At 32.3% G+C, this 488,547-nt stretch overlaps 11 protein-coding genes and 3 long non-coding RNA genes across 68 annotated transcripts; 6 read left to right on the forward strand and 8 right to left on the reverse strand.

Moving 5' to 3' along the window:
• Positions 1 to 30,392: 30,392 nt before the first annotated feature.
• LOC148605154 (uncharacterized) lies at positions 30,393 to 33,111 on the forward strand. The gene is made up of 3 exons (XM_088550737.1): positions 30,393 to 30,533; positions 32,017 to 32,177; positions 32,472 to 33,111. The coding sequence occupies exons 2-3, from the start codon at positions 32,029 to 32,031 to the stop codon at positions 33,010 to 33,012; spliced, it is 690 nt and encodes a 229-aa protein (XP_088406863.1). The 5' UTR covers positions 30,393 to 30,533; positions 32,017 to 32,028; the 3' UTR covers positions 33,013 to 33,111.
• Positions 33,112 to 39,620: 6,509 nt separating this feature from the next.
• Positions 39,621 to 86,572, forward strand: LOC148605155 (protein inturned-like). Of its 4 annotated transcripts, none has more exons than XM_088549689.1 (19): positions 39,621 to 39,716; positions 55,594 to 55,775; positions 69,591 to 70,342; positions 73,925 to 74,007; positions 74,351 to 74,623; positions 75,483 to 75,595; positions 76,404 to 76,493; positions 76,887 to 76,964; positions 77,808 to 77,976; positions 78,796 to 78,849; positions 79,538 to 79,603; positions 80,065 to 80,283; positions 81,100 to 81,257; positions 81,473 to 81,594; positions 82,162 to 82,295; positions 83,146 to 83,240; positions 83,818 to 84,004; positions 84,491 to 84,645; positions 85,067 to 86,572. In XM_088549689.1, the coding sequence occupies exons 2-19, from the start codon at positions 55,618 to 55,620 to the stop codon at positions 85,173 to 85,175; spliced, it is 3,015 nt and encodes a 1,004-aa protein (XP_088405815.1). In that variant the 5' UTR covers positions 39,621 to 39,716; positions 55,594 to 55,617; the 3' UTR covers positions 85,176 to 86,572. The 4 variants fall into 4 exon arrangements, with proteins under 4 accessions (XP_088405815.1, XP_088405817.1, XP_088405814.1 ...); XM_088549691.1 differs by lacking the exon at positions 39,621 to 39,716 and adding an exon at positions 51,534 to 51,593; XM_088549688.1 differs by lacking the exons at positions 39,621 to 39,716; positions 55,594 to 55,775 and adding an exon at positions 62,746 to 62,980.
• On the reverse strand, positions 50,789 to 52,006 carry LOC148605156 (uncharacterized). The gene has a single exon (XM_088547548.1). The coding sequence runs from the start codon at positions 52,004 to 52,006 to the stop codon at positions 50,789 to 50,791; it is 1,218 nt and encodes a 405-aa protein (XP_088403674.1).
• Positions 86,573 to 92,242: 5,670 nt separating the features above from the next.
• On the forward strand, positions 92,243 to 108,235 carry LOC148605157 (Y+L amino acid transporter 2-like). Its single transcript, XM_088549693.1, has 11 exons — positions 92,243 to 92,449; positions 94,285 to 94,913; positions 97,000 to 97,125; positions 98,124 to 98,223; positions 99,124 to 99,168; positions 100,214 to 100,337; positions 101,206 to 101,309; positions 103,380 to 103,476; positions 105,784 to 105,933; positions 107,553 to 107,730; positions 108,109 to 108,235. Exons 2-11 carry the CDS (start codon positions 94,346 to 94,348, stop codon positions 108,174 to 108,176), a joined length of 1,560 nt encoding a protein of 519 aa, XP_088405819.1. The 5' UTR covers positions 92,243 to 92,449; positions 94,285 to 94,345; the 3' UTR covers positions 108,177 to 108,235.
• Positions 108,236 to 109,466: 1,231 nt separating this feature from the next.
• LOC148605158 (septin-6-like) lies at positions 109,467 to 123,251 on the reverse strand. 7 transcript variants are annotated; one of them, XM_088549701.1, is made up of 10 exons: positions 123,160 to 123,251; positions 116,772 to 116,864; positions 116,363 to 116,483; positions 115,075 to 115,188; positions 114,213 to 114,435; positions 113,714 to 113,921; positions 112,917 to 113,013; positions 112,067 to 112,223; positions 111,367 to 111,499; positions 109,467 to 111,090 (listed from the first exon to the last, which is right to left on the reverse strand). In XM_088549701.1, exons 2-10 carry the CDS (start codon positions 116,775 to 116,777, stop codon positions 110,929 to 110,931), a joined length of 1,221 nt encoding a protein of 406 aa, XP_088405827.1. In that variant the 5' UTR covers positions 116,778 to 116,864; positions 123,160 to 123,251; the 3' UTR covers positions 109,467 to 110,928. The 7 variants fall into 7 exon arrangements, with proteins under 7 accessions (XP_088405827.1, XP_088405823.1, XP_088405822.1 ...); XM_088549697.1 differs by lacking the exon at positions 116,772 to 116,864 and adding an exon at positions 120,888 to 120,929; XM_088549696.1 differs by lacking the exon at positions 116,772 to 116,864 and adding an exon at positions 120,819 to 120,929.
• A 165-nt stretch (positions 123,252 to 123,416) lies between these two features.
• LOC148605159 (neurobeachin-like) lies at positions 123,417 to 293,364 on the forward strand. Of its 8 annotated transcripts, none has more exons than XM_088548659.1 (59): positions 123,417 to 123,721; positions 133,044 to 133,148; positions 137,406 to 137,532; positions 138,139 to 138,239; positions 138,803 to 138,898; positions 140,267 to 140,388; positions 141,040 to 141,166; positions 141,731 to 141,745; positions 143,876 to 143,995; positions 144,592 to 144,738; positions 145,024 to 145,080; positions 145,922 to 146,062; positions 146,626 to 146,688; positions 147,071 to 147,153; positions 147,641 to 147,749; positions 148,184 to 148,336; positions 148,859 to 149,027; positions 149,430 to 149,572; positions 151,087 to 151,184; positions 151,716 to 151,808; positions 152,365 to 152,473; positions 153,426 to 153,507; positions 154,072 to 154,195; positions 154,671 to 154,863; positions 155,258 to 155,865; positions 156,182 to 156,335; positions 156,890 to 157,070; positions 158,062 to 158,240; positions 158,455 to 158,562; positions 159,070 to 159,223; positions 159,737 to 159,787; positions 162,445 to 162,645; positions 163,763 to 163,783; positions 165,363 to 165,509; positions 166,130 to 166,471; positions 166,858 to 166,984; positions 168,371 to 168,479; positions 168,743 to 168,909; positions 169,650 to 169,771; positions 170,134 to 170,274; positions 170,876 to 171,012; positions 268,379 to 268,496; positions 269,001 to 269,103; positions 270,055 to 270,170; positions 271,704 to 271,816; positions 272,604 to 272,744; positions 273,419 to 273,538; positions 274,138 to 274,290; positions 274,761 to 274,833; positions 275,382 to 275,476; positions 276,401 to 276,490; positions 278,151 to 278,328; positions 279,965 to 280,048; positions 281,949 to 282,104; positions 283,483 to 283,650; positions 285,292 to 285,396; positions 286,547 to 286,743; positions 288,310 to 288,461; positions 289,834 to 293,364. In XM_088548659.1, exons 1-59 carry the CDS (start codon positions 123,557 to 123,559, stop codon positions 289,922 to 289,924), a joined length of 7,944 nt encoding a protein of 2,647 aa, XP_088404785.1. In that variant the 5' UTR covers positions 123,417 to 123,556; the 3' UTR covers positions 289,925 to 293,364. The 8 variants fall into 8 exon arrangements, with proteins under 8 accessions (XP_088404785.1, XP_088404779.1, XP_088404780.1 ...); XM_088548653.1 differs by lacking the exon at positions 159,737 to 159,787 and adding an exon at positions 161,098 to 161,394; XM_088548654.1 differs by lacking the exon at positions 159,737 to 159,787 and adding an exon at positions 161,098 to 161,394 and having other exon boundaries at positions 159,073 to 159,223.
• Positions 225,694 to 227,588, reverse strand: LOC148605160 (putative nucleotidyltransferase MAB21L1). The gene has a single exon (XM_088549947.1). It carries the CDS (start codon positions 227,353 to 227,355, stop codon positions 226,228 to 226,230), a length of 1,128 nt encoding a protein of 375 aa, XP_088406073.1. The 5' UTR covers positions 227,356 to 227,588; the 3' UTR covers positions 225,694 to 226,227.
• Positions 293,365 to 300,888: 7,524 nt separating the features above from the next.
• LOC148605161 (BTB/POZ domain-containing protein 6-B-like) lies at positions 300,889 to 430,705 on the reverse strand. 13 transcript variants are annotated; one of them, XM_088548667.1, is made up of 9 exons: positions 430,593 to 430,705; positions 429,463 to 429,504; positions 427,809 to 427,898; positions 425,214 to 425,259; positions 423,566 to 423,655; positions 308,391 to 308,519; positions 307,672 to 307,727; positions 304,985 to 305,223; positions 300,889 to 303,819 (listed from the first exon to the last, which is right to left on the reverse strand). In XM_088548667.1, exons 6-9 carry the CDS (start codon positions 308,407 to 308,409, stop codon positions 302,667 to 302,669), a joined length of 1,467 nt encoding a protein of 488 aa, XP_088404793.1. In that variant the 5' UTR covers positions 308,410 to 308,519; positions 423,566 to 423,655; positions 425,214 to 425,259; positions 427,809 to 427,898; positions 429,463 to 429,504; positions 430,593 to 430,705; the 3' UTR covers positions 300,889 to 302,666. The 13 variants fall into 13 exon arrangements, with proteins under 13 accessions (XP_088404793.1, XP_088404794.1, XP_088404788.1 ...); XM_088548668.1 differs by having other exon boundaries at positions 425,218 to 425,259; positions 429,459 to 429,504; XM_088548662.1 differs by having other exon boundaries at positions 429,459 to 429,504.
• Positions 301,941 to 313,869, forward strand: LOC148605162 (uncharacterized). Of its 2 annotated transcripts, none has more exons than XR_015915908.1 (3): positions 301,941 to 302,088; positions 302,977 to 308,247; positions 311,897 to 313,869. It is a non-coding gene; the product is annotated as an uncharacterized LOC148605162 (long non-coding RNA). The 2 variants fall into 2 exon arrangements; XR_015915909.1 differs by having other exon boundaries at positions 312,699 to 313,869.
• LOC148605163 (uncharacterized) lies at positions 327,072 to 377,738 on the forward strand. 14 transcript variants are annotated; one of them, XR_015915899.1, is made up of 11 exons: positions 327,366 to 327,651; positions 331,666 to 331,811; positions 332,814 to 332,913; positions 333,546 to 333,682; positions 335,114 to 335,228; positions 337,258 to 337,376; positions 343,738 to 343,847; positions 344,878 to 346,285; positions 347,076 to 347,205; positions 348,660 to 351,251; positions 377,724 to 377,738. It is a non-coding gene; the product is annotated as an uncharacterized LOC148605163 (long non-coding RNA). The 14 variants fall into 14 exon arrangements; XR_015915905.1 differs by lacking the exon at positions 377,724 to 377,738 and adding an exon at positions 336,332 to 336,390 and having other exon boundaries at positions 327,368 to 327,651; positions 348,660 to 350,306; XR_015915900.1 differs by lacking the exon at positions 377,724 to 377,738 and adding an exon at positions 342,861 to 343,051 and having other exon boundaries at positions 327,372 to 327,651; positions 348,660 to 350,306.
• LOC148605164 (uncharacterized) lies at positions 385,871 to 417,750 on the reverse strand. 2 transcript variants are annotated; one of them, XR_015915892.1, is made up of 10 exons: positions 417,684 to 417,750; positions 415,736 to 415,822; positions 414,922 to 415,012; positions 413,808 to 413,893; positions 409,340 to 410,335; positions 407,433 to 407,519; positions 404,570 to 404,656; positions 402,824 to 402,902; positions 387,198 to 387,313; positions 385,871 to 386,531 (listed from the first exon to the last, which is right to left on the reverse strand). It is a non-coding gene; the product is annotated as an uncharacterized LOC148605164 (long non-coding RNA). The 2 variants fall into 2 exon arrangements; XR_015915893.1 differs by having other exon boundaries at positions 414,922 to 415,063.
• An 11,864-nt stretch (positions 430,706 to 442,569) lies between the features above and the next one.
• On the reverse strand, positions 442,570 to 447,954 carry LOC148605165 (BTB/POZ domain-containing protein 6-A-like). Of its 5 annotated transcripts, none has more exons than XM_088549842.1 (5): positions 447,738 to 447,954; positions 446,808 to 446,914; positions 445,877 to 446,115; positions 444,563 to 444,972; positions 442,570 to 443,299 (listed from the first exon to the last, which is right to left on the reverse strand). In XM_088549842.1, the coding sequence occupies exons 2-5, from the start codon at positions 446,907 to 446,909 to the stop codon at positions 443,286 to 443,288; spliced, it is 765 nt and encodes a 254-aa protein (XP_088405968.1). In that variant the 5' UTR covers positions 446,910 to 446,914; positions 447,738 to 447,954; the 3' UTR covers positions 442,570 to 443,285. The 5 variants fall into 5 exon arrangements, with proteins under 5 accessions (XP_088405968.1, XP_088405965.1, XP_088405966.1 ...); XM_088549839.1 differs by having other exon boundaries at positions 443,809 to 444,972; positions 447,738 to 447,947; XM_088549840.1 differs by having other exon boundaries at positions 443,809 to 444,972; positions 446,830 to 446,914; positions 447,738 to 447,945.
• A 13,560-nt stretch (positions 447,955 to 461,514) lies between these two features.
• LOC148605166 (uncharacterized) lies at positions 461,515 to 468,707 on the reverse strand. Of its 2 annotated transcripts, XM_088549064.1 has the most exons (4): positions 467,770 to 468,707; positions 467,212 to 467,445; positions 463,542 to 463,746; positions 461,515 to 463,152 (listed from the first exon to the last, which is right to left on the reverse strand). In XM_088549064.1, exons 1-3 carry the CDS (start codon positions 467,929 to 467,931, stop codon positions 463,681 to 463,683), a joined length of 462 nt encoding a protein of 153 aa, XP_088405190.1. In that variant the 5' UTR covers positions 467,932 to 468,707; the 3' UTR covers positions 461,515 to 463,152; positions 463,542 to 463,680. The 2 variants fall into 2 exon arrangements, with proteins under 2 accessions (XP_088405190.1, XP_088405191.1); XM_088549065.1 differs by lacking the exon at positions 463,542 to 463,746 and having other exon boundaries at positions 467,770 to 468,705.
• A 5,129-nt stretch (positions 468,708 to 473,836) lies between these two features.
• Positions 473,837 to 477,910, reverse strand: LOC148605167 (histidine N-acetyltransferase-like). 7 transcript variants are annotated; one of them, XM_088549129.1, is made up of 4 exons: positions 477,832 to 477,910; positions 477,293 to 477,360; positions 476,424 to 476,653; positions 473,837 to 474,479 (listed from the first exon to the last, which is right to left on the reverse strand). In XM_088549129.1, the coding sequence occupies exons 3-4, from the start codon at positions 476,637 to 476,639 to the stop codon at positions 473,952 to 473,954; spliced, it is 744 nt and encodes a 247-aa protein (XP_088405255.1). In that variant the 5' UTR covers positions 476,640 to 476,653; positions 477,293 to 477,360; positions 477,832 to 477,910; the 3' UTR covers positions 473,837 to 473,951. The 7 variants fall into 7 exon arrangements, with proteins under 7 accessions (XP_088405255.1, XP_088405252.1, XP_088405253.1 ...); XM_088549126.1 differs by having other exon boundaries at positions 476,424 to 476,657; XM_088549127.1 differs by having other exon boundaries at positions 477,759 to 477,891.
• Positions 477,911 to 488,547: the final 10,637 nt, after the last annotated feature.

The raw sequence follows: 488,547 nt of genomic DNA on the forward strand, positions 1-488,547 counted from the left end.
ATTAAGGGAAGATAACTATTATTTGCCAATATATTTTGAGTTAAGTTTTGCCTCAAATATCTTTCACTTAATGAACCCTGTTCAATGCTGTTCTCTAAATACATAAGGATAGCCTTCCTCGAATATTTCGAATTAATCGTTTATGTCTTATTGTGTTGATTGTCATTGGGGGCAGCTTATCAAACATGATTGTAAATGTATTAATTGTCGCGGTGTACTAATTCTCTGTTTTCGCATGCAGAAACATTATAAGCGCGAAAACGGTAACCGCGACTTTTTTTTTACTATCTAACGCTAATTATTTTTTTTTAAATCGCAAAAATTCATACCTGCAAGCATGTACACTTAACATTATCTGAAAAAAAAATAGCCACCGTAAGAATTAATCCACTTACGGTATCGTTATATTGCAACATCGTTTTCTTCTAAAATCTTTGATACCAGACAATTTGTTAATAAAAGGGAGGAATATGACAGTACGTCATGCCAGAGTTATGCCATAGAAATGCACGTTTCATTTCTAGTTTTGAAAGTAAATGGTAATGAAAGTTCACTGATTTTTTTGGGTAACACGTGTGACCATACAAAGTCGGTATCTGCTACAAAAGGTGCGGTTGCAAAAAAGGTTTAAAATTATCACAACATGCAGAGCGATTGATGTAGTAAACTTTATAATGATAAGAATATAAGTAAATGTTATTATTACAGTTAAACACGCATTCTATTGATTCACTCTAGTTTAATCGGTCTAATCATAATTATAATGTTTCATAGTTATCCAAACTTGCAACTTATTGAGATGTATTTGAAAGTTTTATAACATTATCTAGAATTGTGCAGTTATTCTTCATACAAATAACTTCACGTAATAATTGCACACTGGTCAAGAATTATGCACTGCTGTATAAATTAAATGATAGATCACATTTCATACCAATTTAGTGAATCGCAGTGTGGGTCCAACACTAAAAATGATTGTTGTCAATTATCTAACATTCGGTGACTAAGAAACACATGTAAACAAAATGCATTGTTCTATGTATTGTGTATTGAATTGTCCCATTTGAAATAGGTAGAAGCGTAATATGGTACTTTTGATAAATTACAGTAAGTGTGGTTAGTTAATGTATTAGATATAAGAAATTTTACATGGATTTATCATTAAGCCCAAACTGGTAAACATTTTAATATATCAAATTTAGCTGAACTTTTTAAGTCTTTCCCCCGATGTTTCATTCTTTCCCTTTAATTTATCGCTCCTAATTATACTTCCTGTAACATACAAGTGATCACATCAGCAGCAACGAAGGGAACTAAATATAGGCGTAATCATAAACAACATAAATCATACATGTTAAATGAGAAAATATTTTATTTATACACCCACTTTAAATCGGGGTATATAGAGGTAGGGGTGTCCATCCGCACTTTCTTTCTATCTTCTTTCCTTCTGTTACGCCAAGGGGGATTCATTTCGTATCTATTACATAACCTACACCACTGAATTGAATAAAATGAATATATCACAGATTCTTTTTAACATAATCCCATTGTAGACCACCAATTTTAGATATTGGTCTTAATAAATTAGGGGGACAAGGAGTAAAAAGATTAATGTAATAGGGGAAAGTGAGGATATTGAGGAAGCGTTCACATTTTTTTTTATAGTTTTTACAGTATTGCCTTATAAAATTAAATAAAATGAGATTATTTTAATAATCATCTTTTTTAAAAAAGCATTTTTGTTTATGACTGTATGATGAATTGCAAAGAGACTTTAACCTTTCTTTTATTTCCTCATCATCAAATCCTTGGTAAATAAAATATCACGCTAGTAATACATGTTGCTATTTTTTAAAATTCATTTAAGATAATTTCATTGGAAAATTCCTTCTCCGATTCTGTTCATGGTTAATTAAACATTACACAACTTTAATTACTTAGAAGCTGCTAATTTTTATAAAATTGTATATATTCTTAATGAAGCATGCTTCTAATTTGGTCTACTTTTCCCAAGTTAAAGATTAATTTTGAATAAGTTCAGTGATGCAATCATGTTATGTTATAATATATACACAAAATGTTAATTGCAAAGGAAAAAGGGGCGTCAATTATTTAAAATTACGGTGGAACTATATGAGGGCAGTCTAGTATCGATAATGTCTGTGTCCTCTATAGAGCTTGTAAGTCTCGTTTTCCATTTTTTTTTTTCGGAGTGTATACTTCGAAGGAATTCAGATGCGAAAACTGATTCGTATGTAGTATGTAGTAATTTCGAGTACATCAACATGATAAACAGTTATAAAAATATTCTATTTTGTTTTATTCCCAAACCTATAATATAGTAGAAATAGTTCAGCATCACATGTTTGTCATCGCATAAGGAGTTTTGCTGATTACATATTAGTTTTTTATCTTATAAACAACCTCTCCTGTGCTTTTCAATGGCATTTCTGGGCCAATATTTGCAAATGCTCATTGCCACGTAACGAGACTTACCAGGCCTATAATTTAAACAAATTAAGTGCAAGAGTACAGTACATAATGGCAAATTTAATTAGCCATACCGCATTAAAATGGTGTGTAAATGATATAACCCTTTACAACAACAGGTTTGGTTCAATAAGGTCAACAAATTGGTGATCTGGGACGTAACGAGACTTACGTCGTGACCTGGGACGGTCAGAATCTCATTTGCTTAATTGATGTTTTAATTGTAAATATCTATTTATTTTTTAACATGTTTTGATTACCTTAGTTTATGGGTTTTTGTTGGGTGTTTTTTTTTTTTTTTTTTTTCTTTTTTTTTTTTTTTTTTTTTTTTTTTTTGTTGCATCTTCAGCACTGAACAACAGCTGTTCAGATTACATCGACCAAATGTTATAATATTATAAGAGAAAATAAAATGACAAAATTTGGTTCGAAGGTAAAGGGGCTATGTGGTAAAATTTAAGTTAATTTAAGTTAATGTTTGTTCTTGAATTAAATGTACGCAATATCAATAGTACAAGGTAAATGTAATTTGTTATATTATGTACTGTTGAATCATTGGATTTCCCTTTTCTTTTTTTTTTCTGTATTTCCTTGGAAGACAATTAATCATATTCGAGCAACCTCTAAACAGGTAAAAAGAGTCTACCCTAAATGCACTAATCCTTACTATAGATCATAAATGTATTTTAAATTATTGAATCATATTTTTTTTTAATGGGTTTCCTTGAGAAAATATTGATGATACTCAAATAACCTCTTCTAGTTTCTGTCTCGAATACATGTAATTTGATTTGTCGAATCAAAAGATTTTTTTCATTTTTCTCATTGAAGAAAAAATAACTTCATTCAAATGCAGTGTAAAAAGGGAAAAAAACTGAAAGAAATGAGTTATGCACGATACTTCAAATGATGGTAATTGGTTCACTTTTTAAAAAAAAATTCAAGTAATTTCTCTTCTTTTATAGATTTGTTTTTTTTTATATTAACGAGTAATCAAGGAAATCAAGGTTCTAGTGAAAATCAAAAGAATGTAATCGAAGACAAAGACCAGACATGGAAAACAGACATACACAACAAATAACATAGAGTAACTAAAATCATACATACAAAATAACAAAAGCAAATGAACAACTCGGACTCCACTAAAAACTGGGAGCATGGACCAGGTGCACTAGTAGGGTAAAAGTCATCTGCTTTTTTTAGAAACACTCGCCGAGTTGCTCATAAAAAGTCAAGTCCGGGGTAGACAAACGAGGAAAGGAAAACTATGACCTGTTGAATAAATCAGTTTTCATGATGCAGATGGATACACCATAATGATCATGAGTTCATGATGACGACCATAAAACTTCTGTAGTGATGACTTCAATCTTGTAGCAACATTACCCTGTTCCAGAAGCTTATTTGTTCTAGCGCGATACAAAAAGTCTGTGTAGTTTCGGCAAGCTCTGACATAACGTATGAGATGTGATATGAACACTCCATACGCAGGTACTGAAGGAATGTTGCCACAGATGAAAGGAAAGTTGACAATTCTGAATGAAAAGTCATCACATTTGTCGTAAAGTTTGGTCACTAGTTTTCCTTTACCATCGATTTCTAAGTGTAGGTCAAGATATGAGGCTGACTTCACAGTGTCTGTAATATCCTTTATCGCAAGTTCTTTTGGGTAGATGCGATGTATCAAATCCCCGAAATTAGGATTGTTTAAAGATAATAAGTCATCTATATAGTGGAAACTGAGATTGAAGGATCTAGCCAAACGATATTCTTTCTTTCGGATCAGATCAGCTATAAAGTCAGCCTCATAAGAGTGAAGGAATAGGTCAGCAAGTAAAGAATATACACTAATGAGGCAAATATAAAATTTTAAAAGACTTTTCGTCGTGAACAAAAATCAGTAATCATTGTAGTTTCTGCTGATTTCTTAGGGTTTTTTTTTTTAATTTTCTGTGGAATCATTTATTCCACTATCGACTTTGGATATTCGATTTTTATTTTAATCATAATTATTTAAGAATGATTTTACGAAAACTTATTCGAACAAAAGTGTCTTGTAAATATTGATAAAATTGGAAGCCCGTTGTAAAATAATGATAAAATGGAGTCTGTGATTCAATAGGTGCCTTCATGTTTGCAAGAACTGTCGATAACTGTGGTACATAATTCTGCTGTGACGTCGGTAAAATTGGTAAAACGTATCCATGACGTCTTAAAATGACCGACATATGTTTATGACGTTGGTCATATAGTTATCGCTATTTCACTACGACGGTTGTCTAAATAACTTTGAACACGTCATACTAAAATTAAGATTATAAAATCATTATTTGAAAAAAAAATCATGACTGCCATTTTCGAGTTATTTACTGAAAGTGACTTCATCTCAACTATAAAATGCAGGCATGTTATTTGCCACATATTCGATCTTCCACAATTAAATCTTTTAAAATTATCAAGCGTGTTCAAGAGTTCCAAAACACGTTGTTTTCGTTATTCGCTTGGCTTTGTCCGTTTTATTGCTGTTAAGATCACAATGTTCTAAAATTAAGACGTCATCCATTAAACTAAAATTCTTGTTTGTTTTTTTTTTAATTATTTGTTTGTTTGTTTGTTTTGGTTTGGTTTGTTTTTTTTTTACTGTGTGTGTATTTTAATTTTTGTCACATTAAAATATCCCATTTAGGTTGTTCTGTGTATTGTTAACATGTATATAAAATCTATGATTTTGCTTTTTTCCTTTGAGTGTTTTCTTGTATTCTTTTTTAACTACATGTATCTATCATGTGTTTGTCTGTTTAACTATATTGGTGTTATTTGAAATTAAGATTTGAAATAAGCATACATTTATATTATCAATCTTTCTCAGCTTTATTTTTCAATGGAACCACTTATGTCATTCTGACTATTAGTTGTTTCTCAAGTTAATGGCTTCTTTAGAAATTCGGTTTTCAACGCCATAGTTTGTTATGTTTGTAGATTTTCTTGTGTGCCTGTGCCTACTTTTTCTGTCATCATACTTTGATAAATCGATTTTATGATTAATGGCCAAAACTCATTTTGTTTTAAGCATCAATTCCCTTATAATTGTAAGATGAAGGTATGTAGCAACTTCTCTTTCGTGTTAAATGGTCCCATTTAATGTTTTGATTAGTGCTCGAAAGCTACGAATCATATCAAGAAATTTGTTAGAAATTTGGTCTTTTTCCCTGAGAAAAAAATACATTTATAAATTCAGAACTGAATGATTGAAGTAGACCATACAAATCCTTCTACATTTGCACCTTTCTATTTGCCTAAAAATCATCCTTTGTTTTACCATAATAAACTATTATTGGCCTGAATGAATTGTTTTTAAATAGCGTTCCCTGCTGATCACATCATACGAAGCCAGACTACATCAAAAGTAAACTGAGCAAGTATTCAATGAAATTCCCAATATTCATTTTAGTCGTTTTGACAGTCAATAAACGGATACTACAAATTTTAAAGGTTATAATTGATATCTATCGACTTAGATGTTCCATTGCCCTAAACAGGGTGTTCGTTTCAAAAACATTTCCTTTAATTGCACACTCTTTTATACAATAGTTAGATAGCCGGTAAAGAAATTGAAATACAACACTCATCACAAACTTAGTATAACGTAAGATATTCATTATTCATACATAATGATATTATTCAAATTTCCAAACGTATAAGTTACAAGTGGGATAAACTTGTATATAATATTTCTTTTAAATAACTATCACATAATTTACCTTTTGTAGTTTGAATATAACTACATCCAAAGCCTTTGGACTTTATTTCTTTATAGAGTAACCAAATGAACAAAGATTTTAGCGGAAATCAAAAGAATGTAATCCAGGGACAAAGACCAGACATGGAAAATAGACATACACACAACAAAGAACAAAACATAACCAAGATAATACATAGACAGTAACAAAAGTCATTGAGCATTAAAACTGGGAGCATGGACCAGGTGCAACGGCAGGGTAAGCATCCTCTGATTTTCCACCGAGTTTTTCATAAAAAGTCAAGTTCGGGGTAGACGATTGAGGAAAGGAAAACTACGACACATTGAACAAATAAGTTTTTTATGGTGCAGATCGATACACTATAACAATCCACGAGTTCATGATGACGACCGTAAAACTTCTGTCGTGTTGACTTCAATGTTGTAGCGGCATAACCCTGTTCCAAAAGCCTATTTGTTAGAATTCTAGTGCAATACAAAAGTCTGCGTAGATTTAATCTGGAATTTGTACGAAAAATTGAAGTCCTCATATACATATTTCAACGAATTCATAATATTTCCCAACTGCCACGAATATTTATTAGTATGCACACGAAAATACAGCGTAATATATATCAAAAAGGTTTCATTTGAATATCTCAATTTCCTGTACTTCTACTTTTGTTTTATTAATTTGTGTAAAAATCCATTATACTTACACTTGATTGCATAATGACAAATCATTTTAGGCTTTATAACATAATGCAAAATTCCGGAGGTTGAATCCCCATTTTTTGGTAATATTATTAATTTCGAGCAGAATTCGAGCAAAAACTAGCAAATGATATCATGATACTCCTCTATAATTCCCCCTTTTATAATCTGTTTTCTTTATGGCTAAAACATTTTCATGAACTTGTATTTAAAGTAAAGTATATCTCAATGTTTTTTTTTCAATGCCGATTCATTAGAATATCCTATTTTCAATTCATTACTACGACAGTCGTTATTTATAGAACGACGAAATATTTCAAATGTAAGCATTATATTTTTTTCTAATTCAAGGTTTTTCGAAGTCTGTTTCACCAGCGGTTTAGCTAATGACTTTTAAAGCAGAAATAGTTTTTTTTCCATTTAATGTATTTCTTTATGTACATTTTATGAAGACATATGAAATTCTACCAAGTTTAAGGAGACATTTGAAAAGGGGAAGGATATGGTGAAATACGACAATAGCACTAGCGTATAATCAAACACAAAACAGTAAATACGTTCAGAGATTACCAAAGGGTCTTTAATAAGTGTAAACACACCTTTAGAAAAGCTCTAAAAGGTCCGCGGTTACAGAATGATAACAACTTTTTTTTTCAAAATAAACTAAAAAGGGAAATTACGACAAAAAAGCAAATTTATGACCAACATCTCATGACTGTGGACAGGCACATGTCTGCGTTTGGGTTGAACAAGTTTTACACGGAATAAGGCAACACCCTTTAATGTAAAATCAAAGATGAATTGAAACAACCAAAAAACATTCCATAGATTCCACTCGAAAATACATCTAATTCTCTCTTTGGAATAATTAATCAATGGCGTTATGTAGACCTAGTCAAATTAGTTAATTCTTTTACAGTTAATTGATTTTCCGACTATGTACTGGATTCCTAAACCCCACAAGAATCCATACAAACAACGTTACATAGCTGGATCTCCGACATGTACCCCGATACCTCTTTCAAAACTTTTAACTTCTATACTCACAGCTGTCAAAGAGGGTGTGTGGTCTTACCACAACTCTTGTTACTCCCGTAGTGGTATTAATTCGATGTGGATCCTGAAAAATTGGAAAGATCTTTTAAAGACAATCAGTTGAAGACTATTATCAGAATATAATAACATTAAAACCTATGATTTATCAACATGGTATATTTCTATTCCCCATACTCAGTTAAAATCCCGACTTAAAAACATTATACACTGTTGTTTTTCAAAAAAAAGATGGTACACCTAGATACAAATATATAGTTCTTGGTAGAAATTTCATTACTTTGTAGGAAATAATTCCAAATCATCTTCCAAATATACAAAAGAAGATGATTACAAAATGCTGAAATGTTTAATCGACAATATATTTGTCCGTTGGACGCGTTTTTCAACACCCGGTCGGCATTCCAATGGAAATAAATTGTGCTCCTCTACTTGCTGACCTATTCTTCACCCTTATGAGGCTGACTTTATAGCTGATCTGATCCGGAAGAAAGAATATCGTTGAGCTAGATTTTCTAATCTCAGTTTCCGCTATATAGATGACGTATCATCTTTAAACAATCGTAATTTTGGGGATTTGATACATCACATCTACCCCAAAAAACTTGGGATAAAGGATACTACAGTCACTGTGAAGTCGGCCTCATATCTTGATCTACTCTTAGAAATCGATGGTAAAGGAAAACTAGTGACCAAACGTTACGACAAATTTTTCTTTCATCTGTGGCAATATCCAATCAGCACATGCTTATGAGGTGTTCATACGTTATGCCATAGCTTGTCTAAACTACACAGACTTTTTGTATTGCGCTAGAATTCTAACAAATAGGGTTCTGGGAGAGATTGAAGTCATCTCTACAGAAGATTTTTGGTCGTCATCATGAACTCATTGATCGTTACGGTGTATTCATCTGCGCCATGAAAACCTTATTGTTCTATGTGTCATAGTTGTTATTTCCTGTATCGTCAACCCCGGAACTGACTTTTATGAGCAACTCGGCGGGTATTTCTAGAAAAGCAGAGTACGCTTACCCTAGTGCACCTGGTCCATGCTTCAAATTTTTAGTGGATTCGGAGTTGCTCATTTGCTTTTGTTACTTTGTATGTATGATTTTAGTTACTTTATGTTCTTCGTTGCGTATGTCTGTTTTCTATGTCTGGTCTTTGTCCCTGGATTACATTCTTTTTATTCCAACTTTTTCCTTTGTTTCCTTGATTACTTTTTGAATCCCTAAACAATCATTATATAAATATTCATTGTTTTGATTGCATGTGATTGACATTTTAAGGCGATTTTTTGTCAAGGGACTAATGATCAAACCAACACACCTACGTATAGTTTTGCCCAAAACTCATGTGTCAACAAAGTAATCGTTGAGTTTTTATCGGTTAGAAAATCCGTGAAATGAAAACTCATGGTGCAAAGATGAATCAATAAAGACACCATCTCAAAAAGATAACAAGCTTTCTTGCAAGGCAATGGATTTTTTAAAAATCGGTAGAATATTTTCTTTTAGTTCATATCTTTCATGCTTAAAAAATATCAAGTCTTAAATGGAAAAAAAAAGAAATGGTTGTCTTATGTAGTCAAAAGCTACTTCCTATAAAGACGACACTACTACTATAGATTTGTAATGCCCTATCACAATTACAATCATTACAAAAATCTTATTACATGATTCAGTTTGACTGCATATTTCAATATAACGAGAATAGGTATTGTGTAAATGTCAAATGGACAACAACTCCACCGAGGTGAAATGGCCAGCCTAATACCACCCATTGGTCTTCAATGAACGACGAGGAAATCCTCACACCACAGGACAGGCTGATGCTGGCCCCAGACATCATTATACACAGGTACAAAGAAAAGGTTGTTCCTCTTTACTCAAGTAACATAAAAAAAATAACTAAGGTGAAAACTAGTACGACAGGCACCATGTATAAATTGAACTATGGCCGTCTTTAACTGTCATAAGCGTTTATATTAGTACCAAGCGCATTCTTCATACAATTGAATATTGGTGTCACATGCCAAAAATACTTTAGACCGAAACGTGCATTCAACCAATTCCTATTCTTGAAAGGTTACATTATTTTTAAAACAACCAATGCCTTGAAAGTCATGTATATTGCATTAAAACTGAAATGTTAATGATAATTGCGACAAAGTCATTCACAACTCAAAATATATTAAATGATTTTAATAAAAGAAATATCAAAGCACAGATATAAAGTAAGTACTCGGAAGTCACATTTCGTATAATTATCTATATTTGAATAAAATCTGACATATTTTTATAGCTAAAATATAGATATATAGATATATTCAATGAAATTCGTTTGTAATTAAGCATATTTTATGATTAATATGTCGTAGCAAGTGGTAAAATTATTATCCATCCAATGATAAATAGTAAAGATAATTGAGCGTGTCAAAGATTTCTTCATACTTTGGTTTTTGAGCAATGAACCAAAAGTTCATTTTTATCTTGATTATTGTGCTTGTTTTATATTGGTCCTTTCATATAAAGATATTTAGGTCCGTAACTGATCTCTGTCAACGTAAAAAAAAGAAACTGAAACATTTCAAGTTAGGAACTAAAACTTTAAAGTTATCCATAACCAACGCATTGATATGTTTAAACATGCAACTGTATCTGAGTGTCAGCCCCTGTAAGAATCAGGCAGTAGGTGAAACATAATATGAAATATTGATAGTATAATTTGACTATTTGCATCATTAGAATCATGGATAAAATACAATATTTTCCATATCATTTTGGTGCATTGAATTATAATCTCATTGAAATGCATTGAAAATGAATATATCAAGGGCAGATAACTCGACAAAATCGTCATTTTTTTTACATTCTATTGAAAAAATTCTGAGCAAAGCCAGTGATGCAGAGATCAAATAATGGTAATTGCAAATACAGAAAGCATATTTGAGTGATATTACATTGTCAGATCGGTATTTACATGCATGTTTCTGATTTTTTTCATTTTATACTTAAACATGTATGTTTGTGTGCTGTGCACAATAAAAATCAGCGACGCGTGTTTGGTATATATTTCATGTGAATTGAATAAAAAAATAATTATTCAAATGTTTATTATTTTCCTTATACCTATAACGGAAGGACTGGTTGAAAAACCGTTATAAAATTTGATTTTGTATCCAGATCAATTGTTTTATTCCGTTGGCTACAAGTACGTCCTAAATACGGACACATGAAACAGAGTCGTTCTCCATACACATATAGCTACCGGAATAAAATAGATTACACACGAGATAAAGTGTTGGGTTTTATGCATTCATGTATGCTTGCAACGATCTTAAATGGGGCGAAATAAGTTTAAATACAATGTTCTGTAAGCAAATGTGGAAACCAAGGACATGACAAGAAAACTGGCAAGTTGTATACCCGTATAATTTGGTAATTAATCAAAATAAAGTATGTCAACACAACATAGTATAGAGGAATGCAAAAGAATCAAAATTATATTATTTATAGATTAGAACGGTGCCAAATATGTAAATCGAACCTGTACCATCTTTTCTCCGTACCAAAACAGTGTTTTTCCAAAATATTCATCACTACGAATATTGTATTTTCTAAAAGATAAAAATCGAAAAAAATCTAAATTTTGAAACATATTTTAGCGATTATTGATTCTAGCTTATCCATCATGTCATTCAATGTGTAAAAACTTTTAATTGAAAAAGCGTAGTAGTGAAGAAATCGGCAAAGTATAATTTATATTACTGAACTTAGTTTTCTTTATATCTATTGATACAGCTAGAAATTTCATTGAATTGTGTACATAGTAATACATTATATATACCATTGTATTGCATTGATTTGAGTCGACTAAATTCGCCTCTTTATATCGAGAACTGTGTTTTTTTATCATTATTTGATTTGGAGAACATATGCATTCAAATCACAATCATCATATATTTATTTGATATACAAATTCGTTTGTCTGCTCAATGTCAAAACCATAAATCAAATTGTCGGTTTACTAAACTCTATTATAGACTAATTGACCTTGAACGAGCATGTTGGTTTAGGTAATAACCTTGATATATGTTAAATGGGGCCTTTAACCTGTTTATTAAAAAATAAAAGCATTAACATCAATCTCTTCTGAAAATCAATAAAAGACTCCAATATTTTATGATATATTTCTTCGTTTTTTTTTTGTTTTTTTTTTTTTTGTTTTTTTTTTTGTTTTTGTCCAATCACTGCGTATGACGTAGATATGGCAGTGCTTATATTTTATATTTTATTACCTTAAAATGCAAATAGGGGATCTCAACATTATTTTTTACACCTAAAACCCAGTCAGAGGAATCTCCTAGATTGATTTAATGTGCTCAAAATATGACCGATAGAACTTTCATACGTGAGCTTGTTTAATTTCGAATGTATTCTTGAACTTTGAATATTTAATTATTTGAATATATATCAATGAACTTTTTTAATGTGCCATTGACATACTTTATAATTCTTGTTGAAAATTACAGTATACTTGTACTGCATGCAGTGGTATTGAGCTGGAATTCTTCATCATTATTACAGCTTAGTCATTTTTTCATCTAGCAGTAACTGAGTTTAGTTTCCTTGTTCAAACGTGAAATGAAAGAACAAAAATATCATTAACTTAAAGTCAGGGGGCATGGAGAAGGCAACTTTTATGGACAAATCAATTAAAATGGATAATAGCCAGAAACCGAAAGTCAATGATTAACGACACACTCTATCATTGACTAGATGCATCAGTAAGGCAAACTAATTTTGTCTGCCATATGGCTAATATTTGACTTGATACAGTGGATAAAACAATAATAACAGTCAATAGATTTACAACTATTATTAACTAATATTAACACAGTTGTTTTTTTTTTTTTCATGATCAATTTATGTCATAGCATCTTTCTCTTTAGCTGAAACAATATGTCATTTCAATTTTAATTATCTTAAAATGGCCAACATCCAATATAAGGTGCCCCAAATTGAAAAAGTGTTAAATTCATCAATAATTTATAAAACTTTGTATTTTAGCTAAAGATTATATGTAGATTTCAAAATGTTGGGTTCTGGGACCATTTGGGGACTTGCAAGCATAATTTAAAACTTGTTATATTTGTGTACTTTTAACACTACTAAATTTATACAAATATAGAACTAACGGACGTATTTTTTATTGTAATATAAACACTTTCGATTTTGTTGTAATATGTTGAGAAAATCGTACTTCCAAGTACAGTAGAAGGCTGTAAAGAGTTTCAACAGGCTGCTTCAACATGTTTATCATATGCCTCACCAGTAAACTAGGGTGGATATATTACGTGTGTCTCTCCGCCAAATAACGATTTTCGGCAACTTCGTTAGCTTCATTACTATTACAGGCATCCCGGCGTCTTAATCACATGCATGTCCGGCAAAACTTCGATCTCCTATTAATTTATTCCAGGAATGCCCAAGGCATATTGCAATCAAATACTTGTTTTCGTGGTGGTAGTTAAATGAAAGTCGAAATATGAAAAAAACGCAAATGTGAATAAGGAGCTAGCTTAAGAAAATTTACATTATGCAATCTCTTGGGAAGTTTGTGGATTTAGTCTAAAATACTTTTCGATGTATATGCGTACTACATTGACGTACTACTGGCTAATTAGTTTTCTCCAAGCTTTGATTATTAACTTAAATTTACGTAATTGAAGAAAAATGGTCTCTATGATTTACAAGTCCAGGATTTGTTTTACAAATTGCCTTTTTTTCAATCTCAGATTAAAAATATAATTTCTGTATAATTTCAGTATTTAATTTGGTTTAATAACACATTTTCAATGCAGACTCTTGCGTGCCCCAGGGCATGATGAAGGATAACCTAAAAATGCTATGTGCTAATCTACGTAATGGAGCATACAAACAAAACACTCGATAAATTGGTGCCTACATTTCTAGTGTTACTTACAAAACTGTTCAATCTTTAATTTTAGTGACGTTCGTTCGTGTAATATCGACAAGAAATTAATTAATCTATGATATATTTGGTGAAAGCTGATGGTTAAAAAATGGAAATAAGTTATTCACCCCTTTGTTTGAGCTGTAAACATATTAAGGATGACGGAAGATGTGTAAATTACTTACTTAATAGAGTAAAGGAAAGACTTTAAAACACCTACATCAATTTGTTAAAGGCTATGTTATGTTCGCAGTAGAGAAACATTTTTATTGTTAACATTAGACGCCTCTAATACTATTTTAGGAGATAACATTTCACGGTCGTAGTTCTGTACAGAAGTGAGTTCAATGACATATTCTGAAGAAAAGGCAAAGCGGAAGTATGCATTCTATGACATCGTTTCATAAATCTTACGTAGGACTTTCGTGCGCATAAGTCCCATTGATTTGTTGAGGATTTACATGTATGAGTGTCAGCCAACAATTATTGATGATCAGAAAGTAATACTTGGTGTTACTTCTCAATATCCAGCCTATATTTTAGTAACTGCGAGGGATTTTTAATTGGATATCCCATTTTATTTCTCGATGTTGTATGTTGATGTATTCCGAAAAGATGAATTAAATATATATTACTGAGTGAACTATATGGTGTGTGTTTTTGTTGGTTCAGTTCTTTTTTCACCTTTCATTAAATGGTGTGGCTAATGCCTTATAAAACTAATTTAACCCCACCACAGTCAGGAGAAGTTGGTCATGAATGAGCCTTCCTGTCGTTTCAGTCTTTTTAGTATATTTCACCATATCAGTGCCTTTCAGATTCGACGTCTTACCGGTTTGACTACCCACCTAACATAACACCTTCTAGCCACAATATAAAGTAACTCCTTTGACAATAGTCATAGGATTCACTATGGTTTGCTAGTACAATTTTTAATCACATCGCTATCCTGATATTGCATTTAAATTTCTTAAGTTTTTTTCTTAAATTTTAGATTCCAATATCTGGAGAGGTTAGATTTATTTTATCCTGTAACAGAAAATGATGTGTTTGATAATGATTTTTTCTTATCATAGCTCACTTCAATATGTTAATGGCCTTGCTCTTGTATCCACACCATGGCTTAACTTTTTTCACAACACTTTTTTGCTATACTTATTTAAATAAAATTATCTTACAATATATCCTATATTGGAGATAAACAAATATCTTTATGCCCGTCCGGCCATAATAAATTCTAATATTTTCTATTGAACTCATTTTTTCTATAATTTGGAATTGTCGTGCAATCTTATTAGTAGGTTCATCGAGAAATATATGTTATTTCTTGTGAAATCTTCAAGTAAATTTTTGGCCCTGTGCTTGTTTTATCGCACGATTTATTGCTTTGTGTTATCACGTCCAACATTAAATTCAAATTATTTTTTCAACAGATAATTGATAGAAAACTTATTGCTTATTGGTAATTTGTCGTTGCCTTAACTCAGTTTGTCGATCTTGGATGTTTTTTTTACTATTTCCAAGATGTTTGCTGCGCTTACAGCATATCACTTGGTTAGAAATGAATGATTTATCCCTAATGTCAATAGTTTTGCTAACATGAAGATGTGTGTGCACTCATCAAAGACATTTTGGTGATCCCTGTACGTATTAACTATATTTATAGAGGTTATACGATGATGCATTTTTTGCGTTTCGCTATATTTGTTCCGTTGGGAAACGGTTTATGTAACTACAGTACACACATAGAGTGATAAAATATCATAATCCAAAGATAAATGTTTTTTAACAATATCATTCGTCTTATATGTATCATTTGTTTTGAATATTTGAATCAATAAATTACATACGAGCTTTCGAAAATACTTGTTTGTTTGTTTGTTGGGGTTTAACGTCCGAGCAGCAATATTTCAGCTATATTCAGACGATGAACATGAAATTGATAATAAAATGAACATGAAATGATGATGAAATGAAAAAGGGATGGGACACAAGGACAATGGGGTCGACAAATTTTGATAGCCAATGGAAATAGGGAGAGTTGGGTAGGGTTGAGCAATTTAGCCTCCTGTGGCGGAGCCCTATGGTTCCTACTCCGGGAGAATACCACAGTAGGGTTCTTTAACGTGCGAGGAACATGACATTTTCCCAACACGGTGCACCACTATGGTTTGCGGTCAGGTTTTCCGTATTATAGCCTGACAACCCCAGCATGTAACACGCCAGGGGTACCCCATTCCAACACCTGGGGCACACATCCCAGTTGCTCTGTGGGCAGAGCGCCCTAGCCCCCGGCTAGGGTTCTGAGCACTATTTAGTCGCCTTTTACGACAAGCTTAGCGCTGCTACAGGCCTATTCTTTTAACACCCAGACCTGCACGGGGAAAAATACTTTGAGGTCATAGAATAGTGAAGGTGGTATATTATTTTTTTCATTATTATAATGTATTCAAAAGAGAAATTGCAATATGAACAACTTAAAACTTTGCTTAATCGAGTACACCCGAAATCTCTGCCAAACCGATTTTACCTGAATTCTCTTTCAAACTGAGTACACCTGAATATTCTGCCAAACGAAATACACCTATATTTTCTACCAAACTGAGTACTTTAAGAAACTTTGAGTACACGTAAATACTCACCTAAACTGAGAACACTTAGATGTTAAATAGAGTACACCCAAATACTCTGCCAAGTCGGGAACACATGCATAATCTTCTAAATACGTATATATTTAGTAAAAATCATTAGAGAATTGTTTAAATCATGTTTCCATTTGTTCAAGTTATGTTAAAAGCAACATAACTGGCGATATCAAAGAAATCGAAGCTGAACTTTTAATAATTAATAATTTGCACTTTTATAAAACACTTTGACTGTCTTATGAAACTTGTTGTTTGATAGAGAGTGTACCCGCTGACAACTCTTCAAATGTCTACGTGTACTATTATGGACAACACCAAATTTGTGAAAAGTGAAATATCTATCTATAAGGCCTCTCTATCTTAAATATTCGTCTTCATACTGGTACATCCATCTCATTATAAAATTTGGTACCAAAGGACGATCATTTTTCTTTCAAATACGTGCGTGGGTATACGCTTAAAGTATTAACAAATGAATGTTCTGCTAATTGTCAAACTTTCGACAATTAAACAACACATATGTAGGAGATTAATCGTTCATTATAATGGTTCATATTTACAGCTACCCTTTTGATTTAGAAACAAGTATAAAGTGGTATCTAATCTCTTTGTTTGGGCGCTAATATTGCCAATATAATATAATGGAAATATTGTAACATTTCGTTTTAAACTGAAAACCCAGTGGTCTTGACAATTTACAAATGCTGGTGTCTATAAAACACTTTCCAATACCACTTAAGCATAGTTTACACATAAATATACTCATATAAGTATACATATCAAAAAGAATGTGTGAAAATAACATCCCCAAAAATAAATACAATCGTTTGCAATTGGTACAGCATCGGCAAATACCGGCAATGCTCGGAATCAACGAACTTGGCCGAGAAATTCGAAAAAAAAACGGGGTTTTTTTTTTGCCTATGCCTTGTCTTTATCGGATATATATCTATGTTTCTATTGCTCTGACGTGTTTATCATTTCTTAATAAATAGTTTCAACGAATATAAATCTGAATTTTATTTTTTTTTTCAATTTTTGAAACCGTATTAATTGGATAATTTCAAGGTTTTTTTTTAATTCAAAAATTGAAAACTTTATAAAGAATTTGATGTGTCTACAAATCAAATTATATGAATGTTTATGGATCATTTAATATTATTTAATTATTTTATGATATTACAGTAGATAATTTTGATGATATCATATGTACCCTTAATGAAGCATACTACTAAAGTTGGTCTTATTTCTTCAATTCTAATTTATTTCAAAGCAAATTAAGTGAAGTATAAATTGACTCTTGTGGTATTGCTCTTTAATCAAACATTTATTCAGGATATTTGCAGATCATTTATTTTAAATAATTACGAATGAACAGTTGAGAGACAGTATATGCGAAAATTATCACGTAACCACTATACAGTTTTACAAACAAACAACCACATGGCTAGACTTCAGTGTTCTGTTGAGATCACAAATACTCCCGCACTCCATAATATCGAACAGAAAACGGGTTGTTACTCGCTAAAAATCAAACCTGAATGTCAGGTTATTTTGGCGAGTGTAAAAATTTAGCAATTTTTATGCAAAGAGGTATATGAAAAATTTTGGTATTTCTTTTTTGACGGATGCTTAATGGTGCATAGAGTTCTTTAGCCCAGGGTAAATATTTCGCAGAATGTATTTTGGGTTTTCTGATAGACCGCTAAAATACCCCAAAATAAGCACCTCTCAAAAATTATCCGCTATACGAAATATTACCCAAATAATCACACTTGATCTATATTGCATGGATTGCACATGATAACAAAGTTAAATACAAACGAGAGTCAAAATATACATCGAACACAGACAATAGCAAACATACAGAAAATACAAATTAATCCGATTTATACAGAGAAAAACATAAATAATTATCAAAGCAACTATTCTTTATCATACATGACATACACACCTTTTGTCTTATAGGAACAGAGCCTTGGCGACGTCATATATATGAAGATGATCTGAAATATGAGTGATACAAAATCATTCCGCTTGAAGTGACGAATTTCGAAAATGACGTGTGCAGGATTGGAATTTATATTTTTCTCTATACTTTTCCTGGTTAATATTATTATTATTATTATTAATAATTTGGTTGATTTGCAAATAAGCAACTCGGACTCCACTAAAAACTTGGAGCATGGACCAGGTTCACCGGTAGGGTAAGCGTCCTCTGCTTTTCTAGAAACACCCTAAATTAGGAACCATTTCCTATTTTGCTTAGAAATTATCTGCCTTTGTTCCTTTGTACGTGCCATTTTGGTTATTGCATGTTCTTTTTTTTTGTATGTGTGTCTATATTCCCTGTCTAGCTCTTATCCTTTGGATTATATACTTTTGATAACCGTTCCAATCCCACTCCCTTGAATTTATTTTCCGGAAATAGGCGTGCCATAGATTGCTTACAGCTGAATTTTATTAATTTTATTAACATTAAATAATGCTGTAAAACGACGATGGACGACAACGCTGACACAAAGTGATGACAATATTTAAAATGGCCTTGCGGACAAGGTACGCTAAAAACGAAATCTTAAATGAATATGTAGCATGTGACGTAAAACAATTGACAAACTTTTGGGATCCCCGCGATGACTTTCATTCCGTGTTGTCAACTTTTCTTTCATTTATGGAGTTTTCATATCACAACTCATACGTTATGCCGTAGCTTGCCGGAGCTTGCTGTAACTACGCAGACTTTTTTTACTGCGCTAGACTGCTTACAATTAGGCTTCCAGAACAGGGTTCTATTAATACAAGATTGAACTCACCACAAAAGTTTTATGGTCATCATCATGAACTCATGGTTCGTTACGGTGTATTCATCTACACTATGATAATCGATTTGTTCAACGTGTCATAGCTTTCCCTTCCACTTTCGTCTACGTCGAACTTGATTTTTATAACCAACTCAGCGGGTATTTCTAGAAAAGCAGAAGACGCTTGCCCGACCTGTGAACCTGGTCAATGCTCCCAGGTTTTAGATTAGTAAAGCGCATTTACTTTTGTTTCTTTGTACGTATTATTTTCGGTTATTTTATGTTCTTTGTCTGTTTTCCATGTCTTATGTTGTCCCTGGATTACATTCGTTTGATTTCCGCTGGAATCTTGGTTCCTTAGAATACTCGTCCTTACATCAATTCAATTAAGATTAAACATATGGAAAGTTGTTAGTAAATAAAATAATTTAAATATTATTATCAAATCTTGATAAAAAAAGGTAGTGTTCTCTATTTTACTAAACCCTCAACAGGAATGAACCCTTCCAAATATTCTGCGTAAATTATTTCCAACTTGACAGGATATGATCATAACAAATGTTATGAATCATTTACATTATTTAATCACTTTTCAGAAAGCAAAAACATTATTTATAACAAACTTTTATAATAGAAAAGTGGATTAACAAGGGTTTAAATATATGCCTTTTTACATCATAAAATGCTTGACTTACTTTTAAAGAGTGTTACAGGACACAGTTTTCTATAATTGCATTAAATTATATTTAGACTTTATTGACTCCTTCTGCGTTATCGGTATCTTGTGAAATAATACATATCAATGACAAAATGATGACATTGAAATTGAAAAAAGCATGTAAGTATGAAATGCATCATTTTGATTCTGAACATATTTTCAATCATTATTTCAAATTTGGTCTATGTGTGTTTTAAGTACATAATGGCATCAAATGTTGGTGTTAATTTACAAATACCATTCAATCGTATAAATGTCACTATTCTTAAGGAGGTAGACCTAGGGTAACTCTAGGCATAACTCTTACAAATTATTTTTACGTTTGTATAAACCATTTTACATAGATATCATGTAAGCATCTACGTAAATTGGATTGATTTCATTCTGTTTCTATTGAATGCTTGACAGGCTTTGATGAAATTAATTACAATGCACACAAATTTCTGATTTCAAGAGTTACTTCTTCTGCCTCCTGAAATAAGACAGAGAATAGGAAATGAAAAAAAAGGGGGAAATAAAAACAACGGCGAACGCGTACAAGACAAAACATAGAAACATAGTTCATTTTCCTTTATCTGTGGCAGCAGCCATTCAGCAGTTGAGTATGCATTTTTCATATCACAATTCAAACGTTACATCACAGTTTGTCCAAGACCAAACGGACTTATTGTACTTCAGTTAGGTAGACTTCAGTTAGGCTTCTTGGGCAAGGGGTTGTTATATAAGATTAACGTCATCACTACTAAAGCTATACGTTCGTCAGCTTGGACTCGTGAATAAATTTGGTGTACCCATCTGAATTATGAATAGCGATATTTTTCCGTGCCATAATTTCCTATTATCTTCATTGACCTCGTATGTGACTTTTTATGAGCAACTCGGAGGATGTTTTGAAATTATCACAGAACAATTACCCTAACGGTACACATGGTTCATGCTCCTGGTATTTAGTAGGGTCCGGGTTGTTCATTTATGTATTTTCTGTGCGCCTTGTAGTTTTTGGTTATTCCATTTTCATTTTGGTGTGTGTCTGTTGTCTTTGTCGAGTTGTTCTCTTTTTGATAACCAATCGAATCCTGGTTCTCTTGACTTACAATATAAGTCATAGTTTAGATACGACCTGTTTTCCTGTTTCAGAAACAGTTCAGTAATATCCGAATTACACAAACTATACGAAAATTCACTTTACATAGTGGACGTCAAATCTTCAACACATTATTTTGTCCAAAGGTACGGCAACCACGTTTGATTCAATAATTGGGATATGAATATTCTTATTACCCTTTTTTAATTTATTGAAATCTATGTTGTAATTAAACCTCTATTTTGACCTGTGAAGTCACAACGAATTTCAAAAGGTTGCAACTAATTAATTCTCATTTGATACCAGTTTATTTCAACGTCCGTTTTTCTGTTGCTACATTGCACTGGATGTTTTTGTATCAAACTTTTAACTGTACATGTATATTGGCTTTTGTAATAACCATTCGAAACACAATGTTTGAGTTATTATACTACGCTTACATTTTTTACCATTTCTAAATGACACAGAAGCTTGTCTAACATAAGTGTATGACATGTCCTTGTATGAGTCACTAAGAACGTCCTTGTCGTGTTTGAAACTTACTTGAGTCTTACATGATTACTCAAGTTACTCAAAATCATTTGTTTTGCATCAATTTATGCAAATGTAATTTACCTAAATGTATTGAATAGTGCCATGCCTGTACGAAATAAATGTTGTTTAAAATCATAGCTACTTTTTTTCCCGTGTTTCCTTGAGAAATATTACCTTATACCTACTAAACCTATTAAAACGACAAAAAAAATGAAAGAAACTATTGATGATAGCAAACCGCTGTTTATTGGTTTTATTTTTTACATAGGTGAATACATGCTTTTCTTTTATTTTTTTTCTGGGATGTGAAAAGTGAAAATTTATTACGTTTTACAATGGCAAACTGGATTAACCAGAATTGTAATATGCATTCTCTACACATTATTAAATCCATGTCTTATTCTTAATAGATTTAGAGGGCATATCTATCAGTTTGTCAAATAAATTATATCATAATGTACCAACACTCCAATAAACAAGGATTAATACATTTCACATTTTTAAAATCAACAGTTTGTGAAAATTTGTATACAAAGTCGAAATGATTAAACTGCAGCCCTTTACTTTTGCTGAAGGTATTTTTTGTGATATAAAACCATAAATGTATTCGTATATGTTAATACGAAAAATATAAAGTGTACATGCATCTGAAAAATGTACAGAAGATCGAATATAAGTAAATTTGCACCAAGACTTAGTTGCATTTAATTAAGATGTCATAATTTCTATAACACATCTTTTTAAACCTTGCTTCTTGGTTGTCATTGCTTTGATATTCTCTATCGTCTTACCCGGAGATCACATTTCATTAGCAATTTGTCGGATATTTCTAGGATAAACTGCTTTACCGTTACACCTGACCCAGGTGTGTGTGTGTGTGGATTTTCCTTTTCGAGTTGTTATCCTTTGATTTTGTTCCTTTTGATTACCATTCTAATCCTGGTTCCATGCTTCCCCTCGCCCCCCCTCCACACACACACACCTCCTGGAAGGGGTAAATGGGTTTTTTACATGACATATAGCTTTTACACTAATTTTACATTAAAAACTTCGAACGTCAGTTCTTGACTTCTTGTATTTAACCACCCCACTTCCCGACCTGAAAAATTGAACACATCATACATATCAGAGAACTTCACAAATAAATCATTCATCAAATGTTGATCAACCTAAATTATCATTTTTTTTTAATGCATATCATATTTTTGAGTGTTAAATATATGATTTTAGCGGATTCTAGCGACCTTCTTAAAAAGGCCAAGTTAAAATCCGCGAAATCTTTACTGTGAGCATATTGTACATCATTAAGCCTCCGCTACAATTGAAATCGGAATTTTTTTCATTCTTGCTTCCAGATGATAAACTTACAACCGACATACGGTGTTATTTATCATTGATATCTAAAAAAAACATCTGATTTCAAGTCACAATTACAAGTACGCAATGTAGTGAGGTTTTGTGGCGACAATAAGCAAATGTATTTGATATATCGCCATCAACCAACCACATGAAACAAAAACGAATTAAAACACAATGTCATAAACCGAATAAAAAAGATTGCACATAAAATCTGAAGATAAGGGAAACAAGGCATCACACAAAAAGAACAAAGCACTAGCAGTATGAACTCCTACAAAACAAACGTGTGTGACATCAGTTGCTCCGGAAGGGTAAGTATGCTAGGCTTACACTTTTGAAATGTAAAAAATAATATTTATTTTGTCCTTTCTAAAAGTTGAATTACTTGCCACTATTTAAACAATAGGTGTTTATACCATTATTTAATATGAACTTTCTTTACTTTGCTTTACGGCAAATTAAATGTTTACCAACATTCGCGCTTTCAATGTATTTACATCTCTGAATATGGAGCTTTCATTTTGACTTTATACTTTATGCATGAACTTATGAACGTAATTGTCTTACTTAAAGATTTTAATGAGCTCTTTTCTTTGTTATGTTTGCTCCTTCTTTATCTCACGAATTCAAAGAATGTGATATCATCTTAACCAACAACTTTCATTTTACTATCTCCTGACATAACAAACAGAAAAACGACAAGGGTACGAATATTTTGGAAATCTATCAACCCATATTTCTCATTTACAAAGGACACTCATATTTCATAATAACTAGGTGAGGTTAGCCTTGGTTCGATCTGTTTTTCACAATACCTCGCCAACCTATATAAATAGGTACGCACTTGGTACTCTCGAATTCAAAATAAAGCCTTAATGAAAATAGATTAATAATATTTAATAATTAAAAGAATTATTTTTTCTATCAATATTCCGCAGATTAATTACATTTCAGAAATGGGCATTTAATGATAAGATTTTTTTTTTTGGTAAAATTTACATTTACTCTTGTTAATTGCATTTTAGCACTCAAATTTTGTATTGTAACGCAAAACTATAAAGGATGTTAATGTTACCTTCATACCAAAAGAAATAACCTTGGGAGAATCTTTTATATGTTCTGTAACTATTTTAATGTATACATATAAATGTCAAATGGTACATTCAGTGCTTAGAAAAAAATATGATTTGGTTCAAGATAACGATTCATTCATTTTTTACCTTTTAAAAGGGGTACAAGATCATGATAAAGAATACAAAAACAGACATACACAACAAAGAACATGAAACAACCAATCTAAACGCACAACGAAACAAAAGTAAATGAACAGCTCGGACTCTACTAAAAACCGCGAGCAAGGTACAAGTTCGCGTAGTTACCAAAACAACTGAATGAACGGTGACCTCAAATTTGTTTTTGTTTTCTTTTTTTTTTTTTTTTTTTTTTTGTTCTTCTTTTTTTTTCTTGTTTTCTTTGTGGGGTTTTTTTTTTGGGGGGGGGGTGGGTGGGGTGAGGGATGATGGTTAATTAATGTCGCTGTTAAAATTTATACATGCATCCTGGCTTAACAAAAATTCATACTGTCATGTTGAAGTCATTCGAACCGTCTTTGTGCAAACTTGTTTTCATCGCATTTATTAACGGATTGATGATGTCGAAAGTAACACTTTTGAAGGTTTTGAAGGTTGCCAAAGACAAACTATAGCTTGAACATTTCAACTAAGAAGTCATCGCTTTTTTTTCGTATAGCTTCTTATTCGACCTGGGTCTTTTAAGATGGTCAAATTATGGGGAAATATGTTTGTCTCTGAGTGCCCTTTACCTTACGTTTTTGGTCCGTATGAAATAAAAAAAAATACTAAATCTAATATTATTGAATAATAAAACTTATGGAAACCTACCTGACCAATACTGTTCTTTCACTTGACCAGATCTACTATATAGTCTGCCACTGTGAATATATATATATATATTTTATCGTATATATATATTTTATAACTCCATGTAAACCTTTACATTAAAAAGACGACAGGACATATTCTTACATTTTGTTTTAAAAAAGAGTTTCTACGGTGATAAGGTAGCATTCAACTCACAGGAACGAATTGATAATGACTTGGAACACAAGAAATATATTATACAAAAACGATAAATAATAACAATGCTCAAAACGAATTCTATAATGGAATCAAACATCTCGAAATGGTAATAAAGAAGCAATCTTCTTCGCAGAGGCAATACTTGCTATTTCAAAGTTTTACACCTCTGCCACTCTCAGAACCTAACCCAAACTATTTAGGCAAATTAGGTCAGTACTTTCGAGGATTTGTAATGGGAAGTTTCATGCGATAAAGGAGAACCTAGAAGCTAGCAAAGTAATACTTTGTAAATCAGAATGCAGTTATAGGTTTGCGTAAGTGTTTTATAAACATTCTGAATTGCATTTTTCTTCCTTTGTATTATTAAAAAGCATATCATGTAAGCATGAATACTCTGGACTAAAGCTGCTTTAAGTTTTACTTCTAGTTCATGATTGTCTAGTTATTCTAGTTTTAAAAAATATAATATTGCAATATTGCATACCACTGAAGGTGTATTTAACTTTTAAAGTTGAACTGGAGTTATAGATAGTTTAATAATAGATTAATTAGCAACTATTGTATAAAAGTAATCAAGGGAATCAAGAATCCAGCGGAAATCAAAAGAATGTAATCCAGGGACAAAGACCAGACATGGAAAACAGACAGTCACAACAAAGAACATAAGTAACTAAAATAATACATACAAAGTAACAAAAGCAAATGAGAAACTCGGACTCCACTAAAAACTTGGAGCAGGGACCTGGTGCACCGGTAAGGTAAGCGTCCTCTGCTTTTCTAGAAACACCCGCCGAGTTGCTCATAAAAAGTCAAGTCAAGGATAGACGAAAGAGGAAAGGAAAACTATGACACGTTGAACAAATCATTTTTATGGTGCAGATGGATACACCATATCCATTATAAGTATGCCGCCTTCAACGTTTAAGACGATACCTCAATCAAAGATGTGTTTATTTGGCCCAGGTCAATTATATAGTTTAGTTATCGATAATATTACTCGGGGTAGTTGTAGAACCGTTTAAGGTATCGGTACAGTTGGGCGTTTTTTTTTTTAATTTATTGTTATATAGATAGATGATAAAGAGTGTCGTTGTTTCTACAAACATAGTTTCTTTTTTTTTCATAATGGTGAGAATATTTTTTTTTAAAAGTAGCCGACACAGTAAAATTTTACTTCTGAGTTTAGACATTTCTTTCAAGCACAGAGCACGCAATTTCAGATTTTCGATACACTTTTTTCGAACGCAATTTCAAATTTTCGATACCGTTTTTTGAACGCCACTAAGTCATCACTATTTTTTCAATCGGGAAACAGAATTGCGATCAGGTAACTTGCATTTTCATAAAAGGGCGTCCTTAAGGTCAAAGGGTAAAAAACGAAACTATACCGACTGCGTCGGAAAAATTAAACATCATATGTCAACAAAAGACACGGTACATGAGAGAAATCTTTATATATAACCATCATCATAATGATACAATGATGTATTCGAAGATAAACTTAACATCATGCCATCATATCAATGCTAATCTAATGAAACGTTTAGTAAAGGGGTTATTGTGACGTTTAAACATATTAAGATCGTCTAGGTGATAAAAACTAATACAGCCCTTAATAAAGGAAAATATATGCAACCTATCAAATCTGATAAATTAAATTGAAGGAATGTAATGACTTGTCGTGCAGTGTAGATAAAGAGGGATGTCAACATAATTTTAGTATGTTATTCGAATCCGTATCACAGTACTGGTGCGATCTATACTGCTGGAAACACTTTAAAATTAAAAACATTTATCTTAAAAAAAACATAATCTCAGTGAAAATGTTTAAAGACTAAAACATTTGTTTACTGGTTTTGGAGGAGTGCATGATTAATTTATTGTAATAAATGTGTATAAATTAAAGATTTGTCGTTGTTTACGCGCTCACGCGCTCACAAATAGATTTAATTGGTAACGCATTAACGGACTCAGTAAAAAGTTGTGCTACCGTCAAATTAAGATTGACAAAAACATTATCAAATACAATACATTTATCTGATATCTGACAAAACAAACTAATGGATCTGTGAAAATTAAAAATTTGAATCTACAATAAATAACGTCTGTGCATTCGTGAAGAAACTCCGGTCGTCAATCGTAGAAGTGATAACCTGAAAATTACGATGTTATCCAATGAAATTTGTCGTCACAAATAATGTTGTATTGGAATTCCGATTCTTTATTAAACCACTACTTACTTCCTTGTCAAAATATTCAATTTGATATATGGTTAAATGCCCCGGGTACAAAAATTTGTACCATAGATTTGATTTAACTTAATGTTGTTTTTTTTTTCATTTCACTTACTAATGGTACCCTCAATTCATTGAAATATAAAATTGCATCAGCTTTTCCTAGACCTGGAGTCAAATACAGCAAGTAAAAACGATTGAACAAACAAAACTGAGCTTTATGACCGATTTTTTTTAGTATTTAAAAAAACATTAACTGGTTTTCAAAGTGTCGGAAGTTATGGCATCTTCAACATTAAAGTGTCAAAGCCAAAATGTTTTGTTGGTCCACATTTCAAGAACACGTAGACCATATTTCGATATTTCTTTCCTTTCAGTGATTGTTATTTTGATTAATAGTCAATATCTATTTAGAACCACGCCTCATTAACCTATCTCATTGAGGAAATGAATGAAAGAATGCTATCAAATAGGCTCACCTCACAAGGGATAGTGAACCCTGTTTTCTGCGAAAAGGAATGCAAGAAATCGGTGAAACTAACATTTCTAGACTAACTTTTACCACCTTCACTTATGTTTAGTAAATTAATACCTGTTATGATACACTATGAACTACTGTTGTTGATGTTGAAATGATTATTTAGTCGGTTATGATGATTATTCAAAAAAGTATTTTAGGAAACTGTAGTGTTTTAAAGAAAGGCATACGACAAATATTTTGTATTCGAGTTAAGTACCCACATACTTGCCATCTCAAAAAATATTGTTCAAGCAGTACAAAACAATGCACTCCTATGTTTTATAAATGTTATGTTCACAAGTTCATTGAAACCTTAATTATACAAAATGATAACCGTGAAATTACATATCTTTTAATAGATAAGGAAAAGCCAGTTTTGCTTTTGTAAATGTGTTGATGTGTAAAGTATTTAACTTCAATTAATATCAATCAACAATTCGTTTTGCTAACCAATGCACATTATCCTTATTCGGTTTTTTTTTTATGAACGGTTTTGATTTTTGCGATAACGTTATAAACACGGCATTTTAAAATAACAAACCTTAAAGTACCTGAAGAGACCTTTAAGCACAATTTTATACTCGTAGTCAGTTTTTTTCAGTCCCATATTTCTACTTCCCACCTTCTGACTTCTTTCGTTACAGCTTTCTCTACAGATACATAACATTCCAATTAATATTCTGACAACAGCTTTATCTAAGTAGCTTCTCTGCAAATACCTTTCTTAGTTACTATTGACGCAATATTTATATAAGTATGCCATATCGTAGACGCTCAATTCAGACTACAGCGAATTTGTAGACTTTTCTATTTTGACTGCAGTATATGGCGTCTGTGGGGAAAAAGACGGGGTTTCTGTTTATCAGCTGTCCTCACGGTTTTTCTAGTTATTGTGATATAAAAAATAACCGTTTCATATGCATTTTACTTGCATTTATATTTTTCATTATTTTACGATGATTTTGTTTTTTGTAAGAAAATCTATGCTTTATTATATTTAGAGCTAGTACATGCATCAGATAGCTGGTGGAAGAGACGGGAATGACTGTACTATATTTTATCAATTTATTAGTAATTTTATGAACAGATTAAATACAGTATCATTGTCCGGGTTTCGTTGAATTATTAAACATGCGCATGCAATATGTAACAAAAATATTTGATGTTCATATGTTACTTTTTGAAAAAAAAATTATATTTATATATCATAGTGAACCAACTGAGTTTTGTTAGTGTTAATTACATAGAACATCGTTACTAATGGCGCTAATTATCATAATGAACATTCGTTGTGAATAGGGAAATATGTCATCGTTAACATTTTTTTTTCAAAAAAGGAATGTAAACGTAACTAATAAACTTGTTCGTTGGTAGTAATATAGTAATGCACAAAAGGTGATTTCATTACCACGGAGTTATCTATCATCTCACGTTTTATTAGATTTATTAGGTCAGAACAATTCATATTATTTTTTTCTGATTTCATTAAACCATAGTTGAATCAGAAAAAAAATCTTGCATTAAAAAATATAAAAAATATAACGAAGTGATAAAAAATAACATGAACTGCTGATTATTTCCATGAATCCATCTTTTATACGTTATCTTTTCTGTGTTACAAAGCCACATTCTTTATTTGATATGGAATGTTTTCCTGATCAACAATTTGTATATATTATTGTATATATTATTGTATTTTATGTTGTTTGTTACATTATGTAGATTGTCTCTGTTTCCTGTTTCCTGTTCCACTATAAAAGTTTTATGGCCGTCATCATGAACTCGTGGATCGTTACGGTGTATCCATCTGCGTCATGAAAACTGATTTGTTCAACGTGTCATAGTTTTCCTTTCCTCTTTCGTCTACACTGGACTTAAATTTTTATGAGCAACTCGGTGGGTGCTTCTAGAAATGCAGAGGACGCTTACTCTACCGGTGCACCAGGTCCATGTTCCAGGTTTTAGCGGCGTCCGAGTTTCTCATTTACTTTTGTTAATTTGTATGTATGATTTCATTTACTTTATGTTCTTTGTTGTGTATGTCTGTTTTCCATGTCTGGTCCCTGGATTGCATTCTTTTGATTACCGCTATAAGCTTGGTTCCTTTGATAACTCTTCCACGTTCAGACCATGTGATATGAGTTGTTCCATTATTGGCGCTTCGGTTTTGTGCCAATACTAACTTTTAATTGTTAAGCAATTGTTGAACAAGGCCTTTACACTGGGAACAGTGCTCTTGGTTTAGTAGTTATTTCTACTGTATCTCATCGCATAAAGTTAGATTACAAATGAACAAGAGAATATTAAAAACCGACACATTAATCATCTTATCAGGGTATTTGACTTCAACGTCTCCTATGTAAACAAAATATGAATATATCATAACATAAAGGGGGAATCAGATTTTATGAATGAATACTGTCAATAGTCATTTTAATTTGTAATGCTTGATGTTTTATAAAAGGAAAATTGTCGATCAGGCATGACTGAGAGAGGTATATATTTGATAGCTGCAAATTACTTATTTAAATACCAACTGAGAGTTTTCATCAAAGGAGGTAAGTCTATGATAGCTCTAATAGTAGATTTACATGACACTTCGATAGACGTCGTGTGTGATTTATATTAGACAGTTTTACCATTTAAAATATATTTTCGAACTAGGTTACTGCATTCTGCCTTATATTTTAAGTAAATAAAAAGGTGAAGAGAACAACTTTATACATATATAGTAATAATTGCTTATTTACTTTGTAATAGTATTCGTTTTAAAAGAAAGGTCATTTAAGCTAAAATATCAACGCATATTAAGCGACCATAATAACTTGTTCATCGTTGCTTTCAAAAAATATAAAATTGTAGAATTTTGTAAAGCAAGTTTAGTATATTTAGTGTTTATTCAATTTCAAACATTGTTTTCTCTAAATAAGCAATTGTTCAAGAAAATTCTTTTTTTTACCATGCTAAATATTTGACCTCATTCAGCTTATAGCCTGTATGTTTTACATCGACATCTCTGCTGCCAGATGTCTTCTGTTCAAGTAATGCATGACACTTAGTTATCAACAAATTAAAATGTCAACAAAGCACAGCTCAAAAAAATTGAAATTATCAACATGCCCGTATTGTTCTTACCTTAAATTATACAAAACTAAAGAAATCAACATTTTGCAACAATCCGAATCAATTTGAACAATTCGTATACGTGTATGCAGTATTTCCTGTGATACATTTTTACTATCACAATGTTTCAATCAAATTATGAAATTTAACTCCTTATGAAAACGAATCATATACATTTACAACATGGACAATAATTCTTTAAGATTCATGGTACCAACCGATTTCGCCACATAAGGGAAACTGTTTCCGTCACTCGATTACAATATTGTACGTGAGAATTTACAATCTTATTTAAAACACTTTAAGTGACTGTTTCAATTGATACTAAACGGGTAATCGGTACGTTAGTCTCTAATGGTCATTAGGTCAAACTGCTAACAAACCAATCTGTATAGATCGAATTTCATTCCTTTCGTTTGAGACGCAGTGTGGGTCTAATATGGAAATCCGTTGGTTCTTTTGAAGTTTGTAATAACAAATACTACCAAAAAACGTTCTTATGATAAAAAAAATATTTTGTCAAACTTTAAGAATAGGCACAGGTTCATCTGGAACAAATTTAAGAGGTTAAATTCATCAAGTCTGTGATTAATTGAAGACAATTGAATGATGTCTCTCATGCAATACCTGCTTAGTCTAGCAAGTTTTAATTATCCTTAGTACGATATATAAGTAGAATATCCCTGCTTTTGTGGTTAGTGACTCGTCGTAACAACAATTTTATACATTGTTTTATCATAACTAATACAGTATAATCAGTAGGAACAGTACAGCTTTCTGGAGTTTTAATATCATCTACAAAAATCTATATAGTATATTTGGATCTTATTCTTTAAATCTCTTAACATTGTGTTTCCTATATTTCACAGAAATAGAAGGTCAATAACTAATTTTATAATTATTTTATTCTTTTTTCAGACTTAGAAAAGAATGACAATTCTTATGCAACAAAATTGTCTAGATATGATTGAGGTGTATCAGAGAAGAAGTATGTTCGGATTGAAATCTTCTATAACTAAATGTTGTAAGAGAAATTCGTCTAGAGAATTCGATGATGTTCGTAGTATTCTAACTCAAAGGTAATTGTCTAAGTGATTTTTTTTTTTTTTTTAAATTCAATACCCTTTACGTCTCTGAATGACATTTCCATTTATTACTTAAACTCTCCATTGGAAAGTCGGACGAAACACCGCATGTTAATATTTGTTTTGTGCATATTCAGCGTATGCACGCGTATTTGTTTGTATTGGAATATGAACAGAAAAAATGACAAACTTAACACACATGATATTGAACGGCTCTGAAGAAAGTGTCGAAAATAATTTCCTTCAATGTCTGATATATCTTTATATATAGTTCTCTATATTTTACAGCAATATGATAGAAAACAGCAGAAACTGGTTGCCGTTTGTGCTTCCGGATGGAAGTTTGTTTTACGTAGTGCTTTCAACGAATGGTGCTGCTAACCAAATGGAACATAAATTTTCCCAGAAGAGCTTTAAGGACAATGACAAAGCCAGTAGTGGCAAACAATTAGAGGGTTCAAGTACAAACAATAACTGCAATTGTATTAAATGTGATGAGTGTTTAAAGCGTCAAAACTTTTATCAAACATCGGAGCGACACCCTTACGAATACCAATCTACATCAAAACTGTTTTGTGAGGACGAAAATATCTTAAATATACAAGAATGTTCAAATTGTGGTGTTGATACAATGAGGCTACGCCTTCAGGAAAAGAATGAACTATCGAAAAATATTGCATGTGGTCACAGCGAAACAAGCAGCTTATCAGATGCATCAACATGTAGTACTTCATCATTAAAATCAAGTTCAGACAAAAGGTCAAAGACAGTGCGTTTCTCTCATCGGATACGTCGTGTCAAACTCGGGTTAAACTTTTGGACAAAGTAATCTCTTACAAAAGATTTTTATATAATATGCATTGTATAAAACTTTTTATTTCATTTTTGTTTACTTTTTTGTTGTTAACTATTAAATATGCGGCGCATGTACATGTGTTGCTCTTATGACATTCTGCATATGAATGGTCGAAAGCACTAATTTCACATATACCATCGACATTCCCATCGTATTATTTCCCATAGAAATATTCCAAATGCTCTAAATACTCCAACCTCTTTCCACTTCTTCTCATGTCGCCATTATCCATCCCCATAATACTATGAATTTTAACCTATTGAACGGCTGCTCCTTCTTTCAGACAATACAAAACCTCAGAAATCAATCAAACAAAAAATGCAACCACATCATTATGGTAGAAGATCTTCTTTCTAGAAGCAAGGAATATTTTGAAAATTAAATCTCCTTTGTAAGTTACTTTATGTTCTTCGCTGTATATGTCTGTTTTCCATGTCTGGTCTTTGTCCCTGGATTACATTCTTTTGATTACCGCTATAACCTTGGTTCCCTTGATTACTCCTTCATTATAGACAACGAAGAACTGTTGAAGTATGAAACAGACCTACACAATAGAAAACTTATGGTCATACCATGTATAAAAGTTAATTAAGGAGGAACCCGTCCTCAACAGAATTTATCTACACTTCGTCTTTTTATTTAAATTACAGAAGTGTCAGAATAGATATGTACATCTTTTTACTGGAAAGCACTTCAAAAAACGGTCAACAAATCTGATGACTCAGCAGGTTTTCGTAGTAAGTCAATTAGTTTTTGAATTTTGAAAGAGAAAAGAAGAAACCAAACAGTAAAAAGAAGAACATTTTATACCGTACTATAAATGCAATAAAGACATGCTTTACATGTGTTTAAAGAGTAACCAAGGGAACCAAGGTTATAGCGGAAATCAAAAGAATGTAATTCAGGGATAAAGATCACACATGGAAAACAGACATACACAACAAAGAACATAAAATAACTTAAATCATACATACAAAGTAACAAAAGCAAATAAGCAGGTGCACCGGTAGGGTAAGAATCTTCTGCCTTTCTAGAAATACCCGCCGAGTTGCTCGGGTTAAAGGGGTAACCTTTCATCAGCAGCATTAAACTGAAGTACACAATAAACATCAAAATCAAAAAAAAATTGTATGCAAAAAGTTTTCAAAAACAAATACAAAAAATTCTGATCTAAGAAATGGAGGCATCAATTTCTATCATTTGTTTAACATATTCTATGAAAACTCAATTTCTCTATATATTAGTCCCCAAAAATATTTTACTTTTGTTGTAATATTCAAAATTACCATTTTTCTAAGAATCAGAATTACAAAATAAAATGATATAATAATTGTTTATTTTACTCAATAATAGATATATTATATTTGCGATATTAGTTACACTTTCCGTTTAAAAACTGTGCGACAAAGTTTTGTTACATGTAAAAGCATGTACCCTTTTTAAATGCTATTATTCAGGCAAAATATTTCAAGGAACACAATACGACAGAAGGTCAAATACTTTTTTTTCTTGCGTGTATACCACTAGCCAACATTCCTTAAAAATATATAAAACGCATTTTAAAAACCTCACAATAGTTTTTACAAAGTTATAAATTCGAATTGAATGTGATATTAATGACGTTAATTTGTACACTTCAGACATAACATTAAACAAGCCAAAATATATTACATAACTTTTCATTATCAAATTCTTCAAAAAGTAAATTTATTAAAGACTTATATAAAAAGATAACAAGATTACTTAGACTTTGACTATGTGTGTCCTTAACATCATTTAATGCATGCCTTATTTCTAAAGGAAGGAAACAGGGCATATCCATCAATTTGTCAAATAAAGAATTCTATTATTATTCCATAAGTGATAACCTTTAACGCCCTTTCTTCCTATATCAAAATCAAAGGTTTGTGAAATAAAGCCAAATGGTGAAATACTTCAAGATGCTGCGAGTCATTGTGCTGATTACTCCATACAATGACAAATGAATGACATTTATGATAAATTTATACTTTGTCAGTAGAAAAGCACTGTAAACACTAAGTGTACATGTCTCTCTTTATTCTGAATAAGATACAAGTTATTCAAGATAAGCGCGTTCGGGATTTCCTTCTTCATTCTAATCATTGTTTAACAATGTTTTCTCCTCATTTATTACATCGAAATGTTGCACGGTATTTAAAATATAAAGAGAAGCGTTTGGAATAGGATTGCCTAACTTTTGGTTATTTTGGTCTTTTGGGATTTTTGGGGGGGTTTTTTTGTTCTTGTGTGTGTGTGTGTGTGTGTGTGTGTGTGTGTGTGTGTGTGTTTTCCTTGTCTGGTGTTTGTTCCTGGATTACATTTTTTATTTCCGCTAGAACCTTGGTTTCCTTGATTACTTTTTTCAATTTAAAATCACTTATTTTAAATGTATGCAGTCATTACATAGAAATGATCGACCAATATGAAATCCATTCTGTGATTCGATACATGACCCATCAGTTATGAACACATAATATTTTTGGTACTTGTGAATATGGTCAGTAATGGTTAACATTTTGTTTTAATCTTGTTTACGTATATATCTATCCTAAGAACTTGTTTTTATGCTGTTTCCGAAAAGAATTGTTGATATCCCTTTATCTTGATGGTGGTGGGTTTCTAGTCTAGTAAGGTCTAGTAAGCAAATTTTAGCCGTATTTCCAATCAGAAGCTCTTCATGCCTTTGTATTGCCAATTAAAACATCGATAAATATACATATACTTGAATAAACTATATTAAATACGCCATGTAAACTACCTCAAGGACAATAACTATTATTAATCAAAACTTACTACAGAGATTTGGCTTCCTATTTAGATAGTTCTGGTTTTGAGTACTTCTAATAACTATTTTTTTTCAGATCTTCCTATATATTTGATTCTAATGCCGCTAATAAGAGGTACGTGTACAGCATATCGAAATTTGCAATATATTTGTTTAGTAATTTTGTATTTTATACTCAAAATCAACTCCTTTTAGAAAGCAAAATACTTTCGAAACCTTATCAAATAGCTAATACAAGTTGATTTTCTGCATATACTGGACTATCCCGTTATTTTGTTTGTTTTTATCAACCAAGCTCCTGCCTAAAAGTAAATTTAAAATGTTTCAGTTTGAGAGGGTTTGGATTAAATAGTGTCTGGACTAAAGGAAATTCTCATGCAAAGATTTTATTATGAAACCTAGGCATGATCTTACTGCTACCTAATTATAATTCAGCAGATGTTAGTCAATGTCGGCTATAGTATGGTGTCCTAAAATGAAACGTTCTGAAGTTGGCGGAATTAATTATTCTGCTGACTGTGTTAAGCTTTAATAGATGGTATGATCAGAACTAAGACTAGTTTCGTTTTGTATACAAAATGTACATGTATTAACACTTCTAAAGGTTAATTACCATACATTTCTCAAAGTAATTATAACTATTTACAAACGTCATATTTAAAACTAGTTCTTTATGATGTATTTGTAGTCTAACCAACTATGTATTCATGAAACATTCGAGGGCAAATAGATAATTTCGATAGCAATAGCAATAATTGGGGCGAAAAACTATATTTCCCTAAACACAACAACATATTTTCAAATCAAATACTACCTCAAACAGTAAAACAAAAATACAAATGCTATGAATAATGTAAATTTTGATATATTATATACATGTGTGCCCAACAAAAGCATTCAAACATAAAAAGAAGTCAAACTAATAATTTTAGACAATTTTTGAATTGTTTTCAAATCAATGAATTCCACTTTATCATCATAAACTGCAGATTAATGGTTTTTTTTTCATGATGCTATGCATGTATGACAATTATATGTACATGTAACGTAAACTCGATTCAATTCGTGCAAAAACGATTGGTTCTCATCAACAGTTATACATTATGAGAAAGGTTAAGAACAATATTGCCGAAGTGATAGGCAAACTTTTGGGACCAAAAGTGAAAAAGAATAGTAACAAAATGAAAGGCATTGTCAATGCAAAAACCGTAACATTCCCGCTTCCACTACCATTAGGTATTCCCATTATATATTGCATTACAAACAGGCAGCACACATTTTCAACCGTGTAAAGTTGGTAAAATCTGTATCAAATGAGTGCAGAAGTTATATTGATGATATTATGAAAAAAAAACATTGAATATGATATTTTCTTCAGAAACAAAATAAGATCTGGATATCGGGTATTAAATTTCCCATGCAACATATATATGAGACGTTTTTCTTTATAACTTTGGTTTCAGGCTACAGTGACGCACCAAAAAGTAAAAAAAATGACTATAAGTTTTAGTGAAACTTAACAATTGAGAAATATAAACACCATATCCGTTGGAAGCCAGTCATTAACTATAATTTGTTTCACCAGACAATATTGGGCATCGTTATTCCGGTGACCTCTGAGTCAATTTAAAGTTCTTGATAGGTGTCTTTAAACAGCTATAATGATTTTGGTTGCTCTATCTTTGTTGTATATAACGTCGGTTAGAAACAAAAGGTATTTTTGTAGCCGAACCAGATTGATTTTTGAAGACAAATTACGTTACAACAGCCTTGATTCAGACACATTCTAGCAATACATACTAAAGGATCCACTTGTTGACATGAGGATTTAAAGGAAAATCAGCCCTCAATAATATACGTATCATGCCACAAACTTACTTACCTTATGATTAATATGTGCTTGTCCTTCAATCAATACTAATTATTTTAACACTATCCCCTTCTGTTGATATACATTCAAGGAATTTTTATCCCCAATGCATTGGTAGCTGTACCCAAACAATTTTCCTTTTATGATCCTGATGATTTAACTTTTCGACATCAAATTAGGCTTGGATATGCTGCTGTGACAATATGTGTCAAGATTAGAATCTATCAATCTTATCTTTGTCTGTTCCCCATGATAACTGAAGACCATATTAATTGTGCAGCAATTTTATTTGCTAAGTCTTCCTCCAAGAAAAAAGCAAATCATAGGCTAACCATGCAAAGTGGATAGCAGAACAAATTAAAATGATATGACGTACTTTTCTGATTAGATCTAGAGAGATAATAAAGGAGCAATTTGCTGGTATTGTAACGATTGAAACCAAGAAGCAATGATATATTATAAGCAGGAAAAATGGATTTTTTTTTTTTTTTTTTTTTTTGGGGGGGGGGGGTTATAGAGAATTTTTTTTCCCGAACGGCACTTGGATGGTCTTAATACTATAATCAACTTAATGCTTGATTTATTTGACACATTTGCCGCTTTTAGTTTCGTATACGACATGACGGCGGGCTGAAAATAAATTAATTGAAAACCCATTCACTTCTAACATATGAACATGATAGCAAATACAGCCCATTGCAGCTCTTTCAAAAATGTTCGCAGATCAATAAAATTTTACCTATAAATCACTTATTTGTAATGTAATTAACTTAATCACTTATGTCGCTATGTTTATATCCATATATTAGTTAGGTCCGTCAGTTCTATACCTACCAAGACCAATCACGGCCTTCCCCTAACCCCCGAAAAGTACCCCGTCATATTTTATTAAATGAAATGTTATAAGAGTCAAATCTTGCATTGGGAATTATTTTAACAGTAATGGAAGTGGGGGTCTAAGTAAGTATAAAACCCGGTTTAACCCGCCATTTACATCGGATATTCCTGAAATAAGCCTAGATCACTGCACTTGTTTCAAATGTTTCGGTGTTTGCCTTGATATTGCCATTTCTTATATGATCTTGCCTTCTCATGAGTATTCCTTTCAAAAATTGCCTGAATTTATTTATCTATCAGTTTAGCAATCATGTTATTACTCTTTATCAGTACAGATGTTTGTGGTTATTTAGCTCAGTATATAATAATTTCTCTACCTTTCCTACCAAACATTTTCATTAAAGTAAAACGGGGCAAAAATAGTAAATATATATTACATGAGGAAGTTACTCTGAACATCGGGAAAATCTGACAAAAATAAAAGCACATGAATGTGTTCGCAGTGTGGAATTAAATATTTTTGAAAAGGATTCCCTACCAAAATAGATTAATATTATAGTGCGTTTTGTACTTCATTTTGTAATTCAAAAAGTAAAAAAAAACATTGTGTTTTGAGTGAAGAAGACAGTTTATCTAAAACTTGAATAAATTCTGATCGACCTTAATATGGTTTTCTATTATTCAAAATAGACATCAACACTTTTATTCTTACAAAGGTGAATGGAACAACAAAAAACTGTGTCACCATTAGTTTTCTAATACATAATAAATTCATGCAAAGATGAGCGAGTTTATATACTTTAATAAACCAAGTCTTTTATTGGGGTGCATTAAAGTGAAGTTTTTCCAATATTAATCTCAATTGTAAGCACTTGTTCAACTATTTCATTCAATCAAATTCATTGTGAAATATTTTCCGCCTATTAAATCGATAAAAACGAGAGAAAGTTGATATGACAGATAGAGATTTTTCCTCTTTATATATTTTATAGTCGATTACATGGGAATGAAAGCCCCATGTCACCGTTGTAGGCAGGTATTTGATAAGTTAAAGTGAAGTACAACCTGATTGTTGACATATAGGAACATTTTGATAATGTAAATATTGCGTTGTGTTGTTGTGACTTATTTTGTGACAAGGCTACTCTTCAATGTTAATAACAGGTAAGGGAGAAAATTATGCCATATGCAAGCAATTTTATTTACAATTTTATAAATTAATATACTGATATTCCTATTATTATGACAGTCTATACAAACGGAGGTATCATTTAACATTGAAGAGAAAATGTTCTTGTACAATTAAACAGCAAGATACAAAATGAAATATATCCTTGATAGTGTGACTGTCCTTCGCCTTCAGAGCAAATCATATCAAGTTAACAATTTGATTAATAAATATTAAATTTCCTAATGAAAAGAAAATGAATTAAAGTGCGTTACTTCGAATTCATTTATAACAATAGCAACAATACGTTCAGGACTTGATTTCTCAAACTAAATCATTCTGTGACTTAGGTCTGCTTGATGGAAGAGTAATCAAGGGAACCAAGGTTATAGCGGTAATCAAAAGAATGTAATCCAGGGACAAAGACTAGACATGGAAAACAAGACATACACAACAAAGAATATAAAGTAACTGAAATCATATATACAAAGTAACAAAAAAAATGAGCAACTCGGACTCCACTAAAAACTGGGAGCATGGACCAGGTGCACCGGTAGGGTAAGCGTCTTCTATAAACACCGCCATGCCAATGTCAACAAGGGCATTAATTAAAACTATTGTTAATCCTTTGACGTATACGTATCAAGGTGTTAATGGTCAGAAATATACTAGGTTGTTTTGATTCCTCTGCAAACTTAAACAAGCATGTTTTGAATTAACACATTTTTATTCATAAACTATAAATGAGGGTTGGAATCTCTACAGTATTTGTGTCTGTCCGTTGTCGATTTTTTTTAAAACAAATAAATATGTTTCGGTTCAATTTATATTATTGCCGTTTGACAGAAAAAGGTCCCAATACCACCCAGCTTCATATAGGGCAACGTTTTTTACCTACCTGTAAACCCTATTCTATGATGTTTTTAAAATTAAGATTTGTATAATAATGGCATAACGTCGCTTAAAATCAAGAACATCCAAGATAACTGGGGTTTTAGAAGGCTGTCTGAAGTGTCGACAGTGCGTCTTGAACATCAGACGCTGTTGGAGCTTGCAAAATTATGAACAAGACTTGCCTTGCCCTGCGTAAAAAGCTGTGTAGTTTTCTATCTTTGTTGTATCAGAACATATTCGTATTGGTTGTTTACCTTACATATATCTACTTTAATATTACCGAAGAAAGAATGTGACTGAATTTTTATCTAATAGTGTGTTTTGAAATCTGCCAGTGACTCAAACTACTTTTTCGATAACTATTTAAGAGCTGGCAGTTGCTTGCATGTGATCGTCAAAATTAAATAAAAATACACTATAACCTCTTATTTTTATTATAAATTTTATAACTATTATTATCATTTTAAATTGCAATTGTTACATTAAGCTTGCTGCTAGATTTTTTTTCGTATTTCAACATATATTTATAACTCAATGCATCATCAAATTTAAAAAGTCATTTCCGTCATACATGTACAAATTCTAATTCTAATACCATTGGAAGCATAATGTGTTTTTTTTTTTTACTTAAAACTTCCATTATAATTGTACGCCCGATATTGGTTCATGAACTGAGGTCGACATATATTTCATATTGATATTTATACTTCTTTAGTGAAAGTTAATATAGTTTTGGTTTTATATAAATGTTATATTGTTGTGCCTTAGAATGAAATATTACTCTTCTAAATCTTTTAATGAAAAACACTTTTGTTCCCACAAGCCAATTACCATCAAAAATAAATATGTGCAATTTAACATAGGATGAGTTTTTCCATCAATAATTACTTTTCAAGTTTTTAATTATTTTTCTTATCTATAGAAAATATTCTTAGTCGTAATCTATAAAAATAGACCCTTCAACCGTTTAATTAAAAGATGATGTAGTCAATCTTACAGCTTGAAAAGAGATCCGAAATTAAAATTGTGAAAAAAGTAAATGTTCATGTAGTAAATGTGTCTGTTACTATTTTGAGGCTAAGGTCGAGTAAGTATTGAGATGGTGTATGTTTACAGATTATATTATAAAGATACAGATTTTGGTCTAATATACACTTCTCAGTTGAAAACACTTTTTCTTGATTCAATATCAAGCTCTTGAATGCAAGTAAAATAAACTGATTCTTTTATGTTCATTGTCAAAACAGAAGTTACCATACAACATTTTAAAAACTTTACTGAGATCAAATCTTCTCAATAACATTCACTCTTATTCTTTACTCAAACACGGTAGTTAAAAGGACTACTAAGCTAACAAAAAGTGTCATTCTAAAATTTAAAAATGTAATATATAGTATAATCAGTGTTACAAAATTAGCCGAGATATGACTTAACTTTTTATGCATATACAATGAAACCTGTCTAAACCGGGCCCGTTTGGATTAAGAATGTAGACCTAAGGTAATGGTACACAACTCTTACAAATCATTTGAAAGTTTATATTCACCATTTTACATCAATCTCAAGCATCAAGTGACTTGGATTTATTTCATTCTATTTCAAATGAAGGCTTGATAGGCTTTAGTGAAATTGAATATGATACAAACATCTCACTGATTTCAAAAGTTGTGTTCCTCACCCTAAGTCTACCTCCTTAATGTGTTTATTTTAGAGAAGTGTTCGTTTAAAATTAAGTTCCAATACAGTAAAACCTGTCTTAACTAAACCCCGATCGGATCTAAAAATGTTCGTTTAACAAGGTTCGATTACATTGAAGGTAAAAGGAACTTTTAAAAGTTCTTAGTTTACACAGATTTTTTTTTTTATTATGCACAGATCGGTTTGAAAAGGCTTCACTGTACAGAGGGACTTTAAGTAGCACTTCAGCTAAGAATCATGCAAAATGTGATTCATGCGTGAAAAGCCTACTTATTTCTGGGTTATTTTTAATATTTTGTTTGAATTGCCATAGTAAACAGAAATGAACATTCAGTTTTTCATATAACCGTGTTCTTAGGAGATGAAAATTATATAGAATGCACTGCATATTTCAATATTAAGGGAGATAACTCTGTAAATAACACTAAAAAAAATTGAAACTGTGATTTCCAATGTGGATTATCTCCTAAGAGAGGACAGAATGGAATGATTAATAATACATTTCATCATAAAGACCTAAATTTTAGGTTTATCATCTTTTACAGAATTTGCATGATTCTTACAAAGACTACTAATTAAACGTCTCAAAACAGATTTTTTCAGATTATTCAAAGTTTGGTTGAAATAGCTTTTATTGTATTTTGTTAGACAGGTGATATCTGAAACGTTCCTGCCAAAAACAAAATTAACTCTTCGGGTTTCTGTCATGTTTGTCATATTGTACTATTTCTGTCATTTACTCGTACAACAAAATATTTGCCAAGATCCTTTTTCAAAATACAAAAAGGTCATACAAATATTGCAGTATGTTGTACACGTGCTTCAAGGAGTTACTTCTCATCAGCAACATTAGAGTTAAAGAATTTGGAAGTTCTAAATTTAAAAATAAATAATACACTAGAAGTACTAAAAACCAACAATTATCGAAAAAGATAGCCAAATACAGTACAAATCAATAAATTATATCTTTTTTCTTATTTTATTCGTGTTTTATTCAGATGATTTTAATGTATAGAAAAAAGTATGAAATTTTGTAAATTTTATTTAAATCCATAAACCTATAGAACAGTATGATTGTGTAAGAATGAAGCATATTAGGAACATATCAAAGGGCTTACATCAAGCCAAGAGTATATGGATAAGTTTTCAAGGAATAAAAAAACTGTTGGATAAATGATCGATGAATTGCACGAAACACAAATGTATAGGCACAAAAGGCATATAATGCATAACACAGCAATACACTTTTTGGTACGAATGAAGCAAATGTCAAAATTACCAAGAACGTATTGTGGATTGTTTTTTTATTTAGAGGGTCATATTCTTTTCACATATAAACTTTAGCGATTGTGTAGAGCCTATATTGGCAAATAATTTGATAAAACTTCCGACCTTACATGTGATGAAAATGGATTGAAACTAACTGAACCAAAATATAAAATACATTGACTGTCATATAGGACATTTGGCTGGAGTTCGTAATTTTAAAAGATGTGGACGTCCTAGACAAGTCGCTGAAAAATCCGTTTGTTTACATCACCTTGGCGTGATTGTTGTGAAAAGTTTTCAGTGCCTAGCAACCAGATTTCAAATGTAATCTATTGCCAACTTCTTTGATAAGAGTAATCAAGGGAACCAATGTTCTAGCGGTAAATTAGCTTTTATATTTTATTGATGAGGCTCATTGAATGTATTTCAGCAAGAGTTCCCATGGATTCGCGCCTGATTTTCACCGTGCCCTGTACTTTATTATCACTGATAACTATATTCGAAACTGTCTATATAACCACTATAGGGTATTTGGAGTAAGATTTGTTGGTATATAGATTTTTAAACCACTTTTGTATTTTCTTTTTAAGATCTCCTAAGTGTTACCAAGACAACCATTGGTCGATTAAAAGTCATATTGTGAAAACAATACCAAATTAATCAAGCAAATATAACCGTAATTAATCCATATATATAAGTATATATATAAGTATCTCAGTCCCTCTTATAAAAAGCATAAAATCAAGTTAATTATATATATGTGTGGTATTATCACAGTACAACTGTATGCTGGAAGTCAAATGAAAGTTAACTTTAAGATTATTGGTACTTCATTTTTGTATTAAAAGATATCAATGAAATGCATCGGAGAGCGGCGAAGTCATTTGAAGTCTGATCATAACGGATGAGTACTAGATCTTGCCCCGGAGACTATGTATGGAGTGAAGCGTAAGGATTAAGATTGACTTTATTTGGGTAATTTTGATAGCGTTATGTGATGAATAGATATTAACTTTAATGATTTTATCAGCAAATGCTTTCTAAAATAGTGTATTTTTAAACATATATTATTTTTATTCATACCGCTACTAAAACACAATTATTTTTGTAATGTGACTGTTCAAAAGAAAATTAAGTTCAATTTTAAAAGCATAAATATCATTCAATACTACCAATAAATACCCAAGGCTTACAATACTGTTAAATGAGTTTTGTTAGTTAAACAGCCTTTTGTAACAAGCCGTACTTTCACATACAAATTATAATTGTTAATTACAACATTATCAAATTCCCTAAATCCGTGATATGGGACAATTAAATTAAAGTATAATACGACCGAATTAAGCACTAACTAGCAGTTCAAAAAATACGTTGACATTTTGTATTTTTTAATAGGTGATTAATATTACAAAAGGAATCGTAATGGTTAATTTTGTCGTAAAACGTCCATTTTCAATAATGACTTACTTTTTTCCATTTTTTCTAAGTATTTTGTTTCTTTGTTTGGATATATGTCATGAAATATGATGAAATATGTATCTGTCATTGTTTTTATCTCCAACGTAAACACCATTCACCACGTCAAGAAAATTACAAATCTGCAACTTATAGTTTAGGGTTGACTTCTCTACTCTCTGGATTTTAAGTTATTCAGGTCAAGTTTTTAACACACAAAATAGATATTTCGATAGTGATATTATTTCAGGCTTTTTGCTCTATGAGGGGCGGACTATTTGTACTCAATTCATGACTTCGTCTATGATGCACCGTCATTTTTTATGGACGATAATTGGCCAACGGGAATATGCGATATTTCCTCAAACACCAGCTCTACACCTGCCTAGAAAGTTCAAACAATCATTTCCGAATTAGGTATGGCATTTCCATCCGAACGACTTTAAGCCCTTCATGTTTCTGATGTTATTATATAAAGAGCGCCGCTGACACACTTTCCCAAGTATTTGGTTGTCCTAATCACTACGCAGACTAAAATTCTAACAAATAGGCTTCTGAAACAGGGTTATGTTGCTACAAGATTGAGGTCATCACTACAGAAGTTTTATGGTCGTCATCATGAAGTCATGGATTGTTATGGTGTATCCATTTGCGCCATGAAAACTTATTTGTTCAAATTGTCATAGTTTTCCTTTCCTCTTTCGACTACCCCGGACTTGAATTTTTATGAGCAACTCATAAAGGCAGAGGATGCTTACCTACCGGTGCACCTGGTCCATGCTCCCAGTTTTTAGTGGAGTCCGAGTTGTTCATTTGCTTTTGTTGATTCGTAAGCGTGATTTTGATTGCTATGTGTTCTTTGTTGTATGTGTCTGTTTTCCATGTCTGGTCTTTGTTCCTGGATTGCATTCTTTTGTTTGCCGCTATAACCTTGGTTCCCTTGATGACTCTTTCTACTAGATGCATATTCGTTTCTATGAGGATTTTTTTTTAAAATGGTGCTTATATATTCTTCAATTTTTTTTTATCTTTATACCATTGTGCTTCTTGATTTTCATTATTTATTTGTTTTAATCATTTTTTTAATTCCTCATATCACAAAAGACACAAATATTCAAATATCTAAAATTCAACATATCGAATTCGAAATGTTTGAATCTTTAACATCATGTCACCTCATTTAATAAGTCATCATTAATTTAAAAAGTTTTTTAAAAAAAAATCGTCTCATTTCACTCTGTCACTTTTCCAAATAATGTTTGGTTTGATTTTTAAATAGCTTCCTGATTGATTAGTTCTCTTTGAACAAACGATGTTATTTTGTGTAACTTACTTTGGTACTGAGACGATATAAACGTCAAATAATCCCAAACAAAGTAACATTTTAATAACGAAAAAATTATTAATATTTGAAGTTGAATCCATCGGGAATTAAATGATAAGGAATGTTTCTAATTTTAAGAGGTTTAACGAAATAACACAGTTTTACCAGATTACACTTTTAATCAACTACTTCATGGTTTCTAAGTTTAAACTGTCTAAAATAATTCAAATATGATTTTTTCATATAGATCAATCACATTTTACTCAGATTTATCCAACCAGCTACTAGAATTCTTTAAATGCTTACTCAAGGTTTCATTTCCCCTTTTTGCACCTGCACTTTGCTAATGTTTTCAGATACAATGTCTTCTTAACGAACGAAATGCTTATAATACATGCTGTATATTGGTTTCTGTAATTAATCCATAAGATAGATTTAGTAGATTTAAACCTTGCCATAATGTCCGAAGGTTGTAAAACATTTCTTTACCTCTACAACTTCAAAAGTGCAGGTTCTATTCGGACAGATTGTACATTAAAGTATATGCAAAAGGTATTCCATTTAAAATGCGCAAACTCGAAAGACTACATATAATCTATGTAAACATCAAATTTAGTACAATGAAAACAGTTACATGTTTAACACATTTTAAAGATTTTTTTGATATCGTAAGGAGTTTTACTTTTAATGTTAAGAAGTCCATAGTTCCGCGGAATTTTAAACCTATTTTGGATTATTAGAATATACTTTATTATACAATATGTGTACTATCTTAACAAGAACGTTTTTATTTACATTTTGGTTGCATAATCTGACGGACAGAATGTTTCATTTTGGTAAGTAAACAATTAACAAAACAGTTGTAATCTTTTACGTCATTCCTTTCAAAATAGAAACATGTGCAACCCCTAAAAAACCTGACCAATCCAGAAATGTTCACTTTCTTGAATTTAGGTTTCTCTGTATTTCAATCATAGTTAACGAAACACATATGATCAAACATAAGAATATGCCTATCCCAACGATCAGATTTTGAAAAATATACAGTTCTTGTATGGGAAAAACTTCCCATTCTATGGTATATGAGGAATGGGGAATGGGGAAGGGGATGGGGAGATTGTATGGGTGTGGGTATTTTGAATGGGGAGAATGGGGAAATTTGTTTTAAAGTATTTCTTGATGTGAAAAATATATTAAATCAAATTTAAAATACCAGTTTGAATGTTATGAATTTATAAATATAAACTTTGATTTAATAATGTAAATATCTGATGGGAAGTATGCAACGGGGATTCAATGGGGGTGGGGATTATTCTATGGTGAATGGGGAATGGGGATGATATATGGCGCAAGTTTATTCCATTGTTTCATTGATTTTGATAAACAATTTGTCAGAAAATGCAAAAGGCAACACTTCGCCATATGTATTCTGTCATGGAAGGGAACACAATTTACAAAGATTCCTCCATTTTTCCTCCATTTTACAGGCAATCGAAGATTGACAATATATTTCTTATTGAGGAATAACATTTAAAATATAATGCTGTTTCTGTTTTTACCATGATAAACTGTATAGAAATGACCGTGAAGGATGAGGTTAAGAATTTGTTTTAATCATGAACCATTTACTTGATTTCAAATGATACATTGGCTCCATTTTAATTTAATTAATAAACATTAGTATTGTCCACAACACAGCAGCAATTTGATTAAGATTTGAATAAGACTGAAGACTCTTTCCTGACTGCATAACATAACGTACATTACAACATATTATTATGTAGATAGCAGTGTTTTATCGAATGTTCCAAGTGTAATAAATTTCAATAATTCACACTGTGAAATAAATTCGGTAATTTCACTCTCGCGCATTCTCCCGCCAAAACATCACAATTTTGGTATCAATCCGCCAATCACAGAATTTAAAATTCATACTGAAATTATCGATAAATTATGAAGAAAATCTATATTATAAATAGGATAATCAATTGGTTATCGTGAAGAACCAAAATATGACCACTCGTGCCTGGAACGCTTGAGGATTGAATTCGTGCGCGGAACAAGTTCCGCACACTCGTTAAATCTAGGCGTTCTTCGGCACTCATGATTATATTTTAGTTATTTACCCTTTCCAATTAATTATCCTATTATTTATTTATCATCGATGTTTAGTGTATTAAAAAAACTAACTATTTTGAAAGATTTTAATAATCATCATAAAATTTGATGATTTATGGGTCAGTTAGGTGAAAATTTGCCAACCATACAATACAAGCCCTTATGAGGGTCCACAATTTTCAATGCTTTATCAGTCCAAAACACTTCATATAACATGTCATTTTGTGGTAAAAATGATAAACTCTAAGTGTTGATCAAACATTGAAAGTATGCGTTAGTGTCATTTAAATATTTAAAGTAACATTGACAAATTGACAGTTTTGAAGTTCATTTTACTTATCGATTCATTCACATTTTAATGAGATTATGCATTATAACGCCATTAGGCAATTGATTTTGCAATCGGGGATGCCAAAACGAAATCGCAAAAGTCGACATGCGACTTGTTTTCGTCATCTGCAGCCAATTTACCTTCAGTATGCGTTTCTATACGATTATAGTTTATTAACTATGCGTGTGTTTTCCGATATCAAATGTGAAAGCAAAGTAATATAAAGGAAGTAAATGATTTAAAAACTGAAGATAAAAAACTGTTGAGATTTAGTGTGAAAGAAAGAAATAGAACATTCTGTATAATAAAGTAAATAATATACAGCTAAGATGGTGATAGATAGTTTGTTATTACGGTGCGACGAATGGGACTTGATCTTTTTGTAATCAAAATCAATTTAGTGTACACAAAATTGAATTCTGTCAAAACAAATATTAACTTATTTGCATAGAAATTGACATTTGTTACCTGATATGGAAATTAAATAATAATAATTTCATTTTTGTGAGACAAAATTCAATTATGTATCACAAAAGTCAATTTTGTAAGACAAAAGTCAATTCTGTGAGACAAAATTCAATTTTGTGTCACAAAAGTCAATTCTGCATGCAAATTAGTTCACAAAATCCTTTGGAGTAATTACGGAACGGCACGATTTATATCCGGATCTAATTGTAGTAGTATATCGTCAATATACATATAAATAGGAACATAGCATCGATTTTTAAAAATAGAAACATGGCTTTATGTACGTGGAATATCCTTTGCATCACATGATAATAATAATCAGTGAACAAAGAAGACTGTTGTAGTATATGTAATGTAAATCCTATATTGCACCTTTACTCGAAACACACTTGAAGTATAGTTAAAATATATGACATAATGAACATGACACGTCAATATCGTATCACATGCCGTATCAAGCTTCGACCTATATCATCCCTCGAATCGGTGGCCCTACGGGTGATATAAGAGTGTCGGGTTGATATGGGAGATGATACAGATTTTGCATGTAATATTCAATATATATTATGCACTGTGTGTATTTTGAGGGAAATGGAAATTAATTGAATTACCCTCTTTATTATTTTTATATTATTATCATTGTTATTATTGAATACTGTAATTGAACCTATTTTTGCAGTGTATTTTTTTTCACGGATTTCACTATGAGTTATTAATCGCAAACAGATGTTCTCGCGAAAAAACACAGACAGTATTAAGCAAATGGTAGCTTTACTTATATTTATCATAGCATGTCGCTTACTTACCAGTATTACAGTGAACCCACTGTACCACCTTGTTCCTTCGTGGCATTGAGCATTTTTTTCCGACGTAGTCGGTATAGTTTCGCTGTTTACCCTTTGACCTTAAGGACGCTCTTCTATGGAAATGCAAGTCGCAATTTTGTTTCCCGATTGACCAAATACTGATAACTTAGTGGTATTTGAAAAAAAAAAACGGTATAGAAAATTTGAAATGGCGTGCCATTTATTCTTTTCTTGAAAGAAATTTAGAAACTTAGAAGGTAAAGGAACAAAATTTTATTGCGTCGGCCATCTTTTTTAAATGATAGAACTTGTTTTCAGTAATTACGAGGGCAGCAAAAATATCTCCCTTTATTATAAATGAAATGTTAAACAGATTCTTGCTAACGAAAATGATAAGTAATAAAATTGCATTGATGTTCTGAAACATTAAGATAATTTACAGTATGTTATAGGGATACATATTGTGTGTAGCCTATCAAATGCCTTTAAGAAGGATGTGGTTTATTTTCAAATACTCAAACTTTATTAGACACCAATAATTCAATTCCGAAAGAATTGTTTGAGACCTCTGCCAATGGATGTCAGTTTTGGGGTACTGGTGGACTCGGACAATTGTATTGAAATGCATCAATGGCGGCCTCACTTTATTTGAAATAGTTTACACTGTAATTCACAAGTTAAACTGTTGGGTGGATAAAAAACGGTCTACATTTGTATTTTACAGTAACACATCTTTTTCAGTTCAACCATATCAACACAATATGATGTTTTACCGTACATACTAATGCGACTGATATCTCCAATTCTTTTTATAGACTTGGTTGTCGCATCATAGAGCATCGTTACTTCAAAAACGCCACCTCCGGGTTCAGTTTCAAGTACGATTTCGTAGTACGCATACGTTTCGTCACCTTCATCAAACTTTGTTTCAGACTTAGTAGCTGATTGAACTCGTTTTAATTTGAGTTTATGGCATTGAGTGTAATTAGAAAGTTGTTTGTTAACATTTTCAACAAATGTTTTTGCTGCCTTATTCAAAAATTCGTCTTTCAAATTTAACACAGTAACGTCATGAAAGCAAGTACACCACTGTTGCAGAATTCCTGCTTCTGTGCAAGTGCGTGTGCTCGGAATATCAAACAGTATACTCTGACCACGTCCAATTGACTCCTTGTGGTTTTTACCGATGTTCAAAATATGAACTAATGTTTTGTAAATATCAAAGGGACTAACAAGCCGTTTCCTATTCGTTTTCAAACTGTTATGAAAAGACTCATGTTTTTCTTTAAACCAATCTGGGACAACAATAAACAGGAATGGCAGTCTCTCTTCTATTTTGCCTACAGAAGTTTGACGGAATTTTCCAAATCTCATCCCATGATCACTGAAAAAAATGAAAAATGTGCTATTTAGTTGTGACTCCTTATTTATGTCTCTTAGAAACTGAACGTACAGATCGTCAGCCTTAGATGGTTCATCAACAGCCTCGTGTGTTAATCTTGAAATAAAGGTAAATGAAAAATATGGCAAATCTTTAAATAGCTTTACAAACTGCTTGGTGTAATCTAATGCTATTTTTGTTTCTGGCCTGGCATGTACACAATGGTGACCAGAATTCCAAATGTCTTTCATATTCTCCAAAGCTACTGTAAACGGACGATCAAAATAATCTGTTATTGGTTTGCTAAACCCTTTTTTCATGTAGTCAAATGCTTGCAAAGCTGGACAGTCCTCGCTGTAGAGTGTTCGAAATCCATTTTCTGAAAAATTCTTCCAAATAAAGTTGTATCGATCAAATGTTTTATCTCTCATAGTGCTATTCCATGGAAGTTCATGGACAAATTTTCCTGTCGTCATTGGAACGAGATTAGGGAATGTGTTCAGACCAACTTTATTGTATCCGATGAATTCGAGAGCACCCATTTTCTGCTGAAGATATTTTCTTGTTTTTGGCATATACCGAATCATATTGTTACGTGAAACAGAATCGACACCGACCATCAATACGCTGATAAAATTAGAAGAATTTCTAACTTTTTTAAAAGATTCCATGCACCGCTTTTCAACTAATGGTTTTTTATGAATGAAAGAAAATGCATTCCTGTAAACAGAGTTATTCTTTTCGTTGTAACATGTTACTTTAATGAAGTCGTCGCTTATTATTTGGTTGTCTGAGAATGGTTCGCTTTGGTTACGCATAACATAGTAATTATGGTGAGTGGCGACATCAGTTGGTCTCCATATCACTTCGTATTTACAATATTTCACACCCAGTCTACGAGTTTGATGATTTCGACTTATTATCAATTTATTTCCTTTGGTATAAACAATATCATTTTTGTATACACATTTCAAGCGTCTACCTTCCGGTAAAAATTTCCTTACACTTTGGTCGAACGGTTCTAGTTTTGCTATTTTACAACCAATGGTATCCAATAGTAAGTTCGATCTAAGGATTCCTTCGTTATGTCGCAGTAAATTTGTGTATGAATGATTCTTCTCTTTGGAAAGGAATGGTAACAAATTTAAAAGGACTAAGATTGAACATCCAACGACCATAGATAATGCAAACTTTAAAGTTATTCTCATTTTTAACCTTAATTCCAAAAAGGTGTACCAAATCTAAAGATACTTACGACAACTCTTAAAAATGCAATAATTGCGGCAGCATCTTCAATGTTTGCTCCGCTTGTTAATTTACATACATAATGTTCATACGTTTATTCAATTAACTGACTTACTGACAGATTGTAAAGCATATGTAGCAAATGTGATTCGGGTCCATCAAGTAAGCAAGTTTACCTGTGGTATCCGTCAATAGTTTTTAATTAAGATTTCAAAGGATTTTTTTTATGTTGAACTTGTCAGATTCAATTTTTCAAATAAAAAAAAATATGAATTTAGAATGTGTGATAAAGTAAAATTTAGTGAGTACACATGCAAAATTATTTCACATGATTGTCACACGAATTTCACATGATTTTCACCTGAATGGAGCAAATAAACTAAGTGACAGAGTTCACGAGAAATTCGGGTGAATGGAGCCTTCACGTGAAATTCACACGAAATGTTCACATGAAATTTATGTTTAGTGAATTTAACATGAAAATCATATTAATTTCATGTGAATTTCAAATGAATTTCATGTGAAAAATATTTGCCTATGTAATACTTTGTAGATATATTCGAGTAAATGCTAAAAGCGATTTGTCATTTTTCAGTTGAAACTCATATAAATTATATACAATTCAAATAGTATATATTGCGCAAGTTGATGAAGTATGCATGCACAGTGCATTTCGGGACATTGGGCGCAAATTCGTTAATTCAGACTCATTTTTTTTTAATATTCCTCAAAATTTACATTTCGTTGAAAAACTCGGTTTTATTGCACGATTACTTCGATATATCCGGTCACCATTCTAAAATAAGCTTCAATTTAAATCGACAGTTACAGCTAACGAAATTGCAGTGTTGTGTCCATCAACATATTCATGTAAAGTTTTGTTCTCAAACACACACTTACCAACTGATACATGTACTACCCATGGTTTTGCCCGTTCCTCTGTTTGGCGATTTGATAAAAGTAGCTTAGCTAATTTCAGTAGTTATTTTCTATAAAATTCTTGTGTTTGATTTAACAATAAATTAATTTGATATGAATACTGTAATCTGATCGGTTGAAATAGTTTTGTTATATCTCAACGGGTAAAAAAAAATTGACACGCCCCTATTAAGTTAAATTCAGAGCTACTTTTGTCATGTTTAAAGATAAAAATATGTTTTAAAATTAATTTATAAGAATTGGCAGTAATAAAAAGTTTGTCTATTGAAAAATAACATAAAGGAAAAACATGGCTGCCGTTGCTAAAACAGATCATATGGGTCAGGCAGAAGTTTTTCGCTTATATCTCAAAAGCAGCTAGATTAATTAATTCTGCCAGGCTAAAAGTCTTAAGCAAGATGAGACCTATCTATTTGGTCAAATTTACGTGTAAATCTGTTAAACCATGTTGACTTATGTCCTTGAAAGGCAAACATGACGTATTTTGTAATTTTTAACCAATAACTTTCAATTGCTGAAATTAGCCTTATGATAAAGCCAACAGTGCATCAAATCAAAGTTGTCGGACGCCTCCTTTTTGGAGTTATCGCCCTTGAAATGCGAAAAAAATGGCTTTTTGGCAGTTTTCAGCCAATATCTTGAAAACTATAATAGATAAAAAAAGAAACCTTTTTAGGACTGAAATTTGTCTTATGATAAATCCTACGAAAATATTTCTGAGGCAAAATTGATGGACGACTCCTTGTTAGAGTCATTGCCCGTAAGGTGCAAAAAATGAACCAGGCGAGCGATTCGAGCTCCTGGGGACCTCTTGTTGTTAGTTGCAGTATAAATACTGCTATGTCAATTATGGTTTTAAATATAGAGGTCTTCATTAAATTCATACAGGAGCCGATACGTGCATGTCAAGAATCTAATTTTAGTGAAATTAGCACGTTTCAAGAGTTATCGTTCTTGATTTTGCTGATTTAAGTGAGAGATAACTGTATAGTTTCGTAATTAATACATATCTGTATAAAGAAAGGATTAATTGTTACTTTAAATATAGCATAAGTATCACGTAGTGTCTGAATAGTATTGGTACTTAAAACTGACTGTCCCTGTACCATGGAAGTGTGTCTTTACTGTCAAGTGCTCATGAACAGGCTATGGTTATAGCCGAATTACCTAAGTTAAAAAGGTGTGAAATATAATGTACATAGGTAATCTGGATTAATTACCGTTATCCAAAACATGAAATAGTTAAATCTAGATACGTATGCTTTATAGTTATAAAGAATAACACCTAAAAAAGCTAAGTGGTGCACTGTGAATCTAATGTATGTATATTCGCTTAGAAAACCCCTTCCTTAAGCAATTCGAATTTGAAACAAATATAAAAATAGGACATACATGTATGTGGTATGAGTCAGTACTAAATACCGAGCAACTAACAATAAAACCTCTACAGGTCGCCCGCCCTACGGTCTTCAATGATGGATGAAGCCCGTACCATAAAGTAAGTTGAAAAAAGCCCCAAAACAAATGAAATGAAACTATTCATAAAAAACAAAAATCAACCTAATTTATTTAGTGAAAACGCAAAACGAATAACAAAGAACATTAAACACAACGATAACCACTATATTACAGGTTCCTGGTTTGCGACATTTACAAAAGATTTTTAATGTGTATTGGCAAATCGAATAGAACTTTCTACCACATTCTTATTAATTTATCTGGTATTGATAGATGTTTGGCTAATTCATTACTGTTATTTTAAAATTAACATTGATTATGGATTACAAACTATCAGAAAATAAATATTATTGCGTGACAGTCTTGTAATAAAGTAGACATTATTGTTTTCAAGCGGGCACGACTTCTTATTTCACACAAAAACCCTATAGATTTAACTTTTCTGCTCAATAGTCTGGCTTAAACAAAGTTTATAAACTTTTTGCAGATAAGTTTTGAAGATTGGATTTAAATGACAGTGTTAGGGTTGAAAATACCGTTCAACTCAATGGCACCAAATTGTGGACGGACCAGGGAAAGTATGTTCGGATTAGAAACTCCGATTTCCGAGTGTCGTAAAAGAAATACTCTTGACGACTTTGATGACATCAGGAGCATTTTATCTTACAGGTATGTCCCTTTTTATATATACTCAAAACTATCTATGCACTGGTTAGACTTGTTAGTCTATTCTCTAAAACTGGTTGCTTTTTAGAGGATAAAGTCCTCATAACGACATCAGGAGCATTTTATCTTACAGGTATGTCCCTTTTCATATATATACTCAAAACTATCTGTGCACTGGTTAGACTTGTTAGTCTATTCTCTAAAACTGGTTGCTTTTCAGAGGATAAAGTCCTCATAATGATAATCCATACGAATGTAACCCTTGACCTTAGAGGTAATGATAACCCGATTTCAATCTGACAGGGGATTAACATGTTTTACTGAGTAAGGGTCTTTATTGGGTTCGTATCTTTAATCAAAACATCTTGAAGTTCAATTAAATTGTGAATAAAAAAATAAATCGATTGTAAAAAATATCAATATATTCAACTTCGTCCTCATACAGGTTACAGCTACCTCTTATTGCTTAATACTCAAACTGTGCGGTGGTTTATAATCTATGATTTTAAACTGCATGGTTGCTTCGCCATTAGTATTCTAGATATCACTCTATCTGTGCAGTTGTTTATAATCTATGATTTTAAACTGCATGGTTGCTTCGCCATTAGTATTATAGATATCCCTCTATCTGTGCAGTGGTTAATTTATGCTTTACGACTGGTTGTGATATCATTTTTTATCACCAAAATACTATGACTTTCGCTTTTTACCAAATATTTTGTCAAGCACGAAAGCAAATTGTACTTAAAAATAGTTGTGGAACGATGCCATCAGAAAACAAAAAACAACCGTTACAGTTTTGTTCTGGCATATTTGTCAACATCTAACGTTATCACCACAATAAGCACGAGCAAAAAAAAGATGGCATGAATTACATGTGGCATTACGAATTACAGCCTGTTATATCACTTGGCAAACCATCGTGCAATCTTTAATGGTTACCCTGGGAGACAAACCATCGTGTAATTTTTAACTGTTACCTTGGCAGACAAACCATCGTGAAATCTTTAATGGTTAGCCTGGGAGACAAACCATCGTGCAATCTTTAACTGTTATCCAGTCAGACAAACCATCGTGTAATCTTTAATGGTCACACGGGGAGGCAAACCATCGTGTAATCTTTTGTTACCCGGCAGACAAACCATGGTGTAATCATCTATGGTTACCCTTGGAGGCAAACCATCGTGTAATCTTTAACTGTTACCCTGGCAGACAAACCATCGGATTATACGCTTACACAGCTAAAAGTGCCACACCATTTTTCCGTATATAGTATTAGGTTTTTCATATTGGCTTAGTTATTGGTCCGATGCTAGCAATATTGGATTAAGGCGTAGCCGAGGAACAATAACTCATCCAATATGGATAACCTTTCGCAATTATACCTTTATTGACTAATAAGTCCAATACGTCATATTGGCTAGGCCAGTATGACTTTTAACAAGGCCAATATGACGTATTGGACAGGTAAAAGCCGTATGAGACGGCTAAATCCTGTATTGATGCACTTTTTTATTTTGTATTGTATTGGCAGTTTTTAATCATATAAAGTTAGTCAATAATATAGTATTATTGCGTACGGTTTTCCATATTGGCTTAGTTATTGGTCCGAGGCTAGCCTTATTAGACTGGGGCGTTGTCGAAATCCAATATTGCTAGCCGAGATATGATTTTAACCAGGCCAATATGACGTATTGCACGGGTAATTACAGCCGTATTGGACGGCTAAATCCCGTATTGGTGCACTTTTGTATTTTGTATTGTATTTACAGTTTTAATCATATTTAAGCAAAAATTCGACCGTTAGTCTATAATACAGTTGTGTATGCGATGGTGTTAGAATTGTTTACGGTTAGTACTTTTGTTGTCATTTTTTTAAAGTAATTCACCAAGTTTATATGACCTTGTTCCTAGTTCAGTTGGTGATCAACACGGTCACTTCACTCGTCAAGTTCATAACATTGTTAATTTTTGTACACGCACACACTTGTTCTCTGAATACTTTCTGCCTTCGACTATCCGCCTGTGGAATAGTTTGCCACTGGAAACGCGAATGTCTGATTCATTAAGCATATTTAAAAGAAAACTAGAGACACATACAAACTCATGTCCAAAATACTGTTATAGAGGGACAAGACAAGGACAGATTCTACATGCAAGGCTTCGCATGAACAGCAGCTCCCTTAAAGAGCGTCTGATCCTGCGAAATCTTGTAGACTCTCCAAACTGTTCATGTGGTCACGTCGAATCAACCTATCATTTTTTTCCTGTGACGTAATTATGACCAGCTTCGTAATTTAACTTTAAATGCATTTAATCATCCTATATATCGATATAAACTTGTTATTGTATGGGTCAGATATTCTAACATTTGATGAAATATTCATGTATTTAAACTTGTTCAAAAATACATTGTTCAGAGTTCGAGTCCCGCGGAGGGAACGACCAAAAATTTGCATCGCAAATTTGACAGTTCTAACATCGTTGGGAATTTTTCAGACCTTTCGATCGATATATATAAATACAACGTCACAGAATGTGACGACTCTATTCGCTACACTGCTCCATCGGATCAAATTGATACAGTAAAGATATGTAAATGTATAGAAAGGTCTGAAAAATTCCCAACGATGTTAGAACTGTCAAATTTGCAATGCAAATTTTTGGTCGTTCCCTCCGCATCGCAAAGTTGACAGTTCTAACATCGTTGGGAATTTTTCTATACGTTTACATATCTTCCCTGTATCAATTTGATCCGATGAAGCAGTGTAGCGAATAGAGTCGTCACATTCTGAGACGTTGTATAATATTGATTTGTTGTGACATGCATCATTAATTTGATCCTCTATCCTACATAATAACATCTATATGAACTGTCCCGTACTACCATACATCGTGTACTAAGTTACAGCCCTAGATTAATCCTACGAGGACGAATGAGCCGGCCAGCGAAAGCTATACTTTAATATAGCCTAGCTGGCCGAGTGGTCTAGGGCGCTGGTCTTTATGCAGGCGGTGTTGCCATAGATGTCACAGCGGTACAAGTTCGAGTCCCGCGGAACGACCAAAAATTCGCATCGCAAATTTGACAGTTCTTACATCGTTGGGAATTTTTCAGACCTATTTATATATATATTATTTTATTTCTTTTCATTATCAATATCTATATTGTATTACATAGCAGTACATGTGCATGATGTTTCTTATTCCCTTAAGCATGCTTGTTGTATGTTTAAATGAATAAATTGTCAATATTGATTTTACAATTTACACACAAAAGGGACACAATTAGTATACAATATACACAAAAATAAACAACAATTTACATTAAATTAAATCATATATTACAAAAAGAAAAGAAAATAAATCAAGTACAAAAGTATCTATGACATTTCAGTGACCAAAATTGAATCTATGGTAGCTCAAAACAGGTTTGAATTTGAGGTACATTTTATAGAAGTGATCTGTCAAGCACTATAGCAGGTGTTTCTACATATCGGATTCTAGAGTTTCTATGAAGTCAGTAATTCCACCGAGTAGGGATATCAGTATATCGTCCTCGTCTTGAAGGAAGAACGTTACGGATTGCTGAACTGGCAATATGTCAGTAAGAGAATAAAACATAGTGTTTCTCTCATCAATAAGTTGTTCACAGTTTAGAACTAAACGTTTCACTATGTCATGTTCGTAACGATTGCACATGGTACATATTCCTTCTTTAATAGCTAGAGATCATATTTTGACCATGACTAGAAGTTGGTGATTTAGTTCTGGATTCACCGATGTTAGACGAAGTAATATGTGCTCGGTTAGCGTGTTGTGAATGCGGTAAAACCCATCAAGTTCCGGCCGATTTTTGTATGGACGATTTCCATCGAGTTTCTTCCTGAATATCTATTGTCTGTTTAATGATTTTTTTTACCAAAGTCGCTTGTCGGGAATAAAGGTATCCTCAAGAAAACACTCCAGGAAAGATAACATGTCGTATTTAATAAGAATTTTTATCATATCATACGTCATTGAGTTTTCGTTACAATCTCCAGTAAAAATCTGGCCTAAGCGGATCAAGAATAATTGTTTGTGCGTTGTATTGTTTTTGGCTCTGCAAAATCTACCAAACAAAAGTAATTTAAACTTGCCGATTATCCTTCGACTGACCACAATCCAATACTGCAGATACGCGAATCTGTCGGTCATCTTCTATCAAAGCCAAGAACGAGACGTACAAAGTAACGCTACGTTTGCTCAAGCATCTGAATTTCGGTAAAAGTCAGTTTACCCCAGGTTTCACAAGCATGCATGGCGGTCGGTAACACAATTCGTTTCCAAATTATGCAATTAGTTATTGTTGGCAAACCATCCCTATTAAGTCCAATGTTATACAAGGAATGTAGGTTTTTCTTCAATTTCTTACACGCATTTTCAATTCTTCCATAAGTTTTTCGGCAAGAATCAATGAATGTCCCAGCGTAGGTAACTTTATCTTTTACAGAAACAGTTCCATTTCCAAATTTAAACAGGTATTTGGAATTGTTCCGTTTATGTGATTTCGAAGGAGTGAAAATCAGGCAATTGCTTTTATTTGCATTATACTTGAATCTCCAGTTTCGCGCATACGCATCTACTACATTCAAGAGAGTTTGTAAGGAGACGAATTAATAAAAGCTTAGTGCTTTTTTGCGAATCCTGTTTGTCAAACTTTGTTTGATCTATTTTGTACATATGTTTGATATTTATAAATAAAATATGTTTTAACTAAAACTGGTTAAATATATATCAATAGAATATTTCGAATTTTTGGACAGAATATTCGTTAATATTCGTCATTTTGTCTCTTTATTTATTTGTCTAGACAATAGAGAACCGATTTTAGTTATCATAGTCAAGTGAATTTCACTAATGTACTAAGTATAGCTCGATACACATCAAATTCATATAAAATGGCTTTGCCTTATTATACGTGTAGCATGTGGCCGCTATGCTTTAATTTTATTGTAATTGCATTCATATGTATCCGAATGTAAAAATCTGATTTAATAATGAATTTATTCATATACACCGTCTTATTTGTCTTTTCTAGCCAGCTGGCACCTATTTCATATCAATCTTTTAATAAGTATTGTATATATCTCCATAATGTATATATATATATTGATTCCAGGATGACGCCATGAACTTATGAAATACACATCCTTATACCACGTCTCTTCACATTTTACTTGTGAAATTGTGTTAATCGGTCGGTGATGATACATGACTGTATACATGCATGTACTATTCACAAATATTCCTAAAAAATCCGATTTCGTTGTTTTCTATAACAGACATCCCATGACAGATAGGTGCACGCAACCTTGTCTGTCATGGGTAAATTAGCCAAGTAGTCCAGTAAAGTTCAAGAGGGGTCAATGAAAAAAAATCAACTTTTTTGTATCTTTTTATGACAATATATGTTAGTACATTCAAATTATACAAAAAATAATTACTAAACAATTTTCGGGCTAATTACTGTTAATCGCGCGTGGTTAATCGGCGCCCAGTAATTTGTACGACACATATTTTATTCAAATAACTCATTGACCTATATTGTAATTCCGCAGCTTTTGGCTGTAAAACGGAAGAAATACGTTCTTACACTCGTCATCTAATAAAGAGTTGGGATTTGGTTCACTCGTGTGAGAAATTCTTCTTTTCATTCGTTCCGCTGCGCTCCACTCGTCAAAAGACGGAATTTCTCACACTCGTGGAAGAAATCCAAGATTTTTAATAGAGACTCGTAGTAGTAATAGTGATTATGTCCGTGTGAAACCACTGATTGGAATTGAATGATACTGTCACAAATTCTATACTACATGGTGCTATTTTACACCTTCTATTTTCTTCCTTTTTTAAGTCGCTAATATTGTAAACGACTTCTTGCACTTGTAACTTCAGTACTGTATATTCGTATATGATTTGCATTATTATTACTGCTCCACCCAAAGTTGCAGATATGTGCTATTGAACCATCATACGAGATCAAAATGTAACTCTTTAATACCTTAGATACATGTAGATGTGTTCTTAGTGTGTTTTTTACTTGTATGAGAGCGTAAAGTTTATATTAAAAGATGAAGTGGGCTGTTAGCATTGAACTTTACGTAATATACTGAGAAACTCCTAATCCCCGAGTTGTTTTGATTGAGAAACATTTGGGTCATATCGGTTACGAAGTCATCCGATTTAAGAGCATAGCGCAACTCCGCTTGAGTAATTCGTACATGTACCATTTCGGACTCACTCGATTGACGAACTGTTGCGTTACACAACAAAGTTCAAACGCTTTATTTAAAGTCGGTACATTCATATGTATAATTAAAGCATATTACAACACAAGTTCTAATGAGCTTTAAAATCGACACAATATAGTTCTAAAATGTCAAGTACATTTTCGAAAAAGGAATACACTTATTTTGCAAGTAATGCACAAATGTACGATGTCAAAAGATATGAAATTGAAAGGAACAAAAAAAAATGTATATATTCAATCATCATCCTTGCTTAGTCTTCCCTAAACCTTTCTAAATGAATCCTTAAATTTTTTTTTGTTTTTTTTTTTAATTCTGAAATAAGTCCATACATATATCAATGCAAGCTTACATGTATATGGTGAAAATGAGAAAATCACTGGTTGGGTCGGGAGTTATGTTAGTAGCGCATCGATTTCATCTGCCAGATGTTGAAAGCAAGACTCAGGCCAAAATCAGTGATATAGGTCGAGGGTTGATATGGCATGTGATACAGATTTTGATACGCCATGTTTATGATGTGATTAATAACCAACATCCAGTTCAATTTCTCTCATAAAATTCGACACAGTAAGTATTTTATTTATCTAATCTACCTAATAAATTTCCCTTTCGAGTACCTGTCAATTATTGGAAGTCTTTTGTGTTTAAGTTAAATAACTCAGCCTTAACATTCAAGACCCCGGATGAAAACAAAATGGTGGATAAAAATTTATCAACATCTAAAACTTAGTAGTGTACAAAGAAAAACTGTTCCAGTATGGCACATTCTCACAGGAGTAGCCCCTTCTTCAATCCTCGGAATGCTGCTGCAACAACCAGTACTCCATTTAAACGGGGAATGTCACAAAGTGACAAAGTAGACGTTACTAATTCAGACGGGTCACTCCAGTACAATGAATTTAAATGTACTGAATCTGCGTAAGTGGTTGTTGTAGGAAAAAATCAGTGTTTAAGTAGCATATTGCATTATTTTGCGAACTAATGGTGTCTTTTTTTAGTAAGAGGAAGGTGAAACCTTCTACACTGCCGAAGAATCATTCATTCAAACGCCTTTCGTAATTTTTGTGGGCCCTGTTATAATTAACTTTCTAAATCCTAATATTTGTTATGATATAGGGTCATCATTATCTTTATGTGTCATGGCCTGAAATATGTTTGGGCAAAAATGTCTAACATTCATAAGGAACTATGGGTTCTCATGGTCCAAAATGTTTTTGGGTCGAATTGTCTGATATTGATAAGCTGATAACATCATTTTTTGTAAATATTTGATTGATTGATTCTTGGGGTGTAACGCCCAAGCAGCAATATTTCAGCTATATCCAGGCAAGTAAACATTTGACCATCCCTATCCTGGACATAAAGCTAAGATTTGATTTGTATTTATTTATCAAAGCAAGCTTTTGTTTTCTGAAACTGATGTGGTTCTCAATTGCAATTACAAACCTACGAGAATGAAGCTGCCATGATACTATTGTTAAGCTCTGATTTTACTTTCTGAAACCTGATATTGATGGTTTTATTCAACATAAGTATACTGAACCAAGTTCATAACAACCATTTACGCTTTCTTAGCTTATTATTTATTACTGGAAGCTCCTTAAATCCACTGTCTTGGAGATTTTTTGGGGGGATCACAATAAAGGAGATCCTGTATTGTCATTTTAAAATTTGAGACTTGTCTCTGCCATTTAGATGCATTTGGGGGCATTTTACTTTTTTCATCAGTGTAAACACAGCCAGTCAACTAAAATTTCCTCTAGTTTAGAACTGATTCAACGCTCTTATATGTATTCTTTCATGATAAAATAGTATATGTTGCAATCCAGAGTTTTTTTCCAGGATTTTGAATGCTTTTTTATTCACTTTCGTTTGAGAAAATGAGGACCAGTTTAATGGTATATTTTTTTAAAGTAGTATTGGCATCTGACATAAAGAAGATAGTTCAGTATTGTCTGTTATTTACAATACTGTGTAAAGACATTAAATAAAACTTAAATGTACATTGCATAAGAATGAAGCACATTATTTTTTTTCCCACTATCATGCAAGCATGTTTTCCAGACAATCCGTCCAGATAGCATACATTTGTACCTGAGATTTGATTCAAAAAATTTCCCCAGCCTTTAATAATCATCAAAAACAGAAATCCTTTTACACTAGCTCTTATACTTAATCAGGGACCATATATTCTATACATTCCTGTCATAGTTTTAAATGTCTTTGATGTTGAAAAAAATGATGTTTTCTGCATTGTCACCCTTTGTAGAAACACAAAAACGCATCTGTCACAGTGTAGATATAAATATTTTCAAATAAGTATTTCCCATGTGTTGCCTCATGAAATTCTATTTTTAGCACAATTTCAACTCCAGGTCGAGTTAATGGCAATTTTATGTCATCATTTCACAGTTGTATTTAGTATTGGCCTCTGATAACATAAATGATATTTTCAAGATTGTTAATACTGCCAAGGCAATACAATAAAATGCCTAGGTTCTCAGGCCACTTTTTAAAAAAAATTGATGCAGGAGAGAGGCTTTTCTTCTTCTTAAATTTTTTTTTTGATCAGAAGCAAGTTCCCTTTTTTTTCTTGAAATTAAATCGAATTGAACAATTCTGTTAACTTTTCAAGTTTATATAAAGAATAATTAACTTGCATTCTTTCATATTTCAAAAAGAAAATTGGAGGGTCACTGAGCTCTTTTTCCTGTAATATTAAAAAAACTAAAATTCCCATTATATTTCTGTTGATCATTTTTCTGCCAATTATCTCAACTTGAAAGAGTAATCAAAGGAACCAAGGTTATAGCAGTAATCAAAAGAATGTAATCCAGGGACAAAGACCAGACATGGAAAACAGACATACACAACAAAGAACATAAAGTAACTAAAATCATACATACAAAGTAACAAAAGCAAATGAGCAACTTGGACTCCACTAAAAACTGGGAGCATGGACCAGGTGCACTGGTAGGGTAAGCCTGCTCTGCTTTTCTAGAAAAAAAGCTTTTTAGATTTCATAATTGTAACTTTGCCATACAAACTTTAATGTCAAAAATTCTTTTAAGATATTTTGAACATATTATTTTTACATCATTTAAACAACATTGTTAGTTAATTGAAAATAATTAGTCTGTATGATTTCGCATGTAATAAGTATTATCTACCTTGAGGGCAGTTAATAAATAAACCTGAACGATTTTGGTGGAAAGAATGTGCTTTATAGATTATATTTCTGTAAAATCTGGGTGAGCAATACCATTTTTCATAAAGAACTTGCTAGTTATATTATATTTTTGTATCAAAGATTTTAACAGTGAAGATAACTAAGTTTGTCATTTTATCTCAAATGGCTAGGATCAAATTTGGAATATATGTTATATCTAAGAGCAAGGACATAATTATTTGTAATTCTCTCTGTCGATCGATGCTTAAGCTGCATGGCACTGAAGCATTCAAATTCAAATGGATATGAATACTTAAAAAATACTTTTGATGGTTTAGGCATGAGTGAAATTTTTGTAAATCAATTTCCAATTATTAATGTTAACTTAATTAGGCAAGTTTTGCAAGATCAGTTTATTCAATCTTGGTATAGCCTTATTTCTGGTTCATCCAGAGGCGAATTCTACTCGTTTTTCAAGACATCCTTTGGTATTGAAAACTGTATAGTCAAATTACCAAGTATTACAGGATTTGGATCACAAAATTATGCACTTTTAATCAACACTTACCAATTGAAAAAGGAAGGTTGTATAACATTGCAAGACCTGAGAGATTATGCTCTTTTTGCATCGAGAATGTTGGTCATGAATTCTACATATTTTTTATATGTGAACATGTCCCTGTAAAAAATCTAAGACAAAAGTATTTGGCAAGGTATTATTATGAATATCTAAATCACAACAAAATGGGTGGTTTACTCTCTTTTTGCAATTTGAATGTGTTAAAAAGATTAAAGTTCATTAAAAAAAAAATCTGCTATGCTATGATAGATTTGTCACATTTTGCTCTCTATAAGTATCTGTATTTTTTATTGCTCATTTCTGTGTCGTTTTCTTTATGTAATACTGATTGACCTCATGTAAAAGATTTATGTATGTGTCTGAGTGTATATAATAAAATCAGAAAAAAATCAGAAAAATCTGAAATCTGTTTGTGAAAAAAATTAGTTAGTCATTTGACCAAAGCTTAAAGTGTATCAGCAAATTTTTTTTAAAAATCCAGGTTCATGAAGGTAAATAAATAATGAGAATCCAATTCCCCTAACAACAAAATTCATTGTATTGCCATAATATGTCCTTTTTTGTCAGTGTTTATACAATGTATGTAACATTGTGCTTGATTTCATCTGATTTTTAGATAAAACTGTGGAGGGAAGATCTGACGCAGTAATGGCAGTTCATCGTAAAAAGTACATGTATTACACTAAACTATCTTTACACCACACTCCTGCATGGTGATTGGTTGATGCAATACATTATCTGTATCTGACAGTGATAGGGATTTTAAGGATGCCAGCTGAAAATGTTCCATTAAAAATTAGAATGTTGAAAAATGGCGCACTCCAAATCACTGTAAACCTAATCTGACATTCCTTTACAATAATTTACTTATATTTTCAATATGATACAATATAGTATACTTTATATGCATTACTGTATCTGGTCATTGGGACAAATAATCCTTACTTGAATATGAAAAAGAGATCAGTAAGTCAAAAACAACAATGGCCGAAAAAATTCCAACATTTGGGTACTTTGCTGACCCGTATACATGACTATGTTGTCACAGCTCTATTGAGACATATAATTTTGCTGAAGATTTGGTCATTCAAAACAGTTTTCTGATGGCCAAAACTATTTAGCACGCTGCTGGATAAGTCATTAGTGTAATATGCTTGAATTCAACCAGTAGGGAAATAATTATCCAGCTGATGAGGCTTTCAACTACTGAACTCGTGCGTGTCTTTAGAATTTCTATTTCCAATCACCTGCAACAATTTGGACTTGGGATTGTTGGGCATGTTGATTTCTGTTTTTGAGAAGTTTATGCCTTTTTTTTTTTTAGAACGTTCCCATTGGCCTAATTCTTGTGTAAATAATACAAAACAAATACTTTGAAAGTACTGTTGTTTGTTGAGTACCAATTTTTGTGTTGGGAGGCCAACCCACGAAATTTGGTTCCTATGAGAAAGGAGAATTCCGTTGATGTGTATACTGAAAACATCAAAACTACAAATTTAAGAATCCAGGAACTTGTGTTTCTTTCCTAATCCACAAATATTGGTATCCACGGATATTGGTATTTAGGAATACTGGTATCCATGAATATTGGTATCTGCCATGAATATTAATATCCACCACAAATATTGGTACCCAAGAAAATTGGTTTTCCACAAATTAAAGTACTTTTACAGTTCATGTATTATGGTTATGTTTTTTTGTTTTACTTCAAAATAGTGTTGAGTATAGTACATATTGTAGTCTACGGGTACCAGCATATCAAATATTTTCTTGTTTTTTGAAAAATTTAAACACACGTTTGTTATATGTTTTTCATATGATTAGGACCCCATGAAAACATGTTTTGGACAAACAAATTAATTTATTGAAAACAAGTTACATGTAACATAAATCATATTATACATATTTGTCTTCCAAGGGCCTTAGCATATCAGGTTTTCATATAATATTTTTCTATTTCGGTCCTATACATGTACATATACATATATTTTTTCCTGTGTACTAGAGTCCAAATAGACTATCATCTATAGATAATTAAGTACTACTCTGTCTAAGAATCAGGCAAAATGTGTGTAAAGGGTTGCACATGAAGAAAGAAGACAGATTTTATTGTACAATAAAAGTGTTTATACCTCATAACCTCCAGAAATAACCATCAAAGTATTTGTAAAGTTTACCTTTTTAAGATATTAAGTACCAGTCCATATAAAATTCATACTCTGCCTGTAGTACAGGTGATTCATGGTGTAGAAAACCCCACAGAAAATTTTTCCTTATATAAGCAGTAAAAAAAGATCTACATCACAGATGCTTCAGGGTAAATTAAAATAGCTTTTCAGTTGTTTTCTAGATTATTGAATACTAAGTAGCCACCCATTGCCTGATTCTTCAACAGAATGGTACTTGAAACTTCAAAAATTTAAAGGTTCTGGCAAGGAGTTCAATTTTAACCTAGATATTAAATAACAAACTTAAATAACAAACCGGTTAAAGATTTCCAATAATAAATATTGATTTGAACTGATTCTGTAACCAGTATTTACTATGAGCTTCTAAAATCAAATATTCATATGTATTGAATGAATTACGATATATATACAAGTATATATACACAGTTCACACTTACATGTAGCACATTCTTTTTGGGAAAGGTTCACTTTACTAGAAGTTTCATTAGGCCAAAAAAAAAAATAACATCTCTCTTTCCTGCTACCCTATCTACCCTACTTTTTTGTGCCTACCCTAAACATTTTATGACCACTTAGGTTCAAGCACTGTTTTAATGTCTATATTGTTTCCCAACTGACTCAATGTAAATATGTTTTTGAAAAATAAAATAATTTCCCTACATACATGCACTTACGTACCCTATTTCTTTCTTGCTGGTAGCAGGAAAACAGTCTATTTATTTTTGTTTTGGTTTAATAAAGTGATTGATGGGGATTTTCAGCACTGAAGTGTCCTCATAAGTTTGATGTACACTTACATGAATCACTGTGTTCATTGAACAGCCCTGATTGTCTTTGTGTAGTGTGCTCACTGGGAGTGTTGGAGGTCAGCACCGTAGACTTGAGAATTGGTAGTATTGGTACAATGTATTGGGTTCCCCAATGCTTTGCCTGAAGTCTGAATATGTGTAAATGGTGCAGTAACTTCTGTCCGGTAGCACAATAAAGATGTGACTCATGTCAGACTAGTACAAAGCAGGGTCTGTACTTTGACTCAAATGGTTCTTTAACAGGAGTGGATCCTGAACTTTATAAAAAAAGGAGGTTGTTTCAAGGGTTATTGTTTGTTCATTATAGCCCAAATTTATCCAACATAAAGGTCATCCAATCCCAAGAACCGCCTTTATCTGTTACTTGTTTTAGCTATCTGCTTTAGATTTTTCTGTAATGGAATTGATTAAAAAGTAGCTGTTTACAATACAATGTAATTTTTGAAAATCTGAAAGATGCATATGGTTCAAAAATAAATCTGTGACACATGTACTTTTTTTTTACTAATTTAAGATTTTCTGATATTTTTTTACAAGAATTAAAAGAAGTCTTTGTAAGAATCAGGTATAATAACATATGAGTCTTTGTAAGAATCAGGCATAATAACATATGAGTCTTTGCCAAGTTTATGATTTTTGTTTAAACTGAATAATAACTTAAATAAGCGGTTGTATCTCAAGTGATATTTACATTTATTTCCACAAGTCCGACATATACATGTAGTATGTCTTTTTAGAGACTCTTCACAAATGTTTGGTTTACATTATACTTCTTTTTCAGTAATGTGAAAGAAAATTGGACTCCATATGTACAGAAACAAGGAGATTTGTTCTATGTCCAAGTTAATAGTCAATCAGGAAATTCTTCAGTTGACAAAAACTATCAAAAGGAGTCACCTATCCCAGGTTATAGAGAAAGACACCTTACACCACTCAATACAGACAGATATAGGACATCCCCACACAGTGATGCCCAACAGAATGAGCTGGGCTTTGATAATAGAAACTATGCATTCAGCACTGCTAGAGAGTCTGAAAATTTTCAAGAAAAGTTTAGACAAAACAAATACAGCCATAACTCCTATGGGAATCCAAAGGAAGACCACAATAGCTCCAGGTCCAGTGGTTATTCAGAGAGTTCTCCCCCTTTAAATGATGGACGCAATGATGATATAAACCACAATTTGATAAACAGGAATGTAAACAATAGTTATGTTAACAACCATGCATATGATAGTGATTTTTATGATAAACACAGTGATGTCAGTGTTGATAGGTCATCAGTCGATAGTTCACCGGCTAAACCCGTCAAAATTAAGCATGTGTATATTACACCTAATTCTTACAGTTGTAGAAATGGTGAAAATTTGACTGGAATTGCTTTATGTGATAAACTGTTTGGTATTACATTGTATCATTACAACCATCGGCAGTCCCGGAACTCTGGTGAAATGACGTATAAAGAAAGGAAGTTACTGGTACAACATGTGTCTATGTCAAGTCCCGCAGGCAGATCACAGCAAATTCACAGAGGTAATTATTTGACATACAGTACATGTAGGTTTGTATCAGACCAGGGCCAAATCTAGAGGAAGAAATGAGCAAAATTTCCTTGTTTGTGCTCACTAGTCCCATTTGTCTTTGATGGGGAGAAGTTTTTGTAAAAGATTTTTCAAACATACATGTAATTTACTCAAATTTCTCCTTGTCATTGATGTCTAGATTAGGCCCTGGTACCAGACATGATTTGCTTCTATACAGTTAGAATATCTTACATGTTCAAAGAGTTGGTTTGCGGATCTTAAAACATTAAAAATACATGTATTAATCTAATATGAATATTTTACATGTATATTTTGTTATGCTGTACACATCTCATCAGCAGCATTATAACATAATACATTGGAAGATCAAGATCTAAAAACATGGAAAATATAAAGTCACTAAGAAATACTTAAAACCAAGAAAAAATGAAATAGGAAGGTTGGAAGCCATGTGCCAAGAAACTCTGCCATGTGCATTACCCAGGAATAAATCCTCAGTATTCTGTTTCACATACAGTGGGTACTATGGAAATTATTTTATTGTTAGCTCACCTGGCTGAAGGCCATATGAGCTATTGCCGTCACTTGGCGTCTGTCGTCATCGTCATCATTAACAATTTTTCAAAACTCTTCTCCTGACACCACTTGACCAATTGGAACCAAACTTAGTATGAATGTTCCTTGGGGTATCCTGCATAGAACTGATCTGGGGATTTTTGATCCACCGAAAAACATGGCCGCTGTTACTGAAAATAGAACATAGGGGTCAGACAGTAGTTTTTCGCATATATCTCCAAAACTGTTAGGTTTAGCCAAATTCTGACATTAAGGATAAGTGTTCAGCATGATGACATCTATCTGTGGTCAAATTTTCATTTTGATATGTTAAGCCATGTTGGAGTTATTGCCCTTTTTTGATGTTTTTTTGCTATTTTGAATGTTATTTCTTTCAAAAATCTTCTCCTCTTACACCACCTGACCAATTGGAACCAAACTTGGTATGAATGTTCCTTGGATTATTGTGCATAGAACAGTGGTGGGGATTTTTTATCTGTAGAAAAACATGGCCGCATTACTAAAAATAGAACATAGGGGTCAGACAGTAGTTTTTCGCATATATCTCCAAAACCGTTAGGGTAAAAGTGTTAAGCCAAGTTGGAGCTATTGCTCTTTTTCAACGTTTTTTGCTATTTTGAATGATATTTCTTTCAAAAATCTTCTCCTCTGACACCACCTGACCAATTGGAACCAAACTTGGTATGAATGTTTCTTGGGGTATTGTGCATAGAACTGATGTGGGGATTTTTGATCTGTCAAAAAACATGGCTGCTGTTACTAAAAATAGAACATAGGGTCAGACAATAGTTTTTCACAAGTATCTCCAAAACTGTTAGGTTTAGCAAAATTATATCTATAGCTGAAATGACCCTTATTATAAGGCCTTCACAAGTCATCAGGAATCAAAGTTGTCAGGTGACTCCTTTAAGAGTTTTTTGTTGCCCTTGAAAGATGAAAAATGACAGTTTTTTTTACAGTTTTCAGCCAATATCTTTAAAACTATAACGGAAAGAAACCTTCTATCACTGAAATGATCCTTATGATAGTCCTACCAAAGTCTTCTTGAGTCCAAATTGTTGGACAACTCCTTGTTAAATTTATTGCCCTTGAAAGACAAACTTTAATAAGGTGAGTGATTCAGGCTCCTGGTAGCCTCTTGTTTCAAAACATTTTATTTTGAGTCAATGAGGAATTAGTCCAGACATTCAAAGTGCTTGAGCCAAAATGACCATAAAACTATTTTCAACCTATCATGCATGTTCTAAGATTTATTTAACTTGTACTTGTTCTGGTACATGAACATTGTACATGTATATGGTTCATGCATGGTGGATGTATATACTCTTGGATTTAGTCAGTTTATTCTTGAGGCTTTTTGATCTGTGAACTGATTTGGACACCTACATGTACAGTGTATATATAAGTCTTAAAGATATGAAAATAGACTAATAGACTCAATTAGTTTCCTTTTTGGGATTATTGAAAACTGAAATTAAATAAAAACAAATCAGTTGGATTAAAATGTTATATGATTTGTTTTACACACAGAAAAATAACTAATTATCTATTTGAGGATTTATAAGTCTTACATGTATCCCCTAATTAATGATTGGATTAATCTTATAATCCAATTAGCCTTTCACACTTATGATTACTGGAGAGCTGTAAATATTACAAAACACGTCATAACACACATTTACCATTAAACAATACAGAAATAAACATTACACTTTAATTATTAAAATTAGAACATATTTTTGGTAAATCAGAATCTATGAGTTGTTAAATGCTGCTGTGTCCTCTGTACATTATAAGGTTGGTTGATTTCCATTCATATACCATATTTGTAGGTATCCTTGTTTTCTATCATTATTTTTGTATTAGTATATTAGCAATTAGGAGGAAGATGGTTTGTAAGTGGCATTTTTGTAAGATAACCAAGTGGTACATTTATATAGTTATACCATATGATCATATTGCATTCTGTTTTTAGAGCTGTTTTCCTTTAAAAAAATGTTAAAAGATGAATGCTTTGACAAGTCCACTTAAACATGCCTAAATTTCTGCCAAGCTATAATTAAATCTCAATTTGTATGTACAATATATGAAACATCCTCAGGCTTACAAATTATTGCTTATTTTAAACTTATGTGATTTTTAATTTTAGATCCAAATGCAGTCTTCACTGTAAAATTAGTTTCTATGGCCATTTCTTGTATTCAGACTTGGTTAAAATTTATGTTGGCATATAACAGATTCTTCTGTGAAAAATCTATTTTTGGCTTCTGTTTTTATAATTAAATTGTGGAGATTGCAAAAAATGTATTTCTAATTTTATTGATGATTAAGTTATCTTTATCAATAGTGAAAATTTATTTCTTTGAGTTTTGTTATTTTACCCAAGGCACATTTTTACAGTAGTAAAAATGTTGCAAAATTTCAGAGCTAATGGCGCATTGAAACCTGTGTAAACTGAACACTGAATAATCTGAAAAACCTGTCTATACCAGAGGGAGAAATGAGCAAAAACTTCTCCTTGTTTTTGCTCACTTCCAGGGTAGGAAACTCATTCAAATTCTAGCCAGTCCTGAATACAAGTTTCCAGTATATTTACTATATGGCTATGTAAATTCTTGTTAAAATTAGACAGCCTTGCCGAAAAATAGCCAGTCTCGGGCTGGCGGGCTGGCAGGCTGCCTACTATTTCTAACTCTGTCACTTCTCCTATTTGTCTCTGACAGGGAGAAGTTTTTGTAATAGATAAGGTAGACAAAAATGTCAGTATTGTTATTTTTCAAACAGAATTTACTAGAACTTCTCCTTATCATCAATGTCGAGATTAGGTCCTGGTCTAAATCAGACACTTTTTAAAGTCCCTTTATATCAATATAAACATATTTTGAACCTGGTTTAACTGAAACACCTGTCTAAATTGGACCACAGGGGGTCGGTTTAGACAGGTTTCAATGAAATACGTTCAATACAGTGTGCTGAATAAAATTTTATGTTATAGGTGACATGATGGTTGCTGTAAACGATGTTCCTGTCAACTGGGAGAATTTGGAACCTGTCTGTAACAAACTCTCTAGTAAAGTTGTAAGTAAAGTAAACAACGTTGAATATTGAAACTTGATATTTGAATTTTAACATTAATAATGTTATTAATAATTATTAACTAATATTGAATGAGTTGTTATTCTTGGTAATTGTTGATAAAAATCTCTACAGAGCTTATGTTGTTTGTAATGTGTCCAACTCTAAATACAATTTCTCTGTCTAGGTCAATGTCATAAACGACTTCATTGATTTATCTTTTTTCTATCAACCCTGAAATTAATTTACATTTTCCCCATAATCAAACTCTGGACTCCTAAGTTAATTTTAAAATTTTTCAGCTTATAAGTTTTGTATAGATTTTTATAGTCATTTTTTTTTTCAGGTTAAGCTATCCTTTCAGTTACCAAATGTAGTTGGACCAAAGCCAAGTCCGCCACCTCCAGTGAATCCACAGTTTGCTATGACCTCTCCTCGTCCACTGACGACCACACCTTCCCCACGCCCACCTCGCCATCGTAAGGCTGGTGAGAACCTGTCACAGCTTGTGTTTGGTGATAGTCATCCTCACCATTTAGACTACCTCCAGGAAACATCATGTTGTGTGATGTACCTAACACTAGAAGGTGATGGGAACTCAGATACAGAGAGTGTTAGGGTAATTATCACAGTCTGCACCAAAAACTTTTTAAATAACTAGTCGAAATGAAAATCTTTCTCTAGTCAAAAAAAAAAAATTGAGAGGTTTATTATTTTATTTATTCTGCAGAACAAATCTTGTGAAAACTCAATGATTGTTTGTTTATAAGAATAAATTGCTGATTACTATCTGCACATTAAAGCTAAAAGATCTAATTTGAATAAACAAAAAAGATGGAGGTATTTATTTTCTACTAGTCCAATCGGACCAGTGGTAATAGAAAATTACTAGTCCAAATCAAAATCTACTAGTCTGGGGCATCGGACTAGTGGACTAGTCACAGACTTTTTTCATTAGTGTCCCTACTACAAAATGTCCTTTTGATCCATTTTAATACTTTTCTTTGCACTTCAGAAAAGCATGGAAAATAAAGTGTCTAATTTAAAGCTGCTTTTAATATCAGTATGAGAAAATGTCTGTTTATTATTTAATTTACTAGGAAATGTTTAATAAAACAAAAAAAGAGTTAAAATATAGTAGCACAATGATGTTTTTATTGTAAAAGTAAAAACTGTAGGTTTCACACTAGTTAGCACACTTTACTGCTGTCTTGACATGTTTGGTCCTGCCATCCATTTTTTATAGCCTATTACTGAATTTGTGCCAACAAATTCAGTTATTTTTTATTTGCCTATATTAAACCTAGTCCCATAGAATTATTGCATAAATAGAGATAAAGGTCCACTGCTAATGTAAATTTTCCTAAATATAGAAAGCATAGAGCAGTTACAGCCCACAGAAACTGAATAGTAAACAGTGAAAAAAATGTATATATAGATCTAGTTTATTTGATTTTTTTCCTATATTGTATTATTAGGAAGATATAGTATATCAGTACCCGCCAGGTGACAGTAAGTTACTGGAGGTCAGAGGACTCTTTCTTACCCTGTGTGGTGTCTTACCAGAAGTAGCATCAAGTTCTGCCAGGAGGTATGTAAACCCTAACTTATGAGAAAGGAGTTATTCTACACACTGTATGCCCATAGTTGAGGAAGAGTTTTTGTAGCCCAACCTCAGCTTCTGTAGACTTAGAAATCTGGACACAGGTCCAGCTCACAGAATTTTTCTTACTCTTTTAACCTGGATTTTCACTTGAAAATTTCTATCTGGCTCAGCTTCCTTTCATATTTGGAATGCTTTTCATTTATATTTTTATTTGTTTTTGGGGAGTGACTTTTCTTCTTTGCTTTATGCAATCCAAGTGTTTTTGAACACATTTGATTTCTCCAAGAAACAACAAATCATGAATTTTATTTAGATAGGTGATATGAATTTTAAAGAACTCTACTCCTCAGGGATGATTTTTGTTTTATCTGTAATAACATGAATGAATTGTTATCTCTTAAGTTTGCCTTGATAGCATTATATAGCTTTTGTAAGTATTGAAGCTTTACCAAAAATATAGAAAATTATGGCACTACAATTTAGCAAATTTAAAATCAAGGTTTATTATCACTAAAACAAATTGTATAAAAATAAGGCTTTCCTCACACAACTTCAGTTTGATATGAAGAGTTAAGATAAAGCATGCAAGAAGAAGATTGATAAATATACATTGAAGTGACTGTTAAGGAATTATTGATGTGATCTACAAACATTTCATTGTTTTGATGTTAGGCGAGCAAATTCTTTATTATACATTCATTGTAAATGTATACAATAATTGCTTTGTTTCTTTTATATAATATTTTTATTTAAACTCGTTGACTTCACAAAATGAACTGATTATTTTATACAGCTCAACCATAGTACACCAAAGACAGAAGATACACATTGCTTACCAGAGAGATGGTAAAGATGTACTGGTTATTGGCCTGCCTGCTGACAAGTGAGTGGCATTGTATTTCATGTTGTAATACATACAGTAAATGTCGAAATTTTCATTTCATTTTTTTTGTTGCTATATTTATGGTTATGATTTTTTTGTTGAAACTTCACCTATGGGAAAAGTTCTTTTTGCAACAGTATTATTCCTGTAGATATTGCTTATCTTGAGAAACTCATTCCCAATACAAAAATTTGACCAAAATTAATGAAAAAAAAATTGTATACCCTAGAAAAATGTTCACTTGAAAACTACTGTCAGAAAAAAACACGTCAGGAAATTTCCTTTTCAATTTTGTTAGAAAAACATAAAAAAAAAATTGATATATATTTTTTTCTAGTTAAGTTAAGAGGTGAAGATTGACAATGTAAGGTTTTATTGATGATCTTATTTCAGAGTACCAAAGAGCTGTGTAGAAGAAGTACTCCAACAGTTGAACCACCTCATCTTAGTTTTGTATGGTCCACTTCACAGGTATAACATTAGGCTACACCACAAGTTAGGCCAATGACTATAATATTTGTCACAATGCGGGACATTCATGAGAAGGAGAAGTTTTAGTACATTCTGTACTAAAAAATAACATGTAATAACATTATTGACATTTTTGAATATGTATCCTATTACAAAAACTTCTCCCTGTCAAAGAAAACAAAGGAGAAGTGAGAACAAACCAGGAGAGGTTTTTGCTCATTTCTCCCTCTAGATTATGCCCTGCAATGAAAACCCAAAATTATTTTAAGATTGTTTTCAATATTTTTTACCAAGTTATGTATATTACCAATTCAATTTGCAATTATTGGACAGTTTATGCTTCATAAATAGAGATAAGTTATCTGTTAACAAATGTAAACTGTCCAGAAATCGGTTACTCAAGGAAGACTTGGTAAAAAATATAAACAGTCCTTATAGTTTCATTACTAATGGACTCAATCCAAATTCAGAATTGATCCTTATTTAAAATATTTATAAGTTTGAAAAGGGTAAAAAAATGTCCACACTGATGTTGGACATTGTTTTCCATATCTTGAAAACATTTCAGTTTCTTCATAACCAGATTCATTTTCATTAGAAAATGGACCACATAAGATTTTTGTAAGTTGATTCATTTTATTAAACCATTTGTGTACTGTAAACATACTGGTTTTTGCAGACAATTTAGTTTGCCATTGCAGTCAGTGGGAATGTATATATTGACTTGAAATTAGAAATGTTTTTAGAAATGTATTTGACATTTTAAATCTCAAAATTTACAGAACTTCCTAGGAAAAATTTCTCTTAAAATATAATTGTATACTGTAATTAATTTCTTTGTAGTGCATTTAGAGATATGAAACACAGAAGTCAGCTAGACCAATTATTCTCCCTTTCTCTACATAACATACACAATATTACACAGAGTGCCATGATATCTAGTCAGTCTTCTAAAATATTCACAGAGATTATACCAGGACCCAAAGCCCTTAACTTCACTGATGATACCAAGGTAATGTCTGCTTTAAGCAGTAAAGTTATATATTACTATTTTTTTTTTTTTTTTTTGGAAAGATTGGCCTGTTCTTAAAGGTTAATTTGGATATCGCTTGTTTATTTAATTTGGGTTCGTTGATCGTAGATATACTTTTGAATTGAAAGATAAATACATGTATTGATAATTAGTGGTTAAACTCCATTGTGAACAAAAAACTACCAACTACACAGTGCTGTATAGCGAAGTAGTTATAACTAGATAGTTTTTTTTCTGTATTTTATGGAATATTCATAATCCTGTGAAGCAGTGGATAGCCATGCCATACAATGTCACTTATCTTGAAAAAAAAGTAATTAAGTCTGAGAATAGACTATAATGTTTGAAAAGTCTTAAAATCTTAGGTCTTTGATTTGAGTTGTCACAGAAAATAAAAATATTTTGTGTCTAAGTCAATTCCTGTGAGTAATGCTATTAACACAGTTCCCTCCCTTTGATAAGTCATTTTAAAGTCATCTGAGTGATCTGTATAAATATTTTAATGAAACTGTGCTTAGTATTGAGCTGAAGACATATTTATAGAAGTAGAAATTATTGTCTTTTTCCTGTAAATATGTACATTTACCTGTATTGGTTAGTTATTAACATAAGTGGTAACAACTCTGTAAAAAATCCTCACATGAAATTTGATTTTCCATTCTTTTTATAATTTGGGAGACCTATAAAAGTACCCAATTGCAAAAAGTTCAATTTCTACAATCTCAAATATTATGCACTGCACAGTGCATGTTTATCTGTTTTCCAATCTTAGAGCAGCTATTTACTGATTTTTTGCAGTTGTTATGTGATGAAATCCTAAGTGAATTTGAAGCTTCAGATTTTGATGATCTGGTGAGTATTAGCATAATTTAAAAAATGATGCTCAAGAAGCTGTCTTTGTAAGAATCATGCAAAATCAGAAAAATGTGATACACCCCAAAAAAGGCTACATATTTTTATTTTTGTAATTAAGTTGTTTTATGTGTCTATATTAAGAAATGTGTAATTATTCATTCAAATCTGCCTGCTCTTAGGAGATAAATCAACATTGAAAATTCAATAGATTCTACTATATTTGAGTATCATTTACAGAGTTATCTCCCTTAATTGTGAACTCTACAAAGCATTCTATATAATTTTTTTCTCCTAAGAACACAGGTTATATGAAAACTGAATGTTAGTTACTGTTTACTATGGCAATTCGAACAAACTATCAAAAATAAAAATATGTAGGCTTTTTACCCATGAATCACATTTTGCATGATTCTTAGCTGGAGTGCTACTTAAATGAATTCACTTATTAACGGTTGAATAACTAAGCAGTTTGTAGAGTCTTAAAGTGATTTACATTTAGTTTTATAGTTTTTAGTTTGTACAAAAGCTGTTCTAAACAATTCAACTTGCTGTTTACCAATACAATATTTTTTATAGGACAAAAAACTTGAATGGTATTACTTCTAATTTCTTTCTCTACATCTTAGTTTATCAACAATTGTATTTTAATACATGTATCATTGTGAGGAATTTTGTTTCTTTTCAGCTGGACCCTATTTCTAAGGATTCACGGAGAGAATATTCCATTCTAGGATCTTGTGTGTTTTATAAGGTAAAGTTTGGAAGAATAAATATCTGGCTAAATAGCAGATTTGATTTTCTTCTGCTTTTTAAAATCTGGAATTTACCATTACGGTTCTTTGTTTATGGTATGTTACTTCCAATTTCAGCAATTTCCACTTTAATGGTTGGCTCCGTAAAGCCATGTCTGAAATAGATAACAGGAAGTGAATTTTTTTTACAGTTGTGAAGTTTCACGATTTATTCCCAAGCTGTAGTCTTTTATTGTATTGTTTCAGTGATGTGATATACTAAATCAAAATTTGCCGAGCTCTTACTTCTACATATCCAATGACCAAAAAAATATCTAGTTATATAATAAAAGTAACTGAACTGTGAATTATATTTAATCAACCTACCAAATATAGAAACAAGGTATAGTTGTTAGTCCATTATAATATATTTCAGTGATTATTGCCTTATCCACATTTCTTTCATTCTTATTATTTGTAGGAATATTTATTATGTAATCACCTTAGCCAGTCTGACCTCAAAGATGTTCACCTGTTTCTCAAACACCACTGCATAGTAAAGATGTTGGCCAGGAAACCAGTAGAGGAACTGGTCGTCTGGAGAGAAATGTTCCCATCCCAATACTCTCACCAGTCACAACCCTGTCCTCAGGGCTACCAGTATCCCAGTGGCAGATGGTATTTAATGGTCATAGGAATGGTAGGTTACAGTTAATTTTTTGCAAATACATGTACTTATTTTTTGGTTTTGGATGTAAATTATTGGCAAAAAAATACCAAATTATCAGCAGTGGGAAGATTCAAATAAATCAAAATCCAAAAAACATGGCGTGAACGTGAACACATGAAACAGAGACGATCTACATACACAATATAGTGAACCAAATAAAAAAGATTATACACAAAATATGGGGAGTGACATCATTTTTTAGGTTGTCCAAGATATCCAAACATTTGTGCTGCAATTCTATTTAACAGCTAACACTCACTCTTACAAATGTTTACTTTAAATAAAGGGACTTTATCTAGGCAATTATTTTTATTTTTGATGGTTTTTTTTTCTTGCTGAATAGTGAAAATAGAATGATTCATATTTTATGAATTTCTGACACAACTGTTTTTCCCTCTCTATTTAGACATCAAGGGCTTTAGATTTAGCTGCTGTTTATCTGTGCATAAATCCATACCGTTAATTTTTCCCGAAGTTCTGAATAGGAATAATTTAAGTTTAGTACTGTAGACCACCTTTATTTTATTAATGTTTTTGGATGTCAACTTGCTCTCAGTCTAAAATATATTCCATATTGAGTAATTTAAATAAAGTGATTTATTTTCATGAACCTTTCTTGATATGGAAATCAGTGGAAATAAATCAATAACAAAATAAACTGGTTTACACTTAGCTGTTTAAGCTGAATGAGTTGTAGTCTTGGTCAGGATGTCTTTTGTGAACTGCAGTCTGTTTTAATTGAGTTTCTTACCTTTATTATTCACAGTTTTGTTGCTTTCTTTTCAGAAACATTTCCTACTGTGTACGTTGCTGGAAGCAGGTGGCTGTTCCCAGTCTCAGACAGGACACCCATCACCCCATCCTTTCTACGTGTCCCAGGCTAAAGCCACCCTGTTACAGTTTGAGGCTGATGAAGTTACAATGACACAAAGTGTAGAACACAGGTAAGGGACATAGTACAGAGTACACAAACGTAACAATGTCACAAAGAGTACAACATAGGTACTTTTTTCATAGTTAAAATCTGGAATTCATATTTTCTACAAAGTGTAACTTGTGATTGCCTATTGAAATCCATTTATTCAAGAATTAATAAATGAGTGAATTTTGAAAAACCTGACAATAAAAGTACTTTTTTTTTTTTTTTTTTTTTATTTAGGTTGTCAAAGATATCCAAAGGTCCCTGTTTGGCTTGTGCCGATTCTGTGATTGTTGGTCAGAAGCCAAAGAAGGATGAAAATATTGTTACTCCACAGAAATCTAGATTGCCGTCCAGAAACTGTAAGTGCATAGTTGCTGTCTTCTCTATATAGAACATGCTGGGGAAAATTCAGCTTCATAAAATAAGAAGTGTATTTAGATAGTAGTAAATATCAAATGTTCCCTGTTTTTCAATAATTCACATGTGAAATTTAACAGTGCATTTTCACACTCTGACTTTCTCCCACCTTAATGTTACAACTTTTCTCTTATAACGTTAATTTTATTTGACGTTACTGATTATTTGAAATATGATGCAAATCACGAAATACCAAAATGTTATTACTCATACTGAGAATGCTTGGAGATATAAATTGTGCACAACTTATTTAATCTTGGTGTACTTCGGCAATGGTAATCATATTTAGGTTATTCACTCTTTCCGATAAGTCTTCCAATAAGTCATCTTGTTATTCTGCAGATGTATCTATTATTCTGTGTCTGTCACATGTCTTAGAGTTACGTTTGTGATTGTTTTTTTTTTTTTTCATAACAATACCATATTTAGGGCACATTATTAAGCAGAACTTATTCAATAAATTGTGATGGAATGTCAGTTTGGAGGAAATGGCATACTTTCTTTTTTAGCTTATGATGATCATGATATAAGAGGGGGAGGCAGTGGTAATTCCACTCCGGTGATGAAGAGACAAGGAAGTAAATTGTCGTATGGGTCTAATGACTCAGGTGAAAGTAGTGGGAGTCTTGGTGTTAATAATAAGGTAAATGTTACATGTGTTAGATGTTTGAGGTGGTCTTGTGACTTAAATTTATTTTAATAGAATTTCTCCATATCAAATGGATTAAGCATTATTAAGCACTTGATAAAAATTTTAACATATTGTGGCAAAATTATTGTTAATGGGTACCAATTTTCACGTTATTCCCTGGTTGGGTTGAACCACAAATTCAAATTTGCAACAAAATGATAAATGCTTAGCAGTAAAATCTATGGAATTAAGGTTCAACTGAAAAAAAAAAATTTTGAAAAACGACAAAAATTTATATCCGTAAATAGGATTATAGTAAGGAGTAGTTACATCAGGTTTTACAGAAAAGAAGAAGTAGCATTAGTTTATGTATGTATGTTCTTTGAACATCATGTGGAAAGATCACTATCGACTTATACAACTTCTTTGAATCAGCATGAAAATTATAAAAAAGGATAAATAATAATAGAATAATTAATTGGAAAGAGTGAATAATCAAAATGTGATCACAAATGCCAAAGAACGCCTAGATTTAACGAGTGTGCAGAACTTGTTCCGTGCACGAGTTAAATGTTTATGAATTCTTGGCACACGTGATCATATTTTGGTTATTCACGATAACCAATTGATTATCCTATTTATATTACAGATTTCTTTCATTAATCGTTGCTATTTTCAATGTGATTTTGATATTTTGTGAATAGCAGATTGATATTCGTGATAAGAAGTTTTGGCAGGAGAATGTGCGAGAGTGAAATATCCAATTTTATTTCGCAGTTTGAATTATCAATTTTTTTTACACTGGGAATATGGGGTAAATCACTGATATCTATGTAATAAAAAGTGTTAATTTTCATTACAGAATAGGATAGGTTTGAGTAAGGCTGGATCCATCTTTGATATACCTAGTTCTCCATCAGCTTTACCTGTCCAGGGAGATGAAATATCACATATCAAGTAAGTTTATGATAGAATAGTTAATCAAATTGGAGAAAATATCCAAAAGAGAACAACATTGATAATCAATTTCTACTGTAATTCTGTAAAACCAAAGAAGATACAATTATATACACCACTACTAATACAGTGTATATGACAAAATTGTAAATTTCAACAACTATCACATTGGGAACAGAAAGCTAATGTAGATAACTTTGTTTTAGTATTTTCTTGATTTGATTGTCTCCCCTTTATTACTTAATTATTGAAAAAAATGCTTTATTGGTATTTTAAAGTGAAACAAAGGGAAAATATATTAAGTATTGAAGATTATGGTTAATGCTTTAGATACAATGTATATATGGTTGTACCTAGTGCAATCTCCACCTGGTGAGATATATTGGTCTGTAATGGAGACTTCTACCTAGTGCAATCTCCACCTGGTGAGATATATTGGTCTGTAATGGAGACAGTGCAAAACATGGAATCTGCATTTTAGATTTTTTTCAATTCCATTTTTTTGCCTTTGTGCATGCTTTAAAAGGGAAGAGAAATCTGATTTTGGTAAACAATTCTCTTTCTGTTCTATGTACAGGTTGACTAAAGGAATGGATGGCTACCTCTTCCACTATATTTGTATGAATGAGTTTGAAGGTACCTATATATCTCCAACCCAGCAAGAGATGTCTGTTGTTAATGGTGCATTACAGGAAGTTGTGATGAACCATTTCTATACAATTTGTCTTCAGATACGCAGCTTCTTCAGTAAAACTTTACGTAAGGTAAGGTACAAGTACATTTTTTTGTGAAATATAACAAATTCAAGATAAACCAAAATGACCCTATACTGTATTTCACTGCATTTTGAATTTTCTTTTTATACCCCATGTCCATTCCCAGTTCTAACCATAACTCCTCTCAAACCATTAGAGGGAATTTGATGAGACTTTAGTAGTGAAACGATTGTTAAATATGGTTATGCACAGGTCAGTTCTGCTTGTAATTTGTCACTTTGAAAAGCTGGAATGTGATTTTTCTGCAGATTGCAGATTTCCACTTATACAAATTTAAACTTCATGATTCTTTACTTTACTGTAACTTTCTGGTTTAGGTCATTCTTTTTTTCCTTTGGTTCTGTACATCTTATTCCTACAGTGTGGTAACAAAGGGTGATTGAAAAAAATAATACAAAAACTAAAAATCTTATTTCATATAACCTGCACATGAGCAGACATGAAACCTTAAATATAATTGCAATTCTTTTTCAGTCACTATGTTCTAACAAGGCCAGTAAATTTGGGAAGGATACCTCTTTTAGTAATGTTAGAGAACATGGAGTTCTGTTTACCTGTAGTATACCTCAACATTCAGAGAACAGCAAGAAACAGCCTCCACCTCTTACACTTACCTATTGGGTTATAGGGTAGGTATCACAAGTTACCTCTGTGTCCAAGGCAAGAAACACTCACCCCACTCTTCTTACACTTACTTACTGGGTTATTGGGTAGGTATATCAGAATTAAAGGCTACTGCAGGGTCTAAGGCAAGATATGTAAACTCTTTTTTATTATTATAATATGTTGATACCTATAAAGCAAGATATTTAATTGTTGAAGGTTCAAGGTCACTCCTCCTGGGTTTCTTAGATTCAAATTTAGTTCTTCTTTTTGTGTGCTTCTTTCACATTTTGACAAAATCTAAAATTCAATCATTTGATCATCATCCAATGGGTATTTTCGCCACATCTCTGTTTTATGAGAATGTCATGTGAGTACCAGTTAGTATTTAAGTGACTTAAATATATTTAACATAATCATAACCATAATCATTTTTTTTGTTTTCAGGAGAGTTTTTCCAGATGAAAAAGAAATGTATGTGTGTTTCCACGAATCTATACCTCAGACTGTTATGGAAATGGCATTTAAATTGGATAATGGGTTACTTCTGACCTGAAATGAAAAAGTTGATTTAATGAACATAATTATCACTAAAGTTCTCACAGACTGAGTGAGTGATGGACTTTTAGCAATGCTTGATAAAAGCAGCTTAATTGGACCATGTAAAATTGTTTGGACATGTCTCAACATGTCAATGCAGGTTGACTAGAGTTGTGGTCCTTGAATGGTCATGGAATTAAATAAGGTCTGACCTATTGACTAGCATAGATCAAGACTTTTCCACCAGACTAGCATGCCTTGTGAAGAGTGCCATTGAAGATTCTTCAGTCAGCTGGTGCCTTTAAAAAGAAACTTGCCAAGAGGATGTTCATCAAAGAATTGAATGTTTTCAGCATTATAGATGAAAGTTATACCTTTTTGAACAGGTGTTTTAGTAGTGTCGGGTCTTTTACTCAGGTTGTTTGTCTTTCAAAGATGAATTAAGGAGGTAGACCTAGGGTAAGGGACACAACTCTTAAAAATCATTGGAACGTTTGTATTCAGCATTTTACATCAATGTTATGTAAGCATCTAATGAACTTGGATTCATTTTATTCTGCTTCAAACGAAAGCTTGAGAGGCTTTGGTGAAAATGAATATGATACAAACATATCACTGATTTCATGAGTTGTGTCCCTTACCCTAGGTCTACCTCCTTAAAAATAAAGGATTTTTTTTTCATATCAGCAATGTGTCATTAGCTAAAGAGTTTCAAACATTGAATTTATTGACAAAGAATTTTTTACCATCAAATAAGTTATTGCTCTTTTAAGCTTCCTAGTGTTTTTTTTTTTCACTTATGGATCAGATAGTACAAATATTTAATTCACTTATTTACTGTTTGTTTAAGTTTTTTTATTTTTTTTTAAATTTCACTTGTTATTTTTGTAAAGTTCACAATTTAATTTCTTGAAATTAGGCAATGTTTATTGTGTTTTTTTATTGTGTTTAAGAAAATTGTTCTTTTGGCATTCCCTTCTCTGTAGCACTGTCAAGGCTGACATGAAATGTATGAGATTCATACTGTCCTAGATTCTATTGTAAATGAATGAGGAGTCTCTTCCCCATGTATGCTAAAAATTCCTTTAATCTAAGTAAAGGACTAAAATCTCTCTAACTGACAGTCCTACTTCTGTGCCTTAGCAGAATGAAATGAGGAAATTTTTGTTGCATTTAACTGCTGACAATTTCGTAATGTTATAGCATTTACCAGGGCCATATAGAAGATTTAAAGCAATATGTGTGACATTATCATTTGTCTAGTCATTAAATCATAGATAAAATGCAAGGGTCATAATATTTATTGTAAGTTGTGAGAGGTTTTGTAATATTGATCATGAAAAGAATGTCTGTAAATCATGTTTTAGTATGATGAATTCATATTTGAGTAAATTAAAATTTTTATTTACATTTATTGTTGTGAAAAATTTTGTATAGGTCTATATTGAGTGGTTGTGATGTCTTTATTTATACTGAGTGTGTGAAGGGAATATTAAATGGATTAAGTACTACTAAAACTTGCTGGGATTTTCTTGTACTTTATTTAGGGGCTGATATCGTCTACTATCCCTGCCCGAAAATAATTAAATTTATGAAGATTTTTTTTTAAATGTAGCTATTGATTCTTGCATATTTTGTATTCATTTTGTAAAATTTGTTGCAAGTTTTTTTTGGTCTAGGTCCTATTTGGAAAAAAAGTTTTGAATATCTCTGCCTTGAAGTACATTTGTATATAACTGTAACTATGCTGATTCTTGTTCGGGGAACTTCATTAAAGCTACATGTATAAGGTTTAAAGTTGAACATAACAACATTTTGAAAATTCTAATTGAAGTAATCTTTAGAACAGGAAGAGTATTGTATATAACAATGACTTATTGAATAAGTTATCATTTATTGGTAAAGTTTCAAGAATATTTTAGTTTGTTACCAGTCAAGGCAAAAGTGACCAAGTTAAAAATTTATCTACTAGGTCAATTATTTTCGACACTGCCACATGCAATGATAATGTTCAGGAGATAGAGTTAGTTTTCTATTGATTCAGTAACAACCATCTAATGAACTTCCTTAGGAAGTTCCCTGGACAATAAAAAAGATTAAAACTACTCATTATAATTTATAAGATATTGATAGAAAGTTTTAAACAAACCCTTCCTTAAATGTTCAGTCGACTACCTTAAGAATTTCATCCTATACCTCTTGATAAACCCATTCTAGGAGCTTCTTATCTAATTGAATATCATAGTGATGGTATAATATAAGTTTGATCTTTTTAAAAAATGTTATTTTGGCCAAATGACAGAGTGTCAAATTCTTATTTGAGATTTAATAATGGCAGCTTTCAACTATTCCATTTATATTGTACCGGTGAATAATTATTCCAAGATGTACTTTCTACAGAATAGTTAAAGTAAATTAATTTTTGAAAATAATATTTTCTGCTTTCCTATAATAATATTTTCTGATTCATTCCACATCCAAGCTGTTGAATGTTGTGGATGAAATGCATGTAAAAGTTGTAAAAATACTGTGGGATTTGCACTTGGTTGACTTACAGCCTACACTTGTTGATATTTTCTTACATAATACTCTTAGAAGTAATGAGATAGAAATATTTATTGATTTTCCAATGTTTTAGGTTATTTGTTTTGCTTAAGCAATAGTCCAGCTGTTTTCTCTTGGAAAAACACATTTAATGCCTGTTGATCTCATGTGGTAATAGACTGAGAATTCATAAAGCCAATTTTGGGTATATGTATGTAGCTCCATCCATTGTGTTGAATTTAAGATACCTGTGTTTATGAAATACAACTTTTTGCAGTGTTAAAAATAAGTGCCAGTCAACTTGATTATGTCAGTGGATAATAGCAGGTATAAATAGAATATAGCTTATATTGTCCAAGTCAAAATATTTTCTTTAGCAAAATGAGGCAAACAAGAAATACTCTTTTAATATGAAATTTTGTCCACTGGTCAGCTTTTGGCAAACATTGCAATTTGAGGGGGGATAACTCTAGAATAGGTATAAGTTAACCTCATAAAAATAAAAGTCAAAGAATAGATAGTTTCTTTTTTCTTTCTTTTTTAGTGAATATCAGTCAGCATTCCAGTTTGAAATGTGTACATTTCCTTTACTTCATCTGTTGAAAATCATACATCTTGTATGAAGGATATGTGTGGGTTGTATCATGAAAGCAATTATATTATTCATATCATTATATTTTTGATATTATAATTGTATTTAGTTTATGATTTAATTTATACTTTGTTGTCTGTGATATTTTCAAAGCGGTCATATTAAAGCTGGCCCTTGGTTTTTTATTAGTTTTTGCTTTCAAAAGCTAATAAAGTAACTCCAGGTCTAACTTAAATCAACCTGCTTTTTATATTGGTTTATATTCAAGATTGTGTGTTTTTATTGTTTGTTACTTTATGAAGCTTTATATTTTGATGTGCTGGTAGTTAAGTGTTAGACTTTGTAAGAATCAGGCAGTGGGTGAAACATGGTATTAAAAAATCCACCATTTTGAAAGTTTTAATTTGCCTATTTTTACCTTCAGAATCAAGGAAAAGACAAGATGTTCCATATCATTTTGATATGTTGAGTTATAATTTCATGGAAATGCACTGAAAATGAACATTTCGTGGGCAGATAACTCTGTCAAAAACCCCATTTTCTAACACTGTATTGAAAAAAATTTGAGCAAATCCAGGGATGCAAAGATCAAATAATGGCTTTTTTAAATAGAGAAAGCGACCTTGAGTGAAATTATATTGTCAAATCAGTGGGTTTTTGACATGCATGTTTCTGATTTTTCCCATTTTGCCTGATTCTTACAAAAACTTACACTTAAATCTTTTTATTTTCTTTCCATTTTCTCTGTTTCTGTATGCTGGTCTTTTGACCAAATTTTATGGTATGCCACTGTCCAGAGATTGTACTTTGCTGTTATCTCATTTGTTTTCCTGGATATTTTGATATCTTAGAATGCACATATAATTTTGGTGCTATTAAATTCTTGGCTATCACTCTCTCAGTCAGTAATGTTATCATTATAGACTGAATAATAGGAGATTAGTTTTGGTGGCTTTTTTTGCTCGTAAAAATGAACTGGCAAAAATAAATTGGTGTACAGCAACTCTGAAGTATGTTAAGAAATTTGAGTATGGTAATTTTTTGGAAGAAAAATGGTTGTCTTCTTGGAGGCAGCTCCCTTTTGGTTTCATTTTTTTTAGGTTTTGAAACATAGAAAAAAAGGAGGATATGTGTATCAATCTGCTGTTCATTTTTCTTTGCTTTTTTAGAACTTAATTAGTATTTTAAGAGAATTTATTCCATTTACAAATATCTCTATATGTTAATAACATTTGTACCTTAAATTTTTAGTTCATTTCTATGATTTATATTCACTAAAACACTGTCCTAAAAATATTTTTTATTTACCGTACTTTCATAATTATAGGAATAATATGTCTTCCTACAAGTTACATAGTGCTGCTTTAGCTCAGATTTATTTTGTTATTTGTATTTATTAAACATGGTTTTGAGAAATGATTTATTTATGTGAATTTTGAAATTGTTATGGTGTCTTTATGTTGCAGCAACTGCCACGGGGCCATAATAGCAAAAGTTGTGGTCGTATTTTTTTTTTTATTTTCAATTTGAGTGAAGTGCATTTTTTTTCAATATTGCAAAAACTAAAATTACATCTTGGTCTTAATTGACCAAATGATCATGAAAAGTGCAAGCAATAAATCATGAATTAATAACGTAAAAACAAAGGGTTTTTAAATTTAATTTCAGTCTTCTATGTCTCATTCAGTACACAGAAAAATGATAAGTTTTCACAAATGTAAAATTTTTATCATATATACTGTATGAATCTGACAGTATTTTATTCTAGAACATATTATCTTGTATCTTTTTTGTATTTTCCAATATTCTGATCCAGATATCCAGATGTCCCCAGTACGAAAATCTTTGAATCTCATAATTACTTTATTATTTTCTCCAAGATTCTAATTTGCAATTCAATAAGTTGTTAGATTATTGATAATTTGTTTATAGGCATTAATTAACCTTGTAAGGCCAACTAAAAATAATTTCTTGTTCTCAGGACCTTCCTTGGCTTTTTTGTAGTGTGTTTTCTTACCCGTTATATGTATCAATTAAATATTAACAAGAAAAATATCTCCCTTATTTTATTTTGGTAATGAACAATTTGAAAAGATCTTGTACCTTTTAGGGGACTGTGAAAAGTAAAAGAATTGCCTTCCTTGTTTGTTGTTTCATGAAAAATGTCCTGAGAATTAAGGAAATAACTTTTAAAAGGCCAAATGCATATGAAGAAATTATTTGGATTGACATTGTTTTTTGTGGTGCTAAATTAATCCAAATTTATATGAAATCTAATTAAATGTATCAGTTGGTCATATTTTTATTTTTATTTGCTCACCAATTTTCACAATCATGTGTCAGTCTGAGGGAAAATCTTGATGCCTGTAACAATGGACGATTCAGGAGTCTGTATTGGCAAATATATGATGTTGTTCAATCCCTCATTAGAAAATAAGGATACCTACACCTTTTGAAAGTAGGTTCCGTATTTATACCCGTATTATGTGATATTCCTTGGAAATGTTCCTTGTCTGTCTGTCTGTCTGTTCATCCCCCAATTTGCACAGTTGATTAGTACTATGAAATACAGGTAAAATTTGAACATTGTGTCATCCCCTTTTTTCACCATTATGCGGCAAAGTATCACTTAATATTCCATTCATGCTCTATTTTTGCAATATTGGGGATCTGTTGAATAAAAGGAAGACTATAAGTGTTTCCCCTAAGACAACATAGCTTTTCAGGGCAATGATAGGTTGTCCCTCTTTTGTCCACTTTTTTTTTCAAGTTCTGTAGTATGTAATATTGCAACCAGCTGCAGCTGTGTGTGTAACAAGATATTAGATTTTCTGATAAGGTAAAACACATTGATAATCAAAATTTTCGAGATTTCTTGTGAAGGTACGATTTTCAGTGTTTATTTAACTGAGACACAGTTTGGTATATACACAAATCATTAAAATTCTTTTTTTTTCAGTTTAGTGGGATGATTGCTCATGTCTTGCTGGGTTTTTGAGGTTTTCAAATTTAAAGAAAATATTCATGGTGGAGAAATAAAATTTTATTCAAAGGAATGGCACGCAAGTGTGGCTTTTAAACGTAAGAGGTATTGACCTGCATAGACCTGTATCTGTGACGAATATGACGCTTGATTTTCAAGGTTTAAAATTTTATTTATTGAAAAAGAAACCCTGCTTTTCCATCAGGTTGTTATATGGAGTACACGATTGCCACTGCCCTTGCCTTGAACTTTTAACATAATCTTTTAATACAAACGTCAAAGATGCATAAATCGATTAATTTGAATCCGTGGATCTTGAAAGTGTCGATAAAACCGTTTATTTCCTTCTGATGGCATGGCTGTTAGGTTATCGGGGTATATTCGAAAGTGTTGTAATTTTAGAAATAAGTGCAGTGGTGTTCAAATTTCATTGTCTCCGCAATATCAATATGTTTTCGATGGTCGTTGATAGGCTTGTTAACAGTGTGTGGGCAGAACATGTGTGCATTATAATTGAGTCAAAATATGCATAATTTAATCTGAAAAACGTAATTACAGATTAGAACCAGCTGTGTATTCCTTACGCACTTTAGTTTTATGTGTTGACATTTATTAAGGCATATATTACAGGCAAAAGTTCAATTATTATGGAATTATCATTTTGTCCAGCCCAGCTTTCGACAAATAAGAATTCACCAAGTTGACCATAACTAAGCAATGGTTGGTGAGCTTTATTCAGATTTGGTGTCATGAAATTCCAACTTAACCTCTTCGTTGAGAATGTTTTTTTTTCTTCCTTTGAAACATTGGCTTAGGCTATAAATATAAACATGAATTTCCCCTTTATATATAGTATCAAACTGATCTGACACGCAACGCTTATTTCGCATAAATTTTGAGAAAATCGAAAAGAATATCGGTCAATTTACGGTCAAGCTTTAAATAAAAAGTTTAAAATATGCAATATGACAACTACAAACATTTAAGTTCGCATTGCCTTCGCTTCTTTGATCACGATTGAACCGAGTGATCGCTGACCTAGTTTTCATTGATCACAATAAAGCGTGTAGGATTAAAATAACTTCATTCATTTGCTAACATGTAAAAGAGCTGATGCAATCCAAAACACTAACCATAGTAACGCTGGTTCATACTTCTGGAGAACGTGCAGGTAAGGTTTGAAAGTATCTTTGTTTTCTAGCGTTATAAAATTGTTTTTGTTTGTTTGTTTGTTTGTTTTTATGATATTATATTTTCTTTTGTTTATAGTTCGTTTTGACAATTTTCATTTCGACAAAACATTTAATTTACTTAATTTGAACCGGGAAGTTTAAAAATGTCATATTTCTGCAAATGAAATACTACATCATATTTAGTACTTTTAATATAATCTGAATATGCCATGCTGGTGCATGGTTTCTCGGGCATTACATATCATTTTTCTGCGTGTCCATGCATAGTTCAAAATTTTGCTGACTGTACATAGCTCCTACGTTGGAATATTGACTTCTTATAATAAATAAATGTAACAACAAAACTACCGAACACTAATCCGATTCAAGTGAAATCCAAAATAAAGCTGGCAAAATAGATATGACACCACCGGAGCAGCTGGTACCAAGGAGGGATTCATGGTCTGAGGAATTTCGGACAACATTGCATGCTTAGTATATGTAATCAGAACCACAATATGCACAATCTGGCTCTGTATTTTCATATCACAAATGGACATTAATATTTTGGAGGGTAAATAAATAAGATTTCATGCAAAAAATTGTTTCCCCATTTTTACGGGGGCGTAAGCCCAGCACGTCTTTCATTGGATCTGCACCTGCATACTCAGCTACATAGTGTTGTATCCTATCAACTTGTAGATGCAGGATCGAACCAAATATATCTTGGCGTAGCGCAAGTAAGGGTTATAGTATCTGATTTTGAAACCGGTTGCCAACCTCTATCCGAGCACTCGGGATAATATCACCTTTGAATTCGTTCGTTTGTCTGTCTGTTTGTTGTTTGTAAATATTTTTATAGATTTTGATAATTAATTACTCCAGCAATTCTGGAGGTTGTTTGGCCAGTTATTTTCTGATTTACTTGGTGCCATGATTCCAACCTCTTGTAAGGGTTGATAATTGATATGCTCAATTTACTTAAATTTGATGTGAAGCACATTCATTTGATTTATTTGGGTATTACATTAATAGAATTATTTCTCTATTTTTTAACCGACCATGCATTTATTTTTTTCCTTATAGCTTTATTCCAGAAACCAGGGTCCTACATTATTTTTAAATTTTCAATCCCCAGTCCAAACCGGTCTCAAACAAAAAAATCAAATAGCTGCTACCCAAGTAAATACATGTATTATTGGTTTTAAAAAAAAAATACCCATCCATATCAAATTCAGATACTGCCTATGGTAGAAATAATTCATGGTCCCCCCCCCCCCCCCCAAAAAAAAAAAAACAAAACAAAACAAAACAAAAAACAATAAAAAACAAAAAAAGAAAAAAAACACCTAACAAACTTTGGTGGGTTTTTGATATGCATGAATTACATGTACCTCCTTAGATTGATTTTTTCTTGAAATATGCAAGTATGAAACATCAATCTGACAAAAAGTCAACAGCAGATATGTATTGTTAATTACTTACGTAACACCAAATATAGGAAAATCGGAACGAGATTGGCAGCGAATACTGTTTTGAAAGGAAGACGTACATTGACCTTGGTTTTCAAATGCGGTTAAAATTACAATTTCACAATAAACATTGACGACTAAAGCACATACCTTTGGAAAGAGTTGACCCCTTAATTTTGTTAAATACTTTGGATTTACCATGTACATATAACACTTTCTAATTTTCGATATTAACCTCAGTGATAAGGGATTCGTGTCACAAGAACTCAGTGAGTATCTAGGTTTATGCATTCCCGAACGCATTCCACATCGGATTTAAAGTGGATGCGATTTTATCTTTCTAGTTTCTACTTTAATTGCAGATGTAAAAACCCATGGGTAGAAACTAGCCGACATTTTGTAGCAAAAAAAATCATTAACAATATGACGACATCAAATAAGTCACCTACCGCTAACGGTAGTCCTGTATCTAATGGTATTTCAAACGGATTTTCTAACGGTGCTACAATGAAAGACTCAAAGACAGACCCATCGGACAAATTAATTCCTACAGAGGAAAACAAGGATCTAATAGTGACTACAGTCCGACTAAAGAAACAAATAAATTTATTCCAAGCTGTTTGTATAATAGTTGGAATTATAATAGGATCTGGAATTTTTGTGTCTCCGGTCGGAATCTTACTGAACGTTAAATCGGTCGGAATGTCCATCGTCATGTGGGCAGTGTGTGGTGTGTTTTCAGCTCTGTGTGCATTGTGTTTCGCCGAACTTGGAGCGTGTATTCCCGAATCGGGAGGAGAATATATTTACATAAAAAGAGCTTTTGGAGACTTTCCTGGTTTTCTTGCAATGTGGATTAATTTTGTTGTAATTTGTCCAGTTTGTGTTGCTGCTTCTTGTCTCATTTTTGCCACATACATTTTAAGACCATTGTATCCCGATTGTGACCCACCATCTACAAGCATCAGACTTTTGGCAGCTTCAATCATTTGTAAGTAACGTTATTACGCACATACATAAATCACGTTCGTTACATCCGTTACCAGGTAAGAACAGAAGATTTGGTTTTATATTTTCTTGGTGAATCTTTGATAAATAATAAACGTTTAAAAACTTACAAGATTCAAAGGAAGAATTGTAAGTTTGTACATCGCATGACTTCATTTAATTATTGGACACTATCCAACAATCAAATATGAAAAGAAGAAAAACAAAGACAGAAACGACAAACACAACACATTAAATAGAAACATAAAAAAGATCAGTTATTATAAAGAAATTAGGAGATAAGATTGGGTGCATCGGAAGGGTAAAAAGCTTCCTCTGGTTTTGGAAGCAGTCACCGGGCCGTTAATGTCATTTGCGGCATAACTAGGAAAAAGGTTACCATGACAAAAGACACGTATAACGAAAATGACATGGTGTATATTTCAATGAGAAAACAATCCCATCTGGATGGAAAAGGTCAGCTCAAGGTCGTATTTGTCCTCGATTTAGCGATTCAATCATGACCGACTCCGTAATGAAAACATTTTATCATATAATACGATAAATATAAATATACTTTTGTCCAGTTCATATACCCGAAGCCCTGTGCAGGTCCGGGTGTTGAAAGAATAGGCCTGCAGCAGCGCTAAGCTTGTCGTAAAAGGCGACTAAATAGTGCTCAGAACCTTAGCCGGGGGCTAGGGCGCTCTGCCCACAGAGCAACTGGGACGTGTGCCCCAGGTGGTGGAATGGGGTACCCCTGGTGTGTTACATGCTAGGGTTGTCAGGCTATAATACGGAAAACCTGACCGCAAACCATAGTGGTGCACCGTGTTGGGAAAGATGCCACGTTCCTCGCACGTTAAAGAACCCTACTGTGGTATTCTCCCGGAGTAGGAACCATAGGGCTCCGCCACAGGAGGCTAAATTGCCCGACCCTACCCACCTCTCCCTATTTCCAGTGGCAATCAAAATTTGTCGACCCCATTGTCCTTGTGTCCCATCCCTTTTTCATTTCATCATCATTTCATGTTCATTTTATCATCAATTTCATGTTCATCGTCTGAATATAGCTGAAATATTGCTGCTCGGACGTTAAACTCCAACAAACAAACAAACAAACATATACCCGAATATATACATAGATCAGAATTCACCAAATTTGGTCTTGACATGGGTCGACATAGGGCTTACATGTATTTATAGTCCTTCCTGACACGTTTGGTCAAGTATCATAACAAAAAGTGTGTCCCTTTCTGAACTTGAACTTGATTACCGAGAATATGAAATATTATACAAATATTATGAATAATACTTCAGATAAAGATAATTGACGTTTGACATAACATACGACTTATGCATGACCTTGTTCCGAGTATGCATGATCTAATGTTGACACTAAGCGCACTTCTCATTTCCATACGGTTAAAATCACATGGGGTTGAGTAAAGGAGTTTGATGCAAAAAATTATCAAAAATTCGACTAAAATTCCAATTCATGAAACATGGATGGCCATGAATAGTAAAATGTACAAAAAATCGTTTTTAAGTCGAATTGTTGACAATTTTATGGATCAAACTTATGAACTGAAGCCCTGCAGTTAAAACACGGTATTATATTTTAAAAAAAATTCCTTAGTCGTATCAACTTTTTTCATTAAGTTAGGATTCGTAAAAACAGTTTTGAAAAGTTTTAGAATTTCATCAATGGTATGAAACATGCCAAAATGACAGTCACTCAGCGGCGGATCTGAGGAGGGTTCCAGGGGTCATTTTTAAAGAAAATTTGGTCAGCTGGGTTCAAATTTTGGGGAAAAAAATAAACAAATGCTGTCCTAGAACCCCCCTTATGAAAAAATACTGAATTTGGAACCCTCTTTCTGTGTCAATTTCTGGATCCATCCCCGGTTCATATACAAGCGACTTAATCTATCCCCGAAAACTCGTTCATTTACGATGCGGCCATTTTCTCTCATATAATCTGATGATGTGGTATCTAGTTCATCATTGAGACTTTACGTACAGCAACCAGTAGATTAAAATAAAACTGATCATTAAAAGCACCTAGTAATTCGACTGATCTGTTGTAGGTTTACTCATTATAATCAACTGCATCAATGTCAAGTGGGCAACTAAAGTACAGATTGTCATCACCGCCAGCAAACTCATCGCCTTAATCACTATCATCATCATAGGCTTCGTCTACATTGGACAGGGTAAATATTTTATGAAGTCAGCAGATAATAATCAAAGTATAATATTGTAATCCGTAGAACTTCCTTGCGAACCTTTGAAGCAGTAACCACTGGCTTGTTTGTCGGAGACCGGAAACGATCAAAAGATGTTTTCAGGCTCAGTTTCAAGATATATTTACCATATGATATGGGTAGTTTATCTCGAAACATGTGCCAGTGTTTAGGTGGTGAAAACAATGAGAAAATAGAAAGAGGGTTCTATAGACGAGATCGATCTACCAATAAAATGGTGTCAGGCAAATAAGATCTCAATTTTCAATGGTTCCCGGTTGGATATATGGCTGATCAGCGATATGATGTGGGACTGATTTGGGAGAATAAGAACTGCTGTCTTAACCAAGACAAGCTGATATTGTCGCTAACTTAAGTCTGTGTCGTCAATTACAATCTACTGCCACGGTATGGTTCAATACGAACGAAGCAAAACAAATTAGGAAACAAATACTAAAGGATAATTCTTTTTGGTTAAAATCGAAACTCGTTTGAATATAAATTGATAATTGTTTGGTTTACTGAATAAGCTCATCTGAAATTTTCTATCGCACTGAACTGAAGATGAATGATTTAGAATATGTACAGATTTATTTTCCCATGCATCAAATGGATAAAAGCAGTTGGTTGTGATAACAAATGTGAAGTGTTGCTTCTATGCGTCATTTAGATTACTGGTTTGGTCACCACAACACGTCAACAATTTGATGCAAGCCTGGATATATATAAATTAAATAGACAATCGCGATGGCATTACTGATGGAAAAGATGGGATAAAAGCTAATGAATCGTTATCGGATTTTGAATTGCTATGAGCGTATTTAAAGAAAAAGCATCTCTAAAGCGCTGAACTTCTCTGATATAAAAGCCTTGAATAGTTTATTTGTCGTTTTAATCACAAGAAACTGTTACATAATGTATGATTCAAGGAAATACCCTTAACTACAAATTTGGCATTTGTTTTATAGGTAGCATAGAGAATTTCGAAGATTCTTTCTCAGGGAGCGACTACAGCGCTGGTGCGATAGCTGTATCATTTTATTCTGGATTCTGGGCATTTGGGGGCTGGTAAGTAGTCAGAATTATCACTCTAGTTAAAAGAACTACTATTTTGTGTCGTAAGGTGTTAAGTTTGAGTCGTCTCTTTAGTTATAAAACAGAATAGGCCCCAATTCAGCACATGCTGTATTATTTGGGCTGCAGTGGGGCACAAGCCTGATTTATGACATTATTCTTTCGATTCCCGGTTTATGGTACTTAAATGATAGTAGATGAACATGGCATAAAGAGAAAAAGTACACCATATTGTAAAACGTCGATGCATTTAAAATATTATAAGAGGGTCGTGAGAAAAGACAGTCGATAAACGAGGACGGGCATGACAAACGGTGCAATGCATATCTTTACCATGCAAATTATTTTTCAACATGACATGCAATGCTGACGTAAAAAAACACTACATGATTTTTAGATATTGTTGGTTGTTGTTGGTTACCATTTTAAGGTGGCAAGTGTCTAACCCAAACACGCATTTATTGGTTACATCAGGCATGTAATTTACAGCATGTAAAATAGTGAAGTTCATTGAATAGAGTTAGCGTCACAATTACCTAAAGAAATGTCTTAGGTAGAAAACTATATTAAACCTTTCAAATATTCGAAACCAGGGGTGTTTCAATCTACTAGTATATAAGCCTGATAGAAAGCTTAAAAATATCCACTTTACTGTCCTGTCATGGTCATTGTATCCAAACCACCTCTATTCCCTGAAGTAAAGTATTTTACTCGCTGTAAAGTGAATAATGAAACAAAGCGCACTGCTCTGTTGTTAGTTATGTTTCAATTCCTCTTGTCATACGAATGCATTTTAGAAGTGCCTTTCTTTTAAAATGTTTTTTTTTGTACTTTTGTAACACTGAACATTGTCTCGCATGATATTTTTCACCGTGTTTCTAATATGAATTTCAGGAGTTATTTGAACTTTTTGACCGATGAACTTTTAGAGCCACACAAGTAAGTAATAACCGATCATGTTCACGGAACTTACGTACACGTATTCTTATCTTACCTTGTAAGCCAGTGTTTAAGTATAAAATTAATTCGTAGCTAAATTTAACATACAAACACAAATAAACGTTAGGAAAAGGGGCAACGGGGACAGTAGGAAGTGGTAGTGAATTTTTAAAGGAGATTGAATATTGGAACTACCAGAATGTTGGAAGGACTCTATTTCTATACTACGTGTTATCAATCAAAAAATTTATACTATACATTGTGCAGAAAGAAAGAAACAGCCAATTGCAAATAAAATTTGGAGATGTGATATTAATCTGCTGTTGCTGCATAGAAAAGATGTTCATCACGACCATATATCCAAACGTGAAAGCAATAGATCCGATTTTGGTACTGAAACTGAAGCAAAATAAAACTAGAACGAAATTCTATCTGGCAACACTGAACTAATCTGCTTTGTCAGGTTTTTTTTTACTTCACCTAATTTATCTTGCCCTTTTATTATTTCTGTAAAAGTATATTATTTTACTAAAAAGTGAACTTTATCAGCTGATTTTATTACTAGTTTTATGTTGACAGTTTTTGTATTCTAACATGCGCGACCTTTCAGTGAACTCAGTTCATACATACGGTCAGATTGTGTTTTGTTATTATTTTTTTACCATTAAAGTTGTCAAATTAATGAATGCCTACTTACATGTATATAATTTGCATATATATATATCCTTTAAGTTAGTAGAGCATACCATATTTGGACTTGTTGAACCTAATGAGAAGTAAATGCATTGGAATTTGTTGTTTTGATATGCACGAGTCTTAAAAGGGTTTATTCTTGAATGTTGCATTTTTGCATTGCGCTATGTCATGTATGATTATACAGCCAGTACTCCAGCAATGCTAAAGGTTGTCTGGCAAGCTATTTTCCGACTTGGTGCCATCTCTTACGTTGTTGGAGTATATGGTCGGCTGTAATCGAATTTATTAACCAACATGTCCCCACGATTGATACCGATACTTGTTCTAAAATTTATATAAATATTTTCAGGAATCTCCCACGTGCAATAATAATCTCGATGGCAATAGTTACCACAGTGTATATAGTTGCCAATATTGCCTATTTCTCTGTGTTGTCGCCAATCGAAGTCATTAAGTCTACTGCCGTTGCCGTTGTAAGTATTAAAAGAGCAGGGAGTACTAGTAAAAATGATTGAATATGTCTCGCTTAATGCAGTCAAGAACAAAACAAACGAATCCAAAACTTCATAAATTAACGAAAGTTTACCTTTCAACGAAAAGCGTTTGCGTGCTATCTCACTGGTTGCCATTTTAAGAGCTATCTATATAATTTTATTGCGGTAACAATTAATGCTTGACGAAATGTAATCGCTATGTATAGATAATGCAAATTATAGTTTTTGTCATGCCCAATTTTCATATCCATATATAGAAGAGTCAGATTGTCTATCCTCTTTTGGACATTCCAAATGTGAAATCAGAACTGTCAGGTTTCATTGTCATAGCCATGGTTGACATTTTTTTCTTCAATCGATATTATAGACCTAAAAAAAAAGACTCGTCGCATACAATTAGTTGTAATTAAAGTGGGAGAAATGTACCATAAGGCACCCAGGAATGGTGGGGCATTCCAAAGGACCGCCATTCAGGCTAGACAGACACTATGAATGACTGTCAGTTTAGTAGGGGAGCAGTACATATTCTACTAAAGAAACGCATTGAGAAGTTGCAAAGATATAGACACTGGGTTGTCGTGTTAATATACAACAAAATTGACCAACGAAGACTTTTAAACGTTATGTCGAGATTAGTAAAAATACCGGTACATGTATGTGTTTGGTTGTAACAAAAAATGAATTGTTGAATTTACAGGTTTTGTGCTAAAAGATTAATTGGCATCTTCGGTTGAGATGGAAAGTCACAATTTGTTCCAACTACAAGTCGTGCATATATTTCCTTATTATATCTGAGTATTGATTAGGGTAGTTACATGATACTTAAGCCTATTTCTTTTGTTTACAGACCTTCACAGAGCACACTGTAGGAAAAATTACATGGTTAATTCCTATCCTGATAGCAATATCTGTCATGGGGTCAATGAACGGGACAAGTTTATCTATGTCAAGGTGTGATATTTGTATAGTACTTTTACTGACTAGTGCACTTTATGCATATTTGATTAAAATGAAAAGGTTAGAATTGAAATTGAAACTTAGTTTTGGATATGATACTGTAGGCGTTGAAAGGGTTAGCTACTTGACGGGGAGTGTGCCAATTAAGAACGTTGTAACTAGCAGGTTTTATAAATATTCTGTTGATTTTTAGTAATCAAACAGTTGCAACAATCCCATTTTTTCTATAGACTATGAAAATATAAAAAAATAACACATTTGATCCCTATTCTAAAAGCAATAACTGTCATGGGTTCAATGAACGGAAAACTATGTATCTACATCTAGTTGAGATACTTGTAAAGTATATTTACTGACTAATGGACTTTATGCACATTCTATAATTAGGTTAAAATTGAAATTTAATGTACTTCAGTTTTTTTTATACATGATTCTAAGGGTGTTAAAATGCCAGTCATTTTAAATAGACGGGGAGTGCGCCAACTAAGAATTTTGCAACTACAAAGTGTCCTATAATATTTCATTTTTTTTTAAATAAAAAGGAAATGTAATCACACCAGTCACCTTTACAGACCCTTGCATGCAATGTGAATTGACATAATTCTGATAGCAATGGCTATCATTTGTTCAATCTCAAGGTTAAAACTGATTACAGTGCAATTTACTGTCATATGTACTTAACAACAATGTTTTGTAAGTGTACTTAAACCTGCATCATTTGTAAGGTGTGTTTTTAATATACATGCAGCACTCAAAACTACCACTGTCTGATTTTATAAAGATCACTATTTTTTTTTAAAATTTTTTGCCAATATAAACAGGGTAACAGCAACTTCAAAATCAAGATAATCAGGCCCCAGCACCACAAAACTTTACTTAAGTCTGAGAAAATTCTTAACTGTGATGGCACCAATTTCAAAGACTTTGATTGGAGTTACTATGGAAGTTAAGAATATTCTCAGACTTAAATATTGTTTAACTTTTGTGGCCCATCCTGACATCATTAGGTTTTTGTGCACTGCAGATACTCAACATATTCCCTAGCTTGAAATCTAGAACAAGGTCACTCTAGTATAAACTATAATTTGTTCAGAGATAATTATGACATGTTTCATAAATACTATTACAGTACAGAGATCTGATTAACTTACTACAAATGTACACGTGTCTTTACAAATCTAGTGTCCTAATTATTCATCTTTTTGTACTGTCTGTTATTTAACAGATTGCAAACTGAAATACAGTGAAAACCAAACCCCCTATTTTTTACTTAAGTAGCAGTCTTTCTAAAATTAGGCATAAGGTGATTCATGCATGTCAAAAACCAACTGAATTCAGTTTTATTTCTTGTCCAGAAACAGTTATTGATGACATAACCTTAGTTTTGGGTTGTTGCACTTTTCAGATAAAAATCATATAGAATGTATATGAAACTTGCACTTTGCAAGAGTTATCGTTCTTGATTTGCCTTTAGTTTGGTTGATTTTATGGAATTTGAATGGATTTTTTTTTTTTTTAAAAGATGCAGATCTGAATGCAGCAAAGATTGTTGTCAAGTTAAAAGTATAGCATATGTAAACTGAAAAAGCATGATTTGTTTGGTGGGTTTTTCTTCTTCATGAATCACTTTACCATTGGCAGTGTCTGAATTTTATGTGGAGTTGTACTTCAAGAAGTGTCTGTTGCAGACAGGTTTTCAATTTGTTCCTGGTTCAGTTTAGACACGTTTCACTGTATTACAAAAGGTATCTCAGAGTCTAGGAAAATATGAATTTTTTAAGACTGAATTGACATGAAACTATTGCTATTTTACCATTGAATTTTATGAAGATTGAGCATATCCACTCAAATTATTTCTAGAGAAGGAAAACAGGAACAGACATATTACCCTGAAATCTTAGATTTTCAATGACAACCAAATTTATTGAATTAGTAAGTTCAATGTTGAAAATAAATACAAAAGTATTTATTTCATGTATATTTAATTGACTTCTAGAAAATGATGTTGTGATCAGGAAGATTTTATCTTGTTTCCTTAATTATGCCACATTTTACTTTTTCCAGATTGTTCTTTGTTGGTGCTAGAAACAACCATTTACCCAGCATTATATCTATGATCAACTACAGATTCTTGACTCCAGCTCCTTCTTTACTCACTATTGTAAGTTAAATATGAAGTTGTAGGGATAGCACAGAAGTGAATTTGGAAAAAGTCAGACACCAACCATTTTATCAGTAAGGGAAGGAAGCTGGGATCTTTTTGAAAAAAAAAAGAAAGGTCCATATTTTTTGAAAATTATTTTTACTAATCCATTCAAAACAATATGAATAATGATTCTATGTTTTCCCCATATGCCCAACAAGACAGATTTTTAATAGAAATGCTTCTGTAATTTGAATAAAAATTTTGCTGTAGTGGGAAAACAGAATTTCTTGTCTGACAACATCCCAGCACCCCAACCCTCAGATTAAAATTTCTTGATATTTTAATGAAAAATTCATTTAAAAAAATTGAGGAAAAAAAATAGAGTTTGATGGTTTTGATTTTTTAAAATGTGTATCCATGAAAGACCCAGGCAGTAGGTTGCATATGTCAAATTTTGTTTCCAAAATATTTTTGTCCATTTGAAATTGCAAATTCATGTTATTCATTTTTTTTAAAAATGAATTATGGTTTGTATTTTACTGAAATTATTAACATAAAAAGCACTTGAAATTTTAAAATAAAGGGAAATAACTCTCTATGATTTAGTTGATTAGTTAGGGACCTTTGAACATGTATTACGAGTCGTCCACTTTTGAAACAGAAAAATCCCTGTTGTCTCTTACATAGAAATGACTTAAACATTTATTGGAGCAAAATTAGTGGAATAAAATTTACCCTGTGCTGCCTAAGACACAGGATCTGCCTGGTTTCTACATGGACACTCTATCACCCAACATTAATTTCAGTTGAAAATAATACTGTTTGTAATGTTTGAAAACAACAACGAAAAACCATTTTAGATATCTTTTAAAATGAAATTTAAGTGTAAATGTTTGTAAGAATGAGGCAAAACTAGAAAAATCAGAAAACCCTATCGATCTGACAATATAAATTCACTCAAGGATGTTTTCTTTATTCGATAAGACCATTATCTGATCTCTGCATCACTGGATTTGCTCAGAAATTTTTCAATAGAATGTTAGAAAAATGAGGTTTTTGACAGAGTTATCTGCCCTTGAAATGTGCATTTAAATGAAATCATAACCTAATGCACCAACATGATATGGAAAATCTTGTCCTTGATTCTGATGGTGCAAATAGTCAAATTAAACTTTCAAAATTGTGGGTTTTTCCATACCCAATATCACCAACTGCCTGATTCTTACAAAGACTGACACTCAATTATCCAATGGGATAGGAGTAGCAGCTGTTTTAATTTAACTTTTACATGGACCTGTACTCTGTTAGAGAATAGCAGTTCAATAAAAGGTTTACAGCTGTAATCTACAAAGACATCATGCAAATTCTTGGCGTAGAAATGAGTTGAAATTACATTTAAACAAGTCAGTGAAAATCCCATGCAGCTTGGGGAATCGTTGGTAAATGAACATTTCAGTAAGCAAGCAAATATGAACACTACAGATTAAAGTACTTCTCCATGTTAAACCTTGCTAGCTTAGTGATACAGTCCCTGAACCGATCCGCGCAATGATTTGACGAATCGATGACTGTTGACTGATTGATCACTGATGGATTGATGGCAGATGACCGGTGACCGATCTGATCGCAATTTTGTTATGTAAAATGATGTAAGATCTGTTTGAAATAAAAGAAATGTAAAATAAAAGTATGAACACACTGATGTTGAAATCTATTACATTATGTAAATATGTGTAAAATTGACAAAAAAAACAACAAAAACTGTAAAATACAGTGACTGCTCTGTGATGCAATCACCGGTTTAATGGATTGGATTGACGGATCCATGACTGTCCAGAAACTGATCGGTGACTGATGACCTATCACAATTTTTGTTGCACGGATTGGTTCAGGTACTGTAGCTGTTGAGGGAATTTTTGAAATTACTACACTGCATTATGACCATAAACAACCTCAATAACCAACAAAATAAACACCAAAATTTAGTTAAGTGCAGTTTAGATTTTAGAGTTATCCCCTATATCAAAGTCATAAAATCAAGAATTCAAGTGATAAATGTTAGAAGTATAGATATGAACTTTTGATGATGACTTACCAGGAATTAATACGAAGTACAATCAATAATTGATTTTAATGTTTACTTCTAATGGGAAATAATTCATGGAAAACCATGTTCTAAAAATACATGTATTTTCTTAGTACAATGCAATAAATGTACCACCTTATCTCCTATTTAACTCTTAGGAACATTTACTCTTGTACTTAACATTTATATATTTTATAGAAAACTTATCTAAAGGAGTTTTTGTTTTCATTTTTCAGTTGGTGCTAACAATTATCATGCAAGGATTTGAGAACATTTTCTACCTCATTGAGATGATGGGTTTCAGTTTCTGTACAGTATTAACATGTGTATTTGCTGGCCAAGTTTATCTTAGATTCAAAGAACCAGACTTACACAGACCGATCAAGGTATATATATCAAAAATATTTTTGTCAATAAATCTGATCTTAAGGAGGTAGACCTAGGGTAAAGGACATAATTCTTGAAATTAGTAATATTTTTGTTTTACATTCAACATAACCAAAACCTATCAAGCTTTCATTTGAAACAGAATGAATTCAGTCCAAGTTACTTTGATGCTTACATGAGATTGATGCTAAAGTGCTAAATACAATGATTTGTAAGAGTTGTGTCCCGTACCCTAGGTCTACCTCCTTAAAGTTTTCAACATAAAGTTTTGAATTGCAATTCTAAAATAATATTTCAAAAAATTTTCTTAACAATCAACTGACATGTAACCATATTTAGCTAATGACTATATGAATGTATATGATGGACATAATTCTCAAGCTGGAACATGATTGTGCATAAAGTATGCAAAACAGCAAACAATCATTTCAAAGTTATGTCAAATGAAAAAAGAAAACAAAAGAATGACAAAAATTAACAAATAAGAAAATTACAGCACTTTTCATTGGGATATCATCTGTTTTACTTAATTTTAGATATTAAAAAAACATTAAGAAAATAAGTACCTCCTGTAATGTTTACAATAGGGCTTGTAAGTCTCATTCTCTATTAATAACTGATCCACAATTTCTGCTATTAGTTAGCTGTCTTTGTAAGAATCATTTAAATTCTGTAATATGTGATTCACCCTAAAAAAGGCTACATATTTTTATTTTTGTAATTAAGTTGTTTTATGGGTCTATATTATGAAATGTGTAATTATTCATTCAAATCTGCCTGCTCTTAGGAGATAATCAACATTGAAAATCCAATAGATTCTATTGTATTTGAGTGTCATTGACAGAGTTATCTCCCTTAAATTTTAAATATACAGTGCATTCTATATAATTTTTACCTCCTATGAACATGGGTTGTATGAAAAACTGCATGTTACTTTCTGTTTACTATGACATTTTTAACAAAATATCAAAAATAAAAATATGTAGGCTTTCCAACCATGAATCACATTCTGCATGATTCTTAGCTGGAGTACTACTTAAAAGCATTCAAAACCTAAGACCATTTTGTATTTGGTTTGCTACTTCTTAGTACATCAAAATTAAGTTCATTTATCACAATTTTCTTCTTAGTGTTATGAGGCATACTAATTAAAGTTTAAGAAAATAGTACAGTGTCATAGTTGTATCATCATATTTAAAGGTTTTTATTGATGGGATAGTAGTCTTTACTCTTTAAACAACCATTTCCTATGTTTTTGAATGGGAATTAGGCACTGACCATTTTTATACTTGAGGGGGGATCTGGAATTATTTTGAAAAAAAATAAAACTATTACAAATTTTAGCAAACATAATTTTTTACTCAGCCATGAACAGAATAAAATTATGATTCAATATTTCCCCTCATACTTAACAATGTTGATTTTCAAATGAAATTTTTAAACATTGGCTGCTACTGAAAAAAATTAATAACTCAACATAAAATACAAGGTCCCCCTTGATAAGAAAATTGTGTGTCTTGGGAACCCATTTCGTTAAATCACAGTATTGGGAAATGAGACTTACAAGCCCTATGGTACATGTTTTATTCTTAATGTAATAACTTTGTTTATTTTTCAGTTGCCCATAGTCCTGCCAATTTTCCTATTCTGTGTTAGTATTGTCCTGTTAGCTTTGACAATTCACCAGAGACCAGATGAAAGTTTAACAACAGTATTAATGATGGCTCTAGGAATTCCCTTTTATATCATTGGAGTTGGATGGAAAAATAAACCAAAAACATTGGAAAATACTAACTGTAAGTAGCACTACTTGGATAGAGTTACCATTAAGATCATTTTGTAGGTGGTTGTTGAAAATCTCAATCTTTCAAGTATAAAAACAATTTTTAGCTCGGACATGGAAATATTCAGTTCAAACAGTTGATAGAAAAATTAGATTCCTGGTAATTATAAAGTCGTCATAACGCAGTTTTAATCACCAGCTTGGAGTGATGGGAGAAAATTATATATGTATTGTAACCATGGATATATGGCTTCCCTTTAAAATTAACCTGGATCTAGACTGTGTACTCCTTTCCTGAATTTGTTCTCCCTTTCTCTATTGCCATTTTCACATATGGTTGAAACAAGGAAGCACTGCACTTATTTATTGTCTCTTATTTGTTTTTTTTCAGACAAGATAACAGTGTTGATACAGAAGATATTAATGGTAGTACCAGAGGATAAAGACACTGAATGGTAGATTACAGACAGACAGACATTTGTACATTTGTAAATAAAAATCATTCTTGATTTCATGAATCTACCTCGTACATTCTATTGGTTCTAAACATTCTTTACAAGAGTTATTTTTTCTAACCAAAGAAGAACAACAATAAAAAGCACTCCATCTTTAAATGAGAGCCTTATAAGGTTCATACAATGTTACTACACATAGCCATATGTCAGTTTCTCTGGAGATTTGAAATTACCTAATTCCCAAATTCCTACAAAATTTGAATTAAAATGCAGTGTAGTATGCATGAGTGATTAACCAAAATATTATCATGAGTGCTGAAGAACGCCTAGATTTAATGAGTGAGTAGAACTTGTTCTACACTCGAATTAAATCCTCAAGCATTCTCGACAGAAGTGATCATAATTTGGTTATTTACGATAACCAATTGATTATCCTATTTATTATAGAGATTGTCTTCATATTTTAAGATATTTTCAACATGAATTTTAAATTTTGTGATTGGCTGATTGATATTAAAGTGTGTCATTTTGGTGGGAGAAAGTCCAAGAATGAAATTACTGAATTTATTTCAGTGTGAATTATCGGAATTTATTACACTTGGAACATTCGATAAAACACTGCTATCAATATAATAATTCTATATAAAATTGAAGTAATCTGTAAAGTGGTTTTGAAGGGATGTGTCAAGGAGGTGTTGCTAGGAAACAAGATGGATACCATAAAATGGGATATTTCGGCTTGGGTTGTTTTGGCGGTTTTGTTAAAATATGCATGTTTAATTTTGGTGCATTCAGAATGATAAGTGTTTTATTTTTGTGTTATCTTCACAGTTAAATCAAACTAGCCTTTATTCGCTTAAAAAGAATCTAACACTACCACTACTTTTACCAAGGTATTTAATTGCTATGCAGACCCTTATTACGATATTACTCATGTCTTCGTCTGAACATACCAATACACCAGCATATATATTGGCTACCTAAATTCTCGAAAACATTATATTTTGGTGAGTTCAATTTTGGCAGTTTTAACAGAGGAGCAAAATAACCAAAACTATGGTAAAAATTTCCCAATTTACAGAACCACATTCGTTTTACCACAGGGAATAAAAGAAAGCTAAAATGTGGCTTTAATAATGAATATAAAACTTGTAAAAAGGGGCTTGTAAATAACAATTTTCATCATCAATTTTTAAGTAATCTAACAATAAAAAAAAACATATATCACTCCAATAAAGGAATAAAAACAACTTTGCAGAACACGTAACAAAGGCATTGCATCAAAACTATGAAATTACAAGTTTTTGTTTATTTTATACAATTAACTATTGACTAGATACAAAATGCGTACAAAATACACTGACATCTAAGCGATTAGCTGAACACAATGACACATATTAGAAATTGCATAGAAAATATTACATTTAAAATTGAACAAAACATTTGTAAACAAAAGTGTGACGAGACACTAAGACAGTATAAATATAATTACTGGTCCAAACTTAGATTTTAGCACTAAACATGATTGTCATTGTAAATAAACTTACATGAAGTACATTGTACATGATAATATGGGAAAAAGGAGAAAAAATACATGCACATGTGTAATATTGTAAAAACTGGGAAAAAATACTAAATACATGTAAAATGTGAATATGCTTATGAAGCAAACCTAACAAATGAAAACAGCAGTTGAAGCTAGTGTTGTGTAGATTCAATTAAATGTCCAATCATTCTGTTTTGTAACAACTTTGAAACGTCTTTAAAAATTTCAATCAAATCCAGATGTCATGATTTTTTTATACATAACATTAAAATTTATTGCCACATTTCACTAACCATTCTACAGCGTAAACAATTTGAAATAAATAGTACATACAAATACATGTATATTGATTATAAGAATATACAACTTATTATGCATAAATACACTGAAAAAAAGAATATCCAACTCATATTCTCTTACTGTAACCCTAAGGATGAAGTTGGATTTCCAATTATTCAATTAGTCTGATAATTTAGCATGTAACAACCATATAATTCTATGTCAGTGGGAGTGTACATATAGTACAAGAGACTGTTGATAAATTAAAGTATTAAATCTTCAAAAAGACATTACATGTACTAACCAAATTATAGACCGAATTAAAATTATAACGAGAATGTTCAAAAGAAAATAGGGAAAAATAAATAAAGAAATGAGATTCAAGAAGTACATAAATACCATTACAACAGAATTGATACGCAAACACATTTATTTTCAAAAACATTCAATAAAAAATTGGTTCTAAGTTTACAATAGGTCATACAAAAAGTTAAGATCATTAATGAATAACTTTTATGAGGAAAATGGCAAGATAATCCATTTGTAGTACAATGCTAGCTATAACTTTTTAATTGAAAAATATACTGAAAAAAAAAAATTACTGCTTTGTCCGTCCTCACTTTGTACTTGAACAGGGACTGATTTGGTGACAAAAAACCTGTTTTTTTTTAATCTTTTGATTCATTTTACCTCTTTTAAACCATGTATGCTTTTAAAACATTTCTTTAAAATTCAACCCCAACAGAGCACCATTCTGCCTACCCTAATGTTACAACAACAAAGTTCCTGCCATAACTCATGCTTTCTATCCTAATATTTTATTAACATAAAATTTTGGCAGTGTTTGCTATCATTATAGTCCATATATTCCAGCAGTCCTTTTTCTCTACTGTTCAAAAGCTTGATGTCTCTTTTTCCACTACAAGAAAGTTCAGCGTCTGCCCTTCTTGCCCAGTGTGGCTGACTGTTGCTGATAATTTATTTTCCTCTCACTGAATTGGTTCATTTCAGCCTCAAGTCTACTTTTACTGTCTTCTAACTTTTTCTTTTCTTCAGCATGTTTCTTCTTCAAGGCATCAAATCTGTCATGAAGCTAAAATGAGAAGAAGAAAAAAAATTTCACACAAAATGTAAATAGAAAGCTTCCTCCATGTTTTGCTGTAATAACTCATTAAAATATACATTCATTAGAGGAAACAGCCTTTTTTAGAGGTAATTTCAGAAGACAAACAAAATCACTGGTGAGTCTCTAAATCGATCACATAAAGAATGTGGCAAAAGCTATCAGAAAGCATGTTGGTAGTGTAACAGGCCATAACTGTTTTACTTAGACAAACCAAACCAAAGAAAACCATGATAAGGAATCTACCTCTTTTTCTGTTTCTTTTAAATGAGCTTCCTTTTCCTTGACCCTGATAACAAAGGCTTGCCTCATTTCTTCCTCCTTCCTACTCAACTCGCTCAAATGTTGCTGCCTCTTCAACTCATATGTTTCCGACAAACTATTAAAATAAAGATTTACAAGTTAGAAAGTCAACACTATTATATAACCATTCAACTGATACATTATCTTTATAAACTGTCATCATTCAGTATTCTGCCAAAATGTACAATACAAAAACCACATTTTGATTGGACATTTGGGAAAATAAACAAAAAAAACTATGAATAAGCATAAGCTCTAACAAATCAGCACTGTGTGTGATCTGAACTTGTAACCAGTAAAATATTCAAGCCTTGATATTTTCTGTTTCAAAGAACATGACTTTAACAACTTGCTTCATGTTCATTTACATATGATGCCCTATCTGCAATGCATATTAAGTTTTATCAAATTCCACCAAATGTTTCAAGGAGAAATTGCCCATACAATGTACATGGAATGATAACTAGACAGACGAGGTAATTCTTATACATCCCAAATTAAAAAAAAAAAAGGTTTTTGCAGATGGTAATCAAATTATACAAAATAAGTGACTTTACAATTTTACTTTTTGAGTTAGATACAAAATATGAACTCACTGTCAGGTGAAAGTAAAGGGACAAATGGGTGTTGCATATAATATTACCTCTGAGATTCTGATTCTGAGAAGCCCATGTCCTGAAGTTTGTTTCTTCTGTAGAGTTCATAATGTGTCTTATGAGTTGTCTCCCTTAGATCTTCCATGTTGGTCCTGATCAACATTTCTCTCAGCTTGACAAAGTCACAGTGGTTTTCATTCTCAACTATTAGAAAAGAATAATGCATTGAATTCATAGTAATAAGTCAGATAGAAAACAACAAAAATATTAAACTAAAGAAAAATATAAGTTCTTTTTTACAGTTTTAAATGTTCACAAAAAAATCATTTTTTTCCTTTCTGATATACCTGATATAAGCATTTCTGTTGGGTTGGATTTGCATCTCTTTTTTACAGTCCCTATCTCTCTTTCTCTGTATGGTGTCATTATGATATACTATGAAACCTTTCTAAACCAAACCCTGAGTAAACTGCCCAAACAAAGCATCACTGGAAGTGCCTTTAGCCAGTTTCCATGCAATTTGCAATCTTTTGTCTACCTTTTACTTAACATTTTATGAGCAACTAAGCGGGTGTTTCTAGAAAAGCAGAGGACGCTTACCCTACTGGTGCACCTAGTCCATGTTCCCAGTTTTTAGTGGAATACGCGTCGTTCCTTTACTTTGGTTGCTTTGTATGTGTTATTTTATGTTCTTTGTTGTGTCTGTCTGTTTTCCATGTTTGGTCTTTGTCCCTGGATTACAGTCTTTTGATTTCCACTAGAATTTTAGTTCCCTTGTTTACTCTTTGAACCTGTGTAAACCAAATATCTGTTTAAACTGACGACAATCATCAGTGCTAAATGGGGTTCAGTTCAAGTTTCACTGTAATGTATATGCAGTCTACAATCTTGCTTTACCTTGGACAGTTCCCCATGGATATTGTCTGGCTTTTACCATTTTGTTGCCTATTTTAATTTCATCACTGCTTCCAACAACAGCAAATGGAAGATGCGACTAAAAACAAATAAAATACAATTCAACATCATAGAGTATTATGGGGAAAAATTAGCCAACAAGCCAACCAAAAACTAAATCTTTTCTTTGTAGTAAAAATTAAAGATGTCACATTCCCCCTCAAAATCTTTTTTCCCCCAAAGATTCATACTAGTACTTTAAGGTATATATATGTTACAAGTTATGTTAATCATAATTACAAAAGAAGAAACAAATAACATATTGGTGATTAAAAATTTTGCAGTTTACAAAAATATATCAGATGTTTCCATTTTAAATAATGTCATGGTACTTTTTTTTTACAAATATTTGTCTATCACAACAATAGACAGAACTAATACACTGTTAGAAATTCTATTGGAACAGTAATATTCTAATGTGCTTCAAAGCTATTCAGACCACAGCCATGGTAAAAAAAAGTGATAAACACATGACCAACATTTCGTAAAACACATAGGCTGGAACTATTAAAAAATATGAAGAAACTAGAACTATTACATGTAGAATTGAAATAAATCATGAAAACTCCATTTTATCATTGTTTTACCACAGGCTGGCCATCTATATTGTTATTTAACTCAATGCTATCAATCGGGGTAAAACAATGTGACATTAATGGCCAGCCTATAGTAAAAAATTTATAAAATGGAGTTTCCATGATTAATTTCTTAGGTAAATCACTATCACTAACACTCCTTACATTCATGGTTTTGTTTGTATCAGCGACAGTTTCATCATCAGTAGGGAACTGGTATATCTGTACACCATTAGACATCAGCTCCGACATGATCTTAGCTTTAAACTTCTGTAGTTCAGCCTTGGTGATGGTGTCAGCTTTAGCGATGACGGGGATAATGTTTACTTTACTGTCAAGTTTCTTCATTGTGACAAGATCAAGTGCCTTCAATCTGGAAATGAGTTTTTTTCAAAGATTTGTGGTTAAATAGTATTTGTATTTTGTTTCAAAGAGAACAAGTATGTACACATTTCTTGTTTTTTTTTTTTTTTTTTTTTTTATTCTGATTTGAAATTTAGTGACTCGTGCCTTTATTCTCAATTATAATAGCACATGAACAATATAGTGGGTTGGCACATCAATCAAAGTACAAAATAAATTTAATTTCCAAGTACTTGTATCAAAAGTTAGTGGAAAACATTGAATACATGAATGATTTGTAGTGTTAAATACATAAACTTACGAGTGACCTGTTGGTGCTATGAAATAAAGACAAGCATGGATACGAGTATCATGAAAGTTATGTAGAGATCGCTTGATCTTCAGCTCTTCCTGAAGGTAAACCTCAAACTGGCTGTCAATGTAATCTACCAGTGGTTTCCAGCTTTCTTCTTTGTTGATCTGGTCACCAAAACCTACACTATCACAGACAGTCAACTTTAGTCTGACATTGCTCTCCTGTAATTCTGAAATGAAAAAAAAAACAATAAAAACCTCATATAAATTGGGTAAGTATAGAGTATGATGCAAAGTTTCGAAAACTTGATAAGAACACTTTACACATTTTGACAAATTTTCAAATGAAATAGCATAGAAGGAGCCAATATTACTGGGAACTAAACTGGCTACTGGTAAGTCCATCTGTCCATATAAACTAAAGAATTTAACATTCCAATTTTGAAAAACTGAATTGTCTCCCATGTACTGTATTCAATTTTATCAATCTCCTATGCAGATTTTATAATAACTTATAACTATATCTGCTGCCCTGGATGTGAAAATGTGTCCTCAGCATTCCCACAACCAAATACAATTTAGTGAAAGTTTTTCACTTTTGAATTATTTAAATGATATGGGTTTGTGACTGGGTGTGCAAAGGCAATATAACTCAGCACAGGAGACTGCAATTCCACCACACTTATTTCAAGGTCATTCAATTTGATTTTAAAACTTTAAATTATATTTTTGTTACATAGCACATCTTTTGGAACAAATGATCCATAATATACTAAAATGTTTTATTTACTACTTCTTGTTCTGGTTTTGAGCACATACAGTTGAAGAAAGAAAAATTATATACACTTGTCATCCTTATTCTGTCTTACCATAAGTGCTAGCCTTGAGTTTAACTCCTGGGAGGTCATGTGTACTGGGTGTGGAGTCAAAATGAGTATTAAACAATGTGTCCATCATGGTAGATTTACCAATACCAGTTTCTCCTACAAGATAAACAAACAGAACAGTTAGAACAATATGTTAAATTGTTAATGATCAATGATGGACAAATATTCACATTTCATGTTCATTTTATCATTCATTTCATTTTCATCAACTAGATATAGCTGAAATATTGCTTCTCGGGCATCAAACCCCAACAATCAATCAATCCCTTGTTTCATCATTTAAATCTGGACTTTGATAATAGTGCTGATTAGTAAATGTAAAAGTACTGGTTAGTCATACTTAACATTTTAGCCAATTATGATGTGTCACAAGCTGCTTCCTCTGAACTGCTTAAGTGTAAGTGTTTGTAAGAATCAGGCAAAATGGGAAAAATCAGAAACATGCATGTCAAAATCCCACCTATCTAACGATGTTATATCACTTAAGGATACTTTCTCTATTTGAAAAGACCATTATTTGATCTCTGCATCACTGGCTTTGCCCAGAAATTTTTCAATAGAATCTTAGAAAAATGAGGCCTTTGAAAGAGTTATCTGCCCTTGAAATAATCATTTTCAATGCATTTCAATGAAATTGTAACTCAATGGTCCAGCATGATATAGAAAATCTTGTCTGTTTTCCTTGATTCTGATGGTCCAATTAGTCAAATTACATTATCAGAATGAGGGTTTTTTTCATACCATGTTTCTCCTACCACCTGATTCTTACAGGAACTGACACTTAAGCCACCTGTGCCAAACTGACAACAATCTTTTTATATTAGATTTCATATTAATCTTTAATTTGTGCAGTTTTAAATCATTTGGTTTCATACAAAGACTAGTAGAAGCCAAAAGGAATAAACATACCATTACTTTAACTTAAACAAGAAAACACTTAAGTAGTACTAAACTAAATGAGCTTTATTATTTCTGTAAATAGCTTTTAAAATATATTTAATTTGATGTCTCTCATACTCTATTCCTTAAATCAAATTCCTTGTATAAATGAAGTGTATTACATGCATTAATAACAAAATTACTGAACTGATAAAATCAAGGCAGAGGTCAAAAGGAAAGTCTGTATAACAAATGGCAATACATAAATCAGGATAAAAACTGGCAAGTTGGAAACCATAGCAACGGTCTAGACTTGACACAGGCAAATCAGAGTGAGCATTTTTTGTCAAATAACATACAGAAAATATATCCTCTATACTACTGTACTAACCCAGACATAGTATGTTGAAGCAGAACCCAGCACTGATGGATTTATTGACAAGCTGATCTGGTAAACTGTCAAAGCCAACATGACCATTCAATGTCAGTGTACGAAGTGGTGCCGCTTTCGGCTAAAAATAGACAATTCAATACAATTACTAAATGTCAATATTCAATCAACAGCTGCTCTGAACAAGAATTAAAAAGCCAGACTATAAACAACTGAGAATTAAATTAACAACTTGTTTGAAATTAAAATATGACAGATTTCTTTTAGCATTTATCAAAGACAGAATATTTACATGAACTGAAACCTAAAATGAAGAGTAGACATAAGCATTAAAAAAAACAACATTTACTCATCACATCTTTGAGTAGATGTTCATGTTTTATATACATATACATATAATAACATTTACCTGCATGAATTCAATCAATGCACCTTATTTTGCACTTACATCTTCTGTTAACCCTTCACTATATATTTTTTCAATTATTTATGCTACTTGTACCTATAGAAGTAAATCTAAAAAAATCAATTATCTAAAAAAAATAAAAGTTGAAGTATATATATTCAATGCATATATTTTTGCTGGAAATGTTTCTTTAAAATAAGTATTAACCACATCAATATGAAATTATTCATATATGTAGTCCTTTGGTCAATCAGAAGATTAAAAAGACAAAAAATGTACTCATAATTGAGATATAGATGTCCAATTTCCACAAAGGTTGAGTTAGGAAAAACTGACACTTACAATCTACCTAATTAAATAGAATCAGAAGTCACCATCAATCAAGTGGTGGACTTAATCAATAGTCAGAATGTTCTCTATTGGTCATTAGTATAAAATAACTCAGAACAGATACCATTAATACTCTTTTATACTGACACTATTCTATTTTAACAGCCATTTGAACAATCACAATGCACTGACTTTCAATCACTGTACTTTGAGTTAAATAGAACCATTTTGTCAATGATAGAAATTCAGGATCATTAACATTAAATGCCATTTGCAAGATCTGATTTTTTGCACAAGATACTGTACTTTCGCATTGATGACCATTTGTAATTGCAACTTAGTAATTTTTCCGTTGTTCTTACTGCGAGGCATTTTGTACCTCAGCCTACTGACATGGTACTACAAGTTTTGGCAATGTTGCATCAGTTATGTGACATTTCCAATAAACAAAATAACGCCAGGTTTGAACATCTCATCCTATCAGACTCAACTTCAAAACTGCCATTATTCTGTATATCTTATAGTATATTTTGGGTGAGTTTCTAAAACAGTCACTATTAGGCTTTCCTTAATATCAATGGCTAAATGTATCATTTTGAAAACAGCAAATGAGTATTGTCTCATGGGCATTTAAAACAGTAACATACATGGACATGTAGAATAATATCAGTCTTGAACAGAAATGTAAAAAAAAGTGCAAAGAATTTGACTGGGGGAAAAAAATACAAAAAAATAGGATATGATTTTCTGTAGGTCAATAAAAACTGATAAAACTTTACCTCGAACAAATCTGGAGGAAGATCATTAAGATAACCCTCACTGTTACCCTCCATAATTGATAAATTCTTCTCAAGATTTAAAAATTCTGATCAAAATATTTCCTCATGGCACTACATGTAATTGTATATTTGACAAGTGAACATAACAATTTATATTTTCCTGTTTGGAATGTTTCCTACTAGGCAATACAAATTAAATGCAGAAGTATTAAACTATTTCCTGGTTTCAGTTATCCTATATTTTAAAATGTGTTTCTTGTGGCAATTTAAATATGAAAGAAGGCATTTCATGAGCATCCTTGTTAACACGCATATACATGTAAATACACTTTGTTGACCTATACAAACATAGTACATGTACAAGACTCAATGCTTCAGTCATACATGTCCCTGTTAACCCACCAAAATTGAGGAAACTCACACAAAATCTACGATAAATTAAGAAATGTAAGATCTGTGGAAGGATTTATGTTAAAGTTACAAAAATTGCTGTGAAAAATACTGAATAATTAAATTTTCTAAATGTAAATAAATAATGATAACAGTTTTGCCATTTCTTTACTAGTTTCATTTTCTACTTTTGTTCCAAGCTGAAATCTTATATGTACATAGTCTACAGTTTACGACGAAAGGTCAAACCCTATTTAATTTCTCCCTCTGACCACCTATCTTTTAATATTGTACTTAAATAAAATTCTTTCAAAAATGAATAACCTTTTTCCACTATGGTAATACATGAACATGTTTTAAACATAATAAGCATAAAAAAAACTTTAGGTTTATTCTGAGTTAGGATGTGGTCAATGTTGTCATATGAACTTTGATTGATGAGCTGAATGACTTAGGCCATACCAAAACTTTTACATGTTTATCAGACCAATTAATGCAAATAAAATAGCATTCAAAATTTTAAACTTCTCTTTTTACTGCTATTGGTAACATATTTAATGTTAATCATACATGTAAATAAATATAAAGTTAAAATTTTCACTCACTTGCCCTCACAAAAAGTGTTCTAAGTATTTTTTGTTGCATGAAAATGTACAAAAAAAACCAAATTATTGATTTTAGGTCACCTTATATAAATATGTTCTAAATGTTCATTTTGTTTAAACACTCAGCTAACTGTATACTAATTCAATAAGCATTCACGAGCAATGAAAATGTAAATACTGTTGAAAATGATCTTTACAACATATGCTTGAATTCCAGTGAAATTTCGTTGTACATTATAAGTGAGAATATTCATCACTTCTTAGTTTGTGAATATCAATCCAACATTGAAATGTCATTCATTGCAGCTTAATGTAAATTGTAACAGTTATTCAATATACATTTTGGCAAACCTTTTTTTTTTTAAAATTAGCCACCAGCATCACAGCAAATCATTACAAGTTGAAGACTTGTAAAAAGGACATTCAAAAGAAAACATTGTATGGATATTGATATAATGAAATTAGATCTTGTGATCACAAAAATCCCTGCAAATGTTTTTAAGTGAGATAGAGGTACATGTACATGTACTGAACATGTTTTCAGTGGAGAATGCAGGGGGGGGCCTGGGCCTCCCTTAGAAAATTGTAATTTTTAAAAATTGTTGAAAAATTTTTCAAGATACCCTCAAAATGCAGGATTTGAGGTTAAATATTTCAAAATTTTCTTGGGGGGAGGCATACCCCCAAACCCCCCTAGCAAATTTGGATCACTTCGTGACCCTCACCGGTGATCCTGTCAAGAAATTTTTTTGCCCCCATTTAAAACTCTGGATCCGCCACTGGTTTTTCATGATCTAAAGCACTTAAGATAAATAGACATCAGGACCAATTGTCTATATCTAAATACCACCAACTCATAATCTGGCAGTCCTAGTAATATTTCCAATCCACAAGTTTCTCTCAAATATAACACTGGGTCACCAGTGACAATGTATTGTGCATATCCATCAGTGGTGACCTGAGTCTATATTTTTAGCAATCCTAGGGTCACTTATGATATTGACCAGAGAACCAAATTACACCAACTTATTGAGCAGTGGTATAAATGATTCATAAACACTTTATTTCTGACACATTTTAACAGTTTAAACATGCCCATCACCTACATAAAAATTGTTACAAAGAAATGCCGAGGATAAACAAGTAAGTAACTGCAAAAAATAACTCAGTAAATCAATACAACAATGTAAACATTGCAGAAACTAAACAAACAAAATAAGATCTAAAATAAATTAAAGTAGACAGATCCAGGATGAGCTTTTTATTCCCAGCAAAAAAATCAAATCTTTGAACCAAGCACCTTGTCAAAGGTAACAAAAGGAGAAAATGGCATTTATTTTTCACAACAAAAAATGTTGTCAATTCTATTATATTCCTTAAGCAGTCAAACTGTTTGAAGAGGAATCTCAGAGGATACAATACATGTATTTATATGGTTAGCATTTTATCTGATGTTTTTTAGATTTACTGAAAAGAATATGTTAAAATTAAACCACAATTTTCAAAAAGTACAATACAACAGCACCAGTAGTTTTTTTAATTGGTAAAGCCAGAGTTTACTGCCATCTTTTCATTTTAAAAACATTACTTTCTTTTTCTTCAAAGCTTACGTAGATTCCAAAGTAATATTCTGTTTTGGCATTTAAAAGTCAAAAGAAAAATAGAAGCAAGATTTCGACACTTGAGATGTGACCAGCAACAAATATAGATTTTTATATCAATGTATAAAAAGTACCAATGCATGCCATGTAAAATCTGTTGTTGTTTTAATGCTTGCAAATCTCAGTAAAGAAATGAATGAGGAGGTTTAGAAAGTTCATTGCCAAGCAAGTCACAGCTAAAGTACAATACCGATTATCTTGAATGAAAAAGTCCACCTTATAATTCAAGCCATTTTTCTTAACACCAAGCTTGGGGAAAGGATGATTTTAATATATTACATGTACATGATGTACTTTCTTTTCCTGAAAGGCCTGGATCGGTCTTGGTTTACATGCCTTATTTAACGGATTAACATTGGTGTAGAGATTAAATCTTCCGCCTGGTTCACCTTGACCCTGTGTTAATGTAACAAAATATCGTTAGTTTTAACCTTTCACCTTGTAATGCATGAAGGTCACTTCAGGTGGTGTTTCATTCTGATCAAAAACAGACTGCAATAATTGTGAATGAACCATCAATGTATCATAAAACAAATAAATAAAATTATGTTATTAGGTAGAAAAGTACATTGCACGTCATGTAACAAGATTTGTGTAAAAATTTTATTTTTTGTTAGATTTTTCCTCTACCCAAAATACCAACCTCTTGATTATATAAGAATTATTAGTGTCAAGTTAGTCTTTCCATTTGAAAATTATAAAACATCTCTACAGACTACAGTACATGGTAGTACAATCACTGTACAACTGTACCTACATGTACAATGTACATGTACATTTATACACAATGTAACATGTACATGTAGTGCTACATGTAGTTGACTTTTTAAATTTCTATTCACTGGTATTCAGGCTTTAATATGTGTTTCCAGTAGCTTGCCAAAATAAAAATAGGGGGTTGGTACATGTATTATATTACCTTCTTTCCCAATTATCCATTATTATTAAAGCAATAACGCTAACTTAGGTGGTTTTGTCTATAGATTAAAAATGTTTTTGCAATGTCTTGCACACTATTTTTGAAGATTTTCAACTATAATATAGTGGTATGAAAATCAAAACACTGCTATCAAGGAAAATACTTTTGAAAATTAAAATTTAAGTAATTTTTATTGAAAAAAAGTTTTGCATTTGAAAAAAAATGAGTCAGTTGTGTTACTGGAAACACATGTAATTTTGCCTCACTGAGTGTGTACACTGTTATTTGATTTGTCAACAGTTCTTTGCTCAAATATACTGACTTAAAATGGTTTCTATTCAAGATACATTTAAGTATTTACAAAAAAGACTTGAACATACATGTATTTACATTAAGTATGTGGTAACGTGAAGAAAAATCAGTCAAGCACCTTAAGATGATACATAATGGTCTTAAAACTAAATAATTTAAAATAAAGGAAGTAAAATTACATTTACAGCATATACATGTACAGTATAATGAGTATTTGTAGAAATGTAGTTGTACAGAGGAAGATTAATAATGAACAACTGATGTAGAAGAGAAAGATTTTATGTTTAACGATTGAGAAGTACTTGACTTAAGAATGAGGTACCTCAGAAAACAAAATAGATTTTTTTCTTCAATTTTTCCTCTTATTTTCATGTATCAGTGCATTTGTAATTAAAGAGTGTGTATGTATATGTACATTGTCACATACAAATGTATGTAGAATTGCAAACACACCATCAGAAAGTTTTAAATAAATGTAACTTTTTTTTAAAGAAACAAACAGATATATTGAAAGTAAATTTTGGAACCATACCAAACTTATGAACTAATAAATGTATGAGTTATCATAAATTTGAAGTTTAAAAAGACTGGAGTTGATTAAATGTATTTGAAAAAAGAGCAACAAGTCAATACACAAGACACTGCAAGAAATGATTAATTTCCAGTGAATGCAATACAAGTCTATTTATGTCAGGTTTAGCAAAGCCAGCTATACCTCTTCTGGATAAGGTACCTCCAAAGAGGTTTTACTTTCACTGTGTTCTGCTTCAGTGTGGGAATGTGATGAGGATATTGAGGTTACCTCAGCTTTATCCCCATCCTCCTCAATCTTCAAAATAGAAATACTCTTTGTTTTAGAACAAAAAATTCAATTCTCCTTTACATAATAACTACTTAAAGTAATTAAATCTTCTCCTTATACATATACATGTACTTAATATGGTACACTACTATCAACATTGATTTCCATTTCACTGCTTTCCATAGTTTAGATGGGGCGACTGTGTAGTTCACTTCTCCTGCCTTTACACCAAGATATTTGTCATAAACTCTTTAATGTTAATTGCATTTCAATTACATGTAAAATATATAGGGTTGGATGATAAGGGCTTGGCAAATAACAAAATTTGCTTAAAAGTTAATTGGAAAACAAAAAGCAAGAATACTAGTCACATGGATTGGTTTAAACAAGATGTAGTGACACACACTTCATAGAAATGTCCACTTTTGAACCAACAATTGTTTCATTGTTCCTTACAGTTACAGAGATGAAGGGAGGGGCAGATACTTTGGTGAAAAGACAAGAATATCCCTTGTTTTGAGAGACATCGATAATTAGTGTTTCGCATCTAAAGGCGAACAAAACTTATGTGTACTATTTCTATACAATTATACCTTTAATGGCACTTCAGGTGCTGACATTTTTGCTACTTTTCTCTAACTGAGAGCACAATAAAGTAAATTATTTTATTACCCCGGAAGTATTCGCTGCCGTATAGTTAGCCGGTCAAAATGAAAGAAATAAGACAGTCAAGATAAATTCACCATTAATTTCTGAAAATTGTAATTTGAATTTTATTTTCTCATATTGAACATGACCGAGATATTTATTTTTCTTTTTCAAGTTTAAACATTCAGCCCTGAAACCCGGAAGTTGTATTGGCATCACCCAGTCGCCGACACAGCGAAGCGGAATACCTGTCAGTTTTTAATTAACAGGATGTGAAGCCATACAGCATTTAAACACAAACGAAACACACCCTATAGTGTCTGAACATTAAAAAGAGTTAGAATGGCAGAAAAGGAAGGTGAAGCGGAAAAAGAAACAAAAGTTACTACGCCAGAAGACATTCTGAAAGCTTCTGGGAATGATGAATTGAAGTTCGGTTTATTGATTGGCCTGATCAAGGTTGGACAGGTGTCAAATAAAGATGTCGTTGACACTGTATTATACTTGGTAAGATTTTATGTATATTGTAAAAAAAACTATTGTTAACTTTGTCTTAGAACTCTAAAGTCTAGGTAGCAAATGATCAGAAGTTTTTTGTAAACAAGTTCTGTTCACTGTAGACAGCATTTATCTCCCTTACCTGAAGAATGTTGTCTTCCAAATGTACACAGAGTCTTCGAATCTAGATGGTAGTTTATTGTCCAAGATGTAGGAAAGAAAACATTGGCTTGTAAAATAACTATTCTGTATGCTCAGTAAGTGTGTCATTAATTATGTATGGAGTCTGTTTGTTTATTCTCAGTTCCAGAGTTGATATGAAGTCCATTTAGTAGTTATTTAACATGACCGAAACATTTCTTAATCCTGTGACCAGTTGTACAAAGTTCTGATCATTAAATGTTTTGAGGCAAACATTATATTGGTAATATATGAGTACTTTGAGATTAAATGGTTTGAGATCAAGTGACCTTCCAGTAATAACTCCAGGGTTTCAAATTAGTGATGGTTGGTAGTCTGGGGCCCTTAATTTCTTACCTTAGACATTGACCATTGGTTTGAAGTCCAGAAACTTCCACTTTGAAAGTGAACATTATATTGGTAATATATGAATACTTTGAGATTAAATGGTTTGAGATCAAGTGACCTTCCAGTAATAACTCCAGGGTTTCAAATTAGTGATGGTTGGTAGTCTGGGGCCCTTAATTTCTTACCTTAGACATTGACCATTGGTTTGAAGTCCAGAAACTTCCACTTTGAAAGTGAACATTATATTGGTAATATATGAATACTTTGAGATTAAATGGTTTGAGATCAAGTGACCTTCCAGTAATAACTCCAGGGTTTCAAATTAGTGATGGTTGGTAGTCTGGGGCCCTTAATTTCTTACCTTAGACATTGACCATTGGTTTGAAGTCCAGAAACTTCCACTTTGAAAGTGAACTTAAAGTTTTAAACCCTTGAACTCCTGAAGAACTTAAAGTGTTCTGAACCAATGAAAAAACCTAACAGTTAAGAAAAAGAAAAAAATGGACAACTGAAATTTCAAACTCCATAGATGTTTGTCTGTGGAAGGTTGCTTTACAACACAGACATGATTTTTTTCTGCTTTTAGGTTAAAACTGCATTTTTCAGATCAAGAATTTACCATTAAGGTTCTTTTTTTCATATATTTACTTCTGATTTCATAACATGATTATACAAATATGGCAGACTAAACTTCAGTGTGAAATTGAATCCAACTGGTTGCTTTCAATGTTAGGAAACACCTTTATAACCAAAGCTTTAACTACTTATGCTTGTTTCCTTAATTATGGAAAATCAACCAGAAGAAAGAAATAAAGACACATAAAATGACCAAATATTTCTTCTATTGAGTAATTTTGACTCGTTCCACTGTAAAGATGAATGTAACTCAAAATTTATAATGTATTTCTTCTTTAAATATCTTTACCAGTCACGATATATTTGGTCTTAATAAAAAGTGTTTAATTGAGTAAGATTTGAATTAGGATTTTAATTGAAATAAGCAAAACAGATGTTTGATAAACAATAAACAGATGTTGGATAAACAATAAGGATGAAACGATTCATTATGATTTCGATGTACATTGTATCACAATACAATATGATACATTTGACTGAGGTTTCGATTAGATACATACATGAAATTATTATGCAAATAGTAAAGTAGAACATGTCCTGTGAGAAAAAAAATCCACTAATTTTTGTTGAGATCAAAGACTCTAAGAATGAAACCTGGCTACAATGTAGTCAATAATTTTTCAATCTGTTAAATATTTTTTATTCCAAATTGAAGAAAATATATGGGAAACATGCTGCTGTGTATTGTATCGAAATGTACATGTATTGGCCAATTGAATGTGTTCAGTATAAAACTTTCAAAAGAGCTTATGTTTGTAACTTTGTAAAGATGAAATGCATGTCTTGTATAGAAAAAAAATATTAGCCTAGTACCAGTACTTTTGATACCCTACTGACCCTAAATTTTTATTCAACGAGTCATAGTTTTCCTTTACTGGTTTGTCTACCCTGGACTTGACTTTTTATGAGAAACTCGGCAGGTGATTCTAGAAAAACAGAGTTGCTCATTTGCTTTTGTTACATTGTATGTACGATTTTAGTTACTTTATGTTCTTTGTTGTGTATGTCTGTTTTCCATGTCTGGTCTTTGTCCCTGGATTACATTCTTTTGATTACTGCTATAACTTTGGTTCCCTTGATTACTCTTTTGCCTTTTTTGACAAGCTCAATTAAAGTTTGAATGTGTCTACAAAACAAACCAGTCAAAGAAAATATGTAAAAGTTTTGCCTACTTACCAATTCTAGTTACATGTATTTAGAGTATGTGTAAGCGGAAACACAAATACTTTATTCTTGGCCTTATTGAAGGTCTTAAATCAAAATGATCTCTAAAAATATACTTAATTTTATGTTTCAGTTCGTTTCAATCAACACTGTTACAGATACATTCATTGTTTTGATGTATATTCTTTTGTTTATGGAATATATTTCTCAATTTTATGTATGTTGGCTTTCCTTTTGGAATTCTGACTCTGTCCATGAAAACTTAATGTATAAAAATTAAATTTTTAGAACTCAAAATTACTTCCACTATCTAAATTCTTGAAAAAAATAAGCATTGCAAATCAAGTATACTGACTAATAAATATCGCAAGGTTCTTGTAAATAGAACTGCTGTTCCAATATGGGGTAGTGGGGAAGGATAACTCCTAATATTTTTGGTAGCTACTTTTGCCCTAAGATTAAAAACACCTGTTTCCAAATTTAATGCTCTAAAATATTAAATGTCATTTAATAAATCGGTTGGAAATATATTTGTCAGAAATCTTTTAGATCATTTTTTAGTATAGAAAAAATTAAAATAACTATGTTATTTGGACTTCTTTTAGTATGCTTACAGAACTCGAATACCTGTTAGACAACATTTTCGTATGCTTTGATGAAACTGTTTATCGTGAGATATTGGAATTCCCATGGGGACCAATTGTGCGCAACTAATTGCTGACCTCTTTCTGTACTATTACAAATCACAATTTATGGCAAGGATAAATAAAGGCCCTTCCGAACGACATTTAGTTGAAGAATTTGATAATACCTTTGGATATTTGGATGATGTTTTGGCTTTAAACAATGATGACTTCAATGTTTATACTAAAGATATATATCTAACTGTCTTTAAATAAAGCAAACATTGATAATAAAGAATGTCCTCTTCTTTATCTTAGTATTCATATCTATAATTGTGACCTTGATACTTAAATTTACTATTAAAGGGATTGTTTTTCATTCCCTATTAGGCTATTGTCAACTAATTTGCACAGTTGTGTAATTTATATTCAGTTTCTTTTTTTCCATTGTAACAAAGGACTCAGGCCTTTTTGAACTGATTTTTAGGTGTGTTAAATTTGTGTGATATTTTTTCAACAGTGGCCAAATTTTGTGATCACGTGAAAGTACTTGAACCTTGCAACATTTTTTGCCACCTTCCCAAGTCAGGAATTTATGGCTTCTGTATATCTTGTTTTGTTCTCACCTTTAGTTTATTTATATTTTTCTTGTGTATATAGGGGTACATGTAACTCTTTTGCTGTGCATGTCTATGAAGATGTTTTGGGGCCAGCTGCAGCCTGCCCTGTGGTGTGAGGATTTCCTTGTCTTTCACTGAAACCTTATGGATCGCCTTAGACTGACATTTCCATCCTGGTGGGGTTATTGTTTCTTTGACATGTTCACCATACATATTTCGTTATATGTAATGATATAAATATAAAACGAGTGACATATATGTATACAAATGTATATACTTGTTCAATTTGACCTGCAATTTTACACACACACAAATATAAAATTTTGCTAGATTTGACCATTACTTAATCATTTTCCAGTCACATATTAAGAGATGTGTACATGTACATATATCTTGAATATACCTCTATTGCACAATATAATTCCCTCCTCTAGCATCTTAGCAAGAATGCTTCAAACTAGGAGTATTGGGTAACCTTGTCACAACAGATCAAAGTGTTGAATCACTCCTCCCATGGACATCAGCTCTGAATCACTCCTCCCATGGATGTCAGCTCTTTATTTAAAATTTAATTATTATTTCTGTTGTCTTTAGAGTTGTGTCCCTAGGAAATTTCTGTAAGATTTTCAGTTTAGTACTAATTGCTAATTCTAATTTAGTCCTAATTGCCAAGTCTTTCCCAATGATAGTAGTTAGTTTGTCCTTCAACCCTCATAATTACTGGTGTACTTGTAATGAATAAAGTAAACGGCAACAAAAACTCATTGTGATGTTAGAAATTAAGGAGTCTGAAATTCTTTCTGTATGTATGTTCCCACATGAGAACTGTATTATTTGTATCATGAACAACGATACAGTATGTTTAAATATTATATAGATTGGAGAAATAAATATAACGATATTGATCCAATCATGTTATATGTACCAATGAACTCAACAATAAATGACTCTATGATACGACCTTAGAGTTTTTATGATGGCTTTACAATTCCATTATGATTGTGACATGGGCAAAATTGAATAATCTATATCTAAACTATGGGATTCAGCTAAATCAGACCACTAATTTGATATTTGAGTTATTTTTGCCACTAAGTGAAGTGTTGGTGATCTGTCAATTTTTTTTGCTGTCTGGAAATTTCTTTGAATATTTAGTGACTGAGTCCAGTAAAAATTACTGAGTGAAAAGTCCTTGTTCTATCCTTTTATACAATTCTTTTAAATAAAGTCCTTTTTCAAAGGGAAAAATATAATAATTTGCCTACCTACATCCAAAGTTGTTCAACAAACAATTATTTTTTTAATGACTTCCTTCAAATTTGATTTGTTTTGATATCTAAGAATTCTTTAGCTTGCCAGTGTCTTGCTTTGTGTAAGTTTAATGGAAAAATTAACCAAAAATGTAATTTTCTTAATGCTTATCGGAATCTAATGCTTTTATCATGTGATTTGTTTTTATCAGTTGGTCCATCTATATTTAAAACATTTCTCATAATGGTTGGTTAGTTCTTACAATGTTTTGATGTGACTGTATGATTTAATGGAAACTGACTGAGCATTTTTCTGCATGATTTGAAAGATTACCATATTCGAGTTGGGTAAAGAAATATTTAAAAAGATTTCAACGGACACATGGGAAATCCTGAAATATTTCCTTCCTTCCTGAAAGAAGGAAAGTAAGAAGTTATAGCTTGTTTAAAGTGTTTACGTACATGTATATGCACATGTTGTAAATACATGTATTAAACATACATGTACAATACAAAAATACTTGAAAGTTATCAATGAAGCTCCAGTTCTATAGCCCTAGTTCCGAGCAAACTTGACCCATTGCAAATCATAATCATGATAATAATCATGAATTACAGGTCAGGGTTAATTAATAGTTTATTTTCATGTAGATTATGCTTTTTACTTTTAAGGTTTGCATTTCTGTACATGATAAAAGTCTATTTTCAAAATTTCACTTTGAACTAGGCTAAGGTTTAATGTGTTTCAGGTACTACATCTACATACATGTACATGTATACTATAGGTGAGGTTGACCATTTCGATTTGGTAGAATTGAGACCTTTTGCACAACTCCTCCATTACTGCTCAAGGGATTTTTAAATTTTATAGGAAGGTTAGGCATCATATATTGTCACTGTTTAAGTGATAAAATGGGAAATAATCCAAATTAAGGGTTTTACATGTTAAAACCTGGTGAGTGCAATTCCTCCATGTGCATGTCAGAAGGAAGATATGGTAGTTACTGTCGAAGGTATCAGTTTCTTTCCATATAAAATTTTTCAAAATGTGGTATGCATGTATGTCTATTATTGCCAGATTTCCACTCTTTAGACATGATTTGATTAGGTTTGGTCTCATGCGGCATAGGATTAATATCACAAACAAGAGAAAAAAATGGTACCACTATCCAATATCACATTATTGTTAATCAAAAGTCTTCCTCTTTGAATTAGCTTAAGCTGAACATATTGGGTAATTAATCATAGGCATCAATACACTCTCTGTTATTCATTCATGAATCTTAATTTGATCCCAGTGATACGTTTGTCCATATTATTTATCTTGCAATATCTAGTTATTCATGGTTGTATTCTGCAGACAAAAAGTGTCACTATCCCAGTAATGCTAAAAAAATTACAGTCTTGTTTTCTGCTACCAGCAAAAAAAAAATAGGGTAGGAATGTAGGAAAGTTATTTTATTTTCAAAGAAAAGCATTTTACATTTAGTTGATGGGAAAACAATCTAGACTTTTAACAGTGCTTGAGCCAAAATGGCTGTAAAATATTCAGGGAAGGCACCAAACGAAATAGGGTAGGTAGGGTAACAGGAAACAGACATATTATTTTTATGGCCTAAGGGAAAGCTTGCTTTAGAGTAAGGATGGGAATCCTGTTTATTTCTATATTTTCTCCTTATAATGCGAATTTTTACGTACTAATTTCCCAAACTAATTTGTTAATGGCCAAAGGGGAGAAATGCGAAATTGAATTTATCATGTGCTGTCTGAATGCGACTGAAGTCTGACAGAGAAACTCTAGATGACTTTAGAATATTGAGGCAAATTTTATACTGACCTAGTCTCGGGTTTAGAAGAAAAGTGTATTGTCAAACTGGATGTATATGTGGAGAAATCTCTTGGCCAAAACCTGCTAGGAACATTAAAAATGTGACAATTAGTTAGCCTTACACTAGATAATAGAAAATAAAAATAATACAGCATGTAGCACAAAAACCCACTTAAATTATGGAAAATATAACTTTGGCTTCCTTAGAATGAATAATTTTTTTGTTAAATCTTAAACCAGACACTTTTTGAAGTCACTTCGAATTACTTTAAATGTATTTTGAACCTGTGTAAACTGACCACCTGTCAAAGCCATACAAAAGGTGTAGAAAAAGTTTCATTGTAATCATACTTTTGAAAATGGTGCTTAATCTGCATTCAGAAGTTTGTACTTTTTGCAAGTACATTTAAGCCACTTACATTTTAAATAGTAAAATTATTTTTGATGTAGTCATAAGTTATTCTTTACAAAGATGTAAAACAAAAAATGGCTTTGTGTCCGTATGTTCATGACCGACTCCGAGTCTGTCAGAGAGTGCTTTAAAGGTGTGTTTACACTGGTCGAGGACGTTATGGTGATTTTTGGGTTTAAGTAATAGACTGGTACTTTTGTTGCATTTCACATTATCAGTTTCTTTTTTTTCAATTACCTCATTATCAATCGAACCTAAGCATGGTTTTGTCTTAGATACAAGAAGTCTTTTATAATGTGCAAAATTAACAATTTAAATCTTCTGTCTTTTACTTCAGATGATTTAAGTAGCTGTCTTTGTAAGAATTATGCAAAATCTGAAAAATGTGATACACCCCAAAAAAGGCTCCAGTTTTTATTTTAGTAATTAAGTTGTTTTATGGGTCTATAATATGAATTGTGTAATTATTCATTCAAATCTGCCTGCTCTTAGGACATAATCAACATTGAAAATCCAATAGATTCTATTGTATTTGAGTGTTATTTACAGAGTTATCTCCCTTAATTTTGAAATCTGCAGTGCAATCGATATAATTTTTATCTCCTAAGAACACGGGTTGGTTTTATGAAAAACCAAATATCAAAATCTATTTAGTATGCAATTCAAACAAAATATTAAAATAAAAATATGTAGGCTTTTCACCCATGAATCACATTTTGCATGTTTCTTAGCTGGAGTACTGCTTAAGTTTTTAAAGTTTACAAATGGTCTTTTTTTTCAGTTATTGTAATATAAAAATTAAGAAACATTTTGAAGGCTGTCTGGAAGCATTCTTCAAACATCATTTAATATTTACCTAATTGTTAATAAAACATTTCAATTTGAATCTGAAAATCATTTTTCATATATAGAATACCATTTTCATTCAGGAAGTTGCTGAAATCCAGACCATGACGTGGTTTGACTATACACTATGTGGCTTCAATCACTCATCAAGAATAATTTGTGAAAATGTCATTTGAATGTTAAATAGCCCCTGTAATGCAATGTAATGAAACTTTATGAACTCTAGTCTAGGAATTAATGAAATGTTAAATGCTGGAAATGGTATTTATGAGACAAAAGTGGATTTTTGTTCTACTTAACTTGAAAATAGCATGTTTAAGAGATGGTATACTTAGTTGAACAACTGTGATAATCATTTCCTTATAGTCAGAATCAATATTTAAGTTATAGAACTTGATTGAGCATTTTTTTGTGGTGTTGGAAAATCGCATGATGAATTCTAATGACACAGAATTTAAACATAGAATCTGATGGAAATAGATTTGTTGCTCATTTGAATCTTATTCTAGATTTTATCTGCTCCTCTAATTAAAAGGGTCAATGTATGTAGATTAAGCTGTATCTATGTCTAGTAGCTTCTGAATCGCCTTGGTTACAGGGTAAGGCATGTCAAAGTTACTTAAATAATTCTCATACCCCTCTTAAATTTATAAGGACAATAGTCAGGATGGCTTAATCAAATATGTTAATTGTGTATTGGAACTCTATGTACTAGTATAAAGCAATATGGATACTTTGATGTACACTTTCATTGCATAGAAAAATGTTGATGATTGCATGTTTACATTTAAGTCTTTTACTGAGATTTAAAGATTAAAGATTTTTTTTATAATGTTACATGGATATTAAGTACTCCATCTAAGAATCAGGCAAAATGTGTATAAGGTGTGGCACATGAAGAAAATATACACAGACATTATATTGTATAATCCAATTATTTATTTATTTGGTGGTCTTAGGGTTCCATCCCCAGCCGAGAAAAACCAAAGTCATTAAAATTGGTAGTTACTGCTTCTCCTCTAAGCATGTATTATTTAAAGGGGTAGAATGGGGACTGGTTAGCTTTGAGTTAGAATAACGTGTTTGAGTGGGTAGCATGCCAATGGATCAATTGATTAAAATTTTGTTATGAATTGAGATGTAAAATGTAAACCTTAAAAGGCAAGTTATACAATACATAGTCTCTCTGACAGAAATTCCTCAATATGCACTTAATAACCAATGATATTATATCAACATATCTCTTGATATAGATTTTTTACACATGAGATGATATGTCGGTTGATTCCTATTCAAGATAATGACATTGGTTAAATATATCTTCTCCAGAAGCTCAGCTCTCATGCCTTATTTAAAGATCTTGCAATGAACTGAAGTATGAAGTAAATGCTGAAATTGATTTTGATAACTCCTCTGTTTTTCAGCTGGTTGGTGGAGAATTTGATATTGAGAACAACTTTATCATACATGAAGAACAGAACATCATGCACATGCTCCGCCTGTTAACACATTGTTCATTAACACTACAGGTATGCAAATGTCTAGTGACTGATATAACACTAAAACATTCATTGGCTAATGAGCAAGTTAACACACATTCAGTTAATATTACAACGTAGTCAGTTTTTGTAATAAGTATGTTAACACTACATATTTAACACAATATTTGTTAACACAACATGCATGAATAAATGTCTGTTAACTACAGGTATAAGGGAGTATATGTTAACAACACAAGTATAAAGCAATGTCTATTTATACTTCATGTACAAAACTGTGTTGATGCTACAGGTATGAAACAATGTCTGTTAACACTACAGGTACATAAAAATTTCTGTTAACACTACAAAAATGGTATGGAGCAATACCTGTTAGTAGGATATGTAGTATGATTATCTTACTTGTTAATAATTAAACCCCTGCTTCGAAGGAGAGGGGTATACTGTTTTTCTCTTGTCCTTGTTTCTCTCTGTAACAATTTTTCCTATCGCAGCAATTAGTCATAACAGCAGCTTGAAATTTTACAACATTCTTCCAGTAGGTATGCCATATGGTGGGAACCATTTCCAGAAAAACATGATAACAACTTCCTGTCTACTGAGGACTTTTTTATTTCCTTACATCTTAATTGAAAGCGAGGGTATCACTAGTGAGCCATCACTCACAGATGGCAGTTATCACCATTGTATTGCAATTCTCTCCCATAAAATTAATTATAGAGTAACATATTTAAATCTTCAATGGCTTGTCCAAGACAAAAATACAAAATAATAATCAAGTTTAAAAACTAGAATTTTTGTAAATTCTTAAAAAAATGTTCTACTGAGTTTTTAATAAGATTTGCATGTAAACTTAATTTTTTCCATATCACACTGATAAAATAATATTCCCATTGAAGCATTCATCAATACCTGATTGTACATTAGAATGATTGAATTAAAAATTTATCTACACTTTTTAGAACTTGACATCATTACAGCATTAGATAATCATTCATACAAACCATGTGCTGAGAATAGCAAGGGTTGCATTGATTTACTTATAATTGGCAACTGGCGTGATGTTTTGTATTGGGAGACAAGCTTTTGATAATTGACAGAATTTCTTCGATTTTTTTTAGCTCACCTGGCTATTGCCATCACTTGGCGTCCGTAGTCGTAATCCTCCGTTGTCTTTAACAATTTTACAAAACTCCTCTTTGACACTACTTGACCAATTGGTGAATGTTTCTTGGGGTCTTCTGTATAGAACTGGTGTGGGGATTTTTTATCCATAGAAAAACATGGCCTCCTTTACTAAAAATAGAACTAAGGTGTCAGAAGTTTTTCTTGTGTATCTCCAAAACAGCAAGGTTTAGCCAAATTCTTTTTAATGCTAAAATGATTCAGGTGCCAAGGTGAAAACTGGGGTTTTTTTTTACAGTTTTCAGCCCAAATCTTGAAAATTATGATAGATACAAAGAAACCTTCAATTGCTGAATTGATCCTTATGATAAGGCCTACAAAAGTCTGCAGGTATCAAAGTTGTCGGATAACTCCTTGTTAGAGTTTTTGCCCTTGAAAGGCTTAAAAATGAGTTTTTTCAGCTGTTTTCAGCCATTACCTTGAAAACGTATATAGATAAATGAGATAAAAAAAACTTTCAATTGATGAAACGATCTTTATGATAAGTCTGACCAAAGTCTTCTTTGAGTCAAAATGTTGGAGAACTCCTTGTTAGAGTAATTGTCGAAAGGTTGAAAGGCAAAAAATTAAACAGGCGAGCAATGCAGGCTCCCGGGAACCTCTTGTTATTACCCATATCAATGAAATAACAAAGAAAAAGTACTGTCTTATTTTTATGTCTAAGAAAAAAATATAAAAAGCATCTTCACCACTATATGGGGGCAATTTAAAGATGATTAAAATGCCTCCTTGGCTTTCATTAAAATAACTACCCAAATTACAAAGATTTAACACTTTATGTTGTTAAAAAAGAATTGCTTCATAAAAACAACATTCTTGTATATATTTATGTTTTTTTTTCCTTCTCAATGTACTTATTTTTAGTTCTGAGCTATTCATTTGTGTGTTGGAAATATGCAGTTCAACAATATTTCCAATGCACTTCCCTCAAAGCAAAAGGAAAATCACTGTATCAGTTTACATCAGTAATTCCAAATGCCAAGAAGAGAGTAAAAAAGGATTATGATGCATCATTAGAATTAAAACCAAGCTTTTGTCTAGACATAGAATTGGAGAACTGAGGCACTGTAAAAACTGTCAAATCTATACCATGAGTTAACCATCAGATCTTGCGTGCGCTGTTATGAATACCTTTCATGTCAATGTCTGTTATTGAACTTTAAAGTGCTATAATTCTTGGGAAAATACTGACTAAATACTGCTTCAAGTTCATTATACTCTTACTTAATGAATGGGTGGAATATTGAAATTACCTTGTCTATCCATCATTGCATCCTTTCAAATTTGGTATATCACTTTATAGAGATGATGCATATGTATAATGTTGTAAGCAATTTTGTTTGTCTGAAATCGACTTCCTTGTTGGGGTATACCTAACAGGACAACACATGCAACTTCCATGTTTTGTTATAAGAAAGTTTATCCTTAAGCATTAATTTGCCCGTGTTTGTAGTTTACCCTATGCACATGTTGAATAGGATATTGCCCATAAGATTTAAATACCAGTAGATGTTTTGTATATTTGGTCAATTTAGACAATTTAAGTATCACTACAAATTTTTGTCTCATTGTGTTAATGGTATAATATTTTGTTAATGGTTGTTTATTGTTTTTATACAGATAGATCTTCTCCCTAACGAAGGCTGAACATAACCTTATTGTTGTTTTTTGGTTTTGTTTTTTTTTGTTTTGCTTTTATATGTTGAGTATTTATTTCATGAGATCTTGTGTTTCCTATAGTGTATCCTCTGTAGCTAAACATATTTATTAATGTTTTCCTGTATTTTCTGGTCACCCGTACATGTATAAATTTGTGATTTCAGTCCTGGCCTAAATTGATCTTGAATCAACAGTATGCCTTACATTGTGTCTAGACCAGAGTAAAATTATAAATTATGTATGATTTTAAGGGAATTTTATACATTTTATGCACTTTACATAGTTCTTTTTCTGGATACCATAAAATGAAAAGTTTATTTAAATAGACATTCATGATTGTCTCCTAAGGCCAAGCCATAAAATGTATAGGATGAATACAATCGTTTCGTGGACCAAAGAGAGAAGGTTATAGATAAGTGGTTTTATATAAGGAATGTTGCCTTGAAAGAAGATTGCTTTAAATCTAATGGAAAAGTCTATAAAAAAAATATGCAATGCCAGTTTATGTTTCAATGGTATTTTCTTTATTTATATCCTTACTCAACAAGTGGGTGTTGTATTTGAATAACCTTTTCTGTCCGTCCATCATTCCATCTGTTCAGATTTTTGTCACAAAAGTTTTGGCTCCCTCTGGACAGATTGATTCAAGTTTGATTTGTGCAGACTTTATATAGATGAGGCATACATTGCAAGCAATTTTGGTTGTTGTCTGATATTTCTATTTTTCAACATATTCAAAAAAAGATTAAATTTGTATCAATATCATTAGTTCATAAAAGGATGAAAAAAAAGAGCACTTCTACTTTATACCAGAACATTACATCATATAAATGTTTTCTTATGAAATCAAGCAAATAAAACAATAGCCTTGTTTCCTGCTACCAGCAAGAAAAAAAAAACAGGATTGGAAAGTAGAGAAATTAATTTTTCAACATTAACATTGAGTTAATACAGACAATACAGACTTGAATGATGCTTGAGCCAAAATGGCCATAAATTGTTTTGGGTAGGCACAAAAAAATAAGGTAGTTAGGGTAGCAGGAGACTGACATTTTATTGTTTTTTTTTGGCCTAATTGTTTTCTAGACATATTCAAAACCCAAAGAAAATCGCTTGGCATGTTTTTAGTAGAAAGTGATATGACATGTTGTGACAAGGCTTTATCATTTAATTGAAGATTGTTTCTTGCTCTTTCTCTTTTTAAAGATAGATGGTAGGAATTTTTTTAGGTAGAAAGATACTAGAAGCATAAAGTGATGTAATATGTTGTGACAAGACCAGTTCCAAAAGGTTGAAACTTACGATTTTGTCTTCTTGTAAAACAATGCATTTTTAAAACAGAATTATATAATATTCTTAGACAAAGCCGTAGCTTTTAATGGACTTAAGTGAAGCTAATGATTATATGGCTTCCAGTTTTATGACTAAGACTACATGTTTCAGGCTGAGATATGGAGTGTGTTTACTGCCATGTTAAAGAAAAGTCGTAGAAATCTACAAGCTTGTACAGAGGTTGGGCTGATTGAACATGTACTTAACTTAATGAGTGATGCTGATGATGTTATTGCAGGTGAATTTAAATATAAAAAATAATGAGATTGAAAACCAAAGGGACCATTGGCCATTTGCACTTAGTGGCTTGGAAAATGAAGATATGTATTGAATCTTTAAAAAATGACTGGAATTTTTTAAATGGTGGAAATGACCTGTTCCAAAAATTTTCCTCTCTACTACGAATGATTTTTTTAGTTATTTTGTTGTTGTTCATATTCAGCACCAAATAAAAGCCTTTTCATCATACATTATTTCCAAATTATTGAAAATTCTGAAAATCTACAAAAATGAGAGAAAAATGTGACTTAATCACTGAACTTAAGTGCTGCTTGATGATTAACAGTACTGGCATATAGACTTAAATATATTCATATATAATCTGACATTTTTGTAACTACAAGACCAGTCAAGTGGAGATTACCAGATTCTAAGACTACTACAAAACAAATGAATAAACCCCTAAAAGTTAGTACAGAAAAGCAATAGGAATGTATTTGTCATCAGTATTTACCTTTATTACCTGGTCTGTTTTGAAAATACAAATTAGAATGCAGACTTAGTATTACTTTAAAGTACCAGTTTAGTTTGTATGAAAACCATATTGTTTACATTTTCCTTTCAGATTTATTAGTGGACATGTTGGGTGTATTGGCTAGCTATAGTATTACTGTCAGAGAACTGAAGAAGTTGATGAGCTTACTGAAAATTAAAGATGAAAAATGGGTAAATATCCTTGTTGATCTTATTTATTTCTGTTCTTTAAAAATTTAAAGCATCAGCATTTTATTGTTTAATGATTGAGGTTATTTAAGGGATGTTTCTTTACAGTTTATAAAGAAGTGTAAACTGGCCTAATCCAAGTTATTTTGTATCACCTGTTCAAAAATATGAAACATTCCTTATGATTTAATTTCTATTGAATAACTGCCCAAATATTTATGATTGATTCGAAATCAAAATATTATTTTGTTTTGGATTATTTCAGGATTTCAGGATTTTATTTCTGCTCAGACAGTTGACACTGCAACAAGTGGCAATCAATAATATAAACTATAACAAATATTTATTTGAATTGCAGAGTACTGACCAATCAATGTTAATGATGTCATTGTACCAAGCCAAGTTATACAAAATAACATGGTTTGCTCAAAGAGAACCAACCAATCAGAATGCTTGTTATTAACCAAATTAAATTATTATGTCATAGAAAGGGAATATAAAACTGCCATTCCTTAAAGGATTTAAGTCTGTTTGCTCTTTTTACAACATTTATTTCTTATTTTTAGCAACTCCACTCAGTGAAGCTTTTATCCGTGTTGAACATGATGCCACAGAGAGAAGGCCCTGATGAGTTCTTCAGTTTCCCTGGTAAAAAGGGATCTGTAAGTAGTTTATGGGTTCAGTTAACAGGACTTAGATTACCAAGTGTTTCAAAAGGGACCTTTGTGTTGGATTCTTAAATTGAAAGAAGAAAAAGAAAAACAACACACATTTCAATATTGCAAATAGCAAAAATTAAAACATAGATTTAACACTGGAATGACAGGGAAGGAGAATAGTAACATAAAACCTAAATACAAATTAAAATAATATAAATACTTTTGAGACAAGTTCAGCTTCCCAGATGGAATTTCAATGAAAGCTATTAACACAGAAGGTGTCAGAGAAAATTTAATGAACATTGTTATACATATATGATACAACCAAAGCCATGTGACATTTTATAGTGTAAGATATACATTATAAGTGTCTTCTATTTATTTTACTTACTACATGCAATGTTGATATATCGCCTGAATACAGCTGAAATATTGCTGCTAGGGCGTTAAACCCCATAATCAATCAATCAGCAATGTTGATATTATAAAGTTTGACCCTTATACAGTTACAGTTTACATTGTACAATTTGCAGTATTACAAATTTGAATATACATAAAACACCGGGGCTTCATTCCTTGTATTGCTAATGCACAGGGTAGAACTTCTTGATAGTTTTTGTCTTGAATACTTCTTGTATACCATAAATTTTTGGAATTTGACCTTCCTATTTATTTCATTCTAATGCTGCTGATGAGAGGTTACTTTTTGAAACGTGTGTACAGCATATCAATAAATTGCAATATATGCGATTGGTATTTTTTGTAATTTACATGCATTTGTCATGTAACCCAACAGTTAGTCTACCAGAAAAAGTTATATTATCTGAGGTCTTATCTAAGGCTAAAAAGGGTAACCTTACTTTTCTTTTTTGGGGGGGTAGAGGGGAAGAAACCAAGGGTCACTCTTCAACCCGTAAAATTAATAATTGGTGTATTACATTTATATTGAATATTTTTAAAAAGTTTGTTCTACATTTAATTCTTACGTTACAAAAAATAAAAAATAAAAAAGAAGAATCTATGACAATTCACTATTATGTTAAAGTATCTGAGATAAGAAACATGCTAGGCCCACAGAGAAATTTCCTTGTGAAGGATACCCCTTACAGTTTGTTGTTGACCTAATGATTGGGTGTACTGTATAACTGAACATTTTGGTGTTATTTTGCAGTAACAAAGAAATCATGAAGATAAAGATATTATTAACATATGATTTATGTTTACGATATCTTTACTATTATTTATACATAAAATTTCAAAAAGTGATTTTAATTCACCCTTAATAAGCACAATAAGTACACCTTAAATATTAGTGAGGTTTTATCAGAGTAATTAAGATATTTTATGAGTATGAAACATTTCGTATTGTAGCATATTGCCCTGCCTCCAATAAAGACATGGCCTTACCAGAGTGGATGGACATTCAGTTGTTGGATGAGATTGGATCCAGTGACTGGGGTAACAGTAGAAAGAGAGCAGCCATACTTGTATTGGTAAATTTTTAAGAATAGAATATTTGTAGTTATATATATAATTATTCACAATTAATTTCTTGTAATCATGAAATCATAGTACTAGTAAATACATATATCACTCACAAAAAGGTCATGTTGACATCATATAATAATATCATTGACTACAAAGTCAAGATTAGTATCACTGAGATATAACATTGTCATTGACTACAAAGTCAAGATTAGTATCACTGTGATGTAACATTGTCATTGACTACAAAGTCAAGATTAGTATCACTGTGATATAATATTGTCATTGATCAAAAAGTCAAGATTAGTATCACTGTGATGTAACATTGTCATTGACTACAAAGTCAAGATTAGTATCACTGTAATGTAACATTGTCGTTGATCAAAAAGTCACAGTCTGTTTGAAATAACAGTTTAATTGATCATAAAGACATGAGTAGTGTGACTTAACATTGTCATCAACAATTGCTGGCAATTTTTGAGTTTCGTGGCTGTAACTAAGGCAAAAAGTTCAATTTTCTTAAGAAATGGTATTTTTACCACAGTCATATATTTTTCTGACATAAGTCATGTAAGAAAACCATTACTCTTGTTTAGCTGACTGATGTTCACATTGTAAAATTTTATAATAATGCAATATGTTATAACTTAAAATTTCAGCTTCAAAACCAACAAAGGAGTGGGCTACTCAGCACATTTTGTAGGAAATTCTCTGGTTATAACAGCAATGAAGATCAAGGGCAAAGGATTCCAGCACTGTGTTAAATATGAGTTTCTACCTAGAAAGGTAAATAATGTGCCATTGATCTGATGTACGTATAGCACTGTAGATAATTTTTACATGTAAATTACAGTAACATGCCATTCTGTATTTGTCTTTCTACTGCTTAAAGATCAGCTGTTTTATACTTCTTCTGAAGGAGTTGGTGGTGTATTGGAATCAACTTGTCCCTCTCTTCAAATGGAATTCTCAATTGAATGACTCCCAATGGATAGATTTATATCAAATTTGGTATTTGTTTTTATATAAATGGAACATAGTTTGTAATTTTGTAGATTTTAGTTGTTGTCTGACATCAACTTGATGTTTTCTGTGATTTTTCTATTTTTCACTAAATGAAACTAATAGTGGTATACCTAGTGTGATAACGATTGCAACTTATTGTTCGTCTTGAAGGTTTATTCAGCTTACAACCAATACTGAAAGTTCTAATCATGTTCATTAAACAAATTATATCAGTAGGCAGTCTTCCTTAGGAAGAAAAGACACTTTTTATGATTAATTATCAACTATCCTATGCTAAATACATGTAAAAAATGCAAAAATGTAGAAGATATTCTCACATTTCAGGAGAGAACTTACAAGGTTTGAGATTTTTCTTGGTGACTGGATAATTCTGTTGTATTGATGTGTCAAATATAGAAAATTTTCATTTTCAAGAGTCACCTTTCTGCTAACTTGTTATCTAAACAGCAGCTTAGTTCTGGTAGATTCACAGCCTTAAATTTGAATAGGCAATCTGTACCTGGATCCTTATTCACAGCCTGTGTTGCTTGGGCCATTGAAAGTCAGTTTCCTGGTTCTCAGGCCATTTTTTAAAAAAAAAATCTTTGATAGCCAGAGACATCAAATTTTTCCCTTTTTATTGCCCATTAAATGATGAGGGTTTTTTTTACACTGTTCATACTTAAAAATATGAGGGAGCTGCTTTTTTGTTTTTATTTGATAAATATGGCAATAAAAGCATATGAACCACCTTTGAAAGAGACGAGGAAGGGTTGAGAGCCTTGAAATTATTCTACTTGGCCTTTTGATTTTCTATAGTATGAAGATAGTAGCACTTTAGTCACATATTTCAATTGTCTAAAGATTAACAACATTAGAAGCATCTTAAAATTAATCATCATGTGTTTAAAGTATAACTATCCTGTAAGTATAGAATTGTAGCATATAACACTTTACCATGAAGACATTCTTTTTAAGATTTATTTCTTTAGAATGCAAAATCTGTCCAACTTAATTGTATAACAGTTCTTTTTCTTATCAATTGGTTGGATTATTTTCTCTGCATTTGAACTTTACTTCTAAATAAATTACTGTGAAAGTACCTTAATTTGTGGATACCAATTTTTTGTGTTTTGGGGAAGGAACACTATTCGTGGATTCTTGAATTCGTGGTTTTGCAGTTTTCAGTATACATATCAATGGGATTTCTCTTTTTCGATGGGAACTGAATTTCATGGTTTGGCCTACCCAGGAAAACCATGAAAATTAGTCTCCCACAACCAAAAGTATGTTCACAGTAACTTATAATAGTTCTTAATGCAATAATAGAGATACACCATAAGTGAATCTGTCTCCAAAGATTTAGATGACTCAATTTGACTTCAAAGTGTAAACATTTTAGGTGTATTATTTTGTTGTTTACACGTTTTTGGTATTAAATCTAAGATAACGAAGTTGTTTGTTAAATGAAAAAGCAAAAATATGGTGAGCAAATATACCTTTCAAACCTCACTGAAAGAAAAGTATAGAAGAGTATGTTAAGGACTTTCACTTAGGAGCATATCCCATAATTTCCACATGAAATCAGGAGGTATTAGTTATTGATAGCAGTTTACCATACGAGGGAAAACTTAATTTCAAGAATGGAAGGGTCTGGGCTTTCTCAAGTTTTTTTTAATTATTGGTCTATTAATAGAAAATCAACACTCAATAAGGTGTCAAAGAGATTGAAGGTCCAAGGTCTAGATAAATGCAATTTCATAGATATTTGGTCAGAAATTTACATGTAGTTACTAGTATAGGGTCCTTGGATCACTGTTGGTTTTAGCCTATGTTCTGCATCTCAGATGATTTAAGCAAGATAATTGTATGAATCATCCTTTTCCCTTGATGAGGGAAACTGATTGCTGAAATCTGCCTTTCCCTTGATAAGGCTAACACTCATTGATCTCTAACTAACAGACAAGGATGGTGTTATGTTGAAGTGACAAGATGCATGCACACATAGGTGTGGCCTTTTATTACATATTTCAGAAATCTTGACATCTCATAAATATTCAAAATGTTAATACTACTTGTTGTTTGAAAGATTTTTTTTCATTTTATTAAATAACTTTTTCATTCATTATCTGATATGTACATATAGTATATGATTTTGTATTCTTTGAGTTCAATTGGTCCCTGATTGCTTGAATTTTGTTTACATCATTTAGATATACCTTTAAACTATTAAAGGTGAAAGATGACAGAATATAAAAAAAATGTACAATAGCAGTGTCATTAATTTCCTGATTTTTAGAAATAATTTTTCTAACCACTTTTCAATATTTGGCACATGAAGTTGCAAAATACTTTGCATAATTTCATATTTGATTAGAGACTGACATTAAAAATGGTGGGTTAAAAAGCTAAGTAAGGCTGGAACAATTTAAGGTAGATGTCTGTGAAAATTGATATATACAAGAGGATTTCATTTTATTTCCTTTTCAGTGGCACATGGTGACTGTGGTACATGTCTACAACAGATGGACCAAGTCAGAGTTACGTGTCTACGTTGATGGGAACTTAGAATCTCATTCAGAAATGTCATGGCTTGTTAATACTAGTGATGTAAGTTAAAAAAAAAAGACTTAAGTTATAGGCTTTAATACACTGTCGTACGCTAACATGCTGAAAACAGACTTTTATTTATTCTGTAATTAGTAACTCTTAAATCTTTTCCATTTTTTCTTACATCAGGGATGATTTTTTTCTGCTATTTCAAATCTAGATTTTACTGTTACGATTCTTTTTTTTTACTGCATATTTACTTCGATTTTGCCAATTTACGCTACACCTTGTAAAATCGTCCCTGTAACATGTGTATACATGTGTTCAAATTTAGTTTATTTTTGTGTTACTTGAGTATATAGGGGCAACTCTTTTGCTGTACCTGTGTATAATGTAGTTTTGGGTCCAGCTGCAGCCTGCTCTGTGGTGTGATGATTTCCTTGTCTTTCACTGAAACCTTATGGGTCGCCTTGGGCTGACATTTTCATACCAGTGGAGTTGTTGTCTCTTTGACATATTCACTATACCTATTTTCATTATATGTAGGTAAATCTTAGGAATAAAGGTTGAATTCACCATTCATAATTATGAAATAAGATTTTTATCTATTCTTGTTATACATTTTAGATAGAATTGTCAATACATTAATATTTCAGCCGTTTGACAAGTGTTTCCTGGGATCAAGTGTAGAGGGAGAAACAGATCACATGTTCTGTGGGCAGATGTCTACTGTATACCTGTTCAGTGAAGCATTGTCTCCACAACAAATACATGGGATATACCAGCTGGGTCCCAGTTACAAGGTTTGTTGGGTGAAACATTAAGTGGAAAGACAAATGAGAGGCTTGAAGCATAACTTGGGATAATTTTTCTAAAGGAAACAATTTGGACAAATCTGATTTTCCTTCAGTTAGATTTTTTTCTGTACCAGCACAATATAACCAATCTATTATATACTAAGAATTTACCCAACATACAAAAATTATAATTAAATATAATTGTAATTATAATCATTATTAATCAATTATAAAATCTATTTTCTTGAAAGGTTTAAATTTATAACAGATTCAAAATCTTCTTTTTTGCAGAGTCAGTTTAGATTTGAAAATGAAAGTGGATTCAGTAATGAAGAAATTAACAAAAGAGTGAGTACTGGGTGGTCTTTTACTGAGTTCTGTTGTTCTGAAGTTACACCAAGCTCTGAAACAGCATCTGACTCTTGATGCTGCAGCCAGCTTTCTCAGAAATTTCAAGAATGTTAAAAAGCCGAAAAAAGTGAATGATTTTACATGTCGTCTTTGACTGTCAAACAATGTTTGATTTGAATAATGTCTGAGAATTTTGAAAGGCATGTCTTTAGCTTTTAGTAAGAGGAGAAATGAACTATTGCCACTGGGTGGAGCTTGTAGTTACATACTATATTGGAATGAAGATCGATTAAAAAGATGCATGTATGTAATGTGTAATAATGAAAACCACAAAATAAGCAACTGTTACAACATTGAGTTCATTAGTTGATGTTTTTCAGTTTACTGTGAGTTGTTTTTAAATCATATAAAACTACTTTCATGGTTCTAGAGAAAAAAAATAGTTCATGGGTTAACCAAAAACAAAAAATATCAGTTAGTAGATTCTAGAATTAGGGGATTTGACAACTCTATTTACCCATTTACTTTTTGTTGCTTTGTATGTATTAGGTTATTTTATGTTCTTTGTTGTGTGTCTGTTTTCCATGTCTGGTCTTTGTCACTGGATTACATTCTTCTGATTTACACTGGAATCTTGGTTCTCTTGATTACTCTACAAACAAAAGGGAAATTTGCTTTGCGTTGGGAAATTTATTTCATGGTTTACCAAACCTACAAAAATAATGAAAATTGGTACCCCATGAACAATAATACTTTCACAGTATACCATGCAAAATAGTCACTCTCAAGTATCAAATTATTGTATGTCTTTTCAGTATTGCTGATTATATTATTTCAGCTTCTTTATGATGGAAAATTAACATCAACCATAGTGTTCATGTACAACCCAATGGCATGTGATGGACAGCTGTGTTTAGAATCATCACCCAAGGGAAACCCCACCCACTTCGTCCATGTACAGCATGCTTTAATGTCACAGGTAAAACTAAGGAGCTAATATTATGGTGGTTTATATGGCTTGTAAGTCTTGTCATGTGACCCTGTAAATTCATGAAAATGGGTCACTAATTGCATACGAAGTACTTGTTTATATAGAAAAGAGTAAAATAAGAACAAATTATGCATCCAGAACTATTTCTACATTATACTGAGTTTGATAATAACACAAAATGGAAAATGCATCATATTGATGTACCTAGAAGTAGCAGACTAATTATACACAGAAGTACCAATTAGTCTGACACACAGAAGAACAACTTAGTCTGATACACAGTAGTACAAATTAGTCTGATATACAGAAGTACAAATTAGTCTGGTTTTGAATGCTTTCAACAGTAGACATTTCCGATCAAAAGTATATCAAGAACAATACTAACAAGCCCTTTTGTAATGATGCCTAATATTTGGATATTCTTATACAAATAAAGAAAAAGAAATTACAATGCAGACTAATGACCTTTTATGTAGTTCTTTGTTTAGATAAGCAGGTACTGTATTCTCTTGTTATTTAGTTGTACAATACATATTTTTTCTTATTTACAGGAAGTGAAAGCAGTGATAACACATTCCATCCACAGTACATTACATTCACTTGGAGGTGTCCAGGTATGACTTATAAGATACACAATGATATGAAATAGAGTAATTATGATAAATTAGATGAACTATCTTGTCAGAAGATTTATTTAAATTTAAAACCAACAAATGATATGAATGTGAGACAGGTTACAATGAGACAGTGACCTGCATGAGTAGAAATGACAAAAGACAGAATTGACCTGCCTACGCATTATATAGGTATCTTGCTTTGAAGAAGGTACCTCTTGAAATTTTCAAATTTTGATAGTTTATTTTTATTTCAATTGTCTTAAAGTCTTTCATTTTAAATGTGAAAAAAAATGTCATTTTGATATGTAGCATTTGTCAAAGCAGTCCAAATGGGGTTGGGATATTGCATTTATTTTACTTCCTGTTTCATTTTTGTTAGGTTTTGTTTCCATTGTTTGGCCAACTGGATGAACAAGTATACAGAGGTACAGACAAACCTGCTGGAGTAGATTATACAACATGGTAGGTTTGTTAGTGTTAGACACATTAAAAAAATTAAGTATTTATAAAAATGCTTTTACTTCTGTGTGGAAGGTTGGAGCAGAATGGGCAAAACTTTAATACATAGTACATGTAGATAATGATATTGTGACATATGTTTTTATGTCCACGTCTCAATTATTTTTTCTTCTTCAAAGTTCAAGTGATAATCAATTTTTAAAGAAAAAAGAAATTCTATCTGTTACATACATGTACATGTATCATATTCTTTTACCAGTACATACCTAAAAGACATTAAAAAAGATATTTCAAATCACCATCACAATTGTAATGAAATGTGAAAAATAATAAAAATCCTAATATAATAAAATAAAGTATTTTGAAAATAACCAAGTTAGTTGCAAGATTTTAAAAGAAATGTAGTTAAAAAAAAGTTGAAGCACTATTAAAGTGAGAAACTTATATAAAATGAAAGTTTTTGTAGCTTTTCTGTTGTTTTTACTTTCAGTGAGAGCCTTATGAGTATTTTATGTATTTTACTGAAGAGTTCTGTTACAATACAACAACAGATGATACAGAATAAAGGCTTCCTAGTGATTGGGTACTTCCTAGAAAAGGTTGGTTTTTGATCAGATCTAAATAAATAAAGATATTGTTGAAAAAAAATGACTTTTACTGCTTACTTGACTTACTTCAACATATTTAAGATTATTTCAATAATGAGCACAGCGCTACAGAAGAGGCTTAACTATTTACATTATTTAATTTCATTTATTACTAAAGATAAAAGTGTTTAAAAATTCCATTTAGTGGTGGTGTGCTGAGACAGTTGAGTTGAGTGACTCTTTCTTTTCATGTGACAAGATTTAAATTAACAAAGATATTTAAAAAAGTGACTTTTAACATTATGAATTACAATATGTATTATAATTTTTTATGTGCCATGTCTTTAAAGTATGAATTGTGAATTATTATCATTTTTTAATGTGCCATGTCTGTATAGCAAAAGAATAAAATTGGATAAAATTGGTAAAATTGATTTCTTTAACAGGCCTCCAGAGACCATGTAAATCCAAAGGTTTTAGGACACTTCCTGGACTTGACCCAGTTTTTGGTCAGTCTGCCAACAGGAGGATTATTACTGAAGCAGTTGTTTGATCACATTTTATTTAACCCAGCTCTCTGGATACATTGCTCAGTAGAGGTAAACATGCAAAAAGTATTAAAATTAACATGTTGAAATAAAAACAGACACAGAGATCCATTTAATACCTTGTCTTCTTTACCTGTAATAAAAAATATTACAGTGATGTGTTGTTGAAATAGAACTTATTTACATTACATGTTAAATACTTTAGTACAATGTAAGTCATTTTCATTTCAATCTGAAGTTTGACTAAATGATGGTCTTTTCACCTTTCTTTGCTTTTAAAAAAAGATGCATATTTGAGTATAGATTATTTACTGAAACTTGCATACTCACAAAATTAGAAGCTCAAGAACAGATAGTAGATAGTAGAACTTCTCAGGGTTCCTATTTTGATATTTTTTGGTTTGATTGTTTCTTATATGCAACTAATATTTATCTCCATCTTGCTGCTGTTGAGAAGTTACTCCTTGAAACACTTGTACATCATTACAATATTTGCAATATTTATGTATGATTGGTGTATTTGTATTTCTGTTTTTTATAACATTTATTACTGTCTTACCTTCTTTTACACAGGTACAGACCAAACTTTATTGTTACTTAGCAACAGATTTTATAAGTAACAGCAATATTTATAACAATATTAGACGAGTCAGTGCCGTACTACAGACTATGCATACCCTTAAGTTTTATTACTGGGTTGTTAACCCTAAAGATAGAAGTGGAATAACACCCAGAGGTGGAGGTAGGGTTGAGTCATCTTTTCATGAAAGCAGATTTTTACAAAATTTATTACTTACAGAATTTTTATGTGATTTAAAGTTAAAAAATGTGGTTTCACTTTTCCCTATTTTATGTATTAAAATTTCTGGAACTTTTTTTAACCAATCAATTAGAAACATTTTAGTACCCCCTAGGTTTAAGTAATATTTGGGAGTTTTTAACTTAACTAAAATTGATTTAACTTCAAAAACTTTTCCTACTTTTGAGTTGTATCTTCTCCTGAAATAACCATTTTTGTCCCAACTTTGATAAATTATAATTTTACTTCAAAATAATGTATGAATAATTCTAACATTACAGTGAAATTTATCTGAAACTGTATGTAGATAACTTACATTTGAAACCAAAACTTTTATTATTTCAGATGGACCCAGACCAACCCATGATGAAATAGTAAAACTAAGATCATTCATGTTACTATATGTAAAACAGCTGTTACTGAAGGGACAAGGTGTACAGGAGGATGAACTACAGAGTATACTGAACTATCTAACTACTTTACATGAGGTAGGAGAGCTGGCATGGCTTTCAAAACAATTAAGATTTTTCTTACCTCCTTAATTTTTTCCTCATATGTTCAATTTTAAGTGATTTGATTGGTCAACATTTGCCGCGAGAAATAATTGGAGGAAAACCTCAATTTGAGATTCTTTATTAAAGTCTGCCATGATGTTTTTGTGGAATGGCATTGAAGCATTTTTCTACAAGATTGAAGTCATCACTACAGAAGTTTTATGGTTGTCATCATGAACTCGTAGATCGTTATGGTGTATCCATCTGCACCATGAAAACTGATTTATTCAATGGGTCATAGTTTTCCTTTCCTCGTTTGTCTACCGTGGACTTGACTTTTTATGAGCAACTCGGCGGGTGTTTCTAGAAAAGCAGAGGACATTTACCCTACCAGTGCACCTGGTCCATGCTCCCAGTTTTTAGTGGAGTCCGAGTTGCTCATTTGCTTTTGTAACTTTGTATGTATGATTTTAGTTACTTTATGTTCTTTGTTGTGTATGTCTGTTTTCCATGTCTGGTCTTTGTCCCTGGATTACATTCTTTTGATTACCGCTATAACCTTTGTACCCTTGATTACTCTTTCTACCATTCTTAGCCAGAGATTAAAAACGCATGTGACTGTTTAACCACTGGGTGATGATTACATTTCTACAAGAGTTTTCCTGCCATTTTATGTTTACAAGTTTTCTACGGATTTCATGGAAGAAATGGATTCTCCTCTAAAGCTCTCGGGAATTACAGAATTTCTCCACTCTGGATAGTTAAACTTGCTGAAGCTTGTGGGTTGAAATCTGAAATTTAATGTTTCGAAGTGAAAAAAAAAAACGTGTAATTCCCTGGAGACTGAAGGAGAATCTATATTCATCACATCAAATAAAGTTTACTAACATTAATGTTTTTTCTTTGTCTGTCTATTTTTTTTATTTTTCCTCAAAGATTTGGTGTATTTGTTTCTCATGAAAATGTATTGAAAACCAGTGTTACATTGTTGAGTTATTAGTTTTGCTCTAATAATAATTGAAACTTGGAAATGCATACAATTTTATATGTATGGAACCTTTACTTAATATGAAATGTTTGTATCTGTGATATGATAGGTTTTGGGAATAATGGTTTTACAGTATCAAATGTCTGTATGAAACATGTAAAGCTCGAGTGGAAATTATGTGATTAATGTGAAGTATTATTATTTATCCCCTCTGAAGGAGGAGTTGTACAGATCTTCTCTTGTCTATCTGTCAAACTTTTTTGGTGACTGTTTTCTCTGTCACTTCTTGTCACAGCCACTATATATTTTTGCACAAGCACAGTAAATGTGTTATTTTTGGGTGGGATTTGATTTCAGGCTTGTTCAATAACCATATATTGAATAAGTGAACGGGATATCACTAGTGGCCACCAGCTAACAGATTTCTTGTTTACATACAATTTTTTATATTTATTTTTGTCATGTAAGGCATTTTTGTAACGATTCTTTGATGAAAACATTATACTGGTTTTTTTTTAAGGATGACAATCTGATGGATGTCCTGATGTTAACTACAGCTCTAATGGCTGAACATCCAATGTCTATGGTTCCTGCTTTTGATAAGAAAGGTGGTATAAAGTAAGTATTTTGATTTAAACTCAAGTATGCAAAAAGAAAGGATGACTTATGTTTCCTTCTAAGTATATTAGCTGTATCATTATCTCATTGTCATTGTACTCCAATCATCTTGAATATTTACTACTTGAAGACTTTAAACATTTCCATTATTGACGTTTTTGTCAATTTAACTCGGCGGGTGTTTCTAGAAAAGCAGAGGAGGCTTACCCTACCGGTGCACCTGGTCCATGCTCCCAGTTTTTAGTGGAGTCCGAGTTGCTCATTTACTTTTGTTACTTTGTATGTATGATTTTAGTTACTTTATGTTCTTTGTTGTGTATTTCTGTTTTCCATGTCTGGTCTTTGTCCCTGGATTACATTCTTTTGATTACCACTATAACCTTGGTTCCCTTGATTACTCTTTCTGACTTTATATCATGGAACAAAAATTTTCATACAACATACATTTGTAGCTGCATTGTAAATTTTGAACAAGTAAGATTATATTTATCATGTAATAAATTAATTAAGTATGATTATTTTACTTTTCAGAACTGTATTCAAACTGTTAGCTTCACCATCAGAAAGGCTAAGAATACAAGCTTTGAAGTTAGTTGGTTTCTTCTTGATGAGAGCCACTCACAAGTAAGTTATTGAGATGTTTGATATTATGGATAAGTATTTTGTCTCTGAATGGTTTCACAAGAAATTTCTCAAATGTAAAAGCTTAGTGTCATATTTTAGAGCTCTGAGTCAGGTTTGAATCGTTGTTAGTGCTGTTTTACGAAAAAAGTTGACACCATATGCATATCGTTGCCAAAAAAAATAATAAGATGGAGAATGAAAATCAACAACTTTTGAAGTTACCTTCTATATCTTTTAAAGGTAAATAGAAAAAGGTGGGAGCTACTTTTAATGAAATCACATGTATACGTATATATGATTCAGAGGTACTAAATGTTCCCATAGCTTTCCAGATAGAATTCTGCTTTCAGCTACTGTATATCTATGTGGTATTTTTTTGGCCAAACGCCAAGTAAACCATGGTTTAATTGTCCACCTCTTTTGTATTTTGTGTTGAATTGACAGTTTTGATCATATTTAGGCGATATTTTGAACGTTTCAATAAAGTAAATTTTATAGTGCTGTATTGAGCAATACTTAGATCTTTTAATGGTTAATTTTTTTTCTTTTTCTTCAGGAGAAAACAGGATGGAATGGGACCTTACAATCAATTTTCTCTCATCGGTGAAAGATTGATGTTAAACGACCAACAAATTACACTACCAACGTACAATGTTTTATTTGAGGTAAGTGATGGTGTCTGGTAAAACAAAATAAAGTCAGCAAGTTGGCAAATTAGTCTTAACTTATTTAAAGAAAAATGTTTTCAGTAAATAAAAGTTGACTTGTCTATCTGGCTTGAAAGATGTTTTTGACCATAATTTTCAAAAGTTTCCTATCACTTTACCATTAGGACATTAGCCAAAGTTTTATTGTGAAGTGTTCCAACTGATGTAGAAAATGGTACCTTGTAATGTCAGAATTTCACTTGATATTTATGCAAATACAAATAATTTTATTGGTCAATAATAATGCCCAAAACAAGTACATAAACCGACAAATAAAGTCTTTCGCTGTACCTGTTTTAATGATGTTTTGAGGCCAGCTGCAGCCTGCCTTGTGGTACGAGTTTTTCGTGATGGTTCATTGAAGACCAGTGGGTGGCTTTGGGCTGACATTTTTATCCTGGTAGGGTTGTTGTCTCCTTGTCATATTCATTATACCTATTCTCTTTATAAATGTTCTTTGAACCATAAATTGACTACACAGGCAAATGTGCCACACATGTGAATCATATGGTCTGCATCATATGATTATCATATAAATCGAGCACCATATGATAATCATGTTTCGGTATACATATGATTATTGCATGATTATCATATGATAATCATATATTTTTCACAAACATATGATTGTCATATGTTTTTAAGCCAAAATTACCATATGAGAATCATATGATAATCATATGACTATCATATGTTCAGTATCATATGATTTTCATATGATTACCATATGATTATCATATGAATCGAGCACCATATGATTATCATATGTGGCACATTTGGTTGTGTAGAGGTTAACATTAAAAACATTCAAAATACATGTAATTTGATTTGAAGTTTGAGTTTAAGGCTCAATTATGTTATATATTTATTTTTTTTTTTATGTTTTAAAGGCAATGTTTTTTTTTTCTAGCTTTTGACTGAACGAATTACATTAGAGATGACAACTGAGAAACATGTTGAACCAGAATCTCATTTTAGAATAGAGAATTCTGGTAAGCCTTTATACTTAGTACCGAGTACTATGACATTTTTTTTCTAAAGATTTTTTTTTTCTTCAATGAGTTAATGTCTTGCTATGTTTACAATTCTGTAGTCTGCCGAACATTGATAAAAATACATTCTTAATTCTGTTGCAACAAATAAAATACAATAAAAAATTGTAGCCTTTATTGTCATTACTTTAAGGTCAGCTTAAGTCATCTAGGACATTGTTTTGCATTCATAGTTTTAATAATACAATAAAATTAGCACTGAAACATTGCTAAATGCATATTTATATGCATTAAACACACAAGCACATGTCTAACATAGGGAAAAAAATTATAACATCTATGTAACATTTACCACAAAAGTGTATACAACATTTTTAAGAATAAATCTACAGCTGGCAATTTGTCACTAATTATTGCTAGCTTTCACCACACTAGATATTTAGGCCATCAACAATATTTTTTTAACTTATCATTAGAGTAAGTCACCTCTTAACTATGAAAAACCAAAAGGTATTCATGGAAATACATGCCTTGTTATTTGAATTTTATTTTGTTCCATTACAGCAATATTGAAGGTAGTAGCTACGATGATAAGACAGTGTAAGATGACCCCAGAGATAATGGAAGTTAAGAGGCTATTCCTGTCTGATCTCACTATAATGTGCAATAATAACAGAGAAAATAGAAGGTTTGTTCATCAAATGAATAGAAAAGAAGCCATTAATGGTGTTGAGATACAAGTAACATATTTATACTGTTATATCAGTATCTACATATTTAAAAGAAATTGGAAATGGAAATTTGTAACAGATATCTGGATCATCTGCATGAGCGGCTTCTTCCTTTAATATTTTTTCATAGTAATTTTTACCAATTGGTATGTGTGTCTGAATATTTCTCACATCTAGTAAGGCTTGCACTGGAACATTTTTATGAAGATTTGGCCTTAATATCATGAATATTGGTAAATGTAAATGTCTTACTATTGAAAAAAAATTAATTTAAGGCCAACTAGAAAAAAATTTAGGTTATGTAGCTTTCCTTGGTTTTTATGAAAAAAATCTTAGATTTAAATAGTCTATAGTATAATCAGGGAGTGATGATGGATTGGACAGCAGTGATGTTGAAATAAGGAAGCTAAAGAGCCTACTTTCTCTTTTTAGAACCTTACTACAGATGTCAGTATGGCAGGACTGGCTGTTTTCTCTAGCGTACATCTACCCCCGAGACGAGGAGGAGGCCAAGATCACAGACATGGTGATGTCATTATTTAGAATGTTACTACATCATGCTATTAAATATGAATATGGAGGATGGAGAGTCTGGATTGACACCTTGGCCATACTACATTCTAAGGTAACAGTATTAGTAGCATACAATATTGTCTTTTGATGGACCCATTATAATATAGCGCAGTCCATTTGTGGATTTGGAAAGCGTTAGTAAGGCAGTGATACTTTCCCTATAACTGAGACACAACAATTTCATCAAGAGGGTACCATTAAGTCTTTATGACAAAACTTGCATTGAAAAGAGAAAAATATGTACTCTATGTAGAACAGCAGTTGCCTAAATTGGGTTTTTAAGTGACAATTAGAAACTAAACTATATCTCATTGTAATTCTTTGTAACTTGACATTTCTAATTGTTAGTGTATTTTATTATGAAGTTGACTTTTTTTCTTAAGTATGAAGAATTACATGGTTGTATTTTCCCTTCATTTCTTACAATTTTTATTTCAAATTAATAGGTTGCTTATGAAGACTTTAAGATTCATATGTCAAGAATGTATAAAGAATTTGATAAGCAAAGAACTGATGATATTGATCCTGCAGAGAGAAGAAATTATCCTGTTAGTACAATATCTGGTGTCTCAGATGCTGAACTGGCAAAACCTGTGCCAAAAAGCACAGTGACTTTAAAGGAAGTGGAAGAAACTGAAGTGCCATCTAGTGACAAAACTGAAGGTCAAGAGGAGGCAACTAGCTCTGAATTAACTACTCAGCAGCAGGTTGAAAAATTTTTAGATGAAGTGATAGATGATGTTGTTGACATTGTTGACTCTAAAAAAGGGGAATTTTCAGAAAGTAAATCTTCAGGAAATGCCACTGCACAAAATGAAACACCTGAAAATGCTGTGCAAGCAAATGGAGAGAATTCTACTGAAGCATATGCTTTGGATAGGGGTGATGGACCAAGGCAGGCGTCTGTTCAAAGGACTGATAGCACTAGAATATTTAGCCCCGGTCCTCGGGCTCCACCATTTAGAATTCCAGAGTTTAGATGGTCAGGTCTTCATCAGAAATTGTTGTCAGATTTGTTATTTTCTATAGAGACTGATTTACAAGTTTGGAAAAGGTAAAGATAGTAGAAATATTAGTGTTTATATCTAGTGAGAAATGATTGCTGAAATTCGAATGTACTCTCAAACAATGTTGAATATTAATATTTCAATAGAACCACATGTTTTGTCATTGTTTGTATCTCTTGCAAAAGAAATACTTAAAATTCTCAAATACCTACTAAGGTTTCAAATATGATTTTTACAACTGAATGTTAACTGAGTGTTCAATTTATTGCGAGTTGTAGATTAAAAAATAAAGAAATATGCTTACAAATTTACAAATTTACTGGTATTCTCATATCTTCAGTTAAAACTGTTATCGTTTTTCAGCCATAGTACAAAGACTGTGATAGATTTTGTGAATGCAGGAGAGAACCATGTTTATGTGGTCAATGTAACCCACATGATTTCCCAGCTAGCTGATAATCTGATTACATCCTGTGGTGGATTACTTCCCTTGTTAGCTGCTGCTACTTCTCCTAATGTAGGTACTTCTATGTTGAGTTACCCCACCTGTTTTGTTGGTTGATTTATCTTAAAATTCAAGTAATTCTTTGGTGAGATATTTCCCTTTTTAGCCCTGCTGCGTTACCAGGAAATCTTTTTTTCTTTTTTGGGGTTGGGTATCTACCAGATTAAGAAGAAAAAAAAACTAAAATTTCATGGAGACTTACTAAGATATATTTGTATGAGGTTTACTCCTTGACTTCAAGTTTTCTTCCCATTTCTCAACAGACTCAAAAAAACTTTATTTCCATTTATATTGAGTTCAGTGTTAAGTGCTACTTCATTTTGAAGGTGTTTGAAATATATATGATGAGTGGGAATGACTTTTAGGTGTGCCACGTGTAACAAGAGATATCACCCAAATGTACAAGTGGTAAGAAATACAGTTTTAATATGGATATAAATTAAAGATTGACATTTTTTTTGGGTTGGTGAATTTCATCATGGCTATTTTTTAAAAAATATGAATTACAAGTTTGGTTTCCAGTGTGTGCTAGCTCATTGCTTTTAATGTATGGTTATATTTTTCAGGGTGAAGTAGAGATATTAGAGCCCACCCAAGGTTTATCTATAGAACAAGCTGTATCTATACTGAACCGTGTGATGAATATGACAGATATATTAGTATTTGCCAGCTCTACTAACTTTGCTGAGCTGGAACAGGAGAAGAATATGCCAACTGGAGGAATACTTAGACAGTGTCTTAGATTAGGTAAGAGCTATTAAAAATCTAAATTATAGAAATAGAGGGGGCACTAGAATGAACAAATTGTGATTTTTGGTGTCATTGAGCATGTTAAGTATGTCATGTGTGCTTGTACCGTTATATAAATATGCTTTCCTCTGTTTAATATTTTTTCTGGAAGTTTATTTCAGTATAACTTTTATCATTTACATGTATCTGTTTTTTTTATAAATAGTTACAGGTTTCATAATGAGTGAAAGTTTCATATTGCAGGATATTAACTTAAAGTTATTTAATTTCAACATCATAAAAAAAACAAGACTCTTTTTCTCCATGATTCTTCTGGAAAAATTTGGCAGATTGAATTATTTGTGTTTGTCATGGATGAAATTCTAGTGTTTGTCAGTTTTCGACGTCACCAATGGTGTCCAAAAAACAAGTTAGAAACATCACAATGTCACTTTTGACCGTTTAGGTCTTACAGAAAGTGATACAACCTCACAACTAATTGCAACAGCTATTTTTTTCATATCACTAGATCGTATCACATCGTCCATAGTGTGATATAGCAAATATATAGCTGTCTAAGAAGTAGATAAATGACCAAACCATAGAGAAGTTTATGGTATACTGCTATCCATCTGTCTGTCTATCCACTTCTTGATACATAACTCAAAAATACATTGAGGGATTTTAATAATATTTTGATATAGTGTTAGTCTACATGGAAGGATGCTCTCTTATGTTTTTCATTGTTTCTCAGTTTTATGGAACTTTAAACACCAAAAAAAAGTGACACAAATATCATTACTGACTAATTCTTCTTGCTGACAGTTTTCATTCAAAACAATAGGTATAAAAGCAACTAATCATGATAAATGCAGTACATTATTTGTCAAAATAAAATAATTTTCTATTTTTGTACATTCTTTCTTCATGGCCTAATACATAATGTAAATGTAGTCATGAAATATAAAGAACTGAAGAGTTGCTAGACTATGATATTCTTCTCTTGTAGTTTGCACATCCACAGTCAGAAACTGTTTAGAATGTAGACACAGACAGGCACCTAAAACCCCTACCAGTGCCTCAACACCATCAGACAGATCTAGGTCAGGGTCAATGAGAGGTCAAGGTCAGGTGAATGGTGTTGACCCAATACAGGCTCTCATCATGGCATCCCATCCAACAGAAAAGGTAATATGAGGAAGGTCTCTTATGCTATTGTCATTTTTGAGTTATTGACTGTTTTATAGTGAATAATGGGACTAAGTGGGAAAATCTAGTTTGCTGTCAATTTAACAGCAGCCTCTTGTCAAGTGAATAAATTCAAATATACTACTTATTCATGTATTGACATGCTGTCTTATTTTTTTGACAAAAATGAAATTTAATTATTTTCAACTTTCAGAATATAGTTGAGAACCTGAATGAGAATGTTTCCCCAATAAAGGATTTTGATAAACTCTTACAAGACATGGATATCAACAGACTGAGAGCTGTTGTGTACAGAGATGTGGTTAGTATTCTGGGTATTATAGGGAAATGTCAAAATTCAAATAACTATTTTTTTTAAATATATAAAAGCTGTTTTTTTCTAGATTTTATCATGTGACATTTTTGTTTTTACTCGGTTGAAACAGGAAAAATTATGTTGTGTGAGATTCTTATAGTCTTAAATATCTTGCAAACGAATTGTCTGTATACAGGTTACCTTTGTGACAATTGGGCAGAAATTTCTTGAGATAATACAAACAAAAATTACTTCTAACAGTTTAGGGATTGAGAATAGCATTAGCTTATCTTCTCTTCATAACTAGTTTCTGTCGTATCACTTTGAGATAAATATTGCACAAGTGCGGGTCAAGGTCATCATCACTAATAACAGATATTTTTCAGGTTGGGAACCTTCATCATATGTTCATATTTGCAATGATTTTTATTTTTGCAAAAACAAGCAATCCTAGTATACATGTAACATGCAAATATTTGGATCGTAAGATTTAAGATTTACTATTTTTACAAGGAGGAGACCAAACAAGCACAGTTTCTGGCCCTTGCCATTGTATACTTTTCATCAGTCTTGATGGTATCAAAATACAGAGATATATTAGAGCCCCCTAGTCCTGCAGCCACACCCACCTCCAGTACCCATAGACAGTCATTCACTTCACACTCAGGTATGTATATGTTATAACTTTTTTTTTTTATTTACCGGTATCTTTAGATAGGTTTTAATTGCATCTTTATATCTGCATATTATGCATTTTAAAATTAGATTTTGAATATGTTTTGCATTCATTTATTACTCTTTCATATAGAAGTTTATTTTGAAATCATTCATCATTTTTCAAGTATGGTTTATTAACTAACTGGACAGAGGAATTGAATGATAAAGTTTAAACTTCTTAGCCTGTTATGACTTTTTGGTATATTGCTTTTTGTCAAGAAAATGTTCAGAAAAAAATGATTCCTTGATTTAGTGAGCTAGAGATTCAAGAGCAATGTTGTTTGGGAAATTATTTTTATTCATTTTAAGCTTATCTACGATGGTACTAATTCACACCTGATTTACTAAAAAAATAATAAATATCAAAGGCAGGGCCATTATTTTTTATTTGTACTTTGTACAGGCGGTTCTCTTTCTAAAGTTATTTACCACATAAAAATAATGCCATCTTTTGTATGGTTAGTCTTGTTAGATAATGTTCAAAAGATGGCAGATAGTAAAAAAGACCAAAGAGGTAAAATTCTTATTTTTAAAGGTATATTGGACAACTTTTATTAACAAAAAATAAGCTATTTGTAACCATGATGCAACAGGTAAACTATGCTTTGATATTTGCTGTAATTGTCAGAATTCCATGAATTCTTTGTTCATTATTATTTGCAAGCTTTGTAGCAAAATTACTGGTTTAAAATGATTTTTTTTATTGAACTACTTAGCATAGTTTACAAAGTATTGCTAGACAAGAGAAGATACTTGCAAAGCATATATTTTGATGTATAGCTTTGGCCCATAAGTAGTTATGCTAGAATATCTACATATCTATGTAAAGTTTAAAGCTTATTTTTTTCTAGACAGTTTGATGGTTGGAATAGCCAAACTGCTATTTATGGAAACAATGCTTGGAACAAACTGTTAAATGTCATATTGCTTAAATACAATTAGTAAGGCTTTGCTGTAGTTTTAAAGGAAAGCATGAAATCCAATTTTAGATACCAGTGATGTTGGGGAGTTAGTATTCAGTTGCAACTATGGATTGTATAAATTAAATTCAATATGCAGAATCCCTTTCATACTAATGCTGTGACTTTTGACCTATTTTATACTTGCATTTTTTGTTGAAATGCCACTATACTCGGCGTCACATAAATAACATACTGTTAAAATTTGAATAAAAATATTTTCTACGACTTTATTGACACCTACCGTCGTTTAAATTGTCTTAAATGACTTGCTCATTCGTTTAGCCAAACGGCTTCTCCCTGAACAAGTCGCTTTTAGCTTAAATCATGCGTAACAAATCCTTACGGGAAAATCCCATACTAATATCCGCCATGTTGGTTTCTACGGGACGATTTGTTTACAAACGAAGTGCGTAAGTTCCCGTCGAACTCCGGTGACAATCGTCTGCTTGATTAACTTCTCGGTATTGTACGTTGTTCGCGTAAAATAAATCCGAGATATCCGAAATAACGCCGAAATGCATTCTGGGTTCTTCGGTTTTTGGACAAACCATTTAAACGTAAACAACATCTCCTAGCAACCCGATCACTGTAAACATGGCCGACTTTTTACAATGTAAATATTGGCACCTAGAATTAAAATCTGACCGGAATTTAACGATTCAATGTTCAGGGAGAAGCCGTTTGGCTAAACGAATGAGCAAGTCATTTAAGACAATTTAAACGACGGTAGGTCTCAATAAAGTCGTAGAAAATATTTTTATTCAAATTTTAACAGTATGTTATTTATGTGACGCCGAGTATACAAGGTTTGTAGATTCAAAGTAGCATAAAAATATATCCTTTTTGTTTGGTCCTTTATCAGCTACTGGACTTCTTCAAAACTTGAGGCCATTGCTTAATCCACCCAATGGAGAAACACCTAAAACAGGTCTTCTGGTTAAAGATGCAGCTACTAAAGGGTCCTCAGACCCGGTCAGTCAGACACAGGAATCATCATCAACTTTGTCAAGTATCTTGGTCAAAAATGACATTGAAATTAATGATGACTCAGGCATCTTGGCCAATATGGCAGCTGGGGACTTAACGGTTGAGATTGAGGAAAAGAAAGATTCTGAAGAAGAAAATGACCCAAAAAAATCAGATGAAAATGATCAACAAGGTTTCATTGATTTGTTGTTCATTGTTGTTTACAAACATTTTTTTAATATTTTCTTCTTTTTTCATTTTTCATTGGTTTTTCTGTCATTATTCTTGATAGCATTCCTTTTTGTAATAGTTTTTCTATTTCCACATTGGTTCTACATTTCTGTATCACATTTTTTTGTTAACTTTACTACATTATTGGTCAAATCTTTTATCTTTCTTCTTGGCATATTGACTTTTAGGTTTTATTGTGTTTTACTTTTAATAGAGTTTTTTTTTCAATTGTAGAATTTTGTATAGTTTGTGTGTTGAGTTCATGTAATTATTTTTAATGCTATTTTTTTTTCAGGTTATATATTATACAAACATTTAAGCATTTTGTACAAAAACTTTAGATATTAGGACTGTTAATGAATGAGTTATCCCAGTGGACTAATTTTTGCATTTGACAAATAATCACAAATTGTAGTTTACCATTGTAATTGAATTTCAGTACTTCAAAACACTGATTTTTAATTTTAAAACCACAAAATTAATACATTTTCTGTATAGCACTTTGATAATACTAATATCCCATGTATTATTACTTTCTATGTAGTTTCACTACCAATTTTTTTTTTTTTTTTTTTTTTTTTTTTTAGTTATTCATGCTTAAATTAATTTTTTTTACATGTGACAACCTTGTTTGATTAAATACTTTTCAAAGACTTACATAAACTTGATAGATTTTCTCAGTAATCAAATATGCTGGAAATATATTGTAATTTTTTTTTATCAAAAGCATGGAAAAAACTCTTGGATTATGGTCTTTTTACAGAATTCACAAAATTTAGCAACCACGAAAAAATGTTTGTGTACAGAACTTATTTGAAGTTAAAGTAACATGAAATGAGTTTTTATTTGTTAATGGGACTTTTGAATTTTTTGAAAAAAGAACTTTTTATAGTAGCAGTTCAAAAGATCATGTATGTAAGGGATGGAAATTTTTAATGTATTTTTTATGATTGATTTTGTCAAAATTTTTAACATTTAAAAAAAAAATTAATTACTTATTTTCATTCTACAGATGGTGAAGAAGAAGAGGGTAGTGAAGAAGAGGAAGATGAGGAGGAAGATGAAGATGAAGAAGAGAGTGAAAAGGAAGAGGAAGCAGATGGCGCTCAAAAAGGGGAGACTACTGATGATGGGACAGAATCTGACAACAAAATTGATGAAACTAATGGAAAAACCAAAATAAAAGCTGACATTCATATCACAGATTCAACAGGTATATTCTGTTATTGGTTAAAGAACAAATTAGGTTATCTTGCTCATTAAAAGAGATGTAGAAAGTTCTTTTCTTGAATGTTTGCAATTGAGAAAATTACATTGGTTTTGGTTCTATGCAGGGGTTCAAGGGGTGGAAGGTGCTGGATTTTCTACAGTTTCAGAGAATCGGTTCTTGAGGAAAATCAAATGTCTTCAGTAAAGCGTCAAATAAAAGGTTTAAACATCTTGGACCAAGGTTAATGGAATCCAGACCTTGGACCACCACTTATTTGGACCCCTGCTATGCCAAATATTGGACATAATTTTAGATGTCAATGATCAAGATTTTATTAGATGAATCTACAGAAAAAAAATGTTTTGTGAATTATATACATGAGAGTTTTGGATCACCTTATGATAAAGTTGGCATACCAAAAAGAATGTCTTAATTTTACACCAATAACCTATTTCTTCAAATTCCTGTAGCTTTTATTTTACAAATAGGTTGGTATGACTATAACAATAAAAAATTCCTATAATTTTTATTTTAAATTTTAAGATATCATTTAATGAATACTTATCATTATCGTGTTTATGTAAGGGTCTTTCTGCAACAAAAAGTTGATAGTTTTTAGTGCAAATTTAAAGGGAAAAATGTTCTTTCAGCTACAAACATCAGGTCGATCAGAAAACGGTTTCTAATGTTATTTTGGTGATGGTTATATGTAGGCTTAAGGAGGTAGACCTAGGGGTAAGGGACATAATTCTTAAAATCAGTGATATGTTTGCATCATATTCAATTTCATCAAAGCCTATCAAGCTTTCATTTGAAATAGAATGAAATAAATCCAAGTTACTTTGATGCTTAGATGAGATTGATTTAAACAAAGGTTCCAATGATTTGTAGGAGTTATGTCCCTTACCCTAAGTCTACCTCCTTAAGCCTATTTGAGTTTTTTTTTCAGCTGCATGATTAAGAAATGCTAGCTGTAATTTCATTTGCAATTATGTTTTAGTGCAAAAAGGGTTTGTATTCTGTTATAAAGAAACCAAAGCTTTCCAAAAATCATTGATAGCTGCATTGTATGCCTGATTAGTAACCCATTAAAATCATTGATATGCATTTTATATTTTAGCTGTTGTGAAAGCTTCAGAGAGTAAGATTGACATTTTTGTTGTGCATCATTCATATCCACAAAAGTCTAAGAATTTAATCCCTTTGAACCCAAAATGTATCATACCCATTGCTTTGCGTAACCCTCATCTTATTTTGATCTTCATTGGTGTGCTGTTTGCTTTGCAGTATTTTAAGTTTAGCTGAGGGCATGTGCATGAGAGGGTTTATCTTGAGTACTGGTCCATGTGTAGAACCTCATTTGGTAGTCCTAAAATCTGTTGGACCAGGGATCAATGTGAAAACAAGTAAAACTTGGTCTGGTCCAATAATAATTTTGTACTTTTACATTGCATACAAAATGGATACAAGTTAGCTATCCAGTAAGGGCCTGAACTCAGTCAGAATCACAGAATGTAGAATTATGTGGACCATTGTTACCTTGTTTGGGTTAGAACAGTTCATGCTGAAATTTCACAGCTTTTAGTAGGAACCAATAATTTCAAAGTATTTCATATTTCAAGGGAACAGAAAAAAATAACTAAAATTTCCTATCCCATTGACTCGGATTGATTTCGATTTGAAACCACTGGTTTGAAACCACAAGCCTATGACTTGAAATTTTTTTTTAAATGAAATCATGGCTAGACCAAACCACAGGTTACACAAAACCTTTCATAAAAAGAGTTTCTATTGCAAAACAATAAATGTACCTTTTGTACCAATGGTCATTGTAATGTAAATGATAATTTCACATGTATGGCTTACAAGCTTGCTTTATAGTTTTGTGAACTGACAACAAGGTTTACACAACATAGGTCTTCTGCTTTGTGAATTGCTTACAAAGTTTATACTGTATATATTTTCTGCCTGTGACTCAGGTTAAGATTTGTGCTAAAAAAAGATTTCGTTATTTATTAAAAGTTCACATAGCAAGAAAATACATGATCATTCTTAAGTTGTTTGAACCAGGAAATGCAAATTCATGATGAAGTTCATGTCAATACTTGCCTTATTTTTACATGGATCAGTACTTAATGTTTTTTTAGTTTTAAGTGATATGTTGTATTTGATGTTGTGACATTTTGTTATCCATTTCCCATTAAATGTTATACATGTACCATTGTATGTTGCCTTCATAATAACTACATGTATTTTGTAATGCATACCTGTAATATCAATACTACAAATTACATGTATTTGGTTCTATAAAACATTTTAATATAAGGTTTTAAATTAGGTGTAATATCTTAAAAATAATACAAGTTTGAAGACAGTATTTTATGTGGTATATTTAGCAAAGGTGTTTGTTAAATCTAGACTATAACCTGTAGTTGAGCTGTGGTTATTACGCTCTTTGTTTTCCTTTTTACTTACTATTTTTTTTCTATTGCAAACTGGTTTACAGAAATTTCAAGTAAATAAGAAATCGTGTACATTCCAATTCTACTAAGTTTTTGAAATTGAATTTTAACCTTTAACTATGTTTAACACATTTTATTGTAGATGAAATAGTTTCAAATTTGTTTTACATTGAGTTATTCAAATTGGGTTTTTATAGAGTATAAGTGTTTGTTAGGTCTTTTTTTCTCTGGATAATGAAAATTTGAATGTGACTTCAGATGAAGAGACTGAATCTCAGAGTGCCGATCAGAGTGACTCTGTGGAGGAAGGTCAAGATCAGACAAAGGGAGATAATAAAGAGGAGGAGGAATCGGTACAAGAAGGTGCAGAAGGTGGGAAGGATAATCTGGATGTCAAAGAAAATGGTAAAATTCTCTGTCAACTAGGGATATGATTTTTATGGGCATTGATTTTATGAAATCAGATTTGACTTATCCTTTCCTAATATTACTGTATGCTTCTTTATGAAATGTCCTGTATCTGTTTCACTCTTTCTGTCTGTGTTCATTGTATCTCATGCCAGATCTAATATTAATTGTTGAAAATTAGTTGCAGACCTGATTTTCTTCTGCTTTAAAGCAGAATTCCACTTTCTCAAATCCAGATTTACTGTTATGATTCCTTTTTACCGTATGTTTACTTTCCACTTTGACAATCTCTGCTTAATTGGTTGGCTCTGTAATATTAGGTCAGTAGTTGAAAGTTTGATATAAAGTTACGTAAAAGCACAACTGTATCAGTATTTTTTTAAAATCAAAATTAGATTAAATAAACAAAAGGACTGTTTTAGTTTTTTATCCCTGCTTTTGGTTTGGATATAGCATCATGGTGTCCAATCATCCACTCATCCTTCTGTTTGTGAACTTGAGAGACTGCAATATCCTGTTTGACCATATGGTGATTGGACTGGGGATCGGGGAGTATTTGACTTTTTTATGTGCGTAATGGATCAAATATTGATGTTATATTTCTTCCTCATACACAGGTGTGGATGACCATGATACTTCAGTCACTTCCACCGAACAGGAACAAGAGCTAGAGTGGGATGGATCTGGTGAACCACAGTCACAACCTATCTCAGCCATCTCAGCAGGGACTCATGGTGTGAGGCATAACAGGCCCAGTCTCAAACTACAACTCAGTAGAAGTAAAATCCCTGGCCCTGTCGAGAACCTCCCAATGCCAGGAGAGGCTGTATCACTGACAGAGAGGCTTGATAAGGCTTTAGGATCTGTAGCTCCATTGCTGAGAGAAATATTTGTCGATTTTGCTCCATTTTTATCCAAGACATTAATTGGCTCACATGGCCAGGAACTGCTCATTGGAGGTAAGTTTTACATACATATGTTAGTCACCTCTACTTGTTTCTTTTTTTCACAATATCACATTAGATTGATGGTGTCGACTAATCATTTAGTTAAGACTATATTAAAGGCTTCTTACATGTTATTGTCGCTAACCTGGTTCTTTGTGTTGGCTTACCTTCTGCTGTAGATATGTAAAGGAAAGTCTTTTACAAAAAGATTCTTCCTGACTTTTAACTTAACTCTTTTTAGAGCATTCTATATTAATATTCTATTATAGGGGATTTATGGCTATTATTGGTAAAATAAAAAATGTGTTTTGCATACCCTTTTCTACAACATTCCTTCTTAACAACAAAAAGAACATTTCACTTGAAGCCTTGATTAAGTAATTTTCTTTTTTTTAAAGGTCTAGTCACATTAAAACAGAGCACATCAGTGGTAGAGTTGGTCATGTTACTGTGTTCTCAGGAATGGCAGAATTCCTTACAGAAACATGCTGGACTGGCCTTTATAGAACTAGTCAATGAAGGAAGGTAAGGATTATATGACTTGCCATAATAAAACTAGTCAGTGAAGAAAGGTTAGGATTATGACATACCTTTATGGAACTAGTCAATGAAGGAATGTAAGGATTATGTGACTTGCCTTTATATAGAACTAGTCAATGAAGGAAGGTAAGGATTATATGACTTACCTTTATGGAACTAGTCAATGAAGGAATGTAAGGATTATATGACTTGCCTTTATAGAACTAGTCAGTGAAGGAAGGTAAGGATTATATGACTGGCCTTCATAGAACTAGTTAATAAAGGAAGGTAAGGATTATAGGACTTGCCTTTATATAGAACTAGTCAATGAAGGAAGGTAAGGATTACATGACTGGCCTTCATAGAACTAGTTAATAAAGGAAGGTAAGGATTATAGGACTTGCCTTTATAGGACTAGTCATTGAAGGAAGGTTAGGATTATATGACTTGCCATAATAAAACTAGTCAGTGAAGAAAGGTTAGGATTATGACATACCTTTATGGAACTAGTCAATGAAGGAATGTAAGGATTATGTGACTTGCCTTTATATAGAACTAGTCAATGAAGGAAGGTAAGGATCATATGACTTACCTTTATAGAACTAGTCGACAAAGGAAGGTAAGGATTTTATGACTTGCCTTTATAGAACTAGTCAGTGAAGGAAGGTAAGGATTATATGACTGGCCTTCATAGAACTAGTTAATAAAGGAAGGTAAGGATTATAGGACTGGCCTTCATAGAACTAGTGAATGAAGGTAGGTAAGGATTATAGGACTGGCCTTCATAGAACTAGTCAGTGAAGGAAGGTAAGGATTATAGGACTGGCCTTCATAGAACTAGTCAATAAAGGAAGGTAAGGATTATAGGACTGGCCTTCATAGAACTAGTGAATGAAGGAAGTAAAGATTATAGGACTGGCCTTCATAGAACTAGTTATTAAGTTTAGGATGCCAGGATTTGTCTTTAGACTATTTAAACTTTATTTCTTGGTTCTTAAGCTTTTTTTCTTGAAAATAAATGGAAGAAAAATACTTTTCATTTGACATTTTATTGCTGTAAAATGATGATGAGAGTACATTTTTCATCGCCTAAAAAACAATAGCAGAGTCTTGGTTTTTTGTGTTGTTTTTATGGGTGTAGGGCCATTCCAAAAAGAAACCAGGGCTTGAAAATAAAAAATTATTTTTAGTGGCTCGATAGTACTAGTCAGTGAAGAAAGTTATGAGGTGTTACATTTTCACATTACTATTGAAATTTTACCTTCCAATATTTTGAAATTAATGTGTGTGTGTCTTAATTTTGGTACATGGCTGTTAAGTTTTACCTAAGATATTTGCTAATACATGTATATGAATCAGGACATCAGGGAAAAATTGTCTTCATTATTTCAGATTATTGGCTCATGCTACAAGGGACCATATTGTACGAGTAGCAAATGAAGCGGAGTTCATCCTTAACAGAATGAGGGCAGAGGATGTACAGAAACATGCAGAGTTTGAGGTTGGTGTTTTTATTTTACTTGATATGGCAATTAAAATTGGGTAATGATGCACCCTAAAAGAGATGAAAGGGGGCCTGTGATTGTGAAATGACTCATTGAGGCATGAATTATAAACTAATTTTAATGAATTACTGTTTGATAATTTGGCAAAAGAATAACTTTCAATGTTTGAGTATTTAGAATTTCCTTATTTAGAGAAAACAATCAGTAATATCTTCAAGTATTGTTTTGTTGAACATGCATTTCGGAATGTGTATTTCAGTCACTTTGTGCTCAAACTATGTTGGATAGAAAGGAAGAAGAAAAGTTATGTGACCATTTGATCAAATCTGCAAAGAGGAGGGATCACCAAGTGGCAATCAGGTTGAAGGACAAAATTCTATACATACTGACCAATAAACATGGAGCATGGGGAGATCCTTGTGAAGTGTAAGTGTTCTATATATATACTGACCAATCAGTATGGGGCGTGTGGAGATTTTTGTGAAGCGTAAGTATTCTATATTTACTTACCAATAAACATTCGTCTATGGGAAGTCCATGTATAGTTTCTTGTTCCTTACATATCCGTGAATAATTCAAATTTAATTTCACCATGCAGTTCTCCATTTTTACTTTTAAATTTATGCCTTGCAAAATGTTCTACAATTATGTATGTGATTAGAAACTTCACACATTTAATATGATTTATACAAACCCAGCCACTCGCAGCAGATTCTCAAATGATAAAAAAAGTTCCATGTTTCATCCATCTTTTAATGACTTGATGTATTATTTTATTGAACTGCCTAGGTGGTCTCAGGGTAATGTGCTCACTTTAAGTACGGGAGGTCGTGTGTTTGATCTCCGACCAAGTTACAACAAAGACTTTAAAATTGGTTGTCATTGCCTTCCACCAAGCATGTGATACATGTATTTAAGGGGATAGAGTAACAAATGGTTTGCTCAGACTCAGAATAATGTGTCCTAGTGGTGGCATGCCAACCTGTAGGCTGTTGCTTCTGTAAGCTAGCACAATAAAAATCTGGCTGAGAGTGTTGGACATGTACAAAGCAGGGTCTGTTTGATTAGTAAATCTTTTCATCCTGAAATGCATGGAATATCTGCCATAGGACTTTTAACCATGATAAATCAATCAATCAACTTATTGTAAACCGTACTCATTACAGACCAGTAGAATTTTGGAAGTTAGATGTTTGGGAGGATGACTCTAGGAGGAGGAGGAGATTAATAAGGAATCCTTATGGAACAACACATCCTGAGGCTGCTCTGAAAGCTGCAATAGAACATGGTAAAACATTTTTTTTTCAGAATTTTTGGGCAATAGGAACAAATCACAATAAATTAACCAACAGTAATGCTTGTAATTTTTATAGTTTATTAATATCTTTCTTTTTAATGCAAAAATAAGGAGCCTAAAAGTTGATTAACTTTCATTTACAGTTGAACAATTCATTTTTCCAGATATTTTGTAAGTATTTATATTTGTGGATATCAACTTGCATGGATTGTCAAAATTTCATTTATTTCTGGAGTATTTGATTCTTGGATTTCTTTTAGTTTTTCAATGGAAATTTTACATGGTGTTCGATATTCGAATTTAATTTTTATGGCTAAAATGATTCAAAATATTATACCTGTTCTTGCTTTCAGGAGCAGAAGAAGATGCAATAAACCAAGCAAGAGAAGCTTTCCATGCTCATCTGGCTTCACAGAAGAAGGTACAACAACTTCCTGATTATACTGATGAGGAACTAATGATGGAAGAAAGAGATTTAGAACCTGAATATAATGGTTAGTATCACACATGTTCTACAAATTATCATACCCCCACTCAATGAGTGGGTGGTATATTGAAATCACCTTGTCCATCCATCATTTTGTCCAACCAAATTTTCATCACAAAAATATGGGCTCCAAGTGGGTGGATTGATTTCAAATTTCATGTGTGGCTTCATATAGATAGGGCATATGTTTTAAGCAATTTTAGTTGTACAATTTCAACTTCCTGTACAAGTGGAGATACACATAGCATGACTTCATGTTTTTTACTGTACTGTAAACAAATTTGTTTTTGTGTTTTAGGATGTCAAATCAATTCAATAGTTGTTAGATATAGGAACTGATATTTGTTATACCCCTTGCGAACAGTTTTTTAAACAAATATTTGCAAGGTTAGGCCAAACCACGAAATTTTGTTCCAAACGAAAAGGAGATTTCCTTTGATGAGTTTACTGGAAACCTTAAAAGCATGAATTCAAGAATCCACGAACATGTGTTTCTTCCCTAATCCACAAAAATTGGTATCCACAAATTAAAGTACTTTCACAGTAAATCACAGCCACTTGTTCAATCTGCTTTGTACTTTCTGATATGTCTCTCCTTTGTGTTGTAGGACCTGTAGCTCTGTCTACCCCATGTAAGCTGATAGCACCAGGAGTAGCAGTAGCTGGTACCATGGCTGTTACAAAATCCGAAATGTACTTTGAAATTGATGAGGATAATGAGGAGAATAAGAAGATTGATCCAAAGGTAAATGTCAAAACAGGTGGTATAGATATGTTTACTTCGTGTTATATTTGTGTATTATGTGTGAAAACAGACAAGACATGTTCAGTGTACAGCAGATGAAGGTTTTATTTTTTTAAATAAGACTTTTATTGTTACTGCATCCATACTTAATAGGGGTAGATTTTCATTATGTCAGTGAAAATGGTTTAAAAATGTGGACACAGAACTTATGCTTTTCTGTACTTTCTTGCAAAAACCTGTCCCTTATTCAATCTGGCTGCAATAACTGAGGAAGGCCTTATAGACTAACAAAAAAGTCACCAGACATTTCAAGTATTGATATTTAAATAAATTCAACTGTGATCTTTCAGTAAAATGTCAAATTTTATTTCAGGTGGTTGGTGATATGTAGGTATATTAATGTGTCAACACATTTTACTGAAAGCTAATTAAAAAAACTTAAATTTTGGCATCTTTTACCACTTTGGAATTTAGTTTAATTTGTATACAGTGACCTTCATCTGCTACCAATATAATTTTGAAATTTTATTTCAGCTCGGGGTCATTATTACTTATGAGTTATGCTTGGTTTGCACCCAGGAGTTTTTAGTTTATATTTCAGGTTAATAATGTAGGTTAAAGTCATGAAGTTGACCTCTGTTAATTTGTTACAAGAAACAAGTTTTCGGTACAGGATGAAGCAGGAAAGAAGTCTAGAGAGAATCCATGGTGAGAATATGTGAAGAGATAAATAAAGGGAGATAATTAGGGCAGTTGGTGAAACTGATGGGAAATATTATTTGATTATCTCCCTTATACCAGTTTTTCTATAAAGTGAGAAAAAAAATCTTGACACTTCAGCTGCATAAATAATACATTCTAATATTACACAAGTTTTCAATTTGATTGATGCCTTGAATTCTACCAGACTTCCCATGAGTATTAGGTTTGTAGTGTAGCTCAGCACTTCAGATTTTGAATTGATTTCAGGAACTTACTCTAGGGAGAAAGAAGCTATTGTAATAGGAAAGCCAAATAAATGTAACTTTATAGATTATTCCTAACTTCTTTTTTAATATAGACAGTTCTTCGCATAGTGTCAGCCATTGCAAACTATGTGTTTTTCTATTGAGTTCTTCAACTGCTAGATTTTGATAATGTTTCAATTCAAAATTTCATTCTCAAAATGGGCCCTAAGGAGATATTTCAGGACTGGGCACCAGGAAAGTTAAAAACATATTTTTAATCTGTTAATACTGAATGTGTGATTCTTAAACTGTAAATATTAGACATGTGATAAAAGTTAATTAACCAAAGATACATACATACGTCAGTGACATTTGCAGTTCGTGTAAACAATATCTGTTTATTGAATGTCCACAAAAAAATCACTTTTTGTCTTGGTAAAATCACCATTAAAATATTCCTATTTTCACAGTAACTTGGGATTAAATGGTGATATAATGAGTTAAGAATATTCTCATGCTTAACTGCATTTTTGTTATGCCTTAGAGAAAAAATTCTAAATTTTATTGAAGAATTGTTAATTCAAATATCATTGGGGGTGTTTATTGTGTTGTCACAGTGTTGTAATGATTAAAAAGTTATAACTCGAAATACATACTAAAGAGGTATATTATATAACCCACCGATCAGATATTATGATTTTGCTCAAGAATGTTTGTAAGGATAATTTCTGGCAGCTAAGGACCAATGTGGTGCTATGATTGGGATAAAAGACAACAGTATAATATAGTGAAGATTAAAGATTGGGTTATATTTTACAAGTTTGAGAAATTCAAGTATTTTTCATGGGTGGAGCATAGCAGAATGAGTGAAAAACCAAGAAATTCTTTAAAGAGTGAAAGATAATCCTTTCTTTCTTTTTTGATCGATTTCAGTTGAAGATAGCCCAATGAAGACAGATCATTAATTTGCTCCATTTTTCAGCATTATTCATTAATATAGATTCTGTACTTTTAGACAAAAGAAATAGGTTCTTGTACACATGAATAGTGAAGATCAGGTATATCTTCCACTCATGTGAGAAATTCTACGTCTTTCCTTTGTTCTGCTAGGCCCCACTCAGAATAAGACGGAATTTCTCAGACTCTTGGAAGATATCCCAGATCTTCACTGCCCACTCGTTTTAGAACCTAATAATCTTTATCTTCTGCGAAAACATAAATATTTTTTTCGTTTCTGCTAGAGAAGTTCTGCAATTTCTTGAAACATAGTATATAGTGACGTCAATTTTATTTTGATGTCTATGATACTGCTACTTTTAAGACGTTTAGTTAAGACTAGCACACCTGACCTTGTCTTACATGGGATGTATCAACTTCTGGAAGAATAGCACTACTTATTTCAATAATTATTGCAAAGAGAAATATCTTTTTTCGACTCCATTAGAAATGTTAAGATGTAAGTGAAACATGTTTGGCTTCAATCTGTTTCATGTAGTAGTTTTCATATCCTCTTTTGTCTACCCTGGACTTGACTTTTTTTTTTAGCAGCTCAGTGGGTGTTTTTATAGGAGCAGAGGATGCTTGCCCTACCATTGCATCTGGTCCATGCTCCAAGTTTTTAGTGGATTCCAAGTTGCTCATTTACTTTAGTTGCTTTGTGCATATTGTTTTGGTTATTTTATGTTATTTGTAGCTTGTGTCTCTTTTCTATTTTTGGTATTTGTATATAGGTTGCATTCTTTTGTTTTCACCAAAGTCTGGGTTCCCTTGGTTTTCCTCTCATTAACATATGTGTTTAAGAGTTGGTAAGGATGTACAATATACAGTCTTAATTTAGGATTTTTATGTTAGAAAAAGATAACAATCAAAGGCATTTTGAGATTTGATTTATACATTTTCACTGCCTTTAGTCTTTTGTTGGTACATAGGAATTATGACACCTGCCTGTCTATCTATACATTCAAGTGTCAGTCTCGGTAAGAATCAGGCAGTATAGTATGAAAAAAAAATTGCAAGTTAAATTTGACTATTTGCACCAAAAGAATCATCAATAAAAAAGATAAGATTTTCTATATCACTTTTGTAAATATAGTTATAACTACATTGAAATGCACTGAAAATGAACATTCCAATGGCAGATAACTCTGTTAAAAACCTGATTTTTCTAACATTCTATTGAAATTTCTGAGCAAATTGGAAATGGTCTTTTCAAATTGATTTTTGATTTTCCTCATTTTGCCAGATTCTTACAAAGACTTACATGTACATGTAGTGCGGTGGGTGTATCGCTCCATGGGCTTACTTATAGTTCTGAATATCTCTGATACTATGGTCCTGTATTTTGTACCAAGTTGCTTACACTTATCGTTCATTTTGGGTATCAAATATTGATATTTAATAAAGATGCCAAGAGATGTGCAGAATACATTTGAATATCTGAACTCTTTTTGCTTTCATTTCAAAACCATCATCTTTTAGAAAGATTCTCTTTTTTATTATGATCAGGGTATTGTGCAACCTGGTTTTAGAAAGCTGTAAAAATGAGTTCAAAAACAGTGATACCTAGACTTGCCACAAGTCTCTCTGTAATATATATATATATTATTTGATTAAGTATCATTACTATCAAATAACATTTACTACAGAGAGAATTGTAGCAAGTCTAAGTAATACCCCAAGCAATGATATGTTGATCTTTACTTCATTACTTTCTGACACTACTCTCTAGTTACAATGTTATTGCAACATCTGTGTATCCTGTTTGTAGTTATTCTTTGACTTACTGCAATATTTTTTCGAAAAAAAAAACATTATCAACCTTCAAGTTTGTATAAAAGCTTACTCTGCTTTAGGTTTAGAGTTTTTTTTGTGTCATGCCTGCACTGCCTCATAATATAAATTCTTATGCCTTAGGTTTAGTTTGGGTTGTGTTAGGAAGATGTACTTTTATAAGGAAAATGTATTGTTAATGTGGTTTGGTAGACCATCATTTGTTGTTTGTACATTTACTGAGAAATATGAAATCCCATAACTGGGAAAATCACCAAAAACTCAAATACATATAATACACCTTTATAATTTTAACCTTAGGAATTTTGTTGATGTATTTATAAAGGTTTTCCTTGTATAGAAAAAGAAATAAAATGATAGTTTATCCCGAAAACAGATCAGGCCATAACATTGGAAAATTTAACCACACAATAAAGCATTTATCATTTACCACGTATGAATCAGCTGTAGCTTGTTCAACATATTTTTTGCTAAGTTTACTTTTTAGTAGCCACAAGGTTACAAGTAGCCACAAAGACAGAATCATCCTTTACATCACATCACATTACATGAATCATACGATTTTACCCTTGTTCAAGTCGTAGCCTGGTCAACCTCTGAATCATAGCAGTAATGGTCCTGTTCAAGTCATTATTAGGCCTCCTTTGGGGTTAATACCAAATTTATGACACTTGTTTTCCTGTTTGCTGTTCCACAGGACCTTTGGGTTGATACCAGATTTACAACACCTGCCGTTCCTTGATCTGAGCAATAATACCTGGTTAATAGTAGAATCAGGCATTTGTAAAGGTCACAATTATGAACAATATCATTGCTATCAATTGTTAACTTACAGCTATGCAGGATGACACTCAGGTTTTTAAATTTTATTTTTCTCAACAGAAAAAAAAGGTTTATTACATTATGATCCTTACAATACTCGTTCTGTTTCACTCAATGTGTTGCTTTATCTACCCGATTGACACAATTCTGATTCTTTTTAAAATAATTTATAGGTCCTCAATAATGGGGTTTGGTTTCAATAATCACGTTATCAACTTAAAACATAAAGTTTGCAGTCCAATTTATTTTCTTGTGTAGTAAACTACAGTCTGGCATGATCAGAAAAGCATGAAACATTTTAATCATCAATAAGAAGGTATTTTGTCTTGTCATTTTTGTAATACTTTTGCTTCTCTCTTATTAATTTTTGTTACTGCTAAATGTTGACGGTAAAGACCTAAGATACATTCTTATGTATTTTGTCAATAACATAACTATGAAAGTTTTATTTTCGTGTTTCTTTTTCCAAAATCCTTTAATCGGTAGAAGTTTTAATTTGCATTTTCTTATGCATATCATATCATTTTCTTATTTGCATATCGATGTTTGGATACAGCGTCTAAGTTATCAACACAAATGAACATTTCGTAAGGAATTTTTATTTGTGAAACCACGAACTATAGTTATTTAAAACAGTATACCATTATACAGACAGTGCTAGCAATTGCACCAGTCTTCTAACACAATGTATATGCCACGAAGCTAACTTTCTCTGTTGCCATGTCCTTCATATATTTATGGTGCTTACATTTAAGTACACCTGCCATTTAAGGAAATCGAAATCCGTATGCAGCTCTTCGTTCAATTAACATTTTGACAAAAAATACTTCGTTGTGGTTTGAACTTGATCGTAACCTCTGACCCCTTGTTTATCTAGAGATAAATAAAGTAAGGGCACAAACATCAAAGTATGAACAATATTAATTAGAGTTAAGCCTTTTGATAGACATACATGTAAACTTATGCATACATGAATTTATTTAAAAGCAGTAATTCTTTTAATTAGTCATGAATTGGACCGTATTGTAGTCAAAATTCGTTTGAAGAAATGAAATATGATATAAACAGAGACAAAAAGTTTCATTTAAGTTGAATTAGTAAATTAATTAGGCATTTTAATTATGATTAAATAAGGAATAAATACTCAAATTATGGTAATGGTTTTAATTAGTTTTGCAATAAATTATGTCAAAGTTGATATGTTCTGAATGAAAAATGTTCGTTGACCACAATTTTAGAATGTTGAAAAAGAACTTTGCTTTGATGTTCTTTGAGTTGACGTTGTATGATATTTTAAGATTCTCAATAGTACTTTTAATACACCCACAAGAATGGGAAGTTCCTGTTCAAAATGCTTTGTTTTTTCTCCGCCCGACTTCTAGAGTTCTATTGGACTACATAGAATGCCTGTTAGGTAAGGAATTTTGAAGAGGACATAAACGTTTTCTTAAAGAACTTTGACCGACTTGTTTTTAATGTAGAAAAGTGCTCATGGTTTAATGATATAATTAGACAATTTAAATACGTCACATATGTGGTTGTATATTTGGCCGACTGGGCTATCCCAGGACAATAGTTGTTAGGAAAAAAACATATATAGAAAACTTTTTATAACTAACAAAAGATATTACATATGATATTCATGGACAAAAAGAAAAAAAAAATATATTTTTTTAAATATTACTATTCTGAAACCCAAAAGTTCCTTCACCCGTTAGGACATTTTCAATCACCGAAGAAATTTTAAAATTCACCGAACACAAAAACGTGGAAAATTTTTAATAACGTATGTGTTCGCTATTTTATGTACTTTTCCTCTGATTCTTCACAAATTTGCATTTTAGTAAAGATATTTGAAAACAAAATCTGGTTTTAAAGAGGTTGTTAAATCCACCTTCTTGCATGACATGATGTAAGCATTATTTCGTGTAAAATACAGAAAGTAGTTTGTTAATACGGTACTTTGGGTATATTAGACTTTTTAGCCAAAATCGAGAACGTGTTTGAAACAAGTTGAAAGAAAAAAAGAACTACCAGGCTGTTTTTATGTACATTTAGAAAGAAAAACGTGAAACAAGAGTTTAAACTTTTAAGGACAAGAAACGTAGACAAATTGAAGGCATAATGTTTAAGTTGTAGCTAAGAAGTTAAAACGTTTTTCGCGAAAAAACGATAGATGTCAAAACTACAAATCAAAGAGAAGCTAACAGAGAAATCTGAAGATCGTCAAAGGTAAGATTTTCAGTTTTATATCTCCATTTTGCGAGAAAAATTTTTTTTTGGTATGCCACTGTCAACACATCGTTCGATGACCCGAAACGACGACGGATTAAAATGATATTTTGGAAAACCATATCGGAGGCTACAGAAGGACGTTTCTTTTCGCTCTTCGGTTTAATGATTTTCAACGGTCAACTCCTCTAAAATCACATTTGCCAATGTTTTGAACTTGATATCGGGTTTATTTTTTTTCTCGTTTTATTTACGAAAAATCTTTTTAGTGTGGCAAAGTGAGTGGTTGTGGATGCTTTTAACCCCCATTTCGAAACACCTTTTTTGTTTTAATCTCTCCAAAAATAGGTTTAACAATCTTGGCAGATATGATGAAAGGGTGGCTAATTGCTTTTTGTTTAGATTGGTCAAACACTGTAGACTTTAGCTTTCGGATTTTAAGGTGGTTGAATAAGTCTCTTCAGAGTCTCTTGCTAGTATTCGGTATGTTAACAGATGAAAATATTGAATACGCAAAGTATCGGTAATAAGCCACCTTTTGTCGTCTTCAACTGGTCGGAATAGGAAAGACGTTTTTTTATTAAACGATTCTTTTGAAATTTTAACACATCGTTCCTAGGAACTTTGGTGGGAGCCATGTAGTTGTTATTAGGTCTTTGTCTCACCATTTTGAAAAAAAATAAGCTAAAATAGTGGGAAATGGGTGTTATCATCTGAATTGATAGAAACGATTAATTTTATATCCAATTTTTATGATTGACATTTTTATTTTGAAATTTTAATCTTAAAATTTTATTGGGTAGACATATCTTTAATCGTTTTGGAGTTGAAGGTGTACGAAATTTGGCATAGCCTAAAAAATTGCTGTTCTTAATATTTTTCCTGGGTAGACTTATCTTCAACCGCTTTGGAGTTAAAAGGACTTTGAACTTAAGCCATGCAAAAAAAAATATTAAAAAATCTACTTTTAAAAAAGTTTTTGGTCCGATTTCCAATTTCTTTAATTTTATTATTTTTTTATTCCTTATGAGAATACTGCGTGCGTCTTTCATTCAGATTTCCTATATATCTTCAATAAGGTACTAAACGGGCCACACCCAAAAATTGACTTTTTTTATTTTTGGTCCGGTTTAGAACTAAAAAAAACAATCCTTTGAGTTATTTATGAAAATCCTTTCCAACAGTTTTCTATCAGATTTACATCTCTTATGCTTTTGGTAATAGGGATCGAAAAAGGTCTTCAATTAGCACCCGTAAAGCAGAACTTTTTTCATCTTTAATTTCAATTTAAATTTTTAAATATATTGTGTCCACACTTGCCCCTTGTGAACATAATTCAAATTCTGCGATCGTATCATTCTGCGATCCTTGTAACTCTGTTATGTAAAGGATACATATAGTTCCGTTGTGTTCTCCATACCAATCCAAATGATGTTTATCCTCCATTTCGAAGATAACCTTTATGCTCAGAAAAGACAAAACGTGCTGGAGGAATAAGACTGATATAAAAACGGATATGAAACGGTCTACATAATTTCGGTAGTACCTGACAAGTGAACAAAATTCCCATTGGGAAAATATTTCCAAACAAGTGTCCGAACAGTATATCGTTATCTTTGTGCATTGTTTTATATGGGAACGACAAATGTTGTCTTATTTCTCCTACAGATTTAACATTGCTGTCATGCGTCGCCCACTCTTGAATGCTATATGTGATTTAAATATAAAAATTTAACATCTTCTCATTTTATTAACATAGCGTAATTTTTCTTTTTTCCCCCTTTTGACAGTTTTCTTTGTTCCCCTGATTACTCTTTGATCATTCAGTCTTTGAAAACAAGAATAACAATATTTTGATTTTTGTGTATGTCCATATATCGTGGTAACTTTGATAGCTTCTCTCGTGGTATTATATTGCATTTTTATTAGCTCAGTTGAATTGCTATTTCTATTTCTTTGAAATTTCTTCATTATTAATGCAACTCTCAGTATTCTCTGTACTTCGGGAAAAAAAATCTGGACTACAACTAAGCGATTCTAAAGACTAAAATTGATACTCACTGCCTCTCTACAAAGCACGCGGCATATACGAAATAGAGTGACGAATGGTCTGTCTGTTGGCTGTTGCTTCTACTTCTTGGTAGCACAATAAAAATCCTTTTCAGCGTGTACACAAGTACACAAGTACATAACTTGGTCTGTTAGACCAAATGTTTCGGTCATGAAATGGACTAATTATCTAGCATTAGACTTCAGAACATATAATAGAAAATGACCAACGAAATGGTATAACGTACTTGCTTACCAAGAAAAAAATATTATTCAAAGGAAATACTGGCATTCTGTTTTATTTGCTTCTTAGAAGGTTTCAAAAGATCAAAATGAAACATAATTTTTCTTCAGAGACGAATACATTAAACTTTAAATCGGGATTTTGTTCATTTTTTTCACTTTCTTTAAAGACATGTCCTGTATACTACACTAATGAAGAAATAACACATTTACAAACATATCCGGGAAACATAACGTAAAAAAGTCCCATTAGGTAAGCATAATTACATATTCAAGATGGACATAGTTTAATTGATTTGTGTCGAGAAATAAGATATTTATATTGTCAGTGTTACACTATATATTAATGATTTACGACTAGAACCTCTGTGGTCCTGTCATTTGTAAGAGGAATATGTTAAGGTTTCTGACATGTGTGTCGTTGATGGGTCGTAAAACTCCTGTAATATGCCATATGAAGAAATTATCTTAACGAGACACAAGTTCCGATAGTCCCTACGTGATAAAAAGTGACCAGGTGCTGTTTTTGTCAGATTGTCCCTAGATGAAACAGCATTATTATTTATGCCGCTTTCTGATATTAAAGAAAATTCACCATGTTAACAAATCATTGTGTTCTTGTTTTTAAGAATATATTAAGTATTTTTCATTACATTGCAATTTTAAAATATTGGTTTTCACTAGTTGCACGTCTTAATTCTTAGACATCGGGTTTGTGAAAAGGAGGATGTAACTTACAAAAAATATTTTTAAAAAGAAAACATTTGAATAGGCTGATATATTTTTGAAATTTAATTTCAGATTTTGTATGGGCTGCATTAATTACAAATTTATGAGATAATGATACAATTAATTAGATATGAGAAACTTTTAGATAAGTCAATTCTTAATCAAATGTATTTCATTAATAAATTGTACGGACAAAGGCATACAACTTCTACAATAACGTTAGATTTGATCAGGAAAATATTTTTATTGCGATGTCAGGTTACATGCATAAATGACGGAATATATTTCATAAATCCATGCATGTCATTGGCATCGTTATATATAAAAATGTTATTTCTTATTTACTAGTAAATATACTAAATATACCTTGATCAATTGGTTCTTTGGTGACCCTCTAGCAGTCCTAAGGGTATGTGTTTGCACTTATATACATCTGTTTTCGACGGTGTTAATGTTTCGGTTCCCTTTGAAGTCTACTGGCCACTTGTTTACAACTATTTACGCTTGCCAATACACATGACCATACAATCACAATACATATAATCACAAGCAAGTAAAAGCTTCTGCAATCGTTTATGTTTCTTTCTCTTTTTTTTCTCTTGTTTTATTCAATACAGCCATATATTATGTTTTAACATTAACTAGATTATCCTCTTTCAATTTGGCAGAAATTTTAATATACAACCGTTCTATAATTATGAAAAATTTGGATAAAAAAGATTTTCTTTCAGAAAATATCAAAATGTTTAACAAGAGCTACATGTGTTTTGAAAAACGAGAACTTAACCGTAAGTGAGGTAATAATGAGGTGTATTCCATTACGACTGTATAATGTAGGGCGGACGTTGATAGTTCATATAAAAGTCACTTCGTATAACAATCAGACTTAGAGTCTCAGGCCTGCCATATGTACGCATTTACTTATATGTATATAATTAATTATTCTGCACTAGTCAACCTTTGGCTATTTGGACTTAATAGGTACCATGAAACCATTGCCTACATGAAATGTACATTCGTATGATTTCTGGCATGTTCTCGTTATTTCTAAACAAATTAATGTTGGATTTTTATGGAAAAATGCTTGTTTCTTGAATATGACATGTTTGTGGGAAAACCTCGAACTTTATCATTTTCGCACCTTTTTTCCTTATTTGACCGAGTTGCCTACTTGTCCTAATACACCTGTTCGAAGTAACACTACATTATATTTATCTGTAAATCGTCTTACTTTTCTTTTATTTATTAAGTATGATTTTGATAGATATGTATTCTGGCCTCTTGCTTCTGTTGCATCTGTTCTGAGTAGCTTAAACTGTTCAGATTTCATAAATGTAATGGAAAATGCAATGTTTTTTTTTTTAAATATTGCCGCCCTTTTTAAGTTGTAAGTTTTGTTTCGTGGTAAAGCCTCTTACTGAAAACATAATTTTCACCTATTTTATATATGAAGTGCAGATAAGTTTTTCTAGCACAGAATTTAGAGAAAATAACGATATGTTTACGTTAATAAATTTGTTAAAGTCAAAATTTAACACCTCCGCATACTTGTCGTAGATATTTATGTGATGAGGGCATATCGTATAGATCAATACTACTTAACCTCACTATAAGGCCATCTTGAATGCATGTAAAAACCTCTCTTATCTCTTCTTTGAATTAAAAATATATAATTAATATTAAAGCGGATGGGTTGCTCTTGAATTTTAGGCAACTCAGTGCACCCAACAACCGTTCTCAGTCGGATGTTTAAATGTTTTCTACAAGACAGATAGGAGAAATGCGAGCTTATCAGGGTTTCGGTTCCTTTTATCTTACCTACCGTTTGTCATTCCCGGTTTCCTCTTGTGTTCAAGGGAAATATGTGTGGTTGATAAATTGGTTTGAATAGTTGGTTTTAACTGTATTTTTGGAAAAGTATATTAACAATATCAATGCAATGATTTGTAAATGATGATTCAAAGAAATTCAGTTCGTTCAAAATACTCGGAAACCAGTGGTTTTGGTCGAAGTGTATTTTTGTAGAGACAAGATATTTAAAGACAAATTGAACTGAAGTATTTTAAAATCAGTTAATGACAATTTTTAAAAATATATATTTCATTGGAGTTTTCGCATTCTAAAACCAGACGTAATAACGTGTTAGAAAGAAAAGATGAAACCTACCCTACAGATGCACTCGGTCGTTGATCTACGTTTTAGTGCAGTTCTTAACTACATGTAGTAATTTCTCTCAATTCTTTGCTACATGCCTATCTCTGTTTACTTACAATATCGTACTAAGTAACCTAGTATTCAGTTTAGTCTTTAGTACGAAACGCACAACCAGAGAATTAATTTAGTGGACTGTCCAAAAAAAGGGGAATTCATAGGCTATTATATTTTTTTCCCTTTCCCAAAGCATGCACGAAGAGAAGAATTAAAACAAAGAAAGGGCCCGTCAATGAGTATGGCAATTTACATATTCTATCAGGCTAGAATCTCAGTCTGCATTAGTACCAACAAGACCAGTAAGATGTCTTTATTTGGTACTGGTTGACAAGCAGATCAACTTCGACCAGTTGCTTCGAGTTTTATGTTCTATAGTCGTTTACCCTTTTCAACAATGAAAAAGAAGTAAATTGTCATGTTGACATTTTAGGCAATTAAGATTCATTTACTTTTAAATCAAGATGCATTTAATGTGTGTCACAGGTTAACAAATCGAAATTTCCTCGGTGAGTTTTTAATTAGGCGTGAAATTATACCCATTTTTACTTTCATCATACTTATATTTATTTCTTTTACCTGACCTTTAACAGGTGTACAGTATCCCGGATGCTGGTTTTTAATAACGCGCAGCATTTCCCGCGGTTTTCTGGATCCGTCTTTTAGCCTGAAGTTCTTTGTTAGTGTGAGGTATATGTCGGTTAGTTTTAGTATGACTTTGTCATAATCAATCAGTGACAAGGTTTCCATAACAAATTTGAAAATATAATCAGATGTTGTTTTACTACATGAGAATGAATAAAGCTATTTTTTCAACAGTTCATAGTGGTTTTATGACGCGGGGTTGAAGCAAAGGTGACTATGTAATCTGTGGTTTATGCGAGATTTATTTATAAACAGTATTGTCAGTGTTTTATCAACTTGGGATTTTTATTCTTGCCTTGTGCAGTATATCATCAGCATCTTTGGGCATGGATAAATTTTCAAAAATATTTAAAACGTAGCAAGAGGTCATGCCCAGATTTACATTCTCTCTCTCTCTCTCTCTCTCTCTCTCTCTCTCTCTCTCTCTCTCTCTCTCTCACACACACACACACACACACACACACACACACACACGCACACAAGTGTGGTCTTTTTTGTAATTTTACCGTTTCAGGATTAAACAATGTATATGCCGATAATTAAATTGTGCTAAATCACATCTTTTTCTAAAAAAAAAAGTAATTCCCTTGCCCAAATGTTTTGTAAAGAAAATATGCAGTATAAATGTTTAATATTGACTGTATTAGAAGTTTTTCCTTTTTTAATCTCGTGTGCTAACCAAACAAAATTAGATTTGACTGCTCTTCGCCAGTCGACGCGTATTAGTATCACAAAGTAGCTATGTATTGAGGGAAACAATGTCCTCGTGACGTGAAGAACTCTTTGAAAAACACATCGACGCTAGTCTTCTTATCAATTTGAATCATTAGTATTGTTAAGAATTATTTATATGATTTGGAGGCTCACAACAGGACATCTAGAAAACGAATATTTTTATTACTGGCACTGATAAATATATAAAAGTTTGAAGATTTGATATTTTGGCATTTGTATCTTCATTCGCATTTTGGAGATAAGAATACTACATCAATATTGTAACTTATTGGGATCTCTTTATTTTTGCTTGCTTTTATCCTTTTAGACAACCGTTGGCTTTGTTGTTAGTCTTTTACATTGAAGGAATGGTCTACAAATTCGATGTGACAAGGCTTTCTGTCTGTTGACGTGCTTTCGATGTTGTTCTTAGTGCTGAATACTTTCCTAATGATTTGATTGGAAGTTACTCCTCTATCAATTATTTCTAATGAAAGCCACGCGTCTTTTTATTTATGAACTCACCCATGTCAAATTAAGATGAAATATGAATCCAACTCAAAGCATTTTTCATTTAGAGCATTCGATATTTGAAACTGGAATTACAAGAAAAACGTATCTTTCTTCAGATTGCTAACCAGACTTAGCTTTTAGGAAAAGCTGGAACTTTGTCCATCAGTTCATTTAAAAAAAAAACTATTAGTATATTTTCTGCCTTTTGACCTCATATTTAAGTTGAATATATTTATAAATGTAAAACAGTTATATATGTTGGTAGTGTCAAATATAAGTCTACAATATTGTTTTATCCATTTCATCGTCGTTGAATTCATTGTGTAATTTGAAGAATGCATTTTAAGATAATTGTAAAATCAGCATTACATTTTATTACATAATTTCGCATATCTTTAGGAATTTCATATATATTCTGAAATTATGTCATATTGGCCTCTTTCATTTTAATGTTTTATGTGCTATGGAAGTTATGTACGATTATTTCTTTTAATGTACTTATATGTAGGCTTTGTGTCACCACAAAATGCAGATGCACTCTCTGTTTCCGCTGCGGCGCCAATAAATTAGTGATAGGTCAAGTTTATAGAAATCTGGGAGCATATGGGGTCAGGAAATTCTTTTTTTACTGCAGTGGTGATAACAAGAGACATTCAAATTAAGAATCTTAAACCTACTAATTTGTACTAATATTTCAAATCTACTTCAAATTTCCTCTGATGGGAGGGATGTTAAATTCTTTTCAAATTATAGACTCGAGGTCTATTAACTAATAATTTGACATCTTCCCGTAGTCTGAACAATCACCTTACAATAAATTGCTGCGAATGGGTCCCGCTACGGACGATTAAGTTACAGCATATAAAACACCGAGTAAGGTCTCAAGTATCACTAGCTGACACTTGAAATATATAGAAGCTTTTGACCATAGAAATATTTATATATAATTGTAACCTATCTGAGATAAAAAGTACATCAAGCCATTGTGTGTTTGACATGAGAAATGAATTAGGTTTTTCAGCAAGTTTTTTCAATACTATAAACAAAATTCAGTATATTTTTGGCCCTATTAGTGTGATGTCTAGTATTTTTTTTTACTACAAACATTAAAAAAAAAGGTTTTGACATTTTTGTAACGATGGAATCATATGAATATTACACTAGGGCAAGTTGATACATAATAAATTTTTGATACATTCACATGTAATTAAAGGCTTAAAAATTTGTTTTGTAATTGCGATCAGTATAGTTAAAAACCGATTTCCATGGGATTAGAAGATAAGACATCGGTTCAAGAATTTTTGATGATACTAATGTACTTTTTTAAATTTGAATTTGATTTCTACGTTCCTTTTGTTGTGTTATAGTCATTGAAGATTGTGTCAACCAAGATTTATAAGTTGCCTGTATGTGGAATAAAGAGGTTGTATTTCTTTAAGGATTAGATTGGAAATAAAGTGTTTATTTTGCACAAAAAGTATTTCATATAACGTTGGTTTACCTTGATTCACTGTACCGATATGATCAGTAATTTGTGCTATGGTAATTTAAAAATACTTTCCTCATTAAAAAAAAAATCGACTTATGACTTAGTCTTTAATTAGATACGATGTATACATTTGAAATGTTGTTAACTTGTATTCGTTGTATTGTATACATGCTCAAATAGATATGTTTATATCAATGTATGTGCATTGTGATCATTCCTTTTATTGTTTGTCTGATATTAAATTAATTGCTTGTCCAGAGCAAACACAAAAACGAAATATATTTTGCCCGGCGAACACTCAAGAAATGAAAACAGCATATGACCTGGTAATAGAAGTAGATGCTTGCTAAAATATTTGTTTGACTATGATAAATTTCTGTTGCAGGAGTATGTACATGCAAGGTCTAGTAAAACTTTATAAATTGGATGAAGGATTTCACTTTTGGTGAATTTTCGAATTTCTTTAATAGTTTTAGATTAACATCTACCACTCAATTGAAACTACACTTTCTCAGTTTTCTTGGATACAGATATAAAATATAATTCCGCAAAGGATGATAAAAATGTATTGAGTATGCTCCGTTCCAGAAAACGGATAGTTTTGAAAGTCCCTAATAAACATTTAAAGGATTTAGTGATATTTAGTCACGAATTATTCTTAAGATTTTTCTTATGAGATTGTTAACGGGTTTCTTTTCGGTGGGTCTAATAAATAAATGTACGCACAATTTGTCATGCATCGAAATGCAACGACCGGCCAGATTGTAGGAAGAAAATGGAAACCATATGTTGCAGCGCTTTTGATACAGATCTAGCGATCACTCTGCTGTCTCTCCGTCAATCTTTGCTGCCGTAATCCCATTGTTAAGATTCCACCTAAATCAGAATGATGTGTGATTTGTAGACTGTAGACGCAAGGGAAAAATGCACAGGATGTTTTCAAAGCGTTATACCTTGGAGTAAATCTTTTTGTATTAGATAGTCTGGTATTTGATTTTGACAGTGCTTGGTGTCAGTTTGCCTTGGTAAAGACATGTTGTTGCTTATATCATTGTACTTTTATAATTGCCATTTTAAAATGTTCTCTCTTTTTATTATTATTGACGTGTTAGAGCAAAGGAAAGCAAATGTTTTTTTTCCAGATGAAGTCCTAATTGTATTCTGTATTCTTGTTTTTCTTGTAAGTTTTCGATGTATGTTTGAAATGTTACTATGCATAACATCGAAGTCCCGATATTATAGTCCAGTAAAACTTCAGTGGATTTATCATTTAATGATTGTATCTTTAAACTATATTCTATGTCCTCTATGATTAGCTTGATTACACATGGCATTATGAAGATGTATATTGACCATGGAGTCGATTGCATTTCTATATTACACATTACTAACACCGATTCGTCTTGAAATGATCCCATAGCTTGGCTTTTCCCCTCCTTTTAAAGCTATACTTGTGTCAACACGACCTGCCTAGCTAAATGTCTGGTTGAATTAGTACAATTTCCACTTCAAGGTTTATGTTGTTAAACGGACATTTTTATTCATACGTATATTTTTCTACTGAATTCTTGATAGAAAAACTGTTCTGAGCATTTTAAATTTGATTTAGTATTGAAAAAAGTGTAAAGTTGTGCTAAGGAGGCGATGATGTCTTTCTGAATATATGCTTACATTAGCTAGTGCACTTGCAATTGCATTACCATGTCGATATTTTTCCTCGATCAACGTGCATTTAATTTACGGCTGTAATAGAAATCGTGACGGAAGCATTTGGTTACAGGGAAGTCATTTATAGACATAAAAAGTAAATACTGACATAAAACTTTGGTTTTGGGAACAATTTACCTGTAACCCTAGGAAATTATCACCAGTTAATAAGAACATGGTTCTAAGGAAGGAACTATTATATATAATTATTTACTAATAAAGTCGGCAAGAATCGATAATCTGCTTATTTCTTCAAGCTAATTATGTAATTAAAAGCAAAAATACTATGCAAGATGCATAGTCAAGTAAATTGTCCTGTCCCCGCTGCAAAACGTCTTATCATAGCAGTGCAATGATGACAATCGGAGGTCGCTTACAACATCTACCCGACTTCAAAAAGATATAGAGTGCGATATGGAGTGTGCATATATGCATACTTCAATACTTCGACCATAAAAAATATATTAAGCGTGAAAATTCAACGATGGCAAACTTTTGTACAAGGACACTAAATCAAACCTGTTTGACTTTTTGTTTTGATCGCCCTGTATAATCTTACTGCAGCGAGGAGATTAGCTGTTTTAAGTATGCACATTTAAAAAAAAATTTAAGTCTCCTTTGTAATATCTGCACAGATATGTAAACAATGAGTGTCAAGCCATGCGACTAATTCAAAATAGGTGTAAATGCAGCAAAATGGTTATTGAAAAGTTAGAAGAACAATAGAATCTAGGTCGAGGACAAGCCAATGTATTGCTGTTGTGTTTTACGATTTAGCTAATTAAATTCTGCTGAAATGCATGGAAAGTTGTCGTGAAGTAATATGGTAAAACTGCATCCAACGCCTAATGATACAGATTATATGATTCACAATACCTTTCTTTTAAATTTATAATTTGTATCATTTGTATTAGTTCCTTTATTATAGACGAATATTTTCTACGTCTTTGCCGAAAGTACCGATACTTTATGAACATTATCAATTATCAGTTAAAATATTAATGTTAATTTTTTGTTAAAAAATGGGTGATTAAAATATTGGTTGTAATTAGTCTTGCGAATATAAACATTTAAGTAGCACTCCAGCTAAGAATCATGCAAAATGTGATTCATGGTTGGAAAGCCTACACATTTTTATTCATAGAAAACAGAAATTAACATTCGGTTTTTCAAATAACCCGTGTTCTTAGGGGATAAAAATTATGTAGAATGCACTGTAGATTTCCAAATTAAGGTAGATAACGCTGTAAATGACACTAAAATACAATACTATCTATTGCGTTTTCAGTGTTGATTATCATCTAAGAGCAGACAGATTGGAATTAGACCCATAAAACAACAAAACTACAAAAATAAGAATATGTAGCCTTTTTTAGGGTGTATCACATTTTTCAGATTTTGCATGATTCTTACAAAGACTACTACTTAATAACAAGGAATGACTGAAATGTTATTATTTTCAGTTATTGAATAAATAGTACTGAAATTAACGACACTGAAATACGGATTTTAATTTATTTGTTATATTTTGAGACCGGAAAGTCTTCATTGTTTTATTTAAAAAAATACCATGAGATCATCCACGTCATTTTTACAGATTTGCCTATGTTAAACTTGAGGGATGATGTATGCCTTTTAATGCTTTTAAAGAAAGGAGATATTTAAGACAAATTACCGTAAAATCTAGTTATTAAAGTCAGCAAAATTTTCCGCTTGTGAGGTTTTGTATTGGCAGCTAAGCATTAGCTTTGTCAACCCAGTGGGACAAGATTATAAAACTAATTAGAGGTACATCCCATCCTTTCATCATTGCAGAGCAAATGGCTGCGTGATGGGGACTCCCTGGGATGCATGAGCTAATTGTGTTATTTGCCTAGCTTCGTATCAGATTCTTCCATCACTATTTAAAATGGTATCGGTCGCGGTTAAGAGTCATGCAGTTCTATTACTTGTAAATTCTTTAGTGAAGAAGAACAATGCAGCTTAAGTATTCGGAAAACAAAAGTATCTCTTGTATGAAACCAAAGCAATATGGGTAATACGCAAAAAAAAAACAAAAAAAACAAAAACCAAAAAAAAACAAACCAAAAAAAACAAAAAAAAACAAAGCAAAAATGAAAAGAAAACAAAAGAAGTAAAGGTTAATCCCGCCGAGTTCTACTTATTCCTACTAGTAGTCTCTTTGTGTCACTGTATAATTTTAATAATTTATTATTAAAAAATCAAAGTATCATTAGTTTGAATTTGTACCAATAGGTTTTTAAGTGGAATGTCTCTTCAACTGAAATCGAGGACGTAAATCTGACGGCAAGCATTCCTGTAAGATGCCGACCAGCCTTCAATTATTAAAGGTTTTGCAATAGAAGATGGTCAAACAAGCAGCTTTAACTGCGTATTTTGAACTCTGCATGTATCGAATATGAACTGTTCAGCAAACCATTCTCCTGCGTGGTTCTTACGGATTCCAATACTTTTAAAATGCTTCTACCGATTGTCATTCGGGTATCATTTAATGATTACGTTTTGGTAAAACGCATTACTGTCTCTATAGTTATGTTTTTGTAGGCAGCTGGACTACTATGATAATTATATAGCTGTCAATGAGAAGATTTGGATCAGTAGATATTTCTGTATGTTTAAGACTCACGATTTTATAATATACAAAATACGTAGTATTTAGATTTTTTATCGAAACGCCTAGCAGATGATTGATCGGCAATTGGAAACGTTTTTATGAAGATTAATAGTCACTTATTAATGATATTTGTTTAGATATAACGAATAATTTCTGCAATTTTTATAAATGTTGAATTTCTTTCCTATTTCGATGATGAACGGCTTCATTCAATCAAACATTGCATGACTAGATAAATTACATGTTTCGATGGAATCGCGATATTTGTCCATGATGATCAATTTAGTAATCACCATCATGCGCAGTCATTCACACAATTGGGCGTTTCTCATCGAAAAGAAATACAAATAATAAAAACAAACAAACAAAACAAATTTAACCTAATTTTTAGTTGTTTTATTTGTTCATATTTCTCTTCATATTATAACTTAAGGAATAAACTCTTGTTATGTTGAGTTTCTTTTTATTGCACCTAGCAAACAAAGGTAGGGAGTATGAAAGAACCTACCTGCCTCAATATCAATCTGCTTATCTGTTTGTTTTCAACTGCTCACTGAATGTGAATGAAACTTTTACGTAATACATGTATTAGACATCATATATCTTTTCCATGTTCACCTCTTGAAACGAAACACGTTTATAACTGTTATTTTTATTGGTATAAAGCTTACTACGAAAATAGTACTTAAAGATTATTGTGGCATGCCTACAAAAGATGATGTTCATCAAAGTGGTTTTATTTACACAATTGTATTCCAAAAGCCAGGATATCGTTAGCTTGCTCAGAGAGTATTTCACTTGCTCCTGGTTTTTTTCTGTGAGTGAGTACGTGTTGTGTTTTTTATTTAACATCGGTATGCATATTTTACTTCATTATTATTATTATTATTTTGAAAATAAATTGAGTTGGACTGGCTACCTTTAATACTGCTGCTCTTTTGTTTTAAGTTAAGATTTGTAATGTTGATTTATCGTTTCTTTTCACAGTTGGCTATTTCGTTCCTGGTGCACGTTCTCTTACATTTAATAAAGATAAATGCCAAATTTGAATTACATAAGAACTACAACGACAAAACATAAAATTTGATAAATTAAAATTCAGGAACGTCATGTTCACAAGAGATGTATGTATTCTTTAATGTCAAAATACATGACCTCTACGTTTCTTTTTCAATCATGCTAGAAAATTCATGATGGGTAAAGCATCATAAATTGTATTTATGTCTTAAAGTTTATGCAGTTAGTTAATTCATACATAGTAATGCAATTACGTGGAACATAAAAGCAGAGTTCTGGCACGCTTTTCTTATTTCCTTGCTGATTTGAAGATACTATGGATGAGGAGGTATGAGGTTTCTGTGTTTTCTCTTCTTGTCATAACTAATTACTTTCACTGTGTATAATGATGATGGAGCTATATTTTTATGCATTTTTACTCTACGTCAAGTGGCGAAAAATGAACCTGTTTTTATGAGAGGGCGAATACCTTCATGTCCATAGGAAATTCTCATCTTCCCTACCGACAGAATGCTGGCTTCACTTCATTCACAATTGTCTCGTCTGGTGTTCTTATACCATCATGACCCTAAGGATTCAGTGTGTGTCGTTCAAATGTTATCCCGCAATAGGGTATGTAAGTCTCGTTATGTGACCACGTGATTTCACCAGGATGGGTCCTTGTCTACCATTCAAAAGCATGGAGATTTGTCATTTAGAGAGCGTTAAGTTCAGTGTTGAGGGCAAAACATCTTTTTCCGTAGAAATACCGATAATAAATGAAAAATATCTATTTCTACATGATAAAGGTATTAAGAAAACACATCAAATTGAAGATTTTACATTACTATACAGCGTTTCGAGTACCCGGAAGTAAACAATAAAATGTAGATCGGTCTTCGGTTTTCAATACGTTCTACATCGTAAATGCCGGTAAAGAAAATGAAACTAGAACGAGACGTACATACCCTATTCGTTGTTTGTAAGTTCTTCAGTAGGATATGTGAATCTATCTTACATGATCAACCCACAACGATGCTTTTCAGTGGTCCTTTTCAGAAAAAATTCGTAAGTGTAAAATTAGTCGTAATTTATGACGTCACAATACTTTGATTTACTATGACGCCATAACTTACGACTAATTTTACACTTACGATTTTTTGTGAAAAGGACCACAGTTCTGTAGTAAGAAGTGTGTATATCTGTCCCGACAACGATGCATTTCAGTGTTATAGTAGGAATTGTGTTTCTAATTCAAATTGATACATGTCCATGCCAATACCGGTTTCAAATTGAGCGGAATGGACCCCTCTCATCTAGAACTGAAAAAGATGTATATTTTTAGCAAGAAATCTTGATTGTTCATAAGCTTAACAATGAAAAAAAATTGTATTTAAAAACAATATTTAAAAAAATATTAAATAAATAAATAAAACAATTGAAATCTTGGATTTGCCTCTCAGTGATGTATAAAAAGGGTATTAGTATTCAAGAACGATGAATGCTAGTGTTGTATTTGTAAGTGTATAAAAACGACATATGCTAGTACTTTAGAAGACAGTATATTTTTCATTTTCCCTTTGAAACGGTGTACACTTAAAATGTTGATGTTTTTATTATTGCCAATATCCTACTAGATCGTCACCGTAATATAATGAACAAAGTATTTCGGTATTTTCAATATTTGTGTAGTGGATTTAAAAAAATAATATCGCAATAACTCAAGTCGCATTATGAAGAACATCTTTAAATGGTCACAATCATTTATGTACATTTATTTACTCTCATTGTTATTATGTATACAACACGAATTATTACGTCATTTCAAATTTTAAAAGTTGATCCCTATTGTGCATAATTGCAAATTGCTTTATCTCAAAAAGGCAAGTTGGTTGAAATATACCGGAAATGATAAACTGTTATGGAAGCGGGTGTTCAGCGCGCTATAAAATATAGTCTAACAAACCTTTCATTTTGAAATGCATGTACCTAGTCAGGGGCATTGCAATTGTTTCCTACTTTCCGTTTTTATCCTGATGTTGTCATTCATTATACTGTCTTTCCCTTTGAGTTGTTCTTGTCACTACTGGCTAGATTTTATCAGTTCGATAATTTTGTTATTAACCTTCATTGAACCACGTCAATAGAATGTGAAGACAAACTTTTTATAATAATTACGCTTGGTCAGTTTTATTGCTTATATTTTATGAACTTATTTCATGAACTTTAATCTCGAAAAGCACCTTGTCGAATTCTCACTCCCCTAAAAATGCGAATGAATTGAAACACTTTTGTCTCTCATATTCACAAGGTCTTAAGTCTTAAATAGGATAATTAAAAATGGCAGTCGTTGCCGTATAACTTGAATCTTGTCAATATTTTCACTGCAACCATCTGTCATGTGTGAAGGAATGATACCTTAAAATGACAAACAGAAAATGGAATCACGCAATGGAAGGACTAATTAACTTGGCGCTATACCGTTTTATTCAGTATGGCAAACAAATTTGCGTTTGAAACCAAAGCACTTGTGTTGTGGTTAAACTATGAACAGCTAAATTAAAACAATTTCTCGATTTCTTAGCTTTGTTTTGTTAAATAAGAATATTATTTTATTGTATAGATGTCAGATATTTGCGAGATTTCATGTGAAACTAGTTCGCACTAAATATAATTGGCCCTATGATTGGCTAAAATATTGATTTAGTGCGGGATGTGTATAATCAAAAGAACTATCTCACAGTAATTATCTTTAATTTCACTATATCAAACAGTAATTAGAATTCATTTAACCATAGTAAAACGTGCCTTAATTTGACAGTATGCTTCTGTTATCAGTAAATTTGCATTTAAACATAGTCTTAATCATCCCAAAATTGCAATTCTGGATTGCCGAACGATTACAATTTTCTCTTAACTTAATAGAAATGACTTCAATCTATAAATCAAGTGATTGGGAAAGAGATCATTAAGAACTTACTTCCCACTTTAAAGAAAACTCCGTTTTCTGTATGGATGTTTTACCAATATATGCCTGCAAAGGTTATTTTGTAGATAACAATTCATCCAAGCCATCTTTTATGTCTTCCTCACTTTAGTTTGGACACATTGTTTTTGCCAAATCCGTCTAGCTGTCTCTGTCCGTCGCACTGTTGAAAGCGCCACTTCTCATGGAAGACCATAAATCTGTGCTGTCCTCTCTTGGTCTCTCTACGAAAGACGATGATTGGAATCTTTCGTCTCTGTACTAGATTCCTAAACTCAACAAGAATCCATACAAACAAGGCTACTCAGCTGAATTTGCAGAATGTACCACCAAACCTCTTACAAAACTTTCAACTTCTTTACTCACAACTGTCAAAGAAAGTCTCCAGTCCGATCGCGGCACTTCCGTAGTGATATCTATTCTATGTGGATCCTCAAAAATTCGAAAGCTCTTCTGGAAACCCTCAACTCAAGATTATTATCAGAATACAATAGTATTAAAACCTTTGATTTTTCAACTCTTTATACTTCTATTCCCTTTATATTCTGTTAAAACCCGACTCGAAAACATTATACATTACATTATATTGTTACTCCTAAAGGACGGTACACCTAGATACAAATATGAAGTTCTTGATAGAGATTTTTTATACTTCGTGCAAAAAAACTATTCTAAATTATCTCCCAAATATACCGAAGAATATGTTTCCAAAATGCTGCAATTTTTTTCCACAACATATTTATTTAATGTGGAGGACGTGTTTTTCAACAAACAGTCGGCATTCCAATTGGTACAAATTGTGCTCCTCTACTCGCTGACCCATTCCTTCACTCTTATGACGATGACTTTGATCTAAAAGAAGGAACATCGTTTAGCTAGATCCTTTAATCTCAGTTTCCTCTATATAGATGACGTATAATCGTTAAACAATCCTAGTTTCGGGGATTTGATACATCGCATCTACCCCAAATAACTTGAGATAAAGGATACTACAGACACTGAGGTCAGCCTCATATCTTGACCTACATTTAAAAATCGATGGTAAAGGAAAACTATTGACCAAACTATACAACAAACGTTTCATTCCGTATTGTCAATTTTCCCTTTCATCTGTGGCAACATTCCTTCACCACCAGCGTATGGAGTTGTTCCTCTTTCGTCTACCATGGACTTGAGTTTTCATGAGCGGCTCAGCGGTGTTTAAGAAAAGCAGAGGACGCTTAGCCTACCGGTGCACCTGGTCCATGCTACCAGGTTTTAGTGGAGTACAAGTTGCTCATTTACTTTTGTTACTTGGTATGTTTTATTTTGGTTGTTTTATGTTCTTTGTTGTGTGTGTCTGTTTTTCATGTCTGGTCTTTGTCCTTGGATAACGTTCTTTTGATTTCCGCTAGAATCTTGGTTCCCTTGATTACTCCTCGGAAACTGCTGAAACTTTGTAGGTAGTTAGAGCATAATATGCTGTAATGCATATTGCGAAGACTTTAAGATCCTCTGAATTGTTTGAGAGTAATACTCCTTTGAACAATGGAACGGGAAGACATTAATTTCTTTTAGCCTTTACTATTTACTATGACATTTATCTATATTATGATTTCTTGTACATAACAATTTTGATTTACTTGAAATTATCTTAAGTATTATGTATTTACGGTTTTAAACCACTGTTTGAAGTGTCGGGATTTATAGCAACAATAAAGTCCGTTTATCCTTTGCTTAAAGGATTTGGGATTATGGCTTATTAACATTCAGAAGTTTGGGTTTATATATTTTTTGTATACTAATACTGAAAGACTTGAAGCAAGTCTAGGGTAAGATATGAACGTCGATCATTTAGTATCTTATAATGATACTTTATTTTCTAAAAGAAGCACAATTAGACTCTTATACATGAATGCAATTTCAAAATTTATATTTGTAATAGTTTTTCCTTGGAAGCGCATATATAGAGCATTATCAAGATACCTCTTACTCTTTGATCTTATCCTATTGTAACTATTTGTCGCTGAAAATATTTAATATTTTGCCATACCACCATATAAATGGTAGAATTTATATTATTTATAGCTAAAAGTTTTAGTTTATTTGTCATACCATTATATCAATGGTATGAATTCTTTCTATTAAGGTATATTTTCACAACTTTTGGTCAATATGCAAATAAAATGGACATATTAAAGCCTACTGGAAATTAAGCAATGATTTTAATGTCGTTGGTTAGTTTTTATGCGACATGACAATGCGCTTTATACACCCACTACAACGATTACTGACAAATCAAATGTAAAACGATTTGTGTGTTCTCTCGTCTATCTTTTGAAACCTCGTGAAATTACTAATGAGGACTTTAAAATGTTGTGTTAATTGAGATAAATGATAAATTTGATAAATGGATCACTTTATCAATTGGGACATAGGTACGATTTTTTTTCTTGAAAATATTTGTGCATGCATATAATTTACCGTTCATGTTAATCATAACCAATACGTCATACATAATATAAATACTCATGTTCCTTGATTGTTCCGCTTCAAGATCTGAACTAAGACTTTATGTTAAGATATCGAATCAAAAGTTTTTGGGTTATTTTTAATAGAAGTTGATTTAATTTGAACATCAAACTTGAAACTTCATAGTTTCCATTTCAGTCTTTAGGGTTTGTAAGTCGCGTTCTAGTTTCATTTCCTTTCCGGAATTTCCGATGTAGAATGTATTAAAATTCGAAGACAGAACTGCATTTTATTGACTACTTTGGGATATCGAAGCGCTGCATGGCAATACATAGTCTTCTATTTTATGTTTTTATTAACATTTTTATTATGTAGAATTAGATATTTGTCATTTTTATCAGTATTTTTTACACGAAAAGATGTTTTGTTTTTAATACTGAATTAGACGATAAGTTAATGACGATTCTCTATGTATTTGAATGGTAGACCTATTCTCATGGAACCACGAAGTCACGTGACTAGACTTACATACCCTATGAAAAGTATTCTACCGATGTACCAAATCATTGCTCCTTTAAAACATCGTTATTTAAACTTTGACTTAAGAATGATTACAAAATATTTTGTCCATTGTTTCCATGGAAATCAGTAGGATTTATATGTAGTTATTATGTTTATTTTTTATTCTTTTTAATTGATAGTATACATGTCGAACTGATTTTTGCGCATGTTTACATTGGATTTTAAGTATCAGTCTTTCTAAAAATCAAACCGAAGGTGATTCATGCATGTCAAAAACCCACCAAATTCAGTTTTATTTCTTGTCCATAAACAGTAACTGATTACGTAACCAGTCTTAGTTTTTCATTTGGTTGTTGCGCTTTTGAGATAAAAATTATAGATTGTGCATGAAATTTGCACTTTGCAAGCGTTATCGTTCTTGATTTGGCTTCATTTGGTTGCTTTTATTGGGAGATAAATGTATGATTTTCTAAAAAGTGCAAATCTGAATGCAGAAAAGGTTGTTGTTATATGAAAGTATAACATATGTAGACTAAAAAAGCATCGTTTGTTTGGTGGGTTTTTCTTGACCATGAATCACTTTACCATTGGTAGTGTCTGAATTTTATGTGGACTTGTACTAAAATGTATCCTTTAGTCAAACTGTAAGACGACACCTTGTAGCAGCTTTTGTCTTTTCCGTTTAAAAATCGATTAATTTTGCACGTTTTGGCTTGTGTATCTGAGTTGATAACTGATAGAATATGTAATAGGTGTTCAATTATTTTCAACTTTAATGAACAATATATATTTTGTTGACGTTGAAAATTTTCTATTTCACAGTTTGCTTCTACTTTTTTAATTTTGTATTAGAGTATTCAAATTCACCGTGATTACCATTGCTTTTATTTGTATTCTTATTTCAACAAGATTATATCCTTGTATTATTCTTGAACATACAGAGATGCATCTATGGTGCAAAGCATTTAAACATGCTTGATATGTTATAAATGGACTAACAACTGTCATTCATACATTCTGTGGCAGATTCATTGCTCTGTTTTTCCTCCTGTACTTTTTATCAACTGCTAACATTTGTCTTGTTAATTTCAGAGATAAATTGTTTGCACTTTTATTTTCAGTTACTCCAATTTTACTTGTAGTTTGTGTTTTTGAGTTCATGAGTTACTTTAAGAATTTTCTTTTAAATTTGTGAGGTTTTTTGTATTGTAATCGTTTCTCGGTTGCAAATGATGTTGTAATGAGTTTTGAAACTTTAAAACTATAGAACGTGGGAATATACATATTATAAATATAATTCAAATTATCGATAAAGGTTTAATGTTTGATGTAAAATTGTTATAAGGTTTGATGATTTCAAATGCTAGTGGGATGACATGGTACTTCTCCGACCCCATTTATACCGACATAACATGGCTTTTTAGTAAGATTGGTGAAATTGTTGTTTTTGTAATAGTTATAATACATTCTGTGATTTTTTTTGCACACTTAGAAAAAATGCTAAGTCATGCTTTACTCGACAATGACAGGTTTGCTCTCATCATTCCATCTAACACTGTTGCTTTAACCATGCCTGACGTCCTTGAATTATGTATTGTTTCTTTTATCTTAAGTGTTTCATTATGAAAACATAACTTGTCGTCATAAACTATTGGATAATTTCATGATTTGCCCATGTTCGATACGGTTGTGGGAGTTCGTTACTATACACAAAAGTGATTTTGAGTTCTAGAATTTGTTTTTGTTTTCATTTTTAAAAACTCTAGATATCATTTGCGCAACTTTATAATATTTTCTTATATATGTAAATATTTTACATACGTTAGTCAGTCGGCTTTGTGGTAGTAGTATACTATAGCATTTAAGTACAGCTCTGTCTTAAAACCAGACAGAGGCTTATAAATGTTTTATGCATATCTTAATCCCGAACATCATATGGTTGGTAATCTTTCTGTGGGCCTCATAGAAACTGTATTTGACAGTAAGAGTGCTAATAAAATTTGGTCATGGAGATATGTGATTATGTTCTACTATAGAAAAGTACGGGAAGGTTTCCCGCCAGAATTTTTATATTATAACCAGTCAAAAATTATTTTGCGATATGCATCAGATGCAAGGCAATGAATGCCAGAAGACTTATATTTAGGTCGAACAGTTTCATTGGTTATAATTTATACTAAGATTTGATGAATCACCCCCTGCCTGGTTTCTAAACAGACCCATTCTTGAAGATGGATAGTTTTTAAATAAAAATAAAATTGCTACAAACCTCTTTGTATTAATATTTTATCTTATATGTTAAATCTATATATTTACACTGTTAATCATTATACTACAGATGGATTGTGAATGGATATTTGATAGAAATGATTTTTCATAGAAAATATATTGCAAAGGGTCTAATGGGAAGTCTATACACATACATTTGGTGATTGAATAATAACTATCCAATGCGTTTTAAGATTATTCAATGGTGATTTTCCATACTTATAAAAACCTTGTACTGTAGTAGTCAATCTTCATCTTCACTTTTTTCACAAGTGTTAGGGTTATTTATTTTTCAATTATCCAAGTATAGTTTTAAGTTCCAAAAATATGAAACCCTTTGAGGCAATTTTGGTATCATTCATTTTCATTGTTAAAACTGGTATTATTCTTTTTTTTTTTTTTTTTTTGGTCTATTTTGTAAATATTTATATTTCAATAAGTTTATTTGATAGTCTTGCTCATTTTACAAAGCTTTGAAGTTTAAAATCCACATTAAGAATCAATCAACTTGAAGGATTCGATAGTATTAAAAATTATTTCAATTATTACTTTTTATTCAGAAATTTTATTCTTCGACGCCCATTTCTTTATATGTAAAATACTAATAAGGCGACCTATAATTACATTGACTGGCAAATGAAGACGGATGTTCATTGCAATCGTTTTTGTTAAAATTGAAAATCGATATTTGATAGCCCTGTACAAATTTATGGCTGTCAAATTAGGTCTGATAATATGTAACCAGTCTTTATATGGGAGTAAACGGTTGTGACGTGGTAATGCTTCTGAGTGGAGTTTTGTGTGATACCGAATGGTACAATAACACACCCCAAGTGGCGTTCTAAGTCATAAATCCTGGGTCGAAATTCTAGAATAATAGATGTTCACTGAAAAGCAATTTATGGTTTACTTCGACTTATAATTTTCCAATTTTATTCCTAAGTATTCTATTTTTAAAATTTTATGAGAAAAAAAAATAATTTTGCCGTAGCAGTTCGGATCTTTAAACGTAATCTTAATCGATCATTTTGTTTTTGAAAAGATTTTTATTAACAATTCATGATGATTTATTTTGCAAGTCAGTGGTATCAAAGAATCATTCAAACCAGTAATAATTCATATTTAGTTAAGATTCTCTCGAAATTCGACTTTACTCGATGCATACGAGTATTGCATGAACTGTGTAACATTTTAGTATTGTGAACAAACTAATTTGAATATATTTTCTAGCAATGAACTCATATAAACATTATTACGTTTTATTTTAGCATATCGAAACCGTGCGGCTGTGCCTTTTTAGAGGGGGATTGTTTAGAGTTCATTTCATCTTTTGTGGATATTTTATGAAAAAAAGATGCTTTTCAGGGGAGTACACAGACATTTTTAAAGGAGTGTTCCGATCCAATATTTCTAGGCTATCATTGATCATTTCCTTATTTTTGCAGAAATGTGCAAAAATAGTATAAAGAGTTCCTAAAAGGGGACTTCAATCCCTGGCACCTTTCCCTAGGATCCTACACGATACATAATGATTTGCATGTCTGTCAGTCCGTTTGTTGATTGAAGTTAATAAACGATCTGGTGTACAATAGGTGCAAACTTGAGAGAAAATTTCAATTACCTATAAACCGAAAATGTTAAAGACTAAGAAATACAGGTCTGCTGTGTGTTTATTTTTTCCAGATTCATTATATAATGCGCGATTTTTTAATTAAACGTCCAGTCAAGTTATGGTTACCATTAAATGAATATAGATGTTGTATGTGTCGATGTTTATTGAACCATGAAGGAAATTCGCCTTTGAACATTAGATATAGCCTTATAAGTACCGGAATTTGCAAAATACGTAATATGTTTTATATAAAAAACTAAAACTGTTTGCATTCTGTTTTAATCACAACATGTAGCTTATTTGCATATCTATTTCCGTGATTCATAGTAAGTGTTTATTTATGACCAACTTTAGTTGTAAATTACCATATGTTAAATATTTAGTGTACTCTTAATTAAATTCAAGGGCAAACATTTAATGTTTTTGGTCTTGCTTTTAAATTTAGTTGAACATTTACTGATTTATTTGACTAAAGTATTATAATAGTAGATATAGATTCAGGTTATTCCCTCCTTTATTCGCTGTAGATTTCCTTTCATGTTATGAATGTTTGAAGTCTTGGTGTCACATTTATGATTATTCTACATGTTTAACTTTTTAATCATCTATTATCATGATTGTGTATGTAAATGACATGCCACACCAGTTGACTTAGTTGAACTTCTTATCCTAGTTTAGTAGACCATGTTTAACTGATTTTGGGGTAAATCTAAGAAACTACAATTCCTACGAACATGCAAACAAATGGGATACCTACGCCTCATTTACACATATAAAATCTACTGATCCAGAAGTCTTTAATAGGGGGTTCCGGGCTGTAATTTTCTTATTTTTGCAAAAAGTTTTTTTTAACACAAATTTGCCCAAACATTGGGATTCCATCCCTGAACCTCCCCCCCCCCTGGATCCGCCAGAAAAGTCGTATCGTACACATTTCATCAAATATTCTGAATAAGGTCGACTTACAAGATATTACGAACTATCAGTCTGACTATGTGATTCAAATATAGTCCAAAATTTTGTAAGCGTAGTCACAATAAAATTTTCACTTTTTGTGTGTTGGTAATGTATTTCAAATAACATTTGAACAATACTTAACTGCCTGTGTAATGGTGTTATGTCAACAGCCATTACTATTAATTTTAAAGTGTATATCAACAATTGAATTATTGTTAAAGTCTGTGAAAGCACAAGTTTCGAGAAAACGATAAAAAATCAGACGTTGCCCTTTTATGCAAGAAAACATTCTTTCGTCTGCTCGTTATATCTTGAAGTGTGCCTGGGGCAGTTCTGTGTCTCGTCGGCCATAAGTTTTTTTTCCTAAATGTACAAATTGAGAATGAAAAGTGCTCTCAAATTTCCTTTTATAAGAAAAAGTAAGGCGATGGTGTTTTTAACAGCCTCTTGACGGCCTGGCATCAGTTTGATGAATTTAATCCACAATAATTATCAAATATGAAAGCATGTTCCGTTGCGACGCGTTTTTACAGGCATTCATCGCCCAAGTTGATATAGAATGTGTATTAAAGGGTGGGCGGATTTGATTAACTGTCTCTTTATGCAAGTGAAAGGTCACAGAATTTATCGCTCGTCAAATCTTAAAATATGTATGTTTTTACTAATATGACTACTATAGCAAAGTAGCTGCAGTGAAATTGCTCTCATCTTGAAGGCGACAAAGTGCTTACTACCCGGGCTGATATCATCTTTTGAGAACGCTGCTCATTTGTTATAACAAATGAACGTGGCTCTCCAAATAAAATTATGGTAAAACTAAAACGTTTGATCTGAATATTTAAATTAAGATATAGACCTACCACATCGCATTTTGCCGCAAGAAAAAAAATAATATTTTGATTAATGAATTATATTTTGTGTATCTGTTTCAATATGTACATGTCAATCAAAAAACCTGTCTATGGTGAATTTCTCGAGGAAATGCACATTACTAATTTACTGTTCTGTTCATATTCTTGAATTCTTGAAGGTAGTGTTTCTGTTGATAATTTCCAGCATTTTAAGTCTTGAACGAAGGGAAAACATTGGCCTAATCTTCGTGTTTAGTCATATATGTATGACTTAGATATATCTACTTTTCAAGATGATTAAGCGGCAGTTTATGTACGTCATTTTTTTTTTTTTTTTTTTTTTTTTTTTTGGCTTTTTTTGTTTTTATTTTTCTTTTTTTTTTACATTTTTTGTTATGTATGTTTTGTTACTTTTCCTTAATACGTTGTTACTACAGATTGTTCGAGACTGCTATACCACAATAATTTCGGTCAAGTCTCATGCGTATAATTAATAAGGTGTTTACATTTAATGTTTACTTCTCTGTGACGCGGTTATAAATTGTCACCTCATCTTTATCTAAACGGTTTGTCTGACCATTTTTATTTCAATTTTTCCCGTGTTTTGGACCTAATGTGTCGGTCTGTAGTTAGTGGGTGAAATATTTTTCAATACACTATGTGACCCATAACAATGGACAGGTTTTGACAAATCTATTTGGTTCATAACCACTCATAGGAGTACACAAGGAGTACACCAGTAACAAATTACTTGATTAAAAAAATGAAGTTTCAATATGTCTGTTGTGATCAAATGATGTCACTAGTAAACGCAGAACACGCCAATTTTTAAGTTTTTTTCGTAGATATTTTGTTACATAAATGTCTGATCTTCAGACACAAGTAAAGTTGTATGTTGCATGCATAAATCACTTTATTTCAAAATGCATTATACATTCTTATAAATGTTAAATTACTCTTACTGTTTCATTAGGACAGTTATGTATTGCATAAATCACTTGAATCCACATTAGATTATACTTGTTAACATTTTTGTACGGTTTCATTGTGGGTTTTAAGATATGTATGGATAGATGATAATGCAAAGTAACATTGGTCAGATTTAACAAGACATATCTTGGGCAGCATCCATAGCCTTTGGTCAATTACCAGATCGCCCTAAATCACGATAATTTTGTTTAACCAAGATTTTGACGTACAATTGTAACCATTCACAAGAATATAATCGGGTTAAAAAATATTCAAGATTTAGTGAATAGTCTCCCAATTTCTGTTGTGATCAAATGGTGCCAAAACAAATACATTTGACACGGATTTGCATTTTACCTGACCTAAACGTACTTTGTGTTGGTATTTTGTTTTCAAAATTTGAAGTCTTCAGACCATTATATGTTGCACAAATCACTTGACTCCAAAATACACATTATATTTTTTCTTGTACTAACGGTTTCATTTAGGATTTCTCTGTGTTAAGTATATAGATGCAGTCAATAGGATAGATAACTTTGGTCAGAATTTACAAGACATACCTTGGGCATCCGTAGCCTTTGGTCATTTGCCATGTAGTAGCATATGACGAGGATTTAGTTTGACGTATAGTTGTCGATGTTCTTATGATGTGGATGTATAAATTAACCAGTTCATCATAGCAAAGAATTCGTTTTCAACATTAGGCTGTTTTTTTATTACTTAGTCGTGAACTTGTATTATTTCGGTCATTTGCCGCGAAATAAGAGGTCATCGACTAAGACCTCAGTGGCGGATCCAGGATTTGAGTTTAAGGGGGGGCGTTGATTGAATTAAATGCCGTGCAAAGCAAGGCAAAAAATATTATTGGGTGAAACTGGCGGTGAAAATTGTTTTCTTACCGATTTAGTGGGGGGCTACGCCCGGTACGCCAGTCCTTGGATCCGCGCCTGGACCTGACGATACAGATATCTGAGTAATGATGGGATATACCATTACCTTTGATTTGCTATTTAGTTATTGTCTTATTTTCTTATTTTGAAGGAAATTCTAATAATCTAGCTGTTTGTGCATCAGCGTAAAAACAGGTTCACCCTAGAATCAGCCAGACGGTGATAGTTCTATTTTTGTCAACATTTTGATTATACCATTAGTGACGTAAGAAACACTCAAAGGGAAATCAAAGCAACAAAGTTTCGAATGGTAATCAACAGAATGCAGTCCAAGGAGAACCACTGGACAGGAAAAAATAGACACACACACTGAAGAACACGGTATAAACCAAAACAACACTTACGAAGAAATAAAAGAAAAGTCTATTAGCCATTTACTGGGAGCATGGACCAGTTGCATAGCTAGGTAATGCGACTTCTGCCTTTCTAGAAACACCCGCCGAGTTGCTTACAAGATGTCATGTCTGGAGTAGAGGAAAGAGGATTGAAAAAATATGATTCAGTGATCAAATAATTTTTTTTTTTTTATTTTTTTTTTGGAAAAGTGAAAAAAATGTTATTTGTACTGTTTTTGACAAAATATACAACTAAACTGCTTGACTAAATTCATTACTATTCCAAGCTCAGATAAACTGTGCAGGTCCGGGTGTTAAAAGAATAGGCCTACAGCAGCGCTAAGCTTGTCGTATAAGGCGACTAAATAGTGCTCAGAAATCTAGCCTGGGGCTAGGCGCTCTGCCCACAGAGCAACTGGGATGTGTGCCCCAGGTGGTGGAATGGGGTACCCCTGGTGTGTTACATGCTGGGGTTGTCAGGCTATAATACGGAAGACCTGACCGCAAACCATAGTGGTGCACCGTGTTGGGAAAGATGCCACGTTCCTCGCATGTTAAAGAACCCTGCTGTGGTATTCGATAGGAGTAGGAACCTTTGCACTCTGCCACAGGAGGCTGAATTGCCCGACCTTACCCATCCCTCCCTTTTTCTAGTGGCAAAATTTGTCGACCCTACTGTCCTTGTGTCCAATCGCATTTTTCATTTCATCATCATTTCATGTTCATTTTATCACCCATTTCATGTTCATCGTCTGAATATAGCTGAAATATTGCTGCTCGGACGTTAAACCCCAACAATCAATCAATCAATCTCATTTGTATATATATATATATATATATATATATATATATATTACAAAAATAATTTTCTGAAATTTTAGACTGTTAGGGGAATTGATTAAAATGACTTCTAAATGTATTCTTAACCAGTCCTTTCTTTGTTCATTTGTGTAACGTATAATCATTTTCTTTACTTCTGATTTAACAAGGGACTGATTCTATGTGTGTTAATTTGTGTAATATTTTTCCACAGTGGTCAGATTTAAAAGGGGATGAGTTGTGATCACGCCAAAGTATTTTAACTCCTCCTCATTTTTTTGCGCCTGTCCCAAGTCAGGAATTTCTGGCCTCTGTATGCATTGTTTGGTTATCACTTTCACTTCACTTTTATGTTGCTGCAGTATATAGGGGCAACAATTTCGCTAAACCTGTGTATAATGATGTTTTTGGGCCAGCTGCAGCCTGTCCTGTGGTGTGAGGTTTCCTCGTCGTTCACTGAAAACCCATGGTTGGCCTTGACCTGATATTTTTCATCCCGGTGGGGTGATTGTCACCATTTTCCATTCACGTTATTTGTCTCGTTTGTTTGACTTTTTACAAAACATTGACGAAACTTTACCGAATTATCAAAACAGAAGGAAACTTGAGAGAGATCAGAAATCATAGACGTTCCCACAGCATGAAAACAGGGTGACTCGCATCGAAACAATAGGCCAATTCAAAGAATTGGCCAAAAACGTTGAATACACAATGTAGACAACAGAATACAAAACAATTGTATTTAAAAATGTATTTTATTCAATAAATAATAGAGGGTTGAACAGAAGGTTAAGCATATTCAGCCTTCTCCATGAAACAAAGCCTAATACAGAATGTCTTAATACATGTAAAAATATAAAACACAAGTTTAAGTATTGAATCTGTTTGATTTCAAAATAAAATTAATGAGACAAATAATGAAAATAAAGTGGCAGTATATCATGCACAGGAAGAATGGTATTATGAGAAAACAGTATTTCGTATAAGAAATAATAAATGAATTACTACATACTGTACGTAATTGTACTTAAAAAAAAGCTCAACATTTACTTTGACTATCAACATATTGTGTGGCATTTAATAGCAAAAAGAACTATAGAGATTTATACTATATCAAAAATTGCAATTCTATTGAGAAAGTTATAGTAACAAAGGTGTTTATTCCGAGAAAAAACCCTGGAATTAGAGATAAGAGAATTAAGAGAAAACATAAAAAAAATAACAAGTTTTAAGTTGTGCTGCAAGCAAGTCACATACAAGTCCCCTCACGTTCCGCAAATGATCACAGATTCCAAAATTGAAATTCAGTGTACAATTTCCACCCTATATACCAATTTTCATAAAATTTGGATGAAATTTACACTGTATTACAGTGGGGCAAATTATATTAGATGGCGGCCATTTGAAAAATCACAAAAATCAACCAAATTTTTCATTTTGTTCGTTACCATGGCAACACATGAAATACCATTTCACTTCTTTGGTATGATATAGAGATCATCAAACACTACCACAACACCAATTTTCAAGATGATAGTGTAGCTACTTTGATTTACAGGATATCAAAATGTCCTATATTATGATCTATACCCGTTTTCGACCGAAGCACCCCACCTTTTATTTTATTTTATTTTTTTTTGTGAAGTAATCATCTAGGGGTTAACATTCCCAAAATGTTAAATTTAGCGCACAATTGTAAGCCTAAATATCAAGTTTCATACAATTCAAATGATATTTACACAAACCTTATTTTGGCCTGCGGCCATTTTAAAATGGTGGCTATCTAAAAAAAATCCGAAATATGCATTAAATTACAATTAGATTGTTTTATATTGCTTTGACGTTTGGTGAAGATATCTCTTTTTTTTGTTACCATGGCAACACAAAATTTATCGATTCACTTTTTTGCATAATATTGTAGAACTCATCGAGCTCTATTACCACACCAATTTTTAAGTTATTGGCTACCTAGAGTTCCGAGATATTGCAATGTCCTATATTATGACTTACCCCCTTTTCCGCCAAAGCGCCCCTCCCCTCAAAACTTTTTTGCGGCGTGCACATCTGTGGGGTGAGGCCCAACTTCTGAGAAAGTTTCGTTTCTTTCCCCGAAGTAGTTTTTCGAGAAAACGTGCGGACAAGTTCATCAGTAAAAAAAGTACAAAAACAATAAGTCCCCGACACTTCGTGTTCGGGGGCTTAATAATTACATATAAAAATTAAATGTAAAAAACAAAGTAGCTGAAAGCTTAAAGAACTAAAGCACTTGTAATGTGAACTGATTTAAACGGGAATAACATCGTGTGTTTGGAAAAGTAAGGATTTCTTCCTCCACCAGGGGCACCTATGAAAAAAGAAATGGTACAAATTCGGTGAGTTGTCAATGCGGTGTGATGTAAATCTTAACTGAAGGTAGTATATTCGATGGGAAACACCCGGAGACGCCATTTCCATGTAAAATAACAACAAAGTGTTAATAAAAGAGATTTTTCAAGGCCCAAAACTTTTACGTATGCAACTCTAACACTCTATCACTTTTAAAGTAAGTATATTTTATTATGGAGACTTTTGTGAATAATGGCAATACAGACAAGAATGGGAAACACATGATCACCCAATCAGAATGTTTACATAGTAATTGTTATTTTAATACATGCAGTTTAAGAATTATTTACACAATGACACGTTTATCAAATTGATAAATTCAGATATACTTACATTGTTTTTCATTGAGCTTTGGCTTGATTACAGAAAATTGTGTAAGTTTTATTTGATTGCAAATCATATAAACTGCACTATCTATGGTGTAAAATATTCGATTATTATTTTTTCAATGTTTGTCATTATTTTCTAAAAGATATACATTTAATTTTTATATATCTATCTGAATGCAGGACAAGCGCATGTTGAAGCTATATGTACATGTATGACGAGAATCTGTTGTGACGTATATTTGGCTGAAGCAAGGCCATAGGTTTGTCTTGAAGCCAAATTATGTCCATTATTGCTTATTTATTACCTAAATGGATGCCCATATTTTCCACCGTGACAGAATAAGTTAGTATAAAAAGGTTGCTTTGTCAACAATGTGTAGGAGTTAAGCGGTCGGTCATTTCACTGTCCTAAATAATAGTACAATTGTAGTAAGTAAGCAAAATAAAAAAAGGTCTTTAGGAAAGCATTATTGAACTACATACTTCTCAAAACCCTTTTTGTGACACGTTGATTTGAAACTTTCGGTCTTTGCGAAAGTATTCGTCCACAAGTCATGCTAAAATTCAAGTTTGTTATTCTTTTGTAAGAAATAATTTGTACCTTGTGTGCATGTTGAAATCATAAACGGATTCGACTTGTTCATAAATAGTTCTTCTGATGGACAATAATGACGTTTCGTGGTTCACATTCGTTCGAAATAACATATTGCCGTTCTAGATATCAGTTGCGATTAAAAACAGTATCTACATTTTAGACTGGTTTACTAATTTATATTTGGTTCCTCTTTCTGGTTGGATGCATCCTCTTAGTTGATGCAATATGTGATATGTTTATGACTTTATAAACTCCTCCATGTTCCAGTCTCAGATAACACTGGTAGGTTTGATTGATTTGCATTTACGAAACAAAGTGTACCGGGCATCAATTGACAGATTTTTGCATTGTTCTGAAGCCTTAGAGTAAAGTTGTATGTGTTTACCCTTCCGGAGCACATGTCTGTACTCCCCCTTTTTTGTGAGAATTTATATTGCTAGTGCTTTAGTTTTTTTGTATTATTGCTAGTGCCTTAGTTTTTTTTGTATTATTGCTAGTGCCTTAGTTTTTTTTTTTTGTATTATTGCTAGTGCTTTAGTTTTTTTTGTATTATTGTTAGTGCTTTAGTTTTTTTGTATTATTGCTAGTGCTTTAGGTTTTTTTTTTATTATTGCTAGTGCTTTAGTTTTTTTGTATTATTGCTAGTGCTTTAGTTTTTTTTTGTGTTATGCCTTATTTTCCTTATGTTAAATTTTATAGGTAATCGAGTTTGTTCTGTTCGCTACATTGTGTATGTAGATCTTAGTTTCCAGTTTTCCTATTCAGGCCATGACCATTGTTTACGCTTCGGTTTTTTTGTGGTTTTTTTTTGCAAATACTTAACCATTTATACCACATGATCATCAGAAAACATTAGAAAATGTAAAGCTGGCAAATATGGTAGAGATGTCAAATTTTGTACAATTGGGGCTGTTGTACCTGTTATCGTTAATCACATGATCAAAAGGGGAAACTGTACAGAGAGCAAACACTACCTTTAATTACTCCACTAGAATGGAAGAATATTGCTTTTTTATACATGTTTAATCATAAATAATAAAAACAAATACCTCATAGGTAACTTAACAAAACAAATAGAAAACAGAAATTTGCATGAACTACGTCTTATTTCATTCTCTCGCTGGCACTGATGATGTTTACATGTTTTATAAGAAAAAAAAACGATAAATACAAAGACCTATTAAAAAATGGTGAAAAAAAAACAAAGAAAAACTATTGCAGAAAGATTGTATGAAGTACAGGCGACTTATAATTTTCAGCTGTTCCTTAAAAATATACCCCTTTGACTAGTTAAACAATTATTATGATAAGACAATATAAAACCAGCACGATATTGCATGAACATTGTTCCATAATCATGTTTATAATTCATCAGGAACAAAAAATTCAGCCTACATGCACATTGTTTCATGTTTACTGTACATGATCCATCTGATCATGCGTCGTACATTAGGGATAATTACCAAGCTCTTAACGTAATTTAGTAGAGAGCTTATCATATAATTGTGCTCTTCTCTTCAATATGATATTGATTGAACGAGTTGCCCCTATTTATATGTTATTAATGATGTTACGACTTTCTAAGTTGTTGGTTTTATGTTATATTGCAATATAATCTATGGGCAATTTGCTTTTTTGAGATAGTGTTGCATGTGCCATGCCTCTGATATGTCTACATAGTTTTATAGCATGGTTTTTTTTTATTTGATCCACATACAAAATGTATACTAGCATTGTAAACGATGGAGTTCGGGTGACCCTTATTTTCAGATTTCTAGCGTTTTTTGGGAGGGGCGGTATTATTGGTATTGCATCCGTTCGTTGATATATTTTTTTTTTATTTTAAGTAGTTTGTCTTGTTCTATCGGTAAGGATATTCTGCATTGTAAATGGTGGAGTTTCATTCGTTTTAGTAAATTAATAATATTGAATGAAAGCAATTTGGAAACAACATTTTGTAAATGGCACTACTGTTTGGGTCTGCCATGAACGCCCTCTTAATTTACCATTATTATCCCCCATCAGGCTTAGAGCGTCGGCAGCTGAGAGGGAAGTAGAATTGTAGCTCTTGGGAAATATATTAATTCATGTGCATATAATTTCCTTGAAATTGATTGGAAGAAAAAATTGATCAATGATTAATTAATCCCAGTTCATACCTGGTCAGAATTATTTTTGATCAAATATGTCAATTTTTAACTTGATATTTACCTTTCTATAATTTATTAATCCCCTGATTCCAATAAATGACAATCATTTTCCAATCTAATTTTGCTTTTTCTCTGTACAAATTTGCTAAGCATTATTGTTTTGTCAGTATCATCTACAATGCTGCATCCCAGGGCAGTGTCGATGAAGTCATTGCAAAGTAGAGTTGACAAAAAATATGATGCATTGGACAGGTTACAAAACGGTATCAATCATAATGGATATCCTGTTTATTTATGTTTTTATTTGTTTTTGTTTTTGAAGTCAGCGGTACCAGCCAGAGGTGGAAATTTATAATTTGGTTTAATGACCGTGAGAGTTTAGGGGTAATCCAATGATTAGGTTGCATACTTTTATAATTATAATGGGATAAAGAAACCATGTGATGGAGACACTAGCTACAAGTAGCAACACAACGAAAGGCCATTACATAAATTAAAACTGAAGATATTAAATACATATACATGTAATGGTGACGAAGCAATGTACACAAAAGCATGGTAAAAAAATCAAAATTTAACTTTTAAATCATTGTACTGAAAAGTGTTAACAAAAGGTATTAAAGTCGATGTTATCTGTTTGTCTCATTCCATCAATTAACGCATCACAAAAGTACTACAAATAAGATAATCATATGTTGCTCGATTCATATGAGGAGCGTAAATGGTTCTATTATCAACTGGATTCACTGAACTTATGGCTAGAAAAACCATCAATATCCAGTTTGTGCATGTAAAATCGGGAGCTTAAAAACAGCATCATTGCAGCATCATTCTCTTATACTTGGTAAATACAATTGAGAACCACACCGGTGTAGAAAACAGCTAGATTCAATGATTAAGTACATATCAAATTTTAACTTTTTTCCAAGGATGGTCAAAACATGACACTCAAATGTTTACGAAAATGATGTAATCAGCTATTAGATACCAGAAATTCGACCCAAAGATATTTCAGACCAGAACAACTCACAATTCCTTACCAAAGCCAGCCATATATATTTCAAACCACGAAAATAGGATATTGCGTAAGGACAATAAAAACCGTATATCATAACAAATTTTACCATTTTGGACTTTAAAAATAACGGCTGACAAAAATAATTATAGGACATGTTTAAGGCTTCACCTTCCTTATATTATGATATGATAATCATAGTTCTCCATGGTTTGGTCATTTAAACTTCTTTCATGACTAGATATTTTGCCAAATCACATTATGGGGCTATGTGATATGAAAAATTGTGATCTTTCTTTTGGTAATTCCGATGGGTTGTTGAGTGGTTTGTATTATTTTCTTAGAAACCTGATTGGTCGAAAGCGACGTTGCACGTTTCTTCCGTTGTTCTCCTAAAAAATGATGACGGCGTAGACATACGGTAGCTCAAATTTTCGCCGATGATAGATGCCAAATGTCAATTCAGCGCCAAATATTAAAAAGGAATCATAGAGAAAGGGTTTCCATTATTCGTGAAAGTTAAATATCGCAAAATATCAATTCGCGTTATTTAGTTTCAACATTAATATAGTTCGCAATATTCAACTTTCACTTATTTCGAAACCTATAAAACCATCTTGTGATAACCATGTGAGAATCAAATGATTCTCGCATGTAAATATTGGCATGCTAACAGGATCACCATATGTGTGCGAAAATTTTAAAATAATCATGAATGTAAAGCGAAATATATATTATGCATATCACGCTCTCGATTCGTGTGATAATCATGTGTGCCACTTTCCGCTTTGTATATTAGTGAGACAAACAAACGACGGAAAAAGTACGTAAAACGTAAAAATGATGTCGTTTATGGGGTCGATAACAACACCTTTAAGAGAACAATCTAAAACCAAGCAAAGTAAAACCACCAAAAACTAAGGCACATTTCTGGTGTCAGCTTAAGAACGGGAAAAATAATAATGTAAAGCATTGCAAGTATTAAGGCATATATATAAACTAGTATGAAATTAAAGACCTCTTTACACTAATTCAATGTCACTGCTCTGCTGTGTCAAAACGACATATGATATTTCAAAGATACAACCTCCTTATAAACATATTTTTATTGGCCTCCTGGCTATGTGTCCCCATACATGTTATTCGGTGCTATGGCATAACTGCCCTTTAACTACTGGTTTCAAAAGTCCATGCTACCTTTGCTAGTTTTTGGCCTGTATGACGTCCTGTTAGGAATGTAACTGTCTATTACAGATCAATAGGTTTCTATGCGACTAACTAAACCGTCTGATGAACCGATACCTTACGTTCATGGTAATAGGCATAAGAAAGCACATGTACTTTCCGTTTTACTGTCATATAGGGAAAACGAATTTATAACTAACAAAGTCAGTGCGCTGTTAGATTGATAGCCAATAGCAAACTGTATTCTTATTCTAATGCACAACAGTTGAAGAATTCCGAGTTACCCATTTTTATAGTGTATAAAACATTTTGTATTGTATGTTTTACAGAATATTTCCTTTATTTCAGAGGCAATCATTGTAAAACTAAATTTTATAAACCACAAGAAAAAAATCCTCATAATATTATGTAATGAGGTATTTAATGTATTCATAAAATTAATTTAAACATTATTATCTTAATTTTCATACGTTGACTTAGTGCGTTTCGAAATAAAAAAAAAATCTTCCGAGATTCATTGAATGAACTTAATTCTGTTAGCGGCGGCATCTCCATAATGAAATTTTGACCGGTAAAACTTGTCAATAAAGGCTTTAAAAAACGAGTGTATTTAGGTTAAGCTTTCATTCAACTTTTGCTATCCAGTATATAAGCTGATTTAAAGAATGTTATACTTGTGACCGATTTCTAATTACTTAGAAGCCACACAATATTATATGCGTTTTTGCTCTAGGCGGAACATCTTGTATAAATCATTACAAGCAAATAAATGTCTTATTTTAATTTCCCCCAAGACCAACGACGTCGGAAGACCAACAGCAGGTAGCAATACACATAAATTATTATATGTGCAATACACAACTTGTAATATGACACGCAGGGTCATATAAATCTACGTAATGGGCATGGCCCTTTATGTATGCAGTAGTGTTCGTGGATGAAGGACAATTAATTATCTAATTAGGAATATATTATGATATGTATGTATTTGGTATGATTTAATGCTTATTTATGCACTTTTGGCGTCACAGAGCTTTCCTAGAATTCGAGTCCGTGAATAACGAGAGTCTTACCAAGCCAATTGATATGACCTACCTTCAGGAGGCAAAACGGCCTTGGGCAGGACATTTCTTATTTTTAAAAACCCAACCAGATCCACGGACATGTGGAAATTGAAATTACCACCGTCATGCATTCACATTTTCCCATCGGAATTTAAAACAGCAGATGATACAAATATCGATCTCAGACGTTTGATGAATTAATGAGAAACAAACAAAAAACAGATAATTTCTTTCATACTAAGAGTATAACTAGTTTTGGTTACGCCGATTATTAACTAAGTTTTTATGAAGAGTAAAATTAAATACATACGACTGATTGATTGATTGATTTATTTATTTATTTATTGACACATGGTAGACAGTTTATGCATTCCAGAACAATAGCGTTTGATCAATGAACAGACCCTACTTCATACTAGCCCGACAGTCACATGGGTCTTAGCTGTTTGTTTTTGGGCAGCAAGTCTTCCTATTAAATACCTAGTACTTGGCGGAGAAACAGTTGCTACCAATTTTAAAGACTTTTCGCAATCTTACATTGCTTAATGGATTTCCATTACTACTTTGCAATTTTGCGTTATCTCTCTATGGGTGTTAGTGGTTTGTTCTCATCATTCTTTCAGGTGATGGGAAACATACCCTCTGCTTTTCTGAGCGCATCACAATAGTCTGACAATTTGTTTACATATATTCAAACGTTAGTATTTTTACTAGTCAATCCCACAGTTTTGCGTTTGAAACCCTGTGTGCAATCTAAACAATTTATAGCTTTTGACTGTATCGTGGTGTAATTGCCTCAAAAAAATTAAAATTTCATTTCACTTTTAAGATTAATTAGACTTGCCCTTATGATACGGAGTTTCCTCAGAGACGGAAGATGTATACCTTATTATGTTAACTGTCTAGAGCGCAATAAAAACATCCAACACATAATTCACTAATAATTGCATTACTGAGGCACAAACTAGTTGTCGTTTACATGCAAACAGGTAAAATATTGCACAAACCATGTTCTCGACCTGACATAATGCATTACTTACCGTGATATATCTACATCTTATTGTCTTCTGCTACGACGCACAGCATCGGGGTCATCCGGGGTCAATTACAAGATAAATTTTCTGTCACCATGTAGCAAATTGATTTTTTGGTGTTTGTTTACGTGCATATCATTAGGGAATAGATGAAAATGTGTTTATAGAAATGTTAATGGTTGAATTACGTTATGAAAACAAACCAGACTCCCTTCAAATTATCAAGAATGTCGAAAAGGTGAAAATTGCACATCGTTTACTTCGTTACTGAGTACTAGATCAACTTCTTCTTGTTATATGTTTAAAAGAAATGGGATTTTTACGATTATAACCTTTAATTGTTTTCAAAAGAAATACTATGTTTAACTTCGTAAATACTAGTAATTGAGTGGGCCTGTTGGATTAAAAATCCTAATTAGGATATGTAAGTTATATATCATCAATATGACGAAGCCTACGAATTTACGAATCTGCGACATCAAATAGTAATCAAAGGAAGCAAGATTCTAGCGAAAATCAAAAGAATGTAATCCAGAGACAAAGACTAGACATTGAAAACAGACACACACAACAAAGAACACAAAATAGCCAAAAAATACATACAAAGTAACAAAAGTAAGTGAGCAACACGGACCCCACTAAAACTGGGAGCATGGACCAGGTGCACGAACGTTTTGAAACACAGACGTGACAAACTAAGAGTTATCCGTGGACAAAATACAACCGGAAACACAATTACACATTCCTTAAACTATTGTGACAGGCGGGTGGTTAGACTAACGAAGTCGAGCGTCAACCTTTGGTGACGCAGGTAAAATACAACTAAGGACGAGTTGCATACATCAACGAAACGAAACGATCACCATGGATTTATTTGTTTGTTAGTGTGTTACTTGGGATTCCATTCCACAATTGGCTTTGAAAGTGTTTATTACTCTATGTATTTATCAAATTGTTCGCTTAGTTTTGTATGACGTGACATCGGTTTGTGCTACTGGGTCATCTGATTTGTAGCTTTCGTATTTACCTGTCATTATGAAGTCGATACCATTGGACAAACACTCTCAATGCCAGATTCGGAGTTGGTTCAGGGGTTGGACCCCTTCTTACGTTTGCAAAAATGGATAAAAAATGAGCAAATGAAATCCTGGTCCCCCTTTATTATAAATAAAATCCCTTGATTAGACCCTGCTACAAATGTACCAGGGATCAACCATCCTTCAAGTGTGGAATTACGGTAGAATCTGCTATTATGAACTGTTGCGTTCTATAGGTAGTTCTTATCTGTTTCTGGTATTTTCACTCTAAAATGGCCAACTTCTCTTCAGCATAATGGTTTCCGAACCGCCTCCTATTTTCAAATCCTGCATGCCCTTTTTAGTTCCCCGTTCTGTCCCCATGTGTTTTTATACCTCCTTTTTACTCTAATTTGACAAACACCTATCTTAACATGACCAAGTACTGAATAGCTTCTTGTGTAAAACATCAAATTCTAACAAAGCAGTGGATACCAGATGAAGTAGAACGGAATATTGGAAAAACTAGATGGACAACAAAAAACAAAACAGATTGACGCAATGGGACATTAGGCAGCTTACAGGCAACATTGGCCAACCCAGGTGGACAAAGGATGGCTAACATAGGACTAAGTGGAAGTGGAATGCTTCATTGGCAGCAGACAAATAACTTTGGTGAAACTTTGTTATGGTGTTCCAGGCAACCCAGTTTAAAGAGGCAGGATTAAATATGTATATCTGCCACACCAGTAGGAACATTTAACCGCATTATCTATTATCAACTTTTGTTTAAAGAAAATTTAAAAGAATCCCATTGTCCTTTTCAAAGACGGGGTAGCTAGCCGTTTTCCAAATTATGTCATCAGCTAGTGGAACCAGAAAATTACGATTCTTAAAATGGGTAACAGTGGAGAATAAATTGAAGATCGTTTCGTGTTTGCGAATATCGACAAAAAGTGGATATTCTGTTGGAATTTTTAACGTAATTTTCATTAATAGAAGACTTGTGTCTTATTTCAGCAGTACTACTCAGAACCTTATATTGTAGAAACTGCATGAATCTTTATGATTTCAGAATATCTCTCGCTTCATTCATGTAATTGAGGACAATGACCGCTAGACTAGTTCCCAACTTCAATTGGCTGTAACCTTATCATAACATTATATTTAACAAATGCTGGATCCTGAGCACCATGTGAAATGTTAAATATTAGCAATGAGATAAGACTGGTGTAACTTGTTTAGTATAAGCTTGTTTCTGTTCTGTTCTGTTTTTTTTTTTCTTCCTTGGAATTATGAGGCTTTAGTTCTTAAGCTGGTTTCTATACTGTACATTATGTCTTTCTTATTAGTAAAACATATATGTGTTGCCAGATCCCTTTTTAAAAGCATTACTCAGCTGAGGACTGCTGACGGACCTTACTCTGCTGGGGACTGCTGACGGACCTTACTCTGCTGAGGACTGCTGACGGACCTTACTCTGCTGGGGACTGTTGACGGACCTTGTCGTTTGTTGTTGTCTTGTATGTGAATAATTGAAAAACTGAATAAGTCTCATAAACAGAACTAAATTTATGAAAATTAAAAAAAAACATATTTGACAATTATAATAGACCAGACCTATCCCTTTCACTGTAAACCTAAAAAATAAGTGGTACATATATCGGCGAAATCAAACCCTTTTTTTCTACTGAACGTTTAAAACTCAAGCTGATAATTTTGTCTGGTTGTCAAGTTGGATTATATAACGCGTCTTTAATATTAGCAAAAAAATACTTCAGTCGGTGTTCCAGTTTAATACCAGTACAATAATAAACCAAATGAGTTGTATCTAATTGTTATGCCTTATTGAGTAAACTCAAATGCGTTGCTCACTTCATTCAAAAGGTCTGTATAAAACCCGACAAGCGTTCTTCGTTAACAAAGAAAGTATCAATTAGATATAAACGAACATGCTTTTTTTAGTGGTTTTTTTTTTCATATCTATTGATTTTAATGTGCTGATTGTGGATAATCTTCTGCTGACATGCCCAACAAAGCATGTTTTTTTTCCTGGTGAGACATAAAATAACTGAGATATAATTGTATTAAAGCGGGTAGATATTTGGTTCTGTTGCTGCAGTGCATCTTTTGCAGAAACATGACCTGATTTTGAAATCTGTGTAAATATTTTATTTTTATATGGCATTAAAAGAAGCAAATCAATGTCATTCAATGAGTTATCCAACACTTTTAGGGGATATTATTTTTGTTTTATTTCGTTTTAAATAATTAACATTTATGTAAATGTATTTTTTTAAATTTTTTTTAAAACATTTTTTTCAATGTCATAATGTCATTAAAAGCTAATAATTTTTAATGAAAACATTGAGGTAGAAAAGCATTTTTTAACATTTTCATTGTTCAAAATAAGTGATTAAATTGCTTTGTTTATAGCCAGAAAAAAATGAGAGGTGCTTTTTTTGTTTTTGTTTTAAAATCAAATTTAAAGGGATTATAAGACACAAGCAACAGGGGAGATGATCCTGAGAACCTAATCTGGTTCTTTCCTGGTCAATATCATCAGCGAACCTAGTATCGTAAAATTTGAGAGAAACTTGTGGAACAAAAATATTAGCCGGGCTTCCAGGTTACCTTAGAACCAAGAATATTTGAAGTTCACTTAAATTTCATTTTTATCAACGATTATATATAGCTACCTTCCATTTGTTTTTTTATAGTCATTAGTTCTCGACTTGTAAGTTCTTCCTTATTGTCAGTGTCTACCAATACAACTAACTCATCATTTCAGAGATATAGAAAAATTAACCCTAACAAAAATCTTATATGAAGAGATCAACATCATACAAGAAAAAAAAATATAACACATTGAAGCAACTAGCACTAAACACACACAGATATTTTTTTGAGAATTAAGCAACTATAAGGTGCATATAGGATTGTTCCAAACTTGTTTGTGTCGTTTTTTTTTCAAGGCATATATTTACAATGAAACATCCGAACCTTATCTGTGAATTAAATAACTGTTCTTTGTGCTGTAGAAGAATGTTTACTTTTAAAGAGATATCTACTCTGTGGACCGACAGGACTAACACCCTTTACGAATTTCAGTATACAGATACATCAAAACCGTACAACTACTTGATATGTTAATTAATGAAAGTAGGTAAAAAGGATCTGGACAACTAAAGCGGAGGTATGGATTTTAAACTTTTCGATCAGCTATTATACGCAATTCTCCTCCTAAAAGGAGATGCACTAAAACCCAAAATAAAAGAAATTTGATCATTTGATAGGTGCATCTGATGTGGGTTTACGTGGAATTTTACTTTAAAATTCGCCATGATCTTTGACTATATATGCATATGTACCTTTATATGTGTGCGAATATGTCACAATTTAAATGACAATTGTCTACATTTTTCATCGCCAAAAATGCTTTATCATCTTTACATAGACATTTTACACTTTCATCCACATCACAGCTTTATTCTGTAAAAATACATTTTTAGCTATAGCACATATCAGTCGAGAAAAAAATGGATAGTATAGTATGACTGTTACTCGACTTAAAAGAGCGAATATAGAGTTAGAAATTAGGTGTTAATCCCTGATTATTTTAGGGTGATTATAGAGAAAAAAGGGGAATATTATAGTATCTGTTCTATAACTGTGCTGCATAGCAGTGTTTGGGTGTGCAATTTGGTAAACGTGCATGAACATCTTAGTCTAATAAATAATTGGTGGCTTTTTCATATTTATGTCTAATATTATAGAGACTCGACATTATATGCTTTACATATTACTGATGGTTTCTGTGGAATTTATCGTATATTCTTACATACTGCACCAATCGACTTTCATCATCCGAGCGGCGACTTTGATGAGTAATTTCAGCACCGGGTTCGGAACGAGATACGTATATTTAGTCGATATTTATGTGAAATACTTTTCTTTATCCTTACTTAATCAAATACACGTGTTCATAATAAACAAAACATCTCTTTGCTAGATGGTATACAATGTAATAATTTGTCTGTCTATCAAAGGATTAGTTTAACAAGTCCAACACTGTAAAACAACATGAAGTAATAATAAAAATAAAGCCAAGACCAACCGCTTACAGACTTTGCTTGTTTGTTTTGCTTAAAAACTTTCGAAACGGCTCTTTTATCTATTGCTGTTTTGTTGGAAGCGTGTGTTTGTAGACGTCTACATCTTGTAGAATATACGTAAATCAGCATTGTTAGTTTTTTTTTACTTTTTTATATGTTAACTTAGTAGTTATTTTCTTGTTTTCTTAAATCCGATGTTCTAATAATATTGCTTAATATTAGACAACAAACCTGAATATCTTGTTTGAATTAAACCCTCCCCTTTGTCTTTTATAGTGTTATTTTCGTATTTATTTTCGTATTCCCGTTCAAATGGGAAAATGCTCATTCATAGTTTTTGGCTTGTTCGATTTATGAGAATTTATAATAGCGTGCGATGATCAGTCGTATTAGGGTTTGAATTCAGTGGTAAACAATACTAAAAGTATATCGACTGCAGAATAATGATATTAATGTTTTTTTCACAACAATCGATAATTGATAGATATATTTTTGCTGTTTATTTAAGCTGGTGCAATCCTGAACTTGTAGCAACAAATACTTTCATAGCCAACCGATGGTTATCTGCGTTAAAGCCAGATTTATCCAACAAGCGTCAGTACGGGGTCTACCAAACGACACGTCTACTTAATATATTTTCATTAGTACTTTCATATGGATATATGCAACATTTCGATCGAAATATGATATCACACACACACACACACACACACACACACACATACACACACACACACACACACTAAAACAAAACAAATCGACGTGAAGTTTTTTTTCTCTTTAAATGCAGTTAATGAAGTGTGTCGAAAAGGGGGCAATTCTGTCATTTTTAATCATTTTTGCTGCCATCAAACTAAATTTGAAGTGTAAGTTGTTTCCCTGATTTTTACAATCTTCTCTAACTTGTCTCTATTTGGCTTTAAAGTAAACCCCTTTAAAATTCACTTAAAAAAAGAAAATTTTGATCAGAAAAGGGGCCTTATTGCTTCTCATTCTTTACTGTAAATATTGTTAATTTTTATTTTCTTTGTATTACTCTTAATAGTTAATAGTTTATATCTAATTGTTGATTATCATTTTTAACCATTACGATAAATTACTGACTATATTATATTCTTCCCGACTGGAATGGTAAAATAGAGCCGAGAAGATTTACTATTTCAACAGGCAGTTACAGTTATTTTTTTTCCTTTGTAGAATTATTCTATTGACAGGATATAATTTTACATTTTAATATACTTGCAAGTTTAAAATTAAGAAACTAAATCACTACATTTTCTATACCGTGTAACATAAGCTATTGATGTACGTCGTAATTCCAGTGCAGTGCTCTTTATTGTTTTAAAAATGTGCACACATAAATCTTAAATTATGAAACTTGATAAGAAATAATTGTCGAAGTCCTGCAGATCAGTCTCCTTATAAGGCTAATCGCTGATATTTCTATCAATGAGCTCACTCCATGTTCAAAGATAAAATATAAAGAAAGGCGATAATATTAAATAAATTCAATGATTTTTCGTTTAAAGTATTTTAATTCTTGGGTTATAAATCTTTCTATTACGTTTGGTGTATAACTTTTAATGCATTGGTTTTGTTGCACAATGAAAGATCGTCTAATTTTGGAACTGCAATTGCAGACATTTGGGGTCATTTAAGAAACGCAATATTCAGACAAGCTATTTGTCTCGTATCATAATTTATAGATATGTGCATGAAAGATTTGAATGGTAAATACCGTTTTAATCAAATTGGTCGGAATTAATATTATGTCATTTCGTAAAGTTTGAGAAAATGTTTTCCGCAATATGACCTTTGACCTTTTTGTTTATACATCTGTAAAACCACAAAAGAAGTCTGCCATATAATTACCTTAAATAAGGTCTATAAAATTATCTATGAAAAACCTGTAAAGTGGTAAGAAAGCTTTTCTACTTAAGAGTCTTGAATTCTACAATTCTTGCAATAAATATCTAGTTTCAGATAAAGCTCTGTACACATGAAAAAATTACTAGTCTTGTCTCCGCATAATTAGATGCTTTCTTTTCCCTGCATCCTGAATTTTGCATTTTATTCTCCAATTCAACCAATAAAATTCTCTTTTTATTATAAACAGGGGCTAATTATTCAATTTTATTTCCATTTTATTCGCCGTGATGATAAGGATTTTTCGTATTATGTGTTTTTGAGGTTTTCTTGACAATCTCAAGACGCTTATCACCGTCATGGTTGGGTATATACGACTTAGTGTGTGGTATTACAAGTGATAAATTACTCAGAATGGTGAATTTTACATCATTTTTGAATTTTTTCAGTGTAACGTTTCTTTCACTGTGAAGTGTTGATTAACTTCTAGATTGTAACGATAGGCTCTCGTGTCTAGTAAAAATCTATTAATATTCTATTTTATTTTAATTCAGCACTAATTAAATGCATCAGTGACCACGTCGTTAAAGTGATGCTTTCTCATAAATTATGTGAGAAAAAAACTAACGTCGGATTAGGGTTATAATATCGCAGAGTAGACTGCAAAAAAAAAATTGAACGTATATCCTCTTCCTAATTATCAGACTGTTAACAGCTATGCGCTTTTTTGAAAATAAATTTCGTGTCAAATAAATCTTCTTCGAACAAGATAGTCGCCCGTCTTATACCAATGCTTTTAACAAAAACATGGCATAGGTTTTTGCAGGCAATTATCTCCAGCAGTTGAGAAAAACCGGCAACAAACCTAAAATTTACTATCAAAATTTTAAAGAGAAATTTTGCGTTTTGGCATCTCGGAGCTTTTAACGTAATGAGACGTTGGCGTTTATCAGTTTGAGCCGAGCGCTGACAGATAGGCACCCGCTAACAAGTGTAACTACACTGAAGTGTTGATGGGATCTAAAATCAGAGAAGTTGACATTTAAACAAACAAACGCAAGTTGAGGATATAAATATCATGAAAGAGATGGAAAATATGCCTCCTCGTTACATAACTTGAATATTGTTTGCAGTGGCATATTAATATTTATGGGTTTGACCTTAGAGTTTATTCTTTCTTGCATTTTTGTGGTTGGCAGACTTAAAAATAATGTTTTTAAAAATCCTATAATTTAACCTCCAGTAAATATTATTGTCGATGAGGAGGTTAGCCTGTCTGTTGAGATAAAGGCACGGGGGTTTCTGTCAGTTTTAATTCTTTAAGTGCATTTTGGGTTTTTGGTAAAACTTTCTATTTCGACACGCCTGATAATTATTCCTCATATATAAAGTCTTGTATTTTGACATTCAAAATCTAACTTTTTCGATTCCTTTATTTACATTTTGGGTTATTTGTCAAGTGGCAAGTAATTTTGGAAAGAGAAGAGCAATGGGGAAAACTTAGAAATAGAAATAGAAACAAATGGAACAAATATGATGAAGGATAAGAGAATCATCTACTATGTTGACATATTTTTTAAAATATAAATATAAGAAATATATACAAAATGTAATTTTAAAGACAATAGGAAAAAGGTAATACTCCATTTCATGGTCGGTGTTATAGATTCCCATTTCCATTCATGTTTTTGTATTCACCCTTAACATATCAACAGCCTTTTACTTTGTTACTATGAATATCAGAATGGTTTTGTCCAATTCTATAGAAAAGGGTATATTTGTTGTTTAACCATGAGTTGTAAGAAAATTTGACAACAAAAGATTTGACAGTATAAATTTTAGGATAACAAAATACATTATTTAAACCTTACACCAGATTTTTCGAGGGTCTTTCAGATTTTAAAGAAGTCAGCTATTGGAAAGCATACAAAAAAGCTCGTGTTTTTGTTTTTTCATAAAAGACTTTTTTGAAATAATGCTTTTTTTTTTAATTTGTGAGATTTGACTAACGTAATCTGTGGAATCTCTTATTTTCAACATAAACGCCCATGAAGTCAATTGAAATTTACTACACGTTAAAATTTAGATTCCTATACAATTAATTTACTTATTTATTTTGATAAATTTACTTTTTTGAAACATTTGTTTACGTCCCACAGCAAGACACGATTTGATCGATAGGAACATAGTTCTGAAATGTGTTTACAGCTTTTTTTCTAAAATTTTTATAAAAGCAAGTTAACTTTTATTTTATGTTAAGTGCCGTGTGGTCATAGTTTAAATATATATTTTGCGCAACAATATTTACATTGGTAAGAATATAGAAAAATAAAACATTACAAATGATAATTTGTATTTGTTTGATTAATATCATTATTCATGTAATATATTCCCTTCAAATGTGAAAAATTCTTGATTTATTTTGATTTCTAACAAATTAAATACATTTGTCAACTTTCTACAAAGGGAAGAAATAAAACGTTTAAAATACTGTAATATATAAATTAATTTATTAGTGGAATTTTTACCTTAAAAAGCATAACAAAAATTGACAAAATTCAACAAAGATTACAGCACAAAAACAATAATGCAGAAAATAGTTTGTTTACGACACACATCACATCAATTTTATAAAATATATTGAAAATAAGTTGCGAAGTTTGTGGTTTTTTTTTTAATTGCACATTTTATGACTTGAATTTCGCAATATTAGCGGTTATGAGTCTTGTGGAACACTTAGAGATCTCATTTCTCATAATTTATCTTTGGTAACAAGCAACATGTGTAGATCACTTACCAATCTCGAGTCATTCTAGACGAAATTATTGGGATATCTTTCATCGAAATATTTACTCATAAGTGAAAACTTGTTTACTTCCGTTATTTCTCCTAAAATTTGACACTGTCACTTTTGTGATTAATGACCCAAAGTGCATTCCTCCGCTAGAAATGTACTTTATATACGCACGTATAATTTCTGTATCAGTTTGGTTCAAGCACAGCCAAATATATTCATGTAATTTCACAATTTCTCTAGACTTTTGGGATTTGTTAAGAGTTCACGTAATATTCTCCAAACTTGCTTAGCAGCGTTGTCCATTGCAGATGTAGATTTCCCGCGGAATAAGTCAACATTTGGTAAGAAATAATGTGGGCACCGGCGATTCTGTAAACACGAGATAAGTTGGAGGAGAATTCCGTTTATCCTATCCCCTAAACAAGTATCATCCCACTCAAGTTCACGCGGATGTTTCTCACACTCGTACATAACAAGTGTCTTTAAATGATATGTCGTGATCGGTTGACCTGGTATATCTAAATGTCTTTCCCTCAAAGTCTTTAATATACTTAAGCATCTTCGACGACACCCTCCATACAAAAGCCTATCTTCAGCGTAACGGAAGGATAGTACCCAAGCGTCTCCTTCAGCTGCACTCTGCTTATCTTTCATGTAGATGCTCTCTCTGGATAACAAGTCGAATCCCTCAGTTTTGACTTCAGCCACGAGGTTAGGATTCGGCCAGGATATATGGGGTACTGGCCAGTGTGCAGCGCTCCGGCACCATATACCCGCACACCGGAAAGCTGGGGTTACCTGTACGACAAATCTTTCTTTTATTCTCAGTTTGACTTCTGTTGTGTCGGCAACCATTTTGACAATGTCTCTATAACTACATTTATCGACTGCTTGTGCCACTAATGTCTGAAACCGAGATCTTATTTTCCGGGCTGAGAGATACCCAGAGGCTGTAATAAACTCGACCCACAAGGACATAGATCTTTTCCTACCGTCGCTCAATTTGAGCACTGCACAACCCGGTATAGTCCCATCGTCAACAAAATTGAAAACGCCCATTTGATTGAGGTATAGCACTACTTCGAATTCTGTCGGGGATACAACTTCAAGTCCTTCATAGCGTCCATTCGCTTCATTTAGTGAGCTAATAAATCGAGGTTCTTGGACCTCAACCTCCTTCAAGACCTCTTGAACAACTTTACACACCTCTCGAATGGTCTTCATGGTAGCACCCTGTCTCGCCTGCACTCGCTCATTATAATACTTATTCAACTGAAAGAGTATTTTCGATTGTGCTGCTAGCATATCGGGCGAGCCACCTTCTAAAAGCATATCCGGATGTGTTCCGTTCATCAAAGTTGAAGCAGAAAAGAATGTTACTGAATCCAAAATTATAGTTCCATTGCTATAATATTCCTTCGTTTCAGATTATTGTCAACACAAAGTTCTCGATTCCATATCTTGTCTATCGTCGGAGCACTAGAATCAACAGCTGATAATACCGATTGTTTCTGGTTTTTGTTCTCGAAAATAGTTTGGACAAGCGAAGATATAAAACATATAGAAGTCTGTATCTTAATGTCATTACAATGTGAATAAAATGTAAACATTAGTTCTTAGACCAATAAAAGTGCACACATTAATAACCACCACGCCTTTGGGTAAACCTACAACCATTTTTGTAACACGAAATATTTTTAGCTACTGCTAAGCCCCGCCTACTAACTGTACATCATATCAACAAGGCAATGATCACGCCTGCCGAGAAATATGCACGCATCATTCGGCAGAGCAAATATTCCTAGCGGGATATCTGATAATATGAATACTAAACTATTTACCGTTTAATTTATTTCTGAATTATTAAATACACAAATATTAGTGAAAAAATGTGGTTAAAATAAATTCTAAAATAAACTTTAAATGCTTATTTTAAACAGTGTTTATTTGATGTTGTTGAATTTTATTGCTGTAGTGATACTTTGAATATTTGTATTTTTGCGAGTGAATTCGAAGTAAATTAACATTTCTTTTTAGGATTTGTAACGGCAAAACCGCAAGTATTGAATTTCAATGTCTTTTAGACCAGTTTTATCGGAACAATTATCATGATTATACGCAATATTAAAGAATCTCGATAAATTAATTAATTCTGAAGTTACAAAATTCTTTCGTTAAATATATATATATCCCTATCGTGGTTTCTTAAATAATTGTGACCAATCTTAAAGCCACTTTTTATTTTGTCATTAGAACTTATGCGATATACGTGTAAATAAATAATTACATGTATATAATTAATCATATTAAAATTAAATATGTTGAATAGAACTTTGAGCGATAAACTATTATTTCATATTCATAATAAATACGCAACTGATAATAACAGTTTCAAAATTACACTTAAAATAGTTTTGATATAGATGGCTACATGTATGTAACATCTTGTTAACTTCGTTTCTTGCGGCGAAGCAAATGATTTCTACTCGTGTCATATTTTATGCGATGGAATACCAATTTTATGATTATTTAATCGTTTTAACATAATATTTTAGTCATAATTTTCTGTACTATTACACTACGAAAATATTTATGTATCTCTAATCGCAAGTATTTTCGACTGACGTCTTTATCGGATTTGTACTTTAAAATTTTGAGTCTTGAAAAAAATATAATGTATTTTATGTACTAATACATTAAAAAAATTCATAGCGTGAAAAGAGGGTGTTCGGATGTCGAAACGGAGGACGTAAAGAATTAAGTTGAAAGTTGTTAATTTTTAGGTATACCATTAATTGAGAAATTATCAACATTCAACGTTTCTTTAAAAAGTATTGTTTAAAAAAAAACTTACGAAAACTTTTTATTCTAAAAAAGATGGATGACTAACAGGACGGCTGAAAGGCATATAACTTCCTCTCGAAGCACACAATAAATCGAATAAATACAGTTTCCAGATTTTTATGTATTTTGGTCAAGTAACAACGAAGAATTCCTTGTTAAATTTGAATATTATTTATTTTATCAGTTGAGATATCTTAGGGACCATATGCCAGCTGAGATAATGATATTCTTAAAGAGGGAATTTCGAGATGTGATAAGCGATAACCCATTGACATCTATTTTCATCGGCGGACATACCTTGCTCCTGGGCTAGAACTTCTGGGTGTTGACTCTAGATCTAAATGATTTCCTTTTCAAATATAAACGAGGAGACGAGATAGCAATTATACATAATTTGTATTAAGTTATCTTCAAATTCAAGCGACAATTTTAGACTTATCACCGACCGCCTTGAAACCGCCAACCACACTTTTCAAATTTGGTCGGATGTACATAAATATCTAGTCCTTATAAAAAAAAAAAAAAAAACGGAAATACAGTGTAAGAATTTTTTTTGCGAGTAGAGGAGAGGATTTCACGAACACGTTATATATTTATGACAGTGCAATGTACGTGTCTATGATTGTAACAATGACTCACTATAAAATATTTTAAATATAAAACAATCGACAATAAACAAAGAAAATTATGGAAGTGTTAAGTCCTAAACTTGATATTTTAATTGATATGCGTTAATTTTTGCTGTAAGACGTAGAAATTTTAACTGCATGTTATTTCTACATATGTAGTTATCTGTTTAGTAATTTTACAGCAGGCCCTAAATTTGCCATTTCGAAATTCTCCCTGATCTTTTGTATATGTATTTAAAAAGAATATTTTGTACGTGTATTTACAGAGAATGTATTAAATTATTTTAATTTGAGCAAATTACCTTGTTTTCTTTAAAAACAAAACGCGTTCAAAAGAAATTAAAAACAAATATGCATCGTAAAACAAACAACAAAACCAAAACAAAACGAAAAATACATGTTTCGTTTTATGTATTGAATATTATTTTTTGTTTATTTTTGTTTTTGTTTTGATAAATAAGTAACTACCCATTTTATTACTCTATAATATAAATATTTAAGTAGTGATATTCCTACCCTGATTCAACCCTGCTTCTTGAGAATAAGAAGGTCGATAACTTTCTATTTTATTTTTATGTTAGATGCTTTGATTTATGTAAAGGGCTTGTGTTATGTAACGACCATAAACGAGCTGTGTTATCCCAAATGTGGCGATGACCGACTGTTCCAATCCAATCGGGAAAAGCGTCATCCACTCTTATTAGTACTGTTCGAGAGGTTCCACTTTGATCTGTATAAAACACAAAGAAAAGAAAATTTGATTATTAAAAATAACCGGGGATTTTTAAAAAATCCACCCTTATAGTCATTTATAATATTATCACTTGTAGGTAGCTTTGATTCTCCGACCCCCTCTTGCACTGCACTCGTCATCAAAACACAGATCACAAAGTAATATAGTAATATATAACTAATCCAAACTCGACCTAAAATATGCAAGGGTTCATCATATATCAATCAAAATGCAAATGCAAAACAAAGCAAAATCTTATTTTCATGTATGATTTTGATGTAATTTTGTCTGTAAAAATGTCTACAAAAAACTTAAATTGTATCTATTTATTTCAAACATAGACATGTACACGCAAAAATAAAAGTGTTTTATACCATTAGTTTATAATAGATGAGTCTAGTACAGAATAACTGTGTTATTTTCATCAGAACAGAGAGTGGGCGATTTTGCGAATATGAAACAGCGGAGCTTTGAAGACCGAATAGCCCAAAACTTTGCAGTTATGGTAGGAGAGAAAGAATATGACTTGCGGAGCTTTGAAGGACTTCAAAACGTTCCAAAACCTAACGGTAACTACCGAGAGAACAGTGAATATCCAACATTATACATCTACTCGGTTATCGAACAGCAGAGAACATTAAAGACCCGAAGTATTACATCCTCCCTTTGAAGAACCGATAACAAGAGTACAAACGATTCCCTTCAAAGCAATGAAGAGTAATAATATGATGGCTGATTGAACATATTTTTCGCTTGAATTAACGTCATCTAAGCACGAATGCTTATGGCTTAAGTATCTTAGCGCACGCGACTTAACCCGCCTTGTTTACCTAACATTATCCAGCTATTGAATGCTTTGTGTAAATAGTAAGGCTATAAACCGTTTAATATCCCATTTCATATTGATTTGGAGTGTCTGGATTATGTTATTGAAGCTGTCTTGTCAAGTAAGCAGGCTGAACTACCATACCTCGGCAAAAGAAGATGGTCGCCTTGCCAAGTTTTTATCGATTTTGCCGTTTCTTAATAATTTGGTTCTGAAAATTCATTGTACTCATGGTGGCAGTAAAAAATTACTTGGCTGGAAAATAACGCCTCTGATTCTGAGTTAATAGTCATTCTGTCACTCAGTCTGTAATTAGGAAAAGCTATCAGGGAATTGATTACAATTTCCATGTCTCCTTAAGTCATCCTAAAAAAAATCTGTGGAATTTTATGTTTTGTCAGCATTAAGGACATATTTTCTTATCAATGCAACTTTCATGAAATTAAAAAAACATGACAGGGGCTGATCCTGGATTATTTAAACAGGATGATATATACTCAAGAAAGCTTCTTCAAATTTGTGGTTTAATTGGGGAAAGGACATTACAAAAAAGGAGAGAGAATATGCAGGTCCGGATTGTGCATTTTCTCATCATTTTCTTCTAAAACTGTCGTATTTTGTCTCAGTCACTTATAGAGGACGAGATCCACGTAACGGTTATCAATACGAATCAAATTGATGAGCACCGAGAGCCCAATTTCAATCCAACAGGAAGTTAACCTTGAATACCGAGTAAGGGTGTGAATTAGTTTCGTATCTTCAACAAAAACAAAATGTGCAAACTTCACACCTTAAATTTTTTGTTCAATTAAAATTAGATTATAGTTTATGTAAAACTGTACACAAGACATAAAAATATGAATATAATTCAACTTCATCATCCTACAGGTTACACATGTTTCATATTATTACAGAAATTTTCTCCTGGTAAGCCAAGTGTTTTGATTTTTTTTCTAAATAACATTCGTATTTGTCAAAATATTCATTCGATGTAAACATTCAAATGACAACTCCCATAGAAAAAAATAACAAGCACAGAAAGAAAAAAAGATATTGTAAATTGGACACTCGATATTGGTTGAAATATGATTATGTGTTTTGTCGTATAGATCTTAGCGTTATTGCCTTTTATTTTCAATTCATATGAATGTCCTTTCTTGTGTGCGTGTATTTTTCCTTTCTTTTTTATGGGTTGAAACTAAACTTTTGCTATGTATTTAACGTCAAACGATTCTTGTCCTTTGATGTATACTTTGTTCACTTTCCTACATGCAACGTACACTGAGAAATGTCTAAAATAAGGGGAAAAAATCGCTTGGTTATTTTTAGAATCATAACTCAACATATTTGACTATTCGTTCATACCTCACTTTTGAATTGATTCGACTAATTTTCTAAATAAGTACAGGTACAACATATTTGTGTTAATTCATGATTTTCTTTCACTCAGACAGTATGACACTTTTATAGGAGGCAGATAACTATTAACTTTACATAATGATTAAGTCTGTCAGAAGCAAGTTTTAGACTGGATGTGAATTTTAATTTTCTAATACCCGTTTTCAGTTTCCGACAAAAAGATTGCAGACCATGGTTTTCGTGACCATTTTGTACCACCGATCAGCTATCTATTTTGCCAATTATTTTTAAAAGAGCACTACTACAGCTTATTCGTCATATTCATGAATTATGATTTTCCAATTTATGGAATTTCATCAAACAAAATAGAAATAATTGAATTACAAAACACGCTTTAACGATTTATTATGCGCTGGGGATATAGTTAACAAAAGTAAATCCAAACGTCAGTGGAAACTGAAGAGAAATTGGGTCCCAGTGGACTAAAACTGGTCATGTATCATAGCAAACTTAATTACCTTAGTCCTGGCAAAAACGTATAAAACTCTCTAGTGGAAAAAAATCACGAAAGCTGCACTGTAAAGAAGGCATCAAATTTCGGTAACAGTGTCTAATTGGGTGACGTTTCGTCGTTCCTTGATGGATGCAGAAGTTAAATTGCCAACGATAAATAATTGTCTTATATCGTTTTCTTCCATGTCATTAATAATTCAACTTCAAGACTATCGATTTTCACTAAATAGCCAGGGGTTGATGGTCATTTTAAACAAAATCATATGTCTGTCATATGTGATCATCAGACAATAGCAACCCGGAATATCGGATTCCCTACCGTGTTGAGATCCGTGTATTATATGTTTCACAGGTTGAAAATAATTTCTTTACACTTGAAATAGATATTTTTCACTTCCAATTCATGGTTAAAAATAAAAGAAATAGCTCTTATGCGTTTTGATGGATCATTTATTAAATGAGTATCAGAATAGAAATATCTTAAGTTTCCGTCGCCCCTTTTTGTTGCTCTGGTCGCTGAAAACACGTGTTTTTCTACTCTTTCTTCGCTTAAATTGACCTTGGGTATGGAAAAGAACTTGACAAGAAGCACAAGTAAAGACAATTACATGACCAATGTGGCATTCGTGTATGAATCAAAATAAAAGTCTTTTTAGGCTCCGATGTCTGTAATTTGGAATAACAATAATTTCATGCAACATGTAACAAAAACATTTTATTACAACATTTTAAAAATAATTTCTTAAAGATTTTCACGTTTCTTATGGTTTTCTTTACATTTGATCAAACAGCTGATTTTCTTCAAATCTCTCATTTTACGGTACGTTAAGACCTTTGTCTTGTGGTATGTCTCCAGACCACACCACATCAATAACTACATAACAAGGTCTTGCTAAAAACTGAATGTCACCCTTCAAAGCATACATCATCCTAATCAAACATATTGAAAACAATACAATTTTAGACTTTTATTGTCTAAAACATATCTTAAGTCATTAGACCACGAGCGTGACTAGTTGGACCTCGGGGCCCTTGTGTACAAATAGATAATTTGTAATGAAAGGGGTTAGCCCATCATCCCTGGCAGGCATGTCATTCAAGTACATACATCACATTTGACAGGGAACATATTATTTTTTTATCCTCTGCGCCTTGTTAATTAAATTAAGTTGTAACTTATACCACTAATAATTTCGGAATGACCACTTTGCCATGTTCGGTGCGGTAACTTACTTGTCCCCACCAAGTGAAACACGTGTTAGGGGGGAATGTGACATCGGCGGTCGACCAATCCTGGTAAATTAATTCAAAATGCCAATATAGTATTTGACGGTTTGGTAATTATTAACATAAATAGTTCGATTCGTGTCAAGTAAAATATGGTTTAAGGCTTCGGACGGAGTACCTCAGACATCTTTAGAGATTTCTCGTGTATGATATATATACAGGTGTATATATATATGCTTCAATTGTGAAGAAAGACAACTATTTTGTCAGTACCATGTATCTAAAGATGTTATGAAGAGGGAACATATAATCAATACTTTGAGAATGAATTTTAAAAAAGAAAGGGAAGAAGACGGAGATAAAAAAAAAATTAAAATATCACATGCATGCAACATCACAACTATTAACAAAATACAGTTACGTTAAAAAGAATATATAGTTGATATCAGACAATAGAAATTTGCGATTTTACTAGTAATACGCACAATTTTTGATATTTTTTCGGGTAATGCGTACCCTTTTTGAAAACAATACGAAAAGCGATTTTCTTTTCTAAATAAAGTGACAAATCCGAGTAACTAGCAACGTTTGCCTCAGTTAACGCCATAATTAAACGAGATGAAGACTACTTCAAAAAGACAGGGCAAAACAAAGTATCCCTCTTAAGTAAAATTAAATTAGCGTTTAAAAGACAACATTGTCAAAACTTTAACTAAAGACAGATTTTTTATGTTCGTCGAATATGCTGGTATTTCTTTACTTAAATGTATTGAAGTCTTTGTATTAGATTAGTAAAGTTTATTTTGCCATTAATTCGATGTTACTGCAATTATTTACAGATGGCCAACAAAGCGACGTTCATTTAATCAAAATTTCTATAGGAATGTCCAGAATGAAGAAATTACATTTTATATTTCCGAGATTCCATTTCAAACATGAGCGCTTCCATACTAATTGTATCAAAATAAGATTTTTTGCTTAACTGCCTCTGCAATTTGGAGTTCGTAGGTCTGATCGGTTACATATTAATCGTCATTTTCTTTGTCAAAAGACCCAGAATTTGCTGTTATTACAGTCCATCAGAAATAATACGTAAAGACAGAAATTGGTCATAGAAAGAATATTTACGTTATTTACTCCACACTTAAGTCGCTGCTTTTTGATAGAATCTGAAGAAAAGGTTTTCTACGAATATATTGATCGCTGTAAGAAACCGAACATTTTGTAATATTTTAGGGGGTCTGTGTAGTTTTTGGAATGAAACAACCGCCATATCTTGATTTTCTAAAGACTTGAATGAAAATGAACTGAGACACAGAAATGGTGGTGTTTTACATACTAGTAACAAACTTATGTAACCCGTCGAATTGTGGTAATGACAAAGTTGTAGACACAAATATTAAGCAAAATTAAAGAGTAATCAAGGGGGCCAAGATTCTAGCGGAAATCAAAAGAATGTAATCCATGCAAGGACAAAGACCAGACATGGAAAACAGACCAACACAACATAGAACATAACGTAACTGAAATAATACATAAAAAGTTACAAAAGTAAATGAACAACTCGGACCCCACATAAAACTGGGAGCATGTACCAGCTGTACCGGTAGGGTTAGCGTCCTCTGCTTTTCTAGAAACACTCGCCGAGTTGCTCATAAACAGACAAGTCCGGGGTAGACGAAAGAGGAAAGGAAATTATGACACGTTGAACAAATCGGTTTTCATGGTGCAGATGGACACATCGTAACGATCCACGAGTTCATGATGACAACCATAAACCTTCTGTAATGAGGACTTCAATCTTGTAGCAACATAACCTGTTCCAGAAGTCTAATTGTAAGAAATCTAACGCGAAACAAAAAATCTGCGTAGTTACGACAAGCTCTGGCATAACGTATGAGAGGAAAATTCATCACGTTTGTCGTAAAGTTTGGTCAATATTTTTCCTTTACCATCGATCTCTAAGTGTACATTGTAGGTCAAGATATGAGGCTGACTTCACAATGTCTGTAGTGTCTTTTATCTCAAATTCTTTGGGGTAGATGCTCTGTATCAAATCCCCGAAACTAGGATTGTTTAACGATAATACGTCATCTATATAGCGGAAACTGAGATTAAAGGATCTAGCTAAACGATGTTCTTTCTTTCGGATCAGATTAGCTATAAAGTCAGCCTCATAAGAGTGAACGAGTAGGTCAGCAAGTAGAGGAGAACAATTTTTTCCCATTGAAATGCCGATGGTTTGTTGAAAAACTCGTCCACCACACTGGACAATATGATGTCAATAGAAAATTCCAGCATTTTGAAAACATCTTCTGTATATTTGGAAGATGATTTGGAATTATTCTTTACTATAAGTATGAGGAATCTCTACCAAGAACTAAATATTTTTATCTAGGTGTACCATCTTTTTTGGAGAAACAAACGATGTATGATATTTTTGAGTATGGATTTTAACTGAGTATGGGGAATAGAAGTATACAGTGTTGAAAAATCATATGTTTTAATGCTATTATATTCTGATAATAATCTTGAATTGAGGGTCTCCAAATGATCTTTCGAATTTTTCAGGATCCTTATTGAATTAATACCACTATGGGAGTAACAAGAGTTGTGGTAAGACTGGAGACCTTTTTTTGACAGCTGTGAGTATAGAAGTTAAAAGTTTTGAAAAAGGATTGGTGGTACCCTTTGCAGATCCAGCTATGTGATGTTGTTTGTATGGATTCTTGTGGGGTTTAGGAGTCCAGTACACAGACGTTATATTACAATCACCGTCTTTGGTAGATAGACCAAAAGAATACACAATGATAACACACACCTAAAGTTTTCGTCAATAACACACACACACACACACACACACACCGTTTCAAACCACCAACCCAAATCATAGAGTAATTGATTTATAAAATACATGGTCAGAGACAAACCTCCGACTGAACGATTTCTATGTCTCTATTATCTAGAACCAACTCAATATAATAAACATAAAAATATTTCTATCACTACCATGTCCTAACTGATGCATGAATTAGGGAATATTTGGATTTAAAATATCTATATAGTAAAAATGAATATGTATCTCCTGTGAATGTGTATAAGAAAGCCACGAAATCACAGGGGGGATAGCTGAGTGTCTTCAATGATTAATTGTATTCTTCGCGTCTTCGATCCCTCCTAAAAATGCCAAAAAAGTCTGAGTTTGAGGAAGATACAGAATAAGCCAAGGCCTCGACTTCGGAATAGCACCAGTTCTAATAGTCTATAAGAAACCAGCATATCTGTCTGTCGGTCTCTGGTAATGAATGTTATATTCTATTAACCCGAGGCTATTAGATTATAGCGGTTAACTGCCCTTTTAAGCGTAATTTTAATGCATTTTCAGAGCAGACTTTTACCAGCATTTGCCACTCTAAATAATTTCATAAAGACACAAATATAATTATTGTAAAATGTTCGTCCATCAGAAATTGCATCAAGTGTAAATACGGAATATTATAATTAAATAATTACATTTTTTTCCAATTTGGCAACTGAGGACAAATGGAAAAGTCTAATCAATATAGATTTTTTTTAAAAAACATTATCAGGGTAAAATAATGCATTCCGTAATGTTTTATAGCTGTCTTATCTTTATAATAAAACAAACGATGAAATCAGATTTTGTATTTTCCTTCTTTGACCTTTTTATCAGTCCAAAACTCCAAAGACTATTGAACTGTAAGAAAGTAAAAAAAAAAAAAAAAAAAAAGAACCAGAGAAAGTACAAATCTATATGGCCTGTTTTTATAAGAATAAAAAAAAATCCGACAATGTCAATGGTTTAAGTGAATCATGAAGCAGAAAAAACCAAACAAACGAAGTTTTTCCCAGTCTATGCATATGTTTTTATTTACAAAACGATAGTCCTCTCTGTATTAACCAGATTAAGAACGAATTTCTGCCAGTGACCAATTCGTACACTTTTATATATATATATATGTTTTTTTCTCCAACGCGCAACAAGCGATTGATAAACTGAGTGAGCATATGGGGTGGGGAATCAAATTCGAAATAAAATGGCAGGACAATGGGGTATAGTTAAAAAACCAGAATGAATAATTGGATAAAACAAGGATAGGCTTGAGTAAAAAATAAAAGGTCAGGTCAGAAATTGTGCTGAAAAAAGTTCCAGGACACAAAATTTGATCCTAGTCTATTCACCCACCCTAATAGAGATCAAATGGTTTCTCCCTAAAACTGGTTATATGGTCTGAAACTGTTTCTGACAGAGAAATAAAAGTGAATTTGATAGTTTTTTTATATATATAGGAATCACATCGTGTCTGATTTTCATTGAAAAAATAAAAAAAAATAAAATAAAAACAAAACAAAAAAAACAAAAAAACAAAAAAACAAAAAAAACAACAACAACTTAATATGACAATATAGACATAATCAACAACAGACTAATTTAAATCTGACCCTCCGATACCTTTTTGTTTTGCAATAAAATGTTAAAAAATACCCAAGTTACTGGATCAGCAATGCTATATATATAACTGATATTACCAAAATTGTTGCCTGAATGCAATTTTATAAGTCTTTTTTTTTCTGTTGAAAAATTATACTAAGCTGTTTCACAACCAGTCAACAGATTGTAACAGATTATTGCTTGAGGTTTTCATATCATAAAAATCGTTACTGCATTCTAAAACAAATTTTGTCGCAAGATCAGCAAAATATATTTTACGACAGTAAATACGCTTGGTACCGGTTGTTAAAAAGTCGCAAAATATTAATGAATCGGAATTATATATATGTTGAAATTAAATGAAATCAAACCTTGATTAATACTTCTGAAATTACCCCCGGAAGCTTTGATACGTCGCTTATCTCTAAAATCAGTTATAAAAATCATTCTTTTATTCATCACCTTACAATGCGTACCAGACGTTTGACCAAAATGAGAGCTGACTTATATTTTATCTGTGGTGAAAACATACACTTTATTGGTGACACTTTTGCCACCCACTAAATTGTTTTGGACTATATATTACCAGTAATTGCCATATTAAGTTAGATGGTAACGTTTCATTATTTTTATGTTCATTTTCTTTTCATTTCATCTGGTATTATGGTAGATTATCAGATCTGATAGGATGAATACCTTAGGAAACAATAGACAGTCCGGAATGGACCACCCTTACTTATGTCAAGAAAAAAAACTATAGGGTAATACACCAGTTTGATAAACAGAATGACATCCGAGTAGCAACAGTACCTTTAATTTAAGCGGAAATATTTACACAACAAAATATTATCATGATTTTCGCTTTTAATGCTGCTTTGCTAATTAAAACCTTTTTATTTCAAAACGTCTGTAAATCTGTTTTATATAACAAGATTTAGGATATTGCAACTGTTTCAATTCTCTTCACGTTTTATAGCTTTTCCCGTATTTTTTGCATAACCATTGCTGTATAATTAAGATTTGAAAATAGAATTATGGTAAGCCATGACCGAAAGAAAGGAAGCATCAAATGAAATGAAGCATTGAAGGTAAAATGTGATTAAAACTCAAACACGGGTCCTTCGCATTGGTAGGGTAATTAATCTGATTTCTACAATTATTTGTATTTATTGTTTAAAAATACCTTTGTTCTTTCGAAAAGAAAGAAAAATATTTTTTTCCGTATTGTCGACCCGTGTTTCTTTTCCAATGCTACGTTTTATAGCACCGGTTGAAATATCCGCTAGTGATACTGAATAAGTCATGGCTGAAGTATTTTAGCCATAAGGATGACAAAAGGGTGTTTCAGCATGTCATAAGATGCCAATGACATTATAATATTTTCTCTACGCAAGGTATATAGAATGGCGTCTCCATTGTCACGTTCGAGGCTGAAGTACATATCTCTGTGCCACTTTGTTATATGCAAAATGTTCTGCTCTGTGTATTATAATGGCACTGATGCACATACATTGTCAAAAATGACATGATGCCAAGAGAAAATTTTCATATCAGTCGCCATACATTCATATCCCTTAGTCTGCTAATTTGATAAAGGTTGCATTATCTTAATGTAGAGACCACAGTTATTAAGTAGTAGCTATGAGAATCTATCTCTTGACTATGAAACATTTAAATGTAGATTTATTCAAGATAACCGATAATTTTTTATGATTCCCACTTGAAATATATCCATTAATTTCCTATGGTTTTAATGTTAGATTCATCTACCTCACTGGGGCTCATTAAATGTCAGTTATTTTACTAATCAGACTCCCCAAGTAAAACAGAGCTTCACTCTGTTGACATTTTTACAGTTTTTCGACAATCAGAGCTTCCGTAGTTTTATTAGAATAGACATGATTTGCTGTTGTTTTGTGAGGTCTCTGAAATGAACCGTTTAACGAGCTAGAAAACTCGCGGAGTATTCCTTGATTCTCCTGTATGAATTCTTGTTAATTAAAATTAATTAAAAGAACAGAGTATATTTCCGAAGCAATCCAGAACACACAACTTCATAAAATATGTTTGTTTAATATGCTTGTTTAAAGTACAAAACGAATAATATGCATTCATTTAAGTTTACTATATGTGTAGATCATACTTCCAGAATTTTGTTACAGGGCCAACATTGGTAGCAATATTGAATAATTTTACCGGCAAGTTACAAATACGAACATATGCCGCATAAGATAATTTGAATTTTGGTTCAAGCTATACATCTCCGTGACTATTTCTGCAAAAAAAAAAAATAACAAGAAAACTAACACAAGGAAAAAACAGCTAACTGTTTTGCAAGGATCAATAAATATTCCGAAAGTTCTTGATTCAAAACAAAACGAAAGCTAGCTATAGACAGCCTCTCATCGCATTTTCATTTTTGATACCTACCTAAGCTGATTCCAGAAATAAAAGATAGCGCAAATGTACTCATTTAACAAAATTCAAATAACTTCATTCAAATTTGTAGTGCACCCCCACACAGACAGACAGACAGACAGACAGATATGCACCATAAAATCTGAAAATAAGTTTCAGAAGCTATATTTTTTTTAACGATTCTTCCATTTGAAAAACCCACAATTCATAAATAGGAACATTTCCTGAAATACGGGTTACTAATTCGAAATGAATAGTACCTTTTCTTTATCTACAAAATCACTACCATCCGTCATTTTTAGTTTAAAACAACAACAATGCTAATAACAAAACTGTCTAATCTCTATGAAAAAATGGAAAGTTAGAGTGCATACGTTTTTATTTTACCAATTCGTTCACCTTTCTTTATGGATGAAAACAATCACAATTCCAAAATCTGAACATGTGAAAACAATAAAAAGTAACAATTTTCCGTTCTTGGTAGACTGTTATGAATCAATGGCAATCCACAGAACGAATCTCATTTCTGTGTGTCAATCATAACCAGAGAAATATTCTATTTTGCAGACTGTGTGGCGGTTTTATTCCTGCAGCATTTTAATAAGTTTGTAAAATGCTATTTGAGTCTCTGAGATGATACCTTATCTTTCTTGTTCTCACTGCTGCTTCGCTGTAGGATGTGATGATGGCTGATTTAGATCACAATATAAATTATTTGATAAATACCGGAGGTTTTATATCAGAAAAACTCATAAATGTTCATTGATAATAGAGGTAGAAAAATATTAAATATTTCTGACATTTACATTTGTTCTCAGCGGGGCGTGGCATTGAAAATGTCAACGTCAACGTCACTTATTCTGACCTCGTCCGAAAATCGGTACACCAGCCTTGGCAGTAAAATAGCCATAGATACAATACGAGCAATGGTATACTCGTGCGACTGATGCCATTTTCAAGCCACTACTTTTAAATGTCGATGTTTCAGCACACACGCCTATATATCTTTGTGTTGTTTTGCTAGTTGACACTACCTTTGAGATTTTCGATTTTACGATAAATAGAAAAAGTATTATTCCCTACTTGCGGAGCTCGGGATGCAGTCATATTTTATCCTGTTTTTGCAGAGTTACCTCCCGTAAGAGCAGGTGTAATTTCGAAGTCTCTCTAATCGATGTTCGGATTCGGGTGCAGAAAAAAGAGGTAACTCGAATGAAAATGGAATCCCCAGCAGACAAACACAACGGTGTTTCTAAAATTTACAGGGTGTTTCATTTTGTTGGTAGGTTACATAAGGATGATTTTCATTTGTATCCCGGGTAAAGAAAATTTACGGCAGGGTCAGTAGAACGAGAAATTCCCTTTTGACTTTCGAGATTTTCTAAAGTACCGTCGATATCGGATAGAAAACCTTTCGTGTTCCGAATAGACACCTGCTCCAACGGAAGATAAATGTTGACAAAATGTTGGTCCGCAAGTCGGGAATAATTTTAATTTTACATCAACAGATTTAATGGTATTCTCAACTGCATTAAACTGCATATAAAGTAAAAAAATAAAATGCTGAAAACGTACAATTATAGAGCTGCTAGTATATAAATTATATATTCATATATTCGGCAAAAATGCATTTACACACCTTAAAAAACCAACAACACACAATAAAACAACATAACCCCTTCCAAAATCAACGAAAAATTATATATGAACGTACACTTTGATATAAACAAACATTTGCGAATGTATTTCAACAGTATAAGATCACCATTTTGTAAGATTTACTTCTCCAGATGCCAAACACACTCGAATTTCGAAACATTAAAATCAAAAGGTGTAAAGACCATGGTAAATCTTTGGTCGTAAACTCGAATGGACGTTGATTTCAAAACAGCGTCAACTTATACGTTTGATGTCGTCACATTTTCGCACTAAAAGAACGCAGTACAAGGATATTGGCTAACGCTGAACAAAGTTATGACATATGTCACTAATTAATCGCGCTGCATTATTATACATAAAATTTCAGTTAGAATTTGATTTCTGGCCAAAAAAACATAAAACAGGAAGTTTTGTCTCTTTGTTAAATATTTGGTATAGATTCCTCTGGTTAAATTAGACGTAGAGAGACAACTAAAACACTTTTACGACTTAGTCTTTATTGTATCTATATATCATCGAATTCTTAAATGAAGTCATTTGGTTTTGTTTTGGATCGACTTATGATTGAATTACAATGAGCATAAATAGAATTCCAAGTTACGTTTTATGAAAAGTAATGATAAAATTACCGAACTGATCAAGTCCAGTCAATAGTCAAAAGAAATAGTAAAAATGTATCTCCGTATAAAAAATGACAATATCGGGGTTAAAACCGGAAAGTTGGAAACCACTGCAATGGTCCTGACTTGGTACAGGCCTTTCCGATAGGAATGGTGGGTTAAACCGTGTTTTAGGACGCTAATCCTCCCGTTTTCATTGCAGTTAATTATTTCCGGTATATTTCAACACAAACGGGCAGCATGAGAATGCAACAGGCCAAAATGGGTAAAATTAGTATTGAAAACCGTACAAAAGATCTGAACAACGAATAAGTGAAATTAAAAGGAAATAAATACAATTGAAATTAAGTAATCGCAAGTGAAGGATATTAACAAAATTACCGAATTGTTAAGAAGGATTTACATGCAGAATGATTTACAGTTACTTAAGAAAAAGAAGCCATACCGCTTTAATTTAAATATTGCATCATTTAACATGCAGTTTTCTTACTTATTTTATAATACAGAAGGCACTTCCTCAGTTCATCAACACACAAAAGTACATTTGTGTTGTTAAATTGAAAAATAACCGTACATGAGACCAAATCAAGAAAACATGCAGAAAATGACAGAAATGCCCGAACAATATCAAATATACTAGTATAAATAACTTGTCAAACTCTTAACAAGTTAAAATTATCATTGCTTGTAGTTATTAAACAATTATGATGTTATATTGCAGAATAACCACAATATATCGTTGTGATTCTTTAATATAAGGAGTGCTTTAACATATGACCATTTCTCAATATTGCTAGTACATTTGTCCACATAAAGTCACAAGAATGCTCTCAATCTGTGACGTTTCAATCCGCCAGGATGCAGGATTTATTCACTCAGTTGATAATAGCTTATCCGAAGAAATTGAAAGTTTGGAATGCGGAATAGCCATTACTAGCATCAACCCATTCATAAATTATCCAAAGGTGGGGAGTACAAATAGGGCAATCATGTGATCATTTTAGATAGCCCTAATGTTTTACATGTAAATAATCAACAAAATTTTCAACAAACATGGGGGTCATATCCCCTGAACCCTTTTCATAGAACAGCCACAGTATTTGGAAATTTTTTGTAGAGTATTACAGAACAGTGTTTTGTGGAAACAGCTTTCATAAATGACATCGAAACTGTCGCTACTTCTACGATTTCTAAAAGTTATGTCCATAAAACTTAAATTCTAAATGAAAATTTGCATAATAAGCTTTTTTTTCAATCAACATATTTCAGTGGTCGTGTCCCTATTTAACATTTCCCTTTTTTTGTTTTTCTTGTAAGTGTCGAACGGTTGGACAGAATTTGATACATTTTATTGATGGGTCCAAAATTGCACCGGCAAAAAAACTATTTGGAATGTCATGAAATAATTTCACTCTAAAATTTTTATGTGGCTACGACTGAACCAACAATAATAACAAAAAGTATTTATGTATAAAATGCCATGTATGCTAGGAAACACTTTTCATACATACACGAAATTTCCAATTGAACAGATAACATGCACAGAAGTTAAAGCACTACATGCCATCATTATCCAGATTATAAGCACGGGTGACCACAACATGTGTTATTTGCTTTTAACGAACATAGAAAATCTTTTAATAGAATAAATTTCAAAAGGAAAGTAATTCATCCATTTTGTTACGATTTGCTTTTTCATAGTAATACCTTGCCAAATATAACGTCATATATTTTAACAGTTACATTTAACAAACAGTACATGTTCTTCGTCACCAATACGCAAAAAAGAACAAAGTCAGTCTTGTTTTGAAATGTTGTACCACATTCCCATTTTGTAAAATAGAAGTATATATCGGAAGGTCAGACAATTGGTCGGACAATCTGAAAGAACACAATTATCCTGGTCCTTACACGGTGCCCCCCTCCGAATGTGATAAGAGGCAACTTCAAGATTTACCTTTGAAGTACATGTAATGAGACCTAATTGTTTATTGTATGAAACTTATGTTGTACTGCTCGGTTAAAGTATAAATAAGTACATTTATGATTGCAAATGGATGCAGATTTAAAATGAGCACAATTTACAATATACCTGGAATTTTTTTTCAAATTACTTATATCATTTTTCGATACAAATAAACAATAATGAAGTTAATTAAGATAATTCCTCCTTTGTTTTTATTTTATTTCATGACTGGTATATTACTCATATATTGTGCATACCCATCGCTGGTGACTTGAGGCTATAATTTTAGCTATCCTATGGTTCCTTATGACATTGAGCAGGGACCCAGATTAAAGTTACAATAATATTGGACATATAAATACTTTAGGCAAAATACTCCGATAAACGCAAGTGAAATCGGCATTCATATCTACAGTGTAATAATGAGATTAACAATTGAGGATACCAACACATTAATGTGTTGTTGATTTTTTTTTCCGATGACCAAAGTAATTTGTCTTCTTGTACAGGGCGCGGAAGTTGCACTAGAGAAATATCACCTTATCTGCAAAACTACTACCAGTAACATCGTCAATGAATGGAGCACAGAAAATACCGGGGTAGTATATGTACTACAGATAAATATTTAAGTAGCTGTCTTTGTAAGAATCATGCAAAATCTGAAAAAATGTGTTACACCCCAAAAAGGCTACATATTTTTATTTTTGTAATTAAGTTGTTTTATGGGTCTATACATACACAACAACGAAAATAAAGTAACTAAAATCATACATACAAAGTAACAAAAGTAAATGAGCAACTCGGACTCCACTAAAAACTGGGAGCATTGACCAGGTGCACCGGTAGGGTAAGCGTCCTCTGCTTTTCTAGAAACACCCGCCGAGTTGCTCATAAAAGGTCAAGTTCGGGGTAGACAAACGAGGAAAGGGAAACTATGACCTGTTGAATAAACCAGTTTTCATGGTGCTGATGGATACACCATAACGATCCACGAGTTCATGATGACGACCATAAAACTTCTGTAGTGATGACTTCAATCTTGTAGCAACATAACCCTGTTCCAGAAGCATATTTGTTAGAGTTCTAGCGCGGTACAAAAAGTCTGCGTAGTTTCGGCGAGCTCTGGCATAACGTATGAGTTGTGATATGAAAACTCCATACGCAGGAGCCGAAGGGATGTTGCCACAGATGAAAGGAAAGTTGACAATTCTGAATGAAAAGTCATCACGTTTGTCGTAAAGTTTGGTCAATAGTTTTCCTTTACCATCGATTTCGAAGTGTAGGTCAAGATATGAGGCTGACTTCACAGTGTCTGTAGTATCCTTTATATCAAGTTCTCTTGGATAGATGCGATGTATCAAATCCCCGACATTAGGATTGTTTAAAGATAATACGTCATCTATATAGCGGAAACTGAGATTGAAAGACCTAGCCAAACGATATTCTTTCTTTCTGATCAGATCAGCTATAAAATCAGCCTCATAAGAGTGAAGGAATAGGTCAGCAAGTAAAGGAGCACAATTTGTTCCCATTGGAATGCCGACTGTTTGTTGAATAACACGTCCACCACACTGGACAAACATGTTGTCGATTATAAATTCCAGCATTTTGTAAACATTTTGTCTTCCTCTGTATATTTGGAAGATGATTTGGAATTATTTCTTACAAAGTATGAGGAATCTCTACCAAGAACTATATATTTGTATCTAGGTGTACCATCTTTTTTGGAAAAAACAACGATGTATAATGTTTTTATGTCGGGATTTTAACTGAGTAAATTTAAAGTAAAAAAATGTTAATTAAAAAATAAAAGAATAATGCAAAATTGTTCCTTTAATATTCGACTTTTTTTATTCGACAGAATTCCTTTAATTATATATACTTAAAAGAATCGTGATGGTCTTGTCATGAACTGTATGGAAAAAATGAGTCATTGCTTTTAGTATAACAACAAAAAATGACAACGTACAAATATGACCGCCTTTTTTATATTGTAACTTTTAAATCTAAATGACAAAGAAATGAATAAGCATTTAAATTTTAGTGTCGGTCTCTGTAAAAATCAGGTGGTGGATAATAAAGGCATGAAATAACCAACCACTTACGTACTAGTATTTGTACCATTACCATAATAACAAGTCTTTCCATAGTATTTCAGTTGAATTAATTAAGTACAGTGCAAAAGAGCTTATTTCAAGGGCAGATAATTTTATCAAGCAGCTCAATTTTCTAACAGTCTAATAAAAAAATCAAAACACATATTCAGTGATGCAGATATCATATATATAGTGGTTATTTCAAGCAGAGAATACTTTTTTGTGTCCATTATTTTGTCAGATCAGTGGGTTTTTGACGTGCATATTTCAGATTCTCCTATTTTGCCTGATTCTTACATATACTTGTACTAAAGTCTTATTGTCTGTAAATTGTGATAAATCGTTTTAAAGACGCTATGTTGTCCCATTGTAGACCAATAAATACCCTTATAAGGATTTATTAGCTTGATATACCAATTATTGTCTAATTCTTTATGATGGTATTGTTTTGAGGGATTTTTTTCAGACATTTATATTATATGTAATCTTTTGTTTATTTTAACCAAAACAAATAAAAGTTTATTTATTTGTTTATACCAACAGAAAGACTTTTAAGGCTTTGTGTGAATCTTGTAAGTAACACTTAAAGGTGTGTCCTTCTTACAGATTGTACATAAAATCGACATTGACACACAAGACTTACACCCATTTTATCAAAATAAATATTGTCTTCATTCAGAGAACATGAATTAGAATTAATGGGATTAAACTTATTTGAAAATAACTTTAATCTTAATTATTATCAAATTGGCGATCAAGCCAGCGACAGGGGTGCCCAGTATGGACTAACATTTTTCTTTGTAGATTTGATTAGCACAAAGAACGGGGATATTAATGTTACAAATATCACAAAGATTCAAAGAAACAAGTAAAATTGTTAAAAAGAACAAATAAATCTTCTTTGAAAAAAATATTACTACAAACTATAGGACCAATCATTCTATACTTGTTTTAAAAACGAAAGGAAAAATCAAAAGAGCGTCGTTTCAAATTATATTAAAATAGGGTCTACATTATAATCTATCATTTCTATATTATAATACCGACGAAATCAAATCATGAAAATTATGTTTCGTTCTGAATGTCTACTCCACGATCTATATGTTTCGATCCATATGTTTCAAACCATTTTTCGTATAATTGAAGCTTAATTATGTCTTTCAAATTATGCTTCTGTTTTTTCTTTGTCGTATTTTCGATTGGTTGATGAAACCATTCCGCGAATGCACTTACCGAAGAAAGGTTACCATTTATGGCATTTATTGTTAATTTGCTTACACAGCCATATGCCACATATAATTTCGTATAAATGTCTTGCATAATGCAAAAAATATTAAACGTCAAAATCTTTTGACATTTCATTTCTTTCCTTTAAAAACGTACAAAATGTGTCCTAATGTATGGTGTTATTGCTTTATGCAACTTTGTGCCTTACTCGAGTTTCAAAGAACTTAACGACACATGTCACAAGTAAGTAATATATATTCCAAGGCGTAAATTTAAACGGAGGGTTCTACCAGTAATTTCGTATAAAAGAATTTAAAATGTTATATAAAAGTATATATTCAAAAATTGCTTCCTTACATTCTGAATACAGACACGCTTAAGTTTATGACACGACAAATAGAATTGTATCGTATCAAGTAAAGAACATGTACTTAGTTATTCTGCTTGTGATTTTTAAGAATAAATAAATGAATAGATAGATAGATAGATAGATAGATAGATAGATAGATAGATAGATAGATAGATAGAAAGAAAAATAAATTAATGAATAAATAAATGATAAAAATACCACCTATATTTACGAAATATTAAGATAAAGAATTACTAAAATATCGCAAAAGTAAGTCGATCATGGTTTTGTTTTTAATCTTAGAATTATTAACAAAAAAAATACAACAAGAATGACAAAGGAAACGATATCAAAAGTGTTACTCACAAACAACACAAGGAAATACTTAATATTCATGCAGTTTTATTCACGAACATTTTATTTGTCACTAACTTAGGAATTTTGAAACAACACGAAAAAACAACAAATTCTTAACTTCACATCCAAGTTTCTCACGAATTCATGCGAAAATTAATCATGACAATATTTACTATTTAAGATAGAACTTATGACATAGGAAATCGTAGCGGTCATTTATATGGGGTGTCAGCTATCATGTTGATGACCAGGGACCAACTGGCCAAATCTACACCAGTGGCAGACGAACACAAATAAACATCGTTCTGACATATATTGATAATCATAACATCCATAATGCACGAAAACAAAATATTAATACTGATAATGCAGTGTCAAGTATCAGTTGATTGAGATGATATGTAATTGAACGGATATTATTGATACGGTTCTGACTTTCAATTTCTTTTCTTTCTAAATTCTGGCTCTATGAAAAGAAATCTGCAATTCCCATTTTCGTGTTTTACTGGGTTATATAAACATTATATTTCTTCATTATATGTTTGTGCTTCTATTATTTTGTAAGTATGTTGACAACATTTTTTCATACTTTTGTTATATATAAAAATGTAAAACGGGAAAAGGAGTTCATTTTCGAAAGCAAGAGTTAAATCTTTAACTCTTGCACTTATTCTGACTTAATCTTAAATAATCTTACAAATAATTTTGCTTCAAACGTTTCATCCAAACGTATATTTCAACTGAATACACAAGAGGTGTTCTTTAATATAATCATCAAATAAATAAAATAATTTTCAAAACTATTTTTCCATTTCATCACGAAGTTCTAAATGACTGTTTTCGAAACAGAATATTTATTTTCGAACTAATTTAATTGTAAATTAAATAGCATTGATTCTTCTCCTATCACTCAAACTTAAATTTCATACATGAATTATTTTTTTTAAAAGAAGAAAACGTGAAATTAAAAATATCGTTTTTCATTTTTTCTCATTCCTTCTTTAAATGTCGCAAAAGATATTCATGCTAAATATGAAATATCCACTGCTGCAAAAGTCCAGTAGCTGCTTAAATAAGATAATGTTTTAATTAATATATAACAGATTTCAAGGTCATATATTGTTTTCAGATATCATTTTTAATATTGTTACTCTGTGTTTATTTCTATTCTATTTAATTCATTTTAACTTTTTTTTTTATAAATATGTTTTTACGATTATTCATATGGAATCTTAATCGAGAATTGCTGGTCAAAGATAAATTGAATATTTATTATTCCACACAACTTTTAAGAAAACACACTCCATACTTTTCTAAGAATATTTAGCAGATACAGAAGTTAAAGCATGATTATAAGCGATGTGTGTAATCGCTACATTCTGTCTCCGATCAAAAAGTAATAACATAATAATATAAAATAAACAAAATATATTTCGCTCATACAGACGCATATTATTAAAAGCGACAGCGAAGTAGGAATGTAAATATACACGTGAAATATTTTTGTATCATTGACAATTTGTATCCAAAGTTTTAATGAAAATTTAGCATCGTAGTAAAACAAAACGTCGAAGACTCAAGTATAAATCACATTCAAATACATTGACTTGCATTTTGGGTAAAATAAGAAGACTACTAAAAATATATTTGTTCTCGCATTTTATTGAAGTGCTTAAAAACATACTGAAGAATATTTAGTTGAATTTGCTAACATAGAACAAGTTTTTGCTGTTTTTCTACAGTTTGACACAATTTTAAAAGGGTGGTCTTTCTCTTTTGAAAAAAAATGTTTGCAAGTTCCGGAAAAAATAACAACATTGAGGTTAATTTTTGTTAGCAGTTCGCGATAACTTGGAACCCAAAGGAAGAAGAGATGATTTGTTTTGCAGCATATATATGTTGAAACCTTGCATGATATGAGTGATCAAAAGTTCAATGTGTAGAGACAGCCAGCGTCAGGAGAAAATCAACAAATGATATACAACCGAAGAACAGAAAAACGTACACACTGAAAGAAATTTGGCAACTTTGACATTTCCAAGGCTGACTAAATATTTACAGGGTTTCATTGTAAAGAAATGAAAAGTTAAAGATGTCTAAGAACGTGTTATGAAAAACTAAATAAAAAAGAATTACTACATACTTTCATTCGTTTGTTTTTGGAAAGTTTAATAAAACAAAAATACAGATATATATGGAACAAGAGTTTTCAGCATAAATCCCAAAGCCTGTTTACATACCTATCACGGTTTGACGTTATATTCTTATGGATTTAATTCTTGACTTGATATTCTTGAAATTCATGATTTCGATATGTTAAAGTTAAGGACAAGTGCAGACTCTATATAACCTATTTTGTCTGTCTATTTCGCTTTCACATACGTGTTCACTTCAAAATATCAAATGAGTGTTTCATATATAGCTATAGATATATTTCAGTTTGCTTGACCAAAATACGTGAAGAATCTAATTGAGAAAATAGTTAAAGTGATGGAAACAATATTTTTAGGGAAAATTAGATAACTATTAAGAAAAAGCGTAAATATCTTTATTCGTTAAAATATTTAAAATACTGGAGAATAAAATAATACAGTGGGTGGAAACAAGTACCCATAAATTTATTGACTGAAGTTTTTGCATTTCTGAAATTTTCTTATTTTATTATCCTTAATTCAAAATTAACGAAAGAATTATGAATATTTACTTCTTCTTAAAGAAGTATTTAATGTAGAACCCATGCGAAGGAACCAGTACAAAATTTACAAAGTTCAAGATTAAACGTGCATGAAAACTCTATAGTTTGTCATAAGTCAGCGATTTTATCTTCTTTTTTTTTTGTTGTTTTTTGTCTTTGGTCATGTATGTCCTGTCTTACTTTAGTATCATTGTATCAAATTTCACCCGTAAATAATGCAATACTGTTCTGTTCCAAAGTATATAGGTATGGAAGAGAAACAATAACTGGGTATTATGATTATGGTTTATATAATAAAAATGGATAGGTTCCATATTATGATAATCACAAAAAGGGGGAAACGTTACGTCTGTGTTTTTCCTTCACAAAGGCCTGTATCATATCTATGCCGTTGCGGTTGTTTCCAACTTTTCGATTTTTCAATATTTTCATTTGTTATACTTCTCTCTCTTGACTATTGCCTGGAGTTTTTGCATTTCTGAAATGTTGTTATTTAGTACCCTTAATTCAAGGTTAACGAAAGAATTATGAAGAGTTCGTTCTTCTTAATGAAACATTTAATGTAGAACTCATGCGAAGGAACAAGTACAAAAATTTACAAAGTTCAAGATTAAACGTGCATGAAAACTCTATAGTTTGTCATGAGTCAAGGATTTTATCTTCTTTTTTAGTTTTTTGTCTTTAGTCATGTATGACCTGTCTTACATTAGTATCATTATATGAAATTTCACCCTAAATAATGCAATAGTTGTTCTGTTCCAAAGTATAGATAAGGGAGAGAAACAATACCTGGTTATTATGATTAGGGTTTATATAATAAAAATGGACAGGTTCCATATTACGATAATCACAAAAAGGGGGAAACGGTATGTCTGTGTTTTCGCCCCCCCCCACGAAAAAATTTAAATAATGTTATATACCATATTTGTGTTTGTGTCGATATATATTTCCTGTGCGTATGTTCAAGAATGTTGAAATGGAATTTTCCGAAGTTGAAGAAGGATATATTTATTCATGTAGCGTAAAATTATTGAAACATTTTTACGACTTTATAGCATTTTTGTTATATTATTACTACAATGCATTCATTTTTGAGAAAACAGTGATAAACATTTCAGCTTACATCATGCACAGACACAAACATTTTGTAATTTTAAAAGAGGAACTACCCTTAATATATGTCCCTTTTAAAAGTTTTATTATTTATCAAATGCAAACTGTTTTTGGTTAGACTAGAATAATGTCCTTATAAGGTAGAAATGTGGAATAAATGGCATAGAGCTTTTTAATACGTAAGAAATAAGTACTGATATAAATAAATTCTTAGAGACTGCCTTTGGACTTGTAGTGAGTCTATGAGAAAAGGAACTGACGATTGGCCGTATAATGGATAGAAATCTTTGTCAGATTCATTTACTGGTATGGGATTAGACAAAATATTTTTGGAGAGGGTAAAATAAAATCGACCTTTTTTACGGAGTGAATCAAGCATGTAACTGCATGGAAGAAAATGGAAACAGATCGTAGATTTCAACAATGCTTATATATCCACTAAGTCTTTGTCGGTCTACTTGGAAATAAAGCATCGTATGTTAATTATATATATTGTGGTCGCGATGACTTTTAATTGTTTTTGTATGTTTTTGTATTGTATTTTTTTTTATTTCTATGTTTGTTAAATTACTAAAAATATGTAACATTTGCCATCCAACCACTTAACAAGGGTCTAAGTATAAACGCAAGATACGCATTTCGTGCTTTTCATGCTAATGAACATCTTTTACTATTAAAAGACTGAATTAAAGGATTTATTATGCTAAATAGAAAAATACTGTACATATTATGCAAACGTGTGAACAATTTTGTCACGCTGCAAACTACAACAAAAATTCAAAAAATACGTGCGTGTACGATGTTAAATCATGAATAAAAGATAGATGCCAAATAATTTAATAAATTGTATAAAAAAACATTAAAGTCTTTTAATGCGCCAAAAGTACGTCTCAAAATTGTGACCTGGGTGGATTACACGACCGAAAAGCAATTTACTTCTAAACAAATGTTACAAAAATAGTTTAATCACAATAACGTTAAAATGTTTTATCCACCGATATTCCCTTGTAATTCTCTTTTTTGGCAGTCCACCTAATTTGTAAATGTCTAATTAGTGTGAGTAATAAATGGGTTGTCTGGGTGTAAATTTGTTAGTTGTCAGAAAAAGAGAGGATTCACCCATCATAGTCCCCGTTTGACGGCGAACACGATACAATATGACAACCACTACTTATCATGAATGTTATTTGGTCACTTCATATTAGTCGTAAGTGCAGAAGATCATGGTAAAAGACATAAAAATGAAGTAACTTGTCAAACGTGATGTGTCAAAAATGTTTCACTTTCAACTCACAAAAGAAAGGATAGTAAAGAAAAGAAGACTGAACTTCAAAGTACATCCAGCTTAACATTTTTCACCCTTTGTGCTATTTGTAAAATCTCTTTTTTTTTAATTTTTGCAACAGTCATGCTAATGTTATTCAACAATTTCTCTATCGTGACAAAACCGGTACCGTTAACCTTCCCCCGGCCCCCATAAAGACAACTTTTTGAAGAGCAGTCAAATAGAAGATACATGTTATGTGTATATATATATATATACAAACGTCTCAGAATGTGACGACTCTATTCGCTACACTGTTCCATCGGATAAAATTGATACAGGGAAGATACATAAACGTATAGAAAGGTCTGCAAAATTCCCAACGATGTTAGAACTGTCAAATTTGCGATGCAAATTTTTGGTCGTTCCCTCCGCCTGCACTAAGTCCAGCGCCCTAGACCACTAGCCTAGCTGGCCGAGTGGTCTAGGGCGCTGGACTTAGTGCAGACGGTGTTGCCATAGATGTCACAGCGGTACGAGTTCGAGTCCCGCGGAGGGAACGACCAAAAATTTGCATCGCAAATTTGACAGTTCTAACATCGTTGGGAATTTTTCAGACCTTTATATATATATATATATATATGTTTGTCGTTTTGGTTAGTCCCTTTATCAAAGTATTAACATAGTAGTGTTTTCAAAATTAGGAAATTGAATAAGAAACCATTGGAAACATATGGCTTTAAAAAGGGGATTTTACTAGAGGATTTTATAAGGGGATTTAATTCTGAAAAAAAATCATTTTTTTCATTTTTCTCATTGAAAAATTTATCTTCCTTGAAAAGCACAATAACCAATTTACGTATACGTTTTGTGAAACAAATGCATTTGTGAATGGTCATTTAATGAATTTGAACTCGGTGGTTGGATTCTGGAAGGCCAGGAGATACTTTTACTACTCAAGCAGTGCATTTGGTCGGCGTCTCCATTTTGTAATGGAATCTGACTTATTCTATAAACCTGGAACATACAAGACTTAGTGACATATGGAACGAAAAAAACAAAAAATGAAAATGTCTTTTATTCTACAAAAGATAATAAAACTTTCATATGAAACGAAATAAATAACAAATGTGAAAATCTATTTTAAAAATGCTGCATGTAAATATTAAACATTTCAAATGAATTATGGAAACATACATATTTTTCAATGTAAAACATTTAAGTTCATAGTTCTAATTTTTCCTTCTGTTTTCTTATGTATATTTTCGTGTCCTTTTATTGAAAAAAAAATCTTTTCATAAAACCTACCGTTAAATTTATATATTAAACTATGAAAATCCGCTGTTCTCTGTCTGGAGTTGGTTCTAAGACTAAGTTCAAAATGTACCCTTACAAACAAGTCATGTTAGCTATTTCATATCTAACTAGCTCTTCACATGTCATTTTGTTTAATGAAACATTCGATTAAGATCTCGTTCCAATGTAAAGATAAGTAAATTTACAAGTCATATTCTAATTAAGATATCATTTTATACTGGTCAGTTTGCATTCCTATCAATTCATATTTACTGGAGTGCGAATAGATATGTCACCTGCCTCAATGTTTCTAAATTAAACGAAATTGATCATTCATAAATTGATAAGATGCAACATGAAGACCGTTATGCCAATTACAATCCAATCAGAAGTCTATTAAAACGATATTTGACATTTAAAATGGATGGCAGCAGGTTGCATATAGAGCAGAATAAGTCACGGAAATACGGTCGCTATGAAAACTTTTCAGAAATGAATAAGGAGCTGTTTCTACTTTCAGCATTTGTCACTCGAAAGATTGCCTGAAGGAGTAATCAAGGGAACCAAGGTTATAGCGGTAATCAAAAGAATGTAATCCAGGGATAAAGACCAGACATGAAAAACAGATATACACAACAAAGAACATAAAGTAACTAAAATCATACATACAAAGTAACAAAAGCATATGAGCAACTCGGAATCCACTAAAAACTGGGAGCATGGACCAGGTGCACCGGTAGGGTAAGCGTCCTCTGCTTTTCTAGAAACACCCGCCGAGTTGCTCATAAAAAGTCAAGTCCGGGGTAGACAAACGAGGACAGGAAAACTATGACACGTTGAATAAATCAATCAGTTTTCATGGTGCAGATGGATACACCATAACGATTCCACGAGTTCATGATGACAACCATAAAACTTCTGTAGTGAAGAGAACGAATTGGCACTTATTGCTTTTATGGACATGAATGTATATAGCCAACTTGCCAACTTGCTCAAGTTCAGTCGATGTCTTGGATTACGCTTACAAAGCATCGAACTATGCTAGTTTAAAAAATTAGTTCAATGTTGACAATATGTAAGACACCTTCGTTTCTGTTATTTTCCTAATTAATTTTGTAATATCTGGATTGATATCAATTTTATCAGTGTCCATAAATATTAAGTATGTAAGTCGTTATAAAACTTACAGACCCACAAAATGTTCTATACAGGCAAAACAAATTTTCATGAATTAACAAGTTATTTATAGGTTTTCTCTTGAAATTTATATGATTTTTTCATGTGAAAGTTTTACGTGAAATTTATACGCTCAGTTCATGTAATCACGTGAAATTCGTGTGAAAATTATGTGTAGCGAGTTATGTTCAAGTGTGCACCACATGCATTACGATTATTTCAAATAGACCAAAAATATAACAGTCATTCCTAATAATTTAATTTTATCATCTAAATTCAACGATTAAATCATTCAAAAAGATTTTGATCCATTCAGAAAGCGTGTTACTTCTGAAATTATTGACTAGTAACTAAAACAAGCAAAACAATGTATAAACTAACAAATAAATGGTTATTAAATCAACTGTATCTTAGAATAAAAAATATTCCATTTTAGATTTACTTCATAAAAAAATAATGATCAGTAGTTTTGATATGAGGCAAACTTTGGCATGTCTGAATTCAACATAAACAGCATCAAATCAAATTGAAAGAAGTACATAAAATAATAGACAAACTGTAGTAAACTATAATTTATGAACCAACAAATCTATAACTGCAAAATTTAGCAAAGTAGCGAAGGAAACAGTACAGAACGACAAGAACAAAAAATGGGAGAAACAAACTCTATATCATTTCGCACAATTCAAACCTATTCGTCAGACAAACGTACGTCCTCATCGTCTGAATAAAGCTGAAATATTGCTGCTCGGACGTTAAACCCCAACAACCAATCAATCAAACTGATCGAGTGAAATACAAAATTCGTATTTGCTTAAGAAATAACCAGTGCAATTATATCTACATCGTAAACGAAATGATTGATAGTTAATTGCTGTATCGTAACAGCCAATAAAATTCGCCAGATGTTCTGGTAAATTTCTGCTTTTTGTTTGTTATCATTGCATGGTCATTACAATCAGCTGATTGACCGACACTTATATTTGCACGCGCCATTACACTGAATCAAAGAGCTAAGTTATGTATCACTGGTGCCGACCATCTTTATCTGGAATAAATAAACTTTATATAAGTATATCATTACATAGATACGAAAATAACAATAAACAGAGTCATTGATTTGCAGACGATCTGCTAATGATAATGACCGCTTCCCTTGTAGTAGTCTTGTACTTGTCTCTTGCTTAAATTGTTTTAAACCGATCCTATTCTTTTCGGTATTGTATTTCACATGCATACACTAAGTTGTTGCGACGTTGTTTGTTTTCATAATTGGCATTTCTATTAATATACAACTGGAAACATTTGTGTTGGATGGTGTTTATTCTTTTAAAAACTGTCGTCCGAAGAGTTCTGTGGTGAGCATTAAATCTGGGGTGGGTTTCTCGAAGCTATCTTAGGGATAAGACTATCTTAGGATTCGTCTCTGTCCTAAGTCGTGTTCTCGAAGTCATCATAAGTTAAGAGGAGTCGCAATTTTCATCCTAACTGTAGGACGACTAAATAGGTGTCTTAGGATCATCTTATCGAAACAAATTACCACAGAATGACCGGCACGCGTCGGTTCAACCATATTTTTTAAGGAATGTGTATGATTTTAAACTTTGACCTGATTGTTTCACGACTCAGTGACACGTTATTTAATAACATTTTGCTACTGTTTCTATTTCTATACATACATGTGACAATCGAAAATCAGTAACTTCCTTCGGTCTGTAGATTCACTCGCATGCATATATGCATATAATTAGGAAGCATAGCCCCACCCCCGATAATTAAATGGTTTTTGCCTTATCATAAATGCATTTTTGTTTATTTTATATAACAATATCAACCACTTACCCGTATTTAATATTTTTTAATAAAAACATGATACAAATTATAAGTTAAACATTTCACAAAATATACTTAGGATGTCTTTATGACGTCTTAACTTGGGGCATGTCTGAGATAGCTTCGAGACACAACCTAACATTGTCATAAGATTATCCAAACTCCATGGGACGTGACCTAGGACATATCTTATGATAGCTTCGAGAACCCCACCCCTGATCATCATATCAACTGTTAAAGATACATTTATAACAAATTCAAAACTGTTCATTACTATCAGTGTTAATACATGTATCATTTGTTTTAATTTCTTGTGTGATGGATTTTCCAATGTTAGGGTCATGGACATACAAAATTTATATGTCTCAATTTATGACGCACCGTCATTCGAGATGACTGTTCATTATGAAGAAACTACTTCTTGCAGAAAAAAAATCAAAAGCTTATTACCATCTCAAAAGGTCAACTGCCCCCACTTAAATTTAAATTCTGGTCTTGTCATTGTTTTCACTTTTTGATTTCTAATATTGAAATTTTATAATTTCGAATAAGTTTGAGATATAAAGAGCCTTTGTTTTACATAAAGAGTGGCGGTTACCCCTGATAGAGATAAAAAAAAAAACACAAAACAAATTTATAAAACGTTTCATTATTTGAATGTCCACCTTTTAAGCACGTTTTTAAAAATCGAAAACTTGCAGCTGTGACGAACGCAATATGTGTCGAACTTCAGTCGAAACAAAACCATCTGCATTTAAAAGGCGCAGGGCTCATCAGGTTAATTATTAAAAATTAATCTTCTACCTATTACTACATTAAATATGAGTATTGGAAAAAATGAAATACTGCTGCACATGATTTTCATTTAAGATCAAAAAGGATAAATTGGTGTGTAATATATCATCGATAAACGAGCTTGTGGCTGGTACAAGATGAACAACTATGACACAAAGTTTGATTGAAATTAAAACCATAATTTAATGGATGGAATTTCATACTCTCAACCTGGTTCATAAGTAATGACCGGGATACAAACATAAGTAACCTTTAGTATCCATCAAATATAGAGATTTATTTGCATGAAACTAAAAATATAAAAGAAAAAAAAATACTTGTCTTAAGTATATTCTAAGAGGTTCTATTGGGGGTGAAATCGATAAGAGCATTTCCGTCTTGGTGAATTGCAATGATTTTTTTCTGCCTATTTCCAGATATTTCAACGTGTAAAAAACTATAGTTCCGTATTTTCTTCGTCAACTTACCACGGTCACTGTATTTAGACAGGCACGTGTACACCTATATAGTAGGTGGACTGTATAATTGGTATTGTGGCCACCCCTATCCATTTCGAATGAACTAAAGTTTTGCATCAATATCATATTTTTCAAAGTGTTAGTGTAATTACAGCGTAATTAAAAATATAAAAGCAGAAAATATTTGTGCCAAAAGAATGGAAAGTAGGAAGTCGATAGTACCAAAATAATATTAAATTGACTATAACATCTGATTGCACATATTAATGGTGGAGTTTATGTGAATTATATTTGTCAGAAATTACGGCTTTTATCCTTACATTCAGTAAGGAGAAGACAGCGCCGATTCTGCGCCACTATAAAATCAAAATATCAAGCCTCCTATGGTGTCCCCCAGAATTGCAATAAAAACATTCATCATTATTTAATTTTGAATTGAAAACCGCTTTTCTGTTTAAACAGATCTTAAGACAGAAAAATGAAATGATAGGTACATTAATACCTTTAATTAATTTTGTTTCGAGTTTGCTTTGAAATAATATATCAAGTATTCACCAAATGACACTTGAAATAGATGAAATCTGGAGATAAACATTGAGATTTTGACAGGACTTATGGCGTTATCTTCTTAGATTTCTAGCAATAATCATTCATGTTTTATTACATAAAGAAGAATCTGACGAGTTGTCACAGGGAATGAAAAATATAATGCCAATTCTTATAAATAAACAACACCGGTGACTTGCAGAATGCAAAGTGCACAAAATGAAACCTGACGATGACTGTTTTGTGAATTTCTTTGAGCTTTTTCTGTGCTGCGTGTAATTCGATGTCTATTTCATATTTGAGTATGGATTGTTTACGTGTTGATTGCGGCCTTTTAGTTTTGAGAACGCATTGTTTTGGTAGTCTTGGTAACGTTGGGGGAAAACACTGGTGTCTGTTTTAATTGTAGACTTTTGGATTACACATAAAAATAACTACCAATAACTTGCATATCAATTGTATCAAGACACCAAACAAGAATGATAATATTTTCAAATGAAACATTATTATAAGGTAGACATTTTTTTATTAAACTGAAGAAAATAAGCCGTACTCTATACATCGCATCACGTTTTAAGTAGTACTCAAGCTAAGAATCATGCAAAATGTGATTCATGGTTGGCGAGCCTAAATATTTTTATTTTTGATATTTTCTTTAAAATATCATAGCAAACAGAAAATAATATGTGACTTTTCATATAACACTTGTTCATAGGAGATAAAAAGTAAATAGAATGTACTGTAGAATTCAAAATTAAGGGAGATAACTCTGTAAATGACACTAAAATACAATAGAAACTGTTGGATTTTCAATGTGAATTATCTCATTTACAGAATTTGCATGATTCTTACAAAGACTGCTACTTAACGTCAAAAGACAGTAGTAGTTACCCATATAATTTACATATTAGAACAAATGTTTCTACCATAAGCTCTCAAATTTAACAAGACCCATTCTCCATAGTATTTCATCATTTTAATTATAGATTAATTTTCTACATTTTCATATAATCTTGGTATTTCATTCTTACTTATTCCTAAAAAAATGATATTTCATTTTTGAAATAAAAATAATAATATTTAATTGGTATTTTGTATTTAAAGAAGAAATACGGTCGTGTATATTATTGATAACGATTGGGTTTTTTTAACGACCTTGAATACCAATACAGGCCTCATACGGTCGATGTTAGCGGTTAGCATAGAACCAACTAGTGTAGGTGACGGAGCCCAGCCTTCGGGATACCTTACGTTCTGGACTACTCCCAGACTCCACGTGGGTCAGAGAGCGTTTCTCCACTCTAACTATTTAGGAGCACGTAAACGTGCAGAGTGTATATTATTGACTGTCCTAATGTCTTTATATATTATACAACGGTAGGTACTTTAAAACTATATATAGGTCACTGCGGTAAGAATTATGCAAACGTGTGAAAACACAATATAAAAATGTCGTAATTCAGTTTTATAATAATAATAAAATAATCATATATAACAAGTATATGGTTAATTCCGTACCTCACACATATACAAATATATGTTCCATGAGGACAATCATAGCTCGTACATTATTCGGTGCTTTTGACGATGTCAAAGTGGTCAAATAAATAATAATATTTCTGTCAATAGGTGTCGCCAAAACAACAAGATCTTCTTTGATTAAAAATAATTTTACTGTCATCAGGTGTGGTTAATTGGAAAATTAAATTTGTTTCATGGATGGCCTTACGATGACCGAAGTATGCAATCGACTTGTTTGTCTTTAGTGTGTTTTACGCTTTCATACTCGACATAAGTTTTTTTTTATATATTTTTCTATTTCATAGACAGCACACTTCTTGGTAGGACTAAGGTAGCTATCTGAGCACTGACAATGCTTTAACTGATAGAAATTTTTAAAATAATAGACACTTCTGAAATGATTTAGTATATGGAAATATAATGCATGGACTTACGCGTTCTAATAGCAAGTCCTTACTCAGAACTTTGATTGGATCTCATTAGGAATTTTTGATTGGATTGGGGTATTTTTAAAGCTTAAGAAATTTATAAATTTCTTCAGAAAAGAGTCAAGGGGTGTCTTTCACAACTAGCCGTTTACGATGTGGTTACATGTAACTTTGAACATTGCTAGGGCCGATTTCTCGAATTTTCAAATTCAGCACTGAGTTTTGCCAAATTTGCTGTATGAACAGACCATATACCAAAGAAAAAACTACTACCACAAATTATTCCATTTATGATTCAGTACATGCACATATGAAGTATCAGGACCTGAGATCTGGCTTTGGTTTCATGAGATCAGATTTTTATTTTCAATCTTTCAGGGCCAGAATATTTATTTCCAAAATCTGTCAGGCCCCACCTCAGAATCATATGGTCGTCCCCTAAGTAGATTTCTTCTAAATGAAATTGTGAAATACGAAGAAAGGTCACTTCACATGCTTTAATATTTTAAAAGCATTACCTTTAGTCAGGAGTACTGACATATGTATATTCCCGCTATTTTTTCTTCTCTTGAAAGGTGTAATAAAATTGTGTTATTCTCAAAACGCTCGTTTATTCAACCACTCTTGTCCACTATTACCAAGTTGGCTTGTGCATGATACGTACAAGGTTAGAAATGAATTATTTCGCCCTAATGTCAATAGTGTTTGACAATGTGTCTTATTTCGTGTCGTCTTTTTTTTTTTGCTTCATTTTGATGTTCTGTTACCGTGGATTTTATTACCATTGTTATGTTGTCGGGGCCTTGCAGAACTTACTTAGTTTGTTTACACACGGTGATCCGTTGAGGGTGCTAGCCGAGGTTCCTCAGAAGGGGGTGCTAGGACATTATTTGCCATTTATTCACCAAAATGAAAAATTTTCTAATAAAAGGAGGGGCGTCTGCACCCTCTGGATCCGCCACTGTGATCTACGTAATCGTGTATTTACTATTTTTATAAAGGCTATACGATGGTGCGTTTCTAGAAAAGCAGAGGACGCTTACCCTACCGGTGCACCTGGTCCATGCTCCCAGGTTTTAGTGGAGTCCGAGTTGCTCATTTGCTTTTGTTACTTTTTATGTATGATTTTAGTTACTTTATGTTCTTTGTTTTGTATGTCTGTTTTCCATGTCTGGTCTTTGTCCCTGGATTACATTCTTTTGATTACCGCTATAACCTTGGTTCCCTTGATTACTCTTTTAACAAATTGTCGGCATTCCAATGGAAAAAAATTGTGCTCCTATACATTCACCATATATTTGTTCCCTTTTTCTACTGTGCAGATTTTTAGTTAGATGCTAGTTTTTATAGTTCGTCGAATCCTAACGCGTAATGGTCATAGGTATATAGACAATTTTAGATTTCTTAAGTGATTACAAAACAAACTAATTAATTAATCACTCAAAACAACAACAACTTAACGACAAAAAAATAAAGAAATGCAACAACATGAACAAATCACATAAAATTTGAACCATGACAGGAGCGAATGGAATCAAATTAACAAAATGTTAACTAACTTATCTGTAAGGGCACTTTCGAAATTAGTGAACTGCAAAATAATAATAGTGTGTAAAAGATATTCATCTACACAAAAATTCTTAAAAACTGAAGGGAAAATCAAAACGAAAATCAAAATTGAAAAAAAATTCTGGCCCCACAAAATTTGCCAAGCCCACCGCGCTCCTCCTCAGAATTTCTCTTTTTTTGGTCCATCTTGTGGGGTAAGGGAGATAATCACATACCTATTTTCGCTGAATTAACCTTCCATTACCGATAGAGGGCACTTAATTTATGCTGTCGCCATTTTCTCAACGGTAGCTGGTCCATTTGTTAAAGTATATTAATATTTTATGTTTACATTGCTGCATGCAATACATTCATGGTAAGCTTTCGTGACATTATTGTTGAAGTTGCATATCGCACCGGTTATTGTGGCGCTTATTTGTATTAGTGGCCTGTGACAGTGTGATCGTCACACTTATGTAGGGACTTCCGTGAAATTTTATTATCATGATCATCATAGCATCTCGAATAATTTGTTTTAGGTTTAGTAGTGAATTAAATAAATATTCAGTTTGATATTTATTCTTGCCCTATCTTTGATCTTTTTAAAGAAATAACCGACAGAGCTGCCAGCTCCTAAAAAATTTACCCAGTCGACTGTTAAAAAAACATCAAAAACATTTACCTTTGCATTTATTCTAATTTTAGATGTTACCCTTTAATTTGATTGGTTTATTGAATAATATTTCACCTTAAGCCATTTAGAACAACTAAGTATTTCAGCGGATTCAAACATCCTTTCCAGTTCTAAAATGGAAAACTCCAAATTCGTTAGTATATTTTTTTGAATTTGGTAACTTTATGGTGAATGAATTCTGGTATTGAGCTATTTCAGTTTTTGACATTTTGTAATGAAATTTTGCATTATCTAACAAATGGATGGAGCAGGTGATTTAAAAACATTCTACCTGCGAAAACAAACATACATTTATCATATATCTAAATTTTGTAGGGAATATAAAAATGACAAGGATTCTTGTGTGTGTAGGGATTGAAGTTCAGAATTTTTTCCACTAGCTAACATTAGCAAGTACTGAAAATCTATACTTGCTAAATGTAAGTTTTTGGGCTATTTCTGGACTTTACCAATATGACATATATAATTCTGCTAGCAAATTTTAGCAGGTGGATATAATTTTAACCAGCAAAGTTGAATTTCAACTTGCATTTAGCAAGTATTTCCCTTTAAATTCGATCACTGGTGTGTGTAAATTACTGTCCACCTTCATCATGTAAACAAATATACAGAACATTCCAATGTGTATAAGCTGTTTAAATTCATTTCAGAAGCGTGAATGAAAATCAAATTCATATTTGATAAAATTATTAAATGTAATGGTTTAGAAAAGTTATATTCTTTTAAAATCACTTACAAACGTACATGGTAGCCCTTACCACATGCCACATGCGCCATCATGTATGAAAATGAGAAATACAATCGTCAATGAATGAAACATTGTACCTGTCCATGCATGAACACTGACTTTATAAAGCAAACGACTGTTGCCATACAGGTATCTAACTTTGTTCTACTTAATTTGCCCTTTCCTTCATTATAAAAATGCAAAGCAAAAGTTTCACTAGCGACCATTTCAACAGACCGCATAAAGTGTACAGCCAAATATGGACAAACATGGCAGGTCTAAGATTACAGTAAAAAGTCACGAGAATGTATAAAAGTACCATACTTTTCCTATCAGAATCCAAATAAATCATGGAAACTCCATTTTATCATTGTTTTACCACAGGCTGGCCATTTATGCTGAAATTGTAAAATAATGCACCATGAATGGTCAACCCATGGTAAAACAATAATAAAATGGAGTTTCCATGATTTTCTTAATTTAATCATAAGCACCCATGAAAGTCCATTAAAATTCCATTGTCCTCAAGGTTGAAGAATTTGATAAAAGTAGTGTAACTGTTTTGTTATGCTTTCAATTTTTGAAATATTTCAAAGAATTGATATCTGCACTCAACTCTTTGGAATAAAAAAAAGTAAAACAAAATGTATAATGTATAATTTTTTGGTTCATTTTGGCTCTAGAGTAAATGAATATGTTAATCATCAGGGTTCGAAATTACTATAGGTCCAATAGCCCGAGTCTAGATATTTTGGTGTCAGTCTAGACAAATTTGAATTGTGTTGGACCGAGTGTCTAAACGAAATTTACAAGTACCGACTTCTGGATTTTTGATTCCATTCCAACATCATTTTTTCATTTCTTTTACCTGATCACAAAAGTGCTTTAAATAAGCAGATTTTTATTTGTGCCTGTTATAAAATTCGTGACTACAATCGAAGTTAAATGTGAAGGTCATGATAACATTTGTCAGGCTTAACTTTTCTTTTCAGGGCTAGAAGGATTCAAATCTGTACAGCCCTGTTGTCTAGAGTAAAAACCAAACTAATTTCTATCTTTGAATCATTACCAACTTCAATAATGTTAACAAAGTTAGAGTTTTCCAGAACTTTTACTTTTCAATCATAAATTTAAAAATTTACCTCTGTTTCAAATTTATATCGTCATAGTTTTTGTGATTGTGGCAAACATGGTCTCCTAACATAGAAATTAGTAATATTTCAAAGGCTCTTGATTATCTGTCCAAAAGTTCATTTACATGAAAATATTTTTTTATAAATGAAGGAGATGCATGCAGTGGATTTTGAATTATCTTATAGGGTAAGGGTGTAACAATACATTTTTTTCTCAAATGATACATATCGCAATATTGGGTATGTTTAATGGGTACATTAAATTTATTTAAAAATAGCATCGTATCATTAGTATTGTAGTTGGCCACAACATGCCCTGAACCGAATTCTCCCCAAAAATACTGCGATTTTGGTATATACATGTAGGGTGAATTGTTTCCCCCTTATTTTAGGGTTCTAAGTAAGTGAACCAAAGACACCTACGATGCATCAACTTGAGAATAAACTTTTTGTCCAACGATGTGTAACATTCTCTGTCCTTTGGACCTGTAGAAACAGTACAACTCTGCAAGGAGGAAACTATTCAGGCAGAAACTATATTTTTTTAATCCAATGATATGTAACATTCTCTGTCCTTTGGACCTGTAGAATAGTACATATCTGCAAGGAGGAAACTATTCAGGCAGAAACTATATTTTTTTAATCCAATGATGTGTAACATTCTCTATCCTTTGGACCTGTAGAATAGTACATATCTGCAAGGAGGAAACTATTCAGGCAGAAACTGTATTTTTTAATCCAATGATGTGTAACATTCTCTGTCCTTTGGACTTGTAGAAACAGCACAAATCTGCAAGGAGGAAACTATTCAGGCAGAAACTATATTTTTTTAATCCAATGATGTGTAACATTCTCTGTCCTTTGGACTTGTAGAAACAGTACAAATCTACAGGGAGCAAACTATTCAGGCAGAAACTGTATTTTTTTATGACTAGTCTGCATTCTTGTTCAATCTGTTATCATTTTGCTACATGTATCGTATACATTTTATACCATACAAAATTAACATACATTTAACAGGTTGAACAAGAATGCAGATTTGTACCAGAGCTTTTTATTAGAGAAGTTTGCTACCACAAAAGGACATTAATGTAAAAATTTTGAAATAACCTGTAAAACTTGACTTCAGGTCAAATATTAACTATTGACCTTTTCGTGTTTGTTATCTCAGGCTTAAAAACTCATAATCAGAAAATGGTATGTTAAAATAAAAATAAATACATACTTGATTGTTCATGTAGTAACACAATTTAAAGTCCTTATTCAAATACTGTATGACCTTACTTATACCTCATTGTTTTTTTTTTCAGACATGAAGTTAACAAGTGTCAACTTCAACAGCACAATTGATATGTAATGTATAAATCTATTCTATAGATGCAATTTAATAATGATTTGATCAAACTAATATATTATTTTATTTTTGTCTTGTCTGTATTGTACATGTCTTGTCCTGTCTTGTCTCATTTGATATTATTGACTATTGACATATTGTATTTTTATTATGAACATGTCTTGTCTGTTCATTGCGTAATATATTATATATTGTGTGATACATGACTAGGATTTAATTATCTCTTTCTTTTCAGCAATGCTTATCTTGATGTAAATTTAATTTTTGACCTACATGTATATTTATAGCACATGACATTTATAATTAGATATTTATATGTAAATGAACATCAATGAAATGTGAAGTGTAATATTTAGCAACTGTTTTGTTATGAATAAATGAATAATCTAATTTTGTTTTTGTAAAGACCATAAAATTATAAGTTCTTGATTATTAATTTTAAATACAGTTTGTAGGTGTATGTAGTATTTTTCCATATTTTTAAAAAAAGATCTGTATTTTCTTCTTTTGTATTTTTAGGTACTTCATTATATTGAATATGTCCACGGTCGATGGCACTTCAATGAAATCAGAGCCATATTTTCAAGATTGTACCTTCTACAAAATGTTGCTATGGAAATTTTCATGGCTAATAGAAGTAAGTGAAGTTATATTTTCAGGTATTTGAAATGAAAGGCCATAGGGTAATTTATCCATCCATATTGAAAATTGCACTTTCTTGTCTAGAATTGTATGATGATTAAAAGGAAATGGCCTATCATTTTAAATTTTAATAAGTGAAGCCAAAAATGGCCTTCTGGGCATTGCCTCATAAAGTTTATGTAAGACTTACAAGCATGCAAGTCTCTTTGTGAAACAATGCCCTGGTGAAAATCATTCAAAGCCTAGGTTATTGTATTTACAACATATTTCAAATTTTTACCATTGTCACAAAGAAAACACATCTACATTGCTGTTTAAATCCTTATAAATATTGTTAAATTTTTCAGAAGGCTTTAGCCCCCAAAAAAATTATATTATGTAATACATGTATACTTGCTTATAAAAGAAATATTTGTCATTCTAAATCAAAGTATCATTCTTCATATGTTTACCTGAAGTTTTTTTCTGGTTATTTTGAACTATTGTATGTATTTTTTAGCTGCTGTTATGTTTGCCTTCCCGGATCATGCAACCCTTAAGAAAGTTATTAATGCATTACCTCGTGTGGGAGTTGGGGTGAAATACGGTCTTCCTCAAGCAAGGTATGTGTACCCTAGTCAAACATTCTGAGATATGTTCGTTCTGAATCAAGGCATGTGTACCTTAGTCAAACATTCTGAATATGATCTTCCTAAAGCATGGTATGTGTACCTAAGTCAAACATTCTAAGATATTTACTTTCAGTTTTATATAGTCTCCATAATTTATACTGATTTACTAAGCAAATTGCACCTTATGCTATGTTTTTAGGCACCGCCGCATTCCTAAAACCCTCCCCCATCTGTGACTTTTATTATGGTAAAATCCAGAAATTTTCATATCCAGTCCGGAATTGACTTTGAGTTATCTAAGGAATCATCTGCACGCTTGACAGAAATGTAAAAAGTACCGTGGGAATGAGGCTGTTATTTAACAGTGATCATTAAAATGAAAGTTTGTCTTGTGGCGGAGAGATGGCTTTTATTTCTTGCCACATCTCATATTCCAGTAAAGTTTTAATGCCATGGAGTATTTTATTTAACTTCTCAACATCCTATTAGTTTACTTGAAAAAAAAAATCGGAAAACTTGCTTCTGATAAAAAAAAAAAAAGCCTCCCTCCTGCATCAATTTTTTTAAAAGGTGGCCTGAGAACTTAGGCATTTTTTCTGTATGGCCTTACATATCACAATTGTGAGTTGATAGATTATTCTTGTATTAAAAAGTGTTGAAAATTACACAGTGCATGATCATTATGGCGCATAGGCAGATCAAATGTTTACTGTCAATGTTAAAGAATGTTAAAAATTTTGGCCAACAGATACGATACATTACTATATCAAAACTTTATATAGATTCGGTACAAATGGTAACAGTATAAACATAAGCTCTGGTGAGCTTTTCATCAAATGATATTGATTCATCACATTGTAAAGTGAAATTTATCCTATTTAAAGCAAACTTATATGTAGACTGACTTAGTTTGGATCTTACTGTATGTATTTAATTTTTCAGGAGAATGTCTCAAGCATCAGGAAAACAGTTGTTTAAATTGTCCAGTATGATGCAAAAATGGCAACGAAGAGAAATTTCAAACTTTGATTATCTTATGTACTTAAATACCATTGCAGGTATGGCTTAGCATTATTTATCAGTTATGGCCTTAAACAACGTCAATACGTCAGGGGTTTTATTTATTTTTTGCAATGCAGGTACCTTTGGTTATGTAGGAGATACTTTTAATCGTTTTCTCTTTTAAACATAATTTGAAATTTTAAATTCTGGCTGTACCTTTCAGTAGCTTAGAAGGGTAAAAGTACCTGGTACTGTCTCTTAATGAAAGGCATGTATGTTATATATGCACCTGTTCAAATTATATTGACCAAGGATGAAGTCTGAGGTCAATGTAATCCAACAGGTCCATATATTACATATTGACTGAGTGAAAGTCCTTAATTTACATATTACATATGTAGATAATGTATTTTGGATATGGACTTGAATGTTGTAATATTTCGCCATGACTGGCTGAGAGTAAGTACAGAACGGAACGGTTTATATCAGGATCTAAATTTAAAAGTATAGTGTCAATATACATATAAAAGGAACATAGTGTCAATATATTTAAAAATAGAAACAAGGCTTATAGCCTTTGCATCACATGATCATAATAACCAATGAACAAAGAAGACTGTTACACCATATGTAATATAATGAAGTATTTGGGTTATATGTATGTTATTGAGTCCTTTGGCAATGGATATTACATTTGTTCCATCTTTTTGTCTCCCACTTCTATGCAATACATGAACTGAATTTTAGTTGTGACACATCTTTATACCTTACCTTGTCAGTGCTCTTATGCTTTTATTTCTTATGGAAAATTTAAATAAAGGTTTTTTTTTGTGTACTTCGAAAATTCAAAATTCACCAACGAATGTCATATATACCATGAATATTGAGAGATTTATTCCCCTTGAAAATTGAAGTTTTTTTTTTTTTTTTTTCAAAATTTTTTATTTTTGAACTTTCATTGAAAGTTGAATAGCATTTATTATTGAACTTATTAGATTTTTGTTACAAATATTTCGTGTTTGTAAGTTCCTTTTAGTTTCATTTTCCTTTCTGGAATTTCTGATGTAGATCATATTGAAACCCAAAGACCTGTCTGCACCTTTTTGTTTATTTCTGGGATCTGAAAAGGTATTTCAATGTAAAATCTTTATTATCAATTAATGCTTTTTTTATCTTGTAGAACTAGATATTTATCATATTATTTTATTGGTATGTTGTTACACAAAAAGGTGCTTTGCTTTTAGTATTGGAATTTAACGCTATGTTAATAATGTTAAAGGTAGAGCAACAGTCCTTTTCACAAAAAATCTTAAGTGTAAAATTAGTCATAAGTTATGATGTCAAACTAAATAAAAGTATTGTGACGTCATAACTTACGACTAATTTTACACTTACAATTTTTTGTGAAAAGGGCAACAAGACCCATTCTCATGAAACCATGGAGTCATGTAAGGAGACTTACATACCATTTAAAAATTAAAAACAATCTATCAACAGTTAAAAAAATAATTTGTTGCACTCTCCTGAATCACCCATAAATCATTTATGTTTTAATTTTGTGTACATTATTTGTTGTTTGTATTTTTCAGGAAGGACATACAATGATTTGAATCAATATCCTGTGTTCCCTTGGGTCATAGTCAATTATGAATCTGAGGAACTTGATCTTAGTCAACCAAATAACTTCAGAGATTTATCAAAGGTGAGAAAAAGGAATTATTAACATTTTGGTCTGTTTTAAAAAAGCAAATTGTTGTGGTTTAGGTCATCATTGAACAAGTAATACCAACTACATTAGATATTGCACTTTCTAAATTACTGTACAATATGCAGCATATAGTGTCATACATTTGTATGGTAGGTTCCCAATCAGAATGTAGTGTCTGGTTGTTATAACAAAGTTCCCTGTTAGCTACGTCAGATGTCTTATTGAAATGTCAGAATAAATGCTTTAAAACCAAGCATGGTTTTATGTGTTAAAACCCTGTGGCTGTGTTTAAATGTACACTATTTCTGGTTGTTTGTAAATTATATTGATTATGTTCGCCAACCTCAAACAGCCACCTCTTACTAGTATCACCAACCTCAAACAGTTGTCTCTTACTAGTATTGCCATCCTCTACCAGTCGTCTCTTTCTGGTATTGCCAGCCTCAAGCAGCTGCCTCTTACTAGTATTCTTTTAGTAAATCGGTAAGAACCAACTAGTGTTGGTTTGCAGAGTCCTATCATTAGTATAATTAACCAGGCTCCTTGTTCAGATTATGCTCCACTAGTAGTTGGACTGGTTGGTACCTTCATGCTCTGGTTAATAGTTCCAGACCCTATGTAAGTCTGACAATGATTTCCTTATTCTAACCTTTGATCTTTGAGGTATTTTGAATTAACTGAAAGGATCTCAATTAGAAAAAGATATCATCTTCATACTTTGTTTGTTCTGAGAAAATACTTGTGCAGTTTTAAATTGTCTTCACGTTACTTTTTGTTTTAGCCTATTGGAGCTTTAAATCCCAGCAGAAAAGAGTTCTTTGATGAACGTTTTGAGACGTGGGAACATGACCAAATACCTCCATTCCACTATGGAACTCATTACTCAACGGCAGCTTTTACTCTCAACTGGTTGATACGAGTTGTAAGTACAAAACATAACATTTCTTGGTAAGGAAATGTAAGACTGGAATGTAATACAAAACATAACCTTTTTTGCTATTAAAGAAATGTAAGACTGGAATGTAATACGAAACATAACCTTTTTTGCTATTAAAGAAATGTAAGACTGGAATGTGATTTTACCCTTGAATCATGGAATTCCACTTATACAAATCCTGATTTTACCCTCAGGATTCTTTTTATTTCAGTGTATATTCACTTAAAGTTTTGTCAGTATCTGCTTCCCATTTGTTTCTCATATCTGATCCCTGAAAAATATGACACTGTTTGAAGAAATAACTATTAAAAAACACATAATTTTTTACTGTGTTTTTGACAGGATACATGTAACTGATTTGTCAAAATTTTTTTTTAATGTCCCAGAAATTTTCTTTCAACTGCATTTTAGGCAGTTAAATGTTCCTAGTAATCAGGGTTTTGCAGTTTTTTTGGCAGGTAGGGTTAGCAAAAAAAACCTTAAGTCCTGACAGAGATTGAATAGCCCTCCATCAGGCACTTGGTAGTAATAGCTTTTTGATACATTGAAAAAAGTCTTTCAAAGAAAGCCTCTATATCATTGATAGTTGAGAAAATGGTTTATGAACTGAATGATTTATTCTAAATTGCTTGATGCATTGACATTATTTGTACTTGTAGGAGCCATTTACTTCAATGTTTCTGAATCTTCAAGGAGGAAAGTTTGATCATGCTGATCGGACTTTTGCTTCAGTGTCTCAGGCATGGAAGAACTGTCAGAGAGATACTTCAGATGTTAAGGTAATGCATTAGTCTGTATATTATGCCATGGGCTTCGAATTAAATTGCTAGTTGGAGGACAATTTCAGTTGAATTATATTAGGTATTGTGTATTTAGTCTGGTATTTACAGTTGCAAGGTATTTATATTTCCAGTAAAGTATTGAAAGTATCTTATCAGGATTTGTATATCAAAAAGTTAATCCCGACGGCTGCTTGCAAAATTTCTTTTTTAAAGGTGCCTTCTATTTCAACCAGTCTAGTGAAAATTCTTGAAAGGGAATGGTTGGAACCCCTTGACTAAAAATTTGTGTTTTATATTCAAAAGGGAAAATTTAAATTTATATCTTACACTCTCCTACCTACTGAAAATTATGGTGTTCCACGCCTGTTATATGCATGTCAGTGAAAACATCTGTCAGAAACAAACCTCTTTACCACTCTATAGTCTCTTACCTGTGTTTGGATAATTGAGGGTTAAAAAACATTCAACTGACATGCAGGGATTTAAGAGTGTCTGGTTTAGACAGATTTTCGGTATGTTCATGGTGTAGTATAGATAGGTTTCAGTGCAATTTGTTTTTGATTACCAGTGATTGAGCTTCTAATTTTGTTTTGCAGGAATTGATTCCTGAGTTTTACTGTTTACCAGAGATGTTCGTCAATCACAACTCATTTAAGTTTGGTAAACAAGATGATGGAACAGAAGTAGCTGATGTGATGTTACCTCCATGGGCCAAAAATCCTGAAGATTTTGTCAGAATTAATAGAATGGTAATACTGGGTTCATTGTTTAATTAAATAAAATACATTTGTATAGGATAATGGGCATTCATTTTGCTTCTACATATCAGAAGTATTTGGTTTGTATTTACACTGTTCATTAGTTTTTAAATTGAGTAGAGCACAAGAGAAATTGCTAAAAAGCACTGGTTCTGACATAAATGAAGATTAAATATTGAAGGCTTCTTTTGACTTTGTTCATAGATAGCATGAGAAAATGGGGGAGTGCAATTTTTTAAACTTTCAAACATAAAAAATTAGGTAAAGTGCCAAATTAAATGAATGAAAGAGGGCCTTAGAACCAAAACATTGATTTTAGTCAAATATAATGCGGTCAAACTTTAATTCATACCAAAAATCCAAACACACACAGACAGATAAAGTAGCTTAAACATATCAAACTGATTTCAATAAATAAAAGTGCTTGTACCTATTCTTGAAGAATTCATATTGTATTTCAGGCATTGGAATCAGAATTTGTCTCCTGTCAGTTACATCACTGGATAGATCTGATATTTGGGTACAAACAGAGAGGTAAGTACCCACCCTCCCCGCAGCTTGGGTAGCAAATAGTACTGCAAAAGTTTAATGTGGAAACTGGTGAATTTATCTTCACCTCAAAATTTTTTCCAAGTCCCGGAATAAATTATAAACAGCATAAGGAGGAACAATTGTAAATTTTTGGGGATCATTTTTCACATATTTTTATATTTATGTCGCAATATCTATAGCGAATTGAGCCAAAATAGATCACCACAAAAAAAAAAAAACAAACATAATGTTGTTAAAAGTTGAGAAGTTGGTGGAAAATGTTGTTAAAAGTTGAGAAGTTGGTTGTAGGTTAATTGTTAGATAACATAGACAATATAGAGAAATGCAATTCCACTTTACAAGAAGCCGTATGGTGGTAAAGTTTTCTTCAGAAGGTCAGATTAGGGGATTACTAAAGTTCAACCTAGTAATTTTAAATCTTTTCTTATTTAGTATGCACACTAAAACCTGAACAAGACATGTAAGGCATTATAACCTCACTGAAACTGTTTCATATTAAATCTCATTTAAAGAATGTCTATCTATTTCAGGACCAGAAGCCGTAAGAGCTACCAATGTGTTTTACTATTTAACATATGAAGGCTGTGTCAACTTAGAAGCAATGACTGATATGGTTATGAAGGAGGTAAGGAAAATGTGAATACAACTCTTCTGATGCACTCATTAGTGGAAAAAAAACTTAAGACAAACAGAAAAAAATGGCTGGGTTGCACTCTTGCTAATTGGTTTCATGGATGGTTAATATTGGATGGGAAAAATATTTTCTAACATTTTTCTCAGCAATTGTAAATCACAGTCACTAGGTATTTTAGGCAACTTCAGTATCAGAATCCCATATGGTAGGATGTGATTTCTGGTATGTTGCACTTTAACTATCTACTAGCTTTACAGCAACCCAACCATTTCTGTCTTTTACCCATTTTTTTATATACTTATTGTAAAGATAGATGTATACTAGTACAGTCGACTCCACTTAATCGCGTATCGCTTTATTGCATATTTCGGTTATTAGCATAATTTTCTCCTGCACAAAACCATTTCCTATTATTCTATTCGGGAAAAAATCGCTTATTTGCATAGGCCTTGCAGGTGCGTTTCGGTTTATTGCATAGAGAATTTTGCCTCATCGAGGTAAAGACAGGGTTTCCCAAATTCTATTTTAAGCCTTCGGGTCGTAAATATGTCAATCATATTTATTGTTGTAAAAACTAGATTGTCATCAATCAGGAGGTGTTAATAATGGATTAAAAACATAATGGACATAAAAGACAATTTAAATGATTTCTAATTGCATTAAAATAAACAAGCACCTAGGTCAACAATGACTTCTGACGACATGCCAAACATCACCTTATGATGCGGCTTGGGGTTCAGCTTGGGATATTTTTTGTCCCTATTTAAATATATTGATGTGATGGTTATTCAATTAGAAATAGAAGCTATGTGTAATGAATTAAGAGGAAAAATTTCAAATTCAAATTTTAATTTATGTAAGATTTGAATATTAAGTGTTTGAACCACTTATGGAGTGCCTTTTTTTCTCTCCAAGGCTATAGAAAACCAGATCCGTAACTTTGGTCAGACTCCATTACAGCTCCTGACAGAACCACACCCACCTAGAAGTTCAGTTATGCATTTAGTAAGTTTGTAGATTTGTGATAATTTTGAAAAATAATAGTATATTATTAATTTTTTATAATTTTCTTTTGTGAATTAGTAGAAGAAAGAAGTTAAACAGAAAATTAAATCTTGCATGTATGTTTTTTTTTCTAACATAGTCTGAAATAGGTTCACTTTTTACCCTTTGACTTTTAAGATGCTAATCTATGGAAATGCAAGTCACCTGATTGTCATTCTGTTTTCTGATTGGTCAAATACTGATAACTTGGTGGTGTTTGAAAAAAAGTATTGAAAATTAAAATTGCATCTCATGTGCTATTATAATACCCCCTTGCAAACAAAATTTTGGAGGTTTATAGGAATCATCCTGTCTGTCTGCCATCTGTCCACATTTCTTGCTTTTTTGTAATAAAATGTAAACAGGGGTTGCTCTGGCTTCCAAAATTCTGTCACCAGAAAAATTGCCAGCTGCCAATTTTTTTCACCAATTTTCAGAAATAAGAGCCATAATTGGTCCCCAAAAAAATTATTCTAATTTTTTTAAATATGGCAGTATTAAGTCCACTGATGAGTTATCTTTGTAAATTTATCAAAATAACCCCTTCCTTTATGACATACATGTATCCAACATTCACTCTTGATGCATGTAGAAAGCAGTTTTTTTAGCTCTAGTCTTAGTCAGGATCTAAAACCATAAGTCACTTTCATATGCAAATTAATAAAGTACTACTCCAGAAATAGGTGTTTTATTTTTATCAATAACTTTATTATACTATGCAGTGTTCTAGGATTCCTATTTCCCGTTACCTAGGGCAAGTGAAATTTGGGTCACGGAAAGTTAGGTACTTAGCTACACTTTCCCGTGGCAAGTTGAAAACTTCATATGCTGTAAGGATTTGTTTTGTTAGGAAAGCAGTCATTGATTGTGGGAAAGTTAATTTTATATGGATTTTTCCTGAGGAAACCTCAATTTTTGAAAATTCTTAGAACACTGCTATGCTCATACAGTCCCTAATTTTAAATTATGTATACTTTCGTCCTGTGTGGTCTTATTAATTTCATCTTGAAATATTTTGATTTTTCATTCATAAATTTTCAATTAACTTGATTCTTTGTTCAAATGATAAAATTTCTGACAAACTTCCATGGACCATTAATTGTGTCACTTTTTAATTATCTCTTGTTCTCTTGTACTCTTGCTTGATATCTGAATATTATGACTTAAAGCCTTCAGTATTTCCTTAATTAGATTTTGGGAATTCCCATTCTATTTGTTTACCCAATTTCTGGCCAAAAAACCACAGGGCAAAAGTGTAAACAAATGTCACCCGTTTTCTTTTAGCAATTCTTGCATTTTGGAGTGTTTTAGACCCTTCCTGATGGGATAATCATTGTAACATGGATTTAATTTATTCTGTTATAAGGTATATCTGTTTCTGAATGAATCATTTTGTTTAACAGGGCTGTGAAGCTTGAATGTAGCCACATGCAAGCCACTATTGTGTTTACCTCTGATCAGGTGATGGTTATTTTTGTCGCCAGACTAAAAAAAAAAAATCGTAAGTTGCGACATTGGCGAAGCCCAGTGTGATCCCTGGTAGAAAATGAAATTAAAAAAAAACAATTTTACTGCCTATACATAAAGCACTTTGTATCTTCACATTTAATTTTATTTGCAGACTCCAATGATGTTCTCGACAGTCCAAGATGATGTGTGTATGATAATGAAGTTCCTATCTAACTCACCTGTGTGTCATGTGGCAGCCAATACACATCCAGCTGTACCTGTTCCTGCTGTTACAACAATTTCTTGCAATCACAACTTTGCCATCAATAAGTGGAACAATAATTATCAGCGTGAGTACTGAGGGCTTTGTTACCACATTAATCATTCAGTATTCTTACTTTGGTGTGAATTGTTATGTGTACCATTCAAAATTTGTGTGATAAGTGCCAGTTATGTGCATGTATCTGGAATATCATGTGTGTATATCTTCTTGCATTTTTCATTTGACCAAATTTGTTATATGTATTACTGTAAACTATTGTATATTTTGGCTTATTTTTGTGGTATTCTATAAAAGCTTCAATATCTCTTATCTGAAAATGAAAAACTTAATTTCAGTTCTTGACAGCAGAGTCTTGTTGGATTGTTTGTTTTATCTTTCATGCCGTTGTATGTGTATAATTTGACTGTTAATCATTTTTTGAGGTGTACAACCATCGCAAGTTATTTCTTTTCTTACTCTGCTGCACATACATGTACAATCACAATAACTCTGGCATTATCTTTATCACAGGAATGATTTTCTTCCGTTTTTTAGTGGACTTCCACGTTTTCAAATCCGGATTTTACCGTTATGATTCTTTTTTTTTATTGTATATTTACTTCTGATTTTGCCAATTTATGCTTTGTTTGTTGACATTGTAAAATCATCTCTGTTATCAATGGAATGAAAGGTCTAACCTTAATAGATTGGATATCTCATTAAGTAATGATATGCTGTTGCTATCTGCCTCCTTTTCTTGCAGTACTATGTATATTTTTATGTGTTAAGTAGCATTCCAGCTAAGAATCATGCAAAATGTAATTCATGGGTAAAAAGCCTACATATTTTTATTTTTGATATTTTGTTTGAAATGCCATGATAAACAGAAATAAACATTCAGTTTTTCATGTAACCTGTGCTCTTAGGAGATAAAAATTATATAGAATGCACTGTAGATTTCAAAATTAATGGAGATAACTCTGTAAATGACACTCAAATACAATAGAATCTATTGTATTTTCAATGTTGATTTTCTCATAAGAGCAGGCAGATTTGAATGAATAATTACACATTTCATAGTATAGACCCATAAAACAACTTCATTACAAAAATAAAAATATGTAGCCTTTTTTGGGGTATATCACATTTTTCAGATTTTGCATGGTTCTTACAAAGACAGCTACTTAATTCTTGTCACAGATTAATTTGAATTTGGTAATTTAAGGTTCCAACTAGGAAGCTCAAATTGAAAATTAGCTTTCCCACAATTAATGTTTGCTTAACTTGATCAGTCATTTTGAAAATTCAGTAAGTTTTTCAACTTTCAAAGAAGGTATATGATTGCATGAAAGATAAATTTCCAAAGTGTCACTTGCACAAGTTGAAAGGAAATGGTAATTCCTTGCATCTGTTTTGCTTGCCTGAATATAGCTGAAATATTGCTGATCAGGCATTAAACCTCAACAATCAATTAATCAATTTAATTGCATCTATTTTGCTGTTTTATCCCCTTTAATGTTTTTATTAATATTTTTTTATTGGTATCCTGCTCATATGATTAATCAATTTTCTTATGACTATGATTTTGCCATCATCTTACAACCAGGCGTGAAACTGCTAGACATTCATTCCAATCTTCTAAAAACCATTCTGAATTGCATCATGTAAACCTTTGCCTCTTTTGCATGCTTTGATGAGAATTTCTTCCATTCTTATTGTTTTAGAGCAAGGAACTCCATCCAATTTTTCATCAACAGAGAAACAAGATACTCAGGTCAAATTACCAATGGAAATGGACCAATTACTTGGTATGTAGAGCTGAGGCATGAAGTCTCAGAGCTATTAGTAAGTGTTCCAGAAAAATGGGATGGGATGATATTTCATGTTGCGTAGGGTCATTCCATTTAAATTTATAATAGATTATTTATGACGGTTCTGTTATTTAAGTATGTATTGGGTTTTGGACATTTTTTTAAGGACTTCAATGTTTTGGTTAAAAATGTGTAGTTTCAATTATAACACATGACATATATTTTTTATGAATTAATAGGATATTAGGTAAATAGTAATTACACAAGATCAGTATAATTCACAATAGAAAAAAGTTGGTCCAAAAATACTTACAATAGAATGTTGAGTTTTGTCTTAATTAGATTTATTGTGTTCCATTGCACAGAATCTGAATCTTGCATGTAACTAATTATAATATTCTGCTATCAATTTAATTAGCAATTTTTTCCTAGTTTTCTGTCTAGGAATTAAAAAGACAATCTTGATTTTTTAAAGGAGTGAATTTGGTTTGGACGCCCAAATTTTTAATCATCAATGCAAATGATGATGAAAATGAAGTACGATCTAAGCCTGAATCTTCTTGATGTTTGATTTGGTCTGATGCATTGATGTTACATTAGTTTTCCCACAGAAGACTTTGTTGTGAACCCAATGTTTTTGAATTTAAGATGATATGCTTGAAGATAAGCTATAGTATTTGTCTGCATAAAATGATATGTTGTAAATTAAGGTGTTATTGCCGTGAAAAAAATGAAAAGTGATATACTAGTAGCTTGAGTTCTGTAGTACTGGACCATTTTTAGCATGGCTAACTAAAACGATGTTGTACTTCCATACGGGCATGTACATAATTCTGACACAGTTAAATCGTGCTTTTGAACTCTCTACTGTGAATGATATGAATGGTTTGTAAATAGATTGATATATGCTATATCTTTGAGGAATGTAACACTCTGAAAACTTTCTGGACGTAAAAACTTTATCACTATAGAAATCTAATAAATTACGAATATTACTTTCACTCTGTTGAACATGGATATGGAAAATGTGATTTTTAAGAGCCTACAGGACCATGAATGATCACAAATAGTATATTACTAAGCTGTGAAAATGATGATTAAAAGTGCATGTCACTGGGTTGTGGTTGAATGTCTGGAATAGTTTTTCAGCCATTATCATAGGTGCCAACCTTTATGATTTGTCCGTAATATTTTTTACAAATTTTTGGTAGAATATAAGCTCTAAGGATCAACAGTCTGTTATGAATGAATTTCCAATCAATTCTGGTATGAGCTGTTGCCGGTTTAGAAGATGTATTATGACTGTTAAGAAGCTTCACAAAGACTATTAGCGCAATGGGGATTCTGATCATACAGTGTGTTTGGGTTTCATGAATGTTATTGATCTTAGTTAAGATAGATATTATTGTTTCCAAATAGTAAATGAAACACAATCTCATCCTAGACAAATTTGAGATGTTACTTTAATTTTTATGATGATACTGACAAAAGTGCAAAATAGTGGACAGCTCAATTCTTTTTTAATGATTGTATCAAAAAGGGGTTGGCATCTATGCATTTGATATTTTATGAGTAATTTACAGATTTCATGGGAGAAACAAATTTTTCTTCAGCTTATTCTTGATTTCAATTATTTCTCCACACATTATGGTAAAATTAAGGAATTAAGACATGCCCACTACAGATCTTTATTTTACCATCTTGAGTGGAGAAATGATTTAAACCACTCATTACTGAATGAGAGTCTATATGTCTGTGTAACAACAAATTTCTTGTGAATTTTAGGGTTTACAAGACATTGGTATCCAATTTCCGTTCTCTTTCTAGTGTGTGTGTGTGTGTGTGTGTGTGTGTGTGTGTGTATTATAAACAATTATATGTATGGATTTCTTTGTAGTGATGAATACAGCATTACACAGAAGAACAATGGGAGATAACTTTGATGAAAGGATCAAAGCCAAACATTCCAGCTTTATAACAACAGCTGATAACAGGTTCCTGTTTGCCTGTGGATTCTGGGACAAAAGTTTCCGTCTGTTCTCAACTGAGACAGGTATTTACTGCTGCTTACACATCATAGTTTACCTTGTAGTTTGTTGTTACATTGGTCTCTCTTTAGAAACTATTTTCTTCTCATATTTTATCATAAAAACTGCTTACACCTTATTACTTGGTAAACATTATTCTCAGTTGCTGTTCATCAGGCCATACTAAAATAGAATATGTTTTAACTTATAACAGTAGGCATTGAATTACTGAGACATTTCTGGTATTTCACGGAGCCCAGATATTAAGTTTTATGTTCTCAGTGACTTGTCAATTATATCAAAAAAAATACATTGTACATCTAAACTTTATTATTCCTTTAGCCTTACTTTATGGTTGTATTTTTTTGTGCAATTTATGAAAAAATGAATGTGCTTTTCCCTGACCTATCACGCCCCGTGCAGGTCCGGGTGTCAAAAGAATAGACCTGCAGCAGCGCTAAGCTTGTCGTAAAAGGCGACTAAATAGTGCTCAGGAACCTAGCCGGGGGTTGTGTGCCCCAGGTGGTGGAATGGGGTACCCCTGGCATGTTACATGCTGGGTTTGTCAGGCTATAATACGGAAAACCTGACCGCAAACCATAGTGGTGCACCGTGTTGGGAAAGATGCCACATTCCTCGCACGTTAAAGAACCTTTCTGTGGTACTCGATAGGAGTAGGAAGCTTTGCGCTCCGCCACAGGAGGCTAAATTGCCCGACCTTACCCATCCCCCCTTTTTTTAGTGGCAATCAAAATTTGTCGACCCTATTATCCTTGTGTCCCATCCCTTTTTTCATTGCATCATCATTTCATGTTCATCGTCTGAATATAGCTGAAATATTGCTGCTTGGACGTTAAACCCCAACAATCAATCAACTGACCTATCACATTTAAAATTTTATATAAGAATTATTATTTCTTGTTTTTTTTACTAGAAAATTTTTACAGACATCTCTACAGTACCTGTACCTATAGGAGTTGATATTAAGCAGAGTTGCTTACCCTTACTATTTTGACATATATTTTTACGGTCATCTTACACCCTTATGATTGTTGTTAAATTCCGTATTGTTTAGCAATTTTTCTGATTTCTAGAATTTTCTCGGTTCTGTTTCATCTTTTTTTTATATGACTTTGTTAATATTGTACCAATAGTCATCTTCAATCAAAAACTATGTCCAAATGCTGTTCATATAATCAGCTTTTTGCTTAAAAAAATGAAACTTCCAATTTTTTAGAAAGAAGTGTTCAGTAATTTCAGTCATTTAGTTATTCAGTCTAATTCAACCATGCACCACAAACCTTAGGAAATTGTTCAACAAGTTAAGTCACTCTTTGAATGTTTTATACTAGATGTCCAACATTAATTTATTCTGTAAAGCATTGACTTTTATTGTTTTTCCAGCAAAGATTTTACAAGTAATCCATGGTCATTTTGATGTAGTGACATGTATTACACGATCAGAGTGTAACTTGAACCAGGATTGTTATGTTATTACTGGATCTAAAGACTGTACTGTCATGGTGTGGATGTTTACATCCAGAAACCAAGCTATTATAGGGGATAATGGAAGTAAGTTTGGAAAGCAAAGAAATAATATATAATTTTAGAGATATCTTATTAACAGTGTCAGTTTCTGTAAGAATCAGGCAGTGGGTAAAACATGGGATGAAAACGCCCATTATTTTGACAGTATTAATTTGACTATTTGCATAATCAAGGAATAATGGAAAAAATTTCCATATTATCAGCTCACCTGGCCGTAGACCATGTGAGCTATTGCCATCACTTGGCGTCCGTTGTCGTTGTCGTTAGTCGTAGTCGTTATCAATTTTTTCAAAACTCTTCTCCTCTAACACTACTCAACCAATTTGAACCGAACTTGGTATGATTATTCCTTGGGGTATCCTGCATAGAGCTGATGTGGGGATTTTAAGATCTGTGAAAAAACATGGCTGCCATTACTAAAAATAGAATATGGGGTTAGACAGTAGTTTTTCGCATATATCTCCAAAACTGTTATGTTTAGCTAAATTCAGACGGTAAAAGTGTTCAGCATGATGAGATCTATCTGGTCTAATTTTCATTATAATCTGTTTAGCCATGGAGTTATTGCCCTTTTTCAACATTTTTGGCTATTTTTTATGTTATTTCTTTCAAAATCTTCTCCTCTGACACTACGCAACCAATTGGAACCAAACTTTGTATGAATGTTCCTTGTGGTATCCTGCATAGAACTGATGTGGGGATTTTTGATTCTACAAAACACATGGCCACTGTTACTAAAAATAGAACATAGGGTCAGACAGTAGTTTTTCACATATATCCCCAAAACCAAAAATTCTTTCAATAATCCTTATTATTAGGACTACAAAAGTCTTCAGAGAAAAAAGTTGTTAGACAATTCCTTGTAAGAGTTACTGCTCTTGAAAGGGGAAAAATGACAGTTTTTTTTTTACAGTTTTCAGCTAATATCTTAAAACTATTTTAATTTATTGCCCTTGAAAGACAAAATTTAACCAGGTGAGCAATTCAGGTTCCTGGGAGCCTCTTGTTTTTCGGTAATGGAGTTCTAATTGCACTGAAATGCACTGAAAATAAACTTTTCAAGGGCAGATAAATTTGTCAAAAACCTCATTTTTCTAACTTTCTTTTGAAAAATTTCGGAGTGAATCCAGAGATGCAGAGATCGAATAATGGTCTTTCCAAATAGAGAAAGCATCATTGAGATAAATTATATTGTCAGATCGATGGGGTTCCTGATATTTCCAATTTTGTTGTTCTTCTAAAGACTTACACATAATTTGAGTATTTGGTTCTGTGACGAAGTAGTGCAAAAAAGAGATAAAATGTATGTTTCCTGTTGCCCTATTAACCCTTGTTTTTGTGCTTATCCTAAACATTTTGTGGCCATTTTGGCACAAGCACAGTTCAGTGTTTCCCCATTAATTCAATGTTAAATGTTTTTGAAAAATAAAATAATTTTCCTATCTACCTACCCTATTTTTTATTGCTGTTAGCAGGAAACAGGACTCATTATTCTTTTGGTTAAAGCTATCATGAATATGATTTGATGGTAAGGAACATGAATATGTCCAGGAACCAATTTGAAATTTAAAATAAATGTGGAAAAGACAGCTTGAATTAAATATTTGTTATTTAAAAAGTCAGCCTAATGAAAATATATAGTACATTGCCTTTTATGTATTTAAGGTATGGAGCATCCTACACCAAAAGCAACCCTAACTGGTCATGAATCTGAAGTGACTTGTGTTGCCGTCCTAGCTGAGTTAGGTCTAGTCTTCAGTGGATCATATAGTAAGAATTTAGTTTGGATTTATTCAGGGATGATTTTAATTTTTATAGAGGTTTCCTTGCTTTTTCAAATAAAAATTGTACAGTTATGATTATCTACTTTATATTTACTTCATGCTTTGCTAATTTTTGCGACCTTTTTCCTGGTGTAATTGTCCTTGTTTGCTGATCCAAGTTCAGCATCATGTAGATTTTAGATTTGCATCGTCCTGATGAAAAAAAATGAATGTCATGTTATAAGGCTAGTTTATTTCAGTGTTGTAAGATATAAAAACCGAAATTTTTCATATCTGTGCAGTATTCCTAAATATTTTGTTATGTTTTTTAATTAAGAAGAAGCAGTTATCATCTTTTTGTTGTAAGTAAGGATGTTCATTTGTGAATATACTTGTATGGTTGAAATATCTCTGACAGATGTAGACTACAGTTTTATTTTAAGCAAGGCATCCAGGTTAATATGAGTGAAGTGGGAGGAATCAATATTTCTGGTTCAATGATAGGTTTCATAATGAGTGAATGTTGAATATCACAAAATATCAACTCAAGTAATTTTATTGCAACATCATAACAAACAAATCTTGGTGAGTTTGTCATGATGTTGAAATTAAATAAAGTAAGTTGATATTTTGTGATTTTCTGCTTTCATGAGTTAAAAAAACATTTTAATCTATGATTCCTTTGGAATATTTTGACAGTTTGACTTTTGTCATCTGTCATGGCAGATATTTAACTGATCGTCCGTCTATCACATTGCCAATTGTGTGTGGAGAACAAAATTAGAAACGTCACACTGTCACTTTTGGGCAATCGGGTTTAATAGGAAATGATACACAAGGGCACAACAACCAATTGCAACAGTGAATTTTTCATATTACTTGATCATGCCACATTGTACATGGTGAGATATGGCAAATATCTAGCTATCCATGAAGTAAATAAAACGACTCAATCATAGATATTATTTCCTTGAAAAGATTGACAGAAAAAAAGTTGTTTACATTTCTAATATATGATTTTGTGTTCATACATGCATTTAAAATTGTGATTTATAATTTGCAGAAATGAAGCCTCTTCGGTACATTTATACTTGTGAGATCAAGTACATACACATGTTTAACTCAAAGACATAATCAAATTCATTATTTTATCACAGAGGGTCCATGTTTAGTGCACACACTGAATGGAGACTTGCTACGATCATTGGAGGCTCCTGATGGGTGTATAACACCAGAAATAATCAGTGTATCTCGGGAGGCCTTTGTTCTTGTCAAGTTTGACCAGGGACAGATTTGTAACTACAGCATCAATGGAAGACTATTACAGAGAGTCAGTCACAAAGATAATATACAGGTAATACCTCTGTGTTCTGGGGAGAAGGGTCAGTCACAAAGATGATATACAGGTAATACCTCTGTGTTCTGGGAAGAAGGGTCAGTCAAAAAGATGATATACAGGTAATGCCTCTGTGTTCTGGGGAGAAGATTCTGTCATGAACATATGTTTTACTAGAATTGCAGGAAACAGTGAAAGCAGGTCTAGTATTCGCTGGACTTGGTTCACCAGGGGTACAAGTTAGTGTTGGTGCAAGGTCCAGATTTTAGGTCCTGTTTGTTATTTGTCCTGTTTAAAGAATATTTAGTTTAAATTGGTTGACATTATGACAATATTCTGCTTTTCTCTGTATGGGGAGCAGTAAGTTGTAAGTTGTATCTTGTATTGTGTATTGTTCAATTTATTTTGTTGAGTTAGAATTCCTATCAGTTATCTTTCATTTTAGTGGTTTTTTTAAATCATCATAGATGATGTGGGAAGAAAAAATCAGAGTTGAAAAATCATATGTTTAGTTGGGTTTGTTTATCAAATATTATTCTTCAGTAAGTAAGGACTTGGATGGTTTTCAAATTTAATGAAAGTGGCAAAGATTTAGTGCCTGTTACCAATTTTTACATTTGGTTTTTTGGTTAAGTAAAAGCTACATTTAAAGTGCAATACTATCAAGGATATGTTATTTTCCAAAATTGAATTATCAATTAAACTTTAAAATTATTCATTGATGATAAGGGGGATAACTCAATTCAATGATCAGATTATGCAACCAAGTTAGTGGCAGCCTTTTTCTTTTAGTTTTCGATCAAAAGGAATGTGAAATAAAATAGTTTTTTTTATTTCTTCGTAGTAAAATTTGAATACTTCATTCTCTGTTTTTCTCTATGAAGATGTTTGTTTAACATCATTATACATTGTATGCAAAGCTCTTTATATACGCCCGTCTATCAAGACGGGACAATTTACAGTACACCAGTTTCCGTCTGTGTGTCTGTTGTTCATAGTTTGCACAAGCAATAAATCAAAAATGCTGCCACCAGTTTTTGTTAAACTTTGGTGATTGTTCTTTCTTTGGAAATGAGTTCCCTGTTGATTTTTGTTTTTTTTCCCAGTTTTGATTTACAGTATTTTATGCATACAAATATTGGAGGATTTTCTGTTCTTGGTGTATAACTAACTTAAAACACCTTTCAGCAATGTCCATGAAACTTCACTGAATTGATTGTGTTGATGTAAGCTCCCTATAAGGTTTTTTTTTGTGTTGAAATTTGCAATTTTAGGATTTAGAATGATGGGACTTAATTCATAAAAAGGAGGGGGTAGTTATTTTCCAATTTCCAGACTAGAACTAAATCGAGATTGCAACCATTTTATGAAACTTTAGAAAATAGTTAACAGTATTTCTGTTGATGTAACCTTCCTTTTCAATTATTTTAAATTTCCATTTTCCATTTTCAAGTTATTTGATGTTATTCATAAAAAAGGGGATTTCCCATATTTTGCACAATAACATGAAAATTGCATGAAACTTGCATTTTAGCTGAAAATGTTTGTTAGATATTAACATTCATAGTTCTGTTTTATTTTTAGACAATAATCTTGAGTCGAGATGGTCAGTACATGATGTTAGGTGGAAACAGCGGTGTTGTGGAAGTGTGGAGGTCACATGACCTAAATCTGTTATATACATATCCCCCCTGTGATAGTAGTATTTTGTCATTAGCCTTAACACATGATCACAAGTAAGTATCACATGACCCATTCCATACATCGCATGACTTGTAGAGTAGGATATGCATATAATCAATGAGCTACATTTTTTTTTATTTCATTCCAAGTATACATCACATTTTGCATTTACATACATATGGGAGTATTTATAACTTGCTTCTTTGAAATCTTTTAGGCTCACAGGTTTTGAAAGGTCACATTAATAATATACACATGCTGAAATAGTTTATGTGAAGTTCATGTGAGTCCAGGTTTCAAATTGTGCAGTCCATAGGAATTAATGTGATTTTCATATGAAATTTGTATGAAGACTCAATGAACATGAATTTCATGTGAACTTATTCTTAAATTATTTGTATAATTCAGATGTTATTGTGAAAAATTGATGTGAAAATATTTTGCTTGTGTATCACTAAATTCAAAAGTGGAGGAAAAAACGTTAAATTTCAATAAAGAATAGGTATCGTGAAAATTGGAATCATATAACATTTAGTTGTTCATCTCATTACTCCATCGAATGATATAAATCCTTAACTTTTCTATTAAAACAAAAACAAAAACAAAAGGAAGAACACCAGATGGACCAACTCAGAAATTCAATTTCCATCCTCTTATGCAGCATTAAATAGGTCTTGTCCAAATAATTAACCACTTCTGTGGTCTCCGGGTAGTGTGCTCATCATGATTGCAGAAAATGTTGGGTTTAATCTCCAGCTGGGTTGCACCAAAAACTTAAAAATCGGTTGTCATTGCTTCTTTGGCAAGCACACGGTATTAGAGGGGTAGAGTGACGACTGTTTGGCTTGAAGTCAGAATAATATGTCCCAGTGGAGTGACATGCCTAACTGCAGGCTGTTACTTCTGGAAGCTAGCACAATAAAGATCTGGCTAAGTGTCAGACAAGTACAAATCACAGTCGTTTCGATTGGTCAGTTGAGTTTGTCCCTAAATGAACGAAATATCTGCCATAGGACATTAACTATAATCAATCAGTCAATCAATCTTGATCAGTCAGGAATGTCTTGAACTATAGCAATCCCAGAATGCATTATTGCTTCTGAATCAGTCGATAAAACATAAATTGTACATAAATTGTAAAAAAACTATTCCAATAGGAAGAAGAAAAAAACTTCAAATTTCTAGCTAAGTATTCCTGCATTTTGTCATCATTTTATTAGAATTCTTGTTCAAAATTTTGAAGATTGCCATATTCCAAAAAAATTAATGTAAATAAAAATATGCCACTAACTGAATATTTTTCATTGCTAGTCTTCCAGTTCCTGTTATACAATGGAAAAATTGTTTCATATCTTTTAAGTAATTGATGAAATAATACATAAATGTATGCTTATTAACAGTCCTTTGAATTTTTTATATTTTCAGGTTTTTACTAGCAGGATTAGGAACTGGTTGTTTGTTAGTTTTCAACATAGATTTTAACAAGTGGCATCATGAATACCAAGAGAGATACTGATGATGAAGATCACTTACTTTTTTGAAGCAACTTATAGTTGTATATACTTATTGCTATCATTATGTCACATTAAATCAGTCTGCAAGTCAGAAAAAAAGTACAATTGTCATTTTCGAAAGGTACTGTAAAATGACTTCTATAAATCTAAATAATTATCATACAAAAGGCATTAATACAATATAGTATTTCTTGTTTGTTTATTAATTAGACATTCCAATTAAAAAGGTATGGGAGAATAAATCTGTATACTCCCTATATGATATCCAATGATAATTTATTACGCTTTAATGCTTAAAGAAATATAGACCCTGCTCATTCTGTACCCAAGAGTAGCTTTATAGTGGTTGACATCAACACTAAACTGGTTCCTTAACCAGGAATAATTTGTTCTTAGTAAGAGGTAAAGACCAGTTGACACTTTTGTTTTTCTTTCCATGTTAGATGCATTCTGTCAATTTATTCATTCAACTATTTGCTTGTGTATAAAGTATTACATAAAACCAATTCGTTTTGCTTTTTGTATCTATGTAAAAAATCTTTAACTGGTTGCATGATGGTTTGGTTTGTTATTTAACTTGATGTAACAGTTTTGTATGATAATAATCAGAGAATGTTAATACATGTGATAGTACAGTTCTGGTCCAACATGTTTAAATAGTGTATTATTTTATTTCCTTCGGGTGGAGAAAAAAAAACATGATAAGGCAATACAGCTAAAAATAACTTAATAATACAGTGGATAAATTACTTTCAATTTACTTTTTTTTTGCAATAAATTGTTTTTCTTTAATACCTTTTTTAGCAAGAACCTAAAGATGTCTTCATCTCTCAACTCATGGTAAATTTTGAGCAAATAAGTTCCAACTAAATTGTCTTTAACAGAAAACATCAAAATAAAGTATCCAAAGAAGCAGAGTTACTAACTATAATACTTCAATTCACTTTGACCTTTTGGGGTCAAAAGGAGAAGATAATTTTAACTTCCGATACCTTCAATCCTTAATCTTTCAGTTGGATGTATAAAACAATAAGACATTGTCATATTCTCTATAGTGACACTGACACAACTGTAAATACAGTTTTAATCATATCTCTTTTGGATTTAAAATTGATTCAATTTGGACCAGTGTCAGTAAAAAAAATTCTAGTTGCTGTTAACTTTTTAATAAACATTTTTAAGCCTGTCTAGACAGGTGTTTAGATTTTTCAGGTTTTGGTTAAAACCAGTTTCACCTACATCTGTAGCAAAAAGTATCCTAAATCGTGCTTTAGCTTGAATTTCAGTCAGTTATAGTGTAGATGGCTCATATGGTGATTGTAAGACTGTAAAGACTTGTAAAATAATATTTTCACTGAGTGTGATTGAATTTCCTTACACCCTTGGGTGACCTTTCAACCTGGAAGTAAAATGTCGATGACATTTCTTCTTAATCAGTGTTTAGTTTCCATAATTTTGTATTAAGTGCTTGGCCTGTAATGATATGTTTTCCTTTTTTTTTCTAATTTTTGTACTAAATGTTTGTTTTTAATTTGGTAGTGGTTGGTTATGATGTGGAAAAAGAATAAAATTGATTTTTAAATATATTTGCAATTTGACCTTTCATACTTAAGTTCTTTTGACTTACCTTTGAAACTTAGACAATAACTAATTAATTAATATCCAACTTACAAAACAAAATCAAATGTGGTAGGATAGTTTTACACAATATTGAAATAAGTACAAAACTATAAGTTTATATTTGAAGAGTAGAGAAATGCTTGCTATAAACAATATGTGATAACTTTCTGTACATTCCAAAAAATTAATATCTCAATGTGCAATCATTTTCATATTTAGTAAAAGCTTCATATCTAGTGTCAAGTTCACATTATTATTCAAATGCTTAAGGTTGATATTGCCATAAAGGACTTTTCATGGGTGTATTTTCTTAGTCATATGTTTACATTAAATTACATTCCATTATTTGTGAGGGGAGAAATAAGAAATTGATATATACATGTAAGACTGTTCTGAACATAGATAGATTTCCCTCTTAACAATCAATATGAACATTTCCTTATGTAAAATTTCTGGACCCAAAAAATAAACAAAAGAGATATCAGATGGACTTGTGCTGTGTCATTGCAAGATGGATATCTTCCAATTTCATTCACCTTACATTAGTGATATGAAAATTATCAGTTACTAGTTTAATTTGTGATTTCAAATTTATAATTTCTGTATCTGACAAATAAGGTTAAGTAGAAGAAAATACCAGATTTTATAAAGACTTGTATATCCTGTAGGTTTTTTGAAAATTCTAAGTATGCTTATCTTCATATAAGAAATGCTGTTCTTGATAGTAAAATTTGACTGATAGATTGCACAGTTAATATGCTCAATTAATAAGGAACAAATTTCATAGCTTTTTCTTCAATAATTATCTTAGCTTCATATAATTTTATCCTCGCTCCGTATTTTGAATTATTTATCAAATCGTTAAATTATAAGTTTAATATTTGTTGAATTATTTTAGAAGCAGTTTATTATGTTAGAGATGTATTTATTGTTGACCTATTTATAAAAGATATTTTGGTTATTTGATTGTGAGTTTTTAGTTATGTTTGTTACTTGGGTTTTTAATTGAAATTTACTCAGATTTTGTATCACAGATGATTTGTTGGGTTTCTATATCAATCATGAAATATTTATCCATTCTTTGACATGGTGGTTTTTTTTTTCAAAGATGTTTGGTTTTCATGAATACAGAGCAAAATATTTAAAAAAAAACTTTGAATAAAGACTATTGCGGAAACATAAATGCTGAAACATATACTTTACTCCAAATTAAATTGAAGGACGTTTTTTTTACCTTTTAAATTGTAAGTTTTCCATCAACATTGCAAGCAGTATCCGATTAATTCTATGTGGTTGTCTCAAATCCTTCCAAACAAAATCTGACTATGATTAATAATATAAGTCATGCAATTTTGTTACACAGTAAAATCATATGAATAGTTTTCAAATTCACTACAACATAGAGAATTTTGTCATATCTGTCAGTCTCTAGTGGGTAAATGTTGTTGCAATTGAAATGATAACCTATTTCATTAACCTTCAATTGAAATTCCAACACAACTATGCTTTGGGCATTTTTATTGAGTTTCTTTGATATTGGAAACCGATCTATTTTTAAACATAGTCCTATTTCCAAATAACACTTGCCAGCTTTGCCATATATCCCTTTCACCGTTGGCTGGTAGAAATGAGAAATTCATCTGAGTTGTAGTGTAATTAATGCAATGATATTGTGTGTGGTTTTTTTGTGATATCAGACATATCATGGAAGTAGATAGAACAGTTCTTGTGGATGTGATGCACAAATGATGTAAATGTCACTTTTAGGGAAATCATGTTTTCTTTTTCACAATGCAAATATAAATTCGAGTATATTCTCAAATTATTTGTGTTTGGTTGTTTTTTTACAAGGTGTTTACTTTAAAAAATAGCAACATTACATAAAGCTTTCGGTTTATGCATGAAATGGATCTTACATCCTTCAACACTTCTACTGTTCTTAAAAAAAAAAAAGCAAAACACAAAAAAATAACTTTCTGTCATGTCATCAGTCTAGTAATTATCCAAGTTACAAAAATAAGACAGTAATGGTTGGGCTTTATGAACATACAGATTTTCAGACTATTCTGAATTTATGTTTCAAGTTATTATTTCAGCTGAAGTCAAGTCAAACAAGTTAATACTTTGAACATTTTATTGGATGTTCAACTATTTTGATTATACAACATTATTAATGAAGGAGAACGAAAAAGTATTAATTCTTATGTTCTAATTACCTGTAGTCAAATATTCACAAGACACCAAATAATATCTGTTGTTAAACTTGCAGACTTGTCGTTCTAGTTCTGAATTACTCACTCTGACCAATTCGTACAGATTTTATTACTCAAGTATATAAAGAGGTATATTTTATTTTATGAAGTAGTCAACCCTTGCTTTATACCTAAAGATAACTTGTAGTGGTTGCTTATAGTACTGCGATTGGAAAACAATCAACTATACGGTCTGTGGTCTTGAATATATAGTACAAAAATGTATTACATTTCCTGTTGCGTCCGATTGTACTAATATTTAAGGGAAACCAAGAGAACCCGGATTAGAACATTAACAAAAAAAAAAGGAACAGATTCCGGGGACTACAACCAGGCAAAGAAAATAGACACGCATTACAAAAACATGTTATACTAGTAACTAAAATAATACCCACAAAAAGAAAAACCATTGATCAACCGTGATTCCAGTAATAACATGTTCATGGACCACGTCCTCCGGTAGGGTAAACACCTTTCACATTTCTAGAAATACCCACTGAGTTGTTAATAAAATGTTGTGTGCGGGTTAGAATATTGACAAAAAAAGGGTTAGAAGAAAGAGGAAAGGAGTAACTAATTCAAATAATTGGTCAACCGATCGCAAAAGCCTTGGAAACACGCCCTAAAATTCCTCAATGTCTCATACAATGTATTCATTTTATATATGCGATAAAATAGGATGAGTACAAATAAAGTCATAATCAAGAAAGAGTATCTTTAGTATCTTCTGATAGCAGTTATTAAAATTCGAAATTAAACCTTTGCAGAGATGAGGTGATTCAGGGTTTCGAGCTCGTATGTTATCTGTCATCATTTACGAGAACAGAAAGGGATATACCTTTTGCCTTTTCTATATCGGGAAAAACAATCATGCGTTTGACAAGCCAGACAGGCAATTTGAATTGATGGTCACGTGAATATTCCCAATATCGATCAAGTAATATTGCCGGCATCAATGTTTGCTTTTAAATCATAGAACTTACAAGTTTTTTAGAGACTTGAGAACCTGTCCATGTAAAAACCAATCGTATCTTTTTATATCAGTGGCACTGAGTAAATTTTCTCCGAACTAATCTTTTGTTCCGGTTTCAGAAAATAACAACATGTTTAACTTGTATGCATATATACTGTATGTTCATCATCCATACTGTATGGATCGTTACGGTGTATCCATCTGCGCCATGAAAACTGATTTTTTCAAAGTGTAATAGTTTTCCTTTCCTTTTTCGTCTACCCCGGACTTGACTTTTTATGAGCAACTTGGCGGAAAAATAGAGGATACTTACCCTACCGGTGCAGTTTGTCCATGCTCCCAGTTTCTAGTGGAGTCCGGGTTGCTTATTTGCTTTTGTTACTTTGTATGTATTATTTTAGTTACTTTATGTTCTTTGTTGTGTATGTCTGTTTTCCGTATCGGGTCTATGTCCCTGGATTTCATTCTTTTGGTAACCGCTAGAACGTTGGTTCCCTTTTAACCATATTTGACAGAGAAACGCGCATTTCTAGATTGCCTTTATTGTTATATAATGAATAGTATATCAGGATTTGAAGTTTTGTTTTTAATTGCATGGTTTTTGTGTATCAAATGTTTTGTTATTTTCCATTATTTAGAATTCCTCGATATTTGCAAGTAATTGTCGTCATTTGGCACTGCTTATCACTGGACACAAACAAAACAAATACAAACTGTATGAAGAACAGAAATATTCACACTTGCTACTCACACTCAAATTGCAAATCATTTGTCAAATGACTACCTTCAAAAGAGAACACTAAGTAATTTTGCCAAGGAGGATTAATAGTATTATGTGAAAGACTGCCAGAACTTCGGTGTATTGCATTTATAGACTGTACCTGTATTTGGATGCTCTGTGAAGTCACAAAGGGATTATTAACTTGAAGAGGACTGCTCATTTTCTCTACACCCATTGGTTCAATCGGATACAAAAGTAACTTCAATGATGTTACACAGTTTTCTTCCAGTACTATATTAATGTTTATTCTTACTGGATTTTCTTTCAATAATAAATTAATACACTTTTCAGAAGACGACACAAAATCTAACGATATACTCCAATGAAGATGCCACGCATGGTTTTGCAAACTGTCCGACCACTAAAATTTCGGATAAACTGTCACTGATTTTAAAATAGTTTTCTTCAAAGGTTTAATGGCAATCACTTCGGAAAGATTCGACGTCCAATATGGATCAAAAAGAAAACTAAATCCTTGGTTTCTTGCCAAAATTTGATCAACAGAAAGATTTGTAATCTTTCTTTTCTTTATCCGTGGACTTTTATCAAATTCTGTTTCTGCTTTATTAGGCCAATTCATTGTAATGGATTTAAAGACATGACGCTGCTCCTCGTCTGACAAAATTCCTGTTGGCATTACAATATTTGTATATTCTTCCATGGAAAACGCAGGGAAAGCAATCAGATACAGAATGTTTCCTTGTAAAAGAACTTCCCGCCTTGATTTGCTGTTAATTTTCCGTTTAGTTTTTCCTAATGTTTCATCTGTCCATCTTAATATGGATTTGAATATATCTGACTCAGCAATATTTAAGTTTGCTGATTTGAGAATTTCTGATAGGTCATCAGTTGAGATTGATAAAAAATCATCATCCCGAAAGACGTTCTTAGTGTTTACTTGGATGAAACCTAAAGCTTTCTCTATTAAATAGTCAACTTCAAAAAGCCTCGCGTGACGGTATATCGTACACACATTCATATTGTTTGATAGATACGAAACACAGTTTGAAAGAAGCGCCATGACCTGACAACCGAAAAGTGAAAAACGGGTTATTAACCAAGTACTTTAATGAGAGCTGAAAATGGCATTATTTAACTATTGAGATTGCAAAAATCAGATATCCCATTCGTTACAAATCAGTTAACAGTATTTGTTTTAAGTGTAAGTTAGAAAAACAGACAATGTTAAAGTTCTATAAAGATAGAGTTATATTTGCTATCAATGCAAGATGTACAAGAAGAAAAAGTAAAGAAGAAAAAAGCAATATATAACGTTATATATCTCGAAACAACATCATATAAAAACGTCATCCTAAGCCATTGCAAAAGTGGTTTAAATCGTTCTAAACCCTCCCAAAAGTTGTCTTAAACCGTTCTAAATCCTCCCAAAAGTGGTCTTAAACCATTCTAAACACTCCCTAAAAAGAAAGGGGTCTTAAATCGTTCGAAACCGTGACAAAACGTTGTCTTCAATGGTGCTTAAATTGTCAACAGAACATTCCAACGAATAATGGCAATTCTAAAGAGATGTTTAAAGCGCTCTTTCTACGTTATTTAAGAATTGGTAATAATAAAAAAATTGTCTATTGAAAAATATTTTGCACGAAGTGCAATAAACAAAATATGCACATGAAAAATTTATGTTATTTTTCAATAGACACAATTTTTATCATAGCCAATTCTTATAAATTAATTTTAAAACAAATTTTTATCTTTAGGGGCGTGTCAATATTTTTTTTATCCATTGAGATATAATAAAATTATTTTAACCAATCAGATTACAGTATTTATCTCAAATTAATTTATTGCATTTTATTACCTGATAAATGTTTTAATCAATAATGACGCCAACTTAAATGACAAGTTATAAATGAAATCGTGAAAAAAATAATAATAACGCATAACATAGAAGCTCTAATAATGAACACACAGAAACAAGCTGTTATTCACAAAATAAAACATATTCCTATGCTGCAGAATAAAAAATGTTGTTATTTCTAGGTTAATTAGTACTATGCTATCTTTGAATGTAAAATTTGATGAAAGAGTACCAAACTTATGACATATAATAGTTGCTTGTTTTGTTGAAAACCTTAACTCCTTAGCTGGCAATCAATTCATTACAAATAGTGCGAATTGACAATGTAAAACCGTATTTCATAAATTTCCAAATACATCGCTTAATATTGAAACGCTGTCTTCACATATTTCAGGAAATATTAGCTATGTATTACGAAACGCAATCACTTATCATCTTTTCAATTCAGACGTAAGACTGATGTAAACTTCTATATTGCTTTTTAAAGTAAACTTTCTGATTCAGTTACCATGTGGCAGTCATCTTTACTACCCAATATATACTTTTTATTTCGATGCCAACGCTATTTTCACCTTACCCAATGTAAACATTGCTTTACGGTACTTCAAAATCGTTAGAAATTGCCAGACAATAATAATAATGATAATATATCTGCTACAAAAAGTACCCTGTTTGTACTTACTCTAAACAATGTATTGCAATTATGGCTCAAGCACTGTTTAAGTCCATATTGTCACCCTCAACCAAATGTTTTTGCCCCGTGCAGGTCCGGGTGTTAAAAGAATAGGCCTGCAGCAGCGCTAAGCTTGTTGTAAAAGGCGACTAAATAGTGCTCAGAAACCTAGCCGGGGGCTAGGCGCTCTGCCCACAGAACAACTAGGATGTGTGCCCCAGGTGGTGGAATTAGGTATCCCTGGCATATTATAAGCAGGGGTTGTCAGGCTATAATACGGAAACCCTGACCGCAAGCCATAGTGGTGCACCGTGTTGGGAAAGATGTCACGTTCCTCGCACGTTAAAGAACCTTGCTGCGGTATTCGATAGGAGTAGGAAGCTTTGCGCTCCGCCACAGGAGGCTAAATTGCCCGACCTTACCCATTCCTCCCTTTTTCTAGTGGCAATCAAAATTTTTCGACACTATTATCCTCGTATCCCATCCTTTTTTCATTTCGTCACCATTTCATGTTCATTTTATCATCCATTTCATGTTCATCGTCTGAATATAGCTGAAATACTGCTGCTCGGACGTTAAACCCCAATAATCAACAACAATCAACCAAATGTTTTTGAAAAATAAGATAATTTCCTTCTAACCTACCATTTGTTTAATAAAAATGTTTTACCACAATTACTACACTAACATTCTCTTGTAAGTATCTAATGAAGTTACAACCTACAGGACTTTTAAAACTAAAATTGTTGTCATTTGTTCTGACACATATGTGCACACTATTTTCCTATATTTAAAACAACCAAAGTACTTCCTGGTCAACACATTCATTCAAAAATAAGTATGGCAATGATGCAGTTCCTACTTTACTGAATACCTATGCACTTTAGCACGATTGTCTTATGATATGCATGAAAAAATATATTAGCATGAATTTAATCAACTCAACTACAATTCGATACCAACTTATAAAAATTCTAAAGTAACTGCAATACCAATGCTAAGAATAGCTATACACAAAAAACAAAAGGATAAACAAAAATTGAAAAAAAGTAGGCGTTTAAAAATCATTTGAAGCATGAAGTTGTGGTTAATGATAATTTAAAACAACTCAATTGAACAGATTGGACCAATGGAATGTATGTAATGCTCCAAATAGTTTTACAACCGTCCTAGTATAAAAGAGCTGTAATATTTCAACCATCATTGCCCGAAGTCCTTCGTTATTGATCTACCAGTTATTTGAAATTCGCGCGTTCAGACGACTGGCAGATTGACCTAACATTTTTAAAACATAAACTGGTGACATGCATATGCCATAATGGATCTTTCTAATGAGTGTGCCAGTTCTATCGTGCTGGCCTCGAGTGCGGAGATACTGGTTTCGATCTATATCCAAGTCATACCGAAAACATTAACAACGAAAGTCAATGATTTTCGATCAATTGCGTTGCATATATAATTACAATTGACGACATATTTACTAGGATAATATGTCTGAGGGTTTTATGTAAGCTATTTCTTCCGGATGCTATCACATTGGTTTGCCCGACCAAAGACTTGCATAGAACAAACACTGAGTTTCACGTTACAGAATTATAGCATGAATATTGGAAAATGTTTTCACAATTAGTAGAATGACATATATGTGAAAAATAATATTTATATTTTGTGCGATAATATTTCAAAATATTAAGTAACATTTTGTTCAAAATGACATATAAAACACATATATTGATTATTAAATATTGGAAGCTATATTTGCACGACTTCAATATGGAAATCCATTGTACATTCCCTATCGGTTGCTTCATAAGGTTAATATTAAGGTGCTATTCAATAAATAATTTATCCGATAAAAGCTTTAAACAGCTTTGAAAACAGGTTCTCTCATCCGTATGTTTTTATAAGACACATGGGACAAAAAAAATGACCCAAACATGTCATTTGTCATTCAAAAACTCATCAAAATTAATAACAGAAGAATAGGATGTATGATAGAAAACCACAGTTTGACTTGTGATCAAAGCAATTGTGTACATAAGCATTAAAAAGCACGGAAACGTTTGATATAATCTTTATTAGATTCAGACCTAGGCTAAGGAATATACCTCTTTCAATAAACGATCTGTTTGTATTATATTCAATTTTAAAGCCTATCAAGCGTTTATTTGAATCAGAACCTATCATAATGAAATGAACTCAAGTACTTTGATGCTTACTTTGAAGCGCATATTTAGGCAAAATGGTTTACTCAAGCGTAGAAATGATTTGTAAGAGTTATACCCCTTAACCTATATCTACGTCGTCAAGTAGTGGGTAAAATGAATTTATGACAATAAACTATGTATGATACAACAATACAACCATTTGTTTTAATAGGTATTTACCAAGGTGGAGATGACTGTTGAAATGCTCTATAGAAATATAATGCGAATTTCAGTGTTTTTCTTTAAAGCAAGAAAAAGTTTTCTTTGTGAACTAAAAAAAATGAATGTCATATAAATAGTCTTCATACATTTGTTAAAGAATTTCTATATACCAGTATTTAGTAGCTTGCTGTATTGTTAAAATTCAGTACGTAATTTATTTAATAAAACAATCATCTTACTAAGGCCCTGTTAATAAAGTTCGGAGCCCTACGCTTTATATTAAAATTTTGTAGTGTTCTCGTTATAGGTCATCTTTGAGAAAAAGAGGAAAACCTACTACCTAAAATATTGGGAACGATCTACTTTATATACAGTTTTGTGTACTTTAGGTATTCATAAAATATGTTATTTGTTTGTTTACTATTTAACAAAGGCTTCCACAGATGTTGATGATCAATTTGAAAACATCTCGATAACGATCAACTTTCATCATTGAATTTATTTCATGGCAATAAACAATTCAGTACATTGAATTAAGATTTAACAGGAAAATGCTTACAATTTGATTACCGAAAGCTTTACTAAAGGTGTTATCCAATTTCTTTAAGCCTTCGAGATGGGTCTGGATAATGACAGATCTAAAAAGAACATTTTATGTGCTTAGGATATACTAAACTACACACTTTATATCCAAGAAGAAGATCATTTTCTTCGTTCCAGGGACTTTCAAATATTTTAGAAGGCCTCACAAACAGGAATCATAAAAATAGAACAAGATTCATGCAGAATTGAAATGGGCATGCTAATTAAAAAAAATATTTACAAAATCAACTTTGTCCTCTTACAGGCAGGTTACACCTGACTCAATCGTTTCACTAAATCAAAACACAGTCCTATCATGATAAATCATAATATAGTAATTCCTACGCATAATGTGATGGGAATGCCTAACAAACTGCTTAATTAAACAAAACTATATATATATACCTGTTTCTAGTCTATTATACATGATAAATGACATAAATGACAATCCGTCATGAATCGAGTTAAAACATACACGTAGTAGACAATAAAATCGTGGAGGATTAAATTATGTCAAAGAAGCTACAACCCGACAAAATAGTAAAAAATAAAACGGCCATAGTTGTCCATGGGACTGCATGTGAACGATTGAAAAATGAAAAAAAAAACTCACAGCATCCGCCTTCGACATGCCCATAAAACAACAAAAAGTAAAGATTCAGAAAAATTGACATCTCACTACACATGCAGTATGCATTTGTCTTTAGTCAGTGAAGTGGGTACCACGCTAACCTTCAAAATATGAAAAACCTAAGTTCTAAATCACAAAAAATAAACAAAAATAGTGTTTCTTGCAACAGATGTTGCTGGATTTGACTAGTTTGATGAGGTTCCAAACCCTCGCTTCTTGCAATTGTAACAACAAAATACAAAACATGAACAATACATTAAGCATACAATTATTTACATGACCTCAAATGAACTAATCATATGATTATGCTTTGACGAATGGTACATGAATCATAAAACTTTTTAATCCCGGATTTAGTACAGTGATTTCTATTAAAAAAGACTTTTTAAAAAGCATAACCTTTGTCATGGTAATATAAGGTTTAATAATGTATTTTATTTTGAAAAAAATGGCACCCAATTGAAGGGTAAGTACTTTAGAAGTTGATATTGATTTCATGTAAATAATTCAAAAATATAAATTAAAAATTCTTGATAATACAATAATACAGTATGTAACTGTAGTAATATAAAACCTTTAGCGAACACACACACACACCTTTACTAAAAGAAAATATTCAAGTTAAAACATTATGGAGTTTGTCAGCATGTTAATGGTTTTATCCTATAGAAACTTAGGTCAATCTCCATATTTATTCCCTAGTTAAGTGTATATATTCCGAAGAATTCTCATGAGGTGATGTCGTTTATTTAAAAGAACTATATCCCTTGAACTTCATTGAAACCTTACAAAAATATTTGACATTAAAACATTGTAAGCGAAATAAAAAAAAATATGAATGAATTGATCATGATGATGACTCTAATAACTCCAATAAATACAAAATGGGCGTGAACGCACTTCTCTGTGCTAGGTTTCTATTAAACAAATGTTTACTCCTTACAAAACAAATACAGATTTCATTGTTTTTGGTAAATTAGTGTCCATTTTTATCTCTGTTCACCATTGTCCACGAGTTTGAACAAGAATGAAGACTCACAATTGCTACTCACACTCAAATTCGAAATCGTGTACCAAATGACTACCTTCGAAAGAGAATATTAATTCATTTTGGCCCAGCAACGTAGAAGCACGAGTTTGAGGACGGCCATAATTTTGTTGCATTTGAAAAAAAGCCTGATTTGGCCTTGGAAATCCAGCTTGTGGATTCATGAAGTGATTATTGGCTTGTAGAGGACAACCCATTGACCCTACAGTCATTTGATGTATCGTGTATAATTGAAACTTAATCGACATTTTACAGTTTTCTTCCAGGGTTATCTCTATGTTTATTCTTTTTTGCTTTTCATTCAAGAACAAATCAACACAATTTTCAGTAGACGAATCAAAATCTGACAATGTATTCCAATGAAGATGCCAGGTATTGTTTTGCCAACTATTGGACCTCGTAAAATTTGGGAAAACTGTCACTGATTTTAAAATCGTCTTTTTCGAGGCTTGGATCCCGATAACTTCGTAAGAATTTCCCGTACAATTCCAACGAAAGTGGTCATTGGCCTGCAATTGACGTCCGGGCAATATTTCATCGACAGTAAGAATTCTTGTTTTTCCTTTCTTTATCCGTGGACTTTTGTCAAATTTTGTTGCTGGCTTATTAGGTCCATTTATTGTGATGGCTTTGAAAACCTGGAGCTGCTCCTCGTCTGATAGAATTCCCGTTGGTATTACAATATGTGTATAATCTTTCATGGAAAACGTCGGGACCGCGATCAAATACAGAATGTTTCCTTGTAAAAGAACTTCCCGCCTTGATTTGCTGTTAATTGTCCGTTTAGCTTTTGTTAATTTTCCATCCGCCCATCGTAATATGGATTTGAATATATCTACCTCAGCAATTTCTAATTTTTCCGATTTGAGAATTTCTGATAGGTCATCAATTGAGATCGATAGAAAATCATCATCCATGAAAACATTATAAGCGTTTAATTGGATGAAACCTAAAGATTTTGCCACCAAGTCTTTCAGTACAAAGAATCTCGCGTGGCGGTATATTGTGCAAGCATTTGTGGTATTCAGATTCTTTGAAAGGTACGAGCCACACTTTGAAAGAAGCGGCATGACTTGGTACTTTTTAGCAACATTCATTAAAAACATAACATTGTCTTTATCAAAGACGGCCTCATCTGTGTACAAATACCTAAACACAAATAACAATTTATAGTTAGTATAACTTTCATGCTACGACTTCTTCGTTAACAGTTTTACTAGTAACAGGTATAGGTACAATGTTTACAGAAAAGATAAAAGAGGACATAGAGATTTATATCAGTATCTATGGATTGTTTAATCTTAAATCTATATAATGTTTTTTTTCTTATCTCTCTTATACGTTGTACTTAGTGGAAATTTGTCTCTTCCATTCTAAGCTGGTGATTAAAAATGCATATGACTTGGTACTTTTTAGCAACATTCATTAAAAACATAACATTGTCTTTATCAAAGACGGCCTCATCTGTGTACAAATACCTAAACACAAATAACAATTTATAGTTAGTATAACTTTCATGCTACGACTTCTTCGTTAACAGTTTTACTAGTAACAGGTATAGGTACAATGTTTACAGAAAAGATAAAAGAGGACATAGAGATTTATATCAGTATCTATGGATTGTTTAATCTTAAATCTATATAATGTTTTTTTTTTCTTATCTCTCTTATACGTTGTACTTAGTGGAAATTTGTCTCTTCCATTCTAAGCTGGTGATTAAAAATGCATATGACTTTTAAACAATTGGGCTAGACATTTCCCGCCATTTTACATTTTCCGAATTTTCTATAAATTTCATTGAAGAAACCACCGTATTCTTGATTTAAATTCTCTCTACAGTATTTTTTTAAATTTCAAAATGCTCGCTAAAGCTCGCATATGTAAAATCTTAATTTTACCATCTCGAAAAAAAATAATATTCAAATTACGGAAGAAGAATCTACAGTAACAAATATCACAATATCAGCAGTTAATGATGTTCTATTGCTAGACTTGTGTCTCAGATCATCAATTTGACTAAAGCAGTATAAAAAACTTAAAACAAATAAACAAACGAAAAAGTGCCAAAAAAGGTTTCATTGCTTTGTTGCTTGTTTACATTTACACAAACTAAGATGTTCCCAAGATACGTAAAATTTATAATGAATGTATTGTGACGATGTGATTTTACCAAATATTATTGTCGAAGCCTACCAGTATCAATTTTTTGTTATAGTTGCGAAATCGGGATATTACTCCATTACTACTACATTTAATAATCTCTAAATTTAATTTTTAATTGTATTCCTGTTTAAGGTTATTGCATTTCAGTTACCTGATAAATGCTTTAAATATTGGTTCTGTTACGTCATCAATGATTATATCTTTATCTGTTCTCGGAAAAGAACCATAAAACATCGCCTTAAACACGGGACTCCGCAATGAAAGTAGTGTTTTGTGAGCAGGAATACGTGTACTTCTGTCATTGGGGAATCCAAAGTAGACATCAGCTATTTCTTCCGTTAGACATACTGATGAGAGGATGGATGACATGGTTTCAATATTGGTGTCTTCCTGATAAAAATATGTTGCAACATGGATTTTAACGAAAATGGATATGGTGAATATGTCAAAGAGACAACAACCGGTAAGGAATACTACAAGTTAACTGACATGCCAACTCTAGACAAGTTTAAACCTACAAAAAAGTCCTATCCTCGTCGTATGCAATATAAATCCGAATTCTTCCATGCGGGGTTGAGCAATACCGTACATAACAAGTCATAAAATAAGGACACAACCCATATCATGACGAATAGTGCTTTTGATCTGTTAGTTTCTATGTAAAGACTTTGAGCGAATCAATATTGAGACCAAAAACACTATAACAATTTGACAATAGTATCATAACTATCCCTTACGAATTAGCCTATTAAACGGTTTAGACAACTTATTAGGTGAGAATTGGGCATCCCATGATTTGAGTAGAATATTACAATAAACGTAGGAAATAACCGCACATATTAATAATTTACAAGTATACCTGTAATCACGAATGATTTGCTTGTATCGGTTGAAAAAATGAGAATGTTTTTACGAGCTTTTATCAAAAACTTTGTTGTAGTTATTTTAGGTTATATAAAGATTTTATTCGTTAAAATCCGAAACATTTAACTAATACAAATAATTTGACGATAAGTGTTACCGTCAAAGCGAACAAAACATGCGTCAAACAGAAATTCGAGTGCCTTAAGCATACCAAAAGAAGTCCAATTAGCGTAGTTTCTATGTTTTTCGTTACTAAAAATGATGTACAAGTATTTGAACAAATATATTAACATTCCGATTTATCAAAGGACCACTTGATAAGATTAACATTATTTTGTTTTATGAGATTATGCGAAAGTGTAGTGTATACGGTAGAAAAATAAAAGTTTCGAACACATCCGAAGATGCCATATTGCCATGTAATTTATTAAGCACATCAGGCCAGTTTTTAACACACCAAAAAAAAGATAATTCCAATTTTTTTCATAAGCAATGTTACATAAAATATGGCACAAGCGCACAAGAACGTAAAATAGAAGGTCTGGTTGTAGATAAATGACTTTACAGGAAAAATCTATTTTTATAAGGTTTTGGGAAGTTTTGTAAGCCAGTAAGCTTTATTTTGGGCATTGTTAATAAACTATATTGAAAATGTCAACAACGATATTTCCCATGATGTTATCTTTAAGACCTAAAGAGTAAACCGTTTGTAACTTCCGTATCTATTCCATTTCAACCAATTTACGGGAATGAAGGAATTTGGAATGCGATTGTCCTGACTGTTTATTAACTACTCCCAAAGGACGGACAGTTAAATACTTAATGTTCTTTTTACATTGCTGATAAATTACAGTCTGAAACGTTTTGAATATGTTGAAAATATACAGTCGTTCCTGTATACGTTTAGATAAGTATCGACTGGTTTCATCATCATACTGAATGCCAGATCCCGGTTTGCTTCCCGCTTAAGCAAGTAGATCAGATGGTTAGTATTTCAAGTGATATCGGAATCAAATTTCAAAGAAAAGTGCGACCATTAGCATTTGACATTACTGTATTATTCGAGGAAAGACATGGACAAGTTAATCATTTGTTGGCACGACCCTTTTTGATTGAGGGTTACCACGATTTTGTTATTGAAAGTATCAGCAATAATAGTGATTCCAGGAAGACGATTTCGACCATTGAGTCCTGAAGGTACCTTATGAGAAGGATTGGCATACTTTACTTTTTACCGTTACGTAATTCATTTTTTATCCTTTACGATGGCAAGAGAAAAATAATCGCTTACAAAACTGAACCTGTGTAAAGAATTGACGCAAGTAAGTAGAATGTACTGTGTTGAATATAAAAAGCTATCCGTCATGACTTACCTGATAGAGGTAAAAACTTGGGGTTAAATGGTAAAAAAATCAACAAAATAATTGTATACAAAAAGTACTCAAAACCAGATGTATCGAAATATAAAGCCAAATCCAGCATCAAAAGCTTCTATCCCGTGCAGACAAGGAATGAACTCTTGAACAAGAATTATTACATGCGTATACACATTAAGTAAATTGATCCATCTGCAGAAATAAAACAAGTGTTTACCTAGGGTTATTGCATTGTCTTTGCTTTGATATTAATAAATATGAATTTAAAAGAATGACCTGGATTCTGTCAAGTGAGTATATTTGCGGATATAAAATTTTCGCGGATAAAAAAAATGATATGCGTCATATAGTGTTATACATCAGTTTTGCGTGTACTATTTTTTTTGCGGTTTTCTGCCCACCGCGAAAATAGCGAAAATAGTACGTTTACAGTATATAAATTACAAAAAAAATGTTTTGTCAGCCATGCTTTGGGTATCATACAATTACATAACAAATACAATTGATGAAGCAAATATCCGTAACGTTTTAAATGTCAACTATAAAAGACAATATGTAACTAAGTCATTGTGACCCTGTGTTATTTATCCAAACTTACCTGCATGGAATCATCGTCCTCATTTTTCGCGACAAATAAAGGATTAGTCCGAATTCCTTAAACATATGACATAATTGATCGTAAATGACCAGTGTAAATAAGTAAAAAATCCAACTTATATAATTTGAAAAGAAAAAAAGTACTGGAGTGTCCAATAAGGGCAAAGGATGTAAACAAAAAATCATAACAAAATCATAGCCGGGGTCATAAAAAAAACTCAAAAAAAAACAGGCAGCAAAAATCTAAGTAATAAAATTTATATAGATAAAAAGACAAGATTATTACATGTGAACATATTTTAGTAAACATAGATCTTAATCAGAACTTTCTAGAAAAGCAGAATACGCTTACCCTTCTTGTTCACCTGGTTCATGCCCTAATGCGTCCGTGTTGTTCATTTACTTTTTTACTTTGAATGTATTATTTTGGTTAATTTATGTTCTTTGTTGTGTTTGTTTTTCATATATGGTCTTTGTCCCTGGATTTCATCCTTTTTGCCTTCCGCTAGAATCTTGGTTCCCTTGATTACTCTTTCTTCAAAAGTCTTTCACACACTGAGGACGAAAGACCGTGACAGTAAGTAGAACTATGATTGTATTAAAACTAATAACCAGATTGTACTGTATGGAATTTGTAAATATTCAGTACAAGTGTATTCTATTTCGGCGTTTAATACAAATTAAAATTTTACAATAGAAAAATACACTAAAACTACTTACGAGCTTGAGCTTTTAACATGTTTTCAGTAAAAAGATTGCTGTAATCTTCTTACATATCATATAGACTATTGTTGTATGTAAACGATTAGTTTCCGTAGCTAGGTTGTAATTTGGTTTTAATGCGGCAATCTGCACAAAACAAAACAATCTTTATAATATTATGCAATTATGCTGTTTCAATGTTGTTCAATGTACGGCATTTTTTTTTACATGGACTCCATTTCCACTATCACATTATAGTAAAGTCATATCAATATGATTATCTAAAGTAAACTACATCTGGACATTTCTCAGTTCGTTTATATTATAATGCATTATTTGTGAGGTTAACTTGTTTCTTAGATATACTTAGATATAAAGCTTTGAAAAACGGGGCTAAAATGAATTATTACCTAAAAGATTATTTCTGTTTTCTGCTTGGTCTAGAAACTATTTTCAGACAAGGTGAAATCTTAACAGTGTTAACAATAACAATAATTTCTTTCCGCTTGCATTTCCACCGTCATTAATGTTATATTCACCTCGTCTACGGCTTGGTGAATACCATGAAACTAAATTATAGCTAAGAGAGAGATACAACAGTTTGTAACCCCGAGGCGAAGCCGAAGATGACATTCTATTTTCAAGGGGGAATCTAACTCTCTATTACCCTCTAAGCTATGTGATATTTATTAACACACAAAATAGCTATGGCCATTCTTTTTCAACATAAACCATAGCATTCAGTTTGGCACATTTGTCTTGTCTTCATATCCTCTATTGATATTGTTTTAGTTTGAAGTTTTCATTTATTTGAAATTGTATACACAGCCCTTTTGTGAACTTAACATGATGTATCAGTGATGGACTTTTTTCCGCCTCACAAACCGAACGTCAATACTTTTGTTTTTGTTTTTGTTTTGTTTTGTTTTGAATTTCATGTATATAGTTTACTGTAGGACTTTAAGGACGGAATAGTCAATTTTAAAATAGTCAATAACAATATACTTTTTCTCACTGTCGGTAAAGATTTTTTTTGGGTAAAATGGCAAGTAACTTAATGAAGAGCAGAGATCGAGAAATTCACGCCAAAAATCGTTTGTAATTGTTTATTTTGGTTTTACCGAGGAGGACCGTATAATTCTGGAACAATTGCAGATTTCTCATTTTTGAATATTGTCTATCAACGACAAAAACAAAAACAAAAAAGTCAAGAATTCAGTGTATGGAAATTAAAAATAACAACATAAACCCCCATGTTTCACTCTCTTTTCCAGTTCCATGCTCAATCACCTTATTGTCGTCGTATTGAACAAATACAAAATTGAGCAAATCGATATGAAGTATAATAAAACATATTCTCGGGTCGATTCTTATATCAACTCAAAATGATGACGAACAAACACCATGATTTATACTTGGATAATATGATATGACGTATTTACATTGCCATGACAATTTTTTTTCTACATATTATTACAAGAATAAAATTACAGCGGATTGACCTTAACATTCTCGGTGCACAAGTCAAGTTTTAAAGTGTAATTGACTTTATACGTGTTTTTTTAAAGACTCTATAAATATCAATTGTTTTGTTTCTTTCATGTTTTCTTCGTTTTTTAAAATCACGTTATGTCATGCATGTGATAAACCTTGAGTGTGGACGAAGTCCTTGTGACGGTAATCTAAGCGAATTTAAACTTATGACCTTAGAATTACAGACGAATATTTCAGTCAGGAAGTGATATTGTTTGTGAGGGTCGATGTCCTAAGTCTTCTTGAACACTGTATGACGACATCTAAAATATGTGACATATCTATCACTAAGCTTATAGAATCGTCCTCAAACAGGATGCCCATGACTCATATGATATTTTCTCTATTGATATAAAAAACAAAACATTAAATACCAAACCTATTATGTAACTACTAACTTCAAATCTAATTCAATTTGGTTAACTATCTGATGTCAGTTGGAAGGTGAAAAAATATGGGATAATTAGATGAACTTTACATGTATAATATCAATTTTCAGATTACACTTCACTCACTGACACAGACAAAAAATTAGTGAATGCTTAATGATTTGGTCTTTTAATTTCCGCTAGAATCTTGGTTCCCTTGTTACTCTTTAATCATTTAGAAAATTTAAATATATGAGTTAATATCTAATACGTACCTATTGTGCTCTCATTCAAACAATAAACAAATGCACCTTTTGTAATGATTCTAAAGTCCTTATCAGTGATTACCAAGCTACTAATTTCGTATTAATCGTTTTTAATACAATGTATGTTTTCATGAATACGAACGTATTTCCTTATCAACTTATCACGTGAACATTTTCATTTAAGTTTGTCAATGGTGCAAATCATACATGGTAGATCTTCATTATATCATTTCCAAGGTGTGCATTGTAAAAAAAGTATACATGAATTAAATCATTGCAAAATAGAGATAAAAGAACTGTCTTTGAAGCATCCACGCATTGTTTTGATATATTCAATAGATACGAATGATTCCTTGCTTTCGTATTATCTTTAAACAATCCTAATTTCGGGCATCTACCCAAAAGAACTTGAGATACTTGAGATAAATGATACTACAGACACTGTGAAGTCAGCCTCATATCTTGACCTACACTTAGAAATCGATGGTAAAGGAAAACTATTGACCAAACTTTACGACAAACGTGATGACTTTTCATTCAAAATTGTCCTTTCCTTTCATCTGTGGCAACATTCCTTCGGCTCATGCGTATGGAGTGTTCATATCACAACTCATACGTTATGCCAGAGCTTGCCGAAACTACGCAGACTTTTTGTATCGCGCTAGAACTCTAACAAATAGGCTTCTGGAACAGGGTTATGTTGCTACAAGATTGAAGTCATCACTACAGAAGTTTTATGGTCGTCATCATGAACTGGTGGATCGTTATGGTGTATCCATCAGCACCATGAAAACTGGTGTATTCAACGGGTCATAGTTTTCCTTTCCTCGTTTGTCTACCCCGGACTTGACTTTTTATGAGCAACTCGGCGGGTGTTTCTAGAAAGCAGAGGACGCTTACCCTACCGGTGCACCTGGTCCATGGTCCCAGTTTTTAGTGGAGTCCGAGTTGCTCATTTACTTTTGTTACTTTATATGTATGATTTTAGTTACTTTATGTTCTTTGTTGTGAATGTCTGTTTTCCATGTCTGGTCTTTGTCCCTGGATTACATTCTTTCGATTACCGCTATAACCTTGGTTCCCTTGATTACACTTTGGCACATTCAACGGGTAATAACTACATTTCACAAAAAGAAATAGATTCAAAAGATTTCAATTAAAAGTCTAAATGAGATCTGTTATTATATAAATGATCTTTTCAACTTTATTCTTTTTTCGTTTATTTTATTTCGTTCAAATATCAATGAATGGAATTGATTTCGTGTACAATGATCATTAGCAAGTAATTTGCTGAACACATTTAATGATAACATATGCAGTTACAAATTATTTGGTTCATGAGTTGAAATTATACTAGATGTTACAAGATGTTTGCCAGTGCTGATAGAGTTGTCACGGAAACCAAAATTCTAGCGGAAGTCAACATAATGCAATCCTGGGATATCCACTAGACAGGAAGAACAGATACACACAATAAAGAACATGAAATGTCTACGTAAAAAGAAACAAAAAATAATAACTGGGAGCATGAACCAGGTGCATAGACAAAGTATACGTTCTGTGTTTTTCAAGAAACATCCGCCGAGTTTCTCATAAAATATCACGTACATGGTAGAAGTAAGGTGAAAGAAAAACTATGACACGGTGACATATAGGTTTTCATGATGGATACTCTACAACGATACAGTGGTTCATGGTGACGGAAGATATATTTGATTATTCAACAAAGGTAAATGAACAATGAAGTTAGTATCAAAGGGAAATGTTACAAAATGCACTGAAGTTTGATTGTTGATACCTGATTAGACAAATGTCATCTTGATAAATGTTTGGAGTATTTTGAATGGAGTAAATGCATTTTTTTCTGTAAAGAGCTAATAAAGCTATCTATAAATACATCATTGTTATACAATATTCATTATCAAAATATAATACGAAAGAATAAAAAGATAAATAAAAAACATCTCCAAACTATCAAAACGCCGTTTTATTTCTACGCTTTGCGATGTTGATATAATTACCTGTGCATATGAATAATAAATATAAAAAAAAAACAAAGTTGTAATATAAATGAGTATAATTGGCGAATTTCCTAAAAGAGGTATGCAATGAAATCGAACCAGTTATAACAGACCTACTCAACTTTTCTCTTAACACAGGTCAAGTACCAAACGATTGGCTAGAAGCACTAGTAACACCAGTCTTCAAGTACCAAACGATTGGCTAGAAGCACTAGTAACACCAGTCTTCAAGTACTAAACGATTGGCTAGAAGCACACGTAACACCAGTCTTCAAGTATCAAACGATTGGCTAGAAGCACTAGTAACACCAGTCTTCAAGTACCAAACGATTGGCTAGAAGCACTAGTAACACCAGTCTTCAAGTACTAAACGATTGGCTAGAAGCACACGTAACACCAGTCTTCAAGTATCAAACGATTGGCTAGAAGCACTAGTAACACCAGTCTTCAAGTACCAAACGACTGGCTAGAAGCACTAGTAACACCAGTCTTCAAGTACAAAACGATTGGCTAGAAGCACTAGTAACACCAGTCTTCAAGTACAAAACGATTGGCTAGAAGCACTAGTAACACCAGTCTTCAAGTATCAAACGATTGGCTAGAAGCACTAGTAACACCAGTCTTCTAGAAAGGATCAAAATCAAAACCAGAAAACTACCGACCAAATACTATCATCAATTATGAAACACCTTGACAAACATAGTCTCTTTTATATTCACTTCAACATGGTTTCAGATCAAAAGTCAGCTGTGAAACCCAACTCCTTACATTTACACAACACAAAATTGATGAAATGGCACATGGCAAACAAAGAGATGTTGCAGTAATGGACTTCAGCAAAGCGTTTGATAAGGTCGTCCATCAGAGACTCATTTCAAAGCTTAAACGCATGGGAATAAATAACAAAACGGCTGACCGTTGAGTCCATGCATGGCTGTTAAACCGCTCGCAGAAAGTGGTAGTTGATTGTCAGACCTTAAACAGCTGTCCGGTACTGACAGGCATACCACAAGGCTCTGTTCTCGGCCCTGTCTATTTTTAATTTACATAAATGACATGCCAGGCACCCTCAAAAGCAATGTACGCCTCTTTGCAGATGATACAATTGTTTATCTGACCATATCAAAAATAGCCGGTTGCAAATCCTTTCAGCCCGACCTACAAAAAACTGGAACAGTGGGGGAATGAATGGCTCATGTCTTTTAATCCAGACAAGGTGAAATTATACGAATAACAAGAAAGTAAAAACCAGTAATCTTTAACTACACTCTCCACAATTAGATCCTCCAAACAACTGAAAAAGCAAAATATTTGGGTGTAACTATATAGATGACGTGTTATCTTTAAACAATCCTAATTTCGGGGATTTGATACATCGCATCTACCCAAAAGAACTTGAGATAAAGGATACTACAGACACTGTGAAGTCAGCCTCATATCTTGACCTACACTTAGAAATCGATGGTAAAGGAAAACTATTGACCAAACTTTACGACAAACGTGATGACTTTTCATTCAGAATTGTCAACTTTCCTTTCATCTGTGGCAACATTCCTTCGGCTCATGCGTATGGAGTGTTCATATCACAACTCATAAGTTATACCAGAGCTTGCCGAAACTACGCAGACTTTTTGTATTGCGCTAGAACTCTAACAAATAGGCTTCTGGAACAGGGTTATGTTGCTACAAGATTGAAGTCATCACTACAGAAGTTTTATGGTCGTCATCATGAACTGGTGGATCGTTATGGTGTATCCATCAGCACCATGAAAACTGATTTATTCAACGGGTCATAGTTTTCCTTTCCTCGTTTGTCTACCCCGGACTTGACTTTTATGAGCAACTCGGCGGGTGTTTCTAGAAAGCAGAGGACGCTTACCCTACCGGTGCACCTGGTCTATGGTCCCAGTTTTTAGTGGAGTCCGAGTTGCTCATTTACTTTTGTTACTTTGTATGTATGATTTTAGTTACTTTATGTTCTTTGTTGTGAATGTCTGTTTTCCATGTCTGGTCTTTGTCCCTGGATTACATTCTTTCGATTACCGCTATAACCTCGGTTCTCTTGATTACTCTTTCAAAAAAGATCTTACATGGAACAGTCATATTAACACAATATCATATAAGGCAAACTCCACTTTATGCTTCATTAAACGTAACATCAGAACTAACAGCATCAAAACAAAGGAAACAGCATACAAAACTCAAGTAAGACCAAAACTTGAATATTGCAGCATTATTTGGAACCCATGGCGAAACCAACTTACCCACAAATTAGAAATGATACAAAGAAGAGCTGCAAGGTACACTTTACATCAGTGCGACTATCAAAGTAGCTTAAGTGCCATGCGTACATAACTGAAATGGCCAACACGATAGCAAAGACGTGAGCTAACATCATGATTTATAAAATCACACACCAACTTGTAAATATCGTAGTATCACCAATCTATTTAGTACCAACACGAGAACATCAATTTTACCGCCATTCTCTCCCACAAATTACCATTCAAACTCATTTTCGCCGTTCAATAAAGTTCCCTAACATATCAAGTGGCAACTAGTGCAGACCTAAACTCATTCAAGGCTGGTGTTAAATCACATTTGTTCATGTTATTAGTAGTCTGTTTTTATCCTATATATAGAAAACATAAAAAAAAATGTAACGTATTGTGTATATATGTTAAATTTTAATTCCTTGACCCTCACATGCGCCTTCTAGTTTCTTCAGCATATTGATGTTCTGAAGTATACAGTAGATAGATGTAATTTTGATGGGTTCATACATCTATTCATGAACAGCTGTACAATTGAACTGATCATTAACACATTGTGTAGCGGAATAATCTGTTAACTTCGCGCACCTCATCATAAGATCTGATCCTGATTTTTGTGGTCAAGAATTAGTCTTTTTGCAATGTAGATATTGTACCATATGCATATGTTCGCTGTTCTTTACTCGTCCATTCCGGGAAGATGCAATAGTCAACGTCTCTAACGGGGATCATCAGATAAAATAGTGCATATCAAGAAGAACTTGTTTCCCTGTCTCCAAAGAATCGATTTCAATATTCCTGTTTTTGTTTAGAAAACAAAATATTCAATATCTAACACTTCCGTGTTAATTAAAACCATCGCATTTTTCATATATTCATAAAATAATTGTATGATCGAATCTTATAAAAATTAATTTGAATAAAACTTTCTTTTTATATCCAAATCGATACCTGGTAAAAGTAAATAAAAGAAAAAGTTTCTTATAAGATATCATGGTCGGCTATACGTTTCGAAAGGTGTATGTGATTGTGTCAGAGTTACTATATCATATTAAAAGTCAGTAAAACTTTCCAAACCTTGAAAACCAGAACCTGAATGATACATTCAAGTGCTTGAATCTGAAAGAATCAAATAAAAAAAAAACTGAATCATGCTAAAAAAAAAAATCAACGAATTTGGCAATGTGGAAACATAGCTTCTCGTCTTGAGATATAAAAGATAAATTGACATCTTGTTCGTCGGATGTTGAATAGCGAGTTCAAACAAACAATATATTGACATGGGAAAATTGAACGAAAACTTTCAGTGATGTTCTTCGTGCTTAATGTGACATCGCGTTGTTGACCGTCTCCCTTCTTTCCATTAAGTCTTATAGCCGCAACATGATGCCTTCAGATGGTGAAAAACCTTCCTTGAATATTTCGTCCCTTAACCAAGACAAGATCCAGTTGGTAGGTCAAAAGAGGTGGCAGTTTTTCTACTCATCCAATTAGCTTGGTTGCATCAGATGTAAGAAAGCATTTACTTTGTTACATTGTATGTATGATTTTAGTTACTTTATGTTCTTTGTTGTGTATGTCTGTTTTCCATGTCTGGTCTTTGTCCCTGGATTACATTCTTTTGATTACCGCTATAACCTTGGTTCCCTTGATTACTCTTTCAATTGTCAGATAAATCTTATTTGTTTATGGCTAAACGCTATTTCAACCGATGGGTTGGATTATGCGATATCGTGTTTTCTCTGTCTGATCCCCAGCTTTTATCGATACTTTGGTAGCTTAACTTAATTGTTAATTAGTACATCATCAAGTAAGAATATCAACCACTGACTATACCTGTGCATCATTTTATTGCATTTTATTAGATCGTTTTCAATTGTATCTCAGTTTTTTGTAAATATAGGTACACCTAAATTTCAAGGTGTTTTGTCATTCTTTTAAATTTGCGATTAAAATTTACGTACCATTTTGGTTATAATTTTTATTTAATAACATATATTTCATAAGACAGCATTGTATAATCGTTTGTGTTGAAAAACTCCCTCGACATAGTATACTGAAAGGTAATATTTTAAAATTATGATGAAATTTTAAATTTCTCTCAAGCACGAAAAAATAGTTAATTAGATGCAAATGAGACACAATAAAATTATGTTTATGTTTGCTATGAAAAGGTGGTAAATGATTTTGTGGGACAAAAAGATTAAGGTGTATAGGGTTAAGTGTGAAAGTGCAAGGAAAAAAAATACAGCCTATGCAGTCAAGCTTCGTTAAAGTTGATTAAATGCTGTTCCATGTAGGAAATCAGGAAGTAGATGAATCATGGTAAAGAAAGAACTAAAAGTCGTCTAATAAAATCTTAATAAAATGTTATCTGAAATGCCAAAATGACGTTTATTTCTTTATTAAGTGTCAGTAATTTGAGGTATATTTTTTTTCATTTTTCATCAAGAGGAAATAATTCTAGACATATATAACCAGTATTCTACCGGTTAGCATTGTGTTTGTTTAAAATATTTTTAATAAATTTTTACATTCAGTTTCAGTTTTAAATTGTCATTTAATGTTTTGTAGTTAAGCAAAACTAATATAAACATATCTGTAAAAACCAAATATACAATATACAACAAGGATGCACTGTCCTGAAAAAGGAGTTCACTCACGTTTAACGTTAGTCTAATTAAAATTTGCTTAGTTTTATTTGTTATGCCGAATTGAAAAAAAAGAACCTACGCAAGGTTTAATTTTGATTAGACTGACTTCACTTGTTCTGTTTTCGATCCCTCACCAACAGTTTAAAAAATATACAAAGCAACACTCACAAAACAAACTGAACATATAAGAAAACAAACAAACAAATTACAAGCTTTTAATTGAAAGAGATGTATAAAAGAAGATAAAGAAGTGGACATCAATAGCACCAAAGTTTGAACGGTTATCCAAGAAGACACAATTTAAGGATAACGACTAGGAAATTGTACACATCCAACAAATAACATGTCCGTCAGTTCATGACGACTACAAAATAAGTTAAATGTTCGTAGTAAATGAAAAAAAAAACTTCAGTTTCTCTCTAGTAAATTTGAGAAATGCTCTCTTTTAGTTGTTGTTTCAATCAACGATGTCTTGTTCCAGCGAACAATACGAGTATAGAAAGAGAACACATTATTTATACCTTCAAGAATTTCTAAAATACATTTTTGTTTTTGTGCACCATTTGATAAAGGCAGCTGCACATTTCATACATATTTGATTTTAGATACTCTGATAACATTATCAACTTTCTTCAAAGAGTTCATACAATGTCAATTGACACTTCGTTAAAAATATGTACAAGTATTTTAAGTGTAATTTTGTACATAAATATGATTACATAATTTTAATGTAAGTTTTGGAAGTAAGAATTAGGCAAAATGGGAAAAATCAGAAACATGCATGTCAAAACCCCTCCGATCTGACACTGTTATATCACTCAAGGATACTTTTTCTATTTGAAAAGACCATTATTTGATCTCTGCATCATTGGATTTGCTAAAAAAAACTTTAATAGAATCCTTGAAAAAATGAGGTTTTGACAGAGTTAACAGCCCTTTAAATGTTCGTTTTCGCTGCATTTCAATGAGATTGTAACTTTATGGTTCAGCATGATAAGGAAAATCTTGTCTGTTGTCTTGATTCTGATGGTGCAAACAGTCAAATTACACTATCATTTTTTTCTACTGCCTGATTCTTACAGGGACTGCCACTTAATTGCATTCACTTCAGAATATGACAAATGATGCAGCAGTTATTATTGGGTTTGTTGGAGGCCTTCGACGGGGTGTGGATCATGCAATTTTGACAAAAAAATGAGTTTTTATGTGTTAAAAGATGCTAGATTTAAAAGGGGTTGGTTGTGATCATGCCAAAGTACTTTGACCAAGTAGCATTTTTTTCGCCTGTCCCAAGTCAGGAATGTCTGACCTATGTATGTATCGTTTCAGTTTCACTTTCAGTGTACTTTTTTGTTGTTGGTGTATAAATGGGTAACTATTTTGCTGTTCCTGTGAATAATGTTGTTTTATGGACAGATGTAGCCCGACCTCTGGCGTGAGGGATTCCTAGTCGTTCATTGAAGACCATGGATGGCCTTGAGCTAACATTTGTTTTTTTTTATCATGGTATGGTTGTTGTCTGACATAATCACCATATCCAGTCTCGCTATACATACTGTAATATGATAGTTTTCACAGGTAGGGTATACTAAAGCTTAATTGTACAGCGCATCATTTAAAACAATGTGTTACTTGGGGAAAAAAAACTAGTTAGTTTCTGCTTTCCATGTCTTTCAACGGGAGAGTTTTATATTCCATATTCGTATGTTTAATTCCCAAATGAAACTACATTGATGACATCTACCACAATAAATACGCACAGTATAAATGGATATTTTACAAGGGGTGGACCGAAATATGCTTTATAGTCTCAATACTTTGCAATATAGTGGTTCCCTACTTCCACTAACATCTAAAATAAAATCCAAATGAGATTAAAAAATAATCTAACATAAAGTTGTTGAAATTCACTCATACAACTTTTAAACTTAAAATTAAACCTACCATGTAATACAATGTTTTTTTTTAATCCCAAACAGGCTCCAAGAGGGGTATATTTTCAAATATTAATTTTTTAGTAGCAACCCTAATCCTTAAACTGCCTCATAAAATACACATTTCAGGGCTTGCCAGTTTCAAATTAAGATATTGTCGGTTCCTTATTGCTTATAATATGTTTTCATGTTTCTTCCCGAATATATATATTCCTTGATTTAGGTTTCCCGCACGCACGATACCTAAAAGCACGCTAAACGCCCACCAAACGCACGCTAAACGAACGCTTCTAACGTGCGTTTAAACGCACGATAGACGAACGATGAAAAATAATCATATTAACAAATAATGACGAAGAAAAAATAGAAAATTTGATTAATGAAAATATTTAAATTAATACAAATGTAGTAGCAAATAATATATAAATAACTTTAAATAAAGGAAATAATCCAAGTACAAAAATAAACGAACGCTTCTATCGTGCGTTTAAACGAATGCTCCTATCGTGCGTTTAAAAGAACGCTTATAGCTATAGGTCTAGGTTAGTTTTTCTTTAACTTAAACTTTAATATTAAGACAAAACAAAACGTTGTAGATATTTTTGTTTTATTGTTTCCATGCAATCCTTTATCATTTCGTATCTATACTTTTTGTGAGTCGCTTTAATTCATCTTTCTTGATTTGAAGTAATTCTAAGTAAGCAGCTTTATCATCTTCAAAGCTTTTCTTTTCACAAAACCTTAGTGCATATTCATAACGTTCAATAGCCACCATAGTCCCGAAAAGCGACCGGGCACTGTCGGACTTTTCTCCCAACTCCATTGTGCTGATGTGATCGCGATTTGTGTTCAACATTACCATATCAATTACTTGTATTTTTTTGCCACGTATCTTTTTTTTCTTTACCATTTTTGTTCTTAAAACTTGAAAGAACGGACCACGCAACAGAACTTCATTTTCACGTGGATAATAGGAGACGCCCGTCACATTCACTGCACATATTGAAGAAACAACACTAGTTGGGAAAAAATTTCTGTAAAGTGACAAAAACTCAGCTCGCAATTCAATGACATGAATTTGGAATATAAGCGGAAACTTGCTGTCTTCCATATACCTTTCTATAAATTCAATGGGAATTTTCATGGTTGTACTTGATGATAAAAGACCTAATGGTATTGAAATGTAGCGATCTGGTATGCTTGATTTCAGCAAGTTTGAGAAGGCATTGAGGTCCGCTTCGTCAAGAGTCAAACCTCTATAAACTATTCCAGTAAAATTATGCATGCTTGGCTGCTTTATACAGTAGTTGAATAGATCGATATTGAGTAATTCAACAAGGAATACGACTGACCTTATGAATTTCATTTTATTGGTGATCTCATCATCTCTAAATGCCTTGTTCACCAGCTTAAATATTGAATTGTAACCCTCCTCACTTGTATACAATTTAATCACTTGGAATTCGTAAGAAGACAGATTTTTAGGATCGGATTCCCAATCCCTCTTGATTGAAAGAACCTTTTCGAATAAATCTTTAATGTCCGTTGATAAAGTTTCAACACTAACATCATCTTTTAACGCATCTCTTAGTTCATCCATCAATTCGTCATATTTGTCCCAGTTTTCACGAATGTAAATAATCGAATTTCTTATTTCCTTCATACGTGTGTCTAGCAATTGCTTATTATAGTACGGCCTGCTTGGATTTAGTGACGAACTTTTAAAGCATTCTGGGTTTTCATCTGTTTCAACATAGCGTAAAAGTGCTTCCTTATCTCTATCCAAATGTTTACTACAGCTGCATAATACGTTGCCCATTTCTCAAATCTCTAAAATCGTACCTAATGTTAAATGAGTACGGGATCTTAAAATATCAAAAAGTCAGGATATATCCTCGTATATGTCCATGCATTAACTTAAAAATGCACTGATCAATATCATGTTATATGCGCATGTCAAATGCAGTTATGAATTGGCATAAAGGAAGTTGTATTCACATATTTAATTGCTTTCAGATTTAAATCGTAACCATGTTTTGAGAGTTAAATAGTTAAATATAAAGATAAGAGATAGCTGATTTAGACAATACGGTACTAAGAGGTGCTGACTGGCCAAAAGGGGAAGGTGGGACTCGAGCGATTATCATTCTTCATTAATCAACCAAACTTTTCTTGGCTTGGGATCCCCTGTACCCTATTGAATCCGCTCATGTGAAGTGAAATAATTGATGTTTTATAGCGTTACAAATGAAAACGCATTTTATTTTATTTTCCTTCTACACACAAGGATATGACTTAAATGCAATTGTAATTTTATTACATTTTATGGGATTAAAAATATGGGTCTGTATGAAAACCAGGCTACAGTTGATTCATGAAATCTCGGGATAATCAATAAATCTGTTCAAATACATTTGTCCTGAAAAAAAGTCTTCCTGTGATTTTCCGTGGATGTGCTATATATCGTGACATATTTTTGATATGTTGGTTATACTGGGTATAGTGTAATATTATGGCGGAGAATTTTCAATAGAACATAAACTTTTATTTTTTTTTATTATCTCCCGTTGACTACTTTCATTTAAACTTTGACGCCTGCTGAAGGATTTCCAATGAAATATTTGGGATTGATAAATGTATCAATCATTGATTGAGTTTCTGCCTGTTTTTTATTTTACTTGTTATTGTTCTGAAAAAAAAAATGCCCATTCGACTGAAAATAGATTCCTCGATAAAATACTGTGGAAGCCGTTTATTTCAAAGAAAAAAATACGTAGAGGACTAAGACAAATATGATCTTTGGCTAAATGATAATCTACTTTTAAGAAAATAAAAATATTATAAGCACATGCGTTAACGAGACACTAGGACAATTTTCTAATTTAGAGTTAAGGATTGATTTTTTCGGGCAATATCTAAAAGTAAGACAAGATTTAAGACAAATTTCATATTGCCGCCAATCTGTCAATTACTCTATGTAATTTGGAACAGTTATTTGCGCAAAAAAATATAATAATAATAAATCAATAAATAAAAATACATATTTCAACTTTGTTACAGAAAACGTCAATTGAGTATTCAAACAGTCGGATATGAATAAAATATAAATGTGTATGCTATCAGCAGAATTTTAAATGACACACACTTTATCGTAAATGTTGTAAATGTCGTATATAAATGTTGTCACTTACATAGTACGTATATCAATCTTTACTATTTATTGATTTTAAATATGTAAACAAAAAAGATGGCGACCGGGAGTAAATCAGTAAGAACAAACCGATTTTTTGAAGACGTTGAAATTCCTGCTGCATTTAGAAGTCTTTCATTGAATAATCTTAGACAGTATTATAACGGGGATACACTAACAGTGCGAATGAATAAGATCAGGGAAACTATATCTTACATCAGAGAAAATTGGGTCGATAAGCAAGGATTTGTTGATACTTTTATCGAAGGTTTTGATGATCTTAGAAGTGAGACCGTTGTTTTTGAAATTATTGAAAGAATTTCGATTCATCCAAGACAATGGACCAAATATGAACAGAAGAACCTTGACTTTGACATGATACGACTATACACATCAGACGAGGGATACGCGAAAATCTTTTCCTGTCTGAACAGCATATTTCGCGCCGATGACTCTACTGGCGACAACAATTTGATACGCCTATGTGTAATCATAATAGAAATGCTGAATATCGACCTCTTTTTTTATTGTAAACTTTACCCAAATGTCGCTGGGTTTTCCGGAGTAGTTTACAGAGGAATGGTTTTGTCAAATGATGATGTTCAATCTCTTATAGAATTACTGAAGAAACCAATCAAAGATCGATACATTGCGATTCCATTATGTTTAATGTCTGCAACAACAGATATCAATATAGCAAAGCAGTTCAGTTCTAAAGAACATAGAGCAAACAACTGTGCAGTTATCTTAAAAATACATGTTCTAAACATGAGACCAGACATGCTTCAAATGTATACCGAACGTTTTAACAGCGTTGTTAGCACTATTTGTGCCGTAAATATCGAAGGAATTTCTGAGTGTCCAGAGGAAAAAGAAGTTCTTCTACGGGGACCTTTTTTCCAAGTTTTGTCATGTTCAAAGTCCGAAGAGTTTAACTCAACACGTGTTTTCGATATGGTGATGGTGAACTCAAATCGCGATCATAAATCAACTTCTGAACTCGGCCAAAAATCAGAGCAAGCAAGGACAATGTTTAGCATCCTCACAGCAATCACAAGGTACAAATTTGCATCGAACTTCTGTCAGTCTCATAATCTAGTAAATGACTGCGAAGAGTACAAACAAGCCGTGGATGAATCAACAAAACTGCTTACAAAGTTAATCGAAGAAACGAAGGACCGTTCTTTTTAAACGCTCCGCTTACTTTAGAATTTACAATTTAAAGTAGTTATACACGCACAATTACACTTTTTGTGTAAAAGCTTGATATTTAAATAAATCAGTTTCAAATACGTCTGTATAGTAACATTTGATTAAAATTATTATTTTCTATTCATTTCATTTTATGTTGATGTAACATGTGCAATTAACAAACCACGAAAACACTTAATAGTTAAAAAAAGCCTGCAAGGTCTCATAGTACACCACCAACCATTTATTGAAAATTCTTGTTTGGTTCTTTTGTTTTCTATGCTAGGGTAAACCTATTATATATTTCGCCTTCCTCCTTTGTAATGTTCGAATCAGTATTTATTTTACATTTGAAGTCAAACGAAAGTATTGAATGTGGGTTCAAGTAAAGGTTTTTTTTTCTTCATTTAAAGGCACTGCTTAACATAACTTCTTTTTGTAACTGCAAAATAGATATAAATTTAGAATTGAAAAATCTCACATTTTTGTTTAATTTATTTTGTATTTTGTGAAACACGATAAAATATCATAAATGAACGAAGTCAATTAAGCAATGGTGTTAATGACTTTTTGTTAAATTTTCATTGTTTATACTTACAAGTAGATAACTATCTATAATATTGAATGGAACTTTTTCCTTTTAAGTACTATAAGTATACATGAAAGATTTCTATCCTTTTGATGCTGTTTTGCCTTCCGTAATACCAGCGATAAGTGACGCCCCTTTTTCGCTCACTGTTTGTCATGTACATGTTATAGTAATACGTTAAAGCCTGGAGTATAAATTGGAATGTCTAAAAGTTAATACTATTAATAAAAAAACCTTCCTGCAGTGCAAACCCTGGATGGTTTGTCTGCAATATTTCATAAGTTTGCTGATGGATATACTTTCTCCTATTGTAAGCCGGTGATTAAAAATACACGTGACTTTTTAACCACACTGGGCAGTGATCAAAATTCTCCAAGAATTTTCCCGCCGTGTCACATTTCCGAGCTTTCTACAGATTTTATGGGAGAAACCAAATCTCTTTCAGCCTATTCTTCATTAAAGTATATTTCCCTTCTCTATGGTAAAATTCAGATTTTATTATGCTGAAAATTTTAATTTTACCATCTCGAATAGAGAAATAATTGAAACCAATCATTACTGAAACAGAATCTGTATATTACTGTTGCATATTGCATATTGTATATTGCAATGTCACACACCTTTTTCTTTGTATACTTTGAATGAATATACACTTGCTTGGTTGTCCATAAAATGTATTATTCTCAGTATACGAAAGGGGAAATAACAATTTTCCCAAATTTTCATATAACTTACCGGCGCACTTGGTCCATGTTTCCAGTTTAAAGGCCTGATGGGTCTGGATTGTGCATTTACATCTACTTATTTCCTTAAGTTTATATCTTGACAAAACACCAATGAGAAATTAACTTTCCATCGATGTTCAAAAAAGATATAAAAACATGCCTCAAAAGATGGTTTTGGATTTTTGTCGATAGGGACAATTATCAGTATTTTTTCAATGAAACTTTGTATACATACACATGTAGTTGTTACCATATAAGTTTTTATACACGATGATTCTCATTGCCCGACGTGAACAAAGGGATGTAAAATTTTTGAGACAAATATCATATTCAGTGAGGGCATTGTAATTACACAAATGTTATACTTAGAAACCTTAAAGTATGTTTTTGAAATGATTTTAACTTTTTCCGCATCATTTATTACTATATTATATCAGGTCCAAGATCAAAAATACAATAGAAATTGTCCCATGTTTTACGGTGATTGTTTTGTTATTACGGTTTTGTTTGTCAATGTCGGATATTTTTCTACCGAATTCGCATTATTTACTTTATGGATATCGTAATACTTTGATGAATTTAGAGATATTGCCGAAGCGTTAATTGGTTGTTTAAAAGGGCCCCTTTGTAAATTGTGTCGGGGAGCTGCGTTTAGTTAGATTATATGTACTAGTTTATAAGCGTGTCGGTGGCTGAGAAGGACATGCTTGTCTTTCATAACACCGGACGTCAATCCCAGATTTTTCTTGGGAGCTCATGTCGGTAGTACTTTAGTCTTGATTTCCTAATCTTCAGTTTTAAAATATGATCTATTTCATTTTGTACACTTTATTGTGTATGTAAATCGTCTTTTGTTTCCTGTATTCTTGCCCAGGCCATGTTTTGAGAAATGGGTATATTTGAATTATCCTACTTCCTTCTGACGCTTCGTTATTTCTTTTTGCCGATATTCATTTATTATGAAGTGTCATACTTCAATTGGCATTAGTCCAAAATCAATAGCCTTTTTTATTCTTACAAAGGGATTATGCATGGTATGTAATTGTACAGGAGAAAAGATAACTCGTAAACAGACAGTTCCTGCTGAGAATAAAACAAGAATGTATATAGTGAATATGTCAGAGAGACAAAAACCCCACCTGTGTGAAAATGTTAGCTCAAGCTCACTTATGGGTTTTCAAAGAACGACGAGAAAACTCTTATACCACACGGCAGGCTGCAGCTGGCCCTAAAAGAACATTAGGCACGGGTACATCGAATTTCCCCTACATACTCAAGCACCTGTTATGGAAACTGAAACAAAACAAGAGGCCAAAATATTCCTGATTTGGATTAGGCGAAAAATAGTGCGGCGGGGTTAGAGTACTTAGGAGTGATCACAATTCTCCCCCTTCTAAATCTGGCCACTGCGGAAAAAAATTATTACACAATTAAGCACACATAAAAATCAGTTCAAAAAGGTCTGAGTCCCTTTTTAAAACAGAAATAAAGAAACTAATTATAAGTAACATCGTATGTTATATGAATCCCAATTTTTCCATGAGAGGTTGAGAACCACAGTACATTACAAGTCATCCAATACGGACAAAACCCATGTTATGCTGAAAACTGCTTTTGAATATAGGGTGGGAGATACCCGCACGTTATAATTGTTTACAAATACATTTATATTTAAGAGTGAGTTCCTTGTATCGGTTGAAAAAAATGTGAATGTCTACGAGCTTGGGATATCGGAAACCTTGATGTAGTGATTTTCATGGTTACATAAGATTTTGTTCGTTACAATCCAGACATTGTTATCGAACCAACAATGATATTTCAACACCATATGATTGTGACAAGGACGTCACCATCTAAAAAACTGTTATAAATATATATATATATATATATATATATATATATATATATATATATATATATATATATATATATGCGCCCTGGCCGTTTTGGGCGAATACGATATTTTCCGACGTTAGTAGAATTTGTTTGGTCGAAAATATTGATTAAGTTATGAGGCATTTTTTTAATATCGGAGGTTATATAGTGTCATTTTTTGCTGGTCAATCGATTGGTCAGTTGTATTTTAAGTTTAATTTGATGAAAAAAAATTCTCCCGATCAAATTTCGCCCTTATTATATAATACTCAAGTGAAAAAAGTTGTTTTGAAACATGGATATGTTGGGGGAACCAGGAAAAGAGGTTCATTTTTAGGGTAAGTGTAATACATTATCAACAGCAGCATTTTCGTTGAGATTTTACCACCATTTCAATAAAGAAAGACATTTATTCAAAGGATTGAAGAGCAAAATTTTCTCATGAAAAATTCTACGATTATTTGGGACTTGAATGTTCCACAACAGAACCTCGAACGATAGCCACACCCATATGCGTTTTTTTTATCTGACTGTTATCCGAACATAAGTCATTCCAAACAGGTAACCATCCTTTTGCTATAAGGAATTTATCGGACCTTTTCATAATTGAGGATAATTAAGACCCGAGACGATTTGAATGTGTAATGGCAGTACAGGCAGGTAATCAAGTCAAGTAAACCTTATTTAAAGTCGATAAATCAAACAGGAAATATAAGCTCTGTACAACTTTTGAAATCGTCATAGTGTAATTTTTGCTGACTTACAAAATGTACACTGCTCTCGCAGATTCATCAGCGGTAAGACCTCACTAACCTACATTCAAAACAAGGACGTCCATTTTAAAAACATTTCAGGTCATTTTGTATTGGTCCAAATTTCCTCTGACACTGCAACCCTCTTCTTTTTATTTGGATATTGATATGTCGGGTTGGGGTCAGAATGATGTGCCATACAAAAAGTTGGAGAAACAGCGGTACCGCGGAGTACCGCCCTTCAACTGCTTGTATTTGTAACAACTTTCAAGAATCAAGTTGAAATTGTGCATGTCATATCTACCTAGTTTGATTCCAGGATCATTTTCCTGTATGCTGATACCAAATTTGCTACAAAAATTACCTTTTTTTTTTGAAGTTTTGATCATTTTCCATTTGAGACCCTGTTTTGTTGACATTTAAAATGTTTTAAAATTTTTGAACCGTAAAAGAGAGCATGTTACTTTTGGAACGGAAGGGTAGTACACACGTGATTTTTCTGTGGAATTTTGAAATATTCTGTTAGATTCCAGTCTTAAAAATCGTTTCTGCTCTGTTCCTTCCATAATGTAATTCTTGTAGTTAATTTGGTATTAGCATACAGGAAAATGATTCCAGAATCAAAGAGTAATCAAGGGAACCAAGGTTATATTGGTAATAAAAAGAATGTAATCTAGGGACAAAGACTAGATATGGAAAACAGACATTCACAACAAAGAACATAGAGCAGTGTGGAAAACAACCGCTCACCAAATACGAGTAGATGTGTATTTTGGCGAGTTCTCATTTGCTTACACTCGTCAATTTGGCGACCATCAATTGATTGGCAAGGTCCAAGGAAAGTTAACCAGCCAACAGGTTACTTAGTAAAACATCCCTTAACATCATGCATTATAAATATGTTCCCTTCATTTTAAGAAGTTTAGCTTGAATATTTCAAGTGAATTTTGGCATGATATGCACAATTTTATTGACTTGTAAAGCATTGTTTACGATCTGCCATTTTAATTTCTGGTAAATGGGATGCGCCAAAACCTAGGCGACGGTCCTGATCTCGTATTAGTATTTAAACGAAATTATCTTGGTAATTTAAGATTTGTTACCTTGCAAATTAGTTGTTTATTGCTAAAATAAAAATGAACAAGAAATGGAGTACTTATTTTGTTACTGTAAAGTACTTGAAAAACTTAAATGGGAGAGTATATTCGAAAATGGAAAAGTTTTTGATAAATTTAAAAACAAATGAAAAGATAGTTGCAGAAAGACAGGAGATAGTCAAATCCAAGAGAAAAAAGATGATAGTACAGAAAAAAAAAAAAAAAATGTGGGTAGTTGAATTTATATTTGACTAGCAAGATCAATATTCCACTAGCCAGAATGGCAAGTTGGGGAAAAATGGTTTCTCACACTGATAGAGTAACTAAAATCATACATACTAAGTAACAAAAGCAAGTGAAAAACTCGGACTCCACTAAAAATTGGGAGCATGGACCAGGTGCACCGGTAGGGTAAGCGTCCTCTGCTTTTCTAGAAACACCTGCGGAGTTGCTCATAAAAAGTCAAGTCTGGGTAGACAAAAGAGGAAAGGAAAACTATGACCCGTTGAATAAATCAGTTTTCATGATGCAGATGGATACACCATAACGATCCACGAACTAGGTAGGTGTGACATGCACAATTTCAACTTGAAAGTCATTGCAAGCGGTTGAAGGGCTGTACTCTGTGGTACCGCTGAATCTCCAATTTTTTGTATAACACATCGTTCTGACCCAACCCTACATATCAATATCCAAATGAAAAAGAGGAGAGTTGCAGGGTCAGAGGAAATATGGACTAATTTTGTATGTGGACCATATTAGCTAAAGGATTGATTTAGAGATAAGCCTCTTGGTGACCTGAGGCCAAGCCCTCCAATATGGATTATGGTTATCTTAATTTCCATTGCCTCTTTTTCTCTAGGCAATGTTAAAACGCAAGGGTGTTAAGATACTGATAGTGATAGGGATTTTTTGCTAAGGAGAAGAACGCTTCATTGATTTTCCAGATGTCAGAATGACAGGACAGTATTAAAGGGATGGCATTTTTTTTACAAGAAAACAATCGAATACCATCATACTTGCATTGATATGTTGTGGTTCATACACTACATGAAATTAATTTTCAAACTACATAGGTACCCTATGGAAAATGCATTACTAATAATTGCGCTCTTGTATCCTATAGAGAATGTGTACTATCACATTCACTTTTTTTCTTCATCACTGTTTTTTGGTGCTTAGCTTTCCTGCAAACTCTGTGGTGACTTTGATCATTCTTTTTTTTTTCAAAATTGATGCTTTTTGGGCTGATATTGAGAAAAAGTTTTTCAAAAAGGCTATTTTAATGGGCAATGAGAAGGGATGCATTGAATGGATAGGGGCACGGAAGTCCAAGTCAGGTTATGGGGTCCTAGTAGTGAAATGGCCTGATCGAGAGGGCAAAAGGGAGACTGCACACAGGCTTTCCTACATGATAAGGCATAGGATCACAAGGGATGATTTTCAAAAATCTTTTAATGACAAAGAGTGCAGCCATATCTGCCATGAGAAACTGTGTGTCAAGCCAGACCACATAGCCATATAACAACATGAGTTTAACCAGGAGAGAATTCACTGCAAAAGTCAAGGCCTCTGCTCAAAATCACACAAACCATATTGTTTAATATTTCATTTTATTATTCTTTTTTTTACACTGTAGGAATGGTCTGTGTGTTTGTTTCGAGAAGAAGGTTTCTGTTCTTTTTCACTTTTCAGTAGCGAGTTTTTCTCATACGCAATAATTTCACTTAATTTTTCATACAGTTTCAGTGATGTCACTAAGTTTTTAAGTAGCTGGCTAATTAGATAAAGTAGGTGGCGAACCCGCCCATTATGGCAGGGGGTCCGGGGGCCGCTCGCGGCCCCCATAAGCTCTGGGGTAAATGGTGCAATATCCTGCATTCTAGGGCTCTCCTGGGCCATTGTACAGGACAATAAGATTACAATTTTTATACAAGTTTCTGTTTGTTAAGCCTAAAAAATGTGATATTTTTTAAAAATTTTGAACAAATTGTTTATTATTGAAAAGTTCCCCATTGCATAGACCCTTCTTTTTTCCACTTAAGACAAGTGACAACAAAGTAATTATAAATAATTTGAGCTTTTAATTATTTTTTTTTTCTAAATTGTTTTGCTAACTAGCATAATTAACCACTCCCATATCAATCTTTTCTCTCATTACACGCTTGAACCATCAATCGATCCAATCTTGTTGAAAATTTTGTTTTGACAAAAATGGCACTTGTCATACCCAATGACCTTGCTAGTATTTTATCGAATTAAAATAAGATATTAAATATCATCAATAATATGATTGTTAATTTATATCTACCATTGTCACTGTCTGTCTTTTTGGCCTTAGCTGGCCCTGGTGACAAAAAACTACAGATAGATGATTGTCCCTGTGTCACAGGCTTTGACCTTTTACGGCCCGACATTTTGCTTTTTGCTGACCGGAAACGAAGTATTTTTAGTTCAGTAAAAATAAGAAAGTCTATATTTAGAAACAGGGAAAAAACGCAGACTATTTATTTTAGCAACCGAACAATACATTAAAGTCACACCGATGCGTCATTCAAGTGCAATCTTTAATATTTGTGGATGAATATTGTCAGTATATTATATAAAGAGGGTCTTGAAGAATATTTCATGAATTTTATTTTTGTGGGGTACGAAAGTAGCCGGCGACGTTTGAAAGAGTAGGCGGCGATTTTTGCCGGCTGCTGGCTTCTAATGACATCCCTGAGTTTGTACAGTTTTTCACGTTTTTCACCTCTATATTTCTTGTATTCCATTGTTTGCTTATGCTGCTTTTGTAAAATGTCTAATTTCTGCACACTTTTTAGAGCCTGGTAAGCTGTACTCCCAACTGGAATGTCACAGTGTAAGGCACTACACAACTCAAGGATGGATTCACCTGGACCAAGATTTACACTATGGATGGCTGAGTGTGCCCTTCCAGAATAGTTCTTTTTGTACATTACATTTGAAGGTAAGGAACGCCTTATGCTACGATTCACACCCTCGACAAAGTTAGTGTTCATATTAAGCCTGGTCTTCTCAAGTGCTTTTGGTCCGAGGCACTTATTTACTGCGATACGAATAAAATCCATGTTTTCATGGGTATGCATGATTTTGAATGTCTTTGGTAGTAGACTTCTCTTCTTGAGCCACTCACTCTTGCCACATACAAAAGAATGTTTCTTGCATAAGTCATGTTTTCCCATGTAGCACCGTATAACTGCATCAACTGTATGAGACATCTTTGATTTAACTCTTTTAAAATTTCCTCCGAATTGCTTAGTACATACAGCAACTTCAGAATTGCACCTTTCAGTTAAGTCTGTTGCAAAGTTATTCAGTAGCTTTTGGCGTTGCTTTTGTGTCCATGCTGGCATGATTTTTAGGAGACTTTTGTCTTTTTCCACACTTTTCCGCATATTTTCCGACAAATGCCTGGTATCAATGAAATGCTGAGGCTCAGTTTTTGATTTTCCCTCCTCATACAAATCAACTGCAGCTCTGTAAGCTGAACTGTCTGGGTCAGTAACTAAATAGTCTACTTTTATGTTGTCTTTTAAAAGGTCTTCAAGGCACTCCCTGGCCCATGCATATTCATCACCAATGCTCTTCACCATTGGAATATTAGCACTGCATTCATCAGTACATTCAGACTGGAGTTGGCCTGAGTCAAAAATCAATATCTAGTGAAGAATGCTCTGAACAGAGCTTATTTTTGTCAACCAAATTAACAATTTTATGTTTTTTTGTTACATTTTCAGCTGATTAGCTTGTTGGAACGGTGTGCGTCCAATTCCTGGGTTGGGTCTGTTGCTGTACATGCCATCCATTTGAACACTAATACATTAATACATCTTGGATTTTTCTTTCCTCGGAGGCGGTTTATTTCAACTAATTCTTCCCTTCTTCTTTTCATGTCTTTTTTTACAACTTGTACAATGTTTTTATATACTTTATTTGTCCTTCTTTGCAGGCTAGAGGCTGCTGGAGTTGAGATATTGCCACTTAGAAAGATTTTGCACAAGCTTGTAGGACAAATTGGAGTCTGACTCAGGCCAACTAGTACACCAGTTGTTAGTTTTGAGGGTTTTCTACCCGGTCTGCCGGTTTCAAGTTCCTCATACTGTGTATACATCTTCGAAAAGTATTTAAACGATGCGCAAATAAGTCGAAATCTTGATGAGAAACCTCTTTTTTCTTCTTTGTCCAAATCGTATAGTAAAATACCATCACAGTCTGGACTTTTCATCATATGCTCTCTAAATGCGCAATTCCACATGTTTTCTGACTTGTAAAGGCACAGCACTCTGTGGGAATCAGAATTCAACCTGAAAATAAGAGAAGAAACCATATTTTATGTCCTACTAACACTAAAGTTATTTCTATATTCAAATGCAATTTACAGTTATCTCCCCCTTAATTTTAATATTTTTTTTTAATGGAGCATTTATGTACATTTGGCTGATATCTAGTTGATTTTTTCCTACTTTATAACTTAAATAAAGGTTAATTACTATACAAAGTGCAAGAATTTGTGTTCTTGGAAATAAATTAGCAAGTTTTAAGGAAAAACTAAATAGTTTGAAAATTGTGCACATATGGCATATATTGTTTATTTTTTTTTTTTTAATCTACATTAATAAACTGTTTGATTGTAAGTTAATTACGTTATTTATTATTACATGTCCTACCTTTTATTTTTTAGCTCCTTTCTTAGATTTCCTAGCAACAGGAACAGATTTAGATTTTGGTCGCAGTAACTTGGCCGCACAACTGGACCGCTCTGCCTTCTCCTCAGGATCAGTGTATGGATCATTAACAACCAGTTCATGAGTTTTCCTTGTAAGTCTAATGTATTTAGGTGTTTCTAAGTCACTTTTCACTGTTGAAAGTTTAGTCCTTGCTTTTTTGTGAGGTAAATTCCCAGATTTAAATGTGTATTTATTTCCTTTTTTGAATCCTGACATTTTATAAATTTGAAATGTTGACTCTGTTAATTTAGCATTGATAAGTGTTGATGTGCTCTGATGCAAGTTTATTTTATACACTTGTTTTGCAGTACAGGTTGATGTCAAAAGTTCAGTCTTTGCACTATTTACAGGATAAACAACAGGTGCTCCCCCTTCAAACATATAAAATTCTTCAAAGATGCCATTTGATGATCTCATGGCTCTTCTATAGTTATTATGATGACAAGCAAAATTTGTTGCTGTCATTCTGGTACCTCTTATCACCAACGATTAAAAATTACATGATAAAGTTAGAAAGTGGATCTTCATTTCACTTAATTTAGAAAGTTTTGAACCTTTTTTCCATTTTTTTTGTATTTTTACTATTAAAAGGGTAGATTCTACCCTTAATAAATTTAGATTTCAACTTGTACATGCATAAAAGGAGTATTGCTTAAAGTGTTGGAAAACATAAGTGAGAATAATTTCTAAGATATTTTAACAAGAAATTTTCCATTTTTAATTTTTGATTTTTGCTTTCTGTGGAAATTTTTCAGCACTGGCCGCAAACTCGCACTCCAACCTAAAAAGGGAATATCTCGACTAAACTTTAACGGATTTTCACCTAACTTGGTTTCTGTACTTGTGTTAAGATGTGCTTTATAAATGCGAACTTGAGTACTGATTCTTAACCGCTTCATGTTTTGATAGGATACAAATGCGCAATTATTTGTTTACATTCTACCGGGAACTTTTTTACTCCAACATGGTACTGAGTACTGAATACAAGGTGGTACCTGATTGGTTGGATATGGCTTGAAATTTATTTTCATTTCAAAACTTACCCATTTATGATTGATTTTATTTTGGTAATAATTAATAATTTGTTATAGGGTTGAAATGATTTCTCATAAATGAAATCTAGGTGCTTCATTTTTTTCCAGTGTATTTTCAAGAGTCCATAACAACTGAAATTTCGATCAACTTTTGCTGCATGACCATATACTTTTTTTTTGTGCAAATAAAAAGTATGCTTTTCTAGTTTTAGGAACTGAAACCCATTTTCTGCTAATTTGTGTGGTTTTGTTGAAATTAATTTTCAAACTACATAGGTACCCTATGGAAAATGCATTACGAATAATTGTGCTCTTGTATCCTATTACAGTTCTTGATGGATGATGGGAATATTTTACACATATCATGTAACATAAACAAAATTCAGACACAGCTGACAGCTGCAAATAAGACAATGATTGCCTTTCCTATCTTGGAAAAGCTATGCTTTGATGTGGATAATACATTTGGAGTTATATTTTTTTCCCAGGCGAGGTAGGTTCTTGACAACAGCAACAGTGGAACAACGGAGATACACGTACCTGTACATACATCCATGTGTTTCCTGAAGTTTTTAAAAATCACATTCACTGTTTGAAATAAATGTAAGTAAAAAAAAATAGGAAAAGGCTTGAAAACTATCAGAAAAGATGAATTTATTTTTACAAAACGTAATCTTAACCTTATTATATATATATTCATCCAATAACAGTAGAGGCTAAAAACCACTAATTCCACTTCCCATAGGCTTCTATGCTAATTTCACAATATTCAATGGCTTCTCTGGACTTTACCTTAACTTTAACCTGCAGAGCACTATATATCAGCATGATTCTACATATGCCAGCTCACAATCCTCTGAATGGCATGTGGGGTTAGCTGACTTGCAGTGCAGTACTGGTCACCGGAAGTGAAGTGTCTATAAATAGCATGGGAAATCCCAGTGTTTTCACAAGATAGGGGTATATTTAGAAATCATTATGGAGATTAGGCTTCACATCACAAGAAGCAAAATGCACCTATAAAATGTACAGAAATGTTTTTCCTTTCAGAAACTGTTTAAATTTTTTAAATGAGATGAGAACTTTTTTCACAGCACTATGAGGAACAGGGGTAATTTCTGCGTAGAACTATTTTTGCGTACGTTCCAAATGCTCATTGGTTGAATTGGTGGTCTGTAACCTAAATAGAGCAGTCTACATATGAAGATACATGTATATATATTAAATTAAACCTTGTTCAGACACATATTATGTGACAGGATAAATAGTAGTTATGCAAGGGAGAGTGTACATTTGTATTACTTGTACAGGGCACAATGACCAGTTTAGTTTATTTACATATATGTACAAATGTGTATTAATTCCTACATGTATCAATGAAAAATCATGTGGAGTAGATGTAAGATAGAAATAATGTCAATTGTTAATAAATAGACCAAGAATTAGTTTGCAATTCTAACTATTGCTTGTCTTCTCTGTTTGTCCAAACTTTAAAAGTTTTGGAGAATTTTATTATCCAACATAAAATGTATAGAAATGCCCATCATTTACAACTGGTAGTTACGATTTGGAAATTCCTACAGCCGGTCACTAGGAAATCACAGCCATGCATTACTAATTTTAGTATGGGGCATTAATAGTTTTTCTTACCTTTAATAAGTGACAACTTTAAGTAAGAGTGATCTAATTCAATTACATGTAATTAGATTAGGAGATTTAAAGTTGTTGAAAGATGGTACTGGAACTGAGTATATTGAATTATTAGGTATGTTTAATCTTGTACTAGAGATTAATTATTATTTTCTTTTTTTTTTGGGGGGGGGGGTGATTATTAGAAACAACACCATCATGATTTATTTTCATAAATATTTGATTCATCGAGATACAGACTTATTTCAAATTAAGGTGAAATCATATGTTTCAGTAATAGATATAAAGTTGGTTAAAAAAAGTATCAATGCAAAGCTTTTTCCATATTGGCCCTGTAATATGCCCTTTTAATTAATAGCCTCGGATGGCTGTAATGGCCATTATTAATACCTCGGGCATGTAACAGGGCCAATACAGAAAAAGCCATACATTAATACTATATTAACATGATGCCCTTATTGTTTGCCTTGTGCAGTCAAATATGGTAAGATGCCCTTATTGTTTGCCTTGTGCAGTCGAATATGGTAAATACATGTAGATTTGTGATATTAAATATCTGAAATCTACACATTTCATCTTCAGTGCTCTTAGTAATAACACAAATTGTATGTCTTTAAATGACATGAAATGTAAATACTTAATATGAGTTTGAATTAAAAAAAAATATGATAATATCTTGAAAACTATAATAGATAGAATGAAACTTTTGATTGACGAAATGATCCTCATGATATGCCCTAACAAAGTCTTCATGGAGTCATACTTGTCCAACACCATTTTGTTACAGTTATTGCCTTTGAAAGCAAAAATTTAATCAGATGAGGGATTTTGGCTCCTGGGAGCCTCTTGTTTATATGTTCCAGGCTCATCCAGTATTGAGTCATAAGTTGTAAAATCCTGATTGTAGAAACAATTCTTAACTTTTTTTCATTTTTTGTGTCTTTTGTTTATCATATTCATATTTCTCATTTTGTCTTTTCAGCTTGGTGACTGGATACAAATTTGTCGGAAGTGGCAAGATTCCCCTGGTCCATGATTAATCCTGCTTGCACTTGTAGTCAGACAGTAGTTTGAATTAATAGGAGCAGAACAGATCCTCAGGTGAGTGGATTCTTTTGGATCTGACTTTCCATAGCCTCGGTTTACAGCCTCACACTTAAGTGTCACTGTCCCAAAACGAGTCTTAACGAAGTTTGTCCGACCAAATCTAATGTTGATTATATTACACCCAAGTCTCTTATCATCCTCTGTCATGTACAAGCATTTTGCTTCCACATCTGGCATAAAGTCTTTGCCCCAGTGATCTTGCTCAGTACCTTTACATACATAGGAGTATGATTTGTACTTTTCTAAACAATGTCTTGTATAACACGCAATGATACTATCTGTTGCATAGCTAAATCTGTTTACAAGTTTGTTCATATCTCTTGCAAACTCCCTAAGACTAAGAGCGAAGTTGAACCCTTTGTGCAGCTGTTGCTTAAGTCAAAAGCAAATCGTCTTTTTTTTTAGCATTGTGCAATCTGTTTTAGTTACAAACTGTAGCATCATTTCATTAAATTTAGCATTGTCACAGTCTCGCATTTGTGATTTGGCTAAGTATCTGGTGTCGCGACGGTTCTCAGGTATGATAACTAAATTTTCTTCTTGTTTCCGGCTAAATCCTCTGAATGTATGACTATCACCATCTGTTATTAATTGTCCAAATATAAATGGTCATTTAGCATATCACCCAGTATTTCAAAATACCTCTCTTCATTGCCTATTGTAGCACTCCATTTCATGTTGGCTGAACAGTTACCAGGATAGCCTGGGCACTCTGGATCTCGTCCAAGTGATCTTAGATTGCTTGCTGTCTTACAAAGTATGTTTGCATCATGAAACTATAAGTTTCTTCTTTACTGTTACATTTCTGCTAGTGAGCTTCTAGCTTGGGTAGAAGGCTGAAACTGTGTTGTTCTATGGTGACAAGAATTTTTTTTGTATTGTGTGTCAGTTTCAGCTAGTATAGGTGTGTTTTCTGGGAACCCATATCTTCAAAGTGCCATTTTTAGCTCGCCTGGCCAAAGGCCATATGTGCTATTGCCATCACTTGGAGGCATCATGAAACTATAAGTTTCTTCTTTACTGTTACATTTCTGCTAGTGAGCTTCTAGCTTGGGTAGAAGGCTGAAACTGTGTTGTTCTATGGTGACAAGAATTTTTTTGTATTGTGTGTCAGTTTCAGCTAGTATAGGTGTGTTTTCTGGGAACCCATATCTTCAAAGTGCCATTTTTAGCTCGCCTGGCCAAAGGCCATATGTGCTATTGCCATCACTTGGAGTCCGTCGTACTTGTCTGTCGTCGTTAAACAATTTTTCAAAACTCTTCTCCTCTCACACTACTTGACCAATTGGTACCAAACTTTGTATGAATATTCTTTGGGGTATCCTGCATAGAATTGAAGTGGGGATTTTTGATCCATCAAAAAAAAAGGCCTCCGTTACTAAAAATAGAACATAGGGGTCAGACAGTAGTTTTTTGCATATATCTCCAAAACTGTAGGTTTAGCTGATTTAAAAAATTTTCATTTTCATATGATAAGCCATGTTGGAGTTATTGCTCTTTTTCAATGTTTTTTCCTATTTTTAATGTTATTTCTTTAAAAAATCTTCTCCTTTGACACTGCTTGACCAATTGGTACCCAACTTCTAATGAGTGTTCTTTGGGGTATCTTGCATAGAACTGATGTGGGGATTTTTGATCCATAAAAAAAATGGTCCACGTTAATGAAAATAGAACAAAGGGGTTAGACAGTAGTTTTTCACATATATCTCCAAAACCATTAGGTTTAGCCAAATTCTTTCAAAATATGATACGATCCTTATTTGTAGGACTACAAAAGTCTTCAGGCATAAGAGTTGTTAGATGCCTCCTTATAAGAGTTATTGCCCTTGACAGGGGAAAATGACAGGTTTTTATTTTTTCAGTTTTCAGCCAGTGTCTTGAAAACTATGATAGATTTTAACTTTCATTTGCTGAAATGATACTTATGATAAGTCCTATCAAAGTTTTCTTGAGTCAAAATTGTTGGGGAATTTCTTGTTTAATTTATTGCCCTTGAAAGGCAAAATTCAACCAGGTGAGCGATTCAGGCTCCTAGGAGCCTCTGGTTTTCAGTGACTTGGCCACTGTTGACCCTGATTTGATCAGACTACACACAGTCTGATGATAGAGTTGCCAGTGCCCTTGTTGACTTTATGGATTGGCGTATGGATTCAACTGGAAAAATTCCTCGCATAGTTTATATTTGCTGGTACAGTACTTCTAATAGCGTGATTAAGGGGCTCAACTTATATGTAGCAAGCATCACTTTATCTAGGCGGTAGTTTATAATTTGTTGTAAAACATGTTTGGACTTCTCATTTGATTCAATTTCAAAATTTCCCTGCTTTAAGTAAGCATTTTTTTCAATCCAAGTCTTAGATTTCTTAATTTTTGAACATGCAAATAAATAAAGTTAACATTTTGAATGGTTACCACAGGAACAGTTCACTATGATACTATGGCATCAGTAACATATGATAGTTTTGATAGAGCCCCATCAGGAATTTTGTAGTGTCATGTATTCTGCTTGTCACCTTGCTGCTATGTCAGAAGCAAACAGCCCATGGAGGTGTTTTTTTGGGGGGGGTTTTCAAGCGAGCTGGCATTATATCACACACACTTGACAGATTTGTCACATACTTCCTATGGTTGGCTGACATGGGTCTTTTGTTGAGGTAATGTACTGGTTCAGTTGAAGTAAGACCTTTGTTGACCATGCTTTCTGCAGCATTATATACACTACTGTCTGGATCTGTGGTTACTTCATTGAGCTCAAACCCATCTCGCAGTTCTTGCCCAGGCTTGTTCATTTCCAATACTGTCTTGCATGTTAATTTAGTTTTTAGCTCACTTGGCCAAAGGCCATGTGAGCTTTTGCCATCACTTGGCGTCCGTCGTCCGTCCGTCGTCCGTCCGTAAACTTTTACATTTCAATCTTCTTCTCTGAAACCACAGGGCCAAATAAAACCAAACTTGACACAAATGTTCACTGGTATGAGGGGATGAAAGTTTGTGATTTTGGTGCCGATCGGAAATTCAAGATGGCCGCCACCGAGGATCTTAGTTTAACATTGGACCCTGTGGGAGAAACATGTAAAAATCTTCTTCTCGGAAACCACTTGACCAAATTAAACAAAACTTGACACAAATGTTCACTGATATGAGCGAATGAAAGTTTGTGATTTTGGTGCCAATCGGAAATTCAAAATGGCCGCCACCGAGGATCTTAGTTTAACATTGGACCCTATGGGAAAAACATGTAAACATCTTCTTCTCGGAAACCACTTGACCAAATTAAACAAAACTTGACACATTAAATGTTCACTGATATGAGGGGATGAAAGTTTGTGATTTTGGTGGCGATCAGAAATTCAAGATGGCCGCCACCGAGGATCTTAGTTTAACATTGGACCCTATGGGAAAAACATGTAAACATCTTCTTCTCGGAAACCACTTGACCAAATTAAACAAAACTTGACACATTAAATGTTCACTGATATGAGGGGATGAAAGTTTGTGATTTTGGTGGCGATCAGAAATTCAAGATGGCCGCCACCGAGGATCTTAGTTTAACATTGGACCCTATGGGAAAAACATGTAAAAATCTTCTTCTCGGAAACGGCTTGACCAAATTAAACAAAACTTGACACAAATGTTCACTTTTATGAAGGGATGTAAGTTTGTGATTTTGGTGCCAATCGGAAATTCAAAATGGCCGCCACTGAGGATCTTACTTTAACATTGGACCCTATGAGAAAAACATGTAAAAATCTTTTTCTCGGAAATCGCTTGACCAAATGAAACAAAACTGGAAACAAATGATCGTTGGCATGAGGAGATGAAAGCTTGTGATTATTTTGCCATTCAAAATGGCTGCCACTGTGGATCTTAACTTAACCAAAGTTTCCGCTCGAGAAAATATACATCTAGAGGTCGCCACATGATCTTCAACAAGTGGGAAATTTCCTCCATGTAGCAAGCTCTAAATTGCCCCAATAAAAACAAAGTGGATAAATCAGTGAACACAATACTGAGGGGGGGCTGGAGGGAGTCTGATCCCGGAATCCCGACTTTATTTTTACTAAATCCCGAAATCCCGAACAACAAAGGAACTTAAAAACTGCTAAAATCCCGATTCTCGGTGGATTTATTTCCCGAAATCCCGAAATCCTGAGCTTAAAAACCTCTGATCCCAGCATCCCGAAAAAGGTCCGGCCCTTCCTCAATACTATATCAGTTTATCATTTATGGTAAGAAACTAAAATGTTTTAAAAAAAGACAACTACATGCCAGTGACTATATTTCCTGCCTTGGGACAGGCGCAAACAATATGCAGCGGGGTTAAACTAGTTTTGTTGGATCCAAACCCTCCCCCTCTATACGGTCAAAGGCTAAAATAAATACAAAGTTAGACACACAGTAAAAATCAACCTGAAATACATCCAATTCATTAGAAAAGTACCTCAACAATTATTAACAATAACATAGAAGACAAACAAATGAGGTATAAACAATGAATGCTCGCAGTTACTGAAAGCAAGCTCAGGACACAAATAAGGATGACAAATCTTCAAGCCTCCCAACACAAAAAATATCAGTTACAAAACTTCCAAAGGATTTAGAACTGCAACATCATAGACTATGTTGGTCTAGCAAGAAGTTGTGCAATGACTAAAATGCTAAAATATGAATGATTAAGTTATAATGTAATGATCTAATAAGAGTATCAATATTTTTTCCTACAAAGACAAGATTTAATGATCTGACAACAATGTCGAATTTATATCCTTTATGAATCAGTCTATTTAAATAATTCTTAAGATTTGATGGACATTGTTTGCATTTATGTGCCTTGTAAACTATATTTCCATACAAAACTGGATGTGAAATGCCTAGTTTAATAAGATTAGTTTTTTAGCAAAGTAATCATGTTGGAGGCTAAGAAACGCTGTGTTTTGCAGAAATTTCATGGATTCCGCAAAACAATGGCAATTTCTGCATTTTAAAAGGCCTGGTTCCGGATTTTAGTATGTTGGGGTTGCAAACTATGCATTATGTCCCCTTTCCAACCTGTCCCATGCAATAATTCCTGTTTACCAATGCTTTAAATTGCAAGAAAATCTTCATCTAAGGAAAATTCCTTGTAAATTTACGCAAAATTATATGAAATATTTAGCAAGTAATTAAACCAGATGAGCGATACAGGCTCACATGAGCCTCTGGTTTACTGTATGCTTTTTCTTTTTTATGAGCACAGCTTTGATTTTTGATTTGTGGCTACAACATAATGTTTGAATGTTTCATTGTCAGTTACAGAGAAGTTAGACTGTGTTGCTAGTTGGAATGGCGTTTTTCCAATACCTTAATATATTCTGCTGATATAGATTCCATCGGCCTGGACATTTTTTGTCTTAGGATCCTAGCCATGTAGTCTTTTCACCCTTTTTACCTTTTCTCTCTGCATTTTCATGTCTTCATTTTTCTTTTCTGTTATTTTAGCCACTTAATTTAATCTATACTGCATACCTGATACAGATGGAGGGGGGATATTTGATGCCATACAAACTTGATGGTAACTTGATGTACCTATTGGTGTGTGTTGAAGACCCACTTGCCTGCCTACATTTACATGTATTTTGGCTGCACAACGACTGTGCTTGTTGCTTTCAACGTCTTCGTACAAGTTAAAGGTTTTTGATTTGTATTTGCACTTAGTACACTTTGCCACTTCTGTTCAAGCTGAATCCCATTTCTGTTCTTTCAATAAATCCTGTCTAAGTAACCTTTTTACTTCGGTGACATTTGTATGTGCTCCCTAAATACTTTATTCTACATGTCACTATTTGTTCCTATTGTTACAGTTCTATTTGTCTTTCTTTCAGATCTGTAGGCACAAATAAAAGTTTTTACTATAAATTTCCTTCTAATTCAATTTTAGAAAGGATTTATTTTTCATATAATCAATCAGTTGAAAAATGGTCTATTTAATTACCTCCCTTGTTTTCATTATTTTTTTTATCATGCACCATTTACATCATATGCTCATATTTCTGTTTTCCATATCTACTTTTTATAGTAATTTCATAACTGTATTTCTTGACAGTGAATAAAAATAAAAGTTTTATGTAGGTTTCTCTTGTTTTTAAGGATTTCAAAAAAAAATGGGGGGGGGGGCTATTTTCATGTGTTCTACCATAGACATTTGAAAAACTCCAAAACTCTCTATTTTACATGTATTGAAAAACTTTCTTTTTTTACATGTATAAATATGGCTTTCATATATCAAAGTACTTCTGAATAACTTATTTAGTTAGATTAATGTAAAGATTTGTCTTGTGCAGTCTTAATTTTATTCTCAGCACATTTTCCACTTCAGTCTTAGCTGCCTGATTTGTACACAGCAACTGCACAGATGTCATGGAGATTGGAATTTCTGTTGAATGTTTGCTTGTTGGAGATTTAGTCACAAGATCATATTCATCCAGTGTTAGTTTCACAAAATTAGTCACTTGTATTTCATATACTTCAGAATTTGTATGTGTAAGCCCTTTATTGTGGGGTGTGTTTCCATTCCTAAACTTGTATTTTTTCAAGTGAACAGCATAGTGTCCCTTTTTTAAAATTTTGTCATGAAATTACATTGTAAAATTCTAGAAACAATATTTGATTATCATTACCAGATATTCTTGTGCCTTTGTTTTTGGTTAAGAGGTTTTCTTCAAGAAATCAACAGAATTTTTTTTAAATTGAAAAGTCAGGGGTTGAAAATTCCTAAAGCCCGATGCCCAGGACTAAAAAAAATGCACCTCGGGACTTGTCGTTTTTCAATGAAATAAGTCTGTCGGGCATGGCAGATCTAAAAAAAATAGAACTAATTTTTGAAAGATTTCGTTGTCATTATTTGGACCATGTTTCTTGATCTATTCCCTGACCTATAAATAGTAATAACTTTATTTTTAGAATGGGTATTTACTAGATCGATCTATTGATTAGTCATTCTCAAGTCTGAATCACACCTGCGCTTGATCAGACACATTTTTTGACATGCTACAAATTTTATTAATCAAGCGCTGGAATGATAAAGATCAAATTTTGTTGATAATTTTTTGAGGATAAGATCGTTGCTCAATTATAATTTCACGGTTAAAAAAAATGCAGAAATGGAAAGCTGATGACAAGGCATCAGATGTGGAGATGGAATCAATTGACACTATGTCTTCTTCCCTGCAAACCTAGAATTATACATAAGAATATCAGATAACAAAATTGCATTTATATTGATCGGGACTTGACATAACATTGTTCGGGCTTAGTGTACAAAAGATGAAAAAGTCCGGGGCTCGGGTCTTCCCAAAAAAATGTTCAACCCCTGAAAGTTTTGCTGAATAATATAAAATTTACTCTGGCCACAAGTGGAGGCAAGATACTAAATAAAGCATAATATTTGGTCTTTGAATATAAAAATGAGTAATTTACTGAAAAATATTTAGGTTTGATGGAATTTGTTCCCTTATAGGTATAAAACCACTAAATATTCATGAGATCAACAAGCACTGCCCATTTTGGGGAGAAAAATTTGAGGTAAGGAAATGAGTGCCAGAACTTAGACCATTGAATAACACTGCTTGGTTTGAATTTTTTTCTTACAGTACTTTCATTTTTCTAGTAATTTTTATTTTTTTTTTTCAAGAACTGAAATATTTTTTTTCACCAGAGATCTAAAGAATAGGGATGTCCTGTATAGAAACACAGTGCTGAAATACATTGTTTACAAACAAGCCATGTGAATTGCCAAAAAGTTCTGCATGACCATATAGTTTGACGGCGGCATAAGATGAAACTATATATCTTTTTATCTAAACAATATATGAAAAATCCAGGTTTTGAATGGTAAAAAAATATGGGTGTTGATTTTGTGATGGCTAAGCATAGAAAGTAATGGGAGTTTTTTTCCAGGATTTATACCTATAAAGGAGAATGTTTGGTAAGGACCCTTTTTTGCCTCTTAATTTGGGCTTTTTTGAAAATTTGATTATCTGATTTCTAAGTAATAGCAGTATAGTAAAATGGTGGCAAACACTGAATTTAAGATGTTTTTGACAAGATTTATGATTTTATTCCAGAAATAACAGTGTGCATTTATGAGACTTTTACAAAAACCTTGAACATTTCTGCAATTTTTACGGTGATTTTTGTGTGGAGCGGAAGTTGCCACACATCTGTTGACTCAAGATATTTTTACACGAGTTGTAACTGACAATTATACACAAAATATATGAAGCAAGAGATTCAACATGCATGTGGCCATTGTTCAAAGAGTAATAAACTACACAAAATTTGGTGTTTTCCAGCCTTTTTAACAGATTTTTCCAATCTCGGTCAAGTTTGAAGGGCTTATATGTTCAAATTATTACCATAAACCAATCAAATCAACTAAAGAACACATTAAAGAGCTTGAGAAACAATATTAGAGTTTCTTCATGTAGACTTTGTTTTTGAGGCCAAATTTTGCCCTTAACAAACCAACTTCTTTGTCGGCTACAACCTTATTTCCCATGGAAGTTAAAAAAAAAACTTGTAAGGTATTTCAAAACCTATCACATTTACTCAAGATTTTTTTTTAAAATTTATCGCAAACTTTGCCTGTAGTAATAGGTACAAGTATTGTATTGATATTCTTGAGCGGGTCTACGTCAAAACATGGAGGCTAATAAAATAGTCAGAGTTCCTTTTTTTTAAACAGCTGCATGTAATTTTTAACTTGAATTTTGGCCATATTTAAAGATGTATCCAAGTAGATAAAATGTGTGATTTTTATATTCTGATTCAAAGACAGGAAAGAGGAGGTATGTCCAGTTGATAAGGAGTACTGCAGCACAACACCACCAAAGTGAAAGTAGAAAACATGTGCTTTTGACTTTAAGGTTTGACAGTTTCCCAATCTTTGTGGATTGGTCTAGGTTTTTTAAGTTAAAATCAAATTTCTTGAAACATTCTATATGCATGAAAGTTGTACATGTATCATAATTCAAGATATTGATCATTACAATATAATTACAAATTAACATATCAATGATATAATTGATACACACTTTTTATATAACATCATAAGCAACATAAAATTATGGATAAAATAATAATAAATCATCATGGATACGAGACTAACTAATTACCTCACTTATGTTACATTCCTTATGCATTTCTTCCTCTCTGATAATTTCAATAGAAGAATTTGTTTTTTCCTACCTACTGACCTAAGCTTTAAATCATTGGGTTGAGAAACAGCAAACAAACATATTTTTGTGTTTGGGCTGATATAGAATTTTTCTGTGTATGTGTGCACACTTACATTTGAAAGTAAAAATCACTCACCTAATGCATTTTTGCTATTCTTAATTGATATTTTTTCTAAAAATAATATATATTTTTGAGGATTTTGGTCACTTAATATCAAATTTATTCATGTTTGCCATGTTGTAGAACAATTTTAATGCAAATGTCTATTATGACGAATATTGTAGTTGTTGACAGGTCTGGAATATCTTCTTTTATCATACTTTAGTGATATTTCTTGCAGTAAACCATAAATTGTTCATGATTCAGTCTGAGGCCTAATTTGCATAGCATAATGCATAGAATTTCAAGTATTGTGGTATAATTTTGGCAAATTGTGTTTTATTTCATGTATTAAAAGTAATTATCTGTTTTTTATAGGATCAAGCAATCAATGATAGATGTCAGTTGCCAGGTTGTTTAGGTTAAACTGAACAACTGTGCCCTGCAGCAGCACCATAGGTTTATGTATTTGGAAACTGTTTGAAAATAACATTCTTAAGAGATTTTTGTAAGCATTTTTATTTGTTAGCATATAAAGCACAATCAAATTGTGTAGTTAAAATGTTGATTTTCTACTTTTCCAGAAAAAAGAACTGCATTTTAGTAAAAAATGTGTTTTTCATTGCTTAATTTACCTAGTAGGTTAGAAAGCAAGAGATGAATAAAATAAGTAAATTTTACAGTTTTGTTTATGTATTGGGGATATGTTTTTTATAAGAAATACACTTCTTTATCAAACTAATGATGAGAGAGTTCAAGGATTATAGTGGAAACTAAAAGAATGTAATTCAGAGACAAAGACAGGCATGGATAACTGACACACAACCAAGAATAAAAAATCACTGAAATATTATACAGCAGTCCCCCTTTCTAGGGCCCCTCATTTGAAAGACCACTCCTTTCTCCTGGCCATATTTCTCTTGCATTAACTCTTTTATATACTAATTAACCCCTTTTTGAAGGCCACCTTTTTTCGGCCAAAAATATCCTTTGTCCTCTCAAAAACAACCATGCTGTTGTTTATTGACAACTTTGATAACAATGATAAACCAGAAGTTTGAGACCGGATGTTCAATAGTTTGACCTGAAAGGTTAAAGTTACACTTCTGTGATTGCACAATTGGTAAACAAAGATGACATCTGTTAAAAAAAAAATGAAAGTGTTGACACTCGAAAACAAAGTTAAAGTCATTAAATTAACTGAAAAGGGTCACAGTTTGAGGAAGCTGGCGGCAGATTTTAAGGTGTGTAAAATGCAAATTCAAAATATTATTTGGAAAAAGGAGAACATTTTGATTATGAAAACAGTCTGACATCAGTTCATTTTTCAAAGTAAATCTGATACAATGTACACGTTCAAGTTCTTTTAATGCATGCATCTTATGTTTAAATACATTGTTATATTTTAATGTGTCATACTTGCATTTTAAACAGATAATAAAAGGCATTTTAATATTCATAAAACATGTAACAGACATTATCTGGATTATACATAAAGGTCCTACAAAAGAAAAGCAAATCTGTTACTGTTACACATTTTGTATATATTTTCAGCCATTTTGATTTTCAGATCAATTCCTTTATAGAGACCACCCCTTTTGTAAAGCCTCTTTTATGTTGCAAATGGGTTGTTCTCTCGAGAGTGGGACTACTGTACATGCAAGGTAAAACAGAAGTAAATAAGCATCTAAGACTCCACAAAAACTGGAAGCATAACCATAGTGCACTGATATGGTAAGCATCCTCTGTTTTTCTAGCAACACCCGCTCAGTTGCTCATAAAAAGTCAATTCAGGGAAGAAGAAAAAAGAAAGAAAAACTATTGGCATTTTGTACAAATAAGTATTCATTGTGCAGATGGATTCACTACAAGTTCATGACAGCCATAAGTAATATGGTTTTATTTTGTTCAGTTTTCATTATTTATGGATTGAACTGCATTGAATTTATTTCTTTTTTTCAGGAGGGAAAAAAGCTGTCTTCCTTGATGTGTTCAGTGATTGTAATATTCCCAGACAAGGGTCAAACTATAGTATTAGACCTTTGTAAATATTTATTTGTGTCATAAAATGGATGTATTTTTTGAAAAAAAAAACACTTTTCCTATTTGTTCACCCAGGGGAATGGAGGAAAAATAGCATTTATTTTCCGGCATTAGGTTGATCAGTCACGTACCCTGTTCAAATGAAAGGAAGAAGAACTTTGGAATAACAGATTGGTATACTGACACAGTTTGTAATGAGCATTTTTCTCTCAGATTTTTAAGGATAGAAGTTTAAAAAAAATAGGTTTATTTTATTTTAGAAAATACATAGAATATGAAATTTTGATAGATTGCATATTACAAATGAGTGTGGAAAAAAAAACTGCTGAACTTCTGGTACCTTTAAACTTCTGTATGAATGGCGATTCATGTCACAATAAGGATATTTCTATAACGATGCTTTTTAGCTCACTTGGGGTCCGTCGTCGTCGTGGACAAATTTTAAAATACCTTCTCCTCTGAAACTACTAAACTGACAGGTTTTAAACTTTGCATGATTATTCCTTAGGGTGTTTTGCACAAAATGATCGTTGGGATTTTTGATCATTGAAAAAACATGGCTGCTGTTACTAAAAATAGAACATAGGGGTCAGATTGCAGTTTTTTGCAAACAACTCAAAAATCGTTGCCTTTAGCAAATATCTGGCACAAATAAAATTGTTCAGCATCATGAGATGGACCTATGCCAAAATTTTCAAAATGATTGGTCAACTGATGTAGGAATTACAGCCCCGGAAACATATTTTTTTTTTGATTTTTTGCATGTGCAACTTTGAAAATCTATTCAAAATCTATTGGACAGAATTCAATGAAATTTGGCATTTATGTTTCTTAGGGTATTCCACACAAAATGGTTGTTGGAATTGTTGATTCATGAAAAAACATTGCCGCCGTTACTAAAAATAGAACATAGGTTCAGATGGCAATTTTTTGCAAATAACTCAAAAATCGTTGCCTTTAGCAAATTTCTGTCTTGGTAATATTGTTTAGCATTATGAGACAGACCTATGACCAAAATTTTCAAAACAGTTTTTTTTATATTTTCGCATATGCAACTTTGAAAATCTGCTTCTCAAAATCCATTTTACAGAATTCAATGACAGTTAGCATACATGTTCCTTAGGGTATCCCACACAAATTGACCGTTCGGATTAAGACGGGTTTTTGAAAAAAAAAAAAAAAAATTGTTGCCTTTAGCAAAATTCTGGTTCAGGCCATGAAAATGCTATGAAAAGCATTTCCTGCATTTGACAATTTAGTTGATTTTAACTTAGCCTGTCTCATTCCTCAAGTTTTTCAAATAAGGAAATGGTTAACCAGGTGAGCGATTCAGGCTCTCTTGAGCCTCTAGTTTCTTTTGTGATAGTTTCAACTACTTACTGGAATTAACATTAAATTAATTGGTAGTAGCATTTGTTTAAAGTATTACAACACTTTGAGGGAATGGGGTTATTTATATAATTTAAAGTATGTTTCTCGCAAGTATCATGATACTTGATAATTGTGTAATGATAATTGTTGAAAGTATTTGTATTCCACTTATTTTAAATAAATTGAAAAAATATATGTTGCCATTCCCTTATCTTTTACCTTTACTTTTGAACAACACTTACCAAAATCCATCCACGTTTTTTTTTAAACCCTTAGCAAAGTTACCCTATTTTCAACAAAGAAATTTGAGCAAATTGACCAATAAGTGGTCAAATACCAATGGCAGTGTTTTCAGTTAGTCCTTCGATAGGCCTCAAAGTTATTTAACTCTAATGTCTTAAAGTGAATTAATTTGTCAATCCAAATTATTTGGCCATTTCTGTTACACTAAAAAATAACATCAGAAGGAGAAAGAAGACTTTGCCTTAATTGTAGTCATACACAAATCAAAGTAGTTCTATCCCTAGGTGGCACTAAAAAGTTCAGTTAAATATCACTAGAAAATAAACAACAAAAATCTTCTAGTAATTTTGTGTGAAGCGAAGAGCTGAGAAAAGAATTAATGGTAAAAATTTCAACCATTTAAATAACTAATTTTAGAATCTGATCATACATCGATTTCTAACTGTAGGTCAAGGTCTGTTGTATCCTTTATCTCAAAGTTTTTTTGTTTTTTTTTTTTTGTTGGGGGGGGGGGGGCATAGATGCTATGTATCAAATATTAAATTAGGAATTTTAAAGATGATACGTCACTTATATAGTGGAAACTGAAATTAAAGGTTCTAGCTAAACGATATTCTTTCTTTCGAATCAGATCAGCTATAAAGTCGGCCTCATAAGAGTGATGAAATAGGTCAGCTAGTAGAAGAGCACAATTTGTTCCCACTGGAATGCCCACCATTTGTTGAAAAAGGCGTCCACCACAGTGGACATATATGTGTTAAACTTTCATGTACCAACTTAGAAGTACCTATACAAGGGAAACTCGTATTAAATTACGGAAATCAAATTGTCTACAGACTCCAACTACACACCTTTAACATAATACATCCAAATTTGTTTTGCAGTCGTATAAAAATGGTAAGTCTAAGTATTTCACTAACTGAAAAATGGACTTAATTATGTAAAAAAAATAACCTTAATTTGTCTCCTTATCAACCAAAAAATAAGGCATGTGTAACATAATTCAGTAGGTAATCTTGAAATAATATTCAATTTCTTATTTTATGTAATATGAAGAGTAAATATTTGATACAAAATGGCTTGCTTAATGACTTAGACTGTTTTTGTTTGAAGGTTGTAGCTTATGACTATTCCTCAAATTCAAATCACTGTTTAAATCTAAGTGACGCGTAATGTCAAATATAGTTCACTTAACCTAGAAAACCTGGGAGGGAAAATGTTGTATACTAATCTAGCCATTCAAATATTGTGTTATTGTTTAAATCAGAAGGATACATCATGCGTCTGTTCTTAAGAAAGCGTTTTTTTTTTTTTTGTTTGTTTGTTTGTTTTTTTTTTTTAAAGGCATATACCTAGAAAGTTGTGATATGTAATTAAAGCGGTGAAAAATTGAACAATATCAAGGATCTTGAATGGATACAAATGTTACCCTTCTATACATCCATTAAATCATTCATTTCCCTCACACCTTTTTCGAAACCTACACTTCACATGGTCATATTACTTGGAATCATACTTCCCTTACCAAAATATGCACATCACATCTGATGCAAACTGCACTCTTTGCTTTGTTATAGTCCGTGAAATAACACTTTCCGGTCAAAACCCATTCATGCTCATAACGTCTGATGCGGACCCTGCGCTTAAAATGGCCGTTTGTCCGAAAAACTACCCAAAACCAAAATATAGCCTGGTTATGTAATCTGATGCGAATTGTATGCTTGACATGTCCAAACTCTTTTAAACAGATGATTCGAAGCCTACTCTTCACATAGCCAATACTACTAACATTGCACTTTCCTTACCAAAGTATGCTCATCATATCAGATCCCAACTGTACCTTTAACATTGCCATAGTCCATGAAATAGCACTTTCGAGTCGGAACTCATTCATGCTCATTACATCTGATGCGGACTGTAGTCTTAACATGGCCGTATGACAGAAATACCCAAACAATTGCATGCTTATCACGTCATATAATAATTTTACATGGCCCAACTGTTTCAAAAATTTTATTCTTGCTAAAATCATACATGCTCATCACTAAAAATGCCAACCGTTTTCTTAATAAGGCCAAAGGACTTAAAATATAATTTTCCTAACAATTACGTACACGATCATCACATCTGACGGAAACCGTATCCCTGACATGCCCGTATGACAGAAAATCTACCCAAAAATGCATGCATATCACATCATATAAGAATTGAACGACTAACATGGCCAAACTTTCAAATAACTTATTCCTGCTAAAATCATATATGCACATAACTTCAGATGTCGACCGTTTTCTTAATATGGCCAAAGTACTTGAAATATCATTTTCCTACCCAAAATCATTAATGCTCATCACAATTGATGCGTACAGTTCTCCTTTAAATAGCCATTATACAATTCCAAAGATAACAATACTGTGTGAAATATCCCTTTTGTACCTTAATTCTCCATACTAATCACATATGATGCGAACTGAACTCTTAACATGGTCATACTATCTGAAAAAGCACATTCTTACTAGAATCATACATGCTCATCACATCTGATTTGATATGTAACCTAAGTATGACCATGCTACTTCAAATAGCATTTTCCTACTTTGATCATACATGTTCATCACATCTGATTCGTAATGTATCTGTAATATGATTTTAATACTCGATATAACATTTTCCTGCCAATAACGTACAGGTTCATCACATCTGACGCAAACCGTACCCCTGACATCCACGTTAGACAGATAAAACTACCAAAAAATGCATGCTTATCACATCATATAAGAATTGTACGCCTGATATCGCCAAACTGTTTCAAATAACTTATTCCTGCTTAAATCATATATGCTCATAACGTAAGATACCAACATTTCCTTAATATGGCCAAAGTACTTGAAATATCATTTTCCTACCCAAAATCATTAATGCTCATGACAATTGATTCGTACTGTCCTCACTTAAATAGCCATTTTACAATTCCAAAGATAGCAATACTCTGTGAAATACCATTTTCGTACCTTAATTCTCCATACCAATCACATATGATGCGAACTGAACTTTTAACATGATCATACTATTTGAAATAGCTCATTCTTAGCAGAATCATACATGCACATCACATCTGATTTGATAATGTACCCTAAGTATGACCATTCTACGTGAAATAGCATTTTCCTACCTAAATCATACATGCTCATCACATCTGATTCATACAGTATTCTTTATATGACCTTATGACTCGAAATAACATTTTCCTACCAATAACGTACATGATGACCGCATGTGACGCAAACCGTACACCTGACATGCCCGTATGACAGAAAAACTACCCACAAATGCATGCTTATCACATCATATAAGAATTGTACGCCTAACATGGCCAAACTGTTTCAAAAATTATTCCTGCTTAAATCATATATGCCGATAACTTAAGATACTAAACGTTTTCTTAATATGGCCAAAGTACTTGAAATATCATTTTCTTACCCAAAATCAATATTGCTCATGACAATTGATGCATACTGTTCTCCTTTAAATAGCGATTATACAATTCCAAAGATAAAATACTGTGGTATGAAATACCCTAAATGTGACCGTACTACTTCAAATACCACTTTCCTACCTAAATCAAATATGCTCATCACATCTGATTCCTAATGTACTGTCCATATGACCTCACGACTCGAAATAACATTTTCCTACAAACAACTTACATGATCATTACATCTGACGGAAACGGTACCCCTGACATGTCTGTATAACAGACAAAGATAGCAATACTCTGTGAAATACCATTTTCGTACCTTAATTCTCCATACCAATAACATATGATGCGAACTGTACTCTTAACATGATCATACTACTTGAAATAGCACATTCGTACCAGAATCATACATGCTCATCAAATCTGATTTGATATGTGTCCTAAATTTAACCATGCTACTTCAAATAGCACTTTCCTACCTAGATCATACATGCTCATCATATCTAATTCGTACTGTATTCTTGATATTTCCTTACGACTCGAAATAACAATTTCCTGCCAATAACATACATGATCATCACATCTGACGGAAACGGTACCCCTGACATGCCCGTAAGACAGAAAAACTACCGAAAAATGCATGCTTATCACATCATAAAAGAATTATACGGCTATCATGGCCAAACTGTTTCAAATATTTGATTCCTGCTAAAATCATACGTGCCCATAATTTAAGACGCCAACCGTTTTCTTAACATGGTCAAAGTAGTTGAAATATCATTTTCCTTACCAAAATCAAAAATGCTCATGGTAATTGATGCGTAGAGATCTCACTAAAATAGCCATTTTACAATACCAAAGAGAGTTATACTGTGTAAAATGCAATTTTCGTACCTTAATTCTCTATACCAATCACATATGATGTGAACTGTACCCTTAACATGATCATACTACTTGAAATGGCACATTCTAACCAGAATAGAATAGGCTTATCACATCAGATTTGATATGTACCCTAAATATGACCATACTACTTCAAATAGCACTTTCCTACCTAGAACACACATGCTCATCATATCTGATTCATACTGTATTCTTAATATTACCTTACGACTCGAAATAACATTTTCCTATCAATAACGTACATGATCATGACATCTGACGGAAACCGAACCCCTGACATGTATGTATAGCAGAAATCTTCACAAAAAATGTATGCTTATCATATCATAAAAGAATTGTATTCCTAACATGGCCAAACAGTTTCAAATAACTTATTCCTGCTGAAGTCATACATGCCCATAATTTAAGACGCCAACCGTTTTCTTAATATGACAAAAGTACTTTAAATATTATTTTCCTACCCAAAATCAATAATGCTCATGACAATTGATGCGTACTGTTCTCACTTAAATAGCCATTATACAATTCCAAAGATAGCAATACTGTGTGAAATACCATTCTCGTACCTTAATTCTCCATACTAATCACATATGATGCGATCTGTACTGTTAACATGATCATACTGCTTCAAATAGTACATTCTTTCAAGAATAAAATAGGCTTATCACATCAGATTTGATATGTACCCTAAATATGACCATTCTACTTTAAATAGCATTTTCCTACTTAAATCATAAAGGGTCATCTTATCTGATTCGTACTATATTCTTAATATGACCTTACGTCTCGAAATAACATTTTCCTACCAATAACGTACTTGATCACCGCATGTGACGCAAACCGTACCCCTGACATGCCCGTATGACAGAAAAACTACCCACAAATGCATGCTTATCACATCATATAAGAAGTCTACGCCTAACATGGCCAAACTGTTTCAAATAACTTATTCCCACTAAAATCATATAAGCCGATAATTTAAGATGCCAAACGTTTTCTTAATATGGCCAAAGTACTTGAAATATCATTTTCCTACCCAAAACCAATAATGCCCATGACAATTGATGCATACTCTTCTCACTTAAATAGCCATTATACAATTCCAAAGATAACAATACTTTGGTGTGAAATACCCTATATATGACCGTACTACTTGAAATAGCACTTTCCTGCCTAAATCATATATGCTCATCACATCTGATTCCTACTGTACTGTTCATATGACCTCACGACTCGAAATAATATTTTCCTACAAACAACCTTTATGATCATCACATCTGACCCAAACCGTACCCCTGACATGTCCGTAAGACAGAAAAACTACCCAAAAATGCATGCTTATCACATCATATAAGAATTGTACGCCTAACATGGCCAAACTGTTTCAAATCACTTATTCCTTCTTTATCCATATATGCCCATAACTTAAGATGCCAAAGTTTTCTTAATATGGCTAAAGTACCTGAAATATAATTTTTCTACCCAAAATCATTAATGCTCATGACAATTGATGCGTACAGTTCTCCTTTAAATAGTCATTATACAATTCCAAAGATGGCAATAATCTGTGAAATACCATTCTCGTACCTTAATTCTCCATACCAATAACATATGATGTGAACTGTACTCTTAACACGATCATACTACTTGAAATAGCACATTCGTACCAGAATCATGCATGCTCATCAAATCTGACTTGATATGTATCCTAAATTTGACCATACTACTTCAAATAGCACTTTCCTACCTAAATCATACATGCTCATCATATATAATTCGTACTGTGTTCTTAATATATCCTTACGACTCGAAATAAAATTTTACGGCCAATAACGTACATGATAGTCACTTCGGAGGGAAACCGTACCCCTAACATGCCCGTTTAACAGACAAACTACCCAAGAATGCATGCTTATCACATCATATAAGCATTGTACGCCTGACATCTCCAATCTGTTTGGAATAACTTATTCCTACTAAAATCATATATGCCCATAACTTAACATGCGAACGTTTCCTTAATATGGCCAAAGTACTTGAAATATCATTTTCCTACCTAAAATCATTAATGCTCATGACAATTGATACGTGCAGTTCTCCTTTAAATAGCCATTATACAATTCCAAAGATAACAATACTCTGTGAAATACCATTTTCGTACCTTAATTCTCCATATCAATCACATATGATGCGAACTGAACTCTTAACATAATCATACTACTTGAAATAGCTCATTCTTAGCAGAATCAAATATACTTATCACATCTGATTTGATATGTAACCTAAATATGACCATACTACTTGTACTAGCACTTTCCTACTTCAACCACACATACTCATCACATCTGATTAGTAATTTATCTGTAATTAGATTTTACGACTTGATATAACATTTTCCTGCCAATAACGTACAGGATCATCACATCTGACGCAAACCGTACCCCTGACATGCACGTATAACAGAAAAACTACCCACAAATGCATGCTTATCACATATAAAAAGTGTATGCCTAACATGGCCAAACTGTTTCAAATAACTTATTCCTACTAAAATCATATAAGCCGATAACTTAAGATGCCAAACGTTTTCTTAATACGGCCAAAGTGCTTGAAATATCATTTTCCCACCCAAAATCAATAATGCTCATCACAATTGATGCATACTGCTCTCACATAAATAGCCGTTGTACAATTCCAAAGATACCAATACTGTGGGAAATACCAATTTCGTACCTTAATTCTCCATATCAATCACATATGATGCGAACTGAACTCTTAACATAATCATTCTACTTGAAATTGCTCATTCTTAGCAGAATCAAACATACTTATCAAATCTGATTTGATATGTATCCTAAATTGGACCATACTACTTCAAATAGCACTTTCCTACCTAAATCATACATGCTCGTCATATCTAATTCGTACTGAATTCTTAATATGACATTACGACTCGAAATAGAATTTTACTGCCAATAACGTACATGATAGTCACTTCGGAGGGAAACTGTACCCCTAACATGTCCGTTTAACAGACAAACTACCCAAGAATGCATGCTTACCACATCACATAAGCATTGTACGCCTGATATCTCCAAACTGCTTCGAAAAACTTATTCCTGCGAAAATCATATATGCCCATAACTTAACATGCGAACGTTTCCTTAATATGGCCAAAGTACTTGAAATATCATTTTCCTACCTAAAATCATTAATGCTCATGACAATTGATACGTGCAGTTCTCCTTTAAATAGCCATTATACAATTCCAAAGATAACAATACTCTGTGAAATACCATTTTCGTACCTTAATTCTCCATATCAATCACATATGATGCGAACTGAACTCTTAACATAATCATACTACTTGAAATAGCTCATTCTTTGCAGAATCAAACATACTTATCAAATCTGATTTGATATGTAACCTAAATATGACCATACTACTTGTACTAGCACTTTCCTACTTCAATCACACATACTCATCACATCTGATTAGTAATTTATCTGTAATTAGATTTTACGACTTGATATAACATTTTCCTGCCAATAACGTACAGGTTCATCACATCTTACGCAAACCGTACCCCTGACATGCACGTATGACAGAAAAACTACCCACAAATGCATGCTTATCACATATAAAAAGTGTATGCCTAACATGGCCAAACTGTTTCAAATAACTTGTTCCTACGAAAAACATATAAGCCGATAACTTAAGATGCCAAACGTTTTCTTAATACGGCCAAAGTGCTTGAAATATCATTTTCCTACCCAAAATCAATAATGCTCATCACAATTGATGCATACTGCTCTCACTAATAGCCATTATACAATTCCAAAGATACCAATACTGTGGGAAATACAAATTTCGTACCTTAATTCTCCATATCAATCACATATGATGCGAACTTAACTCTCAACATAATCATTCTACTTGAAATAGCTCATTCTTAGCAGAATCAAACATACTTATCAAATCTGATTTGATATGTATCCTATATTGGACCATACTACTTCAAATAGCACTTTCCTACCTAAATCATACATGCTCATAATATCTAATTCGTACTGTATTCTTAACATGACCTTACGACTCGAAATAAAATTTTACTGTCAATAACGTACATGATAGTCACTTCGGAGGGAAACCGTACCCCTACCATGCCCGTTTAACAGACAAACTATCCAAAAATGCATGCTTATCACATCATATAAGCATTGTACGCCTGACATCTCCAAACTGTTTCAAATAACTTATTCCTGCTAAAATCATACATGCCCATAACTTAACATGCGAACGTTTCCTTAATATAGCCAAAGTACTTGAAATATCATTTTCCTACCCAAAATCATTAATGCTCATGACAATTGATACGTGCAGTTCTCCTTTAAATAGCCATTATACAATTCCAAAGATTACAATACTCTGTAAAATACAATTTTCGTACCTTAATTCTCCATATCAATCACATATGATGCGAACTTAACTCTCAACATAATCATTCTACTTGAAATAGCTCATTCTTAGCAGAATCAAACATACTTATCAAATCTGATTTGATATGTATCCTATATTGGACCATACTACTTCAAATAGCACTTTCCTACCTAAATCATACATGCTCATAATATCTAATTCGTACTGTATTCTTAACATGACCTTACGACTCGAAATAAAATTTTACTGTCAATAACGTACATGATAGTCACTTCGGAGGGAAACCGTACCCCTACCATGCCCGTTTAACAGACAAACTATCCAAAAATGCATGCTTATCACATCATATAAGCATTGTACGCCTGACATCTCCAAACTGTTTCAAATAACTTATTCCTGCTAAAATCATACATGCCCATAACTTAACATGCGAACGTTTCCTTAATATAGCCAAAGTACTTGAAATATCATTTTCCTACCCAAAATCATTAATGCTCATGACAATTGATACGTGCAGTTCTCCTTTAAATAGCCATTATACAATTCCAAAGATTACAATACTCTGTAAAATACAATTTTCGTACCTTAATTCTCCATATCAATCACATATGATGCGAACTTAACTCTCAACATAATCATTCTACTTGAAATAGCTCATTCTTAGCAGAATCAAACATACTTATCAAATCTGATTTGATATGTATCCTATATTGGACCATACTACTTCAAATAGCACTTTCCTACCTAAATCATACATGCTCATAATATCTAATTCGTACTGTATTCTTAACATGACCTTACGACTCGAAATAAAATTTTACTGTCAATAACGTACATGATAGTCACTTCGGAGGGAAACCGTACCCCTACCATGCCCGTTTAACAGACAAACTATCCAAAAATGCATGCTTATCACATCATATAAGCATTGTACGCCTGACATCTCCAAACTGTTTCAAATAACTTATTCCTGCTAAAATCATACATGCCCATAACTTAACATGCGAACGTTTCCTTAATATAGCCAAAGTACTTGAAATATCATTTTCCTACCCAAAATCATTAATGCTCATGACAATTGATACGTGCAGTTCTCCTTTAAATAGCCATTATACAATTCCAAAGATTACAATACTCTGTAAAATACAATTTTCGTACCTTAATTCTCCATATCAATCACATATGATGCGAACTGAACTCTTAACATAATCATACTACTTGAAATAGCTCATTCTTGGCAGAATCAAACATACTTATCAAATCTGATTTGATATGTATCCTAAATTGGACCATACTACTTCAAATAGCACTTTCCTACCTAAATCATACATACTCATCATATCTAATTCGTACTGAATTCTTAATATGACATTACGACTCGAAATAGAATTTTACTGCCAATAACGTACATGATAGTCACTTCGGAGGGAAACTGTACCCCTAACATGCCCGTTTAACAGACAAACTACCCAAGAATGCATGCTTACCACATCATATAAGCATTGTACGCCTGACATCTCCAAACTGCTTCGAAAAACTTATTCCTGCTAAAATCATATATGCCCATAACTTAACATGCGAACGTTTCCTTAATATAGCCAAAGTACTTGAAATATCATTTTCCTACCCAAAATCATTAATGCTCATGACAATTGATACGTGCAGTTCTCCTTTAAATAGCCATTATACAATTCCAAAGATTACAATACTCTGTGAAATACAATTTTCGTACCTTAATTCTCCATATCAATCACATATGATGCGAACTGAACTCTTAACATAACCATACTACTTGAAATAGCTCATTCTTGGCAGAATCAAACATACTGATCAAATCTGATTTGATATGTATCCTAAATTGGACCATACTACTTCAAATAGCACTTTCCTACCTAAATCATACATACTCATCATATCTAATTCGTACTGAATTCTTAATATGACATTACGACTCGAAATAGAATTTTACTGCCAATAACGTACATGATAGTCACTTCGGAGGGAAACCGTACCCCTAACATGCCCGTTTAACAGACAAACTACCCAAGAATGCATGCTGACCACATCATATCAGCATTGTACGCCTGATATCTCCAAACTGTTGCGAAAAACTTATTCCTGCGAAAATCATATATGCCCATAACTTAACATGCGAACGTTTCCTTAATATGGCCAAAGTACTTGAAATATCATTTTCCTACCTAAAATCATTAATGCTCATGACAATTGATACGTGCAGTTCTCCTTTAAATAGCCATTATACAATTCCAAAGATAACAATACTCTGTGAAATACCATTTTCGTACCTTAATTCTCCATATCAATCACATATGATGCGAACTGAACTCTTAACATAATCATACTACTTGAAATAGCTCATTCTTAGCAGAATCAAACATACTTATCAAATCTGATTTGATATGTAACCTAAATATGACCATACTACTTGTACTAGCACTTTCCTACTTCAATCACACATACTCATCACATCTGATTAGTAATTTATCTGTAATTAGATTTTACGACTTGATATAACATTTTCCTGCCAATAACGTACGGGATCATCACATCTGACGCAAACCGTACCCCTGACATGCACGTATGACAGAAAAACTACCCACAAATGCATGCTTATCACATATAAAAAGTGTATCCCTAACATGGCCAAACTGTTTCAAATAACTTATTCCTACGAAAAACATATAAGCCGATAACTTAAGATGCCAAACGTTTTCTTAATACGGCCAAAGTGCTTGAAATATCATTTTCCTACCCAAAATCAATAATGCTCATCACAATTGATGCATACTGCTCTCACTAATAGCCATTATACAATTCCAAAGATACCAATACTGTGGGAAATACAAATTTCGTACCTTAATTCTCCATATCAATCACATATGATGCGAACTTAACTCTTAACATAATCATTCTACTTGGAATAGCTCATTCTTAGCAGAATCAAACATACTTATCAAATCTGATTTGATATGTATCCTAAATTGGACCATACTACTTCAAATAGCACTTTCCTACCTAAATCATACATGCTCATCATATCTAATTCGTACTGTATTCTTAACATGACCTTACGCGTCGAAATAAAATTTTACTGTCAATAACGTACATGATAGTCACTTCGGAGGGAAACCGTACCCCTACCATGCCCGTTTAACAGACAAACTATCCAAAAATGCATGCTTATCACATCATAAAGCATTGTACGCCTGACATCTCCAAACTGTTTCAAATAACTTATTCCTGCTAAAATCATACATGCCCATAACTTAACATGCGAACGTTTCCTTAATATAGCCAAAGTACTTGAAATATCATTTTCCTACCCAAAATCATTAACGCTCATGACAATTGATACGTGCAGTTCTCCTTCAAATAGCCATTATACAATTCCAAAGATAACGATACTCTGTGAAATACAATTTTCGTACCTTAATTCTCCATATCAATCACATATGATGCGAACTGAACTCTTAACATAATCATACTACTTGAAATAGCTCATTCTTAGCAAAATCAAACATACTGATCAAATCTGATTTGATGTGTATCCTAAATTGGACCATACTACTTCAAATAGCACTTTCCTACCTAAATCATACATGCTCATCATATCTAATTCGTACTGAATTCTTAATATGACATTACGACTCGAAATAGAATTTTACTGCCAATAACGTACATGATAGTCACTTCGGAGGGAAACTGTACCCCTAACATGCCCGTTTAACAGACAAACTACCCAAGAATGCATGCTTACCACATCATATAAGCATTGTACGCCTGATATCTCCAAACTGCTTCGAAAAACTTATTCCTGCGAAAATCATATATGCCCATAACTTAACATGCGAACGTTTCCTTAATATGGCCAAAGTGCATGAAATATCATTTTCCTACCTAAAATCATTAATGCTCATGACAATTGATACCTGCAGTTCTCCTTTAAATAGCCATTATACAATTCCAAAGATAACAATACTCTGTGAAATACCATTTTCGTACCTTAATTCTCCATATCAATCACATATGATGCGAACTGAACTCTTAACATAATCATACTACTTGAAATAGCTCATTCTTAGCAGAATCAAACATACTTATCAAATCTGGTTTGATATGTAACCTAAATATGACCATACTACTTGTACTAGCACTTTCCTACTTCAATCACACATACTCATCACATCTGATTAGTAATTTATCTGTAATTAGATTTTACGACTTGATATAACATTTTCCTGCCAATAACGTACAGGTTCATCACATCTTACGCAAACCGTACCCCTGACATGCACGTATGACAGAAAAACTACCCACAAATGCATGCTTATCACATATAAAAAGTGTATGCCTAACATGGCCAAACTGTTTCAAATAACTTATTCCTACGAAAAACATATAAGCCGATAACTTAAGATGCCAAACGTTTTCTTAATACGGCCAAAGTGCTTGAAATATCATTTTCCTACCCAAAATCAATAATGCTCATCACAATTGATGCATACTGCTCTCACTAATAGCCATTATACAATTCGAAAGATACCAATACTGTGGGAAATACAAATTTCGTACCTTAATTCTCCATATCAATCACATATGATGCGAACTTAACTCTTAACATAATCAAACAACTTGAAATAGCTCATTCTTAGCAGAATAAAACATACTTATCAAATCTGATTTGATATGTATCCTATATTGGACCATACTACTTCAAATAGCACTTTCCTACCTAAATCATACATGCTCATAATATCTAATTCGTACTGTATTCTTAACATGACCTTACGACTCGAAATAAAATTTTACTGTCAATAACGTACATGATTGTCACTTCGGAGGGAAACCGTACCCCTACCATGCCCGTTTAACAGACAAACTATCCAAAAATGCATGCTTATCACATCATATAAGCATTGTACGCCTGACATCTCCAAACTGTTTCAAATAACTTATTCCTGCTAAAATCATACATGCCCATAACTTAACATGCGAACGTTTCCTTAATATAGCCAAAGTACTTGAAATATCATTTTCCTACCCAAAATCATTAATGCTCATGACAATTGATACGTGCAGTTCTCCTTTAAAAAGCCATTATACAATTCCAAAGATAACGATACTCTGTGAAATACAATTTTCGTACCTTAATTCTCCATATCAATCACATATGATGCGAACTGAACTCTTAACATAATCATACTACTTGAAATAGCTCATTCTTAGCAAAATCAAACATACTGATCAAATCTGATTTGATGTGTATCCTAAATTGGACCATACTACTTCAAATAGCACTTTCCTACCTAAATCATACATGCTCATCATATCTAATTCGTACTGAATTCTTAATATGACATTACGACTCGAAATAGAATTTTACTGCCAATAACGTACATGATAGTCACTTCGGAGGGAAACTGTACCCCTAACATGCCCGTTTAACAGACAAACTACCCAAGAATGCATGCTTACCACATCATATAAGCATTGTACGCCTGATATCTCCAAACTGCTTCGAAAAACTTATTCCTGCGAAAATCATATATGCCCATAACTTAACATGCGAACGTTTCCTTAATATGGCCAAAGTGCATGAAATATCATTTTCCTACCTAAAATCATTAATGCTCATGACAATTGATACCTGCAGTTCTCCTTTAAATAGCCATTATACAATTCCAAAGATAACAATACTCTGTGAAATACCATTTTCGTACCTTAATTCTCCATATCAATCACATATGATGCGAACTGAACTCTTAACATAATCATACTACTTGAAATAGCTCATTCTTAGCAGAATCAAACATACTTATCAAATCTGGTTTGATATGTAACCTAAATATGACCATACTACTTGTACTAGCACTTTCCTACTTCAATCACACATACTCATCACATCTGATTAGTAATTTATCTGTAATTAGATTTTACGACTTGATATAACATTTTCCTGCCAATAACGTACAGGTTCATCACATCTTACGCAAACCGTACCCCTGACATGCACGTATGACAGAAAAACTACCCACAAATGCATGCTTATCACATATAAAAAGTGTATACCTAACATGGCCAAACTGTTTCAAATAACTTATTCCTACGAAAAACATATAAGCCGATAACTTAAGATGCCAAACGTTTTCTTAATACGGCCAAAGTGCTTGAAATATCATTTTCCTACCCAAAATCAATAATGCTCATCACAATTGATGCATACTGCTCTCACTAATAGCCATTATACAATTCCAAAGATACCAATACTGTGGGAAATACAAATTTCGTACCTTAATTCTCCATATCAATCACATATGATGCGAACTTAACTCTTAACATAATCAAACAACTTGAAATAGCTCATTCTTAGCAGAATCAAACATACTTATCAAATCTGATTTGATATGTATCCTATATTGGACCATACTACTTCAAATAGCACTTTCCTACCTAAATCATACATGCTCATAATATCTAATTCGTACTGTATTCTTAACATGACCTTACGACTCGAAATAAAATTTTACTGTCAATAACGTACATGATTGTCACTTCGGAGGGAAACCGTACCCCTACCATGCCCGTTTAACAGACAAACTATCCAAAAATGCATGCTTATCACATCATATAAGCATTGTACGCCTGACATCTCCAAACTGTTTCAAATAACTTATTCCTGCTAAAATCATACATGCCCATAACTTAACATGCGAACGTTTCCTTAATATAGCCAAAGTACTTGAAATATCATTTTCCTACCCAAAATCATTAATGCTCATGACAATTGATACGTGCAGTTCTCCTTTAAATAGCCATTATACAATTCCAAAGATAACAATACTCTGTGAAATACCATTTTCGTACCTTAATTCTCCATACAAATCACATATGATGCGAACTGAACTCTTAACATAATCATACTACTTGAAATAGCTCATTCTTAGCAGAATCAAACATACTTATCAAATCTGATTTGATATGTAACCTAAATATGACCATACTACTTGTACTAGCACTTTCCTACTTCAATCACACATACTCATCACATCTGATTAGTAATTTATCTGTAATTAGATTTTACGACTTGATATAACATTTTCCTGCCAATAACGTACATGTTCATCACATCTTACGCAAACCGTACCCCTGACATGCACGTATGACAGAAAAACTACCCACAAATGCATGCTTATCACATATAAAAAGTGTATGCCTAACATGGCCAAACTGTTTCAAATAACTTATTCCTACGAAAAACATATAAGCCGATAACTTAAGATGCCAAACGTTTTCTTAATACGGCCAAAGTGCTTGAAATATCATTTTCCTACCCAAAATCAATAATGCTCATCACAATTGATGCATACTGCTCTCACTAATAGCCATTATACAATTCCAAAGATACCAATACTGTGGGAAATACAAATTTCGTACCTTAATTCTCCATATCAATCACATATGATGCGAACTTAACTCTTAACATAATCATTCTACTTGACATAGCTCATTCTTAGCAGAATCAAACATACTTATCAAATCTGATTTGATATGTATCCTATATTGGACCATACTACTTCAAATAGCACTTTCTTACCTAAATCATACATGCTCATAATATCTAATTCGTACTGTATTCTTAACATGACCTTACGACTCGAAATAAAATTTTACTGTCAATAACGTACATGATAGTCACTTCGGAGGGAAACCGTACCCCTACCATGCCCGTTTAACAGACAAACTATCCAAAAATGCATGCTTATCACATCATATAAGCATTGTACGCCTGACATCTCCAAACTGTTTCAAATAACTTATTCCTGCTAAAATCATACATGCCCATAACTTAACATGCGAACGTTTCCTTAATATAGCCAAAATACTTGAAATATCATTTTCCTACCCAAAATCATTAATGCTCATGACAATTGATACGTGCAGTTCTCCTTTAAAAAGCCATTATACAATTCCAAAGATAACGATACTCTGTGAAATACAATTTTCGTACCTTAATTCTCCATATCAATCACATATGATGCGAACTGAACTCTTAACATAATCATACTACTTGAAATAGCTCATTCTTAGCAAAATCAAACATACTGATCAAATCTGATTTGATGTGTATCCTAAATTGGACCATACTACTTCAAATAGCACTTTCCTACCTAAATCATACATGCTCATCATATCTAATTCGTACTGAATTCTTAATATGACATTACGACTCGAAATAGAATTTTACTGCCAATAACGTACATGATAGTCACTTCGGAGGGAAACTGTACCCCTAACATGCCCGTTTAACAGACAAACTACCCAAGAATGCATGCTTACCACATCATATAAGCATTGTACGCCTGATATCTCCAAACTGCTTCGAAAAACTTATTCCTGCGAAAATCATATATGCCCATAACTTAACATGCGAACGTTTCCTTAATATGGCCAAAGTGCATGAAATATCATTTTCCTACCTAAAATCATTAATGCTCATGACAATTGATACCTGCAGTTCTCCTTTAAATAGCCATTATACAATTCCAAAGATAACAATACTCTGTGAAATACCATTTTCGTACCTTAATTCTCCATATCAATCACATATGATGCGAACTGAACTCTTAACATAATCATACTACTTGAAATAGCTCATTCTTAGCAGAAACAAACATACTTATCAAATCTGGTTTGATATGTAACCTAAATATGACCATACTACTTGTACTAGCACTTTCCTACTTCAATCACACATACTCATCACATCTGATTAGTAATTTATCTGTAATTAGATTTTACGACTTGATATAACATTTTCCTGCCAATAACGTACAGGTTCATCACATCTTACGCAAACCGTACCCCTGACATGCACGTATGACAGAAAAACTACCCACAAATGCATGCTTATCACATATAAAAAGTGTATGCCTAACATGGCCAAACTGTTTCAAATAACTTATTCCTACGAAAAACATATAAGCCGATAACTTAAGATGCCAAACGTTTTCTTAATACGGCCAAAGTGCTTGAAATATCATTTTCCTACCCAAAATCAATAATGCTCATCACAATTGATGCATACTGCTCTCACTAATAGCCATTATACAATTCCAAAGATACCAATACTGTGGGAAATACAAATTTCGTACCTTAATTCTCCATATCAATCACATATGATGCGAACTTAACTCTTAACATAATCAAACAACTTGAAATAGCTCATTCTTAGCAGAATCAAACATACTTATCAAATCTGATTTGATATGTATCCTATATTGGACCATACTACTTCAAATAGCACTTTCCTACCTAAATCATACATGCTCATAATATCTAATTCGTACTGTATTCTTAACATGACCTTACGACTCGAAATAAAATTTTACTGTCAATAACGTACATGATTGTCACTTCGGAGGGAAACCGTACCCCTACCATGCCCGTTTAACAGACAAACTATCCAAAAATGCATGCTTATCACATCATATAAGCATTGTACGCCTGACATCTCCAAACTGTTTCAAATAACTTATTCCTGCTAAAATCATACATGCCCATAACTTAACATGCGAACGTTTCCTTAATATAGCCAAAATACTTGAAATATCATTTTCCTACCTAAAATCATTAATGCTCATGACAATTGATACGTGCAGTTCTCCTTTAAATAGCCATTATACAATTCCAAAGATAACAATACTCTGTGAAATACCATTTTCGTACCTTAATTCTCCATACAAATCACATATGATGCGAACTGAACTCTTAACATAATCATACTACTTGAAATAGCTCATTCTTAGCAGAATCAAACATACTTATCAAATCTGATTTGATATGTAACCTAAATATGACCATACTACTTGTACTAGCACTTTCCTACTTCAATCACACATACTCATCACATCTGATTAGTAATTTATCTGTAATTAGATTTTACGACTTGATATAACATTTTCCTGCCAATAACGTACATGTTCATCACATCTTACGCAAACCGTACCCCTGACATGCACGTATGACAGAAAAACTACCCACAAATGCATGCTTATCACATATAAAAAGTGTATGCCTAACATGGCCAAACTGTTTCAAATAACTTATTCCTACGAAAAACATATAAGCCGATAACTTAAGATGCCAAACGTTTTCTTAATACGGCCAAAGTGCTTGAAATATCATTTTCCTACCCAAAATCAATAATGCTCATCACAATTGATGCATACTGCTCTCACTAATAGCCATTATACAATTCCAAAGATACCAATACTGTGGGAAATACAAATTTCGTACCTTAATTCTCCATATCAATCACATATGATGCGAACTTAACTCTTAACATAATCATTCTACTTGACATAGCTCATTCTTAGCAGAATCAAACATACTTATCAAATCTGATTTGATATGTATCCTATATTGGACCATACTACTTCAAATAGCACTTTCTTACCTAAATCATACATGCTCATAATATCTAATTCGTACTGTATTCTTAACATGACCTTACGACTCGAAATAAAATTTTACTGTCAATAACGTACATGATAGTCACTTCGGAGGGAAACCGTACCCCTACCATGCCCGTTTAACAGACAAACTATCCAAAAATGCATGCTTATCACATCATATAAGCATTGTACGCCTGACATCTCCAAACTGTTTCAAATAACTTATTCCTGCTAAAATCATACATGCCCATAACTTAACATGCGAACGTTTCCTTAATATAGCCAAAATACTTGAAATATCATTTTCCTACCCAAAATCATTAATGCTCATGACAATTGATACGTGCAGTTCTCCTTTAAATAGCCATTATACAATTCCAAAGATTACAATACTCTGTGAAATACAATTTTCGTACCTTAATTCTCCATACAAATCACATATGATGCGAACTGAACTCTTAACATAATCATACTGCTTGAAATAGCTCATTCTTAGCAGAATCAAACACACTTATCACATCTGATTTGATATGTAACCTAAATATGACCATACTACTTGTACTAGCACTTTCCTACTTCAATCACACATACTCATCACATCTGATTAGTAATTTATCTGTAATTAGATTTTACGACTTGATATAACATTTTCCTGCCAATAACGTACAGGATCATAACATCTGACGCAAACCGTACCCCTGACATGCACGTATGACAGAAAAACTACCCACAAATGCATGCTTATCACATATAAAAAGTGTATGCCTAACATGGCCAAACTGTTTCAAATAACTTATTCCTACGAAAAACATATAAGCCGATAACTTAAGATGCCAAACGTTTTCTTAATACGGCCAAAGTGCTTGAAATATCATTTTCCTACCCAAACTCAATAATGCTCATCACAATTGATGCATACTGCTCTCACTAATAGCCATTATACAATTCCAAAGATACCAATACTGTGGGAAATACAAATTTCGTACCTTAATTCTCCATATCAATCACATATGATGCGAACTTAACTCTTAACATAATCATACTACTTGAAATAGCTCATTCTTAGCAGAATCAAACATACTTATCAAATCTGATTTGATATGTATCCTATATTGGACCATACTACTTCAAATAGCACTTTCCTACCTAAATCATACATGCTCATAATATCTAATTCGTACTGTATTCTTAACATGACCTTACGACTCGAAATAAAATTTTACTGTCAATAACGTACATGATAGTCACTTCGGAGGGAAACCGTACCCCTAACATGCCCGTTTAACAGACAAACTATCCAAAAATGCATGCTTATCACATCATATAAGCATTGTACGCCTGACATCTCCAAACTGTTTCAAATAACTTATTCCTGCTAAAATCATACATGCCCATAACTTAACATGCGAACGTTTCCTTAATATAGCCAAAATACTTGAAATATCATTTTCCTACCCAAAATCATTAATGCTCATGACAATTGATACGTGCAGTTCTCCTTTAAATAGCCATTATACAATTCCAAAGATTACAATACTCTGTGAAATACAATTTTCGTACCTTAATTCTCCATATCAATCACATATGATGCGAACTTAACTCTTAACATAATCAAACAACTTGAAATAGCTCATTCTTAGCAGAATCAAACATACTGATCAAATCTAATTTGATGTGTATCCTAAATTGGACCATACTACTTCAAATAGCACTTTCCTACCTAAATCATACATGCTCATCATATCTAATTCGTACTGTATTCTTAATATGACCTTACGACTCGAAATAAAATTTTACTGCCAATAACGTACATGATAGTCACTTCGGAGGGAAACCGTACCCCTACCATGCCCGTTTAACAGACAAACTATCCAAAAATGCATGCTTATCACATCATATAAGCATTGTACGCCTGACATCTCCAAACTGTTTCAAATAACTTATTCCTGCTAAAATCATATATGCCCATAACTTAACATGCGAACGTTTCCTTAATATAGCCAAAGTACTTGAAATATCATTTTCCTACCCAAAATCATTAATGCTCATGACAATTGATACGTGCAGTTCTCCTTTAAATAGCCATTATACAATTCCAAAGATTACAATACTCTGTGAAATACAATTTTCGTACCTTAATTCTCCATATCAATCACATATGATGCGAACTTAACTCTGAACATAATCAAACTACTTGAAATAGCTCATTCTTAGCAGAATCAAACATACTGATCAAATCTGATTTGATGTGTATCCTAAATTGGACCATACTACTTCAAATAGCACTTTCCTACCTAAATCATACATGCTCATCATATCTAATTCGTACTGAATTCTTAATATGACATTACGACTCGAAATAGAATTTTACTGCCAATAACGTACATGATAGTCACTTCGGAGGGAAACTGTACCCCTAACATGCCCGTTTAACAGACAAACTACCCAAGAATGCATGCTTACCACATCATATAAGCATTGTACGCCTGACATCTCCAAACTGCTTCGAAAAACTTATTCCTGCTAAAATCATATATGCCCATAACTTAACAAGCGAACGTTTCCTTAATATAGCCAAAGTACTTGAAATATCATTTTCCTACCCAAAATCATTAATGCTCATGACAATTGATACGTGCAGTTCTCCTTTAAATAGCCATTATACAATTCCAAAGATTACAATACTCTGTGAAATACAATTTTCGTACCTTAATTCTCCATACAAATCACATATGATGCGAACTGAACTCTTAACATAATCATACTACTTGAAATAGCTCATTCTTAGCCGAATCAAACATACTTATCACATCTGATTTGATATGTAACCTAAATATGACCATACTACTTGTACTAGCACTTTCCTACTTCAATCACACATACTCATCACATCTGATTAGTAATTTATCTGTAATTAGATTTTACGACTTGATATAACATTTTCCTGCCAATAACGTACAGGATCATCACATCTGACGCAAACCGTACCCCTGACATGCACGTATGACAAAAAAACTACCCACAAATGCATGCTTATCACATATAAAAAGTGTATCCCTAACATGGCCAAACTGTTTCAAATAACTTATTCCTACTAAAATCATATAAGCCGATAACTTAAGATGCCAAACGTTTTCTTAATACGGCCAAAGTGCTTGAAATATCATTTTCCTACCCAAAATCAATAATGCTCATCACAATTGATGCATACTGCTCTCACTAATAGATATTATACAATTCCAAAGATACCAATACTGTGGGAAATACCAATTTCGTACCTTAATTCTTCATATCAATCACATATGATGCGAACTTAACCCTGAACATAATCATTCTACTTGAAATAGCTCATTCTTAGCAGATTCAAACATACTTATCAAATCTGATTTGATATGTATCCAAAATTGGACCATACTACTTCAAATAGCACTTTCCTACCTAAATCATGCATGCTCATCATATCTAATTCGTACTGTATTCTTAATATGACCTTACGACTCGAAATAAAATTTTACTGCCAATAACGTACATGATAGTCACTTCGGAGGGAAACCGTACCCCTACCATGCCCGTTTAACAGACAAACTATCCAAAAATGCATGCTTATCACATCATATAAGCATTGTACGCCTGACATCTCCAAACTGTTTCCAATAACTTATTCCTGCTAAAATCATATATGCCCATAACTTAACATGCGAACGTTTCCTTAGTATAGCCAAAGTACTTGAAATATCATTTTCCTACCCAAAATCATTAATGCTCATGACAATTGATACGTGCAGTTCTCCTTTAAATAGCCATTATACAATTCCAAAGATTACAATACTCTGTGAAATACAATTTTCGTACCTTAATTCTCCATATCAATCACATATGATGCGAACTTAACTCTTAACATAATCAAACTACTTGAAATAGCTCATTCTTAGCAGAATCAAACATACTGATCAAATCTAATTTGATGTGTATCCTAAATTGGACCATACTACTTCAAATAGCACTTTCCTACCTAAATCATACATGCTCATCATATCTAATTCGTACTGTATTCTTAATATGACCTTACGACTCGAAATAAAATTTTACTGCCAATAACGTACATGATAGTCACTTCGGAGGGAAACCGTACCCCTAACATGCCCGTTTAACAGACAAACTACCCAAGAATGCATGCTTATCACATCATATAAGCATCGTAGGCCTTACATCTCCAAACTGTTTCGAATAACTTATTCCTGCTAAAATCATATATGCCCATAACTTAACATGCGAACGTTTCCTTAATATGGCCAAAGTACTTGAAATATCATTTTCCTACCTAAAATCATTAATGCTCATGACAATTGATACGTGCAGTTCTCCTTTAAATAGCCATTATACAATTCCAAAGATACTAATACTGTGGGAAATACTAATTTCGTACCTTAATTCTCCATATCAATCACATATGATGCGAACTGAACTCTTAACATAATCATACTACTTGAAATAGCTCATTCTTAGCAGAATCAAACATACTTATCAAATCTGATTTGATGTGTATCCTAAATTGGACCACACTACTTCAAATAGCACTTTCCTACCTAAATCATACATGCTCATCATATCTAATTCGTACTGTATTCTTAATATGACCTTACGACTCGAAATAAAATTTTACTGTCAATAACGTACATGATAGTCACTTCGGAGGGAAACCGTACCCCTAACATGCCCGTTTAACAGACAAACTACCCAAGAATGCATGCTTATCACATCATATAAGCATTGTACGCCTGACATCTCCAAACTGTTTCAAATAACTTATTCCTGCTAAAATCATATATGCCCATAACTTAACATGCGAACGTTTCCTTAATATGGCCAAAGTACTTGAAGTATCATTTTCCTACCCAAAATCATTAATGCTCATGACAATTGATGTATACTGTTCTCACTTAAATAGCCATTATACAATTCCAAAGATAACAATACTCTGTGAAATACCATTTTCGTACCTTAATTCTCCATTCAAATCACATATGATGCGAACTGAACTCTTAACATAATCATACTACTTGAAATAGCTCATTCTTAGCAGAATCAAACATACTTATCACATCTGATTTGATATGTAAACTAAATATGACCATACTAGTTGTACTAGCACTTTCCTACTTCAATCACACATACTCATCACATCTGATTAGTAATTTATCTGTAATTAGATTTTACGACTTGATATAACATTTTCCTGCCAATAACGTACAGGATCATCACATCTGACGCAAACCGTACCCCTGACATGCACGTATGACAGAAAAACTACCCACAAATGCATGCTTATCACATATAAGAAGTGTTTGCCTAACATGGCCAAACTGTTTCAAATAACTTATTCCTACTAAAATCATATAAGCCGATAACTTAAGATGCAAAATGTTTTCTTAATACGGCCAAAATACTTGAAATATCATTTTCCTACCCAAAATCAATAATGCTCATCACAATTGATGCATACTGTTCTCACTTAAATAGCCATTATACAATTCCAAAGATACCAATACTGTGGGAAATACCAATTGCGTACCTTAATTCTCCATACCAATCACATATGATGCGAACTGAACTCTTAACATGATCATACTACTTCAAATAGCTCATTCTTAACAGAATCATACATGCTGTTCACATCAGATTTGATATGTACCCTAAATATTACCATACTACTTCAAATAGCACTTCCCTACCTAAATTATACTTGCCTATTGCATCTGATTCGTACTGTATTCTTAATATGACCTAACGACTCGATATAACATTTTCCTACCAATAATGTACATGACCATCACATCGGAAGGCAAGCGTACCCCTGACATGCGCGTTTGACAGAAAAACTACCCAAAAATGCATGCCCATCACCTCATATAAGAAGTGTACGCCTAACATGGCCAAGCGGTTTTAAATAACTTATTCTTGCTAAAATTATACATGCCCATAACTTAAAATGCCAACTGTTTTTTAACATGGCCAAAGTACTTGAAAAATCATTTTCCTACCCAAAGTCATTAATGATCATGACAATTAATGCGTACTGTTCACCCCTCAATTCCAAAAATAATAATACTGTGTGAAATACCCTTTCCGTATCTTAATTTTCCATACCAATCATATATGATGCAAATAGAACTCTTAACATGATCATAGTACTTGAAACATCACGTTCTTACTGGAATCGTATATGCACATCACATATGATTTGATATGAAGCGTAAGTATGAAAATATTACTTGAAATAGCACTTTCCTACCTAAATCATACATGCTCATCACGTATGATTCGTACTTTAGTTTTGATATGACCTTTCGACTCGAAATAACATTTAACTACCAATAACGTATATGATCATCATATCTGACTCAAACCGTACCTCTGACATGCACGTATGAAGGAGATCTACCCAAAAATGGATGCTTATCATATCATCTAAGCATTGTTAGCCTAACATGGCCAAACTGTTTCAAATCACGTATTCCTGCTAAAATCATGCACGCCCATAACTTAAGATGCTGACCGTTTTCTTAATATGGCCTAAGTACTTGAAATATCATTTTCCTACTCAAAATCATTAATGCTCATGAGAATTGATGCGTTCTGTTTCCTTTAAATAGCCATTATACAATTTGGTTGATTTTTGTGATTTTTCAAATGCTTCTCCTTTATGTAGGAAAAAATTACTTGTAATATATTCATCAGATTTGAAGGATATATAAAACCATCTAAGTGTGAACGAGTTCCATATTTTGGATTATTGTAGATGGCTGCCATTTAAAATGGCCGCCATCTAAATTAATATGCCCCACTGGAAAATAATGTAAATTTCATCTAAATTTTATAAAACGTGGTATATAGGCTTGACATTGTACATTGAATTTATTTTTTTTGATTCTGTGATCATGTGTGGAACATGAGGGAACTTGTATGTGACTTGCTTTCAAGCACAACTTAAAACTTGTTTTATTTTATTTTTAGGGGGCTTTTGTTTCTTCTTTTTTGTTTTTATTTTTATTTTGTTTTGTCTTTTATGTGGATTTTTTGTGTTTTTTTTTGTGAGAAAATTGTGTGTGGGTCCTGGCTTTACTATTTATGTACCATTAGGTAAAATCCGTGGTAATGTAAATTTGACGCTCGATCTGCAAACTCCAGTAGATTGTTTTTGAATGGCACCTTGAGGTACAACGTCAAAGAAATATATACACTTTTAATAAAATTATTGATTGGATGTCTTGAAAATGCTTATTTTGGTCCCTTATTCCTAACAGTTAAGTAACAACCCAAACCAAAACTTATCCCAGCTTTCCTTTTGTTTTAAACTTGTACATTGTAGAACAAATTTATCGTCCAGAAAACATGTTTCTACCAACACATACTGAATGATTAAACAACACATCAATTTCAATTTCATAAAGATCTTTATTTTTTTAAGTGATTTCTTCTGTGTGTAACTTTCTATTTCTTTACGTTTGTGTATTCTAAATTTTAGTGTTCCTGATGCCATCTTGTAAAAGGATTTCCCACCATTTCTACATTTGGTATCAATATTTATATCAGAAAATACTAGTTGTTTCCATTGCAAGTCATTTATAGGAAAACAATACAGAAACCCACGCTACAAAACTGTAAGTGAAATATCTTTTGTCTTTCTTTATGTATGGATTTTTTGTGAAAACATGTCTATTGCAGACCTATTCGATTTTTTTGATTAAATATGGTTTAGGTATATTATGCCATTTGGTGTATTGATTTCAACACGTCTGAGTACTAGATATCAACTTATATGACTTAATATATTAGACTGGCCGAGATGTAAAAAGGAGGAAGTTTTAATTAAGGTATGGATGACAACAAACGAGTCCTTCCGTAAGTTAAGATATGAAACTACCTTACTCTACATTCAGTTTGTTTTTCTCTTTCAGAACTATTTGGTCATTTGGCCAGTATTTAATCCATAAATTGTGGAAAGTTACACCGGATATTACTCCCTGTAAGACTGAAATCAGGCTTTCAGTACTTCTTATGTTATATTTTAGATTTGTGGTATATACCGTACACGGACTTCGTCCCCTATCGATTGATATCTCTGATACATAACACGTAAACTACCACAACATGGGCTTTAAGTGGATTTTCACATAAAGGCGACGTAAGCAGGATAAGCTTAAATAAATCAGAGTGATCATTTTTTTTATTCTAAGAACAAAATACACATATCAACTGAAGTGCGAATATTATGAAGAAGGCGAAAGTACATTGTGAACAGTTAACAAATTCAAAAACCATATTACATGTAGTAGCATATACTTCAATACATGTACATGTAATCTCTTATTACATTCCCGAAGTGGTTTTCAAATAATATTTCCATATAAACTCAACATAAGGAAAATGTTCACATGCTTTCATGACTAGTTAACATTTGCTTATGGAAATAAGACCTGCTATTAAACATGACTGCAGAAAAGATTTACAATATAGTCGTTCTATCCTTAGAACTTCGAGACAAGTCAGGCTTCGTCAGAAATCGTACGGAACAAAATATATATGAGTTTAAGACATAAAACATTATCATTATAATACTACAATTTAAATTGAACAATTGTGTAACTCATTTATTTTGTATATAAAAGTCTATATTTAGCTTTTAAGATATCCTGATATACTTGAACTAAGAATGATACAGATCGTTTGGTTATTTTAACAACTATTACTATGGACACTTTACCAGTACTAAAGGAAGACTTTGGTACCCCTTATCAGTTAATATTATTCTACAGTTACCCAGTTCCACGTGGAGTTTTAACAAATATCAGTATGAAACATTACTGGGTTGGAGCCACATGTATAAGTGACAGTAACTGGAGTCTTATAACTTCATTTGCAATTGTTATCGTACATGTACAACAGATCTGTTAAAAATGACAGGGTGTCAATAATTCTAGTGATTATTATTTATAAATGCAAATACAGGAAGATATTTTCAGATGTTAACATTTCCAACAATTTATATTTTCCTATTTCCAATTTCAGGAGCTTGACACTGAGTCCTTCAAAATGAAGTGCAGTATTTTATGACACTGAATGAGATTTAAGAATACATGGTAATTTGGATGCTACTGAAAAGCCCTTTGACTAAAAATAACATATCACAAAATAAAAGTGTCATTTGGTCTTACTGTAAAAAAAAATAGTACATATACATTAGGATCGCGTCTTTTTTATTGTGCAGATGTACACTTCTGTAAAACAGAAGACGAAGAAAAGAGAGGCTGCGATTCATCAGTTGGAAAGAACAAAACTGATCACAGATTTATTTAAAGACAAAACAATTTGAATATTTTCATTCTTCTTGTAAGAGTCAACTGTCAAATAATGGGAAAGTTGGTAAAACATATGAAGATAATAAGACTAGAATATTATTCTCTATATGAAAGGGAGATGGCAAGTAGGATCATTAGCTAAATGATCTTTGTGGATTTTTTTTTTATAACTTTTTGAAAAAAAAATGTAAATATTCAAAATCATTAAAAACATCTGAATTTATGATAACAAATCAAATATAAAACCAGTATAATTCCATATATCTAGTAAGTTGATAGAAGTAATGAAACTCTTATTTTCATCAGTAACAATACTTCATAAAAAATGTTGCAGTAGCGCTACAACCAAAATGAACTTAGTTTTTTCACGGAAAACTTGTTTTAGTTTAAATTATGAATTACTCCATCTTGAAAGCATGACAATTTACTCGTCGTTTGACTAATTACTTGTTGCATAATAGTTTCTTCGACAATAAGAGAAATTTGCTGTTTCAGAACTTAATTGTGGTGAAACAATGGCGTCTAGGTAAAGCAGGTCTCAAGTTTCACAGTGTTCATTAGATGATTGGAGAAATATACAGTTACAAAAGACTTGAATGGACTTAAGATGACATGTTCCACTTGAACTGTACTGCTTACAATAACAATCATAAATGAACATCCCAATTTTAACAGTACTATAATATTCTTTACATTATATTCACCACATAATAGTTCATGTATTACAAAAATAAATAAATAAATGAAAAATGCAAGTTCTGTAAAGCACAGCAGTTACTATAATGTATGTGATGGTAGTACACGGGCTAAAAAGTTACATCACAGCTAATTTTACATTACAATTCTACATTTTTTTACACATTGTGATTGAAATAATGTATACAAATGCATTAATTTCAGAATTTCTGAAGAAAAAAAAAACTGTTCATATAATAATCATGGCATCAGAATAGGTAGGCAGAATGTATATTTTGTATATAAAAATACTTTTAGTAATGTTATCAATACTAATATAAAATCAAATACAATTTATTGCATCATAAACTGAATAACGTATTAAATTCATTTATCCACAATCATTAACAATATTACAATAATTACATATAGAGTTCTTGGAGTTCATGACTTTTCCAATATCATATACTTTGAGCAGTAAATCAAAGACTACAACGATTAAATTTCTGTTTAGTCCAAATATCCTTTTTTATTATTTCAAAACATCTTTCAACACTTATTTCTTTGTAAAGCAATCCAAAATGTTCAAAAGAAAATACATATCAACCAATATTCCATCAAAGAAACTTTTTCTGTTATAAATCAAATATAATACATGTATATAAAACAACTAACATGTAAATTACTCCTCTGGTTTCTCTTAAATACTTTTATTAGAAATCGCAACCCAGGGCAAACAAATTCTGGATATAAACTTTCTCAGAACTTGGAGACAAGATAGGCTTCATGCACATTCACAAACATAAATTTCATAAAGGGACATATATCAATTGTATTCAATTATTAACTGTTCATTTCATCTTGTTTGTGGTTTGAAGAAAGATGGTCCTAAATCAAGTACAAAATCTCTCAGAACCTGGTGACAAGTCTGGCTTTGTGCACATTCATAAACAGAAACAAAAAATAATACAAAATTCACAAAAGAACATACATCAATTGCATTGAATTAAAAACTGTTCCTTTCATCTTTTTTGTGGTTTGAAAAAAAAGATGATTCTGAATCACAGAACACAAACTTTCTCAGAACTTGGCGACAAGTCCGGCTTCGTGCATTTATAAATCTTCAATTATATTAGAAATCGTAGTTTACAATTATTGAGATATTATCTGATAAAGCAATATCAAGTTTTACTATCAAGCAGTTTTACTTATAGTGGATTTAAGATAAACCCCCTTAAAGAATCCTAAGCATGTTCACCTCTATTTGTATTTTATAATTAAGTCAGTCAGATGGATTTTCGGATTGTGGTGCTACAGTGCCATCGTACGCTAACCAGGCAATGGACATTAATGTTGTGTCACAGACTAATCAACATGGCGTTCACTCCACAGCTACTGATGTTTCTAACACTAGAAAAGAAGTTTATATCAATGTGTCGACCTCAAGCTCTATGACAAACATAACAAGAGGCTCCCAGGAGCTTGAATCTCTCTCCTGGTTAAATTTTGTCTTTCAATGGCAATACATTTATCACGAGGTTTACTAATAATTTTGGCCTACGATGACTTTGATGGAACTGATCATAAGGATCAATACAAGGCTTAACAGATGAAAATAACGAAAGGACCACAGGTAGATCTCATCATGCTGAACAGTTTTACCCGGTTATAATTTGGCTAATGGGTTTTGAGATATATTGAAAAACTACAGCTTGACCCCTGTTCTATTTTTAGTAACGGTGACAAAGTTTTTTGACGGATCAAAAATCTAAACAGAACTTTTGTGCAAGATACCCCAAGGAACATCAATACTAAGTTTGATTCCAATCGATCAAGTAGGGTAAGAGAGAAATTTTTTTAAAGAAATAACATTAAAAAAAATGAAAGAAAAAACGTCGAAAAAAGTGCAATAACTCCTAAATGGCTTGACAGATTAAAATGAAAATATATATGCAATATATAGTCTAACCCCTATGTTCTATTTTCATTACCGGCGGCCATGTTGTTTGACGGATCAACAATCTAAACACAACTTTTGTGAAAGATGCCCAAAGAAACATCTGTGCAGTTTCATATAATTCCGCTAAGTAGTTTCTGAGAAAGGAGAAGATTTTTTTAAAAAATTGTTAACGACCACGACGACGGACGACGGCGACGGACGCCAATTGATGGCAATAGCTCACATGGCCTTTGACCAGGCAATACATCGTCGGGTGAGATCGCGGTAGTGCCGCTGAATATATCAAGTGGGACAACACCTATAGTCAATGCACACGTCAACATGACATTGCATGTATAGAATAACATTTCTGAAAGTCTCCTGCATAGTACAATTCAATTATGTCAGCAGTCTTTACAAAAGTTGAAATCCAAATCAAACGATATTCAAGTTTTTCGTTTGCAAGTCAACATAAACAGAAGGAAGCAATTTTTGTTAACAATTTTGATTTCATATAAATATATATTAATGAATAAATGTAACAATAAAATTTATGTCGTATTATAGCAGATTCATTTAGCTTTCAATGCATGTTCATTTTGAGTAAATTAAGTACATGTACATACAGATAAATACAAAAGGAAAAACAAGAATATACAGATCTCAAGGTATCAAAAGTGTTTATGACAATCAACAGATTTTAATGTTTTGATGATGTTCATCTCAATCACTTTGGTATAATATGATATTTTAACACAGTAAGGAGTGCCAAGTTGTATATGAAAGCCAGTAAAACTAATATGTATACCATTTATCAATATTTCCAACATCCAGATCTAATGACATAAATCTTACTAACTTAAAAAATATGATGGATTGAACTACAAGAGTCAAATGTTGATAATCACTCAAAATATTCTTACATAAGTAACCTGACAAAATAGAATATATTAAATATAACAAGTTAGAAGACCATAACAAAATACGTATGAACTATAAGTCTTTATGGTACAGAATATAATCATTTTCTTCCGAGTTGCTCATTTACTTTTGTTACTTTGTATCTACGATTTTAGTTACTTTATATTCTTTGTTGTGTATGTCTGTTTTCCATGTCTGGTCTTTGTCCCTGGATTACGTTCTTTTGATTACCGCTATAACCTTGGTTCCCTTGATTACTCTTTATAAGTTAAGTTGTATAACTTAAAGAGTAAAAAAAAATACAAGTTACAAGCAAGTTAGAGCAATAAAGGATTCTTCAATAATATTTGTTTTTATTAATATACGGTGTATAAAAATCAATTGCACTTGGAGATAAGTACCTACATTGAATCATAATACTAAGAAAACAATATAATAAATTATGAATTAACACATCATATGACATGACATAGCATTATAAAGATGTTCACTGCTCATGTCCAGTCATTTTTATGTCAGATTGTTGTACTCCTCTACCCATTTCATTGCATTGATATTTTTTACTTAGTGATCCCCACTTTTATTTTCATAATTTGATTAAACACATCTTAACATAATATTTCGACATTTTTTTATGAAATTCTTGTTATTTCTTCTGCGTATAAAGCCTTTTAAGACAAAACCTATGGAAAATCATGTGAAATTTTCCAAGGCTTATGTTTCAAAAAGAAGCACACTGACCCATCATTTTATTTTCTACATTCTAGCATAAAAAGATCTTAACAGATTTTACAACCCTCTAAAATCCTTATAATCTTTAAACACAGCAGTGAATATCCTTAAGGAAAACAAAACAAATAGATTTTTTTCTCAGATTAGCTCTAATGTTCTATGTAAGCTGTAGGTTCATGACCTTGTAAAAGGGATTACTGATAGTAATTTCTTATTAACGCATTAGGTTAACCATATGGCAATATTCCAAGTATTAAACAGGATCCAGCTTTTCAGAAGTACAAATACTCTTTCTGCAATTTAATTGTTGTAGACAAGCGATAAACTTATATTTTAAAAGTTTTCAAATTATCAAGTAAATGGAGCATTTTGGCACTTTTCAAGCTTTAAGACAAAGGAGGCACAACAGGAGAAGTTTTGTGCAGATGGGCTTCATTTCAACAGCCAGCTGTTATTACTCAGTACTGTTTCGATTTGTTACCTTGGTAAACTATGCAAGACATATTAATAGTTTATTATAGCAAGACTTATTTGCCTAGCCAATTTCAATTTTAAGTGCAATCACTTTACTTTTGTTTTTATAACAAGTTTAAAATTAAAAGTCTTTTTGTTTTTTTTAAGTAAAAGTATATGATACTCCAATTATTAGTTACGTAGGACAAATTGGTATAATGTAAAACAGATTTCTACCAAGAGAGCTCTATAAATCACTCACTAAGCTAGCTAGATTTGTGTTGAAATTGGAACTGGTCTATTAAGAATCAGTTACAGATTACACAGCCAACCTAAGATTTTTATTTCCATTTTGAGATAAGGTACATGAAGAGTTATCGTTCTTTATTTGCTTTGATAAAGTTGATGTTAGTTTGAGATTAATGTATTAAAAACACAGATTGCAAACTTTGCAATAAAATAAAACAAAATACTCCTACCCGTCTCTTTGAAATATATTTGTAGTTATTGATATATTAACTCAATCTAAAAAAGAGCCATTAAGCAAACAAAGACCATCCAGCTCTTGAATGGTATAAACTTGTCATTTACACCATTTACAATCTTCCCATTCCCAATTGTCCTTAAACCCACCCCGCCCCCATAGAAACCCCCCGCCCCCATAAAAACCCCCCACCCTCATGAAATCCCAATTGCATATTTCTAATCAGTTATTTTATTTTTCAACATTTAAATTATCATTTGTAATTTCATATTAATGAATACTTTCCCGTTCAATTTCTCTTCCTTTCCATTCAAATTCTCCACCCCCCTATATAAATACCCATCCCCAATCCGCATTCTCCATTCATCCATATGCCATTAAATGGGAAATTTTCTGTATTCTTTCAATATTTGAAATCACAAATCGATAGATTTCCAATGTACGCATACAATTACTGAAATTCTGTACACTTTGTACATTTACAAAATGGCTGACGGTAAGCTACATACCTATTGTGAAATCCAGTAGCTCGATTATTATTATTTAAAAAAAAATGTTCTAATTATAATAGCTTCTATCAAATTTGTCAATAAAAAACGCTGGTATTCTACATTCTTTATACTTTTTTTCGCTAAATCTACATAGCCATTTATTATTAAGGTATACATTTTTTTTAAGTATTCCTTCTTTTCCGTTCAATATGCACAATATCCACTCCCCATCCATATTCTCCATTCATTCATATACAATAAAATGGGAAGAATTTTCTGTACTCTATCAACATTTGAAATAACAAATCGATGTGGCTGAATGTACAATTAAGACAAAAAAAAAAATAGATTTTATGATACCACAACGAGGTTGAATTACATAAATGCATCTCGCAGCTATGACGATGATTTTGGACATATTAATGTCTATAATATGCTTCTACCGAATTATTTCTCTTCCCAGCTTTCTATGTAGGAGATAACTTATAAAATTACAATATGTCCAAAATGTTCAATAAGTTCGATTAAACATTAAATGTAAGATTCCAGAATTTTTAATTATTGAAAAAATTGATAAAAGCTATCATAAATGGAAAACGCTTATATTCGGGCAGCAAGATTTCAGAACTGGTATATAGCTTACTCTCAGCCATTTTGTACATGTACAAGGTGTACAGGATTTCGGCATCAACGAATATATTGATTTTGGACTAGAGAATACAGCACTTCATCAATGGAGTATACAAGAAAACACCTCTCTGAAGACAGTTAAATTGAATTATCATCCACCTGCAAGATATTTGAAGAATTGTGGTCCAAATCTAAGTTTATTAAAATGCTGTTTCGACGGGAGGAAAATATTGTATATGCCAATAATTTGAGCCTTCCTTCATTCCAATATATGTTCGATTGTATTAAGAATAATGTGTGTCGCAAATTAGACGATTTTTTTGCTATAGTAGGCATTTCATGCTATTTCATGTCGGACGAGTCAGTGCTTGACTATATTTTAGCTATGATTCCACCGTCAGAAAAGAAGTTATACTTAAAAGCAATGCATACCTTAATTAAAAAATGGCTATGTAGGTTTAGTGAAAAAAGGTATACACTTTAACCTTTGTTCAATAAACAAACTAACCCTTATTATTTAAAGCAAACTTCAATATCATTGAACAGTAATGTCTCTAATAAAACAATATGAAGTAAGTTAACAAACAAAGCCTTCTTGATGGCTTATAAAAAAACTATTTTGAACCCACAATTAGGTATTAATTAATAAATGCATCCCGCTATTAAGATTAGGATGTTGAACATTTCAATGTCAATATTATAATCATATCGAAGCATTTCCCTTCCCAGCTATCTAGGTAAGAGGTAACTTACATTATGTTCAAAATGTTCAATGATTTCTTTACAACATTATGAAAAAAAATCTTTTTACTTTGTTGATTAGAAAAAATGTCTTCTGAATACTTTAATCTGCAGAGTTCATTATTGTTTTTTTCCAAAACTGAAGTATTCTTTGTGATCAGAATTAAATTGGTAACAAACAAAACCAAATGTATATCTCAAATAATCAATATGATCATTGAACAGAAAACTTTCGTTTATACCTAGGCAAAATCCGTGTGTTGTTCACAACTGGTGCAATGTGTGCCATCTTTCTGCTGTCTTGTGGAATAATGTAAATGGAGAATTTCTATCATTATCTGTCTATACGATACAACTATCTTTGTCGTTTAATCCATTATATTAAAGATCGGGAAGGACATTTTCCAGTCATTGAGAGGACGGCACACAAACAAATCCTATGATCATCGTGCATCCTAACATAAAATAAAATATGAAACAAACAGTGTCACACTTATTCACAATTGATCTTTGACGATATACACATATATATATATGAAATCCATATCTCTCAAACCTGTGCATTGGGGACAAAATCAGAATATTTAAAATTGCGTGTATGTATTTTAATGGTTTTAAATTGTACCAGAAAAAAAATGGATTGATATTCATTTTGACGAATCTGAGTTTTGTGAATACATAATTGTCAGGACATGTAATGTAGAATGTGTCGTGAAAAAGATATCACGCTTCGTAGAGACATTTATAATATCCCTGTTTACATTAACTGACATTTGTATGTAATGTGAAATTCGAATTATGATCTGACGATGCTAAAGTACATTATTGATTGTTTGATAAGAAGAAATGCTATATAGAAAAAAGCAGCCCTATTAGGGTATACAAGAACTTATGTTTTAGTGAATATTAGAAAGCAACGCCATTATGCAAATATTCTCTAGATTTCGCTCAGGACTTGAGGGAAACCTTTCCTAGAAATGTGCTAGAAACATAATTTAACAGGATATTTTAAATCAGGCCTTTATATAAAACAATACGTATTCTTCTTTTATTTTTAGGATATAAATATAAGTTTCTATTAGCCATTTGTCCCATCTATTCAACATTGTACTTCAATTTACCTGTTTTTTTAGCATAAAATAAAGTAGATAGCTATCCCAGTTGCTTCAGTTTCTTCATTTTCAATTCTTTTTTTTTCAACAAATGTTCCAAATAGACAGTGTCATTTTCCTCGACTCTGCAAACAAAAAGAATTCTGTTTATGGAAGACAAATATATAATATAAATTTCATAATTTGTATTCAACAACACAAGACAGGGATTTTTGTTGAAAAAATTTATATTTTTCAAAATCAAATTCTAACCTAAAATGGGTCATTTAGGCATCGGCCCCCAAGATGAACTTTTTGAAAATTTTGATCTGATTTCGTTTTTCTAAATTCTCTTTCAAAAATTTACTTATATGAAATTTGATTTAAAAAAAAAAAACAGACAGTGATTTTCGTGCTGAGTAAGTGTTTCTATTTACAAATAATTTTCAAAATAAGACCAAAATATAAATTTAGGCTGAATAAAGCACGTCAGTGACCGTTTCGAAAAATGATAACATTCAATAGTGATTGAATTGATTAATTAATTCAGCAACGATGTTAGAATTGTAATACACAGATAGTGCTTTAATTGTACAAGTAATCAATCATTTTTTTTGTGCGATGTACATTGTTAAAAGGTCTTTATGTTTGGTTCAGTGTACAGGAGATTTTTTTTTACTTATACTTGGCATTCATGACGTTAAATTTAAATTGTAATTCGATTAATTACAATTGCAAAATATATGTAATTCATTTAATTAAATGTCCGAACTCATGTAATGGCAATAATAATTTGACTGAAATATTATTCATATATTAAGTTTTAATCAATTATTATCAACCCTTATTGACAGTTTTTTTTTTCGATCGAAAATAAGGTGATTTGTAATTCATACATCCTTCGATTTTACATACTCGTACGAAACAATTTATTCTTTCTATTGTGAATCTATTTTTGACGACCATAAAGTTATGACATATTTCAGTCTGAAATGCGTAAATGTTCATCTTAAAAAGTCACTTTGAAATATGGCATTTTTCGCTAGATATAGAGGGCATTTTATCGATATAACTAATGTAGTAAGACAGCAAAAACAAATTTTATCTCATTGGATTTGCGATGCAATTAATGACAAGACGACGTCATTCAATAATTGTGAACAAACATTTGTTTAAAAACATTTTACCTCTATTCACAAGGCGTGATATAATGCAGACCGCAATCTTTCATGTCTATGAGATTTTATCCATGTGGTGACATGTCACTTCATTATAGAATTAAATAGTTACGCCTACAACTCTGAAATAGTTTTGTTCTTCATAGTCGTTTTATGGCATATTTATTTACATGGGTCAGATAGATAAAAGGCGCTTAACAATCTAAACCCCGTCTTGTTTGTACGCTTGTTCAAAAAAATCTAAGGACATTTTACAAAATATGAACCACATCCTTGTGTATCCTATCCATGAATAGATTTGTTTTTATCAATTAACGTGGATATTCGAGTCACACGATTGAAAGCAAATATTTAGAATTATGTATTTTCTACTTTATGTATCAAGTATTTGAAAACCCAAACTTCGACTAACTCAATTATATAGGAGATTTTGTTTTAACTGACGCACATTATTTTCATTCAAGTTTGTATCATCAATTAAATGGTTAAATTGAGATACACTAAATATTTCAAATGTCTTCTTTTCTGTACATTAATTATATATTAATGACGCCTCCTTTTTTTATTGAAATGCCTAATACCTACAATTACTCCCCAACTTGTTAGGAGGGAGACATGCATTTTGGAGAAAAAAAATACAAACTAAATATTTTTACCGGTCATTATTTTTGCCATACAATCAACCATGTAAACGCGATATTGGCAACGTCTAAGGACCGGATGTGCAGATTTTTTTCTCCTAAACGAAGATTTTAGAGAATTAATGTGATAAAACTCAAGTTTTGGGATATTCCGACGAATAGGAGACATGGGAGCATGGACCAGGTGCACCGATAGGGTAAGCGGCCCCTGCTTTTCTAGAAACACTCACCGAGTTGCTCATAAAAAGTCAAGTCCGGGGTAGACAAACGAGGAAAGGCAAACCATGACCCGTTGAATAACTCAGTTTTCATGGTGCTGATGGATACATCATAACAATCCACGAGTTCATGATGACGACCATAAAACTTCTGTAGTGATGACTTCAATCTTGTAGCAATATAACCCTGTTCCAGAAGCCTATTTGTCAGACTTTTAGGGCGATACAAAAAGTCTGCGTAGTTTCGGCAAGCTCTGGCATAGCGTATGAGTTGTGATATGAACACTCCATACGCAGGAGCCGAAGGGATGTTGCCACAGATGAAAGGAAAGTTGACAATTCTGAATGAAAAGTAATCACATTTGTGGTAAAGTTTGGTCAATAATTTTCCTTTACTATCGATTTCGAAGTGTAGCTCAGGAAATTAGAGCTTTTCATAGAATTTTGATGGCAAGTCGAATGTTATTCTTGTAAATTAATTGATAATATACGTTTAATTTGCTCCTGGCATAATTACAAGCAATCACCATCTATACCCCCTACGTCACGTAAAGTCTACAACAATTCGTCAACGGAATAGAATTTTTTCTTAAGCCCATTAATTGCTTCTGCAACACTTGCTGCGGCTATCACTGATGGTTTGTGCATAATAAATCCCATTTCAGTAAATTGCATACGTAAATGAATTTTTGAGCATGTCTTGTCTCGCAAATTAACTGCAATTGTCATTAAATTCAAAAAATGATCAGAAAATCAGTAGGTGTAACGGATAACAATCCCCAGTTCAGTGTTCTCAAAACTGATGATTCCATTGCATACATGTCTTTCAGGGTGAAATAATTTCCTGCACATGAAATAAGTTTTTGTGGTTTTATTGGATCTGTTTTCCCTAGTTTTGATGCAACAAGTAATCCAACAGCCCCCAAAAGTTGCAGTTGTGTCCGATCAATATCTATCAATGACATGTACCTATCAATATAATTCACTGCTAGAAGTGCTACATTATCCGTTGATTCTTCTTCTTCACATAATTCAATCATCCATTCGATTGTCAATTACGTACGTACGGTTTAATGTCTGTTTGAATAATTTGAAAATAGTTTTCTTTTGGACGATACCTGCCCTCTGTGGCAAACAAAGTTGTCAACACTTTTCTTCCGACAGATGCGATATTTCGTTGACATTGTACTGAACCGTTTGAAATTCAAAGGATTTAAAGTTGGTGCATACAGGGTTATCTAATTCAGATTCATAACATTCTAAATCCATTTTCTACATTATAGTTTATAAAAATAACATCAATAAAGTCTCGTCAGCTCACGAGGTGTGCCAGTTGCAAAACCAAAATAATCCAGCCCATATTTATAGTCTATTTCCAACATTTAGAATTATTATTGTGAACAATCAACAAATCAAGAGTGCATAAATGCACTCGTAAATATCGGATATTTCCTTGCTTTTATTATGATTATATCAAAACTTTCCTATCATTCTAGGTAAAGGTGAATCAAAATTAATTGTCCATCATAAGGTACTGTATAAAATGATTTAACAAATAAAATTTAATTGGTCAAAAAGCCACTTAAAAGCGCTTTAACAGAAATCGTTCGACGTTCTCAAGGCAGCTAGCAATATAATCAGGACGCTCTTAATTATGCAAATATGATTAGCCTTACAGCTATTATCATTAAAGTAAATCATAATGTGATCTTAAAGTCAATAAGAAGCAACACTGTTGGTCCATTTTTATCTTTTTGGTAACATATGGATGTTTATATCAAATCTCTTTTTATAAGTTTAAAACAAAGTGAGATGAGTATCAATTAATGTTTGAATTGATAGATTGAAAGGCCACAATTTTATCCATTTAAGATCTCTTGCAAAGTTCTATACCTCAACATTTTTATTACACATCACACCATTCCCTATCCCAGTTTTCTACATTGAAAAAGATTAAGTACATAAGCATAATGTACATTTCAAATTAATACAATAACACAATATTTGAGTAGTCAACACACCTCAGAGAGAGCAAAACGCCCTGGAGAAAAAAAAAAAATTAAATATTGTTCACTGTAAAATATTATGTCATGAATACTATCTATGGATGTACCAGTATACAAAATGTCCCCTCCCCAGCTAGGTAAAGGAAACTGTACACATTAGATGTGATGTTTTCGGTGGGAAAGTGCTATTTCACATAGTATGACAATGTTATCAATAGTGTTCGAAATAGATGTGATGAGCATGTATGATTTAGGTACAAATGTATCAAATATAATGGGCATATATATATATAATAGGAGTGCTGCTGGCGTCTTTTGTGATGGGCATGTACAATTTTGTGATGAAAAGGCTGTTTCAAGTAGTATCGCTATGTTCAGAGTACAGTCTATTTCAGATGTGAAGAGGGTATATGTTTGATTTGGAAAGTGATACTGCAAATAGTACGGCCATATGAAGAGTACAATTCACATCAGATGGTTTCTTTTCAGAAGAAATTACTAGTCTCAGTAGTAAGCCAAATTATGCCAACATTCCGTATTATATGTTATGACTTCGTACTTGCCATTTCAAGTAGTATGGTCATGTTAAGTGTACAGTACAATCAGATGTAATGAGCATGTTTGATTTTGGTAGGAAAGTGCTTTTTCAAGTGGTATGGCTATATTAATAGTAGGGTTTGAATAACATATGATGGATATGTATGATTTTGGTTAGGAATTGCACTTTGAAGTAGTATGGCAATAGTTATAGTACAGTCCGCGTCAAATAAGATGAACATGTATATTTTAAGTAGGAAAATGCTATGATAGGTATTATGGCTATGCTAAAAATACGGTACAAATTTGATGTGGTGAGTGTAAATGTTTTGGGTAGGAAAGCGCTAGTTCAAATAGTACCGATATATTTTGAGCACATACGAAAAAGATGGAATCAACAAGTACACTTTTTGTATGAAAACCCGTTCTTACGTTGCCAGTCAAGGTTTAGAGTACATAAGGTATGGTTCGCTATATCAAGAGGACGATACAAATCAGAGATAAGAACATGTATAAATATGTATGAATTTAGTAGGAAAGTACTATTTTAGCTACCTGCCCATGTCAGCAGTAGAAGTCAGAGAAAATGTAATGACTATGAATATTTTGGGGTAGGAAAGGGCTATTTCAAGGTCTTTGGCTATATTGAGAGAGAAGTCGGCAACTGATGCGAGAATCACATATGTGTTTGGTAGTTAAGTGCTATCTCAAGTGATTTGGCCATATGATGTGTACTGTCCACATCAGATGTGATTTTTTCGGTGGGAAAGTGCTATTTCACATAGTATGACAATGTTATCAATAGGGTTCGAAATAGATATGATGAGCATGTATGATTTAGGTACAAATGTATCAAATATAATGAGCATATATATTTATGTTGGAAAGTGCTGTTTGAAGAAGTTTGGCTATATATATTAGGAGTGCTGCTGGCGTCTTTTGTGATGGGCATGTACAATTTTGTGATGAAAATGCTGTTTCAAGTAGTATGGCTATGTTCAGAGTACAGTCTATTTCAGATGTGAAAAGGGTATATGTTTGATTTGGAAAGTGATACTGCAAGTAGTATGTCCATATGAAGAGTTCAATTCACATCAGATAGTTTCTTTTTAGTAGAAACTACTAGTCTCAGTAGTAAGCCAATTTATGCCATCACTCCGTATTATATGTGATGACTTCGTACTTGCCATTTCAAGTAGTATGGTCATGTTAAGTGTACAGTACAATCAGGTGTAATGAGCATGTTTGATTTTGGTAGGAAAGTGCTTTTTCAAGTGGTATGGCTACATTAATAGTAGGGTTTGAATAACATATGATGGATATGTATGATTTTGGTTAGGAATTGCACTTTGAAGTAGTATGGCAATAGTTATAGTATAGTCCACGTCAAATAAGATGAACATGTATATTTTGAGTAGGAAAATGCTATGATAGGTATTATGGCTATGCTAAAAATACGGTACAAATTTGATGTGATGGGTGTGAATGTTTTGGGTAGGAAAGCGCTAGTTCAAATAGTACCGATATATTTTGAGCACATACGAAAAAGATGGAATCAACAAGTACACTTTTTGTATGAAAACCCGTTCTTACGTTGCCACTCAAGGTTTAGAGTACATAAGGTATGGTTCGCTATATCAAGAGGACGATACAAATCAGATATAAGAACATGTATAAATATGTATGAATTTAGTAGGAAAGTACTATTTTAGCTACCTGCCCATGTCAGCAGTAGAAGTCAGAGAAAATGTAATGACTATGAATATTTTGGGGTAGGAAAGGGCTATTTCAAGTTATTTGGCTATATTGAGAGAGAAGTCGGCAACTGATGCGAGAATCACATATGTGTTTGGTAGTTAAGGGCTATCTCAAGTGATTTGGCCATATGATGTGTACTGTCCACATCAGATGTGATTTTTTCGGTGGGAAAGTACTATTTCACATAGTATGACAATGTTATAAATAGGGTTCGAAATAGATATGATGAACATGTATGCTTTAGGTACAAATGTATCAAATATAATGAGCATATATATTTATGTTGGAAAGTGCTGTTTGAAGAAGTTTGGCTATATATATTAGGAGTGCTGCTGGCGTCTTTTGTGATGGGCATGTACAATTTTGTGATGAAAATGCTGTTTCAAGTAGTATGGCTATGTTCAGAGTACAGTCTATTTCAGATGTGAAGAGGGTATATGTTTGATTTGGAAAGTGATACTGCAAGTAGTATGTCCATATGAAGAGTTCAATTCACATCAGATAGTTTCTTTTTAGTAGAAACTACTAGTCTCAGTAGTAAGCCAATTTATGCCATCACTCCGTATTATATGTGATGACTTCGTACTTGCCATTTCAAGTAGTATGGTCATGTTAAGTGTACAGTACAATCAGATGTAATGGGCATGTTTGATTTTGGTAGGAAAGTGCTTTTTCAAGTGGTATGGCTACATTAATAGTAGGGTTTGAATAACATATGATGGATATGTATGATTTTGGTTAGGAATTGCACTTTGAAGTAGTATGGCAATAGTTATAGTATAGTCCGCGTCAAATAAGATGAACATGTATATTTTGAGTAGGAAAATGCTATGATAGGTATTATGGCTATGCTAAAAATACGGTACAAATTTGATGTGATGGGTGTGAATGTTTTGGGTAGGAAAGCGCTAGTTCAAATAGTACCGATATATTTTGAGCACATACGAAAAAGATGGAATCAACAAGTACACTTTTTGTATGAAAACCCGTTCTTACGTTGCCACTCAAGGTTTAGAGTACATAAGGTATGGTTCGCTATATCAAGAGGACGATACAAATCAGATATAAGAACATGTATAAATATGTATGAATTTAGTAGGAAAGTACTATTTTAGCTACCTGCCCATGTCAGCAGTAGAAGTCAGAGAAAATGTAATGACTATGAATATTTTGGGGTAGGAAAGGGCTATTTCAAGTTCCTTGGCTATATTGAGAGAGAAGTCGGCAACTGATGCGAGAATCACATATGTGTTTGGTAGTTAAGTGCTATCTCAAGTGATTTGGCCATATGATGTGTACTGTCCACATCAGATGTGATTTTTTCGGTGGGAAAGTGCTATTTCACATAGTATGACAATGTTATCAATAGGGTTCGAAATAGATATGATGAGCATGTATGATTTAGGTACAAATGTATCAAATATAATGAGCATATATATTTATGTTGGAAAGTGCTGTTTGAAGAAGTTTGGCTATATATATTAGGAGTGCTGCTGGCGTCTTTTGTGATGGGCATGTACAATTTTGTGATGAAAATGCTGTTTCAAGTAGTATGGCTATGTTCAGAGTACAGTCTATTTCAGATGTGAAGAGGGTATATGTTTGATTTGGAAAGTGATACTGCAAGTAGTATGTCCATATGAAGAGTTCAATTCACATCAGATAGTTTCTTTTTAGTAGAAACTACTAGTCTCAGTAGTAAGCCAATTTATGCCATCACTCCGTATTATATGCGATGACTTCGTACTTGCCATTTCAAGTAGTATGGTCATGTTAAGTGTACAGTACAATCAGATGTAATGAGCATGTTTGATTTTGGTAGGAAAGTGCTTTTTCAAGTGGTATGGCTACATTAATAGTAGGGTTTGAATAACATATGATGGATATGTATGATTTTGGTTAGGAATTGCACTTTGAAGTAGTATGGCAATAGTTATAGTATAGACCGCGTCAAATAAGATGAACATGTATATTTTGAGTAGGAAAATGCTATGATAGGTATTATGGCTATGCTAAAAATACGGTACAAATTTGATGTGATGGGTGTGAATGTTTTGGGTAGGAAAGCGCTAGTTCAAATAGTACCGATATATTTTGAGCACATACGAAAAAGATGGAATCAACAAGTACACTTTTTGTATGAAAACCCGTTCTTACGTTGCCACTCAAGGTTTAGAGTACATAAGGTATGGTTCGCTATATCAAGAGGACGATACAAATCAGATATAAGAACATGTATAAATATGTATGAATTTAGTAGGAAAGTACTATTTTAGCTACCTGCCCATGTCAGCAGTAGAAGTCAGAGAAAATGTAATGACTATGAATATTTTGGGGTAGGAAAGGGCTATTTCAAGTTCCTTGGCTATATTGAGAGAGAAGTCGGCAACTGATGCGAGAATCACATATGTGTTTGGTAGTTAAGTGCTATCTCAAGTGATTTGGCCATATGATGTGTACTGTCCACATCAGATGTGATTTTTTCGGTGGGAAAGTGCTATTTCACATAGTATGACAATGTTATCAATAGGGTTCGAAATAGATATGATGAGCATGTATGATTTAGGTACAAATGTATCAAATATAATGAGCATATATATTTATGTTGGAAAGTGCTGTTTGAAGAAGTTTGGCTATATATATTAGGAGTGCTGCTGGCGTCTTTTGTGATGGGCATGTACAATTTTGTGATGAAAATGCTGTTTCAAGTAGTATGGCTATGTTCAGAGTACAGTCTATTTCAGATGTGAAGAGGGTATATGTTTGATTTGGAAAGTGATACTGCAAGTAGTATGTCCATATGAAGAGTTCAATTCACATCAGATAGTTTCTTTTTAGTAGAAACTACTAGTCTCAGTAGTAAGCCAATTTATGCCATCACTCCGTATTATATGTGATGACTTCGTACTTGCCATTTCAAGTAGTATGGTCATGTTAAGTGTACAGTACAATCAGATGTAATGAGCATGTTTGATTTTGGTAGGAAAGTGCTTTTTCAAGTGGTATGGCTACATTAATAGTAGGGTTTGAATAACATATGATGGATATGTATGATTTTGGTTAGGAATTGCACTTTGAAGTAGTATGGCAATAGTTATAGTATAGTCCGCGTCAAATAAGATGAACATGTATATTTTGAGTAGGAAAATGCTATGATAGGTATTATGGCTATGCTAAAAATACGGTACAAATTTGATGTGGTGGGTGTACATGTTTTGGGTAGGAAAGCGCTAGTTCAAATAGTACCGATATATTTTGAGCACATACGAAAAAGATGGAATCAACAAGTACACTTTTTGTATGAAAACCCGTTCTTACGTTGCCACTCAAGGTTTAGAGTACATTAGGTATGGTTCGCTATATCAAGAGGACGATACAAATCAGATATAAGAACATGTATGAATATGTATGAATTTAGTAGGAAAGTACTATTTTTAGCTACATGCCCATGTCAGCAGTAGAAGTCAGAGAAAATGTAATGACTATGAATATTTTGGGGTAGGAAAGGGCTATTTCAAGTTCTTTGGCTATATTGAGAGAGAAGTCGGCAACTGATGCGAGAATCACATATGTGTTTGGTAGTTAAGTGCTATCTCAAGTGATTTGGCCATATGATGTGTACTGTCCACATCAGATGTGATGTTTTCGGTGGGAAAGTGCTATTTCACATAGTATGACAATGTTATCAATAAGAGTTTATTTCAAGTGATATGGTCATGTTGAATCAGATCGGATCGAATAAACAGCTTTAAACAGGGTTATAACTTTCTTTTTTGAATTGTTAGGTCGTGTTAAGTGGATGTTCGAATTAGATTTTACGAGCATGAATAATTTGGATAGGGAAGTACTACTACAAGTAGTATAGCTATGTATAGAGTACATAATAAACATGTTGAATTGGATTAAATTAATATTTGAAGGAGAATGACTATGCTAAGAATGCGATTAGAATATAATGTGATGATATGGAAAGAAATGAGTTTTCAGTAGTATGGATGTGTTGAGCGATCGGTCATCATCAGATGTGATGTGATATTATGATTTTGGTAAGAAAGAGCTCTGTCAAGTAGTATGGCCATATTTAAAGTACAGCCCACATAAGATGAAATCAGGATGGATGTTTGAGTAGGAACGTGCTATTGTTATGTTAATAATACGGTATGAGCCTTATGTTTTGGGTTGAAAAGTGCTAGTTTACGGTAAAGCTATGATAAGAGAAGAGTTCAAATCAGTTTGATAAACATGAATGATTCTGAGTTAGAAAGCGCTGTTTCAAAGAGTGTTATCATGTCAGGAATATAGTTCACTTTACGTCAGATTTAATAATTATGCATGTTTTGAGTTTAAAAGTGCTATTGAAATATTTAGATTAAAGTTTTAATCTGATGCAATTATCATGTGTACAAAAACTTTATCTCACCAAGGAACGTGCTATTTAAAGTTGTTTGGCCATGTTAAGAGTAGGTTTTGAATCAGATGTAATAAGCAAGGATGCTTTGTGTAGGAAAGTGCTGCTTCAAGTAGTATGATCATGCTAAAAGTACGGTTAAAATCAGGTGATTGTTTGTGTAAACATGCTATATAATAAGGACGTGTAAAGAGTACAATACGCGACAGATGTGATAAGCATGTACATTAGGGGGTAGAAAGTTGCTTTGTCAATTAGTGTCGCTACATCAAGAGTATAGTCTGCATCAAACTTGATGAGCATATATGTTTTGGGTCGGATAGTTTTTGTTTAAGTGAAATTAACATGTTTAAAGTAATATTCGAATAAAATTTCATGAGCAGGAATAATTATGCGTATGAAACTGTTATTTTAAACGTAAGGCCATGTTAACAGTACCATATGCAATAATCATGCACATTAAGGGTATGGAATTGCTTTCCAAATAGAGTGACCATTTTAAGAGTAGCGTTTGAATCGGATCTGATGTAGGAAGGTCATATTTAAAGTATCAAATATGGTGAGCATGTATAATTTAGGTAGAAAAGCGACGTTCGTAAGTAGATTGGCCAAATTCAGAGTACATTCAATCAGATGTGATGAGCATTCATTTATTTGGTAGGAAAACGTATTTGCACATAATGTTGCCATATACCGTCATTATCAATTACCATTTATAATTTTGGGTAGGAAATGCTATTTCACGTGAAATGGCCATGTTTATAGTAGGTTTCCAATAAGATGCGATGAACGAATATTACTTGGGCAGGAAAGTACTATGAACATTTCAGAAGTACTATCTGTAGCAGTTATGATGAAAATGTATGTTTTGGATAGGCAATTTTTTTTCAAGTAGCATTGAATGTTGCGGATACAAACCGCCTCTGATCAAAAAAGCATGTTTGTTTTCAGTGGTATTATGTTGTTTTTTTTTTCATGTGGTATATGTATTTCATTGTAAAGAAAACGGTTTTCAACATATGTCATAAGAATGCACGTTATTATGGTCATGTTAATTGTACGGTTTACAACAGCTGTGATGTTTTGGGTAAAAAGCGCACTTTCATGGTAAGAGCACGGTACAAATCGAGTGTGAAGAGCATGTATGATAGGTAAACGGTACTTCATGAAGTATAGCTATCTTAAGATTGATTGATTGATTGATAGATTTAATGTTGGAGTCTAACTACTGAGCAGCGACATTTTAGGTATATCCAGGCGATGAACATGAAATGAAGAATGGGACGGGACACAAGGATGATAGAGTCGGCAAAGTTTGATAGCCTCTGGAAATAGGGAGAGGAGGGTAGGGTTGGGCAATTCATCCTCCTGTGGCGGAGCGCAATAGTTCCTACTCCGATAGAATACCATAGAAGGGTTCTTTAACATGCGAGGAACAAGGCATTTTTTCAAACACGTTGCACCACTATGGTTTGTGGCCAGGTTTTCCGTATTATTGCCTGACGACTCCAGCATGTGGCATGCCTAGGGTACACCATTCCATCATTCGGGCACCACTTTAGACTTCATACAATTATGCCTCTTGAACAAAGGTATGTTGCTAATAAAATACTCCAATGTCAGATTATTTAAAAGTAAACATTTAATAGTATAAAGATGCTAACAATGTTCCGCGTTAGTGATCATTACTTGGAACTGGAACATGGTAGATATAAAAATATACACCGTTAAAAGAGAAGTTGACAAATATGCAAAGTTTTAAATGAGTTTTCAATTGCAAAATAAATGAGGGGTTAAGGGCAAATTAAAAAAAAGTTTCGTCAGATAAATTCCCAGATTTTCGCCAACTTGACTCTTTTGATAAACCTATTCTTATTCTAAATTAAGATATGGGTGAATTACCCATTGTTGTAGATTTAATGAAGCAGTCTTTAGAAGTGTGAAAATGAGGTCCACATTGGTTAAGTGCATACGTATTTAATCATTTTTTATTTCATTTCTATGTTTCAATAGCTTAATATGATATAGTGTTTCTATTTATATTGTATTTGTTTCTTTACTTATCCCATAAGGGGTCAATAAAAATATTATAAATATTAACTAAATCAATAAAATGATGACTAAAACATACATTTTATTCAGTTATATGAAACGCTCTTTTGAATTCTGAACAAGTTTAATCTAATATTGGTCTGAATTGAAACTTGTAACATTAATATCACAGTGCAAGGCAAAATAAACTTCACTCCCCATAGTGCTTATTACCAGATACCCTCTTTTGTAACGTACTAGGTGTTTTACTAGTTTACAATTCGACCTTGATATGAATGATGAGTGATTTCATATCATTGCAAGCCTCGTTATTTTTTTATTTTTGGAAGGAAATGGCTGTCAATCAACATTTAAGCTTTGCATTTCAGTTCAACAATGAACGTATGTGTTTGATTTACTACAACCCTAAATAATAGTTGACTGGTGTGTCGTAATTCATAGTTGTAGGTAGAATTTTACTATCTCGTTACTACCAATACGTTTGAGTTCAAAATTTGTCATTCATTCAATTGCTTGCTTTACTTGAGACTGTTAATCAAAACTTCTTATCTATTGCTTAGACATGAAAATCAGTTCAATATTTGGTCTAGTACACAAGTTACAGAAAAAATCATTTCGTAAAAAGGTTAACTGTTATTGACTCTTGAAACGCACACGAGGGCCGATTGCAGTGTAAGTTTTATAATTCAACAAGGACATCATAATTTGCAAGTATACTTGCAATCTTGGTCGGCCGAAGATTTAAACAAAACAGGCATAACGACATGTATATGCAAATGGTGTTTCAAAATGTGAAAACAAATACTATGTGTGTTAACAACAAGCGGGTTACGCAGGGTCTTGTACAAAACTTTGTATTGTACACTCAAGAAAACTACAATTTAATATTCATTGCAGGATGTTGCTACGATCAAATTTAAAATAAAAGGCAGGATTGAAATTATCAGACAATAAAAAGTCATAACAGTCATAAAATAAAGAAAGGCAGGACTGATTATTGTTAATATATATTTTTGCCTATATTTAAAAATTTATTCATTTAAGAGTCAACTTAACATGTAAGGTTGACTGTACGATTCATGAAAAATGGTATAATTTCCGTGTGCGAAATGTAATTTAGTAATCTGGTGAGAAGTATACGAAATATCGCATATTGTTCAAAAGTTTTACAATATTGTTTGATGTCAATGATTTGAACCGTTTCGTCTAACAACCACTTTCACATTGAAACAAAACATTTATTTTTATAGTTAAAGTAAAATCAAAATCAAGGCAGATATGATATATTGAAAATGTAAATATAAACAAGCTTAATATCACTTCTGTTTTGTCCCTGATGTTGGGTTAATAAAAAGTAACACGGATGGTTCGATTGATCGTAGCACAGTTCGTATGCTTGTACTACCTTATACAAAGATACATGTATTAAGATCCTTCAAAACATCATTAATAATTCTCTTAATGTTAGTGGTGCGTTTTGTTATATTAAATTGCATGATTTTATACTAAAACAAGCCGTCTGATATCTCACAAGCTGTCTTTGTCAATGGCACTTGTACATAGCTTTTTAGCAGATCGAATGCACTGACAAAATGTGCAATACCAATACTATCAGTGTGGTCGTCTTTTATAGGGAACGGATATGAGTTAAACTTTGAAAGAAAGTTAACCTCACAAAACACCCTAAAAATGCAAACGGTCTTTTAGGTTTAGGGAGCTTCATTCACTGGTACTTGGCCCAATAATATATTTTTATAGCATATATTAAATCTCTATTCTCACGACTTCCAGCTATAAAGAACAGCCAGTATAATGTTGCTGTTTTATAAAAACAACATCAACATTAAGGCAAGCAGCTATCTTAACAAAATCTGGCACACATGCATGTTTAAAAATTTCAAAGGTTGGTCTCATTCAAAATTGTAACACTTATAGTGCAGATGAGCTTTGCTATGTGCAAAAAAATAATTTCAAGTATCTAATCAAAATATGGTCTGTTGGGGAGCGTTCAGTCATCTGTCATCAGTAATTACATTAAGGTTGTATTTACAGAGACCAGTTATTCATTCCTTAAATTATAGTGTAGACATGTTGTGATTAGAATGACAAATGAAATGTCATCAAATACTTCAGCAAGTTTGTTTTTATGTGATGTTTTTTACAGGCAGGGTGTTAAATGTTAAATTCTAACCCATTGATTTCTGATTATATCAATGGAATACCACATAGTTAGTTTTTTAGTAAATGTCAAAAAGTTCAGTCAACAAGCGAAAAATTACGATTTCAATCATTTAAATAAAACGTTACAAATTCCATGATTAAAAATTTCAATGAAAATGTTAATATCCATCGAGTCCAATGTACTATTCAACACTTAATTCAAGGTACAAATGTATGTATATAAGTCTAGTATTTAAAGAATTAAAGCACTTTTATAAAATACCCCCCCCCCCCAAAAAAAAAAAAAAAAAAAAAAAAAAAAAAAAACACTGATGAGTCGATTAAATTAATTTGAGTGTAAGAAATCCAGCATTTAAGTACAAAGTCAAAAATGTTCTAAAAATACTACGAAAGTTCTGGACCAATTTACATCATTGTAATGCATCATTAAAGAGTCGCGAAAAACAGTACTTGTTTGGTTATAAAGTCTAGAAAAAATCATTTATTAAAATAATATATTTACAATATTACTATTTTTGTATTTAGCAATAATAATCAAACAAGTATAATAGTAGCTAAAACATATTCACCTTGAATGTAATAAACATATATAGCATTCTAACACCCCCTAAATACAAATCAAAATGCTATAAAGCTTATAATATTGTAAAACATTCTTTTTCAATATTAATTTCTACCTAAAATATGGAATTGGTTGGTTTAGAAGATCTGGCCTCTCCTTGCACAGGACAGCTCCAACATAAACGTCGCTTGCGTCTACAAAAAGTATGAAAACATTTTCTTAATCTGGAGATATTAAGACCGGAAAACTAGTCAACAGTGATTTTATATTTTCAACAGTTATCTGGCATTTGCCATTCGACCGAAAGATGGGATTCTCACTAAAACTAAGAAGTTGTGTTAAATGTTCAACGGCAGTAGCAAAATTAGAAAACAAATTTCTATAGAAATCAAACATGACCATATACCTCATTATTTGCGTTGGAGTAACGAACTGAACAATTGCTTCAACTTTAGCAATAAGGGTTAGACGTGTTCTTGACATCTGCACCATGAAAACTGATTTATTCAACGGGTCATAGTTTTCCTTTCCTCGTTTGTCCCGGACTTGGCTTTTTATGAGCAAGTAGGCAGGTGTTTCTAGAAAAGCAGAGGACGCTTACCCTACCGGTGCACCTGGTCCATGCTCCCAGTTTTTAGTGGAGTCCGAGTTGCTCATTTGCTTTTGTTACTTTACTTTGTATGTATGATTTTAGTTACTTTATGTTCTTTGTTGTGTATGTCTGTTTTCCATGTCGGGTCTTTGTCCCTGCATTACATTATTTTGATTACCGCTATAACCTTGGTTCCCTTGATTAATCCTTGACCTATAGTATGCATTAAGTAGTCAACTGTTGATTTTCAAACTTCGGGATTAACAGTGAGATTAGCAGTTGATAACTTATCAGAAGTTCCCTCTAAATATTTGATGGGATCAGACCACCTATAACCACACACAATTAATCATCAATATACATGGTAAACAAACTTACACACTGTGCATCAAACAGTCACATGTGACGTGCTATTAGTATCTAATATTTCCAACAGTCCAATGACCATAAAAGGGACGACAAAAGATTTTCTCAAACTAGTCAAAAAGGAAAGATAATAGTTGACCGACGAAGAACATAACATAGTTTTATCAGATGCTCTTGTTTCCGTTAAAAAGGTGATTTATTGTCATTAAACAGTCCTAGTTTATACATCACATCTTCCCATAAGAACCTGAGATAAAGAATACTACCGACACTGTTGATTCGGCCTTATATCTTGACTTACACATACAAATCGATGGTAAAGGAAACTATTGACAAAGAATACGACAAACGCGATGACTTTTCTTTTCGTATTGTCAACTTTCTTTTCAATTTCAAACTTTCTTTGCAACATTTCTTCAGTATTTGCGTATAAAGTTCACAAATCACAAATCATAAGTCAGAGCTTGCCGTTCCTACACAGACTTTTTGTATCACTCTATAATTCTTACAGTTAGACTTTTGGAAACATGGTTACTGATGCTTCCAGATTGAAGTCATCACAACAAAGTACATGGTCGTCATCAGGTACTCGTGGATAGTTACTGTGTTATCTGCACCATAATAACCTATTTGTTGAACGTCTATTTTTTCTTTTTTTTCGTCGACCTCGGACTTGACTTTTTATGAGCAACCAAGTTGGTGTTTCTAGAAAAGCAGAGGATGCCCACCCTACCAGTACACCTGGTCAATGCTCACAGTTTTAATTGTAATCGATAACATTCTTTTGATTTCCGCTGGAATCCTGGTTCAGTTGATTACTCTTTCTATGCATTTAAACAGTAGAAACCGTATTTCAATTGATTATAGAAGAGCTCACTGAATGTGTATTGATCTGATACTTACAATGTTTTATACTAGCAGTTACTCAACCTTATGAAACCATAATTCAACTCAAAAAAGTATAATTTGAGGATTTCTTCCGCCAAAATCCTGAAAAAAAATTCGATATCTATATAATGCCATTCAATTCCAGAATTTATTGAAAGCGAAATTCATAATCATTCCGGTATAAGGTTTAGCACTGTGTTAACAAGATGAGTTTATGTTTAATATCTAGCTAAGAATGACATAGAGTAAAAAGAAACAATGATTAACCCGAAATGACTGAAAGGTAAGATAAATATGCAGTGACAAAGTACTTTTTGTTGATAACAACACCTTGATTCTGCACATTTAGAGCAAGTACATGTTTTTATATCAGTTTCTCCCAAAAAGGTATAGTGTGAATGCAACATTGTTTTTTCAAAAGCACTAAACAATAATTTATTTACTACCCGTCATATGCTATCTTGAAATACAAATAAGAAATGTCGGATAACTTTTATAAAATAATGTATACAGAGAAAGATGTTTACAAAATGCTGGAATTTTTAATCGACAACATATTTGTCCAGTGTGGTGGACTTGTTTTTCAACAAACAGTCGGCATTCCAATGGGAACAAATTATGCTCCTTTTCTTGCTGACCTATTCCGTCACTCTTATGAGGCTGTCTGTATAGCTGATCTGATCAGAAAGAAAGAATATCGTTTGGCTAGATCCTTCAATCTCAGTTTCCACTATATAGATGACGTATTATCTTTAAACAATCCTAATTTCGGGGATTTGATACATCGCATCTACCCAAAAGTACTTGAGATAAAGGATACTACAAACACTGTGAAGTCAGCCTCATATCTTGACCTACACATAGAAATCGATGATAAAGGAAACCTATTGACCAAACTTTACGACAAACGTGATGACATTTCGTTCAGAATTGTCAACTTTCCTTTCATCTGTGGCAACATCCCTTCGGCTCCTGTGTATGGAGTGTTCAAATCTCAATTCATACGTTATGCCAGAGCTTGCCGAAACTACGCAGACTTTTTGTTTCGCGCTAGAACTCTAACAAATAGGCTTCTGGTACAGGGTTATGTTGCTGCAAGATTGAAGTTATCACTACAGAAGTTTTATGGTCGTCATCATGAACTCGTGAATCGTTATGGTGTATCCATCAGCACCAGGAGAACTAATTTATTTGACGGGTCATAGGCTTCTTTTCCTCGTCCGTCTACCCCGGACTTGACTTTTTATGAGCAACTCGGCGGGTGTTTCTAGAAAAGCTACTCTACCGATGCACCTGGTCCATGCTCCCAGTTTTTAGTGGAGTCCGAGTTCCTCATTTACTTTTGTAACTTTGTATGTATGATTTTAGTTTCTTTATGTTCTTTGTTGTGTATGTCTGTTTTCCATGTCTGGTCTTTGTCCCTGGATTAAATTCTTTTGATTACCGCTATTACCTTGGTTCCCTTGTATACTCTTTCATAACGAATCGTTGGCTTTAGTAGAAAACAAAGAAAATAAAAAGTCAAAGAATTGTCCCTAACTCTTAGTAATAACACTTTCAAATAAACTCATATTTGCCCATGAAGAAAACATCTTTTTCGTTTTCTTATAAACTTACCATTATATAATGATATTATTACATCCAGTGCAAAACATTTTATACATATATGTTGGCGATTCAGAACATCTCAAACTGTCATGAATATGCCTATTTTCTGTTCAATAACACATCAGAATAAAGGGCTTTGTAGTTGATTTCTGCTGTAGTGCAAAGGACGGATACTTACGTTTTAACACAAGGGTTGTTGAAATTTTAATGCTTATCTTTGTTTCGCCCAAAAGAGTCTATTTTGAAGAAAGATTTCGCCCAAGTCCTTAAAAAGATACTGGATATTCATATCATGCCTTCGCTTTCCGATTATGTTTTGAAAGAAATTATTGTATACACTGATAGAACTACCCGCTGTAAAATGATTTTTTGTACCTTAATAATATGGTAACGAAAGATGATTCTCCCTATGACATGATTTAAATTTAAAATAAATACATGTATGCAATTAACCTTACAAAACTATGTTTCGCACAAAAGAGCACAGTTTTTGAGTATTTGTTTCGTCCAAGTCTTGAGAAAAAATACAGGATATTTATATAATGCCGTTGTATTTAAGAATTTACTCAAATGAAAAATATACTAATTCTGATATAAAGTTGAGCATTGCATTAAAAATGAGTTTGTGTTTAATATCTAGCTAAGAATGAAATACAGTAGAAAGAGTCAATAATTAACACTAAAATGGTTGAAAAGTAAGATAAATATGCTGTGACAAAATAGTTTTTGTTTACAACATCGAGATTCTGTACATATAAAGCAAGTCCATGTTTTTTTTTAATTCAGTTTCTCTAAGAAAAAGGTATAGTGTGACTACAACATTTTATTTGAAAAACAAAAAAAAAAAACAAAAAACAAAAAACAAAAAAAAACAAAACAAAAAAACACTAAACAGTGATTTAGTTCCTACCCGTCATATGCTATCTTGAAGTACAAATTGAGAATGTCGGATATTTTTTATAAAAAAGTGTTTTCATTACGAATCCAAAGCTTTAATAAAAAACAAAAAGAAAATAAATAGTGGAAGAATTGTCCCTAACTCTTAGAAACTACTCTATAAAAGTAACTCATATTTGCCAATGTAAAAACAGTTTTTTCGTTCTCGTATAAATTTACCATTATATAATGATGTTATTACATACAGTGCAAAAATTTTTATGCATATATGTTGGCAATTCAGAACATCTCAAACTGTCATGAACACATAAGAATTCCTTAATAAAGTGCTTTGCAGTTAATTTCTGCTGTAGTGTAAAAGACGGATACTTACGTTTTAATACAAGGGTTGTTGAAGTTTTCATGCTCATCTTTGTTTCGCCCAAAAGAGTCTATTTTGAGGAACGATTTCGCCCAAGTCCTTAAAAAATGCTGGATATTCATATCATGCCTTGGCTTTGCCATACTTGTTTTGAGAGAAATTATCGTTTACAACGATAGAGCTGCCCGTTGTAAAATGATTTTGTTACCTTAATAATACGGTAACGAACGATGATAAGATTAAAATTCAAAGTAAATACATGTATGCAATTAACCTTCGAAACTATGTTTCGCCCAAAAGTGCACAGTTTGAGTATTTGTTTCGCCCAAGTCCGGAAAAAATGCTGGATATTCATATCATGCCTTGGCTTTGCCATACTTGTTTTGAGAGAAATTATCGTTTACAACGATAGAGCTGCCCGTTGTAAAATGATTTTGTTACCTTAATAATACGGTAACGAAAGATGATATGATTAAAATTTAAAGTAAATACATGTATGCAATTAACCTTTGAAACTATGTTTCGCCCAAAAGTGCACAGTTTGAGTATTTGTTTCGCCCAAGTCCGGAGAAAAAATACAGGATATTCATATCATGCCTTCGCTATCCGATACCTGTTTTGAGAGAAATTTTGTATACACTGATAGAGCTGCCCGCTGTAAAATGATTTTTTTTACCTTAAAAATATGGTAACGAACGATGATTCTCCCTACGATATGATTAAAATTTAAAGTAAATACATGTATGCAATTAACCTTACGAAACTATGTTTCGCCCAAAAGAACACAGTTTGAGTATTTGTTTCGCCCAAGTCCTGAGAAAAAATACAGGATAATTTCATGATGCTATTGTATTGTAGAATTTTTTGAAATGAAAAATACACTAATTATGATATAAAACTGAGCATTGCATTAAAACATGAGTTTTCGTTTAATATCTAGCTAAGAATAACCTTTAGTAGAAAGAGACAATGATTAACCCTTCAATGGTTGAAAAGTAAGATAAATATGCATTGACAAAATACTTTTTGTGAACAAGAACATCGAGATTCTGCACATATAGAGTAAGTCCATGTTTTTTCTTTATATCAGTTTCTCTAAAGAAAAGGTATAGTGAGAATATAATATTCTATTTTCAAAAGCACTAAACAATGACTTATTTACTACCCGTCAGATGCTATCTTGAACTACAAATTAGGAATGTCGGATAACTTTTATAAAAATGCGTTTTCATTACGAATCCAGGCCTTTAATGACAAAAAAAGAGAATAAATAGTCGAAGAATTGTCCCTAACTCTTAACAATTACTCTATCAAATAAACTCATATTTGCCAATGTAAAAACAGCTTTTTCGTTTTCCTATAAACTTACCATTATATAATGATATTATTACATACAGGGTAAATTTTTTTATACATATATGTTGGCGATTCAGAACATCTCAAACTGTCATGAACACATAAGAATTGCTTAATAAAGTGTTTTGCAGTTGTTTTCTGCTGTAGTGTAAAAGACAGATGCTTACGTTTTAATACAAGGGTCGTTGAAATTTTCATGCTCATCTTTGTTTCGCCCAAAAGAGTCTAAATTGAGGAAAACTTTCGCTCAAGTCCTTAAAAAAATACAGGATATTCATATAATTCCTTCGCTTTTCGATGCTTGTTTTGAGAGAAATTATTGTATACACTGATAGAGCTGCCCGCTGTAAATTGATTTTTTCTTTGATCTTAATCAAGTAGAAATTATCATATTGTAACGAACGATGATTCTCCCTAAGATATAATTAAAATTTAAAGTATGCAATCAAGTTAAAATACTTTCATCGGCAATATTGAAATTCTATACATAGTGTATGCATTCTTGCTACTTTCATTTCAAAATTTACAAATTGTTTCGAAGCCAATAATCAATAATTACTTACTCATAACAGATGAAAGTTTGAATTCCTCATTACACACACATATCGGGATAATGTAAATAACAAGAAAATCTAATTATCTCTACGGCTAGTGATAATTCATTCCAACAAAGAAATTTAGCAATAGAATTTTCTTAAATTCTAACACATTCACCATTACATGCCCGGACAATTATTTATTCATCAACCTAATATCTTTCAGCATCCGTCAACAAATCAATTCATAACTTCTAGTACAAGATATACTTGAAAGTTAACGCCTATTGTTTTGTTATGAAACAACCTACAAAAACTAATGCACAGATATGGGATCTTCTAAGAGAAGTCACTCGGATCAAATAAATATTTTTTTTTATCATTACATGTATGTCATCTCCAAGAATCATGAGCTCGAACGAATCGATACAAAACCAACATTTTATTGATCAAACATATTGTTGTTAACGGGTTCGGCCATTCTAAACATCTCAAAATTTTATGAGAACGCAATGTTTTTGTGCATTAAAGCATTAGAAGTCATCTAAAATAATATATGCATTGCAGTTGATCTGTGCTGAATTGTGTATATGTATGATATTTATGCTTACATTTAAAAGCTGTTCAGATATATTGTAAAAATATGTTTCGCCCGAAAGAGCGTATTTTGAGGAGAGGATTCTCCTAACTCATGAAAATGATACAATATATTTTTATAATTTCATGAAAACGCAATGTTTTTGTGCAATCAAGCATTAGATACCGTCTTTAAATTTATTGCAGTTGAGTTTGACGAATGTGTAATATTAGGATACTTATAGTTTAAAACTCACAGTTCACTGCGAAGATTGTTCTATAAAGTAGCAGCTGCCTTGTCGAACCTACGATCACCGTGCGATTTCGTTTTCACTCTTGGCGTTTCAAGTGTCACAGATTTCTGGGAGCGTAGTGATCTTGATGGGCGGTATAGACTCAGAAGCTTTTGAAGATATGCTGGAGCTATACCATGCAGATGATGCAGTGCTATAAAAAAGCATAGATCAGTATGTATTGACATCGGAATTCAACAGGTAACCAGTGTAGGTCAATTAAACCAAGTGCTATTAGGTTATATTTTCTGCGCCGTAATATCAATTTGGCGGTAGCATTCTGAACTCTTTGAAGCTTGTTCAAGCTACTAGATTTCACGCCATATATAAGGGAGTTGCCGTATTCCAATCTCGATGTTAGAGTTTTGCAAGCACTGTCCGTAATGTAACAACGAATTCGGTCAATCTTTGCCCAAGTGTATCCGATAGGCTAAGAAAACATACAATGAACTCTGGACCCAAAAACAGGTCCCTGCTGAACGCCAAAGTTTAATTTGATCGAATTGGGTTGGATGGCTTCCTCGGATACTTGTTGAGTCCTTCTTTGTAAATACGAGAGAAACCATGAAAGAGCAGAATTTGCCGTAACGTCGTAATGTGCACGTAATAATCATGGGTTAATCATTGTTTCTTTTTTACTGTACGTCATCCTCAGGTAGATATTGAACATAAACTCATGTTGTTAATGCAATGCGAAACTTTATATCAGAATTAATATACTTTACATATCAGTAAATTCTGGAATACAACGGCATGATATAAACATCCTGCATTTATTTCTCAGGATAAGGGCGAAATAAATCCTCAAATTCTGCTATTTTAGTCGAAACATAGTTTCGCAGGGTTTTGTATCCGTTAGAATATGAGTTTATTGATCTATTCTATCACTGGCATTTTTAACACAGTAATGTTATGTTTTGAATTTTTATTTTTTAATGGAAACATTTTTTATTGTTTTTAATTCTTTTTATTTCATTCAAATGATAAATATATATATATATTTTCTAGATATTTTTACTTTAGCTATAATTTTTAGATTCAGTAATTCATTCTTATCTTGGTTGAGCTTTAACAGCTTGCTCGTCATGCATGAGCTGATGTCCTCAACATAAGCTTCAATTCGTGTGGATATTTCGGACCAGTTGTCAATTGGTTCAATTTCTAAATATATCTGCGAATCATTAGCGTAACAATGATAAAGCATGTCATGTTGTCTGAAAATTTCTATCTAATATTTGTATACTATTTAAATAATGTTTTAATAATTAATTATGCTTTAATTACATAATTTATAATTATGTTTTGTTTTTGTTCGTCTTTTTTTACTTTACAAATTTCTATATCTTAGATACATAATTACTGTTCTGAAAAATATTTCTCTTTTCACATTCTTTTGTATAATTGTAGGTGTTGATTACTACATACTTTGTATTGTATAACATTTGTATGCCGTAAAGCGCTTAGAGTAAATGCAGTTTAGATTGGCGCTATATAAATATTGTAAATAATAACTAAAAAAATGGTGTTGTCATCACCAAGCTAATAGCTTAGACGAATGATTTATTTAGTATGCCTTAGAAGAAAACCCGATAATAAACAAGAAAAGTCTGATACATTTGATTACAAAGAAATAATTATATCAGTACGAATTTGTGGATAATAATGCATTACAAAACATTATTTATCCTACTTATTTCTCAATTGCATACCTCATAATTCGTTGACTTGAATTTTATATTTTTTCTGGCACAAAAGGAAGTGTAATCAAGAGAATCAAGATTCTAGCAGAAAACAAAAGAATATATACCAGGGACAAAAGCAGACATCAGTAACTGACACACACAACGAAGGACATGCAATAACCAAAATAATACTTTACCCTTAATGAAATGTTTTATTACAAATACTGCAACGACTAATGCAAGTGTAGCCTTGGTTATAGAATTTAATCAATCATAAATCGAAAAAAATAAAAATATGATAAAATTGTGTTTGCCATTGTTCAAATTGATATTATACTTGATATATTTGTGGAAAACGAATGCTTTATTGATTATACCTATCTGATCAGTATTGCATTTTATTATTCATCAAATTAAAAAGAAATAATAAGTTTGGAATGCAATAACGCGACAGATTTTTATTCTAACAAAAAAAACTTAATTAAACACAAATGCCCATTTACATGTGTATAGGGAGCAGCAGAAGATTTGACATTCTTTCAATCAAACTTGTGAAGGATCGTTGTCTGATACGTAGTTATCTAAAGAAGAAGCATATACATCCCCGGGTTGTATCAACCCTTGTATTATAAATCGTTTGTTGTATTTCTTATAAGTTACAAGTAATGATAATGCGACAGTAAACGACGCCTACATGATTCAGAAATGCCTCAGTAAATCTGCTTGTAACGACACCGAGTCACGATCTCAAGTTTTTTTTCTCCGTGGTTATTGAGTAAAGTGAGAATTTTCCTACTAAACAATGGACTCCTACAAAGCCCACAATGTAGCAATTGGTTGAATATTGCAGTTTATTTATACACCTGTCATCTCCGGTAGCCTTGATAGAGAATAATATTAATTTTCTAAGATATCTTTATCTTATATGACCGTAGTTGTTAATATTTTGACAAACATTTCTCTTTAATTACGTCTTCACATATCGACTGTACACGCTATGCAGTTTGACGACTAAATTGCTTAATGACATTCCTTTCATTATTAATTATTTCAACATTTCTTTCTGTATCTATTTGAAAGTGTAACATATCTATGACATAACATCTTGTTGTCAGAAAACAAGGACAAAAAGCAAATTATGTGTAAACAAAACACGTCAATATTTTATAAATTTGGTTTAACTAGGTCAACATAGTACATTATTACAGAAAGTTTTGTTATTGATTTCTATTTCTCATTGTCCCTTACTCTCAGCAACTACTCTATCAAAGTAACTCATATTTGCCAATGTAAAAAACAGCTTTTTCGTTTTCCTATATACTTACCATTATATAATGATGTTATTTCATACAGTGCAAAAAAAATTATACATATATGTTGGCGATTCAAAACATCTCAAACTGTTATGAATACATAAGAATTCCTAAATAAAGGGCTTTGCAGTTGATTTCTGCTGTAGTGTAAAAGACGGATACTTATTATTATTATTTTTATTCTTTAATTCAGTTTCTCTAAGAAAAAGGTATAGTGTGACTACAAAATTTTATTTTCAAAAGCAATAAGCATTGATTTATTTACTACCCGTCAAATGCCATCTTCTACTAAAAAGTAGGAATGTCAGATAATTTTTATAAAGAAAGTGTTTTCATTAGGGCTTTAGTGGGGTAAAAAAGAGAATAAATAGTCGAAGAATTGTCCCTAACTCTTAGCAATTACTCTATCAAATAAACTCATATTTGCCAATGTAAAAAAAACAAAAAACAGCTTTTTCGTTATCTTATAAACTTACCATTACTTAATGATGTTATTTCATAACATCACAAAAATTTTTACACATATATGTTGGCGATTCAGAAGATCTCGAACTGTCATGAACACATAAAAATTCCTTAAGAAAGTGGTTTGCAGTTGTTTTCTGTTGTAATGTAAAAGACGGATACTTACGTTTTAATACAAGGGTTGTTGAAATTTCCATGCTTATCTTTGTTTCGCCTAAAGAGTCTACTTTGAGAAAAGATTTCGCCCAAGTCCTTAAAAAATAGAGGATATTCATATTATGCCTTCGCTTTCCGATACTTATTTTGAGAGAAATTATTGTATACACTGATAGAGCAGCCCTCTGTAAAATGTTTTTTTTATGATTAAAATTTAAAGTAAATACATGTATGCAATTTAATAAAATTACTTCGTTCGGCAAAATTGATATTCTGTACATAGTTTATACATTCTTGCTACTTTCATCTCAAAATTTACAAAATGTTTTCGACGCCGAAAAACAATAATTACTTATTCATAACAGATGAAAGTTTGAATTTCTCATTTAACACACATAACGGGATAATGTAAATAAATAGAAAGTCTAATTATCTCTACGGCTTGTGATAATTCATTCCTACAAAAAAAATTAGCAATAGAATTATCTTAAATTTTAACACATTCATCAACCTTATATCTGTCAACATCCGTCAACAAATCAATTCATAACTTCTAGTACAGGCTTAAAGGAAAGTTAGCGCCGATTGTTTTATTATGAAAACTACAAAAACTGATGCAAAGATATGGGATCATTTAAGAGCATCCATTCTGATCAAACAAAACATATTTTTATTAATGTCACCTCTGAGAATTATTACCTTGAACGTAACATTATTAAAATACAAAAAACAACAATTTAGTGATCATTTATTGATCAAACATATTGTCGCTAACGATATCGACTATACTAAAAATTACAATATTTCATGAGATCGCCATGTTTCTTTGCATTTAAGTATTAAAAGTCATTTAAAATAACAATTGCATTGCAGTTTATTTGTCCTGAATGTGTAAATGTATGAAACTTATGCTTACATTTAAAAGCTGTTCAGATATATTGTAAAAATATGTTTCACCCAAACGAGCGTTTTGTGAGGAAAGGATTCGCCTGAATCCTGAAAAAGATACAATATAATTTTAAAATTTCATTAATACGCAATGTGTTTGTGCAACTAAGCATTATATACCTTCTTAAAATTTATTGCTTTTGGGTTTAACGAATATATAATATTAGGATACTTACAGTTTCATATTCTAACAGATACGATACAATACATTGCGTAACTATGTTTCACCCAAAAGAGCATAGTTTGAGTATTTGTTTCGCCCAAGTCCTGAGAAAAAATAGAGGATATTTTCATAATGCCGTTGTATTCAAGAATTTACTGAAAAGAAAAATATACTAATTCTGATATAAAGTTTAGCATTGCATTAACAACATACGTTTATGTTTAATATCAAGCTAAGATTACATACATTAAAAAGAAACAATGATTAACCCTAAAATGATTGAAAGTTAAGATAAATATGCAGTGACAAAATACGTTTCTTTTGAAAACGACATCTTAATTCTGCACATTTAGAGCAAGTACATGTTTTTATATCAGTTCGTCCCAAAAAGGAATAGTGCGAATGCAACATTTTCGTTTTCAAAAGCACTATATAATAATTTATTTAATACCGGTCAGATGCTATCTTGAAATACAAATAGGGAATGTCGCATAACTTTTATGAAATAATGTATTCATTACGAATCCAGGGCTTTAGTAGAAAACAAAAAAAAATGAATAGTCAAAGATTGTCCCTAACTCTTAGCAATAACACTTTCAAATAAACTCATATTTGCCAATGTAAAAAACAGCTTTTTCGTTTTCGTATAAACTTACCATTATATAATGATGCTTTTACATACATTGCAAAGATTATTATTTATATATATTGGCGATTCAGAACATCTCAAACTTTCATGAAAACACCATGTTTCGGTTCAATAACGAATTCCTTAATAAAGTGCTTTGCAGTTGATTTCTGCTGTAGTGTAAAAGACGAATACTTACGCTTTAATACACGCGATTTTGAAATTTTCATCCTCAACTTTGTTTCGCCCAAAAGAGTCTATTTTGAGGACAGATTTCGCCTAAGTCCTAAAAAGTACAGTATATTCATATAATGCCTTCGCTTTCCGATACTTACTTCGAGAGAAATTATTGAATACACTGATAGAGCTGGTGTTAAATGAACTTTTTCTTCGATTTTATCATGTGGTTAAGAAAAATGATTCTCCCTAAGATATAAGTAAAATTTAAAGTAAATCAATAAAATTAAAATACTTTCTTCGCCAATATTGAACTTCTATACATAGTGTTTACGTTCTTGGTACTTTCATTTTAAAATGAAGCAAATAATCAATAATTACATTATCATAACAGATGAAAGATTGACTTTCTCATTACACATTAATTTCGGATAATGTAAATAAAAGGAAATACTAAATATCTTTATTGCTCGTGATAATTCATTCCTACAAAGAAAGTTAGTAATAGAATGATCTTAATTTCTAACACATTCACCATTACATGTCCGGACAATTATGTATTCATTACCCTCATTTCTGTCAATATTCGTCAACATATCAATTCATTACTTCTAGAGCAAGATATAAGTCAAAGTTAACGCCAATTGTTTTATGAAGAAAACCACAAAAAAACTAATGCACAGATATGAAATCTTTTCACAGAATTCATTCAGATCAAACGTAGTATAGATTTTTTATAACTACAGTTGATTTCTGCTGAATTGTGTAAATGTAAGATAATTATGCTTACATTTAAAAGTTTGATTTTCTCATCACATAAAAATGTCGGATAATGTAAAGAAAAGGAAATACTAAATATAGCTGCGGCTCATGATAATTTATTCCTACATAGAAAATTAGTAATAGAATGATCTTAATTTCTTTCTCATTCACCATTACATGCCCGGGCAATCATGTATTCATCGACCTCATATCTCTCAACATCCGTCAACAAATCAATGCATAACTTCTAGTACAAGATATACTTTAAAGCTTACGCCTATTGATTTATTATGAAAATCACAACATCTAATGCACAGGTATGGGATCTTTTAAGAGAAGTCACTCGGATCAAACAAATATTTTTTATCACTACATGTATGTCATCTCCAAGAATCATGACCTCGAACGCATCAATATTAAGATACAAACCCAACATTTTATTGATCAAAAACATATTGTCGTTAACGGTTTCAGCCATTCTAAACATCTGAAAATTTTATGAGAACGCAATGTTTCTGTGCATTAAAGCATTAAGTTATCTAAAATAATATGTGCATTGCAGTTAATCTGTGCTGAATTGTGTATATGTATGATACTTATGCTTACATTTAAAAGCTGTTCAGATATATTGTAAAAAAATATGTTTCACCCGAAAGAGCGTATTTTGAGGAGAGGATTCTCCTAACTCATGAAAATGATACAATATATTTTTTTTTTATAATTTCATGAAAACGCAATGTTTTTGTGCAATCAAGCATTAGATATCGTCTTTAAATTTATTGCAGTTGAGTTTAACGAATGTGTAATAATAGAATACTGACGGTTTTAAACTCGCAGTTTACTGGGAAGATTATTCCATAAAGTGGCAGCTGCCTTGTCGAACCTACGATCACCGTACGATTTCGTTTTCACTCTTGACGTTTCACGTGTCACAGAGTTCTGGGAGCGTAGTGATCTTGATGGGCAATATAGAGTCAGAAGCTTTTGGAGATATGCTGGAGCTATACCATGCAGTGCTATAAAGCATAAAAGCATAAGATAAGTTCGTATTTTCATTGGAATTCAACAGATAACCAGTGTAGGTCAGTTAAACCAAGTGCTATATGGTCATATTTCCTGCGCCGTGACATCAATCTGGTGGTAGCATTTTGAACTCTTTACAGCTTGTCGTATTGTGCATGTAATAATTATGGGTTAATAATTGTTACCTTTTTACTGTATGCCATTCTTAGCTAGATATTAAACATAAACTCATGTTGCTAATGCAATGCTAAACCTTATATCAGAATTAATATACTTTACATATCAGTAAATTTGGAACACAACGGCATGATATAAACATCCTGCATTTTTTTTCAGGATTAGGGCGAAATAAATCTTCACATTGTGCTCTTTTTGTCAAAACATCTGTTTGTTTGTTGGGGTTTAACGTCCGAGCAGCAATATTTCAGCTATATTCAGACAATGAACATGAAATGGATGATAAAATGAACATGAAATGAAAAAAAAAGGATGGGTCACAAGGATAATAGGGTTGATTGCCACTGGAAAAAGAGGGGATGGGTAAGGTCGGGCAATTTAGTCTCCTGTGGCGGAGCGCAAAGGTTCCTACTCCTTTCGAATACCACAACAGGGTTCTTTAACGTGCGAGGAACGTGGCATCTTTCCCAACACGGTGCACCACTATGGTTTGCGGTCAGGTTTTCCGTATTATAGCCTGACAACCCCAGCATGTAACACGCCAGGGGTATCCCATTCCACCACCTGGGGCACACATCCCAGTTGCTCTGTGGGCAGAGCGCCTAGCCCCCGGCTAGGTTTCTGAGCACTATTTAGTCGCCTTATACGACAAGCTTAGCGCTGCTGCAGGCCTATGTTTTTAACACCCGGACCTGCACGGGGCTTTAGTCAAAACATAGTTTCGCAGGGGTTTGTATCTGTTACAATATGATTTTATTGATCTATTTTATCACTGGTATTTTTAACACAGTAATTTTATGTTTCGGAGTTTTATTTTATTTAAATGGAAATATTTGTTTTTATTGTTTTTAATTCTTCTTATTTCATTGAAATGATCAAAATATCTATTTTCTAGATATTTTTACTTTTGCTATAATTTTTAGATTCAGTAATACATTCTTATCTTGGTTGAGCTTTAACAGATTGCTAGTCATCCATGAGCTGATGTCCGCAACATAAGCTTCAAGTCGTGTAGATATTTCGAACCAGTTGTTAATTGGTTCAATTACTAAATATATCTGCGAATCATTAGCGTAACAATGATAAAGTATGTCATGTCGTCTGAAAATTTCTATTTTTATACTATTTAAATAATGTTTTAATACTTAATTATCCTTTAATTACATAGTTTGTAATTTTTTTTTTTGTTCGTCTTTTCTTTTGTGGTTTTACACATTTCTATATCTAAGATACATAATTACTGTTCTGAAAAATATTTCTCCTTTCATTTTCTTTTGTATAATTTTAGGTGTTGATTACTACATACTTTGTATTGTGTATCATTTATATGCTGTAAAGCGCTTAGAATAAATGCAGTTTAGATTGGCGCTATACAAATATTGTAAATAATAATATTTTAAAAAATCAGAACAAACAAAAATGATTCTTTCATATTAATGTTGTCATCACTAAGCCAATAGCTTAGACGAATGATTTATTAAGTATGCCTTACAAGAAAACTCGAATAATAAACAAGAAAAGTCTGATACATTGATAATAATGCATTACAAAACATGATCAGGGAATTTATCCTACTTATTTCTCCATTACATTCCTAACGATTATCAATCAACATCATAATTCGTTGACTTGAATTTGATATTTTTTCTGGTTCAAAAGGAAGTGTGATCAAGAGAACCAAGATTCCAGCAGAAAACAAAAGAATGTATACCAGGGACAAAAGCAGACATCAGTAACAGACACAAACAACGAAGGACATGCAATAACCAAAATAATACTTAACCCTTAACGAAATGTTTTATTACATATACTGCAACGACTAATGTATGTTTAGCCTTGGTTATAGAATTTTATCAGTCATAAATCGAAAAAACGATCTTATAAAATTGTGTTTGCCATTGTTCAAATTGATATCATACCTGATATATTTGTGGAAAGCGAATGCTTTATTGATTATACCTATCTGATCAGTATCACATTTTTTTATTCATCAAATCAAAAAAAGAATTAAAGAAGTTTGGAATGCAATAAGTGCAAGATTTTTATTCCAACAAAAAAAACTTAATTAAATACAAATGCCCATTTACATTTATATTGGGAACGGCAGAAGATTTGAAATTCTTTCAATCAAACTTGTGAAGGATCGTTGTCTGATACGTAGTTATCTAAAGTAGAGGCATATACATCGCCGGGTTGTATCAACCCTAGTATTATGAATCGTTTGTTGTATCTCTTATACGTTACCAGTAATGGTAATGCGACAGTAAACGACGCCCCTGTGATTCATAAATACCTCAATAAATCTGCTTGTAACGACACCGAGTCATCGATCTCAAGTTTTTTTTTCTCCGTGGTTATTGAGTAAAGTGAGAATTTTCCTACTAAACAATGGACTCCTACAAAGCCCGCAATGTAGCAATTGGTTGAATATTTCAGTTTATTTATACACCTGTCATCTCCGGTAGCCTTGATAGAGAATAATATTAATTTTCTAAGATATCTGTATCTTATATGACAGAAGTAGCTAATATTTTGACAAACATTTCTCTTCAATTACTTCTTCACATATCAAAACGCTATGCAGTTTGATGATTAAACTGTTTAATGACATTCCTTTCGTTATTGATTATTTCAACATTTCTTTCTGTATCTATTAGAAGGTGTAACATATCTATGACATAACATCTTGTTGTCAGAAAACAAGGACAAAAAGCAAATTATGTGTAAACAAAACACGTCAATATTTTATAAATTTTGTTTATCTAGGTCAACATAGTACATTATAGTAAATTTTGTTATTAATTTCTATGTCCAAATAAGGACTAAACGTCATTTGTCTGTTAGATATTTCCAACCAATCAAATTGTGTTGTAATCCGATATACGCACCAAAAAGTATATGTTACATTTTGAAACTTTATGTGTTTAATAAAATGTTATTGTTTTTGTGTTTATTTGGAAAAAATCATTACCAAAATGTGATTCTGTATTTTACATCGGTTAACAACTGTCTCTACAATATATATATATAAAATAAGAAAGAAATTAATGAATTTGTAAAGTTCGCTCAACGACGATTATTCACGTATTGACGATATAGGCAGGTATGCAGATGAAAGGGCATTAAATCGAAACGCGTGACTAAATCAGTTTCAGGTTAAGATATGTTATAAATTGGCACACTGGGTACTCACATGCAAAAGGAAAAGGCATAAAAACATGTAAAAGAACTTAAATTACACACTTGAAAATAAGGGCGACACCACTTTTTTCGCCTAAATCAAAGTTTCGCCTAAAGTCATATATTTTGAGTAAAATTTTTCTCCCAAAACGGCAAAGGCGCAAATATATATATATATATATATATATATATATATTGAAGTAATCGTTCTTTAGAGCCAAAATATGATAAAAATATGTAAAGGTGTTATTATTTCTCTTTATCAAATGTTGTTTCGTTGGGTCTTTATTCATTCTGGCCATTCATTGTAATTCCTTAAAATACAGAAAGGGGTCCGTAATAAGTGGGGCACAATTGGTCGTCAAAAGAATTAACTCAATAACTTGACGATAAACAGTATCGCCAAAGTGAAACAGAAATTCGAGTGCTGTAAGTATATCAAAAGTTCAATTAATGTAGTAATTATGTTTGTCGTTACTAAAAAAAATATCTAAAAGAATTCGAACAAATAAATTCACATCCCGATTTGTCCAAGGACCATTTGATAACATATCCAAATTTTTGTGTAATGAGATTATGTGGAAATGTAGTGTATAAAGCAGACACATCATAACTTTGACCAGATTCGAAAGATCCCACATTGGCATGTAATTTATTAAGCAGGTCAAGTGAGTTTTAAACAGTCCATAATGGTTGATTCCACTTTTTTCATAAGTTTTGTTATAAAAATTTATAATTATATTTTATGGTATCCAGCGAGTAAGTGAAGCAGAAAGTATAGTTTTGGGGCAAGGACTTGAAGAGGGATATGAAGTTTGGGAAGCGATTACATGGCGGGAATTTTCATTCTACTAGGCCCAGCTATCTCCCTTTGGAAGAGTCTTTCTAAATATAATGTTTTTGATTTCACAATTCTAATTTTATGTACAAAAATTATTTGAAATAATTTAAATGAATTATTTTTACATCATTTTAAACATAATTCGTTATTAAAAATATATATCATTGTATGAATATGCAAAAGGACAGAAAATTATGCTCAGTGTAATAGGTACGATCTTCCTTAATGTTATCTTTTAGTAAATGATTTCAATTAAAGTTACAATCATAGATTTGGTACGATTGCAAATTAAACAGTCATCCTCAACATGCCAAGTAACGACCAATTAAACTTCTACTGGTCAACACACGGTCTTTGGTCTTCAATGATTGGCAAAACCAAAAATATAAAGCAAGCTATAAAAGGCCCTAAAATAAATGATTTGAAACGACGAAAATCGACTAATCTACAGAGAAAAAAACTTAAGGCGACCAACACTGAACATAAAAAACGGCAAAAACATATTGACTTTTTTAGCTATTGGTATAGCTATCTAAGTTGACTTTGTCCCCTATTTTTGTTTGCTGTCTTGTTAGGATGCGAACGTGGAGCATCTTGAATAAATGAATATGATGAATAAATAGGAAGTAATCAGGAAAGGCCGAAGAGAAAGTTAGAATTAATTGACGTAATGTATGTACATCTGACACTATCAAAATAAACATAACTATATAAAAAAAAACACTAATATTATCTCTCTTTAGCACAAAAATAACACTTTTGTTTAGTTAAAGTAAGCATACAATTATCAGTAAAAGATTTATCGTGTTCTTACTACACATTGCTAAGATCGAACACATCGTAAAAACTTTTAAATTAAGTGCATTAAGAGGTTATCCATGCAAAAACCAAACAGCAGCAATGGGTGGAACATAACAAATTTTGTTTCAAAAAACAAAAAAAATCAAAAAAAAAAACTCATCCATTTCATTTTTCAATTGCATTCTTTCTCAAAATTGAATATTATTTTTTTTGATTTCAGACTTGAGCGAGCATGACTTACTGATAGTCATATAGATTTATATTTTGACCACATTAATATAAGATCTTGTTTCAGTTTATGGGTATGCCATATCGTTGGATTCAATATCAGTCTTGAGAGAATATGTTTTCTAGTTTTAAGACTTTGTCTATATTTTCATAAGTGTGCCGTATCATTGGTGACAATTTCAGTTTTCGGCGACATCAACAGCGTTTGATTATTATATTTTTACCATATGGGTTCTAATGTTATGAGGGAAGGATATCAGTTTATATCACATCTAAAGTCAAATTAATTAAATTGGTACCGTAAAATGATTTATGGTACAAACGACGATTTTCGTAAACACAAACATTGAAGATGAAAGGGAATTAAGTGCCATTCTGTGTAAGAATCAGGCAATGGGTGGCACATCATATTTCTTAATTTGGTCTTTTTTGCCTCAAATATATTCAACACATCTAGAAAACAACTGAAAAACGATTTTAATTCATCCCGAAGCATCTGTGATGTAGATATTTTTGGAATGTTTATATAAGGAAGAAGTGTGGCAAAATTTTAATAGTAAAATACAAAAAGGAGCATACAATTGTGAAATTAGGGATAACCCGTTGACTAGATAAAAAAATAGACAGCGTAAGAAGAGAACAGTCAGCATATACCAAATAATACGAGATAACATGACATAACATACAGATAGAAGATAGAATCAAACTGAAACAAGGTAGATACCGGGGATTTTAACTAGTTTGTAAAAAAATATCAAGATATGACTACAGTTTAGTTCCAATACACATCATACATATCTGAAACTCAAAAACAAGTTGATGCTTAATCACCATACTTACCGGATAGATATGACATTCCCTTTGTCTTCTTTTAGTTATGTCAAACGAAATTTAGGTTGTCTATCTACGAATCAGACAATTGTTGATATCCTACAAAATTGACGAAAAAATAATCAAACACATAATATATAAAACAAAACTCTTGATGCAATATTTTTTTTCAGATTTATATGATAAACTAGACATTGCCACTAACGGGTCTAATACCCCCGTAGCTTTTTGAACCCTTTACATTCGGGGACCAATGTGGACAAACGATTTATATATGACACAATTTTTATGGTAGAAAGAGTAATCAAGGGAACCAAGGTTATAGGGTAATCAAAAGAATGTAATCCAGGGACAAAGACCAGACATGGAAAACAGACACACACAACAAAGAACATAAAGTAACTAAAATCATACATACAAAGTAACAAAAATAAATGAGCAACTCGGACTCCACTAAAAACTGGGAGCATGGTGAATAGATTAAGCACTTCTGTCACACATTCTAAAACATTCTAGATCAATCAGTACTATTTATATTGATGACAACACAATAACAGAATGTGACTAATTCCTGACAATATGTACATCTCCACATGGTAATTCAACACTCCATTGAGTTTCATTACAATCCTGCAAGTCGTTAAGGAGGACTTGTGGACAACGCATCAGACCAAGTTTAGGTGAAAAATACCCAAATTCCAACGGTCATCATTTCTACAATTTTCATTCAAACATAAATTCCTGACAATTTTCAATCCCTATATAGTAATTTAGCAGCCCAATAAGTTTTATAACAATCCTGCAAGTCGTTCAGCAGGAAGTCCGGACAACGCATGGGACCAATTTTAACAGCCATCATTTCCACAATTTTAATATTGTCTAAATATGAATTCCTAATAGTATGGAAATCTCCGTGTGGTTATATTGCATCACGAAGTTTCAAAACAATGCTGCAAACTGCTTAGAAAATATATCAGGCAGACACTCGGATGGAAATCTATTTACTCACCCAAACTTCATTTACAGGTGGCATAATAAAAATATTTTAATTAATTTTCAGTTCATAAAATCGTTCTTCACTTTCTGTGATCTGCTGTTTATGTATACAGGGGTTCTGTTTGATGTGAAAAGGAGTAAATTATCAAAACAAGTATTCAAATATACTCTACATACAAGTGACGAGGATGCCCTTAACAATTGGAAGCGTCGCCCATATTGGAGGCAAAGGTGACTGTTAAGGGCGAATGTTTAAAACATTTTCGAAATTAGAAAAAAAGTAAGGAGACAAGATGTCTCGATCCTTATTGCGATATAGTGTTCAGTTATGCAGTTGATCTGTCGCCACTGATTAATTTTCTCATTGTAGGCAAGCACAAACACAAATTTAAATGTTTTCTTCATGTCATGAGCTTTCCTTGTTACAGTCCTTGTTAAGAAGGTCATGTTTTATTCATATCGATGGTATTTTAAGTATTTTCTGTGAATGTTTGATCAGAGTAAGAAATGAAAGTTGGCATTGATTATTTAAAAATTACATGTACTTTGTTAGTCCATATAAACCATGATGTTCGCCGAGGCATTTTAAGACTGACTTTCTACTGTATAAAGGATGCCAAGTAAAATCAAAACTAGAGAAAAAAATGTGAGAAATACTTACGTACTAGATACCCTCATCTCCCATTTGATAGCATGCACTTTTTGATCTGAAATTGGTTTGGATCAAAATCTTAAACAGAAGGTGTACAATGAAAATATGTGATATTAAAATATTCTGTGAACATTTCATATATGCCATCCGGTAGTGTATGTAATATAAAGAAAACGATGAAAGGTGGGTACCATTCTGCGTAACGGAATGTAACCGACGGGCATAAAGAATCTACTATTTTGCTTCAAAAGGACAATATAATTGTTTGAACGTATACGTGGGACAGTACACTAGACTATAAGAATTAAAAAAAACACTTTAGACAGAAACAAACACACACAAGAAACATACTAATTACTAGTATTTGTGACAAATTAAAATAAAAATAAGATTAAAATTAAATTCAAACTTTTAACAGTAATGATTCAACATGAAGGGCTAAGAATTAAGAAGTCTGATACTGAGACAATGCTATACCATTTAATAATGAGCACGAAATAACGTCAAATATAATCTCATTTTCAGATATTTACACTTACAAACAAAAAGTACCACTGCAAAGTACAAAGGATGTTCCTGGAGATACACACAAGGGTAAAAGTAAAACTTAAAATATTATGAAGCTGATCGTGCTCGCTCATACATACAATGCCTACTTCATACTAAATGACTGGGTCCGTTTGCGCTCCGCCACAGGAGGCTACATTGCCCAACCCTACTCATCCCTCCCTTTTTCTAGTGGCAATCAAAATCTGTCGGCCCTTTTATCCTTGTGTCCCATCCCTTTTTCATTTCATCATCATTTCATGATCATTTTATCATCCATTTCATGTTCGTGGTCTGAATATTGCTGCTTGGACGTTAAACCCAAACAATCAAATGACTGGGTCTGAGATAAGGAAGCAGCTGTTGATAGCCATTACGTGAACATTACAGCTACAAGTTAATTGAACAAGTTATTTTCTATTGATTTTCAGGTTTTTCACATGTTTCCACTTCCCTATAACTAATGTTTCGCTTGGATAATTTAACAAGATGTTTGTTGGAATATCATATTTTGCAATATTTAGATGTAATTAACAATTAGTGAACTTACCTTTAATAACAAATTGCTATTCATTTTATTCAAACCAAAATATATTTGAATCAAACAAGACCCCGGTTTATACCGGATTCTACAAACAGTATGTATTTCATATGGACCATCTCAAAACCTTTTGTGAATATTGACTAAGGAACTTAAAATAAAACTTGCGTTCTTATTCAGTAAATCAATCTGGTCAATCTTCATCAATCAAATATTAGAAAAACGATGTTTGCAAATAGATGCACGATGATTAAGACAAAAATATGAATATACTTACTTTATCACATCTTTTCCAAACAACAAACCAATTTAGTTTTGTTATGTTTTACCCATAAATAGTGTCGATAAAACGAAACTACTTTCAATCATGTGACCGTTTTTGAAAAATTCAATTTCATTTAAGGAAATATGTCAGTGGTGTATGTAAAGTGTAATAGTATAAAATAGAAAAGAATATAAGTGCACTTGCGTTAAATTTTCGGAAGATGTAATTTAAAGAAGGGCGTTAATTCAAATAATGTTCAACTTGTCTTAACCAAAATCTAAGAAAAAAAAAACTCAATCCTGTCTTAACCAGACACCTACAAGAGTTCCATTATGTCAGTCTGTCTATACTTTTAAATGTGTTTACTACGGAAACTTATTCATTCCCAAGAAAACTCGATCCTGTCTTAACCAGACACCTACAAGAGTTCCATTATGTCAGTCTGTCTATACTTTTAAATGTGTTTACTACGGAAACTGATTCGTTCCCAAGAAAACTCGATCCTGTCTTAACCAGACACCTACAAGAGTTCCATTATGTCAGTCTGTCTATACTTTTAAAAGTGTTTACTACGGAAACTTATTCATTCCCAAGAATGACGGACAAGAATCGATCACTTCTTATGTTTCCTCTGATCATGTGATCATTTGCGAAATTTTCATTTAAGAATGTCAATGGTGGTTTACCTTACAGAATAAAAATACAGTCATTTCAAATCTTTTGAAAACGTAATTCATAGGAGTATGCTAAATGAAATTTAACCGAAATCAGTCGTATCTTAACCATGAATAAATCCGATACCAGTCCATACCAGATACTTGTAGAGGTCCCATAATTTGTTTTATGTTTTATGTCTTACCCTACCGGTGCACCTGGTCCATGCTCCCAGTTTTTAGTGTAGTCCGAGTTGCTCATTTACTTTTGTTACTTTATATATATAAGGAAGAAGTGTGGCAAAATTTTAATAGTAAAATACAAAAAGGAGAATATAATTGTGAAATTAGGGATAACCCGTTGACTAGATAAAAAAAATAGACAGCGTAAGAAGAGAACAGTCAGCATATACCAAATAATACGAGATAACATGACATAACATACAGATAGAAGATAGAATCAAACTGAAACAAGGTAGATACCGGGGATTTTAACTAGTTTGTAAAAAAATATCAAGATATGACTACAGTTTAGTTCCAATACACATCATACATATCTGAAACTCAAAAACAAGTTGATGCTTAATCACCATACTTACCGGATAGATATGACATTCCCTTTGTCTTCTTTTGGTTATGTCAAACGAAATTTAGGTTGTCTATCTACGAATCAGACAATTGTTAATATCCTACAAAATTGACGAAAAAATAATCAAACACATAATATATAAAACAAAACTCTTGATGCAATATTTTTTTTTCAGATTTATATGATAAACTAGACATTGCCACTAACGGGTCTAATACCCCCGTAGCTTTTTGAACCCTGTACATTCGGGGACCAATGTGGAAAAACGATTTATACATGACACAATTTTTATGGTAGAAAGAGTAATCAAGGGAACCAAAGCTATAGGGTAATCAAAAGAATTTAATCCAGGGACAAAGACCAGACATGGAAAACAGACACACACAACAAAGAACATAAAGTAACTAAAATCATACATACAAAGTAACAAAAATAAATGAGCAACTCGGACTCCACTAAAAACTGGGAGCATGGTGAATAGATTAAGCACTTCTGTCACACATTCTTAAACATTCTAGATCAATCAGTACTATTTATATTGATGACAACACAATAACAGAATGTGACTAATTCCTGACAATATGTACATCTCCACATGGTAATTCAACACTCCATTGAGTTTCATTACAATCCTGCAAGTCGTTAAGGAGGACTTGTGGACAACGCATCAGACCAAGTTTAGGTGAAAAATACCCAAATTCCAACGGTCATCATTTCTACAATTTTCATTCAAACATAAATTCCTGACAATTTTCAATCCCTATATAGTAATTTAGCAGCCCAATAAGTTTTATAACAATCCTGCAAGTCGTTCAGCAGGAGGTCCGGACAACGCATGGGACCAATATTAACAGCCATCATTTCCACAATTTTAATATTGTCTAAATATGAATTCCTAATAGTATGGAAATCTCCGTGTGGTTATATTGCATCACGAAGTTTCACAACAATGCTGCAAACTGCTTAGAAAATATATCAGGCAGACGCTCGGATGGAAACTATTTACTCACCCAAACTTCATTTACAGGTGGCATAATAAAAATATTTTAATTAATTTTCAGTTCATACAATCGTTCTTCACCTTCTGTGATCTGCTTTTTATGTATATATGGGTTCTGTTTGATATGAAAAGGAGTAAATTATCAAAACAAGTATTCAAATATACTCTACATACAAGTGACGAGGATGCCCATAACAATTGGAAGCGTCGCCCATATTGGAGGCAAAGGTGACTGTTAAGGGCGAATGTTTAAAACACTTTCGAAATTAGAAAAAAAAGTGAGGAGACAAGATGTTTCGATCCTTATTGCGATATAGTGTTCAGTTATGCAGTTGATCTGTCGCCACTGATTAATTTTGTCACTGTAGGCAAGCACAAACACAAATTTAAATGTTTTCTTCATGTCATGAGCTTTCCTTGTTACAGTCCTTGTTAAGAAGGTCATGTTTTATTCATATCGATGGTATTTTAAGTATTTTCTGTGAATGTTTGATCAGAGTAAGTAATGAAAGTTGGCAATGATTATTTAAAAATTACATGCACTTTGTTAGTCCATATAAACCATGATGTTCGCCGAGGCATTTTTAAGACTGACATTCTATTGTATAAAGGATGCCAAGTAAAACCAAAACTAGAGAAAAAAATGTGAGAAATACTTACGTACTAGATACCCTCATCTCCCATTTGATAGCATGCACTTTTTGATCTGAAATTGGTTTGGATCAAAATCTTAAACAGAAGGTGTACAATGAAAATATGTGATATTAAAATATTCTGTGAACATTTCATATATGCCATCCGGTAGTGTATGTGATATAAAGAAAACGATGAAAGGTGGGTACCATTCTGCGTAACGGAATGTAACCGACGGGCATAAAGAATCTACTATTTTGCTTCCAAAGGACAATATAATCGTTTGAACGTATACGTGGGACAGTACACTAGACTATAAGAATTAAAAAAAAACACTTCAGACAGAAACAAACACACACAAGAAACATACTAATTACTAGTATTTGTGACAAATTAAAATTAAAATAAAATTAAAATTAAATTCAAACTTTTAACAGTAATGATTCAACATGAAGGGCTAAAAATTAAGAAGTCTGATACTGAGACAATGCTATACCATTTAATAATGAGCACAAAATAACGTCAGATATAATCTCATTTTCAGATATTTACACTTACAAACAAAAAGTACCACTGCAAAGTACAAAGGATGTTCCTGGAGATACACACAAGGGTAAAAGTAAAACTTAAAATATTGTGAAGCTGATTGTGCTCGCTCATACATACAATGCCTACTTCATACTAAATGACTGGGTCCGTTTGCGCTCCGCCACAGGAGGCTACATTGCCCAACCCTACCCATTCCTCCCTTTTTCTAGTGGCAATCAAAAATTGTCGGCCCTTTTATCCTTGTGTCCCATCCCTTTTTCATTTCATCATCATTTCATGATCATTTTATCATCCATTTCATCTTCGTCGTCTGAATATAGCTGAAATATAGCAACTCGGGCGTTAAACCCCAATAATCAAATGACTGGCCCCGAGATAAGGAAACAGCTGTTGATAAACGGTTTTAAAGTTTTATACCGGATTCTACAAACAGTATGTATTTCATATGGACCATCTCAAAACCTTTTGTGAATATTGACTAAGGAATTTAAAATAAAACTTGCATTCTTATTCAGTAAATCAATCTGGTCAATCTTCATAAATCGAATATTAGAAAAACGATGTTTGTAAATAGATGCACAATGATTAAGACAAAAATATGAATATACTTACTTTATCACATCTTTTCCAAACAACAAACCAATTTAATTTTGTTATGTTTTACCCATAAATAGTGTCGATAAAACGAAACTACTTTCAATCATGTCACCGTTTTTGAAAAAATTAAATTTCATTTAAAGAAATGTGTCAGTGGTGTATGTAAAGTGTAATAGTATATAATAGAAAAGAATATAAGTGCATTCGCGTCAAATTTCCGGAAGATGTAATTAAAAGAAGGCCGTTAATTCAAATAATGTTCAACTTGTCTTAACCAAAATCTACGAAAAAAACTCAATCCTGTCTTAACCAGACACCTACAAGAGTTCCATTATGTCAGTCTGTCTATACTTTTAAATGTGTTTACTACGGAAACTTATTCATTCCCAAGAAAACTCGATCCTGTCTTAACCAGACACCTACAAGAGTTCCATTATGTCAGTCTGTCTATACTTTTAAATGTGTTTACTACGGAAACTGATTCATTCCCAAGAAAACTCGATCCTGTCTTAACCAGACACCTACAAGAGTTCCATTATGTCAGTCTGTCTATACTTTTAAATGTGTTTACTACGGAAACTGATTCATTCCCAAGGAAACTCGATCCTGTCTTAACCAGACACCTACAAAAGTTCCATTATGTCAGTCTGTCTATACTTTTAAATGTGTTTACTACGGAAACTTATTCATTCCCGAGAAAACTCGATCCTGTCTTAACCAGACACCTACAAGAGTTCCATTATGTAAGTCTGTCTATACTTTTAAAAGTGTTTACTACGGAAACTGATTCATTCCCGAGAAAACTCGATCCTGTCTTAACCAGACACCTACAAGAGTTCCATTATGTCAGTCTGTCTATACTTTTAAATGTGTTTACTACGGAAACTTATTCATTCCCAAGAAAACTCGATCCTGTCTTAACCAGACACCTACAAGAGTTCCATTATGTCAGTCTGTCTATACTTTTAAATGTGTTTACTACGGAAACTGATTCATTCCCGAGAAAACTCGATCCTGTCTTAACCAGACACCTACAAGAGTTCCATTATATCAGTCTGTCTATACTTTTAAAAGTGTTTACTACGGAAACTGACTCATTCCCAAGAATGAAGGTCAAGAATCGATTACTTCTTATGTTTCCTCTGATCATGTGATCATTTGCGAAATTTTCATTTAAGAATTTCAATGGTGGTTTACCTTACAGAATAACAATACAGTAATTTCAAATCTTTTTGAAAATGTAATTGAAAGGAATATGCTAAATGAAATTTAACCGAAATCAGTCGTATCCAAACCATGAATAAATCCGAATCCAGTCCATACCAGATACTTGTAGAGGTCCCATAATTTGTTTTATGTTTTATACACGTGGTAATCGTATGTCTGTCTATACGGAACAAATTTTCATTCCAAATAAGTTTTTACTCGGTTATAAAGACCTTGTGGAAGGACCCATGACTGTCTTGGAACCAAAAGTAAGAGTCGATCGGAGTGTAATATCTAAGCACACTGATTTGAAAACAACATTTGAATTTCGATTTACTCATCTATTAAAGACTTATCTACATATACCAGTTAAGATTTCTCTACGATTTAGGATGCATGCATAAACACATTATTTGACTTTTTGTGATTTTTTTGATGAATAATGAACTGAAGCCTTCTGAAATGCTTGTTTACAACGCATACTTCTCAATATGGTACTTCGTTTTACCCGAGTTATATATTAAAATATTAATTTGGATGTAATCATTTCATGTGAATTGGAATTTTTACCAAAAAATGCAAAGGCAAGCTTAAGACAAATGCACATTTCACGGCAAAATATGCGTTAATGTTTTCCATGACGTCTAGTAGAGGTCCTCCCAATGTTTGATTGATTAGATACAATATTGCAGAAGTATGTAGTTCAAGATTAAGGAAAAGCCTTCACTGCACAAAAATGCATTATTTTCTCTTTAAATGTACTCACCCATAAAGCCCAGAATAGAAATACCTCATATCCATAATACTTCAAAAGAAATGTTAGCAAATAATTTAATATGAAATAAAGGTTTTCCTTGTTTTTTTCTCTCGAAACTATTATCTTACCTAAAGATGTAAGTTCAAACAAAAATCACTTTTTTACACATTTTTGATAAAGTAAAGTAACGCCCCATGAAGCATGCACATATAAAGACTTTCCAGAACGTTTCAGTTTATAATGTATTGAAATAATTAATATGTACATTAACATTTCATAAGATCATTAAAAAATAGCTGTCGAATTCACCTCTGATAACAGACTTTGGCAACTTTATACGGTTACGCTTTATAAACAATATAAATGAATTTTTTTTATTTTGCATGATGATTTTTCTTTACATTTTGTTTTATAAACATATTCATAAAAAAATTCATCGTAAAAATTTCTCCTTTGAACTCAAAAAATGGGAATATGCGAATTGCCGAAATGAACATTCAAGTCGCAAGTTAAATAAAATGATATAAAAAAAACTGCTAGCTTACATTGCAGATTGTAACCACTTAAAGACTTAGTCGATGTTTATACTTAGAATCTGGTTTTCTTACAGCTTTAGATTTATTTCAAGAATTTTTAAGTACTATTTTCTTCATTGTTGTACCCGTGACAATTTATATATTTTAAAAGTAATATTAAGGAAGCATAAAGCAGTTATTTTTTTAATGCATTGTTATAACTATTTCTACAAATCTTCTTATATGAAATGTCACAGATATTGACTTAATACACGCACACAAACGTGCTTTAAGTATACTGTTACGATGCTTAGCTGCTTTCGAAAATTTTCCCCAAAAAAAATCACAATTAATTCTTCTAATTATATAACATGTTATCTTTTCAAAATATAACAGATATGGAAGTTCATTTGAATGTTTAAGTAATTATGGCCAAAATAAATACTAAAATGACAATAATGGGACAATAAAATACATCAGAATCTATGCACCTAGAATAAATGTAAAATAAAAGAAACATCTATAATATACATACTCAAAATACCTAACAGAATAAATTAAAAGTAAAAAACTGAAGAGAAGAAACACATGATAACACACAAAAATTAAAGGATTAGAACTATGATCTATTACAAAAGACCGGGAGTGAAATCAGGTGCTCTGGAATGGTAAGCATGTCATAGTTTGTCGGGTGGTACTCTGCACATTACAAGAGTTAAATCTGGTAAACAGAAAACTCAACACTTTCTGTGACGAATGAGCCATAAATAGATTCACCCAAAAACAATAGAGCAACCCAATGTGCGATTAACATTTTGACGATTTAATTTCAATTAACAGAGTTTCATGATACAAATAGCTTGTGATCGGCGTGAATCATCCAAAAACAAGACAAATAAAATATAGAAGACCAAACTAAAAACTCTTACTACGTGAAATTGATTACAGATTCTCACGCGCAATGCAAAATATTACTTATTTTAAAAGATTTTTGAAATATATTTTTGTCTAATTTTAACACTCTTACATGGTGGTGTTTGCTATGGAAGAAGTAGGCTTGTTCCGGTGTTAAATAAATAGCTTAGCTATGTTACCCTCTTCCGATAGACTTTGTCAAAAATAGGTCATATGAACAAATTAGTATGACAAATGCCATCACAAAGCTCAACGAAAGTTGTAGATGTACATGTTATTAATATAGAAATGATGGAAAATACACCTCAAATGGAGAAAATTGTTTTATGAATGAAATGTTTATATAATTGTTGTGTAATTAAAAACTTGGTATGATACATAGAATCATATATAAAATCAATACAAGTAAATTGAAAAAAAACAAATCAAAAAGCATTAGAATAAGCGCTATTCACCGTTACTACATTGATAGATTTTTAATAATCTCTCCTAGTCTTACTCGTAGTCATACTCGTACTTCTTCTTGTTACGTTTTTCTACAAGGGAATCTCAAAATTGATAACGATTTTGACACCTTAATTGAGATGCACTACCTTTACATACCTTATGATATATAATGTCCCGCTTTTATTAAAATATGAAATACACATGTAGTGATTGAAACAATTACTTTCGATACAGAAGATTTATACAATAGGAAAACAGGCGGTTAGGTTGGGAAAACGTTGTTTTGGCATGATAAAATAAATACCCTTTGTTTTCAACATCTCGTGATCCCCCTTCATTCTGAAAGTATTAACCTAATAAATGCTAGTCAAGGCACGAAAATGGACCATTAATTGCCAAGTTTTGTTACAGTGTAGGTTATTCTTTTTGTTTTGGAAAAAGTATGTACAGGAAGTACGGTGCAGTTGACGATTTGTAAACACCTTTGCATGAATGTGTCGTTTGATTGCGAGAACGAATTAGGATCCTGCTTGCGCCTCTCCCCTTAAAGAATGGATTACTTTTTTAGTGTGAAAACTTGATTTTTTTGGTCTCTCTACCAAAAGACGATGACTGTGAATTACTGTCTATGTACTGGATTCCTAAACTCCACAAAAATACATACAAACAACGTTACATACTGGAATTGCAAAATGTACCACAGATTTTCTTTCAAAACTTTTAACGTCCATACTCACAGCTGTCAAAGAGGGTCTCCAGTCTTACCACAAGACTTGTTACTCCTGTAGTGGTATTAATTCAATTTGGATTCTGAAAAATTCGAAAGATATTTTGGAGACCCTCAATTCAAAATTATTGTCATAATATGATAGCATTAAAACCTATGATTATTCAACACTGTATACTAATATTCCCCATACGCAGTACAGAATCCCAACTCAAAAGTATTATATATCGTTGTTTCTATAAAAAAAAATGGTACACCTAGATAAAAGTATATAGTTCTTGGTAGAGATTTCTCATATTTTGTAAATAATTCTAAATCATCTTTCAAATAAACAGAAGAAGATGCTTTCGAAATGCTGGAATTTTTGTCCAACATATTTGTCCAGTGTGTTGAACGCGTTTTTAACAAACGGTCGGCATTCCAATGGGAACAAATTGTGCTCTTTTACTTGCTGACCTATTCCTTCAGTCTTATGAGGCTGACTTTATGGCTGATCTGATCAGAAAGAATGAATATCGTTTGGCTAGGTCCTTCAATCTCAGTTTCCGCTATATAGATGACGTATTATCTTTAAACAGGGTTATGTTGCGGTGTAATCATTTGCACCATAAAACTTATTTGTTCAACGGGTCATAGTTTTCCTTTTTATTTTCGTTTACCCCGGACTTGACTTTTTATGAAGATATCGACGGGTGTTTCTAGGAAAGCAAAGGCCGCTTATTCTACAGGTGCACCTGGTCCATGCTCACAGTTTTTAGTGTAGTCCGAGTTGCTCATTTATTTTTGTTACTTTGTATATATTATTTCAGTTACTTTATGTTCTTTGTGTTTGTCTGTTTTCCATGTCTGGTCTTTGTCCCTGGATTACATTCTTTTGATTTTCGCTTCATCTTGGTTCCCTTGCCTTCTCTTTAAAACAAAGTCTACCTTCTGCGCTCAAACCTAACCTGAAATAATGAATCTTCCCATTGGTAATCAAACTAAATTTACAAGCGATAGAAAATTTTGAACCGTAGATCTGCCTTTCAAGTCGGGACACACAATAGAATATCAGAATCCGCCTGTCTATCCGTCGTTCACACTTCGCACGATGAATAAAAGCGTTATAACTATTTTTTTCCATTTTGTAAGATTGTTTTTATTGGTGTGAGTTCCTTTAGATTTTAATCAACTTTGGACTTTATTTCAAATACGGCTGGGCCAACGAAGATTTCACACAACAACTCCCACTCCGTTTTACTTTTTCAGTTTTTGTTCTTATTTTAATGCAGTTTTGGCATTTCAGCCTATAAATTATGGATCGCATTAGAAAGAAATGGATAGTTTGAGCACACTTTACCAGTTTTTTTTCGTATTTCAAGGTATTTTGTAAATCTTTCGACTACCATCTGAATAGCTTACAAGTTGTGATACAGAGTTAGAAACCACGATGATCGTCTTTGGGAGGGAGGGGATGTCTATGTCTATAATCACCGATAAAAAGAGTCATGATGTTTATATTATGGCTTCGATAATATCAATCTCAGCATCACTTATCTTTGTTGTTTAATATCCATGTAAGGGTGACGACAGTGCATGATACAATTCAGTGGTTTATCCCTATATTAGGATTCTTGCCTAATTTGCCAAATGAATGTAAATTTCTGAAACTGGAAGAAACTGCCTCCCAAAGTTGGTGCTATAGATTAGAATTCCCCAGTCATATATCGACCAAATACCGATCTACAAAACTTCATTAACCAGGGCACATGTACATTCATACAGAATACAGTCAAATTATCGTTGATAAAACGCACTAAACCGATCAAATTCAGTCAAGATTTCTGGGATATTAAAGCGATGTTCACTAATATGGAATAGGCATTGCCTAAATCAGCGAGCACCGAGAGATTTACCATAAGTGTACCGTTTGTGCGAGACATGTACAAACAATAAAGGACATTAAAAAAGGGGGGTCGGATGAGAATTTTTGTTTCGCCAGTGCAATATTTTTATTTACATTTTAGCAGCAAGCGAAATCAATATTGTCATTTGAAAATCTTCTTTGCTAAATAAAGGCGATTTATTTTTCAATGAATTAGTAACTTGTAAAACAAAATATTTAACCTATATATATTCATATGTTTGATTTAAGCAACCGATGAATTTTCTCCATAAGGACACTTTGTGTTACTTAAGGAAAATATTTTTTAGTATATTGGGGAACCTGAAGAAAAATTGATATGTAATAACCATAGAGCCAACACCGCTTCGCGGTGCTCGATATAATTCAAAATGATGCCCCGAATCTGATATAATGCCGAATTAGATATTCCACAGACCGTTGTACTATTCACGGATAAGACGTACATTTGTATTATCCCAATGCTTACAAGTGACACTGCACAACCTTATTTGCGTCCCCTTTACGTTTGCAATGAAAATTATATATCAAACGGAATATAGAATAATTGCAATCTATATATATCGTCACTAAAGGCAAACATGCAGAAAATTGTAGAATTATATGGTGTTTAGACGGCGGTAGATACAGAATATAAGTTCCTTTACAGTGTTAAAAAGATTCATTGAGACCTCCCCGTTTTAATTTTGCCCTTTTTCGAGAACATTAATATAGTCTGCATTTCAAATGCACGAATACTGGAGGTTTTCTACCAAAAAAAAAAAACCACCTGTAATATTGAATTTCATTGTTAGATCATTGGACAAATGCAATGTACGCATGAAATTCTTTTCTCCAGGAAACTTATCGTTCATTTTAAATTTTTCAAGAAGTATCTTGTTACCGCACAAAGATGAACTGTCATAATCTTTCATTAAATCTTTTGATTCTGAATAGATATTTACAGCATGAGGAGTATGTTTGATCGGATACATCGTCAAGTTAAGTAGTGCTACAACTTTTGCTAGTAATGTTTTGTTGATATGTGCTCGTACTGGTTTACCGTCCAAGAGGACTTCGATGCATTTGTTTCCAGAACCTAAATCATCTGATTCCATATACCAATCAACATCAAGATGCCACATTTGTCTTTGTTGATAAGAAGGGTCCTGAAATTTAGGCTTTATTGTCATGGACTTCAAAAAGATTTTCTTTGAGATGTGAATTTCAAACGTTTCGTGCAATTTGTTCGTCCAATACTGGTAAACATACTCTTTATCTATGTATAAAATTTGGTCAAAAGGTAAGGTAATAAGATTTCTGTTTTTCATTCGTGGACTTAAATCGAATTTCGTCGTAGGCTTATTTATCTCATCCATTGTGGTAGCTTTAAAGATCTGAAGCTGCTCATCATCACTTAAAATTTCCGATGGAATGACTACCTTAGTATATTCCTCTAAGGAAAGGGCTGGGACAGGTATCAAATACAGAATGTTTGATTCCAGAAGAATGTCTCGCTTTGCTTCACAACTATACTCGGCGTCGCATAAGTTACATACTGATAAAATTTGAATAAAAATATTTTCTACTACTTTATTGACACCTACCGTCGTTTAAATTGTCTTAGACGACTTGCTCATTCGTTTAGCCAAACGGCTTCTCCCTAAACAAGTCGCTTATTAGCTTAAATCATGCGTAACAAATCCTTACGGGAAAATCCCATACTAATATCCGCCATGTTGGTTTCTACGGGACGATTTGCTTACAAACGAAGTTCGTAAATTCCCATCGAACTCCCGTGACAATCGTCTGCTTGATCAACTTCACGGTATTTTACGTTGTTCGCGTAAAATAAATCCGAGATATCCGAAATAACGCCGAAATGCATTCTGGGTTCTTCGGTTTTTGGACAAACCATTTAAACGTAAACAACATCTCCTAGCAACCCGATCACTGTACACATGGCCGAATTTTTACAATGTAAATATTGGCACCGCGAATTAAAATCTGACCGGAATTTAACGATTCAATGTTTAGGGAGAAGCCGTTTGGCTAAACGAATGAGCAAGTCATTTAAGACAATTTAAACGACGGTAGGTGTCAATAAAGTCGTAGAAAATATTTTTATTCAAATTTTAACAGTATGTTATTTATGTGACGCCGAGTATAGTATTGAGTTTCTTGCCTGACACTTTGCTCTCCGCCCAACGTTGTAATGATTTGAAAACATCTACCACTTCTATCTCTAAATATTCATTTTTAAGGATATTTGACATGTCTTTACTGGTGAAAGACAAAAAGTTTAAATATTTCATCTGTATTTGCTGCAATAAATGTAAGTGATCTTTCAACCAAATCTTCAAACGAAAAAAGTGTTGCGTGACGATATATCGTACAGACATTAGTGATGTTCAGGTTATTTGAAAGGTACCGGCTGCTTTTCGACAGAAGCGATGTGACTTGATCCTTTTTAGCAGTGTACATTAGAAACATAACATTTTCTTTGTCAAAGACAACTTGATCTGTGTACAAAAAGCTACAAAAAACATCTTTTTGCTCATTTTATCGTAAGTAAACGAACAGAAAAAATAGTATTTTATTTGTCTGTTCGAACTGTCAAGAAAGAATGATGTTTTTGAATTGAAATCATTTTTCTCGACTATTAAATCTTGAGGCTTAAAAAATGTTTTTAAATATGAAAGTAAACACTAAGACTTGGATACACTGATATTAAGTTCCTTAAATGATTTATGCAGATAATAATTTTGAATATTCATTGTTTAATGTCATTCAATTTGTTACCTAAAGACAAATAGGCACAACATAATCTGTTTTGTGAATGTTTACTTAACAAACTTTTTTTCCCAATACAAATATGAGATCTTGTAAGGACAAATATTATTTAGGGATATTTCACCCACTAAATATCGGTTTTTATTCTTGAAACTAAAATATATAAGTGATCACAGATAAGAGGGTGTTGATATTTATACTTTTACCTTACAAATGCTTTGAATATTGATGCAGTGACGTCATCAATAATAACATCATCATCTGTTCTAGGAAAGGTGCCAAAACATCGCCTTAAAAACCGAACTCCGCAGGGAAAGTAATTTTTTGTGAGCAGAAAAACGTATGTCACCATCACCGGGGAATCTGAAGTAGACATCAGCTAATTCCTCGATCAGACATACTGATGATAGGACAGAAGACATGGTTTCAACTTTTACTGGCATGCTTTTCTGGAAAAGAGTGTGTGAGTGTTGTCAAAACAGGTTTTGGAGTATTTTAATAAAGAATAAAAGGAATAATTCGGAATAAAATTGTTAGTGTCCTTTTTATCTTGCTTTTGCATGTAGAATACCAATGATATTGCAAAGAGTAATCAAGGGAACCAAGGTTATAGCGGTAATCAAAAGAAGTAATCCAGGGACAGAGACCAGACATGGAAAACAGATATACACAACAAAGAACATAAAGTAACTAAAATCATACATACTAAGTAACAAAAGTAAATGAACAACTCGGACTCCACTAAAAACTGGGAGCATGGACCAGGTGCCCCGGTAGGGTAAGCGTCCTCTGCTTTTCTAGAAACACCCACCGAGTTGCTCATAAAAAGTCAAGTCCGGGGTAAACGAAAATAAAAAGGAAAACTATGACCCGCTGAACAAATAAGTTTTCATGGTGCTGATGGATACACCATAACGATCCATGAGTTCATGATGACGACCATAAAACTTCTGCAGTGATGACTTCAATCATGTAGCAACATAACCCTGTTCCAGAAGCCTATTTGTTAGAGTTCTAGAGCGATACAAAAAGTCTGCGTAGTTTCGGCAAGCTCTGGCATAACGTATGAGTTGTGATATGAACACTCCATACGCAGGTGCTGAAGGGATGTTGTCACAGATGAAAGGAAAGGACAATTTTGAATGAAAAGTCATTACGTTTGTGTTAAAGTTTGGTCAAAAGTTTTCCTTTACCATCGATTTCTAAGTGTAGGTCAAGATATGAGGCTGACCTCACAGAACTCCCCTTTTGTTGTTTCCTATCCTATAAATTTTCAACATTACATCTCTTTTGTCTGTGATATATTACATATAGTGAGGTTTCATTTGAAGGAAATAAAATTTTTGATAGTATAGCTATTGCTTTTAGCCTTTTTTGCATGGACCATGTGTAGAACTCTGCTTTTTTCATAATTAAATGTTAATAAACAATAGGGTCACTACAAAAGCCTTGGAGTTTAGTATATTGCACTTTTTATGCTCCCAATATGTTGTGGTGTCTAGACTGCTTACTGCATTTCTCTTTCTTTCTCCCTTTTGAGATTTGCTCTTAACTAACATTGGAGTTCATGCTCTGGGAATAAAATATCTCAAATTGAATTTTTCTATAAATTCAAATCGTTTCATGAAATATAATTTGAAGTTACGATGAAGGTCGTAGTTTAATCTAAATCCAAATTTGACAGAAGTACAACTGATCAAGTGTAGTGTTTATATTGTCAGAGGTTCGATACACTTTGTGTATAGTTTAGCCAATTTCTACATATTTTTTGTATAATTTTGTTTATCTTCATAACATTTTATTCTACCAATGTGGTTACGACTTCGATTGAATGATTAAAAACGTTTATCTCTTTCTTACACGAGAAAAAGAGAAAATGGTTTTAATTAGCATTAGCTGAAGATAACCCTATGATTCGTTTATAAAATAGATGTAATTCAAGCACCGGATTAGAGTTATGATAATGTGTTATTTAATGAGGCCAATTTTAACGTAGTGTTGATATATTGAGCCAATATTTTTTAATTGTAATTGTAAAGTAATGCATAACTTAAAATTTACCCATCATGCTCCATTGCTTTTATTTGCATGTTTTGCAGCTTACTCTGTTATTTCCTAACGGTATCCTTTGGAAAGCTGTAATTTGTGCTAATTATTATTTTTCATAAACTGTATTTGCAATTCATACAGTGTATGCAAAACAAACTTGATTTAACTTTCTAAATGAAATGAAAAAGGTCAATTATTTGTTTGGACGGCTCAGCTCATTCAATGCATATACATGAATAGCAACTTTATTAAAGACAAAGATTGTGGCAGGCCATCCTTACAAATTAAGAGATTATAGTTTTCAAAACAACCAATTTACTTTTTTAATACAAATAGCCTATGGTCATTTTTCTCGTGAGACAAACGAGAAGTGGCATATTTATTGATTATCTATTATGATAAAAATATAATATGACTTATCAAAATATGACTTAATCAAAACCATTTCATTGAAGACCCTTTAAAATAACAATAAATAAGTACCACTTTGGAATGAAACTTTTCACGTACTAGTTCGGCTTTATCAGGAAAGTATTCAGACATGATAAGTGCTCAGTGAAAAAGTAGCATGTTATGTGTATTGTAATACATTACATAATCAAATTGAGTAATGGCAATGGTAATAGTAATACACGCATTGTTAAAACAATGATATTGTAATGCAGTATACTTCCGTGTAATTGATCATAAGCCAGTTCAAGCAATTGTTATTATCTTTTATTAACTCTTAATACATTTTATACATTTCAATTACAACAAAATTGTGAATAATCTAAATTAGAGAATATGTTGAAAAAAACTGTGAACAACTGAGTTATGTTTTGAAATTTTATCTTTCAATTTCATACTTTTTAAGTTTAATGAGTTTAATACTTTTCTATGTAAAAATCATGAAGGTATGAAAACACAACATGTTATATCATGTAAGAATTTTCAGAACTATTTTTTTTTCTGGAATGCATTGATCACACTTAAATACAGTTTAAATGAATTTTAGTTGCTTATACAGATATTTTTTGTGTGTTTATAAACGAAATAAACATTTTGTATACTGGCAAAGAGTGTCGCATGCAAATAAATGTGTGTGCACCACGTATAGTTTCTATGTGTGGCAGACAGAAAACAGGCGTAGAACGCATGTGAAGAACCAATCATACGTGTGGTTTTAGGTTTTACATGGCACATGTGAGGCATATCTATCCTTGTATTGTATTTCAACCAGTTGGAAAACAATTACATATGTCATCATTTTCCTGATCCCGCACTGTTTAAAGTCTGTAAAATGGCTGAGGTATTTAAAGCATTTAAATAATAGGAACACAAGCCTTAAATTCAAAATTGATGACAATTCACGTTTGATTTTGTTTAAATCTCACATGGGGCATGGACTCAATCAGCTATACATATGGGTTTGCCTTTAATTGTTCATTCCTGAAAAAAAGAAAAAACGTACGGATATTATAAAAAAAAAACGTTTCAACCATGGAATATTGTGGATTACCATTTCTAAGAAAAATGAAAATTTTATGCAAAAATAACTTAAAATATCCGATTGACATTTAAAAAAATCTTTTTAGCCTGAGAACTTTATCTTTTTTACAGTAGTACGGACCACAAATACGTTAAAAACATTTATGGAAAATTAATGCCGTTAACGGTGCAACAGAGAATTTAAAGAAATTATTTCAATGGGTAATGGAAAAAAGGGTAAAGTTTTAAGATAGTTTCATTTCATTATTCAATCCGATTCAAAAGACATAAATCCCTATATTAAGAAAAGGAGGTATGCATGATCTATCTAAAAGCTGTGTTCAACGTCTAATCAGTATTGTAGTTTATACTAAAACTGATAAGAAGGCACGATGAAATAGTCTCACATTTTGTATTAAAAAACTAAAAACTATTTTTAGAATACAAAACGATCCTATTTCTACACTTACTTTTCACATCCAAACTGTAAACTATGTATTATATGTCCACCTGTGATATTAAAACCTAATAAAGTTTCCTCGGAAAGATTCATCGTAAACATGTAATCAGCCCCCCAAGAGTTGGATCTTCCAAAGGTTTTTGGCTGATTCTTTAATGTGTTCAGCGGTACTTCTTCTATTACAACAACGTTGTTACCCCATCTGTCGTATGTTCGACCATGTTGAGCAGTGAAATCATTTTGTTGTTTCATAGAAAAGGAACACTCAAATCTTATCGCACAATTTGCTTTTAAAGTTTGGTTTACATAAATTCTTTCCGGTTTTCCTTTAATCGGCAGTGATACATATTTATCCATCGAAGAACCTTGGTCTGAATGTATTTTCCATAATATATGCAGCTCCATGTTTTGCTTAATTACATGGCTCTGAAATTTCGGGAAAACAGACACTGATAATAAAAAAGTGTTTTTCGAAGCTTGAATATCAATGATTTGTGACAAATTTGGTGTCCATGTCTGAGTACAAGACGCATTAAATATTGGATTCCTTGGTGGTAAAATTTGTGAAATGGGAAGGTTTATAACTTTCCTCCGAATTCTCGGACATGATTTAAATTCTGTACTTGGGTTATTCGGGCCCCTTACTGTGAGTGCTTTAAAGACCTGAAGCTGCTCTTTATCTGACAAAATTCCTGTTGGTAATACAATTTGTGTAAAATCTTCTAATTGGAGAGCAGGAAACGCTATTAGATATAAAATGTTACCTTTTATAAGAGTCTCGCGCCTTGAACTGCTACTTATTAATCTTTCTGATCTTAACAATTCGCTGTCCGTCCAACGTAAAACGGCTTTAAAAACATCTACCTCCGCAATATTCAAATATTTCTTTTTGAGAATATCTGATAAGTTCTCACTTGTGAGGAATAAAAAATCGTCATCCTTAAATACTTCGTTTGCGTTTTTCTCAATAAAATCAAGAGATTTTTGTGTCAACTCTTTCATTGCAAAAAAACTTGCATGTCGATATATTGTGCAAGCATTTGTTGTGTTCATATTTTCTGTTAGGGACAAATTGCATTCGGAGAGAAGCGATTTAACTTGATATTTGTCTGCTATGTACATCAAATCTATTATGTTGTCCTTGTCGAATATGATCTGATCTGTATACAAATATCTACAAAGAAAACAAAGACACAATAAAAGATTTTAAACAAAGCGAGGAAGACATTAGGAGAGCTAAGTTTATACATTGGATGTGTAGATATAGTATAATTGAATATAAGATGTATCTAATCATTCATTGTTCTGTCAATACTTTAAATATGTCAATGAATATTGTAATCTTTTAGAAAAAATGAAACCTGCTAAATTTTACCATTGCCATAACCAATTACATGGTGTTAAAGACGTTATCTATTTTTGAGGAGGTACGACAACAAAAAACATGCATGCTTATTATTTATCTATGATTATTTCTTGGTGACTTTCAGCATTTGTGTCTATTGGTCTCTCATTGTTATGTTTATATGGCAAAGTGACTTACGGGGTATACATACGGTTGTTTTCGGTATTTGTTCCTCCTTTCATATTTATGTAATTTTACAACAAACGTATTCAAAAAAGGGAACGTGAAAAGGAAGTGCGCCTTTCAGCATTTAGTGTCTGTGCACAATCAATATCAAAGTGCTCGTTACTCTCTTTAAAAATGCTACACATATTAGTGTGTTAATATTCTGTATGTTGTTTAAAATATGTCTTCACATCAAATTTACTTTAATTCGGAAACAGATAGCAATGCCTAATACCTAAATTTTAGGAATTTGCGTTAATCCAGAATCCTGATGTCCGATATTTGTAGCACGGAATAAAAAAATTGATAAAATAAAATTTACAAATCACTGCATTTTTCTTTTTTTTTCAAATTAGGCATCATATCTTTTCTTTATTTCTTATTGTTGAGTGCTTAGATAAAATAAACAACCATTCCGATCTTAAATGTTCTAATCATTTATTAAAGTGCCGTTATATACGTAAGAGCATATGAGAAATAACTTTGAAATGACATGCTATTAAAATACCTCATGAAACTTTCGAAAATAGGAGCAGTGACATCCTCAATAACAACATCTTTATCTTTTCTAGGAAAAGTACCATAAAACATTGCTTTAAACACGGGACTCCGCAGGGAAAGTATTGTTTTGTGAGCTGGAATACGTGTTGTGTTGTCATTTGGAAACCTGAAGTAAACATCAGCTAACTCGTCCGTCAGACATACTGATGAAATGATGGATGACATGGTTTCTTTGTTTGGGACATTCTGTAATACACAAATATTCTTTTTGTATATAATAAGATCTTACAAATGACATGAGCACATCATTCCGGATTCAGTATCTAGTCCTTTAGACGGTAGAAGAACACCATTATCTTAGCAATATAAAAATAAAACAAATTAAAAACTATTAAAAACCAGTTTAAACGGAAAAGAAAACACAAAATGATTTTTAACTTCTTTCTTGATTATGAGGCTTTGTTGATTGTGTGTATCATTTCCAGCGTTGTTTTGGTACAATAAATCAATAACATATTCGATGTTCAAGGTAAATGAGAACCTTAACTAATATCCTACCTTATTAGCACATCAGTAATCGACACTTTCAAAATTATGTATGATAACCAAACGGTGCAATCAAATAAATAAAGCGCGACAACCCAGTTCTTATGAACAATGAAAGATTCGTTATTAACAGTGTATAGTTCGTCCGTGTCGACAAAGATATTCAATGTCATGTCATACTTAAAAGGTAAAATTGTAACATGCTTTTTTTTATATAAAATCACAAGGACAAATTTGATTATTAGGTCTCCTAAGAACACAGTTTATATGGAACACCGAATGTTTATTTCCGCTTACTATGGCAATTCAAACAAATTATCACAAATAAAAATATATAGGCTTTTCATCCATGAATCACATTTTGCATGATTCTTAGCTTGGGTGCTTCTTACTGTATTGTTAAACATATCCAACCTGCCATAGAGGATTTTCATAATCTGAGCAATTAGGACTCTCTTCTGCGTACTGAGGATAACGGCGTCTTTTTTTTCCATTCATGCTGAATGATATAAATAAATAAAAAATCATGCAAACAGATAGTTTTGATACTACACTGCAATTGTATACCTTTCTATTTATTGATATGCTTCTGTTTCCGTATTTTATCTTGTTCTCCATGATTATCGGAATTTCTAATGTTCTTGATGTATTAACCTGAGCGTTTTCTCTATGCATAACCAGCCAATTAAATGTTAATGAGGGGAACGCAATGTTTTCTTTAGGATAAAAACATTGTTCGTCAGACAACCGAAAATTAAGTAGCAAACGAGTGATTCTTATCAAATTAAAAAATAAGATTTATAGAGGTACAGTTCTTGTTTTATTGAGCTTGTTATATATATTTTCTGTATTACAAAATTGAAAGACAAAATATGATCATTCGAAAAGTGTTTTATTCAATTTTCAATAACAAACAATGCATATTTCAACAAGCAAATGCATTTTTTGTTAAAACCTGTAACTAAAAAAGATATAGGATGCAGCTGATATTTAAAACATTTAATTGCATCTAGCAATTGCTTACTCCCTAATCTACGTTAATCTAGCGTTTGTTGCTACTTCGTCTAATCAGAGTCGCGATTTTGTATTGTCTAGTTCTTTCTGCACATGCATGTATTTGTTCTTCCGTTGCGAAAATCTTTCATATCAGCATTGTCAAACTACTACCAAGTTACTGCTTCAAATTGGTTTAACAGATGAAATCTTGTATTTTTAAAAGGAAAACTCCGCTTTGATAAAAATTATTTTGCTATAACGAACAGGTGAATGAAATGTTATCAACATTCAAGGATGACAACATGTTGTACCGATATCCCACTTACTTTACATAAAGCTGAATTCGTTGACCAAATATTCACCACGGAAGCTCCGTTCGGTGTTTTAGGTTTATTTCTTTCTCTATCGATGAATGTATCTTATTTATGATACATAAGGAAACGAAACTACTTTCATTCTAACTGTATCGTGTGATCACTTGTGGAAAATCATATTTTGTTTAGTTATCTTAGTAGGTGGATACTATATATACAGCACGTACATGTACTGCATCTGAACTCCAAACAGATTAAGTATAATCAACAAATAAATATAATTATCATATAGATATCAGTGAATTTTGCCCCGAGAAAAAAAATGTTATTTCCCTAGTTAAATAAATTGTATTTTAATAACTTTTTATGAGCAACTCGGCGGGTGTTTCTAGAAAAGCAGAGGACGCTTACCCTACCGGTGCACCTGGTCCATGCTCCCAGTTTTTAGTGGAGTCCGAGTTGCTCATTTACTTTTGTTACTTTGTATGTATGATTTTAGTTACTTTATGTTCTTTGTTATGTGTGTCTGTTTTCCATGTCTGGTCTTTGTCCCTGGATTACATTCTTTTGATTACCGCTATAACCTTGGTTCCCTTAATTACTCTTTAACTCTTATTTACCAACATTCTCCCGCCAAAACCTCACAACATTTTTGTCAACCTAAATGAACTTGAACTTTTGAAAAACAGATACATTCTTCTGTTTCAGTAACCTATGCATAGATGATAGAGAACGTTTAAAATCAAATATCTTGGACAAACTTGATGACTTTTACTTTCCAATTGTAAACTTTCACTTTCTTATAACCAATATCACAAACCTATCGAGTACACATAACTCAGTCGATCATTCGCCTTCGTGCATGTTATTTGTACACTTACTATCTTAGTGGAGCAAAAAGTACTGTCAAATAAGCATCTAAGTCAGGGGTATGTTTAGCATATGGTGATATCATTTTTGGTCGTCATTACAATTAAATTGACTGAAGAGAAATCTGTATCTCCAAGAAGGGGCATGATATCTCATTGAAACCCACAAAAGTTGACGCTTACAAGGTTGTTACTGACTCATGTTTTCACGTTTTGGCGATGTATATGAGTTTAGATGACTCAGAAATTTCCTTCTGTTTGGATGATTCAATAGTTTTTGCTAATAGTTGATGTTACTAATGATGATCATTCCGTCGATAATAAAATACACAAACAAAAATGAAAAGAAAAGCTAATTTCATCCGTTTACGTTATTGCTTGTATATTGAACTAAACACACTGTTTAATTCGGGACAGTCTTATTTAGGTTCTTTCTAACTGCTCAATGTAAAGGACATTTCACGTCAGTTTTATTTTCTTTTGTTTCAACAATATACGTTTAGGAAGATAAAACCGTAACTTTGAAGAACTTACAAGAACTTGCGTCCGACATTACCGTTGATAAGGAACAGTACATTTGATAATTAAACAATCACTTAGAGATTCAGATAGAACCAATACGTATGTCTGTTACATAGTTGTTCTCCGAGAAGCCAGCCACTAGATTGTCCGTTTGCTTGCTTTATTTATCAATATGTAGATAAACGTATCATCGTAGAATAACATCAGTTTATTCAAATAAGAGATCTGGTATGATTGCATATGAAGACGAGCCAGTCATCAACATAAAGCAAGTTGTAAAAGGCCCAAAATAAAGTGAAGTGAAAGTATTCATAAAAGACGAAAATCGCTCTAAAGTATAAAAAAAATCGTAAAACGAATAATAATGCACATAAAAAAAATACAAAGACAACCTCTGGACTACAGGTTCCTGGCTTCGAAAACAACAAAAAAAGCACATTCATGAAGCGACCATTGGGGTCAGGTATTCCGAATGAATTGCCGCTCTGCATAAGACTTATAACAAATAATGTGATTAAAATGTCTTTGATCAGCAGTAAAGTGGTCTGATCATTTAATTCATTTACTTTGAATTACTCGTTTTTGTGGACATTTATGAAACGCTTCGGTCAAACTGAAATGTTTACTCGGATCTATACATTTAATTTAATTCGCAAGCTTTCAATATGTCGCCTAATACATTCGAAACAAACTTTTTCGTGTGTTAAACATATGTTAACCTCTTCAAATGTTCTGATACACTGAGAATTTGTTCCTTAGCTAAATATAAATATACATCAATGTTTTATTGACTAAGTTTTATTACAATGCCCGTTAAAATCATTACCATTCTCAGGAATAGAGGTCAAAAGCGATTATAATCCGAAAATAAAACTATTATACCGACTTTGGTCCATGTCTTTACCACATTCTAGCAAAGATTTCTTGCAAACTGAACAAAACAAACCCAACAGAATAAAAAGTACATGCAATATTTTATTACCAAGATGCAACATAGGATATCTAAGATTACTAGTTAATGACTGGCCACAGTATATGATAGAGTATACATGGAGCGCGTGAAATTCCTTATTTATACTGTACTTTATACCAGTGATATTGACATTTTCGGTAACTAATTAAAAATACTTTTCATCATTTCACAACATTGTTTTTCACATCAAAACGAATTACATTCAGTGTTCCTTATCAGAGGAAGGCATAGAAAATAAAATCAGTAATAAGACCTATACCACACTCTCCAAAGAAGAAATAGTGGAAACCTACAAATCCGTTCTGCCGTCTTTTGTTTTCTTTAGCTGACATTTTTTTCGGTGTATGTATAAGATGATTAAGAATCGTACTTCATAGTATGTAGTTAAGTAACACACACTTGTTAAATTTGAAAACATCGAGCTTGAAAATTAAGCATTTTATCTTGCAAATTTAAGAAGTTATAATGTACATTTTTAAATGTTAAGTAGGAGAATGCATTCCAAACAGCAGCTGGTTCACAACATGCAAAAATATTCAACCCAAATACTATTCTGAAGCTAATATAGTCATTTTTTTGCTACATCCAATGTTTGTTATCGGAGGTATAGACGTAGAAAATAAAAGCGTTAATACGACTTATACTGCTACCACAGTCTCCAAAGAAGAGATAGTGGAATACATTAAGTATGCGTTATCATATTTTGGTCCATACAAACAACGCTACATAGCTAGATCCGCAAAACGTTCTACTAAATCTCTTTCAAAACATTTGAATTTTATACTCACAAAAAAGTGTCAAAAAAAGGTTTCCAGTCCTACTATGACACTCTTTACTCCCGTGATGGATCTTGAAAAACTCGGAAGATCTTCTTGAAACCCTCAGTTAAAGGTTATTATCAGAAAACAACGACATTATTACCTATGATAAGTATAACTTCCTACGTTTCGATCGTATAGTAGGAAATTATTGTATTGACCGTACTAGTGAAATGTTTCACGGGATATTTATCACGTGATGTAGATTTTGAGTGGGAATATGTAATCACTTTCTAGCCTACGTCTGACTTGCCAACACTCAAGTTTCAATGAAAATATAGAAGATATACTTTTGTCTTTGCTTAAATTTTGTCATGATGATTATAAATTTTTCAATAATATTTGATATATATGTCTTATAGACATAATATTCTATTTATGTTTCCAATTTTAACTTATACTTCGTCCAGGTATAACTCTTGAGACGGTATTTTGCGTTGGGTATGGACACAGTTTTCCACAGAACTTTCCCACATATAAAGTAGTAGCACAACCTAGAAGTTGGGTTTTGTGTTTTTTCCCGGTCGGCCGTCCGTGATGTTTCGATACACATTATTTGTAATTTGAAATACAATATATGACAATGTATATGTTATTTACGATGTCATTTATATACTTGCTTTAGTACGCATTTTTGTTATGTTTATCATGTTGCGCTATTATACATGCATTATGTCTTATGATAATAAAACTCCAGTGTCCTCTGATTAGTCGCTATTTGCAATTTATGGAATTGTTTATTTATATAAGTCTATATATAGTTCAATGTATAGATTATACCTCTACTCGCTTACCCATTCCTTCTCTCTTATGACGCTGACTTTATAGCTGATGTGATGCAATGGAAGAAAAATCGTTCAGAAATTTCCTTTTATCTCTGTTTCCGCTATATAAATGACGCATTTGCGTTTAACAATCCTACTTTCAGGAATGTTATACATCGCATCTACCCCCCAAATCAAACTTGAGGTAAAGGATATTACAGACATTGAGATGGATAGTAAAAGAAAACTTTTGACCAAACTGTTCGGTAAATGCAATGACTTTTCATTCAGTTAAATTTTTAATTTTCCTTCCATCTGTGGCACCTGCGTATGGTGTTTTCATAACACAACTCATACATTATGCCAGAACTTGTCGTAACAACGCAGACTCTTTATACCGTGCTTAACTTGTCACAATTAGAACTCTGGAAGAGGAGTATGTTGCTTCAAGATTGATGTCTTCACTACAGATGTTTTATGGTCGTCATCATGAACCACTGTATCGTTACGGTATCCATCTGTACTATGAGAACTATTTTTTTTTCAGCGTATCATAGTTTTTCTTCCCTCTTTCGATTTCTCCGGCTTGACCTTTTATAAACAATACGGTGTTCTAGAAAAGTACAGGACGCTTACACTAACGGTACACGTGGTCTATGCTCCCTGTTTTCAGTGGAGTCCTAGTTGCTCTTTACTTGAGTTGCTTTGTACGTATAATTTTCCGGTTTTTGAACCTGGATTTATTTTTTTTTATTTATGATTGAAGCTCGGTTCCCTTGGTAACTCTTTATTCAGAATGTACATGTCTACAAAATGTATACATTCAAACCCATCGTTGTCAATAAACATGCACGAGTGTTAAAACAATTGATGACAAAATCGCCTTAAAAGAAGCACAACAATACCGTCTTCAAAAACTACTAGTATATTTTCTTCATGACAAAATTTGATTTAAAACTGTTGCTTCATACAACCCTGAAGACTTACTTTGAAAGACAGAAACATCACTAATATCGACTTTTCATGCTTCTATTATCAAAAACGACTTCATAATAGCATGTATATGTGAAGAGAAGGAGGGTGCCCTTACCAAACGGAATACTTAACATGCAATTGTGACAAAACACAGTTCTAATTTAATAATGATACCAATTTGGGCCGCATTATAATGATATTTTCAACTCAGTTTATGAAAATTGTTTTTAACATATGCTACCCCCAGTATGTTATACATCAGTTTTCAGAGACCCCGATGTAGCAAAAACATTGCCTACTATGCATGACAAATATGTTGTCGTACCAGCAGACAAAGCCCAAAACAACAGTGTAATTGTCTGCAAAACGTTTTACATCCAATGTTTATTATCAGAGGTAGACGTAGACAATTATAGCAGTAATAAGAACTATGCTGCTATCACACTCTCCAAGGACGAGATTGTGGAAAACCATAAATCTGTGCTATCTTCTTTTGGTCTCGATGATTGTGATTTACCGTCTATGTACTGGATTCCTAAACTCCACAAGAATCAATGCAAACAACGTTTCATGGCTGGATCTGCAAAATGTACCACCAAACCTCTTTCAAAAGTTTTAACTTCTATACTCACAACTGTCAAAGAGGGTCTGCGGTCCTATCACAACATTTGTTACTCCCGTAGTGGTATTAATTCAATGTGGATCCTGAAAAATTCGACAGATCTTATGGAGACAATCACTTCAAGACTATTATCTGAATATAATAGCATTAAAGCCTATGATTTTTCAACACTGTATACTTCTATTCCCCATACTCAGGTAAAATCCCAACTTATAAACATTATACATTGTTGTTTTTTTTTTTAAAAAAAAGATGGCACATCTAGATACAAATATATAGTTCTTGGTAGAGATTCCTCATACTTTGTGAGAAATAATTCCAAGTCATTTTCCAAATATACAGAGGAAGATGTTTACAAAATGCTGGAATTTTTAATCGACAACATATTTATCCAGAGTGGTGGACGTGTTTTTCAACAAACGGTCGGCATTCCAATGGGAACAAATTGTGCTCCTTTACTTGCTGACCTATTCCTTCACTCTTATGAGGCTGACTTTATGGCTGATCTGATCAGAAAGAATGAATATCGTTTGGCTAGGTCCTTCAATCTCAGTTTCCGCTATATAGATGACGTATTATCTTTAAACAGGATTATGTTGCTACAAGATTGAAGTCATCACTACAGAAGTTTATGGTCGTCATCATGAACTCGTGGTTTGTTATGGTGTATCCATCTGTACCATGAAAACTGATTTATTCAAAGAGTCATGGTTTTCCTTTCCTCGTTTGTCTACCCAAGGGCTTGACTTTTTATGAGCAACTCGGCGGGTGTTTCTAGAAAAGCAGAGGACGCTTACCCTACCGGTGCACCTGGTCCATGCTCCCAGTGTTTAGTGGAGTCCGAGTTGCTTATTTGCTTTTGTTACTTTGTATGTATGATTTTAGTTACTTTATGTTCTTTGTTGTGTATGTCTGTTTTCCATGTCTGGTCTTTGTCCCTGGATTACATTCCTTTGATTACCGCTATAAGCTTGGTTCCCTTGATTACTCTCTCCCAATACTGTATCTCAATGATATGGGAAACGATCATCTCAAAAGTAAAATCAAAGTTCACAAATATTGTTGAAATTTACTATAGTAATACAAATTTGCTTCGGTCACCATCTTTTCCCGACTACTTTCGACGAAACGCGACCGAATGATGAAAACATTTTTTTAAACAAAACAAATAAACAAAAAACAAACAAACATTAACACTGGGTATTTACCATTCACTTTTCGGTTTACACACAACATTTAAACTTTCAATCTAGTGACCCCAAGTTATAATTATAATTTCATTGATAACTGATCAGAAATAATTCTGAAATACCATATTTGACTTTGCTTTTCTGCTGGCCATCAAATTTTTGGATTAATTGTTAAACAGTTTTTAGACAAGACTATCCCTTCAACACTTTGTGAAAAGATCATTCGTTCAATGCTACCTATTTTGGCTTTCAGACACCACGATAATTAGTATTCACGAATCAATGTATTTTCAAAGTACATAAATTATATAAATATAAAACAATGCATAAAAGTAACAATACGTGTCGATGTAAGAATGTGCTTTTACAAACAGATAACAGTGATATTTCTCTGGCTGTTCAAAATATCATAATTGCAGTGATAGTGTCATTTTACGAAGAAAAACAAAAACAAATTAAAAAAAATCTAATATTTTAGTTCTCATTTAAAACAAATCAATATGTCTGTTATATGACAACGTAACAATCCTGAGTATCACCAGAAAATGTGTATGATTGGTTTTTTTTTAGTTGAAAAAGTGAAAAAATGATACGTTTAATATTTTACGGTATGAGAAAAAAATAGCGTTATATGCACAATATTCCTTTGAATATTAACAAAATATCGCTTTCTTATAACAACTTTCCAATTTGTCAAACTAGAAGTCTAACTTTTTCTTATAAGATTGTCAATTTGGAATAGGTTGTACGAAAAAATCTGGTTCGTGACAGTTTACACTTATAAACTATGAAAAATTAGAAACACTTCTTATAGGTACTACTGTCAGTATGTTATAGGTACTCCTGTCAGTATGTTATAATTGGTTTGTAATCAATACGTTATTTTGTTTAAGATTATGTTCAACGCGGAGTGCGAACCAAACGACGTAAATTGTACGAAACTAGGTTATACAAAATATTCTGGTCCTCAAAGAGAACCGAACAATAAGAAACCTTTTAATAAATCAAATTAAGTTGTTCGAGATTGTTTTCGGATTAAATGCATTATCACTGACACATGCATATAAAAAATCTCCTAGTCTCAGGGGTTACCTACATCTTATCGATCCATTTAAAAGAGATAACTAATATATATCTTCTTTTGTTCCATACAAAGAATTTTACTTGAACATATATGATACAGAATAATAAAAATCGAAATTCTTTTTGAAATTTTGATGATTTTGACTTTCCAATTGTAAACTTCCCATGTCTTAGTGGCATTTTACAAGCATCTTCAGTCTATAAAGTAAACATTTCACTGTTGATATAGTGCTGTGGAGCCAATGATTTTTGCACAGACTGTCTCTGTAAAGCACGGATACTGTCAAAGATAAGCTTTCTAATTAGAGTTACTTTCAGCCTTTGTAAATGTTATCGCTACAATTTATTGACCGATATGAAGTTTCTATTTCTCAGATGAGGCGAAATATCTTAAGTTAAAACTCCACGCTTAAGTGCATTGCTCCAAAGATCAAGAGAGCAAATCAAAGGAGCCAAGTCCTATAATTCAGTGTGAATTTCCTCGCTTGCATTTTATTATCACAGTAATATCATGTGAGGGTGTTGAAAACACGGAATAACATTTCATCTGAAAATAAATTCTCAACACGGTGTAACTTAGTTTGCATGACGTCTTACAACGTGATATCAAGTTCAAGAATAAATGGTTAACCGTTCATATAAATAAAGTTTGTTTTATTGTGAATACTTTATTTAGCTTGTTCTTTCTAATGCCTTTCCACCCTGTCCACATTATTTACTTTGTTTAAACCATAAAACGTTTGTTGAATTCAATGGTATCATCCCACTGTGAAGCGCTCCGTGTTTTTTTTTTTTTTTTGTTTGTTTGTTTTTTTTTTTTTTAATGAAGCCTCATCTTGATTCCTGTCGGGACCCTGCATTATTGTTAATATACTGTATACGGATTATACTCACTTGAAGTGTGACGAGTGATATTGGTGGACCATGATATGCTTCCCCTTCGGGAGCACTTGATATCATATCACTTCTATTTTTATTGGAGTTTAAATTGCTAGTCTTCTAGTTTTATATGTTGTAAACTGCTTCCCTTTTTATTCAGTTTTGAAAGTGTTATCTAATTTATTTTGTTCGCTACATTGTTTTTGTAAATCATCTGTGTTTCCTGTCTTCATGTTTAAGCCATATACTTAGATTTGGTGAGTTTAAATTGTCCCGTTTTTAACACTTCTGTATTTTTTGCCAATGCCTACAAAAATGTAGTACAAAAATTTGCTGTACCACAATCCTGTCCTACTTGCAGTTTAAAGGTTATATTCTGTTCAAAGCAAACAAAGCTGTCTCGTCAAAGTATAATACTTTCGCATATATATTTTAATTGTTTTTTTTTCTGGTATTCATTTATATCTACTTTATTATTAATCTAGTTTTATCTGTATCGATTCATTCTTTTTGGTTTGATGGTATGCGCAAGGTAGATTAACAACCTCTTGTTTATTTTGCAACTAATTGAATTAAATCAATATAATTATCAAATTCAATACGAAAGAGTCCCCCCCCCCAAAAAAAGACTCTCATGGAACTTAAAAGTGTGCGCACTCATACATTTTGCAAGAATATGACATTTTGGAAGAATTTTGACTCAAATTAATATGTCACAGCCACTATATGATAGTTATATTGACAACTTTACTATATGCTATGTGTTCTCAATTAGGAAGTATCTCGTTGAAACAGTGAATTAAGCAACATGGTTTTAGTAGTTTGAGTCATAATTTGATAAACTTTTACCTCACTTTTTATAATTTTGTATTGATATAAGGCGATATTCCTTTGTTTGTTTCTTTACAAACATGTTAAATCAAGGGCCTTTCTTATAAAGTGAAACTTTAATATCGAAGACCTTTTGGATCTTGAAATTTGTTCGGACTGATAAAATAGATGTTCGTTTAACCAACGTTCATTATCAATTATAATGACAAAATAAGTTTACTTAACGTAGACAGATTTTCGCTTTATTCAAGATCCGACGAAGATATGTTTAACTTTAAATCCATACTGTTGTAATATACACGCACATCGTATAAACATGCATTTTAAATTTAAATCTAGATATTTAAAAACCGAAAGATACTGTTTACTGATTATTTGAGCGTTTCATTTATTGGAAATATCGACTTAAATACGACCGAAGCATTTAAACAGATTAAATGGCCTATATATGAATACAGGAAAAAGGGACGATCCACAATATAGACTGAAAAAATAATAATGAATAGAATTATTTTTAAAATAAAAAGGTAATAACATTAGGTATCCCGAAAGGGTAAATATATCCTGCAAGAGAGTAAAATTAGATATACCTCAAGCTCGGTGAGTTGTCATCCCGGTAAGTCGTGAAATCTAACTGAAGATATCTTGATTCGTATTGTATAATATGAATATCGGATCGGTGAATTAAATTGTTATAATGGTTACAAAGGCTGAACGTGTCCCGCCTTAATTCTTTACAAACTGTACAAATCACATGCACGATAATAAAGGAACAAATGTGAAATGTGGTGGAGATTTTGGTATGTTGCCACCTAGAATAGAGAATGTTCAATCATCGAGTCAAATCATCAAAAAGGTTCGATTTTTCAAATATTCTGTGTCATCTATGTATAGTTTAAGTTAGTTATCCTCGTGATCCCGACTGGGACACAAGTCATCAGTATAGATTAAGGTATAAGTATTAAGTAGCAGTCTTCGTTTGTATCATTCATGTTCTGTAACATGTGATAAATCTCGAAAAGCAACTTTTGAATGTTTTGTATTAAGTTGCTTTTTGGGTATATATTATGAAGTGTATAATTATTCATTCCAATCTGTCTGGCATTTTGAAATTTTTTTTTTACTATAATCACCATGTCACTTACGTTTCAAACCATTTAGATAAATACCGGTATCAGTGTAATACATATACCTTTTAGGATAAGGATAGATATATTTATACAGTGGGTGAATGATTTTTTAACTTTATGTTGTTCGTGTTTTTTGCAATGGCAAGCCTTAATTATATGATCAAATATACAGTTCAACAACAATCGATTGATTATAGACACATTGTTATAGATGCTACAATATTTGTGGTTAATTAATTAACATGACAGTTGTCACCAGGCCAACGGTATTCCTATGATTGGTAATTGTTGTACATCATTTGAATGCAGCTCATGGTTAGATCCGGATTATATACATGCTGACCTGTTTTCTTTTATATGATCACCTTTTCCAACAGCTCACCATTTTGTTTTAAATCTGCTTTTCATATGGCACATTTATAGAATTGCAGTTTGAAATATACCATTACTTTGTTGAGGCGTTAGCATATAAATACCATGTTCTGACTTGAAACTACGTTTGAATTGTGGTTATCTTGTTTCTTTACGTGGTAATACGGAACCACTTTTTTTCTCTTGTTTCCAAATGAATCCGGTTATCATGGCGATATCTCAAACAATCGATCAATTCCTCCGCATGCAAGTCGCTTTAAAGCTCAAATGCTCGTATCAATGTATATATATATAAAAGAAAAATGTGCGTTAAAAATATTGTTTTTATTATTTAAAGTAAAAGGTATAATACATATATTTTCGACCACGTAATTCGGGCTTTGTAGTGTAAATAGCATTCTCTAATTTTGCTTCAATTACCGGGGTGGAAAACAAATGTTCTAATTACTTATGACTATTTTGTTCCCAGAGTTCGATTGGCTTGGAAATCGATTGTCTTGGACTCCATCATGAATCCCCTCGATTGCCATTGCAGTTATATTTCAGTTAAATGAGATATTTTTGGTGTTTTCTTATCTTAAATAAGAATTATTAAGAGACTCGGGAAGATTTGAAGTGAAAAAACATTTGAATTTGTCTTCTTTTGTTTTGTTTGAAATGTTTGCCTTTGTGTGACATCAACATGTTCCCTACGAATCGGAATCATAACGTTTCGCGCGCTTTTCATTTTTGGGTATTTTTGATGTTTATAGGGCCTTAGAGAAACAGAATCTACACTCAAAGCTTGTTATTTTTGAATTTCTCACATCTCGTGATATAAATTTTATAGTTTGAATAGCTCGGCAATCCTCGCAAATAAAACTATACCTTTATTTCACTCGATGTGAGAAATTCCATAATCAACTCGTTATCGTTGTAGATTTTACAGTTGCGATCACTTCTAACCTCTTTTTAAATTCTGTCAGAATCTGTCAGTATTTCAGTTCTACGACAGCAGATAGAACAGAAATCATGACGGATCCTGACAAGGTCTGACAGAGGCTGTCCTGGGTCAGGACACATTTTGCCCTATTCCTTGACAGATCCTGACAGAAACTGTCCTGGGTCGTGACAAAGTAAATACGAAAAGCTGTTCTAATCTGTCATACCCCTGGACACTTCCTGACACTAAGTCCTTCTATTCTGTGTGACGTAATTTAGAACAGGAAGTCCACGATTAATAAACGAAACTGTGTGATTAATGTAAATTAGCAAATCCGGTTATGAAAAAATTCTTGATTTTAAAATTTACATTGAATTTCCAATTACAGTGTATATATATAGATCTAGAGCCCGTCGTGGTCATCATCCCACAATCACTCGACCGTTGTTCATGTTCCAATTTTCGTCGATATCGGTCCAATCACTCATCGTTCAAAAATTATCATTGTTTACATATATATTATCTTTACATTTTGTCATACACCTGTGATATTAATTAAATTAAATTATTCAATTATAAAATTAAAGGTCTTTGGTTCTGTTCTAAGTGTAAAAGTGGTAACCGATAACATTTAGATGTTTGGTAATTCTCACGAAGTTCAAGATTGACTAAGTACTTCTTGAGTGAAAGCTACTTTTAATAACATAGGGGCCACAAATCATTCTAAAAATGTTAAAATTGACAATTTCATCATTAAATGGGTGACTGATACCTAAATATTTCGGTCAAAATTCTTTAAAATGCCACTTTTAGCAACGAATATGAATGTGATCTTCCAATTAACCTATATGGTCCTATATGTAGAAAATGTAGAAATTTAAAATGTTGGCTTCATATTAGTGACTTTGACACCTGTATTTAAGTAATAATTCTAAAAATTCTGCCAAATGTATGAGTGCAAGCAGTTTTAATTTTCATAATGATCTAAAACTACTTACTAAAACACTTATTTTTTTCAATATTACCATCATGTGTGTGACAGTGACATATATATTTCTGTCATAATTCTTCAAAAATGTGATATTCCAGCATATGTATGAGTGCCCACACATTTAATTTCTATTAAAATTAGTGACCAAAATGCTAAATTTTTCGATATAAATATTACATGGTGGCTGCGACACATTAGTTTGAATCAAAATCCCACACACTTTTAATTTGCTTGAGGGTATAAAATTAATGACTAAAATGCTAAATTTTTCAATATAAATATCAAGTGGTGTCTGCCAAACATAAGTTTGGGACAAAATTCTTTAAAAATGTCATATTCTTGCAAAATGTATCAGTGCGCACACTTTTAAGTTCCATGAGGGTCTTAAATTAATGGCTGAAATGCTAATTTTTTGTTCAATATAACTATCATATAGTGGCTGCGACATATTAATTTGAGTCAAATTCTTTAAAAATGTCATATTTTTGCAAAATGTAAGAGTGCGAGCACTTTTAATATCCATGAGGGTCTAAAAGTAATGACTAAAATGCTAAATTTTTCAATAGAATTATCATGTGGTGGCTGCAACATTTTAATTTGGTCAAATTTCACTAAAAATGTCATATTTTTGCAAAATGTAAGAGTGCGAGCACTTTTGATTTTCTACAATTCATTATAGGATTAAACAGCCATTTTCGGTCGTTCATATATCAATAAACATTATATAAACTTTATAAAACATAATAGACTGTCCTCGTGATGTTACTTTCAACACGTTATCTTGCCTAAGTAATTTTAGTTAAGAATTGAAAAGTCAATATACAATTAATTTATTTTAGGGAGGAATTTGTTCCTTGACGATCATCACAACAATATGAAACTCTAGAACAATACAAAATGATATTTAAGTAGCAGTCTTTGTAAGAATCATAAAAAAATTATAATATGTAATACACCCCAAGAGGTTACACATTTTTTTTATTTTTGTAATTAAGGAGGTAGATCTATTGTAAGAGACATAACTCTTGCAATTAGTGATATGTTTGTATCCTATTCAATTTCACCAAAGCCTAATAAACTTTCATTTGAAACAGAACGAAATCAGTCCAATTTACTTTGATGCTTACATGTGATTGTGTAATATTCTGATTACAAACGTTCCAACAATTTGCAAGAGCTATGTCCCTTGCCCTGAGTCTACCTCCTTAAGCTGCTTTATAGATCTATATGATGAATGTTTAATTACATGTATTCATTCTAATTTTTCTTTTCTTAGGAAATAATTCTTTTTTGAAAATCAAGCAGTTTCTTTTGCATTTTAGTGGTATTTACAGAACTATCTCCCTTAATTTTGAATTCTACAGTACATTCCATACATTTTTATCTCCTAAAAACAAGGATAATATGAAAATCTACGTGTTTATTTCTGATTACTATACAATTTTAAACAAAATATCATAAATTAAAATATGTAGACTTTCCAACCATGAATCATTTTGCAGTGCTACTTAGGTACCTGTACCAGTCTATATAGAATTCAGAAACTGCCTGTCACTATTGTAGATAATGCATGGTAATGATAACCAACCGAACAATCGACGCTTTTGTGGCTAGATATACTAAATGTATATTTGTTCGTAACCATGGTTATTTCTGAATTAAGATCTGAATTTGTTTACATGAAAATGATAATTTTCTTCCTCTTAACCATGTCCATTTTTTTTTTTTTTGCATTTTCAAACACATTTATTTGATGGAAGAAAATATGAAATTTTGAAATTTCCCCTTTTTATTAAAAGTCATTATTGTCACCTTGAAACTGAAAAAATAAGCACCTGTAATGAGCCTGTATGTTGAAAACATCGATAATTAAACGCTAATACCCTATCTGTCTTTTTACATCGATTAAATGCTAAAAATTTACTTCTATGTTCATGTTGAGGTATTTTTGGTTTTGGCCTTGGCGTATTGGACGGTTGAAAGCCGTATTAGACGGCCAAATCCTGTATTGAACGGCCCAATCCCATATTTGCACACTTTTGAATTTTGTATTTTATTGACAGTTTTCATCATATTTAGGCTAATATTCGAACTTAAGCCTATAAATGGAGATATCGTTTAAATAGCGATATTTCTTTTTCTTTACTGTACGAACAAAATTATATTTTTTATAGACTATAGCTACAAAGTCCTTATCATGCTTTTCAATGCTAAACTAAACTATAACCTTTGAATCACCGAGAGCCTGATTTCGGTCTGACAGAACGTTACATTCTAAAGAACATTTACGGCTTTCTGGCATTAAACCAGCCGAAATGATTGAATATTTCCGAATAAGATAGCAAATAGTAATGTGAAGTAAGGATATATCAGTCCGACAGGATATCATCTGCTGTGCAAAACGTCAGTTTAAGATATGGAACAACTCGGCCTGCCGAAGAGTGGTCCTTATTTGTTCCGATGTCAAATCAAATCATTAGTAAGTCCTACAAAACAAGATAATTATCTGTATCAAATGTGGATGATTTAGAACTCAGAATGTACGTTTTCGAACAAATAATGAATAAACTAAATTATGAAGAGGTCAAAGAGTTATTTTAAAGTTTCTAGTGTTTTCAGTGTAATGGATGCCATTCTGACCTTTCCATCAAATTACAAATTGTTATTTATGAGAAAATATAAATTAGGAATAGGGTTATGTTTCTACAAGACTAAAAAAATCTCTACAGAAGTTGTATGGTCTTCATTTCGTAAATCGTTACAGTGTTCCTATCTGTTCCATGAAAATTGATTGGTTTACCGTGTCTTATTTTTTCCTTCCATCTTTTGTCTAATCCGACTTTGTTTTTAGAAAAGCAGAGAATGTGTATCATACCGGTGCACCTGGTCCATGCTCCCAGGTTTTTGTTGTAGTACTAATTGCTCATCTAGTTTTGTTTATTTGTACTTCTGTATTTGTTATTCTGGTTATTTTATGTTCTTTGCTCTGTGTGTCTGTTTTCCCTGTCTGGTCTTTATTCTTGGATTCCTTTAATATCTGCTCGAATCTTGATTCCATTCCCCTTTTTACTTTTAGATCCCTAATGGATAAAAATGTTTCTGACTAATATCATCAGAGTATTGTTAAGTATGTATGTGCAGCAACAACTTATATTCTGATTATTTTTAAATGATTACAGTTGTATTAAAAGACAACTTTCAAGCGTACAAGCGTAAATCCGATAATAAAATATACGTTTTGTCACCCCAAAATTCTGAAAACTACCGACTGCATTTAAGAACTTCAAATAGTAAATGCTTGTCACCCTGTTGTAAAAATTGAAGTTGCATGTAGTGTTTGAGCAACAGTTGTGAAATATAATTGAAGCGCCCGACCATAAAGTTGGCTGCTTGAGGGTCAAAAGATAATCCCAAAAAGCTCCAAATATTGAAGTCAAGCTACATTTATTCCCTCTCTATATATAGATAATTTTCAGTTCTAAAATATGCGGTGAACCACGTGCTTCAATAAAGCTAAGAATTCATTTTTGTTTAGATCTAGTTAACACGATATGCCGTCTATACACTACTGGATTAACCATTAACTTTTTATTTTTAATGTTTAAACAAGTTACTCAATATATTTTAGTTAAAAAATCACACGATAAAACTACGTAAAACCACACACATCTTATTCATCTTAAAATTCATTTATAGTGATTGCAGAACATATCATCAGTGCTGGTTGGTATTATCTAAAAGGAAATGAAAGAGTAATCAATGGAACCAAGGTTATAGCGGCAATCAAATGAATGTAATCCAGGGACAAAGACCAGATATGGAAAACAGACATACACAACAAAGAACATAAAGTAACTAAAATCATACATACAAAGTAACAAAAGCAAATGAGCAACTCGACTCCACTAAAAATTGGAGGCATGGACTAGGTGCACCAGTAGGGTAAGCGTCCTCTGCTTTTCTAGAAACACCCGCCGAGTTGCTCATAAAAAGTCAAGTTCGGGGTAGACAAACGAGGAAAGGCAAACTATGACCCGGTGAATAAATCAGTTTCCATGGTGCAGATGGATACACTATAATGATCCACGAGTTCATGATGACGACCCTAAAACTTCTGTAGTGATGACTTAATCCTGTAGCAACATAACCCTGTTCCAGAAGCCTATTTGTTAGAGTTCTAGCGCGATACAAAAAATCTGCGTAGTTTCGGCAAGCTCTGGCATAACGTATGAGTTGTGATATGAACACATCATACGCAGGTGCCGAGGGGATGTTGCCACAGATGAAATGACAGTTCTGAATGAAAAGTCATCACTTTTGCTGTAAGGTTTGGTCAACCTTTTACCAATCCTTTACCATCTATTTCTAAGTGTAGGTCAAGATATGAGGCTGACTTCACAGTGTCTGTAGTATCCTTTATCTCAAGTTCTTTTGGGTAGATGCGATGTATCAAATCCCCGGAATTAGGATTGTTTAAAGATAATACGTCAACTATTAAGCGGAAACTGAGATTGAAGGATCTAGCCAAACGATATTCTTTCTTTCTGATCAGATCAACTATAAAGTCAGCCTCATAAGAGTGAAGGAATAGGTCAGCAAGTAAAGGAGCACAATTTGTTCCCATTGGGATGCCGACCGTTTGTTAAAAAACACGTCCACCACACTGAACAAATATGTTGTCGATTAAAAATTCTAGCATTTTGTAAACATCTTCCTCTGTATATTTGGAAGATGATTTGGAATTATTTCTTACAAAGTGTAAGGAATTTCTACCAAGAACTATATATTTGTATCTAGGTGTACCATCTTTTTAGGAAAAGACAACGATGTATAATGTTTTTAAGTCGGAATTTTAACTGAGTATGGGGAATAGAAGTATACAGTGTTGAAAAATCATAGGTTTTAATGCTATTATATGCAGATAATAGTCTTGAACTGATTGTCTCTAAAAGATCTTTCAAATGTTTCAGGATCCACATTGAATTAATACCACTATGGTTACAAATGTTGTGGTAGGACCGTCTTTGACACTTTGAGTATAGAAGTTAAAAGTTTTGAAAGAGGTTTGGTGGTACATTTTGCAGATCCAGCTATGAAAGTTTGTTTGTATGGATTCTTGTGGAGTTTAGGAATCCAGTGCATAGACGTTAAATCACAATCATCGTCCTTGGTAGAAAGACCGAAGGATAGCACAGATTTATGGTTTTCCACAATCTCTTCATAACAGAACAGAACTCCCGGACTTGTTTCCAGAACCCTACTGATTTCTGAACTGTTTCTGTCCATATCTTAAGCACAAATAGTTTCATCAACATGCAGTTTTTCCCCCCTTTTATAATTTAGATCTCAATCAGGATGGTATTTCTTTTCTTGACTATGTAATGACGCGGATAAAAAGGAATCTTTATTATTATTTTTTATCATTTATTTATCTTTATTATTATTTTTATCCTTTATTGTTATCATTTTAACAAAATTAAGCTTTACGATCCACGAGTTCATGATGACGCCCATAAAACGTCTGTAGTGATGACTTCAATCTTGTAGCAAAAAAAAACCTTTTCCAGAAGTCTGAGAAGTTTAGCGTGATACAAAATGTTTGCCTAGTAACGGCAAGCTCTGGCATAACGAACGAGTTATGATATGAAAACTCCGTACGCAGGTACAGAAGGGATGTTGCCACAGATGAAAGGAAACTTGACAAATTCGAATGAAGTCATCATGTTTGTTGTAAAGTTTAGTAAATTGTTTTTATTTACAATCGATCTCAAAGTGTAGGTCAAGGTATGAGGCCTACTTACCGAAACATGAATTGCGTAAAATGGGGCCTTTATACATGTAAATATTTTTTACAGGCCTTTGAACGCCTTCTAATTTATCACATATCACTTCGTAAGTTTATAGTCTTTGCTATATAGGAATATAATCACAAGACATGAACACTAGCATTACAAATCCGCCAAAATATGTCTGTTGTACTGAGCTAAGCTTTAAGGAACCAGTCTTGCTTTGCATATCTCTGAGCCGGTGTACGTCAACACATGGATGGTGTTTTATTTTTGTCTCTACAAACTGATGTTTTGTCAAAAGATAGGAACAATGGCTTATAATACAGAGCAAAAATTAAAACTATAAGACGACGAAATATTTGTTAAATAAATTTAATATTATAACATAAAAATGTTCCTCTGAAAAAGGTTGGTTCAAAAAGAAAGTGAAAGTAGAGAAAATGGTTATTTATAATTCACGACTACTTTTCTGTCCGATCGTTGTGGACTCACGCTACCTTTTTTGTATTTAGAAATGCTACTTTTTTTTAAATCCTAAAAATATGCACTTCATTACAGAAGTCTTTGTTAATATTAATGCAAGACTGAGACCTGAAGAGAAGAGATTAAATACTGAGGCATAAGAGCTGCCAGTGTTTGAAATAAGGGGTATTTCTTACTCCACAGGAGTCATACGATAGTTGGTTAAAGTACAACATAACAATTAATTGTTTTATCATGCTATCACAGCATCACATTAGATAATGTTTTACTTACCCTTTCCATAGAAATTGCAAATTCTGAGTCGTCAGAATTTGCTTTCCGTATCATTGCATTGTTTTTTACGGTAACAGTAATCACATAATGCTCAATTCCTTGACTGGCTAACTCAATCACCTCGTTATGAAACTGTCTAAACAAACCTTTTCCTTCATATTCTTTTTTCACTCTTGCAGCCCGCAACAGAAGGGTCTTTCCGCCATCTATTTTCATTGCAAGTATAAATGCGACCTAACAAAATTACAAAACAAATTCAAACAAGTTGTTCTTCAACAGACTGTTATATTAGTATCAATACTATATTCATACTTTTGTTCTCAAAAGTAAAATTAAAAATCCATTTAAAATAAAACCCACAAACAAAACCAAAAAAAAAGCTAAGACACTTACAATATAGCCTCCCCCAAAATTATAAAAGAAAGAACGGAAGTGGCATCAGGAAAGATTAGCATGTCGTTTTCCACCAGCAGCACCTGTCACATTGTAAATGAGTATACTTTAATGATTTTTTTTCTGTGTCGATGTTAATTTAATTGTTGTAACGAATTTACTCACAAACTTTTCATTTATAACAGCTGCATAACCCCGGTAAGATGGATGTTCGGTGACGTCGTGATATATAGCGGAAAGATAGTCAAACCTATCATAAACATTAGTATTAATATCCATAACATTCTTATAATCTTCCGTTCCGACTTTCCTTATTTCAATTTCCATAATTTCTGAGCAAATGATAACTTTTTACTATACTTCCTAATCTGCAAATGGAGGTTATGAAATATCACATGTTCATCAAATGCTTATAAAATATCAGCAGAGTATTACCTTGATTAACATGATTTATCATCCATATAAGAAGTACAAGTAAGCTTGATTTTTAACTTAAACATTTCTATGATATTGTGCTTATAAAATCATCCGAGACATGTCAAGCATTAAGATATTTTTAATATTTATAAATTCACAAATTTTACCTCACGTTCCATTATTCTTTTCTATGTTGAGTTTGAGTATTTTATACTCACTAGGTTTCGGTAGCGTTGAAAAAGTTTTCTTTTTTCGCCAGACATTTCCTATCCATTACTATTTTCTGAGTTTAACTCCTTTCGTTTGTCTAATTGTGATGTTAGTTTGAATAAGTCTGATATTGTTTACGTTGAAGGGCCCAAGAATAGATTAATACTTATTTGCAGATATGTGTTGCGGAAAGCAGCGAACTGTAGAAATCTGATTGAATAGTCATTATTCATGTTCCCTACTTTGATTTCTTTTTTAATATATTAAGCAGAAAGGAGTAACTTTCTACACATTAGTCATCCGACAGACTGGTTTACTGTCAAATAGGAACAATGGACAGCAGTAGACTTCAAACTCAAATATCCAATTTATTATAGCCACAGTAAGTACTTGGATACTTTTAATTGACTTATTTCAAGCCATTTAGGTACTTACCGAAGTGAAAACAGTTTAAGTTTCGATGAAAAATGTTTACTATTTACCTTTCCCTAATGAAACCACCAAACAGGTTGTCGGGTGTTGATGGGTTATGTCTCTTTGAAATATTTGCTAAAATTGCTTGCATTCGGTAAATATAAAAAAAATGACTATTATTTGGTATTCCAAATCATAGATTATTGCCGATTTCACATTGCTATTTGATAGTTTTAGTTTGGTGATTGTAACTTAAGATATCACTGCCAAATTGACCTGAGCTGACAGAAAAGAATGACCTTGCTTTGCTTAATCTCAAACTTGGTGTATTTACAGGTACAGTCATTACTTTTTTACTATGCTGCTTAGATATGTAAAAAAAGTTAGATTGTTCTATGTCTGAATCATCAATCTAATGAGGGTTCCCCTTTATTTGTCAAGTATTGCCATGATGTATATATAGTTAGTTTGGCATGATGTTGAGTCTTGATGATTTCTGTTCCATATGATCTCTCTTATTTAATACTAAGCAAATATCATCAGCAATCAGATAAAGAATTTGAACAGCAGAGAACGCTTACCCTACCAGTGTAAAAGCTGGTCTACGTTCCTAGATTTAGTGGAGTCCGAGTTGTTCATTTACTTTTGTTACTTTGTGTGTATTACTTTGGCTATTTTCTGTTCTTTGTTGTGTGTGTGTGTTTTCCATGTTTGACCTTTGTCCCTGAATTACATTCTTTTTTATTTTCGCCAAAATTATGGTTCCCTTGATTACTCTTTCAGAGAAAGACAAGGGAAAACACATCCTTGTCTGGGACCGTAGTGTACTGAGAAACAATCTAAATAATGTTCATTGTGAATACTTTCATACTATGCATTTGTAATTGTTATAAAGAATCTTGATAAAGTTGAAAAAAAATATCGTAACACTATATGTACTGCGCATATAACGTCTTGTTAGATTAGACGCTGATTCAATCACTGTCAAAAGCTCTTTTATGTCAATGCAACAGATTTTTGCTCTTCTGTTTTATATCACCTACAGTGGAAAGATGATCTATACAATCTCTATCAACTCTGAGGTTGACTTGTTCTTTTTCAAATTGATAGATCCAAGGTCGGGTTTTATTAAAAAAAATTTCAAATTGAGATTTTCCTTAAATATGTCCTCAACTCAAATTTCGAAATGTTTGAAAATAAATATTTGAGGACAAACTCATTCTCTATTACTCGGAGGAATATATTTCTTTGAATAGAATGAAGAAATATTCCCCTCCATTTCATAGAGTATTTGGTCCTTTTAATATAGGCAAGACGTAATGCTTTACTCCCCTATCAGTAAATAAGTGCATTGATCAACATAAAAGCGTCTGCAGTTCATATATAGGCAATTGCTAAAAATGAAATTGATGAAATAAATATAATTTACAGAATGTTAAACCTTAAAACTTAAAAAACTTTTAATTTCAAATGTTTACCTTATACCTGGTGTAGTGATATAACTCTTAACAAAGCTAAGAGCTATCCGGGCATCCCCATCGCTTGGAATCCGAAAGTACTATACTGCTTTTTATTATTATGCTTCCTTTTCTTTTGGTGTCCGTATTGATGATATCAAACAATGAGAAATAAGGGTAAAAACAAAATTACCGAACACTAATCCCATCCATAATCAATCAAGTTCAAATTTAATCTGACAAAATAGATATAACACCACCGGAGTAGCTGGTACTGCAATGGCCCTGACTTGGTATAGGCATTTCAAACAAAATGATGGGTTAAATCTAGGTTTTACAGGGTGCCAAAGCCCCCTCTTCAATTGCGGCGTGAATATACTGGCGGTGATTAAATATCATTTTCATGTTAAAGTGTCAAAATCGGGAAATAAGTGGTCATATCAGTACAAAGAATACTTCACAAAACGCAGTCGTTACTCATTGCTTTAGAGGAACAAATTGATACCAATTCATTTTATTATTCGATGATTTAGTCTTAGTCCCTGTATGTCTGGAATGTGATTAAGGAACACACAAGAAAGGTACCACACTTTACACTGCCCTGTAAGCTATTATTCCAACGTAAAATAAGTTGCTTTGAAAGTTACATATGTGTACCCATTTGACAGTAAATTGACGAAGTTATGGTGTCCTTTAGATATAACAATAGAAAGAACATATATATCGCTATTGTCCAAGATCTCGTTTTACTTCATAGCTGTCATGATCTTTTAATTGGTAGACCTAGGGTAAGGGACACAACTCTTAAAAAATCATTGGAACGTTTGTACTCAGCATTTTACATAATTCTCATGTAAGCATCTAAGTAACTTAGGTTGATTTTATTCTGCTTTAAACGAAAGCTTGAGAGGCTTTGGTGAAATTGAATATGATACAAACATATCACTTATTTTAAGAGTTATGTCCCTTACCCTAGGTCTACCTCCTTTATTAATTAAATAATCATATATACTGATATTTTTCCTAAAAATATTTTAGTGTATTTAAAAAAGAATATTTTTTTTCAACTGTACAAAACATCAGTTTAAAAGATGGAAAAACTCGGCCACAGACAAGTGGTCCTTACTGTTCCGATATTATGTCAAAGTCATTATTAAGTCAGCGAAAATAGGCTCGCTTGCTGTGTCAAAATTAGATGATTTAGAATTCTGAATGTAAGTTCACATTTTCAGAACAAGTAAACGAAATCATGAAGAGATCCAAGAGTCATGTTTTAAGCTTCTAGTGCTTTCAATATAATTGATGTTATTCTTACCATTTTATTAAAATACAAACTAACATTTTTGAGAAAAAATATAACTCGAACACGAACAGGGTTATGGTTATACAAAAATGAAAAAAATCAATACAGAAGTTGTATGCTATCTGCACCATGACAACCGATTTGTTTATTGTGCCATAATTTTCCTTCCATTTTTCAACTCGACGTGTGTTTTTTAAAAAATCAGAGGGTGCTTACCATATCGATTCGACTGGTTCATCGTCATTTATTTTTCTGAATCACATTTTGGCAGGTTCCAATCACTTTCTGTGCTTCCGTTCAATAAGACACTAGTCTTTTTGAAAAAAAAAAACTTTTTTGAGATAGACTAATACCATCAGTAGTATTGACAGCTATGGAAGTGCAGCAAAAACTTAAGTTAAGATTTTTTACACAGATTACAAAGATTATAATCGTCGGAAAAGACAGTTCTCGTGCATAAACATGAGATAAAATGTTATTTTTAACCACCTCAAAATGCTGATAACTATGCATTGCATTGTGAAAGTTGAAACTAGAAAAGTAAATGCTTATCAGTCGACGGTGCTTTCAAGAGCTGATTTTCCGGGTAAAACAATTCAGGCCCTGTTTGAAAAAAAAACTGCAGTTGTATGTAGCAACAAATCTGAAAAAAAAGGATTGAAGAAGCCGTTCAAAAAGGTTGGCTGCATAAGGGTCTTCAAACAATCAAATCACGCTCTAAATAATAATAAATTAATTTGATATAAATACTGTAATCTGATTGGCTAAAATAATTTTGTTATATCTCAATGGATGAAAGAATATTGACACGCTCTTATTCAATTAAATTCAGAGCTACTTTTCTCGTGTTTAAAGATAAAACTATGTTTTAAAATTAATTTATAAGAATTAGCTATGATATAAAAATTGTATATTGAAAAATAATATAAATTTTCCATGTGCATATTTTGTTTATTGCTTTTCGCGTAATAAACAATATGAACATGGAATTTTGATGTCATTTTTCAATAGACACAATTTTTATCACAGCTAATTCTTAAAAGTCAGGCTACATTTCTACCGTCTCTTTGTACTGTTATTTTTTTCAATCCTAAAATATGCGGTAGGCCTCTTTTAAAAAAATTAGAACTTATTAGAAAAAAAAAACACTTCTCAATGAACCATTAACCTTTAAATTTTACAATGTTTTAAGTAAGGTCTTTCGTATATTGTAAAAAACCTCAGGTGATAAAACTACACAAAAGCAGCATGCTTCATGCATCTAAAAACATGTTTTGATTGCAGAACATGTCATCAGTGCTGGTTGGTATAATCGCAAGGCAACTGAAAACAAAAGACAATCTCTTACTAGCAAAGAAGTAAAACAAAGCAAAACAAAATCAAAGCACATGGAGAAAGAAAACAGATCTCCTGACAAGTGTGAAAGGAATGTTCTCCAGGACATGTTTCTAGAACCCTAATGATTTCTGAAATGTTTCTGTCCATATATGTTGCATACATAGTTTTATAGACCTTAAGTCTTTCCACCAGTTTACAATCGCTGACCTTACTGAAGTTTTAAACTGGGCTACAAACTGATTTCGAACGGTACTGTAGCTTCAACCTTATAAACGCAATACTTGAAATAAAAGAATCTCTTCATATTTCATTTTTAAGTACAAAATTTTGTTTCTTAGGGGACTTGAGTAGTAAAAAATTGACCTAAATAATATATTCAGTAAGTTTTCTAATTTACTGAAAGAGTAATCAAGGGAACCATGATTCTAACGGAAATCAAAAGAATGTAATCCAGGGACAAAGACCAGACATTGAAAACAGACAAACACAACAAAGAATATAAAGTAACGAAGATAATACATACAAAGCAACAAAAGTAAATAAGCAACTCGAACTCCACTTAAAACTGGGGGCATGGACCAGGTGCACCGGTAGCGTAAGCGTCCTCTGCTTTTCTAGGAATACCCGCCTAGGTGCTTATAAAAGGGCCACTCCGAGAGGTTGAAAAAGGAAAAAAAAACTATAACACGTTGGACAAACCAGTTTTCATTGTGCAGATGGATACACCAAAACGATCCACGAGTTCATGATGACGCCCATAAAACTTCTGTCGTGATGACTTAAATCTTTAAGCGACATAACTCTGTTCCAGAAGCCTAATTGTAAGAAGTCTAGCGCGATGCAAAAAAAGTATGCGTAGTTATGGCAAGCTCTAGCATAACATATGAGTTGTGATATGCAGACTCTATACGCAGGTGCTGAGGAATGTTGCTACAGATGAAAGGAAAGTTGACCATTGATTTTAAACTTTTATCATGAAACTAAGTACATATTTGTACCATTTCAATTTTTTTTTATTTCGTTATTGTGTTATGCTTCAATAAAAATTAAGAAAATCCATGTACAATGTTGATTAATTAAAAATCAACCCATTGTCATTTGTTTATTTTGCAGCTTATATATCGACAATGATTGTTACAGATAAACAATTCGTTAATCAAAACCAAAATACATACCTCAAGATTGTATCCGTGATATAAAACTTTCAATCATGCACTTTTAATACTTTTTTCGACTACATAATAATTTCTAAACATTGGGGAAGAATTTTGTTTTAACCCGTATTTTTTCATTAACTCATCCGTCGTATCTTTTGCCCTGTCTACACAGAATACAGATATAAAAATGCTCTGATTGGTGAATTTCTCCTTACATTGTTCAATATGTTTTGTCAAATGGTCATCCATGTGCTCGAAATCGTTTCCGTAAATATTGATATTACAAACAGCACCTCTAGCACATTTATATGACATTTCACAAGTCATCAGAACACAATCCGGGTTAAAACTTCCAATAATTGAGGTCGAATTTATCATTATGAATGGGATATTTGATTCTAACAAACAGAACGGCATCCAATTACAAACAAGTCTGTTTTCTGGAAAAAGCTTCCTGCATGTTCTTGTACAACTGAAAATAGCACTAATGTCATCCTTTTCTAAACGACGTGTCATAGGACAGTTTTCACGTGAAAATAGCAGTGACTGGTCACCCCTCCATTCATAATGGATTACTTCCTGAAATTAATTTACACAGAAATATTTGTTTTCATACTTTAAGATGGTTCCCACAGAAGATCCAGGCTGTGGGGGCACATGCTTAATTTTGTCTTTAATTTTTTTAAAAATCATCCATTAGATGTTACTAGCCAGTGTTTGTTTTCTATAAAAAATGTTCGTTTATTTCAGTACTTTACTGACATGGTAAGAATGATATGAGATATACAGAAGGATTTTTTTTAATTCGAAAAATGTTATAAGTCTTGATAAGTTGATGATTTCGTTGTGATTTGTTTGGGAACATATATATTCTGAGTGATCCATTATCGATAGAAAAATGTACAATTTAATTCTGAAATCATATTAATATATTTTTTTCATTGGAACTAAAGATTTTTGGAATGAAATTGAGTCTGTGTCACCTATCTCAAAGGATATTTCTTGTTTCTACATGGACAGTCTCTTCACATTCTGGCATACGCCTAACATCTGAACGTTATGGAATTTAAATGAAATGAATATTTCTAATATTTATGCGTAAAAGGGAAAAGAACAAATGACTCAACAGAATCCTCTTATTATCAAATTGATTGATTTACAGTAAAATTGTCAAAATTACTTTCTGTGTCTTAAAGTAATGTCAGGTTATTTTTAGTTATGTTCCATATCTGCCAAGTTAAATGCATCGGACCACAATCGCGTGAACTTTAAATTAGAAGCTTGTTTATCAGTTTTCTATTGATCAGGATTCGTACATGCGCCATTGATGAAATACATACTAGAGTTGGGTAAAATGAAGCCTTAAAAATGAAGTCTTATTTATTACGTATTACGTTTTAGTCTTCGCTATATAAGAAGTAAAATGTTTTCTTTGTGCTGAATTAAATTGCTATAAGGACCCAGTCTTGCATTGAATATCCCTGCAGCTGAGAGGGCTGTGTGTCAATTATGGTATAAAAATAAAGTGTGTTTTCTTTTTGTCTCTTTACAAACTATACTCGACGTCACATACAGCACATTTTCGATTTGAAGCTCTATTTTTTAAACTGTCGGGACTTACCGCTAGAGTTGTCTCTCTTTTATTTAATCTGGAGATAGTTTGCATATATGCGAGTCGTTTATTGGCTAAAATCGTGCGTAACAAATCCTTACGGGAAAATCCTATACTAATATCCGCCATGTTGGTTTCTACGGGACGATTTGTTTACAAACAAAGCTCGTAAGTTCCCGTCGATTCCGGTGACAATCGTCTGCTTGTCAACTTCTCGGTGTTGTACGATGTTCGCGTAGAATAAATCCGAGATGTCCGAATTAGCGCCGAAATGCATTCTGGGTTCTTCGGTTTTTTTGACAAGCCATTTAAACGTAAACAACATCTCCTAGCAACCAGATCACCGTAAACATGGCCGACTTTTGACAGTATCTTATTTATGTGACGCCGAGTATAATGTTTCGTCAAAAGGTAATTAATGGCTTATAAAATAGGGCAAGCATAACACTATAAGATGACAATTTGTTTTGTTAATTTTATAACATAACAATGTTCTTCTGAAAAAGGTTGGTTTCATTATTGCAAAACATGAAAATAGAGAAAACGGCTATTTGTAGTTAAAGACTATTTTTCTCTCCGATCTTCGTGGACTCACCCTCCCTTACTTTCGGGAAATTAATTGTTCACATGTCGTAAGAAATGATACATACGTGAAAGTTTTAATCAATTTACATATATATTTTAATCCTAAACATATGCACTCCACTATACAAATATATGAGAATATTAATACAAGATTGAGACCTGAAGAGAAGGGATTATGTACTGAGTGTGGTAGAGGTGTAAGGCTTTGAAATAAACAAATATTCCTACTCCACAGTAGTTATATGATAGTTGGCTAAAATTACGACATAGAAATTAATTGTTTTATCATGCTATAACAGCGTCACATGAGGTTATGTTTTACTTACCCTTTCCATAGAAATTAAAAATTCTGAATCTGCAGATTTTGCTTTCCGCATCATTGCCTTATTTCTTTCAGTGATAGCATTAACATATCGCTCAGTTCCTCGACTGGCTAGCTGAATCACCTCGTTATTAAACTGTCTGAACAAACCTTTCCCTTCATATTCTTTTTTCACTCTTGCAGCCCGCAACAGAAGGGTCTTTTCGCCATCTATTTTCATTGCAAGTATAAATGCTACCTGACAAAATTACAAGACAAATTTAAATAAGTTCATTCCTCAACAGACTGTTTCACTAGTTTCAATACTATATTCATACTTTTGTTCTCAAAAGTAAAATTAAAAATCCATTCAAAATAAAACCCACAAACAAAACAAATATGTAGATAAGTTATTACTGCTTTACGGGAAGAATGAAGCGATCTACATACACAATACATCAAATAAACACAGCGTATAAAAGCTGTAGATTAAAAAAAACTATAAAAGAAAGAACGAAAGTGGCATCAGGTGGCCTGAGCATTATATATGTTATTTTCAATTAAAAGAACAAGTCGACCGTCGTTTGACATTTGTACATATAAAACTATGCTAGATTTGTTTGCTTAAGCAATTGTCCATGAACATACCAATGAAAGAAAACAATACTCATTTAAAAATAAAATACACAAACAAAACAAATTTTTAAAATAGTACATAAAACAAAAAGGCTAAGAAATTTGCAATATAGCCTCCCCCAAAGGAACGAAAATGGCATCAGGTGTATGGAAGGATAGCATGTTTTTCTCCACCAGAAGCACCCGTTACATTTTAAATGAATAGCATTGATATTTTTTTTCCTCTGTTGATATCAATTTAATTGTTGTTCTACTTACAAACTTGCCATTTATAACAGCTGCATAGCCCTGGTAAGATGGACGTTTGATGACGTCGTGATATATAGCTGAAAGATAGTCAAACCCATCATCAACATTAGTATTAATATCCATAACATTCTTATAATCTTCGGTTCCGACTTTCCTTATTTCAATTTCCATAATTTCTGAGCAAATGATAACTTTTTACTATACTTCCTAATCTGCAAATGGAGGTTATGAAATATCACATGTTCATCAAATGCTTATAAAATATCAGCAGAGTATTACCTTGATTAACATGATTTATCATCCATATAAGAAGTACAAGTAAGCTTGATTTTTAACATAAGCATTTGTATGATATTGTGCTTATAAAATCATCCGAGACGTATCAAGCATTACGAAAGCAGCGAACTGTAGAAATCTGATTGAATAGTCATTATTAATTATTAATATCGTTGATATTACTACATATAGCAATTACATTCTTATAATCTTCAGTACCAACTTTCCTGATTTTAAATTCCATAATTTCCGTACAAATAATAAGTTCTTACTGTACTTTATAATCTGATAATCGAAGGATATGAAATCAAATGATCATTAATTGCGTATTAATATCATCATACTTTTACCTTCCTCGATTTGCTTTATTGATCATCCATATATATGAAAGAAGTAACCTTGAAACTTTTATAAAAACCTAAATTATGCACGCATGGTGCGGTTATATAAAAATAAATCATCCGAGATATATCAGGCATCACGATATATTTTAATATATTATAAACCAAAAAAATCGAGTTGTTAAACTGAGATTAAATAGAAAAGAACATATTAAACATTATTCCAAACGTTTTACACAAATCAGGTGGGCCAAATCATGTGGGCCAAATCATGTAGGCCAAATCATGTGGGCCAAATCATGTATGCCAAATACCTGTAATGAGTCAGACAAAAATTAGCACTTAATTCCAACTGATACTTGGATGTCGTCCAATAATATCAGTTAAATTAACTGCTCAGAGTAAAGTGTTTTAGAGACTTCAAAATCTTTGTAATACTTGACAAATAAATGAATAAAATAAAATGTATACTAAAAAGAATTATTTTAGATGCAAACCAAGTGCCGGTTTCAAAAATTGTATTGGTGTTCTGGAAGGCATTTCGGCATTACCTTGGCAGTTGGAGTTTGGAGATTAGCGAAAAAAAATAATCACACTTCATCCCCTGATATTTCGAGTGGAGTGTCGTAGGTGTATCTCGGTCGATTTGAATGGTTGCTAATATCGCTAACGAATTGTATGGTCCAAGCTACACCCAAACATTTTTAAATTTACTTTTCACGAATGACGATTTCATTAAAGTATCTACTAATGTACCTAAAAGTATTATTCCACAAAGTTTTACTATGCAGAAACGAACGTGATTGATTAATGTAATTCTAAATATTACATTTTACAAAAATAACATTCAGTCCTTCGTGATTGTGCAGTAGTGTAAATCGTGTCATATAAAGATTTGGTAGCAAAATTCTTGATATGAGCTTGTTAACAGACTACTTTGTATATATAGAAAAAAAAACAATACAGTGTAAATTACTCACATGCATCCCAGCAGCGCAAATATTCACCTTGTTAACTTAATATACCATATTTTCTATCAAGTCCTTAACTAAAACATGTTTTTTGCATCAAAAGAAAAAAAAACGGAATCGCTTAATATAAAATATATAACTGTACGACCAGACTATATGGATGTTTTGTTGTCAAATTGTATTTATTTCAAAATATATACACGATTCACACGGGCAATTAATGTCTATTCCAACATTGAGCTTTGAATTCGACAGACTATTTTTACATAGAAAATTTTATGTAGACACATTTTGTCTACTTCATCTCTAACAACGTTTAGATAGACATGTTTTGACTAATTTAACCGAAATAATGTTGACATAGATAATTATAGTCTGACTAAATAATTCTGGTTTTTTTTAGGTAAACAAGAAATGACTGACACATATTTTTTTATGGTTGTAGTAGACAGAATGTCCTCATAGCTAAATAAGGCATTTCTTGAGACCCTTTCCGTCTTTATTAGTCTAATAATGACCGTGAATGGACAGCAGTCATTTATTATTCTAGTAGACTAGTCTTTGTTCCTCTCAATTGAGGTATTTTTAGTAATACATTTACTTAGATACCCTCAAAAAGACATGTTACTTGTTAAGTACTTATTCTTTTCCCATTCTCATTTTTTGAAATTTATTATTATTATTATTATTATTATTATTATTATTATTATTATTATTATTATTTAGCGGGAATACGTTCAGCTATGTTTAGGTGCAATAAACAGTATGTGATATATGTCAAGGAGTGCGTTATGGGGAATAAATTAAAATATGCTAATTTATATTGGTCATAAAACATGTTTATATCATATTCCACTCAATGACTTTACGTCTACTTGAGAAGTATCTCTTTTGTTATCCTTGTTGCCTGGAGGCGAGCTTTCTCTTGTTCGCCAAGCTTTGTTGTCCTGTCATTTCCATTCTATGTCAACAACTTGGTGTTTGATGGGCGATTGATTCACATAATTGACTGTAAATCAATTAAACAAAAAAGAAGTTAACATGCAGATGTGTTGAGGTTTAATATCAAGAAATTTATCATTAACTTATAAGAACGATGATTACATTAGTTCCTTGTTTGCTGATTTCTTCAACAATTAACAGTACATTTATATTTAAGCATTCATTTTTATACGTAACAAGGCCTGTCTTAAGTGTACATACGTTTTTTTTTTCTATTGCATCCAAAAGCCATAATAATTTTGATGATAAGAAAGTGTGATGGCTGTCAACTAATTTTTTCATGTAAGTATACCTTTGTGTAAAAGCAAAAATTGCATCTGTTTTTTGCATTAAAATTTGTTTTACAGCTTACATATTCCCTATCCGTTTACGTAAGCAGAAACGTTCTCATTGAGTTCATTTAGCTCCTTGTCGAAAAAGTCTTTCCATATTGACTTTCTTACTTACCAGCAGACGACATCCTGTTTAATTTTCTTATGAAAAACAAATATAATATTTTATATAACCTTAAGGAAGTTTGCTGTTCATGAGTTTTTTTTTCGGAGTTCATATGACATGGCCTGACCCGAGAGCAAGGTCGTCAATTCAACTCTTTCGAGTTTCCGAACGGCATTTTTATCTTAATATTGTTTCCCAATGAAAAAGCTAAAAGGTTTGTCTCCATTTCTTTCTTATTTTGAAAAAAAATATATCATTTATACTTATGTGGTCCTTAAAAGTAGCTATCATATTATACAAAATTAAGTGCATATACTCTTGTGCATAAAATTGCAAGTCATCACTACAAATCAAGCGAAGCGTACAGTTAAACGCCAGTTTGTGATTAACAAACTGGCGAAAGGACTGGCAGAAACCCAACTAAGATTCGCGGATATACGTTCAGAAGTCAACGTTAATTGAATGACTGAACTGTTCCGTTAGTTCTTTTTGGACAAATGGTAATTAGTGGCGTACTGACAAACCGAACAACGGTTTACACTTTCTAAAAACTACTCACTGAGTTGTTTTTGGAAAGTTTTGTCTATTGTTTGTTAACCGTTGATTCATAAAAAAGAATCCACTGTTAAAACAATAGGTTGCCGTCACAAATGGTTTAAACTCATTTAATGATGTGTATTATTCATGAAAGTATTATTTCAGCATGATAAGTGTTATATAACAGCATAAACAACATTTGCACAATCATTCAAATTACTTTTAACTATAGATCAATATTTGACGACATCCTTTAGATGTCGTCAAACATGTTTTGAAAAAACCCAAAAGAAGACGTCATTGGTCGAAATTCAATAACGTTTGTTATTAGTTATTGTTAAGATTTAATATACGATTAAGATAACTAAGACATAATGAATATGTAACATGAGAGTATTGTCATATATTCACATAAAATAATACATTCAACGTAATAAAATAATAATATAGTATTTATAATAACAATAGAAAATATAATTATGCATGGTTTCAAAATAATGCAGCTATTCTTTTTATAAAAATACGAAGTCGTTTGTAAACCTTAACGTTACAAATTGATAGCAAACCTTCCATTTTAACTAAACTTGTATATTTGATATAGTAATCTGGTAAAAATCTATTTCTCAAACTGACATCTACTTCACATTGACATATAAATAACAGATGAAATTCATCACCAATACCATTTTCACATAGAGTACAAAGCCTTTCATATTTAGGAATATTTTTCCACCTTCCTGTTTCTACAGGAATTCCCAAATTAGAAAATCTAAATGGTGTTAACCATACTGTATTTTTTTTCATTCAACCGAATTAGATATTTCTCTAAACCATATTCATTTTTAAAAGATCTTTAAAACTGTCCCCTAGAACTCTGATTGATTCACAAAAATATACCCAAGACCAGTATTGTTGATAAAGATTTTATACAATTAACCCATTTGAAAGAATACTGATCATTAAGATTTCACATAAGTTTATAAAGAATACTGCTTAATTTAGATTCATTAGACATAAGTTTTCTACAATAAGATGCCATTCTCATTTTTACTCGATTTTCTAGTGGAAATCTTCCCAATACTCCATAGACACAAAAATTTGGAGCAGTATTTCATACTTTCAATATTCGCTTACAGTATTTTAAATGTACATATTCAATCAATTTCAAATGTTCATAGCCCCAGACTTCACAACCATATATTAAAATTGGTTCAATAATTGAATAAAACATTTTTATTGTAAGTCTATTGGAATATTTTCATTTCGTATACATCTATAAATAATGTGTAAAGCTTTTTGTGATTGATTTATCATTTTCTTTCTAGTTTCTATAAAAGAACCATCATACTTGAATATAACATCTGAATATGAAAAAGTATCAACACGTTCTAAATTTTTGCCATATAAAATAAACAAAAAATCATCCTTGCACTTTCTTTTACTGAAAACAATAACCTTTGTTACAGAAGCGTTTACTTCAAGCTTCCATTTATCACAGTATGACTGAAAAATATTTAAAGATCTTTGCATGACTTCTTTTGATTCTGATAAAATAGCTGTATCGTCGGCATACAAAATCACAAATAACTCAAAATAAATATGGAGTTCTTCATTAAATCTAGTCTTGAAAGTATCTAACCCTTGACTTTCTACACTTTTAAAATAATCCTCTAAATCATTCAAATATGTACAAAATAGAAAAGGAGATAAATTTTCACCTTGTCTGACACCTATTAAACATGGAATGAAATCCGATTCACAACCATTATATCTAACACATGATTTGATTCCTTGGTACATATTATAAATCACTGTGAAACACTTCCCTTTTATATCATAATTTTGCAGCTTTTCCCGAATAAAAGACCTGGAAACAGTATCAAACGCCTTTTTAAAATCAATAAGAGTACAAAAAAGTTTCTTTCCAAATGCAAAATGTAATTCCAGCAGAGTATGCAATACAAAGATGTTGTCAACCGTAGAGTAACCTTTTCTGAAGCCTGTTTGATATTCCGAAATCAAATTAATTTCACTTCCAAGTGAACTAAGTCGCATGTTAATAATGGATGTGAAAACTTTTCCCAGACAGCTGATCAAGGTGATAGGTCTATAATTAGTTGGACCTGTCTTACATGTCGACGTCGACTTTCAATACCATCTGTAGAAGTCGGTAAATCGTAATTGTGATTCGAAATTTATACGATTAATTTGAAAATGCCAAATCAATTTAAAAGTGAAGATTATAAATCGGGATTCAAACTAAAAGGTTCAAACCAATTTGTAACGTAGGGTCCCGCATTCTATACTCCAAAAAATACGGTACACCTAGATACAAATATGTAGTTCTTGGTAGAGATTCTTCATACTTTGTAAAACAACTCCAAATCATCTTCCAAATATACCGAAGACGATGTTTTCAAAAAGCTCTAATTTTTAATCGACAACATATTTGTTCATTGTGGTGGACGCGTTTTCAACAAACAGTCGGCATTCTAATGGAAACTAATTGTGCTCCTCTACTCGTTTACCTATTCCTTCGCGTTTATGAGGCTGACTATATGCATATAGCTGAACTGATCCAAAAAGCATGAACATCGTTTAATTAGATCCTTTAATCTCAATTTCCGCTATATAGATGACGTATTATCGTTAAACAATCCTAGTTTCGGGGATTTTATACACCGCATCTACCCCAAAGAACTTGAGAAAAAGGATACTACGAACATTGTGAAGTCAGACTCATATCTTGACATACACTTATAGATTGATGGTTAAGGAAAACTATTGACCAAACTATATGACAAACGCGATGACTTTTCATTCCTTATTGTCAACTTTCCCATCATCTGTGGCAACATCCCTTCAGTACCTGCGTATGGAGTTTTCATATCACAACTCATACGTTATGCCAGAGCTTGCCGTAACTACGCAGACTAGTTATATCGCACTAGACCTCTTACCATTGAGCTTCTGGCACAGGGTTATGATGCTGCAAGATTGAAGATTGACAAATCCGTTATAACGTATAGCTTTTCAGACCGGTCTATTATAGGGCATATTACATCATCATTAGGTAAACGAAAACAGGTGCAAGTGTAGGGATGTTTGTTTGTTTGGTTGTTGGGGTTTAACGTCCGAGCAGCAATATTTCAGCTATATTCAGACAATGAACATGACATGGATGATAAAATGAACATGAAATGAAAAAAAAGGATGGGTCACAAGGGTAATAGGGTTGACAAATTTTGATTGCCACTGGAAAAAGGGGGATGGGTAAGGTCGGGCAATTTAGCCTCCTGTGGCGGAGCGCAAAGGTTCCTACTCCTATCGAATACCACAGCAGGGTTCTTTAACGTGCGAGGAACGTAGCATCTTTCCCAACACGGTGCACCACTATGGTTTGCGGTCAGGTTTTCCGTATTATAGCCTGACAACCCCAGCATGTAACACGCCAGGGGTACCCCATTCCACCACCTGGGGCACACATCCCAGTTGCTCTGTGGGCAGAGCGCCTAGTCCCCGGCCAGGTTTCTGAGCACTATTTAGTCGCCTTATACGACAAGCTTAGCGCTGCTGCAGGCCTATTCTTCTAACACCCGGACCTGCACGGGGTGTGTAGGGATGTAAATTTCCTCTTAAAATGATACAGTAATAAACTAGAAATTCTTCTAAAAAACTTCCATGCACATGTTGACTTGTTAGACATGCAACATCTTTAAAAACTGGTTAACAAATGTATTAAGAAATGTGGTTTTATTTCATAATAGAGTAGATATATGGCCTCGGATCGTTACATTTTTCCTTGGGCCATAATTACAGACCTTGGACGTACGTATAACTAGTCCATCATGGAAAAGCACACTTATTAATACTATATTATAGATCGGCTGATTCATATATATACATAATAAAAAAAAACAAAAGAAGATATCTTAACAAATATTATAAGGACTGGTGTCAGCGACGTCCTACTGCTCTAAATCTTTCTGTCGGAAGTGACGTATACAGTTGAGATTTGAACTTTTAAATAACACAGACGCACATTCTAGTATGTTATAGGAAATCTCGCATATGCATCAGCCATATAACAGTTATTAATTATTAAGTTTAACGTATAGCTCCGTCCCTCATAGGGAAAGCCAAAAATTATATTATTTGGAAATACTTAGTTTTTCAATCTTAAAATATATGAAGGTAGTTAAAATTTGCTTAATTATTAAAGGTAAATTCGTACAATCAAAAATATAAAGTACATGACATTTTTGTGGTTGTTTATATTGCTAGCGATTTAGTTTTAGTTTTTGTCTTGTTTTCCTTATCTTCAGTTACAATTTTTAATCTATTTTACTCGGTTCGCTAATTTGTGTATGTACATAGTATTTGTTTCCTGTGTTCACATTTAGGTCATGATGTTATTTTTTATTACCATTTTGACATGGTTAAATTATCTCATTGTTGACGACTATTTTTTTTGCCGATATATGGAACATTATGATATAAAGACATAACAATATATACATTTTTTTATTATTATTTGAATAATTTGTTTTCAGAAGTTCCAATGCACATTCACATGAGTTTATGCAAGAAATAACTTAAATTTAAGAGACGATTCAGAGATGGATTTTCTTATAGTTTCATTATTTATTTTCGTCATAGTAACTAATGTAATTGTCCTCATTTCTTAAATGTATGTTTATGCCCGGTATTGGACAACTAATAGAGGCTGAATAAGGGATGAAATGGTCGCAGTATAATGTTGATTTGACGGAACCTGTCAAGATAGTCTGAGCACTATTGGTATCAATGGATGCTATGTTTCCTCTTGATAGGCAAAACGGCAAGAAAGAAATAAAGGTCACGAGATCCACTTACGCCAGGTCGCATCCCATTACCCTCTGGTGCAGTAATCAAAGGAGTGCAGCAAAATTAATGTTAGCAATTTTTTTATAGCGTAATAGCTATTTATATATAAATATTCAGGGAAGCCCAAACTGGTAACAGAAAAGAACCGAGCACTCATAGTTGGCATGAGATGGTCTACCCCAACTTCTTGCGGTAACGCAAAAAAGTACAAAATTTTGATTTGATCCGACGTACAATACTGGAAATCGTGACCCCATACGTTGCCAGATTTCGCCACGATGGCGTGTCTATACACGCCTTGCCATATCCTCCCCCGTGTATTTTATTTATTGCAGAACACATCAATATGCTGTTGCTATGATCATATATTTTAATGCAAAGATAACATACATTTTATATATTTGTACAATTGATATTGTTTTTGAGTTCTAACATTATGACGCCTTGTCATTTTGCTGTCAGTTCCTATTGAAAGGAACCAAGGTTATAGCGGTAATCAAAAGACTGTAATCCAGAGACAAAGACCAGACATGGAAAACAGACATACACAACAAAGAACACAAAGTAACTAAAATCAAACATACAAAGTAACAAAACCAAATAAGCAACTCGGACTCCACCAAAGACTGGGAGCATGGACCAGGTTCAACAATAGGATCGGTCGATGAAATCGTTTACCGGATGGTTGGGAGGGTAGGAAAGGTTGTGAATTAGCCTATAATCCGAACTCGACTTTTTTGGTTTAAGTGAAATTGGCAATATTCTTAATGTCGGAAAGAGGGGTGAAGCGAATAGGCCGACAATTCTATTCAATTCGATTTATTTTTTTTTCGTGCAATAATGGCCAAATCTCCTTTAATCTGATGTTTCAATATCCAAAGGAAGCTGGGGGCTCGAGTAATTAAACTTGAATCCATGTTCTAATTCGTTAATTAGAAGTATAAATTTAGGGGTTTGGAATCAATCCGGAAGAGAAACGAATTTCCGTAACGTTAGCTTTCATTAAATTGGTTTATCTAAAATAGCGATAAACCGTGTTATCTTCACTCATAGTAGTACAGTCGCAATGTAAAATTATCACTACATTGCAGGATGACATTATAAATCATGTGTTGAGTAGATGAACTTAATCTTAAGTTCTGTGGCACCTGCATGGCTATCAATATTCATAGTTCCCATTTTGTTTCTTTCTGTCAGCTGGATTTCGTAAAACACATATTACAAAAGACCATAGCTGCACAATATTACACGCGATTGTAGTGTTATTGAAACATTATCAAAAGCATTGAAAATTACTTTATAAAACAGACTAATAATTTAATTTAACTCCGCAAGATGTTATTCTGACTCCAAGCCAACCAGTCGTCGACTGTTCAACTGAGAAGCAGTGGCTGCTGATTTTTAAGACCTTGATAATTCTCGGTCATTTATCTAACCCACGACCTTCCAAGTAAGCACGCCACCACGAGACCAACGGATGAATGAACGTGAATTAAACTGCCCCTTATTTTTTTCTTAATTAATCCGTATAATTTAAAGGGAAAGGCCACCTGTGTATTAAGTTCGGCTCTTATGATAAATCATACGCACGTAAACAAAAGTAAATAATCTTTAATGCAAAATGCGCTTTTATAAAATGCTCAAGGCTATGCAAAGTTCGAAATCTTTGAAATATAAGGGGATAGCCATCTTGCAGAACTCTCCTTTCTGAAGGAAGATCATAAGCAGACTTTTAACCGATAGCATCCGATTGGCTTGTGGCGTCACTAAGTCGGTTTGGTACTGATACAAGTACTGCAAATAATATGTAAAATGAAGAATATTCCGTAAATATTTCTACGATCCTGTTTATCTAATCACCAAAACATGTTGTCTTGTCAAGCTTACCATTGCAGAAATGATAAAAGAGAATATTCTAAAAGTTTTTGATCGGCAACACGAACATTCTTTGGAAGTAGATTTTCCTATGATATATATACTAGTCTTCTGGCAGCAAATCCCGTTGTTCCAAAAAAGTTTTTCCAAAAAGATGGTACACCTAGATACAAATATATAGTTCTTGGTAGAGATTCCTCATACTTTGTAAGAAATAATTCCAAATCATATTCCAAATATATACAGGAAGATGTTTACAAAATGCTGGAATTTATTCAAACAAACAAACTTTCATAGCTGGATCTGCAAAATGTACCACCAAACCTCTTTCAAAACTTCTATACTCAAAGTGTCAAAGAGGGTCTACAGTCCTACCACAACATTTGTTACTCCCATAGTGGTATTAATTCAATGTGGATCCTGAAACATTCGAGAGATCTTTTAGAGACAATCAGTTCAAGACTATTATCTGAATATAATAGCATTAAAACCTATGATTTTTCAACACTGTATACTTCTATTCCCCATACTCAGTTAAAATTCCGACTTAAAAACATTATACATCGTTGTATTTTCCTAAAAAGATGGTACACCTAGATACAAATATATAGTTCTTGGTAGAGATTCCTCACACTTTGTAAGAAATAATTCCAAATCATCTTCCAAATATACAGAGGAAGATGTTTACAAAATGCTAGAATTTTTAATCGACAACATATTTGTTCAGTGTGGTGGACGTGTTTTTCAATAAACGGTCGGCATTCCAATGGGAACAAATTGTGCTCCTTTACTTGCTGACCTATTCCTTTACTCTTATGAGGCTGACTTTATAGCTGATCTGATCAGAAAGAAAGTATATCGTTTGGCTAGGTCTTTCAATCTCAGTTCCCGCTATATAGATAACGTATTATCTTTAAACAATCCTAATTTCGGGGATTTGATACATCTTATCTACCCA

This window comes from Perna viridis, chromosome 10, assembly GCF_037379345.1.
Source record: "Perna viridis isolate PV_CMFRI_1.1 ecotype Kerala chromosome 10, ASM3737934v1, whole genome shotgun sequence".
Classification (NCBI taxonomy): Eukaryota; Metazoa; Mollusca; class Bivalvia; order Mytilida; family Mytilidae; genus Perna; species Perna viridis.

Coding starts and splice junctions, on each gene's coding strand:
- LOC148605155 (XM_088549688.1), top strand. CDS start 62,820: ATGGCACATTCTCACAGGAGTAGCCCCTTCTTCAATCCTCGGAATGCT. Junction 82,296..83,145: donor GTCTTGGTGTTAATAATAAG/GTAAATGTTACA, acceptor TTTTCATTACAG/AATAGGATAGGTTTGAGTAA. Junction 83,241..83,817: donor GATGAAATATCACATATCAA/GTAAGTTTATGA, acceptor TTCTATGTACAG/GTTGACTAAAGGAATGGATG.
- LOC148605166 (XM_088549064.1), bottom strand. CDS start 467,931: ATGGAAATTGAAATAAGGAAAGTCGGAACGGAAGATTATAAGAATGTT. Junction 467,446..467,769: donor CTGTTATAAATGAAAAGTTT/GTGAGTAAATTC, acceptor TAATTTTGTTAG/GTCGCATTTATACTTGCAAT. Junction 463,747..467,211: donor TTGCAATTTCTATGGAAAGG/GTAAGTAAAACA, acceptor TTTATCCATTAG/GGATCTAAAAGTAAAAAGGG.
- LOC148605165 (XM_088549839.1), bottom strand. CDS start 446,909: ATGGAAAAAAAAGACGCCGTTATCCTCAGTACGCAGAAGAGAGTCCTA. Junction 444,973..445,876: donor ATTTTCGAAAGTTTCATGAG/GTATTTTAATAG, acceptor TTTTCTTTGTAG/ATATTTGTATACAGATCAGA. Junction 443,300..443,808: donor TTACAGTTTGGATGTGAAAA/GTAAGTGTAGAA, acceptor TCTTTTTTTCAG/GAATGAACAATTAAAGGCAA.
- LOC148605154 (XM_088550737.1), top strand. CDS start 32,029: ATGACAATTCTTATGCAACAAAATTGTCTAGATATGATTGAGGTGTAT. Junction 32,178..32,471: donor CGTAGTATTCTAACTCAAAG/GTAATTGTCTAA, acceptor TATATTTTACAG/CAATATGATAGAAAACAGCA.
- LOC148605161 (XM_088548667.1), bottom strand. Junction 305,224..307,671: donor AGGACGATGATTCCATGCAG/GTAAGTTTGGAT, acceptor TATTTTTATCAG/GAAGACACCAATATTGAAAC. Junction 303,820..304,984: donor ATATTTAAAGCATTTATCAG/GTAACTGAAATG, acceptor ATTTGTGTTTAG/GTATTTGTACACAGATGAGG.
- LOC148605167 (XM_088549123.1), bottom strand. CDS start 477,454: ATGGAAATTGAAATAAGGAAAGTCGGAACCGAAGATTATAAGAATGTT. Junction 476,658..477,292: donor CTGTTATAAATGGCAAGTTT/GTAAGTAGAACA, acceptor TAATTTTGTCAG/GTAGCATTTATACTTGCAAT. Junction 474,480..476,423: donor TTTTAATTTCTATGGAAAGG/GTAAGTAAAACA, acceptor AATTAATTTCAG/GAAGTAATCCATTATGAATG.
- LOC148605158 (XM_088549694.1), bottom strand. CDS start 123,186: ATGTCAGCACCTGAAGTGCCATTAAAG. Junction 115,189..116,362: donor CTTCAACATACTATGTCTGG/GTTAGTACAGTA, acceptor TTTATCTTGTAG/GAGAAACTGGTATTGGTAAA. Junction 113,922..114,212: donor ATAGCACCAACAGGTCACTC/GTAAGTTTATGT, acceptor ACTCATTTCCAG/ATTGAAGGCACTTGATCTTG.
- LOC148605157 (XM_088549693.1), top strand. CDS start 94,346: ATGACGACATCAAATAAGTCACCTACCGCTAACGGTAGTCCTGTATCT. Junction 98,224..99,123: donor TTCTGGGCATTTGGGGGCTG/GTAAGTAGTCAG, acceptor TATGAATTTCAG/GAGTTATTTGAACTTTTTGA. Junction 103,477..105,783: donor CTCCTTCTTTACTCACTATT/GTAAGTTAAATA, acceptor TTCATTTTTCAG/TTGGTGCTAACAATTATCAT.
- LOC148605160 (XM_088549947.1), bottom strand. CDS start 227,355: ATGAACGGAACACATCCGGATATGCTTTTAGAAGGTGGCTCGCCCGAT.
- LOC148605159 (XM_088548653.1), top strand. CDS start 123,557: ATGGCAGAAAAGGAAGGTGAAGCGGAAAAAGAAACAAAAGTTACTACG. Junction 159,224..161,097: donor GTCATTCACTTCACACTCAG/GTATGTATATGT, acceptor GTCCTTTATCAG/CTACTGGACTTCTTCAAAAC. Junction 270,171..271,703: donor GTACTTAAATACCATTGCAG/GTATGGCTTAGC, acceptor TGTATTTTTCAG/GAAGGACATACAATGATTTG.
- LOC148605156 (XM_088547548.1), bottom strand. CDS start 52,006: ATGGGTGCTCTCGAATTCATCGGATACAATAAAGTTGGTCTGAACACA.